Raw genomic sequence first — 576,716 nt, forward strand, 5'->3', positions numbered from 1 at the left:
TCTTCTTTGAGTGCCAGTCTGAAGTGAATGAAGTTTATCAGGCCTCTGTCTTTGAGAACTTTAATAAAGTTTTAAAGTGATATTTAGGAGAAGATCCCTCTCCATGATTTCCATCTGGGCACAGATTCTCACAGCTGTCACATACATTATTCTAAAACTTTAAAGATAGCAAAGCCTGCCAAAAATTTCTAAGAAAAATATAGACTAAATGCTGATTGCAAACCTCAAAGGAAGAGAAGAACCAGACAGCTGACCCAAAAAATATATTCATGCCATCACAATTTTTTCTTCTTTTTTTTTCAGTTTTAGTATCTCAGTTACTTACTCTGCTTGCTTAGTGTCATATTTCAGGTCACAGATTCCAGTCCTATGTGTAAGGGAGTAACAAGTTAAAAAAACAACGACCTGTTGAGACACATTGCAATGCACCCTGCTAGCTGATAAAATTGCAGAAAATTTTATGACTGCAAGGCGGTTCCTGGCACGGATCATTTATGTATCTCAAGGCGTGTCTGCATATTTGAATTGTGTGATAAAGGGTTATAAATGATTGGCTGAAATGTGCTCTTTAAAAACATTTTCAAAGCTGACACTCTGTGCTTTTAAGCATAGGACTGCAGTGAGGAGGTGTGAACTGCGTATTTTTTCTAATTTAGGACCTCTACTTTTTATAATCAGACCTTATCACTATAACAAGCTTGGAGGACGTTGTAGCCAGTTGGTGGTTAGCCTATTCTGCCAGGAAACAGGATGAGAGGACATGGTCTTAAGCTGTGCCAGGGGAGGTACAGGGTGGCCATTAGGAGGAATTTCTTCACAGAAAGGGTGATTAGACACAGGAATGCAGTGCCCAGAGAGATAGTGGAGTCACCTTCTATTGAAGGCGTTGAAGGAAAGGCTGGATGTGGCCCTCAGTAGCATGGTAGAGCTGAAATGGTGGTGTTCAGTCATAGGTTAGCCTCAGTTTCAGAGATCTTTTCCAGCCTAATTGATTCTGTGATCATCTCAGCTTGGTCTACCTGTAACATGTTTCTTCACTAAAGCAGTGTGATGCGTTTCTTTATGGACAGCATGCAAACACACTGAGGGATTGGAAATGCTCCAGCCAGGAAAGGGGAAGATTTCGGGTTCCTCAGAGCAGCCTCCCACTGCGACGGGCAGGCAATGGAGACAGAAAGTGTCCAGTAGGTGAACGACTGACAACAGCTGTAATCCACATGTGGGCAAGTCCCACCCGAAGCACGCACTAACCCACAGCCGTGAAGGCCGCTGGAGGCTATGCGAAAGCACTGCCCCGTCTCCAGTCTCAGGCCGGCGCTCCTGGAGCGGGGCCGGGCTGGCGCAGGGGCTGCTCTCTGAGGAGAGCGGGAAGGAGGAGAGGAGGGCGGAAGGCGTCCCGGGTGGTAGGCGGGGAGCACGGGCCGGGGCGGTGACACTCCCCGCCGCTCCGGTGGCCGCAGCCCCACGGCCCCCCGAGCTGGGGGAGCCCGGGCGGGCCGCGGCTCCTGCATGGCCGGCGCGCCCGCCGCGCTGCTGCGGCCGGCGCTGCTGCGGCCGGCGCTGCTGGCGCTGCTGCTGCTGGCCTTCGGCCGGCCCGCTCTCGCAGGTAGGGCCGTGGCGGGGTCCGGAAGGCACCTGCGCCCGCGGGGAAGGGGCGGCCTGGCTGCAGCCCCGGCGCCAGGACTGCTCGGAGCGCTGGAGCGACTTGTCGCCGGTGTTCTCGCGAAAGCAGTGCCCCTGTCCCGGCCCGGTGGGGGCCGCGTGGGCCCCTTGCTCGGGCCAGCTGCCGCCGCAGCCCCTTGGCCGGGAGCGGGGGCAGGCGGGTGGGCGCCGCAGGCGGCCGCACAGGTGGTGGGACGGCGGGCGTTTTGTGAAGGCTTGGTGCCCTCTTGCCTTAGAGTGAAGGCCGAGCTGTCCGCTCGGCTGTAAGCCCGCCTTGTGCCTGCTTCCCCTCCTGCTGCAGAGACGCCGAGACTTGACAGCTAGACTTCCTGATAAAAACGTAGGTGCTTTGCAAGCAGTGTAGATGTAAACCTTTTTCCTCCACCTCTTATCATAATTGTAGTATGTCATGAGGAAAAGTGCTGAGGTAGAAACAGGAATATTCCCTGCAATTCTTTCCCTGCTCCATGCGTGTGAACTAGTAGTCTCGATGGTAAGTATCAGCCACCAACTGCAGGTGCCTGGGTTTTAGCATACAGCTTCAGCTGTCTTGTGCCTGGCTTTTCAAGACAGGCCAGTTACCACACCACTAGTGATGCATGTTAAGTTGCAGCTCTTGGGCAGTCATCAAAACCATTGAAACAGCCAAAAACTTAATCTGCAAATTCTGTTTCTTGAGATGTAATTTGAAGTACATTGCAATTTGAACTAAAAAGACTGGTAATAAAGTTTATTACTTACATGTATTTTAAAAACTATTGGATGAGCATGCACTTGAAGAAGTGTGGTTTTTATCCACCTTCTTCCACCTTCTGTTCCTCACTGCAATGCCATGTGAGACAAACCAATCGCGATAACATTCTTTAGAAATGTCTAGTGGTCAATTTCTGTGGTTCTGTGGCGTCTGTTTCACTAGCTGAGAAGACTGGTTAGAAATGAACTTAAATTTAATTGTAACTTTAAAAAGTGTTTTTTACTTCAGAAGTTAATGAAGAGATTAATGAAAAGATTAAATTCTGATACTATAAATGAAATATACCAATCTTTTCTTTCCATGAGAGAATTTGAATGCATGGAGCTCTAAGTGATGTTTTCATGAGTTTTGTGAGTGAAAACCCTGCAGCCAGAGTGAGTGGAGGAATTTTTTTATGTCTAAGACATATCAAGGATGTCAGAAGATCTGAGTGCCACTGAAATGGCAATCTCTAGTTATAGTAGCATTGTCTTCAACGACATGACAAAGGGTTTTGTGGGTATTAGGTGTGATAGTGGTGTAAGACCAACCAGTGCTTTATGGCTGGCTGTTAGTGTCCTCTGTCCCTGGCACTGCAGGCAGTGCATGGCGAAGCCAGATAATACATTTCCAAATCACCTGGTTGGGACACTAGCCTGCTGTTTCTAGGTGTACCAACTTGTGATGCTCTGCTTGAGCTGCCTTCAAGCTAAGATTTGCTGGCCTTGTGGACTGACTTCACCACCAGGAGAGCTTGTTAAAATCCAGCTCTCTTCATTTACTCCAGGTGCTGTTACAGCTATAACCTCACCCAGAGGTAATCTAGCAAAAGGGAAGAAAACAGTCGAAGGCTGGGAAGGGAAAAAAACCCACGAGCTTCTTATAGGCAGTGCACTGAAATTAGGTTTTAAGTGGCTTTCTCAACTCTTCAGTTTTTAGTGAGTTTCTGTAATAGAACTAGAAAATAACATCAGCACTGTTCATTTCACATTCAGTGCTTTAACTACAGGACTTTTATTTGGAAATCATAGGATGCTTTGGTTTGGAAGGGACCTTTAAACATTGTTTCTGGTGTGTAAAGCATGTGCAGATGCAGCATGGGGTTATTCTTCATTGTGTATGGTTTAGGTGACTGTAAGAGGCTTACACACACTGGTAGTGTTTGGTTTACCCTCAAAATCTCACTAAATTTTACACTGAGAAAGTGGGAATCAACCCTGAGAATTCCCTTTTGAATAGTAGTTATATTTAGCCTTAAAGGGCATTCTCAGTGAATCTGGCAGCTTCCTTTTCCACTTTCATTTTTCATCTGCTACCAGCTTAGATAAGCTGACAGAAATGGAGGAATGTTTTTCATTATGAAGTGTCCTATTTTGATTCTTTGGAAGTTTTTTCACCTCTCATTTTGCTGCATTGCCCTTTTCCTATTTGTCCTTGTAATAAAGATTCATTAACCCAACTTCTGTTTTTGAAATATCAGCACCATGTTTTGGAGAGCGTAAGATTTGTAAGCAAACCATATTATGTATTAGGTGGTAGTGGTGGTGTTTTTCATTCTCAACAGTGGAATTTGATCTTATCTGTGATACAACAAGTAACATGTCAAAAAAAAAAAAATTAAAAATATGGTTCTGCTAGCTGTAAACGAAATCATGCCAAGGCAGTATAGGTGGTTCAAAATATCATTTACTGGTAGACCAGTGCGTACCTGCCCCACCTTCAGTGACAGATTCTGACTTTGAAAAGTTTTATGGAAGGCAGAAGGTTTAACTTATGTTTATTTTTTTCTTTCCAGAAAATTAATATATAGTATGAATGTATATATATATATATATATATATATATATATATATATATATTCATATAAATATCAAACTGTTGCCCAGTGGTACTCTGCAAAATACTGACTTTACAGCTTTGTTCTAGTTATTCTGAATTGGACTGAGTAATCCATAATCTCTCTGCTTAATTTCTCCCCCAAAAATGCAATGTATGAATTTAGCATAATATTAAAAATTATAATTATTTAACCTCCTATCTTAATAGTTAGTCCTTGCTTATACTGGGGATTTGTCTCTAGTTCTGTTATACCAATACTTGCTTTAAAGAGGAGGTCTTTATTTACCCCACAGAAAAACATTTTTAGGTACAACAAAGGGCATAGGTCCTCTCAGTGTACAAATTTAATCTAAAACCTGCAAGGTGTATTTGAGCTATTTCATGAAAGCTTCTTTTGAACTAGAAGCAAACTCCTGGGGCAGAACTCCTTTTTGTTCCACTTGGAATAAATTTTTCTAGACACAGTGGTGACTCTTTCTTTGGAAGAAATATGTGTATTTCAGTAATGTAAAGATCTTTCCTGTGTTTCTCTAGGTACTTAATATAACTTGATATTACATTGTTATTGGCTGTGGGTTTTGCTGAAATCTTTTTCTTGGGAAAGCTACCTAGAATTCTTATACATCCTATAGCAAATTTTTAGATACTATTATTGATTGTTATTTCATGAATGAGCTACTAAATTAGGTTTTTGATTTAGTACTCTGCACAGAATCCAGTTCAGAGTCAAAGTCACACTTTGTAGGAGTGTATTAGATTAAGCAAGGGGACAGCTAATGTAGGAACTGGAACATTTAAACCTCAGAAGTCCTCTGCAGTCATGCTTCATTTTAAAATGAGAAAATTTCAGAATGAAGCTAAAAACTGCAAAATAAATATTTAACTGGTGGTGTTCTTTCAAGCTGTATCCATACACAGCTGAAAGCATCATAAACTTTGGCAGATGGAATTTGAAAATAGACATGTCTGGGAAAAAAAAAAGGTCAAGGATCAGCTTGAAGGAATCAAAGCTTTTACTAAATTCTCCTTAAGTGCATCAAGAACAAAAACCTTGCAGAGGGTCTGTGCAGCCAGCTGATTAAGTTACTAGTATAAAAGAAGCACTCAGAAAGGGCATGGCTACTGCAGAGAAGCTAAACTAAATGGCATTTACTGCTAATTAGGAAGATTCCCAAACTGAAATTCATTTTTTGGGGTGGTGGAAGGGGAAGAGAGGGTTTGACCTAAAAAAAATTGGTGGTGAAATAACTTGCTTGCTAAGGGTAATACGTGATCTCATGCTTAAACTCCCTTGTACCTGAAGCCTGGATGGTGGCAGATTTTATGCCAGTATTTAAAACAAGAATTACCAGGGGACTGTAAGCCTGTTATCCATAACTCAAATTTGTAGGTTCTGTAATAAAGGATAAAAGATGCACAGGTGAGAAGGAGTCTATAAGATTTCTTTAAATTTTGAAGGAGTCTATAAGATTTCCTTAAAGAGTTCTTTACAAACCCCTTGGGAGTTTTCTTGATGGGGGTGGGCAAGGTGTCTAAGATTTGGAGTTTCAGAAGACTTCTTACAAAGTTTACTGCCAAAGGCTTTTTAGCATTCATTTGAGTGCAGGGCTTTGTATATTAAGTAATTGATTAAATAGGGGGAGTGGTAGATGATTGATACTTTTTTTTTTTTTCTTTTTAATGTGTCAGAGGGAAGTTACCAGCAGAATTTTGGAGGATTTGTGTTGCATCCTGGGATTGGGTTTTAGGGGTTCTTATTTGTGTTAGCTAGCCGAGTCCTGTGTACCCCCGTGCTTCCCCCGTGTCATTCCTCCCCCGTGATTTCTGGCCCCGTGCTGCCTACTGTTGGGCTTTCCCCTCTGCCGCTCCTGTAACCACTCCCCCGTCTGGCCCCGGGAACCCCCGTGTCCACTGCCCCATCCCCATGATCCCACTCAGCCCGAGGCTCGGTGTCCGCCCCTGTGGTGCCCTGGTTGGTCGCAGTCTTACGTCATCACCGGGGCATCCGCATGGATTGGGGGGGGGGGGGGGGCGTCTGCCCTCCCTATCACATTCCCTATATCATCCCACTCCCTCCCGGGTCCCAGCACCATTTCCCCCACGTGGAGTGCGAAGTGCGGGTCGCTACCCCCCCACCACATCTCTCTGTGACAATAAAGCCTTCCCGCTTTCCTTCGTGGGTAATTTGGACATTCCTTCTCTCTTTGCCTCAGACCCTCGTGTGGGCGACAGAACCCGGCAGACTCCGACCAGCGTGCCAGTGCCAGCGGCATGTGGGAGAGAAGTGGCAGACCCGGAAGTCCAGCTGGGGGCTGCACTGAAGGGCGCCGGAGCTGCCCCGGACCTGGGAGAAAGGGTGCGACGCCCCAGATTTGGTCTTAGGATCTGTGCTGTTCAAAATAGTAATAATGGGGATGGTAAAGACAGTGAGCAGTCAAATGAAAACTCTTATTGGTGTTACTGTTCCTCAAAGCAATAAAGGAGGCTTGTACAGATCTGAGTGACTGGCCAGCAGGATGGCGGGGTGGTTGGAGGTTGCATACAGGAAACAAGAGGGCAGTTATGCCTGGAAGAGAGGGATGAAAACATCTGAAAATGATGGTAGTGGCAGGAGACTTGGTAGGTCTTCTCTGCAGAGATGACATAGATTGTCTCTGATGGAAATGTAAGAGCATGTTGTAGATGAAAATGTTTCCGAAGAGAAACTAGAGGAATACTTCAGAGAGAAAATCAAATGGCAACTATGAAATAGACAGGGTGTGACAAGCTGAGGAAAACACCTGAAACAAACAAGCAAAAATGAAGGAGTATTTGAAATAAATTATTCAGTATAAGTGCATGGTTCTTGCCATTCCAGTCATCACTGTTGGAGATAAGAAAATTGGACTGTATTAATCCCTTATCCATTCTGGGATGGCCATTGGGCTCCTATTAAATTGCTTGGACTGGTGAATTTGATAACTGAGATTTATTTTCATTTGTATGTGAATAAGTATGTAGAAAAGAATATAAATTATTTACATATATAGAGGTATGAATAAGAAAGACTAATTTTTTTTTTGTATGTGTGTGATTGAGTTTCCTATTTATTTCCCTTTATTTTTTTCAGTATCATTTTATGGTGGTAGCTTTGTGGAGCTGAACATGGCAGAAGCATCCCCTCAGACATCCTTACAGTTGCAGTTCTGAGCAAGCAAGCCACAGGGATTGCTTTTTCTTGCAGCTGGGAAGACGGATTATTGTTTAATGAAGCTGCGCTCAGGATATGCACAGGTATGCTTTATAACTGTAGCTAAAAATATGTGTAGCCTGTATTTATCAAAGTTTTTCTTAAGTCTGTTGTCTATAACAAGATATCTAAACAAGTTGCTGTTTAGGGAAGTTGAAAAGTCACTTAATATAATCAGTAATTTCAAAGTATGGCTCTTATTTTTTACAATTATATCTCTATAGCCTTTGAGATCTCTAGATCTTAAAATCAAGATCATTGTATTCAAACCATGAGATTAAGCAAAGACAAAATTTCAGATTTGATGATGTTAGCATTACAGAAAATGCCTGGATCTGAGTAATTGTTTTTCTGCAAGGTAAATCAATGAAAGATCACTTTCAGTTGGGCTCTCAGGAGTTGCTGTTTCTAGCAGAACTGCAGAGGAGTCCATTCCTGCTTTTGCAGTTAATCAAACATCTGTGATGACAAGTAAACCTACACAGAATTTTATTAGGATTTTATTTTTTCAAATCTATTTTGTAAATTATATGGTTAGTGTGAAAAGATATGAAAATTAATGTATTAACTATATATTAATGTATGATTGTGAAAAAGATAATTTTGGATTTTTATAGTTAAAATTCTATCTCTTGCAGCTGAAAATTAACTTTGTTGTGGGAGAACGAGTACAGTATTCTCAGCAAAGATCTCAGCTGAATTATTTGGCTTGGCACCTGGTTAAACTACATCATGAACAAGATAATGTCACATTGGTGATTGATAAACGTGATAGAACTAGTGCAAAAATGCCTGGAATTCTTTATGAATTAAACACTGATTATGGATTCTACATAGGTGGTACTGGTAAACGTGACATTCCCTACCTTGTTGGAGCACTACCCAGTTTCTGAGGATGTATTGATGGTGTGTCATTCAATCAGTTAGACATTCTGATGCCTCTGAGACCTTCTCCTGGCTTCAGAAACATCCATGAAGTTTCAGTGGGGTGCAGTGGTGAATTCTTTGCAGGTGAAGAAGAACCCATTAGTTTCTTCAGCTCCAGGTCCTATATTTCTTTCTCATCATGGAATGTGGACGACAAGGGAATCTTTGAGTATGTTTTGCAAACCTCAGCTGCACGCGGCTTGCTGCTTTACTAGCCTGGGCAAGCGGGAGATTTCATTGCAATGGAAATGGAAGAGGGTTTAATTAAAGCTTATGTAGGGAAACATGAAAGTAGAACCCATCTTTCTTCTCGTAGGTCAGTCAATGATAGTCGTTGGCACTACATCAGACTGAAATATACTGCAGAATATTTGTAGCTAACATTGGATGAAGAAACTGTGAAAAAGTCGTTACCTCCCCAGAGTAAGTTGCCCCTTCTGAAGGGATCTTTCTTTGTTGGTGGTGTAGATGACAGCATACGATTGGAAATGATGAAGTTAATCTCAATATCTGGGAAGTATGCCAGAGGAGGATCCTTCAAAGGCTGCTTAAGGAACCTGAAAGCCAACTCAGAAAAGAAATCACTGAAGAATGTTCTGGTCACTAAGGACATTTCAGCTGGATGTGAAATGCCAAGTTCTTCTAAAAGAAATCTTTCTGTAGAGATGGCTGAAAAGAACCCTCCTGTGAAAGCAGCTCCTGTATTTGCCATTTCCCATGAAAGCTCGATTTCTCTGGGCAAGGAAGACAAAAGCCACCTTTTAGTTCTGAGTAACTTGATTGTGCTGGAGGGTGAACAAGCTTCACTTGAATCTAAGCATATTAAAGTTAACTTGGACTTTCAGAAATTAGGAATTAATCAGTCACAAATTCTTTTTGATATAAAGAAACCACACTCTCATGGACACTTGAAACTGAATGTTGAACCGTTACATGAGGTAAATACATTTACTGTGCAGGACGTGTGGCAAGGGAAGATTCTGTATGTCCATGATGGCTCTGAGGACACTTAAGATTATTTTAATTTCTCCATTTCTACCAGCAGTGAGAAGATTGTGTCTCCATATTTGCAAGGAAATGAGCAGCATATGTTTAGCATTACTGTTACTCCAGTAAATGATGCACCTGAGATCATACTTCCTGAGGGAAACTTGCTTCTTCTCTTAGAGAATTCAAAGAAATGTTTGACTAATGACCTGATAAAAGTTCTAGATGAAGATACAGATTCTGTGGGTCTCAGACTTTCAGTGCTTGGAAATCTGAGTGCAGATTCAGAATTTTTGGAAAATTCAAGGCATCCTGGAAAAGCTATCACTACTTTTTCTAAAGATTTAAACGAAGGCACCGTTTTCTTTGTCCACACACGTGTCAGGAACTCAAGGATTGTTCTCAGGGCAAGTGATGGTGCGAAGGTGAGCAACACTGTTGTGTTACGTGTCATGGCAGTTCCTTTGGATTACAGAGTTGTCAACAACTCAGGAATAAATCTCCTCCAAGGTGTTACAGCTCTTATAAGACCTAGGCATCTGGCAGTTGTAACAAATGCTGTCTTCCAGGAACTGGAGATACGATATGAGATCAGAGAGCCATCTCACTTTGGTCAGGTTCAAAGGCATCATTCAAGGAGGGTATGGAAGCAAGTTAGCTCTTTTTCTCAACACTCTCTTCAGCACAACCGGGTGAGATACTGTAGCACTTTTAAAGGCATTCAGCTGGAAAACATTACTGACCAATTTAAGTTCAAAGTTAGCATAGGAAACAGAATCAGTGAAGAGTACTTGTTTCCAATCAGAGTGAAATGGTTAAGGTACAGTCTATTGAAACATGCTCCTCTAGAAACTGAAAAAACAAGAAAGAAGTACTTGAATTCTGATAGTCTGTTGGCTGTGATTGCAGATCTAGAAATACCTGAAAATGAGCTTCATTTCAAACTTCTGTCCCTACCAAAGAATGGACAAATACTGCTTAATGACCAGCCTTTGAAAAAAGATTCAGTCTTTAGCCAAAAAGATATTACTGATCGAAAAGTGGCATATGAATTAATCAGCCAGTACCATGAAGACTATGATTCATTTAGATTTCTAATTTCTACAAAGTATCTGGATTCAAATTTCTATGACTTTGAATTCTACATAAAATCAGATTTCAAAAATATTATTTTGACTAACAATGGCCTTAATGTTATTGAAGGGGAAAGAGAATTAATAACAAGCACAAAACTATTTGTGCAAACACCAGATAATAAAACCTTCCAATATGAAGTTATAGAGTTTCCTAAGCATGGGAACTTAAAACTTACTAATTTTTCTGGTTTATTTGAGAATAATAATAGTCTTACAACTTTCACTAATAAAGATGTAACGGATAAGTGCCTTCTGTATGTGCATGATGATTCTGAGACCGTGTTTGATGAATTTCTTGTCAGAGCTTCCAGCAAAGAGTCAGGAAAGGGGACTAACTTTGATTCAGAAGTAGAACCTTTGTCAGTAGAAATCAGATTCTGTATTTCTGTCCAGTTAAAGAATGATGAGAAGCCAATTCACGTAATTGATAAGATATTTGACATTGTGAGAAACGGGCAGTGATTATTAACTTTGGCAGATCTTTGCTATCATGATCCTGATTCTGATTTTGATGATGGACAGTTGCTATATACTAGACGTGGTATTTCCAGTGGGGACTTGGTGCTAAAAAATGATACTTTGCATAGACTCTACCAATTCAAAGAAGTGGACCTGGAGCAAAAAAGCAAGTCCTGTTTATACACCATGGTGCAGATTTTGGGCGTTTTGTGCTTTTTGTGACAGATGGTAAGCACTTCCTTGCTTCTGGAAGTTAATGCCACTGATCCTTATATTAAGTTGGCAAATAGTACAGGATTGTTGGTTCAAAAAGGGAAAGAAGAAACTGTTTCAACAGCTAACCTAAGTGCTACTACGAACGAAGATATAAGAAATGATAATGAGCTTACATACAAGATACTCTCTTTCCCAAAATATGGAAGAATATATGTGAATAATGTATTAATGGATTCCTTTACTCAGCTTGATCTGATAAAGGGACATGTGACCTACAGACATGATGACAGCAACAACCTTACTGACACATTTAACTTTACATTCCGTGCTGGAGATGTCCATCTGGATGCTGGACTACAGGTTCGTGTGTAGTTGGAAAGTCATCAGGAGCCACCAAGGATTGTGAACAAGAACAATCTCTTGGTTGAAGAAGGAAAACCAGTTAAAATCAGTAAAGGAAAACTGCAAGTAGGTTAACCATGTTGTCCATTCCTCCAATCTTGTAGTAAGTTGTCCTCAGTTTTTTTAACCATTGCAGTGTCTTTAGTTTGTGTCTTCTCTAACTTATTTTGATTACCACTAATATGACTGCATTCTGGGCACTTAGTTCGGGAGAGACTGACACTAGCAAGCTTCCATTTTTAGGAAGGAAAACTGATCATGTTAAAGAAAATACTGCCCATAGTCATTGACTCTTATTACATATTGGTGCATAAGGAAATTATAATTTGGAGATTCTGCATGTATATATTTGTTTTAGATGTAACAACTATTTGTACTCCATGTAATGGTCTTAATTGTGCTGGTGGGAAATGCCAAGGAAGAAAGGGTTTTGTCTGGTTTAATTTGGAGCTAGCCCGGTTAAAATTGTTTGAAAGTTACATCAAAAATTAAAAAAAAAAAAAAAAAAAAAGTCACAAACCGAGGCCATTTCTGTTTGATTAATTCTTCCCTGCCCAGTTTTAGTGTGTAGCCTTCCAGTAACCACCGCAAGAGGGCTCCGGCTGCACATTGCTGAAATCCTGAATTCCTTGTTTCAGGCAGGGATCTGTAGATGTGAGACCAGTAGTTAATTATGCAGTAGTTTTCTTTTAAAACCTTTCAAAACATATCTGGGGTTACAAAATTACTCCCATGCCATTTATTTAACCATTATGCCATTTATTTATTTAACATGTGTCTGCTTAAAGTGTTGTATTCTTTTAGGAACTGTGTAACCCAACTAAGAAGTGCTAGTTTAGTTAGGTAGACAATCCCAGAATTAAAAGTGAAAGATTCAGAAGAGAATTACTGAATTTCTCCCACTTAATTTGAATAATTTTGGGATATGTTCTTAAATTTAAGGTTGTTCATGAAAATAGTCCTCCATCTGAGATTGTGTTCACAGTAAGACAGCTTCCAGTGTACGGATACATTCGGAAGTTTTCCTCAGAAGAAAGTTATCTCAGTTCTGACCAAAGCCCAGCTTTGAGCTTCACTCAGCAAGATGTTGACAAGGGCAAAGTTCAGTATGTGCAGACAGTTTCTGACCAACGAGATGACCATTTTTTTCTGGATGTGACCAATGGTGTCAGAACAGTGAGTGGAATAGAGAACTCTATAGACATCATCCCCAGAATGATTGCACTGGAAGTACAGAACTTTACAGTATTTGAAGGGGGCCCAAAAGCTCTGGTGGAAGACTGTCTAAAAATTTCTAGTAGACACTTTGCAGGACTCAGCTGTGAATTCATTTTAACTGAGCAGCCAAAACATGGGTATGTTGAAAACTCTCGTGTTCCTGGAATAAAGTTAGCCACATTGACCAGAAAACAGGTAATGCCTTTAGATCTTCTTAGACAAAGTCTTGATTAATTACTTGCTTTGCTGAAAGCTGTGGGATTTTGTGAGAGGTACTGAGATACAGGAGTTTGAGCTTTATTCTGGCCTTGACTTAAAGATCTTTCTGTTTTTACTAGCTGGTCATTCGGAGTGGGGAGGGAGAGGGAGGCTGCCTTGTTGTGGTGGACCACATCACTTTCTTGATAGCACTGTTGAAACAGACTAATGTACTATAGTCCAGTAGACTGAAGGGCCACTGACATTCAGTCAGAGTTGTAGATACTCTGGAAATGTGAGACTGTGGGTGCATTTTGAAAAGACCAGAGGAAGTGCTATGTAGATTGAACAAGTAGAAAAGTGGAAAAAGAAGTACATTTCTAGGTAATTTCTTTGCTCACAGATAGTCACTATATGCACAATGTGCTAATTTTCAGTCATTTAGCTCCAAGAAGCAAGATGGTATCACAGGTCACCATCTACTACAAGTGCTGTGTTCAGTTTGTAGATGCCAGGAAATGTTGTTAAATATAGTGGGGTTGGATTTCCATTTTTCCTTCAGGAGGAAGGAAAGAATGCCAAGACTGGCAAGATATTCTGACTAGAGGAATGGACAGATGAGCCATAAAATTTACTGTTGTGAATGGAGCAAAGATAGAAGAACAATCTGATATTACAGCATAAATAAAATGTTGATACAATAAATATAGAGAGCCATGACTAGGATATTTTTCAGTGTAACATTTATTTTCTTCTAGCCTCTTTAGTTTTTCAGCTTGTTATATTTGTCAGGTGGAACAAGAATTAATCTACTATGTTCATGATGACAGTGAAGAACTGATGGACAATTTTACTGTGATAGCAAATAACACAGAGTTGTGGAAACAAAGTTTACCCCAAACTGTATTTGTAACTGTTTCTGCAGTAAATGATGAAGCTCCTGTTATAGAAGTAAACAGAATTCTTCAGGTATGTTTGTCAACATTTTGAAGTGTTAAAATTAATTCCATTAATTCTGATGCCATTTAATGTACCTTCATTAACAGACTATAAGGTTTGTATCTGGCAGGATAGTCAGTATACTATGTAGTAGTCCTTGAGTTTAGAGAATTTAATGCTAATTAAAGGAGGCAGTACATATATTATTTGTATTTAGGAAGATTTTGGACATGGAGAACTCTTTTGGCTGTTGTAAAGTTTATCTAGAAGGCTGAATGAACATTCTTTTAATCTTAAAGTTACACAAAGTCTCTTGGACTGACGTAGGGCTTGTGAGGGTGGATGGCTTGCACCTGGATGTTTGTTATGTTTTCATGTTGTTTACTTTGGTGTCTTGAGGGCTGTTAATGAACATGTAACTCAGAAAAGTACCAAGAATAGGGATGATGAGAATGCCAACTTTTCACTCTTGTATTTGTGCAGCCTTGCACAACCCTATGCCTATTGCCATGAAGTGCACTAAAGGGTCAGACCTCCTGAAGTACATTCTACTGCCTGCTCTTGTCCAGATATATCAGTAGGATGGGACAAGAGAGAATTTGTTATGTGTTGGGTATTTCTTGCACAAAACAGGAGTGTTTCCCTTTTAAAAAGTTGCCAATAGTGTAATGCAATCTGTGAAAATCTGGGGTCATCAAAATATTAGTCCAATCACTGAAGCTATTACTTCAGTGTGATACTGTGAGCTAAGAAAACACATTAACTTTTTCTAACTGCCTTCCTCCCAGAAAATCCTGAAGAAAATTTTAAAGTTACCTTTAGCTAAACCTATCTTTAGCTCTTAATAACCATAGCTGACTTTTTAATCTACAGGTCTTTGAAAAGTTATCTACCACTACAGAAGTGACTACTGTCACTTCCGTTTCAGTGCATTTTCAGATAGATTAATTAATTAATTTGTTTATTTATAGTATTTAAACCAGGATGTATTTGTATAATATTTCTTTGTGTTACAATAGCAGTCAATAATGAGAACCATTTTAGTAAAGACACTGTGCCCAAAAAGCTCCCATGTATAAAGACTTTCAATCTGAGATCTGCTGTATAAAAACAAATTAAGTGACTCCAAAAATCAGGATGACATGAACATGGGTCAGGTAAGTGGTCACAGTTAGCCAGCTGGAAGACATCAAGGCAGAGAAGGTATTTAGGAATAGCCTTGAAAGAAGATAAGCAGGTTATTTTGAAGCTGCAATAATTTCCAGTGCTCTATGTTGCAGTTTATAAATGGGTGGTACTAAAATGTGCATTTAATTTTATGTAGTTAGTTGTGTGTTGGAGAGGGAGAGTATATTACTGTAAAGATGATGGTAAGTTTGTGTTGTGTATTTCACATATTTTCATATGAGAAAATACATAATTTTTAAACTAGCTGTAGTGGTAGTATTGTGCAGCTTCACAGTAACAGCAGGTAATCTGCAGATGCCCACAACAGAAGATAGCCTGGCCTGTGCAGAGACTGCTGGCAGAAGGGCAGACTGCCTTCGTAACATTTGGGTGGCACAGAGCAAAATATTCCCTGGTTGAAGTAATTACAGTGGTATTCTACAGACATCAGCATAGCACGCAGTAATCTTTGCCTAGCCACAGAGAAGAGAGCACCATGTTCAGTCAGGTTTTTCAGTGCCTCTGTTCTGGTGCATTGCTGGCATTAAACTGTTGGCATTGAGCTGCTGGAATTGCAGGCTATTAACAGACCTGAGGCTATGTAGTGCACTGCAATGCAGCTTACGGATTTTTCTAAAAATATCTGTCAATCTAGGCTTCCCAAGAGCAGAGATAACAAAGCTTCACCTACCCAGAGTTGGTCCTCTCTACTGGGGAGGCAGTCTGTGTACTAGAATCAGGATGTTGCCTTTGTGCCTGTGGTTTTGCTAATTTTGTACAAGCTATTGTTGAAAAATCAAGTTTGTATCTGCTGTGAGTGACTACCAATATGTACACATATGGTGGATGCACGTGCAGTCTAAAACAAATCTGTCAGTCCAGTTATCTGCTGGGAGGAATACACTGAGATGATTCTTCCTCAAATCAAACTTGCATATCTTCAGTGAATGGAAGAAAGTGGGTTTTTCTTAGTCCTGCTAAATATTGAGATGAGATGGGCATTCCTGTGTAGGGTGATGGTGGCTGGTCCCATGTTCAGCCAAGCAGTCTGTGCTCCTCAAGAACATTGCTAGTGGTAGATACTGAATAACAGACAATGTTGCTTTTAAAAACTCAGTAGCTCTTTTATCAATTTAGCAAGGTTGGAAATGTACAAAAGTATAAAATTACTGACCAGTACTGTGAAAACGGAAGTCCAGTAGAACTGTTGGAGTTGACTGAAGTTCAGGACCTCAGAAATTTTGCAGGTCACAATATAAAGAGTCAGAAAGACATGCTGAATTATTAAAAATATAGGCTAGGATATGGCATCTGCTGCTGAGAAGTAGGTTATATGAAGACGTGTGCGTTATGTGGCTAATGATGTTGGTGTTGGCATATATGGAAGTTAATTTAGGCCTTTGTCATGGGATTCTGTCCAAACGCAAGAAAATATTAGGTGTGTGCACACATACTGAATGAGTCTAACTCTAGCTTTCTCCCTTCAGACAGCCATAACATCCCTTCTTCAAACAGCCTTGTCTGTTGCTATCAATGTTATGAACACCATAGGGAGAGTTTCAGAATGACAGACATCCAACCATTTTGGGAATTTTTCTCTGTTTTCTCTGTTTTTTCTCTAGGAAGTAAATGAGGGTTTAAGGTGTTTTGTTGTTTTTTTTTTTTTCCCAGCTCAGAATTTATGACATAACATCTGAGATGCAGAAAGTTTTACTGTCCTGAGAACTTCTGTAATGCATTTAATTTAAATCCTTTCCATTGCAACAAATTTGTGAGATGTATTCTTATTTAGAAACTTATCAGCATTTTAGATATAACTTCTTAAAATTTCCACAGGTTCTATGGACATTTTTCTTTCTGGAATGGGAATGGGTAAAGGAAATAGGATGTTTTGAAGAAAATCACTATCCTGGCATTATATGCTGCAATTATTTGTGTTTAAATACACGGGTGGCAATGCTATGAAATGACTGTATCCTCCTGTTGCCACAAGAGGGCTGTATTTTCCTAGAATTAGATTTTCTTTAAAACGCACAAATTTAAACTGATTGTTTTTGTTGTTTTCTCTAAATTGCTCTCTCGAGTGTTAAAATGTGAATATAGAGTATCTGGTAGAATATGTGGCATGCAAGGAGATACTGATGAGCTGAATCCTGTAAGTAGAGCAGAATAAATTATTTTACATCAGCAAAGTCATGAACCTTTTCTTGGACTATGCTTGTGGAATATGTTAGGCACATGAAAAATCAGTGTCATGCTACATCATGGTAGTTCAGATACAGTTTTCATGGTGCTTTTCAAGGAGATTTTGATCTCACATATGAAAAATAATATGCTTGTACAATTCTTGCTGTGTTCTCAGTGTTTGCTTCCTTCTGATTCTTTTCAGCTCTTAGATCTCCTTTCATTCCTCAAGGATCATGTTGCAGGCCATGTAAAATACTTAAAAAGCATTAAGAGGTAGTGTACTGGGACAACAGAATTAAATACTTACATTACAGAAAAAAACAGTTTTCTGTAATTAGAAATTTTCTTTTTTCCTTTAGTAAGGAAAATAATTTGAAACATAGTGAATAATTTGTAATATATGTCCATTATAATTTCTTATATTTTTGCATATTCTGTATATAACCTTTTACTTTCTTCATAGAATAACCTATGCAAGTGCTACTGAGACGAATTAAAAGGTCTCAGTACAAAACCTGTGACACTGATGTGCTTATTTGGTGCCACTCACTAAGTCACCCTATGCCGTTAGTTGTTTTTCTGTGCCATAAATGTCATTATTTATCAAAATTTAATATTAATAATTATGTTACAGCAAAATACATATTTCAGGGGAGAAAATAATTAATTGCTAGTTGAAAGGTATTTTCTATTATAAACTTCATTTTCAAACTTCTTCTGAATTAGAAAAAAAAATCAAACTTCATTTTAGTATCTCTTTTTCCATGGCACATATTTTGTGACACAATGAAGAATGAAATCTTTCCTCTGTTGAAGTGTGGTGGCACAAACTTCAGTCTCTGAAAAGGTTTTCTTTCATAGTTCATGTTAAAAAGTAGAATTAATGCTTAGTGAATTGTGATTGCTGATTTTTGGCTTCGGCAGAGGTAAAATGCTCTTTGTTAAGGATCATTTGTCCCTTTCAAACATTTGGTGTGATGTTACTACCAGAGATTTATTAAGTGTACTAAGACCCTAGGAAGACAAGGAAGGAATGATGCAGTGTCTGTTTTGAAGCTCAAGCTGAGGTATTTAAAGGTTTAGGCTCTTAAGATTTTAACTTATGTTATGAATTGTGTATGGAAATAATTTATATTGATGTAGTGAATATTTTAGAAATTTCACTTCATGTTGAGATAAATATGTATTGTTCTTTGTTAGCACTTCTGTCTGTATTTCCAGATGTATACAGCAGAGATGAAGAACAAAGTGGGCCATTGCTTATCCTTTCCAAACAAGAAATTATCCAGTCAGATAGGAATGAAACCCTAAGAACAGTCTTTCTGCTTGAAATAAGGGACCTTAAAGATCGTCTAGTCCCAACTCCCCCTGCCGTGGGCTGGAACACCTCCCACTGGACCAGGCTGCTTGAAGCCTTGTCCAGCCTGGCTTTGAACACTGCCAGAATTGGGGAATCCACAACCTCCTTGGGCAACCCGTTCCAGTATCTCACCACCCTCACAGTAAAAATTTCATCCTAATACCTAGCTAAATTTCCCCTCTGTTAGTGTGTACCCATTCCTCCTTGCCCTGTCACTCCAGTTCTTCTCAGAGAATCCTTCTCCAGCTTCCCTGTAGGTCCCTTCAGATACTGGAAAGTGTCTGTGAGGTCCCCCACACAATCCTCTCTTTTCCAGGCTGAACAGCCCATATTTTGTCAGCCTGACTTCATAGAAGACGTCCTCCAGTCCTTTAAACAATCTCCTGGCTCTCCTCTGGAATTAGACTTAGAATGTGCTCCAGGTTTAGATTTACCAGAAGTAAATAATGTTTTTTATATGATCTTTCTAAAAACTAGTTAACTGTTTTGCTGCAATTGTGACCTTGCAAAATGGTAGGCAGCTGTTGGAGGTTTGGTTGTTTTATCTCCCTGAGTGCTCTGACTGAGTATCTCTGGGTTTTTTAGTGCACTAAAAAAGGGCCTTTAGTGCATTTTGCTAGAAGAAAATAGTGCAACTACAAAAATGTTCCATTTGTATTAGTGTTTGTGCTATCCCCAGGCTGTTTTTCTTTCATCTTTTCTTCTGGTGAAAGTAGAACATATTCAGTGCCTTACCTGCTGTGAAATACATGACACTAATATTCATGTGTATGTGTTGGAAAGCAGCTCCTTGACTCAGTTATCATAATACAATTTTTTTATGTTTCTAAGAACTTGTATAATGCTTGACAAATAGAGCACTTGTGCTCCAGCTGTCTGAAACTCTTAACTGGTGTAGGGTATGTTTGCTTGTATTATTTCAAGGTCTTGTATTTTGCAAACTATTGGCCAGGACGAGTGATGCCACTCTGTGATCAGAGATTTGGATGGACAGTTAAGAAACCCATTACAGCTGCTAGTGTTGCACAGCACAAATCTTTATTCTTCCTTTTTCTTGGAGTCATGTGTCATCCATCCCTGTACCTCGTCTCCTATTGTCACAATTTTCTTTTGTATGCATTTTCTTTCTTTATTTATTTTTAAAATTATTTTTGCTTTTCTAGGTCTGGGTGGGTTCAGTCAAAGAAATAACTCTTGATGACCTCTGTGCAGAGGACGAGGACTCCTCACCATCAGAACTGGTGTATTCTATTACTCCACCTAGTAATGGACATTTGGCTCTGAAGTCTTCTCCAAACAAGAGCATCCTTACTTTTACCCAGGCTCATATAATTAAAGGGCAGCTGGTATTTGTACACAATGGTATGTGATTTCAAAAACACCAGAAAAGTGCTCCTATTCAGTATATTTGTGTTTATAATCCATTAAAGATCCTATTGTAACATCACAAAGATCCTGGAACATTGGTTATGTGAAGTGTTATACACTGGTTATACATTATCTCAAAAACTAAACAAGATGTCTGATGTCTACTTAAATACTGGGATACCTTGATGTTCTTGTGGTTCATTAGATAGCAGCCTTCTTTCTGAAAGCAATTTTGCAGTAGGGGAACATTTCCATGCACCTTTCAGAGATAGGAAATCCATTTTGTGATCAAAAATTTCCTGAAACTTTTCTGTCTTGCTACAGTGCAGTGCTGTTCATGGACCAATAGTCTCACAGATACCTGTTGTAGATGGATGATGAAGTTATAGTTCATCTGTGTGATATTGTTGTCCCTTTCAGGTTCTGAAAGAATTAAGCTTTAAACATTGACTCTTTCTCCTATTGTCCAGAACTAGATATTGGGTTTTTTTTTTTTGCATTTGGGAGAATGTGTGGGGAATAAAAGTAGTCAGGGCAGCTTCGTGCATCCTTGAGTGGCAGTGGTAGGAAGATGCAGGAAAGAACTTCCCAGTGGGGTTCCAGCCAGAAGAGGTAGGGCTTTCACAGGGTGATAGCTACCTGTTTCCTGCTCCAGGTGTATTACTACGTACCTCAGTTGAAAGAAGAAAGAAGTTGCTACAGAAGGAATAAATCATTGCTTTGGGATGGAGATAGAAGAGATGGCTCTCCTGCCACCCCTGAGGCAGGCTGGAGTTCCAATGCTCCCTTGGGTGCAGCAGTCACTGCAGATTTGTGCTGCGTTTTCATGAGGTTGAAGTACTCTGCCTTATAATGCACTGTCTTGCAAAGTGCATATGTGTTGCTGAAATTGCTTTTACAGTCAGCTGCTGGTGAGCTCTAAGTATCCTGCTCAAATAATTTGGTCAGAAAATAAAAGGTCAAGCTCATGATAAAAGTGAGCCAAGCTATTTAAACTGTTCCAAGGAAGACTTTGACATGTAAAAAGCCCTGTGATGGTAGGACAGCGTAAGGAAATTAATCCGCTTTGTGTTCCAGAAAGGGCAAATGCACATCTGTAGTCTTAGAGAGTGAATATTGATTAATAAAAGTGAAAAGAACAGAAAATTTCATTTTGCAGTGAGTGGGAGTGTAGAGTAAATTTGTAACATAAAATTGCCCAGGTTGTGTGTCAGGTTTTGTAGCCGCTCTGGCTATGCTGTCTGCTCAACCTTATGGTCTGCAGTGCTTCACAAAGTACTCTGGTCATTTAGCTTCTTTGCATTTCTTGGTCAGCAATTTTCTTCCCTCCTTCATCTTGACTTGTTGCTGGAAATGTAATTGTTATTCCCATCTTATTGCCTCCGGCCTTTACCTGGGGCTTTCCCTTATGTTGTTGCTGTCAGTCAGCTTTTTATCCCTTTTCTCTATGTTTCCTCTGTTCCTTGTCATCAGTCTTACAGTGTGTGCTGGCTTCTTTGTCTCCTCCCCATCTACTCTTCCTACTCACTTGAACCCTTTCCAAAGGTAAGAGCAGGTTCTCCTTGGCTGAGGCAGCTCTTCCATCCTCTGGCACTATACATTTTTTACACCTGTATGTGGCAATGACTCTTCATCCTCAGTGTCTTTTTTACTGCCAATGAAAGTACTACCATACTTTGCTTTTATGCTTCTAAGTTAGACCTCAGAATTTTCCCTTTACATTGCTCAGGCTTATGAGTTACATTATGCTGCTTATTCTGTGGTGTGAGTTGCAAATCTTCCTCTTTGTTCTCATGTTTTCCCTGGATTTTTTAATTCTTTCCTCCATAATCCCTGATTGTTCTATCACCAGCGTAAATGCAAAACTAGAACACACTTTTCTGTACCCCTCTTTCAGCATAAGAATCCCTTCTCTTTTTCACTCTTGCTTCACTCTAGGGTGCTCCCCTCTCACTTCTGCAGTATGGGCCTTGCCCTTAGACGCTAACAGTGTTGTTCTTAGGGCAGTAGTAAATTGAACTCTTGTTGGTTCTGAAGTCTTTTGCTTCTCAGTGCAGCTTTTACAAACCCTCTTTCTGCTGTCCTTTTAATCACCTCTGATCAGTTACATCTTAAAAAATTAATTGTGATAAAATTATAAATGCTCTGCCCAAGCAGAACTTCAAGATGCAGTTCTGTTCCTGACTGCTGATGACAAAACGTTTATGTCAAGGAAGCAGTTGACCTGCCTTAGCCAAAAAAGCAAGTGAGGCTGTGTAGGCAGATTCATTTGGGTTTTTTTTTAACTCAGTACAATTAGTAGACTCCCAGATGCTTTTTTGAATAAGCAACTGGCTCTTTTTTTGTCAGAATACATCAGAAAATATAAGCTTTTAAAATAAAAACAATATGATCAGGTCTTCCCAAGCTGCCTGGCTAATACAAGAGCATTTCTTACGTGCATTTTTAACTGTAATCTCAGAACACACATTTGATTCTTCTGATATGTTAATTTATAGTTAGGCAAAGTATGATAATTTTTACGTGAAAGTATGTGGTACTCTCTGGCTTTCAGTAGCTGTATTTTTGTAGCAATATCTTATGGCTAAATTGGACAAAGCAAATACAAGAGCATGGTAATTCTTTGCAACAGTTAATGTTTCACTTTTTTTTTTGTCTTTTTACCTAATTGAACAACATGGGGAACCTCTGCTTAAAAGCAGCCTGTCAGTTCTGAGACATGTATTTTTACAGGAATCCACTCAAGACTCCTGGAGGTATTTTGCTGTTGCTTGTGCCAAAGTACATACAGGGTCCTAAGATTAAAGGGAAAATTGTGCATTTGTTATGAGTACATATAACCTCTGAAATAGTTTAAGCTATGACAACATACCTTCTTCAGCAAAGCTAAAGTGCAGCATAGAGGCTAAGGAAAGAACCCGAGAGGTTATTTAGACCTTTAAATATAAATCAGAATGAAAGAATATTCGAGTTACTTTTCTCCCCAAATTCCTTCTTTGCCAAAATGTGACTGCCTAAGGGCTTTGGACCCTCCTAACACATAAATGGACTTGGAAATTTTGGAGTAATTTTCTCCCGAAGTTTAACTACATTTCAGCTCCACCGACTCAGTGGAGAAAGAGAAGAAGGGGGCACTCTTGCTGATTTACATCTAAGGAGTGTCTGGCTTTCACTGAAAACAACAGCCAATAGTTCTTCCTCGGAGTGTGTTAATTGCATTATCAATTTATTTAATTCTAGTTAAGATACAAAGGCTGTGATCAAAAGTTGCTTTCAGGATGATCTTGGATGTATTGCTAAGGAAATACTTTCCTGTCTGCTCATTCAGGAGTCACTTTGGCAGTCACACTGACACCACCCAAGACTTTGATTGTTGAGACAGAACCCCCTTCTCATCTGGTGGCTCCAGTAAGCCCTGCTTGACATACCCAACACTCACACAGTGAAACAAGGTTTCCTCACTGACTTCACCTCAGGTTTTCCTTAGCAGAATCTCAGGTGCCTGTATCCCTAAAATAAATTAATTATTGTGCAACAACAAAATAACTGCTGGGAGCCCCTGACAGGGGAGCCTGACCAAAAGACTTTGCAGTCTAAGCCACAAAATCTGAAGTCCTCAGTTCCTGCCGTGTCTCTGAGTGTTGGTCCCCTGGCAGCAGGTCCCCTTGCCATTTGTTAAGCAAAGGCTCAGCAGTTCAGGGCCTCTTGCCTCAGGTTTCTGCCACCCAGAGCTCAACCTGCAGCTCCACTGCAGCTGCACCCAGAGCTACCTGCCCTGAATATATTCCTCAACAATATTTCACTGTAGCCAAGAGTGAAAGGTGTCCAGTGTATGTTTGTGTTTTGTGTGACAGAGTAATACAAGAATAAATTTGTGGTTTTGATTTCCACAGGAGCAATGTCTGGAGGCTTCAGCTTTTAGGTGACAGATGGTTTGAACTTTGCACCCTGACAGATTTTTAGCATCACAGCTCAGGTGCTGGTCTTTAGTCTTGAAGTGAACAAAGGGCTCGGAGTCTTTCCAGGTCTGTTTTTTGAGATGATAATGATTTTGTCCACTTGAAAATATTGCCTAATATAGAGTTATTTGTCAGATAATTAAGTGACTAAACTGTGGAAAACTGTAGCTGGGAATATTTATGTGTGTTTTTACAAAAAGGGTATGCTGCAAAAAGGGTATCTTTTTTCTTTACAAAAAGCAGTATGCTGTCTGTTTTCTAAGACAGCATACTGCTTTTTTGCTTTGTATTCTTTAACCTTTTGATATGTGTGTGCTTGGAGTCAGAGAAACTGTCAGTGAAATGTTCAACTACAATGTGATAATAACACTGTCTGCCTAAGCTCTGGAGATTTCCTATTCAGGTTTGTTTAAAATCTCTGTAGTCCATTCAGATATTTAGAGATGTGTTAGGTGGTTGTGATAACACCTTGTAAAAGTAATAGAGGAGTGAAGCTTGTGGGCATGAAATTCTGAATAGCACATGTAAGTGTTCCAGATTGCTAGTTCACTTTTCTTTTGCTGAAAATGAGTTACAGACAGCAGCACAGATTCACTGAGGAATCAGAAGAAGTGAAAACTTTGATTCATATTTGTGCATTTGTAGCTAGCTGGTTCAGCAGCTGAGTATTTTTTTAAATGAAATAGTACCATTGAAGGAGTTGATGTGCTAAGAGGTCTCACCAGAGCCGTTTATTTCTTTGCACTGGCAAGAGTAATCCCTCATTGAGTTAGGAATCTAACATTTATTGCAGGATTAAAGGAGAAATAAAGATTAGTTTTCTCTCAGTAGTATCTTGTATCACACTTTATGATGCCTTCTTTTTTCTGTTTCTCTGAATGTGATCTGTAGAATCAGAGAGATACTAAGAATTGGCAGAGTTCTAGAGATTGTGATCTGTACCTTGATTAATTAATTGGATATGGAAGAGGAGCACTGTATCTTTTTACACTTCCTGAATATAAGTTGCATAAACAAAGGTTTGCAGCAAAAGCCACTTAAACACAGGCAACAAAAATGAGATTGTAGCAGCATGAGCTTCTAATTCAGTCAGTATAAATGGGATTCACATATATCCACTTAGAAGGCTTATTAACCTGCAATTTTTGTGTGTAAGGTTGTCTTGGGCAAAGGGATTTACTGGAATTCTATCTTAAGCCAATGATAATTGTAAGAAAAATATGCCTATACTTGCGTAGAAGGCAAAGTCTCTAGGCTGTCAATCAGTTCTTCCATTTACAAAATACAGTATTTCTTTCAGCACTGCAAACTGTATTCATCCAAGATTGCAGTTTTTTTCCCTGAATTCTCACTTACTTTGGGTTAGCAAAATTTCTTTTAGATGTTATAAAGTGTTACTGGCTTTTTTTTACGTGTTCTCTTTATGGTATTTTTTATATTCTGGAGCTATATGGCTTTCAGCTGTACTTTGCCATCATGAAATGACTGTTACAACAATGAGGATGCCAAATGGTTACTATATATAAAAACAACAGCCAGTGTCCTGTTAAATTTTATAGCCCTACTAAAAAGAGATATTTTTGAGCCAGCTTGAGAAATTTTCTCTCTGGGGTAGTAAAAAATGAATTTATTGTCAAGAATTTACCATGAATTTACCAGTCTTCATGACTGGGTGTAAACTATTCTCTAAAGCATATTGTTCTGCAATTGTATAAGAGCATGAACTGCTGTCTTTTTTTGTGTTGGGTATACCAGATCTGTTTATATAATTAATAGATTTTTTTCTGTTTTAACAGAAGCTTGTTTTATTCAACATATCAGAAAATTGACTGCTAGATATATTAGCTTTTTCTACTGTATGCTAGTTATGTGCAATGGAAGGATTTGCTTCTTCAAGAGGGCAATTGCTCAAACAAGAAATGGGTTGAGTTTCTCTGAGAAGAGTAAGCCTGACTTGTAGTTAATTGGAAGCAGAGCTGTCAAATCAGTTTGTAGATGAGATTATTTATAACTGTTCAGCAGTGGTAGGGAGAATGCTCATGCCAAAGCCTTTTCTAAATCTTAAATGTAGGCAGTAAAAATTATCAGGCACCAACGTTATGCTGTTGCACTCTACTTGAATTTATTAGCTTCGCCCTACACAGTGTCACTTGTTGTTTGTCTTCCTCCTCTATCTGTTCCTGTCCCCTGTGTTTGGGTGGGGTTTTTGTGATCTCTCCTTCTGTGATTGGGAACACACAGGCAGTGTTCTCACTTCATTTTCTTTCACCCAGTCTACTGGCTTCCTCTCTCTGTTGAGGTGTCAGACCAGAGAACTGCTGTGAGTGCCAGAGAAGTTCTCAACTCTCAGGTGAGAAGTGGGTGAAGGAGAAGGTTATGTCTGGGGGAGGATGCTAATTTACAGAAGAGCATGATAGACTATGTTGTCTGTGTCTCTAGACTCTATTTCAGCTTGTGGTGTTCAGTGAGTGAGGTCAGATCTACTAGGAATCAAGGGGGTTTTGTAACAGATGCCCTTGCTCCCCATGGCCTTGCTCTGTGGTGGCAGTGGTGTGGTACCCTGGCATGGTAGCTTCCATCACTACAGTGTGACCATGTTTTAGAGTTACTCTATCCTACTCTGTTACGGCAGTAAGGCCTTATTTGCATAACTAGCAGGTTATGCATTTGCAGGTTTATGTGGTCTGATTAACTGTTGTGCTAAATTGTACATCTGCTGTATGCACAAGGTCATTGTTTCCTCCCTTCCTGTCACAGAAAAAAAGGAAAAGAAGGGAGATGTAGAGGAGGGAGACTTCTTGAATTAGATATTGTCTGGGAGAATTTTTCTCAACCTGAGAGACTCCTTCACTTTTCAAAACAGTATGGACGCAGAGACACATGGGAAGACAGATGGGAAAACAAATGGGAAAACAGAAAATCTTATAACAACTCTATTTCAAAGCAGTTGTTTTTTTGAACCAGAGCACAAGCAGAAGTGAAGAAGCAGACTCCTGGTATTAATAATGGCTTTCAAAGCATCCCTATTCTTCACTGTCCTTACCATGTTTTTTTCTTCTGAATATTATGGCATGCATATATATATGTGTGTGTGTGTGTGTGTGTGTGTGTGTGTGTGTGTGTGTGTGTATGTGTGCATGTATGTATGTAAAATATATATATGTGTTATTTTGTGTTAATTCGGACTTCAAGTATATTTAATACTTTGAAATTTTGTATTGAAACCTATAAAGCTTGTTGCCCATGGAGAAGAGAAAATCTGAAAATGGAGGCAAAAGTGGGGATACAGGGGGAATAGGATGATGGGAATCTTGCTCCTCTAAAATTATCATTGAACATAAATTTTAGTTTGCTGATTGTGTACCTTGAAACTGCATCAAAAAGAAGCCAGATAATTTTTTTTTTTCTTTTAGGAAATTACTAGCTAGGAAAATTACTAGCTATGTCAAAAGTTGTCTTGGTTTGACTAATGCCAGAAAGCTCTTTATAATCTTTAAGACAGAAGGTAGTAACCTTAGTAAGGCTAGTGTCATGCTATGTATTAAAAGAATTTTGTTACCACTCAGTCTCCATCCATCTTAATAAATAATACATTATTTCAGTTCAGGCTGTTATTTCTGTTACATTTCTGCCTTCCTAGTTTGTTTAATTCAGTACTTATATTTTAATTTTATTTAATGAAAATCCTATTTCATATTGATAAAGTGTAGTTTTGTTAATGATTGATTTTTATGTTTTTGGTTTATGTGTTCACCAGAAACTTTGCTGTTTTGAGTCTTCTCTCAGTTGAATAACCTATGTCTTCTGTGGCAACTGGGAATACCAAAAACAGTGGAGTTTGAATTTGGTTCTAGACATGTGATGTAGAAACAGAACTTCTTATACATGCTCTGTTTTATACTTCAGGTAGTTTTTGCAGAAGCCAGTATTTAGTGATTACATGTGCTGAAGAGAACTGCATTTTTTTTGTTTTTAAAACATGGGTACATCCTACCAATGGGCTTTTAATTGAAAAAGCTGTTGAAGGGTTGTAACCAGAAGGTAACTAGAAAAAGAGTAACCCTGATGATCTTATAAAATGTTATTAAAATGCTAAGTAGAATATCTAGGTGAGAGTGTGAGTTGTGGTTACAAAACTTAGACTTCTGGAAAAAAATTCTGTTGTAAATCTTCTTCCTATACTTGACATTTTTTAGGTTCCAGGAAACCTATTTCACAACATGATCTGAAAGCTGTAACCAATGATGTGACCAGTGCAGGAAACAGAACTATAACTTTTGTGATTGTAACTTCCACAAAACTTGGAAGGCTTATCAGAGTAGATTCTGATGATACCACTCAGGAAATCTTCAGTTTTACACAGTCTGTGGTAAGCATTTATTTTATAACTAGTTGAGTGTAGATTGTTACTTCAGAGGGCATCTCAGTTGCTCATTCTTCATGTGATCCATTTATATCTGTTAAGTAACCAGGCATATGTGACCCATCAGTGCAATCACCAAGATTTGCTATGTCATTAAATATCTGGCATCTAGTAATGAACACAAGAGGAACCTTTGTTCCCTTCTGCTTGGATACTAGCAGGGTCTTGGCAATTCCCACTATTTTGCTTGTAAGGCTGTTTGTCAAGAAGAGCTGTTCTGGTGCCATTAACGAGCAGTCAGAGGTTGGAAGCTTTTAGTTTTTGGCAGAAGGTGCAGCCTTTTCCTCTATGAAAAGTCCAAGTATCAGATCCATTTCAGCTGTACAAAGTCCTCATGGCTGTCCCCAAGATGACTTTTATTGACTGAATTGGCTGTGGTACTAAGTGTGTGAAGTATCTTAACTGTGATACAGGCTCTCTTACTGAATGACTAAAACGTGGCAGCTTATGTAACTTGATGGAAAAATTCTTCTGCAAAAGGAATGATTTGTCTGTGTGCAGAATTTGAATATGACTATCTTCAGCATACATTAAACTATTCTCAGAAAATTAGATTGAGATAAAAGGGTGTCAATCTTCTGACTTTGCTCATGGGAAAACTTATGTTTACAGATTTTAAATATAGCTATATGATTGAGTATATGAAGGAATAATAAACTCTTGGCCAGAATTTGAAACTTGGGCAGTAAAACCTGGAAAAGGGACAACATTTTTATTTGTTCTCATCAGGCTTTGAAACAACCTGACCAAGGACCGTTGTAGAATGGGCCTCCACCTGGAATTTATAAATCAAGATGAACACAGAATGGTCCTCATAAAAAACATGTAATCCCATTATATCATTGGTCTTGTTTCAAAAGTTGCTGAATTTTGTCTTACTTTATGAAAGTGATAAATTGTATAATGACACTTGACCCTTCTGATCCCAAAATATGTGATTTTTATGAGTATTAGATGAAACAATTAAGCAGGTTAGACAGAAAATATTACAGCTGAAGTTTTGAAGTGTCACTCTTTTTGCCTATGGATATGACCATTATGTGTGTTTATCAGACAGTACCATGTCACTTATTCTCTGTAGCTTAGTTTTTAGTAATGTAAATACTTTTAACTTTGTAAACTGTGGAAGGTTTTGGGCTGAAATAATATGTATGCTTTTCTTGTTTATTGGACATATTTCTATTGGCCATTTTAATTTCAAACAAGTAGAGCTAAATGACTTCTTGCAGGTGGAATTCAAGTATCCAAAGAAGATTGCTATTTATTCTGGTAGAGGGTGAGATTTAAGAGGGAGAAAAGGGATCCTAAATAAACTTTTAGTCCAGTGTGTTGTAATCACAGGAACTTAAATATAAGTGAAGAAAATTACATTTATGTTATAAACATTTTACATTTTCCGTGTAACTGAGATTAAAGCATTTCGTTTCTGTTTGGTAATAAGTTTGTAAAACTGATCTGAATTGAAAAACATCTTGTATTGGTGTAGGTCTGTGGGTATTCATTGACTTAATTCTGTGTTGAGGAACTTGGAATTTCACTTTGGAAAAGCAGTTACTGTTTTTGTTGGGGTGGTGAACTCTTCTGTATGCACTGTGTTTATTGCTTTGTTGCCAAAGGGAAAAAAACCTAGCAAAAAGAAACAGAAATTACTATTGCATTCCAAGACATTTTTCTTGAACAGATTAGCTAATAGAAGAAAATTATTTGCACATTAAACACTCTTGAGTAACACAGGAGTTTCTTAGCATAATATTTGATTTTTGCTTTTCTCTGCGGTACTTTCTGTGATATCTTGGAAGTATTTTCATCTCACAGCCAGCTGCAACTTCTTCATTATATAGGGTCATTGCAGAGGTAAACACAGAAATCCTCACTAATTCCACTTAGCCCAGATGTTAGAATGGATTTGCAGTCAAAAAACCCCAAAACAACCAACCAATTAAGATGGATACTAAACACTGCTAAATTTAAAGGATGTGTATTGTGCCTGTATTTGTTACGAAAAATTTACTGTCCTCAGCTTCTGTCCTAGAGAGGAAAGTTACCCTGAACTAACACATCCTTTTACTATTATTTTTTTATTTGTCCTATAATAGCAATTAAGAATTAAATCAGTACAGGGAAAGCAGAAACCTGGAGATGTGCATAAATGATTTTATCACATCAGTCTAAATTTTTTACAGAAAAATTGGGTTGTTTTTGAGGCTGCTGAGAAAACTGACTTTAAAAGCCCAGTTTGCCTAGTGATCTCAGTGGGGGCTGTTGCAGTAATTTCAGGATTCAGTCTCTCTGTATTTACACCTCAGATTCTATACTTCTAAACTGCTTCATCTGTGATAACACCGGGGGGGTTTGTTTTCTTTTTTCACATCTTTCAAGCATATATGATAGAAATGTGTACTAATGAGCCCCTTCAAGGTGTTTGCAGGGTGTGAGGAGTGTGTTTAATTTAAAATAGTAAATTTCCAGCACCATCCCAGAAAGGGATCTCTCTGGCAGTTACAAACTAACAGATGCAGGTCTGGTCAGTGGTTTCCTGGGAACTTGCCAAGGGTTTAATGGGTGTAACTATCTTCTCTCCAGGCCAGTGAATGAATTACCAAGTAGACCAGATGCTGAATCTACTGGATAAGATTCAGTAAGTGGTCTAGTCTTGCTATAGTTAGGAAATCTATTACAGTTCCAATGTATTATAGTACTGATCATAAAATTGAAGTGTAGTTCCACCTGGTGAGAAATAATCTGAAACTACCTTTTCCTTTGGGGTCTAAGGTCTAAAGAGATAAATGGTTTTATCCTGTATGTGCATTTGTTTCTCTGGATATTTACTGCAGTATTTTGCAATACTTTGAAGCTTGATTTCTCATAGTGGACTGATTAGATTCCTTGAGTATGATGATCTACAAGGTCAGTGCAGGCAGGGAGAGGACGAACCAGATTCCTTTGTTTGTTTTAGGAATCCCTGTTTTGCTGTGATACAGAAATTTTCCACTCTGTAGTTCCATCAGCTTCTTCCTTCTAAGTGGGAGTAAATATCAATGGTCATTACACTTCCTTCAGGTTTGCTTAGTCCCTTACCAAGTATCTTTTGCTATTTGAAGAAAATCAAAAGTCCTTCTCTAGCCTTCAGCCTTTCATATGCCTTTTCAGGACAAATAATCCAGCCCTGCAAGTGTCTTTACAAAGACACTAATACTTTGATTTACTAAAAATACAGTCCATCCGAGCACATGATCACCATTACTAGTTTGAGACAGTTTCCCAGTGTTATATATCTCTCTGCTCTTCATGTAAGGTTTTTACTAAGCATTCATGGTCAGTAACATTTCACTTTCTTTCATGTGTTTATCTGGCAACACAGAGTCCATCTTAAGAGAAAGAGAAATGCAGGATAATCTCAGTGTACAAACAAGCTGGATTGATGGGCTGAGGCCGATGGTGTGAGGTTCAACAAGGCCGAGTGGCTGGAAAGGCCCTGGGGCTGCTGGTGACAGCAGCTGAACATGAGCCAGGGTGTGCCCAGGTGGCCAAGAAGGCCAATGGCAGCCTGGCCTGGATCAGCAATGGTGTGGCCAGCAGGAGCAGGGCAGGGATTGTCCCCCTGTGCTGGGCACTGGTGAGGCCACACCTCTAGTGCTGTGTCCAGCTCTGGGCCCTCACTGCAAGAAAGACACTGAGGAGCTGGAGTGAGTCCAGAGAAGGGCAGTGGAGGTGGGGAAGAGTGTGGAGCACAAGTCCTGTGAGGAGCAGCTGAGGGAGCTGGGGGTGTTTATCCTGGAGAAAAGGAGGCTCAGGGGAGAGCCTCCCTTGAGGCTCTCTACAACTCTCTACAACTGCCTGAAAGGAGGTTGTACCCAAGTGGGTATTGGCTTCTTTGCCCAAGTAACAAGTAGTAGGATGAGAGGACATGGCCTCTGTCTGTGCCAGGGGAGGTTTAAATGGAATAGTAGGACACCTTTCTTCATGTGAAACATAGCTGAGACTGTCAGAAAAAGACAGAAAATCAGACTGCCAGAAAAAGTGGTTGAATCATCAACCTGGATATTTTAAAAGATGTGTAGATGTGGCACTTGGGACATTATTTAGTGGTGGACTTGGCAGCTCTGGGTTAACAGTTTGGCTTAATCTTACAGGTCTTTTGCAACCTAAACAGTTCTTTGATTCTGCATACACTGTGCGTGGACTAAGGTACAAAGGTCTCTTTGAACAATGTTCTCAAGATACTTTTTCTGTCTTTAACACTCCTCTGTTTATAATCACCTTGCTCTTACACATATGTCTTCTTTTTACCTGAACATGTTGATGAAGGTGTGATCATGTATGAACACTTACAGCAGAGTCAGCTGACTGGAGTGCAGAAGATTTCTTTACATTTACTATATCCCCTCCACCATCAGCTCTGGATATCCAGATGTTCCATGTTGTCATTTCATATGAAATTAACAGGCATGATCAGAATAGTCGACTTCTAGCTAATACAGGTAAAAATGCTTCACTGTTTTGGCTCAAAATTGTTTTGGATCTGTCAGAGCTCCATTGAAGAATGGAGAAAAAACAAAAATTTCTTTCTCTTCAGTAAGCAGTGACCAGAATATTTCTGAGACAGAGAGTACTGTAGGGTAGTAGCTTGGGAAGCTCTGTTCACTGCACCCTTAGAAATGAGATAGCTACATAGGTTTGATCCTTCCTACTGCTGTAGAAGATACTTTGTTTTCTGTAATGGTAGGTGAAAAACTCTATAAGAAGCTTTGAGATACTGGTAATTCTTTAATCTTAGTGTATTCATCAGTCAAAAATCTTGTCTCTTATATCTGTTTGTATTTTAAAAGTAGTGGTAATATGTTTTTAGCCATGACATGTGGAAATCAGGGATACCACAAAGGAGAAAATTTTTTGAGCATCATCAGTGTTTGACACGTAGTTTCTGAAACAGTGCAACTATAAAATGTTCAGTTTCTAAGATTCTCTTTTCATTTCTTCCAGGTGCTGTACTCCAGGAAGGAGGTAGAGTATTAATCAACAAAACAAATTTAGATGCTTCAAAGCTGTTGATTAAGCTACCTGATGTACAGCGTTCCATGTATGAAATCTGGTATCAGGTTCTGTCTTTACCCCAACATGGCATGATTGTTGTTGGAGAACGAAATGTTACCAAAGAAAAGCCTAACTTCTCCCAGTATGTACTGGACAAATTTGGAATTATGTACATACATGATAATTCTGAATCTCTAAGTGACAATTTCACTTTTGCTGTTTGGTTGAACCTAAAGAGCCAGCCTGCTACAAAGCCCCATAATGAAGTTTTAGAGGAGATGTTTAATATCACTGTTTTCCCAGTGAATGAAACTCCAGAACTGAATCCAGATCTCCAGAACTGAAGACTAAAAGACTGCACTTGAAAGTCCTGCAGGGAGATGTGTCAGTGCTGGGGGCAGAGAATCTGAAAGTTGAAGACTTAGATAATGCTCCAGCTGAGCTGAAATACACTATTGTTAGGAACCCTAATAATGGTTACTTAGCAATGAAAAGCAGTCTCAATGTCTCTATAATAAAGATTTCACACAAGCTGATGTTGATAGTGGTAAAGTCTGGTTTGTACAGGATGAAAGTTCATCTTCTAGGGTGTTTTATTTCAGTGTGACTCATGGTAAACATCGCCCTTTATACAAACTGTTCAGTCTTGAAGTTGTACCAATTGCTCTTGTCCTTGTCAACCTTACCAATGTTGCGCTGCCACAGGGCCAGACAGCTGTCACTATTACTGATGTTCAGCTTTCAGCCATCACAAATGGAAAAAGCACTAATAGTATGTATGAAATAACTCAGCCACTCAAATATGGGCACCTCATGATTGGAAATGAGCGGGTTACTAAATTTGAGCAGGCAGATTTGTACTCGGGAAAGCTCTCTTATCACCTGACAAATCTTACTGCTTCCAGTGACGTACTGGAGTTTATGCTTTTTACTGCCGAAGGCAATCTAACAGGACAAGTGCTAAACATCACAGTAATGCCTTTAGTACAAATTGTATCTGACCTGCAGATTTCAAATCAAGCAGCTTATAAATTTGGAAGCAGTCATCTGGATGCTTCTGAGATAGCCATTTTGACAAACAGTAATCCTAGATTTGAAGTGATAGTGCCCCCCTCTTTTGGAAGGATTGTAAAGAAAAGGTTTGTGAATGATGCAGTGTTTGAAGATACTCAGACGTTCACCCAGGCTGACATTGATAGTGGTGTTTTGCTTTTAGACATAGACACAAATATGACGCATTGATCTGTTGAATGACTCATTTACATTTATACTCAGGGCAGATGCTGTGCAGCCTGCTATTGGCTATTCTCAGTATTCCATTGTGCCACACAGTCCTCCACTTGTGCAGGGTTTTACAACAGAAGTGCTTTATGTAACCAGCATGACCACTTTCAAGGCTCACTCTACCTCAAAGGATGAGGCACCAGTCTCCTCACAGAATGAAGAGGCTGCAGTAGGACCACAGAAGACTGAACCAACTATATGGCCAGGGCAGAATCACTGGGAAAACCTACATGAGGAAGATCCATTGCTAAATCAGGCCGTGGGAACAAGTGTATCTGTGGAGTTGAAGATGACAAACCAGGTTTTTGCCAGAGGTCCCAGAGAGCAGGCAAGTGAAAGCAACCCTTAGTACCTTATTATCCCCCTGGTCCTGGTGTCGGTTCTATTCATTGTTGCTGTTACCTCTGTGTGCATTTTGTTCATGTGTCAGAAGAAAGAGAAGACAAAACCTTTAGTCAAAAGTCAAACAGATGCAATCCTCAGTAGTGCAGATCGATGTCTGGAACAGAGCTTGACTGTGCCCTCTGTCACAATGACTCCTCTCCTGAAGGGGGCTGAAATAAGTACAGCCTCAACATTTGTGGCAGTAAAACATGAGCAGCTGCTTCCTACAGTGGTTCCTCCAACTACAGAAAGGTATCTGAAAAACAGCTTTTTAAATCTTGATCCTGAAATGATCCAGTATTGTCGTAAAACAAACTCAACTTCGAAGCACAATCAGTACTGGGTATAGTTACACCAGTTTTGGTCATGCTAATTGATGTAGCATGGAAAAGTGAATATATATTGTTGACATATAATTTGTTCTTTATTACCCTTATTTATTATAGGTCAAATGATACACTCTGTGTTAGATGAAATCTGAATACCTGTGAAATAATAACAAAAATCCTACTGATTACAGTGGCCATAATAGAAGATTTGCAGTTGGTGTGTCAGCAAAATTCCCACTTAATTCAGTGGGGAATTTGGCCACATGGATTTTGAGTGCACCCCATGTATGCTGTATTTTTTATTTCCCATGAAAGGTAAAATAGAATATTCTGTCATGGATTATATATTTTTAATGGAATTGTTTTTGGTTTTTGGGGTTTTTTTTTAAACTGATTTTGCTATGAAGGTATTTTATTCCTTCTGAATCACTACTTCTCTTTGGAGAAATTCAGATTGTTTCAATAAGTAATTTTTCCATGGTGCTAATTTCAATAATACACTTTGATCTGAAGGCTGTTCAGAGGCCAGTACTAAAGAAACAAAACTGAGTATTTGACAGATCACTAAACTAGATATCCAGAATTCAATTCAGCAACAATAATACAGCAGTGAATAAGGATTCTGGTGGAATACTGTGAGATGTTGTATGCTCTTTTGGTTTCTTTTTGCCTGATTTGATGCTGAACTCTAGCCCTTAGTGTCTGAAAACTGCTAAAATATATCCTTTACCTCTACTCCACCTGGCAAAAATTGAGTATTTGTCAGTCAGCCTGTCTGCTTAATTATCTTTAGGCTTAGATTATGTCTGGATGTGCATAAAATTTCCTGCTCCTGAAAAAGGGGTAAATTCTGCTTTCAGTTAAGCAAACACAACTTTCTCTGGAGTCTATGTGCTCAAGCAGATGGCAGTAGAATCAAGGCCTGTACTGCATACTGTCATGGGTCCTGAAGCTACTGACAGAAGCAATCCTGCAAGGTAGTATGTATCCTCTTCTGAAGTTTCGCAGTTGACCCTTCATTTTCCAGAACACTGAACAAATATGCCTTATGCACTGCTACCAAGTACTATGTACTCCAACTTTGCTCTGGGGATGAAGTGTGCAATAACTTCTGTACAAAGGGAGTATAATGCCTGTTGACTACAAGGAATGAACTGACTTCAAGGAAATGGTGCTGTGATCATAACCAGTCTCTTATTGACAGTGAACTTCTCATCTCTATTTTTCACCTTTAAATTGCTACAGCTTCCGTCCAGCCTCTTCGTAAAAACTCTGTTCTCAGCAGTCTCAGCTCTGCACTCACTCAGTAAACACTGAAATACCATTTTTATTTCGGCCTAATTTTATTTAGGTACTGCCATTTTTGCTTTTATAGAATGGATTTGCTGACCTAAAGATCCTTGGTGCTATTCATCTCACACTACTTTGTTTTGGATGATTTTTTAAATTTTTGATGATTAAGTGTGTTTCTGTCATTTATAGATTGTAGTTATGGGAAATTTTCATTCACAAGGAGGGCCAGATGTAAACTGTGCTTACTGCTGTGTTCTGGGAGCTGAATACAGGAGCAGTGGGGGTAGTCCTCATCTTTACCACCTCTACTACCATGGGCAGACATGATTGTGGTGCATTTTTTAGAGGCCACTTCAACAAGAGTAGTCCATGTCAGTGGGAAATATACAAGCCACGTTTTCATCTGGTCAACTTATTAGAGCACTAGATATTGAAGATATGAACCCTTCATACACTCAAACTAAAATGTAGTAGAATCTTGTCACACAGTTTTTACATTTGTCATTCCCTGATGCCAGTGCATGAGTTCAAAGGGCTCTGGGTGTTCAGGTGTCTCAGGTGGATCTCTCTGTGTGGTGGACCTTTTCTGCTTTTTTAGAAGAGGTCTCTGGGACTGTTCTGAGTGACTCTTAGCCAGAGGTGGTGTTGCCAGCCACCACAGGGACACCCCTGCACCCTTTGTGGAGGTATAGCTATATGTCTCTTGCCATTTCCTGGGACCCCTTCTACCAACAACAAGCAGACACCAGCTTCCTCGAGATCCCAGCTGTCAGATACAGCCTGCTTCCAATGCCTTCTAGACAGTAGCAGCAACCTGATCCCTTTACACCTTCTCCAGGCCACATTCCAACGAGGAGTAAAGAATATTAATCTCAGCACTTTCCTGACAAATGAAGAAGCCTGCTTCATGTTTTTCTAGTTCTGAGACCTTCCTGTCAAGAACAAAAGACACCTCATGCTCCAGATCCTTCCAAGCAGTGCACCTACAGTTTGATACCAAAATAGTGCACTGCTCTAAACTCCTGGAGCCTGGTGACAAAATCCACGCTGTCAGCTTGTGACAGGGTGAACAAATGTACAGAAATTAAATGTGTTCTTTATGAGATTTTGCTGAGTGTGTTGGTGTAAAGACAGGTGTGCCTGAATTTGTGGTGTTTAGTGTGCGGTGGAGATGGAGCATAAGGCTGATGTAGTGCTGGTGATGTAAAAATTGAGACCATGACATAATAGTCAAAAAACCTGCCATTCAGTTATAACTGCACAATTGAATGTCCATTCTTGAGTTTGAGCATTTGCGTGGTAGGAGAAAAAAGCACTACATAAGAACATCAAAAATGGTGGTAGAATTTGTGCTGGCTCTTTTAGCTTTAGCATAAGGGACTGAAATCTTGTTCTGTTTCCAAAATGGTTTTGGTTGACAACAGATGTTCATTTCCAGTAGATTCATCATTATGGGTTATATCTTGTGCATTTTGCTCAATTTTTAAAGCATTGAGCGGGTTTTTTTCAGTTTTGTTTTTGTTTTTATAGTTAAAATCAGCCTTAACACCTAATTAATCAGGGACATATGCCAGCATTCAGTTTTCTTCCTCAGTTTTGGCTGCCGTGACACAACTGTGCCAGAGTGCCTGCCATATTTTTTTTTTTATGAAAACTTTGTATGATGTAAGTTTATTGTTAATCAGTGATTACTTGGTTTAATGCAAAATTTAGAGGCAATATTGTAACTGATAACTACATAACAATTTAGCTTTAAAATCCCATCCTGAATCCCTAGTAAAAAAAACCCAAAATTAAAAACTCTGATTATGTTAAACTTACCCTGTGGACAGTGGAGAATAGTCTTTGGGAGAGGACGGTTTATCTTGTTCATACATAGATCTTTAATATAGATAAGTCTGCTCTGGCTTAGCTAGTCCAGGTTTGAGATTATAAAAACTAGCTGGGATGAATCTCATACTGGGTTTCCTAAATTACAATCAGTCTAGAAAATGAAAAAAAAAAAAAACCTACTCTGTTTCGTGGTTATGGATTCTTTTGAGATTTTAGGAACACACATATTTTATGGTCAGAATCTGTCTTGAATATTTTGGTTGTTTCCCTTGGCCTTGAAATTTTGTGTTTTATTTAGTGAAGATGGGGTTTCTGAAGGATTCCCCTTTTTACCAAATGGAGTTATAAACTGCAACATGAAAGTGCCTTGAAAACATATATTAAATCAATAAACTTTTTGTTTACAATCCATGCACTTAATGTTTTTGTGCTTGCTTTAAAGACCTGTGAAGTGCAGAGAGACAGGAAAATCCTATTGCCCATAACAGCATTCTTCTGAGTTTTCTAATGTTGTGGTTTTTAAATTGCACATGTGCTGGGGTGGATGCTGTGCTGTGCCCAGTGCCACTCAGTGTGTGTGGCTGGAAAAGGAGAGACTTCTCACTGAGCACCTAACCTGGCCATTTCCAGCACTTTCAGGAATGTAACATCAAAATAAATGCATTGATTTGAACTTGCTCAAACAGGACTGCACTGGGTTTATTTCAGAAAGATTTTCTGTTATTTAACTGCATCTGATTTTAAGATATCAAGTTCTTAAATACATTAATGTTACTACATTAGTTCTGTTTCTTCTTTGATTTTCATCTTGATCGAAAGTACCCCCTCACTCCAGCCTCACACCAAATGCACTGTTCAACCTGATTGTTTTTCTCAATCAGAACTTAGCTGGCTTGCAGTCATTCCTGTAAACTGAGGTAAGGAACTTCCTCTTGAGACATCAGAAATGCTGGTGGCCCTGGTGGGCAGCTTCCTGTACACCATGAATCAGTGCCCTGTGCACAGAAATCTTTCAGCAGTAGTGAGTTGTGTCCCCCTCCTACACCTCAGAAAGTACTGGTTTGGAAATAAGAGAAATAGGACAGAAAAAGTCATAAACCCTATACATTCTTCTTTTAGTTAAGTGTAGATGAGGGCCAGCTACAACTTTTGCTGCAGTAGCCTTTGCTACATTCTACAATTCCAAATTCAGCAGAGAGTCTACTTAAGAAGCTTCCAGTCTGCTTTCCACCACTTTTGTCAAGTCAGTCCTTGTGATGCTGCGTTGAAGTACATTCTGTGAATATTTTTAAACAGGCTGCAAATAATGTCCTGGCATATTCAATGGAAAATGTATTAATTTATCTTCACTCATTTCAAGCTAAGTAATTCCTGCCAGAGCTTGCATATCCCAAATGCAGTCCCAGAACAAAATGTTCTTTCATTGCAACTGGTGAAATCTATATTTTCCAGTGTGTTTGTAGAGAGATTCTGCATGGTGAAGTGCTTGCTTTACGTGATCATTTCCTCATTGCCAATCTTGCCGCTTGGTTGTTTCTGTGGGAATACTTTATACAAGTGGGTAGGCACTGCTAGACATCAAGTTATTTGCAGTTTGAAGTTTTAGCTGCAAAGCATTTGTATGGCTTCACAGTGAGAGGGGCATTACTTCACATAAATTTGTTGGGGAAAAACAAAGGAGGAACAGATTGAGCATTGGGATGGGAGTGTCAGAACTCCTTGCAAGAACACAGGCAATAGATCAGAATAAATTTATGCAATGTAAAACGTGTGACTGATCACAGTGCTCCAGCTCATACACTTCATCTTGCATAGGTACAAGATGTGGTGCATGAAAGCACATTGGTGAGAAAATTCTCAAGAGAATAAAAAAAAAAAAGTAATCAAGAGCTTGCTTTTCCTATACAAGTATAGACATTCAAGTACATACCAATGAAATTGAATGTCTTAGGGAGAGGCATGTAGGAAGTTGTTTTGAGACATGCAAAGCCCCCCGGAAGCTGCTTTGCTGGCAGTGAGTGCTAAGGAAGGAGTTGGTTAGAGAGGCAGGGAGAGACAGAGGATTACGGAGACAATCTTTCTGAGATTAGATGGAGTTTCTAAAAATGGGAAGGTCATTTGGAAGCACACCCATGAGTTTGTTTGAAAGGCAGAGTTATGTTGGGCTGTGCCTTAGGCAAGCAGGCTATGATCCACCACACTGCCTGTGAAGAGAAAGTGCCAAGGTGAGTTTTGCTCCTACTAGAAGGGAGAGTCCTGCTTAGAGATAGGTGTCAAGTCCTAGAAACTCAGTTTGCCTTTTCTTTTGTTTGCAGCTGGCAAGAGCTATTATTTCTATTAGAAAGAAATAATCTATGACATGAACATTTTGAATTTTGACTTCAGAAGGCTCTTTCAAGAAGTCCAGTTGTGCAGTTCATCAGATCAGATCACTAAAATCGTTCTTTATATAACCACCACCCAGAGTGGCTGAGTTAAGTTGCCTAGGGTGTAATTCAGATGTTAGGTCTGTTGGCATGAATGTTACCTTAGAGTTGCAGTGTTCCTAGTGTCTTGGTCAAAGTGCAGAAAGGAACAGGACGAACTTGCTTTGGATTTTGACTGATTGTATTAATTGGAAGCAATTAATGATTAATAGTAAATCTGGCAATCTGCAGATATGAAAGGTATTTAAAAGTAAGGCAACAGAGGTCTTGATTTTGAGATAACTACATAGATGAAAATGGACCTGAGCTTAATCCTTGAAGAAATGAATGTATCTGGAGAGCTGATCTCATTTGCACATGACTGCAGAAAATACTGTTGAAAAGCAGCACTAGGGTAAGATTACATCAGGTGTAGAAGTTAGCAGAAGTGGGATGAATCAACTAGAACCAACAACTGCCTTCTTCGTTAACTGAGTGAGACATTTACAGTCCACTGAGACTGAGTGCCTTTCTTTAGCAAGTGCAGAGCAGCTGTAACTGGAAAGGTGTTTGGATGCTGTGTGGGTAAATCATCCAACTAGTTATACTGACAGCATAGGCTTAAGAAATATCAAAGCAAACATCCAGCAAGTATCTCAAAAAGGTGGTTTATTTTCTTGTTTACAATTTCCATAGAGGAATGGAAGTTGTGGTTTTCCTATTAAGAGATCTTATATTTACAAAGTATTTGACTGAGCTCAATTTTTTGTCCCGTGCTAGAATAGATGACACAAATGACTAATAGCTTCTGCACAAGCATGTGATATGGAAAGAGGGAGATGCCCGACTCGAAGTTTCTGCAAACTGCCTTTGAAGATTCCACAGACACAGGAAATGGCATGGCCGCTCTTGCTTTTAGGGCAGACAAACATGACTTCTACATTCTTTGAAAATAAAATGGATGCTGGAAACTTGGAGAGTTACACAGCAAATCTGTAGCCTCTTTGATTGGAAGTGACTCCTCTGTGTCAATTTGCTCCTTCAAACCTGACTCAAAGGGATCTCACACAGGGATGTAATGGGAGCAAGCACTGTTGGCATTAGGGTGTTGCTCAGCCTGTGAAATCTCCTGGGTTGGCCATAGCCACTGATAAAAAGGAAGAACATCAAGTGAGCTCTTTCACTCTGAGGTTAAAGAACAAGGACCTGGAATCACCATATGTGCATATCGATGACATACACCAGCATTCAGTAAACCTTCAACATCCCAGCAGGAGCCTGACAGTGCCTGGTTTCACTGGAAGATGCTGAAATCAGAATGGCCTTTCTTTGGGCTTGCCTTGGATTTACACTCTGCTGACTGATGGAGTAGAGAGCCCGGGCTAGCAGTTCAGGGTCTCAAGTGATCCAGCTCTAGCCTACACCTTGCCACTAGGTTTGCAAATCCCATATACTCTGGGAAAGTCTTGGTAGGTTAGGTAAGGATTGTGATTGGGCCATTCATATAATATTGGGGAAATCTAGATTTAAACCTTCTGTCTCTGACTGAGAAAATGTCCCCTTCCACTTCCCAGAAGAGAGTCCAAACCTGTGAGCCTTACAGGCTCTTTGCAAAAATACTGAAGGATCAAGAGGACACTAAATCATGCAGGGACCACCATCCAGAGAACCAGGGTCAAGACTTCAGTAAGCCAGGTGATTGTTCTTTTTCCTTTACTATGTGCAAAAAACAAGGGAAAATATGTTTTCCTGTGGAGGATCTTCCAGGGCCTTCTGGGGAGAACTGCTGAGCTGGCTTAGTTGTTACCTGAGTCACTGACTGGTGAGTGCTGGCAGTCCATGGTGAATGGAGACTGGCCCTGTCCTGCAGCCCACAGCTGGAAACCAACCTCTCTTTCATGACACAGACCTTGTTCCTTTTGTTTGGCACAGGCAGCTCTAGGTCTGTATCAGTAGCTACTATGAAAAGATTTTCCTGGTATCTAATGCTCTGTATCTAACACACTACCTTGGTGTTTTTATTTGTATTTTTTTTTTTTTTGTAAAGCCACTGACTCACAGCATGTTTTTGTCTAAGTATTCAGGTATTCTGCAACAACAGCATTGCATACATTTTCTTCTCCAGACAACCACCTCTAGATGTTAATACCAAGGGGTTTTTTTTCCAGTTGTTTTATGACTTCTTTTTTGTTATTTTCAGTTCTCACGGTCCCACAGAAATCATATCATCGCACTTTCCTGCAGCCCCAGGCAAAGCAAATTTTCTGACATTTTACTGCCACGCAGCAGTTACCCAACAGACATATTTTTGCATTGCTTTTGCAACAATGCTTACTTGGTTTTCAAGTTTCAATGGGTTATATTCGACTATGTCTTTGTCTTGACAGATTGTTTTCCAAATGCTGCTCCATCTTCTACTATTTTCTCTAACATCTAATAAATGGGTCCAGCTGGCAGCAAATGTGATTTCACCATAGTAGAGTCTCTTTCTCAGATGAGTACACAAAATCACACTCATAGACCCCTGCTGTTTTGGAACCACTTTGCAAGAGGTTATTTTGACTTGCTTTTAAAAATGCAGGAGCCTTAACAGGAAACTGCCCAAGCTTGCTGCTGAATGAACTTTTATTAAATGCTGTTTTTTGAGAGTGGGAATAATAACATAAGGGTGCAGAATCCCTTGTGACATGTCACCTGGTTTCTCAGGTCAGTGCATTTCAAAACCTGGTTCTGTACTTATCTGAAAGCAATACAAAGATATACACACATCTAAGCTACAAATATGTTAGGGCCAATATTGGCACAAAAAAGGGGTCCTCATCAAGTGTAAATAAAAATTATTTTTATTGGAAGCTGATATAAAATTTAATAAGCAGAAATATTTCATTTGGCACAGTGATCTTTTACAAATAGTAAGGGTGGTCCGAGGTGATGACTATCCAATGGGAAAAGCTGGTGTGTTTGTATAATGCTGTCATCTCTTCATTGAGTTTTCTGGATTTAATGGAATTTCCCAGTGTCTTGTCTGTGCTGATACTCCTTGTTATAGTGAAATAACTAACTAAAGCCACTGATCATCTGGTACTGAGTCCAGAATTTATCAGTGATTCTTCTTTCCTTGCTCTCATTAACAAGGTCGTCATTTCTTTAATATTAATTAGTGGAAGATGAAGAGCAGCAAGATGAATAGCATCCTGTGGTTGTGTGTTTTATAGGCCCTGGTTCTGCCCTTGCTCAGGTTCACCTTCAGCTCCTTCCCCCCAGTCCTACAGAGAAAATGTTCAGTGTTTCCTGTTGCTGATCAAGAGCTACATGTGTAGGGTCTGCAGAGGGATCTGGACAGGCTGCATCAGTGCACTGAGGCCAATGGTGTGAGGTTCAACAAGGCCAAGTGCCAGGTCCTGCCCTTGGGTCACAACAACCCCAGGCAGTGCCACAGGCTGGGACAGAGTGGCTGGAAAGGACCTGGGGGTGCTGGTGACAGCAGCTGAACATGAGCCAGGGTGTGCCCAGGTGGCCAAGAAGGCCAATGGGAGCCTGGCCTGGATCAGCAATGGTGTGGCCAGCAGGAGCAGGGCAGGGATTGTCCCCCTGTGCTGGGCACTGGTGAGGCCACACCTCCAGTGCTGTGTCCAGCTCTGGGCCCTCACTGCAAGAAAGACACTGAGGAGCTGGAGTGAGTCCAGGGAAGGGCAGTGGAGGTGGGGAAGAGTGTGGAGCACAAGTCCTGTGAGGAGCAGCTGAGGGAGCTGGGGTTGTTTATTCTGGAGAGAAGGAGGCTCAGGAGAGACCTTATCACTCAGGAAAAATTTCTTCATGGAAATGGTTGTTAAATGCTGGAATGGGCTGTCCAGGATTGTGGTGGAATTGCTGTCCTTGGATATCTTCAACAAATGACTAGATGTAGCACTTAGTACCACTGTCTAGTTGCCAAGGTGTGGTCAGTCAAAGGTATGCTTGGAGATTTTTTCCAGCCTTAATAATTCTGTTATTTTGTGCTTCTGTGATTCTGTCTCTTGACAAACTAGCCATAATGTGCCTACATGCTGGCCAGATGGCTGCTGCCTCTTCAGATAGAGACATTGAGTTGGATCTGTCTTTTGACTCACCATGAGATACTAAATTTGGCTTCTTTCCACTTTTAGGCTGCTAATTTTCCAATGAACTTGTAATAACTTATCATCATCATCTTTGAGAATGTTGCACCTCTCTCAAACTTGGCTCAAGGTGGATGTTGCACTGAAGTTGGAGCTGGGAGGCAGATAGGCAGATGGCATGGTTGTACAGGGGTGGTTCCTATGGAAAACAAGCTAGAAAGGAAAAAATACAATTCAGAGTTCAGTAATTTTATGGTGTTTCATATATTGAAAGACTGAAATGTAAAACAGCTACACTGAAGGTACCTAGTAACATGGTAATTTTCTTGATAATTGAAGAGTGAGGAATTGTGTTTTAAGACACGTTCTGTGATTGTCAAAGAGATATTATTAACACACTGCTACAGTTTTCCCTCCCTTTCTTCTTCCTGTGGTACACTTAGTTGGTTTTTTTTTTTTTCTCCCTCTTCTGACTCCGTTTTTTCTTTTCTGTATTTTGGCTGCAAGAGGCAAGTGGACTTCGGAAAAATCTCCAACTGTATTCACACATATTCACCATATCTGAGGAAAAAGACAAAAAAAGACAAAATGGAGTTTTTACTCTTCCTAGAAATCAGTGACTGAACAGGATCTGCACATGAATGCAGATGACAGTAGACAACCTGATCAGTTTAACCTGACCTGCAGCCCAGTGTTTTAGATTAAAGAGGATAATCCTAGGCTCTAGTGGCTTAAGAAAGAAGTATTATCTCCATGCAGCATTGATGGGAGCAAAATGAAACGGATTTTTTGATGCTGATGTCCATGTTTGTAGAGGTAGTTGAAATAGTAAAGGAACCTAAACCAGAGTGTTAAGTGAGGAAAGATATTTGAGGAAATCAATTTTCTCCCTCTTGTGAGAAGATTAATAAGTCACAAATATTTTGCATTTTCAGAAAATGACCAAGATCTGTCTTGATGATGGCCTGTGGTAGGTTAACAAGTAACCAAGGTAACAAAAAAAGGCAGAGTGAAAACATTTCTGGTGCACAGCTTAAGTATTGCAAAAACATACATGGAAACATCATTTTACAGTTGTTTATTTGGAAGTCTTCAAATTAAGCCTTTAGATTAAGCCTTCTTACCTGAAGACATTCAAAGGCTTAACCAGACTTAAAGTCTGAAAAACTATGAAATCAAGGACAGAGTAAAGTGTTGTCAATCTGAAGTGCTGTGCTGAAAGAACAAAGTAAAAAAGAATGCCAGCAGCCAAGCAAAGAGATCTACTCACCTCATCTCCTTGAGGAAGGGGGAAATGAATGGCTGGCCTGTCCTGGTGCCTGAGTACATCCTCATGGGCACAGCACATGAATTCTCCCCTTCCTCACCTCTACTTTCTCCCATTCCAACAATCTCCAGTTTCTGGGTCCAGTGAGGGTAGCTACTGCCTGCCTGAACACATGGACTTCCGCAGTGGTGGGATGATCATTCGGGTCTTGACTATTTCACACTTTGCTCTGACAAACAGGCTGATGGCGAAGGTTCTCCTAAAATAATAGAGCCATTGTATGATCTGTACCTCTTGGAATCAAACTGTGGTGTAAGTATTCTGCCATGCATTTTGGAGTCTAATCACAGCCACCTTAAATTTTAACGTTGGCCCCAGTGCATTCAGTCTCTGTCATAGCAGATGTTTTTCTCAAAGACTAGTGAAGTTTTGGTTTGGGAAGGAAGTTAAAGGCTTGGAAGGAAAGAGCAAATCGGGAAGGATTGCCCTGTACTTCCTTAGGCTTTGGTTAACTAATACTCTTTTTTGGAAGAGTCAAGTAACCATCTGGCTGCAGCTGGGTGCCTGTGCAAAGTCCAGCAAAGACAGTCCTCACAGTGCTGTGCTCCCTGAGCACAGCAGCTCTCCTACTGACCAATGCAGAGACCTTTAGGTCATTTCCCATGCTTAAACAGAAGAAATCACTATTCCTTTTCAAAAGGAAATGACATTAGCATGAAAATGAACCTATCTACCTCAATGTGTAAGGCAGGGAAGTGCCTACAATACCGAAGAAAAATATTCTACATGTTTTGTCCTGCATTTTCCCACTATGTATACAGCTCACATTCTTGAAAAAATGAAGAAAAGATATTTCGCACTCTGTTTTTAAATTCCTAAAAGGCATTTTTATTATATAACACCTAGCTGCTGTTTAGTGTCCTCAATGAAATAAGGACAGTAGTCTGAACAGGCATCCAAAGAAAAGGTATCTGTATCAGTGGAAATTACCAAAGTAACTGATAAAGAGGCCAGAATCTCTGGGGATACGCAGAGTAATAAACCTTTCCTTAATAAACTTTTTTAGACTGCTAAAATGTGTAATGTTTTTAGTTGAGGTTGTGGTTTTTTGGCTTTGTTTTTTCTTGGACAAAAATGTTGTGAAACACCCTGATGCTGTTTTTGGTATTGCTGTATTTCTAATTGTAGAATAGCTTAGGCTGGAAGGGGCCTTAAAGTTTCCTAATTCCACTGCCTCTGCCATGGGCTGGAACACCTTTCACTAGACCCAGCTGCTCAGAGCCCCACATGGTGGGTCCTGTATGCCTGTCCTGAGCATCTTAATCAGGAAATAAAGGTTTGTATTAAATTAAATGATGGAAAATATAAATAAAACCAAGATGATTTATTTTTAGAAAGCTCATTTTTCTTATTTGTCTTTTGACATTACTATTTTGAATTATAATAGCTAAACTGTTAGGGTGAAAACAATGAAAATTATTGCAATACAAAAAAACCCAACAGGTATACCATTAATTGCAACTCAAGAAGTCAATGACATGAGCCTCTCCCATTATAAAAATATGCAGTATCTTATAAGCATGATATAGCAGCAAAATAAATAAAATCAGGTTTCAGAAAATTCATTAAACATTTAAATCGCAAATTAACAAAAAATTATTTTGAGCAAGAAGAGATTTGTTGTGGGTTTTCTGCCTCGGAGTGGAATTTAAATTAGATTCAATTATTCAGTAGTTTTATGCTTTTTAAGGCCATTAGATGATAATACCATCCCAGGAGAAACCTTTTTGCCAATCAATTAGAAAGACTCCTAATGGGTTGTTTTAGAATGTACCCAATTATTTGGGTTACATTAGTAATGGCAAGAACTATATATTTGAGGTATATATTCAAAGCAGAGTATTTATATATTTGGGGAATTATAGCAGGTGTAAGGACCTTAATTTTATTAATAACTTGAAAATATTTTGAGTGTGACTTTTAGCTTTCGAATGTTAAAGGCAGACTGGCTTTCCCCTCTCAGCTTCACAATGAATAGAGAATGACACATACTTGTGATTGATTCTGCCTGAGATCTCTCTGTCATGAAACAAACCCCTTTCATTGCCCAGAATTTACTGCTAGAAATTTTGCAGGAAAACATAAACTTTTGCTTCATTTCTGCTTACTTCACTTGAAGTTGATATACTAGTGACTTCCTAAACAAAAGGCATATTTTATATTCCTGTATTGATTAGAAGAGCATTCAAAGATTCAAGGATTTGAAGAGAATTTAAGGATTCAAACTTCGCAGCAGGCAGGAACATTAAGACAAGCATGTAAAATTTTGTCTATATACTCCTTGTATTTCAGTTCAATTATTTCCATAATTTTTACATCATGTACAAAATGTGTAGATCCGTGATTTATCTGTGATCACTTGCTCTGAATAGGAGGAATTAGAATAAGAGGTAGCTAAATAATGCCTATCAAGATTTTAGAAATCTGGCTTCTCATGGTAATTCCCACTGATTTAGTCGATGTCTTTAGCTGAAGTTCATTCGTATGAAGACCATTTGTATATTCAGTGCCTAAATATGAAGATCATCAGAAAACAATGGCTAAATAAACACCTACACCTTATCTTTTGTTTGTCCCCCCCCAAAAAAAATCTTGACTGTGAATGATAATAATCATCTTTGCCAACTTGACACAAAGATTTACATATTAATGTTTTTAAAATAATTTTTGATGCTTATTTTGATTAAATCTATGCAATTCAGCCATATTACAGTCTCAGAAAAGGAGAGCATGGACAGTGAATTGCTGCTATTAGGAGAACATAGGAGATCTGAAAGTGGTCTGAAAGCAAAGGTCCCTGCGAGGACTTAGCAGCAGTCCGGGCTGCCAAGACAGGGGCACAGGCTCAATTCATGTTTTTCAACTCATATTCTCACTTCCTCTCATGCAAATTGCCCCAGTGGGCAGTGGGCAGATGGTCAGTGCCTTGCAGTAGCATCCACCCCCTCCTTTCCCACCACAGTGGGAGTAACCCACCTGTAATATAACAAGGGCATGAGGTTCCACACCTGCTCATGGTGGTCCATCCCTCTCCTTGCCTTGCTCATCCTGCTCAAATCACACAGCTAACTCTGCCTTTCTCCTGCTTGCTTTATGCCATAGAGCCCTTGCCTACAATTTTGACTCCCTTTAGTTGAATTTAACTGTCTTGGTCTTCTGTATATCCAGCTGTGGCTAGTTCCACTAGTGACTCTTTCAATGTGTGGTGGAGGAGTGCTGTAGTCTGATAGGCCATTCATTGTCCAGAATTTTGAATATGAGAGAATTCCTGAATACAAGATTAATGTCTCCTCAAGGGCATTAGAAATGCAATAAAGATAGCAACTGGAGGCAGAGATACCCACATGTGTCTGAATCTGTCCTAGTGGCAGTTCCTAGCAGTTCCCCTTCCTTGGAATGAATATGTTCACAAGATACAACAATGTTACAGGCTCAACATTTTTTTTTTTCATGTGTTTGTGGAAAATGCTATTTTATTTTGTGTGCTGACAACAAAAACATTTTGTCTGACTATCATAAGGCCTTTCAAGGGAAAACAAAAAATGTGGTCATACTAATGTGCATAAAACTTGTGTGACCTTGCTTGCAATGTGTCTAAGATGGAGAATTACTAAGATTCAGGTTTTCTTAGTAACTCCATTATGTCAACATTTCCTGGTTGCATTAGTCATGGGCTTCTCTTTCACTGAAACATGACAGGTTGAGCAATTGGCCTCTTGCTGGGCTGTCTGGAAAGATGATGCTACAAACTACACTAAATCCACTATTGCAGATCCCCTCTGTCCTCACTCCCACAGTGCTTGGTTTTCCCTTTGTTCCATGGGCACCTATGCTTTTCAATTTTATTTTTCACTGGCGTGATGAAGAAACAAAAAATGAAAGAGAAATACAGGGGAAAAAATATAGTGGGAAAAGTAATTGTCCCAGTGCTTAAATAACAAGGCAGCCTCAAAGTGCACAAAGAATAAGGTAGTTCTTATCTATTATTATTTTAAAGTTATTTATTTCTGTAGGACTCTTGCTGTCTTAAGAGGGATGATACACTGATTAAAGATGACTGTCTGCATGATACTCACTTTTTCTGAAACTTGTACTCTTTTGCTTTATTCTGACATTACAAGTTGATAACATGACAGCTTGTAGAGCTGTTGCTGCAACTGTATCTGAAGACCAAAATTGAGGAAAAAGGCAGCCAGATTTTAGGAGTGGTAATTTCATATGTAGTTTGTTCATAAAAATGCCAACAATAAAACTTCTATTGGCTTCTTTGGACTGAACTCCTATTGCTGGTATTTGTTCTCTCTTCCCATCCAGGAAAAATTACTTTTAAATTTCATTCCAAAAGCACAAGAACTTGTCAGCGCTTTTTTTTTTTTTTTTTTTTTTTTTTTTTTTCTCCAAAGACAAGTTCCATTTTCCTGTGTTAGCTGTCCAGAAGGATGTGTACTGGGGCTACCAAGTCCTGCCTGTGCTGTTATCAGTTCCACTGAAAGGTAATCATGGAACAAGGTCTCACGTCATTTGTGTCAGCCTCAGAAGGAAGATGGAAAAGTTTGATTTAACACAAGGTCAAGTCAGGAGTCTGGCAGACTGTGAGGCATTGTTGTTACAGGTTTTACCCTGCTGTGCTGTGCATGCTCTGGGGCAGTTTTAGGGGCCATGGTATGATTTGTAGGTACCAGCTATTGTGATAATAAAATCCAAAGTTCACTGTTAGTGAATCATTGAAGTAAGAGTTCCATTTGTTGATTACCTCTATGCTTATATATCAATCATAACAGATTTTTAATGGCACACAGGCCAATCCTCTTAGAATTCTGAGTTCATGGCTTGTTAACCCCACTTATATTTCTAAGCATGATGGCCAAAACTGGAAATTACCACATCTAGGAGGTTTTGGGAGTCTGCTTGTTTTGTGAGACCAAAACCACACTGAGGGTGATCCTAATTATCTAACACCACTGAGTGTCACTGCCTAGGCAAATCCTATAGCACTGTTCAATTCCTTAGCACTGGCCTACTTAGCATGACTATTCCCTGAGCTTCAGTGCAGTGCTAACCCCCAGTACACAATGGTGCAGCTTGTGACAGCACCATGTTACCTCACTTTTTTGGGCAATGTTTCAGTTCCTGGACCTTATGTTGAAAGAAGTGCATAAGTTCCAAAATATTAAGCCTCTTTCAAAGAGAGATTCTTCCCCTGAACAGTGGAAGGCTCCACTGGAGGAGATGACAGCAGAGGTACAAAAGTGCCCTGTGGCTTGCAGTTGTATATTCCACTGTTCTGGCATTGTTGTGTGAAAAAATACACAAAAAAAAGTCCCCCTTCTGTGGGACTCAAAGTCCCCAGAAAGATTTCCACATATATAATCAATCTGGGACACAATTCATCATCAAAAAGTGTAAAGACTGTTTACACCAGCAAAATAAGTGTCAAAATGCTTAAACTGATAGTGGATGATAAGAGAATATAGAATCTCAGTGACTTCACTGTCATATATAGCTTCCATCAATGAGTTGTGTTAGCCAATCTTTAAAAAATATGTGTTGATATGTATGGTTTGGTTTCCGGATTCTCTTTGCTCTGAATTATTCTGCAGAACATGAAGGGAATGGCTTTCGTACTGGTTATGTTTATGAAACAAGCCATTAATAGGCAGATCTGCTCTAGAGGATGTTGCATGTGAAGGAAATAGGAGAGAAATGAGTGGTCAGAGTGATTTTCATGACATCAGCATTGAAGAAGACAAGAAGTGGCTTACACCATATTTTTGAAAATTATGACATCGGGGGAAACTGAGTCCTGTGAAAATACTAATTTTTATGGAAAAAACAGCTGACTGAAAGCAGGAATTCAAGATTATGACTGCATTCAGCATCTGACACAAAGTGCTGAGTAAGTGAAAAGATTTCTTTGCCAGCAAACAGGAACTGTAAAATAATCTACTGGCTTAGCGCTGATATATTTTTAAAAGAAATGTCAAAATTCTTGGGGTTTGTCTCCTGAAAGAAAGGTCTGATCCTACAATTACCACCCATCCCAAGTGCTGTTGAGGATACCTATCCTAAATTCAGTTTCTTAGCAAGCTGCACTTTAACCTGGCAAATTGAGTGCTAAAAACTGGGTTTTTTTAGAGTAATTTTGCTTAGCTGGAAGAGAATAGACAGGGTAACTCCTGGAAGAAACAAGGAAAGGTTGATCTTTTAGTTGCAGACAACTGAACTGAATGATCAAGTACATGTGTACTATGATCTCACAGTCCTGCTCATACAAATGACAACCCACATTTAAAAATTAAGAACTGAAGAGAGTCCTTCACTTCCTAGGGAATTCAGATTATTTCACCTCAGTGGAAGGACCCTGATTTACACACATTCAACTCCTGATTCCACACTGGCTACTCTCTCCTTAATTGTGATTTAATTTCAAAAGAATTTTAAAAGTATGTTTTAAATATTCAGAACTAGTATTGCAGATGATCACATCCTTTTAGTGTGATTGAGAGCCTAGGAGAGGTATCTGGACAGCCTGATTCAATGATTTAAAGTTATTTAATGGAGATGGACGAATTATTAATAATGAACAATTAAGCTGACCAACATGGAAATTTCTCTGCATAGAAATAGTACATTTTAAAAAATACTGTTATTGTTAGTTATTATTAATGTTAATGTTATTATTCATCCTGCCTTCACTTTTAAAAAGGCTTAAAATTTGGCCCTACATATATTAGGCATTTCAAAAAGTGTGAAAGAAAACATCTTTTGTATCAGATTTACTGCCTAAATTGATTTTTCTTCCTTCTTCTTCATGATATTTTAAGGTAGCATGAACAAAAAAACCTCTGTGACTCCCAATGTGAAAGAAAGAAGTGAGAGAACACAAAAGTGTCCTCATGCAAACGTTAGGTCATGAGAGTTTGTGCTGGTTTATGCATTAACAGTTAAAACATAGGGAAGGCATCAATTTCGGTGTGCAGTTGCATATATTAAGCAATGTTTAACAAAAGCACAGTGCACACTTTTCTGCTTCTCTGCAGAGAAGTGTGGTAGTACTGAATTAACTGATAAATCAGTTCCTTGTTGCCTTTTATAAAACTGGGATTGCTTTTGGAAAAAAACTAGGTGTTTAAAAAGTTCTATCTGAAATGGCACAAGTTGATTTTATTTTATTCTTTCATCTGCAGATGTCACCAGTCTTTTCCACTGCATTGAAAAATACAGCTCATTTAGAGGAAATTTAAGCATGCTGACAATTTGCTTGGCTTTCTGTTGCTGCTTGTGAACCTCATATTAATAGTCTACAGATCATAAATTAAAAATGGTAAACCAGGAGAGAGCATTGTAAAATGCTTTTAAATTACTTTTGTCATTTCATTGGTGGGATATAATGTCTGAGTTACTTAAAATGAGGAAAAGAGTGCTCACTGCGACATACTCATCACCAGTAAAGCTATGGTGCTAATCCAGGAAGACTGCAATATTCACACTGAATGATGCTGGGAGAGTTATGTATCTGCCTTGACATTCCAGAGAATAACTACCAATGGTGATTATTCCTCCAAGACTCTACTGTAAACTATATGCTGGATCACTAAACTTAAAAGTCAGTCATGATCTGCATGTCTGAAATAAAAGTAATTTCAGCTGTTGCTGGTGGTCCACAATCTTGCTCGTGTTTCTTTACATCTGTGCTCTCCTGGGACTATTTTCATTACACCAAATAATCCAATTAATCCATTACCTGCACTTAACCTTTATCAAGACAAAGTGACATATTGACTTACGAGCATTACACAAATGGACAAAGCAGAAGGTGCCATTTGAACATTATTATTCCTCGGAAGTCAGGTTAGTTAAAAAAATCACAAGGCCATTCGTAGTGTTTCCTTCTGAGTAAACAGATTCATTTATAGAAAATACGTATTGTACATGACAGAGACATAGTATGTGTTAAAATTTTTCACTTGAGAAATTTTAAGATGTATGAAGGTGTAGTTCCCACAGATAGTTTAAAAAATAGTGCTGTTTCTTCCATGTTATCATCAGTTTATCAATATATCCTGTGTACATTAAATCCATATATGATTTATAGCCTATGAAGACTGGGATCATTCCAGTAGCAATTTTAGAATGTAGATATGTAACAAGTGCCATACTGGTGTAAAGGTCCATCTATCCCATTATCCTATGTCCACTAGTGGCTAATATTGGATACCTATTCAAAATGTAAATCAAAAGAGGATGCATACATAATATTTGCTCATGTGATCCTAATATCTATGGTGGCTTTCTCTGCTGCTGTTTTGTTTGGTTGCTTTCTAAACAGATGTGATTTTTTTTTTTTTGGATTAGTAAGTTCCTGTGGTGCATGACTAAATAACTAGCATTTTATTGAGATATTAAAAAAGAAAAGAGTGTTATCCTAAATTTCTTCATGGTATTCATGAGCTTATCTATGTCTTTAATATCTCTTCTGATTTGCCACTTTCCTGTCCCAGTCTATATGGTCCTTCTGTATTTTCAGTCATCTGAGTCCAGTCAGGATCTTATTTACAGGATAGCACTGTTTGTCTAAATGCATATTGAATGCATTTAGAGGGTGTGCCACCCTCAAAGCAGGTAATCCTGGTCATGGCTAGCAAATGAAGACACATCACAAACGTATAAATTCAAGTGGTTTATCCCTTGGGGAATGCCTGTAAAAAAGTGTGTTTGCTGATAGAGATGCTTTAATGGCTAATCCAAATTATCTAACTTGCTCTACAAAACAATCCCTCTGCTCCCCAGATGAAGTATCTGTAAAGAATGCTTTGCTTAGTTGCTGAGCTCATATTAAAATTGGCAGAAAACATGCTTTGCTGTCATTTTTCATCTGAGCTTGAATACTAAACTGAGTTCAGTGATACCACTGTTCAGCACAAGGCCACTGCCAACAATAACCTTGTATTTAGAATGATAGCTGAAATGTTTATTCACAAATACAATTGCAGACTACACATGATTGCTCTCTGCACATGCATTTGCAGTGGCATGGAAATTACTTGTTTCCTGCTTGGTATTATTTCTGCTTCAGCTGCTTGGCTCTTGCTCACACTCCTACAGCCAGGCTGCCAGGGGCACAAAGACCAACTCCAGACCTCAGAGACAGATGTGCTCTTGTCAGTCTAATCAGTAAACAAGGTGGAAGGTAGAGCCTCTGTCTTGTGCTGTGGCTCACGGGGCTGTCATTTACTCTGCTACCTCTGAAAGACCTCTGAAAGTCTTGAGTGGAAGTGAATTTTCTAATTGAATTATCGGATGTCCCAGATGGGAAAGACCTTAAAAGCACAGAGCATGCAAAGATGATGCCATCTGAAAGGAAATCTGGTTCACATGGCATATTAACTTGTGCATCTTTCTGAATTTTGCCCTATTTATGACCCAATGTGTTGTAGTGTGTTTTGTTTAAAGTTCATGTCTGCCCCCTGTTTTCCTCCTTAATCCCCTCCTCTCCCGAGCTGCCAATCTTCCCAAGGTCTTCCCTAACCCCTCCATTCCAAGTTGTCAGTCCTCCCTTTCCCCACCCCTTTCTCCAGAATGTTCCTTGTCAATCCTCCCTATCCCTACCCTTCCTTCCAGAGTGTTCCCTGTCTATTTTGTTATACTCAACACCCTATTTGTTACTTTGTGTTATTCCACTCCCCTAGTTCTCCTGATAGGTTTATAATAGTTTAGTCCCACCTTAGACCACTCCCCAGCTTTACCCTCATTGGTTAATGTTCCTCCACCCCTCCTCCTGAGTTACTGTATAAAATTTCTGTTCACCCCCCGAGTCTTGTCTTGGGGCTCCATCTTGTCTATCTGATAAGTACACTGTGGTTTACCCCAAGACCCGTGCCTTCGTTATCTGTCCCTGCGCCGAACCTGCCGATAGCTGGGATTGCAGAACTCGCAGGGGGATGGTTGCGCCCCTGCACTCACCGCCCAGCACGCCCCGCGTGACGGTGTGCTGCGACACCAATGCATGCAGTATCTGCTATTTTTGATGTCTGAGATAAAGATTTATCTCTATTTCTGGGACAGAGTGAATAATATAGGAAGCCCTTCTGCTGGAACAAGAACGGGCTATAGCAGTCACCTAAGTTATTGGCAGCTCTCAAGCAGTTCACTTGGGATTCCCACCCAGGATTCAGTTAACATCTGTTTGTGAGGCTATGCTAATCTCCTCAGCACTGGGAAGGAGCAAACCCAAGGATGCAGTGAGCCTGGGAATGCTGTGAGGCTGGAGATGTGGTGAGGCTGGGGATGTGGTGTGTGTCCAGTGCCAAACCCTGCACAATGCAACAGAATCTGGCTGTGTCCTGGCTGCAATCCAGTCACCTGAGCAGCTCTAAACCCCATATTTTGCTTTTGAGAACCTCTCCAGGTTCTCCTCTTCAGTAATGTCTTCAGTAACCACTTGCCATCTTGCACCTCTGATTCTGTGTCTCTTACTCACATGAGAAATTCTGTAGGGTCAAGATAGTAGGATGAATCCTTTGCAAAGTTTGTGGCCCTGTCCTACAGAGCAAGGATCAGTGGCTACCCTTATGGCTGTGTGCTGATACCAAGGCAGAGGCTGCCCATGTGCTGTCCTACTCGGGAGCTTGGAAGATCTAGTTGGTCCTATAGGATGTGAAAGTAGACGATGAGTATTCCTGTCTTACTGCAAGGAAATGGAGTCAGGGAACTGTCAGGACACATAATTTCATTTGATTGTATCACTGTTCCTGACAATTTCCTCCAGATATTTACCATCCGGAATGCTAAAAAAACCTCACCACATTTCGTCATTTATCATGCATATTTGTTTGTTCCAGCTTCCTGACATGGAGACTTTTTCTGTCTGAATTTGCTTAGGTAAAAATATTATACAAACTTTCTGCATAGCTTTTTTTTGGTTAATATTTTGTTAATATTACTTGTTGTGCATTCATCCTTCACTTCCAGTGACACCAATAACAAACACGAATATAGTAACCCTTATAAAATAATGTAAATAAAATTTCTAAGTTTTGTGTGTTGTCAAACATTTGAATTATTCAAGTTGAAAGAAGAATAGCAAAATATAAAAAATATACCAGACAACAGCCAGATAGAGGAAGGAGGATTCTCCTGAGTTTATAATTGGACACTGCAAAGTAGGTGAAGAAGGTCTCAATTGAAAAGAAGAAATCTTAACCTAAAAAGGTAAACATTCTTTCTAGCTGGTAACTCAAAAGATCTCTATAATCTGATAGTTAATTTAATTTAAATGTAATTTATTTTTTATCCAGAAATGTAGGAAAATGGGAAAAAATTGTTTTCCCACTTAAAAATTTTTAAAATGGTGTGTTTTGGATGACTTTTGTTCATAAAAAAATAAATGCTATATATTCAAAAATACTGCAGTTGCATGCAGGAACCAGCTAAGAGCGGATGTATTGCAATACTTTAAATGGGCTGTTTTCCTTGGAAAAAATTGGCACTACACTATAAAAATTGTTTTCACTCTACTTCTAAGGCAAACAGTAAGCCTATATAGAAGTTTTTGTGCAATCTGTGGGACTTAATGCAGCTTTCTCATTTTTTGCAGGGCCACTGAAGTGGGGCAGCAGGAATAAAACATTGAAATTTTGAAATACAGAATCAAATTACAGAAAAGAGAATAATTTATCCTAAATTTAGGTGGACCTTTTTCATTTGGTGTGATTTAACTTGCTGTATAGAGTACAAGACAGCTTGGTAGAATGGTTACTAATGTTGTGATTTGCTTTATGGGCACTCTGCATTCTTTAGTTTATTTCACTCTGCTCCATCTGAAGTTTTGATATTTATAGTGGGGAAGCAGGTAAATATGGAAAATAGGTGCAAGATTATATAGAAAGGCAGAGAGAAAATGCATTGATGTGGAGAAAGTAATGCATGCACTCTATTAAGAGTCTACTTACAGAAAAGTCACTGTAATTTTGACTTGGTTTGAAAGCTCCTTTCTCTAACTTCAGGCAGGTACAGCTTTGAATGGGACAAAAGTGGAAACAAAGTATTTAATATTCAAGCTTTTATTTGAGAAGTTAGAGTCCTGAGCCTGAGCTCAGTTTTGTCATGTATCTACGGACAATGACAAGGCACAAAAAGGTCACTTTGAGCAGAGTGCTGGTTTCATCGTCAGTTTAGGCTGGCCTCAGATGTCCCTGCTGGCTTAGACCTGGTCAGAGAGGCACTGCCACCACTCCTGGTAGCTTTGATTTCCTCTTGCCCCACTTCTTCCCATGTGCTGCACCAAGTCAGGGAGCTGATCTTCTGTTTCAGGTAAACGATATGGTTGAAGTGGGCAAATGTTGTGGTTGTCATAATCAAATAAGAACACTGTTTATGAGGCTGAAAATTTTCTTGTTTCTGAATGTTTTCAATGAATCACATTCACATCACAATGTGCAAATACAAGAGGTTTCTGAGGAGGCAACTCCCTGAAGTGTGGGAAAAAAAGCAAGGAATACATAGCTGTACATAGGAAGTTGGTAGAAAAAGCAAGAGGAAGGAAAAAACAGCTAAAATAAGCATGGAGTGAATAAGGAGGAAATAATACCAAGTTGTGTGTAGATAACCTAATGCCTCAAGAGAAAACAGGAAGAATAATACCAGAGGAAAAATGGCAAGCACCAAAAAAGTAATAGAAAAAGGTCACTGTTGAGTGTCTGTAAGCAAAACCACAAAAACATGATATTTGAAGATAATAGTAGAAGCATGTAATGATGAAATGGTTGATGTCTGACAAACTGATTTCTTTTGTATCCATATTTTCACAATGGAGGGAAATGGATACTATTCTACCAGTAGCATCTACATACTACCATTTAAAAAAATTCTATTTCCTTTGTGAACTTCAGAGAATTATAATCAGCTTTTGACAGGATCATCATCTCTCAGACTGCAACATAATTTGAGCAACAAAACTGCTTCATAATCAAGCATGAAGTTTGGAAGTTTCAGGCCAAAGGAAAATGAGCTGTGGGTAAGAAACAGGCACATGTAGACTGGCAGCTTGACACATGGGTGGAAACTGTAATGACATCAGCCTTTTTTCCCAAGAAGTCGATAGGTGACAGATGTTGCATATGAATGTCATTTCCCCAGGGAGGAAAAAGAAAAGGTGAAGTAAACTGAGTTCACAACAAAGAAATCAAAATTATGAGGCGGTACATCAACACTTCAGATTAAAATACATGTAGAAAGTAGTTGTTCCCATGGGGGAGCTGGATGAAGCCTGGCAGTGAAGCAAGAATCTAAGACAATGTCCTTATTGTAGAATAGACTCCAAAGAACCTTGGTTGTGCATATCATCCTCGTGATGATATGCTCAGTGCTCTTTAAAAAGTAAATTTCAGCACAGACACTACATGTAATCACTTAGTCATATGTCATCCTGAAAATACACCCTGTACATGTTGGTTAGAAAAGCCCACATCAGGGCTCAAATATAGTACCTATGCTAGAAAATATGGAGAATAAAATACTTACTCTAATTAATTTCTATTATATAAATATGCAGAAGTTGACTCAGCTCTGTCTATTTGCACAGCTCAATATCTGGTTTGCTCTGCACCTTTGATAGCATGTTTATTACCCAAGAGTAAAGGTGATTGCTGACTGAAGATGAGATATTTCACAATAGAATATTTCACAATAGGCATTACTGCCCTGTTCCTCCATTCCTAAATTGACTTTTGTGGACATTGTAGTGCATATTCAATAGAACTATTGCATTTTCTACATTAGAGATATTCTCCAATCTTTCCTATAATTTGTTAATCTTCTGTCATTTCCATTGGCAGAGTGTTACTGCATAGTAGGATACTGACTGGGGTAACAGTGAAACTTTCAGAAAAAGTTTATGTTAAGCAGCTCAAGCTTTTAGGAAAATTCACAAGTCTCCAGACTGTACAGACATTCACAGATTTTTCATAGCTTATGATATGCTAAAGTTTGGTTCCCAGTGTTTTGTTGGTTTTTTTAGACTTGAGATTAAAATTAAAGTAGCTGGTAATTCCCAGTAACTATCCAAACTGCCTGCAAGTAGCCTCACAGAATCTGGGGGAACTCGTGTGAGAGAGGGGGCAAGAGTGAAAGGAATGCATAAATAAACCCTAGAGTGCTTTTGACGGCTCAGAAATTTGAAGAATGCTGACCGTCACAGCAGTAGAAATTAAACCTGCAGTTGGGTTCCTACTTGTGAGGTTTAAAAACCCAAATGGCATTAATAATTTTCCTACCCTATTCTATTTGAAGACCACAAAAAATAAAGCAATTACACATCCATCTCCTTCCACTGTGACAGTTGTTGTTCAATGCTCCCACAGTACACACATGGAGCACTTTGTGATGACTCTGTGCACAGAGCAGCAGCAGCTGGGCTACAGTCCTTGGGATGCTTTCATCATCAGGCAGCGTGATATTGCCTAAGCCAGCACCTGGGAGAGGAGCAGGATTCTACTGAATACAGCTCTTGCTAGTGCAAAGGCATAAGAACAGATAAATAGACATTGCATCTACAGCCCTGTGACTATGAGTAGGTGATTAATGCACACTGGTACAGTTGGATGATTTATCACCCCAAAACAACATTAATTATTGCTTTTCCTATAGCTGGTACCAGGGCTGCAAACATAGTTAATGATGATGTACATGGTGTTCTCAATTCTGGTCAGTCAAATGGGTCCTGTACAGGACAACCCATTATATCCTCTCTTACAAAACGGTGGCCTTTTGTGCCACTCTTTGCCTCACCAAAGAAATTGGAGCCATCTGATTGCAACCCTAGGCAAATACAAGGGAGTAAATGAAAGTAACTTGGATTTGCTGGTTCCTTACTCTAGCTTTATTCTACTTTGTACTTGTAAGATTACAAGTACATTTGCTTACTAATCAAAATAAAGATTTTTAAAAGGAAAATGCAGCATTGTCAAAGTGACTTCTGAAGTTCATTTGTAAAGAATTCTGGGAAACGTGATTACAAAAGCCTCTAGTCAAAAAGTTTTATCGTCAAGTGCTGACCACAAAGTCTGCCATCCAAAGTCTGCTCTCAGTGTAGCTTAAATCTAGTTTAATACCCATGGTTTGGTGGAGCTACTCTAGTTTTACATAGCAGTAACTGGGAATTGAACCTAGATCTTTGCCTTTAATTTTGTCCAAAAAATGGGAAAATAGAAAAAAGTATGCTTTTGACAGGGAGTCCCACAGGAATTCAGAGTCAAAATTATTCAGAGAATAATTTTTCCAGTTGCTCCCCATGACTTCCCACAAAACAAACAAACAACAAAACCAACAAAAAAAAAAAAAACAAAAACAAAAAAAAAAAAAAAAACCAAAAACCCAAAACATCAGCAGCTCAGTTGCTCAGTGTTGCGTCAGCTCAGCTGTCAAGAGAAAAATAATGCAGATTTTCCTGATGTACACATGAACATAGGTGTGAAACATTTGCAGTATGAGACATTTTGATAACTTACTGTACAGTAGTACTGTGGAGAAGAATTAGTTATTTTCAAAGGCTTTTTAAGCGTGTAGGTGATTATGACAGCCATCACATTTGTAATCATTGTAAAAAGTCTTAATTAGGAAGTTAATAACAGAACTGCAGGTATACACTCTTTGATCTTTGCAAAGACTGAAGGCTCAGGTATAGATTGCAGCACAAAGCACAATGCTGAGAGATTCTGTGATCAACATCTAGAACCCAGGATGTGGTTAGAAGCCTCAGCATCCTCCAGAGTGGTGTGTTAAGTGTTAGGACTTGTCTGTATAGGGACTTACCCGTGATTAACTCCATGTGTGGACACTCCCATTCCAAAATAGTGGGTGGAGAACAAGTTCTTAAGCTGGAGAAGCATTGTCTCCCTCTCCGTATTATCCTTGGCCATGACCCCAGTGATGTTTCTGGGGACATCTGCTGAGGAAACTGAGGACAAACTGGCAAATGAAACAAGGGTTGCCTCCCCAGACAACTGAGAGGGCCCATAGTCTGGGGTGCTTTCTGAAACAAAGCCCTGGCATGATTGCTTTTACATACAGCAGTATGGCAGGCTTCCCCTGGAAGGAAAATTGGAATCAGCTGTGTCAACATATGCCATAAATAGAATACTTTTCTAAGGAAAATAGCCAGCAAAACTAGAGCACAGTAATCTTCAGCCCAATATTTGCATATTGCTAATGTCAGAAAAAAGCATTAAAAGGGCCAATGGAAGAGGATTATTCTACTTAGAATAACAAAGCATTAAGAAGGATGTTGACCCTGGTATTAGAGTTCTACAAACCTGTGCAAAGAAAAAAGTATTCATGACAATAGATGAAAATTCAAGAGCAGCATTATGGTTATTTGGAATAGCTTGAATCATTATAATCCTGAAGAGCCTAGCTGGGAATCCACCCACTGTGGCAATTTGCCAAGATGAGTGTATATATCTCAAAATGCTTCAAGGGGGCAGTTTATAAAACTGATTGAGAAAGAGACTGAAGTGTTTTATTAGAATCTCTTTCTACTCCTAAGACTGTGGAATGTAACTGGCAGATTCCCAAAGGAAAGACACAGCTCAGCCCAGTACACTGGCATTGGCAGGACTGTATGGCTGTAACGTTCCTGAGTTTAGTGCTTGCAGCATGCATTATTGGCTGTTTTAATCACCATTTCTAGAGTGACACTTGGTCAAGCAGCTGAGCACACCTTACAGCAGCTGTGCCATGTTGTTATGGGAATGCTTGCTGCAGTGGAGGTAAGTGAAGGGCAAGGTCACATCATTTTGAGGCTCTTTGTCTGATTGCAATACTGAGGTCTACACATCCATAAATTTTTCCTTTCCTGTGTTGCAGGGTGAGACATACACAAAACAAATAGGCTGTTTTATTGAAATATTTTCATAGGGAATAAGATTTCTTTTTCCCCCATGCGCCATAGAGAAGTGGGCGCTACTTAAAAAAATAAGGCAAGCAGATTACTGAACTTGTCTTACTCTTCTTTCTCGAGTAGTTTTATCAGATCTCTGCATGCATATCTCAAAAGGGGTTGTTACTCTTTGTAGACAGATTGTTTTTATTGTTGTGCTGAGCAGCAGAAGAGGAATGTGGATTTGCAGGGAAGGCAGGGAAAGGGCAATCAGCCTACCTGTGGTGAAAAAAAGGCTTGAAAAGCTTATTCATTTGGTAGAGCAGCCACAGCATTACCTAGTTGTAAAGATAATATAGCCTGTGTTGAATTCAGTAGGCTGTGATTAAGTATAGCCAAATCATCATTCATTTTAAATAACTCACCTTTTGATGCATCTTACACTCCATCTGCTTGGCAATTAAACACATAAAAAAGGCAATTTCAGACACCTGTTCCTCACTTGTAGTGTTTTACTAATACAGTGCATTTAGATATTTTAGTGTTTAGATTTGAACAGTCCATGCAAAGTTTTGCTATTTGAGAGTGCTTTAGCACCATCAGAGGCACACTGCCATTTCAATTTACTCTGTGTGTGTTTGTGAACGGGGAATGAGCATCTGGAGTCAGACCCCTGGTCACTGGGCTTGTGTGTCCATGGGGCCAGCAACTGGGGCAAGTGAGTGTGTGCAAGTGAGTTTGGGATCACTAGCAGGTGTCAGGTGGGACCCCCTGGTGAGTAGATTAAGTGGTCTGGGGGCCACTCTGGGGCAAGTTTCTCCTTCTTGTTACTGAAGCAGGTGCTAATATCATCTGATGTTACCAGATTTAGTTTGTATTTATAATGCTGTACTCATGAAGGTGGCTTATTTCTAATTTTTTTTCCATGAAGAGATTTTTGATACCTTGTTAACAGGAAATTTATAGAAAAGGAGCAACAGCTTTAAACTGAAAGAAGAAAAATCCTGATTAGTTTTAGGAAGAAATTCTTTACTGTGAGAGTGGTGAGACACTGGAATAGGTTGCCCAGAGAAGTTGTGGATGCCTCACTCCTGGGAGTGTTCAAGGCCCCATTGGATGGGGCTTTGAGCAACATGGTTTAGTAGGAAGGAGGTATCCCTGCCCATGGAAGGGGAGTTGGAATGAGAAGATTTTCACAATCCCTTACAACTCAAACAATTCTATCATTCTATGATCTAGTGGCTGTTATTCCTACATGTCAAAGCTAGCAGAGAAAAAAAGCACCTGCTGAAATCAGGTGAAGAGATAAAGAATATTTTCTAGATAATAGGAAGAGATGGTAAATCCATGAGTGAATGCATTTTATTTTAAGATGTGTTTTTTTCAAGGCTTGATGTAATTCTTTTGAACCTCTGGTGACAGAATCACTGAACAGTCTGAGCTGGAAGGATCATCAAGTCCAACTCAAAAGTGAATGAGTTGGGAGTGTGAATACAGGGATCAGACCTACAGCTTTGGCACTATTAGCACCATCCTCTAACTTACTGAGCTCGTCCCAGTGTAGTTGATGGAAATTATCTCATTTTTGCATGGTTTGAGCTAATGACCCTGTATTGAGAGCAATACAGAGTAGAAAGAGACAAGTTTTGGATTTATTTCACTTCCTAAGGTGGCCAAAGTGGATTATGTCTAAAATGTGTTTCTCTTCACTAGTGCTGTAAAGGAGCCCAGGATTCTTTGTTCATCTGAAGACCTACTCATTGTAGGCATCGAATGTTCAATTTGCCTTGGAGAAAGAAGTTTACACTTCATGCCATGTCTTTAGTGAAGCTTAAGAGGTAACACATACAGAATTTGATAACGGCCAAGGAAGATATCATAATGGAAGTCAGATTTCTTGGTTTTAGTAAGAGCTGAAAAAAGTATATGAATCCTGAATGATACTAGAATTTACTGTATTAATATGTTTGACCTACTTTCTTTTTTGGTTTTGGTTTTGTTGGGTTTGTTTGTTTGTTTGTTTGTTTGTTTTGGCATATCATACAATTTCTTTCATACATCATACAACGTCCAAAAAATGTATGTCTTTACTAGGCTCATTAGGAGTCCCAAATATTTTATTTAAAAAAAAAATAGAGCTTGCAATGAAACTGTATTTTAAATTGATATTTACAATTTTTCCTTGGGGAAAAAGCCTTTTTAGCCTAATTAGCCTTTATTTTCTGGAAGGCATTTTCTGTTGTGACCCTAGCTACTAGAAATTTTTCTGGCTAGATATTGAGTTTGCATAATATTAATTGGTCCATCTGTATTTGATTGATAACACAATGGAACCCTTTAGAGAAGCTATTATTTCAGCCTGACTGTATTTAATATTTTACTGTGGCAATTCCCAGTGTGAAACAATGAATATGCTTATGAAAGACTTGGCTTATATTCTGTGCTGGAAAGAATGCACAGAGAAACATCTTGCTCATAACAAGAAGCCACATCAAGAGAGGTTCATGCTAATCATAGCCAGAATATATTTACAATAGCAAAGATAATCCTAGGTAAAGGAGTGGATAATCATCCAATGCTCTTGGAAAGCTCTTACCTTGTGATGCACTTGGTATTGGAGTGTTTCACACAGCAGCAGTTTACAGCACAGCATGGAAGCCTCTCAAGAATAAGATGTCTCAAACCTGGCAGTTCACCAGCTGGCAATAAGCAGCACTCTCTCCTTTACAGTTAATTTGTCCCTGAATGCACTGATTTCTTGTCATCTTCACAAGAGTGTCTCTAAGGTGCCGGGGTAATCTTAGATTTTATGAAATCTAACACTGGGGATACTTGGCTAAGTGTGTCTGCAAAACTTCCACGAGAGATCAGAGAATCATAGGATAGTTTCAGCTGGAAGGGACTTAAATATCACCCATATCTTGTTTTGCCACGACAGGCAAGGATGCCACACATTGGGTCAGGTTGCCCAGGGCCCCATCCAACCTAGCCTTGAACATTTCCAGGGATCGGTCATCCACAATGTCTTTGGAAACCTGTTCCATTGCCTCACCAACTTTTAAGTAAAGAATTTCTTCCTAATATCTAATCCAAATCTCTCTTCTTTTGATTTAAAATATCTCTCTTCTGATTTTGCTTTATCACTGTCTGCCCATGTAAAAAGTTCCTCTCCCTTTTTTTCATAAGCCCTCTTTAAGTACTGAAAACCTCAACAAGGTGCCCCCAGAGCCTTCTCTCTTCAGGCTGAACAACCTCAACTCTCTCAGCCTGTCTTCAGAGGAGAAATGTTCCAGCCCTCTGATCATCTTGGTGGCCTTGTCTATGCCCTTCCTGTATTGGCAGCCCCAAAGCTGGATACAGCACTCTGGGTGGGGTGTCACAGGGGCAGAACAGAGGGCAGAATCCCCTCCCTTGATCTTCTTCTCATGGATGAAGTGCATGGATGCTGGTGCTTTGGAGACAGCCCAGGACACATTTTGCTCTCTGGACTGTGAGTGTCCATGGCTGGGTCAAGTCCAGCCTCTCTCACCCACCAGCACCCTTAAGTCCTCCTCAGCAGGGCTGCTTTCAGTGACTTCCCCAGTCTGTGCCCATGTCTGGGATTGCCCCAACCCAGGTGCAGCACTTTGCATTTGGCCTGGTAAAACTTAATGAGGTTCTTGTTAGCCCATTTCTTAAGCTTGTCCAGGTCCTTCTGGATTGTGTTCTGCTCTTCTGTTGTCAGCTGCACATGTCAGTTTGGTGTCATCTGCAAACTTGGCGAGGGTGCTCTTGATCCCACTGTCTGTGTCATTGATAAAAATACTAAAAGGCACCAGTCCCAAGACAGAGCCCTGAGGGACACCACTCATCACAAGCCCCCACCTGGACATACAGCCATTGAACACAACTCTCTGGCTGTGCCCATCCAGCCAGTTCCTTATCCACCGAATAGTTCACCTTTCAAACCCATGTGTCTCCAGTTTAGAGGTAAGGATGTCCCTTGGGACCACATCAAAAGCCTTACCGAAGTCCAGGTAGATGGTGTTGGTTGGTCAGTTTATGGTTGCTTTTTCTACTCACAAAAACAGGGTTACTATTTTTCATGTGTGTAAACAATTATCTTCAAAAACTGCAGTTAATTCTCTATTGCCCAAAATATACACAACAGTAGAGAGTAAGATAATCTCTCCTTGTTTCCTTCTACACTTACAAGGGCTTGTGACATAAGTTGGTTTTATTTAAGTTGGCCCAAAGATTTGTTCACTAAGAGGTTGGTTAATTCCATGTTTTATGTTCACAAGAATGCCACAATACTAGACTCTGTGACCCAGGAAGGCAGGACTGGAGCTGTCATGCTCTAAGACCTCTTTCATTCAAGCTTCTGCAAGTTTTGAACTAAAACATGTCACTCTCCTACATATTTGGTTCCTGGCAAATGTGTATTTCTGGCTGGAGTATTGAAAGCTGCAGAGTTTTTCTTTTAGAAATGTAACTGTAGCAATTTCCAAGGAAATAATTTGCTCATAAAACTCATCAGGAAAAAGACAGTAGTACCTAATGTGTTTCCACATCTTTCAGCTGGTCTCTGTATTAGCAATTTGTTTTGAGGAGATTTTGTTTCTCTGTTTACCATGTGCTGTGTTTTTCCTCCAAACTGTTCATGTGCTTATCAGATTTCCTCCAAAGGGAACTAAGTCAGATGCTCCAATCCCCTGCCTGCTGGCATCATTAGGTTCCATACCCATACATGAACCTTATCCCCAAGAAAGTACACAAAGAAGACACTTCCATGTCATCATCATAAATAATTTAACTTTTTTTTTTTCCTTTTTTTTTTTTTTTTTTTTTTCACTTGTGTTGCACTGGAACACATTCCCAGAAAAGCCATGAAATTTATCTTCTTGGAGATAGTTAAAACTCAGCTGATAACACCCTATACTTTCAGAGATTTCCTTGCATCTGCATTAGGCTAGCTAGCGCATTTTTACTTTTTTAGACCTAAATGTGACTTCTTTGGTTACCCAACATAAGCCAATAGATGGAGGCAAGGATCCAGGCAGAAGCTTGGGTATAACCCTATGTTTACTGGATCTCTGTCTTTGAAGATCAGGGTTTGCCATCATGCAAAGCCTCCTCTGATGTCAGGAGCTTGTGAGTTACAGTGAACAGCAGAGCCGTATCTTTTTTCTGTATGAATGTCTTATTTTCTTTAAAATTCTGTAACTATTGTAATTCATCGCGAGAAAATTAATTATATTTTAACAGTATCTTATTGTTAGTCTTTTGAGGAGAAAAAGCTGTTTTGGTTTGAAATAGTTTTTTTCCTTTGAGGCCCAAAAAAGTAAAGAGTGAAGGTAAACTACATGGCAGAACAGTTCTCATTCTTTTTTGTCAGCTTCAATTCAGAGACTGCTTTGTGTGCTTTTTTACCTTCAGTAATAAGCAGTCAAGATGTTGTATATTTTAAACACATTTTCTAGCAGGAATAGGGAGGAAATTGAACTGGAAATAGAAAAAGAGAAAAAAAAAAGATATTAAGAATAAAATGATGACTTTTTTCCAAATCCTTAAGAATTGCTTTTTGCTAGGATACTTACACAATCTATCCTTTTGAAGAATTACATTGTTTGTGAATATTTTATGAAAGGGGATCTTAGATTAAACCCTGTTGAAATATTAATTGGAAAGATTTCAACCAGCTCTGACAAATAGCTTTAGCTTCATGATGTTCATTAGAGTCTGTTTTGTTATCTAATCAGCAAAAGCAGTGAAACAGATTCCATTAACATGCCAGGAAGGCAAAGGGGGAATAATTCAGTGCTGAGATGCTAAACACAAGTGCTGCCTGGAAACACATCTACAAAAGTAACTGGCTAAATTCATGGTAATGGTCTGTATTTTTTTTTTTTTTAAAAAGGGGTTATCTCCTGTTGCAAACAACATTAATTTTCCCTGTAGAGGTCACTTACCAAAGTGTTTGGAATACTCCCCTGCTGTTCAGCAGCAAATCTCTGGAAGAATGCTTCAGCAGGCCTAGGAATATATGGTGTCTATATTCCCTGCTTCCTGCTTTTGTTAGGCTTAAAGCAAAATTGCTGCCAGACTCTTTCCAATCACAACCTACTGTAGTGTACTGGCAGCACTCTAAGAATGTGGTTTAAAAGCCAGAAAAACTGGAAAGGATGACAAGCACCTGTTTAGGGGCAGATCTGACATCTGAACAAACTGGTACCACAACCTTTTCAGAGAAAAAATTTCAGGTCTTAGTCAACCACAGTTAAACACAGCTTAACAAAATCTTTCCCCTGCATGTTTACTTGAGTGCCTTGCTGGGTAACAAACACTTCAATTAGTGCTTGGAATTTGTGATAAAGTACATTTTGGACAGATTCACATTTAGATAAAGTTAGGTATATTCAAATAGAATATTCTTCCTTATTATCTGTATGATTAATGATGCAGGGATAGAATACACTTTGTCTTGAATGATCCCCGAAGGAACTAAGAGACTTGCAGGAAACCAGCAAGGGAAATGTGCATCAACTCTAAGCTATGCATGACGTTTCCCTCTGAATCAAATAGCTGAAAGTGTACTTAAAAGGGATTTCCTTGGGGAATTTTATGAATAAGAATGAAGATCCTAGGCAGCTTATCTTAGAAGCAAAATACTCTGTCCTGGACAGGAAGAAATAATATTTACTTTTACTTCTTTGGATTTGACACTCTGGTGTTATGACTTATTTCACTGGGAATTTTATTCAGCTTTTAACTGCAGGAAAACAATTTTGCAGTTAGCACTAAACATACACAGAATTTTAGAAAGGAAAACCTCTACCTCTGTACAAAATCCTTTTGAAGTCAGTCCTACTCTCTGTTATAATCTTAAAGCTTTTCCTCTGAGATCATAAGCATTTTCTTGAAGGGATAGGCCTGCAGTTCTTCAGAGAGAATAAGAATATTAATTCTGTAACTGAAATGCATCCAAATTTGAAGCCATGTTCTTGAATGCCATTAAAAGAAAAGTTAGGATGCAAACATCAGCTATGCATTAGGTTAGTAATCATTATTTCTGCACCACTGATTTTATTCTGATAATAGCTGACACAGTTAAATGAACTCCTCACTTCATTCTTATGTTGTCAGTGTGAAAACTCAGTCAGTTTCAGCAGAAAGATGGTCAATGTGCCATCATATGAAATGCGAGGGTAGATCTCTTTTTACTGACTAACAGAAGTCTATTTTTCTAGAGGCAAAAGAGATGTACAGATAAATACAGTAAGTTAAACTATAATCATCATTCCCTCTTTATAATGTACATTTTAGTAATGCTCCAAAATACACAGCAACTGTAAAGTTCACTGGGGAGGAAACTAAACCCTCACCACATGAGTTCACTGCAGCTTGTTTCCCAACTCTCCATTATTGCAGAATGGCTTTTGGAAAGCACAAGATTTTATGACAGTGTCCTATATTAATTTTTAACAGTGTCCTATATTAATTCCAGTGGTGGAAATTAAATCCCAAAGAAATGTGCTTGAAAACATTCAGTGTTTTTTGCTTCACATAGAAACATCAACAAGAGAAGAAAAACATGAGCATCTGCTGTTGTACTGCAGAAAGGAATAATCAGTGCATGAACTTTGGTGAAAAAGCAACAGTCATGGCAATGAAGTAGTGGAAGACAGAATTAAATCAGGCTCAAATAGCTTGGATCTGTTGACAAAATGTTGACGTGGCTGGTTTGCTGGAGCTGATGTTCCCGATTGATCCCCAAATCACACTGCTATACTGTGACAAATGTTTCCATTGCTAATCTAGAAACACTGTTATAATTTTCCCATGTAGCACATTATAAATACAGTGTTAATGCATTTGTAGGAATTGTGAAAGTGATGGACTCTAAGTCATTGAACTTTTAATGAGAATTCTAAATGGAGGGAAGAGTAACTGGTCTTTACAAATGATACAGCTCCTGCTGTTAAAATGAGTCAATAAAAGGCTGCGGGCACAGCAATTATTATATGCAGTCACTGGTGTTTGTTTCTGAACCTGGTAAGAGCATATGCAGCAAATTGTACAGTGAGATTTCTGGACACCTGTGAGATACAGACACATCTGCTTATTGTGAACATATTGCCTGAAGACAGAACAAAAAGACGTATTAAGGACTCAGTGATTTCCAGGCCAACTGCTAAACGAATGTTAAAATGAAGGTCAGGACTTTTCACGGGCTGTGCTGCTGTGGGTGTTTCACACAGTGGGTCTCTCTATAAAACTCAGCCGCTAGAAAACACCACTGTATTTCTGCTTGTTCTTAAGGGGCATAAATTTAATGTCACAATGGATGTTAAATGGTATTTTCTGAAGCTGGCTGGTTTGGTGTTTACAAAAATAAGTTTTCAATTTAACAGCTAGAATTTTGTATCACACCAAAGCAAGCAGTATTTGACTACTATTTGCCAGCAATTCTCAAATAGATATGTATTTCTAGAACTTCGAAGACTCTAGAATCTCTGAAATGAAACTATGTACAGGTACTCAATACTAAAATGGAAAAGCACGTACATTCCTAAGATTTCTATTGTTCCTCTTATTATTTCAGACCTCCAGAAGTTTCCTGCTGGCAATGACAGAAATTCCCTTCCCCCAGCACTGAGCCAGGCTGCAATTTTCCATAATACTTAACATGCTGCTACATATTCTCATTTTCCTACAAGTACATGCTCTGAGTTTCAAGTGCTTGTTAAACACAGCCACAGTAACTTTATGGGGAAGCATCCCAGAAGGACCTCTGGAAGCTTGAAACAAAGAATTCAGTATACAATAGGCAACTCTCAGAGTTTCCCAGAATAATGAGCAGTACACATGACACAAAGGATTTCTGTGGTTTGAATGCTGCCTTTTTACCAGGAAGTGAGTTGGAAAAAGCTTGGCTTTTTTATAAATAAAACATAAATGTTTGGATGCTTATGTAATCAACAGCATGACTTGCTCAAAGTACAAGACTGTAAAGGTCAGTTCTAATTCTCCTCTCCCTCACATCATAGAACAACACTTATAATGTCAGAATTTGCAACATTTTTAAAGGTTTGAAAGAAAGCCAGGATCAATATCATGACTGCCTTTTTATGCAGTGTCTTTCAAGATAGGATATTGCTTAATGGTAATCTCCTGCCCTAGCTTCTGCTATCCCTTAAATAATGTTGACAATAGTGGCTTTGTTTTTTTTGAAGTACCCCACATTTTGCTGGCATTAACAGATCCAGCCAAAAGGAAAAGATCCATAAAAAGTGTGGGCCTGGTTCTTCTCTCCCTTCTCACTTTTTTACTGACCCTGGAAGAACTGATCTCACTGACTTCCTCTGGAGCTAGCCCTGACTCAGCTAAGCTCTACAACGCTTAACTTCCATTACACAGAAGATCATCCTCTTCCTGTTCACAAATTCAACTATAAGCCCTTAATCAAGTCCCACTAGAGGCCCAGGCAGGTAGGAACAAGAAGTTACTAAGGTGCCAGAAATTAAAACCAATCCAGGGAAGGATGAGCAGAGCACTGCTACACATCAACTCATCATTATGAGTCATAAACCCACTTACTTGATCTACAAATAATCAGAGGGGTGCTTTTTGCCATGAAACAAATTGGACAGGGGAAAAGACATGTTCCCTTCTTCTCCTATTAGCATTCTTGATTTTCAGGAAAACTGAAGTGTCCAGGGCCCTGATGTCTGCTCCTGAAGGCTTAAAGGACCATGCTTGAGGCAGTGGGGTGGTTTACTGAGAGGGGAGCATGTCCAGCCATCACATGCTTGGCCACAGGACAGCAATGCAAGGAGGCAGATGTTTCACCTCACCAGACCCACAATGCTTTGTGTTTGGTGTGCTCTGTAATCCTGACTGAAAACTCCTGGCACTATTTCCTCTCTCCATCTTGAGCCTCTGCCCAGGTTTTAGCTAGTTACCAGTCACTGCTTCCAGTGGAGAGAAATTACCTATGGATTAACATCCCCTGCTTCCCCAAAGTCCTTCACCTTGCTGTAGCCCTGCTCTTCAATGAAAGCTAACCTCTATGCCACAGTTTACAGTGCAATTGCCTAAAAACCTTTCTGGGTTTCAGCCAAGTATATTGCAGACTGAACTGGTTTTAACCCAGCCAGCATGGGAAGCACTTATACTGATTGTGCTGCAGTTTGAACATTTTGTAGTTAGATTAGTGTGAAACACTAGGTAAAATAAAGCTGGGAGAGGCCTTTGGCAGAATTTTATCTGTGGTGTGTCAGGTACTTTAATTGTATGTTGGCAAGTGCTGATGTAATCCATAACAAGAAGATTATGTACAGACCAAACAGTTATTATTTTACCAGTGTATGCTCGACTGACTTCTATAAATGCAGTAACAAACTTTAAGGCACTGTTTCTCAACCTTGTTTACAGTGGATTCTTTTTTTAGTTATATCCAATTCATTAAACAGAAAATCTAACATTTTACTCAAGCTGAACTACCAATTAAAGGGCCAGGAAGAGGAGGAGGCATGGGCTCTATGGGAAAATATTTCAGAACAGACACAGTGATACATACAGAAGCCACTTCCTTCTGTAGTCAGAAAACATTCTGGCCAGCAAGAACTTAGGTCCATACAGCAAACCCTGCAGTCCTTATCCTTGCTGGAGCCCCCACGGGTTCACCTGAGAGACCAGAGCATAATTTCCTTCTGGGGTAAGAGGGAGGACACACCTTTATCTTGCCTGGGTACAGTCTTGGGATGCAGCTGGGTCACATCTCCAGAAATACAGACACTCTCATTGCCCCAGCATAGGCCTAAAAGGAAACAGAGGATGGAGGAAAAGGAAAGATCCAGGAAAATTATAGGAAAACATATAGCCTGGGAGAGAGAGAAGTAGCAAATAAACATGCAGTACGCAAACACAGAGTCCGAACTGAACAAGATCTGTTCACATGTCTTTTTCAGATTGAAATCACAGCTGACCTCAGGAAAGAAACAGTCTTGAGAGAAACAAACTATTTTAAACTGCCCTCGTGCTCCTGCCCTTTCACAGTGAGTCACACTGTTCTGCCTGCTGCCAGCTTCAAGGCTCAATCCACTGCTTGGACTTCAGTTGAAAATATCTGGAGGCCCGTACATACCTACTGACAGTGTGCCCACCTTGGCTTCTAGAGAAATAGGGGGTTTGGAGGGATTGGAGTATCCCAAACCATTGAAAAAAAAGTTCCTGAAAAAGGAAAAAATAAAACTGAAATCACAAGGCTGCTAGGAAGTGCAATGTGCAATATCAGCACTGTGCTTGCCTGTTGGGCTAGCAGAGGTAGGGGATGCAAATGACTCTGAGCCATGGTGGGAGTTTTTACTGGAACTGTGAATGGTATAGTTAAAGCTGGACCCTAAAAAGTAGCCAAAGCAGTACCATCCAGAGAAAAACAAAGACAAGACCTTAATTGTAGAATTCTTTTCATGGTATGTATCTGGGTAGAGGACAATTTGAAGTCAGATTTCACATCACCCCTTACAGTAGAAAGTATTTTTCAGTTAAGTCCTGAATGGGGCAGGATCAGTCACACATGGTTAGTTCCAGTCAGAGCACTTGTTCTGAAATAATCTCCTGTAGAAATGGTGGTACATAAAGAGCTGAAACATGGGTATGTCAAAGAACAAGAAAATGAATCTCCTGACTCTTATGGTACAGCTGCCTTTGCATGCAGTCTGTCCCCATCAGTGGTTATACAGTTGCCACTGTGAATCACCTTCTAAATTCTATCAGTTTTTGTTACTGTACAAATCTGACCTCATCCTGGTCCCCTGCCAGTGCCAAAGAGCTGCTCTATTGGTAAATAGAGCAAAAAACTGCTGATGCAATATCTAAACTCAAAAGGTTTACAGAAAGATATTTAAGATGGAGGGAGAATAAAAACCAGTGCTAGTACAGCAACTTATGTCTGAAACATAGTTTAAGGTAGTTTGCCACTTTAATATAGAAACAAAACCCCTTTGGATGGTTTAATCAACTTATGGAAAGGTCCAAGGAGTGCCAGAGCCTTGGGTTAGGATCAGGGAGGGTGCAACAAGCCCTTCCCTAACCATCAACCTGCAACACTAGTCCTGCTGCTCACGGGTCCATAGCCTCAAACAGCCAGGAGGCACAAGGGAAGGCTTTTGAGCTGTATGTAAATACAGACTAAATGCAGGCTCTGCAACACTGCTCTTACATGTGTTTAATTAGATTGAGTAGATAAATGTGTAGTTGCACCCTGTGGAGTACAGGGAGGGACTCTCTACAGCCTTAATTTTTCCAAAATGATTTCGTTTTCAGGATGCTTGTGTAAATATCCTTCTTTGAAAATTATGACCAAGTACACAGTATGATGCAACCATTTCTTTCAGAAATATTCTCAGAGTAGTAAGTGAGTGGCTGTTTTGTTTTGTTTTGTTTATTGTTGTTGCTGTCATTAATTTTATTTCTTCTTGGTTTGAGCTTGCTGTCAGGGTTGTATGGTTCCAGCCCTATAATTTTCTTTGGGACTTAGCATACTGGAAATACATGACGCTTCAGAATAAACAGAATAAATGAAATACCATTTATGTTTTTATGTGTGTGTAATATGTGGTAGCTTTCATTAAGAAGGTGCAGCTGAGCAGCAGGGCATCTGGCTGCTCTCTTTGCCCAGTTTTAGCTCTACTTCATAGACTCAGATAAAATCATGATGAGGAAGCAAAGCATGCTTTGAGACCTGGGCATGCTCAGCTGGGGTAACCCAGGATCCACCGCAGCAGTGGTAAAGGCCTTTTTGGGTCACAGCAAGGCAGTGCCAAGCCTGAGAGATATTCATGGAACAAGCAGGTCTCCTCAAGACCCAGGAAAGGCTCTTTTATTGGAAAGCCAGCAAACTGCTGGAGGTCGTTAGAGCAAGAGCAGGAAGAAAAAGGATGGGCATTGCACGGTCACCATGGGTTGGAAGAGGGGGAGAAGTGGTAGGGATACTTGTTTTCAACTGCTCATGCTGGATTTAAAAGCCTCTTATTTTAATATACAGTTGTTAGTGCTTTTGGAGACAAGTTGTCTCTATATTGGTGGTGTTACTGTAATTATATTTGCACATTGGGTTTACAATTACAGTGTAACATTCAGAATATTCTAATGCATTTAAATTAACTTGTAATACTTGAAAGTATGAAAGAAACCTCTTTTTGAGGTTGCTGTGCTTCTAAGAGCTAGAAAGAAGATAGTGATGAGAGACAAACAATGCTCCCTGTCCCAAACTGGATGCAGTGTGCATTTTTCAGACATTTTGTTTAACTTTCACTTAATCCAGATCCTTAGTTCCTGGATCACACAGACTGTCATTGTGCAGCCCCTCCCACCCCAGAAGTAAGGCTGTACCGGTAAGCTCTCTTTCCCCCTAAGCCTTCTTCCAAACTCAGTTCCAGTTAAGTCTGTCCCAAGTCCTAGCCTGACTGTAGCTTTTGGGTTACCCGACCACTGCCTACCAAGACACGTCTGGTGGGCTGCTCTGACAAAGTCTGCACAGAGGAGGCTCCAAGAACAAAAGATAGAGCACAGGCAGAAAAGGGAAAATGCTATTTTTAGTCATCAGATGTCGAATGGTTTATAGCAGGTTCTTTATAAAGCTCTGAGATTTCCTGAAACTCTTAAAATTTCTTCTTTGAGCTACACCTTTCACAGAAGGAACAATCTTTCTTCCTCAATTTATGCATAGATCATATGCCAGCCACCTATCTTAGCTTGGCAAATTTTTCCTTCAGTGCAACTTCCAGTAAAACTTTATGTTAAACAGAAAGGAAAATGTTTTATAGATGTCATAACCCCTCCACTTTTTTACTTGAAGCCAAACCACAGTAACTTCAAAATTTTCCATAGAGAATCAGGAATACTGTGATCAATAGAGTAGAAAATAATCTGTTGTAAAATTCTGACATGAGAATTAAAAAAATAATCACAGTACGTGTAATCTGTCTGATAAGTAGCACAAGATTTGTTATGTGTCATAAAATTTTTGAAGTAAGAAATTACACCACAAACAATATGTGAATCTAAAAGGGATAATGTATATGGCTGGTAAATAATTTATATTATTATAGAGAAGTTTTTCTGCTTTTGCTGTCATTTTTATTATTATTATATCAGTGTAATATATACACTTATTATATCAGTGTAATACTTTGAACATTTTTTTTTTAATCAGATCTTCCTGTTGCTCAAGCATGTTTCTCACTGGCATCTTGTTGTAAGTCATTGACCTTTTTACTTGTTTTGACTCTTTTTAGGAGTGTAGGAATATGATGAATTATAACTTCCTTCTGATGTTATCTTACTCCACATAGTTCAAGTAGATTATTAGAGTTTTCTTTTCTCCTCCTGAAAAGGAAAAGGAAAAGGAAAAGGAAAAGGAAAAGGAAAAGAAACTTTCAAAATGTTTTCAAAATCCTTGGTGGCTGATTTGCAAAATAGTGAAAAATCCTCATCTCTTTTCTGAGAAATAGCAAAATAAAGGTCAAAGATTCAGCAGAAATCATCACACTGAAAGAAAATATATAAAATGCTCACATGAGAAACTTTTCAAGTTTGCCATGTTACCCAGGCTTTCCAGTGATTTTGTTTGATTTTTTGTTGTTGTTCGTAAATCTGTGAAAGACATTTATTACTCAGTATAAAATCCTTCTGAAATTTCTTTCCTTCCTCTGCAGATTGATGGCTGCACAAAAATGTGCCAGTGCTCTTCATCATCCATAAATCAAGTGCATTGGCCACAGCTGTTCATGACACTCCAGCCCTTCACCAATGCCAGTGGTGTTACTCCCAGTGACACACGTCAGTTTTACCCTTGGTCTAATCCCCCAGTTCACCCCTTTGTAACCACCAACCTGCTCTTCAGAAATATACAAATCACAGCCTTTCCCTTCATTCTAGGTTAACACACAATGGTTAGGTGTTGTTCCCAGGAAAACAAAAGGCTACAGGGATCATTTTTCTCAGCTCCTTCTAGTGTGTCCGCAGATTATAGAGATGAAGTCAGTAATAGTTTTTTATATTCTTAGTCCTAAAAACCTCAGCACAGCTGAACTTTGCTCTGTCTTAAAATACTTTTTCTCTCCTCGGGGCTTTTAACATACTAAGACTTTCAGTTTTACATTAAGCCTTGCCTGGACTCCTAACAGTGCTCCTTCAATGAACTTCTTGGCTCAGCTGGAGTCAATGACCTAAGTCCTCTGGCCTGCAGGAAAGGCAGGATTTCAGCTCTCATTCTTGCAAACTCTCTTCATTTTCACTGTACCCCTTCATCTTTATTTTTCGTTTCCTATTGCTCTTTCCTAAACCTCCTTCATTACTGGTTCATAGAAATTTGTCTCAAATTCTCTATTTCCTTGGCATTTGTTGCTCTTCAGATGCTCCGGTTATAAATTTTGTGTATGTGCTTGTTGTGTCTGTGTCCTTTTAAAAATGAAATCATCGGAGCCTTTTTACTGGCTGGGTACATCTAATGCAAAGTTTCACTGTAAATGTATGTGTTTGCTTAGCTCCCTGAGCCAGCCGACAGTTCATTTTTAACACCATGTGGGGAGTGTTGTCTTGGGATTTAGGTCATTTGAGGATAGAACATGGAGAAATGGACACAAACTGAAAGTGGGGAAATTTAGGCTAAATACAGGAATAAATTCTTTACTGTGAGGGTAATGAGACACTGGAACGAGTTACCCAGAGAAGCTGTGGATGCCCCATCCCTTGCAGTGACAAGGCCAGGTTGGATGAGGAGTTGAGCAATGTGGTCTAATGGGAAGCATGGGTCCCCCATGAAAGGGGGAGTTGGAGCTAGATGATATTTAAAGTCCCTTCCAACTCCTAATATTCTATGATTCTATGTTTTCTAAAATAATGCTGCTTATGAATGCAAACAATTCAGGGAACTTTCCTTCTGAATGGAAACTGAACTTCTGATAGCTGGACCCACTCACATTTTTGGTCCTTGCTGGCCAAATGATGCAACAGGCACAGTCTCACAGAGTGACCTTTCTCTTTGTTGGAAGGAATGCCCATGCCTCCTCCTCTTCATAGCCCTTGAACTGGAGATGATTAAGACGCCATGATTTTGAGAGGACTGATTGATGTGTGAATTGTTTTGGCTGGCTATCCACAGGATGATATTGATGTGTTCTTAGTGATTGCTGATTGGGTGGAATGTATTTAAAGCAGGAGCTTGCAGTTGTGTTCTGGAATGCAAAGAAGTGAAAAACAGAAGGGAAATACTGCCAGCCTGAATGGTGTCCCTCTGTCTCCTCTGAAAGGGTAGAGGTACAATACAGAAAGAAAGATTGATTCAATCAATCTACTGGCTGCTGGGCTGGGCCGAGCTGTAAGCAGTTGCTTCTCTAGATGTAGAAAAGATGTTTATTCATGGCAATCTCCACTTAGAATGTACTTGTTATCTTGAAAACTGCCAAGCTGGGAAGCACTGCCCTTCCTGTTTTTTCTACGTGCATTTACAACATAGTGAGGTCCTAAACTTTCTTTGAAATGCCACTAAATGTTTCTCTGTGTTGAATCTGTGTTCTGAGTCTTTGAAGATTCAAAATCACAGTTCCTTTGGATAAGGAGCTTACTAAAAGTGGTACTCTTTGAAACTTGAGCCTTCAAATTGTTGACTCATACAGCAGTTGGCTTAAAAGAAATGGCAGTTCTGTAAACCGTGGGTTTTAGTTACAAAAATATCCCCTCCCTCCCAGCAGGGATCAGGAAGAAGGTTTCTCACTTCCCTTCCTCACCAACATTAATGTTCACCAGAATGTTCCCTGTTTAATTCACTTCATACCTGCTGTATTTTCAGAGTCCTGATGTTGTTAACGTTTCTTCCAGCCTTTCTAAATGCAATGGTAGAAAGCAATGGTTTTCTTTGGGGCATGGGATGGACCAGAACTCAGCTACTATCTGAAAGCATAGTCAGAAAATGGAATTTGCAAATATTGTATCTTGTGGATGGAGTTACAACACCATTATTTTGATTCCAGCCTTTCAATATCAATTAACATCTTGAAAAACCAAGAGCTGGCTGAAGGATCTTTTAGAAGCTATATGCCATGCCTGTCATACATTCTTAAGACACATTGTTCTAAAAATATCTCAGGTCTAGATGATTTTATCCTAAACATGTGAGTAAGTGCACATGCATACGAAAAGGAATAATGATAAATCTAATTTTAATTTTCCTTTGAAAATAAATATTATCAGTTATAAACCAGTCACTAGCAATTAGCAATTCATTAAAATTTAATCTCCTTGAGTAGATGGTAAGATCCTAGATGTGAGTCATGATAACCATGTCTAGACTAAGAAGCATAATCTTCTCTACTCTTTCCCTCTCAGGTGTATTTGATAGCTCATAACAGATTTTGTAACATCACTTTGGCTGTTTTTAAGCTTCTCCTCTACTTCCAAATTGAAACTGGCAAAGACTGGATGTGAACAACTATTCCAGCAGTGCTATGAATTGCCAGTGGTTCTTGAACAATAGAATTCCCTATTGAAGAGCTAACACAGTTGTTTGGTGTCTCTCAAGCCCCGCTTTACTCGTCTTTTGGGAGTGGTCATTGCAGTCAGCCACCTCCCTGCTCATGTCCAAGCCCTGCTGTGGAGGGAGCTGGCAGGAGGAGCCTGCGCAGAGCTGTGAGCCAGCGGCTAATCAGCACAGTCAATCACGCCAGCAGCCTCAGACTGACGCCTGGCCTCCTGCATTTGGAAGATAGGCATAGCCTTTGACTCATCTTGTAACAATGTCCAAGGGCTTATGTGGTTTGTTTTTGCAGCTCTGATACTTAAAATCAGTTTAATAACACAAAATCCTTCCATTCAGACTGACCTTTTCAAGAGAACTGGAACTGTTTGAAGAATACAGTTCTTGCTGTAGACCAGAGTTTGGTAAGAGGTCATGTCTGGAGTGCTGTGTGCACCTTAGGGCTCCTGAGTATGAGAAAGGCATGAACCTACCTGCAGGAGGGAGTCCAGCAAAGGGCCATGAAGGTGATTAAAGAACTAGAACGTCTGTTGAACGAGGCAAGGCTGACAGAGCTGGGGCTGTTCAGCTTGGAGAAGAGAATACTCAAGAAGGATTTTATGAATGTGTTTAAAAAACTGATGGGGGAATCAAGGAGTTGGATTCCTGGCTCTTCTCAGTGAAGCTCAGTGAAAGACAAGAAGCAACAGGGTGGAACTAAAATGCATGAGTTTCAATTTAAATACAAGAAAATAACTGTTTTAACCTGAAGGTGGTCAAACCCTAAAACAAATTACTGAGAGATGTTGTGGAGTCTCCACCTTTGGAGGCACTCAAAGCCTGTCAGAACAGGGTCCTGGACAGCCTGTGACCTTGCCTAGAGCAAGGGGTTGGACAGGACAATTGCCAGAGATGCCTTCTAGTCTCAGGTGTTGCTTACAGAACACATTATCAACAAAGTAAATCTACAATATTTTTAACCTATTGCACAGACAAGGATATTTACTGTCTTATATATTAACCTGGTAGAGGCCTAATGGAAAAACACCAGATTTAGTTGCACTTATGAAAATTACATATGTACAAAACACACTGTATGTGTTTTATTCTTTAAAATCAGTGTTAACCATAAATTCTGATGGGCTTTCTCTCTCTCCCTCTCTGTTCTTGTGACAGAATTGCTTACTGTGACTACCATTTTGAACCTCAGTGTAGAAGAAGCCACATCTCCCCTGCTGTGACAGGTGGTGCCAACTACTCTATGGGGCTTCCTTGCCCCAGCTCGAGCTCTGCTTCCATGGCCAGCAGCAAAAAGTCCTGTACAAAAGTGAAAGGGGCAAATTTTGAAATGGGTAGCCCTTGTATCTTGAAACAGCAGCTAGTTTTACTACTATTATCCAAATTTTCTCCAGTAAAATATCCAGAAGATTTTGAAGGCTTTAACATGTGAGCACATGTTTTAGTAAATTAATAGCTGGAGAGCTGAAGCTGACTTAAGGCTGCCCCTCAGGTCATAACTGAAGGTCATAAACTGAAGAATTGCAGTGGTTATAATGTTTGACATTGGAATGATTGACACAAAGGAACAGGAGCTGCCTGGTCTGGAGAGATGGTCACAGGGGAAATCATAAATTATATTCAGGAAAAATACAAGCTGTAGGACCTAAGAAGACTTGTTCTGATGCTAAAAACATTGTAGTCTTGTGTAGGAAAAGGGCAGGGATTTAAAATATTTTAAATAAAAATCATGTGCTTTTTCTGTGTTTTCCCAAGGGGTGGTGGAGTATTTTCATAAATCTATGACTAATTTTTTAGTTCTAGATCTCAAGCCAACTCTGCAATTACCTAAACCTTTTAGTATTTTTAGTGAGATTACTATATGGATGTTTTCAGCCAAGTTAGTCACACACATGAAGTCTTATTTTTTGCTTAACATCTATTATTCATGACAGTTTAGTAAGTATGGTTGAGGAAGCAAACAAGGGGTTAATAGTTCATTCAATAGTGAAAAGGCCATAAAATTGATGCGATAGGTCAAACCTTACCCAGAACTAGAACAGAAAATAAAAATTGTTTTTACAAAAAAATGCCTATCTTTAGATATATAAAAATAGCAAAGTCTATCTTGGCTTCTTCTATAAAAACATTATGAAAGATGGGAGTTAATGTAATTAACTGTCGCAGAGAGTAATGAGGCTGTTACTAAAGGGAAGTGACATAGCATGCTGATATTGTCTGGCTGAATGTGAACCTACTGAGTATGCCAGTTCTTTTCTTAATTATGAACTAGTAATATGACTTTGATATTAGCTAGGTTGCATTTTAGATTGATCTTTTAATTTTTTGTAAGGTCATTTTTATAAATGATAGAATTCTTATAGTTAATAATATATTCAAATTTTCACCTTTTTTCTTTCTTACTTCTTGAACTTGAAATATTCTTTTGAAGTCTTTTAAATCTGTGAAGGTCTATAAGTAACTTTTTATCATATTCATATTGAAGTAACTCAGTTATGTTGAATCTTGAAAAGTTTTACTGAGTATTGTAATAAATGAAAGTCTTGTCAGATGCACACAAATATTTTCCATAACACTAAGAATTGTTATGGTGTGTAATAAATAACTTTGTGAGTAAATAGCACAATTCTCACTCTGTGGGCATTAGAAACATATTACTGGATAATGCAGTAATATCTTAGAGTAGGCGATATCTTGGCAAAGCTACTGTATGGATTTAGTTGCTATATAGCAGAAATTTGTTAATTTCTTGGGTCCCTGCTTTTCATTCTTTTTGGTATTTAATATTATTTCTAGCAAACCTATTCCCAATTAAAAGGAATAGTTACAAGGGAAGTTTCCAGTTCAGAGTCTTTATAGGTACCTATTTCATTGCTTCTTGTATAAAAAATTATGCTTGAGGGCTGTAAAATTTGAATGTCAAACTCATTTTATATGTACTGTAGTAAAATATGATATTTCTTTTTGATTACATTCACAGCTTATATATTTACCATTAGGATATCCTGTATTCCCTTGCTAGAATTCTTAGTGGGGAACTTATTGAACAACATGGGAATTTCAGAAAACAGAAAAGATGTGGTAAATGTAAAGTCTAATGATGCTGGTTGTGCTGTTACAGTTTTTCTCAACTAACTTCTGGAGACTATGGATCTTGGAACAATTCTCTCAGCTGTATTGGTTCTCCCTCCATCTCTTCTTAAAACAGAGACCATAAAGGAGAGTGATGGGACCACTGAAGACCTCTGCCACCCTCATTCCCACATGGTTAAGTTGAAAGGACAGCCTTCTCAGCTTGCCTGTCAAGGGCAAACATTTTGTATTATAAATTCAAAACCCTGGTATTTTAAAGATGTGAATAAATGCCTCACATCAGGAAAAGGTTTATCTTGATTATTTGTGTTTTTTCCTTGTTGACAGTGTTTCCAAAATCACACTGCTGTTTTGTTCATGGCCATATTCTGAGCCCATTAATTAATCCCTCTTTGTTCATAGTGCAGCAGTACTGAGATGCTCAGTACATGGCTCCATACAAGCCCATAATAAAGAGCTGAAGGTCTTTTTTTCCTCCTCTGAAATTATGTGAAGTGAATGGGCCCAAAAGTCAGAAGGGCACAAGGCAGAGTAGATTAGATTATACGACTATATGATTAGACAGATATGATTATGGCCTATTCAAGTTTGAGCCCATTTTTGTGGGTAACCAAGGCAGTGGAGATGTGGTGACATGCTTTGACACACATCTGAAGGAAACCCACCCCTTCAGCCCCAGATGCACGTGCTGCTAACAAGAGCTAAAGCACATGTCACTGTGACATTGTTGTGGCTAGGTGGAGGCAGTGTATGTTTAGCATATATCATGGTTCTATCTTCATTTTAGTCCTGTAGACATAAAGAACCAGACTGCAAAATAAATTGGATGGATTATGCATGCCAGCTGTCTAATATTGGCCAATATTTGTCATCTTTGGTGCAGAGACAATTTAAGGAGGAAAGTGAGGCAGGATGAGGAGAGTGATGGCTTGATTTTAATCACATCTGTTTTCTCTCCACTGCCAGGTGTGTTTGGCAGGTTAAATCTAGGGTGTTGAGCTGGCAGTGGTGCTGCAGTTGTGTAATTTGCTCTGCACAGAGCCGTAGGGCTGTGCCAGGAGCTGTGATGGAGGGAAGGTGGTTTCAGAGGGGCTGAACCAGTAACAGCAGGGGTAGGAGGTCTACTAGTCCCAGATGACCATCTGTCTCTTCTTTCCCCCAGCCAATTCAGCCAGGTTTCCTGATAAAGGGTGCATGAAGTGTCAGCAGGTCCAGATGAAGATGTGCATAACAGTATCAGGCTCACATGCTTATATTTTGCTTCTGATAACAGTATCAGTAGGAGAGGGACTGGAGGATTCTGGTTTTGGAAGACAGTAGGAGAAGTGAATGAGTAGGGACTGTGGCTACTTGGTTGAAGACATGCATTAGTTCTCAACTAGGTGTAGCAATGGACTGTGCTGTCCTTATTTCTCATCAGCTGAAATGTCTTAAAATTGTAGGGTATGCCAAGTTGGAAGTCACCCTCAAAGATCATTGCATCCTGGCCCTATACAGAACATCCCGAGTCACACCTGTGCCTGAGAGCATTGTCCAAACACTTCTTGAACTCTGTCTGGCTTGGTGCTGTGACCACTTCCCTGGGAAGCTTGTTCCAGTGTCCAAAAACCCAGTGGGTGAAGAAACTTTTCCTGATATCCAACCTAAACCTCCCCCAGCTCAGCTTCAGGCCATTCCCTTGGCTTCTGTCACCAGTCACACAGATATCAGTGCCTGCCCCTCCTCTTCCCCTTCCCAGGAACTTGTAACTGCAATGAGATCCCTCCTCGGTCTCCTCCAGGCTCAACAGACCAAATGACCTCACCTGCTCCTCCTATGGCTTCCCCTCAAGGCCCTTCTCCATCTTTGTTGCCCTCCTTTGGGCTCTTTCTAGTAGTTAAAGTATCTTTTTTACATTTTTTACACCCAAAAGTGCCCCCAGCACTCGAGGTGAGGCTGCCCCAGTGCAGAGCAGAGCAGGACAATCCCCTCCCTTGCCTGGCTGTGATGCTGTCCCTGATGCCCCCAGGACACCCTTGGCCCTCCTGGCTGCCAGGGCACTGCTGGCTCATGTTCAACTTGCCATGGACCAGAACCCCAGGGCCCTTTCCATGGCACTGCTCTCCAGCCTCTCATTCCCCACTCTGTCTGTACATCCAGTGTTTCCACATCCCAAGTGCAGAATCTGGCACTTTTCCCTATTGAACTTAATTAGTTGGTAATGGCCATTTCCTCTAATTGTTGAGATCTCTCTTCAGGGCCTCTTTGCCCTCCAATTACGTGTCACTGTCGAACTTACAATTCCTTTGAGTCCTGTGTCTAATGTGTAACATATTGGTATATATTTAAATTGATTTTAAAAATAGCTTATTTTCAAAGGGAAAATATTGAATAAGCTCAAGAAAAAGAATGCCAGAACAATTTCTTTTATCTCCTACTGAATTAATTGTTGGAGGGGCAAACTTTTCTAAGGCAAGGTCTGGTTGGCCATATGCTGCCTTGGAGCAAATCTCTCCACATAAAAAATTAGTTCTGCATTAAATGCTATACTTCTGAAGAGTTCTTGTTTCTTTAGCAGCTGCAGCATTACAAATGAATCTTGGACCAAACACTTAAGCCCGGGGGAGTGCTGGAATTTCAGGTACATTGTTTTTCTCAGTGATTTCAGTGCAGTAATTTCAGGCAGCTTCCAGCTCAGCATGGCATATTGTGGAATTGTTTGAGGAGTGAACTGTGATGCAACAGTGAACCTAGGTTTGAAAAGGCATGGACTTGCAAACCAAAGCTTGACACTCTGTTTTTGAAAATTTGTTTCTTCTCAGCATAGCCCTTTCTTCAGGACAAATGATGATGTGAAACGACTCTTACTTTTGATTTGGAGCATAATGGGGGAAATAGGAAATCATTCAGGGTCAAACAACAGCATGATGTGTTGCAGCCATGGTGCAACACACCTATGTGACCTGCAAGGGGTGGGCAAACCCCTAGCATTACTCCATCTCACCTTACTCATTTTACATATTAACTGAATTAATTAGTAGAGAAGGATTTGAGCCAGCTGGATTTTACTCCAACTGGATTGCCTCACAGGAACATGCAATCTGTCAGACAGGCTAAAGTAAACACTTAGCTGGGTCACAGTCTTCCTACAGCCCAGCCCATCTAAAATCCTGTATGAGATCACTGAAATCGCTAAGTAGATTACATGCTTATCGTTGTAATGTGGGAAGATGTTCTGGTAACAAAACGTTTGCATCCAGCAATCAGCTGCTCTTGCCTTAGCCAGCCATGCTGCTGGGAACCGGAGATGGTATGGACTTGTGCTCTTTAGTCATTTAGAGCATTCCCTACCTAAAGGCAAGGCACATTTTGATTAGAAATGGGATACACCTACTCTGGTTTTATGGACAGCTGTTTTATTGTTTTGAAATACTTTTAGGGATTAACTTATTTTCTATTCTTCCATCAATGCAAGCCAAATGTCAAAGGTGTGAATGATGAAACACCCATAGATCTAACCACACTGGCAAGTGGAAATCTGTCAACATTGTACTAGCAACAGGTATCGTCATCATGGGTGCCAATCCTGTCAAACCTGCCTGTTCAAGTCTCTCTGCTTGCCCCTGTGAGCCCTCTGACAGGAACCCTTTGTAAAGCACCATCCCATTTTATCTGGTTGCTAGTCTGGGATTCCCACTCTAGTGGGGAAAACCGTGTTCTGGCCCTCCAGCTACACCAACCACTGTGAGTGAATTCATGTGAGTCATTAGTCTAATTTGCTAAATTGTCCTTAAATAATTCCTACCAGCTGCATACTGCTCAGCAGCACACCTCAGTGTCTAAGGAACTGCTGTCTGCTGTGGCATGGAGAGGGTCCAAATCCTCTGCACCATATGGGGCTCTTGCACCTGTGGTGGGGATTTGCTCCTTTATTTCTGGCTGGAGACTGGATGTGCTGAGCCCAACTGGCAGCATTCAATGGCTGTTCTCATCTTCCTGCCTCCAGGGCTGTCAAGGCAGCAGCTTCATTGTGTGGCAGAAATATAAATTTCTAGTTCAGCCATCCAGAACATTCAAATATACTATATTAGATTTACTTCAAAAATATTAAAATAATTCTATGAATGAATACTTTCTCCCCCCCTCCCTCCCCCCCACCCGCCCCTTAAATGCAGAGAACGACATTTTGGGGTAATCTGGAGCAATGAGAAGAGAGGCAAAATATCTGCTTATAGCTTGCTGGAGCGACTTCATGGAATAACATCTCTCTGAAATGTACAATTGCAACAAAATGGTTTATAAAGAGAACAGAGGAAACAAGAACTGTTTAAAAATGGAAAAAATGTAACTTCTTCATGTTTTGGAACAGCTTTCAAGAAAGTATATTATATTGAAACCAAACAGCCTGGAAAATGCTTTGGAATTTTATTCAGAAGAAAACTGAATTTTTTGGCTTTTATCCAGCTTAAAATAAAGTCATGCTACAAAATATGAAACATATTTCTGAACTGGAATTTCCATACTTTGTATGGCTGTGGTTGTATTATCCATGCCCTACTTATGTTGCAGAAATGGGATGTAAAGACTATTGCACGGTCAGTTTTTGTTAATAGGTACAAGGACAGTCTATTCTTCCATACATTCAAATTTTCTAGTACTCTTCTTCTATTATTTTTTCCAGCTGCTGAGAGGTTTTCTGCTGATTTCCTGTTGGAAGGGAAATTCCACTTAAATGTGGAAAGAAAGGAAATCAGAATGGAAAGCCAATGCCAGATTAAAGCATAGATATCTTGTCAGTATTACACATGTGGCAGGGAAGAAGTAAAATTCTTCATAAGCAGCTGCTCAGTTGGAGACACAGTGTAAAGCTCTATTTTTCCAAAATAATGACAGTTTCCATGTGGGGCTTCAACACTGTGTGTCTTAACTTTCTTCTGCATGAAATCCTTTGGATTCATCCACTGTAGAATCTCAGCCTTGTGATACAATCTCAATAACATTTTAACAGGCAAAGAAATGTAATAAAGCCTTATCCTATTTTCTCTCCTTCTGAAACAGTCCTTGTGAAGGATGCCATGTTTGAACCCCAGCTGGTAACTCAGCCCCACCTAGCCACTTGCTCACAAGTGAGGTGGGTGGGAGGACAGGAAGAGTAAAACTGAATGAACTCCTGGGTTAAGATACAGACAGTTTAACAGGGAAAGCAAAAGCTGCACAATTACTTCCCTGCTTCCCATGGGCAGGAATGTGTCCAGTCACCCCCAGGACAGCAAGGCTCCAGCATACCCAGTGGTGACTTAGGAAAACAAACACCACCACATTGAACTTCCCACGCCTTTCCTACTTCTTCCTCTAGCTTTATATGCTGAGCATTCCACCCTATGGAATGGGACACCCCTGTGCTCATTCGTGGGCAGCTGCCCTGGCTGTGTCCCCTCCCAACTCCTTCTGACCCCTCCCAGCCTCCTCGCTGGTGGGACACAGAGGAGCAGAAAAGGCCTCAATACTGTGTAAGCACTGCTCAGCAATAACTACAACATCTCTGTGTTATCATCACTCTTTTCAGCACAAATCCAAAGCACAGCTCCATACAAGCTACCGTGAAGAGAACAAACTCCAACCCAGTAACCAAAATCAATTAAGATTTCTCTGACTCTCTTATCAGATTGTACTTACGAGGTGTGATTCAAAGCACACTCATTCTTGCATCTGTGTTATCTTACCTGGGAGCCTATTGCTATGGACATTGGTAATTGCATTTAACACATAATTCTAAGTGAAGATATGCAATATCCTAATTCCTTACATTAATTGAGACAAATTCCTTGGAGATGCCCCAATTCCTTCTGTCTTTCATTTGGTGCTCAAGCACTGTGTCACCTTTTTCTGCCCAGGTTTCCAACTTTTGTTTCAGGCAGCCATGCACCACCCCACTGCTTCTATGAAGATGCTGCAGTGGCAGTGGTGTAACACACACAAGAACCCTCCCCTGCCCTGCTCTCCCTCCTCACACAGCATCCCTCTCCACAGTGGAGGATGCCTGATTATGTAGATTCTACAGGGGCCTCTACTACAGCAGCCTTCCTGGGGCTTTTGGCAGCTGCTGTACCTTGGAGTAGCTGCAAAGAGCAATCAGATCTTCAAAGATACTCAGGTGTGCAGCAGTGGATTATCCAAGATGAACAGTGCTGCCTTGGAAAAGGTACCACTGCACTGCACATCTGGGTTTATGTAATGGGGTATTGTTTCTGAAGTTACACATTAAATGTGCTTGCAGACCTTTTGTATGATAAGGGTGGCTCCAGGGAAACAAATCTGTATTCCACATCTTTTAAAATCTCCCTCTCAATTGAGAGAGCACTCTCAGTGGATAGAGCACAAACACTTTTAATCTGCTCTGAAATGGAAAGCTTAGATTCCTCATCAGGTTGATTTTCTGTTTGTGCTCTTTGTTGGTCCTGTTTCTCTTTGGTATTTTCTCCGATACCAATTCAATACATATTCTAAATTACATGGAAACGCTTCCCTCCCAGGACACCTCAAACATTCAACAAATAGTACACATAATCAACAACATATCATACAATTGCCAAAAGCTAACTGTTATTCTGCATGATCAAATCACTATATCCCCTGTGTCTGTCTCCTATCTGGGGCATAGATTTAAAAGGCAGCTGTATTCTGACTTCTATTCATTTGTTTGGAGCATTGCACAAGCCATGCTAACAATTACATAAATCAGCCTTTGTTTAATGTTAACTGATAGTCTTTATTGATCACTGGCCAAACTTCTTTTTGAATAATCTGTATTTAGTTCTGTATTTAATAACTCTTCTGGGTGCTATTATAAAAACCTGACCAATAAAGTCCTTTAAAAGGGTCATTTTACAATATCCTTCCTCAAAATTCAGCTCATTGCATTAATTTCCAAAACCACACAGAAACATTCTTTAAATGAGTATGAATTAGATGGAACATCAGAGCTTTGCTTGATCTTTGGTATACTGTGGGAGCAGTGTCATTACCCACTGACTCTGCCCATCCCTGGGATAGCTTCAGTGCACACTGGTGCCCTTGCCAAGCCAACTGTATGTCTGTGACCATGTTCTCCCATCCGGTTATTTCTCCTGGAACAGGATGGATTGAGGGCTCATCATTTTTACTATGGTTATTTATTGCTCCCTTGCTGTGTGGGCAAAACAGATGCAAACCAGAGAGATTTAGAATACAAACACCAGCTAAGCCATGCAAAGCTGCTTGTGGATCCCTGAGTCAGCAGCATCCTCCTCTGTGTATGGATGTAGGGGGAGAGAGCAGCCCTGCAGTCTACTGACACATTGCTCCACAGATCTGCAAGCTGGACCTGCCCTTCCTCCTTAGAGTGGTCCTGCTGCAACTTCACCTGATGAGCTTGCAGCAGGGATGGAGTGGGAGACTGCTGCTAGGTCACAAGTCATCAGACTGACTTGTCTGATGCACTGTCAGTTAAGTGATCTCAATCAAATGTTGTTGGAAAAGGGCTTTCACAGTCTGTGAAGAAATGGATTCCATCTGTCTCTGAGCAGTGACATGCCTCATCTTTGCTTATGTGATGGATTCTTTCTCATACCAGATGTTATGTTAGCTAGGCTTGCCAGCCAGAAACATTTTAGTAGTTTCAGAGGGACTGTGATAGCTTTTTGCTCAGCTGAGTTGGTATGTCTACCATAGGCAAGATTTCATTAGGTTGAAGACATTAAAGAAGAGCCAAGGAATTACTACCTTTATTCTTGCTCTATAGGAACAATCTGATACACACTGGGTCTGCTGAGCTGTTCTAATAAGATTGCACTTGCATGTGAGATTTGATCCTAGGGCACTCTTGACCCATCAGCTTTAAACTGGTTGCCAACAGCCAGTTACTCATAAAGATGAAAAGCTCCAGTTTATTCCAAGCCTGGAAATAAATGAACTCCCTCTAATTTACTGGGCTTCCTCACTTCTTCCATCACTCATCTCTGGCAGAAGTGTTAGTGTCAAGACTCCATTGACTTTTCCGTGCCTCTGGCTGCAGATGTTCTCAGCACATTAGAACTGTTTTGAGACAGTTGTGGTGAAAACAATTAGAACAGCATAGAATAATTTACTTTGGGAAGCATCTTTAAGATCACTGAGTCCAACCACTAATATAGAACTGCCAAGTGCATCAGTAAACCACGTCCTTGGACTTATAGTTCTGTTCTTCCAATATACATTTGTAAGAGTATTGATTTCCAGTATATTCTCTGTTCTCCATCACTATTTTCAAGGAATTGAATGTTTCTGAATCACTGGGGTATTCTATTTTTTTAAAGGAATTCTACATATGCCCCATTTAGGCAAGGGTATGTTGTTCTTGGCATTCAGGTAGGATAGACTTGGTTAAGTCCTGTCTGTATCTCATTTATATTGATGTCACATGGAGTAAACTTATTGATTGACCAAGTTTGGCACTTAGCATTTCATAGTTTTCTATTGTGCAAGGCATTTGGGATAACATAGAGATGTATTAAAAAAATTTATTTAGCTTTTATTTCTTTGGGACATAACCTGGGATCCAAATCCATCCCTTTGAATCAGGCTTTTATGGTTTGTTGGAGTGTGTTTTGGAGATAGAAAACTGTGGCTTGTCTTATACTGCAGGTCCATTTCCCTTATTGATTGCTAAAACTAAGAAACTGAGGAAAGAAACTATTTTTTCTTTCTATTTATGCTAAATCGACAAGCAACTGTGCTAGCATTGTTTATTCAGGACATGCAGTCTCATCCTGCTTCTCTTTAAACAGCTCAGACCAACTCTGAATGATTTGGAAGCACTCCTGGCAGCTGGGTTATGTGAGCAGATGTGCGAAAGGCACCCCCCAGCCACCTCCACAGGACTGTGCTGCCCCAAACCTGGCTGTCCCATCCTGCGTCCCATTCCAGCTGCTGCTCCTCATGGGGAGAAGAATGCTGATGTCAGCAGGGAAAAACTGCCTGGCATCGTTTTGACCAGCAGTTCCCGTAAACTGGGCAGACTCCATTCTGACCTGCAGATCTGCTTGACTCCAACTAGCCTGCCTTGGAACCAGATTGTCCCTGACCTACTTTTCTGTCCGTGGCCCAGCTTGGCTGCTTTTTTCACTGCTGCATGCCCAGGCACCTCACAGCTTCCTTTCCATCTGCATGGTAACACACCTTATCCCACAACAACACATTCAGTTCCTAACACTTATCAGCTCATTCCTTTTGTGGAAAGATCACTGTAACTCGAAGTGGTCCCTCTGATATTTGGCAGTTTTGTCTGGGGAAAGGAGCAGGGAAAGAAGAGTTAAGAGAGCATCTCTGACGGCAAGGGCAGATATTTTTGCCTTTTCCATATAGTTTTCATTTCCCCCAGCTAATGCTGGAACCAGCCAAAAGAATTCTTCCTTAATACCAACTTGAGTTGGCATCAAGAAGTCATTTAATGCAGTGTCTAAGTTTGGCCAGACCTGTTTTGATTTAGTAATGTCTCTTGCAAATACATGCCAAAGTATCTAGTTTTCTAGTAATAACTTTAGCCCTGGCAGTATGACTTTCAGAACTAATACCACGTTTTGAAATCTGTCATGAAATGTGTTAGCAATTAGTTAACTTTTTATCTTTAAGATTTAAGAGGAGGATTTACTTAAAGGTGGACAGGCAGTAATTTGATCTATATATCAAAATAGGGCTTTGCTAATGAGGGAGAAAACAAGCAATTGTCTAACGTAAGATGTACAGAAATTTATCTATCTTTATAGAAAATTATTCCCTCTAGCACTTTTTAAAACTCACAATATAGCTGAGCACTATGATCTTTCTGCACATCTAATTTGAAGTGATTCTTTAACATATTATTAGAGATTTAAAGTGTGAAAAATTCAAAAACCACTGAGACTGGGGTTTTGATTAGGGAACTTTAATCTGAAAAATTCAGGTTCCTGAGAATTTAACTTTTTGGGTGTGAAGATATTGCCAGCTACCTCAACATGAGAAGGTTCCTGCTTCTTTCTTTTCATTTCTCCTTATTTCAGTGATTATAAAGTAAGGAAAAAGTTTCAGGAAAACATTCTTTGTGGGAAGTAAGTAACTTCTGGCAAGAATAAAATGTGATTTCTTAACAGGCATTTTGGAGCAATGAAGTTATCCAGCAGCCTATTAATATCTAACCTACTACTGCTGTTTCTTTGACTGTAGTTTTGAATAATGTCTGCCTCTGAATCTCTTTTTGTCCTTTTTCTTTTTTTTCTTTCCTTGCTTTCCTCTTCCACCTCTATGCAGTCCCTTTCCAAATAATGTAATAAATTCTCAGTCTAGGATACAAAGTCAAATCCATGTTTCATAAACAACACAACTCTTCCAGATTTTTCCTTTATCAGGGAAAAAGTTAGAGCCCTCTTAGTAGCTAACACACAAAATATAAATTCCTGCTGAAATAACTATACATTAAGAAAGCCGGTTTAGTTATTGCTAGTGTCTGTGAATGTCATTTTCCCTCATACACTCTTGTCTGCTATTGTAATATGAATATTGCAAAGATTTGGGAGGGTGTTTCTTGACTACACTGTTTATTTAATTATTAGAATTGAATTTTTAAAAATGAAGAATTTGCTGAGTAATCTCCTTAAAACAGTGTCTATTTTCACAGAGGAGCCTCATTTTGGACAGCAGCCAGTCTATTAATGCAGGAAACTTGTATAGAATATTCATATAGAATAGCTTGTATAGAATATTTTCTAATCCCTGCAAGATTCAAGTTCCACTAAATAGTTTCCAGTACTTTGACTGCAATACTACCGAAGACCTCACATTTCCCTTTTTTATTTAGTCACAAAAAAGTACACATTTTCGTTTTCAGTAAAGTTTACAGTAAAAACATCACATACTTAGACTATGCCTTAGTCTGCTATATCTGGTGTATTTGTTCTATTTACGGCAACCACAGATATTTCCAAGAAACACTTATATTGACAGGAAAAATATTTCAAGTATATATTCTTGGTGGAATTATCAAAAATAACACATTTCACTTAGTAAATCAGCAATTAAATGTGTCTGGAAGTTTTTATACACTTCTAAGGAGGTAGAGAGCACTGGGGTTCAGCCTGCATCAGTGACCTCCCACTCTTGCTCCAGACACCAACCTCCACTTTGTACATCAAGAAGCCTATTACAGTTTTACCAATTATGTGACTAACAGGGTCTGGGCAGTGCAAGGCACGTGGGATCATCCATTACAGCTGCAAATTGTCATTCAGTTATAATGCTCATTCACAGCTACTCTGCTGGAACTGAAGTCAACTCATATAAACCTGATCTCAAGCTCAATTCCCTTCCCAGGAACAGATTTCCCCCCTTCTCATAGTGACTCACAGGAGAATAAAAGCAGGCTCCTTGAGCAGAGCCTGAAATTTTGGCATTGTTGAAGAAGCATCCCAATATTTGGGACTGCCTTCACCCCAAGAAAACACACTTCGTATGTGTATTTGGCCCTGGAAAGCCACAATTTTTAAGGAGACCCTGCTTGTGCATATGTGTAACAGGTCACTACTGAACCTTCATCTCCTTGATACCCACTGAGACACCCAGCTAGTACGAACCTTTATGAATTTAAAGACAGGCTAGCTCAGCATTGCAATGAAGTGGAATGGTAAGGCATAATCTGTTTTCAACATAACGTTCTTCATACTCCCATACATCTCAGCTGTATCTTTATGGAATGGCATATCAGCTTTTCAATCCAGCACTCTATCCTGTATAAGACTTGGACAAAACTGTCAGGCACATGGTGTGATTCTTGGAGTTGTCCTGTGCAGGGCCAGGTGTTTGACTTCAATGATCAGTATGGGGACCTTCCAGCTCAGGCTATTTTTTGATTCTGTGATTTACTTTGTATTATCATGTGATGGCACCTCCCTGTCTTTTGCTTCAGAACAAATTCTGTGCAAATTCTGTTCTGTTCTAGCTGAGATTCAAATACTTCTACACCTAATAGAAACAAAAAAAATTCTTACTGATAGATACCTTTTGGGTAATAATCTTTCAAAAAATTAACCAGGTGTAAAACCACTTTGGAAGGAAGGAAGAGATGAAAACTTTTATCAAAGTAATGCAACTGGAAAAAAACATGTGCACTTTTGGGTATGCAACTGCCCCCATTATGTCCTGAAGAAGCAGCTGAGAAAGATTTTTGATGTCCCAAACCTTATGAGTTGTTGTTCAATTTCCTTTCTTCCAAATCTTAGTTGCTACATTTATGAACACTGACTCTCTTATCATTTTAGACACCATGACACTAACAGCACTAGGGCCTCAAAATTTAGGATTTGAGATGGGTCTTTCAAATCTAGTGGAAAGACATGGAAGCCATTCGTCTCAGCTGCCTTGAATTAGATTTGCAAAAAGGACAGAAGACATTTTTATCTTATTTTTTTGTCTTGGTTAAAGCACAAATTTAAATTCAGTGATTACTTACCTGTCCAGATAGAGAAATCACTAATAGGCCCTAAATAAAGGTAAGTTTGAAGGGTTGTTGTTTCAGTAAGGAATAAAAAATACACTTCAGCCTTAACAGAAAAGATTGTATGGTGGTCAGTGGAAATAAATCCAGTTGGAAGCCAGGCATTAGAGGTGTTGCCCAGGGGTTCAATACTGGGACCAGTTCAGTTTATTACTGCCATCGATGATCTGCACAAGGGGATTGAGTGTACCCTCAATCAGTTTGCAGATGACACCCAGTTGGCTGAAATGTTGATCTGCTGCAGACCCTCTGCAGAGGGATCTGGACAGGCTGCATCGATGGGCTGAGGACAATGGTTCAACAAGGCCAGTGCCAGGTCCTGCCCTTGGATCACAACAGCCCAGGCAGTGCCACAGGCTGGGACAGAGTGGCTGGAGAGGACCTGGGGGTGCTGGTGACAGCAGCTGAACATGAGCCAGGGTGTGCCCAGATGGCCAAGAAGGCCAATGGCAGCCTGGCCTGGATCAGCAATGGTGTGGCCAGCAGGAGCAGGGCAGGTATTGTCCCTCTGTGCTGGGCACTGGTGAGGCCACAACTCAAATCCTGTGTCTAGTTTGGGGCCCCTCAGTTTAGGAAGGATATTGAGGCACTGGAGTGAGGGAAAGAGACAAGAAGGGTAATGGAGTTGGGGAAAGGTATAGAAAGTAAGTCCAGAAGTAGTTTGGATTCTTTAGTGTGGAGAAAAGGAGGCTCAGGGGAGACCTTATCACTCTCTACAACTCCCTGAAAGGAGGTTATAACCAGGTGGGGGTCAGTCTCCTCTGCCATGTCTCAAGTGAAAGGATGAGAGTAAATGTCTTTACATTGCATCAGGGGAGGTGTGGGAAAATGACTGGGGCTAAAATCATAGAAAACATGGAAGTCATATTCACATTCTACTAGAAGTATTAACAGTACAGAAATTATACGGTGAAATGCAGATGATACTCCCTGAATGGGATTACCCACTTCCCAAATGCAACCACTTCACAGTGGACATGATGCTTGATGAGTCACTCAAACTCTCCTTAAATGCAAAACCAGTATAAAAGTAAGTTAAAAATGGGGAGAAGTAAAAGAAAACTCCATCATAATTTCTGAGATCAGTCAACAGGGTGAACATGTCTTCTTTCCCATAGGGATACCTATTGGGTAAGAACTGCACTTCATGCATGCTGAATTATTATGGACCTAACTTTTACTGGTGATTAGAGCTTGTCTGTTTATTGCTTTGAATATATTTTTGCAATCAATTTTTCAATCTTTGAACTTTAACATGTCACAATTTTCTATTGTATTAACAAAGAATGTATTCTGTAAACTGTGAGCAGGAGTCCTTCACAGGATCCAGCAGTTGCTGGCAGTAGGTAACACACTCGACAGTGGAGACCCTGGAGGGAATCTGTTGTTGTGTGTCCCAGAACAAGTAGAACTGCCCTCCAATCCAGGTGGGGTCACATCTCTGGAAGTGTTCAAGAGGTGCCTGGATGTGGCACCTGAAATTCAGAGATAAAACCTTTCTAAAGTCAATACAGACGCAGACTACAAGCTTCAGGCTAGATGGTGTGTATTCTAGCCCTTTGCATCAAATCCCGAGGCAAGTGGATTTTTTTTTTGAGAAATATATCAAAACCTACTACACTCAGAGCAGACTCTGAAGATACTGCTGTTAATTCTGGTACTTTTTCAAAGCACTGTGCATACAAGATACAGCAACATATAGGTTGGTGTAATTAACTTCGGAATCTAGGAAACTGTAAATCAGTACAAGATTTAAACTCTGTGTACTTGAAGGGAAACAAATAGAAAATTTGTACAGTGAATATGCTGCAGGACATTTCATTGTGAGCAGTCAGTAATCAGAATAGTGCACATCCTCTGGTGACAATTATTATGCAGAAGAGTTTATTTTGCATGAGTAGCAATTTTCAAAGTACACAGAATGAATGTGAATGTATGGATGCATGTGTAACTACACAGGCATTCATAACTTGAAATTATGGTCCTGATATTTCAGAGAACAAAAAAAGCAATACAAAATAAAGGCTTATTCCAGTGCCTTGTTCTGTGCCTGCTAACATCTGTGCGTGCTCGTTTCCACCTACCTTCAGCAACCCGAGCTTACCCATTTGAGTAAAGCCCTCACTTCTGCACGGTAGCACAGTTCCTCCTTTATGGCAAGTTGCTCAGTGTATGGGACTCTCATAGGCACAGCAACTTTCAGCAGACAGCAATAGTAGTATTATTAGGCTGGAAATGTCCCTCTAAAAATATAAATATACAGTTATTTCCTGGTAAAACTACCATCAGATGGTATCTATAATAAGAACCTCTCTTCCCACATCCATCTCCTTTTGTCAAAACTGTAAAGATTTTTCTACTGTTCCCTGACATTTCAAGCTGTTCCCTGGTCCTCTGATGCTTATGGCTGCACAGTAGTGTTTTTCACAGTTCATCTCAGTTTAGTATAAAAACACATAATTTGCAGAAATGGAGGTTCAAGTCTTTCAGACATGGTCAGAATTTCCTTTTGGAGACCCTAACATGACGTCAGCATGGTGCCTTTAATGGTAAGAAAGTAGTATTTTTACCTTGAGATACTGTTGTGCATAACAGCTCTTGAGACAGAGCCAGGGAAAAGACAAAATACATTGCCCTCTGAGATCAAGGCCAGGTGTCTCCCATGGCTGTTAAATCTCTACCCTCTCATTACCACAGACAGGGACTGACATTATTATCATGCCTGCTTTCCTCCCAAAATGATTGAAGTTAAATTTGTCCTTTTCTCCTGTGACTTTTACTCTGATATGGGCCAGGGTGGATGGTCAGCATTAGGGAGGACCCAGACAGACCAGAGACACAGACCTGGGCCAGAAAGGGGACAGGCAGGACTCAGCAAGAGGGAGGGGCTCACCCAAACCTAGCAACAGCCATGTTACTTTCCTCTGCTTTCCAGAGAGGCTCTTGACTGGAAACATCTTGTTTCTTCGGGAAACAGTGTCTGCAAAAGAATTTACAAATTGAAAATATGCCATGCAAATAATTTTTAAAGGGTGCTAGCTCCAGTGCAGCCATGCAGTCAGTGTCAGTACTGGGCAATGAGCTCAAAGTGCTGGCCTACCTTGTCTTAGGCACCCCCAAGTTGACAATAAACATTTCTTTGCCTTCTGGGTGGGAAATAATATACCATTATGCTCAAAATCTTCCTTGTGAACTAAAAGAAAGCATGACACATACATAAATAAAGCCAAGAATATATTGTTATTGCAATAAAAATCTTAATGGTCTACTTCAAGAATCATTAATTAATCTACAAATCAGGAATACAGATGTTACCATTGCAGGAGAAGGGAGACCAGGAATGCAGTTAGAGCACTTCTATACAGTAGAAGTCTCAATCATAACAATAATAAAATTGTCATGAATATAAAATATTTTCTACCCCTCTCCTTGGACATGTGTTCACCCTTCCACATTCCTTTGGACCTTCAGGAACTTTGGACCAACTGTAGAGGATAACAGCATCAACCATAGCCCCTGGAGTCACTCACCGTGAGGAATGTGATGGTCATGGCATTTTGTATTCTTCTTCCTTCCCTGGGATAAGGTTTTTTTTTAAATGTTTTCCAAAGCAGTTTTTTACTTTTCTTTGGCTTTCCTGGTCCATGGCTTCATTTTACAAATGTATTTACTACATATAGTACTATTTATGTATGTTAGATATTATTTCCTTGTTCCCTTTGTTAGCTGTCAAATTAGATTAGTCCAGATGGGGATCCGTATTTCTAAAATGGACAAGTGGTGAGTTTCAAGTGTCAAGCCTGTGGCCCATCTCTTACTGCTCCATCCCCATAAGCCTCTGTGAGACATTCTGTATCTCCACTTCTCAAGTCCTCTGCTGATATACCACACCTCTATTTCTTTGCCCTATATTGTGTGTCAAAGTCTTAAACATCTAATTTAACACAGCGCCACCGCTTGCAGCTACCAGCTATATAAAACCATGATTGTACCACACAAGGATAAACACAAGCAGAGGGAATTAACCATAGGGACCTGATTAACTGGAGGTTAAACAAAGCAAAACAGAGCTGCAGGCAAGTCAAGAGGTATTCAGACAGAGCAAACCTGAGAAGTCTCAGTCCTGAGGCCCTGGAAAGCCCCTGCAGAGCTCATGGGTTCTTGCTGGAAGGCACTACTGCATTGCAGGGCTACAGGGTTACACAGCAGAGAGGTGATGTCCCTGGAGATATTTAGGTTTCCATAATAACTCTCTAACAACAACACATTCACAAAGAACTCAAAACATTTCACAGTCATTTTCTACGATGTATGTGCAGGGACTGAGAAAGCTTGGGTTTTTTTTTAAAGCTCGGGTTTTCTTTTAAAGCTCTGGGTTGTAGGAGCAGCTGAGGTCACTTGGTCTGTTCAACCTGGAAAAGAGGAGACTGAGGGGAGACCTCACTGCAGTTACAACTTCCTTGGGAGGGGAAGAGGAGGGGTAGGCACTAATCTCATCTCTGAGTGAGAAGTGACAGAACCCCAGGCAATGGCCTGGAATTGTGTCAGGGGAGGTTTAGAATGGATATTAGGAAAAGGTTCTTCCCCTAGATGGTGTTTGGACACTGGAACAGGCTCCCCAGAGAAGTGGTCACAGAACCAGCCTGACAGAGCTCACTTGGACAATGCTCTCAGGCACATGGTGTGATTCTTGGGGATGGTGCTGTGCAGGGCCAGGAGTTGGACTTGATGATCCTTGTGGGTTCCACCCAACTCAAGATATTCTGTGATTCTGTGAAAACCCATGTGGTGAATTTCAGTGTTATCTATAAGAGGTTAAGCACAGCTCCAGAAGTTACTGTGGGTTAAGATCATTCCTGCCACTGTGGTGCTCTCATGGTCTGGGATGTTTGTGTGGCTGAAATACCTGGTGTCTTAAGTTTACTTCTTTAGATGTTTTTTGTATTTCTCAGTCACAGTACCTGCACATATTTTTGGTCATTGCTTTTTGATAAGTATTTTATTGCAGCTAAATATAAATATTTTCAAAAGTTCTTTCATGTTGTTTCACCCTTAGCAAGGACAAATTTAGAAGTTTCTATTTCCAGTAGTTTAGCATATGAAAGAAAATTCTATTACTTATTCAGAAATTATTAAGACTTTGCTTTTTCCCAGATTGTCTGATCAGTTTGACTGATCCAGCATGTTTAGGACACTACATATGAACAGAGTTTAAAAACTAGAGCTGGCCTTCCCATGGGATAGTAATTCTGTACCTCAGGGTGTCATGCTGTCCTGTACCTAAGGTCAGTCCAGCTCCCAGTGAGTAGCCAGTTCTGGGCCTGCACAACAGTATGGTTCATTTGCAGACTCCTGCAAGAGTTCCCCAAGCAGGAATCTGCCTCCCAGTCCAGCCTGTGGCACTGCCTGTCTCTGGGAACTGCTGAGACCAGCAGCCAGGCAAGGGGAGAGCAGTGTCTGTGCCCTGGGATGCCCATCACTGACTTCATGGGCAGACAGCCAAAATACCCGTTCTGTGTGTCTGGCTGATTCTCTTCACCACTTCTGTTCCTGTTTTAGTTTGAGGGATAGGATAGGGCATGAAAAAGCACTTTGGAAGGGCATTGGCATGTCCTGGCACTACAAAAACACTAAATAAAGTGGAACAGCAGTGCTTTTCAAAATTATCCCCACCTCTATTCCTCTGCATCTCTGTGCAATGCAGAACCCATGTTTTCAGACAGTCTTTTAGATGTCTTGATAATATTTTGAAAATGTTTAAACAATTCCAACTCCAACTGTACTTACAGTTGGCTTAAATTTTTCTATCATACCAAACATATTCAACAGAGGCTGCATTATTTTACAGCACATTGGAATTTTAAATTAGCTTGATTTGCTCTCATATTACTTCATTGCTTTTGATACAGCTTATACATAAGTAATTCAGACATGCTGAACACTGCACAGTGATGTTGAAAAGTAACATAAAGAAAGGGAAAAAAGCCTTATAAAGTAATCAAAGGCTGCAGTTTTTAAATTGCAACACAATATATGAAAAGACTTCTAAAAAACTCACATTGTAACAGATTTGTACGTATTTAAACATCAGATCATTAAAAAAAATCTATTATAATCTCTTTATTCTACCTCAGGAGACTTTAAAAGTTTTCTCACATGCTACAGTTGCCCTATAATCACACTTCCAAATAATGAATTCAAGACTGAAAATATAATTTATTACCATAGAGTAATATGTAATGTGGTGATTCATCTCATCTAAAAGCTGCTGCTTTCTTTGTCACCTTTGTAAGTAGCACTCATTTCCCTGCCATGAGCACAATTTACAAATTCATCTCAGGGCTCAGATAGCATCATTAGCATATATTTAGCAGTAGCAGACAGTGAGCAGCAGGTACAAATGGCTGGCTGATGAGCTAATATGCTTTGGGCACTCTTCCAGCTTGTATGATAAGAGAGAAAATACACTACTTCAAAGTCTGCGAGTCACAAAACAATTAGCAGAAGAGAATGACAAAATTACCTAAATACTCAGCACTTAACAGGGGGTATAGGTATACTGACATTATGTTTATAATTCTAGTTAACACAAAAAATTATAACCTGAGTGAAGATATGCATAAGTGTGTTACAGACTCATTTAAATATGTTTGTTTCTTTGTGTGTTTTGTGGTTTTTGTCTGTTTGGCTTAGTCTTATTTTTCTTTTTTAAGGGAAGTGCTAGTAAGGAAAAGCAGACATCTGCTGCCTACCATCAGTGTGGGCAATAAATATCCAACAAATCATAACTGGAAGATACTGCTGTCAACAGGATTTTAATATTTTCATTTTATTGAAGGATGCCAGTTTCCTTATATATGTTGATAAATAAATGTGCAAGAACTGAGCAAGTGTGTTTGTTATAATTTGTATTCTTCCAATCTGAAAGTAAGATACCTGCTACTGTTATTCAGGGACACCTGTATCAGCAAGCCCTGACACAGGTATAGAGCCCACTTCAAAATACGCTGATAATTAACCTTCTATTATGTTAAAAATACATATCTTGAAGAAAGTGAGAAAGACGGTGTTGCAGAACGTGGTTTACCCTAATTCAGCCTTTTTCCTAGTAATTGTGACAGTCGAAACCTTGTCACTGGTTTCAGAAGTGCTTACTGCCTGAGCTGGCTCCATGCAGGATCACCAAAATTCATATGTGAGATATTGGCTGTTTTATCATACAGGACCATTCAGTGGGACCTGGATAGGCTGGAGAGTTGGGTGGAGAGAACCCTAATGAAGTTCAACAAGGGCAAGTGCAGGATACTGCACCTGGGGAGGAATAACTCCAAATACCAGCTCAGGCTGGGGCTACCCTACTAAAGAGCAGCTCTTCTGAGAAGGACCTGGAAATCCTGGTGAGTGACAAGTTGACAATGATCCAGCTGTGTGTCCTGGTGGCCAGGAGGCCCAGTGGGATCCTGGGGTGCATCAGGATGTGTGTGGCCAGCAGGTCAAGGGAGGTGATCCTGCCCCTCTACTTGGGCCTGTGAGGCCACATCTGGAGTGTCCATTTCCGGGTTTCTCAGTACCAGACAGACAAGGAGCTACTGGCAAAGGGTCAGAAAGATGATCAGGGGTCTGGAGCATCTCCTTATGAGACTGAGGGAGATGGGACTATTTGGAAAAGAGAAGACTGAGATGCACATAAATCTATCTAAGACTGTAAATGCACATAAACATCTCAAAGGCAAGTGCCTAGAGGATGGTGCCAGACTCTTTTTGGTGGTGCCCAGTGACAGGACAAGGAGCAATGGCCATGGCCACCTTAACATGAAGAAGGATTCTTTACACTGAGGGTGACACTGGAGCAGGCTGCCCAGAGAAGTCATGGAGTCTCCCTCACTGGAGATGTTCAAAACCCACTTGGACATGTTCTTGCATCGTCTGTCTTGGTGACACTGCCTTGGCAGGGGGTTGCACTGGATCATCTCCCGAGGTCCCTTCCAACCCTAATAAATCTGTGATTCTGTGAAAGACAGTTTAAAGCAAAAAAAAAAATAGCCAGCATTTCCAGATGAGTATAAGTTCAAGTGCACTTGGCATTCTGAAATTCCTAAAGAGAGGCTCTCAGCTCAGCAGGTGTCTCAGCATTTGGGTCTCACCCTTGGCATATAAGTGTTGGGACTCAACCCTCTGGAACCATGAATTCTTCTACCAGAGAAAAGCCTGCAGAATCAATCAGAAGAAATTGAACACAGTTTAAGGTTTCAGGTATTCAAACATTCTTGTTTTGCAGCTTATGGCAGCAGCTCATATGTTGGCTTCACTATACTTTGGGACACACCTCTGCTTTGGGCTCCTTAGTATTGTTCATCAGGACTCTGAGATAGGAAAAGCCCACTTACATTATCTCCCCACTGATAAAGATTAGGTTCTGCTCACTGTCCGACTATGAAATTACAAACATTTGAGCAGGAATTAAAAATGAGCAAAAAAGAGCTCAAATTAACCACTGAAACAGTATTTCCATGACAGCTATTCACAAGAGAAAAGAAGTTTCTGACAGGTAAAATCTTGAGAAAAGTTTTAATGAATTTTTAATGTAAGTTCTAAGAATACAGCCAGCCCAAATGGAGTAATGTAATCAATGTAGAAAGGATACATGCATAGTAAGTTTATACAAAAATAGAGTTGTTTCATACAGAACATGCCTGAGGCACCAATAAGAAGAAAAACGTTGAGTCACCCCTATGAATAAACATGTAGATAACATTGCCAATTGTTACAGATCACAGACCCCACTTGACAGTTTATTTATCAATCTGTTTTTGCCTGTTTTCCTTTGTTATGCTTGTTCCTCCCTCTGGCAGTGGGAACAGTGACTGGTCTGTGGGAATACAGTTCAGCAGAGGGTTGTGAGCAGAAGGATGGCACAGTATGGTGTCAAGGGCAGAAGGCATTTCGTGCCTTGCACTTGTGGTGGTGTATTGCAGCAATGCTGAGTACCATGTAGGCTCGAAAAGCCTTTTCTCACCCTGCCTTTTCTGGTTTTGGGATTCCTGTGGATAAGCAGCTGTAGCTCCTGCTGGGAATCTGACCTGTACTAGAGCAGTGTTAGCAGCCTCTAATCCCAGTTTAGAAAACATGCTAGGAGCGAGAAAAGTTGTTCAGATTTTGTATAAATTCTAGAATATACAGGAAATTATTTGGCATCTTTTCTGTGCAAAAATTTTCAGACTCGTTTGCATGTGTCAACTACATATGGGAATTTAGGTATTAGAGCTGCATAACTCCCTATGCAAACACTGGGCATTCTTGTTCAGTATTAAGCCTAATTTGATTTACTTTATTTCTGTATGTGAGCAAATAAGGCTAAATGGGAATAGCATGAATCCTGAATGAGCACATGGACATAAAGTTTTAATGTGGTTTAGCTAATCTACTTCAGGTCTATTTTGAACAAAATTTCCTCACTATCCAAACAGATAACTGTTTAAGGCCCATAAGGATGCAGATCCTGTAAACCTAGCTTAAGGTGCCTGGCTTATGGAGAGGATCTCTGCATTGGGTGACTTGACTCCCTGAACAATTTGCATGCGCATTTCCCAGGGGGAGAAGCAAAAGAACATACAGAAGTAGTCAGTGGATGGAATGAGCACTGGGATCATGAGTACACAGCCCCTTGAGAGCTTATGTCCTCCCTGTACAGCTTCAGATGAAAGCTTTTATAGCCTGGGGACTAACATCCCAGACTACTCTTTGGGAGGTGGGCACCTACAGTGTGTCCTGCTAAGGAACAAGGTAATGCTGAGCCTTGACTGATACCAGTGTGAATGTCTCTGCCACTTGCACAATGTCCTGGATAACACTGAAATAGTTTCACCCATGTGTAGGGGTCACCCAGCTCCTTTGGCCTCAGAGATCCAGGAACATATGTCTCAGGAACAAGCATCATTGATAACTGTGAGCTAAGGCTTGTCCTTTCCTTGCTGTCTCCAAGTGCAGAAGAATTCATGGGAGGTTGTAAGATGACCTTGAAGCCATTTGAGCACTTACTGCCAGAGGTTCCTCCTGGCAGGGCTGCTCCTGTATTTTAGACCAAGCAATAATGATTCTAAAGAGAAAATAGCCACAACTGTCTTCTGCAGGATACTTCACCCGTTGGGCATTCATGATTCAGAATGATCCAAAGGGAAAGCATCTTTCAACTTAATTCTTTGGTTGTCAACAAACAGCTCCACAGTCTGCACTTGGGCTGTGAGGAAAGAGGCAATTACTTCCCCGTTCCTTCTCATCTTCCTGCCCTAACAAGTTCCAGACAGGCTTTCCTTACCACACTGATACACTGAACAATGTTGCAAGGTACTACTGTGAGAGTTAAAATTCTTTCGTCCTCACTCCCAGGCACAGGGATTCATATTGCTCAACTTCTTCAGCCAAATACACTCCTTGACTGCAGTTCAAAGTGTGAGCAACCGGTTCTTGAACTGAGACACGCTTCCTTGTCACTGCATGTGCTGTGGGGGTATGGACAGCAGAGCCCAGAAACTTACCTATTTGAGACACTGTAAGGCTGAAGTGTTGTTGCTGACAACCACCTGGGGGAATACACCAGCAGAATAGGACAAGCTCATCACTGATCTGCTCACCAGGATGCTCATCACTGAGCTGCTCACCAGTGCAGGATGATGCATTGGCCATATCCTTATGCAGGGTGTAACGTGTATCATCACAACTTCATTTTTACATCTGACTTTCATGTCACTCACTTTAAGCAAGAGCTTAAAGGCACCTTGTCACACTATTTACCCTAAAACAGAGATGCAGCTGCCTTTCAGCTACAGCTTCTGAACGGATGCTATGGAACAGTCCGACCTGTCTGAAGAGCAACTACCTATGCAGTCACAAGTGACTCCCACAGAGACAGTGGCAAGGAAAAGAAAAGAAACTGAATACACTACATGTTTGAAATTAAACATTCTGCCAGAGAAGGCAATTGAGCTCGAGATGGCATGCTTTTCTTACCAACTTGCAATTCTTCATTAGGACATTCAGTCAGGTTTGCATTGAGTTTTTAGACAGACTGTTTCTACACAGCAACTACCCATGGGCACAATGCAAACCTGGTACCACACTCTGACGGCAGCGACCTTACCTCTGACAAGCTTGCTTCACAGATCCTGAAAAATGATGCAAACAAACAAGATTTTCCCAATGCTTACTAAAGTTCTGAAAAACGCTTTCTATATTTCTTACAATTATATTAAATCTACCCTTGATAGATAAGCACTGGCACAGATTTGACACAGCAATCAAATCAGCAGCATGATCCTAAATTCCTTTGATATAAAAATTGGGGTAGTCATCTTGCCTGCAACATTTCTCTATGCAAAGCAAAATGAAAAATACTGAATGTGGCAGCATCCTGCCAGGATGGCACTGGGGGACTCTGACAATTATAATTTTGCAAGTGCTATTTAGCAACATTGTTCATGTGTTTGCAACCAGAAATTGCCTGTGAAACTGAACTGCTGTTTGTAACTCTTTCCCAGTCACCTTAGGAAGGAAGCACTGGGGTGGAGGTGATGGGTATGGCAGCCTCCTGAGGGACAGGGAGATAGCTAAGTGCCCCTCAAGGACAGTGAAGGAACCAAATGCCTCCTGAACTCTTACCTAAGGGCTAGTGACTAGAAATAGAAGAGAGGATACTCTTACAACATTATTTCTTTTAATTAAAGAACTCACTCTAGGTTTTTTTCCATAGAGAAGACCTTAAAAAATAGCATGGAGTGTACCAACAGAAATACCGTCACCTTAACTCATCACAAATAAAACTTTGTACTGCCTCACCTAGCTCTAAATTTTTTGTGTATTTATGTGATGTTCCTCTCATGCCGCATTGTTTTCTCCATAAAAAATAGTTGTTAATGCCAGTCAAAACACCAAGAGAAAAAGATGAAATTCAAAATTCCTGATTTTATCTTCTCACAGAAAGTTTTTGTGCTCCTTGGAAATTCTTTTAAAACCAAAAGCAGTACCATTCTTCATTTCAAATAATAATGTCATATTCCCCAAAACAGGATGGTTTTGATTAAAATTGCAGGATAGAGCTTTTTGACAGGCAACTTCAAAATTCTGTATATTAGATTCAGTTGTAAATGAGCACAGGAGGGGAATACTCTGGGCTGAACACTTCTGAGTTGATGGAGGATGTAATTTCAATTCACTGAGCCTGATACTCTTCCCAGTGGAGTAAAGCAAAAAAAAAAATCTCATTGCTTTCAAAGTGAGACCAAATTAAGTAGCAAGTCCATCAGTCAGTCAGTACAGGAGATACTTTTTAACTTTAGAAAATTAAGAGTTGTACTGTATCTATTACTAATTTGTATTTAAATTAACTCAGGGCATGCCTGAGCTTTGCTGCCAACTGCATGAGTCTGAAGGATATGGAAATTACATTACTTACATATCTTACACAATTTACTTTTCTATGTGCAACACATACTATACTGCACTGTGTTACATTGAGAAAATACTGAATTACAAAGCAGCATCTCAAGCCTTAGGAAATGCCAGAAATAAGTTAGCCCATAAGGCTAATTCTGCTTTCCTGTGAATATACATTCAAAATGTGTTCCAGTGACATGATCACTCTATGATTCATCTCAAAAGGCCTTTATCATTCCATTCATGGAATGAACAGTACCTGAGTGAGAATGCTTGCTACTCAGCATGTGGCTCCATCCCTTATTTCCTAAATAATACACTTCATTCTGAAGGCTATATATTGATTTTATCAGGAGGGATTTTTTAAAAAATAAATCAATGTCTGAAAACTAATTTCAAGGAGTTTATACTTACATTTGCAACATTCCAACAATATGATCTGGGTTTACTATTCCTCTTTTGGTGCTAATGGATTACAAATGTTCTCCAACTTGTGCTGGTCTACCTAAAGAAATGAATACCTGATTATTTTTTTCCAGACAACTTTGCATTTGAAGTAGTTCCTTTATCCAAAGCAGAATGTGCATAACCTTCAGTGAAAATTGTGAATTCCCAGTGTAACTCCTGGGTTTAAACTCAAGCCTACACAAAATGGAGAGCATATCAATGATTTATCTCACATGGCTTATATTGCATAGAGCCTGGGTAGAGACAGGGAGTCGAGTTCTCTGAACACCATTCTGCACCCGTATCTGATCTTCACTCTGCCAGTCTTTCTAACTGCACAGAGTACACTGATGCTGCAAAAGAAGTAAGGATTAGCTAGACAACAACTTCTCTGAAAGACCTTAAGCTGATTAGGACAATGCTTTATATCATGTGCACTTCATCAGGCAGGGAAACAGTGCAAAAAGTTCTTTGATCATGTCTCATGAGGTGTCTTGATATACTAGTTACCACAGGCAACTTTAATTCTGAAATATTTTTTAATTTTTCTTTTTTTTAAACTGAATGATTAATCTTAGTATTCCTCAATACAGGAGTTTTTATGTGCACAATTTCCTAAACTGATCTTCTCTTCCCAAGAAAAAAGACCATATGCCAGAACACATGAGGCCACAGCAACACCCACTGTGCTGCCTGACTGGGCCTGAATTATGGCATCTCATTCAGCCCTGAAACGTATAGTTCTTCAACAGTTTTCAACTGCCTATGAGACCACTATGCAAAGAAAGTAACTTCTAATGATGGAAAGCAAACATTGCTGCCCTCACCGTGAGCAGAACTAAAGTTCCCATTTTCTGGCTGCTCATGATGGCTATTTAGAAACAGCAAAAGGCCTTGGGTGCTTTGGAAGCCCAAGGTATTAATTAGGCAGTGGAGGAACAGGCTTTTGTAGTCACAGGGCTTTCTCTCCTCACCATTTTCTTATCTTCCTGTTCCTCTTCAGCTATCTCTGACATCCACCTTCTTGTAACTGCCAGGCACAACATCAAGCTTGTGTTCCAGGCTGCTCCTCTTCTCCCATAGCCAGGCCTAAAAAGCTGGCAGCATCTACTGACAGCTTCTTTGCTCAGCCTGAGGTCTGAGAGGTTCAGCCCCCTCTGAATGGACGGGAAAAAGAATTACAGTCAAAGCCTCACTTGGTTGCTGCTGTCTAAGGTTAGAATCAAGATTGCCTGGAGCAAAGGGGAGTTACAGAAAATATATCTGTCAAAACTGAGTACAGCAGGGCCCAGAGAAACTTTAGTATAACTTAGAAATAGATGGACAAATTTTCACAGGGTCTGCAGAAAGCACACCTAAGTTGTAAAAGATAATGAGTGTGCCAAATATCAAGTCCTTTCTCCAAAGTATGAAAGAACGAAAGATTTACAGCCAAATTGTTTACAGAATTTAAAAAGAAAACACCCTTTAGATTTTTTTTTATGAACTCCTTTCGAGAAATAGCTGAGCAATTCTCACTTAAGCTTCCCAGAAGAATTCGGTTGCAGCAGACAAGCAGCCTGGAAGATGCTAGCTGGAATTGTAAAGGTCTGGCAAAATAATCAGGTACTGCCAACCAGATCTTGGAATTCACAAAAAAGATACCTGTGCCTCACCAAGTAATGTAGGTATTTTTAGTGCAGGCAGCTGATTAAAGTTTTCTAAAACCAAGCCAATTTTATTTGCAACAAAATTGTAGAGAACATGCACAAATCATAGGGGTAACTCTCTTCTGCAAATATCACAGAAGGGATAGGAATCAAACATCTAATATTTTTAGTATGCTGCTAGTTTCTAACTATAAACCCTACCATTTGAACAGAAATATTATTCACACTCCACTTGCTGGTGATTTTACATAGATATATTACCCTGATGGGCTCATTCCAGTGTTCATAGGACTCAGCACTGTAACAAAAATCAGTACCTCACTGGATCTCCTTGCAGATATCAAACCCCAACAAGCATATTAGTTTTTTACTACTTATCAACACAAAAACTGTGATGCATTGAAAACAAATTACATGAATCAGATGAAACAAAAGTGTTTATGATACAGAGCAAATTTGCTTTCTTTCACATTTATTTAATTAAATAATTAGATTTCCTTTGGTGCTTCCATAGTCCCACACAATATACATTCACATTACTGGAGAGTACACTTGGATCCCAGACCACACCACTCAGAAGTCAGTCAGACATAAGTGGTCAAATACTTGGTCCAAATACAATTAATACTCTAGTTCTTATATAGTGCAGCAAGCATTAACTGAGTTCAGGCACCCTACATCACAAACTCATAGAATATGCTGAGCTGGAAGACACTCATCGGGATCATTAAGACCAACTCCTGACCCTGAGGAAACTGACTCCAGACAGGATTCCCCAAGTCCATATGCTGGAGCATTGTCCAAACACTTCTTGAACTCTGTCAGACTTGGTGCTTGGACCACTTCCTTCAGGAGCCTGTTCCAGTGTCCAAACACTCTCTGGGTGAAGAACTCTTTCCTGATATCCAACCCAAACATCACCTGACACAACTTCAGGCCATTTCCTTGAGTCCTGTCACTGGTCACCACAGAGATGAGATCAGTGCCTGCCCCTCCTCTTCCCCTCATGAGGATGTTGAAGAGCACAGCAAAGTCTCCCCTCAGTCTCCTCCAGGCTGAACAGACCAAGTGACCTCAGTTGTTCCTCATCAGGATTCCCCTCCAGAACCTTCAACATCCTCATGGCCCTCCTCTGGATCTTCTCTAGTAGTTTAATGTCTTCTATTGTGGCACCCAAAAGTGCCCCCAGCCCTCGAGGTGAGGCTGCCCCAGTGCAGAGCAGAGCAGGACAATCCCCTCCCTTGCCTGGCTGTGATGCTGTCCCTGATGCCCCCAGGACACCCTTGGCCCTCCAGGCTGCCAGGGCACTGCTGGCTCATGTTCAACTTGCCATGGACCAGAACCCCAGGGGCCTTTCCATGGCACTGCTGTCCAGCCTCTCATTCCCCACTCTGTCTGTACATCCAGGGCTGCCCCATCGCAGGTGCAGAATCTGGCACCAGCCCTTGTTGAAGTTCATATGGTTGGTGATTGCCTATCCCTCTGATTTGCCCATCTCTCTGTGGGGCTTCTCTGCCTTTAAGGGAGTCAAGAGTCACTCCCAACTTAGCCTCATCATCAAACATAGTAACCCTTTGAGTTCTGTGTCCAAGTGATTTATGAAGACAGTGAAGAGCATAGGGTGTGAGATTGAGCTCTGTGGAATCCCACGGGTGACAAATCACCAGCTTGATGCAACACCCTTTACTGTAACTCCTTGTGCTCCACTCATCAGCCAGTTCAACATCAACTCTTTAATGATTGAGGAAAAGAAGAAAATGCTAATATAGATGTAGACTTGAACCTTACTGTACTCTGCAACAATTTAAAGCAGGATTCCAGCCATGATTTTCTGGTATGTCAAATTTAACCAATTATTACACCCACTTTTCCTGTGCCCAAATAAATTCACAAATGAGAAAGTAAGGTGAAGGCCATGACAGTTTATTAGGAAAACTGTACCTGTCTGATAAGGTTGTATGAATACATATCACAGCTTAATTTCCCCCTGGACATGAACATGTCATTAATACTAACCTCCTAAAACACTTCTACTGAACCAAGATCAATTTCTGAACAGGTCTTAATACCTCCATGTAGAATCAGCTTGATTATAGTCTCATCTAATTACTGTAAAGACATTTACTAAAACAGTATCTGGCTTAAGCAAACATTAGCCATGGAACTCGGCTCAAATCTGGCTCATCACTCTGTCACATAATTAAATGACATATGGGAAAGCAGGAGTACCGCTGGGAAGAGCTGTTAGGGGAAGTGGTGAGTTTTGAATGTGGAATGAGACACCATGAGGAAGGTAAAAAGCTAATCAACCCTGTGACTGTGGTCCTTATTTTATGGTCAATCTTGTTTGCAGAACTGTTTCAACAGGCTGGAAATTGAGTCTTTCCTCACTGATTGTCCTTTCTTTTACAAATACTCGCTTTCCCCTCTTCATTATTCTGTATTTTACTGCTTTATGTGTGTACTAGATGCACCACCAAACACAGCTTGTGCAAAACAGCCATCTCCAAACATTTGGAGATGAATCTTAGAACAAAACTACATTCTTACATGTTATTCCTCTGAAACTGAGGTGTGGGGTTAAACCAAAAAAACTCACATAATTGTGTGAAAGAACTGCACATTTCTGCTGCATAGGTGAGGAATGATTTGTACTTAACTGTAACCATTGCTCAACTTCCTTTTCCAGGCTTTCATTTGTTTAAGTTATTTTTGATTAATTCAATTAAACAAAAAAATAAACATTTTGCTTCCTCTCAAAGTTTTGTTATTTTGGTTCAGAAGAAAAAAGATAGGATAAACAAAAACCCTCTTTTATACTGACCTATGAGAAGGAAATCAATAGGTAAGAAATACAGACTAATTCAAGGGAAATAAGCCATGAACATAGTGTTTACATATCTATAAATGCCCCCTGCTTGTCAAAAATATTTATACAAAAATTAAGACAATTGTTAATTCTTAAGTGTTACAAACATAAAAATGCCACCTGTTTTCCAAGTCAGTTCAGCCAAGCCTTCAGATCATTTATTTACTGATAATCCCCAAAAACTTTTAACTTAGTAAACTAATGAATCACAGTGGAGTTATACTCAGACAACTGGCAGTGCAGATGCAAGTCTGAAGTTAAATTGAATCAGCAACTGAACAAAGAGCAAACAATTTGAAACTTAAAAAAATGTTGCAGCCACATAGCTTGCATTAATATCCCCTTGATATATGCAACTTTTATTATGCTAGCTCTTCAAATTTCCACTTATAGTAATGCTGTATACAAAAATAAACCAACAAACAAAACAAAACACACCAAAAAAACAAAAAAAAACCCACCCCACAACCCACAAAAAAAACCAAAAAAACAACAACAACAACAAAAAAACCAAAAAAACCCCAACAAAACAAAACAAAAAAAACCCCCAAAAAAACCACAAAACCCACCCCTCACTGTATTATTTATTTCAGAAAGGGAATTAAATGGTGTATTTTTGTACATGTGCTTAACATCCTAGTACATTTAACAAGTAGTCTTGATTTCCAGGGAAAGTGTGAATAAATTTAACTTTTCCCTTTTGAGCCAACATTTGTCATAAGAAAGTACTTGCTATGCAAACGGGATGGCAGCTGATTTTTTTTCCAGTCAATGTGAGGTTTCATCATCAGTTCCCATCATAGGCACCAACCCTTCATTCATTTAATCATAAAAATGTGACTTACTAGAAAAGGAAAAATAGAGTCTAAAGGCACAGAATCACATAGCTGCTCTAGTAGGAATCTGTAAACAGAGAATTGTTTGAATTTAGGAAATCCAAATCTAGGAAAGTAAAAAGGCATCTGAAGCAGGCATTTATCTAGCCAACTTCCTTAAATACCCAAAAGGTTTTGAGGTCTATGAAGTATGCACTAAATACCGTATTTCAAAAAGCAATAAGGCAAATAGTATACTCATTATTTCAGAAAAGTTACAATGGTGTAGGCATACACAGTATAACTTAGTTACAACGCGTGGTACTGTTTCTACTACACAGCCCTATAACTGTTTCCTTTCTACATAATCAGAGATTAAACCTGGCTTCCAGGTGAACACAAACCCATCCTTGTACCGCCATCTACCACTGGCAACAGCTCTTCAGCAGCATTTGCTCTGCTGCCTGGGTCACATTTGTGCTGAGCAAAGTCCACAAATCAGGAGACTAAACACTGTCATACTTGTGAAGAGCTTCTTCTAGCTTTTGTGTCACTTTTTGAAAAAAGAGTATTTGCTGTTGCAAGAAATGCTGCATCTGTGATTTAAAGTCCCTCACACGAATTTTGTGGAAATGATTAATTTCTGCGAGGGTTGCAAAGGAAATAATGTTACAACGTTCTTGAATGCCCTCAGCTTTTTGGAGCTCCATCTTCCCCTCTTCCACGTGCCGCTTACTCTCCTTTACTTTGGTAAGGGCTCCTGTGTAAAGAACAAAATGAAACAGTTGAACTGTAAGGACTATGTAGACTTGACTACTGAACTTTAACAAGTGATTTAATAACAACAAGGATTTGTATAAGACTTATTCTCAGTGTATTTATAGGTGTGTATATACAAATGTCTGAATGAAAGACAATAAAACAAAAGCTTTTTAAAGTAAGAAAAATCATGGACCAGTGGATCCTGTGTAAAAAATAAACTCAACAATTTTTAAGGCTTAAGCATGCTAAAGTTACTAAAACATCCTATTTTACAACCTTAAAAATCAGATGGTGTCCTTCAGAGAATAACTATGTTATCATTATACCAGTAGAAGAGTAAGTAAAAGCACAAGAAAACTAGTCAGATCAATTTAAGCCTACATAAATATCAGAAAAATAACCTTTTTAAGAACTGGACTATGTGAAATATCCCTTCTCCCAATCCTTGTGAAATGTCAAAAGTGTATCTTAAAACACAAAATCTTGTCAATACATTTTTTTACTATTACACCAGAGATATTCCGAACCGAATTATTGATTACCAAAGAATCTAAAAGTTTATCTCAAAGTCACAGATGCCCAAGCAGACCTTACAGAGTGTTGTAAAATGTAGTAGAACAGAACTGAAAATCCTCCCTCTCCTAAAATAGCGAATTAAGGAACACGCATCATACAAAAGCAAAGTATCATCCAAAACAGACCTACCCAAATTAGAGCCATCTTAAGACATTCATATTGAACTCAATTTCCCACAGAGCAACTTCTTTGCTTTACTTATTTTATTCATACAACTAAACCAAATCAGACTAGCACAAGTTTTATCATCTCACTAGATTTTCCTTTAAATATTTGTAATGTCGTAACTCTCCCTTCAGATTACACTTTTTACATGTGACTACAGTGCGCTGCCTGAAGGCCAAGGGCAGTGTCTTTCTCTGGGGGCTGCGAGGCAGAGGCAGCATTCCACACCTTCCTGGCTCCCATGGCATGACAGCGGGATGGCTAAGAGCCTGGCACTGGCTGCTTCTGCTGATTAACCTCATCATCTCCAGCCTGGCTCCAAAAACATCACTGAAAAAACTTTTCCACATGCAGTAGTGCTGGCAGTGACACTGCGCCAGAAGATCTGTATGTTGCCCTCTAAGGAGTAAGGAATCTTACTCTAAGGAGTAAGGTAGGGTATGATCTGAAAAACACTTAATCCCTTCTCTTACAAAAAGAACACTTCTTTCAACAAATTTAGGCTTAGCAAAAATTTTTCTGCACTCTGTGGGCACGACAGGAATTTATGCACAGCTGTGAAAAACTGAAATTTGGGACTTACTGGAAGCCAGATGTAGCTGGTTAAATAAACATGACAACTCTTCAGTTGTGATGTGGGAAACAGCTTTAGACTGTTTATTTCTAAAATGACCAAACTGGAAAAGAAATACTGAAATTCACAACATCAGCAGCTGAAAGCATAAGTAAGCTCTGGAGCATGTATAATCTTCAGATTATTTTACATCAATAAAAAACACACATTACCAAACAAGACTGCCCTCCAGATTAGATATATTATGCAATTTTTTGCTATTAAAAAAAAAACAAAACCAAAAAAACCCAAAGATTTATAATTAGTGAAGGAATCCAGTAGGAAAAGTACAGTACAATCATTAACACTACTCTATTAATGCATATGGATCATACTGGTCCTGTACTGGAATTTCCTTTAAAACCTGGATAGACTATAACCAGATGTGAGCAACAGATGACAAAGCTCATATATATGCTTAAATATAAAGCTATACTTCTTTATTGCTTGTTTTTTTTTTTTGAAATGCCTTTAAATGAACCTTTTAATTATTAGTAATAAAATTAATCTTAAAATAACTCCATAGAGGGATAATTTTATCTTATTTTAGGACAAGCAAAGAATTCTCCCTAAACACAGAGAAAAATCCCCCAAACCCATGTGCTTTACTCTAAGAAGAAATTAATTATTTGTACCAAAATGTAATTTTTAAGCTGTTCAGCATCTACTGCAATTTGCAAGACTTAGTTTACCAAATTCATGTTATTAGTTTTCATGGGTTATGAAAGCAGCTTAAGTAACAAAAAACTCCCAAATTTCTTCCAAACACCTTTCCATAATCTACACTTCTTGTACTTCAATCTACGTGAGCAAAACCCCAAGCTGGAACAGAGTTTTATTGATATGGAAGGTTCAATGATTCATCCTACAGTGAACAGGAGAAGACAGAAAATTGGGAACTGGAGAGCAGCCCCTTGTGTATATCCCTCGTGAAGACAAGGGTCTTGTTACCATCAGAGGTAAGAGAGATGCCTCAATAGGTGATGGCAACCTTTAATGACCCCAGCTCACAACTCTGGACCTGCTGCACCCCAGGCTGTACACCATGAACTTCCCAGCTCCACCCTCACTAATTGATCCATCACACTCAGCGCCTAATCTGGAACTTCACAGCTACTGCTGCCACCCTTGGATGGGATGCTGGTGTGAGCAAAGCCCACCAGTCTAGAAGTACACCTGCAGAAATTTCTCCTGGTTTCTGATTTTAATTATGTAAATACCTAGTATTGGTTTGGATAATAAAAAAAAAAGGAAGATGTATTTAAAAGAAAAGAAGGCTAAATCACAGCAGTCCAAGAAAAGGCTAAAACATATTTTAGGAAAAAGAAACAGAAGAAGCTACCTCCCAATGCATACTAGTTCAAGGAATACTCCTTCAAAGTACATGCCTGGGATAAATATATAGCAGTGCACTGTTCCCAGAGGAATAGAATACATAAAAATAATTTCTTGGGCTTTTTTTAGATCCAGATGTACAAATTCTGTTCAATCTTGCTCATGCATTTAAAGATCTTCTCTCAGGAGTCATTTCCCAGTGATCAGGACTAGCTTTCAACAAGAGAAGAGGGCCTGGATTAAAAAATGATGCAAAAAACTGTGCCACATCTATTTCTGTTCTTAAAGGTGGGGAAAAGCTTATAGGAACACTGTTTGTCATTGCCCAAATCCTCACAGTAAACAGACTCCTGTGCTCACTGCAGCTAAGGGTTTAAAAGAGACTCAGATTTCAGTTCTTGTTTTGAAATATGAAATTAGACAACACAACATGATATAAACACATTCAACAAGGGACATTCATGCTAGCAAAATTTGTGCTAGTGTATTGTGCTAGAAGCCAAGAAAACAGGGACAATGCAGAGTTCTCAATAGAAATAAGTCATTTCAAGCCATAAAACAGCGTACTAATAGCAACTTAAATGGGTGCTGAGGAGTTATGAGGAAGAGTTATATACATTCAGGAAAAAAAAAAAAGTCCTGATTTGGGTCAAACAATATATTTTCACATCATCTGCATTTTTATTCCAGTAACAAATGTTTTGAGATTGTGTGAAGTGTCAAATAAGGATGGGTTTGGATCCATACACTCAATCTCCCTCCACACAGGAAGTACACGTGTACTCCTTTGAATCCATGCTGATGTATATGTGTCTCAAAGTACAAGCTGCAGCCTGCAGTGTGGCCAGAAGGCAGAGGTTCTGGGGTTCCTCTCTTGCAGACTGCAATCCAGGCTGCTTTTCACTCAACTCTTTAGTCTCTCTAGGAAGGCAGGCTTGCCCTGTACCTACCAGCACATGCAATCAGAAGCCAAAGAGCAGTGATACTTGCTAAGGATGTACCATCTTTCCCTTTCCATCTCTTCTCAAAACACCCAAATATCAGCTCTCAAGTGCTGCTTGCAACAGATAGTGTGAAACATCAGCTGTGTCCAAAGCTACTAATCCACACAAAGAATTCTTCAGGGCAGAAGCCCTTCTTTTGCTGTCTATTTGCACAGTGTTTACTACAATGACATCTGTTTCATGGCAGGGCTTGCTCCATTCTTAAAAAACACAAACAGTACATTGCTATAGCAGCAACAATTTAACTGTGTACAGTAATGCATATGGATGAAACACGAAGCATCAGTTCAACACTGCTGAATACAGCACCTGAAGCAGTGGTAAGCACCAGCTGAAATCACTGGGGTCTGAAATTCACTGTCAGTCTCAAGAATCCATTAAGTCACCAATATATTGAAGTCTTCAGTATCTCACTTCAAAATATTCAACTTGAAAACTCACCCAGCTTGTAAGAGCCAGCAGGTTAATTTTTTTATATCCGATGATTGTAATGGCTTTATCATTGCAGTCATAAAAGTATCTCTTTCACTTCAGTGATAAATTATACTAAAACAAACACATTTTTTTACAATCGCTCAGCAGCTGTACCTCAGAAATCTTGTGCAAATAAAATTATCTATGCAATAAATATTTCATCTTTCTACTACCAGCAAGCTACAAAATAACATTTAGTGCACTACTTACTAGAAGGTAAAACAACACACATTTCCATACCATTCATCTGTCCGGCATATTAAATATTCTAATAGGATGAATGATGTGTCCTTCAAAGCACCTTAATGAAGAGAGAGCTTTGAATTTGTCAAACAACTCCCTTTGCTTTACTTTTCTTACAAGAAATCTAAGAAACTATCTCTAATGGAAAAGGAAAAAAAAAACATATTAATGATGCTGCTTTCATAAAATGATGTAGAAGCAGATAATGTAACTAGAAATATTTTCTTTTTCCTTACTTAATGATGAGATTATTTAACCAGAGATCTTTGCTTAAAGATTTGAAAAAAACCCTAGGAAGCTCACGTGCATAGAAACAACATTATTTCTAATCCAGCAGAGTGCTGCCAGAGCAAATTGGTCTACATGGTTGTCCCTCTTACTCGATCCAACAAAGATGTTTTACAATATGTCTCAAATGACTAATCTAATAAAAGAATGCAAGTGGCCTGGGGAGAGAGATGATGCCTTAGCTTTATCATTGCCTTAGCTATGTGATTAGGTCAGCCTTGGGTTACACAATAACTCCAGCACAAGGGAAATTGCAGAAGCATTTCATGACTGTCCTGTTTTCAGCTAGGATAGAGTTAATTTCTTCTCAGTACTGTTACCATGCTGTGTTTTAGATTCAGAATGAGAATGGTGTTGATAACACACTGGGGTTTTTGGGTTTTTGCTATGGCATGTTTATTCCAAGTCAAGGACTTCTTTTTCTCCCTCCTACTCTCATGTTCTGCCAGTGAGGAGGTGCACAAAAGAAAACTGGACACAGTTGGGCAGACGATTGGAACTGACCAAAGGAACATTCCACACCGCAGAAGCCATGCCCAGGATATAAACTGGAAGGAGCAACCCAGAAGCATGGCAGATCTGGGTTCGGAAGTGGGGTCTGGCATCAGTCAGTGGGTGGTGAGCAGTTGCATTGTGCATCACCTGTTTGTTTCCTTTTTATTATCATTATTAATATTTACCATTATTATTGCATTTTACTTTAGTATCAATTATTAAGTGGTCTTATCTCAACATACAAATTTTACTTCAAGTCTCCTCCCCATTCCACTGGGGTTGGGGTGGGGGAAGAGAGAGGAAAGGGTTGAGCAAGTGATTGCACGCTGCCTAATTTCCAGCTGTGCTCAAACTTTACAATGAGATAACACATAGGGTGAAATCCGACTCTGAAAAAATCCCCAAACTTCTCCTTCTCAATTGAAAGTGAAATAGTTTGTAACAGAACAGAGATTTTGCTATACTGAGATTATTTTCTTAAGAATGCTCTGAGCACTGATTAACAAAAGAAACCTACACTGAGATTCTGCAAATTCTTTACATTTTCTGGCCAAGATTTATAATGGAAAGCAGCATAATAAGAATTTGCCCGAAATTAAAACCAGAAGACTTTTTCAGTAGAGACAGAACTAAAAGAAATGTGACAGGGAAAAAGTACAATTACAGTTATTAATATTGGAATAAGTTGCTTTTTAAAAATCTAGTTTTACAGATTTACATAAAAAAAAAGCAAGTGATTTTCAAAACCAAAGGCAAAATTCTGCCACTTGCTCTTGCTAAGTGCCAACAGAATAGTTTTAAAAGCCAGTTTTGGCATTTAAAACATGACATTCTTCTCATTTAGGGCACAAAACCACTTTAAAAACATTCCCTTTTCCATAGTGAAATGTCAGAAATATAAAATACAAATACATCAAACTGCAATTATTGTAATATTACAGAGGTTTTTGTAGATGCATGAAAATGGCTATAATGCTTTTAGAACCTGCAGCCTAACAATAGTTAAAGTGAGCTTTGTTTTTAGTTGTTTTGTTGTCCATTGCTCACAAAAAGCCCAGAATAACATAGTACTATTCTGTAAATTTAGGTTTTTAAATTACAGCACTCTGCTGACATCTAGATCAACACTGACTACAGTTATTAAAATCAGTCATAATCATTTGTTCTTTCAGTTACCCCATTGCAAAGCTTATTGAAGGCTGACACTAAAAAATACATTCTTCAGTTCCAAATGAAGTCACTTTTTAATCTACACAACTCAAGAGCTCACACACAAAACAGTCTTTGCTAGATATTTCAGAACATTAATTAGCTGTAACCTCATCTGATGGTCTTAACTTACAAACTGATTTAATTAACATAAACCAAATTAATAATAATCATGCCAGAATGAACAGTGTAAAAAGTCAATTTTTCAAAACTACAAGGGTTACTGGTAGTTTAACTAATATTTTTTAAAATTTTAAATAATCTGATTAGACCCATTGAGCATACATCTGTCAGTTGGTGTACACAGAGGAAGAGTATACAGAGCTGATTTATTTATCCAAATCTACAAGGACTATAGTCATACCTGTGCATGTTCAGAGAGTGTAAACTGATCACACTACTGAAAAAATATTTAAATCTCCACACTGTCAATGTGCATTTCAGTCCAGAGTACCACAGAGGAATCTATGAGCCCCTCCAGTAACAATGTTTTGCTGGGCCATGCTACAACCACACTGCTATGTGAGCAGATGCCAGAGCTTGCCTTTGGAGGAGTTGATAACAGAAAACAAGAGCAACATGGTCGAGTAAATGAAAGAAACATCATAGAATTATCATTTTAATGCATCTACCACCCCACATAACACCATTAACAAAATTTTTTAAAACCCCAACCAAACATAATGCTAGCTAGCCACATAGAAAAAGTGTGTAAAATGAGATGAATATTTTTCCATTCAAATTTTGAATGCAGAGATGTTTAAAACTGTTATCTTTTGACACATCGTACACTAACAGTCTTCTAAGCAAACACATGACCTTATTTTAGACACTAAAACATGCTTAATCTGTGTTTGGGAATAGTTTTGTCTTTACAAGAACCTACAGTGATGTCTGAAAGGAGGTCCATCAGGAATCATTTGACTGTAAAATCTAGTTAAACTATGTGTACAGCTGTCTGTTATCACACACATAACATTTTGCACCACAGCCTGAGAGGCAAATGCTAACTAATGCTGGGTTTGCCTAGTTCTAAGGCACTCTATACTTTTTGGCACTCACATGTACCATTTAAAAGAGTTTTTCTTCGGTGTGGTTTCAGCTGGCAGTGCAGACTAGGGGAACCAAAAGAGTGAAACATAAACTAGGCTGGTCACCAGAAACATAGTACATTTGCCCATCAGAAAATTAGTCATGTTTTTCAGAACCACACTTGAAAATTTAGGCAACTGGAATTTGCAGAAGTACCAAGATGAAACCTTTTAGTCATTATTAGTACTTCTCATTAGTTTACATCTAACTGGGGCATCAAACAAGCTTTCTAATACAGAACTCTGCTTTTCCAGAATTGGAGTTGGTTTATTAGAGTTCAGTTGTCACAGGTTTTGAGAACTAATTTTTCCTAATTAGGATGCTAGGAACAAGCACTTTATGTTAGAAAGATGCTCTAGACTTTTAACAGCTTTTGTAAAGGCCCCGTTCATACTGCCGACTTCAAGACAAGAACGATCAGAAATTATGCTGTCTATGGATAAAATAAATTAATTTTCAGTAGAAATGGTTAATAACAAATGAGTATAAATGACTCTTCCTTCTTCTTCTCTCCAAAATGGATTTAAGCACTATTATATTAAATGCTCACTTCTTTCAAAATTTTAAAAGATTCATGGGATGTGGAGGGACAGGGGAACACAGGTAACACTGTGTATCAACATCCAACTGTTACTGAGAGAAGTAAGTATAAATGCAAGTTCCACTGACTCTTACATCACTGCTTTATTGGGGCAGAGTGAAACACCTGCTTTTGGATGTTGTTTTCTGTTAAGGCTAAAAGAGAAGCAAAGAACAACAAATACAAGTGTTTGCTTGTCCATTATCACCTGTTTAATTCCACTCCTGTCCTAAGATGAGCAAATAAAACATATGTGGGGAGTTAAACATAAATTCATATAAAAGAGTCAAAATGCAAATGAAATGCAGATACTGGTTTATGTTATCCTAGTACCCTTTAATTGCCCTCTCCTAGATATCTGAATGTTGCAGTTTCTCTGTAAGAACAAAAAAGAGGTAGAATTCCTGTTGCAGAAAAAAATATTCAAGGTAAGGCATAATTAATGCAACCAATTAAAATATGTTATATAATACAAAAGCAGAACATGTGAAAATTATAATATAATGCTATACTCACATTATTTAACAGAAAAGCTTCTTTAGGATACTGCTAACTAGGCAGCATAGCTATTCATGCATATAAAGGTTCAAAATCACAAACATTCTAAAAAAAAATCAGAATACTAAGTTGCTTTTACCATAGGACAACAAAGTAATGTAAACTCCGAATCACAGGATGAACCTGCTTTTCACATTTTTAATGAATGAACTCCATGTAGGCAAAAAAAGCATGATTACATTATGATTACAGAAGTTGTCCACCCATGATGTGTACCTACTTAAAACAAAGGCTGAAAACATCACACTTCTTCCTGTTCTGCTACAATAACAAACCAAAGCCACTGGCAAGAACTGAACAGATTGTTTAAATGTTGGTGGGTTGTTTGAGTTTTTTTCAATTTTATTTAAGTCCTCATGGCTTTTATGAAAGGTACAAACAAGACTGCATAAGAAAGCATGTGCCATTTGCTTGCTCTAGTCTGCTGATAAGGCTCATGTCTGGGGACTCAGCCAAATGTAATTTCCTATTTTTTCAATTAAAATTTTCAAATTCTGTGTTACTTGAACCAGGAAATTTAAAATACATAAGGTGCCAACTGGATAAGTTTACACAGTCTACACTTACAGACTTGGCATTTTAACTGTTCAAACAAAGTCTAACAATGAAGTCATGAAAAGATGCTGGAAAGGCTGAAACACGTCCTTGTTCTAAAGGTGACTTACAAACTAAAAAAGTTAGTCAGCTTGTTTGTTTTTGATAATGTGCTAACGAAGAACTGGAAGAGCTCTGGGAGCTTCTTTCCATTTTCAGTATACCAATTCTTGTCTTCCATGTTTGGACAGAAGCCCTACCAGCCAGACTAGAAGCACCCAGAGCTTCCGTAGAACCATCCCCCTATATAGATTCTTCATATGTCTCTCAAAAGGCATTACTTTGTTTTTGAAATAGAATGACTTCCTCCTTCTACAATACAATTTTTAATTATTCAGTGTTTACACTGTTTTACTACTTCCTAGCAGCTCACAGAGCCTTCCCAGTAGATAAGGCCTTACTGCTTGTGGTGAGTAGTATTGGGGCATTTTTTATGATCTGACTACAAATCTGATGAAGATTTGTATTTATTTAAATATGCACTGCCTGTAGTCAAACCTAGAAGTGTGAGCTCCCATCAGAACTTCTCCTGTTAGAATTAAGAGGGTAGACTGGACAGACTTTCTGGTGTGCAGTAATGCATGTAGTCTCTCCCACAGAAGGAACAGCTATAGTCTTCCTCTGATACCAGCAGGTTTTGAAAAAAACCAAGCCACTTGTGTATTAGTAGCCATGAAATGTCTCTCTGTTACTGAAGGTGTATGATATCAGACTAGTTTCAAAAGGTAATAGGAAAAAGATCCATCACAACAACATGAATCTCACTCCCTTAGAAAGCCACAGAGATTGTGGGGAAGTGAAAGAGAAAAAAGAATCATAAGAAGACCCATGTATCTTTCATATAGGCAGAGCACAGAAGTCCTCTTTTTTTCTCTTACTGTTTAATTTTCTTCAAGTAAAGCCATTGCTCAATTTTAAGTTGTTTACTCCTGTCCTCTGACTTCACACAAACTAAGGCAGCTATAATTTTATACAGTTTCTAAATGTGAATATTCTTTCACATTTTAGTTCCATTTCCTTCAGGTTACCTCTAAATATTGAGACAATATTGGGTAATGCGGCAGCAAGCAGACAGTGTTACATCATCACTGTGACAGCTATAGGGAGGTTGACATGGCAAAAAAAATAGAAGACATCCAGGAGCAGTACATCCTTTCTTACCAAAGCTCTTACACAGATGAAGTGTCCATCTCCTTTTACTGCTGCAAGGGTCATCTGGCTAGGATTGCATGCCTAGCTCTTACCCAGCAGCTACCCGAGTTGAAGCCCATGCAAAGTGTATGCACTTGAGGCACAGAGGAGGAAAAAAACCCTACAAGGTGGATAATGGGAAAAACAGTGATGAGAAAAACCCTCTCTTTAAGAAGGAAGTAAGCATGAGAGAAAAACACTGTTTTTATACTGTGATATAAAGTTTTAGATGCCAATATTAACCAGGCTGATTTATTCATTAATTTAAATACCACTTCTTCTCCCTGGGGGGAGGAGGGAGAAGGAAGCCGAAAATGTTCTAGGTTTCAGTCTGTTTGGGTTTTATGGTGCTTTCAATTTTGATGCATTTCCATCTGGATAGATTTTTCATCTACAGTTTTGCAAACAATATAAAAATATATTTGTCAATATTCTAAAAACACAGCAAATGTATTCTATGTCTAGATTTAAGTTTGCCTCAGGTAAATAAGACTATTTGCTTTACTTTACTTTTCACAAACAGTGACCAAAAACCAGTAAGTCATTCAGGTATTTTTAAAAATAATTCTCTTAAATGCTGGCATGAAAAGGAAATGGAATTGCCTGTGTCTCAGGAAATATTTAGACCACTTTTACAGGTCTCTTTTGTAAAAACCATTACCAGAAGTTCCTCAAACATTACTATCATAATGTTAAGAGAGAAGAAATCTGGAAAGCAGAGATGAAACAGCATGTTAGTCTGTACTTCCTCCACTTTTAGGAATCACAAGAGGCCAATTATAGTAATTGCTAACACAAAACTCGAAAGAAGAATATCCAAAACTCCCCCAACTTCTCTACTCTACTAAATAAATACGAAGACAAGAGAGCCAGACAAGAATGAGCTAGGATACTAGTATATACTATCTCCAATTCCCACAAGTGCATGAATTTTCTCAACTTGCATGGATGGGCCTGCAGTGAGCATTTGTGTTAAAGATTACAGAAGTAGGAAGATTGCTTCAAGTTGAGCAAAGCTTTAGCAATTAATACATAGAAATTATTTCACCAAGAATGTCTAGGGAATTTCCCCAAGTATCTTTAAATGCATAAAAAAGAAGGTATTATCCATAACAATTGGGAAGCTGATTTGCTTCTCAAAATTAAAAAAACTGAACCAGTATTTCTTGAATGATACACCAGTTCTGCAACAGAAAATGATAAAATGCAGTTTAGTGTTTTGAGCCTCCAGAACTTAACATCCCTCTTCTGCAAATGTTTTGTCAGAGGCTAAAGAAAACTGTGTACAAGTGTATCTGTCTAATATGTACCTTCCATTCAAAGAACCCACATATATGCCCAAGAATACTTCCATGCATGCGCATCAGAAGCATTTACCTACAAGGAGCTGAGGGCTAGATGCATGAAAGAATTGTGATGTTTAGAAGCTTGAGACACCACTCTGCCATTGTCTACCCTATTCAGGTACTGGTTCTCCCTAATCACTTAGTTTTCCAAACAAGACCTCTAGAACAACAAGTCATTCTAAGGGACGTATGCCTTGGTACTGATATGATCTATGCCAGCCTCAGCTGGACTCTCAAACATAGTATTTCCAGATGGAAATGTGGGGTTTCCAACTGGGCACATTCTTTGCTGTAGGGCTCAATCTAATGAATCATCAGACCTGGACTAGGGTGCATATGAAACCAAGAAAGGTCTCAAAGCATTGACCTGTTGATCCTCAACTGGCATGTGGTACAGAAATGTTCAAATACTTTGTCTGTCTCTTCTGTAGCAGGAACTTTAACTCTTCCTGCAGAAAATTCCTTACACACTAGGAACTCAAGATTAAAGAAAAGGCATCTTGTAAAATCTCCTATTGAAGCTATTGCCATTTAATAAAATATCAATTAACAATATTAATAAGATAATGAACAGTTTGAAAATATTTGCACAGTCTGTTGGTACGTGTGTTTTACATAAATGACACAAATCAGATCACATATGATGTCCTCAGCAGAGAAGGCTGAAAGACCTGAATCCCAAAACAATTAAAAGCACAATAGTTAACACATTTTACTGGTAAGATGCAGACAAAGCAACAGCAAGGCTTATGTGGCTTTGGTTCATAATTCTAGAGAAAAAGAAAAAGTCCACATAGAGGGGAACTTTTATCTCTGTGGCTCTTTTTGCATAAGTTGCAAAAAGAAAGTTTTTAAACAAAATCTCAGACATGCAGAGTTCTCAGTCCATAGCACAAATCACACTTAGAAACCACATTCAGCAGCTCTTCAGCTAACTGCAGTACAGCAATAGCATAACAGGACAAAACAGTTAAAATTACAGAATCACAGAATATGCCGAGTAGGAAGAGACCCACAGGTATGACTGAGTTCAACTCTTAGCCCTACAAGGGACATGTCAAGAATCATACCAGGTGCCTGAGGGTATTGTCCAAATGTTTCTTGAAATCTATCCGGCTTGGCGTTTGGACCATTTTCCTCAGGAGCCTGTTCTGGTGCCCAAAAACCATCTGGGTGAAGAACCTTTTTCTAATATCCAGCTTCGACCTCACCTGACACAACTGCAGGCCATTCCCTTGGGTCCTGTCACCAGTCACACAGATATCAGTGCCTGCCCCTCCTCTTCCCCTCACACGGAAGTTGCAGGCTGCAATGAGGTCTCCTCTCAGTCTCCTCCAGACAGTGCAGACCAAGTGACCTCAGTTGTTCCTCATCAGGATTCCCCTCCAGAACCTTCAACATCCTCATGGCCCTCCTCTGGATCTTCTCTAGTAGTTTAATGTCTTCTATTGTGGCACCCAAAAGTGCCCCCAGCACTCGAGGTGAGGCTGCCCCAGTGCAGAGCAGAGCAGGACAGTCCCCTCCCTTGCCTGGCTGTGATGCTGTCCCTGATGCCCCCAGGACACCCTTGGCCCTCCAGGCTGCCAGGGCACTGCTGGCTCATGTTCAACTTGCCGTGGACCAGAACCCCAGGGCCCTTTCCATGGCACTGCTGTCCAGCCTCTCATTCCCCACTCTGTCTGTACATCCAGGGCTGCCCCATCGCAGGTGCAGAATCTGGCACCAGCCCTTGTTGAAGTTCATACGGTTGGTGATTGCCCATCTCTCTGATCTGTCAGGGTCTCTCTGCAAGGCCTCCCTCCTCTTGAGGGAGTCAACAGCTCCTCCTAGATTTGTATCACCTGGGAACATGCTTAGTGTCCCTTCCAGTCCCAAGTCCAAATCATGTATGAAGATGTCAAAGAGCACGGGCCTGGTGATGGAGGTCTGTGGAACCCCCGTAGTGACAGGTCCCCAGTCTGATGTCACTCCTTTCACTGTAACCCTTTGTGCCCAGCTCATGAGCCAGTTCTGACCCATCCCATGATGTGTTTGTCCAGCTGTGAGCTGGACGTTTTGTCAAGAAGGATGCAGTGAGAGAGAGCAATGGAAGCTTTATGGAAATCCAAAAAGATTGCACCAATTGGCTTCCCTTGATCAACTGTTTGGATTACCTTGTCATAAAAGGAAGACTCAATAAGCAGAACTTTCCTCTCATGAAGCTGTGCTGGATGTGACCAAGAACTGCATTGTCCTTCAGGTGTTTTTCAACACCTCCCAGAATAAGCTTCTTCATAACTTCACCAGGCACTGACGCGAGACTGACAGGCCTGTGGAAGGAATCCTCCTTCTTGCCCTTCTTGGGACATTTGCCAGCTTCCAGTCAGCTGGGACCTCTTAGGATTTCCAAGACTGCTCAAAAATCAATGAGAGGAGCTTTGTAATGATATCATCCCACTCTTTGAGGATTCTTGGATGAATCCTATCAGGCCCCATAGATTTGCAAGGATCCAGCTTGAGCTGCGAGTTAATCATTCTCACATTCATGGTCCTCCAGCTCTATGCACAGACAAAGGCATATTTTGGTACAGCAGCCTTTGTTCTTCCATCCTTCTTAGGTCCAAGGAATATGATCTTGGATTTTATCAGAAGTAACCAATATACTTGCATTATGTAGCAAAAAAAAAAAAAAAAAAAAAAAAAAAAAAAAAAAAAAAAAAAAAAAAAAAAAAAAAAGAGCACTACTCCTAATTTCAGGGTTCATAATTTTGAAGGCATGGCCATTTAAACAATGTATCAGTCAGGCTGCTGCTTCTGCCACTTATAAGGGCACTTTGGTGTCATTTTACTGCTTAATGAGCTTGTACACTAGAAAATAAAACCCCTGAACAAAGACATAGCAACTCTATTTTTCAGATTATTTCTTATCACAAACACAGTTTCATAGCTGTTGACTATACAAACAGATATTTATATAATCTATAGGGAAATATTATTTCTCAGAACTGGCAACTCTCCCAGAGAGCAAATTTAAAACAAAGCCTTTATGTTCCAAGAACACCAAACAGTTAATATTTTCATGTGAAGTTTACAGATTGGCATTGAAAAGCTGTACCTTCTTAGAAGTACCCCTTAAGAGTAATAAACCAGCAATATGGAGCACAAAACATGACTCTCAGTTTTCCTCTAGTTTGCTTTCTTGTAACAGAAACAACAACACACAACCCACATAAGTCAGTTCCTGTCATGGCCATGTACACTCAAGAGACCACCCTCTCAAGCCCCTGCCATATTCCTATGACTTGTATGTTCCATGGATGATACTGAGAACACACTGCTAGGCTCAGAGGCGCTGGAGCATTAATAGCTGCATGCAGAAGAGCTTTCTCCAGTCTGCTCCAGGATAGTGCTCTAGCCCAAAATCAACTCTACATACTTCATGCTCATACACTGCTCTAGTTATTTACATGAACCTTCAATAAGTGTAAATTCAAATAGAACCACAAAAGAAATAAGGATGGTTTCAGCACATATCTTATTATTCCAAATCCTCTCTTCAAAGGCTTGTTTCCAAAAATACTTCAGTGAAGACCTCCATATAACCTTAAAGCTTGAGGATGTATTATTAAAATAGTATATACAGTCTGCTGTATTTTTCTGTCTAATACAAGTACCTGTCCCTTTATTTTTTTCCAGAAGCTTACAGATAATCCTATTAGATGACAACTCACTTTAACATGCTCCCAAACATGAGGCATTGCCAAGGCCACTCATCTCCCCAAATCTAAAATATTTGAAAGCTGTTATCAAAACACAATACCACAGCAGCTAGCAAAGAAACTCCTCAAATGCTAACCTTCACACCTCCCTTTCTTCTTCAAAATAGAATTTAGATTGTTTAAGTTTCCACTCACAATTTTTGATATTTGACAGGAGAATGGAAATCTGACTTCGATGCATACAATTTTTATGAAAAGCTTATTTTCTTAAATAACAACAAATTGTGCACTTTGTAGCAACTCTCTTTCCTCAGCTGTTCGCAGCAATGCATACCTCTGGACACCTGTCTTTCTGCTCTGTTGAAAAAACTTTTCCAACTCTTTTTACCAAACTTAGTGTACTGTTCCAGACGCAAAACCCCTGGAAATGTCCTGCAAGGACAAAAAGACCGATTTGCTCTGGGTGACAATTCACTTGGGAAGTGAATCTCCAAAATAATTTTCTACAAAGCTCGTGCATTTTCAGGGATAACTTATGGATACCCATTTCGGCAGAACATATGTGATGTTCTCTTGGTCTGTTTTACAGCTCAAATGCCCACACCCTCCTGAACTTTGAGTTGAAAACTACAGGTAAGGAAGATAATACAAAAATTATGGACTTACCTACTTGCAGTGGTAAAGAATGTATGACTATCAATAATTTAACAGCAACATCTCCTCATATACAGTACTACAAACTTCTGTTTTTCTGAACAAGTGTCATTAGATATATAGCAGATTTTTTTTCATTTCTGAGTTTCTTCCTTTCTGACAAACCACAAAGTACCTTACAACTAGCAATCTGAACCTGGATAGCATGTTTCAGCTAGAAAGATGCTGAAAGGTTAACAGGCAACCAGCATCTGTTCATGACAATAAGGGCGAAGGTTGAACAACTAAGAACACTGTAGCTGACCATTACTTTCACAGACACCACAGGACACTTGGCTGAACAAAAATGCCCCAGCAGCCTTAAACATCTCATCAGACTGATGCTGCAAAACACACACCTCCATGTGCACCTTGAAGAGAGCGGTCAATCAGAGGAGCACCTGCATCATCATATTACTTCATATTCATTACCTAATAGACAAAAGATTTAAGATACCTCACATACCTCAGAGTAATAGATGTTTGCATACCACCTGATTTCCAGGGTTTGTAAACAAGCCCAATAATCTTTAATGTACAGGCAGTTTAGTTAGACCCGGCTGCTTTCAGAGATACACAGCCAAATGCAGCAACCTCTGATCAGCAAAACTCCCAACTATGTTTAGGCCTTTGGCACGAAACAAAAATTGTCACTGATGTGTTTTTTGTATTTCTAGTGAGAATTTACCTGAGTAAACACTGGAAGATTGAACACAAGGCCAGCAAGCAAATTTAGGCACTGGTTCCTCTATCAGTTGCATACCACTGATAGATAAAAGTTAAATTTTTTCAGAAAACAGAGATGGGTCTTACCTTTCTGCACATGGATGATGTCTGGAAAGTTGGCCAAATGCCCCTGATATAACGCTAACAAATCCATCACAGGATCTAGGTCCTGCCGGGGCTGATCTGCAAAGAGATCCCCGATGGCATCATAGGCTTCTGCAGTGAAGGCTATGGCTTGGTTGAGGCCAGCTGAAAAGGCCTGCTGGTCCAGCTCAAATGCCTGACTGAGGCACTTGAAGGAGTGCCCCACCTTCTGGTATTCTTTCTTGAAACCAGTGACTTGTTTGCGGGCAAACTCATTGGCTGTGTGATTAAGTTGCAGGGCACTCTCATCCATCTTCTTGGTGAAGGCTTTGAAGCCATCCACCTGGCTTTCCACCTCCTGCAAGTCCAGGCTGGCCCCAGGGCCTGTGGGGACACTGATGGTCAGAAAAAAGTTGGCACCCACCATTTCATCCTTTTCAGCCTTGCGCTTGCCCTGTTTCCAGGCCTTCTCATCTGTGCTGGGACAGGTGAGGAAGTGCTGGAAGGCATCACACTGAGCGAGCACAGGGTGGCTGCACATATGGTCCATCCACCATGCCAAGCCTTTGCGACGTTTAGAGATGAAGTCCTCCTCAAAGCGGCCAGTGGCCTGCTTCTCTGGCAAGTGGGGCACGGAGATGACAGGGAACTTCTCAGCTAGTCGCCCGTAGAGCCAGTCAAAGTGCTTGTAGCGGCGGTGCACCTGCTGCCCGGTGTGGCTGGGCACCAGCTTGTAGGCGATGTAGCTCTTCATGCCCTTGAATTTGGTCTGTTTGGTGGGGTCCTCGATGGAGCACTGGAAAGGATAGGGGTTCTCTTGCCACTCGGGGCCTCTGGGGCCCAGCACCACGCACAGTTTGTCCCCGTCCTTCACGAAGCCCGACGCCTCGCCCAGCACGAAGGCCTCTCCGCCAGATTTGACGAAGGTGGAGAATCGATTGAGATTGCGGCTCACCGTGGCCGAGCTCTTGGCGGCGCCGCCGCCGCCGGGTGGGTGCGGGTGTCCCGGTGGGTGCCCCGCGCCGCGGGGGCCCAGGGACGGCTCGGAGCGGGTGGACAGGCGGTACCGGCCCGAGGCGCCGCCGCCCGCCGCCTCATAGTCGGGGTAGGAGCTGCCCAGGGCGCCCGGCTCGTCGGCCACCGTGGAACTGTCGTCCCAGTCGTCGTCCCAGTCGTCATCGCTGCCCTGGCTGGGCTGGTAGGAGCCGCCGTAGGGCGGAAAGGGATACCCGGCGGGGGGCGGCGGGAAGGGCTCGGGCGGAGGCTGCTGCGCCGCCGGTTTGAAGGCGGCGGGGGGCGGCAGCGGCTCGAATCCGCCGACGGGGACGTTTGCGTAGCGGGCGGGCGGCGGCGGCTCGGCGGCGGGGGCGCGGATCACCTGCACGTAAGAAGCCGGGAAGAGCCCGCGGTCCCCGCGGCTGTTGACGCCCTCCAGCCACCCCTCGATGTCCTGCTCACTGCACAGGCTCAGCACCTCGTGCTCCCGCAGCGAGATCTCACCCGGGTTCTCCGACCTGAAGTCGTACAGCGCCCGCGCCCGCAGCGCCATCGCCGCCCCCCGGGGCGCTCCCTGGGCCGCCGCCCCTCACTGCGCTGGCGGGGCTGCCGCACCAGAGTGCCACCGCCCTCGGGCTTCTCGTCCCGTCGGCGGCCTGCCCGGTACAGCTCCCGGTACAGCTCCCGGTACAGCTCCCGGTGCCGCTCCCGGAGCCGCTCCCGGTGCCGGCGGCGGGCGCGGGGCCGGGCCGGGCCGGGCCGTCCCACGTCGCCAGTTGCGCTAATCCAGAGCCGAGCGGCAGGGCGGAGCAGCCGAGCGCAGAGCGGCCGCCCCCATCGATAGTCCCTCCCCTCCCTACGCCCCCTGCCGGCCGGGGGTCACGCTGGGCGTGTCAGCTGTCGCCGCGCCCCGTGGCCCGGTGTCTCTCGGCCCCGCCGGGCCCCCGCCGCTCGATCGCCGCTGGCGCCTCCCGATCCCTCGAAGGCGCGTCAGTCTTCCCCACATCTGGCCGGGAAGGTTCCCGAGCCCTCGGGTCTTCTCCCCGAGCTCCGGTGCCGCCGCCGCGGGAGCCGCGCCAGGCGGGTGCTGGGTGGCCGCGCTGGTGCTGCTGGCGCTCCTCCGGCTGCCTGCAGCGTCCAGAGAAAAAGAATGTCAGGTTTTGCTCGTGCATAACGCGCATTTTAGCCTTCGTGAAAAATGTAGTCATGCCACAGATGTTGGTTTTCTATGGAACAGCCTCAGTCCGGTCGAGGTGCTTTTTTTGCCTGCCTGGTTATTTACCACTTGTTTCTCCTGGTCCTGTGTTGTCTAGTCATATGGATCCCGTCCCGTTAATCTCTTTTACCTCTCTTTGGATCCCTAGGTACAAGTTTCTCTCAAAATTTCTACCTGTTCACGAGCAATTAGAAGGAAGTGTTTCAGAGGACATGTTCCAAGTTTCTGGTCCCCAGTTCTTAATGTTTTCCTATAAGCATCTGGATATCTTGCTTATTTCTCTGCCATAGTTTAGAGAGTATGTTACTTCACACATTTGTGTCAAATAATTTGTCTTCACCTGGAATCAATTCACTGGAATGCTACAAGACCCACTGTTTCCTGTCATTGCTGGTTTTAGTGTTTGATACCTGGGGTTTACTTTTCGCACTTTGGACCTTCATTTTCTCCACAATTAGTTCACATATTATCACAGTACTTTTCTGTTATTGTTGCTTAATAGTAATTTATCTACTTAATCTTTTTTTAATATGTCAGCTCACCCCAGTCCAGCATGTTAGCCCCAAATTCCTTTAATGCTTAAATCTGGAAGTCTGTTTTAATTAGTGAGTACAGTGGCCAAAGAAACATGTAATTCACCGCACAACCAGCTCCTCAGTAGCAAACCCTGTGGAACACATTTGTGTTGCAGCAAGTTTACAGAGAGCAATTCTGAGTGTCTACAGCAGTGCTAAGGTGAGGATCATCAGCTGTCTCCTGAGAGAGAGCTGGCAGCTGGTAGAAACATCCTGACTTGGCCTGGTTATCATCACTCACCGCTGACCAGCAGGCCCTGAGGGGATCCTCAAACCCTGCATCAGCACCTGTCAGTGCTCTTAGAACCACCACAGCTCTCTTTCCATCAGTCAGCATTCTGCCCCTGCAGCTGATGCACCGTCAGTGCACCTTTCACACAGGTCCAGTTCTCTTCTGCAAAACACAAGAGGTAGCCATGGCAGCTGGCCCACAGCGCCCCATGCTGCTGTCCACCCACTTGGCCAACTTAGAGTAAGGACTAAAACCTCAACATGAGGTAGATGTGGATCAGTTTGATCTTGGTTTTAGATTTCATCCCAAATTCTGACTGCTGCAGATGAAGATAAGTGATTGGGACTTCGTATTCCTTCCAAAGTTACTGCCAACTTTGATCTGGGAAACCTTGTGCATTCATGTGAATCTTCATTGGTTAAACTACAGAAGAATAGTCCTTGATCTGCCTTCTCTATACTACTTAATGCATTATATATATTTGACTGCCCCTGATCCAACTCCTTTCCTAAGCTTTTTACTCCTATTCATCTAAATTTCAATGTTCTTAATGATTAATGTTGTTTTCTCTGAGTAGACAAAATTCTCTCCTGTCACTTGAAGTGAATCGTACTAGACATGATGCTGACCAACTTGATTTGTTTTAAATAGATATTTAAGATTTGCTCTCATTGGACAGCTTGGAGTGACAAACAGATGCCTTGCACAGGTGCAAAGCTGGTTCAGGAATGGGATTTTCCTGCTCCAAGTGGTCATGCTGACAGTGCCTGTCTGGCTATGGCTGTCACAGCCAGGGCAGGACAAAGGGACAACTGCGAGCTGGGCATCTCTCTTAATTCCTTAGGTCTGGTGGAGGTGTCAGCTGTCCTACTTCCCCCTGCTCCCCTCAGTGCTTTTGGCCTGGTTTTTCTCTAGTTAGTGTTGGCTTGATGTTTGCATCTCAAATGAACAGAAGCAAAGGTGTCAAGTCCAACAGGGACAAAAACTGCTACCAGGAGAATTTGAAGGTGTAAGATCTACAAAGCTAATGAAAATAGTATTTCTTAATTATGTCGGTGTAATTTTAAAAGTAGTTATTCTTATTCTCTAATATCTTTCAGTTTTATCTGAAGACTTTAACAAAAAAATAAGTTATGTGACATTGAGTCATGATTTTTCCAGCATTAATGCTTTCAATAAGGCAAAAATATGAAAGGAAAATGTGTGCTATGTTATTTTCCTAGTGATCAAAACTGCAAAGAGAATTTGGAACAATAAAAAGGTTGCAAATGATGTTTTCCATTCTTTCCCACCTGTGAGCCAACTCTGATTACCACAGTGCTGAGGCACTCTGTTGTGGATATTATAAATAACATCTTAAAACCAGAAATTACTATTTTCAAGAAAACTAACCTGCAAAATTAGAAGCCATTCTAACAAACATTTTTAAAATGTTTGAAAAAAAAAACCAGCTTCCAAAGTCCTCAATGACCATCTGCAGTGCCAAGTAGAAGAGCTGGATTTATTGAGCTTTCTTGCTTGTTGTTTGGGCTAGGAGAGACAATGGTTTCAAAGTAAGAATGGTACATAGTGACTTAGAGCATATTAGCTGCACAAGGCTTTGCTTGGTCAGGAATTTCTACCATCTTCATTGGGAATTGAATTTTCAGAGGCAAAGTGAATGTTATTATAAAGAATAATAACATGTAATTCAGTGAAAATGTCTATTATTTACTGTGTTCCTAGGGACCTGTAATTTGAGGGAGTAAAGCTGAAAGCCAGACTAAAACCAAGTGCCTAGCAAAGACTATATATGGAATATCTCATTGTATGTGAGTTGTCTCAAGACACCATTAATATGTGCTAAAAGAGAAGTTTCAAAGCAGAATTTTTTTTTTTTTTTTTTTTTTTTTTTTTTTTTTTTTTTGCTGATCAGGTGTAGAAAATTAGACTAAAATTTGGAAACATTTAAACATTTTTTTTAAAAAATGTATGGTTTTAATCTATCTTGAATAAGAAAAAGTGAATTGAAGAGAGACTCTGAACTCAAATGTAATGGAAGCTTATATTTCCCCTTTTCATTGAAAGTGTCAGATCTTTCCATTTTTATTTTGTAACTGGTCCTTTATGCTATTACTTTGCTGTTTTAGTAAGAAAAGCAAAATACATTTTCATGAGAGAAGATGAAACTTTGGTGGCAGTAAGTCTTTTCTTTATGATGATGCTCCTCTGTGGACCCTGGAAAAACCATGTGTCTGGGCATTCAACAATGCTCTAATAGGAAATACACTGAATAGTGCTTTATGCAAGGAAATGGCTACAAATAGGTTGGTTTTCATCAATATAATTTCTTAGAGCAAATTTGATTAAATGCTTACACAGTGTATGTGATTTTTTTTGGGGTTTTGCTATTTGTGGTAAATCTGTAGCTGGTGTTACTACCTCATTATAACTAGAGCTGAGTGTAATTTTTTGAAACCATACAGATTAATAATAAATTTCACTTAATAGGGAAATAAACTGTTTTGGTTCCATTTTTATGTAATCTCTGACAGGAAAGGCACAGTTCGGATGCCTGGCAGGGCTGCCACTAGAGGGCACAAAATGATTTTAAACACAAAATTGTTCAAACATTTCATGTGCTAGAACTAAGACGCTAAAGGCAAGCAAAGACTTTGAACTACCAAATCAGTAAAGAAAATGCAATAAATTTGACAAACATGTTATTCTAGTGGTATTTTTTTCAGTTTCTGAAAGATGGAATATAATTTTATTTGAAATATTTTGTAAAATCTTACTTGAAAACATAAACCAAAGAGAAATGGAGACACTTTATAGTATTCTATAAATAGAAATTTAGGAAAAAATTCAGTGAGATATAGACTAAAACAAAATATTTTTCAATCATAAGCATGAATTAAGTAAAAGTTGCATTGCTTTTTTTACAAACTAGGTTGTGTAAATTTAGACATAATTGATCAGAAACACTGAGGTTTTTGCTTGGCCTTTGCAATATGTATTAGCTATCTCAGCCCCAGTCTGTGTAATAGGTGGCTGTTACTCAGTTATTCTTCATTCTGTATTTAATATTACTTGGAATGCGTGTCTGTCTCCATTTCCTGTCTGAAGGGATAATGTTTCAAACCATCTAAGGATGCTGTCAGGATAAATCCTTCATGTATCCAGCTCTTCCATGCTGTGGCAGGGGTGATATGTGCTAGGTTGACATTCTGACGGTGCTGAGTTTCTCATAGTTATGGACAAATGGGCCCATGCCAACTACCAGTCCCTGGGCATGCACACAGGCAGAATTTACCTGCTGAATAAAGACTGAGACAGCAAAAGAGGATGAATGAGCCTGCTGTACTTTGTCCTGAGCTACCTAAGTCCTTGAGGGATAATCTCAATCTTACGTTTATCAGCCCAATACCTTTAGTAATAACAAATACTTGATAAAAAGCAAAACTGAGAGCTAAGTGGGTAGCTGATGTTGAGGCCTGCATTATATCCATGTACCATGTAAATGTGGCATGAAAGTAAAGTTATCCCAGCAATAAACCCATTGTATAGGATGAATAAGTCATAGTATAGTGAGAATAAAGAATTGAGCATTCATTAATTTCTTTCATGCATATTTCCCTGTCTTCACCCAGGATAGAGAAATTGCAGAGAAGACCTTAGCAGGGTCTGTGCTTGTGTTAACGCTGAGGTTTACTATGGGAAAATAAATACTGATAGGTTCTAAAAATCCACAGGACTTGGGCTGAAGTTATTCTGTTCAGTGCAGAAAGGTTCGTGGTGGAGGCTGGTTGCAGAGTGAAGGACTAGTCACTGGCAGCTCCTCAGTTATACATGTCAATGGATCAGGATGGATGAGCCTTGACACTACTTTATAAGTTTTTACTGTCCATTGTTGCATTTTATGAGTGACTTCTCAGTCTCAGCCTGGAAACCAGAACAAGTACTCACTAATTTAGGCAACAGACCAGTTTTGGTGGAATTTTGACCATCAAAGTATCTTTTATTTTCTCTGAGCTTGTGTTTAAGCTGGTACAGTGCATTCTGTATCAGGAGACAATGGCATTTATATTAAGGTTAATTAATAAATATTAATTAATATTAAATAAATATTAATTGGGTTACATTGTTTTATCTTCAAGGAGAAGAATTTTGTTCATGTTGTTGCCTGCAGACATGGACCACTCAAAGGATGGCCAAGGAGTTACTCATTTGTCTGTGTCAGCTCAAGACATGGAGAGTTCTGAGAAGCTGAATGACTGGAAATGACACTATATTACTCTGTTTTAGCTTCTGTGTTTTGCTTGTCTTTTGAAGAACATAGAGGTGTGCAAATATTGAGGTGGTGAAGAGGGTTCTTGCTGTGCTTGCTTAGAGCCATGTATTTGTGAGAAAGTGAATGACATTAATTCCCTGTCACAGGTGGTGTAGCCTTGTGCTTCCTTGTTTTGAACATTTGTTTTAGGACGGAGTTCAATGCAGAGATGTATTGGGCATCCACACCATTAGTAAAATCTTAAGAGATTATAATTTCCTAAGAGAAACAGTGTCAGAACCTGGCTCTGGTTTTTCTGTATGCATTTAGAGTGTTTATTGTTACCCATAAATACGAACTGTGCTCATATAAGCAGAATTATCCAATTTTAAAATACATTGTTATAAATGGGCAAGTGAAAGTAGAAATGGAAAAAATAAGGAGTTGGTAGCAAGCAATATCAATTGATACAAGAGAAAGCTCAGAGTATATTAAAAATTATCTGGTCAGTGGGAAGTCAGGACTTACTCAACAAGCAACAGAATCCTAGAAATAGTTTAAAGAATAGGACATGAAGATGGCAAAATTGCCAATGATGATACAGGTATCCATAAGGTACAAAGATATTAAATATATGCAAAGTTATTCAATGAGTATTTCTGCTCTATGTGGAAAAAATATGCTTGCAGTTTTTCATGTTGGTAAATTCCTTTGTGTTCTATTAGTAGTTAATAAGACTGTTTAATTGAAAGCATTATGCTTTTATATCTTTGTAACTCATAGAAACAGGGTAGTAGAAAGACTGTCCCAAGAGCTGTCCAGAGTATTACTTTTAGTTTTAGGATAAAATTATCACTGAACAAATCTCAGGGGACTAGGAAAAACCTGCTCTTTGTAGGCCATGATGATTATTAACACTTGAATAACAGATGGAGAGGTGTGATGAGTTTTCCATCAACTGAAGTCTTGAAATAAAGATTTGATCTCTTATTTAAATACGTGGTCTTTTTCAAACATATTATGGGCTGGCTTCATGAGGAAATAATCAAGTGAGATAATGTGCATTCTGTTCAGGGTGTCACACTAGGGATCATCACTGATCCTTCTGACCTTTAAATCTGGAATAAAATAAATATGGAAACCTTATCTGTCTCGACACTGTAGTCATTTCAGACTGAGCTTTCTAGAAGGTTTAAGTTAAATATTGCTGTAGTTATTATGATAGGGTCTAGAGTTCATATTTCTTCATTTAGTTGTTTCATAGTCTCCTAATCTGTATTGAGTCTCTCAGTTTCATGCCAGGATCAAGTCCTGAGGCTCCATATATACATTAAGGCAGAGACTGTATTTGTGGTGTGTCTTGTACAGTACATACTAATCATGCCACCAGTGCTTGGGTAATTGTGGTAAAGTTGCAAAATGTAATTGAACTGCTATTAAAATGCATACAGCTGTCACCAGACCAGGTAGCTTATGAGCTTCTGTCTGCCTTGTAAGACAGAGTACAAGAATTATATTTTTATTAGTCACGCTCTGCTCTGAAAATCATTCCCCTTCATTAATTTTTCATTATAGCTATGATCAGTGGAATAATTTTTAGTTAAGAGTTGGACTTATTTAAACCCAACATCCAAATTCAAAATTAGCTTATTCACAGACAGAAGCCATGCCTGATCTTCGTGCTTACTCCAGTGTGCTACTGTGATGTCTGTGGAACAGATGACTCTTGTGCCCAAGGCTGAGAGGAAAATGGCATATCCTGGAAAATGAGGAGTGGAACTAAAAATAAAGGAGTTACTGCCACTGGAACCAAAAACATTCTCAGATCCCATCTTACCTCTTGTGGGAAGTCAGACACAAACAGAGAACTACTCATGTGGTCCCTCTGGATGTCTGAATCAGCTGCAGGAGCAGCCAGCTTCTACTCCTGATACCATGGTGGTAGAGAGAAATGTTCCAGCCAGCCCTGGAGGCTGCACATTGGCACCTGAGTGAGGAAGTCTTGTTGGATCAAACCAACTCCATGCATAGCCAGTGAGAGGGACAGCGGCACAAGTTAACTACTTGATACTGATTCAGTAAACCAGTTTGAGCTAATGAAGACTTGACTAGGAATTTTGGTGTGGCTAGTTCAGGTAGGGCACTTCCACTTTTATCCCCATGTCATCCAACTCTGCTAAGAACAAATGAAACTTTTGGAGATTCTGACATGCAATATATCTGCTTACATGATGAAATGTATAATTAATAGATAAGATAATTGAAGAGATGTGCAATTGGAAAGAAACATATCTGAAAATAGTAGCTGAAGATACTCTTTCAGCCTAGGATACCAAGTGTTCAGTCCATGTACGTGTTCCTTTTCTATTCAAAATTTCTATTCTATTTCAAAATTTTTTGAAGTAATTTTGAAATGTCTTTCTCAGCCCCTAAAAATGCTTATTTTACAAAAAAAGTCAAATATTTATTGTAGAAGGCTTAAATATTGTGTCTTCAAATCTCTTTATATGTATGTACTGGTTTTGACTTGGGATTGAGTATATTTTCTTGACAGTAGCTGCTATGGGGCTGTGGTGTGGATTTGCTGGAAACAGTGTTGGTAACACAGGAATGTTTTAGCTCTCCCTGAGAGAGCTGTGTGCCAAGACCTACCTGCCCTGGTTCTACAATTTTCTGTCTCTTCATGCACAGACCTGCCTGCTGCAGCTTCTGTGCCATGTAGCAGAGCTCAGCAGTGGCATGCTTCATCACCAGTGCTTACTGGGGTCAGGGTCAACCCAAAGCACTGTAAACACACCAAGGAGCATGAGAGGAACTGTAAATTATTCTCTATTTGCACCAGTTCTATTTGTGCAAGCTGCTGCTAGACATACTTCCCCTTGAAAAGGCTGGCATCAGAAGTATTACCATGTGACTAAAGAAGGTTACTTTTAAAGTAGATTGATGGGATTTCTGGTGAAAATGCAGCCCACCATGGCACAGACAGCAGAAATCTCCACTCTAGCGCTAACCTGAATGGGGAGTCCTGAGCTGGAGTGTCATGTTTCTCATGTCTCTCTTAATGTCCAAGAGTTTTTTTTTTAATAAGTGATGACTTTTCAGTCTGAGCACAGCAGTAGAGTGCTGAGTTTTCTGGACCTGGAGCTGGCACAGAGTTAGCACAAGTGGGGCCAGCTCACTACTCCAATGTAGTGTACAGGTGTAACTCTTTAGACTTAATTTCTGTGTTCACAATGTAGGGCTACTGAGCTGCTGTCCTCTGGGTGAGAAGGGCCACCCACTGTCTCTGGTAGTTGGCAAGACAGAGGTCTTCATCTCTTCCAAACAACAGAGGGTATACCTAATATTTTCAGAAATATTTGTACTCACTTTAAAAACCAGTCTTGTACTGTTACTCAGATTTAAAAGGGACATTTTGATTCCTGGATATGAAGTAAGAAGTGAGACCTTCCCCTCTGAGTGGGAGTGTCACCACCATGATATACCAGAGATTTCCTTTTCTGTTTTCCAGTGATGCAGTGAAGTTATTATTGAGTGACTGGTGGGTATCATGTCAGCCTTGGTTAACTGTATTACCAGTATTGAACTCTGTAGAGAGATCTCAGATGCCCTGGGTGCAGCAGAAACTATAAAAAGGCAGCAAGGCAATGAAAGGCATTTTTGGGCTTTCGGCCCACAAGAATCTTATGGATTTTTTTTTACCTTCTTTTTGGAGACTAGTGCCATATTGATACATTTTCTTCTGTATGAAGGCATTTTTCACAGTGCTTACATTCATGCATTAAATTCTCTTTATCCATTTGGAGGAGCAGTTTGATCAGTTACAAAGGTAATCCCTCACTGTTGGGAACTGAGGAGGCTCGGTAACACTTGGTCTGCAAAGCTTGCACAGGCTTATCACTTATTCTGGGCCAGAATTTTATAGACATCCAATTTCACAGTTCCTAATTTAACCACATCAGCATGTCTTAAACCTGTCTTAAGCTGAAATCCTTTACTGTTGATTAATATCTCAGTCTGCTGCCCATGAGCAATATTAGCAGCTTTCTATGTGACATTGACATTCAGTTCTAATCAGATTATAAAAGTAAAATATCATATAAAATATGTGAGAACAGATCTTTCCAGATTATTCAGAAACTGTCGGCCAAGTACTTTGAGATTGTTCTAGTAAACACATAAAAATCATCCATCCAAGATTTTTTGATAAATCACCGCTTAAAAAAAGGAGGGAAACATTTTCCCATGCTCTTCTTGGTGCTAAAATGCAGGATTTCAGTGACAGGTCCATACTCCAATTTGGTCTCTGTTACCTCAACACTCAGGTGCCAGGTCAGGGGAAGTTCTCATTTACCAAGGAGCATGGATATAGGCTTTTGTAGAGATCTGTCTACAAGAGAAGGTAAAGTTTGGCTGGATAAATCTGTGCTATGTCTGGGTCAAGGTGTTCCAGTGATTCCTGACTGATGACATTGTGATCAAGTACACACTTGGGCATAGAGTGATGCAGAGAGACCTGCAATACAGAACAATCAGATGTCACATTCTCCATCCAGCTTTGTGTGGCACGCCTGTGTACATAAGCAGGCCTGTGTGTAACCATGGTATTAACATATATAGAGCAGATGATATGATTTTGGCTGTATAGTCTAATTGCCAAGTTTCCAGTAGCTTAACCATGATCTAATTTGAAATAATTAAATCAGTTATGGTTTTTTTTAGAACGTCTTCCTCATCTATAGGGCTATGAATATCATCACTGCAATCATAGCTAGAATAGTTTCTATAATAACTTGTAAGTTCAAGTGATAAAATTTACAAAACTCTCTGTAAACAAAAATCACTAAAGCAGATTGCTAACTTGTGATCCTGAACACTATCCCGATAGTTGTGCCATAAGGTAGTGTAGAAACCATGGGTTTAAGCTTGTACAGCTTTTATAAAGCTGGCCTGTAAAGTTTAAAACCAGACCTGTATATAGAATTCAGTTTCTTAAGTCCATGTTACATCTTCTACCAGATTGCTGTCTGATGAAGCTCCTAGACGTAGAAATCTAGATCTGAATTTTTTTGCTGTTTGATCTTAAACCAGTATGGAAATTCAACACAGGCAATATGAGGGAAAAGTGTGGGGTTGAGTAGAAATGCAGGGCCATATGTTTTGTATTTGATTTCGTTTGTTAGAACACGTTACACTCTTGACTTCTGGTATATTAAGAATATGCATGTGATGGAAATTTACAATTCAGACTTTATTCTGCTTTTCTTGTACAAATTTCTTGTGAATTTTAGCACAATTAATAGGTAAAATACAAGAATTGTACTACCCACTTTTCTAAAACCAATGGCTTCTAATATCTTTAAGTCTAAACAACAAAAATGTAAATCTTTTTCATAAAAGCAGACATACAACTTAGGATTTTAATTTGAAACGAAAGGCACGCTCTAGCTTCAGCCAGAGAGAGCCCAGGTTTTGTTCATCATAGTTTTCTTGTATTCCTAAAATTGTATTTGTATTCAATTTCATTTGAATATGTTTTTGATTTGTCCAAACAGCAGATGAGTGTGATAAAGAGTCTGTTTTTAACTTGGCACTTTCCATTCCACATTCCTTTACTATTCATAGCACACCAGTCATAGTAGTCTCCAGTACACATAAAAGGAGGCAGTTCGACTTGCAGATGCAGTTACCCTCAAATATGTGAGTATTTACAAACCCATAGCATTATTTCTTTTTAATATTGAGAAGACCACATACTAGATATAGAAGGTGGATCTTTTTTCATCTCCGCCACTCTCATGAAATGTGAGACACTGGAACAGAAACTAAAGCTGTATCTGCAGCAGGGAGCCCCTGTATTTAAAATTAGATTCATGTAGAGTCTGTGTTCCTATGGGGAGAGAGGGATTATCATTGGCAGAAAAATTTGTTCTTGAAGACAGAGTTGTGGGATTTCAGCCTAAATTGTCAAGGAACATGGACAATTAAATATTCATCTGATTAAATAACAAGATTACCTAAAATATGTAAGAAAAAAGGCATTTGTACAAGAGCAATGTCATTTTATTACTGAGGTTTCACAAAGAAGAATTTGGTGCTTTTCTAAGCAAATATTTTTCCTTCAGTTGTTATGTTAAACAAAACCAGTTTTCTAAAATGTCTTTAAAGGTTTCCTTTCAAATTAATTTGACAGAAAGTATAATTTCTATTTATTGTGTTTTCAAGCAAATAACGTCAAGCAAATAAATTCTTTTTTCTTATAGTTTGAAACATGCAACAGACTTCTAAAAAGTAATCTCTTGAGAGTTTCTTTTGTATAGAAGCTTGAACTATGGAAATAGGGAGTTTTCTCTTGATGGTATCTTTCAGTTTGTGTGCTTTTCCAGAGAGAATAATTTAATCTCAAAAATTAGAAAACAAATTTTTTGGTACATAAATTTCCATAAGATTGACAACTTGTCCATTCCTTCGTTAAGGTTTATGACTATGTATGACAAATGCTTATTCCTTAGAAATATAATTACTGCTACTTAACTCAAAACTGTGCTCCATTTTACATATGTTATCAAATAAATTATTTCTTTTCTCCTGCTGAGACTAGCCTGAGTTTGCTACTGTATGAACAGCCTGTGTTTTCAACCTGTGCCTCCTAGCTGGAGGGAAGCAATATAACAGTTCACATCAAACAGTAAAGTCAGCATATAGAAAAATATATACAAATAATTTCCTTTAATAAATACATGCTACATGCTTACTACAACCTACAGCATTGCATGATTATAATTTTGTTACATTAAGAATGATCTCACCGATAACTATAGACATGGTTCTAATTCTTTTCCACTGAGTTCTTCATTTCAACAACCAAAATGCCATCATGGCAGAAAAGTGCAGACAAGTCTTTGTTCTCCACTCCGTCAGGTAATTTGTATTGTCTGGTGAAGCTTCTGGATATGAAACCATGTTCATCCATCCTGGATCCATGCTGAGCTTTAATCAGGAGCCATCCTTCAAAAGTCTGGATAATGATATCTTCAGGGCGGAACTGCACAACATCCAGCAAGACCCGAAAGTGTGTGTTTTCCTCCTCCTGGCCGCCCTTCCTGGCCCCAGCCGTGCTTTCTATGGTGCACCTTTGGTCGCTCGATGCAGTGGTGGCAGGGCCCGGCAAAGCATATAAAAGGTGGTTCAGTTTGTGTGCTTCCAGCTCTTGGTCAACAAACTGCTCCTGGTACCGTACAGGAGTTTCCACCCAATGTCTTATGACAGCTTCTGCCATTGCTGAGGCAGAAAGATCAGCTGCTACTCCTGCTGTGTTGGAAACTGCAGAGTCAGACTGAGCTTCCCAGCCGTGTGTCTTACCCACAGACCAGTCTATCAGTTGATGTCGCCTTTCACTTTTAGAACACGCAGAGCTCAACATTTAATACGGCGTCCTGTGTTCCAGGGCTGTGAGACTTGTTTAATCTTTTATCCACTAACAATAGAGCACTATTTATAGTGCTGCAGTCTTGAGTGGCTTCAACACATGCATGTCTTTCATGCAGGAGTAGTAAAAGAAAAAATTTAATGCATGTCTTCTTATTGCAATATTGTGCTGTTTATTATTATGAATAATGATTACACAAATAATGTGAAAGATTTTTTAATTTAAATGGAAATTCAGTACTTTTGTTTTTCCAAGGGATATGTGGTAATAAGTACAAAATCTGTATTTTTAATTGTATATCTATTTCTATGCATTGTACTGTAGATATACTATTGTATATCTAATTCTAATCTGTATTAGAATTGTATATTCTAATTGAAACATGTAGCTGGTAAGGGAAGAGGTTTAATTACCTTGGCAGCAGGAATGCAGCAAAATTCAGGTTAGCTAAACTGTAAAGTTAGCAAATGCGTTGGACATTTTTGCAGAAGCTGTGCATAGGTGAAATTTGGGCATGGTCACCCCAGGACACCATGTTATTGGTGGGAGGAGGGAGCCATCTCAGCCCAAAAAGGGGAAGCCTGAAGGGCTGAATTTGCAATCTTAGTGACCTACAAACACAGCAGAGACATCTTCAGCATGTCAGGGAGTTAGACACAAGAGTGCAGACAAACTACAATGAAAGCTCATGTTTCAGATCTTCCAGAAGAGGGTAGAGTTATTTTCCCTCAAGAGCGTAGTAAAGACAATTCTAAATCCTTAATGCTATCACATTCTCCCAGTAACCTTCATCTTCTGTTGCTTAACAGCTTGAACCTGTGATCTCATCTACTGCATGTGTCTGCAAAGCAAGACTGATGACCTCCAAGGCTCTCTGAGGTGTAATTATGGAATCACAAAATGTTTGGGAATGGAAGTGACCTCTGGAGATCATCTATAACAAACCCCTACTAAATCAGATTCACCTAGAACAGGTTGCACAGGATCACATCCAGGTGGGTTTCAAGTATCTCCAGAGAAGGAGCTTCTACCACCTCTGGCTTGTAACATTCTTGCTATTCTGTGATTGCAGGGCAGATAATGCCTACGAAAGTCAATAGTTTGTTTAACAGGAGCTAAGAGAAAAGTACAATAAAGAAGGAAAGTAATTTCTAAATTTTAGTATGTTTGCTAGATATCGCTCTAGCTGAGCTTGGTAATGTGAAACAGAATGTGTTTTGGCAATTGATGGTGAAGGTTTTTTTGTATGATTTGGTAGTGCAGTAAGAGTTGCCCTAGAGCTAGAAAGAATCAAATAAGATACTTTTATTCCTTCTTGTTTGGCTATCGTTTTTCAGAGTTCTGTCTCTCCCTTGTCTTTACATGTTCTATCACCATAGTTATTATAGGATCTTTGGTTGCTAATGGAGTAATGAAGAAAGAGGCAACTGAACTTCAATATTTATCAGATATTGACTTTATTGCATTAAGAGCAGGGCAGGATTACCAGATGTATGTGTAATTAAAGCTTTAAAGCTGCCAGTTTATTTTAAATTTAGAAAAGCTGCATTGGAAGGTAAGGAAATTTTCAAAAGTTCAAGATTATTTACGTTAAAGGCCAACTGTGTAATTGAGTGTTGTGAGAGAGAAGTATTGTGAGTAAGGAGAGTTAGGGTACTTTATTTAACTATTCGCTCTTCTCCTTTTAGTGTCCTCCACAAATAATTTAAAAATGCAATTCTGAATGTATGACTGACTAAAATAGTTATAAAACCAGCCTGGAGCATTGCCTGTTACCTGTTCAGCTGTTTTCTCTTTTGCTAGCAAATTATTCACTTGATGAGGAAACTTTAACCCTGAAGTGAAGCAATTGTGATATTATGCTTATACGGATTCCTGAAAGCTATTGCTGTCCCTAATTAATTCTGTGATGATAGCCTGACTTATTTTACTTCAATTTTGCACTTCATTAATAAATGTACTGTACAGGAATATAACTTTTAATTTTTTTTTAATTCCCATTATCTCTGTAAAAAGGTACACTTGCCCATAGTTACACTTCAAATGAAAACAGAAGTCACCATCTCACTGCAAGTCACTGTGGGACAGCTGTATCTATTCCCAGAAACAGCTGTGTTAGTCTTTCAAATGTCTGTGTTAAGCATACTTGAAGCTGTTTGGTCTAATTAGCCAGAAAGATGCTTTGAATACCCTTTAAATTCATGTTGTATGCAAAATGCTGCAGAAGGTTATATGATCCCTTTCTACTCTGTAGGACAAGAAATCAGAAAGATTTTGATAATGGAACTATGGAGCCTGTTTCTGCTTTCCCATCCTGCCCTCTCCTCTGTTCAGTCCCTTCTCTCAGTTTGTCACCTATGGGCTCATGAATTAGCACAATGGTTCTTATCTCTTTGTTGATAACATGGGGAATACGCCAAGTGCAACACGCAAACACCCTTGATTTTCGGCTTTCAAATTTAAACATGGGCGCAGTGCTGCAACGCTGAGGCACTTCTGATGCCTATGGTGCCGTACTCTTCAAATACCTAGACTAGGATTCGGTCCAGCAATACGTTTTAATAGCAGTTCATTACCGTGGTCTTTTTAAACCTTCAGAGCAGATCCAACAGAAGCAGGATTAATGTCCTAAATCACCAGTTCGGTGCCTCAGGTTTTGTTTCCCGATATTACCGTCCCTGCGAAGGCCTCTCTCCGTGCTGCCCAGCGGGTAGGAGCCCGCCAGCTGCCCAGGGAAAGCACAGCAGAGCTGCTCTTCCGAAGCAGCAGCCGGGCAGCGCTGCCACCCGCACCGTCCCTCGCTGCCCGCCGGTGTCCCTGGTGTCCGTCTGCCTCGCGCGTGTTCCAGGACGGCGCCGGGATGCCCGGGCACGGCCGGCCGGGAGCGCGCGGCGCCGGCTCCGCGGAGTACAGCGACACCTCCTGGTGAGACCGGGCAGCGGCGGCAGCGCGGGGACAGCGCTGGCGCGGACACTGCGCCCGCCTGCCCGCCCCTCCAGGCCGCGCACGCTGCGGCAGGAAACGCCAGAGGAAAGCTCTACACTCTTTCACGCGGATATAAACTACTTTCTCAGTATTTTGGAAGGACGTATTCACGTCCTGGGCTACATCCAAAGCAAGCAGGTCGAGGGAGGGGATTCTGCCCCTCTGCCTGCAGTGCTGCATCCAGCTCTGAGGTCCTCAGCATGGAAAGGACATAGAGCTGTTGGGAGTGGGTCCAGACGAGAGTCAGCAAGACGATCACAGGGCTGGAGAACCTCTGCTGTAGAGACGGGGTGGAAGAGTTGGGGTTTTTCGTTCTGCAGAAGAGAAGCCTCAAGACACACCTTATTGTGGCCTTCCAGTATGTAAAGAGGGCTTACAAGGGAGGTGGTGAGGGATTTTTGACAAGGACATGTAGTGGTAGGACAAGAGAGAGTGGTTTTAAACTGAAAGAGAGTAGGCTTAGATTAGATATTCGAAAGGAATTCATTACTGTGCAAGTTGTAAAACACCAGAACAGATTGTCTGCAGAAGTTGTGGATCCCTGGAAGTGTTCAAGGCAGATTGAATGGGAGTTTGAGCAATCTGATCTAGTGGGTGACATCCCTGCCCACGGCAGGGAGCTTAGACCTTGATGATTATTAATGTTTCTTTCAACCCAAACCTTGCTATGATTCTGTGATGCTATTAAATACATAAAGTAGGCATCCTGATAAAACTGTATTTTAAACTGCAAAAATCTAAGGTACAAAAAATCATGAGAGAAGCACATTTTTAATGCATTTCTTAAATAAATATAGGTTCATCTTGCTTGATGCAACTTTGAAATAGTAGCTTACCCTGTCACAATCTTCTGTATGCTTGATTCCCCAAAGATAAATTTGTATTTTAACTACCATTGAAATTCAGTAACTGCTGAAATGGGAAAAATGTGAAAAGGCTGGCAGGCTGAATTGAACAAGAACTCTTATAGAAGAAGCTAACAGGCTAAATTCACATCAGGGCGATGTAATTATTCAAATGAATCTAGATGAAGCACTGCAGTTACTTTTATGAAAGCACCCAGGGATGCCACTCATTATCTACTTCACATGTCATTCAAAAGAGATACTGTCACTTAAGACTTTGCAACACATATGAACTGAAATAAAAAGTAGTTCCTTCCTTTTGTTTTACCCATGCTTTGTTATGTCCAGTTGGGAAATACAAGCTTTGTGGTTGGTACCAAGGGCTAGAAAGTAAAATAAGATGTATGTGATAATGTAACTGGGGTGATAAATACGAAAACTCCACGGTAAAAAGTTATTTTTCACATGGCATTTAATATATTTGTTTAGAGTGAGAAAATAACCATCTCACTTCAATCGCTTTGAATCCATTTCTCCTTAAAGATATGAGCTGTCTTTTTAGCTGGATTGTTAGATCTGGATCTGTGTAAGCGCTGAAGAAATAAGCAACATAACCACAAGTCCTGCAAGTGCCTAATCAGCAGATACTAAGTGTTCTGTTTGCAATAAATATTGAGGGTTTTTTTTTTTAGTAATGTCTCATTCCAATCACATGGTGTTTATATTGGTCAGTGAATCACAACATAACTCTTTCTGCAGCAAGACTTCACGCTGTGTTATAAAAATTCTTGCAAGTAGTAAAGACTGTTGTTACATAGCCAGCTTTACTGAAGGGAGACTTCTTTGTGTGGGTCATGTCCTTCAAAACCTGGAAAAGGCTGTATCTGCTCAACCTCTTGGAAAATCTCTCCAGGGCACTGATGCTCTCTTGTAACTTATGGGCTTCTTAAGTGGAAAAGTAATCCCAGCTTTTGCACTAAGAATCAAGTGTTTGCTCATTTGTTAGGAAGTGTTGGAATGGACTATCATTTTGACACATTGCAACCACTATTACAAGACTGGCTTTTCTTGACATGTTGAGATAATAGAAGAGCAGATGAAGGATGAAGATGAAGCAGATGAAGGTTGACAGGACCACAGCAGCTGCTGTTGGAACAACAACTTTACAGAACAGTGAAGGAATGAAATACAACATATATAACAATGATTTTTAAATTTCACATTACTGTAAAAGCTAAAGTGATGTCATGCAACTCTTTACACAAATCTGTTTTGTTATTCACATGGCTTGTTTTTAAATATTTTTATGTATGCTAGAGGCAAATGCATCTGTGCCTCACAAATTCTTGAGGAATTCCTATAGAAAGCAAACTCTTTAGAGTGATGATAATCTGTTCAATTCTTGCAGACAAAACAGTAGAGAGGAAATGAACAATTAAAAGAGAATAATGTGCCTTAGGGCGTCAAAAGCTCTGTTTTGCTATTGAAAGTCAGGATCCAAAGCACTCTTGCTGTGGAAACAGTCTTACTTTTCATCAGTTAAAAATCAACTAGTGTTCCAAGAAGAATGCCAATTTTCAGGTTTCCTCCTCCTCTGCCTCACAGAAGGTTTTACTTGAGACTTGGTAGGAATAGCTCAAGGCAATGAAGTGCAGTAATACTTGTGTATTTATTTTGGACCTGTTAAAATTTCATAGCTTGTGCTGGCATGTACACTTAAGATGTGAAACCCCTATCCCTGGGGACATCTTCAGCTGTGCATATTTTCATGTGGACCACTTTAGTAAAAATAATACAAGTACTGAAAATCTTACCTATGAAGTTCTGGAAGTAGCAAAATTTATGCTCTTTAAAATTATGTACTGTGTACATACTATGTACTGTGTACTGTGTACTGTCCTACATTACACATAAAACATGCTAGTATGTAATTAGCACAAAACACCCAGTTTCTCCTTTTGGTTTTTGATGTTTGTTTCTTTCTTTTTCCTAAGAACAAAGTGAAGATACGTGGTGTACTGATCCTCTCGATATATTTGTCAAAGTAAGTGCTTACCAAAAAATAATGAACTTACTAAATGAAGTTTGATATTTAAGAAGTTCTGTGTTCAAAGAATCTCTGAAAACTCAGCTGAGAACTCATTGGGGCTGAGTGTCAATGTGTTGGTCTGGAAGGTGACCAGCTACTGATCCTAGGGTAGAAGTACTTCATCCAGAAAGTATTTAAAAAGAAACTGCTGGGATTTGTGAAGGATTTACAGGAAGAGTTTGTTGTGGTTAGTGAACAATTCCTCTCTGGAATGACATAAATATGCTATTTAATATCAATGTATCCTGGGAATTAGCTACTGTGTCATGCATCTTTAGCTGACAAGAAGCAGCTGGAGACTGACTGGGTAAGTAATGAGAGTGGAAGGCTTACCCCAAAATTTCAAATTTAGGGTGACTGAGAGGAAATTGATGGTGTCTCAATGCTATTGTCTTCATATGGTGCCTTAGTGGATAATATGAAATTCCAGTCTTAGAAGGAAAGCGAATAATTCATTGGCAAAAATACTGTCTCACCTTGGCCCTCCACATGGTGAAAGCCAATCAAAATCTGGCTCTTATGTCAGAACTGTTATTTCCTTTAGTGTTGGAATTAAAACAATAGTCTCATATTGCCCTAATTTCCTAACTTTGGCAATGCCAGAAAGGCTGCAAAGGTGGTAAAATGTGCTCCTAGGAATCCTTTTCTGTTGAAAGTTTTCAGTTAAGTATGAGGAACAAATTCTGATATATAAGCTACATAATCCTTTATCTTTACTGTACTTGCAGTTGTGTGTATCAGTGCAGAATTTATGTCCTTAATGTTAACACTATCATCCTTACTGCTTCTGAAATTACATTTTCTTTCACGGTGTGCATTCATCTCAGAAGACAGAACTTGACCAGACTTTTTTTTAAGATTACCAATTAATTTACTGTGAACCTTAATTTATGGGACATGGATAAGTAGGTTATTCGACCTTTTGTTTATACATGTTAGAATTTGAAAAATCTAAAAATGTTTTCTGGCCTGCTTTGTACACTTGCCTATTTGCAAAGACCTCATGCCACATATGTTGGAAAAAATGGAGATTTGTTTTTCTTCATAAAAAAGCCTTTGTATCATATAAAATACTGGCAGAATCTAACTCAGTCTTTGCCATATCCTTTAAACAAAGATTTCTGTACATGTAAACATTTATTTAACATGACCAGAAACTTGGTTAGTAGGTAAGGTAGCACTTTATTTTCATTACTACAATACTTTCCTCCCAACACATATTTGTCAGTACAGCTATTTTTATAACACAGGTCAGAACTGCTGTGAAAATCTCTTGCTTGTATGTTGTTCTACTGAAGGTCAGAAGATTCTTAATTAAACTTTATTTTGCTAAGGTTTATGTTTACATAGCATGCTCTGCAAGAAATAAAGTGTTTGTAGTGAGATCATGAGAGAAAAATAATATTTATAAAGGCAGATTTAACTCACATGTTATAGAAACCATTTTATTGTCACAGTAGAAGCTCTTTCTTCCATATTAATCTTTACTGTACCAAGGAGGATTAAGTCCTTAAGTCTGTGCAGGCAAATGGGGTAGTTCTGCAGTCAAAGATTAGTAATTAGTAATTAGTACAACTGAGCTAGAATGTGATTACTTATTCTTTGAGAGAAGTTTTAAAAAACAATCCATATATTTACTGGGCATAAGTGTTTACTTAGCTATTCCATATAGGTTGTAGCTTTCTTTGGGGCCAGTTAAAGCTACTTACAGATAGCAGACTATGGACTCCTTTGTTGATAAAGTGAAGAGGGGCTTCTTTGTGCAGGGATGAACAAAGCCACAGGAAAATAATTCCGAAGACTTAATCATAAGCAAAATCACAGAGGGGCTTTGACATGCAGTCAAAGGATTTAGCATTGTTGACATTTTGTTGTCAATTCAAAACATAGAGAATGACTGATTGATGGATAAAGAAGATTGAAGTAAAATGAAAGACAAAATGTTCTATACACAAGGAAATTTGATTATTAGTGTACAAGCAAGCTGTTATTCAGCAAACTGTACTGAGTGGTAGTGGCTAAAGACAGCTGGATGTTGAATAATTCGTGGTTATCTGTCTAATTTGTCAACTCCCTACTCTCATTGCTATTCCCAGAGCATTCACTGAGGATATCAGCAAAGTAAAGGCTACAGGATTAAATCTTATTCTAGCAAAAATACAGGACAGAAAGAACCACCAGACAGTTTCAGATAGACTCCAAACTGTCTCACCACTATTCATGTTCTACCACTGCTGGAATTTTGCTGTGGAAACAAATAGCAAAGAAAACAATACCAGGATTAAGAACAATGACAGACTATTACATCACATACCAGTGGTTCACAGCCTATGGCATTTTTTTTTTCCACTGGTGCAATGTTAGATTTTTTTTGGCAATGGATTTTCTTTTTTTTTTTTCTTTTAATGTACAACATTTTAGAGTTAAGAACATGACCTAGACGAAGAAAGGATGCTTTCTAGTTCTTCCCTACTTTGATATAGTTTTATGTTGTTTTTCATTTAGTTCTCCAACCTCAATCTGTGTAGTTTGGAGACAGGCCCCTTTTCTGCTCAGGAACAAGAGTCAGGGCCAAATAAGATGCCAAATCATGCTTCATTCTTCCTTTGTATAGCAGGCCATAGAAAGCAGTTAGCCATCAGCGAGGAAACAATAGTAATGAGTTCTTCTATGAACTTTAATTGTGGGAGGGCTAACATGCACAGTCTGCAGCGCAATAGAGATTTGGGACCAATATACAAACAACTAGTAATTCTGTAATCTAAGGTCTAGTCTAGAACCATGGGAAACCAGCATCCTAAGTTTAGGTACTTAAATAGTGCAAGAGGCCTCTGCTATTTTGAGAAATCAAATACAATTTCCTGTTCCTATTGTTCCCAGAGTAAAAAAATGCATCCTGTTGATACCATAAAAAGACACCAAACTATTCTGCAATCTGGAAAAGTGTGTTTTAGTTATTCTACTGTTGCAGTTCTACACTCTGAGTATGTAGAATCATGATGTTAATATTTTTTCTCAGTAGTTCAATTTCTTTAGTCTTTAAAGCCACTTTACATACTCTGATAATAATTTTAATTTCCTGGTTTCAAATGTCACACATTGATTTCACATATGTATTTTTTTAATCCATGTCTAAGTGTGAAGCAAGCATTTTGACAACTAGGTAATGTGGTTACAAGACATGTGTGCTACATACCAATTACATGTCAGGTGCAAAATTCAGTCCCATTTGAGAAGACGAAAAGCTATTAGGGCCTTCCAAAATGTAGTTGCTGCACTTGCCTCCAACATCTTGTTACCCTTTATATTCCCATCTCCTGTGTGGGTGAGTTCATTAGGAGTTATCTTAGCAACTCCAAGCTGGCTGGCATTAGAGGCTGACACATGTCAGCTCTGCCTTTTGTACCAACAAATATGGAGTTTATTGGCTGCATGTTTGAAACAATTGGACTGATGCCTTCTGTTACTCGATACACACCCCTGCAGTTATTACCTCCAGATGTGGGGAGAAAGGCTAGCAGAAAAAGCCATAAGCCCATGGTTTGTTCCACTACAGCAGGTCTGAGCTGGAATGTCAAGACCTACAGCAGTGCTAGGCACTGAGAGCTGTACTTCCAGGAAATATTAAAAGTGGTCTGGCCAATAACTACTTGGTATTAAATATTACAGAATCCTTTCTGGTTTATATTAGGTGCCCAGAATCAATAAATACTTTGACCTTTAACTTTCTGTGCCTCATTCCTGCTTCTGAAAGAAAGCAATAATAATCTCTCATTTTAGTGAATTGTGAAAATGAACTGACTAGTATCATAGAATCAAAGAATCTTAGAAACATAGTATCTGTGAAGGAGTTAGTGTTAGATTATGTGACAAAAAAAAAAAAAAAAGATTTCTATCCTCAGACAGAATTTGTCAAGTGGTGAGTAAAAAACATGAGAAAAACATGAGGCCACAATAATTCTTTACTAAATAGTAAAGAAGAAGGAAAATTTAATTCTGACTGATATAGCAGTCAAGTGGAAAATATACAATAGAATTATATAATTGGACAGCACATTATAATATACAGGCACATGCAGGCTGAAATAAATGTGCACAGGAAATCTGTAATCTAGCATTTTCTTCCTAAGTGTTTTTAAAATTTACTGCACTACAGCCACAACTGTTAGGTTTCTGTTCCTCTTCTTTGTTTTTCACAAGACACAGTTTGCTGTAAGGATGTGAGATATGCAGAAAAGCGGAATCACATTTGGGAATTAATTCAGATAGTAATGTACAGTTTTCAAAAGTGAAGTTAAATCAGAGTACACTGTGACTTCTGCCTGCTCCTCTCCCTTGAGAATTATGAGTCAGGTGATGCAGTAAAATGAAACCTCTTGGCACTTCACTGTCTAGAGACTGAATCTATTGGGTGTTTTCTGTACACTGTTCCAGCAGAGATACACCAGTACTTACCCACCTGCAGCAGAATGATATTAGGAAATGTAGGCAGGATTTGGTAGGACCCAGGTTAAAATGTTTAGATTGGAAGTCTATTTATATACCACAGAATTTTTTGTGACTTTTACCAAAACTTGTTTGTATGCAGTAATATGTCTTAGTCTTCTGAAAGCTAGCCATTAAAACAGTGAGTGTGTGAAAAACATTACTTTTGCCTACAGCTCAGTTCTAAGACAATGTATTAATATGCATGCTGAACTGCTGAGCAAGGTGAAAATGAAGGATTAGTGATCAACACTAATAAGAATAATTTGCTCTAAGCACAAATGGACAGTGCTTTTTGCTCACAATATTAACAGCTGTACTTGAAAGAATCTCCTAGTATCTGGATAATTTAGTACCATTATTTATGTGTTTTTATGTGTTCAGAATAACAACAGTATTTAGCTTTAATTCTCTGAATAAGTATTAACAGAATTACATGTTAATGAATTAACAAATTCACCTCCATTTTATTCTTAAAACCTCCACATAGAAGCAAGAGATCAAATTTCACATTTGTTACACAGAAAAGTAATTTGTTGTTTTGCCAGGACTGTAAAAATCGTATATGATCCAGATCTACCCATAACCTTCATGCTGAAGTAAACCAGAAATAAAATACAACAGGTATTTCTTCTTACATATTCTTAAGATGGGTTAAAGGCAAGGAACCTATAGTTTGGCTGCTGGCCTCTCCCTCAGTGGGAAAATCTAAAATGGGTTAATGAGAGTAAAACAGCCCTGTAAAGCATGCTTTGGACTTGCTTCAAGATACGAAATCTATAGTTACCTCATAAAATACTTAGCCTTTAAAGAGCTTTTACACAACATACCATATTTCAGTCTGTTTTCCTGATTTAAGATACAGTTTGGCTGAGAGCACCATCAGCATCTTTGACACTGTGATTCACAGAATTTTTCTGCATGGGAAAATCACACAAGAATCATCAAGTCCAACTCTTAATTAAGTAGTCTATAACAGGGATTGAACCTACAACTCTGGTGTAAATAGCACATGCTCTAGACAACTAACCCAATCTCAGGGCCATTGCTTGCATTTCTTCATGGCACAGCTTCTTACCAGGTTTTTCCATCCTCAAGACTATGTGGAGGATGTTCAAAAGACAAACAAAGTTTATTCCTAAGCAAAAATTCTTCAAGATGGACTCAGAATATTCACACCCTTGTCTTATTTTCTGTCTCCTTTGGAGTTGTAATTGCAGAAAGGATAGATGAAAGAATTTCACTGAAGTGGCTGAATTCACATGCTATATTTTGACCTTCATTCTGGAAACACATAAGAACAGTGAGAAAAATGGGCAGTATTATTGTAAAGTTCCCACTCACACAGTAAATTGCCTAAGTGGAGATGCATTTCCAAGAGTATATGCTCTCTGTTGTATTTATTCCCATACTCTTGTCTCTAATGCAGCTAAGATTCTTGAAGAAGCTAAGAACAAGACTGTTCCTTAGCATGTCTGCAGCATTATTTGTGCTGCTCAGATGATTATCACTAGCTAGTTTTGTTACTGACAAGATAGGTTTATAATCCAGCTGCCAAGACATCAGCAAGAAAGAATGGCTGGACTTTGGTTAGGGGAACTGCCGAACTACAGGTTTTTCTCTTTGGCTTCTGGAAAATCAGACTCTTTATTCCACTTTCAAAGAGTGCAGGAAGAAGTTTCAGCATGATAGCCCTATTTAGATTATTATTATTTTAGGAGAAACAGTATCTTCTAATACACATATGCAAAACCTTACACAAAATATCATATGAAACTTTCAGAGGAAAAAGAGCAAACAAGGAGGATCACGAAAATTTTAAGTATGAAAATGTACCACTAGTGACAAAGAAGAAATTGAGTTTAGTGTGAACATACCTTTAGCATTCCTGATGAAACCAAAACCAGCTTGCTGACTCAGGTATCAGAGGCAGACAGTAGAAGGGGAAAGCCTTCCCAGCTGCCCTACTATGGCACCAAGTATTTCACTTGCTAGTGGGTGGCTGCTTGGGCATCATTATAGTCCATCTGATATTACAGGAATACAGCAAGTGGGGAGTATTCAGAAAATAAGAAAACACATTGTAATTAAAGTTTGTCAAAGGGTTCCATTTGAATTAAGAAGTTTTCAGTAGATTTACCATTTGTTGCTGTTCATAAAGTAAATATAACTGTATTGTCCTCTGCAAGGCTATTGCTTTTGTTTTACTCACCAATAGAACATTAGGTTGCAAAGAAAATACAAAAAGTGCATATTCATAGACTTATCATACTATAGTAGTATTAATGGATTTTGTTTAGAAGAAAAGGTTTTTTAGAATAAATTGTTTCAATCCAATTTTAAATTAAAAACTGTACACTCAACTTTCAGTCCTCTCTTGGGCAAAGTTCATATTGAAATTCAATTTTACATTTCTTTGGACTGAAAAGGAGCAAAGGGACAAAATAATTAAATATTTATTTTTATAATGCCTATAGTGTAGAAAGAGTAAAAAAAAAGGCTCAGCCACTAGCTGGACATTATTAGGAAAAAGTCTTGAAGGGAAAATAAGAGAGGGAAGTCACTGTATATGCTAACGTGTAAAACTGCATATGTGAAAACGTACAACAAAGAATTGTGATTTACCCAGGATTGCCATTAGCATAGTTGCTATAACCCAGTGATTATCTCTCTTAACTATATGCTTGCAGTTTCCTGTAAATAATAACATGGAATTTTAGTAAGTCATTTAGAGTTTGTATAAAATAAGGAGACTATAAAATGAGCATTCTGCCTATTCTTAGTCTGCAATTACATTTTACTATAAGGTATATGGAATTAGTTTCATTCCTGAGTCTCTTCAAAACTTAATGCATATTTAACGATACAGACCTTTGCACAAAGTCTGTCAGCAGGGAGCCTTATCCTGACAGAAATCTAGTCACACATTTCCGTATCCTGAATCCCAGAGCAGGTTAATAGAGCCTGAAAAGTGAGTGGCAGTGATAAGGAATGCTGAGAGATACCCTGATTCACAGCAACTTGCTTCTGCCTGTGAACAGGGTAGCTCTTTCAGAGTTCCTTACTGATATTTAAAATGAAATATTTGGCACCTCCTTTGGAAAATAATGTGAGTTTTATAATGCACTAATTATGTGGTTTTATTTAACAATTAAATAACAATTGTGGTTATCTCAGAAAAAAAGCAGTTAATGCAGACCTAATCTTGCCTGTAGTAAGAGCAAGTTCAAATTTACTGTAATTGTCATTAACATTTCTATTCATTTGGTACCTCTTCCCAGGAAAAAAAAGCAAGACAGCTGAGCACATAATCTCTTTCTGGACTGAATCCTTCCCTGTCAGTGACCATCTTCTGTTCTCCAGGGCACAGAAGCACTTGGTCCTTTGTTAAGTGGCAATAACCCTTACTCCATGCTTTGTATGGACAAATGGTTAGATAGCTTTCACACCCTTAAAAAGATTAAATTTCTTAGTTAATATACTAGGGAGTTACAACAGACTTTGCCTTTAGCTCTTTTTTACACCTAATTTTACACAGCCCAATGAGCAGAATTAAATTGTTTAAATAGCTTCTTTCTGTCCAGCTAGTTCAGTCGATAATGTCTTTTATTCTTGCCAACCCATATTTTTCTTGAAAGGATTCTATGGATTTTACTTTATTATTTTTCATATGTTTGTTTGGGAGGGAAAGAAACATTTCTCAGAAGTTTTATTCTACAAGGAGGAATAAAGAAAAACATAAACAATTTATGTGTTGTTGTAAGTTCTAGCAACTGAGTCATCTTAAAGGTACAACTGTACAACTACCACCAGCATCCAAAAAAAAGGTAGTGTTGGGTATTAGAGACTTCCTTGACTGTCCTCCAGATCCCAAGGGAAAACAGGGCTTGCTTACAAACCATTCAGGTTTTTTTTCATGGAAATCAGCTGAAATCTGTAGAGGCTTTTCTCACCAATACCAACGGCAATGGGCAAGTTTAACTTTCAGGCACCAACGAAATGAACAATAGTATGTTTGGGACCTGTTTTACAAGATCTGCTGGGGGTTCATTTTTCTATAATCCCACCCCTTTCTGCAAACCTGACTTTTTCCAGTTATCATTCCTACTGAAACATCCTAAAGCCAATTCCAGTTCTTCTTTCTCTGCTTTCAATCAGTTCTAAGGAGTGAAACTCTCAAATAAACTTGTTGAGCATTGCCACTTCTCCACCACAGCAGAACTCAATACTGATTTTTTCACATTTATTGCAAATCAATCTTGACCTTCTGAGACATCATAAAATCCTCTCTCTCACTCCTTCCAGGTCTCTATTCTGATTCTCAGGGGCCAGATTTTATTTCTATTCCTCCTATGAAGTTCTGTAAGACAAAGGATTTAAACAAGCAGAATCCCACTATTATATCACTTTATCTCAATTCTTGTTGCCACTTCCCTGTGCTTAAAGGATTCAGAAGCCACCCAGTGTTCTGTTATAATCTTGGATGGTAGCTTCCAGTCATTCAGGAGCAGTATTACTGGAAGTATCTTCTGGGCTGGGAACAAGATACAGTGGAGAGAGCTGTGAGAGCAATGGCATTTCAGGGTCAGCTGCCCATGTCCAAACAGATGGTGTCTTGTTTTCTCTCATTAAAAAATCTTCCATGCAGAAAGTAACAGTGACAGATCTTGTCATGCTGATTTAGCCTAAGTTCAAAGATAAAATATGTACTCCAAAAACACACAGGCTACATGGTCAAAGTGCAAAATACATATTTTGATCAATGTGCTAGTTATGAGACAAGTAATTATATCACCAAATTTCCTTTTAAGAGTTTAGTTTTGATTGGATAAACACGTCTAAGCTACTTCACTTGTTTGCTTTACATTTCCCTCTTGGCCATGGATGAGTATGCTGGGTAGCCAGAATTCCAGAGCTATATTTTCCTTTCAGGTCTGCCTAGCTGTAGAAGTAAGTGCATAAGACCTATGAAAATCCAGTTCAATTACCAAGAAAACTTCTGAACAAAATAGCCGTTACATGAAAGTCAGGTAGCTGGAGTCTTGCTTCTATTGAAAAGAGTGATTTTAGCGGAAACATGAATTAGGTCTTCAAATCAAGCATAGTATCTTTGTAGAGATGAGTATAAGCTTTTGTACTTTTTCTGAGACAAAGGGTCCCATCTTCCAGAGAGATCATGTTCTCAGTATTGCTATAATTGTAAAGGTTATGCTGAAGATGCAAATATTATTTATGTTTTTAAAAGTAGATTTCTGCATGTGACTTCAGAATAGGCAACCATTCTCATTATGAAGATCATCTGTTTTGCAGAGGGTTCCTTTCTTATTTCCACTCACACTAATAGAACAGTTTCTTAAAAATCTGTGATACAAAACAAATAGTGAAAACTTGACCTGTGGATTTCTAAGGTAGAGCTGAGATAAGAAAAAAAATTAGGAAAGATCTATTTAATATCTACTTCTATAAACATTATCAGTAGGCCTTTAGGATGTGCTTTAGAGAAAAAAAGAGCTTCTAAGGATATGTTGCATAGCAAAATGCAGATTTAATTAAAACTTGTTTTCACATGCCTGCATAGTTTAAATTGCCTAATATGAATAAAAGAATTACATTTGTGTGAACTGGTAGGTGCCATTCAGATTCTAAGGCATGTGTTACTACTTTGCTCTTTCTCTTCTTAATGTACTACTTAGATGAGACAAAAACCTGACACAAAGGTATGTCTATACCAAGACATTATTTTTTATTAATTTTTAGCATTTATTTTATTATTTTTGCTGGAAAGCATTTTTAGTTTCATTTGGTACTCAGAAAAAAAAGTAAGTTAAAGTGTAGAAAAACCTTGAACCACAGAGACTTCATATCTGATGTTCATTATATCCAGCAAGAGATGAAACGGTCATCTACATATATTGCTGCAATGCTTTGCCAAGCATATTCCTAATATATGCTAAATTACACTACAAGCAAAGTTTAGCTTTATAAGTTTGTAGTCACACTGACTTCTTGGGAAGACATGACTATTAAGGAAGACACGGTGTAAGTATATAAGATGGGACAACACATTCAGTATAAATATGAAACACAAGGTCATATGGAAATTGCAATTTCTTTTGTTTCAGAATTATCTGTACCTTCACTTGCATTAAGACTTTATAATTCCTCTCACCAATTTATAATGTGCCATTATTGAATCTTCCTCCTTTGCAGTGAAGAGAAAGACTAATGCAGACAACAGTCACACATGCTCCAGGTTCCTGCAGAGCTTTATCTGTGTAATGACCTCCCTCTCCTTTGGACAGGCAAACCTGTGGGACTGTAAATCTTCAAACACAACAGATTAATTATGTCGCTCATAAGATAAATTGTCTTCTAGTAATGCAATGGCATTTTTTTCCATACCTTAGTAAGACTATGATTTGAAAACTTAGGAATATAAGAAGAATTTTCTGAGCCTGAATAAGAAGGTGTAAAGCCGTAAGAACTGGATCAGAACCCAGCCCATTTTATAATTTGAAAGAGACTGAGTATTGCGTCTCTTATTTTTTTAGGGGTAAATTTGGAGCACAAGTATAATTCTAGCCTAACAGAGCTCTCATCATGGAAACAAAAGAAAAAACTACAAAGGGAGACCTGTACTTGCATGTTAACACTAGAGCAAAGACCACAGAGTCTAATTGTATTGCTTTTATTTACATATTCATTCAGTAAAAAGGCAAAACAATCTGAACATGGGCAATAAATATTTGAATACCTTGTAAACAATATTAGAAATAAATGTACTACAGACTTTGAGCAAAATTGTAGTCCTCATAAAATGTACCACTATGAAGTCATAAAAATTGAAAGGTTCAGTTCATCCCAGAAAACCAGACATTATGAAAAACAGGACTAGACTTCTCAGGGTTTACCTCCCATGTTAGCAGGGACATGAAGGTAAGATACAACTTCTAATCCATCTCTTGAAGTTTTCCACAGTGCCACAAGCAATAGAGACTTAAACCTGATCAGAACTGTGAATTAATTCTTTTTAATCTTCATGAGACCACTATTTTCTACATTTCACAAAAAAGAAATCAAGCAAAGACGCAAATGCTTTCTTAAATGTATATGAGAAGAAACTCTAAAGCTCTAAGTCTAAGGCTTCCAAATTCCTAAGTCTCTTAAACACAGAAACCCTGCCACCAAGGCAGATATCTGTGGCCATTTAGTCTTCAAATTCTGCTAATAATTCAAACAAGGTTACCAGTTTAGGACTAGGACTGTTAATAACATTATTTATTGCTGCAGGACTGTTTAAAAACCTAACATAGAACAGCCATGAAATTAAAAATGAGTCTACAGCACTACCAACTTGAGCTGGGGTGACATAGAAATGAAAAAATGTCATATGTAAATTCCAGCCTATGTGGTAATATAATCTATTCAAATTTTCTCATGCAATTTTTTTTGCATCATTTTATTAACATGATCAAATGCACAGGAAGGAGTAAATAACCTACATAAAATCAACTGTAATATTATAATCACTTTATTAATAAACCATAGGTTTAAATTAATTATTAATTATAATTATACTAAATTTATATCAATGTAACTACAGAGGGAAACTGGTTTCTACCTTTGACCTTGTTCCATTATTAATCTTTGCTTTTAGACTGCCTGTTGTTATTTTGCCAGTGAGTTTACCTGAAGGTCAGCCTAATATTTCAGGAAACAAGAGGGAGAATAGGTGATAAATCCTTTTCAAGATCTGTTTTCTTGTTTTCTTACCCATGTGTTCTTTTACAGACAAAAAAAAAAAAAAGAAAGAAAAAAAAATATATATATAACCATAGTACACATGGTGACCAAAATGCCAGAAGGTACCAAAGCATTAGAGCAAAGAGAAAGAAATTTTTGACTGAGAGGTTTTGCTTTTCTCATAGCGTTCATTCACCTTTGGCTGTAGTATCTCTGGATGTTGACATTTGTCAATATATCAGATAAAGAGCTGCAAATTGCTTCAAACATTATTTACTCAGAGCACCTTCTCCCTTTCCCTGTAAGTTACATGAGTTTGATTAAGAGCAGGCTCCAAGTCACTTACTGAAATTTGAGCTGCAACTAAAACTGCTGACTACTCTTGGAATCTATTTAATATTCAAACTCTCGTAATGAAAACCTCATTCTTTCATTTCTCTGTCCAGATCTTTTTAGATTTTTATGCCCTTCTGGATATTTCTAGGAAATACTTTTGGTCACAATTGGCCACATGCATTTATTGTTAAAATGTATACTTAGAAATCTATTACCATTAGACCATTCAAATATTTTTTCCTATCAGTTTTCCAGCTGCTGAACAACAGAACTGTTCTAACTAATCTTAACTTCCTGTTTGGTCCAACTTCTTTTCTATTCTGCCAGTCAGATGATGTGATGTTTTATCACATCATTTGTATTCTTGAACTAAGCACAGTTTGTACCTTCTAGGGCATCCAATTCTAAATTTCTAGCCATAACAAATAAAGGTTTTTTTTTGTAGCATTTTGGAGCCTTTATATTACTGTATGAGCACCCTAAATTAAAGGAGTCCACATTTTTATGTGAGTTTTTTCTACAGATTTTATTTTTCCGGGGTAAGTATATGGTATTAACATGAAGGTAAAAATTATGTTTTGCTTTCCTGCTAACTATCCTATGAGTTGCCAAGACAGGAGTTTGTGCATGTCTGCTGTAACAACCTTGTACCATGGAAAACTAATGTTGAAAATTATGAGTAAGATAGCCTCTTTCAGTACTTTCGAAGATAATAAATGCTTTTCTTCTCAACTTTAATTAGAAGGGTAAAATGTCGTGCGCTGGTAATTAATGTTTTTAAACAGAGCTATCAGGGCTCCTTATATCAGTAAAACCTGGTGATTAAAACAACCACCTGCTTGCTAATAATAAAAAAATACTCACTTGCCTTTCCCCTATTAAAAATTGGGTGGGATGTAGAGAACAAGGGGAGAACAAACATACCAGGTACTTTTGTCCTTGTAAAGAATGAAATTATTCTCATGTGGCAAAGTGGTTTAGATTGTCTCAGTTGATGTAGTACTGGGTGTTTTTGTTTTAGGGAACCTGAACCTTTTGTAAAATACCCAGTTTTCAGGTCATTCAAACCATGATGTGCCAACACTACCTATGTACATCTACTGGATGAATAACAGCACTGCTTTCTGCAGTGCTACACAAGCATTACTTTGACAGAATCTATTTAACCAATGAGACCGGAAATTAAAGCCATATGACTAAAAGATGTACTACAGTATGCCTGTAATTCAAGTTGATTTCCAAGATAATGCTCACTATATATATATTTGTCATATATACAGCTGGCTGTGCAATTCCAAAGACTATACTAATTCCATTCAAATATATTTGGAAATAGGCATATTCATTAGTATTTACATTTTAAATTCCCATTTTGCTGATATCTATTAAGTAACAAACGCACCTTTATGTCAAATCCACCACCAGAGTTTGCTAACTGCTAGTGCTACACATGCTTGAATTTGTCAGGTGCTACTCTTAGGTTAAAATGTTCAAACTCATTAAATTGCATTGACAGAAGCAATGGATGACAGAATGTTATACTCAGCATTCTCAGGGTCAAAGTCTGAGTCTTGATTATTTTTCATACAAGTTTACAGAAAATTATTCTTGTGACAGGATTTCACTGAAGATAAAGTTGTGCTTCTGTGCATAAGCTCACTTCCATTTTTGGAACCAGACTAATTACCTCACAGCCAACACATGACATTTGCTCCATTTAAATACTTTGATCTCTTCCTTCCTATCTTGATGTACGAGTTCCTGCTGACAAGCTTCTTTATGAAGATAACTAACACTGCATTAGGTATATATTCCAATATGAAACTGAACTTCATTTTAGATGAAAGAAATCTTACAGGACTTGCTAGAAAAATCTCAGCAGCATCATGACTGCTATGTAGGCTGGAAGGCATGTACTATAGGACTTGTATTCTGCTTACATTCTGCTATTTTCAATATTAATCTCCACTTTATGTAATAAAATTAATGTGCCATAAGCCTATGCAATGGCCAAAGGAATAATGTGAAGGCCTAATACATACATTTAAGCTTGGCTTCTCTTTTGATTAAGTTTGTAGGATTTCAGCATATATATGAGAAATTTCTTGATTTTTTAAAACTGATTTTGTGTTCAGATCATGAGGTCTTGTTTATAAACTAGAAAGAAAATCACATTTATAAAACAGAATAAGCATTTTTCTTTGGATATATAAACACAGTGCATCTTCATAATCAGATCTATCAGCTTCGTTTAGAACAGAGGGGTCTTCTAGCTCTTTTTCTCCAGATGTACATCAGTGCTAAGTAACTAAACTAAACTACATCTGAGAAATGTTATTAAAGCTCATGGCTACTTTCAGAAATTCTACTAGCTTTGATTGTGATGTCTGTTCAGGTTCAAATATTCTTCCCATTATTTTCCAGTAGCTGAACTGAATCTTCCTTCTTGCAATGAAAGCCAGTTACTTCTTTTCCTATCACAGCAGCATCTCTGCAACGACTCTCTAGATTCATAGATTCTACTTTCTTCTCAATCAGCTATAGAAGAAATAATTCCCAGTCCTTTCCTATTTGTCTCACAGGAAACAGTTCTGAAATATCTACTTGTTCTTGATGTTCTCATTTCAGTCACCCTTCATTTAGAGAAGCATGAAAAGGCAGCATGTATCAAGAATAAAAAAGAAAAAATAAAGGGATTTAATTGTTAAGGGGAAAGCACTGCAAAATGTTAAAAATCACATATGATGACAGAAGTATGATGAAATCAGTTTCTTGCAGCTCCTGTGTTACATTATTCAGAGGCCTACTTTATCCACCCCTGTAGTGGCTAAAGTAGTCTTTACACTGTAGTTCCCCCTGTCAAAAGGACATTTCAGGACCAAGAGACAGTTGCCAGAAATGTCTGTGACTACATGAAAATCAGTCAAAATGCTGAACAGCAGGAAGGGCCATGCCTGTATCCCTCCTTCCACCCATTACCTATTAAAGTACTAAAATTTGTGAACTTCTAAATGATTAAAAAAAAACAACAGTAAAAACCCCATTTGTACTCATCTAAATTAAACTTCAGTTGCTATGCAGATGTATTTGATATTGAATCCCAAAGAAATGTAAGGACTGCCAAAGGAATAAATTTTTTTCTAGACTAGATATATGAGGAAAATGAATTATCCATTGGCAAGGTGCGTTTTGGGCAGGCACAAGGGGAACATCTTACCAACACTCTCTGGATATAGTAACTGAGACTGTCCACAACAACTGAGACTGTCCACAATTAGTTACAAAATTCAGAGCAGTAATTGTAATTTTCATTCCCCCACCCCAGTTTACTAGATGTAAGTGAATTGCTCACCAATATCCTTACAAATATTGATTCCTTGTTGCTCCTGGCTCCTCATTTATGCCTGTTTTCTTCTAGCTCCTTACCAACTCTCCTACTTAGATTAACTACACTCTGTTTTTTCCCTTATTCTTTCACTTGATGCCTCATTTTTATATTTCCTAACCCACTATCACAGACATGGAGAAGTTTCCTTCCATTTCTCCTGGAGTCAGGCATTCCTACTAACACCTTAAATTTGTGGAAAAGCCTACAGGTTCGGATGTCAGGTTGCAGTAGGAGACATGGGCAGTGCTTTCACAGTGCTTAGGGGAACCATCACAGAATCAATTAGATTGGGAAAGAAACCTATGAGATCATCGAGTCCAATCTGTGACCAAACACCACGACCTCAACTAGACCATGACACGAAGTGCCATGTCCAGTCTTTCTGCGAACACCCCCAGCGATGGTGACTCAACCTCCCTGGGCAGCCCTTTCTAGTGTCTAATCACCCCTTCTGTGAAGAAATTCTTCCTGATGTCCAACCGACCCCCCCCCCCCCCCCCCCCTCCCCCCGGGGCTGCTTAGGACCATATCCTCTCGTCCTGTCACTGGTAGCCTGGGAGAAGAGGCCAACCCCCACCTGGCCACAGCCTCCTCTCAGGCAGTTGTCGAGAGTGATAAGCTCTCCCGTGAGCCTCCTTTTCTCCAGGCTAAACACTCCTAGCTGTCTCTGGTACTCCTCCCAGGACTTGTGCTGCAGTCCGTTGCCCTTCTCTGGGATCTGTTAGGCTATGGGACTACAGAGACCCGAGAGCCGCAACCGCGCGGCTGCAGCGCTCCTACGCCTTTAAGGGCGGCCCGGCCGCGCCCCCACGTGTGCGATCAGCTGACGGCGCGTCCCGCCCCTGCCCCGCTCCCTCCGCCGCGAGGTGCGGGCGGCAGCGCGGCTCTGACAGTGCCGCCGGGGCAGCGCCCGCGCCCCCCGCCCGCCCCCGGCGCGCCCGCCCGGCCCCGCCGCGCCGAGCGCCCCGCGCCGCCGGCCCCGCCGCTTCCCCGCGCAGCCGCTGCCCCCGCTGGCCCAGCGCCGCTGTCAGCCGGGCGGGCACCCGCGGCCCCTCCGGAGAGCTCGGCAGCGCGGCGCCCGGCGCCACCCTGGTACATGGATTACCTGGTAGGTTCCCGGCGGCAGCGGACCGTCGGACATTTTACTGAGCGGCTGGGGCGGTGTCCGCGGCGCGACGGGGTGTGGGGGGCAGCCCGGGGCCAGGGGCCAGCCGGGTCCGGCTGCGCTGCCGCGCCCGGCCCGGCGGGCTGTTAACGGGCGATAAAGCAGCCGAGCCCCGCTCATTTGGCCGCTATTAGGTTGCTAAAGCCGTGACCCGGGTCTCTGTTTTTTTCCTAAATGCTGGAGCTTAGGGCATGCTTCAGTGAACTAAATTGCTACCGCGGACGGGATCAGCCGAGAGCGCCCGGGCAGCTGGTATTCGGGGGTAGTGTTTATGGCTTTTTAATGAATATAGGCTTCATTCGTCTGTGAAAGATGGTATCGCGGGCGTGCACCTCAGCTGGGATCGTGGCTGTTTGCACTGACCCGCGCACCCTCGACGGGCAAAAACCCTGTGGCATGGCTGGCTAATGAGCAGGTGGCTTTTTTTTAGTATGGTACCCACTTACCTGGTCTTTTCAGCCTAGCGGGGCGGGGGGGGGGGGGGGGGGGGGGGGGCGTAACGAGCACATCCCATCGCTCTAGTCCTATTGGCATCCAGGACATTGCTCCAGTTTTGTTGCTTCGAGCCCTGTGCTGTGAACTGGTGCCCGCTCCGTCACCGTGAAGTGCTGCGAGGCGTCAGCTGGGGCAGTGAAGAGCAGGCATCTTCTGGCCATCCCTGCTCGTTGTTGGTGTCAAGTGCGACCAGGAAGTATTTGGAGTCAGAATCTTGATTCTGTCATTCATACTTTTTCACTCGGGATGCTCACGGGTGTAGGCTTTCAAGACTGGCTCATCAAATGCAACAGAATCTCAGTGGATGCTCTTTATAATGAACAGAATATTTGCCTTGCCGAGACGAGAGATGCATGTAGTCTGGCTTTTCCTTTTCTGGCAGCTAACTAAACCAGAAATAACGTTAAATTAATACTTTGCTAATCTTGTGTCTATGGAGCAGAGATTTATTTTGGTTTATTGAGCCTTGCAACCCCCAAAAATGTTTTAGGCTTGCCTTTCTGAATTTGAATACTACAGAGAGACACTAGAAAATGAGTCCTGTGTGGCAGAAATGGTAGGCAGACTTCTCTTTAACAGCCTAGTTAATGAAATACTGATAATAAACTTGCTGGGCATCAAATGCAGCCTCATAGCTCCTTGAGAGCCTAGAGCTGTTTCTGAGTTTTTTTTTCTTTTTTCCTTTATAAACTTATGGCCAGAAGAAACTGGCTATTCTGTACTTTTTCAAATGCTTGCATTAACCTTTGTGATTGCTACAGGCTGTTGTGTGGAAGGCCAGCCACTCTGAGAACAATAAATTTAATAAGCCTTGCAAACTAAGAGCATGTTTTTGTATTAACTAAAGGGGGGAGGGGATTAAATAGCTCAACTTTTTTTTCTTTTCTTTTCTTTTTTTTTTTTTTGTTTTTCTTTCCCTGACTCTTATTCTCCAGCTGATCCTTTTCCTATTTTTTGTTGTGTGGCCTTCTTTGGTGTCAGTTCTAAAAAACCTTATAGATCATGAGGTTCAGGCACCTCAGAAAGTCTGCTGTAACAAAAGAAAATATGATGGTGACTTAGGCAACTAGTTGTGTACACCTGTTTTTGGCTTGTTGTCACAGTCTGCCCTGGTGTAAAGATGGGCCTACTCTTTATCTATGCAAGATTTAAAGTTACAGTGTGAATGTTAGGCTATGGCTGTAGAACAATTGTCTCATTATTTCCACAGCAAAAAGAGCTGTACATTTTAAGGAATTTTGTGTTTTGTACAACATTATTTGTGTTGGGCGCTTGCACGTACATGGGCATGAAAACACAAACAGAAGGTCCCTTTGCTAGTTCCTCATGTTGAGTACCTGTGTTGCAGCCTGCAGCCAGTGAGGTTTTCTCCTGTGCTTGCAGTGTGAGGCAGAGAGCAAAGGATGAGTTGTTTCCTCTTGCAGTAGCGCTGAGACAGAATATTTGACAGGCTTTTGGTTATCAGTGAGGCTGAGTGAGGGAGTGTAGTGGAAGGAGGTGAGGACAGATGAGGTCAGGTTTTTTGCTGCATGAACTCAGGGGTCAGTGCATCTCCACAAGGAGTCTACCCTCAGCCAGCTCTTCCCAAACTTGCATAGGAAGGTTCTTTTCCTTACTTTAGCTGGATAGGACCTACATTGATGGAAATGTCTTTTTTCCATTAAGAAGCAGATACCAAGAAGTACTGAACATCTGAAGCACCTTCCAATATAATCAGTTTATTGAAAGCATTTGAAACCTTTTCAGAGTAAAGTCAGTTGGAGCCAGCTTGGACTATGGCCTGAAACTTTTATGGGAAGATACCCAGAACCTGAGTAGCACCTTCCTACTTAGAATGTGATCCTTGATTTATGGCTAATGCAATTTGATAATAAATTGGTACTACAAGAGTATCTCCTGTGATGCTCTGGTCTTTTTTTGCAGTTTTACATTGTAACAAAAAGGTATCACTGGCCTCTGTATCTTTGATAGCTAGAAGAGCCTCTTCAGCCTGGTGCCTTTTTTATTTCTGTGTTGATACAATTATGATGTTAGGAGTGGTGTGGTGGTTTTTGTTTTTTTTTTTTTTTTTTTTTTTAAATCAACATGGCTAAGCAAAGTCCAACCTCTAGAAAAGAATACATCTTCTCTCAGAGGCACCTTTTACTTACATGTGTTGTTCTCCTTGCATTTAGTTAACGCTTTTAAAACATACTATGTGAACACAGCTGTGTCAACGTAGATTTGTAGGTTTTTGTGACTACATAATCTAGGGTACTGTCTGCAACCTTCTTCAGCTTCATTATAGCTACATTATGTCTGGAAGGATTTTAGTGTATTCAGAGACTTGTGTTGGTTGGCCTCTGTTCAATAGACTATGCTTAATTTAAGAAGTTATGCCATGATGCGTCTTTTGAAAAGCATGGCATGTGACCAGTCTTACAGTTCTTCCTTGGAGAAGTTGTGAAGAAACAATAACAATGCTTCGGTTTTTCTTATGTGCTGCAATTACAATGCAGATTTTAAGCTCCTGAGTAGACTTTCACAATACACTTCTTCAGTGGCATCCTCTGCACTAGATGTTCTTACATGCTTCAGTTCAATGTATCAGCCTGATCTGTGTAGAATTTTTAAAAATCGCTTCAGAAAGTGATGTAGAAATTTGAATCTGTCTCTTCAAAAAAAAAGGTGTTATATTTGCCTAAGAGGTTTCTAATAAAAAATTGATAGCCTGTTTAATTTTGTATTGTTAGCATTTTTATTATGATGACTTATCCATAAATTATATCCCAAGATACTATGTACTATCTTAGTTGTAGATAAAAATATTTCTTGGGCAAGTATTGAAGAGCATATTCCAACCTGAAATGGAAGATAACTCTTCTTGAATGATCAACTGCATTAGCTATAGTAATTTTTTTTTTCCTTTGTTTTGGTCCTTTTTCTGAGGAGTTAAACAGGAACATGGGTTATACAATGTCAAGAGAGTGCACACTCCTAGTGTGCTAGAATCCTTTTTGCTTTGTTGGGGTTTGGTTTCTTTTAACTATAAGAAGTTTGGGTGGGTTCATGTTGTTCTTTGCGCACTTATTAGTGGATACAAACTATTCTGCTCCAGTATGCACGCACATGAAATCTAAAATTTGGTAAGTTTTTTAGTAAATTCAACTAAATTTTCGAATTTTAGATGAATATGTGAATAGGCCTTGAAGTGACTTAAGAGGTTCTGCTTTGTTTCTGAACAGACTTGACCTCACATTCTAGATAGTTAGTGTTCAGACAAAGTCTTAGCTGGGGAAAGCTGCATAATCCAAACTGGTGTTCTTAAAGTGTTAGGTGATACTAAAAAAAATTAAATGTTTTTGAGCAACCTTTCTTTCTTGGGCCATTCCTTTTAAGACCTTTCTTTTAAATAGTTATATTCTTTAATATAATTGGGTAGATTATACTCAGCAAGTGGCAATATGGGATAGATCAAGATCACTTAGTGATTCTGGTATACTTCAGATCCTGTCTTTCTGTTGCTGTTGCCAGTTTTGTTGTTTGGTATCTGCAGGTCACAGAAAACATTTTTTCTCACATCACAAATGTGTTAGAGAGGCATATGTTTGAAGGTAAGAGTTTTACTTCACCAAAAGTTTGTAAACCTGTAGATGCTGTCCTTTGAATAAGGAAAAATGGCTTAAGGTTCATACTAGCAACTCTGTATTTTTCTTTTGAGGCTCATGTGTGGTTTGGATATATTGCCTGCAACATGAGCAGCCACGGTCTATGCATAGGGCCACATCCTCTTACTGTTTGCTGAACACCCCTCTCATAGGAATTCTGTCTTTTGTCAGGTAACAATAAGGATTGTTTGGGCTCTATGTTGACTGATATATCAGTCTGACAGTTGTTTCAAAATAAAGATATAGCTGAATGCAGGAAAGAAAACAACAGCTGTAAGGTGCATGTGACTGTATTAGTGTTTGGATCAGATGTAAATCTTTTAATTGAAGGAGGTAATGCTTATGGTTGTAGGTTTGTATTGCAGAGTGATCACAGATGACATGAATTTAATATTTTTCAAATGAAACCAGATGGAAAGGTTTAGTTCACTAATGGGTTTTACACCACAAGCCTGGATTAGAACTAGTGTCTGAAGTATGTAGTAAGAGTACTTGATCTTCAAGTCCAGCTTTTGCTATGTACTACCATACTATGTTGCTCTGCAGTGTGCTGCTCCTGAATTCTTCAGTCAGACGTCCAAGCTTCAAGGCAACATGGTGATGAATTTCACAAAAGGTTAGAAATGCAAGCTTTTAGTAAGTGAGAATATCTGCATTTAGTAAGGACAAATATTCCTTCTAATATCACATGCTGATTAACATTTTTGGCTTGTTGTCAATATCATCATCTCATGTTTTTTAATTCTGCCAGCTTGTGATGTTTATTCTTTTAAACAGAGTTCTGAAGTTTTGTGATTGTTTGAGGATATTAGCTCTCCATTAATAAAAGAAGCATTTTTAGTTTAGTTTAAAACCACAAATGTGGGCCCAAAGAGTTGTAAAGCCCTAAGAAAAAAAGCCACAACAGTATTTAAAATCTTGTGCTTCTTTGTGTTTTGGCTTGTACTGCTCTGCAGTATGTTGGTTTTGCTGTTTTTCACTCTGTGTGCAGGATAACTTTCTGAAGTGCAAACTATCTAACTGTGATGATATAAAAGTCCTTGTGGACATAAGTAGGGTATTTGCCATCTAATAAAAGATGGCTCATCTCATGCCAGAGCTCTTCAGCATACAGAATTTATTTTTTCTCTCTGGCAACCTAGTAATATGACTAAATTAATTACCAGTGAGTGTGTGAGTTCCTTCTATCTGAGGAAGAGACACAGAGCAGGAAATGTAGCTGACAACTGCTCTTACGCTAGATGCAGTCCTGCCCTAGAGCTTTGTTGCTTAGAAGAACAAACAGTAGGAAGAACATGAACCTTTGATGCTCTGCTGTATGTTTTGGTGGAGCAACAGAAGAAAAATTTGTTCACTGGACCCACATTAGCTTTTGGCATTGGAGAGTCGGAGTAAGCAAGGTGGCATCCAAGATCCACTAGGAGCTGTTGATATGGGGGAAGTAAGTTTGCAGATTTCTTTTTTTTTATTATAACTTGGCGCTTTTGTATGGAAGAAACATCTGTTTTCCACATTTTATTAGCTTTTACAACAACTACTGCTTAATCTTTCTTTATATGATTTTTGACTGTAATAGAGGTGAAAAACTTAAAAACAATTAAAAATAAAGTAATAATTTTGTGATCTGTAATACAAATTTCATGATAAATACAAATTAGCATTGAGAGCACAGCTCTGGCAGTGCATAAGAGGGAAAAGTGAATGCGGAGATTACAAGGGAATTTCATGTTTGTGTTTAGTTGCATATGCTTTGGATGGGCTGATGCAGAGACAAATATTAAGAATGCATATTAAACCCAGGAAAAAATCTAGTACCTTTTTTGATATTCGTAATAAAATGGCAGATGAAATTCAGTGTTGATACATGCAAAGTTGCATATATTTTTAGAAGAAGTCACATGACAGTACAGATGCATGGATAGGCCCTAAAATACCATCAGTACTCAGGAAAGGGAATGAGGATCCTTCTTTAAAATGTCATCTCAACCCAGACATCTGTCAACAAATTTAGAATATTAAGAAAGAAAAAGAGGGGAAGATCTCATTATTACACTGCTTAAATATAAGCATGCTGCATTTCTGGTTTCATCATCTCAGGAAGAGTATTGAAAAACCAAAGAAAATACACAGAAGGATGATGTGGTAATTGAAGAAAAGCAATTTCTTCCAAACAAGCAGAGATAAGTAATTACAGCCCTTCAGTCTGAAGAAAAGACAGCTGACTGGTATGAGGAGGTAATATTCTAGATGTCTTTGAAATCAGAAAGAGATTAGGCAATAGGCATTTTTTCCCATATAGAAGAACTCAAAATTATAATCTAGGAACTGTGTTTTCATGTGAGTGTAGTTGAATTCTTGATTGTGCAGTAATGTTGGGGATGTGAAAATGAGTAGACCAGGAATTTGTACAGTGTCTTCAAAGACAGGTCCATTGGGTGGATATTAAACATGATGTTCAGATATGATGGTAGGAAATCCTGAAGTTGTGATTACTGGAACATAAGGATAGGTCCATGAGGTATGATTCCCTGGATCCTTTGCTGTGGACTAAGGACAACCATTATTCCTCCTCATTGAGGAGGAATCTAGAGTCAGTTCTGGAACAGGAAATTGCAGTTAGAAAATTGAGATATTTTGAGTGGTGTCCAGGAGCGCTGTCCGGTGTAATCAGAATTACATTGACTGCACAGGAGGTGAGACATTTTAATTCAGAGGTGTTTATGAAGATATTAATCTGCTCCAGGGGCACGTAGCTAACAGATTCCTTCTGCTTGGAAGTACTGCCTTGATGTATGAGGAAAGGCTATTGGCTTTCTGACATCTGTGTTTTAACAAATATGTAACTTTTTATGTAAGGCTCACAATACTGAGTGAACCCGAAACTGTATAGACAACCTGTGTAAAGAGATGATGCACTCTACAATGAGTGATGTCTTTTCTCAGTGCTTTCTTCTTGCCTAGAAACTTGCATAATTTCAGGTTTCAGCAAGACTGGATAAAAGGTCCAGAATACTTGAGAAATGTCTATGCTGTTCTTGCAGCTATTAATTTTCTGCTGGCTAATCTGTATCTTTCACTGCCTGAGCCACTTCAGTCCTGGAAACAGTCATGGAAAACTGTTCTACTGAGAATATTGCCTAAAAGAGAGGTGAGCATTGTTCTTTGGTGCATCCACTTGATTACTTTTTATGATGACAAGAGAGTTCTTGGATCTAGTCCTATTTCCTGTTCACATATCAGCGCTTTTCCATCAACATCAGGTTTCTTCTAGTCTCTAAACTGAGATTTATTTTTCTAATGATTAGGTACAAGAAGATTGGTATTTTAGAAATCTAATTATTCAGCATTAAAGGAGAATATGAAAATATTTTCTGTGTCTTTTATCCCTAAGAACAGTATTAAGAAGAATTCAGGGAGTTTAAATTAGAAATGTTATTAATAGAATGTGCTAGAGGGCTGTGACATCTTGTGCAGAAAGGGGAGCCTTGGAGTTGGAGTTCAGTACACAAGGTTAGCAAACAGCAGTTCTGGTCAAAGTTCCTGCTACCTTTACTGTGGTGTGGTTGTGTGTGCTTTTGGGTACCCACATGTTCTTTACAACACATAAGCACTGAGAATTTGTTTCAGGCTTCATACTTAAAGATACCTTAAAACCTGCATATTTTATACACTTGTATTGCTAATTTTTTTGCAATTTTATACACTGAAAAATATGCAGATAAGAATAGAGGTGGAAAAACTTTTGCCTGGAAGATCCAGCAATTCCAAGTGATTACTGGATTGTATCACTTCATTATAAATAAGCAGAAGTGTGCCTTGATCATAAGTGTATTAAAGAAACATATCACCAGAAAAAAAACCTTCTAACATCTTCCTTTTCTTGTTTTGCTTTCTGTTTTTGCGGTCTTGGAGCTGTATTCAGTGCTGTGACTTATATAGGTTAATGTCACAGTGAGTTGAGGTCGAGGTGAGTATTTCTGCTGAGTAGCAGAATTGACTGGCTCCTGCAGTTCTGTCAGGTGTTGAGCCTTTTGGTTCTTTCCTGAGAACTTGATTAGGATCACCCTTCCCTTTTGCCCACCATGGTTCTTGAGGCTAGTGCTTTCAACTCAGTGCTTGAAGTCATCAGTTGCAGAACATGCTCTAATTAATCTTTTCAAAATCTGGTCTCTTGTAAATATTATGAGTAGGGATTTAATATTGTATTTGCTGACAAAATAGATATATAAAACAATGGCTTTGTGAGTTGCAGACTGTGTGCCTGTGTCAGAGCTGAATGAGATTTTTTTTAAACACCAAATACTGAAATTGCTTTTTACTGGTATTTGTACTGATAGCTGAATACTTGAAAAAATGGATGGAGCAGATGCTTGTTGTGAATTGAATGTTGCACAGCTGCAGGGCAGACATCTTTCTAAGTCATTATAAATAGCCACATTTTTATAAGGTATGATTAAAATAACAAAGTCTTGGGTGAATAGGAAAGTTAGGCATGAGTTTGCTTTCCAGTAGGAGTTTGTGAGATGACCCTTTGCCTAGGCAGAAGAGTGCTTTTTGGCAGAGATGCATGCATATATTGTTTGACATATTTGATCTGATGACTCCATTTTTTGCTTCAGACATGTGGAATCACATCTGTGAAGAATTAGTCTTTGTAGAATTGTGTCAAACAAGGTATCTTTCTTTCATAGTATTTGTAGGTATATTTTTACTTTCTTTTTCTTTTATTTTCATGCTTGCCGTGTAAAACCCTTTCAGAAAGCAACAATAAACTGTAAGTAAATTACTGTGTTAATTTTCCAACAATTGTTTTGTTGCCCAATTGTATGGTCCCAAGTGAGTTGCACAACCAAAGTAATGAAAGATTACAAGTATCAAGAATAAACTCCCCATTGCAGCAACAGATTATCAACTATATCTTAATTCGAAGTGGTCGGACTAATAGTCTGAACGATAGTATCACTAAACTTTTAACTATTTAAATCAACTCTTGTCACTTTTTTCAAGGATTAAACTGAAATACTTCTGGGGAAGCAGTGTAAATTTTCAGAAGAAAGGAGAGGTGAATATAATAGATATTAATAGTAGTGTTGAATTTAATGACACTTTCTACCACAATAGAATATAGTTTTTAAGCATTATCTTGGAGACTTGAAGAAGGTATTATCTTAATGTTTCACTGGGAAATGCATAAGGGAAACATTAATCAGTACTGTATGTGACAGAATTCATGCTTTGTAATAATTAAAACAGCCAGTGGTTACAGACTGTCAACAGTAGCAAATTCAACAACGGGTAAGTAAGGTAACATGGGATGTAGGTTGTTTTATACTGCTGAAGCAAGGATCTACAGGGGCTTGCTGGAGAATTTGAACTGCAGCTTAGTTCTCCCAGTAGTGCATAGCCTGGAAGTAGTGAAAAAAAATAAGAAAAAGAAAACAGTTTATAATGCTGTGCTTGTCTAGAATAAAAGAAAACTGTATACATGGAGAAACTATAATGGTTTGCTGCTGCTGCATGTTTACTTCTCTAGCAAGCTGAAATAATAATTTACTTTGTACATAAAGTTTTGTCTGCCAGCAACATAGATTCTGCCAGGATACTGAAAATGCAAATCATTCAATGTATCATCCAGTGTTTAACTATGGGCTTAAATTGCCCCAGACCAAGGTTAAATATTAGGAAACTTTCTAGTAGAGAGGGTAATGAAGCACTGGACTAAATTGCTTGGGGAAGTCATCCATCCCTGAAACCTTTGGAACAAAGTCTGCAAATACTGTCAAGAGGGGTATGGTTTATGACCCCACCTCACCACTTTGTGTAACTGTAGGATTTCTTGAAGTCAGTTCCTATTTCTCTGTCAATTTTTTCTTTCTGGGAGAAGCTCCGAGCACAAGAGATAGACTTGAATGTTTGGTCTTAAAGCTGAACAAAAAAATCTCCTTAAACTGAAATGGTGTTTCAGGTCAGCATTTCCTTGTCATTAATAGCACGCTAGATTACTTCCAGTAAGAAATGAAAATCAGTTGTTCTACTGAAGTTTGTTTTCAGGTTTTTGTGCTGTGCTTTTTGACTTTCAGACAGTTCAGTGAAATACTGTTTGTTTAAAATTTAGATATAACAGTTAACACCAAAAGAAAAATGTTGCTACACATTTTTTTTTATTACTTGTAATTAACAAGATCTATTGTTTTGTTTTTTTTTTTTTAAATCCCAATTCTAATTAAATGGGTATTTCAATTCAGTTTCTTTTTTTTTTGGAGGGAGGGAGAAATTAGAAAGCAGATGCTGAAAAGATGTTTTGACTGGTATGTTTAAAGCCTGTATCATCCAACACTTTATCTTAGATAACGTGTGAACTTTTTAAACATGTAATGAAAATGTTCTGCCTGAAGACTTTAAGTTTTGTCTTTCAAATACCTTATATAAAGTAATTCCTCAATTATTCTTCTGAATAAATAATTGTAAGCTTAGTTTATTTTACGTAGTTGTATAGGAAATATGGCAAACATACAGTAGTTTTTATTTTGGTGTTGGAGAGCTGCATTTATTTCCTGGCTTTGTTGTGCTAATTAAAGAAGGTGTTTTTCATCTGTTTCATCAGAAATTTGTAGTCCATCCTCAGCCTCTCTGGGTGACTGCAGAAGACCTAGAATTGTGGCATCACAGGAGATTGGAAGTTGAGCAAGTTGAGGGTAAAAACTTTTAATATAATTATTCCCAGCTTAAGAGCAGATTAAATAAAATGTTCTATTTTCATGTTCTACTTCAGAAAACTAAAGCAATAAGGCCCCAGAAATGTGCAAACGTTAAATTATATGTGTTATTCTGGTATATAGAGGAAGACAGTTTCAGTGATGGTAAAGGGAGAGGAAAATATAAACACAGAAGCTCTTTACAGTCCACTAAGAGGCCAAAAAGCACTCCATTAAAATGATTCTTGCAGATTGTTTTTAAATCAGAGTAGATAAAAATAAATGAGACCGAAAGCTTATGTGCAAATCATTAATGTTGTGTACAGGTATTTTTGGGATCATTAGATAATTTGAGACCTATAATGATATACTGAACTAGTGAGTGTGAAGGTGTTGACATCTCTACACTTAGCTGCTTCTGTATGAAAAGTAGTATGTATCTGTATAACCTGAATTTATTTGGCATTTTTCTAAGGTTGTTTAATACAGCTTTGAAGAAGGTATTTCTTTCAGGGGAGAGGGGAGAGATGGGAAGAAAAGTAGTTCTTAATAAATAGCATTCTTGATAATGTCTTTATTTTAATTCCTTTAGACTATGTCTGAATGTATCCAGCTCTCATTTGCTGTTTGTAGAATTGGCATTTACACGGTAAGGCAATGTTCTAACTAACTAAGTATTTTTTGTTAGTGTTAATGCCATTTGAGTGAAAAGAAGTTACATAAGTTTTTAGGATTGGATTGAAGCAATGCAGATAGCAAAAGGGATTTGTCAAGCTAGTTTGCATAAACAAATTACAGTAGATTTTTGTCCTTTCAAAGATTACTAAAACCAGAAAAGTAGTATCTTCCACTTTAGTTAAAAAAAGGTAAAGAAAAATTCAGCCAGCCTCTTGAGGTGGAAGAAAATTTAGCATCCATGTGCATCAGTTGCTGAAAATTCTTGTGTAATGTAATTGCTGGAGGGTTTATGTACATTTGCCATTAAATATCTATGATGTTTGAGTAATGTCACATATTAAAACATGTTAGCTAAATGCACATATTTTAATTTTGTCTGGAGAGCCTTAACATTTTGGAAATGCTTTTAAGTTAAACTGAACAAACCTTATATAAAAGAAATAAGAAGTTTGCTTCAATTATGTGTCCCAAATATGCTAGCATTTTTTTTCTGCTCCCAGTTGTTCTAATTAATGATGAGAACAGTTAGATGAATGGGTTTTTGTAGAAATTAACTTTAATTAATACATTACAATAATATAGTGTAAATAGAGCTTACACAATGTATAAGATGCAGTTGCTCAAATCATACTTCATATCCTGGAACTTTTGGAGTGGGAATGCTGCTCCTAATGTTAACACTTCTCAGGAGGAAGCCTGGAACTTACCACTTCAGACAGTCAAAAGTATAGGTGAGTTTTGAACAACAGTGATGAGTGCTATGTGCCATCAGTAAGTCTTACTTGAGGACAGAATCTCAAAGCTTAACATTTGCTTTTGTTCACAGAATTTGGTTCCAGGTAGTGTTTAATATCTGCTTGAGGTTTTTTTCCCGTGACATTTGCCTGCTTTCTGTTTTCAAAATCTAAAAGTCTTTTAAATGGTAGAAAAAGAAGAGTCAAAGGCATATTTCCTTATGGTATTTAAATTTTTTAGAAAGACTTTCTGTATAAAAATTACTGTGTGATAAGAGTATACTATCTTAAGGATCAGAGAGGGTTACAGTCTGAGGTTTCAATGGCTGCAAGGTACTCAGATGGTCTGCTAGTTCTTTAGAAGGCTAGAGTAAGCTGCTCAAATTAATTTCAGGGAATGTCCAAGCATAAATATGTGTGTATTACAGACCTGGGTATGAGAAGGTAAAATGTAGTACATCCTCTGACAGTAATCAGTTATGTTTTAGTTTAAAATAGGTCAAGTGTTGTTTGTATACTAGAGTGCTCTGCTAAGTTGTGGTAGCTGCAGTTATAGTGATAGTTGAGTAACTAGTATCTCACTCTGACCTTTTGGGCAGCAAAATACTTAATTTTATCAAATGTTTTAAATTGTGAAATAAAACCAGCTTGCTTCATTTGATTTCATTTTCTGCTGGTACTTAATGGACGATAGTGAGGGGGATGATGACTAGGCTTCAGAGCATCTGGAGATGCGGTGTTATGGCCACAGTGTACTGGGCAGGGCATGCCATGTAAAGTGCATTTGAAGGCTAAAATAGTTCCTTTAGGAAAATGCTAGCTGCAGAGAATACTTGCTTACATAAAATGCCTGTCATTGCAATGGTGAGTTTCAGATGATCTGACTGGAAGAAGGTTTGTACAGTTTTGGTATCATAGTAAACAGAGAGGCCTGCTGAAGTGAGAGCTGTGCAGAAACACAGTGTGATAATTTTTGCCTGTGTACCATACCCTCATTGTGCTTGTAACTGTCACTGGATTTGTTGCTCAGGTGTGTCAGAAGTCTGGCAGCTGTCAGGTATTGAGTGCTCCATACTGATGTCAAGAAGCAAACCTCCACAAAACTCCAGTTCATATTTCCCTTCTAACTAATTCCTTGGGTCTTGTACTTTCTGCTGTGTGCTATTTTGCAGATTCGGTTGATTTTGTTTGCTAGCTTATTGATTTTTATCCAAATCTAAGTAGTCTCACAGATGCCAGTCCTTAGCAGCGCCATGTGTTCAGCTTGTACTGAGGTACTTGAACACTTCCTGTTCTGCATGTCCTCGTGGTACAGTGCTGCAAGTAAGCCTTTTAGTCCTTTGGACTACAGACATCTCAACTGTTAGTCTGTTATCAAGCTGCTTATCAGTAACACTATAAAGCACTCATTACATCAACTGTACTACACCATTAAATAGGCTTCCTGTTTTTATGGAATGTGCAGATTATGAGATGGGGGAAGAGTTTACATGGTGATCTATGGCAAAACAGCCTGTGCTGCCTTCAGCAAGGAGAAGACCTGTATCTTTGCAAGAATACAGGAGGAGATGTAATGCCTATTACAGGTGAATTAACTAGATGAGATTACTTTCAAAGTAATGATTAAAGATTACCCTTGAAGGGAGGAAGAGCAAAGCAGAGGTGGTTAATATAAAAACGATACAGATATTTGTAGGGGTCTGAAACTGATAGATGTTTCCATCTAAAAGGAAAACATTATCATAAACTCAAATTAAATTTTTTTGGGATTAAGAAATCAACCAAACAATGAAAATAAAACTCAACTTGTTTCACATAGCTTATCTCAGAAGTACCGGTTTTTCAGGTGCAAGTTTCTGCCTCTTCCACCATACTAGTGTCTCCATCAGATGTGTCAATTGGATGTGTGGGAGCAGGCGGATAAATTTGTGAATCTGTGTGACTCTGGAGACTGTAAGCATATGACAGCTTGTAACAAAGGCTATAATTTATTTCCTTTCTGTTTCTGATTTAATTTTCTTAACCAGGTAAAGATTCTGTTAAAATAAAGATGGAGAATTCTACTTACATGAACCTCAGAGGGAAAATAGTCCACATTTTTTTGTCTTGTAAAACAGATTTTATGATAGAACACTTGCCACCTTTATACTCCATCTTGGAAACAGCGTGTGTGATTGTGTGCACATACTCTGGACAGTTCTCTGATACTCTGTAGTAGCCCTTGAGACTTTTTTCTTTTCATCCATTTGCATATAATTTTAAGCTTTTTTCAACAGGGGTAATAAGGCATTCTTTCTGTCCCTAACCTTTAAATGTGACTGCAGGAACATGCAAAATGAAATTTTCACATAACTCGTTGTTTTAGATAGAAAAACAAGGACAAAAGCCTCTACAGGGGTGAGAACCATGCAAAAATACCTGCGAAGGCCTAGTGGAAGCATAATCTTTTACTGGTATATATTAGAAGGAAAAATACTGGAAGATACATTTTCCTGTTGCAGGAAATTAGAAAGTAAGTTTTTCTTGGTTTCAAAATATGGCATCAGTAGATAAATAATTTTGTTTCAAAGCAACACAAGGGTAACAAAAAGCTCCTTGTAGCTCTTTCTGCTTTCAAATGCTGGGTATGGCAAAAGCGATGCACCGTGGCAACATTGCATCAATGCTGGCATCTTCTTCCTGGAAATCATCAATAACCAATATCTTAATTTTAGAAGCCTCTTAGCTTGAATTTGAATGCAATGAGAAGTGGAAATAAATTATGCATTTTTACAGCTTTGCTTGCTATAGTTTGTATATGGTTGCATATAGTTTGTAAATGATGCAAATGTGCTTTTCGTTTTCTGGTTTACTTTGGACTTACTTACATTTGTCTTTGTTTATAATGATAAATTCATGTCTTGAAATGGTTTGGCTGGAATCAGCTGTTGTGCTAAGGAATTTGTTGGTATTAGAACAAAAAAGAAATAGCATTTACTTATGAAGTGGTGGAGAGGAAGCTCTTAAAAGAAGAGAAATCAACTAAGCTAACAACTAAAGGCAGCTGTGAAATAGGAGGTAATCATGGGAACATGCCTGGGAGGTTCCTGGAGTCGTCCTGTGACTTAGAGTGTGGAAAGCTTCCTATGAGACTCTTCCCCTCCCTGACATGGTTTCCCATTGGAAAATACTAAGTTAAAGTAATAACAGTGTTCATATAGCATATCCTGTCTACTCCTCCCTTTCCCATGTCATGTCCTTGACATGAGCAGCAAAACAAAAGCGCAAAAGTGCATCATGAAAAAGTCTTTTTATGTGCTACCCTTGGGGAAATGTAGATAATTCCATTCAGTCACTGCTAATATTCTATGGATAGCCTGTTGGAAAGGAAAGGTCTAAACGTTTTTAACTTCCAGCCTTAAATGAAAGGTACTTGCTATCACCCCAGTCTTGGCAGTGACTTGTGTTGGGTGGGACTGTGCCTGCTTTGTTGTTGCCAACCTGTAGTCAAGCTGCTTGAGCCATGCTAGCTGTGATTTGTGTTGCTACCAACCTAAACAGGAGAGAGAGAGGCAGACTGTCCTGATGTGTGTGTCACTCTGTGCACGTGAATGTTAGATACATTGTGGGTTTTGTACTATGAGCTGAGACTTTCTTTTCTACTTTTCCTGAAATAAAAGAACAGTTGTAACATTTTTTCAAATGAGGAAAGTAAAGACAGGTGAAGGGGGAGAGCATCAAGACTGGGCCAGGAGTGTGGATCAGAATACAAATCTCTTCCCCTTTCTCTCCAGGGAGTTCCTTGGTTAAAGTGAACTGTGCTGACATTGCTGAGAGTCTGTCCTTGTGGCCAGAGCTCATGTTACCTGCTCAAAGAGCTCAGCAGCTTGGTGTAGCCAGTGCTGCTGTGACAGCATTGTTTCCCCGGGCTACTCAGTGACATACACTGGGTTCCCAGCTCTTTGAGAACCTCTGACAATTAGTAATTGATTTCACTGGGAAAGGTATGGTTTGCCAAATTAGCCTGTTAATTTTTGTCAGAATCTCTGTTGGACAAACTTGCAAGTTGGAATAGAGCTTTGTCCTGGGCTAGGGACTTTATGAATACAGGTTTTGTTCCATCTGATTTGTCTCTACTGTCCATGGCTCCTCCCTGCTCTAGAGAACAGCAGTGTTGTTCCACAGGCCATTAGCTTTAGGGAGGACAAAAGGAAAAGCCCAGATCATTATTACGAAAGTCTCCAATCTTTTCTGTTCAGACAGGATGCTGTTCAATTTGCATTTATCAAAGCTTTGGGGTTAGTTATCCTGTACATAAGTGCTGTTTTGCTTCTTCCCTTTGGAAGTCAGGATTCCTAATCCTCATTCTTGCTGCCTGTCCAGAAAACAGTTGTGTAATGTGTTGTCAAAATGTTGTATTTTGCCTTCATGGTGCTTGATGTGGAAAATAAACTACCCTTGTTAGGCTCAAGTGATGCAGGGGGTGATGGTATGAGTATGGAATTTTTCTGATGGCCTCTGCTGAGCATCCTTTTCTGGTGTAGTTTGCAAAGTAGCCTCTTTAATTCCAAAAAGAAGAGAAATGTTTTAATTTAATATAGTGGGTTTAAAAAGTAATTTGTAAGTACATTGCAAAGTAAAAATATGCAAAATTTGGACAGTCTCCTATGAAAAAATGACCTGTTTGAAATCAGAGGTGCACTCAGATTGTGGACTTTGAAAGACAGCAAGGGGATTCAACTAATGTTGAATTAGTGGCAAATTGCAAATCTATTAGTTCACTGTAGCATTTGAATTATTGAGCAGGTGAAAAAACTACAAGTTGCTCTTCAGTGAAAGTGAATTTTTTCTTTCAGGTTCTATAATCCTGAGGCTGGGACCATGCATAGCAATGAAATGTGCAGAAGAGCAAATTGATTTGCAAGGATTCCTGACTGGGCAATTCTAAGTTGTGATGAAAAGCAAGCTCCCTGTGATTGTGGTCAAAGTTGCATGTCCTGCGTCTGTGCGCATGCAATCATATCCTCTACCTTGTACAGTTGGATAAGAAAGAATCTAATAGGTGATCTGCAAGTGGAAATAGGGAGCAACAGTAGTATGTATCACTCATAATATTTTGCATGTAGCTGCAGGGTTTTTTTATTGTTCTGGTTTTTTTTTTTAGTAATAATCTTGCCAAAAACTGTGTTGCTTTTGCATATGAGTTACAAAGTATTTGTTGTTGGTCTGTATTTGCCTTTAGCAGCAATTGGACAACCATAGAGCACTAAAAATTATGCTTGCAGAATAATTGCATCTTTCACAAGACTCCATATTGCAGCAGAAGTGGGAAAAGTTTGTTCTGCAGCTCCTAAACTTTTGTTCTTTGAGCTCGAAAATTCTGTTAGAGTGAGAGAAGATTGCTTTTTCCTGTGAACATGCATGCACTGTATCCTGAGGCCATCAATGATAAGTTACTATTATGATTGCTACTGTAAATAGTTTAACTCTGTTTTCTGAAGACATCCTGTGTTTGTTCAAGAATAGGTATCTATTAAGGGAAGAAGCCATACAAGTGGATAGTAGATTAAAAAAAAAAGAAAGTGTATCAAATGCCACAAAATTGAATCTGCTCATGAATTAACTTTTTTTTGGTGGAAAACCACTTCTAATTCTTACCATCACTTTACGTATATCCATAGTGTTTTTAGTTTTTCTTCTCTCCCTAAAGTGGAAGATGTTTGCCTAGGTGTTGAAGTTAGTTTTCAAAGTAGTTTGCTGAATATCTGTTGCTACTTTATAATTATAGTCTTTATAAGAGTCTTCTGTCTTCAAAGTAGTTTAAGATTGTATTAATGTATAATTAAATCCATAAATGCTTTTGGAAAGGCTGTTCTACAGCACCCTTTAGAGCCTTTTAAAGTAAATAATGCTTTTAGATCTGCCTTCTATTACAGTATTTGCATTTTGATAAATTTGATTATATTGCATACAAATCATAAAGCTAGTTATGTTTTGTCATAAGAAAACTTTTGAGCGCCATTTCATTTTATGGCAAGGATTTATATAGTACAAAACTATATTGAACTTTTACTGTGTTTATATTGCTGGGTATTATATTGTTTAAGAGTAGAAAACAATAGTGTTTAATAGATGTCATAAATTCATACTATGATTCCACTCCTATGACTATATATACCTAAATTTCAAAAGGAAGCTTTTGAGTAAGTGTGTGTTACTAGGATCTCAAATGCTATTTTGGGCAATAGACCTTTAGGAAATGGTAAAAATGTGATAAGTGGTGTAAGATTATCTTTTGTCAGGGAAAGCAAAGCTACATACAGCTATGACATGATATGTTGTAACCAAGATTTTAAAATTCTGTTTCTGGTATTGTCACAATTGCCTGTGTCAATGCAGGCAAAAATCTAGTACCTCTGTTTGCAGCAGTGTTTGTCCCAGGGCTTCCCAAACTTACAACTTGATTTTTTTAAGCTTTATTTAATGCTACCAGTGAATGTTCTAGATCTATTTTGTTTCACTCAATCCTTCTGGTGTCTTGAAGACCTCACTGACACAAATTATTTGTCATGCAGTTATTTTATTGTGGAATGTCCTGTGTTGGAAAGGACCTGCAAGGAACAGTGAGTCAAACTTCTGGTGCTGCACAGGATAACCCAAAAAATTCCAGCATGTGCATTTTCAAAATCCTTGATTCATTTACTGGGACCTTTACACATTTCAGAAAAATAACACTGGTGGATCTCCAGATACAATCTGCAGAGCTTCTCATCTGAAAGAGGGTTTTTTAAAATTAGAGTGAGGAAAGCAGCAACAGCCAATGGAATGAAATGTCCCACTTTCTCCTCCTCTTCTCCAAATCAAAGTGTAATTTAAGAGTGGGACACACAAGTCTGCTGTATGTTTCCTGGGCTTCCAGCTGCATGCTGATGACAGAACTGAGAGTAGCTGCTCAGTAGCATTTTCAAAACTTCATTTTAGCCTTGGGCACATGCTGGCACCATGTTGAACGGATCCATAATCTTCCAGTGATTTCTTTTTCAAAACAACTTGTTTCTTCTTTTTCAAGGGCAACATGTTTCCATGCCATAGCTGGGACTTTTACAAGGACATGTAGTGATATAGGAAAAGGGGGAATGGCTTTGAACTGAAAGAGACAAATTTAGGTTAGATATTAGTGAGAAATTATTTGCTGTGAAGATGGTGAGGTGCTTGTACAGGTTGCCATGAGAAGCTGTGGATGCCCCATCCCTGAAAGTATTCAAGGATAGGTTGGATGGGGCTTTGAGCAACCTGGTTTAGTGAAACATGTCACTCAACATTAATAAATGTTACATCTCAGACAAAAAACCACTACCCATATTTTCATGTACCCTTGCCTCAAATTGCATTAATCATGGATTTTTTAAGCATTCTTTACACTGTAATGTAGCCAGACAACATACACTTCACCCTAATGGAAGATAATTATTTGTTCCCCAATTCTAAAAGTGCACACACTTCGAAAACGTGAGATTTTGTTTCTTAACCAGGCCCATGTTGTGTTAGTGCTCTCTTGGAGATCTGCTTACTTCATTTAGTTGTCATCTTGGATTTTGTGGAAAACATTCCAGTGCAATTCTCTGGAATACATATGTGTAAGTAATAACCCTTCTGTACAGGGTCATACCTAGAGGCCTGACAGAGGTTGCTACTTTGTTCCATACTGACTCAGGTCTCTGCTGTGACAAGCAAGCTACAGGCAGACAGGGATTACCTCAAACACATCAGTGTATTGGGAAACTGTGCAAGATCTTGCCAAGTGTGCTTCTTGTCTATGTGTGGAAAAAGAGGTGGGATTTGTTGTGAAGTTAAATCTTTATAGGCAAAAGATCTGGAACCATGGGGGGAAAGTGAAGCAAATGTATTGAGTAAGACTTGACAAAGACTTCTGGTTATTGGCAGCAGGATTTGTGTTTCAGATACGTTTGCCTTGCTCTTCATAAGAGTTGTGTGTTGTTTTTTTTCTCTGCTTGAATTTATTGGCCATGGAAGAGAATGAGTCTACTAAGAGAGAGGCTTATGAGCAGATTGGATCATATTGTGGGATGTTAGGAGGAAATAACTCTTAGTTTCAGTGGTTCTAAAATGCTTTTCACCGTGCCATCTCACTTGACTTTGAACAAGAAGATGACTCTGAAAAGGATCAAATGTGGAAATACACACCTTTTCATACCAGATTAAAAAGCAATGGCCGTGGTAGGTGAGCGCCCCAAATACTGGACCTCAGCCTTGCAGGAAAGAATAATATTGGGATCATAAAAGAATTTTAAATCCAAATAATCCATAAATAAAAAGGTCAAAATGTATATTTAAAAAGAAAAGAAGAAAACCAACCAACCAAAAACCTAACCCCAAACAACTAGAAACCCAAAAAACAACTACTGTGGAGTAAACTAAGCTGAACTGAGGCTCTAGGACTATTAGATAATAAACAAGAAAACCACAATAAAAGAAATTGTTATTTTAGGTGAGTTTTATGCTGAGCCTGTAATTAATTAATCTTTTACAAGCTATCAGTCTCCAATAATAATTTAGTGGCTGATAAATCAGCTTTAAATGGTGAATATGAATAAAGCTCTAAATAATTACAAAATCCGAATGTATTTAAATGCCTGTGGAACACTTCCTTATGAGGTTTTTATTATTCCATACGCTTATATTCCCAAATCTCACAGATCTCAACTTTCCCAATGAGACACAAGCTATTTTGTTATTCAGCAGGCTAAACTGAGGTGTAAAATGTAAAGAATTTACTGATTTTCCACAGCAAGTTGTATGCAAGATCTTGTGGTTCTGAATTGCAGTGCATGCCTTAGGTGATTGGTGTCTGGGCATTTGAATACTTATATGAGCCTTCTGCTCTTTTTATCATTGAAATTAGAACATAATTAGAAATAATGTGTTGTGTTTGCAAATTTGTTTGCGAATTATAGCATGGGATTCAGAAAAGGGGTTTTGTGGCTGCTTTTGTGGGAGTTAAGGATTTTCTCTTTTAAAATTCTGTAGTGTGGGAAGCTCTTTCCTGAGGAAGGAAGATGTTAGTAATCTGCTCAAGTTGTTGAATATTGCAAAGAATGCCACTTAATTTCATGTTGTCACTTCTCTGTTCTCCTCTGACTTCTTTCAAGCTTTCTTTACAAGGTTGCTTTATAAGATGCGTGCACTAGGTAAGCTGGAATAATTTTTTCTCCTAGCATCTGATTCAAATGAAGTAACCATTTTTTCCCCATATATGTTAACTGTGATATTGTGTGTGACCAGGGTTTAAGATTTTCTGGTTTTGACTCCCTGTTCCCCTCATTGCTGGAATATTTTTTAAGAAAAGCTGCTTGTGTTATATTGCAGCATGTGTATTGCCTGCTTACTCTAGCAACTGTCATGAGGAAGGACTTCTTTTCTTAAGGAAAAGTGGAGGACTGAAAAGAAATGATAGAAATGGTATATAAGTTTTTACTATTATATGCTCAGTATGATGAACTATTGCAGGTCTCTCAGGTTGCTGTTTAGGCACTGGACACTGTATTCCTTAGCTCTTAAACTGACATAGGTAACTTTCTGTTGGCTTTGTCTGTGTTTTGTACTGAAAACAGACTCCTTATTTGAAGAATAGGCTTTGAGTCTTGGTGGGGTTTTTCCAAGATTAATTTGGGATATCAAAAAAAGTCTTTCTGTAAAGATCTTTTTTAATAGCTGTTTTGGGTTTGACAAGGTTGAAATACATTTTGGAAGAAAGGCTTAATAGAGAAAAGTGTTTTATAAACATATGACTTAAAGGATTTGTGTGTTGCTGATGCAAGACTTCATGGCATAGATTGGTGAAGTATAAGAAGCCTAAGAAAAAGGGAATCTCCCTTAATGCACAAATGTTTCTGTTTTTCATGTACACATGATGACATCATAATAAATACAGCTGAAAGGAGTGAGAGTCATCTAATTAATTCCTGGCTCAGAAGCAGGATGAACTATGACCAAACCATTTCTGACCAGATTGCTTTTCTAAAAAAAACACATCAGGTTCCATAATCTCTTCTGATGAACTCTTCCTGAGCTCAACTAGCCCTACTTTCTACACACTGTTTTTCTAAAATCTAGTCTAAATTTCCTGTTAAGCTTTCTTGCTTCACTTTAAACTTTTTAGCTCAAGGTTATATGGGGCTTAGAGCAACCTGGTCTAGTGGAAGCTGGCCCTGCCCTTGGGAGGGAGATTGGAACTGGATGATCTTAATGGTCCCTTCCAACCCAAACCATTCTATCATTCTTTGTCTTACAGTCAGAAAAAAGGTGCACTCTTTGCTGGATTAAAAACTGCCTGGATGGCTGGGCCCAGAGAGTGGTGGTGAGTGGAGTTCCATCCAGCTGGTGGCCGGTCATGAGTGGGGTTCCCCAGGGCTCAGCACTGGGGGAACTTCTGTTTAATATCTTTATCAGTGATCTGGATGAGGGGATCAAGTGCACCCTCACTCATTTTGCAGATGACACCAAGTGGGACTGTTGAGGGCAGGAAGGCTCTGCAGAGGGATCTGGACAGGCTGCATCGATGGGCTGAGGCCAACAGTGTGAGGTTCAACAAGGCCAAGTGACAGGTCCTATCAACAACCCCAGGCAGTGCCACAGGCTGGGACAGAGTGGCTGGAGAGGACCTGGGGCTGCTGGTGACAGCAGCTGAACATGAGGCAGGGTGTGCCCAGGTGGCCAAGAAGGCCAATGGCAGCCTGGCCTGGATCAGCAATGGTGTGGCCAGCAGGAGCAAGGCAGGGATTGTCCCCCTGTGCTGGGCACTGGTGAGGCCACACCTCCAGTGCTGTGTCCAGCTCTGGGCTCCTTGCTGCAAGAAAGACACTGAGGAGCTGGAGTGAGTCCAGAGAAGGGCAATGGAGCTGGGGAAGGGTCTGGAGCACAAGTCCTGTGAGGAGCAGCTGAGGGAGCTGGGGGTGCTTATCCTGGAGAAAAGGAGTCTCAGGGGTGACCTTATCATTCTCTACAATTGCATGAAAGGAGGCTGTGGCTGGGGGCAGTCAGCCTCTTCTCTGTTAACAAGCACTGTGATAAGAAGAAATGACCTCAAGCTGTGCCAGGCGAAGTTTAGAGTGGATATTAGGAAAATGTGTTCCTAAATTCCTCTATTTGTACATAATACCCACTAATACCTTCCATCAAAATTCTGCCATGGAAAGGGTGGTCAGGCTTTGGAACAGGCTTCCCAGACAGGTGGCTGATTCATCAACCCTTGGGGTATTTAAAAGATGTGTAGATGTCGCAGTAAGGGATCTGTTTTATGGTGGACTTGGCCGTGCTAATGCTTGGACTTAAAGATCATAAAATGGTTCTAAGAGTCTTTCCTATGTATAATAGTAAACTTTGAACTAAAAAACAAATTTCAAAATGCATCCATCATTGGATGGTATTTGGTTTACAGGGAGTATGACCTGCTATGTAATTAGATTTCAGTCCTTAGTTACCTGCATTTCACAGAGCTGTAAAAAAGCTTGTGTTGGTGTCACTAAAACTGCAGGGAAAACAAAAACTCTCCAACATTTTTAGTGTTATAGAATTAAAGCATTACTTTATTCTGGCCAGGATGTGCAACAGAAACAATTTCATCTCCATGTTGCCTGAATTGTGCAGAGAAAATCATTCAATCACACATTTTTACTGGATTTTTCACATATCTATACAGTCAAAAGCCAAAGAAATTAATTGGGTCAATGTTCATTGGTCCCAAGTTACACAGTTCTTTGTATTTCGTTTCCTATTGGCTATTGATCTCTTTGCCTTCAATGGTTCTCATTCTTTGTTTTCTTACCTGTTTTCCCCGACCAGGAGTCACAAGCCATGCCAGGGGTGATTTTGGAGCTGATGGTCGTTAATGGTCCTTATCTTTTGTGTATCTTCTGTATTACTCCAAATCTGCTAAGGTTTTAAGGTCATCAGGCCTCGAGTGGTGAAACATTCCTTTGAAAGCGAACTTAAAGTCCTTTACCCTGGGCAAAGGTGAACAAAACCCCTGACTAAAATTATATAAAAATTTTTAAACTTTTATAATTTGCAACAGGATGTGGAAGGAACCTTAAAGGTCATCCAGTTCCAACCACCCTTCCATGGACCTACCATTATCCCAGGCTACTGAGAGTGCCTTCCAACCTGGCCTTGAACACTGCCAGGGATGGGGCATCCACAGTTTCTCTGGAGAACCTGTCAGTGCTTAACCACCCTCACAGTAAAGATTTTCTTCCTAATATCTAACTAAACTTCTTCTCTTTTAGTTTAAAGCCATTGCCTCTTATCACTCTCCCTCATATTTATTTATGTATTTATTTTATTAATTTAATTTTTATTCATTTAGTTATTTTTGATTTAGTATTCAGTTTTACTACTGTTTTATTATTACAGACCAAGTAACTCCAATGAAGGTGTTACTATGATCTTTTACAGAGAGAACTCATTCTATTTGTGATTTAACACTCAGAAAGTTGCTAAAAGTTGGAAATGTGTCTATAGGGCTAAGCCAATATATGTGACTTTTATGAAATTGTTCTTTCTTTTTTTTCTTTCTTTTTTACTGTTAAATATTTGAACAAATTGTAAGTTTGTTTCACATTCTGGTTGCATGTCATGAAAGGCCAATGATTGGCTGTCAGTAGCAGGACTCCCTTCAACTTTATCTTCAGACAGTTCTTGCTATTTTTTTGTAACTTAATGTTTTGGTAACAAAATTAGATTACAAAATTATCAGTTTTCTAGGTTTTCTTCTAATTTGTACTTTAATTATATGGTCCTACTTACTTGAATTAGAAGTTGAAAAATCCATTAAAAGGGTTGTAATTTTTTTATGGAGAAGAGTTTCTTGATTTTCTGCACCAGTTTCGGGTTGCCCCTGTGAGCTGAAGAGGCAAATAACCTCTAAGTAAAAGTAATGTGATTTTTTTTTTCAGTGCTGTCACTATCAAAATGGCACCATTGAACTATGTCAGATCGAGCTGGTTCAGTATATTTACAAGACAAGATACTGTGCAGCTGGTTTTAGATGCTCGTATATTTGAAATACAGTTTCTGATCAGCAGGTCCTAACTGTCTTATAAGGTGAAATTAATGTTAAACTTCTCCATTTTGTACAAAACCTAATGTGAATTCCGCTGTTTAAAACTGAAGAGGTTCATGAAGTTCAAGAGCAAGGAGAAAAAAAAGCTGTTTAGGGAGAAGTAATAATTTTTTTTTTTTTTTTTTTTTTTTTTTTTTTTACATGGTGGAAGTGTGGAATAAGTCCTCAAATTGAGTAAAAGCAAACTCAGAAAAATGAAAACCACAGGAATGAAAACTAATTTTCAAGCAATACATTTCTGTTGGCATATTTTCGAGCAACATTTTTAAACAATTTGGTTTTGGGCTAGTTCCTATTGTGTAAAATTAAAACAGAAGTATATTGTGTTGTTAGATATTATTATAATACTGAATTTTGAAAGGCATATTTATTTAAAATTAAACCCAAGTATACAAGTCAGCTTGTTTTCAATGAAGTGACTGGAGACAATTATCTAATAATTTGAGCAGAAGGCTATATACAATTTCTGTCTTAGAAGTACCTTTGCAAGTGTGAAAGAAAACATTATATTTGTAGAACTCAGCATAACACATAGTTTTTTTCAAAAAGTCTGAAAGCAGAATGCTTTCATAATCGTGGGTAATAGTATGAGTGATTGTGACATTAACATAATTTAAAGAAACAGTCTGTGTATGTTGAGGACTTCACCCATAATTCAATATTTTTGAGGGTTGATTTGGCTTGCTGTGTTTTTGTGGAACTTGTTGGGTTTTTCTCCTCCCCTGTGCCCCAGCAGATAAGGCTTCTCTTGGTCTTCTTTTACAGAAATACAGTATATAAATTGAACTTCAAATTGTATTTTTTGTGCTGAAATATGGGATTATTCTAGTATATGATGTTCTACTTGATGCCAACAATAGTAAAACCAATTATGTATGGGTCCAGAGGTGTCCTGTGCTAGCTTGTATCAGATGAGTGTATGTATCTGGAGTACCTTTTGTCCTGTAGAAAAAGTTTGAAGATAAGGAGTTCCTGAATGTAAGCTGTAACTTTTTCAGGTAAACTTTCACTTTAAGTAGGCAAGTGTCCAAGTGCAATCAAGCCTCAATTACATTTCAGTGCAGTGCTGCTATAATGAAGCCAGGAAAGGGTCCTTAGGCAGTGACCAATTCTGCCTTTTTCAAGGGTTATGAGTCTTGGGAATGTGCAGAAAGGTGTAGAAAAGCAGCTATAGCTTGGCACACAATAGCCTTTTCTGGTAAAACTTGGGTTTGTTTCAGTCAAGTATTTTGATCAAGCTTCATAGACCTATAAACAATAACAAGAGTATTTTTTTCTATAGTTCAATATCCCCTTTATACTTCTTTGCTTAAAGCTTAAAACCAACTGCTTTATGAGGAAACGATAAGGATGACTTTATTTTTGTTGGGGAAATCCAGGTTGAAAGTTCTGAGTTGCCACAGAGTGTGAATTGGAGGATATAAGAACAGGGGCCCTCCCTATTTTAGCAGAAGCCTTTTTAAAGCTTTACACAAAGGGATCTATGGAACATGAACTCAACTTTTTTTCTAAATGGATAAACAGGATGTAGATATAAATAATAATTCAATACAAACTTATTTTGGTGGAGCTTTCTCACACACAGCTCCTTGTATATTGAGAAATGCAGTTTCCTTTCAGAAACAGCTTTTTCACTAGTTTCCGGATGGTGCTTAAGAAGAATTCATACCATTTAAAAAGTATTTAAAACCCCTTTTTCCAAGGTGTTGTAATTTCTTTTTGCTAACAGTATTTTTTTTCCTTAATCAAAAATCATTCTGACTTTTCTTAACTCTCTGCAAAATATTCATAGTTGAGCAAGAAAGTGGTCAAGTACTGGATTAGAGACTTCTCATACATACTCTGTTAATAAAACAAACGTTAAAATTCTGTCTTTTTAGAGCACTCCTATTCTTGAATACAAGGTGAATACTAGTTTAATGAAACTTTACTCAAAAATTGCATACTGATTTATTGTAGCAATAATCACTCTATCACTCTAAGCCCCCTTATTTTTGTTTTGTTTAAATGTGCCTGCTCAGTAGCTTACCTGTGGTTTATTCCATACAGTCAAATCACTGTCGCTGACATGCACTTTCTATACAGCAACAGGGAAATCCTTTGTGAAGTTACCACAGAGATTTAACAGAGAGGCAGTAACAGAATGTGAAACCACTTCTAATTCTGGCAGTATGCTTGACTTTTTAATCTTCGTCTTGAAGATACTGAGGTATCCTGCCCTCCTATCTTGAGGGCAGATATCATGGTTGATGTAACCTGAAGAAAATAGGAAAATCTTCAATTGGCTATGATACGAGAGTTGGGAAATACCTTTGTATGAAAGCAGGAAAGAAATGCTTGTCAGTCTTGTTGACATTTTATAGCATCTTGTTCAGACAGGCTAGTTTTGAATCACTGGGGTGTCTTCAGGTTTAAAACACAGTGGGAGTGAGTTTAGGTACAGTTGGGGTTGGTTGCTTGGTTGTTTTGGCAGCATAGTTTGTATAAAGTTGTTTCTTGCTTTGAGTGGTGTTGCCACACAACAGGCTTTGTATATTTTTATTCCTTTGCATTCTCCTATATTATCTTATTCTGTAAAGTTAATTAGGTAAAATGTTTATTTTTCCTCCAATTTGTCTTTTGTAATTAAATTTGAGAATTCTCAGAGCAATACTACTCCTGGCTAAACTTTGCTAATTTCTTGTATAATTTCTTTCAAGATGGACCATCTTATCTCAGCGAAAGTGGTTTCTCCTTCTAGTCAGGACTAGTTTATAATGCCTAATTCTTTCTTATGAGTATCTAAATTGTCGAGGGGAGCCAGGATCACCTTCTCTATCAGTGCTGGTAAGGGCTTTGTGCTTTGCCTTCTACATTTGCCTTACCTGGTGTTAGGGATTTATATGCTTATTTTTGCATTTTTGTGGCTCAACTTCTGCTTCACTCAGTCACCTGCTTTGATGAAATAATATGTTAGCCTTCTACTTCTTGAAGTATGTCTGAATGGAAGGTCACTTGTGACACTCAAGCTAACCTGTTTTGTGTGTGGATCAAAATCATTCTGTATTACTGCTCCTCTGTTTTGTATAGAGAGAAGATTCTGGGGAGGATTCTGAGACCCAAGAGGTGTATGCATGCAATATGCACTCATCCTTTCTTTGCCTCTTCCATGGTGATTTCTTCTAATTGTCACAAATTTAATGCTTAGTGCCTCAACTGCTTGGTCTGCAAGATGTTAGTAGGGATGTCTATAAAGTTTCTTTCTGTTTTCTTTCTGTTCTAACCTTCCTTCTTTTCTTTCTAATTATCTTCTTTTTTTTTTTTTTTTTTTTTAATGGTTCTTCTTTTAAGCCAATTCCTTGTCTGAGCCCTGACTTGTTAGGTGGTGTCTTCTGTGAGCTACTGACTGCTAAAAGTTCTCTGTGACTCTTTAGTTATTGTCTGTTATTTGATTTATTTCCTAAAATATTTTCTGACTGAAAAATTATTCCTCAAAGACTTTTTTGTTGTTGGCAAGCTCAAAACATTGACAGTTTATCTTTTTTCTTTTCTGGAGAAGTACTAGTTTTCTGACTTTGGAATTTCTTTTCGGTAATCTTTAATCTGCTATGAGGAAATGAGAGATTACTTGAAGCTCAAAATATATCCAGGGATTAGGAGAACAGAGCAAAGTGAATCTTCAAAATTGAGATTGTCCATCTCCTTATATGTGTAAATCTTTATATGAGTAAATCTTTATTTGGGTACCTGCACTTGTGGAAGATGGAAATTAGTGACTCAACAATGATCCTATCTAGTCCTGTGTTCCCACTGAAAGTAGGAAGAGTCAGCACAATGCTGAATCTTGAGTTTACCAAAAATGGGTTTTACTTTCTTTGTAGTTTGTGCTGAATACCTCTCATGCCTCTCTGAAGCTGCTGTGAGTTCTTACTCCCAGCTTTTTGAATACACACTGCTGATTGATTTTCTTCAGTCTACAGTAAAAACTTCTATAAATTAAGGGCTGTGGTTCTCAAAATCTGGTAATATGTGTTCTCAGAGATTTTTAAAATGAAATCTGACAATGGTTCTAGCTCAAAACAAAAACTACCCCACCTACCTTTCCCAACTAAAAAATTAAGAGGGAGATGAGAGGCAGAGAGGAAGAAGATTTGTGTTTCAGCCTTTTATGTGTCATCTGTGGGATTTGGGGAAGATGCATATTCTTGTGCCGAGAAATTTGTTAGTTTTGTGAAGGCCTTTTCTAAGGCATTGAAAGGAATGTGGAGAATGGAGGACAGTGGTATCAGGGTTCTTCGTTGCTTCACATGACTGAATTAAATTTGATTGTTGGATCTGAGATCAAGAATATGTTTTTTTCTGAAATAAGACTGTCTGGCCTGTGTTGCTTCCTTCCTTTCCACTATGTTGGTGGTTTGCCTACAGGCTGGTAATTTTACCTGCTCTGCACCCTAAATGTGGAGTTCAGGTGTTGATAATAGTCTCCTACTGTCAATTCTTTGGGGCATTTGATTGAGACACCTGGTGGCTAGAGTAATTTAGCACAACTGATGTCTTGGGGTCCGTCTTATAGTAACATTTGAATAAAATTAAGGGCATACATGTTAATGATTTGAAAACTCTGGTGATCGTTTCCATCTTTAAAATAATTGCATTTTTTTTTTAATTAGTACCAAAGGGGAGGTCTGTACCCACTTAACAATTAAGTGTTTCATATTTTAGTGAATTTGAAATAAATGAGCAGTGAAGCATGAATGCATGTTGAATGAAATAGCTACTTGTGAAGACTAGAACAGAGGGATTGTATGTAACTCAGCAAAATAGTTTGTGTGTGTTAGCTTGACATGCAAACTGAGAAGTGATAAAGCTATGACAATTAGTGGACTGCTATGACTGGATAAAACTTTATTTTCTTCGGATAAAACTTTATTTTCTTTGGAAAAGAAACAAACTATCCTGGAAACAGGATAGTGATGCAGTGTGATAAATAACTGTTGTTCCTTTACCTAAAGCATGACAGAGATCTTTTTCCGTCTCTCTGCTAAAAGTGTATGGAAATAAAATACCTTCATCTCTGTTTAAAACCAAAAAACTGGACAGTTTTTAAATCCTTCCCATTCTGATTTCAGAAGCCACTGCAGAATTTGGAACTCTTAGAATAATTACATTAAAGCAGAAAAATAATTTTTGTGGAGGGCTGTACTACATTTTTTGTAGTATGTAGAGGAGCTTGATGCTGTAAGATCATGTTGGAGTTTAACAGCATTTGAAAGGCTAAATATTTATATGGGTATTTAGTTATATTTGCTCTGAACAGCAAACAGTCTTAGAGTATGAAACCTCAGATTTTCATGAGGTAATCTACAAACAATATTTCAGTGTCTTACAACAGAGCACTGAAGTATGCATGTGTACATTTTGTCTTAGCAGCCACTGGCAGAATAGAATCACAGAATCAATTAAGCTGGAAAAGACCTTTGAGATCATAGAGAGCACCTTGTCAACTAGACCATGGCACTAAGTGCCACATCCAGTCTTTCCTTAAACACTTCCAGAGATGGTGACTCTGCACCTCCTTGGGCAGGCTGTTTCAATGCTTGACAACCCTTTTGTGAAGTAATTCCTCTTTATGTCCAACCTGAACTTTCCCTGGTGCAGTTGGATGCTATGCCCTCTTTTCCTGAAAATTTGCATGGAAATCTGTGTTTTACTCTCCTTACTAAAACACAATCTGTAAATGTATGTTCCTAAAAGCAATCAACTTGTGAAGCTGCTATCTGTTTTTACTTAGCCCTCTTAGTATTTTCTACTCACTGCTGAAAGTTCTGTCCTAGGGTTAAAAAAAAAATTCATCTTGTCTTCCTTTGACAGATGTACCTATTAGTAGACTTAGCTCAGTTTTAACACATAATCGGCCATAACCTTCTGGTTATGATCCAATGCTGAAGATACAGAAGGACTTCTACAGCAGTATCTTTGGAACTGGCAGACATGTGTGGAATGTTCTGGTACTGATGACAAAAACCACTTCCCTGTCAGTGTGCTGGCATCTGATTTCTTCTTCTTCATTAACATCTAAAGCTATGGTCAAATGCACCCTTGATCTGCCTGGAATGGATGGAGAAAAGCATGGTTGCCTGTCGTAGCTGACAGAACATAATTAGAGTGCTCCCATATCTGCTCAAGTCCAAGTCACCCAGTTTAGTTTAAAGCACTGTCTTTAATAATTTATTCTATGTCTCTTTCCAAGAAAGCAAGTGGAGATTCTGTAAGTATTCCTTTAAATCTGACATGTGAGTGACATTTTCCCTCAGAAGACCCATATATCAAATTCTTCCAGACCGTTCAAAATTTAGGAGACATTAGAATTGTCTGATTGCAACTCCAGGCTGTCACAGATTGGGAAATTTACAAGCAAGATAATCCTGCCTAATTTGCCTTCTGCCTTTCATGTGTGTTTTGGTATAGGCTTTAATTACCTAACATTGCTTTGTTTTCCTTCTTCCTTTCCCCATTGAACCCATGAGTCATTCATTGCACAGGATGGGTGGTGGTAATTTAATTAGCTACTGCTAACAATTGTGGAGAAAAACTGAGTTAGATGTTTTTGCCTCAAATTCTTTTTTGCTATTTGTTCTGAAGGTAGAATTAGAACACAAAGATGACTATATTAGGTCAGTCCAAATACACTACTTGACCAGCAACGTATTTTACAATAGCCATAAACAAATTCCTATAAAGTTGTAAGAACAGGAAATGTGTTTGCACTAATGTTACCTGATACATTACAAGTTTGCAACTCTTTTAAGCCCAAGAGATTTTGGAGTTTGTTGTGGCTTATGTTCTTTTATCATCAGTAGATTTGCATCTCTGACTATGTCCAGCTTCTTCAAGAAGTCAGGAAGAATACATGGCATCTTTTGCAAATGAGCTGGTGGTTCTTCGGGTGAATTACCAGTTCCACAAGGAGCCACTCATGTCGTTCTGAAGCTGTGTCCGATGAGCTGGACTGAATGGCTGTTAATCCTTGTGTGAGAAGAGATGTCTGCAGTTACCTTTACCACCACCCTCTAGAACCTACCTACACCTTCATATATGTGTCAGACCTCTCTAAAATTCTCTTTTCCCTAATAAAGAAACTAAGATTGCTTAGGTTTAAGATTGCTTGAAGAAAATGTTATTCCATATTTTGATCATCCTTTTTTGTCCTTTTAGGAGCTTTTTCTGCATCTGTTCACATTTTTGATATAAAGGGAATAAAAAAAGTTATATCTTAGGTATAAATATAAAATATTTATAAAATATACATTAAAACACAGATTTACACAATGGCTTGATGATGTTCCTATCCTTAATTCTATTTTTTTTTTAATCAGGGACTAAACTCCTGTTTTAAAGGTATTGTCATAACCCCAGATCTCTTTTCTGAGCAGTAGACCATATCAATTTATTAAGACTGCTGGCTTTTTCCCTACATGTAGATGACTTTATTTGTTGAATATCACCTTCCATTCTGGTGTCTCTTCAGTTTCACATTGTCCCTCCATGAGGCTTTACCCTGTACTGTTTTGAGTAACTGGATTTTTCTTGCTGCTTACTTTTACCACAGCAGATCCATCACAGTTCCTTGAGAAATTCTGCAAGTGGCCTCCCTACGCTGCAGAATTGACCCTCTGTTTCCTGACACTTAACCAATTACTCATCCATACAAGGCTTTTCTTTTTCTGTCATGATGACTTGGGTTTCTTCAGCTTTTGAAGAATTTTGTAGAAAGCTTACTGAAAATACACCTTGACTATGCTTGTGTGGATCTTCTGTGGCAATCGTGGCTACTGTCATGGTTCCTCACAAATGCTGAATTTTATTTATTTATGTTGTAAAATGTCTTCAATTATGGAACAAAACATAAAGTAGCTGAAGTCTAAACTGTGTAATAACTTACTCCCCAGTTTCAGACTCACTCATTTTTTCTCTCAATGTTTCCCCCAGAATTCTCATCCTCCTGGAACATGCCATCATTTCTGCTACATATCCATAATGCTGACTGTAGCAATGACTAGTTCTTCTCTAAGTCACGCTCCAGCTAAGTCATACTCCTGTTGGGTATCTAAAATAGCATGTATCTTTGAAATGGGTAAATGTTCTAACAGAGCCACTCCATGGCAGAAACGATAGAATTACATTTACCAAGCTGGCAGTCTTCTGCTTGTAATGAGAAAATCTTTTGCCTTGTTCAAATTTCTACAACAAACAATGTTGTATAGTCTATAGATTTGTAAAACAGACTAAATTTGCTGTAATTTGTCCTGTATAGGTCCAGGATTGTTGCAGTACCTTTGTCTTCACTGTCAAAAGACTTAAGAAGGATAAATAAACATCATTACCAGAGACATTTCTTTGTCACCTCAAATCTGAGATTGGTGTTTATGACACCAGCTGGTCCTGTGGCACCATCCAGCATTGTATGGTGTATGGAGAGTACAGCAAAGGCCAGCAATGCACCACATAACGATTGATCCACATGATCCACATGTGTCAGCAATGTGATAGCAACTTACTTTTCAATTTTATTCTCTGTACTCATATACTTTTCCCAGGATTTGTGTGCAAATGCTGTGTAAATGATTTGTTTTCTTGCATTTTGAATGACACATCTCCATTTTCTGAGATAATTAAAAAAAAAAAAGCCAAAAACCAAACAAGTTTCTGTAGAACAGAAAATAGATGCATAGCAGGAAACAACAAGGAAAATTTCCATTATCCCACTGTTTTACTGTAGTGGAAAAGTTGGGCTTGGAAAGAAGCAGTTTATGCACATAGATTTTTATTCCTATCTGGCACAGAATTGGATTTGATCACCATGTCCTGATATTGTGAAAGGAGATCTTCTGTTCCCCAATGTTTTTTGGTAGTCAACACATGCTGGGGTGTGCCCTAAAGGTACCTGGGAGCCCAGCCAGTAAAAAGGTTTCTCTCTGCTGCAATCTTGCAGATGCAGGGGAATGATAAATTTAAGTGTGAACATGAGAGTATATATTTGTCAGAAAATAATAAAATTTGTCAATAGATAGTTTTCTGATCTACTGTTGTTGTCATGCAGGAGGTAGGAGGCAGAGGGTAAGGGAACAAGTAGGAGAAAGGAAGTAGGAAGATGGGGATTTCCTTTAGTCACCATCCCCTCATACTTCTGCACTTCCCCAGGTGAAATATCAAAGTATTTTTAGGATTTTTATAAACACTGTAGAGTTTTAAGATTTCTACTGTTCCAGTATTGCCATCTGTAAAGCTGTTTTTCTGCATACACATGTGGTTCTTAATTGGTGTATTTAGAGTACCTGAAACACTTACTGGAGCTAGCAAAGAAAACAGGAAAGGAAAGTAAACAGGGGGGAGGGGAAAAACAGATCAGTAGCTATAGAGAGTATATGTAGTAGATTGTAGATTGATTAGTAGGAGTGATGTATGTATTTGTACTTTTTTTTTTTTTTCCCCCTGCAGTTGTTTGCATATCTTGGACATTTCTTCCATTAGCGAAACAGAACATTCTATAAAAGGTGGCTTTTAGGATCTTTCAGTATAGGCCACATAGCTACAGCAGCAAAACCAGGTAATTGCCTAGACTTTGTGCAACTATGGAAGAAGACAGGCTTTCTGCTCAGTTGTAATGTGTTGACTTCTTGCAATATTGTGTATGTAATTACTAATTGTAATTGGAATAGTAATCATGTGTAGATAGAGTCTAAATGAAGAACAGGAAGGTCAAATGCTAAATTTTATTTTTCATTGCCTTCCCTAGTAAATCTCATTTTCCAGTGACGCCTTTTCTAGCCCAGAGCATAATGGATGTAGATTATGTAGTGCACCTAAGTGTGGATGGAGCTCAAGATGATGATGCACAAGTGGGGCTGATCAGTTCCTATAGCTCTGCTTCTGGATGTTGGATCTGCAGAGTCTTGAGGTTAACAACCACATGAGATGGTGATTGTTCCAAGCTTTGGCAATCTGTGTAACCATATCTAGTGTGGGTTGATAATATAATGCCCAATAGTTGGTAAACCTGAATTATCAGTAACTCAACTGGTTGTGTGGTAGCTATTCCTCTTTGTGAGCCTTCCTCGAACTGTTCAGCATTTGTCCATTGTGGAAATGATAGGTTGGCATTTTCAAAGCTATTCTTAATAATGGTTGGTTTTTACACAGTCCCTTCCACTTGTTTTTCAAAATATGAGATTCCTGTAATTTACAGCCATCTCAGAAACTTTTGACTGACTGCTCTACAGCATGATTGTTAGCTAAATGCTGTTCCCTCTCAAAGCCTTCCCACCTTCCTGTGGAGACTGGAGGGGTAACACTTATTTCATACACCACTTCTCATGTGAAAAACTTAGTACCATGTACAAAGTTTTAATCAATTTACTTATACAAGAATCAACTCCTCTGTTCAGTAATCTCTGTCATGAGGACTATATACAGCAGACCTTTTTAAAAGCAAACATCAGGGTTTTGCTAATGACTGGTGGGTTTGCTAATGACTGGGGAAACTCACATGTTCCGTGTTTTTTTTTTTAAGAATTATGATGTACCTCTTGCTTCAGCATTGGAAATTTTGTTTGCTAACACAGGGACTCTGTCATCACTCTGCATACCAGCAGCACATCTGCTTCCTGTTTTCTCTGGTACAGGTGAATGCAGGTCTTTTTGTTTCTACTCTGCCTGTGAAAAGTTCTGGAACTGATTTTTTTTCCTCCCCATTTTAAAGAGGGAATTTAGTTTTGGTTCCAAAAAACCTGTATGTTTTGTGTCCAGTACTGATTTTCTTAAATGTGTTTTTTTACACTGGCTGCAGGTAGAGAGCAGTACTGAGCTTTTCTCACGACTTTGTTTTGTTACTGTATTACCTGCTTGAAGAGTCATACAGTTCTTTTCATACTTCTGATGACCATATGTAATGGACAGTGTAATGTTTCTTATGAAAGCTCATCCTCCCTGATCTCCAAAAGCATGGAAGATGATACCATGCAGGCTTGGGGATTCATATTAGTACTATTTTCACTTTTCTGTGTCTTTCTTCCATGAAAGTAGGTTTGAAAACATGCTGTCAGTTTATAGATTGAATTTTTAGGAATATGGTCACCCACTAAATTAACAAGATTAATGTAGATGAAAAGTTAAGGAGTTCACTACACATTCAGTTTTGCGTTGCAGCTGGCCAGCACTGAACAGGACACTACAGCTAAGGATGGAAAAGTCTTGGGTGTCTCTAGTCTGACTTTCTGCTCAAAGCAAGGTCAGCAAAGATGCCAGACCACATGGCTCAGGGTTTTTTGCTGTCTTTCTTTAAGTAACTTCCAAGAGCAAGGACTGCACAGCACTTCCGTGCAAACTGCACCACTGCTGCACTGTTCCTGTAGGAAAAAGGTTTCCCTTTATCTCCAGTTTGAACTTGCTGTCTTTCAGCTTGTGCCTGATGTCATTCAGCCACCATGACACAGCCTGACTTTTTATTGTCAGTAGTCTGTCTTTAGGCAGAAGAGGGCTGCTCTGAGGTGCTCTTGAAGCCTTCCCTTCTTCAGGCTGAGGCAGCCCTGTACCTCAGGATCACCTCACTGTGCAGGTGCTCCAGTCCCTGAGCATCCAGGTGGGCCTGTGTTGGGCTCACACCAGTTTGGCAAGTGGGAGTCCTGCAGTAGGGAGCCCAAACCAAGGACTCAGTATCTTATCTTGGTGTTGTCTAAAAACTACTGAATCAAAGGGGAACCATCACTTTCCTCCATCTCCTGGTTGTGCCTGTACTACTGTAGTGATGGATGCTGTTGCCCTGGGTTGCTGCCAGCCCCCAGACCTTTTTTGCAGAGCTGCTGCCCAGGTAGGGCATAGCAGTCTAGCCTGCGCTGCTGCCTGAGGCTCTGACTTCCTTGGGGCAGGGCTTTTCTCGGCACTGAACTGCACAAGGCCCTCCCCATCTTCCTCCACCCTGCCTTACCCAGGTTCCTCTGGATGGCAACCCTTCTCTCCAGTGCATTGGGTTTTCCTCCTAGTTTGATGTCATCTGCAAACTTGACAAGTGTGACTTCTGCCATGTGACTGATGAGGGACCAGTCACTGATTTTGCTTCTGTAGTTCTCTACTTTGTTACTGCAGTCCTAGTAGAGTACAAGACATTAACTGCTGCTTCTAAGCCTATCATTCAATCAATTTTTACCCATCCTAAGTTGTCTACTTAAGACCGTAATCCCTTTCCTCTTGTACAGGTCTTGCTCTGTGACCTTCTGAGGGACCAAATCTAGACTGATAACCCTGTAGCTCCTTGGACAGTTCTTCTGGGGTCTTTTGAAGATGACATGCCACTGGTATTGCTTGGGACCTGCAGGGGTCCCCCTGCCTCCATCTCAGTCACCATTGAGATCATCCTTGAGTGGAGCCTTTCTGTGGGCCACAGTCTCTCACAGAACCCCTTACTGTCCTCTCACGCTGCTGAACGGTCTATGGGTGATCTTTTTGGCACAGTAGTGAGGATGGCAGTTTTTCTGAAAGGGAAGGGAATGTGTCTGAGACTGGTAAAGTAGCAGAAGAAGCTGAAGCACAGCAAAGAGGCAAGCTTCAAGTAAGATCTTCTAAAACATCAATTTTTAGTCTACTTTCTAACCACTTCTTATATTCCCTCAGCATTGTTATAATCTTTAAAGAATGTGCCTTGAACATGACTTAGATGTGTAGCTGGTTCAGATACACACAATGCCTTGTTGCTGGTTGTAAGTGAAAGTCAAGGTGGTTACTGGACTTTTCAGACTTAATGTGCAAAGAAATCTTTGTATCTTTACTTTTGTGGTTTTCTGATACTGACAGGCAAAACCCAGGAGGCTGAGTTGTATTTTTAGGAGATGTTAATAAAACTTGCCCACTTTCTTTCTGAGGTAATTGAATGGTAAAAGTGTTTCCTCTAGTATATACAGTGTATAAGTTTGCATGATTGTCTTGAATTTTTTTTCAGTTTTGGTTAAACTGAATTTCTGTAGTTGGTTTTAGAATTGCCTGTTTAATGGATATGGCTTTGAGTTACAGATTTGTTTTGTTCAGAAGAGCTAGGAGACAATAGAATAAAAAAATTACTTAAGAACTAGTTCAGCAAACGAAATTTTTCAGATTAAAAAGCTGTTCACTGACAAATGCGCTCCAGCAAAGGTATAGAGGGAATTCAGCAAGTGTGGCTCTTAGGCTGCCTTTGTCTCAGTACGAGCTCTGTCTTTCAGAAAAGTTGTCTGCAGTCTGGCAAGAGACCACTGAAATTGCAGTTCACAAGTGTTATCAATCAAATGTATTTTTATAGAGATTTGTTTAAAGTCTGTTATGCACCAACACACCCACGTTGCCCGCAAAAAAACCCCAAAAAACAAAAAAAGCCTCAAGAAACCAAAACCAACCAACCAAAACAAAAAAACCAAAACAAAAACAAAACAACAACAGCAACAAAAAAAAAAAAACAAAAAACAAAACAAAAAACAAAAAAAAACCCACAAAAAACCAAATGAGGAAACCAAAGTATTTTTATCTTAAACCTCAATTCCTGTCGGGTGTGTTGCCCCCAACCCCCGCACTCGGTTCCCTCCGATCTCTTTGGCATCTATCGTTTTCCTTATGAATAACCAGACTGCTGGCTTCTTTTGGAAGCTTGGCCCGATCTGGCAGCCTGCGTGGTAAAGCAGGGGTGTGAAAGCCGCAGCAGCAGGACACCGCCTGCGCGCCGGCGGTGGCCGTGGCCGTGTCCGGCCGTGTCCACTGGGGTGGCGCGGGGCTGCCGAGGCGCGGTTCCCCCGGCCTCCACCGGGGGGCGCCCTGCGCGGCGGCGAGTGGCAGGCAGCGTCCCCTGGCGGCCGGCCCGGTGACACGGCGCCCCCGTTGCCGCCGAGCGCCTGCAGCCGCGTCCCGCCGGTTCCCGCCCTGCCTGCGCCCGCCTTTTACACCCTTCAGACATGGGGCTGGGTGAACGTAGCCCGCTGCTGCTGGAAAACGTTCAGTGTTGCAGTTAAGAGCAGGATTCGTGTTCCAACGAAGAGCTGGCATGCCGCGTTGTTGTGAAAACACTACTTGCAGTCTTAATTTTAAGCTGTAGTTCAAGACATAGAGCCCTTATTCCTACTGGGGATGAATAAGTTTTAGATCCCTGCCAAAAGGGAGGGTGTAACCTAGGGTTCTATTATGAGGCGAAGGCTGAGAAGAGACTGGGACTAGTGCAGGAATTTTCCTGAAGTCAAGCAGATGGGGGAAAGTGAGTGAGTGTATGTGTGTGGTGCGAGGCAAGGTGGGAGAGTTGATTTTGTTCGGGTTTTGTCTCCACTGTTTTCCCTACTATTATCATGCCTTCAGTACATTACAGGAAAATCCTTGAACTAGGATTTGCAAGTATCTAAAGCAATTACTGGAAGACTTTTGGTCTGAGGCACAGGACACTGGATGGAGTGATGAATAAACCTTGGAGTAAGTGTACCTGCTCATTAAGGAGAACAAGGATGACTTGACCCTGTGAATCCAAGACTACAGAGAGACTACAAGGCTAGCAATAGCAGTCAAGATTGCAGAAAGGGAGAGTATGAGAGCTGAATTGGAGTAGTTCCCTTGGGGGTCTGTGAAATGGTACAGTGTAGCACCTCATGGAAAACAGATGCTTCCTGTGCAATGAAAGTTTTGGGTGAGTGGGTGCCTGAGCCTGACACCTGAGAGACATGGTGATAGCAGGAAATTAGCCGTGGACTGGTGTCAGGGCAGAGGGATGTAAATTGTAGGAACAGAAAGGCAACATTCCTCCCTTCAGCCCCCAACATTTCTGGGGTTTTGTCCTGTGGGAAGCCAAGAGACAACCACCTTCTGCAATGCTACTGCTCTGCAGGAACTGTGACAATCCACAGCAATCTTCCTCCCTTGGCTAAACAGGGGAGAAAAGGGAGGAAGAAGGATACTAGGGAGGATCTACAGTGGTCTGTTTTGTTTGCAGTTGTCCTGCAAATCTGTACATCTGTTAGGCTCTGTGTGATTTGCCTTAGATTTTTTGTGTTTGGGTCTTTTAAATTTGGTTTTTATTGAAACAAAGCACTTGTGGGCATGTGAGTAATGCATATTAGAGTGGTTACTCCCTGTAGCATTTTTGTGGGAGATAAGAACATAAAAGCTGTCCTACTTTGTATCTGCAATCTGTTTGGGGTCTTCAGCATTCAGTAAAAACATAAAAAATGGAAGTGGAAATTTATGAGGCTTTTTTACAGTGCCTAATGATAAATTTGGGTTTTAAACACTTTGTTTTCCATACTATCTGTCTTTTTCCTAACATTGCAGCTCTCTAAATGTGTTTGCTGGTGGGTGAATGTGTAGAACCTATTTGGTTCTTGTCAATTATGGTATTCTGTAGTATCTTGTAACAGTAGGGTTTTACTGTATTGTACATTTCAGGAGGGGGGAATCTTGTTTGTCTGTTCATTTGTTTGTTTGCTTGGAAGTAGCCATTCATTTAGCATAGTTACTGTTTTTACAAGTGCATCATCTTCAGATCATTGTGCAGTTTTCTCCAGAGAAGATACTTTATCCATCTTCTTTTTCCAGTTATGAAGTATTTGCAGAAGAGAAAGAGCAAAACTGTCACTGTGACTTTTCAAGGCACGGTTGTTTTTTTTTTAACATAGCTAATTATTTGAAATAGGTGCAAGATTCTTGAGGCAAGCAGAAGTTTCCTGTGACACCTTTACTCCTCTGTTTGCCATTCTGGCATTTCCATTATCTTGACTAAGCTATTGGTCACTCTGAAAAAAAGACATGCCAGGAAGATAGATTTTTCTGGTGTGCAAGGAGAACCAGCGTAAATCCCTTCTGGTTTGACAGTTTGTTGTTGTTGGAGGCAGGTTCTGAGTTGTCTCACCTTGGGTCTTGTGTTGCAAAGCTCATGAAGAAAGCTGATAAGTGCCAACAACTCCAGAGGAGAGAGATTCCGGATACATTTGAGAGCAAACAAAGCCTAGAAGAAAACCTCAGGATACAAACAAACAAGCCGGCACTGAAATTCAGCAGTGGCTCCAAATGTGAAAGAGCACAAAAGAGCATGAAAGAGCATGGTGTTTATCTGGGGGAAGAGGGTGGAGGAGGGAAGGCAAATGAAGATTAAGAGTTCTTAACTCTTTAGTTAAGATTTCATTGTTCAACCAGGAATAAGTTTTCAGAGTCAAGTGAGTGAGAATTAGCACAAGTGCCAAGGTAGTTGTGAGCTAGAGATCTTTTTTCGTAGAAACACCTACCTTGTTCATAATGTTATGGACTACTGTTGTGATATTTTTGAAATTCTTTTCTAGGTAAATGTTCAAACCTGTAAAATGAGGCAATGGTTAAAATGAGATTCTGGGGGACAGCTGAGCTGCCAGGACCAGTGTGCTGCTAAAAAGGCAATTTTGCTCTGAGATTTATGATCCCCCCACAGCTTTCTACTTGGTTTGACATTGGAGATTAAGCGTGTGTCTGTAGTGCTTGTATTATCCTGTTTATTTTTTGCCAGGTTTGCAAGCCGGTTTGTGTTTTTCACCCATATGGGGGATTTCTGACAGTTCAGTGTACATGAATGGTCTAAATGAGGGACCAAATTAGCCCCAAGAGTTGATGGCATGTGAGAGGCAGGAATGTGCAGCGCAGAACAGACACAGAAAGGGGTGAGCCTATCCTTTTGACATCACGAAGTGCTAGATGTCTCCTGATGTCTTTTGCTGCCCCTCTTTGAGTTAATACAGACTAAAAAGTGTCTACTCCATGTATGCTCTGGTTTCATACTATGGAGGAAAAGGTCATCAGCCTTTATGTTGACTGTAAATGCTCTTGTGTAGCACCTCTTAGATAATTTTACAAACCAATACTGTGTACTTGTTTGCAGCAGCATTGTAAGCATCTTATTTGCAGCAGGGTAATGAAGTTTGTATTGGTGTTGTTTTCAAGATTTCAAGAAAGTTTTGCATGAAAAGGTTAGTTTTAAAAGTTTTGTAGAAAACAATGAAAGGATAGCTAATACAAAGGAAAGTGATCAAGGGTGTTCTGTTCATATTATCCTATTGCTAATGAACAATGAGAAAGATTTTTCTTAATTCAAATTCTTTATTTTCTTTGCAAGAGAATAGTGAAGTGTTGGGTCTTATTTTGAGAGATTATAACATTATCTACAGTGGAGACCTTAGAGAATTTGTTCAGCTGCTGAGTGAAAAGTTGATTTGCCAACATCAAGTTTCCACAAGCCTTCTTCCTTTGTACTTTCTAGGCCTTCTGGGTTTTCCCCACCTGTTGCTTTATCATCTGTTTCTCTTAGCTCCTTTAATTTGCTGGTTGTTGGAGAAACAGGGGGAAAGTACGTCGAAGATGTAATACTGTATATGCTAGAATTAAACTGTTCTAGAAATTTAAGCCCAGAAAACTGAACACTTTTTAAAAGGGAGGTTTTTTTTTCTGCTTATTTATTACTTATGTAAGCTGCAGTGTTAACAAGAGGAAAGTGTTTGTTTATTTGCTCTTACAGGTTTGTGATGTTTCAGGCCTTGCAGTTTTTTCATACCTTGTTGGATGACTCAGTAATCTCTTCTGAATCCATCTTTGCCCTGTGTTTTTCTGATAACCTTTATTTAACTGCTGTAGCTCCTAACAAAAGCCTTTTCTCATCAGATTATATTAAATATTCAGAAAGCACACTTGGAATTATATTCTTATTTTTGAGTGAGAGTGAGTCTGTTTTCATGAGGCTTCCATGAATGCTCTTGCACTTCTGGCATTTACCAAGTAAATCTTGCCTGTATGTTGAAAACATTTTGCTTGTTCATGTGAAGTTGACACTCTATTCATATTAGTCTTAGGAGTGTCTGGTCCAAATTAGGATATTCAGCAAGACAGCATTCCAGTGCCAGCTTTGCATCACCTGGTTCAATGTAAGTTGCTGAGAAATTCTTGTAAACTGTTCTTTCAGTTTGGCTTCATACTTAAAGGAGGAGTGTTGGCTTGAACTCTGTTGTTATGTCTAAGAGACCTATATCATCAGTCATCAAGACACAAATTTTGTAGGAAATTTGTGCCTAATTTTGTTCACAGATGTCCTATATCATACTTCTGGGCATTACTATTTGTGTTTTTTTGGATCATTAATTAGTCTCAGTCTTTTCATCTTAGACAAAAGCCATACTCTAGGTTTTGCTACATGTGGGAGCTGAAAGACATTCTGTGGCACTAATGTGTGCTAAATAATTCCTAAATACTGTGCAAGGTAGGAGCATATGTCTTCTATCTGCAAAGTGTTACCTGAAACAGAAAGAATTTATCATTATTGGAAGAAATTTATCATATTTAAGGCTTGCCATGGAAAAAGTGTGCCTTATATGATTTTTATATGCAAGTTACTAAATGTAAACAGAATTTTCACGGGAGCTTTCTTAGAATGCTGTATTATCTATTTAGCCACATCTGTTTAATTTTGCAGTTCTTTGGAGAGGGCTGACTTTGTGTTGTGGCTTACTGAGAGTTTCAGGTCAGGTAGAATTTGTTTGTTTTATTTTCTTTTTATCCATGTTGGCTCAATTTAAATTCAAATTTATCTCATATTTAAGGCTGTCTTTTGTTTATGCCTGTTTGGCTCATGAGAACATCTCCAAGACTCCTACAGGCCTTATGTAGTTCAGAATCATTCCAGACTTTTCTAACTAATACATTCTGAATTTGACCTGAAAACATTAGAAATTACTTTCTGCATTTTTTTTCAGTCTCTCTTTTTTTTTTTTTTTAATTCCCACACTGTGCTTTGCCCAAACTTGATATTAAATAATATAACAAGCTACAAAACTGTTGACATCTTGTGTTTTCATTGCTAGCAAGTATTGTTTGCCTAAGATTTATCTCCTGAGAGGAGAAGGGATTACTTTAGAGAAATATGCTTGCCTTCACTAGCCTAACAATTGGTAATCTGTTCCAGAGTGGGTGTGTATGCACACTCTTCTCTGAAATGTTTTCTCAGTTGTTAGGTTCCCTATAGTAAGTTCCCATATGGGAAAAAAACCTGTGGTTTCAGCAGGAACTGATCTTTTTCTGAAAGACAATTTTGGTGTCTTTCTTTCAAGCTCACCACACTTAGGATGAATTTCCTCTACTGCATTGGTTTGAATAAAAGCTGTCTAAATTAAAACGTGGTCATCTACAAGGAACCATTTAAATTCTTGAGTCAGTGCAGACTTTACGAATCTGTTTATATGGACACATAGACTATTTTTGGATCTAAATAGAAAAAAGGACAGTTTGCTACTTCTCAAAATGGAGTAAATAAAAGCCGTTTAAGTCAAACTGCTCTCTGTGTTATGAACTGGTGTTGCTTGCTTAACTGAATAAATTGCTGCATGTGTTCAGTTCACTGACCTCTAGTTAGAGTTGGGCACATCTATTATAATCATAGGCATTGCATACTTGTGACCAGCAGGATTAGTTAGCTTGGAGAACCTTTTACTAGATGTGAGAGGTGAACAGCATATCTCAAGTTCTCTGAAGTTCTCTGGAGTGATGCTTGCAAGCAAAACAGATTTTTTTGCATCTGCAAAACAAATGCATTTTCTATAGAATTTAGTGAAAATTCTATATTTCAAACATGGAATAAGATTTTAAAGTTTACAAAAAGCTTTCTGAAGCAGCCAGTCAGATGAAATACACTGAAATCAGTATGTTCCATCTTTTGGCTCTGTCCTCTAAGACTTACTGTATTTTGACACGTGGGAGTGGATGAGCAAAGTTATTCCTCATTTGTGTCCAGCTGCAAAGGATCTTGCTGTGTCCTCTCAATTGTAGCAGGAGTAGTGACCATCTCACTTTCAACATCTACAGGTCTCCTTCCTTTCCTTAACCAGTGCCTGTGGCTGGCTTCATATCTGTAGCAGGGAGAGAAAGTAAAAATTACAAAAGGGTGATGTTGTTCCCCCTGCCTCCTTTCATTTTTCTTCTTGCAGAAGTGATTTCTGCTTCCACATATTTCAAAGTCCCTGTGACAGCCTAGGTAAGCAGGAAACCTTTTCTGCTGCTCTGTCCCACAGGACATCCTATGGAAAAGTTTGCTTTTTTTCTTGGGTCTGACATGCACCAGAGTCCTCCTGAAAGAGGTGTTTTTCTCAGCATTGGAAATATTGTGCTGTTTTGTTTTAAATGGGGACTTATACTGGTTTTGTACTTTATTCTGTTTGTTCTCTCTGGATTCCTTAAGATTAACAAACTGAAATCAGCCTATAGTGGTTGTAACTTAGTGAACTCTGTGTTGTCCATGTCAGCTACTTCTCTGAATGTGAGCTATCTCTGTGTCTGAGATGCTTCAGCATGATACGGGCTTCTGTCAGCACTGTGAAATGTTGAACAGCCCACAGTGGCACTGGTGGAACCAGGCATGGAACTGCTTATTTCTCTCTTTCAGTAAAGCCATGGTTGCTGGTTATCCAGACAATATATGTTGGATATCCAAATCAATAGATGTAAATCCAGAAGGGTTTGTTCTGATCATGTTTATTACCAGATTTTGATGATTATAATAAATCTTCAGATACTGTCTAAACTACAACACTGTTTTCAGGTGAAGGTCAAACAATCTAATTCTGATTTGAGTATTTTCAGTAGTAAAAAACCTCACTATACTCTGGGCAGTAAGTTCTAATGTTTAATTACCTCTCCTTTAATGAATGCCTGTGTCATTTTTGATCCTCTTCTGTATGTTTTGAGGAAGATTGCTATTACTCTTTATCTTGTAAGGTGAATTTATGAGTTCCTCAATCCTGGAATTATCTGAGGGTTTTTTTTTTTTTCTGCTCTTTCACCATTCAATTTAGTTGACTCTTCCCTGACCTACTTGATTCTGTTTTTCTCCAGATTGAGCACTCTGCTTTGCAGACATCAGGACAAACAACAACAATGCTGTGGGATTCTTCTTGTGTCAACTGCAGACATCATAGTTTCTTACTTTTCCAATTTAGTAATTTTCTACTCTCCAAAGCAGACATTGGTCCTTTGAGGCTATGACTGATCCTTATAAGATGCCCTGTGCAAATTTAGTTACCATGCCCAAAAACATTTTCAGAGGCTTTATTTCACAAGGCAGAAAGTGCTATCACCTTTTTAATGTCTAGATAGAAATGTGCACAACTTTGTTTCTTGTAAGGCCTGCCATTCATTCATTGCCTGTGCTCAATACAGTCAGTGTGACCTGCCATTTGCTTTCTACAGTCTTCTCTCTAAGAAACCCACTGCACATTCAGTCACTTTAAACAGAATTACCTTCCACAGATTCCTTCAAGCAGTGTCTCTTTCAAGTTTTACTGTGTTCCTGGACACATAGTAAAAAACTGTGTTTTAATTTTTTTCAGTGTTCTTTTACTGTTTCTGATAATCTTGTGCTTCTTTGGGATGTGTGCTCTTAAATATCAGACAGTATGGTCTAGGTCCTGTGTAATCACAGTAGAAATGCATCACTCCATGACAGTGCCTTGTTTAAAGGTATAGCCAGGAGCCCATCAATCAAATAAATTTACATAGTTTTGAAAGTGTTTTGTTGGTATTGTATTTTTCTAGTGGGTTAAGGAAAATACACTCAGTTTGGCACTGTAGGGTATTACAGAAGACTAAGAATATTACATAAAGACTTACTTTTTTACACCCAGTTTAAGAACAGTAAGTCTATTGTCTGTAGACTTGTTGATTGGCATTCATTGTGTAATTTATGTTAATTGTTCATAATCAAATCTTTCATCAGCTATTTCACTACATAAAAATTATTTTTCTTTACAAAATCTGCTTATGCTGACAGGCATAATTATTTAGTGCATCCAATTTGTCTTTTGTAAATATTGACATAGCAGTTCTGTTCTTGCTGTTCTTGTGAACTTTTCCAATTCCAGCTTTTTAAACCTTAATAACAGTAAGCACTACCAGTCTAGCCAGTACCTATGCCATATCTCAGCATGCTTGAATCCAAGCTATCCAACTTCGCTGATGTAAAAGTGTCCAATTAATAGCTGCTGTTTAACATCATTGTGAGCTACTGTTGGAATGGAAACTATTGAATCATCATCATAAGAATGTTGTTTGCTTTTTCTCAGACAGTTGTGTGTACTGAACTTACGCTTTTCTATGTTATTTTCAGAAATGCTACAATTTTCATTGAATAGTGCATTTTTTTTCCCCACAAGTAGAGGACACCTTAAAGACTGTTTGTCTAACAATTCTAGCTATTCTCTTCTCTCTCTGTTCTTTTTCAATGTCCATAATTTTCTTTCAGTATTAGTCCCCAGAAATCATCTTGTGATGAAGGAACAGCTGATACCCTGTTAATGAAGTGAGATTTTAATTAGGCTGCCAAAGATGAATTAGTATCTTTTGTGTAAGAAAAACAAAATAGCTGAAGTAATTTTCAGTATGAGCATAACCATTCAGTAACCATTTCTTTACAATAGGCTGGTTTCACTTCTAAATCTGAACATAGGAATATACCTGTGACCTTAGATAATTCACTTTGGAAAGAGAAGAGCTTTGCTTGTGGAGGAACCTGCTTCCTTTTACTGGGTGTAAAGAACAGCAAAGAATTCAAGTCATTATTAGGCTTCAGATTTATACATGACTTATGGTACATGTAAAGCTGATCATCTTTTTTAAGATATAAAAAGGGGTAACTACCAAAAGAAGCATCTAGATTTCAGTTAGAATTCTTTTCTTTTCTATTATCAAAATTTTAAGTGTCTCTACAGGTAGGGTTTACCTTTTTCCCTTTGTCATGGTTTGACCCCAGCCAGCAGCCAAGCCCAGGCAGGTGCTTGCTCACTGCTCCCCCAGCAGGATCAGGAAGAGCATCAGAAGCATAAAAGCTGGAGAACTCGGGGGTTGAGGTAAAGACAGTTTAATAGGGAAAGCAAAAGATGCACACCCTGGCAGAGTGAACAAGGAATGAATTCACTGCTTCCTATGGGCAGGCAAGTTTTCATCCATCTCTGGAAGAGTAGGACCCCATCACGCAACAGTGTCTTGGGAAGACAAAACACCATCATTCCAAATGTCCCCCCATTCCGTCTTCTTCACCCCTTTATATATGAGCATGATGTCTTTTCTGTTACCAAGGTATGAAGTGTCTCTTTACAGGTAGTGTTTACCTTTATCCCTTTGTTGTGGTTTCACCCCAGCCATTGTCTGGAATATCCCTTTGGTCAGCTGAGGTCACCTGTCCTGGCTGTGTGTCCTCCCAGCCTCCCTGGCACTCCCAGTCCCCTCACCAACATGGCAGTAGGAAAAACTGACAGGATGGATCTGTGTGGGCCCTGCTCAGCAATAACAAAAACATGTCTATATATTATCAACCCTGTGTTCAGCACAAATCCAAAACAGAGCCCCTTACCAGCCACTGGCAAGAAAATTAACTCCACCGTAGGTAAAACCAGCAAACCCTTGTTCACTGGTGACTTCAAGTAAAAATTGGCTTGTAAGAAAAAGGTAATAATTTGTGTACATAAAATCTAAAAGTTATTTTCTATGTGTTCCAAATAAATTCTTCAGGTTGAATTTTACAGTCTACCAGCCTGTATCTTAAAATCTGTGTGCAGGTCTGTTGGAGAGACAGAATGAGTAATGTGGTCTGCACTTCCTGATGGGAACTGTATGAAAATTGAGTCTCTTTAGCTTTCCAGTTTATAATACCATAGGGTGGTTTGGGTTGGAAGGGACCAATAAAATCATTTACTTCAATCCCTTTGTCATGGGCCAGTGCACTTCCATGAACAGGTTGCTCAGAGCCCCACCTAGCCTTCTTGTGAACACTTCTAGGTTTGGGTCGTTCCAGGTTCTCTGAGCAACCTGTTCCAGTTCCTCACCACCCTCACAGTAAAGCATTTCCTACTAATACATAGCATGAATCTATCCTCTTTCAGATGGAAGCCCCTTGCCCTGTCACTACATGCCCTTGTCAAAAGTCCCTCTCCAGCTATTCTGTAGGCCCCTTCAGGTACTGGAAGGTGCTATAAGGCTTCTCCAGAGCCTTCTCTCCTCTGGACTGAACAAGCCCACCTCTCTCAACCTACCTATAGGATGGGCACTTCAGCCCTCCGAGCATTTTTGTGACCCTTCCTTGGTCTGCTCTAGGAGGTCTGTGTCCTTATGTTGGGTGTACCAGAGCTGCATGCAGTGTTCCAGGTGGGGTCTCATGAGGGCACAACAGAGGAGCAGAATCCTCTCCCTTGCCCTGCTGGCCACTCCACTGTATGCAGTCCAGGACATTATTGGCTTTTTGAGCTGTGAATGTATGTTGCTGGATCATATTGAGCTTTTTGGCTATCAGATGTCCCAAGCTGCTCTGAATCTGTTCTGTGCTCAGCTTGTATTTGTGCTTGGGGTTGCCCCAACCCAGATGCAGAACTTCGTACTTGGCTTTGTTAAACTTCACGGGGTTTCCTCTTCTCAAGCCTGTTAAGACTCTTCTGGATGGCATCCCTGCCCTCCTGCGTGTCACCTGCACCACACTGTCTGGTGGTGTTGACAAAGTTGCTGAAGGTACACTCAATCCCACCATCCATGTTGCCAATAAAGATTTTCAGCTAAGCTGGTCCCCATATCACCTGTGAGTAATGGCACTTGTTACACTCCACTTGGACACTGAGTCATTGACCATGCCGCTTTGCATATGGCCATCCAGGGAATTCCTTACTCACTGAATGTTCCACCTATCAAATGCATTCTCTCCAGTTTAGGGACAATGTTGTCATATAGGACAGTGTCAAATGCTTTGCACAAGTTCAGGTGGATTATTTAAGTTGCTTTTCCTTCATCCACCACTCATCCCTAATCCTGTCAGAGAAGGCCACCAGATTTGTCATGATTTATGCTTTAGGAAACTGTGCTGGATATTACCATTTACCTCCTTATTTTCCTTGTGTATTAACACAATTTTTAGGGGAATCTGCTCCATGATCTTTCTGGGAACTGAGGTGGCACTCTCAGCCCTGTAGTTTCCCATGTCTTCCTTATTTCTCTTTAAAAATGGGGACTGTATTTCCCCTTTTCTAGTTTGTGGGACTTTACTGAGCTGCCATGACCTCTCAAATATGATTCACACCAGCTTAGCCACTTCCTCGGCCAACTCCCTCAGGCCCTGTGGATGTACAATACCTGGTTCCATGGGTTTGTGTACTTCAGGTTCCTCAGATGGTGTTGAACCTGATCTTCTTCTGTGGTGGGTAAGTGATTCTACATTCTCCCAGTCCCTGCCTTTTCCTGCTGCTACTTGGGCAGTATGGCTAGAACATTTTTCAATGAAGACTGAAAGCAACAAAATCATTGAGTAATTCAGCCTTCTCCTTGTTCTTGTCCATTCTGAACAGGTACTATATTTTCCCTAATCTTCCTTTTATCAGTCGCACAAATATGCCCTTGATGTCCCTGACCAGATTTAGTTATATGAGGTTTTTAGCTTTCCTAACATGATTCTTGGTTGTTTGGTGTTCCTCCCAGGCTACCTGTCACTTGGAGAAAGAAGTTTCCACCAACACATTCCAAGAACCTCCTGGATTGCATATGCTCTTCTGTGTTGTTCCTCCAAAAGATATTGGGCAGGTTGAAGCTCCCCATGAGGGCCAGGACATGTGAATGTGTGGCTGTTCCTGTCTGTCTCTAGTCGACCTCATCAGCTTGGTCTTCCTGTTTGAGTGGCCTGTAGCAAATCCCCAGTATAATGTTACCTGTGAAGAAATTAATCTGTATTTCTTTTTGTATACTGTGACAAAAATGCTGTGACAAACTTTTGTGACTTGCTTTTTCTGCAGACCAAGTATATTTTCGCATTCTCTGAAAAATTGTTTTAAGAAGAAAGAGGGGTAGAGTGTTTGCAGAGGTTTTTGGGAGAGTGTTTTAAGATCTTAAAGATTCTTGAAGTTTCTGAAAGGTTATTCACATTTTGATAGACTCTGCCATATAGAAACAAAATCCCCAAACAGCATAAAACAACAGCAGATGAAAACTGTCTGTGTAACTTCACAATATTCTAATTACAGATTTTGCAATTGTTCTCATCTTTTTATTCCCCCCTCAGTTGTTTTCCACCTCTACCACTTGTCACCATCAAGTTTCAAATTGCCACAGGTAACCTTTTATTATTGTGGAGTCTGGGAGACATGAGTAACTATGTATTGTAATTATATGATACTTGCCTTGTGATTGACGTGATTACATGGCTATTTTGTATTCTACAAAACAGTAATAACTTCTTTGTTTTTCATAATGAGGTGGTTCAATTTGTCTTCAATGTACTTACAGATGTAAGATGTAAATGTACTACTTTCATCATTATTACCATATGAGATGTGTGTGCTCCATTAACAAAATCTGTAGTCTCTTTTCTTCAAATTTTGTGCATCAGTTTCTAGTGGATCAAAATTTGTTGTTAGTGGGATTAGCATTCTTGAGGATGGATTCTTCAAAACCTGTCAAGCTTACCAGTTAAACTTAATTTCTTTCAGTTAGAAAGGCAGTGGCACAAATATGTCCTTGTGCTTATATTCTGCTAAATTCTTTGTCATATTAAAATAGCGATTGAAGTGGTTTGAATATGTCAGTAATTTCCTAGCAACTCTTTTAAGCAGCTGAATGAAATACCTTTTTATTAGTTAGTCCATGGATTACCCACAAGCTTTATTTTAAAAAGACTTGAGTCTATAAAATTTGGTAGAAATAAATTTGTTGTGCTAAAATTGGAAAAATTAATTATTGCTTTGCTTACAACACTAGGTGTGTAATTCATGTAGTCTTGTAATGTTTGTGCATGTGTGAAAATGGATAGCTTCTCAGGATACAAACAGATTAATGTCTGTACTCTAAAAAGGATTGGAAAATGGAAAAAGGACTCCGTATTCAGGAAATGTTGCCACTCCGTTGATGGGAAAGCAGGAGAGGGCACTGCATAGCTACCTGGTGACTCCCTCTGGGGAGCAGCTGCAGCTCTCTTCTCTCTGTGCTCCAGTTAATTCTGTGCTCTGCAAGACATTTGAGTAAAGAAATACAGCCTTTTTTTTGATAGTCTGTGGAATTATAGAATCGCTGGAGGAGTTACTGGTGGAGGTGTCTTCCCTGGGACTGGCTTCTCAAGGTTCTGTCTCTGGTTCTCCTTGTGAGAGGTCTTTCTAAGCTGATGGAGACTTTTTGGAGGTGTGTGGAAGGGTTGTGCTGCGGCAGTGAGCAGTAGATGGCAGTGCTGTCCTGTTGCACAGCATGAAGGGGAGTCATTGGAAGTTTGAAGTCCTGCGAAACATGCCCTTCACTGTGTGTCTGCTGCTGAAACACTGACAGTTGGGACATATATTGTTCTGCCTAAATTTAGGTTATTTCTCTTAAGACAATGCTTCATGTAGAAATTTGGAGGAGACAAGAGATTCTGTGTATTTCTAAACAAATACTAAATGCATGTGTATTCTTCAGTTATCTGTACATGATCTGTATCTTCAGTTTTGTACATGATTTAGACATGAAAGAGCCTAATGCTAGTATGATGCCATTTAATCCTGTTGCAAAGGTAATGAAGAATTGCTGTCATATGTTCACATTTTCACTCTCTTTCCTCAAGAGGAAATGTTTGATTTCTGCAGAAACAAGTGTTGGTTTGTGATGCACAGTTCATTCCTGTAAATCTTCTACTTCCCCATATTGTAATATCTCTACAGTCTGAAAACTTGATGACTCATAGTGTATCAGTGTTTTGAGTCATAAGTCAGGGCCAATCTCTTGGATTTTCTAGTACCGGAAATCTTAGTGGAGATTTTTTCTGTTTATCCATGAGCACACTTTGAACGGAAAGACTTCTTGACCACTCTTTTTTTTTTTTCTGGTCTTAAAGTAATCTGATTGCAACAATACATTTTTCCCCCACCCTTTTTAAAAAAAAAATATTTTCTTAAGAATTTTTGTTTGTTTTATTGGAATGCTAATCTTTTAATCTAAGTCACAAAAAAAGGTTATTATAATTGATTCTCTCATGGCATGGTAGCAGAAATTTCCTCAGACTATTTTATCTCGGTAACAGTCTGAACTAGTTTCTCTTCTAAAGTTGTTATTGAAAACTGTATATATAGAACTCAGATATTTAAATGTTAAGACATTTGTAGCGTCCGCAGTAGCACTGAATTAAAACATCTTGACGACTGTAGTGTACTTTTTGTACAGTTTTATTTCAGTGATGGACCACAATATAGCTGTTGTGACTTCATACCTACTTTTACAAATACATATTATTTCAAGTTAGATGGAGAGTTAAATTGTGCTTGGAAGTTGAGTTTGAGTGATTTTTGTGTGCAGATATACAGGATTTCTACAGATTCTTCAAGTATGGAATTTATTTTTCTGCAGTAATTTTATGAAACTTTTAGGGATGCACTATTTTATGACAAGTCATTCATGCTAACATACTAGTTCTGTTTTTTGGCAATAAGGAAATTACTAACATCAGCCTATAAATGGTTAAAATGCAGTTTTAATAGTTATTTTACTTCCATTGAGCTGCTTATAGTGGCAGAAGTAAATTTTGCTACTTGTCCTTTTTTTTTTTTTTTTTAATTTACAAAGAAAAGTATTTAAAGAGCTAGGATTGTAATCTTACAATGTTTTCAATATGAAACACCACCATAACAGTATAGCTTCACAGAATATCTGAGTTGAAAGGAACCCACAAGAGTCATTGAAGTCCAACAGTATTCAGATTGCTTTCAAAAGATTAGAGAAAAAGATTTAAATGGTAGGATGTCAGCTTTTAAAGATGGGACTTGTATCAAAATGGTTGTTAAAACCTGCCTTTGCTTCCTGACTTCATACATCTTCAGGATCAGCAAACCAGCTTTATAGATAGTTTTTCCAGAAAGACTGAGGACTGTTAATGCTAAACTTATACATCATAAAAAGAAAACAGAGTTAACTAAGAAATACAGTTTCCATAGTCAAAAAGCTGGGAACAATATAATTGCTTGAAGCCTAGTATTAGTGGATACTTAACAGAAAGAAATGGTGGATTTGATGACAAAGCCAAATGTTCTGTGCAGATTATTGATTTGGTTCCATAATGCATGATATTTTAAAAAATTACAAGAATCTTTTGAAGGGCAGTATTAAAAAAGCGTCCCAGAAACTGTCAGAAGTGAGCTTTGCAGGAAAAAAGCCCCCAGTAATCTTTGTTTTTCGGTTTTGTTTTCTTTTTGTAGTAGATGAAGCTTTGACAATTTAAAGTTTCTGGTGTACTATGTAGTATGTTTACCTATTTAAGCTGTATCATGGAAAGCCGTGATTTGTTTTTCTGAAAGCAGGAAAAAATTTCCTTTATTTTTAGTATTTGCATAGCCAGACTTGCTCTTAGGTTTGTAATATTTAGAGAAGTTCAATAGGGGGCCCTTGGTGCTTTGATCTAGTGCCATGCTGCAGTTTAATGAGAGAGGGGTTTTCAATATTGTCTGCAATATAGCAAATTCTGCTAGCTCTGTCTTAAATAAGAAAATGCAAGATTTACACCTCAGAAACCTTCTCCTTTTTCTGGGCACTCTTTCTGTTTGAAACAGGTAATTACAAAAACCTCCGGATCAATTTTTGTAAAGGGGCACCCTGATGGGTGCCGTGACTGAAGTGTGACATGAGCCTTTTCCAATACAATGGGTGGCCTAACATTCCTCGGGAAGGCCAAGCTCATTAAATATTCTCTTCTTTTTTTCCACCCTCTCCCCCTCTTCATGCACTTAGCTTGAGTTGTGCTAAGTCTGAGGTTTCTTCACTGAGGACTTAGGAAAATTGCATAGAGTTCTCAGATTGAATTTTTTATGTGTATGACTTCATGATGGCATTAGCATGTGCTTTGATCCATGTGTGAATGGCACTGGGTCGGCTCTTATTGCCATATCCAGATGGTGTTACAGGGAACAAACAGTTGTGTTTTAGGATTTCTCAATAGACTGTCTAGACTGGTCTTGCAGCAGACAGATACAGCCACCCATCAAATTAGCGTTTGTCAGATTTATGGTAATGGTTCACCAAAGCCTTCCTGTCATTGACATTAAGATTTACGCCTCCAAAGTTATTTTGTCTTCTGCAGCGTGTAAAGTCTGATCATATGTATGTGTGTGATTATCTATATGTAGATGTATATTTGCATATATAAATTTTTAACTAAAGGGAAGGAAAGCAACTGAAGAGAGGTAATTGCTATGGTAAGAGGCAGAATTTTTAAAGTATTTTTTAAGAGACTGATTCCTACAGCTGTATTGATTAGGGAAGCTTTCCCTCGCCAGTCCATCCCCTCCCTTCAAATGATAATACGGATATTCTGTTCTAGCCAGTGTCTCCCATATGCCCTTTTTAGAAAGAAAAACATGTATGTGGATTACTACAGCTAGATTTTGCACTTTCATGTTACACTGCAGTAATATGAGCTGCTCCCGGTACGCAGTGGGAATAACCTTTTGACAGGCAGTATGTCCATTCTCAGTGGAAATGTTTTTCCAAGTCTGGCCAGCACTCCTTTGATCATGCCACCTCAAACGTAGGGGTCATAGCTACTATGCAATATAAGAACCACTGATGGTTGACCAGGGGGAGAGATGATTTTGAGAGAGCATGTTTAAAATAAGCCAAATGTTTTGAAGTATCTTTTTGTTTCTATTTTTTTTTAATTATGCTGAGACATGCTGGTACATTTGATGGTGGAAACAAGAGGTGGTATAAATTTAAAATATCTGAATTGCAGTGGCAAGTTCTGGGCTTTAACATGCCAGAGCATGTTTTGAAAGTGTTTTCCTGTTACAAGGATATTTCAAGAATAGCAAAGGGAGTAATGGGATGATGAAAGCATCCAGATGTTATAATAAACGATATGTTGGAGAAGCACTACCACTTAATGAAGAAACAATTTTACACAAACTTGAATTAATTTGCAAGTCTCTCCATGGTATGTGATTTGGAAAGTCTATCCCCTCTTTGCAAGGAATAATTATTACTGATGATGAATCAGAACAAGAATTCAATTAAATATAAAGCCATTTTACAGATAGTTTTATCCTCTGCTATTGCTATTTTTCTTGCTTTATGTAGATTTGTGACATTGGAAAAACATAAATATATCTGGTAAATATACAAATAAAATTAAATATATAAATACTAATTGACAAGAATCAGCTCCAGTGAAACAATATTCCCTGTGCACTATTTTGGGGACCGATAACCTCCCTGCTACACAGCAGTAGTGTGTTGCTGAATCTTGGAAAAAGCAGATATTTTATATTTTGCTAATCTGTGATCAGAGACTTTGATGGTATAATACTTGTTTGTGTTTTTTGGTAGATTTCTGTGATTTATGTGTTCTGAGCATGTTTGACTGTTACACAGCTTTCTTAAGTTCTTTAGTGAAAAGAATATTAAATATCAAAGAAACAAATATAATAGGAGAATAGGAATTCTTTTTTTCTGCGGAGAAGGCATAGGGCTGTTCTTTCTTTTACTTTTTCTCTTTTCATATTTCTTAGGGATATTATCTATGGCTGTTGGGTCTAATAGTTTGTCAAACTTCATCTTTCTGTTTTGCCTTCTCCTGTCTCAGTGGCAGCATATTTTTCACTCTGCCTTTTAAGCAGAGTAAGAGAAACATTCTTGGTTCTGATTTTCCTTCCTGTGCTCCAGTTTTATCAAAATAAACGTATGTTGTACTCAGATATTTTAATTAACCTGCTAATTTTCCATATTAACTTAAAATTAATTAGTATTAATACAGCATTTAAATAATTGAGTAAGCATTGTAACTTCCCTATAGTTTTATTCTGATTTTAACTGGATGTTTTGAAACATGTATCTACAAAAATAAATATAGGTTTCTTTTTATTTAATTTTTTTTTCAAGATCACTAAATTATATTTGGTTACTTCTTTTACTCCTTGCTTATGGTGCACTGGAAAGCTATAAACAGCCTGAGAGGCTTTAGATGTAAAATTTTTCTTAGAAGTTGAAGAATTGAGATTTTTCTTTCAGCATACTTCTGGTTTTGTTTTGATATATTGAAAACTTGGAATGAAATATTACTCCATGCTGTCTTAACTTGTATCAATTAGCTTAAAATTTTTACATTTAAATTTGAAAGAATTGTTACTTCTACAGCTGCTTTTACTTACTTATACACAAGACAATGAGAGTATTTATATAAGCATTGCTCACCTTAATTAATGCAGTTTAACATAACTTTGTTGTTCATTGCAAATGAATTTGTCAGAGGTGGGCTAAAAGATCCACATTTTTTTGTCTGCTTGTGTTTTGGTTTCCCTCAAGCCCCTAAGTATCGCTTTCAGGGCAGTCTAAATTTACAAAAAGTAACAGAAGGACTGATAAAAGAGTGGGCCTTTCCAGGTTCCTGGCAGGATGGTTTGTTGTGCTGCCTGAGGTTGCTGTGCTACAAACCGTTGTCAGTTCTGAGAGGCAAAGACGCCTGATAACACAGCGAAGGATGGTTTGCTCTGTGAGCATGTGGCTGGAGTGGAGAAGGGAAGCTTAAGAGCTGCTGGATGGTGGTGCTGGGTATTGCCATCACAATGGCCAGAGGTGCTCCCTTGCAATACGTTCTAGAAAGAGGTGGGCCACCCATGGTGCCTAACTTAGGAGATGTGCAAGCAGCAAGATTTAGAACTTTTTGTTGGCTTTGTGCTTGGATGAGTCACTGTTTTTTTTTTTTTTTTTTTTTTTTTTTTTTTTTTTTGGGGATTTTTTTTGACAGGTGATGAACTGGGAAAGAAGGTACTTCCATCTCCCCTCTCTTCTGACAATGTGAAGAGAGAAGTAGGAGTGGGGAGGAAACAAACTATGGCAACTGGTGTGCAAGACATGGGGGCAGAGGAGTGGAGTAAGTGTTGAAAAGCAAGTGAGCAGCTGAGAGTGGCCTGATTTTTTAAATAAATTGAGACCAGCCTGTCCCTGCCAGCCCAAAGGTAGAAGCTTACTGCAGCTTCCCTGCCTGAACAGCAGAATGAGGGCACTGTACTGCTGGACTCTGCCTGGGCCACTGCTCTGAATCCCAGGTCCATCCCCTTCACCCCAGAGGCAGTGCAGTCTCCAGTTCTGCCCCTCAGTCCTCCATCTGTGCAGAAAATTGGGTGATGGGGAGAGCAGAGCTGCTTGAGCTAATCTTGCATCAGAAGAGAAATCCTGTAGAGCCATGGCCTAATTCCCTTGTCAACGCACACCGCCCTCACACCCAAACTTGCAAGTGTTTTAAATCCCAGCTATCTGGCCTAGGTGGGAATATAAATTAGACCTCAGGTATTGTTTAACTGAGTCTGGCAACCTGCCTGCCATGCAAATGAGGATACTGAGTAAGTAGATCTGGCAGCTCTTCAGAGCTGTCCCAGAGCTCTCCCAGAAGCACAGGCAGATGCTTGATGATTCCAGTTAATGTGTGAGAGGGTTCTCTTTTCCCCTGATTGTAAAAACAAAGCAAAAAACACCCTGGTCATTGTGATACACCTCTAGAGATGTTTTCACTGGTAAAGAAACAATAAATTGGGTACTGATTACTCACCCTGTGACTAAGGTGGTGTGCGTGCTTTGGTCTGAGCACCTGGGCAAAAGTGGCAGTGAATCAACATGCCTACATTGGATCAAACAGTCTGTGGAAGTCTATTCAAATTAATAAACTGTCCAGGTTTTTTTAAGGGCCCTTCCCAGTGATGGTAGATTTTTGAGAACACTATTGACTTACATACTGTATTTCTTGGAAAATGTTGTCACTTAAGACTCGTATTGATAAATAGGCCCTACAGAAGGGTGCTGTAGGATTTGTGTTGCTTTCACACGACAATTGAGGTGGGATCTTGGAAGGGATCTTGGAAGGTCTGTAGTCTAACCTTGTAGTCAAAGAAGGGTCAGCTTAAGGTCTGACTAGGTTGCTCAAGGCTTTGTTCAGCTTAGTTCTGGTCTTGAAACCAAGTGGAAGAAGCCATCAAAGATAAGGGCTGTGGAGCCTGTCTGGGCAGTGCTGGACTGTTCCCATGGGCAAAAAGCATTTTCTTCAATCCCGTCTGAACCTTTTGGGCTTCAATTTATCCATTGTTTCTTGTCCTCACTCCATTTACAGCTGCATGCATCCCTTCAGAAAGTTCCCAGGACATTTATCTGGATATCTCAATTGCTTTAGATTGTCTCGAAAATTGTTACGTGTTTATACTGCTGTGGCTTAGATTTTGTAAGTGAGATTTCTTTCAGCAGAGGGTGCAGCTCAAGACTGTGCTGTGATTTTTGAGAGCTGGCACATTCAGTATGCCACATGTAGTATGACTACAAAATAAATATGAACAAATAGAAATTTGTATTTTTGGCAGTATTGTCATCTGAAACATACAGAAAAAATGTGATGCATTGATGCATTTACATTAACAAATGCCTGTTCTGAAATAGGGAAATTTATGTCTCTGCAAGTAACAAAGGGAAATGAGTTTATTTTATATATGCTGTTACATTTAAGGCTCAGAATTGAGAGACTGATTTTAATTTCATGTAGGAAACCTAGGGCATCCACAAAGATACTAAAAAGTCAACAGAACCAAAAGACAGCAACATGTTAATATGCTACTGTTTTTACATAGCAGGGCAACCTGAAATTGATGTTAAAATATCCAGCTCTATGAAAACAGATGTCTTTATTCTCTCTGCTCCACAGATAGATTTTTCTTTAATGGCTATCAAGTAGGTAAGTGCTTCATGTATTTCTCTTTGTTTCCTTATGACTTTTTGGTAGTCGTAAGGAAATATGAATTGAGCTACATGCTACATGAATACATGCTGAGCTGCAGTCTAGTCTGTGCACAATTTGCAGTGTAATTAACATTAACTTTAGGTACGTAAGCACTAATCTGTGTGTGAGAGTTAACTGAGTTAAGCTAACTTGCATGAAATATGTATGTAATATATGGAAGTACTGAGAATCCACTTCTTAATTAATGTTTGCTTTCTTTTCGTGTGTTACCTGAAAAGGCTTAAGTATCACTTGTTTGTGAGTAGCTCCACACAGTCATTTGAGCTGTCTAGGGCCTGTGTAGAGCACATTACTTGTTTTATTTTTAAATCAGTGAACCCCCACTTTTAAAAAGGGACTGTGTCATGTTCTCTTCCTCTGCCTGATCTGGATGCACTGGAGCTTTTACTGTCTTGCAATGATTGCTTTCTAAAGCCTGTGCCTTAGGTAGTTAATTTTCTGCAGGGGTACAATAGCATTTTTGATGTGCAGAGCTGCATGTGAATAGCCAGTATTAAAAATCTAGCATCAGGGCCAGAAACTATTTTGTAAAACAAGGCTTGACTAACAAAAAGTACTGTTTACTGAAGTGAGTAGCTTGTTTATTAGAGCAGAAAACTAGGAGTTGCTGAAACCGGGAAGACATGGGAAATTGGAACTACAGAATGGTCTCTGCCTTGATTCATCTACTTATTTATGTTACCTCTGTTCCAGCAGAAAACCAACAGAATTGGATAAAAGAAATCTGTTGTAGATTTTTTGGTCCGGCCCTATTCTTACTTCTATAAAAAGCAGCATTTTTTTCATTTTTTAAAAGCTTTCCGTGCGACTTCTTAAAACTTATTTTTTGTTAAGACAAAAATGTTTCTCAAATGTTCTGTTCAGAGTGCATGGTAATGTGATATGAGTGCCTAGGGAAATTCAATATGGTACTCTGAGATAGTACTTTGCTTTTTCTCTTTGTGGGCACTGAACCCATTCCTATAATCACACTGCTATCGCAGAGGAAATTTTGCTGAACTAATAATCGTCTTGCGGTTGAGACACCACCACAAGCATTTCACTGCTGAAGTCAGCTGCGGTGGAAATGAGCCTCCCTCCCCTGATTTGGCCCATAGCAATGATCTCTCAACTGCCTTCATCACAGAATTTAATGGAGAAATGGATCCCCTCCCACGCGTTAGCATGAAATCAAGCACCCGATCTTGGAAAGAATCTGCTAGCAGACCAGCGGGCCTGGCGCGGGTGAGCAATCCCCACGTGCCGCTTCCCAGGGCAGGGTGCCTGTTGATTCAATTGGAACACCTCATCCCTGGGGTGTAGCACTCAGTGATATTCCGCCTAGGGGTGATGAATACATGGATAGCTATGCTTGAATCCACATTCCTGGAGAAGGGGTGCAGTCTCCTGGACAGCCAAAGATGGTAAGAGTTTTTAGCTACTGTTACTATGTAAGCATCTAGGAGTACTACAAATAGTTCCCAATAAAAAAGCCTAATCAAATTCCTCCTACATTCTTTGGGATATGTCAGTCCTTTCAGTAGTCGGGTTTTGAAGCCCTAGCCTCCTAGGGTTTAAAATTGGCAATAGCAAAAGGAAAAAACATTCCCCCCACAAACAACAAATGAACAAATCCCCCTGAAGGAATGAGGCTACACCATCCAGAAGATTCTCTTTTTCTTCGAGTGCTCATTTTGGTGGGCCCTACGTACGCATATTATATGTTGATACTGAAAATAAAAACTTGACCTTTATCATGCAGTACCTCTTAACCTGGGATGATGTGACTGAATAAGCACAACTGGGGAATAGCATCTCTTCAGTATTGAAACGGTTTCCTTTGGTTGTTTGGATGGAAGCATTGACTGAAGTGAGTTAAGCACTGATATTATTAGGCTATAGAACACTACAGAAAAAAACTAATTGGAACTTGATGCCATATTCCAAAGTCTCTTCCTACAGAAGAATGTATCATGAATGTAAATGATATTTAAAAGAAATTATTTGAATACTGGCTCAGCTGGTAAAGAGAAAACTGTATTTACTAGGTGGGGTATAAAAATCCAGTGAAATAATTCAGGAATCTTCACCTTCATGATGTTGAATGCCTCTAGAACTTTTAGATCCTCAGGTTTCTGAATGAAACTCTCCAGCCTGCTGCAAGTGTTGGGGATGAGCAAAGTGTGCCTATTCATTTACAACGTGGAGAACACCCAAGCTAATGAGCAGGAAATGCTGAAGGGTATGGCTGACAGTTCTGCCACATGATCTGCAGTGTAAAGTGTTTGAAAACTGCAGGATCATTATGTCAGTATTTTTTTGAAGGGAAAACGTTGTTGTGAAACTGTAACTGAAATTTCTCCCTTTGACAGAATAGAAGATCAAGGTTTTGTTCTTTCATTTTAAAAATTATGTCTGTATTGGAAGAGGAGTGTTTTGTAGTGTTGGAGAAGTATTTTTCCCTATGTATGGTCAGTGGAGAAATCCAGAAAGTATAGGATGTTTGCTTTCTTTGCCAATATTTGTTTTCAGTATCAATTTATAATGGCAAAAATGATGACATCAAATTCTTTAAAAACAAATCCATACAATCTGGTTTTTGTTTTCACTGTCGTAAGATATCAGTGATGAAGTCTGTTTCTAATAACTAGCTAATGAGCCACTGAAATAGCTCTTGTTGCTGACATTCTTTCTGGGATGATCGATTAAATTCTCCAATATGCTACAGTAAAAAAGTAGATCTTGTGTGCAACCAGCACAGGAAATGTAATGAGCAAATTGCTCTTCCACTTGTGGTGGTTCTTACAATGAGACTAATGAATATTGCAGAAGTTTGGAATGCAGAATAGGACTAGTATGACTTTTCAAATATATTTGGAATTTGTGGAATGGCAAGCATGAGCAATCTTGCTTAATTTTTAACCCCAATGTAACTGGAAAAGTATTTCTTTGACATTTTTCTTGAGTTCTGACTCTGCTGACCAGAGATACAAAGTACGTAGTGCAAGTATATGGAGAAGGTCTTATTCTGCTTTAGAAGGATTAATAGTTTCAAATCAAGATCAAAAGAATGTCCAATATATGTAGCATGTCATGCATCTTAATCTACTTTAAGCATATAACACTGACCTTCACTTGACATGTTAGTGATGCAGAGGAATTAAGAGTTTAGATTTTGTTTGAGCCTCAAGGTAGTGTTAATTCTTGCTAAAATAAGTCATCCACAATATGCACTTAAGGGAAATTCAAAGCTATTACAGCAGATGGCCTGCCAAAAATCGTAAGTCATCTATGACAGTCTAATAATGTTAAATTCTTTGAATATATGTAAAAATGGGGAAACTTGCAGGTCTAATTCCTGAAAATGTGGGAAGCACAGAATTTTATGAGAACACTAATGATCGAGTTGCACTGCCAATTCACACAGTTCTTTGTTATATGTAATTTATTTTAGTGGGCTGTTTAATTGTTGATAGAAGTTCAGCAATTTCTCCAGGAAATTTTTTTTTTTTACCCTCAATTAGATCCTGTGTGGCAAGGTAACCTTTTTTTTGTCACTGTTTTTGTCTAGCCAGGTAGCACCAAATTATTTTTAACCAGAAAATTATGAAGAGGACTTTGCTATCCTAAAATGCCACATATGAGCTGCTTTTGTTTCCCAATTAAAAGATTCATTATAGCACAATAATGCAATGCCATCATGCTGCTTCTTGTATGTAGACTTTTTCAGTTTGTTTTTTTTGCTGTTGGTATTTTCCACTGCATGACTTTTCTGATACTTCTGAACCCACAAAGCTTTAAAATTATGGAATGAAGTCCAAGTCACATGCTTGATATAGTAAAATTTTGCTAAAATATGTACTTCTACCACATTTTCTGTGCTGATAGGTTTGCTAAGTAAATTCTTAATTTCTTGGTTCAGTATTATTTCAACTGGCATCTGTGGTATATCAAGCTGTCCCTGAAGGATTTTCTTCTGTGTTTATCTGACACACAAGAAAAATTTTTGTAGGAAATGCCACTGAATAGTATGGTTGATTGGAGGACAAAATATATTGCTATTAAGCTGGAATGTAAGGTTTAACAGAAGAGAAAAGCAGGAGACAGCAGGAAGAAGAATCATGATACATTTGTCATTAAAATACTTCAGTGTGCCTGGAAGGCCAAGTAAGTTTGAATGTTTTTACAGTGGAGTTCATATGTATGCTTAGTGCAAAAATACTTACCTGGTTTCATATTGTTGAATGGTGTGCTTATTGCTATCAATGTGATTTTTCTAATGTGAACATTTCCAAATCAATTTATGGTCTGTTGGCACTTCATCTTATTTGTAGAAGATTATTTTTCCAAGGATTTTTATTGGGAGAGGACTAAACTGTTTTTACCATTTAAGGCTGTATAATGTCCCCAGCTGAAAACATCTTCAAGCATTTAGACTACAGCTTAATAGTTCATTTTGATTCCTGTTTTTGGACACAAGTCAAATATGAGACTTCTCAGCTCAGTTGTGTCCTCTTACAATAAACTACTTTAAATTGCTCTAGTTCCCTTGTGCTTGATGGACATCACAATCATGTCCTCATATTTTTTGATGCCTTTAAAAGCAAAACTAGCACTGAAATTTGCATTTTGTTGTTACTTTAGACTATGTTTCCATGCAGAATGGCTTTCTTTTGAAGTACATATAGGCTGAATCAGTGCCACAACTAAATTCCAAATCTGAACAAAAAAAAAAAAAAAAGAAAAAGCCATGTAATTATTGCTTTTCTTCTAGTGTATGGAACTTAGACTCTTGGCTGCTTTACACACATTGCACTGTGGCTTGGATTATGTTGAACTTCAGTGGTATTTTACTAGAAGTAATACATTAATAGCAACATGTTCTTCCCCCTTCCTGCTAATTTTCCTAGGGTTTTTTTCCCTGCTCTTTCTCTAAATTTTACATTAGCCTCAACTTAATGAAGTTAGGCACATTTAAAAATAGGTTTAATAAAATTTATTTCTAAGCATGAACTTAAAAATAACCTAATTTACTGCTAGTGTCAGTTTGAAAATTTAGGCAAAAGTGCATTAGTTTTGGAAATCACAGTTGACCTCCTAATATCCAAGACCTTTGAGAGATTTTTTATTAGGAAAATTATTCAAGATAGCATATATTCTCTAGAATTTCTCATTATTTACCTAATTTTGAACCCTAGGCCTAGATATTTTGTTCTTTTCTATCAGATTATTTCTGACTTTGAAGAGAGAACACTTAATGCTTTAAAAAGTCTGAAATATTTTAGTTTCCTGTGGTGAGGAACTTAGAAAATTCAGTAGGAAAAACAGTAGCTGTTATAAAATTTTCAGATTTGATCAGTGTGATTAATAGTAACAGGATAATTTCTGCTTCATCATTCTGCCTAACTGGTGAGTCTTGAGGAATGATCAGTCTTATGCTTTTTTTAATATGTTGCTCCATATTGCTTAATTTGGGTTTCTTGGTACACATCAGTTGAGGATAGTGACCTGACACAATTTGCCTCTACTCTGTTCCAGGAGATCTAGGGGCTTGTGCTTTTCTTTGGGCACCAGAAATTTGGACTTGTCAGAGAATGCAAACAGCATTTTTTTCTCATTTATATAGGCTTTATAAAATGCTTGTATACAAATGAGTAGAAGACATTTTTTTGCAGTAAGTACTTCAAAATGTGATCTTTCTGCTCTTGACTTGCAGAACTGGAAGTGACTGCAGTATTGGAGGATCTCCTCTTTTAATTCCTTTGGTTCAATATCTATCCAGAAGGTCCCTGATACTTCCTGCTCAACTAGATAAGTCCAAGCTAAATTGTCCAAGGTTGTAAGTGGAAGTGATGCCTCACTACCAGCTCTTACTCTGTTGGGCTGTGGGATTTGGAGCAGAGTTTTTGCTTCCTACTATCTATAGAGGTAGTGTTTCTAATACAGAAGTATTTCGACACCCTGTTCTTCTCTCTGTTCTGCAAACTTCTCATGTAAAAGTTCATCTATGCGCATGATGATTCTACCTCCAGGTGTCAGATAAGGTCTGTGTGTAGTACACTAGGAAACCAAGGTGTAATGTCTCTTTCCCTGCTTTTATAGATTGCCATTTCTTCCTGATTAAGCATTGATCTCTTTAAGACAGAATTTGTGATTGTATGCTTTTCTGGCAATAATCTTGACAGCATAGTCTTAAGAATTTCTTGCGAGGATGAGGAAACCTGATCAATTATACATTTCTTCAAATAAAGAGGCCTATATTATTATTACTTAAGAAAGTAAAATTCTACCAGTGCTTTTCAGTGCTTTACCAGTGATTTTTGACGTTTTAGAGCGGTTAGTTTTTTCTGACATCCTACACTTTGTAACTTTATTCCCAATAACATAATCAAACTGTGCTGGACTTCTTAGTCCTTGTATAAAATGGTATGATGTATTCCATGCCTTGTTGTATCTTTTCATTGTAATAAATTGCTTCGAAGAATTACTTGTGAGCTGTGAAAACATCCTTTTTAGTGAAAAATCTCTGTGGCATGAATAGAACTGTGTGCATCTTTTCTCATGCTCTGTATTTCAAAAATACTGATTTAATGATATGTAGCTGATTGGCAGTTGCTGAAGTGTCACTGTTTCAAGTTTATTATGCCTTTATATTACAAAGTCACAGCTTCCAGTTCTTTATTACAGTTCTTTAGTAATCTGCTTTAGTAATCTTTAGGAAAGTGAATGTAAAAATTTAAGATACTTGAAACAAAAAGTTGAGTTAAAGCCAATACACTGCTTTTACAACTAATCCTATGTCTTTGTCTCTAAAAGACAACTGTCTTCCATTTCTTAAGCCTGTTTTTACTCATTGTCTCATTTTGAATTATGCTACCAGCTACAGATTGCTTATGTTTCTCTGATAGACTCTTATCATTATGGTAATTCTCCTTGGTCCTCAGTGATTTTTTCTCTCTAGCCAGCAAAAAGGAGTTTCCCAGGTTGGCAAGATTTATGCTGATCTAGAATAAAAGATAAAATTTTAGTTCCTGTAAGAAGCAGTGAATCAGTTCTTACTGAAGTGTCTGCAGCCTCCTTAGAACATGTATTAAATCTCCCACAGCTAAGCATTAAATCAGCTGAGGAACCAGGCATCCCAGAGCTGTGTTCTGTTATCTGAACAACATGTTAAATGTATTTCTGCTTGGATTTGTGATTGTATTCATCAACATCAGGTGTATTCTTAAGTAGCAGTCTGTTGCTTTTTTAAATGACAAAAATTTTTATGGAACTGTTGCATAATAATTATCTGAAAAAACCCAAGACATTCATCACACTTTCAACGAAAGCAGTATCGTTGGGAAACAGATTGCACGGGAAGGGCTCAGGTGGAGGGCTTCTTTTAAAAGTGTTAGTTTTCTAGACCTGACTGGAGGCTGCACCTATTCAAAGGAGAAAAATTTAATTCCCCTTAAAAGGCTTTCAACAGTTCTGAGACCAGGAAAAAAAAAAAATCTGGCATAGTGATACACTCTTGTGGATTGAAGTGTTTCATGCCTCTTAATTGATAAAAAGTGGTGGTTGTTTCACCAGGAGAAATTTCTTGACTTGGGCTGTCAACACCACAAAGCAGGCACAGTGACATACCCATGAGTCTGCATAGCTGTATGGCAGGCTGTTTTGTGAGCAAAGCCACAATAATGGGTGTTTTTACAAAAAAATAAAGCTGGTTCTTGCCAACTTCCATTTTCACCTAAAAAAATGTTAAAATTCAGCCATGGCTTTTCAAAGGTAACATAATCTGTGTGTCCAGAATTTGTCTACAGAATATTTTTTACCATTTATTTGGGGTTTTTTTTTCCACCTAACTCAAAAAGATGAATTGCATTGGTCAATACTTACTAAAAAAAAAAATCATGTTGGTGTGGTTGTTGTGTGAGTTGTTTTTTTTTTTTTTTAATTTGGTTTTGTTTATTTTTTTAATCAGTGCAAATTCATGAAAACAACTATTTTCTGTAGTTGACACATTTCTTTGTAGGATCTATTCTCTTCCCTATGAGCTGAAAATCCCCATCTCAAACTGTGTTGTGTTTCCCAAACTTTCAGGCACTAGAAGTAGAGCATCTCTTGGCATTCTCTTTAAAATGGTTTAAAGGCTGTTAGTCCTTGATTTATGCATGCTTAGGAATAATAAATTTCAGTTCTGAATTTCAGTTATAATTGAACAAAATAACCAATGGAGTTTTCATCAGCAGGATGGCAGCTGAGAAGCTCCATGTAGGCAGACATGCCATATGTAGGCAGAAAAAATATCCAAACTTGCAACTGGAGACAGGAGAAATGTGAAATGCCTGTGTTGGAGCATGAGATGTTTTCAATGGCTGAAGTTTCTCAAACCTAACTCATTAAGAGTTTGATTGAGGCTAAACCTGTTCTGCATTCCAAGAGGCTCTCATTGATTAAAATCTGAAGAATTTTTAATGGTACTTGAGATTCATATGCTTTCCTCTAATTGTATATTTTGGATTAATGTTTTTGTATGGGTTGGTCTGTTTCCTCCCATGGTAGTAATGTGCTGTGCTAGCCAAGTAAAACTGTTATACTGTATAAGGGGGTGGGAAGAGAGGTTCCTGTGTATATTCCCTAGGGTCTTTTGGTCAAAATAGGTATTCTCTTGAAGTTTCTCATTTTTTTGTAAATATATTGTACTGGGAAAGTAAGAGGAAAAGGCTGTATAAGACTGAAATATTAATAGGGAACTTAATGCATAAGAGATATTTATAGCCTGCAATTATCTAGTATTTCAAATTCAAGACTGGAGACTGGTAATGCCATGAACTGGTAATAGTCTATTGGATCTCCCATTTGTGATTGCACTAATACTGGTATAATTCTTACTCCATTTTCTGGTGTTGAAAGCAGTCTTGTCTTTAGTGTTCTAAACAGAAGAATTCTTTGGCCAGAAGACTTGCACAGTCTGCAAAATCAGACTGTGCTTGTTCTGTCCACCTCCTTCAATTACCTAAATCCTCCGATTACTTCTTGTTGGATTGTGTATACTGGTAGTGCTGTTTGGATGTTAAGTGCATACACTGTTTCTATTTTAGTAACTTCTGTTGCATCAGTTTCTACTCACCCTTTCTTTCCTTATCCCCTGATAATTTTATGGCAATCAAACATTTGTTGGTTTGTTCACTTCTTGGTTTGGTATGCATGAGCAGAGAGCAGCAGGGATTCCTGAGCAGATTTAAAAGTCACAGTTGAAATTGTATTTTGCCTCTTAATGTATTGTCACACTGTCATGATGGTGTTTAATTTTGCTTTATTGTATTTTGCAAATTAATTCTAAAAGTTTCTTGTTTGTGGCTTCCCCCGCCCCACAAATGTCAATGGGTCCTTTTTTTTTTTTTGGGGGGGGGGGGGGGTTTGTTTGCTTGTTTGTTTGTGTGTGTTTGGTTTGTTGTTGGGTGGTGGTTTTTGGTTGGTTGGTTCGTTTAGTTTGGGGTTTTTTTGGACCGTTTTTTTTGCTTTGACTGATACTTAACAATCTTCTTGTACTTACTATTCTATCTTAGCTATGAACTTGTTCAGTAAGACCAGACTTTATAGAAAACAGTCTGGACTGCTGTCCTCAGAGATTTCTCCTCTTTTCTCTCAGATTTGATGTCAAATGTTAGTTTTGAAATTTTTCATAAGAAGGATCAAGACCTGTCTTGGGGCTTAATCTCAGAGGAAAATTTGCCTCAAGTAAACATTAGTTATTTCTTCTTCCCTCAAAACACTTAGAGTTTCTCTAGGTTACTTTGCTTTTGATACTCAAGAGAAACACAGAGCCCAGGAATGGTTTTCTTTTATTTATGCTTATGATTCCAAACAACTCTGAAAGCTTTGGGTGAAACTGGTTGGGAAAAATACACTGGAATTTGCCTCTTTCTGTAATGTTGTTGATACAATGGATGGAAGAATTCAGATCTTGTTACTTTTTTTAGGGGTTTATTCAGTGGTATCACCTGAATCCCCCTTGGAATCTTCTGGCTGTCAGTGCATGGGGGCACATGTCTCTTGTTTGCGTTAGGCTGTTCCTATGCTTTTTTCAGCTGTGTTTCAAATTAATTTGTGTTTATTTTAACTTAATAGATTCTTTTGTAAAATACAGAAGTTTCACTTCACAGGGCACGATGGGTCTTACTCTCTTAGTGTACTTTGAATTTGCCTGCAAATTTTTACAGTAGGACAGCAGCAGTAACTTTCCTTGTTCTTTACTTTTTAAATGCATGGAATACAATGCAAGTCTTCATTTACATCCATCTGGTGTACAGCTAGATTCCTCTTTGCACCAAATATATTTCTCTAATTTTTGCTCTTGACCCATTCTGGCATGGGGCTTAAAAATGTCACTCTACTGTTTCAATAAGTCCTCTTCTTGATATTGTTACCAAAATAGCCCTATGTGTGCCATGTATGTTGAATACTAATGTCCAAGGTCTTGTGTACTTGTGAATAGTTTTTGAGGAGAAAAAAGAAACAAAGCATGCTGTTGCATGCAGATGGCATGTAGTTGAGTAGACAGCTCAGAAAAACATCAAAGAACACCAAGTGGTCTATGTGCTTCTTTCTGCTTTTTTTTTGTGATCCCATGTGAACAGAACAGAATTATTCATTCTATGCTGAAACCCACCTTATAGCACACATAAATAATGGAAAAGCTTTTTATGTTTTGACTCAGAAACTGTACAGGGATTACTTTTAGCAAGCCTGAATGCTCAAAGGTGTGATTTTTGTTTAGTAGTTGTTATTTGTGTGGGTTTTTTGAGGGGGCATATTAAGAAAAAAATGTATACATCTTTTATCCTTACCAGAAATTAGAAGTGACAGGAAATGCCACATCCTTAACTTTTGCACATTTGGGTAGTGCTGCTACTGCATTTTTTGCTGGTATTTTCGATGATTTTTCAGGCTTTTTTTAGTGTGATTGTGTGTCCTTAAGTTGTGAAACAAACTGTTTGCAAAAGCTTTCATTCATCTTTTTTATTGCCTTTTTCTTTTGCTGTTAAATGTGAATGGATGGGTGGATTGAATGAGTTACTCTTGTGCAATAAAACAAGTGGAAAGCAAACTATCAGAGAGGAAACAACTTCAGCAATAATTCTACACTTGTTGGAACTTAGAAGTGTCCAAAAGCCCACTTGGAGCTTGATTTGACACTGCAGTGACGCAAGTGATTGTCTTCTGTTCAGAGTACCACCTGTGCATGTGCTTATAACTGTTTGCTGACTCAGCTTTGGTTTATCATAGCTGTCTGCCATTTAATTTTATGTAGGCTTTTAAATCATACTACTTCACTGAATATCTGAGTACATCTCGAACTTGATATTTATTACTTCATTCTTTCTTCTAGTGTGAATGTAAGGGAGAATCATAATTTGGTTTTGATTTTATAGGGAGTGGGCAAGAGATTAAGGTCAGAGAGGCTAATTTTCCCTTTTGGATGTGAGGTTTGTAGTTTATGTTGGCTGATGGTAGGGAAAGGACTCCTGTTGCCTTACAGCTTCTTCCAGGGAAGTTATGTCTTTGACTGCATTTATTGAATTTTTATGATTTCTGAACTTTGGGTCAAGCCTTCATCTAAGAGCAGTTCATCTGATATCAGATAAAACAAATTATCTCCTGCAATTTGACCCACTGTAATTGTATTATCATGACCATGAAGTCCTTTGAAATTATAGCTCTGAATGGCAGCATCATATTTGGCCTGTCAGAGTCATCCAGTTCTTTCTTCTTAACTGTATTTCCTCTAAGCCTTCTCTGTTGTTAGCAGAGTTATCAAATATATTAAAACATGAATATGTCTCTGTCATTTATCTGGTTTTAGTGCTTGAGCCTGTGTCTTATGTCTTGTTCATCTGGGACTACAAGGGATGTTGAAAGTTTTTTTAAGGCTATTGCTTCTTTTGAGGTTCCAGAATCTGGCTACTCTGGAATACCAAGAAGCTTTTAATAGGGGTGGTCAACAATTACAACCAGTGAATCCAAATGTATTTCTTCATGGTCAGAAGGCAGAATTTGAGATTCCTGGTCTAGACCATATGTTGTTGCTTCATCCCTCTAATAGAGGAAGATCTATATTAACTACATGAAATTCAGCAAGGTCAAGTGCAAGGCTCTGCACCTGAGGCAAGACAATCCCAAGCACCTCAGGCTGGGCAGATAATAGGTTGTGAGCAGAGAAAAGATCGTTTTTTCTCTGCTGATAAAAAACTTGGGGGTTCTGGTGGATGAGAGGCTGAACATGACCCAGCCATGGGCACTCACAGCCCAGAGAGCCTAAAGTGTCCTAGGCTGTATCCAAAGGGATGTGGCCAGCAGGGCAGGGGTGTGGTGCCCTCTGCTGTGGTGGCACACCACTTACAGCATCCAGCCCTGGGGTCCCCAGCACAGAAAGGAAATGGAGCTTTTGGAGTGGGTCCAGAGGAGGCCTGGGCGTCTCTACTATGAAGACAGGCTGAGAGAGCTGGGCTTACTCAGTGTGGAGAAGAAAATGCTTCAAGAGATCTTATAGCACCTTCCAGCACCTGAAATGAGCAGCCAAGAAAGCTGGTGAGGGGCTTTTGACAAGGGCATCTAGTGATAGGACAAGGGGGAATGGTTTTAAACTAAAAGAGAGTAGATTTATATGAGGTGTTAGGAAGAAATTCTTTACTGTGAGGTTGGTGAGACCTTGAAGCAGATTGTCCAGAGTGTTGTGGTGATTCATCCTAGGAAGTGTTGGGTGGGACTTTGAGCATCTTTGTCTGGTGAAAGGTGTCTTGGCCCCTGACAGGGCAGCAGGACCTAGATGATCTTTATGGTCCCTTCCAACCCAACCAACTCTATGATTTCTGTGAGGTAGGATATCACCAGGACTGTTTGCTCTTTAAAACTGCCTCACTTCCTTGAGAAATTGTTTTCTTCTGTCCTTTTTTATATTATCCTGTCTTTAATGCCTATACTTGTTGGTTTTTCTGCAGCACAGGCTGATATAAATTGAGGAGGAGTAGATGCATGTGGAGAAGGAGTGCTTTTGGTTTAATCTATGGGCTGACCACTCACTTCTTAGCCAGGTTAAACTAGAGGATTGCTTTATCCTGTGTGAGGAATGGTGTAGCAGGTTAGGAGACCTTGAGCCTTCCATTGGAGTTCAGATTGTTATTGGGATGGAGGATCTTGAGTATAGTGGTCACTGCTTAAAGAAGGTGTCTAGTCATGATGCTGGGATTTTTATCTGTGCCAAACATCACTCAGGCTGGCAGTGGTTACATGGAAGTACTTTCATCTCTTTCAGTAGCCATGAAATGGACAGCAATCTTAGGTTTTGTCCTTATTACTAAAGTCATATAGATGAAGAGGAATCCTGTTCGGGTTTTTTTTTTTTTTTGGGGGGGGGTACAACTACCTGTACAGCAGAATGGAAATTGAGGAGCCTGCAACTTTAGCTCACACTGTGAAATGCATGGAATTTTGTTGTACTAATTTAAAGTTAAAGTATTAGTACAGTTAAAATTTAGTTTATTTATATATGCTTCTCCCCACCTCCCCCCCCCCAACCCCACACAGTTTATAATGTCATTCTGGTGCCTTGTGTGTTTTATTACTTGCATTCAATTATTCCACTGCTGTTCCCAGTTGTTTCCTATCATTAACATTATGACTGTCTGTCTTGTGTCATTGTACCCTCCCTTCACATTATCTCTTCAAGGTTTGAGGTTTTTCTGTGCTTGCTTGATCTCAGGCAACATCAGAGCTATGAAACCTACTATGTGCAAATTTTATTTTTTAATAAACTCCTTGAGTTTTATCAACAGCTTCAGATGATTAACTAATCTTCTAGATGTGTGTACAAGTACCAGAAGTCTGTTTGTTCAAAGATACCTTAAATGAAAAATAAATAGTAAAACGAGACCATATCTGTAAGTAAAAGATGGGGGGAAGGGAGCAGAGTTAAGAGTTGAGCTTTCAACCTTAATTCTGTATTTCAAGAGTTCTGAATGCTTGGTTTGTTAGCATTAGTGCTGCACTAACTTAAAATATTTTTCCATGAGTGTGTGTGTGTTTAACCAACTAAGCATGAAATCCCTTGCTTCTGTTTGTCCCTATTAAATAGCGGCAACAAAAGAAACAGACAGGAGATGGGTCCAGAACAAAGCAGAAATAATGGAGTATTTCACTCCAAAAAGGAGAGTGAAATGAGAAGTACAATGAGTAGGCAAAGGCAGACTCAACAGCTGGAGGCAGTTTAATGTGTTGTAGAGAGTACTAATTCAGGGACATTTGCTGCCCAGATCTTCAATCTGTGATCTCTGAGCAGCACATATATCAGAAGTGTTTGGCCATCCCTGCTATAAACACAATATGCTTTTCCTAGAAGAAATCTCCATAGGACTTTAAAGGGACACTGTCTAGGATTGTCAGCATAAATACTGATCTGCCTAAAAACCCAGAATCATCTTGTTGGGTTGGAAATCTGTGAGGAGTAGAACTGGCTAGTTTCTTCCCTTAACTCTTAAAAAATTATTATACATGCACAGACAGCATTCATGCACACTGACAAGTAAAATGAAAGTAACAGTGCTGCTGCATATTTCAAAGATTTCTGCAGCCTGCAGCTCCTATTATTCCCAGTCTCCTGGCTTAATCCATCCTTTTTTTCAAAAACTGACTAAATGAATGCATTTTTTAAAGGTACCTTATTGTTTTATTTTCAGTACTTAAAAATATGTTTGTTCATTAAAAAAAATGAACTCCTGACTCTCCCTGCCTAGCTCTCCTTTCATGTCTATTTCCCCCATTCAGTGGCTATAGTTTTAAGTGTGATATTCTCAAAAATTATGAAAGCTGACAATTTGACATGTCATTTCCTTTGTACTAAGTAAGGTCTTACCCTAATAAGATGAGAAGGGTCAAAAAAATATTCAGTTTTTGTTGCTAGCAGTGGGGTCTGAATACATGACCATATCCCAAACAACCTTTCAGTGACTGTGCCAACTAGCTCTGCTTGATCCTGTATTTGCAGCAGTCCGATGTTTTATTTTCTGTCTGCTCCAACACTTCCTCTAAGAGACACTGTTTGGGTTTAGAGTTTGTTTTGTAATACCTAAAAGGCATGATTTTATTGCCCATTGAGCAAATCAAGTTTGGGAATCAATGGAGGAGGCTTCCAGGTCTATATCTGGCAAGTTGCTTTGAACTTCTTTTATGCCTTTTGGGTTGACTAAATGGAGTGGAAAGTATGCTGGTTTGGGAAGGAACTGACCACTAGTTGTGAATTAAGCAATTCTCTCAATGTTTTTGATATATTTGTGTTTTGGAATTCTGGAATTACTTTTTCAGTTACTGATACACTTTTCTTGCAGTTTTGTGGTTTTTAGAGTGCATTGTAATATGTGACAACATCTTAAATAATGTGTAGCTGTAGTCCATGGTTATAAAATATTTCAGGACGTATTTCCTGTCTATAATGAAATACATAATATAAGATGCAATTTCATTTGCATGATCTGTGACTTCTGAATTTTTTACTCCCCACAGATACTGGGTAGCTGCTAGATGCAGCTGCCACAGTTGTGACCATAAAGGTTTAGTCTCTATAATGGATGCTTAAATGGCCGTAACTTTGTTAGGGAGCAGGTAACTTTAGGCTGCTGAGAGAACAGGAAGAGAGAGATCAGACTGTTTGTATAGTGATACTTCCAATGGGAAAGATGTTCATTGAACTTGAGTAAAGAGGGTTGCGAAACAAGTTTATAAAATCTAAATCTATTATTACAAGCATGCTGTACAGTGTGCTCTAGAATTTCTTATCTCAGCTGCTGCTAAGTGCTATACACAATAGCTTAAGTTTCAGTAGCTTTTTGAAGCTAGAATATTAAAAAATTGTTTTCATTACGACTAAACCAAGTTACTGAAGGAAATTAGCCTAGCAGGAGGACAAAGTCACGAATATAGCAAAGATAAGGGAATCATACCAAATAAAATATAAGAGTGGTCTGGGGGAGTCATGTTCCTGTCTTCTAGAGGTCTGTCTGAAATTTTCATGCCTAACTCTGCTTAGTAGTGAAGGATAAGTGAGAGGATGATGAGTCTACATGTGCTACTTTGGAGATGCAATCTGACCTGGATTTTTGATCATGTATTTCATCCGCAGCATATAAAGATTCTCCAGTCTAAGTTGGACTTAAGGAGTTTGCAGTAGAGAGATCCTGAATTTCACAAACCTGCCTGTCACTCACAGGGCCTCCATATATGTTTTACAAAGAGCAGAAATTATCTTTCACAGAACTATATGCTATTAGATGTTGTCAGAGCTTGAGTGTCATGTTTGGTTGCATAAGAACCAGCACAGTGGCTGGACAGAGAGAAGCACAGAATTCCATCAGCTTGTCTATTCCTTTATGTTTTTCAATGTCACATCAAGAGTGCTGCAAAGATGCCATGATGACAGGGACAAATTCTGACACACAGCCTCAGGAGTTCTGGCAAGCTCTGAAGGATTTTATGTGGCCTTCAGCTTGATATCCATTAAGTGGAAGCTCTATTTAAAGGAGTTTATCTTTTTCAATGAACTCAATTGGCCTTTCTCACTTAAGTACCGCAGTACAATGTTTGCTGGGGCTTTGTAGAACCTGTGAGGTGAGTATAAACTAGTAAATGAATAGAACATCAGTAAATAAAGCTAGTAGGCAAGTTTATTCCTTTGAGCTATGGGCATATACAAGAGCAAACCTTCTTAAAGAAAATAATTTTTGAATCAAATCTTCATAGAAGCAAAGCTATTATTTTTAAAATCTGCTGCTTTTATTCTACTTAAATATTATTGTACATATTCTTCTTCTAAAGTGTTGCCTTTCGCTCTTTTAAAAGATGCTGAAATAGTTTTGTAGCTTTCACTGAATTTATCTTTTGCTTCTTCAAAGCAATGAAAACTGTTTTGGCAGCATGTGTAATAGCTTACCATCTATACTGAAAGAATCCAACTGAAGTTCTGTGTTGAGTGAGCCGTCCTTTTATAATCACATTCTCACTGGACAACTTGCTCACAGGGTCAGACTCCACTGTTTGCATTAGAGCCTTACTGACACCAGTTCAGTTTCTCTGCTCCTCCAGTAACCCTCAGTGAGAAAACCTGGGCAATTGTCAAGACAAACTAGGTTAAGGTTGTAAAGACTGGATTTCTTTTCCCACAATTGGTGCAGTACAGACTTGTGGTTAAGATGGAAATAAAGAGCTGGGGCTATGTAAAAACAGTATGTGTGAGAAAGGGCTGATTGCACAGACATGTTTTCCCTTCCCTATTAGAGCAGGTGTCGTCCTTTGGTATAAAGGTGGCAGATAACTGGGGAAAAAGTTATTTATATCTATGTATATTGAGGTGGCCGAAGTCTACCTTGGAAATTAGTGAGTAATTACGCTCTATACATAAAATATTAATTTCCTAGCTTTCCTGGAATTGTATGCTTTTAGATTTTTACATAAAAAGTTTCTAAATTGCATATAAACAAAGAATTGAAGGGATTGAAGAATTGAAGAACTTAATGAAGGCCTAAGGAGCCTTCTGGAAACTTGGCCTACTTTGGCAAAACTGTTTAAGAGAAGTGAGCAAAAATCTGAAGTACGCTTTGTATAAGAGATTTTTATTTGTTTACATTGTGATTAATTTATACTCCTCCAGGGAAAGTGAGAGATCTATCTGGTTTTTACTAGATCTATGTAGAGAAAGATTTATTTATTTATTTATTTATTTATTTATTTATTTATTTATAAGCTGTTGTTCTGCGCTGAAATGCATGACAAAGCAAGCCCAGAAAGGATATTATTGGAGCAAAGGTCTCTGATTCTTTTCTGTGACAACAGGTAGAGCCTGGTCAGCAGCTGCTCAGGATTGGCTCTGATATTCACACCAGGCATTGCATGAAATTGGCACAGGAATTAAACTCATGCATAATCAACTGCAGAGCTGTATAGGGCATGAGCCTGTCTTGTGGTGTGAGCAGTTTGTGCTTCTTGGGAAATGGACACACAGCTTTTTGATGTTTAGGTGAAAAGCTAACATATATACTTGTTTTCTTATAAAATTGTTCTAGATTTGAGTTGAGGTGGTCTTAATCTATTAATTATTGACAGTCAAAATAATAACTTGGAATAATAATTTGCTTCTCTCCAATGCCTTCAAGTTTATAAACTTCCTTCTTAGAAGGTTAAAGGAATAAAAATTTGCCAAAAAAGGGAACTAACCTCTTTCTTTTGTTTTTGTTTTGCCCTACCCTGGCAGTGTTTTAGAGCACTTTGCTGCAAGGGACCGCCACCACCACGACCTGAGTATGACTTGGTTTGCATAGGCCTCACTGGTTCTGGCAAGACAAGTCTTCTGTCTCAGCTCTGCAGTGAAAGCCCGGAGAATATTGTGTCTACCACAGGTAGGATGCTGCCTTTATTCCATGGTGTGCTGGAATATTGCCCAAAGATAACTCCTGAAACACATAGCAAAAAAGGCTGTAGAGAACGTCAGCTTACTTACCTTGCTGTTGAAGGTACCTAATGGATCACTTTGCAGCTACCACTACTTTCTTTCAGTATTTGTTCACATGTTGGGGAATATCCATGAGAACATACAATTTGGAATATGTTAAAAGTCGAAACTGTCTGGTGTAATGAAGCAGAACCATAATATACAGTAGTACTGTAGTACTGTAGGTGCACATTAAAATGTTTCTTTCTTCTCATTTTTACTTTTGATTTTTAAACAGTCTCACTATATATTGGAGAGAAAGGAGGAGAATATGCTGTAAAATAGAATAGGACAGTGATGCTCTGAAACTTTAATTGTGATTTATTTCTGTACATACTTGGTCCATGCTGCCTTGTGGTATATACTAGCAACCAAAAAAAAAATGTAATGGAAATATGATTTTTTGGTAATAATCCCAGCTTTTTAGATGAGCAACAGGCTTGTTTATGTAGTAAGGGCAGATTGTGATCAAAGAATCAATTTACAGAAAGTTTCAGTGGTACTGAAGAGATGCATAAAAACAGACAGTACAACCACAGATAAGTGGTATCTTAAGTCCAAAAAAATTGAATAGGCACCTTGATAATGGTGAACCAGAATACCTAATACTGAAAAGCATGTTTTGATTGAAAAAAAAAACCAACAAAACAAATTCAAGCAACAACAAAAAAACCAAACCAAGAACAAAACAGCATCAGAAAAACCAGAAACAAACATATCAAGTAAGAAGAAGGAATACCTGGCTGGAAAGTTCAGAAAGAGGGCAGATTAGATCATGGAGGTTGAAGAAATCAGGTTGAGTGGCTGCAGCAATTACTAAAGTTGATTTGCTGATTGAACTGATACTAAGTGTTGTGCAAGTACCTGGTGTTTACAGTAACATGGCTTCGTACTGTAGCTGTGGTTCATGGGCTTGAATTTCATGACTGCACCTAAGCAACCCTAACTGTTTTTCAGTGAATGTTTTCTTAATTTACAGAATATAAGATTATGTAATACAAATATAAGTAAAACGTAAAACAAGTACAAGAAAGTAGTGTTTTTATTAACCTGTGAATAGTTAACCTGTGGCCTCTCTAGTGGTGTTATTGGCAATGTTAGAGAAATCTGACAGTTAGCTGTGAGAAGGTGGCTAACTCAAAAAGTTAGAGGGAAGTTGTAGAGTAATGAGCCTTTTTAAAAAATTATTTTATTGCTTTCTTAAGCTTTATCTCTGGGATTAAAACTGATTATACTTAAACAGTTTAGACCCTGAAATAAATAGTAACAGCAATATAAATAGAAGTATAGAGCTATCAGAGAAAGAAATGAAAGTACCGCTTATTAAAAATTAATTTTTTTTTGTTTTTCTAGAGAGATGCAATAAAATACTATTATATAATTAGGTAACTTGAGGAATGAAAACCAACTCTGGAGAATACAAGGCAGGCAAACCAAAATGATGCACATCTAGAGTATTCAGCTTATAATAAATCTTCTTAAATGTGGCATATCAGACAATATTGTAGAGAATCCAAGAGTACAATTTGACAACTTCCCCCTCAGGTTTCAAGCTGTGTATTTTTGCTTTTTTCATCAATGTCACTCAGGTCCATTCCATTTTTTCCCTTTTTCTAGGAAGAGTTTAGGATTTCTTTTAAGATAACAATCCCCAAAATATTTCATAATTATTCCCTTCAGATTTTCTTGTACTTTCCTCTATTGTATCTAGCAATTTCCTCTATTGTATCTGCCATAGTACTGTAACATCTTATTGGTCTAACCAGGGAGAAAAAACATCTTGTTTCTCTTACATGATAGCTAATAAATGAAGTGAAGTGAAGTGAAGCACATTTTCTCAAAACCTCTTTACTCAGATCACAGGTATGTAATCATGTTGAAACTACTTGTGCTAGATGGAAATAAATTTAATGTCTGTCTGGATATTTTTTGCTGAAAGCACACACATGATTTTTCCCTTATAAAGTATTATGTACACTTATATATATGTATGCAAAATTTAGTGTATAATGCATTGATATGGCTGGGAGCCTTTCACATTCCCTTTCTCTTGTCTGTCTGAATTTTCAATTAAGGGTAAAGATTACATTTTGGTCGTGTTCTTTTTTTCTGTTTGGTTGGATTTTCTATTTTTATTTCAGTTTTAAGCAAAAATCAGGCTAATAGAGGACTCATAGATATTTCCAGTGTGCCTATGACCATTTTAATACATCCAACTAAGGTCTGTAGAAGGATCTTTCAGTTAATAACTGAAAGAATTAATAACCCCCATGCAACCAAAACCTATGAAGTTTAAATGGAAGAATACAGTGATTTGAATTGCACATTATTTTCAATGTCTCCTAAAATTTGCAGAATGATTACCACATATTAGTGGTAGTCTGGATTGTCCAGTTTAGCTCCAGATGCATTAAAAGATGATTTTATAGAAATATATTCTGGTAGAAGGTCTGGATGGAAGTTCTGTGCTAAATTTTGTGTGCCAGGTACTTGTGCCAGGAAAATTGCATTGCTTACCCTGATTTATTCTTGTTCAACTCTATGGCACCCCTCCACCTCTTACCCCCTTCCCACCCCTGATGACTGACTTTTAAAACCCATTGAAACAGACTTTCTCAAGCAAAATCCGGTTCTTGATGAAAAAAGTTGTTTTTTTCTGAATAAATGCAATTGATTCCAAATGGCCCCTTTAGCAAATAGTGTACTAATGTTCTGTATTTCTCTTCTTAGGTTTTAGTATAAAAGCAGTGCCATTCCAGAATGCAATTTTGAACGTAAAAGAACTTGGAGGTATGGCATTTATTGCTTTGTTTATAAAACATGCATGTGTAAATATCATCATAATTGTCAGTTGTTTTAAATTTTTAGTTATTTTAAATTTTAAAATGATAGATCAGTACAGCTGGAGTTAAAAATGTCAGCAGATAAAGCTGAGAAAAGCTGACCTCAAAGAACAAAGGCTAAAAAGCAGGAGGAGTGGAAGGTGTGTGGTGTATCTCCTTAATATAATTTCTTGGATTGCAGTGGTCAAGTTACACAGATATACAAACTGGACTGTAATTTTTGTATGGCTCATGTGGCAGCTCAAGAAGTGTATGTTCCTTGTGTTTATTGTATGTATAAACTTTCACTTACGAGAACTGGCTCAGGTAACTATGTGAACATTTGTCAAAACCAATATATTTACTGCACCACTGAAAGTGTTGCAAAGGCAGCCAGCTTATAATGAGTTATGTTCTTTGGAAACTTTTCTCTTGTTGGATTTATTGGATTTTGGAGCAGTGGTTGTTTTATGGTTGTAGGATTTTTTTAAAATTTTTCTGTATATAGGCAACCTGTTTGGCTCCCAATTCTGACTCTTGAGTCTCAAGTGAGGTTGTTTGTTAGAAGCAAGAAAACAGTCACCTGATGAGAGTTCTCATGGAGTCTAATGTTCTACTAATTTAAAACCCACTTAGATACTTTTTATATTCTAGAATTTCTGTATATCTTCTTTATTACTTGTGTAAGTATAGTAGACTTAATATTTAGGATATTTATTAGATTTTTCAATGAGCTTGTAACCTCTCTTGAATGATCTGGGGTAGAATTTGACTTGGTTCTTGAGGAAAGCTTTAGATCTAGTTGCATAGTAGTTGTCTTACCTGAACTTGTTCCAAGAAGGCTTTGAGATAAGCATGTGTGGAAAGCTTAGCATTTCCTCTTTACTACCACTGGTCCATGGATTTAAACATACATGTTCCTGTTTGAGCATGTATTCTCTAAAAAAAAAAACAACCCAGTAAGTTTTCTTCCATTAAGGGGCCACTCCTCAGGGATAGTGTAGATACTGCTTGAGTGTGTTATGTGCATTATGTGCCCTTAGTCATAATGTCACTTTTTGGATTCTTTTTAAAAATAGGGTCAATCATTTGCAGTCTAATTTATATATTCTGCTACCTAAGCTATATGAAATATATAATTCATGTATTTTTTAATCAAGATTTTTTTTAATCAAGAATTGAACCTGTGTATTCTGTAGCAGTTCCTTGTTAAAGTCGGTTAAACTTTTCTGATCATATAGATATGTGTGTTTTGAGAAATCTTACCTTAGTGGAGAGTTTTGGCTCACGATGAGAATACTTGATTTATTGTTTTCATCCATTTATGTCTTCTCAAAGACAGAAGGATTGTCAGAATTTTTTACTGCACGTTTTACTTCCTTTTTCCTTTGACCTATGCGTGTTTGCATGTTTGTATTTTAAAATTATGTAATCTGATCTCTTATCTGAAATATTGAAGAAAAATGCTAGTTCCGTTACCTTTTCATTGTCTGGTAAGAGAGCAAAAGCAGGCTTCCAAAAGTTTGTTTTGTTCCAAAAGTTGGTGGTCAGTAGTGGTGTTCCCCAGGACTCATGATGGGTCTCAGTTTTGTTTAATATCTTTATTGATGGTCTGGACAAAGGGATCAAGTGCATTCTTGGTTTGCAGATGATGCCCAGTTGGGTGGAAGGGTTGATCTGGTGGAGAGTAGGAAGGCCCTGCAGAGGGATCTGGACAGGCTGCATCGATGGGCTGAGGCCAGTGGTGTGAGGTTCAGCAAGGCCAGTGCCAGGTCCTGCCCTTGGGTCACAACAGCCCCAGGCAGTGCCACAGGCTGGGACAGAGTGGCTGGAAAGGACCTGGGGGTGCTGGTGACAGCAGCTGAACATGAGGCAGGGTGTGCCCAGGTGGCCAAGAAGGCCAATGGCAGCCTGGCCTGGATCAGCAATGGTGTGGCCAGCAGGAGCAAGGCAGGGATTGTCCCCCTGTGCTGGGCACTGGTGAGGCCACACCTCCAGTGCTGTGTCCAGCTCTGGGCCCTCACTGCAAGAAAGACACTGAGGAGCTGGAGTGAGTCCAGGGAAGGAGCTGGGCAGGGGAAGGGTCTGGAGCCCAAGTCCTATGAGGAGTGGCTGAGGAAAGTCCTTAGCTGAGGGAGTATTTAGTCTGGGGAAAAGGAAGGTCAGTGGTGATTTTATCACTCTCTACAACTGCCTGAAAGGAGATTTTGGCCAGGTAGGGGTCGCTCTTCTTCCTGTCAACCAGCAACAAGATGAGAGGGCATGGCCTCAAGCTGCACCAGCGGAGGTTCAGACTGGACAGCAGGAAAAATTTCTTCATGAAAACAGTTGTTAAACATTGGAATGACCGCCAAGGGAGTCACCATCCCTGGAGGTGTTCAAGAAACAACTGGACATGGCCCTTAGTGCCGTGGTCTAGTTTACAAGGTGGTGATAGGTCAAAGGTTGTACTCAGTGATCTTAGAGGTCTTTTCCAACCTAAATCATTCTGTGATTCTCTAGTCAGCATTTAACCTTTTAGCTGAGAAATGTGTTCCTGTTTGATGAAGGTAAAACCTGAGCTTTCTGGAGTAGGCATGGTTTTTCTCTTACTCCTATATGAAAATAAACCAAAACATTTTTCATTTGTCACCCAAGACATCACTGTTAAATTTTGTTTTGGAATTTCTGCTTCTGATGTTGAAGAGAAACCCATGTTTTGCCTGATTGCTGGGGATTTTTTGTCTTATTCCTGTCTTTTTGCCTTCAGTCGTTATGCTATTGTAATATAATTTCTCTTTACTGTAGTGTGGAGGTCTTGTCCAGACATTTGATCTTGGAAACTTGAAAGAAGGCATCTTTCCATAACAACCACTGCCTTTTATTACATGTTATTTACAGAGTGATGTTCTATATAGTTTTAATTTTTTGTTGCTTTGTCTTTTTAGGTTTAGGTAACAGAAATCTTCATATGTCATCATACAGTAACATATTTACAGCCAGAATTTAAAACACAGCAGAAGTTATACTGCTTAAGGTTCTTCTATTCAGCAGCCAAGCATTTATGTGAAACAGATGCTGACTGTGTAGTATGCTTTCTGTTCCGTTGAAGCAGTATTCTTCCTTGAGGTCAAAGATGGTGCTAGTTTATACTGTACTGGTTGTCTCCAAAGCTGATAATGAAGCCAGGTTTTATTTCTTTGTTTCTATAGGGATTGTAAATTTTCAGGCAAAATATACAGAACATAGTCTCCCTTCTTTAATCTATTCAAGGACTGATTATCTCTTTATCCTCCTTTAAGATGTAAGGACAGGGAATAAAATTTGTTGTGCTCTCTTTGCATAAGTTTTTCTTTGAAGTACGTGATTCTAGAATATTAAAAATTCAACACAATTTCTGGTTTTTTTTATAGTTTTTGTTTCTTAAGAACTTGCAGTCCTAAAAGAAAATAAAAGGTTTATCCAAATTGATAAATGGTAAATCTTTTGTTTAAAACCCTAGAATTTGATCCTGAAAAAGTAAGAATATACAGAAAGCTTTCAAATCTAACATTAGGCTTTCTTTAATTACTTGAAAAGAAAGTCTTGCTTTATTTGCTGACCAAGTTGAACTGCCTATTCTTAAGTTGCTGTTTTTCTATACCAATAATCCCTTCCTTGTTCCCAAGATAATATGTATATGAAATTATTGTATTGTCTAAAAGATTATATATATATATATAGTCTAAAAGATAATATGTATAATTTAAATTATTGTGGAGATGTGCCATGCCCTAGTCCACATTCTTTCAGAATATACTATTACCAGGACAGTTGGAAATATTTGCCTTTATTATGCAACTCAGCTGAGTAATGGTATGGAAAGAAACTACAGTTGTGATGATTTCCTTTTACAGTGCAGTAATTTGTTGTGGGAACAAAGGGTGACATTGTGTGTGATGAACACAGAGTGGGAGAAGACTAAAAAATAAGGCAGATGATAATGTTTGTTGTTCAGAAGATTCTAACAATGTTTTGCTGAAAAATGTTTGGGATGCTGAATGCTGAGGTTGGTTCTCAAGATAGATAATGGAGGTGTAAAGGCAATAGGAAACTTTTTCTTTGGTTCTAACAAATTCCAGCCTGGAGATAGAGTGGCTGAAAGCACAATTTATTTCATGTTTTTTTAAGTCATTTGCACTTGTAATGCTTTCAAACAGAATGTAAAGTTGTGGTTTAGATATTTATTCAGGTCTACATCAAGATTTAAGGTCCATCTTAGTCAACTAAGAATTTCCAGTTGTCTTTTTAGAATAAGTTATTTAATAGTTTAGTTTGGTATCTTGTAAATGGAGGCTTAGAAACTACAGATCAGTTGCTAAACAATGAGCCACGTCAAATTTAAAAGAATTATTCTGGATGTGAGCAGCTCTTCTTACAAAGTATAAAAAATACTAACAACATGCTATAGGATTTAATAATGTTCCCTCTTTTATTTATTTAAATATATTGTCATATGTTTATGTTAGGTTTTGTGACACACCCTAAAGCTTTTTTCTCAAACGTAGAGACTACATGTTGTGTAGTCATATTGGAAAATTAATTTAAGACAAAAATCTGTTAAGTGCTTAGCAAGAGTGGGGTGTTTAATATCAGGAATGCTCTTGTCTCCAGTTGGTTGAGCATGCCCAGGAAAAGAGATGAGAACTTGCCTCCCCACTGCTGTTACTTCTTAAGCTTGATTACCAAAGTCATAAATTCTTAGGCCAGCTAAATTAATTGTCTAGGTGACAGCTTGAGAAAAAATAGCTTTAAATAGGTTTGGTTAAACAAAGCATGCATATTTTGCCTTAATTTGGAAGTAAAGAGCAGCAGAAAATAAAGTAGGAGGAGAAGCCACACTCTTGTTCAGTCCAAGTTGAATGGAAAATATGAAATTCTGGAGAAGACAGCAATGGTTATCAGGTAGTATCTACCTGGTGAAAAAAATGATGGACATGGGAGAAAATAATGTTGCTTTATTAATTAGTTTAAAATTCAAATATTTTTGGGAAATTTCTCTCCCTTTGCTCTATGGAAGTAGAATACAGAACACCCTTCTAGCAACATAGAACAGCTAACATTTCATCAAGTTAGTCATCAGAAAACTGATCCCACAAGTAAATGCCAGCCTAAGTCATCTACAGAGGGATGAACTAACACAAAGCACTAAAATCTCCATACTGTACTTGACTAAAAGGCACTTGACACCTCTACAAAATCTGGTTGTGGAGTACAGGCAATGCCATCTGCGACATAGCTGCATCAAACAGTTTACAGAATGTCTTAGCAGATGAAATTTTTAGATGACCCTGTTGAGCTGTCCATACTGTGAGTCGCACGGATACATTCCACTTCCAAAAGCATTAAAGTTAGATCTGTTTGCTATCAATCATTCTCAGCCTGCTGTTCAAATGGTGCCTAAACCCAGGCTCTGTCACCTAGTTTCCTCATTTCATAGATAAGAAAGATCATTTATACCTGCTCATGGACCTCTTCAATGGGAGTCTGAGGAAGCTCTTATTCAGCATAGTGATCTTACCACTCTTCTTTGGAAATACTGTGCTTTTGCTACAATTGGGTTTTTTTACAGTGTGAAAAGACAACATACAGTTCATCTGGCTGCAAGCAGGAACCATGCAAGCAATGTCTATCAAAACTGTGTAAATAGGATAAGCAAAATACAGAATTTCCTAGTAAAGCTTTTTGTGGGTGTGGACTGGTTGTTTTTGTTTGTGAGATATTTTGTGGAGAGAAAAGCAGAAAATTTGGTTTGCTTAAAAGTTTCTGCCTTCTGTTGGGCTTGCAATGCCATTTTCTTCAGGCAGAATCAAAGGATAGAGTGTAGCAGCTTAGTTAAGCATCAGAAATGATACAAATATTTTAGGAACATCCCCCAAAGTTTTTTCTTTGATTCTAGACAGCTAAAGCTTTGAACGTCTGTGGGCCAATTTGCAAAAAGGCTAAACAGAAATACACAGCTGTGGTAGACTTGCCACTTCTTTTGTATGACTATTAGTTTGAAGTGCCATAGAGATAGATGTGTTTTGAACTTTATTTGAGGTTAGCTGCACTGTTATCAAAGCTGTGACTGCAGCTCAGGGGAGGGTACATTTGAACCTTGCTGGGTGCTGACAGCAGTCTTACTGTTGAGTTGTGCCTCTGCTCTGCTCTGGCTGTCTCAGAGTTCTCTAGCAGATGTGGGAGAAGGATACAGATGCAGGTTATCTTGATGCCAACTAGTCTTTGCTAGCCCTGGAGGGCATACTGTGTGTTTGTGAATTTAAAAAGCAAACAACCCTAAACTCATTAAAAAAAAGAAAAAGAAGGCATGAAAAGTGGCTATCTGTGCCACCTGCTGCAAACTATTAAATCTTTAGATATTGGGCTTAAATAGACATTAAAGCATATTGCAGGGTACACATATCCTTCTCTTTCTTTTAAATTAATTTGTAAAGTTTTTAATGAACTTTATAATGAATTTTATGTTCTTGACTAGAACAGGAGATACTAGTTCCAAATTGCAAGTTTTTTTTTTTTTTGACATGGTAGTATAATACACACAATGAAGTAGATCAAACTGACTTTCTGCAGGCAGGTATAAATATAATGTTTTTAAAACTTCCAAGAGCTTGAAACCTGAATGTTGTTCCACCAGATTTAAATATCAGAGTAAAGTGAAGATTCAAATTTGGAAACAACACTTAAGTTAGCTAATAAGGAAAATACTGAAGGCGTGACTTTCAGATTCATCTTACTGGGAAAGCCTGGAAGGCAGATAAGATGCTACAGAGATGGTTTCCATAAACTTTGGTTTGATAAGAAAAATAAAATGAAGTACCATAAACTTATATGCATTTCTGATTTTGTATGTTTTGAATGCAAAGGCAGAAAATTTTTTCCTAATCATTTTCTCTTTTTCCTTTTTTACCTTCTATGCTGTTTTTTCATACCATATCTGAATTGCTGCAGTGAATATAGCTGATTTGGCAATCTCAAAATATTCCTCTTTCTGGGGAAAAAGTGCCAATTTCCCGCTGCCTTGTTTTGTGCATTACAGGAGTACACTGCCTGAAAACCTAGAGAAAGTAGTCTGTGATCACTTGGTCTTAGACCCTAGGAAGCAGAAGTCCTGGGACTTTAGAAAACAGAGAAGGTTTTGGTTTAACATCTGTGTTGTTGCAGTACCCACACAAAGTAGCCATAGAATGATGACTGACATTATACCAGTGAAAACGTTTGTATCTCTTTGTGGATGTCTCTTTCAGATGGGACAAATTCCATAAAAAGCTCATAAAAAGGAGCCAGCACATTAAAAACAAACAAACAAACAACAAAAAAACCCCTACTGTATACAGGATTTATTCAAGGGTGCAATACTGGGAAACCTGCCCAAGATAGATAAGGAGCGGCCACATCTCTTGAACGTGCTAAGATTTCTAAGGTTTCAGGCATGTTATTGACTTCTCAGGAAAATACATCAGTTTTACTTGTGAGGATATGATGTGTAGTGAAGGTATAAATCCTACATAGATTTAGAAACATGTATCTTCCAAAGGTTTTCTTGGGAAAAACCTTCTTTTGCAAGAATGGATAAGAGATTTGTTTTTCCCTTCCCTTCTTTCTTACTCCCCCACCCATGGCCAGTATTGCACACAAAAAGATTTTGTGATAGAGTCTTTGGCATTTTTTCACCTTTATGCTTTTTAGAAATGTTCTGTTTAATATCAGTAGAGGAATGATCTATGTAATATTTTAATTAACTATAAAACCTTCAGAGTATGTAGGTGAGTGGATGAGATACTTGAAGTGGTAGAAAAGCTGTTTGCAGCCTATGTTCTTTCATGTACCCTAATTAACTGTTTTTGATGGGAAGGGAAAAAAAATTCCCTCTATTTGAGACTATAACTTCTCCAGACCTGTGATGTATTTTGAGGTTAACAAGAGCTTTAATTTGCAGACTAGACTGTGTTGAAGCAAGGACTCTGTGACATTCATTGTGCTCTTGATGCAGAGTTGCTGCAAGTCTGACAAGTAACAAATTTGACACATGCAAATTTCTTTCAGTGAATTTCTTCTGTAACGCTATGTTCTGAAAGTTCTAAAAGTACTGAAAAGGAGGGAATTGAAGGTAGCCTCAAACCACCACTGAGTGAAGTTGTAAATAGAAGTATTCATAGCTGAAAGGTAGATTTGCAGCTCTGTGTTTTGCATAATATTTACAGGAGTGTGTACTTGTACTTGTGTGTACTGGTTCAGGTGCATGTTAAACGGCATATAACTCAAAATCTTCCTCCCAGCTCCCAAGGGGTACTGTTAACACTGATACAAATAATGAACAGTGTTAGTATGGGCACACTATTCCTTTGACTGATGATAAAGAAAAATAGTTATTTGATATTTAAAAATATTAAAGAGAAGGTCTTTAAAATTACAGTTAGTTGAGTAAACCTGTCCTGTAGTAATGCTAAATGGTTGGGGTTTTTAATTACAGCATTCTGTCATTTTTATGTAAAGAGAGGTTTGGTTTTTTCTCTGTTATAAATTAATTCAAGCCTACATTTGATTGAATAGCATTTTTTCTTTTAGAATAAGTGGTGTGATTTGTGTTCTAGTTTGGATTTTGGTGGGTTTCCCCCCCTAGTTTATTTGTAAATTGCATATTTCAGTCACGTCACAGGACTCAACCCATTCCTGTAAATTCCTTCATTGCTGAGGGAAACAAATCATATGTTATATGTTCTGGATTTCCAAAGACCTCAGACTTTGAATCTTCCTGTCTTTGAAACCTGTCTTTGGAATAGATGAAAAATTTAATAAATAAGATAGTTTTGCTGAACAGCAGTAAAAAGAACTGCTTGCTTTCTAAGGCTGAATTTGTCATGCCACAAAATGTGAATGGCTGAAACACTATTCATAGGCAAGTATTTCCTTCCCAGGATAACTCCACTCCACTGCTCTGAGGAAAGAAGCTGAGAGCAGATGCTGTTCTCTGGATATGAAGAGTTGAGGCAAAAGAATATCAGGTTATTTGTCTTGTAGAAATTGTGACTTCCAGCTGCTGATAGCTTATTGATGCCAATAATTATTTTTCTAGTGCATTTGCCAGAAAAATGGTTTAAAATGGCAGCCTAAGGTACATGCTGTATCAGTTTTTTCCTTGTCTGCTTAGTGCAAATTATTTTTATTCTTAAACCTCAGGTGATTTCCTCAGAATTGAACTATAAGCAATTTCAGGGCATGTCATTAGAGTAATGGAAGATCCCGAAGAAAATAACAAGTTTCATGGGACATTGTTCTTACGGGAAGTTGGTTCTTATGACTATGCCATGGTGACTGACCAGGGCAGGAGAGAAAAGGACTGCTATACTTTGGTGGTGGTTCTTTTGGGACAGCTGATGTGGAGGAACAAAGTTGAGCTGCTAAAGAACCTGAACCAAAAAGACAGGATCGTAAAGTCAACAAATCAGCATACTCCTTTTCTGGCTTCAGTGTCCCATGTAGGGATCCATGAACTGCTTTCTTCCAAGTGCCTGGATACAAGAGGTCAAATGCTCTGCAGTTCACCACAGTTTTTCTTTTTAGAGTGAGTATGGTTACAAAGGTAAGACTCAGATTCTAGCAGTGACATGTGATTGAAAAGTAGCTGACTGATGCTTAGAGCAAATAAGACAGATGTTATGTTGCTAGGGAAAAAAATACGTTCAAAGAACTGATCATGGTCTTGGTCTTTAAGTTCATAGAAAATGATTCTCTACTAGTTTTTAAAGTAATGTGATACTTCAGATGCCTGCGACACTGCTGTGTGTGGCTATGTAAATAGTGTCCCTCTAGCAGCTTGCTCTATGTGGTTCTGAAGTAGACAGCTGTTCAGAAAGACTCGGCATCTAACAGATGCTATAAAATTTTTTACAAGTACAGTTGACAGATATTCATGTGCTACAGAAGCATAGAATTAGCTTTCAATGCAGTCCCTCTTCTGTATATATATTATTAATCTTCAGATCCTGATGATAAAATAAATAGAACATCCGTCCTGTTTGGCATTTTTATTTTGAGTCTGATTAAATTAACAGAGAGATTAAGCAAGGTCTTGACTAAGTCCCACAACCATTCACCTTTAAGTAGTCAGCTCTGTAGGTCTTTTGCAGAAAAAAAATATTAGGTATGACTTCAGTATTCTCTGTAGGAAAACGTCTGTGTGTGTTTGTGTGCTGACAGCTTGTTTTGGGTGCAGATACAGAAACAAAGTGTTCAGGGTTCCAGTGTGACTAGTAAAAAGACAAGAGTAACTCCATTAGGTGAGATTTGAATACTCTTGAGTTGCGTACCTAAATTTGATGGAGCAAATGTTTATTTCTTCCTTTACTTGTTTTTAGTGACTGTCTTTTTTGTGGCAAAATATGTAAATTAAGTTAATATTTTAAGTATTGTATTAAAGTTATGGTCATTATGTTGCATTAAAATCTCATTATGTTTCTCAGAAATTTTGTGTCATTTTTTTTCACTGAAAAGTGGAATTTTATTATTTTAAGCTCTTGGTTCTTCTGTATATATGGAAGTTCACTTCTCCCTGTCTCAAAATAAGAAAAGTGTGTATAAAAGGTACCTTCTGCACATTTCTGCAAGTCATTGTCTGGCAGACATGTCAAGTTTTCTACTAGATGATTGCTGCCTCTGTTCACTGTTTAGTGTTTGTCCCCATGAGTGTAGTGCCAGATCCAGACATACAAAGAATAGCCCATATCCAAATCATAGTTTAGATAGTTTGACAGCTGTCAAATACAATTTTTTTTTTTCGTACCTCATTGCTACAACATATGCTGCTCTCCAGGGGAGACAAAAGCTTTCTGTTGATAACCTTAGTGCTTGGCTTCTGTTGAGATGGCTGAGTGCTGCTGAACTGTGTCCTAAAAATTACTGTGGCATATAAGCCTATACAGTCAATCATGTGTCTGCTGTTGGGCTCATCCAGAATCCTTAGTGTGGTTGACAGAGCAAAAGTAGTTGAACTGAATGCCTTTGCATGTAGTCACCCTAGCTCCGCATTCACTGTTCAACTCACTATTGTATCATCATTCTCCTCATTAAGTATCTAATTACTTTAATAGGCATTCCTGGCACCTTTTTTCCCCAATTATGAAGTGGTTGCCTGATGGTTTGGCGATGAACTGGAAGACCTTATCAGAAATGAGCAACTGCCGTGACAGAAGCTGCAGGTTTATGACAAGGAGCTGCAGGGCAAAGTGATAAAGAATGGATAAAGGTTTAGGTATTAGTGCCAAGATATTCCAGTGAGAAGGTAAAAGATTAGGCTCTCTGGTACTGTCAGCATGGTAGTTCTGCCAGTACTCATTTACAGAGCAGAAGCCTTAATGGAAGAAAGCTGCATTGAGTCAACTTCCTTCCTTATTTAAACAATGTTGATTTGACATTGGGGTGTGTGAGTGTATGTTGGATTTTTTTATTGTATTTTTTTCTTTTTATTCTTTTAATGATGGTTAAGAGAGAAAATTAATTATTTTCATCTTTCTAAGTAGATGGTTTATTTTCACTTACAAGTGTTATATTTGGTAAACTATTCTTGTTTTAATTAGTTCTCATTATTGTCTTGAAAGGAGCTGACAATATCAGGAAATACTGGAGTCGTTACTACCAAGGATCCCAAGGGGTAATATTTGTACTAGACAGCGCCTCCTCTGAAGATGATCTAGAAACTGCTAGGAATGAGCTGCATTCTGCTCTTCAGCACCCACAGTTATGTACTTTGCCATTTTTAATACTGGCCAATCACCAAGACAAGCCAGCAGCTCGCTCAGTACAAGAGGTATGTTAATGTGTCAGCTTCATGCCTGTTTGTATTTACTTTCTGTACACCACCAATCCATTATCACTTATTACCTTGACATCCTAGTTAAGGACTGGCCTCAGTTTCTTCTTTACACTAAGTACGGAGTCCAGGAACAGTCCCAGTCCCTAAAAACTTACTCCACTGCACTCTATACAGACTTAGCTGTTCTGGAAAACAGACAAGTAATACTTGGATACAAACAGATCTTCTGCTTTTACCAAATTTTGCTTAAGGGAGGAAAGATGTTTTTAAAACTACTCTTATGAAAAGCTGCTGGGACAGTGATTTTTTTGTTTAACTTGGGTTTTTATTTGCTATTACTTTTAATTTTGCGCTGTTCCGTTACTTAATTCTTTTCCACTGCTTAAAGCAATACATTGTGGCTATATGTTGTCTTTTTTATGTAAAAGCTTTTCTCTGAACTGCTGTGTACTGATGTCAGGTCAGAGCTGCAATTCCTGTTCTGAAGTCCTGAACTGGTTCTCATCTTCCTGTTCCAAGGAGTAATGTTTTTGTCTAATTTCTAGCTATCTCACAGTAAATTATGTAATTGTTCTATTCAGTGAACCTTTTGCTTTTCAGTTTCTGAGAAATTTGTCTTGTCTACATTCCTATCATGTCAGATATATTTGAGGAAATGCTGAAAATTACTTCTGAAATTGCAGGAAGAAGTTAAAATTGGGTTGTGCCATTCTGTTCATAAATGTCTTTTAAAGGACTCCTCCTCTTAAAGATTATATGAGAAATCCGTTTGTTCTGTGAGTGCAGCAGAGTAAAAACTGTTTCAGCACCTTATTGTGTTGCTACTTTGTATTTAAACTGATACTTTCTTAGATTTTTCTTTTTCTGAAACACGAAGTTTTAGACTTCCAGCTCAGAACAAACTGATCTGTAGGATAGCTGCTCTTAGTACAGTATAGTTGAACATACAGCCTTTGTTTCTTTATTGATACTTATGTCTCCTTTCCGAGTCAAAAGAAATGAAGCTTTTTATATGATAGGAAATGGTGTAAATGTGACTGGAGTATAGCAGTGTTTTTAAGAAGAGATTGTGAAAGAGATTGTAAACTACACTGTGAAGTATTTTTAAAAAGTGTTGGTTGTTTTCTCTGAAATTTCATTCTTAGGAAAAAGGAAAAAAATGGAATTTGGATTGAAAATATCAAGTTACATAAAAAAGTAAACAAAAGTTATGCAGGGATAGAACCTACAAGTTCTAGTCTTGTTCATATAGAAAACAGACTTAGAAAAAAAAAAAGAATACTTAAAGGAAATGTAATATGGATTTTGATATGCAAGTTTAATAATTTGGCCTAGTTTATTATAAAGTGTAAAAGAAATTTTGGCCTAGTTTATTATACAGCATAAAAGCAAAAACCTCCTGCTTAAAAAATGACAATATCCTGAGACAAAACTGATTGGGTTTTATAATTGAAATATAGTTTGTATGCCTTGGCTTTAACTTTTTCATCGATAATATTTTTCATTATCAGAAGGGTTGTTTCTTATATGATTTAAGTATTTCTTATTTTACTATCTTTTCCATTTTTAAAGAGGCCAAATTTGGTTCAATATTAACTGAAGTTTTTGATAGCAAATAAAATTTAAGAAATGTTCTTTGTCCAATTTCATATTAATGATGAATGCAATGCCAGTTGGTTTGCTTTACAGCAAATTATACTTGTAACTCTCTCATTTTGCAGGTGAGCCCATGTGGGTAGACCTTTTGGTCTGAGCTGAATTTTTTCTGTATTTAGAGTTAACATTTCTTTTCTTTTCTTTTATTGGCAGTACCCTCATTTTCACCTCATTCTTCATTACCAGTTCCTTGAAATCTCAGTAGGGTAATAGATCTCTATATGCTTATAATAGCATTTAAATGGGCTTCTACTGTATGCTTTAAAAAAAAAAATTACAGTTTAATATGGTAACACTCAATGTATGAGTACAACAGAATGTGTGCAAAATACAACAGTTTTGTTAAATGTGTACAGTACATGCATATTCTGAGGGAAAAAACCCACACTGTATCAAGAGCTCAGTGATTCTGAAGTTCTTTAATTAAGAGTAGTGGAAAGTGAAATTAAAAGAAAAAGGAAAAAAAGGGGAAAAAAGAGAGAGAAGTGTCACAAAGTTGTTACATTGTCCCTGGAAAAAATGATGATCTGTGTTTGCTGTGTATACAAAGTCAGTCATTTTTACCAATGTTAAAATGGTAATTTTTTGCTTTCCTAAAGGCTTTGCTGTGCTATTTTCCTCATTATTGAGATGTGGAATAGAAGTAAAATGATGAATCGCAAGACCATTACTTATATAAAACCAACATATTAAAATATGTAACAAATGTAATATGTTGAGCATTGAGAATTTTATTAAATTTTTTTTGCAGAACTAAGTCCATTAATTATAGGTATTTTCTTGATTTTTTTCATATGTCAGAAGACAGATGAATCACAGTTGAAATTTAAAAATATGTATGCATTCTTTTAGGCAACAAATTACCTTTCTTTAATGGAAATGAAAGGACTCCTTGGAGTATAATTAAGGAAAATGTCTGAGTTGAGTGGTGCATAATAGGAAACGTAGAAAAATATTTATTTACAACAAAAATTCTTCACAAAACTGTGCAAGTGCCAAGCAGTTTCTGCAACAGATGTTAGTTATATTTTTTGTTGGGAAGTGCAGTTGCTTCACTTTTTCACAATGTTGTACTTCATTTAATGTGGTTTTTTTTTCCACACATTGCTTAGGCAGAAATGATACTGTAGAATCTATGTGCTGTAAGTAATAAACAATGTTATGAATAGTTCAATTCACAGCTATAATAGATACTTGCAAAAATATCCAAATAACTTATTAATTTATGAAATGCAATTTAACCTAATTAATTTTGCAGAATATCCTTCGTATTTTTGAAGTGACCAGGGAGAATTACAGGAGAAGCCAAGCTGAAATACTAATCAGTAAATGTAACCCTTTTTTTTCCTCTGAGTTCTGTTGCTGGTTAGCTGTTTTCTAGTTATATTTTGATTTTTAAATGAACTCAAGAAAGTAAACTTGGCATGGCATTTCATTTTAGAAACTGTAAATAAAGATGTCCCTCCAGTTTCTCTTATGTGGACTTCTATGGTGGTTATTCTATCTTCCCATGTCAAAGATATTTTTAAGTTGTTTTGTTTTTCCTGTGACAATAGCACTTATTTAGACATTTTAAAATATCTGCTAAGTGATTTCTACTGAGCAATGCTGAAATAAAGACTGTGTATATTAACCAGGCTCTAAAACTGATACATTTATTTTTGTTTCAATAGGTTTGCTCCCGAATAACTTTATTTTAGATTAAAATCACAGTAATGAAGAATTAATCATATATAAGTCAGTTCTGACTGTAGTTTTGGAAAACTTACGAAATAGTAAATAAAAACTTCTACAAATGAAAAATAAATTTAGTTACTCGGCATAAGAGGGAAGGTGGTGGCATATCTGTTTGGCTATGGTTTCCAAAATACAGGCTGCAGTTCCAAAACAGTTTATCTAATTATATGTTTTTTTAAAATAAGTATCTTCCTGACAGAATGTGCTTTTACATTTTCACACAAAAGTACTTTTGATTGCCAAAACTGGTTTTGATTAGTCAGATTTCTCTTACAGATTTAAAATATTGCAGTAGAATAATACTGGATATTGCAGTGGATTCCAGAACCCATGTGCACTTTTCTTTTGGGTCAGAGCAATATTTAGGAGCTGCATGTGTTGGAAGTTGTCTGTAGCCACTATATTTTAGGAGCAGGCTATTCTGGATACTTGTCTGAATCTGTTTGGGACTCCTGAAAGGCATATAGGACTGGCCAAAGGAGGAACCAAATTGAACTAGCTTTTCCAGTTCACAGGTGAAGCAGCTTCTTGTTTGACAGTGTGTTGACTTTTGGATGTTTCTATTTTTATATTTAAGGCTCTTTTTAAGATTGTAGGTGCATTAGATGATCAGTGCAGGTCCACTCCATTTGAACTATTCTATTCTAAGACCATAAGTATGAAGACATTCATACAATATAACCTGTTGTTTGGTTTTTGTTCAGTTATCCAAAAATTCAGGCAAATAATAAATTTCTTTCATATATTTAAATAGTAACAGGAGAAATCACTGAAGACCTGTTCTAAATTTCCATTTTTAAAAATGCTAGAACTTTTTAACATAGACTTACTAGTTAACAGTAAATCAACCTATTCTCAGCCTATTTTAAGATTATACCATTGTTTTAAATATACTTGTTGGGAAAGGAATAGTGTGGAAAGCTTAACGTGATGACAAGTGCTGGTTTTTTTCCTTGCATACAAGACCTTACTTTAAATTTTACTTGATGGGGGTGTGAAACTCCATAGGAAAGTCATTTTCATTGTCCTTTTTTCTTTGATAGACCAAGATTCAAAAAAAAATCTTTTAAGTGCAAACAGTATTTTCAAAAGTGAGTGTGAAAGGTTTGTTGCATATTTACATAGATTGTGATGTATTTATCTTTTCAAGATCATATGGATTTTGAATCACTGACAGTGTTAAATTAGGTCTTCTGTTAGCAAAATAGTGGAAGGTGACTCTCCTTATGAAAACAGCCATCTTAGGGCTGTGAGGGCTGTTATCTATTACTCTGCCAGTTTCTTCTCTGTCGTTTATGTCTAGAAATAATTTTGTAGATAAACAGTGTCTTCTTGAAGCCTTAAATATCTTAAAGCTCAATAACCATTGCAGGAGAATGCTCAGGTTTGCCTGCATCTGTGGAAGCTCTTGCTGGTGGTGGGGATCTGGAGCATGCTGCAAACTGGACTTTCTGGGCCTGCTAATGGTCTGAGTTGGCTGCTTAGTATGACAGGCTCAATTCCAGGATGCAATCACTTCTTTATATTCCAGTGTCTTTGTACTGCTTTTCCATAATTCATGCTGTTTGTGGTTTCTGCTAGTTAGGGGAAAAGGGTTTCTCTTTGGAAACCCTTTCAGTGTATGAGTAATGGATGTCATTACTAGCAATCTGAAAAACTGCATTGAACAATAACCACTAACGGGTTTACCTTCATAGAGTATGTAGTATCTTAGCTCACAGTTTTGAGCAAATGTTTTCTCCTGGAGCAGGTACTGCAAAAACTTAGCCTACAACCAAGAGTGAAAATGAAAGTTTTCTCTGCAGTCTGTCCCATCCTCACCATGGTCAAGCCTCTCAAATCTTTCAAAGACCAGCTGTTGCAAATCTGTGTACTTTGTGACAGGGACATCCAGAGCAAAGATAAATTGGGGACAGATTTTTGGTTCCTCAAGGAACTGTTTCTGGGATTATTTATCTTCAGATTACTGCAGTAAATAGCCAAAATATAGATTCCTACCCTGTTTTTGAGATCATAGTGACCTTAGCGACCTTAATATTTGCAATCTCCTTACTGCAAATACTTCTTTTCGTCCAAGGTGTATCCCCTGATATTTGAAGATTGTTTTGGAGCTGGACTCTGCTATTTTGAGTATTGGCTGCTTCCTTCACAACTGTGGCCTTTGAGGGAACAGAAGAGTTATTTGTCAGACTTTAGTTATGAACACATTTGCAGGAAAGAATATTATTAAATTAGAGTTTTGACAATATTAGTTTTGCCCTGTTTAGAACAATGAAGAAGTAACTCCTATTTGCATTTCTCATATGAACTTCCATTCTGATTAAAATTTCTTCATACCTATTAGGAAAATGATTTAGATACAAAAGGATCCAATAATAAAAATAGTATATAAAAAATGCAATCTAAAAAGATAACCAATTTAAATAAATGTGAGTAGATCCATATCCTAGCTAAATGTAAACAGCAAGGAATTTCATAGTTGCAAGACTGAATCCAAACAGTAACCACACCTTTTCCTTACATGAATTTGTGTTTCAATCATGTTTTACAATAAACAAAGCCATAACAGATAAAACTGTCAATATATTCATTAGCTAAAAAGATGAATTGGTATACTTGATAATGTTTTGGTGAATAATATCACTTAGTAAAGCTTAATATTGCTGTCCCAGTGTATGTGGGACCAAGAAACAAAAACTTAACAAAGAAAAGTATCTCTTTGAATAGTAAATTCCTAGTTGTGCTCTTGACAAACATGTAAGTCTGCAAGGAAATGTATTCAAAGACTACCCCTAGAAACTCTGATTTGGAATGATGTTCCTGAAGATACCAAACTAAATACTTAAGCACATCTGCAAATGTGCACATATTACAAAATGTACAAGAAGATAAAGAGTAGGGGTAGCTAGGACACCGGAGTAGAAGTGTTGTCCACAAACACCCATTTCACAACATGAAACTGTATTTAGAGAAATAAATCTCTTGAATGGCCCTTTGTACTGAATGGTGCCAGGTATATGTCTGCAAAAAAAGCAGCTGCATGTCTTGGAGTAGATTTTGAAGAGTATTGCTGTATATAGTTTTGAACATCAGGCATGGATTTTTACAGCACTATTTGGGTCTTCAAATGGTTGTTTTATATGTATATAGATGTTGTGTACTTCTAGTATTTATTTCATCAGCAGTACTGGTTTGCTTTTTGGCCTCTTTGCCTCCCCCATCTTTCAGGTGTGACAGTCTGTCTGTACAACCATGTGATGAACTGGTTTGGACCTAAAAATTACTTAACTACTATCCTTCCTCAAGGTCTTATTTTTAAATAAACTCAGATGAGAAGACAATTGGATAATTGGTGTACAGGCACAAACGAGAGGTGGGAGGAATGTGTAAAACTAGAACTGGCGTGGAAAGTTGGAAGTGTGGACCTTTAAAATCCAGTGAGAGTTGGACCCTTCTACCTACCATGTTACTTCTCACGCTTTTTTGGCTTATCCCCCTAGAGTGAACCATAGTAAAGGAAGGTTATACAGGAAATAGTGGGAAATAATTTTCCCCTCTTACTTAAAAATCAATGTTCTAGAGTAGGTGTGCAATTACTTTTACTGGACTTGAGAGAGAGATAGGAAAGAAGCATATATTTTCACTATGTGCTTTGAAAATTTAGTGTCTTTGTTTACTTCCAAGCAAAGAAAGAAAGAAAATGTCGTTCAAAGAGAAGGAGTTGGCTGCACTTGCAGAACTAAACACAATGACTGTAAAGTTAGAGCACAGTCTCTAAAAATAAAAAGTAAATTTATGAGAGAAAGTTTAAAATGCTTTAAGATACAAATCTATATGCATAGTTTAGTAAATGTTTTTCATAAATGTTTGTATACTTACAAATGCTTATATGGTATTCAGTAAGGACTGTTAGAGAAGAGCACAGCTTTTTACAGTTCTTTCTGAAACCTTTTTGGCTTGGTAAAAATTTGGTATGCTTTAGTAGAGAATTAAATGAAATGCTGAAGCCTGTTGGATACAAATCTGACCACACAATCATTATGACTCTTTTGAGCCTCTATGTCTGTGATATTGCTGTTTTGGGGAATTCTTGAATGCTCAAAAATTTAATTACTGTTAGTGACATCTTACATGAACATGAGAAGTCATATTTCTCTCAGAATTAATAACTATTACAAATGGAACAAAATAGTGGCTATATAACTACTTTCCAAATATAACTCTACCATTTTATCAAAAACGGTCTCTGGATCAGTTGAAAAATAATGGAAAAGTATTTAGTAATGCATTGGATCAAGTTTTTGAAAACTCTTCTATTGTAAAAGTGATTTAGTATGTTTTTCTTTCAAACACCCATCTTACATGGATATGTATGTATATGTACTAGAATGAAATCTTGAGTTCAATAATACAAGCTGCTGCTTCTTAAAAGATGAGGACTTATTCTTCTATTTTTCTTTTTAGCGCTAAAATAAGTTTGCTGATTAAAGGCAAGTTAAATATACTGTGAATCTTGTATTTACCAAGGAAAAGGTAATTTTTTGTAGTTGAAGTACATAATTTATATTTGGTACTCAAAGTAACAAAGTAAATTTTAAAACAAATGTTTTTCAAGTTGATTATTATCACATAATCTTCATTCTATTAGAGTAGGTATGCAGTGTATGAAATTAATTTCTGGCTACAGTCCATTCTGCAGGAATCACACACTCACACACATGGGAGATCATGGTGAGTATCTTAATTGGTCATGTCAGGGAAGTTCAGCAATAACCACAGCAGAAGAAAATCTATCCATTTTATATCTCTTTAAGTATTTCAAGTTGGATTTTAATTATGTGCCACAAAAGTAGAAAATTTTCAGCTGCATCAATACTACCTATGCTGTGACACAGCATACGTTATTATTGTCTGTAATTACCAACACCCTGAAGACCTTGCTGGAAATACGTGTATGCAGAGTTTCTTAAAAACTGTGTCAAATAGAAGGTGCTCAGAGCTCAGCCTGAGCATGGGAGGCTTTCTGTTCCTTATAAAACTCAACATTTCTGAAGATTCTTGAGGAGAATTTCTCTTGAATATGGGCTGCAGCATAAGGAAAAACAAACCTGAAAATTGAGGTGTCATTTGCCTGTCAGAGGCTGGTTCGTCTTTAGATTTTTGAGCGTAAAATTCCTATGAGTGAAAACAAACCATAAACCGCTGGAGATGGAGATGTTGGCATGTATTTAAGAATTCAAGAAACAATGATGTTTTCCCAAGTGACAGGATGGGGAAAGGATCATCTTTGCATCAGTGGTCTGGATGTTACTGAAACAATGCTACAATTGTCAAAGGCCAGGAAGGAAACACATACTACTGTAAGGTGAGAATAAATTCCTTCCTATCCATTCTCAGTTTTAAACTCATTTTTTTTTACCCTGGCATTCTTTCAAGCCATTATGCTCCTGGAAAAATCTTGGATGCTCTCTGGGTGTGGTGGAAGACAAAAATCAGAGATTACTGTGAGCTTGATTGCTGGACAGGACACTTCTGTTTTTGCAAATAGAATGAACCAGAGAGAAGGAGTAACAGGAGAAAAAGGGAAGGGGTTTACTGACAAGTCTCATGCACCCTGTTACTTCTCAAGACTTCACTGGCAGTAAAACAGAAGAGATGAGTAGAGAGCATTCTGGGGTTCAAACAAAAACAAACAATGGAATGGAGTTCTGCAAATTCAAAAGTAGTGAAGGGCCCCACAGTTCAGGGACAATGAGGATGCAGTACTATGAGTTTTTACTTAAAGAAAATTGGAGCCATTGAAGGCCTTCTTCTATAGTGATATAGGCTGAACAGTGCCCATTATTTCATCACAAACCACTTCTGTTCAGTGCCTAATGACTTTTGGTTCAAAAAGAGGAAACCATTTTCCCATCCACTTCTTGCAGTGATTCAACAGCAGATGCAGACATGCTTCTGAAGAAACATGAGTTATTCACTCTAGCATCTGGGAACAATTGTCTTCATAAGACTAGAAGCAGAGTTTTGAATATAACGACATTATTCTAATGATGATTTGTTGATACTGCAGCATATCATTAGTCGTGCTAGAATCTTTATAAGCATAAATGTTTTCTCAAAATAGTTTAAATGTTTAGAAAATCTATTACAGCAGTCTGACATGAAACAGTAGCTTCAGTTAGAATCTGAACAGCCTAAAGTTTTGAGTTAGTCTAGAAAACAACTTTCTAAAGCATCATATAAATTAATTAGGTAACATTAAAAAAAAGGCAAAGTTAAGCAATTTTTTACTTGAAAATATGTTCATTTATTATTCTGATTTACACACATCATCCTTATATTTTTTCCTACTGTTTTGAAAAACAGAGTGTTGACAGTGTATTGAATAATCCATAGCTATGACTACATATTTCTCAATATCTTTGCTTTTTCTGATCTTTTCTGTTATATTTAGTTGTTCAGATTCTGATTAGATGCGAAGTTGCAAGTGTCAGAAAGCTTGTGCTGTATTAATACTGTCTTAAAAGTAAAGACTCAGTATGAATGTGTGGGCATCTTTAAAGTTAATGTATGCTGGAGTTCCATTTCAAGTATTAATAGGCATCTATTGCCTATTAAAAGATGTGTGAGGCATCTAGCAAACTGATTTAAAAAAAACCAAAAAAACCCAAAAAAACCAAAAAGTCCAACCTGCTTTAGTGAATGAGCTTTGCTTAAAAGACTTTTCATTTCATCCACACATATCTCCAGAGGTGGATAATTTGGATTACTGCATATATTGTTATATATTTTCTGCAATTGCATTATTTATTTAAAAATAAGTTGTTTCATATGTCTCTCTGTTAATACAAGCTTATTCTGTGAAATTTTTTCAATATTTTTTCATAATGTACTATCATAGCATTTACTGTCTCATTTTGGTTTTTCTGTTACTTGGTAATAAATACTAGGAAATAGTTTACTACATTATATGAAACATTTAAGTACTCTAAAGATTTCTTTCCTTTGATTTCCTGTAGCTTTGTTCTGTTGCAGTAATGCTTTTACAACAGATCATATATTAACTACAAATCTACTACAGATACTCTGTTCCAATTTGTTTACTTGTTGCTAATTTTGCCTTTACTCATGGTTGAGGATAAAGGGAGTAAGAAAGTGAAATTTGAGTCACTCCTAGGGCAGGAGAAGAAGTCTTATTGGAGCTATAAACAAAAAGATGCTCTGCCACCAATATTCCAGGAAACAATCAGGTCCCTTTAGCTGCAACAGCATCTTCTGTGTATATTTGTTGTTTTAGAAATACATAAATCATTTTGAATAAGCAGTATTAATGCATGTGATATCTATAACCTGTGTCCGCACAGATCCTTATTAAACAGTCAGTGCTCTTCATTGAGTAATTTGATCTGTTCTGTGAATCAAAATTATATACTTAAAATTATTACTGTATTTTAATTTTTTTAAATTCAGTTAAGGCTTTTTTGTTTTTGTGATTGTTACTAAAAAATTGCCCTGCGTACGTAAAAGACAAACAGAGGCCACAGTCATGGTACTGTACATTCTTGAAGTATTGCACGTGCCTGCACATCTGTCATGTAGCAGAAGAGTTCAGGCTATGTGGTTTTTGCTTGACTACCTTTTTTTGTGGACATGCTACCCATAACAGTTCTCATGAAGTTCAGAATGTATGATTTGTTTAAATAAAAGTCATAATTGAATGAAAATTGATGTTAACTCCTTTTGGAATGGCTAAGTATTTATGGGATGGAGAGAAAATCTCCATTATCTTCCATTATTATTCCTCTTGCTAATTTTCTTAAGTAAGTTTACGTTTTATTGAAACCTCAATCTTAACACTTTAAAAATACTCTCACTGATATAAAAATCTTTTGAAAAACAAGAAAAAACATTTTAAATTCAAAATGGACTGTTGTTAAAGTGGGGAAAAAGCTTAGTATTTTTCTATTCTGATTTATTATACAGAAGGCTGTTTTTTTTTTTTTTTTTTCACAAAAAAGGGCTTTTTTTTTTTTTTTTTTTTTTTTTTTCTTTTTTTCCCTCCACTATTCTCAGTCTCTTTTGATCATTGATCTGGGTGACCCCACGCTCAGGGGTTTTTTCTTCATTTGACATGGACAGATTTTTGAAGTATAGCTCTCCTTTGGGAACCTCGGGCAGTTCCACTTGACTAACCTGTGATCTAATGAGCAGTAATGCAGGGTTACAGTGACCATTTTGTTTGCTTTGAGGGAGGATGGCTAGACAGAGAGTGGGAGAGAGGCGGTGTCTGCTGAGAAAAAAGATGCAGGGTGATCGAACAGTGTGAAAAAGACTTGTTAGCCCACATTAGTGTGCCTGATTTACTTCACAACAGGTCAGGAAAGGCCAAAGGCAGGGTTGTCATTAAATTGCAAAGTTGAAAATCCTGGTATTCAAAAGCATTCAAATTTCTGAAAGTTGTAAATTAGAAAGTTTGTGGTTCATGTTGAATTTGGCAGAAAGATATACAGAAGTACCAGCTTCTATAAAACATGAATGGTACATTATAAAATCATGCTGTAAATAAAAAGAAAACCAGCTTTTTAAAGTACTTTCATGGTTGACTGTTTTACAATGAGACTGGGTGTGAAAGAAAGGCCAAACACTAACAAGGTCGTTGCACTTTCTTTATGAGCCCTGGGGACCCCTTAATTATGTGCCCGTGCTGCTTATTTTGAGATCTGTAGAGTGTATGTGTACACGTGTTTGTATATATATAATTTTTATTTGTATTTATTAAATCCATACACATATGTATATACACATATGAATATGTATATAATATGAATACATATGAATATGTATATAGCTCTACTTGCCCAGGAATGTAGATTTTGAATCTTCTGCAGCATGTTATGATACTTTTTTGCCCTCATATCCTTGATTGTTTGTCTTGGAGTAAATAGTGATCTTCACACCTTTGGTCTTGAAATAGGCATAGATTTATCTGAAATTTACATTTACAAATGCAGACACACACAAAAATTGTCTTTATGTACTAAAAAGTTATTTTTCTAATAGTAAAGTTTGCTTCTGGACACTTGAATTGGACTTGACAACCTGCTGCTTTGCAATTGCAAAAATGAAAAGTTGAAACTACCTATTCCTGAAATTACATTTACCCTTCTGTTTCATTCACTTACTTGGCAGTGGCCTGAATCTCCATGAGTTGAAGAGTACAAGCAGTTGCATTGATAGCCTTTAACTCATGGCAAACTCTTGTCATTGCTATTTCTGATGTGGCTGGCTTTAGTGAAAATCGAAGTGCAGCCTTTTAGCTATATTATCATTGTGCATTGTAGCAGTAGGTAATAAAACAAATGGGTGGTCTTAGAGGTAAGGTACTTTTTCTCTCTGCTACCAGAAGTTTCACTAATTGATTCTTACTTCTGTTGGCTGTCAAAAGTCAGGTTTTCACTATTGCCATACAGCTGTATTAACTTTTAGATTGTACTGCATAGAGAGAGGTGATTGTCTTGATCCTTGTGTCTTTTTACAATTAGAAATATATGAAATTAAACAGCTGAGAAAAGCTGACCCATAGCTAAGACTATATTTCTTACCTGACTTCAGGGGACTATGCTCCCACTGATCATTCAAATAATATCACTGACAATCAAGGGAGTATCTCTTCTTGGTTGAAGGGAAGAGAAGACAACAGGATGTCAGGCTTCAGTGTTCACATTGAACATTAACTTTCGGTTTTAACTTGTATTGGATTATGTATTAATATGTGGTGCCAGATTATTTTTGGTTTATCTTGCTCATCTTTTGTTTACAGTGGATATAAGGTATAGTTTTACCTCCTGGTAACATGAGGCTTAACTGACAGTTGAATGTGGGTAACAAAGTACATTTTTTATATTCAGTGCTGCATTTGGCAGCTAATTTCACAGTATGTCATTCCTGTTTTTTACACATTGTAAAATACACTTATTATTAGAAATTGAAATAGGATTAGTGTATTTTGAAACAGCATGGTGTTCAAAGTGACTTGGTTGTTACTATACCCAAACATTAGTCTCAAAAAGAATTTTCTATGATATGTATGCTTCCATTTTCTCCAATATTTTAACTGATATTTAGTTGCAGCAACTTGGTGGAGATACATTCTAGGAAACTCTGCACTGAGCTAGCTTTCTCTGTAGCTTTAGGTCATGTTAGTCAATGGAAACTTATTAGGGCATAAAATGATGGGGAAATGTTTAACAAATCAGAATACTGAATCAAGGCACATTTAAGCTTTACTAGTATTCTCTTTCCATTTACTTTCTCCATTCCCTAAATAATGTTGTCTGTGCAGTCTCTATGCGCTCTTTATTAGCTCTTCAATTTGATTTAATTATTCAGTTACTCAGTGTGTCTGAATTAAGTCATCTCTGCCAATCTGCTTATTACAAAGCATTTGGTCAGTGAGAAGAGACAAATGTCATCTTGCTAGACTAATTTTTCTGGGTGTGTGTTTAGGAATCAAGACATTAGAGCAGTATTTCAAAATTGGTTTATAAAACAAAGTCAGTCCAAGAGTATATTATTGATACTGCCCGTCACAGACTCTGGAAGAGTAAATGTTACTTACTTATCTGAAGAAAAGGGAAATTTTCATATGTTCTTTTTAGCTTTCTTTAAGATGTGAATAGCTTTTGTAGGTTGGTGCTTTAAAAACCACAAAAAGTTTACTGCAACATAAACATAAACTGTTTTCACATAAACTTGCCAGGTATTATATGAAATGATTAAGTTGTTTTTTGATGGTAATATTGTTGCTTCCTTCAGAAAGACAGCTGACAAAAGAAGAGGGGATATAGCCAAATTCAGGCTTCTGGATTTTTTTTTTTCCCAGTTCATAGTTGCATTTTTAGAAAGCATTTCTTTTAAGACAGAGATTTTAACTTTTGATATAGGCACTAGAATACAAGATGCGAAGTTTTTCCTTTTTATCTGGATGTCATGATAGAAAACCTCCAGCAAAACCTTCCTGTAGGTTCAGTTCCCATGGTTTATCCACTCTATGATCCTTAATAGTGTGAAGTAGTTATGGTTTAATCCACATAATGGATAGGGTTCAAACACAAAGTTTAGTGAAACAAAAGAGCAAAATATAATAGTAGTTACAGGTGCTCTTTTTCTAAAGAAAATGGGTGTGACTTCTTACATTTCTCTGAAGCCATTGTTTGCATCTCAGGGCTGTATTTGAGAAGTATAACTCCCAAGCTGTTCTAAACTGGGAATGCAGTAGCTAATATGTTGCATAAAAGTGAAATATTATTTTCTGCCAATGGACTCTGACATTTCAGTTTTTAATACCTGTAAAATGGGCTTAAAATGTTCCCCAGATGTATTTGGCTACCTCTCCTTTTGGAAATCATTCCTCTGTGCAATAGGAAAAAAATTGCTTAACTAAGAAAACAAATTCAATAATGCCACCCTTTCCTTGCATAAATAAGAAGGTGGGGGTGGTAATACTATGTCTGGGAAAGGAAGCAAAAATGCATGCTTGGATATCCATTGCTGGCTGTTGTAGGGAGTGTGCTTGCCAGCAGTTTCTGGCAAGCTTTTTCCTTCCAAACGCTCTCCAAACTTGCCAGACATTTAAAAAGTCTTTTGCCTGTTAGTTGCCTTTCACTTACTTGTAGCATTACAATAAATGTTTATTGACTGAATAACTGCCTGTTTTGAAATCAGGAACATTGAACTAAGTTTTTTGTTTTGTTACATGTTGGTTTGTTGATGTTTACTTGGCAGCAGGGTTTAGTTAAGAATATACTTAAAGGCTGTTAGTAACCCAGCTGTGTCAAAGCTCAAAGGGTCTTGTGGGTAGTAAACTCAGGGTTTGGTTGATGTTTTTTGTGCATGTAAAAGGCATCAGATCATCAATCCCTGACTCCTGTGCAGAGGGATGGATGCTGTAGAAGTGGATTGCATTTAAACAATGGCAAAGCACTTTCTCCACTTTTGGTAGAACCTAGCTGACAGAGAATTTAAAAATCTCCTGTGTCTGGCAGTGGGGCATGTAGGGCCTCTGTGTTAGTTTGGTTTAGTTGTGGTCTGGTGTTTAAATCCACTTCTGTATAATATTGATCAGGATGTGCAGGGGTCTGAATCTCACTGAGGCATTTGAGGACAAAACAAGTAGCATATGTATCTGAGCCTTAAAATAGAGACCATTCAGAGAGAGAGGGGCTGGAGGGAGGAATCAGATACAGTGAAAGAGGAGAAACTTGACATGTCCTAGGTAGAAGCATGCCAGAGGGGAGACTAGAAATCTAGCTTATTAGATACAAAATATTTTGCAAAACTGCCCTTTTCAGGAAGGGTCAGGTTCATAATTGTGGTTCTGTTCCTTCTACTGAATTTTCTTCTCATCGTTGCAAAATCTGAATTAAAGAGGCACGTCAGTTGTAAGTCCTTATACCAGAGAAGGCTGGAGTTACCTCTGTGACTACACTGCACCTTCCTTCAGGGTTTTTAGATGGGAGGTTGTCTGGGTCTTTTTCATGCATCCTGCTCCCTGCACTTACATATTAACTGAAGTAGTAGTGTAGTATTGGAGCATGTCAGACTCTTAATGTAATTGCTTGTCATCTCTGAGGTACGGAAGCAGTCTTAAAGTAATTTAAGCACTGGTAGACTTATCAAGTGCAGCCACAAAGCTAATGGCCTTTTAATTATTAGTGATTCCAAGGAGAGTTTGTATCTTAAGCAGGAATTAAGAGCTTAATGGAAAAGTTTGGACAAACAAAGGAAAACAAGACTACTAGCACCAACCGGTGCTATCATTCTAATAATTGAATACTTCTAATTTTCTCCATTTCTGACATGATTATTATTCAGGTTGCTTCACAGTGCTTTTATATGCATAGAATCTGATATACACAAATTAAAGGAACGTGGTATCAGTTGTAAGAACTGTGGTCACAGAGAGTCCCACACCACGCATATGTTGTTGTTGTGGTCACGGTATTGTTTTCTCTCACTGTAAGAGTAATGCAAATAATTTAAACAATAAACCAGTAGGATGGTCTTCTCATCCTGGCTTTGCAATTATTTCAACTTAGTTTTTCTGAAAAGCACAGTTTAAAGTATTCTGAGAACCTTCAATGGGTAACTGGGAGTTACCCATTGAGAATACAGTGTGTATAGCCAGGATATTGTTATTAGGCAATGAAAGAAGAGTTGACTTGCTCTGCTCAGGATTATCTGCCAGACACTCACGGTGTTAATTGACTAAAATAGATCAAATGTTGGAAAACTCTGCCAAAACTTATTAGGTTATTTTATGCATCTGAAAATTGATTTTGTTTTTTGAATTAAAATTTGGTTTAAATTTTGAATTTATATTAAAAATATGTTTTTTAGTGTACTTATATAGCTATATGTTGTTTTATAACCTGCTGGAGAGCAATAGCTGCAAATTAATTGAAAGAGGTAGTGATGTTCTCTGACACTTCAACATTATTATTCAAAACCTTTCTTGACACTTTGAAAAATATTTTGATTTCTTTGATATCAGTTTGCATTGTCTTTTATTGTAATAATTGGAAATAAATACAGCACTTTCAAGTTCTGAAATGGCTTTCTTGAGTTTCCTGAGACATAGGAAATATATAGCATCTTCTAATTAGTTATCTGTTGTAAAGAAATTACTCTGCATGTTTCATTCATTTCAGTATATATTAGTATTTTCCTATGAAGGATGTCTGTCCTAGAATCAGTTGAGTCATCCTCTGAGTTTAATGCTTTTTGAGAACTATGTTGATGTAATATTCTTTATTTGTGTGACCACTTTCCTCCTTGTCAATTCAGCTATGGTATTAGAGAATGCAGAAATAGTCCACAGGCTTTTTGCTAACATGTAAGTCAAAGGCTGTAATTCTCCTTACCTTAGAGATTTTAAATTTCTTGTTACCATTTAAATTATTTGAGTTGTTTCCATTTCTTATGCTTGATTTCATGTTCTTGATAGAGTATCAATTAATCTTGTGTGCAAAAAGAAATTATTTCTATTTGGTAGTATTTCAGAATTCCTAAGTCAGACTCTTGGGGCCATTATTCAGACTATTGGTATGAATATACAGAATGTAATTGCTAATAGATAACAACTCTTTAATTTTGATTAATATGCAAAAAGTAGTGTCAGCTAGCTTGTTCAGTGAAGTTGTTTGCAAGCTTTGATAAAATTCTGAATTTTTCTACCCATGAAAAGAAAGCTGTAAATCTGAATCCCAGGTCTCTTCTATGGAACTTAAATGTTCCTTTATCAGTTACTTAGTTCTTAATTTAGGCCAATGACGCATTTCAGAAGGCAGTGTGAGTTTTTTAAAGACTGCTATAAAGTATTACTATGTGAAACTTGTGGCAACCTTGTACCTATTAAAGGAATTTGCTACTTGAGACTCACCAAGAAACTGATGTAGTTCTATCGAAATATGGGAAAAATCTGTCAGAAATCCTGCAAAACACCACAGGATTCCACAAATACAGCGTTTTTCAGCTGACTACATTCTGTACAACTACCATCTCTCTACAACAGTGATAGGACTGATCAGGACCATCAGTCTAACAACCTCTATCACAGTTGTCTCTTGCATCTTCAGACTTCATTAGATGGATACTTTGTGCAGTGTTCAGAAATAGTGAAATGTTTTCTTATCTGAAGCTTTTTTTGCTGGGACAGATGTGATTATTCATTACCAGCATGTTTACAACTATCTTACTGAAAACCACTCTGAAAATCTTAAGTTTCTGCTTATAAGAGGAAAATTGAAGTCTATTCTTGTTGAGCAAATGTTTACTTCTTGGCTATTGAAAGACTTCCAAAAGAGTTTGGTTCTGTCACCTTATTATTTAAAACCTCTCTAATTTTAGTTTCGATTTCTAGATAACATAGAATGGCCTGGGTTGGAAGGACCATAAAGATCAGCCGGTTCCAACCCCTCTGATGTGGGCAGGAGTGCCAGCTGCTAGCCAAGGTTGCTCAGGGCACCACCCAGCCTGGCCCTATCTACCCATTTAGTGGAATACTTGCTGTTCCTGCAAAGGAAGAATTGTGGCTACTACGATGATAAGCTTTCTGTTCATGAGTTTTCAGGCACTGAGGAAAATTTCCAAAATTAAACTTTATCATCATAGTTTTCTATGGCAAACATGTATCAATACAACCTTGCTAATCACTCAATTTTAGTTCTTTAAATTGTGTGCTTGGTACTAGATTCTGCAGGATTTTCCTGTGCTGTGGTACTGTATTTTAGGGCCATATCAGCTTTTTTGTATTGCGTAACACTAGGAGAATATTATTTACACATAGTATCCAAAGTTTTGCTTTAGAAGGGCCAATCTACATGTCTCTTGTAGTCTGTTTCTGAGGCTGGCAGGCTATTGTTAGAAAATACAAGAGAGTTTTTTGGTTTTTTTTTTGTCATGCAGTAGTAAGCTCCTATTTGTCTTTGCAGACCTGAGGTTTTTATCTTAAGAGGCAAATAACAGGGGAGAAGAGATGAAGAGGGGAAAAGCAAACTATAGGCCTAGAAAATTTCTTTCTTTTTTTCCCCCCATGAAACTTCTGCAGAAAAAAAAAAAAATGTTGACAGACAGAGTGTGCCAGCTAATGTCACCAAGCATTGAGCAGAAAGAAGAATACTAAAAAGCAGAAAATTAGAGCTGTGCTTGCCTGTTCACCTTCCCAAAAGAATTGAAATTGCCAGTGTTTGGGACTCCTTGTCAGAGGCTGAGATCCTCACCTGTCTGGTGCTCTGCAAATCAGCTCTGGTGACCATCATCCCTCAGAAATGTGTGTCGGAGAGCAATTAGAATTTTACCAAAGAATACTGAAAAAAAAAATTAAGTACATGTATGTCATGTAGTTTCTGAATTCTTTAAAGATAGAAACAAAGGCCACCACAGAAGCAAATTAAAGCCCCTGGGAGCTGACATGGTTATTGAAAGCTTTAACAGAGCTGCCCTGCCATAGAAACCTGCTTTCCTATTGTCATTCATTTTGGTCTCTGAAAAGAAATTTATGATCAAAGTTTTGTTTGAGCACAATGTAAGCACTCAGATTAGAATTTGGCAAAGTTAGACAGGGATTTAGATACTTTATTTTAATTTTTTTTCCTTTTTTTGGCACTTGTCTTCTAGTGAGAAAAATGTTTTACACTTAAAATGCTTTGCCTTAAAAAAAAGAGTATCTGTTTACAATATTTTTTTGAATTACATTAGGTCTGTGTTTCTTGTTTTATATCTCCAACTACTGTTTCATGATAACTCCAATTTAGAGCATCTTTCATGGTGATGTAAATTAAAATACATAAATGAAATAAAACCTGTGTACACTTAAAATATTTTTATTCTTAAGTTGCTTCTATATATAAAGCTTCCACCTTGAGGATTCTCCAGTGATTGCCCACTTTGCAATTTTTCAGTTCTTATTGGCAGATAGAGGTTTTATTTTTAACAGAATACCGTAATATAATGCTTTCTGAACATAAGAGCTAGGAATCCATTGTTTTGCTGGATAAGTAATACAGTTTGCTTTAATCTAAGGGAGTCTTTTGAGGGAAGGAAATTAAGGTGAGAATTAACCAGAGGAAGACAAGTCATTACAATCACTAAGATGTATGAAACACAGGTTCATTTCTTTGTATTTACTGTGGACTTGCTGTGTAAGACTTTGTGGGAATAGGTTATTTCTGTTCTCCAGCTTATGTCCATATAAAGGAGTCTTGTGAGTGCTCTAAATTATAATGAAGATACGAAATTTTGAATATCTTGAAAATTCAAGTACAAGGAGAAGGAACATTGATTTCTGTGAAAGATGAAGTTTCTTCTCTACTAAAAAAAAGCCCTAAAAGATTGTGACAGTGAAATGAGTTATTCATATTGATAAGAGGTAATTTAAAACAAGGATCAAGGAAAATCTGAATATATATATTTCCCTTAACATACAGTCCTGCTGGTATAGGCTAAATTTATGAAGTAGCTTTAGAAATGCTGTCTTATGATGTGATCAAAGCAACAAGCACAGTCAGCCTATTTAAGTCTTCTGTCTTGAATGCCCATAGGAAGTAGGAGTGTTAACTTAGTCCTGCATGTGAGGTTTGTAAAAAGAATGCCCTGGAAGCTAAACAACAGATTTAGAAATCTGCCTTTAAGATTGTGTTAAAAGAAAGAAATCACAATAGAGGTTCCCCCTCTGCTGGTAGAGAGTTCAACATTCAAGACATTTCAGTGTGTCTAGACACAGGTAAATTTGTTTGAATCTGAACATATATATGCAAAGAAAGAGCCTTTGTTACATAGTGTAAACTATTGCCAATCTGGTAAAAGAATTTTAAGGTGAAATATAGTACAACTGAAGTTATCAAGTTCCATGGCCATTTATTTTAGCTGGCATGTAAGTAATTAATGTCAGGTGCCCAATAGGGAGCGTAAGCTATTGTGTTGTCAGTATCTAACCAGTGACTGTTCAGCTTGTTATTTACCCATTTCAGTGCTATTCAAGATTTTTGTCCTAGTAAACAAACCCTTTTCACTTACCCTTTTTAAGAGATTCTCAATTTGATTTAATTAATCATCTGCTTAAAATATTACCCTATGCATACTTGTCAGGAGAATTTCTCAACTCCTTCTGTGGTGGGAAGTGGCTGTGCCAAATTTTGCATATTTCATTTGAGTACTTGTGAAGAAGAATGAAAATTTTAGAGGTACTGAAGACAAGAGAAATAGCTTATATATGGTGGGAAGCAGGTCCTGTAATCCACTAGAAGGTGAATTAGCAGCAAAATACAAATGAAAAGACAAACAAAAATCCATCTAATTTAAGCTCTCGAAGACCTAGGTGAATTCATGCTGCCCAGTGTGTTTGTCCCGAGTCTGGTATGAAAACTGCTGTCTCAGTAATCACAACAGTGCAGTCTCTTTTCCTCTGCCACAGGAGTGGTTGTTTATCAGGAAGGTGGGTAATTCTACTGTCTCTTTACTGTTTTTTTCCAACTTCTCTTTCTTATGTTTGACTAGGTGAACACTCACTCAAAGGTGCAGATATGGTGTTCAGTAAGATGGTGAATCAGTTAATTCTTTAAAATTTTAAATATTGTAGCTATTTGTTGATCTGTGTGTGTGTGTGAAATAAAATGTAAATGGATACTACTTCTGTAAAAAATATGCCAAGGTTTCAGGTTTTGAAAGAGATAATGAAATGTTTGTATTTTGGTATAACAGATACTAATACAACTTTGAGTAGGTATTTGGAATAAATGTTATGACCTATCTCAAGTAATTTCAATTTCTTGTGAATGTAATTAAGGCTCTATATTACAACTGTAAATCAAAACCTTTCTATTTTTCATGTATTCATATATTAATGTGAATATAAAAGTTAAATTTATTTACACAGGCTTAATGTTGTCTCTCCATACATCTACACAGTGTGAGTGAGACAGAATGAGGTTTTATTCCTTTCAGACATGAAAATCATAAGAGGACCATGGATGATGACCATACTATGAGTTTATTTGAGCTAAACCTGAGTGGAATTTCTAATACCAAAGAAACAGCACCATCAGGTTAAGGGGTGTTCACCTCCTTTGAAGCAATGAGTTGTCTTGAAATTCTTACAACATGTATTTATAGCTTTTTTTACAATAAAAATTATAGTGGTAATACTTCTTTCCCTTCTCCCTTTGTTTAGTATAAGCGGAATGATTTTAATATGTAAGAAAGCAATTAGGCTTTTTGTCACAAAATTTGATTTTGATTTTCATATTTTTAAGATACTTCTGGATTTATGATCATTCTCTCTGTTCTTTTGAGAAAAACTTGCTCTGGCTTTTTAATATTTTAGTATGCAAGTATTGCTTTCTGTGGTGTATCGATTGTGCTTTCCTTTTTTGGTTACTTATCTTAGATTTGAATTAAGAACAAGCATGACTTCTCAACCTTCAGTTTTATGCTTGCCTTTTAGTATGGTGTAAGTTCTCCCTACTGCTAAATCTATTACTTAATTTTGGGCAGTATAGTTAGATATGAGTAAATTTTCTCATTCCACCATCACAAAAAATAATCAGTTACTGTACAAACAAGATCATAATTGAAACTTTTCAGGTAGTTTCATATTATTTCATTTTCTTTGAACTTAGCAAAATTTCATCTAACTTTTGAGGCTGGGTATTCAGAACTTGATTATTTACCTACTTTATGTATTAAATACTAATATAAACTGGTGAAGGATAGAGTTGATTTGAAAATTTGGCTACTCCTGTAAGCATGGTAAGTTGAAAATTTTCCCTGTTTATACAGCCTTTGGCAATTTATGCAATGTGTTTTGTCACCTGTTTTGCTGTCTCGTGAAGAGCTGGAACTTTTATGAAGAAATAGAAAATATGACTTTGAATCCTTGACGTCTTTAAATAAATGCACATATTGATAGTGACAGATTGCTAAACTTGGCGTTAGACACTTAGTTGTGTTTCTTGCCAAAAGTAATCCAGATGTGCATAATTTATCTGCCTGCCATATGTGCACTGACATGTCTTTCTATAATCAACTGTCTGTTGAGTATTGTTAAACAGTTAAATGTTCTTTATCAACTATCTTTTTGAATATTGCTAATAACTCCTTTAAGAAGATAAGGAGAAGCAAGACCATAAAAACAGCTTTCTTAAACTGAAGAAGGCAACTTCAGTTTTTTGATTGTCCAAAAAAGCATGCATTTTAAGGAAAAAACTGTTGGTAAAAGAAACTTATTTAAAGCCCATATTAGATGGTGTTATACAACTGAGGTGGATGCATATTTTACGTAATCTCATTATGATGGGACAGATCTTTGTTGTGACTGTGTAAAGGAAGTTGCTATGGAATAACAACATGAATTAATAAGATTTTTTTTTGTATGAGGTGCTTGTTGAAAGGAGAAAATGAACTTAAGTTCATAAACAGTAACCAAACATGTCCTGGCATTAAGTTCAGAAAGATTTGTAGGAGGACATTTGTGTCATTTGGATTATTTTATCGTATCGGTGGAAGAAGCAGCTCCTATTTTATGGCATGTTTTGCAATGTGTGTTTGTTCTTCATCTGTCTTCAGAAAGTTACTTATTGTTTAATAGAGGTGCATGACCCAAGTGGAAAAATTCCTGTGTAAAAAGAGTTTCTGTCCAATGCGTTTCCTACCCCAAAATTTTGTTTGCCAACAGATTTCTGTTTGATCCATAGAAATAATCCTCCTTTGTTTCCTATAAGCTTACCCTTTCACCTCATTGACATAATGTTATCAGAATATTAACATGGATAATCTCAGATTCATCAATCTCTGAGTCAGATCCCAGTGCTGACCTTGGAGGTATATAGGAAGGTATATGGTGGTCATGTAGAGCAAAATTCACTGTCTCATGGTTCTGAGTTTTCCCTGAGGAGAAGGGTGTCTGGTGCTGTCTGATGTTCCTGTGCATACAGGTATTTATCCCTACAGTTACATAGATATCTATCTGTTGTACATAGGCCTGTCTTTGTAGCTATCTGCTTTGATTTCTTGAACTCCCCCCCAGCAGTTGCATAACTTGTGGCATGATTAGCTGCTCTTCTTCATCATCCTGGGAGGTCTCAGTCATGACCTTTCTAACTGCTGATCTCTGTCATTAAGATGAGACTAGGTGTACATAAGCTATTGAGAGCACCAACTGTGTGATTCTTATTTCCATAAGGTCATCTACATTTGAGCAGCTCATCTTCGTTTGTACTAGGAAGAAGCAGAATGCCTACATAATGTCCTGAAATTGGGTTGTCACACTAGGCAAGGTAATAATGCAGCTATATAAGACCATCCTTTTAGAAGGCATCTTTGCTGAAATGGTCTGAAGACACTCCGTAGTTTGTAGAAGCATGCTGCTTGTTTATAAACTTTGCTGTTTAAGATTGGTCAGCTTAACTCTGACAAATTCACATGGTCTAAATTGAAACACTGATTCAGTGCATCACTCTGAGGTGTTATACTGCTGAAGTTCTCAAAGATACAGTCTGTGTGGATATGTTGTGAAGAGTACTGCCATGCAAATGCCAGCGGTAAGCAGGAAGGTTGGGAAGCTTCTTCAGCCAAGTTTGTTGGGCGTTGGTTAATATTTCAAAATCATCTGAAGTTGCTAGGGCCTTACATAAGTTGATCGTAGATTAACATTGATCCATTGCTGCTTGAAACCCTGTGCTTGTTATACTGTGCTATAGCTACTCTGTTAGAAACTGTCCTTTCAAAAAAACAAGTCAAACACTGAAATCAAAGCTGCATGGTGTGTTCTTAGCTGCTTCTGAGAATTGATCATCATATTGAGCTGTTTGCTAGAGAATGCAATTTGTGACCAATTTTTAATGTTATATAATGTTTTTTAAGTTAATGTAATGTCTGATGGAAGACTAGTAGCATGCAAAATATGGGGAAGCACATTTTCTGAAGATATAATCATTGTTTCTTATGAAGGCACAGCTTCTTGCACTTGAGAAATGCTGTGGAATCTATGTATTCTATAGCAAACCAGCAGTTTGCACCTGAAAGGAAACCTAACTTATTTCAACAGTTATTCCTTCAAAAGTGAAAATGACGTGTTTTGAAATTTATATATTTTGGGATTGAGAAACTATTGTTGCTTCATTCTCTCATTTATTCTTGGCATTTTATCCTTTGTTCTAATATTTAGCAAAATGCTGTGAAATTCATGCACGCATACGCATACCCATTAAAAAAAAAACAAAAACAAAACAAAAAACAAAACCCAAAACGTCATACATTACCAAAAATTTTGTAATTTTTGATATTCCTTCAGGTAACATTCATCAGGGATTAATTCACTCCCTTATTAATGTGCATTCAGTGTAATACTTTACCTCAGTTTTACAGTTATTTCCTAAAATATACTCTTTGTTTTTTGATCACTTCAGATTGAAGAGAACTGCTTTTTATAGAGAGTTTCAGGTGAGAAAATACTTGTTTTCTTTTCAGAAAATGCTATTGTGAATTCGCAGATATGTGTTGATATTTGCACTTCACGAAATACTATATTTTCCATTGTTTGTATCTTAGCTAGTTTTCTAAACCTCTGAGAACCCTTTAGCCTCCACAAGCCACAGACATCTGTCTTATATGAAAAAAATCTCTTCTTTTCTGATTAGTTACGTCCTGAATATGATAGAGCTGTCATTGTTGTCCAAAGAATTATGCTCTGTAATCTTAATTTCTAATTTTCTTTCTTAAGCTCATTCTGTCTTAATTCTGTGAGCCAGAAACGCTTTTGAAAAAAAGCAATTTAATAAATGTTATGACAGGTATTACTTTACATGACCATCTGAAAATTAATAATTGAGGCATTTTGAAATGCTTATCACTGATCATTTGGTAAGTATTGGTGTATCCTAGCCACTTTTAATGTGATGGTTTTGTCAGTTGTGATGTTTTTGGGGAGTCCGTGGTGGAAAGGGGAAATATGGAGGAGAGGAAAGATAATTCAAAATCTGGGTGTGTGTGGGGGTTTGTGTGTGTGTGTGTTTACATACATCTTCCAGACAGTGCTACAGTGAATATTCTCTGAAATAGTGTATATCTGTGCACTGTATCCCAGCAGCATTTAGTCAGTTTAGTTTGTCTTCAGTTACATTTACCCAAAGACTACTTAAAAGTACTAGAAAAGTGGTTTTGGCCCATGAAGAGCTAGCCTGACAACTGAACTCTCTCATTACATTTCCACCTATCTGTCTTGCTAAAGTAGGCAAGATTCTGGATTGACTATAGTTGGAAAGGTTAGTTGAAAAGATTAAAGGTGGCTTGTAAATGGAAAATGGCAGCTTTGCACTTTTGAATTCTAAAAACATCTGGCCTAATGTTCTTCTTGCTGAGTGGTAGGTCTGCCAAGACTTGTTGCAGACTTTGTAGAGCAGTAATAATAAACCTGTTCAGAGGTTTAAAAGAACTTGGCATGCCATATGACAGGTTCTCGAGTAGTTTGTCAGGTGCCAAGTGTACTGTAATAGACCCTTTTTAAATTGTTGGCTTACATGAAAACTAGAGATTTCTGCATTTTCTCCTTCTTTCCCCCTGTTCCCCGAACTACAAAAGGCAGATGAATTTATTAAAATGCTTATTTAGTGCATGTTATTGAGCTGTGAAAGAGACCAATAGATAAACATTATTGTAAGTTTGCAGATGCACTCTCATTTATGCCTGTAGGCAAGATAAGTTTATCTACTTATGTTAGAGGAGCTTTAATCAGGTAATTTGTTGTTGCAAGCAGTTTAGATCATGAAGTGAGTAGTTTTTCAACAGGCCTTTACAGTGTGTGTAGACTTTGCTGGTGCTGTTCATCATGAGAAATATAAGTCAGAGTCCAGTGTAAGGAAAATAAGTAGTATACTTTTCATTCTTGCCTTCAGTAAAGTATATGTACCTGCAGACATATATATTATTTCTAGAGGAATATACAGTCCATAAAATATTGTTCATTATATTACAGAGAAAACAACAGATGTTTGGATAACAACATTCTTCTAAAGAAGTAGGAAAATGGCAGGAGAACGGAGATATATGTACGAATAACATCACATAAAGAATTTTGACCCTTTTTCCTAGAAGTAAAGGAGATTGAGATTATAATAGAGGCCTAAGCCCGTAACATCCAGCATGAGTTTTCCTGTGCTGAAAAGGTGTGTGCTTTTATGAAGAATGAGTTGTCTTACTGTGATGTACAAGTCTGTGCTGGTCTTTATTTCTGGTTTTTTTTTTTTTTTTGCTAATCTTACAGAACGTGCACTTTACACAAGAAAATCTCTGGTTTAGTATATGGGAACATTAATCCCTTTGACATCCTCTACTGCTATTCTGGAAGGGTTAAGCTTTTCTGAGAGCATCTTCATCTTATTCAAGATGAAGCCAGAAGTGAATGCCACACACAGATGCATTAAGTGGTTGGATGAAAATTTTCTCTGAGAAGAAATCCTATGTTCATGCTTCTTTCTTGCATGCAGATCAAGCATTTAACTGGTTATTGAATTCCTGGTGCAGGAATGTGTAGTTGAGCAAAAAACCTCAGGCAGAATCACTTCAGTCTATCTGTGTCATTCATGTTGATTTTAGCCTTTCCTCTCTGTGTGATGGACAGAGAGGATAGCTGTCCATCCTAAAGAGGGGATAGCTTAGAAGAAATCAGGGAAATCCCAGACTTTATTTATCTCTCAGAGTCAGTCTATTTTAAATTGTATTTTTTTTTTTTTAGTTTTTTGTTCGCAAATTATTTATGTATTGTGTACAGTAGATATAACATTCTTAATTTTCCCAATATTTTCAAATCATATTGCTTTCAACATAGTAGTATCTCCTCAATAACACCAAAAACGTCTTTTGCAAGTGTTTGTTGTTGATGTTTCAGTTGTTCAGGGGATTTGGATGTTGGGAGGTTAATTGTTGGGTTGATTGTTGTTTTCAATTCTTTTAAGCCACCAAAACTCCACTAGTGACAGGAAAAATCACATTATCATGCCAGTACTGACTGTTTAACATTATAGCATCCTGAAGAAAGCTACTTTCCAGCTTAATATAAATGGGGGACAAGACAGCGAAGAAAAGAGAGAGGAACATGAGAAGCATAGGAGATTTTAGAGGATTAAGAGAAAACTTGAGGACTGATCACCTAATCTGCTCCATCCAGATAATATGAAAAGGAAAACAGGAGAACTCCCAGCAGGAGTACTAATCTATAGTAATTGCAATTAAGGGCAAAACTGTTCATGTGTTGCCTCTCAGAGATTTCTAATGATTTGGTAATTTATAGTAATATTTTCTTTTATATAGAGGAAAAAAAATACCACTACTCATTTTCCTTTGATCATCTAGAAAAATATTCAGGAATATAAAAAATACAAAAATACTCCAGAAAATAAAGACCGGTTAACAGGCCTCTATTCTTCCATCTCTTTATCCCCCATACCTTCTGTATTTTCCTTCTCTCAGTAAAATGTAGACTACTATAAACTTTGAGCAAATTGAGCAAGATTTTGTATTCAGGCAGAAATGGCAGGCATGAATGGTGGAAACTGAACTATGAGTTGGACTTGTGAATGTAATCTGATTAATTTGAAAAGTTTTTAGAATAAGGTTAAATATATCTTTCAGTATGAATTTCACTTGAATTTTAATAGTATTAACTTCTCTTAAAATCACTTGTAATGGAAATCTGCTTTTCTAAAAAGGTTTTTCATGAGCACACTTAAGGATTCTGAAAATGAAGTAGAATACACAAGACTTTGGCTTACGTTTTAGAACATAATAGGGGGAAAAGTTTTCTGAAGGGATCAGTCAATTGCATTTATTGCAGTTGTGCAGCTGCTTGGCTGCTCTTCCTGTCTCTGCCCAGTTCTGACATAGAGAAGACAAGCAGCATCTCACTGGGTGTGAGAAAGCATCTCTGCTTAGGTTCCTTTAGGTTCCTTTCCATTCCATAAGGATGGAATACAGAAATGGACTGAGATTTTTGAGTCCAGTGACCAAAGCCCAGAGTAAATGTGCCAAGGAACTATAGTTAATTTAATTGCTCTGTTACCTGAATGAAGAGGCCAGGGAAGGGGGGGGCGGTGTTTGAGAAATAAACAATCACCAAGCCCCAACTTTTGTTCATTATGTCATCGTAGAATGTCCTGAGTTGAAAGACACCCACAATAGTCATTGAAGTCCAGTTCCTGGCCCTGCACAGTGCAGCCCCAAGAATCACTCCATGTGCCTAAGAGCACTGTCTAAACACTTCTTGAACTCTGGCAGGCTTTGTGTTTTTAAAATAGTTTGGCTCTTGGCTCTGCTCTAGGAAGAATTCACAGAAAGGGTGATTAGATGCTGGAATGGGCTGCCTAGGGGGGTGGTGGAGTGACTGTTCCTGGAAGTGTTTAAAGAAAGAATGGACATGGCACTTAATGCTGTGGTCTAGTTGACATCTTTCCCGGGGTTCCTATATCCCTTCTTTACCCCCTAAGCCTTCCTAGCATACTCTAATCTCATTGATTTTTACTGTATTTTCTTTATTTGCAGAAAGAGTATTTTGCAGTCAGTATCAACACCAAAGTAGTACTACTTTACCAAGGAAAAGTTCCACTTAGGTTCTATTCTCTTTTTTTCTGGTTGTCTCCGTTTTTTGGAACCTGCTAGAGTGCTTGGGTGGATTTTGTGGAGATACAGTGTGTCAAGACTGGGTTAGCAAAGCAAATATCGAAATGTTTGCATATAAATGTTTCCCAAGGGTTTTGAAGTAATAAACCTACAATCATAACCCAGGTCAATCATAATCTCGGGTCAACACATCAAACTACTTTTAAAGATGTAGTTTCATCAATTTTCCAAGTGGGAACAGGGATTGTGATTACCTGCAGGAGGGAAGGAATGCACTTGGTTGTCCTGACTGGCTCCACAGAGTCTTCAACTCCTGCCCTAATTGAGAAGCTGGTGGCCAGTGTAGAGATCACTAAAATATATGTGTATTTGATCTTACTCTTTTCAGAAGCCATTGATGTGCATGTATTGTAACTGGAGGCATCTCACCTTATGTAGCCCTTCACTTGCTTTGGCTAGATCTCTTTGATCCCTTTTTCAATCTGAATAATGATCAATATTGTTTAATTTTTAATCTATATATATATAGGAATATATAAAGCATATTAATATTTATCATTATTATTGAAATATGCATTTACATTAATATCAGAATAAAGATATTATTGAGTTTGTTGTTATCTATTTATTAAAAACCTACACAAGTCATTTTCACACCCATGTAACATTGCATAGTAGTTCTGTATACTCAGCCTCATTACTTAAAGCAGTGGCTTTGTGGCATCTCAGTGGTTTACTGATGTATGAGAATTTCACTGGGCCCCACTTACAAGAGAACTTGATAATGGCATTTATTATGCAGAATATGAGCCAATGATGTAAAGCTAAAAAAATAAAAAGTGCTCAGAAGTTTCCTGCAACAACCAATTTTCAGTGTTTCACCAAAAAAAATCAATATCTCTTACAATCTTTAAGATCAAATAAGAAATAATATGTAAAATCATCCAAAGATGAAGAGCATATCTACAAAGCGTTTTCCAGTTGCAGGAGGACTATGAGCAGACCAGGTGTCATGCAGCCACGTTATTGTGGCACTGGGCTCAGGATGCCCTGGCACATAGGACACCACTGTAGGCATTCCATTCTTGGTCTCACATCATGATTTGGCTATACATGGTTAAAGCTCAGACAAAGGAAGCTCAGGACAGCCTTCAAGATAGACTTTGGATACTTAAATAATGGTCATTAGGCATGTCTTGGCTCATCTGAAAGTTGGAGCCACTGTTTTAATTCATGTCATTACTTGATACATACTGTGAATAGACTTTTCTACTACAGGTTTCTGGGCCTGTAATTAATAGGGAACAGAAGGTTACACTGCATTCAAAGAAATGTTTTTCAAAGCTCAGGACTGGCAGAAGAGTGTCTGTGCTTCCTCAGCCCCTTGTGAGGGGAAACTTCCATGGTCTGAATGCAGGCCTTGGTGCTGTGCATGCTATTGTTGTCCAGCACAGCTGCAGGGCAAAGTTGCATTTCACAGAGAGATTGAAGGAAAGTGTGGAAAGTTTATTATTTTATTATTTACTTTCCCAGAATGTCTTCTGAAGTTAAAAATGTAGCTGTGCAGGAAGCTTAATCTTTCATATTGGAATGTTAAAAGGGCACTGATAGGTTGGGGTTTTTTATTACTGTTTTTCTTGGTGGTTTTTTTGGAAGTTCTTGTTACAGCTAAAAACCCCAATAATTCCTATTTATAAAGAGCTTTAATGTTACTTAGCTTTTTTTGGGTTTAGCAGCCTTGACAACATTTGCACAGAGGCATCCGAAATCTGGAGATGCACATTTGGGTAAGAAAACAAGTGTTGTGTTACATTAATTGATCTAGTTTCCTGTCGTGCAGCATCACTGCAAACATAGGTGCCTTGTGATGTGATGTGCAGACTGCAAATAGCTAATTGACTCTGATCTCTGTTAATTAGTGCAATTAAATCTTACAATGAAGCTTTGAAGAGGTCATCTGAATTAGATGAAAGCTGAGGTTTTACTCAGTGTCAGAGCCTTGATGTTAATTATTGAGTCCTCTGACCCAGCAAAAGGAAGACTTACTGATAATGTGGTCTTAATACAGGAATTTCTGTTGTACTATTTTAAAAATCGTGTATTTGTGTCACCACCTCTGTTGCACTATAGCCATACTTCAGCACATGATGTTAAATAATTAGACCTAAACCTGAGGGCACCCCTGTATTATGCTCAAGACATAGTTTAAATTATGAAATTAGCTATTCTAATATAAAGAAAAAATGAAAACTTAGAATAGTGTATTTATAATAAAATAGCAGTTTTGGGACACAGAAATGAATCTTCTAAATGATGTTAAAGAATTGCTAGTTCAAGAGTCAGATTTCAATAATTAGAAAGACTGAAATGAGAAAAAAAAAATAAAACAAACCCCAGATCAGCCCTGGTGGGGCCTCAGCTGGAGTGCTGTGTCCACTTCTGGACTCTTCAGGATGTGAGAGACACAGAGGTTCTGGAGTGGTCCAGCTCAAGACAATTAGGGCACTGGAATATTTCTGCTGTGGGGAAAGGCTGGAGCTGGGCCTCTTCAGCCTCAAGAAGAGATGATTGAGAGGGCACCTCATCAGTGTCTGTCAGTTACTGCAGGCAGAAGTCAGAGGAGGGACCAGGCTCTGCTTGGTGGTGCTGAGCAATGGGGCAGAGGCAACAGGCAGAAACTGATGAACAGAAAATTCCACCTGAATATGAGGAAGAAATGTTTTACTTCGTGGGTAACCAGGCACTGTAACAGATTGTCCAGAGAGGTTGTGGAGTCTCCCTCCCTGGAGATATTCCAGAACCAAGTGAATGCAATCCTGTGCTGTGTGCTCCAGGATGACCCTGCTTGTTCAGGGAGGTTGGACCAGACCACTGTGGGCCTGTCCAACCTGACCCATTCTGTGAGAATGGAAACTCTCAATCCCAAATAGATGTTTTGATGGGCAATATTTGTAGACTTTGATATATTTAAAAGATTTAGGTATTTTCCAGAGTACAACCTAATAAACACTGAGTGTTATATGAACAGAAAATTATAGGTCATCCTTTCTGGAAATTCCTGATGATAGTGTTTGCTCTCTGATACCTAGTAAGTTGAAATTTAAATTTGTTATGAATCTAGTTGTGCCTTCTTTATATAGGGACTTAACTAATGCATGCCAGACAGCAAAAGATTAGGCTTATACGTCTGAGTTAAACACTTTTTGATAGTGTCTGTCTGATCAAGCTTGTTATGTTCTTTCACTCAGATAGGCTGACTTTGTTAAATTAGAGATGGCCACGTGAGATACTCCTGTAATTTCAGGATTCTTTTTCCAGGATTTTATGCTCTCTGCAGAAAAGTCAAATAGAAAAGTTATTTCAGAAGATAATTAAGAGCAATTTTATTAGACTGATTTTTAGACATAATTAATATTTAAAACTGTTTAGAGAATTGCCGCAATGTAATTTATGAAGTTGCTTTAGAGTGTAAAAATTATCTTTCAGCCTAAGTTCCCAACATATTAATAGTGGCTTAAAGGACCAATTGCTAGCTGTGGAAATTATCTTAATTTCCATGTATAATAAAAGATGTTTGCACATTCCTGTTGGAATTGTGCCATAAAATCAGTGCTTATTTCAAGGACACTTGAATACATAGACATTGTTTTGTTTGTCATGCACAGAAGATGTGGGGTTTATTTTCAACATAACAATATAAAATTAGTTTTTATAGCAATAGCTAAAGTATGTATATTTTTATTTTGATTAGTACTAGGAGGCAGCGCTCATTAAGATGGCTAGCTAGAAAAACACTTGTGTGGAATAATTTTAGCTACATGTTGTTGATTGAAATGTTTTTTTGTACATGTATAATTTTGTCAATTATTGCAAATAAAGAATTTTAGTTGTTTAAAAAAAGCTGGAGATTTTTTGCTTCCAAGCCTGCAAAATTTGCTAGAGAAAACTGAGTTCATATAAGTTAATTAAGCTACTTTGTGTAAAATAGAATATAACCTGCCAAAGGACAGTGGTGGAGTTTCCTAATGTAGGGGAGAATGTTGTACAGTGCCGATATGTGGAAACTCCTGCTTTAATCTGCTGTGCCATAAAATGTATTTTAATATAAATACCATAGCATTAAGGAATTTCATAGAATATGGCCCAAGTTGCATACCTGAACTGTTTATAGAAGGACAGAGAAACATGCCCAACAAAAATGCAGTTTTGTGAAATGCATTCTTTATGTGACTCAGCCACAGCGGGGAGGGTATCCTTTTGTACCATGATGTGAGATGCATCCTTCACTGAGCCTGTGGCTTCATCAGATCTTTAGAACATGCAATATGAAGGTCGTGATTATTTCCTAATTTTTCCTGGCTGGTGATTCAGTTATCATTGGTCCCCATCTTGTTCCTAAGACCTGATGGCCAGACTGAGGAAACAAGGTGGGATAGGACAAGTCCCTCAAGTAGCATAAATATGCTATCTGATGTGGGAGTGTAAAGTAACCCTGGTAAGTCAGGTAGCTGTGTAGTTTATAAACACAGGGATAGAATTGTTTCTTTGCCTGTCTGCATTGTGTGTGTGGAACTTTTTAACGGGATGCCATCTTCAGAGATAAAAACAACTGCCTTCTCACTGCAGTAGCAAAGTAGTATCTGTTTCCTCTGATTTGGGCTCCAATTTTGCCTGTTTTTAATTAAAATTATATTGAACTATTTCCCCTTTTCCAGCTGAAGATGGGTTGTAGTTTTTCTCCGTAGTTGCAGACTGTACTGGGGACATTTTGAATTTCTTTGGCTGTGTCCATAGTAAAAGTTTTACAGAAAAATGTCCTGATTAACTTAAAGCCAAAACCACTGAGCTAATTTCTGGACACTGTTTGGTAGTTAGTGTTCCAAGGATCATTCCCTAAAGACCGTTTCTGTGAGGCCACTCTGTTTTACAGACTAAGGGAGTATACCACCCTAGACACGTCATTTTGTACCAGTTGGCCTCAGTTCCCTGGAAGCTACTCATGGACATGTTTAATTTACAGTTACAAATGTTTCTGAAAGGTTTGTTGTATATGAACCATTTTGGCTAAATATGTATTGTGTGGTACCATTCTGTGCTGGGTGACAATGAACAGGTAGTGAGTAGTGACTTCATTTGGTTATGCAACAAACGCCTTCATGGGCAACAGGGGGAACTGCTCACATGTGCTGAATTATGTAGCCAGCAGCATATATAGAGTGCTGTGCTTCTAACCTGCATGACTTTTGCATGAATGCTCTTGCCCTCTCAACTCTCTGCTAATATCTTGCAGATGTGTGTAAAATATGTGAAGCTAATATTTTATTTTTTTGCTCTTTAGGAGGCCACAGTTTTTATTGGTGCATTTTCATTTGCTCATTTTAGTTAAAGATTTCTCTCTTTGATTCTCATGTAATTATCAGAATCATGCATCCCAATTCAGAAGAGCATACCTATTTCCAAAACCCTGTCATACAAGTATTAGATTTTAATTAAACTGTGAATGATCTGTTTCAAATACATTTAAGTATAAAAACTGTTTTTAAAATTCTTGAAGATAATTTATTTTAAAATATTGAACTTGTCAGCATTCTAAACAGCTTCAAAACCTAAAAGAGTAAATGTGTGTAGACATTGCTTTCTTGTTCCTTATGTATAGGAATACAAGTAGCAGTACGGCTTGAGGTCCTTTGTTCTTTTGCATGAGAACCAGGGTTCTCTCCAACGACTCTCACTGCCTTGGCTGTGAAATATATGGCTGGCTTGGACTCTAAAAGCTAAATAGAACAATTGTGAGTAAATTGGTCTTTCTGCAAGTCTTATGTAAGCAGAGTTAAGTCTTTGGTGTAATATACATCAGTTAGAAGTAAAACGGCTTTGATTTCAATGGCAGACACTGGCTTAAGGCAGAAGAAATTACACTGTCATGCAGAGGATATGTAGCTGTTGCTATTTTGGTATTTGATTTCTTCATTGTCACATAGTTGAAAGGTGTCCAAGAGACGAAGAAATGTAAGCTGACAAGGGAAGAAAATGACCAGCTTTTGGAGAATATAGGAGTGAGGAGTAGTATATATATGTAAGAGTCATATGTACTACTTGCAGCTTTTCTTCTGTGTATCTGTTCATTCTTAGGGAAAGTATTGGCTCCCAAGGATAAAATGCCTCAAAAATTGCCAAGTAGCAAAGACTTAAAAGGGTTAAATTCTGATTAAATACTTTAGTAATCATTCATGAAGTTGGTTATCATCTGACTGATGGTAGTGCACTTTGCCATGATAAAAATATGTATTTTAATAACAGATATGGCTTTTAATACACAACAATGGCTGTTTTGAGTTTTGAAGAAAATTCCTGGAAGTATCCAGTGCTGGAAAAAGACTTGTAACAGCTTGTGAAAATATGTAGTCATCATGCTTGTCATTGTGTGTTTTTTCAAAAAACCAAGTTTATAAGCTGGAGATAGACAATATTAACAGGTTCTTTTAAATATATATGCTACTGCTAAAGAATGAGCAAATGGCTAATGAACTTAGGAAAATGTAACCATAACAACTTCTAAAAAAAATGGTAGGAATAAACACGAGGCATATGTAATTGAAGCCATCAGCAAATATTAAGAAATCTATGTGGTAGCTGCCAGTAAATCTCACTCAAGAAGTGAAACATATCTGACCTACCCAAGAATGAAGTATGTGACAGTATTCAAAATCACCTTGCATCTCTCAAACAGATCGAAACAAACATCAACAGTTTGATGCTTTCAAACATTGCAGAAGGGCAATAACTGCCTGCATTCTTGCATACAAATTGACCCCGCATTAAAGAGGGTGCTGGGACTGGTTTGTGAGGGATGAGTAACAGGGCTTAATATGTACAACCTGGTGAGGTACATGTAGGCTATGAAAACAACTGTTTATGAGTTATTGAAGACTAATAAGGAAGGGAGAGTTTGTTCTGATTTGTGTAGTAATTGAAATTAGTATTGATGACATTAAAAGATGTCTCATTTTGTGGGATTCTTTTCTCAAATGATACTAAAGGTGTTGGAGGAGAAATGATATAAAGCACAAGAATTACAGTCTTTAAAACCAGTGCAGGACAAATTCAAGAATCTTATTGTAAGAAGTTAGCTTGTATTGGGACTGTTAAGCAAAATACATGTCCTTAAAGATACTTTGCTGTAGCTGTTTTGACACACTTTTATTGCATTTCCCAAAATACAGTGAAAAATTACTCCCAGTAGTTCTGCAAGAGAACTGAACATTCTTCCTTTCAAACTGGCGTGAAGAGCCAAGTAGTAGGCTAGTGTAAGGGAAAGAAGAGCTGTAATGACAAACTTGTAGACTTGCCTAAAGAAATGTTGTTTAGGATCTCTGTTAAGTGCTGGCTGAAGTGCCACACTGGCTGAAGCTCCCCGTTCCCTTGTAACTGTAGTAAAATCACACCAGCAACACCTCTGCTGCTTTCATTAAGAGCAATATGGGGAAGTAAATAGTTAAATTACCACAGTTTATTCCATCAGCCTGAAGTCCTTATTTTTTTTGTTACCAGAAAACCTTACTTACCACAGTGATAATATTTTCTTAAGAAGTAGATTTTGGGCTCTGAATTCCTCAGGCAGATAGATTAAAAAAACCCAAACAAACAAACAATGTTTTCTTGAATTCAAGGGAACTGACCAAATTCATTCTGTTTGGGGAACTGATGCTAGAATGAGAGCAAGAGGAAAATCTGAAGAAAATATTCCTTGTACAAAGACAGCTAAATAGATAAATAACCTACCAATATATCTGCCAACCACTTTTTAGTTGTAATTGTATTATCATATAAAACAATGTCTTTTATAATGAGGGAAATCATAGGGTATTCATTTTGAAGTCTTTGAAAATTATGAGAAGGAACAAAACTTAATGGCAAAGGGGTGTGCTGAGTACATAGAATATCACTTTTTTTCTTTTTTTAATGTGAATTAACAAATCCCTGTACTTTAGTTTTGGAATGTATTTGCTGGTTGTCTTAGTGTATATTCAAGTTTCCATCAGTGAAAATATTTAAGGAAAAAAGGCAGTTGGAGCTATCTTTTGTGTGGAGGCTTAAATTCTCTCCTTAGTTGCTGGGAACAATTAGTTGCAGGAAACATTAAGATATATCCCCGTCCTCCAATTCTCTCTCATCAATTGCTGCCAGTAATTAGTTTTTAAACAAACAAATAAACAAACAAACCCCAAACCAAACAAAAAAACCTCAAAAACCCAAACAGTTTCCTATTATATAAGTTGGTCATCACTTTTTTTGTCACAATTTCTTTCTTAAGTACAATATCCAGGTAACACATATAAACCAGAAGTGTTTAGTCAGTGTGAATGAGTTCTGTCCCATTGTTTCCACCTCCCCCCCCAGACATTGTACATCGTAAATTTATCCAAGTCAGAGTTCTATATTTTCACTTTAAATCTCATAGTAATTTGACATGTAGTAAAGATTTCACTGCCTGCCATTCTCTGTTTTGTTAATGGCAGACACATGCTGCATCTTTCTGATAGTTTTACAAGTGTTAAGATCTTTCACTTCAGATAAGAAGATATTTTGCAGCAGACTCACGTGGCTCCTATCTGCTATTATATGATTATTGTTTTTAAGCCATAAAAAGAAAGTGTTCTATCTTCCAATCATGTTAGTGTTTTATTTGACACCTCAGGTCTCTGTAAGAAGGAAAAACAGAGAACAACTTTCTTACCTTATCAGATTTGGACCATCCTTGTTTTTCCTCACTTTTGCATCTCATGCTGTCTGATGAATTGTGAAAATACTTTCATCTACAGATTGACCACAATTTAGTAAAAAAGTAAACACTTCACTGGATAACAGTTTGTTTTCCAGTGTCTGAGAATACTAGTTTGCTTGTATACACTTAGAAATTACTATTTTCTGTTCAGTTATTATTTCTATTTAGCTAAATTGTCTAATGAGCTTGTAGATTCTTGTTGTAGAAAATTAAGTCTTAAATATTCATTGACTCAGCTGGAAAAAATGTTTGTATATATATAATATATACATAAATAAAATGTATGTTATTTATTCTTTTTAAAATTATAGTTTTAAGGCCATCAGCATTAGTATACAATGAAATTACTTCTGTCCATCTGCCATATTAGCCCTGTCAAGCAGTGTCCTTCATAATCATTTCACACATTTTCAAGATGCTGGTCATGTGTCCAAGCTAATTCCTTTTACGTATTTTCTATAATTACTCCATCATTTTAATGAGATCATTATCCAATATTTAACTAAGTGCTAAGAAATCCAGACTTCAAGCTTTATCTTGAAGCAAAGACTAATTAAATACTTTAGTATCAAATTATGTTTCTTACTAAATATTATCAAAGTATCACCAAACTGCATTCAATTCTGCTTAAAAAAGAAAAGCAAAGTGAACATAACAAGACAGGTTTTGTAATGGCAAAATAAATAGGCACATCATGTTATGATATATTTATGTCAAGCTCTGTGAAGTAGATTGGGTAGTCTGGTGTCTTTCCCAAACCAGAAAAATGCATCTAAAAATTTTATGGATACGTGTTTTGATATGCATATGTGTTCACAAATGGCGATACCATCTTCTAAATGCACCTAAGTTTGTTCCAGTAGCTGTCTTAGAAACAGAATTGCTAAGATAAAGTTACTGACCTTCCAATGTGTTTAGTGTTTTAGGCTGTCATATAAGTAATAAAAGCAGTTCCAGTGCTACTGCTTTTCATACTAGTTCTTGCTATATAATAGTATGCAACAACATTTTGGAAATTCTTCAGTTTATACAGAACTCATTACAAAAATCTCACACCTTCCCCCTTCCTCATTTTGAAGGCAACTTGAAAGTGTTTTTCACTTGGCTTAATTAAGAGGATGGAGTCCTTTTAAAATCATGATGAAATACATTCAACAGTTGTTCTGGGAATCTGGGAAATTGATCAGTCCGTAGTATCCAGAAACAGAACCATCTTTATAGTGACTGAAATTATTTTTTCTGTGGCATTGATGTAAGGTCACAGTTCTCAATTTCAATTATTAATATGTATTTGTATACATTACAAAAACTGTGAAGTGCATTCAAAAAATGTTAAATGTAAAATGAAAAGTCCTGCGTGCTTCAGAAAAATTGTCAGTAGAAAAAAAAATACCCCAAAAGTCCTTTTAATAAGAGCATATTGATTTAAATAAATTCCAGCACAAGTTGAACTAGAACAGTTCATGTTTAGGACTCAATCCTTCTGAGAATGGAGCATTACAGTTTAAAAGTCCATACAGATATTCTCCTAGAGAGCTCTTACGTAAAATGCTACAGTTTATAAATTTCAAGGTCCTAGGATGGGAAGTATATTTAATCCAGAATATGTGTTTTACAGTGATCACAGTTAGGTAGAATTTTAGGTGTTATTAAAATAAAAGTTCCTGAATAGTATTCAGGGATCACAGTTATTATTTCACTATTTTTCATTACTGGTTTAGCGGATTTCAAGTCTTTCCTGTTGTGTTCTAGAGTGGTATGAGGTTTTTTTGTGTTGCAGAACCAAATGTGTGGTGGTCTGACTGGAGCACCACAACTTACAGCTCTGTCCCGCCCAACACGTGTACATTGGGAGCAAGGCCTTTCTGAATATGCAGATAAACAGTAAATTTTAAAGAAGTATAGCTGTGATGACATTTAGGTTTTTAAGTCTTCCATAGAAATGCCCAGCAGCAGTATTCTAGAATCATGCCTGCACTTTCTAGAAGGAGCTACCACTGTTCTCCATAATTTTCAGTTTTTCTTACAGGAAAAAGTACTGGAAGAACATGCAGCCCCCCTGCCTCGCCTTTTTTTTTATTTTCTTTTGTGAAAGGTACACTAGATGACAGCTAGGATCTTTATGGCCAAGAATTGTGTCTATCATAAGATAATGTCAAAGTGACAAGAAGAGGAAAAACTGTAGAAAACCTGAGGTAACAGATCTGAGATTATTTTGCCTTCCTTTGGTCCAAGAGTAGGATTTCATCTGCAGGATGTTTATGTGAGAAGACTATGTGAAGTTAGGATACAGATAAAGGCAGTACCATGGTGTAGTTATTGCTCACACATGTAAGCAGCCCAGAAGGAAATTCCCAGAGAGGTAGGAAAGAAGACAAGGTCACAATCTCCCTAACAGGAGGAGGTTGCCACATTCCCTAGATGCCACATTTGGGCAAGGGGAGGGTAGATCATCTCTAGTTCTCTTTTTTGGGCTTGCCTGCATTTTTAAAAAGTCTGCATGTTTATTTCTTCACAGTTTTTATAAACTATGGCATGCTTCAGGAATTCATCTGGAATAGTCCTTGCTTACTGCTGAACAAGAGTGCATCTCAAACACCTTACGAAAATCCAAGCTTATTCGTGGCAAATGTGGGTAGATTTCTTCAGCAAAACATCCCAAAGAAATGAAAATATTATAATTAAATATTGTAATTAAAGTTAACTAGGTTAAACGATGCAGTCTATAAAAACCTCCTAGTCTTGCAGTATAAAGAGTAATAAAATACATTATTCTTTTAAATAAATAAGAGGTAATAATATTAAGGGAGTACTATTGTTACTCTTTTAGTCTTTGTCTAAGACTCTGTGTACAATCTTTCTTCTTTTGCAGGTTACTTTTAGAAGTTTGAAGACCATCCAGTGAAAACTAGTTTGTTTTTGGATTTAGCATATTACATGATTGTGTAATTACTTTTACTGGCTGTGCTGCTTGAACTGGGTTGGTTAGATGGTGTCGATTGCTTCCATTCCTTTTTGCCACGATGTTTGTTAGGTTTTTTTACAACAAGCTGGGACATACTGTAGCTGTCAGAGTAAGAATAAATTCAAAATTAAAGCGTATTTGATAAAATAATTGGGTGACAGAACCTTCCTCTGTGTGTAGATAAAAATCAAAAATGGCATGTTCTAATATTCTTTTTACAATTTGATTAATTAGCAGTTTATGAGTTCTAAAAGGGTTTGTCAATTAGAATAATGTGTGAATGTTATGTCAGCCTGAAGAATTTGACATTCAGACATGTACATAAATTAGGTTAGCTATTCTTGGACCTTAAGTTTGAGAAGAACAGAGATGGGGTCTTCTTCTTCACTGGTTATTTCCTTGGTCATCAGGAGTACATCTCTCTGTGGTTATTGTGCTTAAGAAGAGCAGTCTGCCCCTTCTAATCACCCTTGCAGTTCCCTTTCCAGTTTGGAATGGCTCCTTTTTTAGTGAACAGGGTCTTTCTTTTTGATCTGTTTTAAGCTTCTCCTCCCAGAAGTTGACATGGTATAACCTTAACACATGAACTGGGCAAAACACTTCTCTTAACACAGTTTGCTTATTCATATATAAATGAGAGGCAAGAGAACTCCATAGGTAAAAGCTACTAATGCTTTTTTCTTGTTTTCCTGCTGACTTCTTATCTATTTGCTTTTCTGTGGTTTTGTACTACAAGGTGCAGGAATACATTATCCTGCTATGAAAGAACCTGAATTGCTTTATTATTCTTGTTTTTAAAATCAAATTCAATTCTCAGTGATCTGCTGTTCCATTATACACAAAAATCATTATTAGCACAGATCATTATGAGTCTTCACAAAGGTGTATAGGAAGGAAAGTGTTATGGTGTGAGATCTGCTATTAAAACTGAAAAATCAGGTGGGCCAGGAATATAGAGGTTCTTCTCAAGGTTAACAATACTGAAAATTTTAAAGTACATCATTTACCTCTTCAGTCAGACTTACTTGCCTTGGTAGCCTGTGTAATAGAAAATGTTCAAAATACGTACTTGTAATACAATTATAAATGTAGATGCAACATAAAACTTTCAGCTTAGCTTTTTGAAGGATTTGTGTCCAAAGCTTGTTTAAATTACATTTCAGTGTTAAATTAACTTTCCTATTTCTAGACAAGTATTTGTACTGCAGTATTCCTTTGAGGCTTTTTCTGCTCTATTAGTTTAAGAGAGCCCTCCCCACAGCCACACCATTCATGAGGGTGCATCAATACAATCAGGTAAGAGGATAGAGTCTGAAGTATTTAGAGAAGAAAAATAAATACACTACGGTGATGAAAGAAGTGAAGATATTGTTTCATTTTGTCATTAAATAAAGGGTTTAATAATTAATAGTTTATGCTAAGATAATCAAGGACTGTCAGCATTGATTCTTCTGTGCTTTTTCTTCTATGATTTTAAACTGTTTAAAATCTGGACACAGGGGTATGGCATGGGACTACAGTTAGTGTATCATTGCTTATTGGGTTTAGACACTTGCATTAGCTTATGTAGTGCCTGTGTAGGTAAACAGAAAGTTGAGTTAGTGACTGAAGAAAAGCTCTGAAATATCTGGTATTTCTAGATTTCTAATTTTTTTTTTCTCACACCAAATTTCCATGCAAAAGCACATATATTTACTGGCTCTGTAAATGCCTCATTTGCCCTTTTGGTCAGTGGGTTGATGGCTTTCTTTCTACAGAATGACTGTTTTGTTCAATATCTGCCTATTTTCAGGATTTTGGAAATCTGAAGTTGAGGTATCGACTGGTTTTGAGGATATTTGTATAAAATATACAGCATAATCTAAATGTCACGTCCCTTATCTTTCTGATTCAAAAGAAGGGAAGATCTGTAATTTAGTATGATGTCCATTCACAGTTTTACGTTTAGAAATATTCACACGTTTTCCTTTAGTCAGTATTTTTACTTTTCTTGTTCATGTGCTCTGTCTGGCAACAAAAAAGCAGTCTCACACCCTGTGGACTACTGGAATACTCTGAGTACATTATGGTCCCAGGTTGAGAGAGGGTAGATTGACAGCTGAAAGTATTAATAGAATAATAATAATAATAATAATTTAAAAAATCTGAAGGCTGAAGCTTCTGGAAAGTATGTTTGCTCAGAAGAGGTACAGGGCTTGACTCTTCCTCTGCTCTTAATCTAGACTGCATAAGAACTATTGAAGAAACATAAAACTTTACCAAAATAGTATTAATGGATAAAGCTTTCTCTTAGGAAAAGCATGAGAGGAAGGAAACAAATTAAAAGGCCCATTTTTTTTGGACCCCTTAGTGTGCTGGTGGAAAACCTCTGTGGATTATTCACAATTGCATTGTGGTAATCTGGAAATAGAATTGAACATTTTGCTCCCCATAAGTATTTTCTGTGGCTAGAGAGGGAGTTCATATTGTGACTGACTTTATTAAAATTAAAACAAATGAAAACAAAGTCTTTATAGACTGGATTTCCCGGTGTATTTTATAAACTGCTTATATTTTATTCACTACTGAATTTTAAGAATTTATTTTAAAGAATGTAATTTCAATTAATTTTGAAATGTATTTTAAAGAGGCTCTAGACTTGTTGGTATTCATAGTAGACACATCTAAACATAATTAATCTCCTTTTGGCAAATACTGTATTCTGTCCTTGAGTTAAAGATACTCTTTGCTATAGAGCCTTAGGGATTACACCTGAATTTCATTAAGGAAGTCTAAATAATATCCAGAGGAATCTCCCCTTGTAGAATTGCTCTGGACTGGTTAGGACAAGATGGGATGCAGCTCTCCCCCCAGCCCCCAAACCAGTTGTATTGTTTGCTTTTTGTAAGAATAAAATTGTATTGAGATGAACAGGATATTGTCTGTGAATAATTCAGAGAGTGAAGACAGATCTATTGTGCTGGAGTTTCATTTTCAAGGCACAATATGTTTCATAAGCATTTTTTAAAAATAAAATTGTCAGATTTTAACTGAATACAAAGAGTTGATATACAATACAAGATGTTGGGAAATTAATTAGTTATAAGAACACCACTTAAAGCCTAGCCTGCCTAGGTGACTGAAAATTCATGGGCATTATTCACTATTAATATTATGTCCATTTTTCTTCTGGAGAAGAACTTTGGTACCATAGATTCATCCATACAGATTATTTGTTTATGAATAGGGTTAAGATTGGAAAATGCTTAAGTCTTCTATTCCATACTAGTTTTGGTTTTTGTTTTCTTTTTATTTAGGGGCAAGGAGTCATGATCATCTTAGTTTTTTCTTTTTCTCCTAAACCTACTGCTGTGCACAACAGAGCCCACTCTAAGAACTGAGTTATGTATGACAGGTGATAAGAGTATTACCTGTGCTTTATGTAGTACTGAATTGAGAACATTAAGAGGAATTTTTTTTTCTTATCTGAAACAAAATGCTTGACACAGATTTTGAGGTATTTGTAATCAATATTAAGTCCTGCATTTTTGCTTTGTGCCATATACAATGGCTGTCCTGGCATTTTACGTTTTGAATTTAGAGAGTTGTCAAAGTCCAGTAGATTAGTCTATTGGACCCTGTTGACAATCAGTCCAATGCTTGAGTTATCTTAATGTTTCATTTCTCACAACCCATTTCTGCACAGTAAAGAACAACTTTTGTCTTTGTCAGTTTCCTCCTGAGAACTGAGTAATGAAACTGCTCATGCTCACTTACCAGGCATTAAAGTAGCTGGATTTGAAACTTCTAAACAAATTTCTTTTCTGGGAACACTTATGGTGTTTGTCAATTTGTTAAAGTTTGGACTAGACACAACTCCAGGATGATGTGCAAATGTATTCCTGCAGGCGAGACCTTTAAAAGTTTACAGAATAATTTTGGTTCTGTTTAAGGTTCTAACTAGGTCAGTTCAAGGCTTATATAGAGAAAACATTTCTTAAAAATGACATCTTTCTGATGGCTTGGCCAACTATTCCAGACTCTTGTGCTGTAATGTATTTCCTATCATTAAACTGATTGCTTCTGTAACTAAATGGATTTCTTTTCTCCCTCTGAATTAAAATGCCTTACAAAAGTATGACACATAGTGAAAGTTTGTGATTAAGGGCTCTGTATATAAAGTGAGATAGTGATAGTCTTCTGAAGATTCAGGTGAACCCTGTTTATGTCTTGTACTGTGCATGATGTTTCAGAGTTATGAGGATCTCTATACAATTAGTTCTTCTAAGTAGTAATCTTGATAGATAGATTTATTACCAGTAGAACAGGTTCATGTTAGGAGGTCCTCACATTTAAAACATCTTCTGGCATTTATTAAAATGTCTTATTAGAGCTGTAGAACTGGGATTTTACAAGATGAAGGCTTGTAAAAACCATAAGGGTTTTGCAGGCTGATAACTGACTATTATAAGGGAGTTTTGCTCCTGTTTTATCATGCAGACGGTGTCTGAATTTTTCAGGGGAAGTGCAAATTTGTTGTTCTATTGGTAGTCCTTTCAATATTAATGCTTCCTGGTTTGAAAGGATTTTTTTTTTCACTTGCAGCTACTTCCTTTACTGAAAAATAAAGGTAGAAAGTGGGGGGAGTCTTTTGCTAGCTCCTTGAAAAGGTTTGGAGAGTTGAGCAAGTTATAAACCGTTGAAAATTGTCATAATCTGTCTAGCTTTTCCTTTGTACAGGGTGTTCCTGGATTCCTGCCAAAATCACTAAGCATTATTAGCACAACACTTGAACCATCTTAGTGTCTTGCGTCAGTATGACACACATAATTTAAACTCCAGACAGGACGCAGATAAAATAGTGGTGGCTACGGCTGCAGCTGCTTTCCTCCCTCTAAATACCCTTTGGCCCAGACAAAGGTGTCCTGGGGCAGGTAATCAGAAAAGCATGAGATCAGGTGTCATGTCTGCTGACTGATGTTAATAATCTGTGTTTTCCTAATCACTCTTTACTGAGGAAAGAATTCTGACCTACCCAAGACTACTTGCTGTGGCTCTTCCCCAGCATCCTTCTTCTGAAGGTTCCTAAACACATTGGCCCTTAAACCAGGAATAAAACCCCAAAACAGGGCGTTCTCATTCTGTTTTGAGCTCCACTGTAATTAACTGCCTTATGGTAATGGTGAATTCCAGTGCAAAAAAATTAAACTAAAATTGAGAGCTTCTCTCTTTCTAATTGGAAGATACAAAAGCAGATCTCTGCTTTTGTCACAGAGTGTCATGCAAATTGCATGGGTTATGCTTTCTGCATTAGGTCTAACTTGCACAAAGAGATGGAGAACTCATTCTTCAGAGGCTGCCTGGAATCAAGGAAAGATCTTTACAGAAAATAGGGCCCTACTGATGAATGTAATTATTTTTGCATTTTAGTGGCAGTTGAGAGGACAAAATTCAGTCAGTATAAGCAGGTCTACCCTCCCCCCCCCCCATTTTACTTGCTCCTGAGTACTTGCTTTTATAACACTATTGAAATTTCAGGAGCGGAGGATGGTAATTGGTGTGGAATTGCCTTGTTAATATGTGAAGGGACTTCACTTCTAAGACTTGGCTTTTAGAGGAAGAGCTTTAATCTTGTTTTAAATAGTGAGACAGAGACAGTATTCTGGCAGCTTGTTTGATGCACAGTCTGTAGATATGGACTGCAAAGGAGTAATGTTCAAGCCAGCTTGGACCCAGAAATAGCAATGGACTCTTGGAAAGATTTTTTTTTGGATTAGAGGAAGAATAAGCCAGGTGGTGTCACTGCTGACTAATAAGAGTGTGTTCTTTAACAGGGGACATGCTAGTTGTCTAGATTGGGTTTCCATTCTTGCTGTGTGTTTCTCTCATCTACAAATACATTAAAGTCCTATAGGCCAAATGAAAAGCTTTAGTGTCTGGAATGCTGGGTGCAGGAAGAGAAACCTTCAGTGATTAGATTTGAGAGTTAGAACTGCTGTGGTAGTCTTCTGCACTTTAGCAACCAGGTTGACAGTGTAGAGAAAAAGCTGTTAGAAAAATCTAGAAGCCTTTAAGAGTTTGGGAGGGAAAGAAGGAAGCAAGAGAGAAAAGCTGGACTGTAAAACAGCTAGACATAAAATGTGTCTATTTCTAACAAAATGTAAATGAGTGGATGAGGGTGAAGAGAACGAATAAACAGCAGATGGAAATCATGCAGACTGTAGAGTCCAAAAAAATAATCACTTTGTCATGGTTTATGACTGCATGTATCTTTTTTCAAGGCTTCCCACATCATGCATTTGAGCATCTTCTCTAACCAGGTCATGAACAGCCTTTTGATGATGTCCAGAAGAGTTTTGTTTTCTGCAGTGCCCTGTTTGTTATCATGTTGAGAACATTTTTTTAATAAATGGTTTTACATTTTTTGGCCTTACCATCCTCTGAGACTGAGTTACTGATTTCCAGCAGACCTGCTTTTTGTGTGCTCAAACTTCGTTTCGCATGTCCCAAAACAACAGGGATTTGCCAATGTCTCTTAAAATTCTTTATGGAGATAGGAAAACAATTATTGTGTTGCATCTTTAATGTATGTTGCAATATATTCAATGATATATGTGAAACACAAGTAATTATTGCAATTCCATATTAAAGGATTCAAACTTTCAAGTGAAATAAAATCATCTTGTAATGCAATGTTGATAATGATAGCAGATAAGGATAGGACAGGGTTATTACCTGGGAAATGAAGGCTACCTAGTTATATATTCTATTACTTTGGCTGGAGTGGGCTGGCTGGCAAAGTTGGCTGCTTTTGAAAAGAGAGAGACATCTTACTTACCTATTTTGTAGTTTCTCATTTGACAAAGTGTGAAATTACATTTTATTTCTTTTCTTTTCCCTTTGGGGTCTAGAGTTTGCTGTTTTCTGTCTTAAAGTTACTGGAAGCCTTTCTCTTGATGGATGTATCTGCACAGTTGCACATGTTTTCTATCATCACAGAACAGGTTTAATGCACCGTGTTACATTTTGGATTAGCAGTGCAATTGCTATATCAGAATAGGTACTTTTCTGTTATAACGTGAGGAAAAAGAAAAATTTCAAATTGAGTTCTAAAGATTAGGTACTCCTGGAGTTCTAAATGCATAATTTCCTAGATTGAAACAGCAAGTTTCAATGCTTGTTGACCAAAAAGAACACAGCTAGGGAACTTTCTTTTTAATTTGAATGGAAAATTTCCTTGTACAATAGAAAAATATTAGTGACAACTTCCAGGGTATGACAAAGGAATGTTCAGAGTTCACATTTTCAATACAAATGCTTGATAAAAACCTGTTTATATACACAAAGCCTTCTATGGATGAGAAGTATATTAGAGTTTAGAGGACTTGGGATAAAGAATACCTGTGTTTACCCACAAAATTGTTTACAAAAGACTGAAGCCTTGTGGTGGATGATGTAACATTAGGAACTATGCCAAGAAAGGTATCACATAAGGCTTGTCTACATGAAGGACTAGCCCAAAATACCTGTCAAGGAATAGCTCTTCTACAGTAGCTCTCTGAGAGGATGTTAAGAGTGTCTTTTTTAGTCCACTTTGAAATTGGATTTAGCTAAACCACAGGAAAGTTTTTAGTAAAAGTCTGTGGGGGAGTTGAACAGAATAGGTGTAGTACTTCTATGTTTTCAGAATGCCCTCCCCACACAGATTTGTCTTTGCAGCAGTTTTGACCATTTCTAGGAGACTTTTCCTTTTGGGTTCATGACAGCATACAGCTTCAGAAAACCTTTAAAGTATATTTATGAAATAATAAGCATACAAATGAAGGCTCTTAAAAACTGATATGAATGTAACAATGCTGGTCATGAGCAGTTAAATATGCTATATAAATACTGATTATAAATTTCTGCCTCATACTTGATAGCAGAAATCAATTCAACCTGTACAACTTTCAAGATCATAAAACTCCTGTACTTTTGGCACAGAAAAGGCCAGAACTTTTCCAAACAAGCCAGATAGAAAGTCAGGTTCTGGAATCCTTCAGCTTTTAAGGCTGGATGTGAATAACAAAGCAAAACACATATCATGGATGTGGTCAGAAAGTCTAATATATTTTAGCAACAGCCTAGGAAAAAATTTTTGTTGCATGTTTAATGCTCAAAAAGGTGGTGCTTAGCAATGTTTCACCAGAAGAACTGAAACAGAACAGCATGCAATTCAAATTATCATCCTTGTCACAATGATCTCAACAGATTCTTCTAATATTAAAAGATGTAATTTTGTAAGTGCTTCCAAAGTAATGTTTGTCACTCTCATCAGAGGCGTTGTTATAAAGATATATTATTCTAATATATAATTTTGCATTTTAACAACAAGAATAAATAACTTTATAGTAAAATTCCCATGTTTAAATCTTCCAGCTGTATATACTATATTAAAGTTTAAGATATTATTCACAAACAGAAGATGGTATAATTTGTTATTAATCCTTTTAGAGAAGGTGGTTTAAATGTATTTTCCGTGTGAAGGAACTTTCTTTGTAAGTCATTCACACTCTGTTCTCATGCTTTGCTCTGCTTCAAGTGGGGTATTGCTGCCTCTTCCACCAGAGACAGCACTTGTGCTGTAAGAGTTCAGCACAGAGTACTGTGCAGTTTCTCAATGGAATGATGTGCCTTTCTAATGTTGTTTAGGTTCTCACCTCCTTGGGAAAGACATCCCTTGCCTGTATTTGTGTACTGTTTTAAAAGTATTGTTGTATCAGAAATGGGGAAAACTTGGCAGGTTTTGGTGTTTGCAGTGTGTGACCTGCCCTGGCTGAAGCCCACAGCAGCTCCTAAGAGGGCCCTGCAGCTGTTTGTGGCGCAGGCGGCTGGGTCTGTCAAGCTTCATCTATGTGGAAACCCCTCAGCTGCAGAGAGCCAACCACTGGTCTTGCCTGCCTTTTATATGGTAAAATATTTAGCCTCTGGTTTTGTTTGCGAAATTGTTTTGGTAAATGTATCACTTGTATCTAAGAGCAAGTCTTAGCAGTAGGACAGGAATAGCTATTCATGACTGGGAAATTGTCAAAGAACAAAGCTTAGTAAGAGCCAAAATAATAAAGAAATTGATCCCACTCCTCCACCAGTTCAGTCTGCACATATTATCTGAATGTGGTGTCAAAACAGCATGGCCAGCTATAATAGATTAAAACCGCTTTTTGTCTTTTTTTTCTTGAAAGACCAAACTTTTCTGTTACTGTGTTTGTGACTTTGCTTCAAGGACATAGGGCTAGACTTTACGGTTTGTTTAGCTATGAAGGGATGACAGACTAGGGGGGTGGTAAGGGGAGCTTAGTTTTGGAATGTAAATACATGTAGAGCTCTTCTCCTTTTGTTTAGCATCTCTTTAAACTAAGACAAAAAAAATCAGTGAATGAATGAATAGCAGCATGGTGAAATACCTAAATGTTTGAGTTAAAATTTTTGGATGTTTGAAATCCTATTTGGATCCTTTTCCCAGATCGCTGTGCATTCATATGCACTCAGCAGGAAACTTCATGGAGATGCACATTTGGGCAGAAGGTCTTTGGCGGTGCCTTTTTCTTAACTTGCGTCTTTTCTTCTTTTGAAGAAAGTAATGGCTTAAGTCTGACTGAAGAACAATCTTTTTTGTATGTTCCTTATAAGAATTTACTTATGGTTCACAGATTTTACCCACCATCTATGTCTGCAGTCCTTTGGATTTAAAACAGCATATATCCCTCTGCAGACAACAGGAAACGCCAAATTAAAGACTTAATGACATACTGCTGAAAGAAGACAAAAGGTGACAAATTATAAAACAGCCAGCTAAACTTTTAAAGAAAATGCTGGAAAAAATCCCACATTCAAACAGCTTGAAAAGGATACGGATATTGTTACACTTGCAGACATGTTAATAGAAATTAGACTGAATCATGCTGAATATTAACTTAAACATATAAAAAGAACAGGTTTCAAAAAATAGTATTTTCCTAGAACAATGAAAACAGCTTCTGAGTTATTTTTGAAAAGTGAGTATTATATTTTATTATACTTTATAATAATTATACTTTATAATAATTATTATATTTTAACCTTGTTATTGGATGCCTAAACCATGGACATCATTTTTGTAATTGTGGAGCCAGTGAATATGTGACTTCTATCCTTTAAAAATTATTAACCTCTGTTACTGATGTAAGTGCAGTTGTGTTCATTTCCCCTGCAATTGTGACTTGGCTGTGTTCTCCAGACTGGCAGCCTCTAGCTTGATTTACTATGGGTGGAACGTCCTTTGATCTTCTGTTGAGTTCTGGAGAGATGGTGGAAAAGGAGCAAGATAAGTGAAAAAGAGAAGGGAGAGAGAAATATACAGATGAAAAAGCAATGTTACAGACCTTTTCTCTTTGATCCTGGGGACCTTAATCTTCTAATTTATTTAATCATTTTAATATTAACATTCTTTGATGGTAAACATTTTATGTTTTAGTATCCTTGATGCCATGAACTTAATTTTGGAGTGTAGCACTTAGTGAATTAATAGGAGGTGCTACTTTTGGTCAGGAAATGGCAAAAATGTGAATAATTTTCAACTGATAGTTTTGAGAACAGTTGTGTTGTATTTACATTAACTACTGCTCCCAGTTTACTCTAAAGATTTGTACTTAAAGGATTACCAACTCAGTAGCTTACTCATACAAACCTGAAGTTAGATCAGAGGGAATCTGTCAGTAACTTCACAGTAAACAATCACCATGATAAGACTCTTGTGAATCTTTTTATTCATATGCTCTTAAAATTATGTTTTTATATTCCTGTCACTGCCATTGTAATATTTAGAAATACACAGGACCCATACATGGTAGCCATTTGACTGATATATGCTGTTGATGCATTGAGGGGTTTTGTTCAGTGGGTGGTTGGTTTTTGTTGGTTTTTGCAGGGGTGCATTTGGTTGGTTTGGTTGCAGGGGGTTTTTGTTGGGGTTTTTTTAGAGGTTAAAAAAACAGAGAGACTGATTGGTTGGGGATTCCTCATGGAATCCAATTGCATATTAAGAGAGAGTGTTCTTTATTCATTACTTCAGTTCTCATGAAAATAAATGTTTAAATAAGAGTGTTTGCAGGCCTATGTGAAGTGTTCTAACTCCATTTATCATGATAAATTCAACTGCTCACCTAACACTTAAACAAGCATCTTCATCCTCTCTGTATGCCTCAAAAGAAGTTTGCCATATATATTTTATATAGAGAGATATATATAAGATCCAGTTATCTACCACTGTGCTGAGAATATTCTGACCAGCTTTACCTTCTTTTTGGAATTTGTCTGCACCCATCTGCTCTTTTTGTTGTCACATATGCATTCTAAGCACTGAGGCTGAGCCTCTGTTCTGTATGTGCAGTATCTATTGCAATGGGTGCAAGTCAACAGCTGTGCATCATGCATTGCTGTAAATCTGAGTAATTAACAAGTGTGTGTATGTGAGACGAGCTGTTGTCATTGTCAATGTGCAACACTAAAAAACACTGTGAGATGGGTGAAAGAAAGAAGGCCCACCAAGTTATTTTTTATTCTTGATAGTGTGAGAGGCTGATTTAATTTCCTTGGCTTAAGGCTAAACTGAAACATTTACCCCACCTCTTTCCATACAAAAAAAAAAATTGCCATTGCAAAAGCACTCCTTTTTTGACTGCTTCAGCAGTTAAAAACTTGAGTAATTTTTAGTTGAACTTGCTTTTATAAAAGTGGTATAAGTCCATTTGATGTTTGTCTTTTAATACACTGCTTCTCAAAATGTTTTTAAACTGAAGTGCTACTTAGCCTTTAAAAAAAAATATGAATAGTCAAACTCAAATCATAGTACTTTCTTGATAGTCTGTGCTCTCGAGGGTATTATTCAGGCTAGTTTTGAAGAACTGAACAGCCACACTGTATTTATGTGCATCATAGGAGAAATACACATTTGTAAACTCTCTTGGGCTGTAACTGAGTTCTAATAGATGTCTGTACAGCACATCATGGAGTGGGGCCCCAGTTTCTAGTGGGGTTTGTAGATTCTACCATGATAAAAAATAATAAAGGAGAATATTCTGTAAAGATAATTTAAGCTCAGGGTGTTGCCTTTTTGTGCATGCACATGTATATATATATATATATTTTTATATATATATATATATATACACACACACACAAACTCAGCTATTCAGTTATTAGCAGTTCAGTCAAAATGTTTGGTTTAATACCTATGAAACCATTAGTTTCTCATTTGAAATAAAGGAATGTTCAAATTTATTAAAAAATATTCCTAATCTAATTTACAAATTATGAAAAGTAAAGATATGTTCAAATTTATTAAAAAATATTCCTAATCTAATTTACAAACTATGAAAAGTAAAGATAAGTATAGAAACTATTTTTTAATAATTATTTGTTTCTCTTATTCATGTGATGGAAAATATTAATTCAGATATTCCCTAGTGATTTTCAGTATCTGGTAGAATTGGAGCAGTACTTGAAGTATGGTAATCTTGCAGAATGAATGAGTAATCATGAACAGTATTTAGTAAGTGAATTTTAAGTTTTAAAATGTAGCCATTCTTAAAAGTCCTGCCAGAAAGCAAAAACAAAGACAAGAAAAATCAGTCATCTCAGATAAATCTGGCACTAGCTAGAGCAAAGCAAGTTTTCTAATGGGAGTACTACCTTCTGACAGCAACAAGGAAAGGGCCATTAATCCCACAAGAGGGAGACAGTGAATGTGACTGCTGTTGAGGTGCTTGGCTGGCATGGCATGGAAGCAGCAAAAGAGTAATAGGATTAGAGTTGTTCCTTCTTTAGGACTTTCCACCTTTCCATTTGTGGTTAGAGGAAGATGAGAGCCAGCTCTTAGCTCACCTGGGTCTTTCAGAAGCCTCTGGCTCCTAAAATTATACTTAATGGGTGTGGAGGACATCTTTTTGTTACATTTAGGTGCAAGCAAATAGAAGTAGTTTGTAGGTTCTGCTAAAAAACAAATAATAGTTACACCCAAAGCTAATTTTGTGTTAAAGGAAAGTATATACTTTCTGAGCAAGTTCAGGTATAATATTCCAACCATACAAGCACAAAATTAGCTCTCTTTACAGCTATAGTTTCTCTTGATGCAAATATTATTTTTATCTTGGTTCAGGTTCTGTGGAGAGAGCATAGTGGTTAGTCCTAAAAACTGTCCTGTGTTTATACCCAGAAGCTGCCTGCCCAGTGTGTTACAGCCATGACTTCAAAAGTCAGTTTGCAGGAATGGGAAATAGTGGTTTTTCTCCTGTGCCACTTCAGCCTTGGGTCTGAACTGCAGAGCTGCCAAAATTGCTAGTCATCATATCATGGTAGTGTGAATCAAGGGGTTTGTTTATTACTGAGAATGCCAGCAATTCTAGAAATTAAGCAAGACAGTCGACCAAATTTGCACAGGCTATCAAACTATCAACTTGATGCCATCAAAGGGCATCAACTTTTAGTAAGATATGGTCAAAATTATCTTCTGCAGAAAATCACCAGCGGCATAGAAAGAACGATGCCGTGAAGAACAGACCTGCCACTGGCAATGCTCCAGCCCTGCAGATGTGAGGTGGAGGAGGTTCTGCACGATTAGGGGAGTAGAGAATACGCTGCATTCAGCCTGAAAACTCTGCCCTCGTTTACAATCCTAGGTTGCTTAATATGGGTAGAAGGTGGCAGAAACTAAGAATATTTCATAAAATTGTTTAGGCAAAAAGTGAAAGCAAAAGATGAAAACAACAAAAGTTGAACTGTGCTTGCAGCAATTTAGAAAGTGATCATAGTTCAACCTATGTACAAAAGGGCTTGTCACTTAACAAAAATGTTTAAATAAATAAAAATCCATAATCTTAAACTGGCCCCATGAAAATTGTCAAACTGTGTTTTGAATGAATGGTTTTAATGGTTGGTTTGCCATGTATTTTTGATGTCGTTGAAGCACAGCTCTCTTGTGGTGCACCAGACATTTTAAAGTGGTTTATCACTGTTATCTTGGCTACCACCACTATTCTGTATTGAGCCAATGGGACTCTTCACCACCCCAGTGAAGTTTTCTAACCTCTGAAATGCAACATAACAAAAACCACCGTAGCTTACCTTATGCATTTCTTGAAATGGATGACCCAGTTCCTTACTGCCTTGTCTCATTTCTTGAGGGATATGAGGTGTCTTTGTGTAGTTTTTGTTGGGTTTTTACCTCTTGATATTAGTCTCCCTCCATAAAAAGCCCTTGGACTCATATTTCTTAATTAGAAAAAAAGTGTTTTAAATGTATCAGTATTGTTTTAATTAGTAGAATGCACTTATCTAGCTTTTCACCAGTTTTCTTGCTCTTTGGTATGAGCCTTTTTGACTCTCCTTACAGTAACTTTTCCTTGTGATGGCCTGCTCATAGGGATGCTCCATTTAGCTGCCCTTCTTCTTGTAGTTCATACCCCGCTCCCAGGCTCCTTCTTCTTGAAATTTGCCAATTATGCAACTTGAGACATGAAGTAGCCATTTGTTACTTGGCTGGTGTCTCCTTCTTCTCTTTCCTCCCAGATGATATGTGTTCCTCTTGTGTTTTCACTCTTGCTGTGTTTGTGTAGCACTTATCAAAACAGACCTAAACAATGTAATGGATGTATGTGTCAATGATAATCAAAGCCACAGTGTTTAAACTTCTTTGTGAAGGTTTGGGTTTCCTCAGTGTTCTGAGGTATGTTTGGAAACAATTAGGTCTGTTTTTTGGAAAGATATCCTTCAGAGTAGGAACAGTTTTTCTTAGTCCATGATGAAAAATTCCAAAGGCAAGTTTTCTGTTGAGTGGTTTAAATGGTTCTGGGAAATGACAATCTAGATTAATTTTTCTACATTCCAACTTTGCATCTGAAAGATACTATTACTGAAATACAAATTAAATAGCTAGTGTAATAGACCTCAGACAAATGCTGAGTTTAATAGATAGGTCTGTATTATCTCTACTGGGACACAGGTTTCAATCAGGATTTGTCATATGTAGTATGTATGTTTTGCTAATACCATATGCAAATAACTGCATCTGTTAGCTATTGGTGTCCTTGCTTAATTGGCAAGTTTAAAATAACTGCTTATACTTATGTGCTTCTGATTCTTTCTTTTGCAAAACAGATGAACCTCTGTATTCCAAGAATTGTTCCAAATAATATTTTCTGGCAGTGCTCCTACCTTTAACCATTGTATGAATTAAAATGTGCTTTCCAGTCCTTGCCTAAGTTGTCAGAAAAGTCTCTATAGAATTGACATGCAAACAGTTTTTGCAATCTTTTTTTTTTTTTAAAGCAATGTTAAATTTTCTTGAGCAACATCTCATGTTTTGACTAGTGGAAGATCTAAAAATACACTACTGTATTGACTGAACTAATTACATTTCAGATCTAGCCACTACCATCTGGATCTCTCTCTTTCTGGTTACATTTTCATTGCACAGATTGCACATGAGTGATTAGTACCATGAATGAGTTGTCCAATTTTGTTCTGGGTGGTAGCAGCAGCTCTGCAGAGCTGCACACAAGTCGCCGTGCCCTTTCTCTTCCTCTGTGGATACTGTGTTTTGGTCAGGGAGTCCTCAAGTCAGTAGTGATGTGAAGAAAGTGAGGACAGTCCAGTGGCAAGCTGCCAGGGTAACCAGTACCCACCTTCCAAGCAAGAGAGACTGCAAGGAAGCTGGGCTTCTCTTGTCTGGCAAAGAGAAGGCTGAAATGCAGTAAGAATATTTGAGAAACAGAAAGATAATGAAATCAAACTCTTCTTGGTAAAGCCAGGTGACATAAGCAGTAATAGCCAGAAGCTGTGTGTTGGGTGGCTCAGTATGGACACTGGGAGAGGATCTTCCCCAGGAGAACACGGTTGCTCTCAGAGAGAGGAGTTATGGAGTCTCCCTTCAGGGATTTTCAAGACTCACAGAGATAAAGCCACAACTAACCTGCCAGGTGATGGTGTTATTCAGGCTTGTGCCTGAAGTCACACTGAATGAGCTACAGAGGTCCTGTTACCCTTTGCTGGTGCTTCCTGATGCTCACAAACAGAACTGAGTGAGATCTTGATTCTTACCAGTGAATCACGGACAAAAACTTTCTGCTGAAGGCAAATGCTCTGCCAGGCCACAGGTTTCAGCCTTGGTAAGTAGCTATTATGTAACTGAAACTTCCTCAAGGTTTTCAACCCACTCTTCACTTAAACTGGGAATTTTTCATTCCTGGCTGTAGTGTATAGCATGTACCTGAGGAGTAGAGTTTAGTTCTGATAGATTGCAGGCTAATGGGCATGCTGCCTGAAGGAAGCCTAGCTGAAGCTATCAAGTTGAGTTCAGGCTGAAGGCTCTCCTGCACTTGAATGAAATGTTCTGTACCACACATATATACTAGGCAGCAATGCTTGCATGAAGTCCTAAAGTAACTCTTGACAATACTGTGCACTTCTCTGTTCTTTCTGCTGTTTCTAAGATCATTTTAACATAGTCTTTTCCCTGTCATATTTGTAACATATTTGCTGTTAGCAGAATGTCACAGGTGATAGCTTGTGGATAAAACTAGAGAGAAAACTGGATGGCATGACTGGCCCCATCCATGAAAAGCAAAGGTCTTTTATTTATGTACCTAATAAAGAGTGAGCTAGTGTTGCTTCTGAAAGATCTATGTTAAGTTTTCAAAACATAGGAGGGTTTAAATTTTGCCACTCCAGGTCACATGATTTGTTGTAGAAAGTGTTCAAAAAGCAGCAGTCCAAAGTCATGCAGTCCACCAGCATTAGCAAAAATGGTGACCTTTTTTATCTTACTTGAACCAGCCAATAATTTGAGAAGAAATAGATTTTGAGGGGAGGCTGTCAACAACAAATGAGGAAGTGATCAGCTAGGAGATATGTACTGTAGAGAGGTATGAAAAATTCTCAAACAGATCCAGTGATGAATGGGTTGAAAAGATGGAGAAAGTTTAAGTTAGATACTGAATTTAACAAGCCATCTTGATTATTTTTTCCTTATTTTTTTCTGCCAGCTATGTCTTGTCCAGTTTCTTCTCCAAGCTGCAAGATTTTGTTCCCAGTGGTGGTACTAACACTGTTGTTGGAGCTGGAGGATAGACATGTCTCTGCTGTAAATAGCATCACTGAAATTCTGCATCTCTCAATGTAATTTCCTTTCTTTTCAGGGAGAGATATTTGTTCTAGGATGTCTCCATGGTCCATTTTACAGTGCAGCCACACTGTAACATGGGAAGGTTATAAACTTCTTCCAGTCATTCTGTTGCAGAATGAGACAAATGGGATACTTCCCAAGAAGTGAAAACTTGCACAAATTCTGCTTCCACACTGCTAGCAGTTTTCTGTCCCATTATACTGTTTGTCAGTTAATGCTACATTAGCATCTAATACCATTTTCTTCTCCAATTATTTTCCTTGTGTTTACAAAGCAAGTCTGAAACTTTTTTTTTTTTTTTTTTGTATAGGTCTGTTTTTTGTGTTTGTGATTGGGCCAAAGCAGCTTCTCTTCAAGGGGGATCAAAAACAGTTTGTCAGTGATAGCATGAGGTTTATGACCTGCTCCATGGGGCATAATTAAATGTGGAATTCAGCCCCTTCTTGCAGAATAACTTTGACACATCTGGTTTAAACAGTTTTAGTGCAGTGAGGAGATAAGTAGAAGTTTCTTTGCACAGTAGATTAGTTTCAGATGAGGTATAGGATTCTCTGAAATTCAGGTTCACAGAAGTAGTACACCAATGGGATAGCCACCCAAGCAAAGTACAAAGTCACCCATTGAATATGTTAAAATAAATAGTAGGCCTGCAGTGCAATAAAATAGAAAAGAAAAAAATAAATGTCTTGTCACAGTCCCAGAAGGAAATGTAGGGCAATTGCCCAGAAAAGGAGAAGGACCAGTGCTGAATTCTTTTACCAAATCCCTATTATTTCCCTGCTTTCTTTGCCAGAGCACCTCTGATCCAGTTTTATTCCATGTTCCCCTTCAATATGTTCATGTTTTTACAGATATAGCACGTTTTTATGGCACCCACTAAAGTTATCTGCTGTGAAATTCAATTATTTAAATACTTTGTCCTTTTGTTACCCTTTTCTAATGGATTGCCAATACATATTGCTTTCTCATCAGATACTGATAGTCCCTTTAGTAGACTTTACTATTCTGTAAAATGGTGATGAACACACAATATGGCTTATAAGTAGTGAAGTACAAAGTAGTTTTTTCAGCACTTTGCTCTCAAATAGAAAAATACAGTTTGTGTCTGCTTAATATTAACTAGGCTATCCAGTGTTTAAGGCATGTTTCTGGTAGGTGACTATGAACATTCAGACATACCATTGCTGCATACATTTTATGAATTTTGAGGAAAATTAAGATATGAAGGAGAGTTTTAGTAATATATGTGTGCATTAAGGCAGTATTTGTGAAGGCCTTATGAAGTCTTAATATGAACTGTGTGTTTATTTGTGTTAAAAAGCAGAATACCTAGTATGAATTTCTGACTGCTGGAAGTTAGCAGACTGGCATAAATAAAACATGGTACATCATCATGTAGATTAATTTTTACGTAAATTTTTTCTAGTTCACATTTTATTTCTTAAGCAATCTTTAGTTGTGTGTTTCGTCAAAGAAGACTTGTTAAGAATCTGAGAAATATGATATTTAGGTGGTTGGTTTTAAAATCTGTGAAGTAGCTCAAGAAATATCTCACTTTTGCGCAGACAGCAGAAATACAGTAGTTCTTGACCAAAAGTTGAAGTGATATAAAATATGTTGAATGAATGCAAGTGTGCTAGCAACGTACTTTTGTCTCCTGTCTCAGGGGAGGTAGAGGATGGAGATCTATGTGTCAGCAAAGGCACAAGGGTTATTGATGTGTTAGAAACCATGGAAGTACCTTAGGAATGGTCACAAAAGACTTAAGGTTTTTTTCCCCCAAAAGGTAGTGGGATCAATAGTCTGTGTACACCAATGCCTGCTGGAAGCCTTTGCACAGCACAAAAATCATGACATAGTTGCCATCATGGAACCATGGTGGGAAGACTTGCACAAGTAGAGTGCTGTAGTAGAGGGCTAGAAATTCTTCGGAACAGATTCTCAAGGAAACAGAGGCAGTGAGGTAACCCTCTACTTTAGGGCATGTTTTGATTGTCTAGATCTTAACAATAGTGACAAGAGGATTGACTGTTTATGGCTAAGGATGAGGAGAAGGATGACAAGGCAGATATCCTGCTGGGAATCTGTTAGAGACTGCCCAACCATGGTAGGGAAGCAGATGAAATATTCTATAAACAGCTTCAACTTAGCACATGTCTGCTGGAAATTCAATACAGTGGAGAGGAAACAGCCAAGTAAATTTCTGGAGTGTGTGGAAGACAATTTCCTCACACAGCTGGTTTTTGAACCAGTGAAGGAAGATGCCCTGCTGGACCTGCTGTTTGTTAGCAGAGAAGGAATGGTGGGTGATGTGGTGGTCAGAGGCCATCTTAGGCACAGCTATCATGAAATTAAAGAGTTTTCAAGTTTTTCAAGAACAGGTGAGGAGGTTCAGCAGAACTGTCATCCTGGACTTGCAGAGGGCAGATTTTGGCCTGTCAAGGAACCTGGTTGACAGAGCTCTTGGGAGGCAGCCCTGAGGGGCAAAGGAGTCCAGGATGACTGTTCAGAGGAAATCCTGAAGGTGCAGGAGCAGGCTCTCCAGTGTGCTGAAACACAAAAACTAACAAACAAAAGACAAAAACTAACTGAACAAAACTAACTGAACAGAGGGCTTTGGCTGGAACTGAGGGAAAAAAAAGTTTGACCTTTGGAAGAAGGGGCAGGCAACTGAGGGGACCTACAAGGATGTTGTGAGGTTATGCAGGGAGAAAATTAGAAGGCCCAAAGCCCAACTAGAACTTAATCTGGCTACTGACATAAAAGGCACTTAGAATGTTTGTATAAATATGTTAGCAACAAAACTCAGACTAAGGAGAATCTCTATTCTTTATTGACTGCAGGGGGAAACATAGTAACAAAGGATGAAGAGGCTGTGGTACTTAAGGTCTGTTTTTCCTTAATTAATAGTAAGATCAGTTGTTCACTCAAGACTATGAGGCCAGATGGGAACCACCAAAGGGTACTGAGGGAGCTTGCAGAATTGGTCACCAATCCACTTTGCATCATTTACAAGCAGTCTTGGCAAACTGGTTGGGTCCCAGACAGCCTTGCTAGAGGCTAGCAAGTATAATGCCAATCTACAAGAAGGACTGGAAGGAGGATCTGGGGAACTACAGGCCTATCATCCTGACCTCAGTGCTGGAAAAGTCATGGAGCAGATCATTTGACTGCCATTACACAGCATGTACAGGATATGCCAGGCAGAAAGACAGATCTCTGCTTAGCCAGAGATCCTTGCTGATCTCCTTGTGTACCAGACTGCCTACCTGGTAGATGAGGGAAAGGCTGTGGATATTTTCTATCTGGACTTCAGTAAAACCTTTGACACCATTTCCCACTTCACTGTCCTGGAAAAGCTGTCTTCTCATGGCTTGGACAGGTGCACTTTTCACTATCTGAAAAACTGTCTGGATGGCCAGGCCCAGAGGGTGGTGATAAATAGGGTTACATCCAGTTGGTCACTAGTGGAGTTCACCAGGGCTCAGTGTCAAGACCAGTCCTGTTTACCTCTTTATCAATGACGTGGATGAGGGGAAGAAGTGCATCCTCAGTCACTTTGTACCAGGCACCAAGTTGGGTGAGAGTGTTGATCTGGTGGAGAGCAGAAGGCCCTGCAGAGGGATCTGGACAGGCTGGACTAAAGGGCTGAGCTTGAGGTTCAACAAGACCAAGTACCATGTCCTGCACTTCAGCCACAAGACCTCAGGTAGCACTACAATCTTGGGAAAGTGTGGCTTGAAAGACACTGGAGGTGTCTGAACATGAGCCAGCATGTGTTCAGGTGGCCAAGAAGGCCACTGGCATCCTGGTTTGGATCAGCAATGGTGTGGCCAGCAGGAACAGAGCAGGGATTGTCCCCCTGTGCTGGGCACTGGTGAGGCCACACCTCCAGTGCTGTGTCCAGCTCTGGGCCCTCACTGCAAGAAAGACACTGAGGAGTTGGAGTGAGTCCAGAGAAGGCAATGGAGCTGGGGAAGGGTCTGGAGCACAAGTCCTGTGAGGAGCAGCTGAGGGAGCTGGGGGTGTTTATCCTGTAGAAGAGGAGACTCAGAGGTGACCGTATCACTCTCTGCAACTGCCGGAGAAGAGGTTGAAGTGATATGGGGGTTGGCCTCTCTCCGAGATAACAAGTGACAGGATGAGAGGAAATGCCCTCAAAGTTGTGCCAGAGGAGGTTTAGATTGGATGCTAGGAAAAATTTCTTTATCTAAGTGGTTGTCGAGCACTGGACAAGTGGTCCCTAAGTGGTGGACTTGACAGTGCTAGGTTAGTGGTTGGACTCAATGATCTTAAAGATCTTTTCCAACCTAAAGAAGTCTATGATTCTATGATTTTTAAATTTATTTGAGAGTGCGCATGGTTTAAGTCAGCGTAGGTGGTCTAAGGAAGGCCATTTCAGATGCGGAAAAGGGGTAGTGTTTTCATTCCCTTGTGCTGTATGTACAGTATCATGGTTCAAGCTAAACTATTTCCAAAGTAATTGGAACACGAGGAAGTTGGTTACTAGCAAATTAATTCTACTGGCCTCCTGTTGTAAATCTTTTACTCTCTAGAGAGGATGCATTTTGTTAAAAAAAAGGAATTAAAAAATGTAAAATAGAGAAGTAAAGTAGAAATGTGTCATTCTATTATGTAATTAAGTATCTGACTTCTTTTTATGATAATACATTTGGGTGGTCTGTTCTTGAAACAGTTGATTTGTTAGAAAACATTACCATTTCCACAAGTAATCTCTAAGTCCTAAATATTTTGAAAAAAATTTGCATTGCGGTATTTCATCAGTGCATTACTCACCAGTTAAACACTCTAAACTGCTGTCGCTTGGCATTGGAGAGGGCTTCCAGGTTTTTTTCTATCAGCAAAAACTGCTGTAAATTATAATATTGCTTGGCAGAGTGTAAAGAATAAATACTAGAAAACCAGATGATTTAAGAGAAAATAAATGGGAAGACTTGAATCTCATTTTACTTTTCCTTGGGAAAAAAAGTCTCTCTAGTTTACAAAACATATAAAGTTTGAAATTGCCTTCAGCTACAATGTTTGTTTAGGTGTGGTGACCCTTTTGTATCCTTGTTGTAGATTCCTCTCAATCAGCACAATTCTGATTGTCCCCACTGGACACTGAGGAGATTTAGTGGCTTGCTTGCTGCAATGAACCTCAATGATTTTGAGGTTAGGCATGCTGCCACTGAGACTAGCATCATTTTAACTGACAGTGCTGACTTTTTTGGATTAAAAAAAAGTAGTTCAAATATACTAAATATTATGCTAATGTTCATAAAAATGAATAGGTTTTAATATCATTACTACAACCAAAGCAATCTACTCCAAACTAATTTTTGTAGTCAGATGACTGTCAAGTTCTCATTCTATGCACAAATGTTTAAATTTTAGGTACCAGCAGGAAACAGCTAATGCACTAGATACTTCCTATAGTTTATAGTTGGTGAAGGGTCAGAATTAAAGTGTTTCTGTGTTGCAGTTGATGAAAGCAGTCTGATGATTTTTCCCAAGCCTGATTTGCAACACTCTTGCTGTACTTTTCTGAATTCATAAACATCTGTAGAATCAATTTTTGAAAAGAAATATACTCATGGAAGCCAAACTAGCCTTTTTAAAAGGAAAAGAGAAACAAAAATAAAACCCAAATCAAATTATACTTATTTGCTTATAGCTTTTTTAAATATCAGCATTCTTCTCGGTTTATTTTCCATGTGGTTCCACTGCTATTAAGTTACAGGTTTGGTTATAAAATAGAAATGGTGATTACAATTGAAGTAATCTGATGCTTGAGTTATTAGGAAATTTAGGACACTGTTACATTTCCTTCTTTAAGACATTCGGGAATCATTATGCTATCATCCCTTTCTTCCAAACAAGAGTGAAAGCGGGATGTGAAATGAGACCCCTTTGCTTCCCTCACTTTTACTCTGTGCACACTGCTATAGCAGCAACCAAGCTGCATGGTGTGAGTAGTTAAAAACTGTAGCTGTGTCCTCAAAATAGGGATTTGGTCTCTTGCTCATGCAGCCTGAGCTCGCACAGTAGAAGTGACCTGACAAGCACTTAGAAACCTATGAAGAGATTACACATTTTGTGCTCAAGAGAAAAGTCTCTCTAGGGAAAGAGCAAAATCCTCCTTTGTCATGGCTCAGAGACATGCTGATGCCGCCTGCTAATGCTCAAGTTTCTGCTGACTGTCTAGACGATTTTCCTTTGGTAACTCTGCTTTTGTTTTTTATGATGCACTGTGTCTGCAAAGACTGTGCTGATCACCTACAAGAACATTCTCTGTGGCTTGATTAAGTCAAAGTGATCAAAAACTGTAGAGGCAGGTTTTCCCTATAAGGTTTGTCTTGAGTCTATAGTCATACAAATTCAACAAGTTCATCATCCTTGAAGTTAAGAATAAAGGTTTTGATTTAAATAGGAAGATTTTACAGGGCAGAGCTCCTACTGTTCACAATAATTTTGCCTGTTTTGAGGGGAAAAAATGCAATTGCTAGGATCTTGGTAACTCTTTAACTGTATTATTTCTCAAGCCAGTACTACTTGAGTGTGTACACTGTGCATTTACTGTTGTAGATCCTTGTATAAGTGAACTATTTTTTAAGAAACAGAAACCCCCACAGTAAAACATCCACTCCTGCTCCAAAAACCCAATCAGACCATGAATGACTCTTGACCAATATCTCTGGGAGCTGGTAATAAAGCAGATACAACAGTTCAAGAAAATGCAAGCCTGTATTGGAGATATGAGAAAAGGTAGAAATATTGATGCCCCGTGAAAAAAAAAGGTTTTACTTCAGCTGCTGCAGACTCTTCATTTTTCTAAAATCCTGGACTTGTAGGTCACCTGATATGGATACTTATTATAACTCCCTTTGGGAATTATACTATTAATTTTTCTTTTAATTTTTTTTTTACAGTAACAGATATATCTTCATAGCTTTGTTCCCTGGTACCAAGAGAAGATAGTAAATTTGTTGTGGCAAAAAAAACCCTTTATCTTACTGTCTTCGACTTGAAAGTATACTTGCAACAATCAAAATGAAAATGCAGCCAAGTCAGGTTTTGTAAGGAGCAGCTGTAAGCTGTTTGAGAAGTTACCCCACAAAACACTGATTACTGGCCCTGAACTGCAATGACATATCCAGCACTGCAAGTGCTCCTCTTTATTTTTGGAGCAAAGTAAAATGTGCTGGTGTAATCTGCTGATGAAGACAGTTTAAGCTAATCTTTTCTTTAGGTTAACATATACTAAAGCATATATAATCAACTATTTTATCTTGCTCAAATGAGAGTGTGTAATGCCAGTAGAAACATCTGCAGCACAGTAACTATCTACATATAAAACTGTTGAGTGAGATTTTTTTCCTTGTTTCCATTTATATCTGAGGTGTGAAAAAGAAAAGCGCTTTGTACCTAAATCAAGTGTTATGCAAGAGTTGGGATATGTCATGTTCAAGCATTATAAACTGGCATCGTTAAGTATTTTGTTAGTCTTCATATGATATCTTGGACCTAGATAAAATAATAACTCTTACGCAAATCCCTGGTCCTGTTTTGGATCATTCATAATAATTTCCTTTTTTTAATTCTAAAATATATGTTATTAGTATCTTTAGCCTGTTTTAATTCCTTCATTTGTTTTAATCATAATCGATTTAATTGCACATGAAATGCTCCAAATATATGTATCCTTTTTCTTTGAGTTTGCCATGATTATATAATTAAGATAATTTTAGAAAATTAATCAGTCTCCTCTTCGGGTTACTTGCATTAATACTGCATAGAAATATTTATATTTGGATCAGATAATTTTTATATTGCCATAGAAATGTCTAAATGTAAATAGATGTGGAACAGCACTGTGCCTTATATCTTTAAACTGTATGGGCAATAGTGCTTCGTAGAGCAGTTAGTGACAAGGTTTTATGACATGCTGAGCTGAAGCAGTGGCCACTTTGGTGACCTGAACATGTGAAATAATGCACATCAGAGACTTGCAGGACTGCTGCATGAAGCTCGATCTCTCATTTTCACTTGGTGCCTCTGTGGCTCTATCAAAGTCACTTCAATTGCTTGAGCTAGGACACCAGGAGCTCTGCTCAGCCTTGGGTGTGTGAGTACTGTGAGTGTGTCTGTTAGATGGAGAGTCTGCAGAGATGCACTTGGGGAGAAAGGGTTCACTGGTGAGTAGAAATATATTGCAGCTGCAATGCCACACTCTCCCTCTCTTAACACCTTTTGAATTCATATACTGAACATGGAAGAGTAAACTGAGCTTCTTGTGTCTTTAAACCAGAATGGCTTCATGCCTATGAACTCACTGGCATGCTGCTCAGAAATTAGTTTGAGCTGTGCAATGTTCAGCACCTGCAAGAAGGCAAATGTGTTGAATGGATGAGTAGCAATGGGTTTCCCCAATGCAGTAAAATGAAACGTGACTTCAGACAAAACTTGTTAACGTAGTTGGATCTCTGCTGTTGGCAGTAAGCACTGTTCTGTTATCTGCTTCTCTTTTTCATGGACAAACTGTTCTTAAAGCTTTGTCAGGTAGTTCAGTGGATGTTTGCCTTTGTTGTTCAACAAATTGTGGAAAAATTGGTTTTATTTGGGAAAAATATGTTCTGATCAATTATAAAATTCCAGCTGCAGACTGGTGCCTGGATACTGTTAAACTCCCTATATGAAACAGCACTGTACCTCTCTAAAGGATAATTTGTATACCTAGGCATGCAGCAAAGCATTAAGCAGACATGCAAGTAAATCTCTCCCATAAAAAAGATATTGTGTTATATTGTATATGACCTGCAGCCCAAGACATTTTTATGAACTGCTTATCCACTGCCATCCCAACCCTACTTCCCTGTCTGGTACCAGCACTCATTATAAATCATCACTGTTTCTCTCTCTTAACAGTTTCTTGCCCTAGTTATGTTCTATTTTTTTAACAGTACTTAATTTAATATTACAAAAAATATTTTTAAGACTTTTTTTTGTTTGTTTGTTTTTAACTGTATTATTTCCCTGATTTTTAGGATAGTTAGGGTAAGAGAACCACTGCAAACTGTCTGTCTGGAGTTACTAAATGGCCGAGAGGGTGTCTGTCTGGGTGATCTGTATTCGAATTGTGTCATCTTATCCTCATTATCTTTTTGTGTAATTGTCTGGCAATTTTTCTGACGGATTCCTTTAGCACAAATCATAATATATGATTCCTGATATTTCATTTTTGTCTGTGTGTCTTAAACCAGAAATATATTAAATTGGGTCCTTGAAGTCCTCTTGGGTCATTCTTTTTTGTACTATTATGATTAAGTTTTCTCCATCTTCTGTTTTTTTCATTCCTGGATAATTTGTTTGCTGGAAAGAGCTGATGCCTGAATCTTGGAGCGGGGCGGGGGGGGGGGGTGTTTTCCCCAGGCATTCAAAGTGTATTTGTGTTAAATCACAATATCCAAGTTTTAATATGGATTTTTTTTTCTCACATAATCTAATGATGGTGGCATTTTTAATCAGTTTTGAAGGACCATTCTGAAACAGCCTGTGAAATTCGAAAAATATTCCAAAAGGAGCTGTCTGAGTAGGTCTGAGATACTCATTAACAAACATCCATAAATTCATAATTGCAGACTGGCTTCCTGTTTACCGTTTTTCTTTCATAAGGACAATGAGGCATGACAGCTAGTCCCAGGGGATTACTGCACTTCTCGGCTGTTTGATGTCACTATGCCTTTAGACCTGCATCTTGCAAAGCAACCAAGGGAATCACTGATCTCCCACAAATGTACTACCTGTCACATCTTATTGTCTTAAAACAGACCGATCTGATTACTGAAATGGAGAAATATTTGTGCATGAGTGTTTAAGCACATCTTAAAAAGACTGCCTCTCAGATCCAACATTGAGATACAGTTTAAATTAAAAACATGGGAAAAACATTTTCTTTTTAAAGACTTCATTTGTCAATCTACATTTCTTTATTTGGGTGCTGGAAAAAGCCACCAAACTGTGATTTGTAATTACATACAGGTCTTCCATTCTAGCAGAACTCTTCTCATTACATGTTTTTTACTTGATATCTACTGAAAATTAAAATTCTGCTGCTTGATTGGTAATTTTTCAAGGTGAAGTGAAAACCCAGTTTCAGACTTCCTCAAATGTAATGGGTTTGAAGTAGAGTTTGGTTAGAATTTTGTATCTGGGTAAACGCAGTTACTTTTTTGGCCTTTATATTAATGTGTTTTTGGTACATTTATTATGATTATTAAATAAATGCTGGGTTTGTGTTATAAATTATTTGGTCTGATCAGGATGTCCCCAGATGCTTCTCAGTTGGCTGCTATGTTTTGGATTCTGGATTGAATTTTAAACTGGTGTTTGGATCTGCTTAACTGTGCCGCTTAAAATCTAATTGTCATTTTTGGACTAAAAGAGCAAGCAGGATTTTTCCCCGAAGGTTTGGATGTGTTCATCATTCAGCCTTAAAATTGTTAAGCTTGCAAACAATTTGAACTTGATTATTCTTCTGCAGAGTTGTGTCTTCCAAACAAAAATTAATGGCTGAAACACTTTTGAATTTTTCTGGGAACAGAATTGGGCTCCTACAAACTCCTTCCATGTGCTCAACGTTCTGAATTTTACTCAGGATAGGTATTGCTCATTTATTTGTAATGGTGCTTAGGTCTTCAGGCCATATGTCTGGTTAGTCCACAAGTATGACTCTACAAATGAAGAACAGGTTTAGCCACCTACACGTGCGAATCCTTCCTGTGCCAGGAACCCCCAGTGCAAAACCACCAATATGGACCATGCCCCAGCAGCCCATCTCAGAAGGTGCAACTGAAGGTTTCCCATAGTAGAAGGGCATCAAAATTTCTTGTGTTCAAAGCTGGCTTCAGTTTAATCAGTAATTTAATGAACATTTTACTTGCCTGACTCAGAAATAATTTGCATCTTGCTCTGGCATACTGAGATTCATCAAGTTTCTTGTGCTGAGAATCGTGAAATTGCATATTAATCACTCCAAATGCATTCTTAGTGCTGCTTTCCATTTCTATGTCACAGTCTCACTTGCTCTCTGTAGCTTCCATTAGCTGGGACACAGTTGTTTGGGAAATGGTGTATTTTAATTGTCAGTTCCTTTGATGTGTAAGGCTTTGATACCTGTGCAACTCAAGGAGGTGTGTGTCACCCCACACAGGGCCCTGTATTTGGGGACCCAGCTGTGACACGGTGTCCCATGCCAAGCTCTGAGAGCCCATCACATCTCTCCCCACCTGTCATTGATCAGCTGCTCTATGCATACCCTTTTACACCTTTTGTCTGTCACTGGTCCCTGTCAATTGAATTCTTTTGCAAGATTTGCAAAGCCTGCATTGTTCTTCCACAAGTACCTAGTACCCCTCCCAAATGTTAAATGCTGGGTCACTGAAGTAGAAATAAAAACCCCTAAACCTTTTAATTGAGACAAGAAGCAGTTACTTGGACTAGTTACTGAATATTTACTTTTATTACTGATAATAAATAATAAATAAATAGTAAATTATTAGTAATTAGTAAGATGACACACCCTAGTTATTTGGGTTTGATGGATTTCAAGGAAGATAGCGACCTTTGTCTGGAAAAGTGACATTGTAAGCCATTCCAGCTCCATCTTTAAGTACATTAAACTGGCTTCTAACATGAGAAGATGTAATCGTGCAAAGACACAAAATATCTCCATAATTACCAGTTCTATGAAGTACTTGAAAATGGTGAGAGGAAGCATATTGCAAATTTCTAAAAATAAATAGTTTGTAAAATCATAATCATTATAAAACAGATTTACTCGAGGAGACAGTATTACACATGTTAAGGGTGGTCTGTCACTTACAGAGTGTAGTACATATGTGACTTGATAAAGCAAGCCAGTAAGAGTTGTATTAATGATGAATTTTATTTCTGTTCTGTCATTTTAAGCGATGAAAAAAATGCAAAAATTAGTAAGGAATTTATAATATTTTAAAAAATTTAATCCTGAGAACATATTTTTTAAAGAAAGCTTAGTTTTTGGAAACATTAACTGATTTTATTTTGTGAAAACAAAGCAGAAGAATCCACTTCATCTGTAGGTAATCCCTCATTTTGACCACCTCACAATTGTTTTACTTTTTCTTTCATTACTTTTAAACTTTAATTTCTATTGCTGGCTATGTTGGAAAACTACTAAAATACTACCATTTTCCAGATAATGTTTGTAAATTTTTGGCATGTGTTCCTTCTTTCAAATCCCTTAGGATAATCCACAGTTCCACAAAAACATGAGTCAAATACATTACAAATTTCCCTAAGAGAATCTACATCTTTTCCAGCTGTTTGGATAGTCTGTCTAAAACCTGACCAGACCTCTCATCTCCCAGTATTGTTTTGTGCTTTTATTTTTTTTTTTTTTTACTTTGATATGTTCAATGTCATAATTTCTAAACTGAGCCAATAATTTCAGTCTCTTTGGTTTTCTTTAAAATATTTGCACTGGACAATAGAACGATCTTTTATCCGAAGAAAATTGCATTGTTTCAAACTATTTCTATTTACAAGTGCAAAATTTCTTACCCATGTCAGTGAACCCCCTTTTAAAAACTCCCTAGGCAGTTTCATATATTATTTATGGATTAAAATATATCTCACCATATTCCTAAATAGACTTCTACTTGTTCTGATTGGTTTCAGATAGGTGAACAGAAATTATGAGGGCCATACAAAGCCCTTGGTAGATGTTCCATTCTAAATATGGTTCTGGCAACTAGGTAACTTGGTTTTTTTTAAACAAAAATGGGAAAAAAATAGCCATTTGTAATCATTCCAGTTAATTCTTTGTGTATTTTGTCTGGCAAGGTAGTATAAATGTAATTGTAATAGTGTTAAAGGATTGGCAATCTGCATAGTAAGCTGCCTAAGGTGGGAATTGGGCCTCAGAAGTTTTCCATCTCAATTAGCAAAAATAAGCTTGTCCCCCAGTCTATGTATCCATGATCATTTGTTTTCTTCTAACCTTTAATAAACCTTCACTGATGATGGAGAAAGAGAATTATGTTAAGACAATGCAGAGTTGTACCAGCTAATATCTGTGAATAATAATATTTCCTGCTCTACTTTTAATTTATTGCCTGCAATTTGTTGCCTTCCCCCTGCAAGGGGAAGAAAGCAAAGGAGGTTATAACCATAGTAACCCTATGTCCCAAATCTCACAATATATTAGATCATACTTGTAAAGTGCTGTATTAAATAGAATAGCCAGCAAGCAGGAAAGCATTTGTCATTTGAGTTGCCCAGGTCTTTCTCAATGGAGGCACTAATTGTGTGTTTTTGTGCCTCATGATGGACATCAGCTGCTGGTTCCTCATGAGCATGGGGACTAACACAATAATGACTCTTTGACGTTATCAGCCACAAACTACTCTGGCTTTCAGCAAGATGAGTGGCTTGTAGTTGTAGTACATGGTGCTGCTCTACTGGCAGCCCTTCCAAGGATCCCAGCTCTGTGCCTGGACCAACTCTGAAGGCCTTGAGATGTCCTATCAGTGCTGGGTTGCTGCTGGTACATGCCAATGGTATTCAGCTTTTGCCTTCCTTCCCCTTCCTCTTCCCTGTTGCTGGCTGCTGACCTTCTTCTACAGCTGAGCAGAGAGAATTTGTCCAGTTACCCCATCTCTGCTCACCCTGTTTGCCTCTCTGCTCCAGGATTCCCTGACACTGTCCCTGCTGTAAGTTAGCATCCATCACATAACCCATGTGGTTGCTCGTTACTCCCGTATCATCTCTAGGCTTGTATTTTTGCCAAAAAATAGTTTAAAAACTATACTACTGATAAAAAGCTAGCCTAAGCAATTAAAACTGAACTATTTAAGCAAATAATTGCTCAAGTAGTTATGCTAGCATATTGTAGGGAGAGAAAAGCTCTGACATGCCAGGGAAGGAGCTGGCAGGTGGCAGTGACATCCAAGTTAATGAATCAGTCTTCTCACACAGCTCAGCTACAGGCACCACCATCAACACAGGCACTGCCCAGCACATGGCACTGGGCTGCCTTCTGCAGGCTTCAGCCCAACAGTGTGCTCTGTAGCCGTGTGCTGCTATGTTCAACCACAGTCTGCTATGCTTGGAAGGTCAGCAGTTTCTGGTTTTTCTCCATTGTCTTTTAGAGATGTTTAAAGAGTTGGCACCTGTGGACTCACCTCCAAAAGCAACAAACCTACAAAAACCCAAAACTTCTGTGGAAAAAGGTCTAGCAAACTGTAATGAATCCTTTCCCTTGCCTCCTTCGTCTATACATAACTCACTTGCTTTTGCATCATCTATAGGTAACTCAGCAAAACTTGGGAGTGAGTTTAAGAACTGCCTAGGTGACCCTGTAGTACCCATTTTCTCTGAGCTTCCCTATATATGGTAATTTAAGTATGCTGTGCATTGAACTCTGTGTGTGTGTGTGTGTGTGTGTATAGTTTGAGTTGGAGACATTAAAAAAAAAGGTAATTTTTTGAAAGAAAAGCTGTTTTGAAGAGAGCTTTATTGCACTTCTGTGGAGCCTGAGATAGCTATGGTCAGCAAACCTGGACACAGTGCACAGTGAACATTACTACTTCTGCTAAAAAATGTTGCATGCAGATATCCTCATGATACTCTTTGTATGTGTATACAATTATGTGTAGATCTTATATAATGGATATTCTGTTTCTAAACTGAAATGTAGAATGAGTTTTGCATAAAGTGAAAATTTGAACGTACTTGTTAACCCCCAAATTATGCTAGTGACTACGCTGTGAATTTAGGATGTCGAATAAAGTTTTATTTAGTGCTATTCCTGAGGAAGAGGTCAGAGTATGGACATCTTACCACTTTTAAGAAAGTGAGTGCCTACTATTTGGTAAGACTTTGAACTCAAAATAAGTACTGTGTTGACTGTTTTGCAGAATAGGTGTTCTCTGGCTCTTTGAGCTGTGAGAGGCTATTTGCTAGAGTCTTCAGCATTTTCAGTGCTGCTGGTGAAAACATTCTTGTTTTATGAATCTAACTGATTTACTGGGATGTAAGTTATTATTAATCTTTCTCACTATAAAGACTGCATTTAGCTTCTGGCAGTATGCAGAAGTCATTATTGTCACGTGTTTCTAATTTCTGTAAATTAATGTTTTTAAGATAAACATGGAGAAAAAAAAACCCACTCTGGACACTTCATTAACAGGAAAGTAGTTGAAGTTCTGCCATAAACACTTACGAAAAACTGTATAATACCGTTTGGCCCCACATAATTTCCTAGGGAATTCTGATCCTTGAATAAGTAATGGTAGTTTTATAATATTCTGTGACAGAGAATGCTTGTTATGTAAACATAGTTACTAAAGATACTAGAACAGATGTGTTTAATACTATGAATTGACCTTACTTGAGCATAAAAGTGACTGAAGTCCCTTTGAATACTTTTTAGTTCACCTAATGCTTATGCCAAAAGGCAGAATTTATCTAAACCTTTGACCTTTATTAAGTCTTTTTGTCTTGCGTATGCATTTCTGAGCTTTGTCTCTAGTTGCAAGCTGCTTGCTTTAGAAAATCAGCCCATAAGCTTTTCTTCACATAAAATTGAATCTTGTTTCCAGTCAGAAGAACAATAACGCTAGGTGAGCAAGATACTGAGCAGTTGAGGTGGTATGTTTCTTATGACATCTTGAAAGAAACCTGTATTCTCATATTTTCAATGTGCCATGCTCTGTTCCGCAAAACACATTCTTAAAGAAATTGCTGATGTTATGGCACTTGCCATGAGGAGCAGGAAAAATTGTTAGTGTTACTTTTGTTAATGTGTGATTGCCTCTCCTCCTGTTAGAAGAATGTTGACGCTGTCTAAGGATCAGTACAGGACTTTGTTCTCCCCTATGCCCACAAGGTCTTCAGACTGTAACTACTGGATAGTTCCTTATCTTTGCTTCTGTGTTTTGGAGGGGCTGTTATTTCTACTGTAGGGTTTTGAGTTTGCCTGTGTTTACATAGCCACATCCTCTTAATGGCTGTTATCTTTGACAACAGCATCTGACTGATTTTAAGGATGACATATAAATCTATGTTTGTAACAGAAACTTATTTTGGTTTCTATGATGTAGAAAGAAATGGATTAGGACTTAAACAATATAAAATATGTTTTGGATTATTAAATATTTAAATCAACAGCAGTCTACATTTTATCAGTCTTATTTTTATAAGTATTATAAGACAGTACTGTCAACTCTTTTGTTAATAGACTTTTTAATAGATTAATTAGGCACCTAGGAAACCTTTTATAGCCGTGCCAGTGTGTGCTCTAACAATGGTGTGTTTGCAGCTTCCGGGTTAATAGTAACTGTAAACATGCTAGTGGCAGATGTCTTTTTGGTTGGGTCATGGCATCTGCTGAATACTTGTTCTTCATCCAGCTTGACTGCTGTATTTGGGTATGGTGGTCAGAAAACTTGAGTGGCTTTGAAAAAATTTGAGGAAGTACACCATTATTTAGTTGACAAGTTTTTGTTTACAATAGGAAGAAATCATTTGTTGAAACTGAAATACGTTGTGTGAACTTGTGAGTTTAATGGTGCAGCTCTAAAAAAGCCAGTACTTTGCTTTATTTTATGTTGAAAAGATTGTTCTCTCCAGTAAAGTAATACAGAATATGAAACAAAAGTATTCAAAATGAAATGTTGTACTTCAAAACAACAACAAAAAAAATTAAATCTAGCAACTTTCTCCAGCCAGTAGACAATGATTTTATTTTGTAGCCAAGACTCCCATAATCTTGGTTTTTGAAATAATTGCTGTAGAATTTCCAAATATTGTAACAAAATAAAAAGCTTCTGATAATACTATTGTAAGTTTTTGTATTTTCCTACTCCTTTATGCTAAATAAGATATGAACTTTATAGACTAAAATCTATTGAGTGATAGATACAGTTTTGCTTTCTTCTCTCAACTCAAATGTGACTGAAGATTTAATACAGGAGGTATGATAGTGAAGTTCTCAGGTTCTGCACTTAGGTCATGACAATCAGTTACTGACAGCTGAGGTCATGGAAGAACCACTTATTTTATGAGCACTTTTTTTTTCTGTACAATTTTCTTTAACATAGTACTGGGAGGACAGTATGAGTTTCAGAATTAATTTAAGAGAGTTGGGTTCTGGGGTACCAAACCAGTCACAAATCTCAGTACTCCCTCTATTACCAGTATTTAATTCTGAATTAGAAATTAATTCAGCCTTAGAAATGCCTCAATGCCTTAGAAAATTACAGCAAGATGGCTTTTTTTCTTTGAATTTTCTACTCCCTGGAACAGGATTTTAGATTTTTGTCCCAGGAATGTGGTGTGAACTCTCATTATTAAAATATGTGATTCTTTATTATTGTCATGTCACAAGTGAGGTTTTGCTTTAAAATAAATATCCTTTGAGGAATTATTTTTGAATATTGGTTTTTCAAGAAAACAAAGCTCATGTGATGGTGTTTTCTGCATGTGAGCCTGCCTCTGTGCCCTATTAGCAATAACTTTTGACTCCTGTCCAACTTCAACATCTCAGAGCAGTCTTCTGAAAAACATGTTCACCTCGATAACAAAGAATCAATGCAGGACACTGAAAACCAAATTTTACTCTTTCAGCTGCTTATGGAAATGCTTGATTCATATGTAACATATGGGTTTAATTTGTTTATTTTCCAAGTCGGGAAAGGTTCTTTTAAAACTCAGGCCTGCATGACTTTGTCTTGGTCCAGACTGGTTTGTTTTGATGGGGAGTTGTGGGATGACAGATTTAGTTGTCATACAGGTGGGCAAGCCAGGAGATCTGGCCCTGTTTGACATAGACTGTATGGATGCTGTTTCCAGTTTCTTTGTATGATGTGGCTTGGAAGTGTAGATCTTTGTCTGATATTAGTGACCATATCAGCTATTCTTTTAGTCTTTTTATTTCAAATAGGTATTTTAGATTTTCTGTCATTTACTTGAGGATGAATTAGATGGTATTGTAAGCATGAGTGTCTGCTGTCCAGCATGACTAGCAAACCATGGATGTTTCCATCCTTGCCAGCCCAGTTATCCATAGAATCATAGAATTACAGAATGAGCTGAGTTAGAGGGGACCCATCAGGATTATCTAGTCCAGCTCCTAGCCCTGGACAGGACTATCTCCAAGAATGGTGCCATATGCCTGAGAGCATTGTCCAAATGCCTTTTGAACTCTATCAGGCTTGTTGGTGTGACCACTGCTGTGGGGAACCTGATTCAGTACCCAATCAAACCCTGGGTAAAGAACCCTTTCCTGATATCCAATCCAAACCTCACCTGACACAACTTCGGGCCATTTCCTTGAGTCCTATTGCTGGTCACAGAGAGAAAAGAACAGTGTCTGCCCCTCCTCTTCCCCTCCCAAGGAAGTTGTAACTGTAGTGAGGTCTCCCCTCAGTCTCCTCTTCTCCAGGTTGAACAGACAAAGTGACCTCATTTACTTCTCATACGGCTTTCCTTCAAGGCTCTTCACCATCTTTGTTGCCCTCCATTGGACACTGTCTATAGCTTAATGTCTTTTTTATGTCTTTTTCTTGCGGTGCCCAAACTGCACACAGGACTTGAGGTGAGGCTGCACCAGCTTAGAGCAGAGCAGGCCATGCCTGCCTCCAAGCTGAACAGAAGAGAGGTGCATTTCTCATTTGAACTATGGATACCTTCTGCTTTCAGTTCAGTGTATCCCCTGCATTGGTCCTGCAGAAACTTGGGGAGCTCTTCTGCTCCTACATAATTGTTACTTGCTAATTTTTTTTCTTGTTTTTGTAGCAATTTTATCCCAGACATCCTGGTCTTTCACCTTGGCAAGTGTAATATTTCCCATGTGCCTCTGCCCTCCCCAGGGGCAAGTACAGAGCTCCCGGGGGTCTCTCTAGTGGCAGCCAGGCAGTTACAATGCACTTCCTCTCCTGTGCTCCTCTTGACCTGTATTTTCTCATTCACCTTTGCCTCAGGGCATAGACTTGCCTTAAAAAGGAGCCACTTGTATCATTATATGGATGCTATTGTAATCTGCTACTTAAAACATAAAGGAATGATCATTCTGTGTTAAGTTTTTAGCCTTCCCAAAAATAAATTGTTTGTCTTTGAAAATCAAAGTACATTCCTTTTATTAGAAATATATAGCTTTGCTAAACTGTCAGCAAAAAATAGGAGTAGGACTTTTAGACTTATTAATATCCTGAAACATCTATTTGCTAAACTATCAAATAATACTTGTTCAGTCATTTATTTTGATTTTTTACATTGAAGTGGTATTGAGTCATTACTATTAGTATCTGTGGTGAGAGTTTAGGGAAAATCTCTTCCTTATTATTCAAATCTGCAGTACAGCAAAAAGGTTGATCAGGTCCTGGTGTCCCCAGGCACACCATCTTTTTTCTGTTCCTTTCATTTGTAACTACTTGACATGAATGATAAGGAGGTTGGTAAAAGCTTTCTGATAAAATTTTGTTGTTTGACTCTTAACTTTGAGGATGCGCTTCCAAGATACTGCTGTTCAGCATAAAGCACTTTTTCTTTTAAATATATGCTGCAGGACAGAGACTGAATTCAGGTTGCACCTAGCACCTTGATGTCAGGCTTGTTCTGTTTGGTTTAGTTTTGTTAATTTTCCACCACAGCTAAAATGCCAATGTTTTGTCTAGTAAGAAATGTGCTATGAGCTTCTGCAGGAAAAAGTATGTCTTGTTTTGTTTATGCAGATAGGTTTTATGGATTATTCCGTCCTTTATCTACCATCTGTTTTTGACTCCTGTTCTCTTGGTAGGTTCTTCTCACCCAACTCTCCCAAATATTTCCTTTTTTAGCAAATACATCACGTAGCTCTTTTTTTTTGTTTGACCCTGAAGAATTCAGTCAGTTGTTCAGTGTATTTGCCACTTGGATTTAAAAAATGCCTGAAATTCGGTGATTAGAGTTTGTAAAATTAATTATATCGCTTTAGACCCCTGACCAATGCCCTCTGGGTGCCTAATATCTTTTCGTGGAACTGAAAGTGATTTTTGTTTTTCAATAATCAAAATAAAATATCCATAGAATAAAGTGGGAAGAGTATGTTCATTAACAAAAGGAAGGTTCCTAATATCTGAACTGACTTCTGAGTTAGAAAGAACTACATGAGAAGTAATATATCTGGCTTTGCTCATTTAAATTAGAACATGGGCTATGTATTTTGAAGGGAGACATATAAATTTAAAAAAATAAGTGCTTGTACATGGCATAAAATAATAGAGAATTTTATTTCCCTCCTTTTTGTATTCTATCATTTAAAAAGGTTAATTTTTATGTAACAGTACTAAACATAGATTGACAGGTATGTCACACTACTGGAAAGAAAAAAAATTTTTGAGAAAATCTGTAGTTGCAATATGTAAACTGGCCATTTTGTTCATTCTAAACCACAGGAAAATGTTTATTTTGATTGACATCTTCACATATTGACAGCTTGGATAGCTCTGACATAAATTTAACTCTGGCATTAACAGGAGTGAAAATATATTAAACCTTCCACCCTGTTATATCAAATGTGCTTTTTGATTCTAACATCTGGGTTATACTTTTTTGTTACAGCTGTATCCTTTACAGAAATGCTGGTAAAATAGTCATAGGTAAGTATTGGTTTGGACAAGGAATAGATACAGATTTTGAGAGAAATGCCTTAGGAACTGCATGAGATGTATTTCAATAGCATGGAGGTTAAGCATAACTTCATTTACTCTTAGCACAGGTGAGTGATTCTTCTTGTCAAAGAAGCATAATTATGAGAAGAATAAGTCTTTAATTGGAATGATGAAGCATTTTTGATCTAATTGCAAACAAGTAGCATAAAGGAGGAATGTTTTATGAAATGACAGTGGTATCCTCTAATTTACCTGTCAGTACATCTTACTCAACCAAAACCATTTTAGTGTTAATCTCCTGTACTTACTAGAAGAGAGTGGTTTAAATTTAAATTTAAGTATAACTGTGATGACAAAGTTCTTTGTTTGAATGGTTTTACATCAGATGGTTATGTCCCCTTGCCTTCTGGAATGATACATGATGCAGAATGCTTCAGAAAGCATTCTGCTCAAGATATTGAGATTCAAGTAGGCAAATTGGCATAAAAATTTTGAATATTGAGCAAAAGTCAGGGTGAGATTTAGCTACCATTACAGTAAAAGCTGAACTTGTCTGGTTTTTGTTCCATGGTTAATGGACACCTGCAAATCCCTCTCTGTGGAGTGGGCTGGTGGGCTGGTGCCTCATGAGTTGGTTGCTCTTGCAGTTGGTACAAGATATGCCATGTCAAAGCAGAGAGTTGTGCATCCATAATCATCAAATATAGATGAAGTTTACCAAAGGCATAAAAACAGACTGGTAAAAGATCAACCCATTGTTGATAAAGACAAAATGTCAAAGAATGCATACAATCTGAATAGGTATATAATATTGCAGGAATTACTCTTATTTTTAAGCTATACTATGAATTTTTGACTATTCATGTGTTTAAAAATAACAGTCCATAGAGCCTTACAGCTCTATGAGCATAGACAACTTTTTATGACTAACACTTCATTTGTTAGCAAATTATCTTTCCAACTTGCTAGGTCAGCGTCTGCAATTGCTGAGGACTGTTTGAGGGAACTTCCTATTTTTTACAAGAAGGAAAGTATGTAAACAAAGGGCCAATCTGGGCTAGCTACTAGTTGGTTTACATCTCCTGAGACCTTCCTATGAACTCTGTGTGGTAGGAACTGCTGAAGTAGTGCATGAGTAAAATCTCAAGTTACTGCATTTTGGATCCACTATTGGGTGAATGACAGCAAAAGGCAAAGAACGCCAGCAAGAGTAAAGTAAAAAAAAATTCCACTGACTACCATTTTCTTTTGTCCATGTGTCTTCAGTCAGGTTTAGACAAGCTTAAGCATCATTTTTTCCTTACAAATTCGCTTGTACTGAGGCAGGTAGAGGCAAGCAGAATTACTGAGTTGAGAGGACTCTTAAAATGTCTTTGATACCAGATACCTTCTACTTACCAAGAAGGTTTGATTTATGCAAATTAATTCCCCTCACACAATGGAAAAAATCAAGCAGTGATTAAAAAAGCAGGACCCTACTGCTCTTCCCACCTTCACAGAATCATTAAGCAGTTCAAGCAGGTGAAATCAGTGGCGATGGTCCAAAAGTCAAGACCTGGCAGGTGATGTGGGTGGCTTTTTTTGTTCACTTTTCTTGTAAAAACTACCACAGTATGCTTAATGGAAAAAAAAAAAAAAAAAAAAAAAAAAAAAGAGAAAGATTGTTTGAGACAGCTGGTATAGATGAAAAATGGAGAAAAATGGAGAATTCAGAGGCATTAGAGAAGATAAAAAACATCTGACCATGCTCAGAGATAGTGAAAACAGTCAGATGACAAGACAGAGACCTGGAGGAGAGGTTTTTTTCTGAACGGTTCTTTTTATATGAAGATGAAAAAAACTCTTGGTGTATTTCCACTTCCTTTAGGAAATAAGCTTGTTTCTCCACTAGCAGAATAGAAGTACCTAAGTACATCTAAGCACAAGGCAGGACTTGCACAAATAGCTGCTCTTTATCAAAGTGATGCTGATCATCCGAGTACCTTGAACTGATTGTTAGAGCTGTAAAATCTTACAAGTTTTCCCCAAAACCTCCTATTATCTCTACTCTCTCTCTCCCAATATGAACAAGAAGAATCTGACATTTTATTGTCAAAAATGAATCCAATTAGAATTAAGGATTTCAGAAGCAGCACCTTTTGATCTAGTGGAAAGTGTTCCTGCTTATGGCAGGGGGTTGGAATGAGATGATCTTTAAGGTCCCTTCTGATCCAAGCCTTTCTATTATTCTGTGATTTATTGTTTAATGCTTTATCAAAACAGTACAAAATAGTTTATATCATAAGTATGAAGACTTAATGTGATTTATCAGGGTTAGGTGGATGTGTGGACTGTTGAGAGCTTGTCTCTCTGACTAAGTTTATGCGTCTATTCTCATTCTATAGTTTTTTTCAGTCGCAAACATAAAGGTTAGACAATGCAACTGAAATTTCCTAAGGGTTTTCTAATTGCTGCTTATGAATTGGAGATCTGAGCCTGAAACAGGCAAGCTTTTGTGCCTCAAGCTGACTTAATAAGGAAATCTTAATGCTTTTCCAGATCAGGATGCAGCTTTGATTTCATTAATAGTATATCCCCATCTGACATCCTGGTTCAATTGTTTTGCTTGATTACCCTCATATCATCAGCAATTTATTAAATATTTTTTCTGGAAAGAACTTCTCTTCAGTGCACAATCCAATATATATAATCATTAAATATATTACATTGCATAATTTTATTACATATTATGATATTTGAGAGTGAAACATTTTGCAAATCTAACTCCTTCCATTAAATAATAACACGGCCTGTGATATTCCATTAGGTTTTCAGTTCAACCGTATAAACCACAGCTGAATTAAATGAACATAGCACTTCCACTTTCACAGCACTTTCTATGCAAGTTAGGTGGTTGTTTTTGTAAAGTATTATGATATATAAAGAGGTGTCTGATTCAGTATTTGGCCTTTGCGCTTAATTTTTTTACTTTTATAGGCTTAAACCAGACTCTTTATATTGCTTTAATGTATTTTTACATGCATTATAAGCACACCCACACATGCATCAGTTCAACATTCCAGCAAGGCAGCTGATTTAAAAAAAATGTTGTTAAACAAGTTGAACTGGTTGACACATATCTGAAGAAAGAAATCAAATAAAACAGGCAACTAAAGAGAAAGGGAAGTTGATATTGGCACATCATCACAGAGGTCTCTAGGTAAAACATATGCAAAAACCCTTAAAATGTAGTTCTACTTTGAAAAGTGGCTATTTAAAATGTCACCTTACTCAACAGATCTATTCTTTCTATGTACTTGATGTTGCATCCTCTTGCCTTATAATAAAATACATTTTTTATTTCAATTTCTTTTCTTATTAATTCCACAGTATCAGTACAAATCTAGCTTGCATTTTGACATTTGTGCTACCAAAGGTAAGTCCCCAGACACAGTTTGCAAAGGACTCTTCAAAGTACAAGCTCTCTCTTGGATGAGCAGCAATAATAGATCACACTTAAGCTGTCAAATTCTAGGCTGAGTTTGAATTAGTGGTACCTTAAACTTCAGGTATCCCAGTCTCTTTGATAGAAATGCTCAGACTGAAATTTCGGTTTCATTGGGCTGGTATATTATGAAAAAGCTTAGAAAATGAATTCTTGAAATTTAAGCTCATGATTGCAAATGGAGTCAATCTGGTCTGAAGAGAATGGTATAGGAAGAAGGAGCCATTCAGCTCTTTCTGGAATTACTTTCTACATCAGAAAAATATTTTCAGCTCCAACTGTTAGAAGTGCTGTCTGTATTATCGTCTTGCTGTTCTTATTTTTTTTAAAGGTTTAATTTTGTAGTATTGAAAGTAAGTTTTCAGTCTTGTCCTTTTCTCTTAAGTGTAAAGTTGCTTAGAAGATCTTTTTCTCCCTAATTATCATTTTGCAAGATTCATTTTGTCAAGGCAAGGGGCTTTCTTCTATCCTTTTATCATGACAGACATTTCATTAGGCATGCTGAAAATAGAATTATGCTTGATCACATACTTTTTGAACCCCTAAACATAGTGCAGATACTCATTTTTGTATCTGCTTGTCTGTGTGCTTACTTAAGTTTCTTGCCCTTACTAGATGTAAAGTAGCATTGAAATATGCAAATAACTGAGAGGTATCTAATTATGTGTTAGAACTCTTAAAATCTGATTATCAGTGTTATTTGTAAATATGATTACCTGTCCTCTAGTCAACCTGAGTTCCTTTTGCAACTTCCATTTCTTTTATCTGGCCTTGTATGGTAGTGCTTTCCTTTTAAACTATATGAAAGAAGAGAAAAACACATCCAGAACTGACAGAGACATGAAGAATTTCAAATCGGACCACAGAAAGTGTTATTACACTGACAAAAGTGTTATTACAGCAGTGTGATAGGCTCAGAGCTTAAAACTTGAAGGTACAATACTGCCTGAGTATCAACATCACTATTTTCCATCCTGATCAGGAAATGGGATGTTGCAAGAATTTTGAGTTGCTTGATGTGAATAACAAAGGTTTTGGTATTTTATCACAAATAAATTTTTCTGAACAGTCTTACAGTATGTGGGCATTGACACATTGTCTGGCACAATGCAAATGCACTTAGCTGATGTCACATCCTCTGATAGGATCACAAAGCTGTTCAGAATTGCGTGGAGAGTGTTAGAAAGGGTGAAGAACTTATTTTGTGGTATTCTGAAAAAAGCAAAAACTTAACCAGGGTTGCTGGGGTTTTTTTTCCTTGGTGTTGTAAATCTGCATGTTGTGGTGGTATGATGAACACTGTTCTGGTTTTTATTGTTGGGACCCTGGAAGCATACTTCATATTTGGCTCCGGGATGATTGTGTGAACAGATGAATTAAAAGCCATGTCCTTCCACCAAGCCTGAGATATACTGCAGTGAACCAATTGTGCGCTCAGCAGAGGACATCAGCTGAGCTCACAGTCAGCAGTTTGCTGGTGATCCAAGACTGCATTTCAGCAATGGAAGGAGCCATCTGCATGCAGAACACTATTTTCAGATATGCCTCTTATCCTAGTCAGCTTTCCTTTGCGGCTCAAAGGTCTTCTAGTCCATGTGTGTGCTGAAAGAGGCCTCCACATGTTCATCTCTCCCATTCCTGCTCTAGTGATACAATAGCAGTTTGCTTGGGAAAGCATATGGATCAGAATAAGTATGTTGGGATAAAGTTATGGGTTATTCATATATACAGGACATATTTTAAATGTGTTTTCTGACATGGCTTTCTGCATATGTAGAGAATACCCGAGGGGATTCATGACAATCATGGGGTTTTTCTCCTCCTTTCAAACAAAAACGTAAATCTGGTGAAAATTTTCTAATCTGGTTGTTGTTACCATGGCAACCTGAAATATGGTTTTCTGTGTTTGTACTATAAGCTGACTTGAGATGCTAACATTAGCTAAAGTACTTTGCTTCCATTTCCTTTTCAGTTTTTCTTCCAGCGTTCCCATGCCTAACACTTCTGGATGGTATCTCATTGTACCTCTGAGAAACTGGAGTGCAGCACATTGCCTTTATCTCCAGTGGTTTGAATCGTCAGGAATGGGGTCCATGAGTTACAAGTCATACAAATCATGGTAGTGATAACATGACTTGTATGGTATTTCATGTAGTGATTACATGAAATACCACCTGAAATACCATTTGTGTGTTACACAGATTGTAAAATTGAGTGATCTGATGGTCCCTCTGAACCTTAAATCCGTGGACTGCAGTCTTACTCTGAACATCAACATTTTAGGAGTTTTATGTATTCAGTTGAGTAATGTTGAAAGCCTGGCATGTCATGTTTTGATAATGCTGGACTTTCATTGATCTCAAAGAGAAAATGTCGCACATGGTTTTGGGGGGAATTTTTTTTTTCATTGTAATGTGGGATCTGTCACGGCTGTGCCAAAAATCTGTTGATGTAATTTCTCTTGCCAGTGCTTTGAATCAGGGATGGGGGAAAAACTCAAAATAAAAACATATGTCATAGAATTTAGGATTTAAATCTAAATGCCAGTTTCTCATGTTGGCCATAGGCATCATTTGTCTGTAAAAAAAAATTTACACCCACTACCTTGAGTTACTGTGACGTGTATTTTTCAATCAAGATATCCTATTAGGAGCTAAAGGTCTATTCTTTATTTTCATGTCCATTTTAGAGGTCTAGAAAGTGATTTGGCAAAACACTCCCCTATAAAGATTATGGGGTATGATTATGTTCTTTCTGTTCATTATAAATTGATCGTACTGATTTTCTAGCTACTTCCATCTCTTCCCTAAAAAAATAACCAAAACTGATAGCAGTAAATTATTTTGAGCTACACTAAAGTAAGTAGTTCTATTAATAATTACTTCAGATTTTTCCAAACTGGTATTTGGAAACTGGTTTCTGATTTATACTTTTGCTCTGACTAGAAAATGGCTTCAGTAGAAAGAGAGAAGGGTGCTGTGTTGGGTCCAAGTATATAGTAGCTTGAATAAAGCTTACAAAGGTCTAAAGTAATTGCCAGGTATTTAAATTGGAAAATACCCATTGAATGAAAAAAAAATTAAATTTAAAAAATAGTACTCTGCAGCTCCTGAGAATATGCACAACTCTAAGATTTATATTAGTGCTAGACTTGATGATATAATTTTTAGCTCTTTTTGATTTAATTCTGTCTGTTCCATTCAGCATCGTAATCAGGAATAACTAGTTACCATCCAGGATTGACTCCAAAAGCGTCTGAAGGAAGTCAGCTCTCTGTTTAGATTTGATCTGTATTTCCATATGGTAGAGAGCCCAGATTATGTTCTTAATACTAAACTTGGCAATTTTTCCAACAGGAATGAGGGATGCCTTATTATCATTATCAAAACGAAATAAAGCTTTGAATCTTATAAAGCAGCTGCTGTGAGACAGCCCCTAATTTGAAGGAAATTCAAAGTGTGGTAGTAATATTCAGAGCTATAAGTCCTTTCATGTCAGCCATGTTTTATGTCCTGAAACTGCTTTTGCTTTGATATTACAGGCAGACAAGCTCTTTCGGTACGTATGTACTCTTGTGTATATTAACTTTAACTTCTGCAACTTCTTTCACTCTATTCTCTCTTGATTCCCTTGACACTTTGGGAAGTTCCTATCTCATTTCCAGCTGCATTATTTAAATGCAGGTCTCCTTTCTCCATTCTTGCTTAAGTGCCTGAGGAGGTCTGGAGACTACTGATCTTACTTCCTACCCACTTAAGTAATCTCCAGATAAATCTGATCCACCACTGTTTTTAATTCTATAGAATCAAGCAACAGATTTTAAATCTGTTATGTATTAAATGACTTAAGGTTTAGATGTTGATTATAGTTTCAAATTATAGTTTCAAATTGAGACTTCAGCCTCTTCCTTTGCAAGATACAGTACTTGAGAAGAATTATGCTATTAGAGTTATATTTAATGAGCACACTAGTACTGTGGATAGAATCACAATTGAATACAGGCAATTTTTATTAATGATGAAGTGGTATATCTTTCTGATAATGTTTTAATTGAAATGATAATTCATAATCTGTGATAAACAGTGTGTCTGACTTCTACTTTCACTTCTATTTCAGTGTTCCTGATTATCACAAATAGTAGCAATTTACATGGAGTTTTATAGTCTGTATTTTATTGACTGTTTTGCCATGACATGTCCAGACTTTGAACTTTTTACCAGTTTTATTTCTTATATAAATTTCTTATATATTTTCTTATATATATATTTCTTATATATTTTGAACTTTACTGTTCAAAAATGATTCCATTTTTCTAAAATCTACTGGTTTTATACAAAGGTAAAGACTTATATTTTTGGATGCTGCTACTTTGTCCCCTGCCATCTTTGTATTGACTAGAGGCATTTTATGTTTTTCAGTCTGATTTCAACTTATTTCTTTAACTGATTAAACCTTAAGACTGACACTCTAAAAGTTAGTGATAAACATCTGAAAATTTTCATAGAGATGTTCAGATGTTATTAATGATCAAGTATAAGTTGTCTGGGTTTTCTTACATATTTTAGCTGATCTTGTTCAGAATTGTGCTTAGATTTGCATCTTTATCTTCATTATTTGGGCCATGTTTGTAGTCACTTTCTTTTTAAAATAGTTTCTCTACCCTGTTCACTCACTACAGTAATTTATAAAGAGATACAGTATTGGATTAAGGTTGAACTTTTTCTCCTGAGCAGACTTGAGATTTGTTGTGTTAGTTTTATTTATCAAGTATCTGAATTTTGTTGCTGAAAAAATTAGTCAGGAGAACATGTAAAATGTGAAGAAGAAATAACTCTGGAGAGGCCTAAGATAAAAAAAAAAAAAGACATGAAGAAAATTGAAGGGAGGGAGGATTGCACAATTGATATGTGGTAAGCTTGTACTTTTAAGTAAGTACAAATGACAATATGAAAGTGAGTAATCCCTTTACAGGCTGTCCAAAAGATATTGACAGTGTATGGAGATAATGGAAGAGTAAGAAGGATCAAATAGAAAGAATAATCTGGAAGAAAATAGGATGGGCTTTCTGGGACACATAAAAATAGGTTTTAAATCTGGTAAATATAATTGAGAATTATTAAAATATAGATAAAACAGAAATCCTAACCTGTGGAGAGTTGTGGTGAAGGAGAGTATAATGAGATTTGGCAGATATCATCAAAAGGAATGAAAACAAGTTGAAGGAAAATTTATTGAAAACTTCATTGAGGTTTTACTGCTTAATAATGGAGGGGGAATTATACAGAAGGGTGACTCTTTTCATGGGTATATAAATCCAAGAAAATAAACTTTCAAATTATTAAGCAGTTTAGATAAGCAGACAAAAAAGTTGGAAACAAGAAAGGAGATGCACAATCTGCAGATGCTAAATTAAAAATGTGAAGATGATAAAAACCTTGGAAGGAATCTAAAGTACAGACTTCTAATGGATTTGAGTCTTAAAATTTTTCTGAGGATTATCTCTGGCTTTTCTGTAGTTAAAGTATGTATGCTATTACATCCCTCTGTGGCTTCTTTAGTTTCTAATGAGGTTTGGATCTGGGCTTCATTCTTTAAGAGAGTGGGTCAGTTAATGTGATTACAGTGCTCTGCACACTTGTTGATCTTCATGAGACTTGGAGGTTTAATAGACTGGTGGCATACATCATCTGCCAAATTACTGGGTGGATAGGGTCAGTCGAGTAAGTCTCTTAGTGTATCAAGTTTCTTTTCTGCTGGAAAGAGAGAGAGGGAGACAACTAGTTTGACTTAGATCCTTATCAAAGAACATTTTAAAGTGTTCAGAGATTGGCATTTCAAAGGGACAATTGGTTGATGTAAATGGTGAAATTTACCATGAAAAACCCACCCGTGAGAATGTTGGTGTATCACCCCAAGACACAGGTACACAGCCCAAATGTATCTTCTATGTCAGAAAGTGGAAACATGAATGAAACTCTTTAGGAGCTATGGTAAATTGTGTGTTGGTTGAAAAAAAATCAAAATATATAACTATGGGTGTTTTAAAATCACCTTGTTCTTAGATACGAAATTTAAATAACTATTTACTGAAGTGCTACAGAGAACTTACTCTAAAAATAAATGTAGCTTATAATGTTTCCAGCAGAACTAGTTTATAGGAAATTTAGGATTAAACATGCAGAAATCTGCTTTTAAGCTATAGGGTCATACACCCATAATAAAGAAAAATTATGATGTGGGAGAGAAAAAAAGAGAAAGGTACTTCATTGTACTGAAGTAAATATACACAATAATGCAATTAACATCATGGAAGGATATAAAATATACATTGTAAGTGAATGAAAGGGAAGAATGATGGAAGATCCACACCAAGAAAAACTGTAATTTTTTGCGAAACAAATGTATATTTATGGTAAATACACTGGTAGTCAGGTAATGCTTTGGTAGAATGACAGTTAGGCAATTAAAACAAGTAGAACAGGAAGTACCTTGCAAAGACAAACTAGAAAGCAGTGTGAATAACTGCTCATGTAAATTTCCAGGAGCAAAACTTGAGGCACTCTACTTTGAGCTAGTGCAGAGTTGCATTCTTAGTTCAATGGTCTAGACAGCTGGAGGCCATTCTAGACTTCAGCCAATTAAACAAATTAAGAATGAGACATAGGATACAGAGATTAAAGTCAAATATGAAAAGAAATGGATGAAGCAGATTGTATAGACAGAATTTCTTCATCGCATCTCATCTGTTGAGCCTCATAGTGTGGTTGTGACTTCCAGCAAGCTATTCTATGGTTATGTTGCTTAAATGGCACATTTAGTTTGATCTGCTGTCTGAAAGATTACAGGCTGCCCTTCTCAAGTGTCTGGAAAGCAGCTACTATACTCAAGGTTTGAAGCAAATGCGTGAATATTAGTTAGAAGTGTGAAAAGTAGAATCCAATCTTGCATGGCTACTTTGTGTGTTATTCTACAAAAGGATAGGTTTGTTCTTCATAAGAACTCTGAAAAAATCTGCAAGGTATCTTGTCAGCAGTTTTGTTAATTACATAGGTAAGGAATCTATGGCAGAAGCTGAGAGAATAAATTAACTTCTACTTCCAAGCAGCACAGGATACTGAGATGGAGACTAATTTAAGAAAGAAGGATTATAAAATAATACCCTAAAGCAATTCCTCTACATATTCCAAAATTGTACATATTAACTTTCTTGATCAGATGTGGTGGTGTTTTAAGATCTGATTCTATAATACAGTACATTGTATATAGACTTGTGTAAAAGGTATCTTCATTTTCCCATCATATTTTGCCACATCAATGACTTTTGTTGTAAGTCTGAACAGTCTATTTTAATTGACAGTTTAATTTAAAATATAATATGGGATTGTTATTTAAATGAAATGCAACAATTTGGGATTAATGTTCGATGAAAGGGAGTTTAAATAGAAGTAATCTAGCTGGATGTAATTCAAACATTTTAAAAAGGGAAAAAAGTTAATTAGGGACAACCAGCATGAATTTGTGAGAAGGCCAGTAGGCTTAGGATGTTGAAATGTCAAACAAAGAAAACTGAGTGGATGTTTATTTTGACTTCCAAAAAGAATGTTAGAAATTAATCACATCCAATACTGTTGGCTAAGGTCAGAAATCTTGTTGCCAATGTAATAACGGTTTGTGAAATAGAAAACTCACCTTATAATGTTAAGCAAACCATAGCAATAGAATATAACAATTATTTTAATAGTCAGAAATTACTAGTGCTTACTGTAGGGAATGATTGTGGGTCATCTAACTTATAAACATACAAAAGTTTCCATTATTGCATCACTGTGGTTATGGATTCAGGAAATGAAAATGATATGATTTATAAAGTAAAGTTACTTGGCTGTGCTATACTTCATGTGTTTGTTTTAGCATTTGAACAGACTTTTAGTGCTGTTAATTCAGTGGACAAATCAAATTTCAAGTGTTCCTTTCCTGCAAAATGTTCCCCCAGGGAGTTTGAAGAACTTCTTGTCTCTTAGGGGAACTCTCCTGGCATCAAAATCCAACAGGAATAGAGAGCTACAGGCTTGTTGCTGTCATAATCCTATCAACATGAGCTTTTTTCTTTTAAGATGGTCTCAGCAGTCTGTCACTGTATTTTGGAGGATTGGTTGATGCACAAAAGTTGGTTGGCAGAAGCTCAATCAAAGAAAAGAAAGAAAATACTGGTTCCAGTTTAAGGGAAACTACCAGAAAATTTGGTGGAAGTATTCATGAGCTACAAATCCTGCTAGATTTCTAGCTGTTGGCAATGATCAAGTAGATCAATGGCCAAAAAAAACATTTTTTCATCTGTATTTTTATAGAAGACTGAGCATGGAGCACTGTAGTGCAGACTTCTGTCTGCTTGTGATTAGATGTTTGCAACATGAATTTTATTGAACTGCATTTTAACCCACCTTCTTAACCCAAAGCTGGTAAGGAACATGGTAGGCTGCTTATTTAAGTGTATTTACTTCCAACAACTCTTTTCATTTACTATAACAAGTGGGGTTTTCTTGTCACTGTGTTGCTCTGGAAACTGGGATGTGGAAAAAAAACTCAACAAATATCCTGAGACTCGTGATACAATTGTAAGTTAATAATGCTGGTGGTGTTCTTGGAGTGGTATTTAAAATATTGACTTTGGCCTATGGAACACCTGAAGGCATAGAACTTGTCTAGGCAGTTTGTTCTAGCAGTGAGCAATGGGGGAGCTCAAACAAAAGATCCCCATTTAAATGAGAGCAGCAACTGGCAATGCTCCCTCAATATTGCAATGCAGTTTTCTCATTGCCCTTATTTTTATCTTACTAAGTTTTTTGCAGAGATTAGAAGAGCTTGTAGAGATTTTTTGGACTTTGGATTTATTTTCCTACAACCACACTGAGACTTGTACGCCATTAGCAACTCTGAATCTGCCTTCATTCTGGATATGCAGGAAATTTCTACAGATTGAAAACTTTTGATAACCCATTTGCTCATAATCTTTGTTGTTTTTTTTTTCATGTACTTAATTAAAAATCTTAAGTCCATGAAGTTTTTAAACCAGCTTTTATTTAATGTGTTATTGTGATCTGTAGAGCATGCACCGTGATTGAATGGAGCCTCAGCTCAGGAAGTTTATTCTTATTACCAAAATGAACATTTAGTATGAAATAGATACCTAACAAAAACTGTTTGAACATTCAAATGAATGTCACTTGGGTTCAAATAAAAAATAATGTGCATTACCTGATAAAACTTTTGGAAAACATGAAAAAAATAACTGTCTAAAAATGCAGTCTTTGGCTTATGACTTTGAAAGAAAATACAGAACAATAATTACTTGTAACTGTAAATCCTCTTTGCTTATGAAGATAGTTGACATTGCTCTTCCCTCACACATTGAAAGAGATACAGAACAATGAGTAAGTCCCTTCAAAATCCATAATATGTGTCCTTCCAGTCCTGTTACAATGTATCTGGGTAATGTTCTGCAAGTCTTTGTAGACCTGGAAGGTCTCTTCACCTTTCTGTTTGAGATTCAGACTGCAGGCCCCAAAAATATGTACAAGAGAAAAGCGTGCATGCGTGCTGCCTTGCATAGCCTCGGTCACAGTGTGACACCAAATTTGCTAATAATAAAAAGAATTGCAGAACAGTTCAATTGCATTATGTCAGGAGGCTAGATATCCAGGACAGTACAGAGACACTCCAGCTTCATTAGATATTCATTATGTAAAGACTTGCTGAATAAAGGAGAAGAGCTGTAAGGTGTGGTTGAGTTATACTTAAAGGATACAGGCTTGTTTGTGGTGGTATTTAGTTTGCTGACTGCTTGTAGTCAAACAGATTTTTGCTTATTGCTTCTAGTCTTGGCAATAAATTAAATATTGAAATCAACAACTTGTTACTACTTATATCTCTCATGAACAGCGATCTAAGTGACATGCAGACATTGCTTCTGGGTGAGAGTGGGAGGACAGAAAATAGCTCACTCTTACAGTATGTAGAAAAGGAATCCAAAGAGATTTAAAGGTCTACTATATGCTAACCACGGCTTATTTTCTCTCTTTTTTTTTTTAAATCAGAGAGGTTAGTTAGAAAATGAACAATACCACATAAGAATATTATTTAACTCTGTGTGCAGTCATGATAAGATGAAACATTGCACAGACAAAATGATATGTGGTTTGCAACATCGGCATTTCTTTGTTCTCTCTGGTGCTTCAACTTTGCCTTAAGATAGCAGGACTTTCTTGAGCAATAGTAACAGCAAAGTTATCTTTGAATACCAAAGACTGAAACTACCATTCCTCATTCAGCTAAAGAAAGCATTGTCTTTAGAGGTCCACATACTTTCTAATGGTTTTTGCCCACATTTCTAACAGATCTGGAGCCTGTTTTTTGGAGTCAAGTGTTTAGAATATCTGATTTCAGATACAGCAAAATCACTTGCTAATTAAAATAAGAAGCTGTGTCTCTTATATAAACAAGTAAATAAACCAGAAATTACTGTCATCTGTAAGTGAAAACATGGAAGATTTTGAATAGAAGGGTATCTTAAATATGAGGGAATTAAATACAGAAATAATTTTCCATGCTCCAGGAAGTGCTTGGTGGGGTTGGGAGGAAAGACAGTTGCAATGGGATATGAACTTGCTACAGGTCAGCTCATTCACGATCATAGTACATGCCTACTTAGCCTTCAGCAAGCACAAAATAATTGAAATGAGGTTAGTTCTCAGAGGATATAAACTGTCTTGAATTTGTCTTGGGCCAAGGTAAACTGTCAGCATGGTGCTTGGAAACATAACTCTTTGTTCCACAGTGACTTGTTCCTATGTCAAAGCTTCTGCAATTTTTAAAACTAGACCAGGGATCTTGCTTTAAAGTTTGGTTCTAGTTCAAACAATAATAGCTGTGATTTGTACAGAAACTCTATGGATTGTCTGTAAGACCAGAAATTGTCATAACTGATGTAACTGTCAGTCTGTCAAATCAGTGATTGACATAACAGTTCTTTCTAGCTCAGTTACTTTTCCTGCAAAAAATAATTTTAAGGCCAAGTCTAGCTAACATTCTACACTGAAATTTTAAACATTATTTTACTGTTGACTATGCAAGACTTAGTTTTACAGCACATATGTTTACATTATAAAACCTCTCTCTCCGAGTATTAATGAGTAAATGTGACCCTTCTCAAACATAGAACTAGATACCAAAAAAAGCAACCAATTCGCTTGTAAGAAATAGATTTCTGCATGATTACATGTCCTAGTATTTTTAATCCTGAAGCAATACAAAATGTTAAGTTGAAATTGAAGCAGTAAATCTTTCCTTAGAAAGATGCACACTGTACTGTCTGCATCATTACTGAAACCATTTTACTTTGAAGCACAGAAGGAACACTTAATTTTCATTTTCTATTATGAAGGAAACTCTTTCATTACAAGGGAAAAGAGGCTGACAAATATGAAAATATGACTGTGATGTGGGCAGAGTTCCAGAGATGGGAGAGAGTGATGCTTTTATCTTCAGAGGGTCTTTGACTGCTGCATTTATTCCATTAATAACTCCAGTATGGCTAATGTCATACTTTGTGCATTTTTCTCTGTGTCTGGCCTTTGTATAAACTGCAAGGGAAGGTATTTTGATGTTTTAACTCTGCTGGGAAAAATGGTGCAGTAATATTCTGTGTCTCATTTCCCTGGATTGCATGGGACACCATGCTGATGTTCTGTTTTGACAAATGTGGTTTTTTCGTACTTTTATTCTTCCCAATTTGAATTTTAAACCCACTGTATTAAAAATCTAATTGAATAAAAATCATTGCTATGAATAGTTTCTTCAGTAGTTTCAGATGAAGGCTGCAGTAAAATTATTTGACCAGACAAACTTAAAACTGCTGGGTAGTCTGTAGGAAAGGTCAGATCCTACCAGTGTATAAAAGAAACTGAGTAATGAAAGCACTTGGTGTGGCCTTCAGTAAAACTTTTGTGCTTTGTGATCAAATTTATCATCTACACATATGCACTCATTCTATTCTTATTCAGTAAGATTATTAGATGTAGGTTTACCTGTTGAATGCAGGGACGTAATATTCAAATGCACTGTAGGGCTTACTTAGTCTTGTCTTAATTTCTGCCAAATGGATGAATGGGGGTTGTCTGTGGATATACATATATGCTGAACAAAATCATAATGACTTGTAAAATAATTTAGAAAAAACAGGTGAAGAAAAAGTGTGTCCGTGAAAATAATTTTGCGTTATCTGCTTTAGTTGAAGTGAAAGGATTCCATCTACACACACTAATTTATGTATGGAGGAGAATAAATCATAGGACCTGAAACTTCCATGTCATTGGCCATGCCAGGATTTTTGGAGTGCTCTGCAATTGTTAATGTGAAAATACAGCCTACCTAACTCTGCCTTCCAAAAACAAAGATAAATGAGATCTCTGTGTAACTCAATGAACAGTCTGATCTCATTGTGTTGATCCTTAGCCATATGCTTTGTGGTGATACTAAGCCTTTAGAAAGGAGATTGCTGGAACATGCCACTATCTGCTAGTACATGAAAAGCTGTTTGGGTCAGCTGAAGACTGTACATTTAGGAATTTATTATATCATACCACCATTCTTCAGAGGTTTTAATAGGAAGTTTCTTTGTAAGACTTTGGGTTTTCAAATAATTTGATGAATGTAAGTAATTTCACCTTCTGAAAGGTACATCAAAGTATTACAGACTTGTCTGTACAGTGGTACAGACAAGGAAATACCGTTTCTAGTTGCCTCTGCTGAAAATAGGATAACCATACAAAATTTACGTAGCCAAAATATTTGACAGTGATACAGCAATGGTTAGATTTACAGAACTAATAGCAAGTATTTTAAAATATGGAATACTCAGTAATTCCATACCCTAAAGGGTGCTCTTGAAAATCTGAGGTGGTCATTTCTAATAGTTTGTAACTGAAATTTTTATTTCAAAAGTATATTTTCTGATATAATAGGATCTTATTTTGTGTAGGTATCTCTATACGGTGAGATTTGGAAAAGTCCTTCTACAGGGAAAAATGCTTGTAAATCACAAAATCTGTGATTTGAAGCTGTGCTGGAAAAGCCACATGAAAATTCTGGGAGCAGTTTTGAGGGCATGGAGATATGTGAGGAAAAATGTATGACTTCTTAACATCATTTTAAGACTCTATAATATCAGGAATTTTGCTCGAGCACTTATTTTAATGAGACTTTTTAGTTTGTTCTATAGCTGCATAAAATTAGTGTGCAAAAAATTCAGTAATATCAGAGATCCATCAATCCGTCAATACTTGCCCTCATGCCACTGAACACCTATATAGGTCAGAGATTTTCACTCTTCTAAAGATTTTATACCCATACACCAAACAAAGCTAGAAAGAACTAGAACCAGGGGACATGGTCAAGGAATATGGTAAGCAGTCCTGTGCTTCAGTCTTGCAATGATACCTTCTGCAAAGTGAGCCTCTTGGCTCACACTGACTCTCTACTGAGATCTTATGTAAAAATCACATGGCTTTACTTTTTAAAAAAAATATGTAATGTTTATAATCTGTTTAATTCCCAAGCTTGTTGTTGGTGCAAACAAGATAAGATTTAGTCTGGATTCTCACATAATGCTTTTCATAAATTCAGTTTACTTCTGTTATTCATCATATGAAAAGAATCTTCCCATAACAGACCGAGGGCTGACTGCTAAGAAACCTAATAGCAGTCTGTAAATTTTAAAAGGTTGTGTTTTCCTCTTTTTTTATATACCCAAAGCAAGAGGAAAAACAACCAGGAAGTTTGGGAGGCCTAAGCTTTGCTGACTGCCAAGGCTGTATTGTCTGCATGAGTTCCTCCACTTTAGTTTGTAGCTCATCTGTGGATATCTTTTGGTAGTTTTGAGTGATGTTAAAACTATTTATGGCCTTTCACACTATGTCAAATACCCTGCACTCAAAAAGTCTCTGAAAGTCAAGTCCAACAGGCAACTATCCAGAACACCAGGTTACAGCACATATTGCTATTGGTTTTTACTAAAGTAATGTTATTAATATAAACTAGAATGCTATGTGATAGAAACCTAAAAGCTGCCATGCACATAATATATTAGCCTAATTACTAGTGGTTTATACCTGAGGAATGTTCCCTCCTTCTCTGCTAAAGTATTGAACTGCACTCTATTGGCTCAAGCTTGCAATCCTGCCCTGAAGTGCAGGGATTTTTACACTTTTGCTAGTTCAGCCTCACACTTCTTTTGAAATGTTTATAGCTATTTTATGTTGGTGGAAATCTGCAATTGATGTCCAAGAGTTAGTAATGATATTCTATCTCTTTTTAACTTCCATTTCATGCATTCAGTTAACCAACTCCCTTGTTTAAAAAAACTAGACCTTTAATACCATTAAATTCTTTCATGTTTTACTTTATTTTTCCTCATCAAATTTGGAAAACCAGTCACAAACTCTGATTTACAGCTCTTTTCTTATACTGATATTTTTCATTATTTACATTGGATTATGAGAGGTGCGTAGCCGCACAAGAACATTTGCTATATGGTGTTGCTTTGGCATTGCTTTGGCTAAGTTTTTTCTCTTTAAAAGGAATTCTATTTTGTTTTTAATCAAAACTGTGCTCCCCTTCTATCATCTGAATATAATCTTCTTGCTCAAAAATAATTGGGGTGTTGAATCTGATTTCATAAGGGTTGCTTTTCATTTGCATTCAAATATTACATAGGGAATTTTGTTGTATTTTCTTGGTTAAGGAAACTGATGTATGGTGCCATTGAGTAAGAGAAATTTTCCATACTTTGGGGTCTTTTGTTCCTGGAATTAGTGTTTTTATGTGCTATCATGTCCAAAAAGTTCTGTAACTGTCTTAGATACTTTAGCATAATTTTGTGTGTTCAAAAAGTATGGAGCATTCTTTTTTTTTAATAGAAACATCTCATCTTGGACTTAAATTATGCCAAAGATGCCTTCTGATAATCAAAATTAAATTTTAAATTATTCTAAATAATTTCTTGTTTTAAAATATTAATAACACTTTTCGTAATAGGGGTTCAGTATGGGTATTTTGATTGGCAAGGCAATGTAAAGACAGGTGTACTGAGTTGTTCTTAGTGAAGTATGAATATACAGACTGCATGAATAACAGGTTCATGCGGTTCTCTGTGCATCAGCTTCACTAGACAAGTCATCACTCTGACGTTTGTTTCAGTTTATATATAAAGGATCTAGGTATGATATACAGAATGGAAGTAGTGTTTTGGATAAAAGCTTTGGTATGGAACTGCAAGACACCAACTGCTGCACTGAGTCACACCAAAGGATCATTTTTCCCAATGCGCCTTTCTGACCATGGTTGGCTTGCAGTGCCATTATACCAGTGTAGGTACACCGTGATACTTCACCCATCATCCTATCCTAGTTTTGAGTGATCTTTAGGTACTTCCTAATCATGCAGTGTTGCATTCATACCTTTCCACCTAAAAGAACGCTTCTTCCATGAATTTCTCAAATTAATTGTTGAATGTATTTACTCTTCTGGCATCCATAGCATTCTGTGGCAGCAAGTTTCACAGTTTGGTTGTATTTTTTGTGTGGGAAATCCTTTTAAGGGACTTGCGTTCATGGACATTTAGACACCAAAAATACTAGCTGGGGAGATAAAATTTGCAACATGCATTCTTGTTTAACTAGATCAGTCTGATGTGGTTGTATTTGGTTTTAGATGTCTAATTTTCCTTCATTGAGCTTTATCCATTTGTTACATGTTGTGTATGATACAGTGAAAACACTGAAGTTGCTTCTCCATAAGTTATGTTTTAAAGTATATTTTCTCCTAATAAAATGTTTTGTAATTCCAGATACAAATAAGAATCAAAAAATAGTTCAAAAGCACCAAACACTCATCCTATTACATATTCTGGCAGATGAAAGTCAAGCAAATGCTCAAGTATGTGGGCTATCCTAAAAATGGCATTTTATTACAACTACTACAAACAGTCCATGTGTCTTCTGATACAACAGTGCATGAAGTCATCTATTACTCTATACATATGTCTAACTAGCATGCTATTATGTATAATATGACATTTGGGGGTGAAAAAGCAAATTGTAGGAGGGAGAGAATTTTCCCTCTCAGCTCTGTGAGAATTTGTTTTTATGTAGATATATGAGCATTTGCATATGAAGGAGAAAAACATTCTTTTTCCTGAAGTAAAGAGAAAGAGTTTGGGTTTTCTAATATATAGATAAATTTAGAAAGAAAAAAAGTCTGAGAACATGCCTACTGCAGCTGCATTATTATTGTTGTTTTTAAGGTGAAAATACTGCTGCCACTATATCCTCTTCCATCCTGCTTCAATTTAATTTGATTACAGAATCATACTTTGTCAGGCATATATGATTATTGGTGGATGATTATAGTGGCCAGTGATGCCACATTGAACAGAATTTCTCTCTTTCATAGAAATTATTTCTCTCTCTTCTATTGTTCAATTACTTATTTTGAGAAACAGTTAATTTGCTTTTTTGGAACCTGTACTAAGGTTCTGCCCTGTGTGCTTGGCTTCCAGTAAGTACATGAGATAGGATCTTGTTGGTATGTGGGAGAGAGGGCTTATGCTTCAGGCACATTTCCTTCTGTAAGTTTCTGTTTCTCTGCCAACCTTTGTCATCAACAATAAAGGACAGTGACCAAATTAACTGAAGTTTGTGTGGAACCATGCCACACAGTGCACACAGGTGACTTTTGTGTAATAATTTTTTAAAGTTGTAATTGATTTTACATTTTCAGTTGGGAGCATGTAGGTTAGTTGGTCTTCTTTCTGAGCATGCTGTGGTTTATGTTCAATGTGAGCTGCACTATTTTTGCACTTTGTAATAGATAACACATTAGTTTGATGCATAATTCTGTTATTTGTAGTTTTTGTGTGGATGCATTTCAGCTGTGGCCATCTATGGAAATGTTTTCTCAGCCCAGATGATTTACAATCTTCCCAAAAAATGATTCAAAATTGGGTACAACAAAGAATATCAGTGCTATTTCTTTCTGTTTCCAGGTTGAAAATTAGCTGTAGAAAATACTTTTGAAAGTGGCTTTTTAGCTAGCTCGATTTGGTTTCATGTAGCTACAGTGCTGTGGTTCTATACTGCTCTGAAACCACAGTCACTACATGATTTTGGATGCTTCTGTTGGTTGTTTCATTGGGATAAAGTAGTGACTAATTTTAATTTTCTCATCAACAAAATTTTGAAGCAATTCAGCCTAACCTCCAATTATGTTACATATAATTTATATTTAGGTACTTCAACAAATGGTGTGATGTTCAAGGTCTGAAACTCTGAACTTTGCAAGTTCTCAGCACCTCTGAAAACTGAGTCAGCATTCACAGTCAGCATTCAAAGTCAGCATTCAAATCAGCATTCCTGGGTTAGGAATATGACTGTAAGCATCTCATTTGACAAATCGAGCCTAAATTAATTCCTGATTATTTTTGACATTCTGTATTGGTGAAATGTTAACACATTTCACCACAATCATATTGTGCTCTTGACATTGTTGGCTGTTAAATGTCCTTCTACATATTCTTATGCAGTGTCTTTGTGAAAGATGTGCTTCACAGAGCTTAGTACCAAGTATGGAGAGCCAAAAATGGGCCATCAGACAGTCTGAAGCACATGCAGATACTTTGGTGGTAAGGCAAAAGAGTAAGATTCAGCAAGGGCTCTTTTAGGAATCAGCCATTAAGAATATTTATTAGTGTTTAAACCTTGATTCTGCAAAGCTCTTAAACAAGGACTTACTTTTAAAGATAAGGGTCCTCTCTGGTCCTTACATGTCTTCAATTCTTTTTATGTATTAATGGTACATTTTAAATATTTGAAGTTCAGCATGTGCTTAAAATTTTACTTAGCATTCTCTTTAATCCTGGTTCTATTTAATTTACTGGCAATCCTTTAAGAGAGGAATAGGATCTAGTTGGGAGGATGTGCAAGGCAATGCATGAAGAACTATGTGGTTGTAGTAATTGAAGGCTTCTCTATCTGACTTCCTTTATCATAGATTTTGTTTGTCAAGTGCCAAATAGGTCATTGAAACCTAGTGGTTTTTAGTGGTTCCTTTTTGTGTTTTCTCTCAGTTCTCTTCTCTTGATACCCAGCTTAAGAGAACTTTTCTATGGTAAATAATGACCATTAAAGACTTACTAGGCACTTTGACTGTGGAAAGTGCTGTAAAATGCTGCAAACTTTGACAAATCAAACTATGAATGTCTGGATCTTAAAATTAATAAAAATGCTGGTCTTTATTTCTGTAGATCAGTTTTGTGCAATAGTTGATTTGTTCATTCACAGCTGGTATTCTTTTAATGAACTTTCTACATATGTTCATTTGTGGGTTTTTTTGTTTCGTTTTGTTTTGTTTACTGTGCAGATAATTTTAATGAGCCTCCTGATCTCTTAGTTAAAAACAGTGTGGTCTTGCATATTAGATTTGGAGGAATTTCCATGGGGATATTCCCACTAGAAAAAAGCCCAGTCTCTTCAGGTTGACGTATCTCTCTTTTTATTTAAGAGCTCTTTATTCTCAATTGGGAGGTTTTGCACTCAGTCATACTGCTGTTGCATTAGCAGTCTGTAAGCAAGCATAACCTGTCAGAGCTTCACATATGAATGGTTGCAGTTGAATTTGTAGTTGCTCTCACACGGAGCAGGAGAGGACACAGTGTTTATGAACAGTTCTTCCTTCATTATCACAGCATTGGTGGTAGTTACTGAGACTCAGCAGTCTTTTTCACAATATCTCTTTTGGAGCATCAGGGCTTTTAAAACAGAGAATGAGCTTCTTTGAGCTTGAGATGCCTGCCTGGAGATACAGAAAGTCAGTATCCAGAAATAATTGCTTGAGTAGCACAATAGGTGTCTGTTTTCACTCTCTGGCTGAGTTGTGCTTTACCTTTCTGCATGCCTCAGTAGTCCTGGCATAGACAAAGTATCATCCTGATTCTCCAGTAGGAGAAGCAGAAAGAGGCACCAGCTGCAGCAAACAGATTAGTAGTGCTTCCTTCTGGCTTTCAGCCCATTGCCTACAAGTTCCTTACTTTGTGACCCGTGGTATCTAGTTGGTTTCTAAGTATGTTACGCTTTTTTCATTAGCACCAGATTATTTTTACCTTTGACAGGAGAAGGCTGCTGTCAGTAAAGAGCCATGTAACTTGTAGTGTTTAAGACCTCTGGGCGGGAAAAAGAACATCATTGTCTGAAGGTACAACTTCCACTGTGCTTTTCTCCTCAGAAAGGAGAAATTGTCCCAGATTAAAAGCTTTTCCCACCTTTCCCAAAATTTGTGTACAGAGCACCTAGGAAAGTGTCAAGTCTTCATCTTTTCTACAAATCATCTTTGCTATAACTATTAAGGAAACATCTGTCAACAGCAAAAAGCTCAGACAAGCAGCCAGCAAAGTTGTGACTGGTTTTTTAAGTACTTTTGTGTTTGAAACTGCTGGAATAACTTTCAGGAGTAAAAAAGCACTGCTGAAAGTAATTTGCAATTTGCAGTGGAGGTGTACAGAGCATGGTGCCTTCACAGACTGTTTAGATTTATTACTTGTCTTGATGCTACCAATCACTTTCATTCTGTCCTTTTGCAGACATCACAATTGCTTGGGGAAATAATTTCCTTGGGGTTTTTTTCTTGCCTCCTTTTACTGGTTCTTAAGCTATCATTATTGCTATACTGTATTGAAATCAGTCTTGCTGTGGTGTTCCAGAATTTTATATCAACTTTTAAAATATTTTTCAAAGTAGAGAAACAAGGCATTTCACTGTTCCTGTACTTCAATTCATGTATCTCAAACTTGGTTTAATGTAATACAAAAGTTTTATGGAATTAATGTTTATATTTTAATTGGAAAAATATGTAATATTTATGGTACTAATTAGGTAGTCAAAATGTTGCTTTATATCAGAGGCTTTCAATGCATTTTTCATTCTGCTGTCAGTGGATTATTATCAGAGTGTATAAGGCTGTAGTGAGCAGTGAGGAATAACAGCAAGGAAAGACAATGCTATTTATCTTGCTTAATATAGCTATCTTTCTGTATGAAGATTTCACGTCTCAGTTGTTTCCATATAAGGTATATAACAGGAAAGTTCCTCTGTTGACTTCAGGTGATACGTGAATCTTTTTCAAGCAAATGGTTCTGAGACTATTTTAGGAGTTGTTTGGACTTTTTGCAGTTTGGTTAATTTCTGTATTGTCTTAGTTTGTGCGTTTAGGGAGAGGATGAGGAGAATGTAAGGGAAGCTTAGTACCTAAACATATATCTTACTATGATTTAATTGCAGATATAAGTTCTACAACATAGTAAGCAGGAAACCAAAAAGAAGCATACATTATAATTCCATCTGAATTCTTCTGCTGTGGAGTTTATAAATTTTTATTATTTAAAGTTCTTCTGTCTCTGGCAGTAACCCCTCCCCTTCTCTGTATCATTTTTATAGTCAACTTTTGAAGTCAACTAACTTTAATATGTGCAAGCTTTACTGACCTAGAATGGATTAATCAAATCACTAAAATAAACTCTGTTTTTGCACAGCAAGGTGTTAGTTCTAAGAGGTCCTCAAGAAATGCAGAGAAGATGTGATACCACTACAACACGTGCTGTAGTTGGGTGAAGCATCATAAAAGCATGTTAAGAAAAACAAGTTGTCCAGTGTTAAACTGAATTGCGCATCTGTTTTCATTGAATGTCCCAAAGCTTCATTTCATTCTGCTGCTAGAAGGCATTTACTTGTCATAACTGTCTGCTAGAACGCATTTAAATGATTGGAAAATAGTCTTGGTGGAGTGGCAGTAAGAGGGTATTAGTTCTGTGTATGGCAGCAGCAGGTTTGCCCAGTGGACTTCTGACCCAGTAGGATCCTGAGTCACTGCAATCTGTTCTGTGGGAGATGGAAGGCAGTATGACCTGGCTGTTGGACATGTTTTCAGCAGTCGTGAGAAAACAGCCTGTGGGCTAAGTGATGCTATGGTTCTCCATGCTATTCCTGGCCTTGTGGGCTGTGGTGCTGCAGCAGATGGTTCTTGTCCAGTTGGGTGGATTTGAAAGATCAGAACAAGGTAAGCACAGGAAAGGCACTTGACTGGGGGGGAGAGGGGAAAGAATAAAGAGGGATAAACAAGCCATGTTTATTTTCTCTTTTTTTCTTTGAAGTTTTTGCTTTCTATCTTTAAATTCTATATAAATATCTTAGCAAATAAACAGTAAGACCATTTTAGTGGGCGAGGAGGACAACAAAAACCTACCGTTAATGTTTCCATAATCAGCTAAAGTTCTGACTTTCTGTTTGTATTTACTTGGAGAATCTTCAAGTGTGTTCATTAACTCTACATCCACAAACTTCTCAAAAGCGTTGGTAACTAAAATGAATTAATATTAGGTTTGTAGTGTCACTAAACTTAAATGGGAAAGCCAAAAAAAGATCCTGGAACTTCTTAAACATCCTTGGTTTTCTAAATACAGTCCTTTTGGTATTTAAACACAGGACTTTGCAACCAAAAAATCTGGCTTCTCAGGACTTGAGTGTTTTAGGAAACATAAAATCTAACTTAAATATTACTCTATATTCATTTTATATTCTGTTATGAAGAAAGTAGTATTTTATTCCTGAGACTTGCTATGAAATTCTTGACTAATGGGCCAGCTGTACTTCAGAATATTACTTTTTGCAGCCACTGACAGAGAGGTAGTTCTACCTTGAAGCATTCATCTTCTGGACTGTGCAAATTTGCTATGCATTGACCAGCTATTTTTACCTTATTTAAACAGAGTTTGGTGGGGTAGTTATGTTTTGAGTGTTTTAGATTGGGATTTTAATGTGGGAATTCTAATTTCCTGGCAGTGCTTGCTATGTAATTATTGACATTGATAGTCTGGAAACATTTGGTTTTGATTCCTTTAGAAAAACCCATGTTCCAGAGAATATCGGCTTGATAAATACAGTTAAGAGCTGTGTGAAATCTAGTCAGGTTTTGGGGGGGTTGGGATTTGGTTTGGGTTTTTTTTTTTGTTTTGTTTTGTTTTTTAGTTGGTTGGTTGGTTGATTGGGTTTTTAAAATGATTTTTACTCCGCTGTCTAGAATATGAATACTCTACTGTCTGCAGACTTTTTAAGTACTGTGCTTCTGACACAATATAGTTATATTGCTGTACGCGTTTAAATAGTCTATTACTAGTCTGCTGCCAGGCACTAATAAAAATATATAAACCCTCTGATCAAATTTTATAATTTTTCTCATTTTCTTTCTAGATAGTTTATGAGTCCACAAGATTCTTTAATTCCCAGTCATGCTACACTGTTAATGGGCTTTAGAGTCTCGTCTCCTTGGCTTCATGCCAAGCGGAAGTCTCAGCTGTCTTTTGAACAACTATATGTGTGACCTATATGTAGCACTAGATTTCCTAATATGGCTGTTAATGTGAGGAAATGGCAAAAATTTGTTCAACCTACTGCAATTCTTTATGCATAAATTTCCCCATAAAAATAAGAGATAGATTTGCTAACAAAATATTATTTGTATAAACTTAGTTTTACTCTATTTTAAACCCACTGAATTTGTGGATTCAAACTTAGCTGAAAGGTGGGAAAAAAAAAACCAACCGCTTAATATGGACATATCATAATTATGCAAAAACGTTGAGACACATAGATGAGGAAGATTACTGTGTTTACAATGTAAAATTCATTTTATTAGTAAATACTGGGAAAGTACTTAATAAAAAAATCCTAATTTTTTCATTATTTTAAATTACTGTAATTTTCTGCTTCTGCTTTGACCAGATCAACATTTGATCTGGACAAACTCAAGAAGCTGGCCCATGGAAATCTTATGAGATTTAACAAGACCAAGTGCTGGTGCTGCACCAGGGTCAGGATAGTCCCAGGTATCAGCACAGGCTGGGGATGAACAAAATGAGAGCAGCCCTGCCCAGAAAGGCTTGGGTGTGCTGGTGGCTGAGAGGCTGCACATGGCCCGGCCATGGCACTCACAGCCCAGAAAGCCAAATGTGTCCTGGGCTGCATCCAGAGCAGTGTGGGCAGCAGTGGAGGGAGGGGATTCTGCCCCTCTGCCCTCGTGAGAGTCCACCTGGAGTGCTGGATCCAGCTCTGGGATCCTCAGCATAAGGACACCAGCTTGTTAGAGAAGGTCCAGAGGAGGTCACCAAGGTGATTGGAGGGCTGGAACATATATGTTATGTGGAAAGTTAAAAGAATTGGGATTTTTCAGTCTGGAAATGAGAAGTCTCTGAGGTCACCAAATTGTGTCCTCTTAGTCTCTGAATGGAGCCTAAAGAAATATGGAGGGGGACATTTTACAAGGTCATGTAGTGACAGGACAAGAGGGAATGACTTTAAACTGAGAAAAGAGTAGGTTTATAATAGGTATTAGGAAGAAATTCTTTACTGTGAGGACAGTGAAGCACTGGAACAGGTTGATCAGACAAGTTGTGAATAATCCACAAATGTTCAGGTTGGATGGAGCTCTGAGCACTCTAGGCTAGTGGATGGCATCCATCCCCATGGCAAGGTGGCTGTAAGTACCTGGTGGCTGTAAGTAAGGTGCCTTCCAGCCCAGGCCATTCTGTGCATCTAAAGAGATGATCTAAAGAGAGATAGATCCTCCTTGGTCCTCCAAGGAAACCAACCCTCTACATCTTTTTCTATTATTCCCTACCTGTCAGTCTAACTTTTGGCTAGCTAATTGAGTGAGAATTTGGATGTATTCGCTCCTTTGTAAGGAATTTATTAAATAGCTAGGTGATAAGCACTAGCACTAATAATTCCTCATGATTTCCCAAAAGACAAGGGGTTCTAAGGAAAACCCAAAAACATGTCACAGCTCCTCACCAACTCACCAGTGTCATTCCCCTTCTGGGGTCATAAGATGTGCCAGATTCAGGTGCTGCCAGAGCCTGTTTGTAGGTGAATCTATTTTAGGAGGCAGTTACTGTGTAGAAATGACAAGTTTCCTGAACTTCTCCAAGGCACAGACTCAGAAAAGAACAAGTCTGAGCTGGTGAGGGTTCCTAAAAAGAAATGTTGTTTTTCTTCTGGCTAGCCATTACCTGGCTGAGCTTATTCCAACATACTTGGGAAGGGGGTGGCTGGGAAAAATTGGAAAAAATTGCTTGCAAGTTAGAAGTGAAGTATTTACCCATCTGGATGGGACTGCTCAAAACTGGTAATCAAACACTTGGTGAAGTAACTTGCCATTTCAGGATTGTAATCTTTCCTTTCTGGTTTCCCTCTGCAAAACTGGGAAAACAGTACTTATTTAGCTCATGAAAATAGATGACATTTCCTTCATTAATATCTTGGGCATGAGATAGTATTCTTGCACAACAGTCTTCAAGAATTCAATAGTATTTTTGAGAAAGAGAGCTGGTATCCCTATTGTAATTTGTGTTAATTCTAAAGCTTGTTTATGCCTCCTTAAGTGATGCCCAAAGTAGTGGGCATTATTTAGATGTAGGCCCCCTTAGAATGAAACCAAGTGGTATAGAAGTAGAAAAACCAAATTTGCTGAACTCACAGTGCTCAACAGTTATGTTTATGTTAAAAAATATTCCAAGATCTGAATTTTAATATTGAAGACATGGTTCAAATCTTTAACCTCCTCTCTATAGATGATATATATTATTATCTGTAGCACTCTAGGTGTTCCTTTAGAATTATATATAGAATTATTCCTCCTGAATATTAGATCCTGTAACTGAGTATGAGGATGGTAAATGTCACCATATTGTTTGATTAGCCATGCTTTTGTTATAGGTAAAAATTGACTCAGCCAAATTAAAAGAAAAAAACAATACATTTTATTACAAGGATCAAATTCTATCTGAGCCAGCCACAAAGAAAAGGACAGAGCCGAGCCCGGGATCAGCGCTGGGTAAGACACAGGTTCAACCACTATAGCAGAGGGTGTCTCCTATGCTTCACACCACCAGTCTTGTGCGAGCAGTTTTTATACAGTTTATTTTGCTCGAGGCCAGGATTTTGGCGATCAGCCTTTTCTTTCCATTCAAAGTCCCACATATTCATAAAGTCTCTTTTCTCTGTGCCGGGTTGAACAATCCGAGGTCCGGGAAGAGATGCACTTTGATGATGGAGTTACCGGAACCTGGCATTGAGATGTATCTCTTGGTGGTTCCAGTGACATTAATCTTGGGTAGTTGTCGGGACAATCATCGTCTGGGAGTTCCTAGATCATCTCAAGAAACGACTCATCTCCAAGCTTGCTACATGTATTAACTTGTAAATGAAGCCTTATCAGCAATGGTTTTGACATACATGATACAACCTTCCCCCTCCTTCTGCCCTGGCTTGCTTGCTATATTTTTGTAATATAAAAATTCCTATCTATATATTACTTTATAAGCATGAATTATGCCTATTACACATAACAATCCCTCCCCTTCTATATTAACACCTTAATTCATGCCTTTCTAAAAAATCTACATTTAGTGATTCCCCTGTTAATCCCTTTTTGGTCACCTCCTAATATCTGAATTTTCTTAGTTCTTTGAGATGTCATTGCCCCATTCTTCCCTGGGAATTCCTTGGTAAAGTTTGTTTGTTCTTCAAGCCTGGCCAAGGCCTCAGCTGCTTGGCTGTGTGGGTTTTCTTCTTCTAATTTCATGATTTTTGATACCTGGTTGAATTTTCCTGTAGCACATTCTGGACCCGTGGGCAGGGCTGCCACCTGCATCCCCTGTACTACTGAGTGGATTAACCTGATAAAACAGGTTATTAAGCAGGGCAAGAACATGATTCCAGCCACGGAGCATACAATAAAATATATTAATTTCTTCCACCAAACTCCTTCAAATAAATGATCCCACCAGGACGCTTGGAGTATTGAATTCCACTTTTGTACAGGAACATGCGCTATTGATTTCAGTTGCTAGGTCTCTAATAGTTTCTCCATAGACATCAATTTCTATGCAACATTCTGATTCATTAAATTTCCCACAAACTCCTCCTTCCTCAGCCAGCAAATAGTCGAGAGCTATCCTATTTTGGTATACAAAAGCTCTCATCTGGGAGTGCTGCTTGGACAGTAGTTCAAGGGCATCTGAGGTGTGGTTGGATACAATTTCCACCATAGCCTGTAGTCTTATTAGGCGGTGTAATAAGTAGATCGGGGTCCTGTACCCCCAGGTCCCATCCTGGGCCCATGTAGCAGGACCATAGTATTCTATTATCCTCTCTGCAGGCCACTGTTCCTCACCCCAGGTCTGACCCCCACCAAAGATAGGGAATTTATTTTTCAAACTCCTCTTTCTCCTGCTTAAGGACTCGTAGGATGGAGCCCCTAGTGAGCTGTGTTCAGAGCGACAGAGGGTAAAGAAAACAGGTCTTATTAATCCTACCATACATGATCCCTTCCATCACTGAGGTAACTCACTATATGCCTTCTTTCCACAAATCAAATATAAACCATTCGGGGCTTTCCACTTAGTTTCTGTGCTTTCAGGTTCTTTCCAGAATTTACTTAATCCACTTAAGGACTGGTAGGGGTTAGCTCCAGGGCTTTTGTTCCAACAGAGTCCGATCTTATAATTCCATTCACACTGACCCCCTTTTTCTCGACTCCAGTATCCTGTTGGACTTTCTGGCTGCCAGATCCGGCTTTTATTAAAAGAATTCACAGTTAAAGTGGACATACATGGGGTGTACCCCACCACTTCAGTGTATTCTTTCCACTCCCGGCTGAGGCAGAATATTCCAGTTACCCTTTTGTCTAAGATCCATCCCTCAGGTCTCTGGGTTATGCTTGGAGTTTTGGTATCCTCCCATTTTAACAATTGCTCCGGTGCTAAACCCTCACCTTTCCATGGCCACTTCTCTGCGGACTTGAGTCCTCTGTAGATCCAGCAATTTGTCAGACCTAATTCCGTGGCAATTTCTTGCATTAGATCTACAAATAAATTTTGATCTGATGCAGGTAAGCCCCCATTGGTGTATTGTTTCTCTAGCTGGTCATATTGTTCTTTTAAGGTTTTTAACCTTTCCTGTTCCGTTCTTCTCTTTCTCATTTCTGCCTCCTGTCTTTTTAATTCTTGTGTGACCTGTTTTATTTTGCTTTCTGGGTCCACCCCCTCCCTATTCTTTGAAAAACAAAATATTCTGTCATATTGGAAGCAGGCTCGGTCATCCCGATCTCCTAAACGATCAAGGATAACGGGTTCATTTCTAAGGGACTTCTTGTTTTCATAATTCAAATTCTTCCCTACCCAGTATGTCTTACCCCCCCATTACACGCATTCCTAACTGGTTGTTGTCATAACACAGAGGGTTTGCCTGGAAATAGGCTACAAACACAGATTCTGTTTTTCCCCCCAATCCATGCACTACAGTTACACTTATCACAGGCTGAGAGAGAGACAGGTTCAGCATTCCTCTTATGTATTTTATGTATTGACTGCCCATCTTTAGGTGTCGCTTCTTGAAAATAGAATTTGGTTCTTTTTATTTTGTTTTCCCCCTGTCGAGTGCCGTCCTGGGAACAAAGTTCCTTTACTCCATCCCTGCTGCAGTTTCTTGGGGCTGGGGATGTCGGGCTCTCCAACTCCCCCTGTCCTACTTGGACAGTCAGTACGCTTTGTCTGCACCTACCGTCGGGGCACCGCCCCTTCAGGACAGAGTTGTTGCTTATTGGTATACTAATGCTGAGGCACATTGCTAGACTCTGGTACATCAGGATTACTCCCACTACTAACATTCCTCTGCCTATACCAACGCCCACTGGGTGGCAACCAGCGGTGGGGCAAACCATCTTCTTGGCAGCAGGCATAGCTGTCTGTGGTTTCGTGCCAGGACCGAGCTGCATACCTCCATTTGAAAATGCCCCACCGGTGTAGCTTAACAGCGTCTGCGCAGAAGGGTACCTTGTTTAACCTTCGGCACTCAACAGCAATGATTTGGGCTTTTGACTGTAGTTTACCCCTCAGCCCGTCTTGAAATAAGCAAAACCAAATTGCAGAATCTTGTTCTATTATCCCCAGTCTTGTAGTGAGCTCTAAGACATGGCTAGTCAAATACTGTTCTTGCTCCTGACACTTATCACAGAATCCTCCCGGCCAATTTCCCCTTATGCAGTGCTTCACCCAAACCTCGCCACAATATTCACAAATAAAATGCACGAATGGGTAACACACACAATCTGGTACAGAGCACCTTATCGGGTCCCTATTGGTCATTTACTTGGCCGGTGCAGGGTTAATTTCAGGTCTCCCGGGAGGGAGGTGACTCACCACTCTGGTGTCTCTTCCCGGAGTTCCACCTTCTTCACTCGCGATGCATGTGTCCACCCCTTCTCTGCCATTCGTACTGCCGTATCTGTGGTCAGGAGAACAAGAAAGGTGCCTTCCCAGTGAGGTACTAGTGTAGCCTCCCTCCATGTTTTTATGAGTACCTTGTCCCCAGGTTGTATTTTGTGTATGGAGAAGCCTAAGGGGGTGTTCTGCATTATTATTCCTTGTTTCCGTAATTCCTGAAGGTTCTTGCTTATGGCTATGAGGTAGGGCTGTAGCTGCCCATCTTCTATTTTTGGATGTCTTACCGGCATGCCATGTTCATATGGCATTCCATATAACATTTCAAAAGGGGAGAGCCCCGTCTCAGAGTGTGGCATGTTCCGAATGTTTAGCAGAGCTAAGGGGAGGCATTTTACCCAGGACATTTTGGTTTCCATAATTAATTTTGGTAATTGAGCCTTTAATGTTTGGTTCATTCTGTCAACTTGTCCGGAGCTCTGGGGGTGCCATGGGGTGTGATACTCCCAACGGATCCCCAGAACCTCGACCTATTGCTTAATTACCTTTGAGGTGAAGTGAGTCCCTTTATCTGAGTCTATACAATTTACTACCCCATATCGCAGTATGATTTCTTCCAGCAAGAACCTTGATACTGTTCGGGCTGTAGCCTGGGAGCATGGAAAAGCTTCTACCCAATGGGTCAGTTTATCCACTATAACCAGTTGGAATTTATATCTCCCTGCTTTTATTAAATCAGTAAAATCAACCTGAATCCTCTCAAAAGGCCGGTATGCTATAGGGCGACTTCCCAATGCCGCCTGCCGGGCTTTTGCCCAATTAACTTTTTGGCAAATCAAACACCCCTGTACCTCTTGCTTTGCCAATTCATAAATTCCTTTGCACCCAAAGAATTTTAAGAATTGTTCCGCGAGTGCCTGGGCCCCCCAATGTGTCTGTTGGTGAAACCTCCCCAGTATTTTTCTGGTATAATCTTTGGACAGTAATTCTCTCCCATCTGGCAATAGCCACTTACCTTCTCTCAGTTGACCCCCGATCTTCTGGTATCCTTCAATTTCTTTTTGAGAGGGATGGTGGGGGGACTATTCTCGGACTTCCGGTCCCCCGACCTCCGGAGTGCTTACCTTCAGTAAAGCTGCGCTCTTTGCCTCCTTATCTGCTATGTTGTTTCCTCAGGTTCTGAACTGCAACCCGGTCTGATGTCCTTTTACGTGGACTATGGCAATCGCCTCCGGCCCCCTGATGGCCTCCAAGATTTTTCTGATTAATTCCTCATGTACCAACCCTCGCCCCTGGGTATTAAGCAGTCCCCTTTCCTCCCAAATTTTCCCGAAGGTGTGAACTACCCCAAATGCATATTTTGAATCTGTGAAGATTGTTCCCCTTTTCCCTTTTAGTTTCTGTAAAGCCCTATATACTGCATAGAGCTCACAAGCTTGGGCTGACCAGCTGGCACTCAGGGGTCCTGGTTCTACCACCTCCCCAGTCTTCCCATCTATTACAGCATACCCAGATTTCCTTTTCCCATCTATGACCCTTGCTGACCCGTCCACAAACCATTTTTCCCCCTCCTATAGCTCTTCTTCCTCTAAGTCAGGTCTGATTTTGGTTTGTAACTCCACTATCTCAGCACAATTGTGAGATGGAACTCCTGTGGCTTCCCCAAACATGAACTGGGCAGGATTTTGTGCCAAAGTAGTCTGTAGCTCTAATTCATGAGAGTGAATTAGGATGGCTTCATATTTTAGGAGCCTAGTGTCTGTCAGTCATTTATCTGCCTTCTGCTGTAAGATACTCCTTATATTGTGGGGGGTGTAGACTACTAATGAGGGCCTGAAGGTTACTTTCTTGGCTTCCTCTACTAAGATTGCCACTGCCACAATGGCTTGCAGGCAAGTGGGCCACCCACTACTCACAGGGTCCAGGAGTTTTGATACAAACCCAACCGGCTTTTTGGCCCCTGCCCATTCTTGAGTTAGGACACCGTGGGCAGTGTGATTGCTAACATCCACAAATAATTGGAAAGGCCTTTTTACATCTCGGAGGCTTAATACCAGGGCTGCCATGAGGGTTTCCTTTAATTCTTTGAAGCCCTCCTCATCTTTTCTGGTCCACTTAAGCCTGTCTGTGGTAAGCTTCTCATAAAGAAATCTTACCTTCTCACTGTAACCTTCAGTCCATTGCCTGCAGTAACCCAAGAATCCCAGTAGCTGTCTAACTTCCTTCTTTGTGGTGGAGGCAAGGTGAGGATCCCTGCTATCCTGTCTGGGTCCAATTTCTTTTTACCCTTTGTCAGCCAATGTCCGAGGTATTTCACCTCAGGCTCCATGAACTGTAGTTTAGATTTTGAAACCTTCAGCCCCTTCTCTCCCAGAAAATTTAACAAAGCTATAGTGCCAGCTCTTACATCCTCCTCTTTGGGACCAGCTATAAGCAGATCATCTACATATTGCAGCAATTTGGTCCCCTGTGCTGGCACGAACTCACTTAATAGTTTTTCAAGGGCCTGTCCGAAGAGATTCGGTGAATCAACAAACACTTGTGGCAGGGTGGTCCAACTTAGTTGCTGCTTCCTTTTTGTCTCCGGATCCTCCCACTGGAAGGCAAAATAGTCCCGACTTTCCTTGGCTAAAGGGCGAGTCCAGAAGGCATACTTTAAATCTATGACACTATACCAAGTGTCCTCCGGAGATATGTTATTTAACAAGGTGTAGGGGTTTGAGACCGTAGGGAACAAGGTTTTTCTTCTCTGATTTACGGCTCTCAGGTCCTGCACCAGGCGGTAATTCCCTGGTAATCTGATTTTTGCACTGCCAGTATAGGGGTGTTATGCCTTGACATACAAGGCTCCAGCATACCCCTTTTGATTAAATCCTCTATTATAGGTTTTAATCCCCGTCTGCCTTCCAGGGGGATGGGATATTGTTTGATCCGTATACGATCCTCCGGCCTCTCGATCTCAATGTGTATGGGTTCCCTATCCAACCTCCCCGCCTCCCCTTGAGTGTGCCAGACCTTGGGCTTTATTTCTTTTCCATCTTCAACAGTTAACTTATATAGACTCACTGTGAGCTGTGATTCCTGTACAATTAAATTGATTCCTAGGACTACCATCAAGTCCCGCCCCTATAAATTATATTCCGCTTCCTCCACCAATAAGATATTCCTGAGGCAGATTTTATTTTCAGACTCTATTTCCACATCCTTTAGCACTGGTACCTTGAAAGTTTCCCCTTTTGCCCCAATAACCACCATTGAATCTTTACTTTTTGTACACCCGGGTGGCAGTTTTTGGACCGTAGTCCTTTCTGCTCCCGAATCAACCAAAAAAATCCAGCTCCTATTTCTGGGGTTCTACTTTTAATTTTATCAAGGGCTCTCCAGATGTTCTGGACCCCAAATTATAGAGCCCCTGACACCTCTAATCCTCCTGAAAAATGGTTTCATCCCTTATCCTTGCATTCCAAAGTGCCCCCTCTGTTTGCAGTAAAAGCACTCGGGGCCACTTACCTTTCTGTTCGTGTCCTTCTTTGGCTTTCCTTGGGGTCGGTGGGCTTGTGCTGGCTTCCCTGGGTTTTTGACTTGCTCCTGCTTTTGGGCTTCCCTGACTGCCACTACCAACACCCTTGCCTGTGCCTTTTGCCTCTCATCTTCTCATCTCATATAAACCTTCTCAGCCTCCCTTAGCAATTCCTGCATGCTTTTCTCCTGCCAATTTTCGATTTTTTCCAATTTCTTCCGAATATCCTCCCATGATTTGGCCACAAATTGAATTTTTAACAAAATTCCCCCAACGGGAGAGTCAGGATCCATCCCCAAATACATTTGGAGGCTTTTTCTAAGCCTCTCTAGCCATTCGGTGGGCGTCTCATCCCTCCCTTGACACTCCCCCAACACTTTACTGGTGTTCTGTCCCTTTGGCACAGCCCCCCGGATACCTTGTATTACCATGTTCCTCAGTCCTATCATTTTGAGTCGGTCCTCCTCCACCTGGGCGTTCCACTGTGACCTCTGTTCAGGCCATTTCATGGCCCCACTCCCACCCTGGGGGCTCCTGAATTCCCAGTCCTTTATAGCAGCCTGTCTTATCATATCCCGCTCCTCGGCATTGAACAAAGACCTTAATATAGTGGTGATATCATCATATGAATAAATGCTGTTTCCCAAGAACTCATCCAACCTCTCCACCACTCCTAGAGGGTCATCCATTAATTTTCCCATTTCCCTCTTAAAGCTCTGACATCCCCCGTGTTAATTGGTATGTTTATGTATCCGATAACTCCAGGAGCGGTGGGTACTTCCCTTAGAGGGTAGAGGTTGGGTCTATCATCCTCAACAGTGTTATCCCTCCTCGTTTTCCACCAGGTTCTACTGGCAGGAGGAGATGCAGATCCCCCAGTGTAGAGTGTGTGGCTAAAGTCACCCGTGTGTTGTATGGGGAGCGGGGGTTGGGAAGGTCCCAGTGCATCCAAGACCGCTGGTGCTGCGGGCTGTGTACTAAGTGGCGGTGCTGATGCCTGTGTGGGTTGCGATGGGGGGGCTGCGGAGGCGGGTATGGGGGCTTGTGCCTGAGGAGGAGGGACCTGATATGGTGGCGGGAGATTCTCTAGGGGTTCCCATGCACTGCTAGGACTTACCTTGTTGCCAGAGGTCTTAACTGGGAATAGTCTCGTACTAGAGTATTCCCACAACCTGGTATATTTCATTTCTTCACTGTCCGGCCCGTTTTCCCTGTATAGATGGTCAAATAGGGCTTGGCACATTCTCATGTCAAAAGTGCTGTGTATGGGCCAAAACGTACCCCTCCCGATTTCCAGGCCCCCCCATACTTCTACACAATAATATTTTCTCCTTTAATTTTCCCTGCCTTGCAGGACATTCTTCCCAATGTTCCAACATCCATCCCAGGGGGCTTTCTCTTGGGATCTCGGGCACACTGTCCCTCTTTCCCTTGTTTGACCCCCCTGATTTCTCTGGGTTTTTTCCCTGGATCTTGCTTTTCTTTTGACCCATTTTTAGAATCTCCTTACCATACCTCTGTGTCGATCCCTGAAAATGACTCCAAAACCAGCCTGTCGTCACAGCGCGTGTGGCTTGACCAAGTCTTATCAGCCTACCAGCCACACAGCGAACCGATCTGTGGGTTTTTGGCTGCTAAAAATGAGCTCTCTTACCTTTTTTTTTTTTCCTGGACTTCTAAGTCCCAGGTCGAAGGGGTTTTCCAATCCTCGAGTATCCGAGAATGCTCCTTCCTCCTCCGATCCTCCCATGACCGGACCCCTGAACCCCCCTTTGAGTTGCAGGCTTTATTATGTGATGTGAGTTTCCCCAGTTTCAATCGCTTCCCCCGCAACTGACCACTTTCCTCGCAGAAGAGTGGAACTGTGATTTTGGGATCCACTCTCGCTCCATGATGATGTCACGTCTCACACACACATCTGATCACACCCCACCCAACTACGCAATACTTATGGTCCTTTTTCTTGTGTGGATTCTTCGTGCACGTAGATTTTTACGAGTGAAAAAAATTAAACTGCGGACTTGGAGATTCTGCTCTGAGTTCCTGAGAGCTCTGGGCCCGTTTTTATCCCCTTTTCTGATTGTGGCTTTCTCTTTAGCTTTTAATTCGGGGTCTGATTGGTTCCGCAGGTTTCCCGATCCCGTCTGGCCACTGAAATCAGTGGGGTGCCGCCCGGACCGAGGACAGGGAGCCCTTGGATGGCCCAAATCAGATCACATTGGGCTCACCAAGATTGTTATAGGTAAAAATTGACTCAGCCAAATTAAAAGAAAAAAAACAATACATTTTATTACAAGGATCAAATTCTATCTGAGCCAGCCACAAAGAAAAGGACAGAGCCGAGCCCGGGATCAGCGCTGGGTAAGACACAGGTTCAACCACTATAGCAGAGGGTGTCTCCTATGCTTCACACCACCAGTCTTGTGCGAGCAGTTTTTATACAGTTTATTTTGCTCGAGGCCAGGATTTTGGCGATCAGCCTTTTCTTTCCATTCAAAGTCCCACATATTCATAAAGTCTCTTTTCTCTGTGCCGGGTTGAACAATCCGAGGTCCGGGAAGAGATGCACTTTGATGATGGAGTTACCGGAACCTGGCATTGAGATGTATCTCTTGGTGGTTCCAGTGACATTAATCTTGGGTAGTTGTCGGGACAATCATCGTCTGGGAGTTCCTAGATCATCTCAAGAAACGACTCATCTCCAAGCTTGCTACATGTATTAACTTGTAAATGAAGCCTTATCAGCAATGGTTTTGACATACATGATACAACCTTCCCCCTCCTTCTGCCCTGGCTTGCTTGCTATATTTTTGTCATATAAAAACTCCTATCTATATATTATTTTATAGGCACGAATTATGCCTATTACACATAACACTTTCAAGGTATATCATGGCGATGATTTGCATTTGGAAGTGGTATTGTTGAACTAGAGTGGATAGTACAGATGTTTGCAGTTGGTACTTGCATTAATAAGTAAGCATGAATTATAAAAACACCACTCACATTGAAGCTTTTCTAGATTCAGGTTGGTCTGAAAGACAGGGAGTAGTATGATAGTCTTTTAATATCTCAGTACTATTTAAAAAAAATTTTTTTTAAACCCAGGTTTATGACCCAAAATACGGACTTTATGGAATGAAAGATTTCAGCTGAAATGAATGGGAAACACTGGAGAGAAATGAGTAGCTGTAATGAAGATGGAGGTTTTATGCAATAATGGTTCATACTGACCTCTTGCAATTTCTAGTAAACAAAATTAATCTGAAATTAATCATGATTTGAACTTTCTAATTTGAGTTTGGTGTCTTTTCCTCTGTTTCTAATGGAATATATCTTTCTTTTGCTATATACCTCCTTCACTATTTCTTCATCTATTCCTGCCTTCCTGGGTTCTCTCCTGAGCTGACTTATGGAAACAAGAAAATGAAAAAAAAAAAAAACCAACTCAACCAACCAGCCAACCAACCAACCAACAACCAACCAAAAAACCCAACCAAATAAAAAGAAAAAAAAAAAAAATCCCCCAAATAAACAACCCACCTGCACTTAAAAATCCCCAACAAAAAGTCCCAAAAGAAACAACCCTCCCAAAAAAACCAAACAAACCCCCCCCCAAAAAAAATCCCAAAACAAACAAACAAAAAATAACAATGAAACAAAAAAAATCCCACAACTGTGTAGACCCCTTAGCTCTCTTTCATTTCTGTTGGGCATACTTGATTTTAATGTAAGCCCACAACTGGGTCTCTAGTCACCCTTTGTGACTCCAGCATTTGTATAGGGTTTCAGTCTTGCAGCATGCACCTTCGTCCCTGACTAACGTGGACCTTTCTACTGCTACAGTTAAATTTGAATAGGAAATGAAGCACACTTTGCTTATGGCTGGTGAATACTGAGAAAACTTGCTTCCCTTATTCCAGGTGGCCAAAGCTAAAATGGTGATCATTTAGCTATGGAGCCTGGGAGTAAACTTTTTCCTATTTGACTGCTGTTGATATGCCAAATTCTCATCCTTCAACCTAGCTGCAGCTAGGTATTTGGTTGTCACTGGGAGCCAAAGGTGGGCTGGCAGCTCTCCAAGTGAAAGCTCTGCTTTGCCACATATATTTTAGACAAGTTCAGTCAAAAGTTTACTATGTCTTTTACTTTGAACTTAAACGAGGAAGAAAGTTAGAGGGCTTTCTGGGAAAGCCTCTTGAAGAAGCTGGGCATAACTTAGCTTCTTTAAGAGTTACACAGCAGCACTGTATGCAATTTGTAATTATCATAATCTAACAATCTTTAGGTTAGTTATTCTCTTTGTGTGAAAGCTAATGTCAAAAAATCAATTCCTCAGTCACCAGAAAAGAACAAAACAGACTTTCCAAGACAGAGAATATATGGAAAATAATGAAAATTGTCACACTATTATATGTGGGGTACTTTTGCAGTACAGACACTTTGAAAAGTGGAAAACTCCTAAAGGTGAAGAAGAGCAGTCACACTTAGGCTGTCAAACATCTCAGCCACATGTATGTAGCTGTAGGAAGTTTTGAAAGCACAGGTGTGTTGCTGCATCCAGTTGCAGGTTGGCAGTAATTAGCAACTGGCTTAACTACTTACTTGCCATTAAAATTTGTTGTTAATTATAAGTAGGGTCAATAAGTTGTTTTGGTTTGTCAGACCAAGCTCTGCTCTTAGCAGTGATATTGATGAACTGCAGCTTTGTAAATGTCATGGGAGAGTGCTGTTGTCCAAACTCCTGCCCCTCTGCTAATTCATAAGTCAGTCCACTGTCAGTTTTTCAAGAGACTGGTTTTTTGTCTACAGTTCTATAGCTCCAAAAATTGTATCTCTACTTGTCTAATGGATTTGTTAAAGTGTCTCCTTTTCATGGACTTGTAATAGCAAATGGTATCTAATACATTTTTAATTAGTTGATTAAAATTAAATGATTAATTAGAGATTATCTTCTGTGAAGCAGAAGAAATTATGCCAGGAGTAATCAAACATTAATTACTGAAGATTTTGCTGATCAGCTGTCTGCTGAACATGCTATACTGTAGGTGTGTGATAGGAATGATGCCTTTTCAGGCTTACCTAAAAACAGAAACCAGACAAAATTAAGAGAATAAAAAGCAGTAATACTTACTGAAGGGCCTTCAGGTACATTTAGGGCAGACAGAGCCCACCCATGGACTACACCCAAAAATGGATGATGGGTCACAGGTTTTCAGACTTTTATAAGTTTGGTCCATTTGCATATTGGAGGTTAATCTCCAATTACAATTTCAGGTAATGAAGTAATTTACCCTAAGTTTGCTCCTACCCCCAGCTCACTTTTGTTTGCATTTCTTGGGGCCTGAGACAGTGAGGTGTCCTTGATTCCCAGGCCTAGAGAGGAATTGTTTTGTCTGACCAAAATGTGAAGACAGTAGTTAACACTGAATATGGAGTTTAGAGTGACACACTAAAGAATTACAGGATTACAAATATATGAAAAATATAAAAGCTAAAATCCTATGGCATCAGAAAAAGTAAAACTTTTCCATAACTTGAACTCCAAAATAGGTAAACTGTACCTCAATCTGTTAGAGATGGAAAATGCTATTTTCACATATATTTTTAAGTCATACTGTTTTAAGGAGCATATTAACCTTTAATTGCCTTCCATGTGTACTGCACATAATAGTTCAAGATTTATTTAATATTCATCTGGCATTATAGCACTATAAAACTGAGTAGTTTATAGAGGGTGATATTATCTTTCATGGTACAAGACTGGTGGCAAATCTCCTTTTATCACAATCAGACATTAGATTTTACTTTCAGGGTTACTACCTTGTTGGTTCCCTTTGCTTTCACCTCAGCTTTCCTGGTTTTGGTAGTTGGCTGTCAGTGCAGCTCTACATTGTTGGTTTTTAAAAATCATCTGGGGAGAGAGAATGTGTGTTGCTTGTTTTGTGCATGAGGAATCATAAAACACATACATTAGCAAAGGATTCAAGAAGTTACAGTTTACATTTAAACTATGAAGATTTTCTTTTTGAGCAAAAAATCACCTGCAGTCCAGTAGGACAGCCACATGAAAAGCATTCAAGTATGAGCAGTCTGACTATACCAGTGACAAATAATTTGAAGTGTTTTATGAACTAAGAACTGTTGTCCTGGATAACCAGAGAGCTGAGCCATTTCCAGGTGGACTTAGAAGCATCCAACCCAAATATGAACAGGAGAGTTAGGTTCCAAAATAAATTATTAGGAGTAGACATTTGTAGTAGACAAAGCCAAATATGTTTTTCCTCTTCTGCTTTTATATCAACAGATGATGGAAGTTATTTAGTTTATACTGAAAATGTTGGAATGTGATAGTCAAGCAGAGTTGTCACACCTGTGTTACGCTTTCCTGGTTGTCTAGACATTCCAGCCTCCGTTCATTCCTGTGGATCTGAATCCATCACCTGTGCTTAATACTTATGTCTGTTGAAAAAAACTAAAAAAACTAAAAAACTAAAAAAACTAAAAAACTCCTCCAAATGGTATGTCAAGAACATGCTCTTCTAACTTCAAACAGGCCTTTAATTCTCTTGGGTTATGTGAAGTATATTGGTGTCAAGATAGAAAGATTACTTTAAAGAAACCAGGTGTTCATTCTCTGAGATTTTTTTATAGACTTACCCATATATCTCCTGCTGTTTTCAGCTACATCAGCACAAGGAAGCATGTATTTTTGACTGTAGTGCTGCAAGCTTTTCATCATCTATGAAAGATGCCATCCAGTTTGCTGTAGTGGTTGTATGTCCTCCTTTGGTGCAATTTGCCTTGCATTACTTAACTCAATTTCCTTCTCTTGAAAATGAATCTTATTCCATCTTCAAAAAGTTAAATTTATTCTTTGAGTTTTATTCTTTGAGTTTGAGACACTGATGCCACAGTTCACTCCTCTTTTCCTTACCTCAGTCATCTGTCATCTTTCCAAAGCTTCAAAAATCTCAAGAGAATGCAATGAATGTCAAAAGTGCGAAGAGTGCTGTCTTAGTAAGTTTGACCTCATCAGGAAAATTTTCTTCTTTTCTTCTGTTTCCTTTTCACCCGAAATGACTTCTTCAGGAAACATCCAATCTTTCTGTAATTCAGTGGATCAAAGTGCTTTATTGTTGGATCTTAATCACATATGAATGGCTCCAGAAGGGATCAGAGCTCTCTTTGTTCATTAGAGGCTTCTAGGCCAAAACCGGTGCCAGCAGCCATAAGGGAAATATGTAGACCTCTGTTTGGTCATTCAGTGAACCATGTCACTCTAGGTTTGACCTTCACTTCCTTGCACTAGCTTCCTTCTGCAGGAAGGTGGCCTAGACCATGGCTGTAAAATATATTAATGCTAGCAATTGTAAGCAAAGGGATTATTTTTGTCTGTCTTTTTGATGTCTCTGCTAATTTTTCTCCACGCTGTTTCCTTCTTCTTAATGCTATCAGCTTTAAGCATGAACTAGGTTCAAAATGTTCCAGATTTGTCTGTATCAGACAGAGTGTAGTCTACAACATTGTGGTGTCACAGTGTCTTGCAAAGTGTAAGTGCTAAGTATGTGCTAATATCAAAGTGTAAGACCATAAATGTTTGGGGTTTTTTCCCATAAAATATGTTTCTATTCTGCTAGGTGTTTTGCATATTGGTACTGGTTATAGGTAGATGGACTGCTCTATTAATAAAACATTTTTGCCAAGTGATTTTACTTCTTTATAGCCCATCAAGATACTGGTAGAGCATAACAAGACATAACAGTATTGAATAGGACATTAACAAGACATTGTATTTCTCCTTTTGCTTCAGCTGTGCATTTTTGGGGAGCCATTTTAATGATAATGTCACTTTATGTTTTTATATGATACAAGCTGTGGTGTTCTTGCTTGTAGACTAAGGTGTAGTTGATATCTAAAATGCAATCCAGTACCTTTCTTACACTGCTATATCAAGAATGAATTAACTGCATAACTGATAATAAACTTAATATCTCTGAATGTTTGTAGTGAAAAGAAGATGGAGAAGTTGCACGTTATTCAGGGTATTAGGGTATTTGTGCACAAACATGAGTGTTGTTGTTTATTCTTGTTAATGACGTGCTTTAAAATGTCATCTAATGAAAAAGCCAAATCAAACAACTTAGCTGATCAATCATATACTCTGGATACTGAAAAGAAAATAATTGAACTGTTTGTGTTTGCCCTTTAGGTTAGAAAATTCATTGGCAAAGTAAGTGACAGAGTGTTCACAGAAATAAGGATTGGTATATATATATATATATATATATATATATGTATATATATATGTATATATATATGTATATGCCTTGTGAGTGCCCGGGCTATATAATTAGAACAGTATAATGTTTTGTATGAAATGAGCTCTCTTATTGATAATTCAATAAGAATTCTCTCTCAATAGTAATTGCTCTCTTCCCTCCCACAAAAACAGCTGAAGATCTAATCAGACCACAGGACAGTGGATTTTTTATAGGATCCAGTTGTACTTCTTTCTCCATGCTTGTCTTTAATGTAAACCCAGGTGATTTAATTTATACCTTCTTTTTACTGATAAATACTGTTAATACATTTAAACTCTTGTGAAGGAAACAAAGGAAACATGTTTTGTTTTCTGTTACAGATATTGCTGTTCAGTCTTGATTTTTCTAAGCATTGTTCACTTTTCAGTGTACTCTTCTTCAAATGTTTAAGGATATTTTGCAGATTTGTGCTTTCTAGCTGGCAAACATCAAGCTGATGCACTACCAGCTGGACTGGAATTTTTAAAATATGAAGTAATTTTTGCTGTCATGGATTAGACATCTTTAGAAGCAGGATGTTTTATTGCTTTTAAGTAATCTAAAGTCTTTTTATATGGCTGATCTCTACTTACCCTCTCCAATTCCTGCTGCACTGCCTGTGGTCTGACTGACATGATGATGACACTCTCATTTCTATTAATCTGTCTGCAACTGGTCTTATAAAACAGTGTGGCTGGTGGCACTCTTCACTGCATGTTGAGTAAATTGCTGTACAATGTGCAAATATTTATTTGGAGTCTCAAAAATTTGATCCATCTCCAAAACAGTATTGCAGTAGGAAGCATTGCATCTTTTCCCACTTTTCTGGAGCAATGTGTAAAACACTTTGTAATGTTAATTTTTAAAAGAAATGTTGTTAATGCTTCATCTTATAAGGAGGTGATTTCTTTAGTGAGAAGACAGGTGGAAACATTACATTATTAATATATCAAATTCTAGCTCTTTACCAAGTAGACCTTTTTTGTTATAAGTCACTGAAGCATCTGAATTATTAGCAGCATACCATTAGTACACTGATTCACTATAAAACAATTGGACCATTTTTCAGTTATGGAAGCAAACATAAAACATTAGTTTGCAATTTCTAGTATTTTCTGTAAAACTGGCATGATCTGTCTGTCTCTTTATATAGGACTGTGCTAAAAAATCAAATCTAAAATGTTATTTAAGAACATATTTTTAGTGATATTTATATATATATATATATACATATACTTAAATTCATTATGTCCTTGCAATAGTTTCTCTTTCTTTGAAATCTGGACCATGTAAGGCTGAAAACTGTGTCTCTGAGCTGGAGATTGAAGAATATTCAGTAACCTGTTGCTGGTTATCCCCTTATGCCACTCACTGAATAATAGGCATAACAGGAGAGTAATACTAAATCTAACTGGAAGTGCCAAGAAAAAATCTATTATATAGTGCTACTTTCAGACTATAGAAAAATCACAACTCAGATTTATTTTTGGCGTTAGTGGTTGAAAGATGTTCTATTTGTTGTTTTATTGCCTTTGTAATACTTTGGAGTTGCACAGGCAGTGGTGATATAACAGTAGATAATATACTATACATCTTGGCCTAGAAATAGCAGAATAGTTTAATAATATTAAACCTTTCAATTACTGCCTCACAAATGGCTATTTGTTTTTGATGGGTTTCTCATTCAAGTAACCCTTGACCTCATAAAATACTAATCTCATACTGCAACTTACGCTTTATAATGCCAGATTTTTCCCATTTTCAGTTTATGCAGTTAACTTGTATCAAGTTTAAAAATAATGCTTTAAAAGAATCAATTTCATGGTGAATGCATCTAGTCAAACAACTCATTTAAACAACATCTTACTCGTGTGTAGCAGACCATTTTACACGTAACTGAGAGTTTTATAAGCCTGTGTTTCAGACAGGATAATTGGTTGTTTCTCATATGTGAGCTTGAAATTTAAACTTGTTAGCTTCAATATATAGAATCTTTCCTGGTTTGGTAAGGAGTATTTAGTTATGGTCATTTTAGCTGTCGACATATGTAATAATTCATTATCAGGAAGTGGTAAAATGGTACCAATTTTGAATATGTTCCGTAAAAGCTAGTGGTTATAACCTTTTAGTTTGTCACTAGTAGTCAGCAAACTTAGCCTATGATTTCTAATGTAAAGTAAATGAAATTAGGAATTGCAAATGTGCGGATTTCTGACTTATGTTGAGCACCAGAACCTCAGAATTTAAAGAGGGGATTTTACTTCTATTAGACCCCAATTTTGAATAGACAGGTAACTGTCTAAGGTAAGCAGAGAATGCTTAAAAAAATCTGTTGCATTAAGTTATTTTAATAAAATGATATTAATCTTCTCATCCCCATAAAAAGTTAGTGTCAGCTATACATTTGCTATGTTGATTTCATTTTCAGTGCAGTGCTTACCCCAGGTGTAATGCTAGGGGCTGTTGGTAAAACAGCAAGTCACATCCAAAGGTGGAGGGAAGGAGCTGTCAGCTTTCAAAAGCTACGTTTCCGTTTGTGCTAGAATCACTTGACAGGTATCTGCTTTTGTTTTTCATTGGTACAGTCATGATAATTGGGGCATTACTAGGACATAGCACCTGCCTCCAGATGCTTTTTTTCAGAAATAATCTGTCTTTTCAATGACTTTAAAAGTATTCCACAGTTGGCATGTACAAAGAAAAGCCTTAATTCACTTAAAGTAACAATAGCTTTATTACAAAACCTGTTTTATGCTGCTTCAATATTATTTTCAGTAGCTCTCCTTTAAGAAGACCATAGATTTTACAAATGCTGTCAGTCAGAGTTTGGCCATTCTTTGGAGAGATGAAAGGGATTTTTTATAAGGGCATGTGGTGATAGGACAAGAGGGAATGGCTTTCAAGTGAAAGAGAACAGGTTTAGATTAGGTATTGAGAAGAAATGCTTTACTATGGGGAAGTTAAACATTTAAACAGGTTGCCCTGAGAAGCTGTGGATGCCCCATCTCCAGAAGTGTTCGAGGTGGGATGGGACTTTGAGCAACCTGGTCTAGTGGAGGATGTCACAGCCCATGGCAGCGGGGTTTAAATAGGATGATCTTTGAAATTCCTTCCAGCCCAAGCCATTTTATGGTACTTTGGGGCTGGTTTGGATTTTTTTATGTAAAGGTTGATATCCTTCCCGAGGTACCCATGTATCTTTCTTCCGTCTTGTATGTGCAGTTCTTGATTATTTAATCTCTTTCCTTGAAGTGTGGATCAATATAATATAGGGAAGTAATCTCTCAATGCAGTAACAGAAAAATATTCATTACTCATTCCCTTCCCATGAAATATTTTTACTAAAAAACTTTTCAGAAAGGTGGAATTCGCTGCTGCAACCTATGCTAATGGAAGGAATAACTCTGTCACTTAAAAAGCAGAAAGAATCTTTACCTTTAAGATTAAGACTCAAAAGAACAATATTCTTCTTCAGCATCTCATTGCTTTCACCCATCTCCTCCAAATCCATGTCTTTTCTAGCACCACTGTTGCAAATCTCAATGCAAGTTAGTTTGTTAATATTACTTCCCATTCACTTGACTTAAAACATTCTGTCTTGTTGTAAAGTGCTCACTTTTTTCCATATCTATGATTGCTCATGCATTTCATATCTTTTTAGGGTTAGTGACAGATTTGTTTTGCACATGGATGTTCTCCTGTGTACAGGACTATATCTGAATTGAGCTGTGTAATTTTTCTCTTGGTATCCTTTTGCATTATGAAGAAATCTGAAAGCAGTGAGGGGGGCCTTACTCAAGCAAGCCCTGGTCAGAAAACCTGGAGGGGTTCTGCTGTAATTCTAGGTGGAGAGTTAAAAAGTATCAAGAAATAGATGAGTCTGGAGCTGCCTGGAATAGTAGTTTTAAATGGTGGCTTGCTGTGATTTTGGAGGCATTAATTTTCTCAGAGGCATGGATCTAGAAAACACAAAGTACAGACTCGCATCCTCTAAACACAGGGCAGAAAGAAATCCTCAGAAAGAGGTCCCAGAGAAGTTCCTGGTACTGGAGCAGCTGGGAGGGTCACAGAGCCTGTGGCATTTTGACAGCCAGGAACTGGACCTGGCAGTGGCATGGTCTCTGGGAACAATTTTTACTTAACAAGTATTTTATGTTAACTTTTTCAAATTGATTTATTACACAGTTTCTGCTTTTGAACAAGGAATGGTTAATTGCAGTTAGTTCAGGGCTTCCGCTGCCTCTGTGCAGACTGTACATAACAAATAGTTCTCCCATTGGCAAAAGACCTGAAGGGAGGTTGGAACCATCCTATACTAACATGCTGTGCTCTGTACCTGGTAAGGAGCAAGGGAAATAGGCACTACTACTGTCTGTGTCTGCTTGTGGGAACACACCCCTCACAAAACCACAGCTGCTGCTGAGTGACTTTTCTTTTGTGCTCAATCTGACTGTTAACTTGGAATAGTGTCAGCAGTGTGAATGTGAGGAGCCAACCACAAAGCCCTTAGAAATCCTGCTCCTTGCTGCTGATACAGGGGTACAGTTATCTTAAGTTTAAATTTATCTTATATTCAATCAGTTATTCTTGGTACAGCTTTTTGGTACTAGGATGTGCTAAGAATACACTAAAATAGAAAATTGTCCTTATATACAGTAAATTGACAATTTTTGTGTCTGTGCTCTATGTGCAGGAAAAAAGATATGTGAATTTTAGATGTCCTCCAAATAGCTATCTTTAACCAGGGCTAATTTTCAGCATTACTCTTTAGGATTTTATTCTAAAACTTTATGTGTAAGTACACAACTGTCAGACAGTTATCTGTGGCAACCCATAGTACTTAATAAAACACAGTGGGTAAGAGAGAAAGTAAAAGGAGTAGTAACTTAAGGTAATGTTTGATTTTCACTTCTGAGTAATTCTTTGAAGTAAAATAAAGAATTAAAGTGGCGTTAAAGAAAAATATTTTACTATGCTTTCATTGCATGCATTTTGTACAGTATCCTCTTCTCTGTTCTTGTTTCCCTTAACACTCAAGATGCTCTTTCACTCACTCTAGGGTTGGATAATTGTGAGCCCTTATCTTGTTTTCCTGGTTATATGGTTATATGAATCTTCATCTGGAAGTCTGGATTTCCCTATATAAGTATGCTGCTGCTCTTCTCGTGTTATTTCTATTGCTTCCAGTTGTAAGAAAAACACATACTTATATGAAAGGAATATCCTGGGTCAATAAGACATGGAAGGCAAAGTATAGGTGTTTGTTTTTGGCAGCTACACAATTTACTATTTCTTTTGTACAAAACAACAGAATCTAACAAAAAAAAAATCTAATGCACTGTAGTACACTGTTGTGTGGTAATACAAAGAGTGTGTGCAAAGAGTTCATGGATCCTAGTGGCTTCTCAAAGCCTATCTTTGCTTCCATCCTCATACAAATCTCAGTGATACTTCTGCAACCTCTGCAATTTTCTGTCCTCAGTCTCATCCATCTTATTTTTCCAGACCCAATGTAACATGACTCTGTCTATCTGTAAAAAAACCACCCCAACTTCTCTGTTTTAAAAACCTTCCAGCTCTTTAGCTCACTCCCCCTTTTCTTGTCTCCTGCTTGCATTTGCCAATAATCTGTGCTCTCTGGAATAGCGTGGCTCTGTGGATTTGTCAGGCATCCTATTTCTTCATTCTGAATAGTTAGTTATCTTCTTTAAAATACATTTCTTTCAACTATCACTTGTAATCTGAAAAGTGTTGTGACTTGTGGCCACTGGAGATAACAAGGATGGGAACATGCACAAAGCACTGTGTACATTGCTTTAAGTGACTGCATTCCCCTTTGTAAAGACTTATAAGCCAAAAATATCATCCAGCTCTCTTACAAAGTTGAGTTGGATGTGTTTCAGGTAGTCTTTTATAAAAGGCAAAAATCTTAAAAAATTTTTGTAAAGCTGTACAAACTAGAAATACCAATTTGTAAAGCAGTGACCACTACTTATGAGATGTACTAAAAAGCCTCTGATGGTTTTGTAATCTTGTCTAGAGAAATTGCTTACCCTGCTATGACACAGAAATGCTGAGGAAGACAGACTTGTTTTTTCTTTTTATTTTACTTCAGCAGGTTATATTTTAAAGTTAAAAAAAAGGCAGCTCAATTACATAAATTTGATTATCATATGTACTTAATAGACTCATTGCAAATTTTTAACGTTGTGCATACAGACTTTGGATTCCTTGGCACATTGAAGTTGGTGAGCAGTGAAATATATATCCTCAAAGAGCTAGAATATAAAAGCATTTCTATTGGTGATAGTGTTGTTGGACCTCCGCTGGCATTCCTGGGAGTAGGCCTGTGCATAGGTTGCTCCAGACCACAGCACATCACCATCCCTTCTCATCAGCTGAGGCACTTTCATTCCCCTCCCTGTTGTAAGAGATATTACATATGGAATCAATAAACATGAGGTACAGGTGCTTTAGGAGGAGTGCTTATGATGCATAGGTGCATTACAAGGATCCCTCTAGACAAGGATGAGATCACTGTTAAGAAGAAGCATACGGGCAGGCATACGTGAAGTATCTTTTTAGGAGAAGTGAAGTGTCTCTGTAGGATGAATAAATATTACAAAACTTTGGCTGAGAGTTGTGCATGTTACAGCTGCTCTGGTCAGACAGGAGGTCCTTTTTAGCCAAGTGGACTGTCTGATAAGAAGCTTTCTAGCAGATTTTTCATGAAAAGCATGGACATATAAACTCCTGTATAACAGTGGATTGAACTTGTTGATTTAAGATTAAGTGGTTATCAGTCCACTCCATACAATCCTACAAATCACTGTACTCAGAAAAGAACCAGCAGAAAAGCTCATGTAGCAGCGCAGGAGGCTGTGCAGTTTGTAGTCAAGCACACCAACATAAGCTAGAGTGGATTTCAATTTACTTTTTAGCATCAGTGGTGATTTAAGTAATGAGTTCTGCTCTGTGGTTAGCAGGTCAACATTTGTGGTTTCTATTTAATTTGCCAGAAATTTCTTTCTTTTGTTTTTTTCTTTTCTTTTTTTAGACTTGACTTCTTTTACCTCTAATGCCATCCTTTTCCTTACTGCAATTGGTGAAAGCTTTTTTTGTTTATTTTAAAGTCTTCTGAAGCAGTATAAATATACTCTGAGCCTCTAATTATGGTATTTTTTTCTGTGCCACCTGCAACCATTTTACTTTTTTAGCTGCACAGTTAATTTTCTTTAAGTTACAAATTTTATGTCGTTTTCCTTTTTAAAATTTAGTGCTATGTAAGATAAAGTACCCTTGGCTCTTTCTCTTCTCCAAATATATTGAATTTGCACAATAATTGTTATAGACAGCTTGTCTGTTGTTTGTAGAGACAGCAAGCAAAATTCCCTCTCTCTGCTGTGTCTTCTAAATGGTTGCTCCAAAAAGCAGATTTTTATGATGTCTGAAAAGATATTATCAGCATCAGAGCTCAGTGAAACTTTCACAGTGTTAATATGGGCTACTCCAGTCTCCCATTATTACTTTGTTTCTTGTCCATGCAGATTTGGAATGGATGAATGAACCATGTCTTATGGTTAATACATGGATTCAGCAAAATAGATTATTTTAGTTCAATTCATACCTTCATCAGTCCGCCTTTTGCAGTAATAATTGGTAAGTCCTGTGAAAATTTAAGTCTTTCAAAAATTTAGTCTAGTGGGGACACTGACAAGACCATGGATATAATATACATGTTTTGTTACAATTTTTTTGTCCCAATTTTTTTTTTCAATAAAACAGCAATGAATGAAAAAAAAAGAATTCATTAAGTTCTCCATTTACCAGCCTGGTAATGTAAGTGACTATCTGAGTTTTGTATTTGTTTACAACAGATTAGTCACAGTGGGCTGGAAGCTCTTCTATGCTGATGAAATTTGGTAGTATAATTTTGAATTTGAATGAAAAATAATGCTTTCAATCAGCTTTTTTTCCATGTTGAATAATGGAGATTACTCTTCTCATATATTAGAACATCTAAGTTTTCCTATAGATCTTATGTTCACATGGGTGGTGAACTGACTAGATGATGAAGTTCAGCAATAGAACACAGAAAAGCTTTCAGCAGGGCCTGGTTACTCAGCTTACGTATATCAATTTAGTAACATCAGTTCCACACTGCTATGATAATTTACACCAGCTGAGGTTCTGGGCACTGGTCCTTTTTATTGTGTCTTGACTTTTCTAGCACATAGGTTAAGCAACATTTGATAACCATATGTTTAGTGTATTGTGCCAGTAGAATAGACTTAGAAGGTGGAGTGTGAGAAGAGTGGGAATTGCAAATGTATTGTTAGGTTTTATTGACTTCAGAATGTGGCATAAATACAATGTCAGGTTCTCTATAAAACAAGGCCCCCATGTGGAGTCAAGATATCCTGTAAAAATTAGTAAAGAAGTCTTAAAATTCTTAATCTTAATCTTAATTCTTATTCTTCTAAGACTATATCTTAAAAAATTTAGTAATCTCAAAGTAAACTCTTGAAAATGCAAAGCCAATATGTAAATGTGCATCTAATGCAGTGGAGTTCTGAAACATGTTTGAGTCTTTATATTTCACTTCAGCATCCATGAACAGGCAGAAAGCTTTTCACTGTGCAGAGGGGAAGAGAAGAGCTTCTCTTAGGAACTCACCCCTTTGTGCTAGTGTGATTGAAGGGAGCTGTAAAATAGCAACTGCTGATTATGCAAGAGCTACCTAGGTGTGTGAGTATTCAGTGAATTTCAGCTTTCTTTGGACACTTTGGTGATCAGTGTACGTCTTCTTAGGAAATCTGCAGGTAATGAGTGTGGATGATGGTCAGTGGGGCAGAAAGGAGCTACAAAAACAAATATGGATGGAGAGCTGAGTGCATTCCAGTGGAAAACTCAACTGTATAAAAAGAATTGGGCATCTGATTGTGTCAAACTTTTCATGTTTCATCTATTGCATGTAAAAAATGGTTCTTTTTTAAAGTCTAAAAAAAGTACTTGCTTTTAGAACAGAATGACTTTTTCTGAGTTGAAGGCAGAAGAAGTTACAGTAAATTGGAAAATATTTGGGTCTGCCAACTTCTTTCTGGAAGTTTCAAAGTCCAGAGAGCCTGCTTGCTAAACCTTGAGGTTTAACAAACTCCATTGTGGTATGAAGTTTAAATGAGGAAGTATAGTAACACACCACAATGTGTCCCTTGGGTTGTAAAAATCACTTCTGTGCTACTTCTGGTTTAGTGAGTTATTATTTGTAAGCCAACTAGTGTTATCTTTCTAGATTAGTATTAGACACAAGTCAACTAGCAAATTTTTTTTTTTTTTTCTGCAGAAGGTATGAATGAAATAACTCTTGTGAATATAAGCAGTTGTACTTTCATGTCAGTATCAAACCCTCACATTTTAAAAATAGCCACCTAACAAACACTTTCAGTATTCATCTAGGATCTATTACTGCAGATACTCTGAACTGTTCCTTAGTGTGAAAAATGATGACAGCGCATCACTAATTTAGTAACAATTTAATTATATAGATAGAAGCAGAAAAAAATACATTTTGATCAACTTTGGCATTCAAATAATTTATCTGCAAAATTTGTTTCACTAAATCTGTTGGCATCTGCAGTCACTGAAATATAGCTTAAAGGCATTGTATTTTTCTTGGCTAGAACTTGGTAACTTGTGTTGTATTTGCCCACAAATGCTCAGTGCTAGTTACTGCCATCATTTCCTTGAGCATGTGTTTCTACTTTAAAAACCAAGTGCTGTCCTTACAATGTAATGACTTTCCTGCATATGTCAGAGCCTTAATCCAAGAGGCTGTGTAAAGAAGATTGTGAACTGACTTCAGTGAGCTCCAGGGTCTGATGGCAATAGTCTTCCAGTAGAGGGGGTGTGGTGGATATCCTCTGGGTTGTAGGTCTGAAACATCTTAGATTACTCAGCCATATTTGTCAGCTTAACACCAGCGGGCAGCTCTATCCGCTAGCTGCGCTGACAGCTTGCTTTGTTATCTTTCTGTGCAGCTTTTACTTCCTCCCCTCATGTGACAGTCAAGGAGGCTGCTGCTGGAACAGTCAATAGAGCTTCCTTGCTCTGCTTTTCCAATACTATGATTAGTGCCATTAACTCAGTGTAGTAATGGGAGTAAATTCAAGTTGCTGGAAAAGTTGCAATACATCCCTTGTAGATATTAGTATTTTGGTTTTTATGACATGTAAGTGTATTAACATATCAGATACTGGTGATATCAGTATCAGCACTGAGATAGCAATGCTAAAAATTTGGTACGTTGCTATTAAAATACTGGTTTGCTGAAGCCCCATATATTTCAACTGGTATATTTTCTAAATTTGTTTGAGGGGATGTGAGTAACAAGTACCACACTTCGTTTTCAAATGTTATTGGTACAATTCTACTTTGATGAAAAAAGATTTAAAATTTTTCACAATGTTGTTTCTGGGTTAGCAGAAGTTCTTGTCTCAAAACCACCTTTTTTTCCCTAATATTTGTCACTAAACATTCTGGTTGAAATTGCTGTCTAAAAAAATAAGAAAGCCTGCCTGATCATGGTTGAATTTTGAATTATGTGAGTTGATACAACTCAACTTGGTTTTTTCTATTAGAATACATTAATGGATAAACAAAACTGTTGTTTATCAGTAGACACTATAAGAGCTACACAGAGATGTTGCAGTTTGTATGGGCTTTGAAAGCCTTTATTTTTCCTTTCTTCTTTTCATTCCTTCTGCACATGGAGCCTTATGCAGTGTGGCTCCAGTTGCCTATCTAGGGCCTCTATTGCCTACCATGTTGTGAGTAACCTTTCCTGTAATTGTGCTGTATATTTATGGCACAATCTGTGCTAAAAGAAAATTAAGAGTATTTTGCAATAATTACAATTAACAAGAATGTTCAAGCTAAGTCAGGACTAAGTATTTCTGTTGATATATGGACAGTAGCAGGAACTGAGTTACGTAGTTTTGGATGTAAAAACTAAAATTCTATTGGACAAGTCAAACATGAGTAGACTCTTATGTCAAATACCTTTAAAGCCTAAAATTTTAATAAAAACAGTAAACTGTGGGCCAGCATAATCTGTGGGCTGCTGTTCTCTTCTAAGAGACATCAAAAACTTGTTTTGACATTGTACTTTCTATTTTGAAAAGTGATTGGAGTATACTACCAAATTAAAATCTTTCCTTTCTCAGTCTTTCTGGGTCTGTATTTGTGTCTTGACAGTGGTTGCAATGTCAGTAATGACTGGTGTTTCCAAGAAACTGCATCATGTTTCATGTATAATACTACCATCCTACTAACATTAGTGTGTTAATTTCTAAAATTAAATATTACATTTAATTTTAGAAAAACTAAGTAATTTTGGAAGAATTTTAATTTTCATTGGATTTTCTTGGTCACAAAGAGATGCTGTGCTATAGCTCATGTTTGACTGGAATGTTTAGGATCTGTACATTTTTTATGTTTAATTTGTGAAGTTACAGTAGTATGGTGACAAATTCTATATCTTAAGTGTTTACCAATAAGAGTATAATGAAACATACATTTTTAACATTGAAATACGAACACCATTTCTTATTTACTTTTGCTGTTTTGGATGTTTTTGAGCATATGCTTCATGTGCTTTGCTGTTTGACTCAAGTCAGGTCCTCCTCAGACCTCCCATGCTGTTAAATGTATGGGTAGAATGGTAGCTTCCAAGCACCCCTAAAGAAAACTCTTTCAGGTCATGTCATATAACCTGTATTATAAGAGCAGCTGTGGGTATGATTCTGAAAATTAATATCCTGATTTTTTTACATGTTTTTGTTTGGTTTAGTTTGGTTTGGTTTTTTAGATGTGAGACAGAGTTGTCATAATATAATACATTTGTCTCTCTTTTTTTTCTTAATAGATAAAAAAATATTTTGAACTTGAGCCACTTGCACGTGGAAAGCGCTGGATTCTTAAGCCCTGCTCCTTGGATGATATGGAGGCAGTAAAAGACAGTTTCTCCCTCCTAATAAACTTGCTAGAAGAGAGAGACTTCGAACCTTCAAGAATGTGAAAGTCAAGAGAAAGAAGAGGTTCCCACGCATCGCTGTACCTGCTCACTCTGTCACAGCTTAATTACAGTGTAGTATCAAGGCTCAGCTGTGATATGTTGTTCATACAGAGTTAATGCAGAATGTCCTTTGGTTAAAATAAATGTTCTGTGAATAAGGTACACAGCTATTTCCAGTAAAGTTGTCTACACTACTGAAGTAGAAAGTTCCTCTTTGTTTACCACTATTTCTGCACACTGCATGTTGCTTTCTTGCATTGTGATCATCCTTGGTAGAAAAATTTACACGCACAAAAATAACATAGTCTGTAAAGGAGGAATTCCACGTGTTACCTTGAATTTTAAAAAATAAGTAATGTCTGAAGAATTTATGAGTCTAATTTAGCTTGTTTATTGATCTCACATTATGGAAAAGCACAGCCACTGAGAACCTTAATAGGATACCTAAAAGTCAAGCAGTTTCATGTTAATGCAAAGGTTATTCCTGAGGTTTTACTAAGTGAAAACACAGTTGAGGTGGTGGACTCCACAAGGTAGTTGAGTCTCTTCTAAAGTCACTGCAAAACCCTGCCAGAGGCAGTATGGTATTTTGCTGGAAGTTTGCTGGAAAGTAAATTAACAAACAGATGTGCACAGATAACAGTACTTGGGGAAATCAGCTGACATAAACAGCTGATCTAAGTAAAAAGATTTTTAGAGGTATATGAAAGATTTTAGAAATATACAGAAGTTGAATAAAGTAATAATTTTCTTTGAAAGTAGTTTTCCATAAGAAAAGCAGAGCAAATATCTCTAAGTTCATCTGTGGAGGCTTTATTACTAGTTAAAAGTATAAGTGATTTCAAATACTTCCTTTATCACTCATTTGTAGACTACTACTGTTATTGTAACATTGCCAAGGCATCTATCCCGTAATTAAGAGTCTTCCAGTGTTTGTACAATAAGCTTCTCTTTTCAAGGGGATTATATCTTGTTCTTTCAAACTTCCTCTGGGCTAAATGTTACTTAGAAGATGAAAAAGTAGGCATTGGAAACAACATTTGTAATGCATTTAGAAAAAGTCGATTTGGGTCACATAACACAGTCCACTTTTCCTCTTTCTGTGTTTTCCCCATTGCAGATTTGCAGTATTTTGGCTACCTTTTGTTGATTTTTAAAAAACTCATAAACTGATTTGTCCATTGAAGAAACATGCCAGGCCACTGGTTCACAGTGACAACAGGGTATGTGCAGATCAGTCAGTGGATTGGTACACGCCTTGAATGCTGTGCCTTGTGCATTCAGCTATCCTTGTGCATAAATATCTGCAAACGCAAACTCGAATGAGGTGTCATTAGTTCCTGATCAACTCTGCTTCTGTCTTGAAACACACAATGCCTTGTTTTCGGGGCTTTAAGCAACATATCTTTCCACTCTGAGCATTTATCTTCTGTTTTAAGTTTATTGTAGTTTCTTACTAGTTTATTTGGGGATAAGAAAATAGTAAACATCAGCTTTTGAAGGCTCATAAAAGCCATTTCTCTATTAATTGTAATTTTGCTCTTTGTTAAACAAAATGTTTCTAATAGGTATTCTAGTTTACTTTTCAATTTCCATGAATTTCCTGCACTGTTCCCACTATTGTGACTGCTTCCTATTAACAAAAAGAAGCTGGGAAAACTGGTAAACTCCTTTTTAAATTTTGAGATGGAATAGGCAGGAAGCCTAAAGGGCATGTCCTTGCTTTGTTTTATGGCCTCTTTCCTGTCAGGTCAATCGTCTCACTGCTAATACTCTTAGAAACAACCAAGAACTGGAATTGTTCATTTTAAAGCACATTCATTTTAAATCAACTGCTTTGATTCAGTTCTCTCTGCACACTTTAGTTCAGGACCCAGCTGCCCATCAGTTTCTCTTGTGAGGGCTAAGGAGGTTCCTTTCCCTGGATTTAAAGAGGAACTGGATCTAATTTACATTTCCAAACTCTCTTGTTGCTGACATGAGCTTAAAGGCTACAGTGGTCCCAGATTTCCCCGAAGTCCCCAGATTTCTGTATTATTTAGGGACAATGAAAAATAAGCAGGGAGGAGGAGTAGGAGCATTATTTCCCAGAGAAGGCAGGCAGTTTGGGGAAGCAAAATGAGGGATTCCAAGCTTTTACTGCTTTTTCATTGGCCATAAGTTAGAAGATGTGAAATAACATTTTTTTACCATTTTCCCCTGCTTTTGTTTAGTTATGGACCAAAAGGTACAGGAAATGAAAATAAGCCCAACTCTCTTGCATTCTTGAAGCTGTACTTATTTCTACCATCAGTGAGTTTGTCTGGTCCGAAAACTTTAGTGGCTCCAAGTTTTCTTTTGGTTGTGATCTCCCGGCTATGCACTGTTTGAAGCTGCTACATAACTAACATGGAAAGGCCCAAGAAGTCCATGATAATGTGGTTTTGGAGTATGCCAGTGGCCATTTAGACTAGGACCTTTTGATACTTCAGTGTTTTTAGTTTAGGCAAAAGTCAACTGCACAGAAGCAGTGATTTTAATTTTCAGAATTATTTTGAGTATGCTTTTTCTTACTAATAGAGTGATCATTCCTCATCACAAGTTGAAACAATACCTCATAACTGCTGAAGGCTAAGACCAACACTACTTTGAATGTAGGTTTTGTGGTTTCGTGTTGTAGATGGACTTAATGGATGTGTACCTTTTAAATGTCTATAAACAACTTCACCTTTTTATGAGGGGATAACAATGTTCATAGCAGCTCATGTCACACTTCCTTGTCTATAGTGTTGTTGAATGCTCTGACTATGGTAGAATATGTAAGCACCATGCAGTTTTCATTCAGATAACCAATCTTAACTGCTTTGGGTTTTGTTTGTTTGTTTTAATCTTTTCACATGTGTTTGTCATTTAGGTGGAATAAACTTGGGCACTAGGCTTGGGCTTCCATGCAAGTTCATTAAGGAGTGAACATTGTCTTTTAAAAAAAAAAGATATTGTGCTTTAATGTTCTTTAGCCATCTGTTAAATTACTTTGTGTGTATATGTGTGTGTGCCCACACTGGGCTTCTTCTCAGACCTGTGGCTGTCTGCGGTGTCTCAGCCGTCAGAATGAAAACATTATCAATCAGTATCCAACAACAGGTGGTTTTGACAACCTTCTGTCTGCTGCCTAATGCTTTACAACTCATCAGTAAGGCCTTGTCTGCCCACTCTGAGCTGGCAATTTTAACTGCTTCATGTTGTGCCCTGTACTTGTACTTTTAGCATTTGTATGGCTTAAAATATCAGTCTTAGTGGGTTTTGATATTCTTTCTTGCTGTATAATGCTCCATGTGTATCTTAGCTTGCCTATTCAAATGTGCTATACAAAAATCTGTGATGTATTATTTCGTTTAACTTCCTGCATTTCATTATATTTATAGAAGTTGCAGATTTTTGTACCGTATTACTTAATACAGTTGCCTTTTTGTAATGGCAATTAATTTATATTACAAAAGTTTGTATCTTTACTGTAGTCAAAAGTATTAGTTAACTGCCATATTATCTTGACTTTATACTAAAAATGCAGTATCAACAGAAGCTGACCCAATCAAGTGGTCAGCTGCTGACATGGGAAACTTGTACTGTTTGTGATTTATACATGATTTCCACTATCAAAAAAAAAAATTAAAAAAAAAAAAAAAACACTGTGTAGAACTGACTTGATAAGTTTTTGTTTCTTGAGTAAGTAGCCAGTTTAGGGCCATGGCATATTACCTTGATTTGGATTCTTCAAGATAAATTATTTATGCATAAGTGAAAACAAATACTACTGTGTAAGTATTGGTACATCATACATAGTTGCAAATTCACATACATATGTATGAAATAGAAGCTTCCAAAATCAGCTGATTTCTTCCATAGCAAGATGTTTTTACTCTGGAAGTATATCTGAAAGATATTGCAGGTTTATTGGTGAAACAGAGATTGGAATAATCCCTGCACAATTATTCCATAATATTAAACTGAGGGCCATGTTTATGTGACTAGAAATTCTTTTTAAATAAATGACATGGCAAAGTACATATACAAAACAGAAGTTACAGAAGCTGAGCAAAGGAATATATTCTGGGAAATACAGAAGCTTGCTGAAACGGCTCAGTGTTATCCTGTCAAGCACTGTTTGAGTAGGAAGTGCTCTCACAATGCAAGTTGTAACAGCTGATGGAAGAACACCATTGGTAAACTAGACTGAAGTTGGTAATGCAGTTACTGAGGTATGCTTTTCTCATGTCACTGTTTTTTAAATCTGCCTCTTAACCAAGACTAGGAATGAAATGAAAGATTTCTAAACTGAGGATTCTTTTTAATTCTTTTGTTTCATACAAATAGGAACTGAAAACCAGCTAATCATGCCTCATTTGATAGCTCTTAAAAGAATTTTCATTAGCTCATTAGCCCTTTGACCTAATAGTTTAAACAAATAAAAACATCTGTTTGTGTCAGCTGTAGGGTTAGTCATCCAGGGCCCAGGTTTACATGAGGATAAAAGGGAGTCCCATATCCAATATAAAAACAAAACCCATACCTTTTTCAGCATCTGTAGTTGAAAAGGACACCTGAAATCAAGTAGGCTGTGCTGAATTCTGTTAGGTGAAGAAACTGAAGAAGATCATTAGCCTTTTCAATCCTCTGCCCTCATGAGTGAACGGACTAATTTCATTGTGTGGGTTTGACTGAAGTTTAATTTAAATAGTTCTGAGAGATTCTTAATTCTAGTGGTTTATAATGTGTTTTAGCTTTTATCACAGCTATGTTTAGAGAAGCCAAAATAGGCTATATATAATACTTGTTCATTATAGATGAATTTCATAGGAAAATGTAATATGTGGTATTCTGGTGGGTTTTAATGGGATATATTCAGGACAGCCTTGCTTGTGGAGGGTGTGTTTATGCATCAAACATGTTCAGCACTTCCATTTATAATGTCTTAAGTATACCTTAATTTTTTAATCACCAAGTCTCTCTAGGAAAGGCAGATATGCGAATGTCAGTATTGGTACCAACATTAGTCTATGGAGCTCCAGTTAGCTGTGGCAATAAACTGAGAGAGAACAGAAGTATTCTAATCTTGTCAGGTTTACAGAAAACCCAACTGAAGTAATCAGCAAAAGGCCCAGGAAAGGTCCGGGATGAGTACAGCCAAAGAGACACTCTTTGCCTGAAAATAGCCTGAATTGCATAATATTCTTAGTTGGAAGGAACCCACAAGGATCACTGAGTCCAACTCTTGGCCCTGCAAAGCATGATCCCCAAGAATGGTACCATGTGCCTGAGAGCTTTGTCCAGAGGCTTCTTGAGCTCTGTTTCACTTGGTTCTGTGACCACTTCCCTCAGGAGCCTGTTCCAGTGCTCAAACACCCTCTGGGGGAAGAACCTTTTCCTGATACACAGCCTAAACCTCCCCTGACACAGGTTATTCCCTCATGTCCTGTCACTGGTCACCACAGAGATCAGGGCCTGCCCCTCTGCTTCCCCTCATGAGGAAGTTGTTGACTGTGATGAAATCTCCCCTCAGTCTCCTCCAGGCTGGTTTTGGTAAAGACCTTATTTATAATAAAAAGCTGTTGCAATTAATTTTTAAGCACAGAAACATATTCTCATACATGAAAAAAAAATATATGTAACTATATTTATGTATTTGAAAACTGGCCACTTGCTAAGAAGCAAGAGTCATTAATTGTACCTAAAAATCACAACAAATAAAACTAGCGACCACAGTACTTCTTTTTTCACCTATCACCTTGCAAAAGTGAAATGCTGTTGTTTATTTTGTTACCATGCAATGTAACTATAATTTATTGCATTTCAGTGTTCACTAGAAAGCATTTGTATGTAATAAGAAAAAGGAGACAAAAAATCCTTTTGTGATTTTGCAACTTCCACATATGAAGATCTGCCATCTTTCTAAGGAAGCATTGAACACTGAAGGACAGGAACTTTGTAACTTCATTATAAAACAGTGCCAGCTGAAATGCTAAATCATGGAAATCCCAAACAAAAGGTCTAGTGCTGTTCAAATGCACAATCCCAGAGATGGTAGGCAGGAGAGAGGAAATCATGACTTGCATATGAATGTTGGAAAACTAAAACAAGTTTAATGGCTAATCACACAGCAAAGTATTTGGTGTTTTCACAATATGACAGTCTTGAATTAGGAGTGTTGATAGATATTTCAGGATCAAACAGGCATCCTGTAAAAAAATGTAAAGAGTCTAATTTTATAGTAGGTTGCATTTTGGGCTTGTCAATTTTGACGTAGTCCCTTGAAAGCAATAATTCCTACTGTGCATTAAAGTTGGCACTTTAAAAATCTCATCTATAGAAATGAATCCATTTTGTGTTTTGTTAACATACACTAAAATAGCATTTTCTGTCTTTTGTCACCTTCTCATTTATTTGAAAGCACATATCCTAACATTTCCCCAGACAAACTTATATTCAAATTACTGTATTATTGTAACTTTCAAAGACCCCATTTCTGACAGTATCAAATTTTAATGCTTGTGAAAACAAATACCTGTTTGCAAAACTACATCAGAACTATTTTATTATAGCATTTCCATGTATGGTATTTTTGTAGGACCTGGAGATTCAAGATGTGAAAGGGATTGGCACCATTTAAAATTAACACGGATTAACTGCAGTATCTGGAAAACATTTTTTTTCTTTTTTTTTTCTTGTCTAACAGTGGAATGAAAAATGCAATATCATCCTTTTCTCAATATTTATCTTGCCACAGAGAAGAAATTAGCACTCATTTTTAGTAACATGAGTTATAACAGTATTAGTCCATTTTTAATAAATTACTTTGCCAACTTGGTAGCTGGAATCCTCTCTGCTTTACACATGGATGTCAGAATTGAAAGAATTGAATTGAACTTCCTTCAGTTATTTGAAACTAAGGTTGATTTTTAAAAATGCTAATTGCCTTGTCTAAAATATTTTTGCATGGTTTGCAGGAGTGTGATTGATGCAGGAAAGTTCACTTTTGCCTTTAAGATATAGAGCATGACCATTTGGTTACAGTAAATACAGTACTGCAAGTCTGTGAAAGTCATCACATATACTAAAGGTATTGAGACCATTTACCTCACATTCCTTTCTATTAGCTTCCACAATTAACATGATCCACAGCTGAAAAAATAATTCTGGTTGTCAGTGATAAATGGGGTGAAATCGTCAATCACTGAAGTTGACAGTATTTTTTTTTAAAAATATTACAAACAAATGTTTACCCAAAGATAGCAGTATGTTGCTGAGGCTTTTTTCTTTGGAGTTCTCTCATTTCATTTAAATGACATGCTGACTTCAGGGCTCACTCTCAGGCTAAAGAGAGCTTCTTTTAATTTTCTTGATTTTTTTTTTTTTTTTTTAATTTCTGGAGCATTGAGAACACCAAACATCCATGCACCAAAATCTTTTACCTCTTACCAGGAACATTCCTGGTAAACTTCTGAGATCTGAGAAAGAACATCAACTTAAAAATGCTGGAGATGGATGCTACATCAGCTCTTTGTTTATTTGTTTTGTTTTCTTGGTATGGTTTGTTTATTTTCTTTTCTTGGTGCAGACCTGAGATTTCAGTTCAGGCCTGTCCCCACTGAGAGGTGCCTGTAATATAAGATTCTACTATTATGGGCTATATAAATATCTTGCCTATTTTTAGCACTTGCTTTTGATCTCTGAAGAATTTTAATATCAAGGTCAAATATGGTGGTTTCATATGTAGATGTATTGGTGACATAGACATTTATGAAAATGTATGCAGTGTTTCTAGATTAGAAATATCTTGTTTTCTAGGTTGTCAATAATGAGGACAAATCCTCTGTTACCGCTGTGAGATGGTGAATCTTGTTCTGTCTGCTTATGAGAGATTCAGAAGGCAGTTTTGCTTTTAGGTTTTGGTTCAAAGCAAATTAAACTGAAACTGTTTTTTCTTTCAAGTGTGGTATTTTATACTATGTGGATACCAGTGACTAGCATGTTCTCAAGCACTTGGTCTGTGAGAGCCATTTCACATCTAACCTGATTACGGCCTGAGGAGGTGCTCACTAGAAATCAATGTTTCCAGTTAGTGACTGGATCCTTTTAATTTCTGCCTGCTATAACATTTTTAAACCATTGTGAACCTTGATGTTCACACCTCTTTGCACATCTCTCTCACGTGTCACACAAGTGTGCCCTTGGAGCGGTTGTTAACACAAATCTGGAATTCCCCTGGCACCCAAGGACCAGTTCATTCATGGTTGTCATGAGACACGGTATTCTATTCTTTCTTCATCAGAGTATGCATGAAGGCTCATTTTCTCATCATCTTTTGTGTTTCCATATCTGCTTATTTCGGGTGGGAACTCTTGTTCATGCAATAATTGATCTTTGATGCTGGGTTTATCTTTCATCAAAGCAGGGACTATTACAGGAGGATAGTTCTGAGACACTCTTTTGTGATCAAAATTACAGGTTACAATACAAATAGCTAGAAAATGTAACTGTTAGTAGATGGCGTTGAGTATAACTAAAAGCCAAGATCAAATGTGCCTTGCTTCAGCTAACTATGCTGAAAGTTGATTCTCATTTACTAATGTCAGAATTAAACCAGAAAAAGTTGCCAAAATTAGATAATGTCTGGTTCCGCATAAGGAATGCATAAAGTGAGCCTGGTGAGGTGTGGGCCACTATTCTGAATGGCACTGAGGCCTCCTCAGGGATGGCCATCTGCCTCAGCCTGTGACCCATCAGCCATAAGATACTTGTTTGCTGCAGAGTGGGGGGGAAACACCAGTTTGAGGAGGCTTTGGTAGTGGTTCTGCCTCACCAGCTAATGCCAATGCATGTCCTCCAGAGCCGGGTGCTGATGACCTGCAGTGGCTGCTCCAGTGGAGCCAGTGCTTTCTATTGGTGCCTCTGCCACAGGAACCCTGGCTGGCTTGTCAGGAATGGTGTGGAGTTTACAGCCAGGGACCAGCCATGCCTGGCTTACCGAGACAAGCACTTTTCAAGGTGACGAAAGAAATACTGAAATGGGAAAATCACGGCTGGTGGCATGCCTTCACACCTGTCATGCTGTATTACAGTCTCAGTCTTTGATTATTGGTCCCATAAAGGTGTCATTTTCTTCATGTTATTAAAGCAATTACAGTTATTATACTTAATTTGTCCTTTCCAAAGGGAGCAAGAATAAATGAGGGAGGATTTGCATACAAATTGAGCCTGATGTGGGGGGAAATTGCAGCAGGTGGTGCGGCTGTGAGGAGATGTAATACAGGAGCATGGCCGGAGCTGCCCTCTTCCGCAGCCCTGTGCTGGTGACCCTTTGAGGAATGTCTCACAACTGTCTGGTGGATTCATTTGAATGAGGGACAGTTTGGCTCACTGTCATCCTGGGCAGATCAAAGCCTGTGCCTTGGCTGGCTGCACTGAGGAGGCATGTGAAATATCTCCCCACCCCCAGGCGAGTCCTTTTCCCTGGCACTACTCAACCTCCCCATCATTTCTCACAGGGACATGCCCCATTCCCATGCATCCTGTCACAGGCTATCATGAATCACTACCATAAATAACAAAGATGCTAATTTTTGGAGTGCAACTCTATGAACTTCTTCAAAAAACATTTTTGACTGTAATCTGTTCTATCAGAAACCTGTTTTATCTCTACATCTGTTACTCAGTACTAATCCTCATATTATGCCCTCTCAAGTATTCCCCTTGCATACAAGGCTTTCAAAAGCAAACACTTTCCAATATGTTTCTGCATTCTTAGTGAAAACAAACAAACTTACAAATAAACCTAGATGTCAGGATGTTCAGATAACATACAATGTGTCTTTATTTAATATAAAGAGATACAAGAAAAAAGACATGTTGACCTCCCTCCAGTAAATTTTTCTCAAGAACATTGCAAAATACATGTAAACTCCCTTGGCCTGTTCAACCTTTCCAGATGCATCACTCTCCTGGGTAGTTAGACAGATGTAGAGTCAAGTGGGAGTGCAGATAAGCATGTTGGATACCACCACTGTGCTGAAATATGTAGACCTCCATATGGTAAGGTAAATGCCATCATTTTTTCCCTATTTTAAAGGTTCCTATGAGGAAACTTAAGCCGTATCTGTGGTTACAGAACAAAGAAAAAATCTTGTCTACATGCATTTTATAAAATATCTCTTTCATGTAATTATTTATGGGCTGTGATAGCTGGAGCACATAAATTTTTTCAATATTTATTTCTCCTTCAGAATTGCTTGGATTTTTCTTCACCTATCAAAATGACTTGCTTCTATTGAGCAGTGTCTATATTTTGCATGTCTATATTCTGTGGTTACTTTAAGGCTACAGTATATCAGATTCCGTTTATTGAACTAAAAGTTATAGAAAATTCAGAGAGAAAAATATTACCAAAGTAACTAATATAAAGAGTCCTGTAGGAAAGATCATTGTATATGAGAAAATATGTTGAAAAACAATAAAAAATATTACACTGATGTTTCAAAGGATGCAAATATGAAATTCTGTTACCAGAACTATTTTAGTGTCAGATATGCATATCTATAATTAACTTTATTTTGAAGTTTTGTCATCTATCCTCATTTCTCTGTATGCCTTTGTTACACACCTTTCCAAACCACACATGGTCTGGTTTTGTTGCCCAGAAAAATTCCCTGTCCTCCTTCAGTTATCCCAAATGTCAAAATTAGGTCATGACTGGCCTACCTTCATGCTAAAGCAGTTTATCAACCCTTTGATGGGGACTTACAGCTCCCTGTGGTGCTGATGGTCCCACAAACCATTGGGGTTATACCTTTTCCCCTCCATCTGTGAATTTGCTGCATATCTGCAGCATTTACACAGCATGCAATGAATGTCCAGTGGATGAAAAGTCTTCAATGAATGAAAAGACAGGACAAAAATAATTGGAGCAAGAGAGTATTTCCTTAGCAGAGAATGAGTGCAGGGTGAATTTAGCAGATCTATATTACCTGACTAGAGGGGTTGATGAGTATCACCTTCCCTCACATAGGACAAATGTAGTTCAGAAACAGAGGCTTAGTTTATTGGTCCATTACCTTCAAAACAACACCGTAATCCTTGGTCATGGTATCATGGATGTGGGTCTTGAGGATCAGGCAGAAGAGGCGAATTTTTTCTCTGACTGGCCTCGTCACTCTCTATACCTTTTCTCACTAGGTCAGGCAGGTTTACTTTATTTTTTTTCTGTCTCAAGGCCATTGGGAAGTTTCCTGAATTGATAGGTCTGGTGCCTGCCCGGAAACTGCCTGGTTCAGAACACTGATCCTCATCTTACCTATTGAGCTAAAAGCTTAGATACCACCTAAACTTTTCTAGATTTGCTGCTTCATTTCTTGGTCTTCAAGATCCTGAATAAGGCCCTAACATGCAAAGGATGTGATACCTTCTATTCATACAGCCACAAGTAACTATGAGGCCTGGGAATGCCTTGAGCGGTGACTTAGCTGCAGACAACATCTTCTCCATGGAAGGTGGTGTCTGTGGCACAGTTCAGCAAAGAGGCTACCTAACAGCACAACTTAGCCCCCTTAACAACATGGCACAAGGCCATGGCACATCTGCTCAGACCATTGCCAGATAACATCTCAAAATAATTCTGGGAAATATTTTCTTAATTGACTGTTTATCTCAGATTCTCTCTCCTCCTCTCAAGCAATTGAAATCTTGCTGGGAAAAAGGGTAGTTTTTAGAATTTTACATACAACTTAGTGTGGAGAGTGGTAAGGATGTAGTACTGTCCTTCAAGGATGTCAAGTTTTGTCTGGAGCCTTCCACAGAATCTCCATTGTCTATTGGATATGAGCTGAGACCCGTTGTGCTGCTGATACTCAGACCATCATCACATGAAGAGTTGTTTACAGGTGTAGGTAATAGATTGAAGCATGCATATTTTCAGACAGCTACTGCTGCATGACCTGTAGCTATCTTGCAATCCAGACAGAACAACAGTTAAAACAGATGAATTTGTGTCAATATTTCCCCGTTTTTATCTATGTTTCATGGAGTGCCTTTGAATGTCTGTCTGGGCAGTACTAGCTGTTAGCTGTCTAGGGAAGATGTTTTGTCTGATATAGTGATCTGTTTCTACCAATTCTCTTTCAGACACCAATATGTAATCAGTGCCATCGTTTTGTGTTGTTGGAAAATCCTGACTTAGCATCATTATTCTAACTATAGCTCTGTCTCCTTTGTTATTCAAATAACTTTACAAGCCCACAGCATTAAGCCTCACTCCATTCTTTACAAAAGCGAGGACTTTCTTTTCTTCCATTTGGCAGAGAGAGAGATCAAATGCAGAATAATTTTGACCTAAAGATCATCTGAACTCTGAAGCAGTGCTGGTGCTTGAGCATAGGCTCTCACTGCAGTGCTTTCCCTATGCAACTAAGGCCTCCCACAGATGAGACCAGCAAAGCAAGTTTGTAATCCTTTCATATTAATCTTCCCAAGGCACTTTCACTTTGGTAACTCAGTGAAATTGTCTGGTAACAAGGGGCTCCATTTCACTAATCACAACTAGCATGCAGTCCACTTGCACCTTGAAAACAGTTATGACTCTCTCTTCTGCAGCTGTTCTGCAGGGGAAACAAGACTGTGTCCCTAGCATGGCTTGAGTTTTAGTTTTGTCAGAGAGTCCTTTGGTGTTTTGCATTGCAGTACTATGGTTTTAGGTAGGCAATGTGTATAGTGGTGTAATTTCCCCTGGTACAGACATTGTATATTTACATCATGGATCACATTAAGAAGATGATTGAATGATGATTTTCATGAAAGACTAATTTTAAAGAGTCTTTTGTCTAAACATTTCATAGATTTATCTTTTTTATGTAGTCTGTACAAGAAAGGATCTGTTGGATGTAGTTAATTTCTTTCAGCTGTAGCTAGACATTCACATATATCTTTTAACCATGTGAAGTCAAACCCAGTTAGCCATAAAGAAAGGATATCTGTTCACAGTTTGGAATCTATTCTGTTGCCTATTTCAAACCCTTGCTATTGAAATAATGGACAGTTATTTAAATGTCATTTGCTTTTTGCTATAATTCAAATCAGCTATTTTCTAATTTTGAGGCAAAGTTCAAAATTATTCTATTTAATTGTGAATTGTGCTATGTGGCTACTTCAGCCTCAAATACTTTGAACTATGTAAAATAGTTTACAATTTTATTGAAAAAATAGGGAAAGAAATTAAATTTTTCTTTAAATTGAAGTTGTTTATGATTAAGAAACTTATTTTCAAATGAAAATATACTTGTAGATTTGATGTGCCATGATATTACATCTCTTCTGAAAATGATATATCCATCTGTACAGTTATCCCTGACTCACCAGAGCTGAATGGCAATTGAACACTGTTCAACAGTGAGTCACCAGTGTCACTTCTTGCAACCCATACTTGGTTTTTCAATAGGTCTGTTCCTACCCACTGCTCTTCATGATCTGAAAGAACTGCATGCAGATATATTGCAGCAGATGCTTGTTTTAGGTACATGTGGGGAGAGAATATGCCTTATTTCTTTCTGGTTTCCCTCTGGAGTTGTTTTCTCCATACTACTTCATACAAGATTAAGTTCCATCCATCTTATTTTCACTAATGCTTTCCAGTGAAATGCTTTGGGATGACTAACATTCAGGTGAACCTGCAGTCTCCATCTGGTTTCTTTGGTGGTGAATTTGTGAGAAGTTTATTTCTGCCCTTACTCTTCATCTTCAGCCCCTGGTGTTAGCACCAGTGCCACAGCCTCAGTTTCCACTATGGCAATGTAGAGCAGCAGCGCTGGGAACCAAAAGTTCGCACTGACTAGTGTATCCCTTTCTCAGAAAAAACAAAACAGTCTAAATAATCTACCACACTCTGAAGTGGTATAAACTTTCATCTTATTTCACAGTTTTCAAGATAAAATAAACTAGTTTCCTGCTTAACTTCAGCTTTCTTGTAAATCTTCTAACAGTCATCAATCTTCTACAGCTTGCACCCGCCAGGTCAGCAAGCACAGTAACAGAGGCTCACCAAAATGAGATAAGTTCACTGCAGATTCTAAACATGTGGCACAGATTTTGTGCTGTATGATTTCAATTTTGTGATGTTATCTTTTCAATTAAAAGGTTGCTGTTTCTTTTGTTCATGGAGACAAAAGCAAGAAAGCAAACACATAACAGGCAGTCCCTGGTTTGCAGTATTGAAATAGATTAAATAGATGAAACATTTCACTATCTTGACTGCGCACTCAAGAGTCCTCTGACCCTAAATAAAGCTATATGAAATGCCTTCTTTGATTATATTTACTATGAACCAACTCTATTTTTAAGAGGTTGTCTCTAGTGTGTCTGTATTCAGCCCTGTTTCTTCCCCCATACCCCGCCCCCACTGCCTTTCCTTGTTAATTCATTTAAACAGGGTTTCTTTCTGCTCAATTTGCATTCAAATGGCTGTCAGGGGAATTTATGGAAATAATATAAGTGCTTTTATCATTGTGTATTTAGTCACATGTGCTAATTTTCAAAAGATGAACTTGTCTTAGCAAAAGAAAGAGTAAGAGTCAAGAACCAGCCTTTACAAGGCTACAAAGCCATGAACTCCCAGACCAGCATCCCAATTAACGATTTTTTGGCTCAGCTGATATATCTTTGTCTGTTGTTTTAGATGGCCCATACTACCCTATTTCTGGCAGCTATTTTCTGCTTCTTCTTCCACTTTTGCAATGGAGGTAGCACAAGCTACCCATCTCGAGATTCAGCACACACTGGAATCTCTTTCTTCTTTGTCCTTAGCAGTAAAACACATGTTTACTGAGTTTCAGAAATTTCACTTTGTGCACTGTTTCTTTTCTTTAACAGGTGTTAGAGCAATAGTAGGGCACATCTCACAGTTAGCAGTAGCTCTGCAAAGGCCACCATGAAACACCTGTGGGTACCTCTGTGGACTGATTCTCTGAAAGCTGTCTGCCCCCTCCTTTTCTCAAAGTAGCAGTCAGCAGATTCTCCAATCCTCAGTGTATTTGGTAATAGTTTCAGCAAATTCACAGCCAAGACAAACTTAATTTTGACCGAATCTGACATCACTGGCTTATAAAATTGAGCATGTAGTTATACCTTAGGCAACATAAGATACTTTTTGGTCTGGCTCATTTAAGATCCAAGTAACTTCTTCTTTTTGGCCCTTGATGACAAATGCTTCCTCCTCTGGCTTCTTGAAAATTGGAGTAATCATTACAGAAAATGACTTCCATAAAGCATGTAAGTTGTTTATGAAAATAATTGGTGACAGAAGTATGGTAGCTTTTTAGACGAAATGGTAGACATTTATATTTTAGATCTACCATTAAGCTGGCTCAGTGGCAGATTATCCACTTTATTTTCACATATTTTCTAGAAGAAAGGGAGGAATTGTGTAAACATGAAAATTATATATTTCAAGCCTTTCAATCTAGTGAGTTTTAGATAATTGTTGTTACTCTGCCCTTCTTATTTGAAAAGTATGTAATTTATATAATGCCAAAAAAACAGGCCCCATTTATTAAATGTGTGAGGTACTGATTTAATTATGAAATTCCTGAAATGGTGGAGGGTCAAAGGGAGAGTCACAGAAGTTTTCAAATCTGAAGCTCAAGAAAAGTAATGTCATGTCCAAGTATATTTAGTGAATGATAATGAAAACCACAGACAAATACAGAGAAGAGGAGAAAATAAATTCCCTGGCTCAAACTGGGAATGTATTGAATGCTTAGAGCCAGAGAAACAATAATTTAGAGGGGAGTATTTCCCTGGATTCTGCACTACTAATAAATCATTGCTGGTCATGCAATTTTTAGTGGTCCCAACAATGATTACATTTTGCATACACTGGTCACACTTCGAGCCTACATACTGTCATTTGTTCTGCTCTCTGCTCTCTGCATTACTAATGCTCCAGGTGCTCTCAGGTGCTGAGGAACAACATTTTTGTATAAAAAGGAAGAGGTGTGAATCTGTCTTTATGCAACATGCACATATACATATGCCACACCTCAGGTCCAAGGAAAATATTATTTATGATACAAGTTTTTTTCAGAATTGCCATTAGGAATTACAAAAAATAGTAAAATAGGTAGAAATCTTAAAATTTAAATTAAATTCTATTTTTGACTTATAAATTACTTAAAATTCTTTGCAGAAAAGCAGTACTAAGGGGAAAGTATCATCTATCTGACTTGCAGTATATGATGTCTTCTTCTTAAGGCATTGTGACTCCTTAGAGTGTGAACGGAGGTACTGAATATGCTGCCGTAAACTGGGGGAACAGACTCCAGAGGTGGGTGCTGAGCCATAAATAGCACAAAGCCTGCAAAATTATGGAGGAAGGAATGAGTACAGCTCACTCTTTTTTTTTTTTTTTTCCCAGGGAAAGAGTATATATGCATACTCCAAGCCACTGGATGAGCATTCACTAATGCATGTATAAAAGTTTGAAAGGACGGTTGGATCTGAAAGCCCTTCTTCCAGAAAGGACAAAAAGTCAAAATACCCAGTGCCTATCAGATCAAGAAGTTACCCAAGATTAATTGGTGGGGAGTTTCAAAAAGTTCCCTATGAACATCTGTGAAGGACACAGAGTGCTTTCTGGAAGGCAGAGTTGTTCCTCCATCCCTGTGGAGCTGGTGGAAGGACAAACCAGAGACTGCAGATGAAAATCCTGGCACGAAGCAGTAAGAGCCTGCTGAGAGGAACAGTGAACCAGCCGCCAAACCCCAGCAGTGATGGAGGAAGATTTCTGCAGACAATAGAAGATTCTGCCAGGTGTGCTGCTACTAGGGAAGCCATTGGGTTGACTGGACCAAAGCCTGGAAGCAAGGTTTGATCTCTGAAAATCCACCAAAATAAAATGTCAAGGCACATCTATCGCAGAGTTGTGCTTACTTAGGTGTTGTCACTGTATTGAAGAACTATTACTAATTAAAGCATTAGCAGAGCAAATCACAAATCAAGCTGGGATTTAAGTTTGTCTTTTAAGCAACTCACTAATGTGAGTTAGCTGAGTGAACTAGAGTTTCTTCAAGGCTGAAGATACGTAGCAACAGAAAGAGCAACAGGGCTACTGACAGTGGAGAACAAAAGATGGGGATAGTAAAATGCAGAACAATGTTTCCAAGCTGAATTGGCTAGGTACAAATCTATAAGGAACTGGGAGGAGGACAGGAAGTGACCTTCTAAGTTAGAAATGTGTGAGTATAGAGCAATTTCTGTGCCTTTGACTGAAATGTCCAGCCCCTGGGTTTCCGCAATACAGATAAAACTGGACTGAAGATTACACCAGCCCACAATCATGCTGCTTGTATCAGTCCCCTGGTCATGTGCAGCAGCAACCTGGTCCTACACCAAGATCCAATTTTGTTGCAACTTCCAGCCTGATGTGTTTAGTTGAAAATAAACTAAAAAAAAAATTCCTTAGATGAAGTTCAAAATGTTTTTTTTATAGAAGAAAACCTCAGATACACCAACTAATAAAACCAAGTGGAAGATATAACCTATTTGGGCATCTCAGTGTTAACTTTCTCCCTTGACCACACCCATTTCAGAAACATTGAACTATTTACTGTCCCTGAAACATCTGGACTTTCTACTTGTTTCATAAGTCTCTAACAAAAAATATCTACACATCATCCATCAACCCACAGCCACATTCTTTTCTCACCCTATCATGATTAGATTCTTTGGGAGGTTTTAGGGTTTTTTTTTTCCTAATGCTTTTCTCTCAGTTTTTCTTGGACATCCTTGTAGTAATTATTAATAGGCTTGATATATGCTCACTTTGAGCCATCAGAAACTAAACTGGTTTGTTATATAAGCTAGAGAAATGGGGACTTTTGGGGACCTGGCCTCTTTTCTTAGCCATAACTGTCCCATTCTGCCAAAACTGAGACAGACGTCGATCACTGTCTGGAGAAAGTCCACCTCCTGTTAAGATGTAGAGAGCAGTGGTGCAGTGTTTTGTCCAAGATAGTTTTTTGGTAGGAACAACCAGGTCAGTGCTCTAAGTGAATGGGAACACCTAAATCACAATCTGTAAAGAAGGACAGAGGTGCTTGCTCCACACTAAACTTTGTTGAAGAAGAGCTGTGTGGCCTCTGTGGGAGTTCCTTTCAAAGAAGTGCCAGCAGTTGCTTACCTGAGCTACATCTATTGTGATATTAAAGAGAATTGCATATGCTATAATGGAAGTGCCATTTTCCTTCCACTTTAAAAGTCATGGGTGGGCAATTTGCCACCCGTGGGCTGGCACTGGAGGAAGGTTTCTTGCAGAAGGATGAGGACAACATACCATCAGTGACTTTAAGCAGAGGCTAAGCCCCCCTGGCCAGTTCCTCCACAGTTTATGCTGCTGAGTGCTTTGCCTTTCTCCTTCTCTTTTGCACCAGTGTCCTTTTTCCACATTACTCTTCAGCCAGGTAAGTCCCCTGACCCAACTCAGTGTGAAATTGCATATGTGCAATCAGTGCAAGACACTTGTAAAATTAGTTAGCTGTGAAAGTGCTGAGCTGAGGCCGGCAGGGAAGTCAGGAATCTGGCTGAGCCCATCTGGGGCTGCCACGGCGGAGTTTCTGGTAGGCGAGCAGTCTCTCAGGGCGGCCAGTTTGCTGCCAGGTAATGAGAGGAGCCGGCTGATAGCGTAGCCTTGTGTGGGGATTGTTTCATCTGTCAGGCTGCCAGGGGATACACAACAATTGCAATCTCCACTTCTCCTCCCTGCCTCGAAGATTAGGGGAGTTAGTCATGTGGAGCTATGAGACTGATAGGAGAGATGATAACAATGCACAAACATTAGACTGGTGTAACTATTAAGGAAAAAAAGGATGGTTCAAGGATGTGTGTAATTAAGAATAATGGCATGAAGAAAAAACATCTTTTTATATGTGTTACTATTTTTATATGACCTCTGTCTGGAACGCAGAAAATAAAACTGAGGAGGAATCAGAATCTTCTCAAGCAATATTACAAAGTTAAACCTTGAAAATAAATCAGCATGTCAGTTTTAAATTTATTAATTTAATTTGTTTGAATACCAGATTAAGAAAGAAAAAACAGTTCAAAGAACAGACCCTTCTTTTGTATCAGCCTGTGAAATAGTCCTGTAGTGGGAGATTGAGATTTTTTTAGGGTAAACAATAGTAGAAACCCTGCTGTTTATCTGATTATCAGATAATTCATCCACTATCAGTAATGATCTTGTTAATAAAAGTGTTATGAAACAGAATATGCCTGAAAGAAGGAGTGAAGAAAGTATGTAAGATGATTTTATTTTCTCTTCTAATCAATTTTTCTATTAGGCATAAAAAAATCAGAAAAACACTGGCAAAAATACAAAAAAAATCAAACAATTAATCAAAGGTACACTCTAAAATCCCACATGGGGGAAGGGAAGATGGCAGCTCCTCTGTCCCAGGCTGGAAGGTAAAAGAACTGTGTCCTGTCCACATGACATGAGTAGTGAAGAGGGGAGGCATGGTGAGCTGGGGTGGGCAGAGGTGTCCCATGTGCTGCTGCCAAGCCCCAGTCAAACTCCCAGCAGTTCCTAGCCCATCGTGTATCACTCACCAGCCCAAAGCCAGGCCAGCATTTTAACCAGACATTTGCTTTGGCACTGACACTTGGCATGAGGGACTCCACATGAAATCCAAGTACTGGCTGCTCCTCACACGGGGTAATGCTAGAAGAGGCAGAAAAATGACAGAGAGGATACAGGTGGGGGAAGAGGGTGAGGAAAAGAGCAGAAGAAGGTGGTGAGGAGACGACGAAGAAAGGAAAAATAGGAGGGCATCAAGAGCAGAGGAAACAAATCAACAAGACAAGTGGACAAAGTGAGGAATACTTTATACCAAAAGCAGATTTCAGGCACATGAGATACTCCACCAATTTTATCCTAGTGCTCATCAGAGCTTTCTCTACTGTGCTGCTGCTCCTCTGTGCCTTTGCCCAGCAAATTCTGTCAAACAGCCAGCTGGGTATGCACTGTGCTTCTAACACACCAAGGCAGAGCCAGCTGCCCTTCCAGGCTGTGCTGGATACTTGGGAAAAAGAGAAAGAAAACAAATTCTGTTCTGCAAGGCCTGGTGGTATTCCAAGTACTTGAGACAGAATGTAGGTTAATGTAATGGGGATTTAACATCTCACCATTACTAATCAAAGTTATGAGTTTGCCAGCAAAGCCATCACAGACCACCTTTTCAGGCACTGAGAACTTTGCTGTGATCATATGTTCTGGGAGTAACAAATTTTCTCTGTTTGTAAAATAAAAAGTCACTGTGTGGCTGGTTAAACAGTGGAAGCTGGGATACACAAAATGTGAGCATCAGTGAGGAATGGTTCAAATTTATGAGAGCAGGAATAGTGTCTTCTCACACCACCTTTAATATATTGAACAGTAATGGGAACAGAGATTAACACAGGAGTCTAACTTATGCAACTACCTTAAATTAGTAAACTCTAGTGGTTGCTGTAAATTTAATTAAAGGCTGATATAAACAGCCATGATTTTCACTGTCTTCTGAAACTGGATAACCACAAGCTTTGGCAGATGACCAGAAGAACGAGTCTCATCAGTGTGTATCTCAGAGGTGCCTTACTTCTTATCCTGGGAGATAAAACACCATGAATCATGAAGACAAGTGAATGAAGCTGATTGTGAAAACTCTGCAATGAGATAAAGGGAAAGATGCACTTCATCAGGTAGGTAGGTACCTCTAAGATTACTCAGTGACTGAGAAAAGAATAACCAGCATCTTTTCTAAAACTGCAAAATTAACAGAAAACTGTTGAGAAATGGGCTTCTCCCTGCCCCAGATTAAGCATTTTCCAACCAGGGTTTACAAGTGAAAAAAAGGAAATTATCCTTCCAGTGTGTTAGATATCAGGTTTAAGCACAAATCCCATAAATGTTATTGTCTTTCATGTCCCTTCAAGTGTCGCTGCAGCTCACATGCTTTCACAGTGCACAGTAAGAAAAAAGCTTCATTATGAAACCTGATGTTGATGTCTAGTCTGTGACATAACACTATTTCCTACTGTGGGGAAGGTACCCTTGAGCAGTAGGAAGCTCTTTTTCCCTCTGGATGAGACAGATAAATTACTTTTCACAAACCATCTTAGGAACAGAAGCACTTGCTGCAGTCTCTTAGTAGTCTCTGAAGTAAGAATGAGATCACCTCTGGCTCATTCACCTCATTTGATGTGCACCAGAACATTTCTGTCACACTGATCACAACACACAGTGTGAAATACATGCTAGCTTCACACTAGCTGCAGAAGGGACAAGGCCTGTGGTCACAGCATTACCCAGCAACACTTCAGAAAACTAGACCCAGCACTGAGAGTTTTCACTGCATCATAGCTTTGCAGTGTGAGGGGTTTTTGAACCAGCATGCATTGAACCAGCATTGCAGATGGCTCCCACTGGACCACGGGCTGATGTATCAGTAAAATTAATCTAATGTGAAAAAGATATAAAAAGTAAAAGTAAAAAAGTGAAAGTAAATACATATATATATATATATAAAATACAGATGCAAAGTAAGAGAGGAGAGGAGAGGAAAAGGAGGTTAATGAGTGAAGGATTTTAAAATTAGACAATATATGATTCATTGACAGTTGGTCTCAGTAAAGTGGCCAGCCTAATTAAAATACCATCAATAATCTATTAGATGACTGGCAATAGTTTATATTCAGCAATGATTTGTTAAAATAGCTCCATGTATTTCATAGCAATGGAATTTACAATTTTGTTCAGAGAGGAAAATAAACAAACAACCCTTTTAGTTTTGAAGAAGAACTTAAAAATATATGGTATCATCCATTGCAATGTCATGTGCATGACTCCAAAGAGAATCTGAAACAATGCCTCTAACTTGTGTGAATTGATCCAATTTATCTTAGTCCTGTTCCCTGTGGCTCAGGGCCCCTGTGCTCAGCAAGTCAATGGCCACCTGTCCTAGGGTGATGGTATGGTGCTTGTATCCCAAATCCTGTGTTCTGTTTATGCCTGATATTATGTTCTGTGCTTTCAGGACTGACTCTGAAAGTGAAGGATTGTTTTGTCTTGTTATCAGCCGGCTCACCTCCCCCCATGGTCTGTGTCTAGGAGAGGCTTGGCTGGCTTGGCTTGCTTTTGCTTTTGCTTTTGCTTTTGCTTTTGCTTTTGCTTTTGCTTATTAGTTAGTTTAGCTAGGCAGTCCAATTTTTACCCTGGACTGTTTCTTTTTCCCTTCCCTTTCCCTTTCCTGAATATCATCTGAACCTGCTCTGGACCTGGACCTGGGAAACATCAAGAAACACCAAGAGTCTACATTTTGTGACCTGCAGCAGCCATCCCCAGCGCCGGAGACTGATAGCTGGGCGACCACTCCCAGGAGAGACTTTCTGAATTTGTCATCTCTTCAGAACAGTGAAAGACTTTTGTCATCTGGTGTTGTTTTTTGTATTGGGGAGTGTTTTGCTTGTTAAATAAACAGGTTTTTTTCAATTTCTCTCTGAGGAAATCCATCCCAAACCAGGTAGAGGAGGGGCCGTGGGGGGTTTGCCTTCTGGGGGCGCCTTCCGGAGGTCTTCTCCCAAATTTTGCCCTAAACTAGGACAAATATTTTGGTGCCGAATGTGGGGCTCGAGAGAGTGGAAAAAAACCTTTTCTAATCATATTTTGGTTGCAATTACTCTGGGCTGGTATAGAGTAGTTACTGGCTATGTTGTTTGAATTCATAATGTCTCTTGGGGTGCAGGCCTGCATGTGTTTCTGGTCCCTAGGGTTTTTTGAGGTCTTAATACCTTTATGGTCCTTAGGTTTATTTTCTTATCCAGAAGTATTCGGTATTGTCCCTAATACGTAGTTTTTGCAGTAGAGGGGCACTGACTAGAATATCCATCGGGCTGGGCTTGGTTGTAATGGCTTGCAGGAGGTTTATAAAGGTGCTGGAGTCTGTTCCAGGAATGTATGGTTCATGGTTATGGTTGTGCACCCAATTTGTTAGAGGAGAAGCAGGAGATGAGGCTTTTCAGCCTTTGCTTTCCTTCTTCTCCTCTGAATCTGTTACATCCCTATTAGAGAATGTTCAGTTTCCCCTGAATGTTAAAGAGACCATCTTTCTAGTATTTAATTTAGTAAGCTTTCTCTATACAGTCTGCAGCTTCTCTAGAATGAGGGCTGATATTTCTAGAAGGGCTGATGAGACCCCTGACCCAAGAGTAGACCCAGGTGTGAGAAATCCTGAGTGGTGTGGGAAATGGGAGGATATGGGCCAAATCTTAAAGGAGCTTTCTGACCCTATAGTCTGGGACTTTCCATGTGAACAAATTCAGAACCCAGCTGAGGTGGCAAAGTACCTGAAAGAGAAGTGCCATGATACCCCTAAAGAGAAAAAGATCATTGCAGTGAGCTGGGCCCTGGCATATGCTTATCGCACTCTGCTAGATACTGTAAGGCAGCAGACAGAGGAAGGGGGACGGGGAGATAAACCAGCAGCAATCCCAGTCACTCAGGCTGCAGCCAACAGCCCAGGCTCAAAGCCAGCAGCTAAACCAGACTGTAAGCCTCAACCAATGGCTGTTGCTACTAGCACAAGAAGTGGAAAGTGCACAGACAAGACCGATCGACCAGTGGATGACAATGATGATTATGATGCAAGAGAAGGACCCTCAATGCCTCCTGACATAAAATCAGGAGTCAAAGCAACTGGTACAAGATCAGAGGACAATACTGAGTCCTTTTCCTTAAAGGACCTCCATGGCCTGAGAAAGGATTACACTTGACGACCTGATGAGTCTATAATGAGTTGGTTGGTCCGTCTTTGGGATGCTGCAGGTGAAGCCACAATTCTGGATGGCCCTGAAGCGAGGCATTTGGGATCCCTGTCACATGATCCTGTCATCGACCAAAAAATGATGAGGGGAGCTAACCCTCACAGCCTCTGGGCACGGGTCCTGGAAAGTGTAGCACAAAAATACCTGTGTGCAGATGATCTTTACATACAGCAGACCCAGTAGAAGACTATAGAACAAGAAATCCAATGCCTGAGAGAAATGGCAGTGGCAGAGATTATCTTCTCAGATGAAATAACAACTAGGAATCCAGACATGGTACCATGTACATCTGTGATGTGGTGAAAACTTGTACGGCTTAGGCCACATGAATACACTTCTGCTTTAGCAATAATGAAGCGGGATGATAATGAGGAGCCCGTGTTTGATATGGCCAAGAAGCTCCGAGCATATGCAGATGCTGTGCATGGCCCGACACATACTAGAATTGCAACAGTGGAAACACGTCTACAGAAATTAGAAGACAGGATAGAGAAGAATCATAAGAAACTCAGGGAGGAGATTAAAGAGGACCCTCTCCAAATCTCGGCAGTACAAATTAGAGGCCCTGGTATCCAACGCAGACGTTCCCCAGATGGGGAAAGAAGGTACACCCCACAAGCTGAGCTGTGGTTCTTCTTGTGTGATTGCGGAGAAAACATGAAGAGATGGGATGGAAAATCTACTGCTGCTCTAGCACAGCGGGTGCGTGAATTGAAGGAAGGTAAGACTCAAAGAGGAAGTTCCACCAAAAGGAAAGCAGTCCCAATTGCCCGTAGCCAAGCCTCCAGGTATGATGATGATGATGATGATGATGATGATGATGATGATGATGATCTATTGGAAGGAACCTCTAAGACATATGCCCAAGGAAAGAAGGATAACCAGGCTTAGAGGGGCCTTGCCTCTAGCCAGGTAGAGGTGAGGGAAAACAGTTTTCTGGACTGTGTGGATCCGTTGGCCTGACACATCAGAACCACAGAAATATAAGGCTTTGGTTGACACTGGTGCACAGTGCACATTGGTTCCATCAAGACATGTGGGGGCAGAATCTGTCTCCATCGCTGGCATGACAGGGGGATCACAGGACTTTACCTTGGTGGAAGCTGAGGTGAGCATGACTGGAAATGAGTGGAAGAAACGCCTTATTGTGACTGGCCCAGAGGCCCCATGCATTTTGGGTATAGATTACCTCCTAAGGGGGTATTTTAAAGACCCAAAAGGACTCAGGTGGGCATTTGGGATAGCAGCTGCAGTGACAGAGGGCATCCAGCAATTGAACACCTTGCCTGGACTGTCCGAGAATCCAACTACAGTAGGACTTCTGAAGGGAGAAGAGCGAAAGGTACCAATTGCCACTTCAACAGTGCATCGCTGACAGTACAGAACAACTTGAGATGCTGTGGTTCCCATCCATAAGATGATTCGAGAGCTGGAGAGCCAAGGGGTGGTCAGCAAAACCCACTCACCCTTCAACAGCCCTATTTGGCCTGTGCATAAATCTGAAGGAGAATGGAGATTGACAGTGGACTACCGTGCATTGAACAAAGTGACTCCACCGCTGAGTGCTGCTGTGCCGGACCTGCTGGAACTCCAGTATGAGCTGGAGTCCAAGGCAGCACAGTGGTACGCCACTATTGACATGGCTAATGTGTTTTTCTCCGTTCCTCTGGCAGCAGAATGCAAGCCTCAGTTTGCTTTCACCTGGAGGAGCGTGCAGTATACCTGGAACCAACTGCCCCAGGGGTGGAAACACAGTCCTACCATCTGCCATGGACTGATCCAGACTGCACTAGGAAAGGGTGAGGCTCCAGAACATTTACAGTATATTGATGATATCATTGTGTGGGGGAACACAGCAGCAGAAGTGTTTGAGAAAGGAGAGGAAATCATCCAAATCCTCCTGGAAGCTGGTTTCACCATCAAGAAGAGTAAAGTTAAGGGACCTGCTTGAAGAGATCCAGTTCCTGGGAGTGAAGTGGCAAGATGGATGGCATCAGATTCCTACAGATGTCATCAACAAGATCACAGCTATGTCCCCACCAACCAACAAGAGGGAAACGCAAGCTTTCTTAGGCACCATAGGCTTTTGGAGAATGCACATTCCTGAGTACAGTCAGATCATAAGCCCTCTTTACCTGGTCACCCGCAAGAACGATTTCCATTGGGGCCCTGAACAGCAACAAGCTTTTGTCCAGATCAAGCAGATTTCTCATGCAGTAGCCCTTGGCTCAGTCAGGATGGGACCAGAAGTCAAAAATGTGCTTTACTCTGCAGCTGGGAACCATGGTCTGTCCTGGAGCCTTTGGCAGAAGGTGCCTGATGAGACTCCAGGCCGACCGCTAGGATTTTGGAGTCGGAGCTACAGAGGGTCTGAAGCCAACTCCACCCCAACAGAGAAGGAAATCTTGGCTGCCTACAAAGGAGTCCAAGCCGCCTCAGAGGTGACTGGTACAGAAGCGCAACTCCTCCTGGCATCCCGACTACCACTGCTGGGGTGGATGTTCAGAGGAAAGGTTCCCTTCACCCACCATGCCACCAGTGCTATATGGAGCAAGTGGATTGCTCTCATCACGCAGCGTGCCCGTATTGGTAAACTGAATCGCCCTGGGATTTTGGAAGTAATTACAAACTGGCCTGAAGGTGAAAACTTTGGTGTCACAGATGAAGAACAAGAACCAGTGACACGGGCTGAAGAAGCTCCACCCTACAACCAATTAGCAGCAGAGGAAACACACTATGCTCTTTTCACTGATGGTTCCTGTTGCGTCGTAGGGATGAATCGGAAGTGGAAAGCAGCTGTATGGAGCCCCACACGATGGGTCACAGAGGCCACTGAAGGAGAAGGTGGATCAAGTCAACTTGCTGATCTCAAAGCCGTTCAACTGGCCCTAGACATTGCAGAAAGGGAGAAGTGGCCAAAGCTCTACCTCTACACTGATTCATGGATGGTAGCCAATGCTCTGTGGGGATGGCTGGAGAGATGGAAAGAGGCTAACAGGCAGCGTAGAGGAAAACCAATCTGGGCTGCTGAAGAATGGAAAGACATTGCTACCCAGGTAGAGAAACTACCTGTGGAGGTTCGCCATGTAGATGCTCATGTCCCCAAGAGTAGAGCTAATGAAGAGCAGCAAAACAATCAGCAGGTAGATCAGGCTGCAAAGATAGGGGTGTCAAAGATAGACTTGGATTGGCAATACTAGTGGGAGTTGTTCCTAGCATGATGGGCCCATGATGCCTCAGGCCATCAGGGTAGAGATGCCACTTTTAAGTGGGCACAAGACCGAGGGGTGGATTTAACCATGGACAGTATTTCTCAGGTTATCCATGACTGTGAAACGTGTGCTGCCATCAAACAGGCCAAGTGAGTGAAGCCCCTATGGTATGGTGGGCGGTGGTCCAAGTATAAGTATGGGGAGGCCTGGCAGATTGACTACATCACACTGCCCCAGACATGCCAAGGCAAACGTTACGTGCTCACAATGGTAGAAGCCACCACGGGATGGTTGGAAACCTACCCTGTGCCTCATGCTATGGCCTGTAACACCATCCTGGGCCTTGAAAAGCAAGTCCTTTGGAGGCATGGTACCCCTGAGAGGATTGAGTCAGACAATGGGACTCATTTTAAGAACAGCCTTATCAACTCCTGGGCTAGGGAGCATGGCATTGAGTGGTTGTACCATATCCCCTACCATGCACCAGCTGCAGGCAAGGTGGAGAGGTACAATGGACTGTTAAAAACCACCTTGAAAACGTTGGGTGGGGGATCTTTCAAAAACTGGGAGCAGCATTTGGCAAAAGCCACCTGGTTAATTAACACCCAAGGTTCCACCAATCGAGCAGGTCCTGCCCAGTCTGAGTCCCTGAATATAGTAGACGGAGATGAAGTCCCAGTGGCACATATCAGAGGTTTGTTAGGGAAGACAGTGTGGATCAATTCTGCCTCGAGTACAGACAAACCCATTCGTGGGGTTGTCTTTGCTCAGGGACCAGGTTGTACATGGTGGATAATGCAGAAAGATGGAAGAACACGATGTGTACCTCAGGGAAACCTGATTGTGGGGTGAGACTCGTATGCAAATATCTCAATTTGCTGGATGTTACTGCCATTGTTTGTACATTAAACCACACAGACATGAGACAGAAGGAAATGTGTAAGTGTCGAATGTTTGAGCAAGTGAGATAGAAGGAAGTGTGTAAGTGTTGAAGGTCTGAGTAAGTGAAAGATGGAAGTTTTACTTGAAGTTTTTACGTGATGTTTGGTAGTTATGTTGACGATTTGGACATAAGGGGTGGAATGTCCTAGGGTGATGGTATGGTGTTCGTATCCCAAATAGTGTGTTCTGTTTATGCCTGATATTATGTTCTGTGCCTTCAGGACTGACTCTGAAAGTGAAGGATTGTTTTGTCTTGTTATCAGCCGGCTCACCTCCCCCCATGGTCTGTGTCTAGGAGAGGCTTGGCTGGCTTGAGTTTGCTTGCTGGCTTGCTTGCTTTTGCTTTTGCTTTTGCTTATTAGTTAGTTTAGCTAGGCAGTCCAATTTTTACCCTGGACTGTTTCTTTTTCCCTTCCCTTTCCCTTTCCTGAATATCATCTGAACCTGCTCTGGACCTGGACCTGGGAAACATCAAGAAACACCGAGAGTCTGCATTTTTGTGACCTGCAGCAGCCATCCCCAGCGCCGGAGACTGATAGCTGGACGACCACTCCCAGGAGAGACTTTCTGAATTTGTCATCTCTTCAGAACAGTGAAAGACTTTTGTCATCTGGTGTTGTTTTTTTGTACTGGGGAGTGTTTTGCTTGTTAAATAAACAGGTTTTTTTCCATTTCTCTCTGAGGAAATCCATCCCGAACCAGGTGGAGGAGAGGCCGTGGGGGTTTGTTTTCTGGGGGCGCCTTCCAGAGGTCTTCTCCCAAATTTTGCCCTAAACTAGGACACCACCCACGGGAAGGAGGTAATTGAATTCCAAGGCGTGCTCCCTCTACTCCTCCATGGAGTCAGGCAGCAGGGGGTTGGAAAGTGACCATCTGACTGCAGCCTATGGCCAGGAGCAGGGTAAAGCATATTGGATCACATGCTGGCCCTCCAAAGGAGCACAGCAGCTATGGGATCTGGGCAAGGGCTCCTGAAACTGGCTGCAAGAGCCCTGCTTCCCTGACAGTCATGAGAAAGGAGGTTTAATTTCTATTTCCAAAACAACACTATGGGAGCCAAGACTGTGGGTATAGGCTGGGGCCCTATGAAAGGATGATAGAAAAAAATCCCAGCCTTAGGAGTTACAGGGGCAGGAGGGTGGTTTTGCATAAAATCAAGTGTTGCCAAGTCCTGGTCATCTTCCCACTTTGTCCAAATCTTGACAAAAAATATTGTATCTTAGGACAATTATATATAGTTTATTTCGTTTTTAAAATAGCTACATAAATGCTTGTGTATAGAAACATGTTAATTGTCTCAGTAGTCTCTCACATAAATGGAACTAAGTGATATTTTGGCTTGTGTTGCAAACTAAAGGGTTGCTTGGTGATGAACAGCCTTTCTGCTTGAGCCCATTTCCTACCCTTCCTAAGTTTTTACTCTTTCCTCTGACAGACCCACATGTACCCATCCTCCATTTTAGCAATTACACAAATGGGCCACAGCAACTGTTTCCCCCCAAACCCAGCACCTTCATGCTGTCTCACTCCACCAGGCTGGATCTCCCACAGGGACTGTCAGTCTCCTGCTTGGAAGATGAGAGATGTTGCCTTAGTGTTGCTTTCTCTCCTGCTGAATGAAGTTCAAATATGCCCACACCTTTCCCTCAGCCCTGGTTCCCTTCCAGCGTTTGTGATGTGCTGCCTTCTGTCACATGGGGAGCATAAGGAGGCCTAGAGGGCACCACTTGGGGTTTTCTCAGCTCCAGGTCTTGTCTGGGACCCTGCAGCCCATCTGTGCTTATGTGATGCTGTGTCTTGGCTGTAATATGCATTTTCAGCCAGGATTGCATATTCCTCCTACACTTGTAATGATACCTTTCAAAAAAAAATTGACTACAATATTTTCCTATCTTTGTAAAGCACCATGCTATGAGTATGCCCTTTGTCTTCATAATGGCACAATCCTAATAGGAAAAAGAGAAAGTAGTTCTTGCATCATGATCACTTTGTCTCCTTCTCATCTCACTATGACATAATGAAATTGGAATTGGACGGATAGGACAAGACCCTGAAAGTCATCCCACTCTGACAGCTTCCAGGTCAGAATAACAGCCTAAAGTGTTTGCAACAGTACAAGTTCTACCTTTAGATTTATCAACCTTGAAATCAGCTTTTAAAACATGGGTTTCAATATGGAGCAGTGGAGCTGAAAAAATTTGTGTTTTTTCTTTACAGGAAACACCAATTGCCAGGACGTCATCTCTGTGCTGGGAAGTGGAATGTGGCTGCAGAGGGGCAGTGAGGTGCATGTGGAGGCCTCCTTCCATTTGACAGTACAATTCCAGACAACATCTCTGTTGTGTCACTGTGAAGCCTAACTCAGCCTTAGAAGCCTCTTGTTTTTATGTAGTAGTAAAGTCTAAACAGATCAGAGTTGATTCTGTCTGCCTTTTAAGCTTACCACCAGTGTTGTTCATCCAGGCGTTCTTGGTTTGTGATTGCATCTTCATGTGGAATAGCAGCAGAAGGAAAACAAAGCTCTTTCTGTTTTTTGTTTTATGCACCTGTATGTGTGTATCTGCACACATCAGTGGCTTACCAGACACTGCGCCTGGATCCTGCTAGGAAGTAGGAACAAACACTGCACCAAAATAGCAGGGAAGAGGACTCAGAGGGAGTGCAGCGGTGTATAGTGTTAGTGACCCATGATTTCAAGTATCTTGAACAAGGCTGCAAATCAAAGCATAGCTGCAACATGTTGCGCAAAGAATCATTAGATAAGAAATTCCATTTTGTGGCCAAATGTGACAACAAACTGTAAAGACGTTTTGTATTAATTACCTAAGGTTTGTCTGCATCCCCTACTCTTACTTTGTTAAAACATTGGTATGATGTTAATAAGTGATAAATTTTACAGATAAGGAATATGCATGTAATTAACAGAGATTCTCTTGCCTTAATCCTTAAAAAGAATAGAATAGCTTGTTTCAGGTTGTTTTACTTGTAAGATCTGGGTCCTGTAAGCAGTTGTGCATAAGCCTTCATTTCTGCCAGGTCTCATGAACTTAACTGGTGAAGTTAAATGTGTTTGTAGAATTTGATCAGTGCTCTTAAAAATCTTAACATTCAGCAAACAAGGCCAAATATAGAAAGATTAAGATTTTTTTCTGACAAATAGCATACAAATTTAGCTGGACTACATTTACAGAAAGAATTTTGTTTAAGAGACTTCAATGAAATGTGGTAAATATCTTTATAGTCCTGTGTATGTTTTAACAATGCAAATGTCATCCTTCTGGGGAAGAGGGAAGGGAAATGAGGGAAATTATGTGAAGACCCTGTAGTTTCTAGGATGTCATGCTGCTTATTTTTCACAATATTGCCAAAAGGTTCTAATAACCTCCTTTTTTAAAGTTTTTCTTTGTTCACTCCTGAATCTTAATAAAGTGAACATATACCGGATATGGTATCCATTTTCTATAAATTACCATAACTAAGTTTGGTTGCTCTTTTTACCTTTTTCCAAAGTTTGTTAGAGGTTTAAGGCTGAGAAATGTATGCAACAAACTTAAAGTAGAGAATTAACCTGAACTTTGAAGCGTCAATATGGGAAAACAGATACTGATTTGATTTTTACTCTAAATGTGTAATTATGCTTCAGTTATTAAACCACAATCATTAGCCCAACATTAAAAAAATCAACAGTTGGACTTAATTAAGTTTTTACTAAATTTCTCAAACCACTTTTAAAATTTTTAAAGATTGTTTAAATTAGATGTTATACTGTTAATAGTCCCATACAGCTGAAACAGAAAAAATCAGAAAATAATAGCTGCTCATTTAAAAACAGTGAAGTATCTGCAGGTCCCCCTATTAAAAAAATGTAGTAAATAAATACAATACAGAGCTTAGTGATGCTTTCCCTTTAGTGATTCATTATTCAGTTTATGTCTCCTATATTCCTAAGAAAGGCATAGAAAATAGATAGATTAAAAAACAAAAAACAAAAAACACTGAAATGGCTGCTATTCCTCCACCTTGTTATAAGTGTTTGTGTAAAATCACATTTTCTTTCTATAAAGGGCCACTTATTTCCCTCCCACTGCCAACTGCACAGGTCTGTGTAATTGCTGAAGGCACAGTCATCTCCTATTAACTGTTTTTAGGCGCCAGTGGAAATACAGTGGTGGTTCTGATGTTTAATCTGGGATAATTTTCCTTACTTAGAAGGTGGTGTGACGCAATCCACAGTTTTAAGACTAAACTGTGTTTATTTCTGTTGTTTGAAAAGGAAAAAATAGAATTTTATGACAGATACATCCTGTGTCAAATTGGCTCAGTGCATCTATTTCAGACAATTGTCTATCAAAGGGCAGAAGGCAATTTGGCAACAAAGCACTCCTAAATATTTAGATGCCTAAAAAGTTAAAATGTTACCTTTCAGTTCACTCAGTGCCAGAGTTTTGCCTATGTTGTGGACTGCAGACTTGGAGAGTAATGTCAGCTTTTTTGCTATACACTAGTATAGCTCCAAATGCTGTTTTAGTAACAAATAGGGACAAACTCAGATTTATAACATGCGAATCAGTTTGGGACATGAAGCAAATTTTACAGACTATCAAAGGCTGCTTTTTAAAATTTTGTTACTATTTCTAGGTTGCTGTAAATGATATGACATGGGTGAAAGATATAGAAGAACTTGACTTGATATTCTGGGATTAAAAAAAGAATCAAATGTCCTTTGCAAGACAGTCACCATCTGATTTCATCGCAGATGGAGGGGAAAAAACCCTTACGTTTTAGTCTCCCATGCCCTCCTTTATGTACGACAAGAGAAAATGTATCATGTTCACTGAGTGGGAGATGTATTACATTTTTAAAGAGTACTTAAGGGTTTTCTGCTCTGCAATGAGAGAATGTAACACATAAATTGTTAACTCTGCAGTGATAATGTGCAAACAGAAATAATCACCCAGAAAAAAAAAAATCAATGCAAGCATCCCACAGACAGTGAGGTGATATTAAATGACAGTATTAACTACAGATATTTTCATTTGAGTATAAACATGTCTTGCTTTGATGGTAGCTCTAGGAAGGAGCTGGAAGAGAGTAAGCAATACTTTCTCCTCCTCACTTCTGGTGTTTAACGAGCACCCTAGCCACGATGGGTTTTGTTGGATGAGGCTACTAATTATTTTGTAGTCAGAAAGTGCTCTATAAAAGGCATAAGAGAGTAATTCAATGCAGTTTCCTTTTATCTGCCTTGCCAATTGATGTCTATACAGAGCAAGCAGGGCTCCCCAAACACATCAGTCTGTTTCAGATACACAAGATTAAGTAGCAAGTGACATTCAAGAGCAATCGGCCCACCCAGGAGGAGTGAAACCAGCGGAAAAGCTGTCAGATTCCGCCTTTTCTCCATTAATCTTGAAGCTTTTCAATGCTGCCAGGACGCATCTCCATCAAACAAGCTGGAAGAGTGTCGGGCTATTTTCTTTAGTCTCACCCTCCCCTCCCCATCACCCCATTAACCCCTGCCATGCCAGGTTCCTCTGGTTTGGGAGCAGCTCTTATGTTAACACCAGTAGGTGGGGCAGCACAAAGGGCTGGATGCAGCCCAGTGTGGAGCTTTTTTAGGTGCAGGCCAACAGGTGCAGGTGGTTGGGAAAGAATGTGGCAGGAGTTTCCTCTGTGATGGAACTTCGGAATGCTTATGCAAGAAGGTTGGAAATAGCAGGTGTGTTTGTCTTCCGTAGCCAGAGTACTTCATATAATGAAGTACTCTCTTCCAGGTTGGTCTGGTTTGGAGTGACCTGTATTTTCCTTAGTGTAGATTGGAAATGTAGCTTAGATATGCATATTCATGCTTTCCTTCATTTGCAGGTGATTTTTTGCTAATTTTAAATGAGTTGGCCGTGTTATCCAAGATCCCAGAGTTGTCCATGGCATAGATACCTTACTCTTCCCTGGGTAGCTCCTACAGCGGGTTGGACACACTGTGTAGCTGTCACGGAGGAGGCGTTCAGACTGGCGGCAACCTTCAGAAGTTGAATCACAGAAGCAGAGGGTGGCTGAGTGGCTGGAAAGTGGCACAGATTGTGAAGTGTTCAAGTCAGGAATAAGTGATAATATATGTTGGAACTGGAGCCAAGTGACTGTGTTCCTCTGATATGAGGGGATGGGCCTGGCTGGAAGGAAAGAGGCCTCTTTACTTGAGTTCCTAGCGATTGCATCCTGAGGATCATATTGGGGAGGGTGTGGTTCTCAGAGGGAGGTAACTATTGTGGAGGCAAAATCCAGGTCTGAGAAACTAAATCTGTGTATAAGGAATAGACGTAGCATGTAAAGGTAACAGTGCATCTCAACTGTCTCTGAGAGCAAATGTCTTGGGAAGATTATATGAAACATATAGGCATCGTATAGTGATAGCTCCCTGGATAGTCTTCTAGTTTGCAGTAATTTGTAGGTAAGGAATTTCCCTAAAATGAGGTGGCATCTCTCTCCCACCACCTCCCCCTTTTTGCTATAATAATATAATTGTAGTGCTTACTTCTCTATGTTCTATAGATCTCTTACATTCCTTTTCTACAAGTGATATTTGAATATCTGACAATCACAGACATAGGGACAGTGGATTTGTTTCTACCATAAATCAGAGAGTGAGAATCATGGAAGATGTGTACCCCTACCCAAATCACATACTACTGTCCCCTTTCTCACTTTCAAGCAGAATTTAAGCCAAGCAGAAATGGTCAGGGAGGAGCTGCAAAGTAAAATGATTTCAAGTCTTAAACACATGAGGTGACTGTTCTTAGGAGGAAGGAGTACCAGGAGGAGGTGGCCATGGTCAGTCTGCAGGAAATGTTTACTTGTATCCTAACCTGGTAGATGCACCCTGGAAATATCTACCAGATATTTCACCTTGAATGTTAGAGAGGGGAAGATACTTCCTCTAAGCTATCCACTCCCGAACACCATTTGTAATTCTCTCTCTGTGCTGTTACAGCAAAAAGAAGTGATATGATTTAGTTTGTAGGGTTTTTCTTTTAAAGGAATTTAAGAGGGTTTTTTTACTAATGCAATCTAGGTTACTTCTTGTTTCTCCCTACTAGCTACTGTTAAACCAGTACTGTATTTTACTTAAACATGCAGAACCTGCATTAGAAAATTTAACAGCTTTTCAGTTACTGCTGTAAGTATGCTGCTATTGAGTATGTTTCAATATGTTTGGGTTCTTAAGCTATGTTTGTAGATAATAGGCCTTCATTTTTTTTATATAATTCTGCCTTTAATGGCTAGCTGTGTGTAGTTCATTCTCCAACTGCTCTTTATCAGTCTCCTGTCTGAGTAGGGCAGTTGTTTCTATTGGTAATTTTTCACATAACGCACAACTCATGGTAACCTTTGTAAACTGAATTCTGTATTAAGGCAATGCAATCTGCAGCAAATGGGATATTAATACATTTAGTGGTTATGACAGAAGAATCACGTTCCTGGAAAAGTGGCTGTGTCATTCCCCAACATACATGCAGAAGGACAAATAGTGTGTGATATAAAGAATAATGTGAGGGTGAAACAGCCAAAGATGAGAACAGGCTGAAAATGGTACTTGGAAAGTAACAGCTGTATGGCACAGGCATGGAGGGAGAAACAACTCCACTATGATTTTTTCCAGACTACTGGCAAGTAAACGTCCATATATATGCAAAAATAATGCATTTTAGGTGAAGAAAATTTTGTATGTCAGAAGAGATAAAGACTTCAATACTTATTCAATTGTAATTTCAGAATGAGGCTGGCTAGCGTGTTATGCATTGTGACCCAGTTAAGTGTCATGTCATGTTGTTAGCAGGTGTGATTTTAGAGGCCTTTATGAACAATCACCACATTAAAGGTGAGTCATTTCCCCTCTGCCATTGCACTGGACATGCAAGCAGGAACATATGAACGTGCTGAGATAGTCACTAAGGCACTTAGTGTTTACTATTCTTTGGTTTGTATTCAGCAAACAGAGCATTTAAAAAAAAATAATGACATTACAGTGCTGGTGTAAGAACTGAATAGACCACTTGAATAAGACACTCTTTCCCAATGCTCACGACTCACCCATGCACCTGGCATTTACCAACCCCACACAGCCAGAATGTCCCCCTCCTAATTTTACACAATGGCTAGACATGAAGTTTTCCATTCTGTTAATTTATAATTCAATGACATTTATCATTACTAACAACTACAGTAGCTGTCTGTTCTCCACAATTACTGCCAATATACAGAAACTAATGACCTTAAAATGTCTTCCCTAAATATCTCTCTACAGTTCCTTTTCCCATGCACACTCCTCACCATACTCCCCAACTTTCAAACTGCCTCCCCACCCCCGACTGAAAAATATACGGTTATCAGTTGTCTCCTTGTAAAACAAGATTTCTCTCTTATCTTTCTTTTTCTCTTAATTTTCTACCTTTATCACCCATGTCCTTTTCCTACTCTGTTTTCCTGCCTGTTCTATTTTTGTTTGTTTGTTTGTTTTCCTGTCTGGTTTGTGTTCCCAGTTAAGCATAACTGATCTGTTTATAGCCCTTATGACATCTATACTCACATTATGTCACACCTTTCCACAGGTGTATACTACTAGTTGTAACTAGTTTAGTATTAGTTGTAACTACTTTAGTACTACAAATTGCTCTAGTCTTCTCTCATCTCCATTTCCATTCAAGCCTTTCATCATCTACCAAGGAGTTTAAGCTACAGTGCTTTTCCTTTCAGTTATTGGAACTGTATTTCTTCACAACTTAATCTTTCTTTATAGGCAAAAGTCAAACATGAGGTCTGGGACATGTTGTTTGTGCCTGCTAGACTATGCTAATTAAGGCCACAAGACCTTCCTGATGCACAGCCTTAAGTGAAATCCTATGGGATCGTAGTATATAACTAATTTTAGAAACAATATTCTTGCTAAATTTCCATGCAAATTCCTGCCTTAAAAAAACAGGTGGGGACACCCCACCCCACCCCCGACATCATCTTACACAGTGTTGAGTCCAACTGTTAGCCCAGCATGGCCAAATCTAACAGCAAACCATGTTCCCAAGTGCCGTATCTACATGCCTTTTAAGTACCTCCAGGTAGGGTAACTCCACCACTTCCCTAAGCAACTTGGCCCAGTGCTTGAAAATTCTCTCAATGAAAAAGTTTTTCCTAAATTTCTATTTAAACCTCTCCTGGCACAACTTGAGGCCACTTCCTCTCATCCTATCACCTATTACTTGTGAGAGGAAGCCAACCCCCACCTGGCCACAGGCTCCTTTCAGGCAATTGTAGGGAGTCATAAGGTCACCCCTGAGCCTCCTTTTCTCCAGGATAAACACCCCCAGCTCCCTCAGCTGTTCCTCACAGGACTTGTGCTCCAGACCCGTACCCAGCTCCACTGCCCTTCCCTGGACTCACTCCAGCTCCTCAGTGTCTTTCTTGCAGTGAGGGCCCAGAGCTGGACACAGCACTGGAGGTGTGGCCTCACCAGTGCCCAGCACAGGGGGACAATCCCTGCCCTGCTCCTGCTGGCCACACCATTGCTGATCCAGGCCAGGCTGCCATTGGCCTTCTTGGCCACCTGGGCACACCCTGGCTCATGTTCAGCTGCTGTCACCAGCACCCCCAGGTCCTTTTTCACTGGCAATATTCCAGCCACTCTTCAGTATTCTTCTGGGTTTGTTGTGACCATTATGATCCATTTCCATCAGTTTATCCTTTCTGGATCTGTGTTGCATTAATAAAAATCAACTAGAAATTCCAAGGTTGAGGAAAATAAAGTTCATTACATTCCTGCCTCTGTCTTTATTCAATTCCTTTTTATCTAGTATTTCTACATATGTAGAGTTCAGACATATGTGTCTTAAAAAAATAAAAATTATTTAATCTAAAGCTGTAACCTGTGACTAAAAGGATCTTGCTTTAACCAAAATGATCTGTTGAAACCCACACTATTTTTCCAGAAGCACAAAAATAGCTTGGAAAGAGCTAAATTACTACTCTAATTTTAAGTCTCCTTCTAGTGTTTCCTAAAAAAAATTCCAATTATTATCCTTCAGTGGATCAAGAGATTCAGAAATGTGTTTTCCTGATAAGGTGAAGTTATTACCTAATGTATAATACTAGAATAATTGATGTATTAAACAATTGCCAGCAATCATTCCTTGGAACAGACCAACTCAGAGATGAGTAAGTGAAAATGATGGTAAATTTAATATCTAATCTAGGTATTTATTAAATTCAACAATGTTTTCCATGTAAGTTTCCATAAGTAAACTTTTGGCAGAAGAAAATATTTAGAAATACTGCAAGACCATTAATACTCATTTCTATTGGGGATCATCATGTTCTTGCAATGATTCTTAGGGCAGTATGTTCCAATAACATTTCATTCTTTGTTGAAAAGCATAAAGGAAGTTTGATCCCTGACATTCATATAAACACAGTATAAATAAAGGGAAACAGAATTTTTCTTACAAACTCAGATTCCAACAGAAAAATGAAAGTCATGAGTCTGCCAATGAAAAGAATAAAATTATTCATGTGCTGTCTTTTTCTCTCAAAAGCTTGCTTGTAATGCTTGAAGGTTAAAAAAATTTAGGGTACCTATTCATCTGTGTTACATGAGGTTACATAATGAGTAACTGATCTAGAGGACCTCTTACCTGCTTTTATACCCAAGCAGAAGCTTAGGTATAAAAGAACTCTGGGAAAATGAGTGTAATTTTGCTTGAAAAATCTAGATTGACTTACAAAGAGATTTGGTATTTTGAAATTTAGTATTAGACCATTTTGATCTGCTGTGAAGCATTTTGGGGAGTGTGGAATAGAGTTGGGTGGTTTATTTTATCTTTATGAACCTTAAGGGCTTCCTGTGATTCACAGATATGTATATAGTCAAATAAGACTGTTGTTTCAAAGCCAGCAAGACAAGCACCCAAAAGAGGCAAGAAGGTGTTACATAGAATATCTAATAGAGTTCTGGACTTTAACATCCTTTTACTATCAGATTTTTAAAAATACTTGTGATTTGTACTTTATGGGCTCTTTGGAATTCTTAGCTCCAATCCAATTTTGCTGGTAATACTTTTATTTATTTATTTATTTATTTATATTGTAAATTCTATTTTAGAGGTCTTAAATAGTCTTTCTTAGCCAATATAGAAGTAGTTACGTTTTCTGTTATTCCACTGCAACAGTGATACAAACAGGAGCTGTGGACCACAGAATGCACAAAAACCAGCAGAGACTGAGAGTCAGAACTGAAGTCTGGACTTGAAAATGGATGTATCTGTACAGGCATCCTTGACCACTTCATTTTTTGTTTACATTTCTAACCCCTCCTCTCCTCACAGCTCCAGAAGAGAGCTTGTGCAAAGTAATAAAAGAAAGACAACTCAGAGCTACAACCACTGGGGTTTCAGAGCAACTGCTGTATATTGCATTACAGGAGCCAGGAGCTACAACAAAACTTCAATTTTCACGTTGGATGTATTTTCTAACAGAAGAGTAAATTGACATTATTCTCTTGGTAAAGTGGAATTCTCTGTGTCTCTGTAGTGGAGACATGTGATGTGTTCAAGAATCCACACAGGATTAATATTCTACACACAGGTTTCAATTACTGCCTTATTTAGAAATCACAACTTAGTCTGTAGTACAGCAATAATGTAGTAGTATAGCAGCATAAAATGATAGACCTGAATTATATGTCACCTTTTTTCAGAGTATGTCAAAGAAATATGCCTCTCCCTGCCCAACGGTACTTTATTTTGTGAGCATTGTACATCTTCCTACTAAGTAATCATGCCTGCTTTAATTGTTACTCACATATTGCCAGTCCAAAGACTAAGAGCATTTGAGACTTCTTTAGCAGCACTTTGATTTATTTCTGAGGGAGTGGATTTTAATTCCAGAAACCATGACAAACTCTTCCTTGTAACGGTGCTGTACAGTGGCAGGGCATTCAACAGGAAGTTTTGTAATAGACTTGTGAGTGGAAGTATGTCAGGCAATGGAGCCTTTAAAAAACAGTATTGAGAAAAACAAGGAGAGAACAGATTATTCATTATACAGATAATATTATCAGGATGAGGATAATTTGTTGTTATACATTGGAGTGTTGTTATACCTTCTGACTTCCTAATGTGAAGTGCATGTTGCTTAATGCTCCTCTGTGAAGTTTCTGGGACGGCCACTGAAATCCCTGGAGATGGCTATTGCACAATGCACAGCAACTGGCTGAAACATTTATGCCTTAAAAGATCCCAAGTCTATGGAAATGTGTTACATGTTGCGTCAGATCTTGCAGACCCTTACGAGGTTACAGACTCCATTTGAGGCACAACGACAAAGACTGAACAAGGTTTATACAGCTCTGCTGGGAAGAGTCTCCAGGGTAAGAGGCACCCTACGTTCTGAGTTTGCTCAGCCTACAGGAATTTTGCTCAGCCTATACCTATTGATGAATTCCTCCTTTTATGGGCATGATCTTTGGCATGGACCTTTTCTTAATCTTGTGCATCTGACAAGTATTTTACAACAATAATGCTGACTGGCATGTAGATTCTTTCACATTAAGAATTAAATACATTTAGACTGATCCTTGCCTGGTTAATTTAGGTCGCTTTATCTTGCCATAAGCTTCTGCCATGCCTCATGACAAAGGCATCAGATACATCCAACAATAAAAAAAACACCAGGTGGAAAAAACACAAGCAACAGGCAGTGCTCAGATGAGTTAACACTGCTTTTTGTACTCACTGGTTTACCATGCTGGATTGAAAGCATGGGTCTTGCTCTCTGCCATGGAGAAGGCACTCAAAGGGTCTGTTTTTCACTACAGCATCATTCTATCTTTTTCTCGTATAGGGCTTGCTGAGAAGTTATCATGGCCCATAGTACCAACAACTCAGTTTTAATCACACATGAAATGCATAAAGAAAAGCATGCTTGCTGGGGTTTTGAAAGGCAGGGCTGTCTTGATGGCTTAGGCCAGATGCTATCTTGGCAGATGGTGTAAAGGCAACAAGATGAATACACTTTCTCCTAGTCTACCATCTCTGAATGCTCTTTAAGATACCATGTTCAAAAACACAGCAGCAACTTCATCATTCAACAATGAACAGCCAGTCATGCTCTCTTTTGAGGATTTCATCTGCACAGCTTTGTCTCACTTCTGGAATCCTTCAGCTTGCCCTTAATGACAATGGGGACTCTGGCAGAGCACTGAGGATTGGTTAGCTAAAACACTGTGATTTAGTCTTATCTTTTTATTTCCATTGTTTGTATGCTGCTATTTCATATGATAGTCAAAGGTTGTTATTTCTGACAACTCAGATAATTAATCTCCCTCCAACAGCTCTTCCTGTGCAAGGAGCAATAGTTTCCTCTTCACTGAAACACTCTAACCCAGCATTTTGTGGCAAAAAATAGCCCCTGTATTTCAGTTAAAAAAGAGAAATTGTTTTTCTGTGCGTTCCTACTTCATCATGCATTTCTTTCTCGTTGTCTTCCAAAGTTGCCAGTGTCAGTATCATGAAACTTTGAAACATGCAGGTTTAATACCTTACATCTGTGATAAGCAACCATTTGATTTCTTGATACAATTTTGAAAACATGGACACACAAAACAAAAGTGTTGCAAATGCCATCTGATTGAGAGGTAGTTTCCAAACCCACTTCAATGGCAGAACAGAATGGAATGTCTTGCGGACATAGCCAAGTCTAGTCTCAGCAATTCATAGAATTGTTTAGGTTGGAAAAGACTTTCAAGATTATTGAGTCTAATCATTCACCCATGTTCCTCTTCCCTTCCCTTATCCGAACTAGAATATATACCTATGTGTATCTCACCTGGCATCTCCTTCTGTAAAAAAGCTACCTCAAGAAATTATATGGCAACGCATATAAAGTTCCTAGAAACTGTAAAGCAGCTAATTAAAATAGCTATGTAGTACATAGTAACCTGTTCAGGATATTACTGTTGTCAGTTTCTGAAAACATTTAACAAGTTCAAAGAATAAATTTTGCCATAGAACTTTGCAATTTCAAGCTAAAGCTCACATACTGTTTGGCGGTCTGACAAAAAATGGAACTTTGTCTGGATTTGGATGAAAATTTGATGAAAATTTACTTTACTTACATACTTGGCTTCTTTTAGAAGAAAGTTGTTGCCACTGTGGAGGAAAGTAAAGCCTTTTATCCACTGGAAACAGGTAGCTTGATGCTTTAACTGAGTTGTTAATATTAATTTCACTGAAACCTACATATTTAGTTATGGTGGTGTTCTTAGCTCTAAGGTTAAGTTGCAGTTAAGCAATTAAGGAAGTATGCTTTCAAGTAAAGATTATACTTTTTATAATGCATATTTTTTTTCTTCAGCCCTTAAATAAGGACCAAAACAGTAAAGCTATCAAAGGAATATCTTAACACTTTGCCTTTCCTAAACAATTTGGGCTTAGCAAATCAGCATTTGTTACAACAGTTGCAATCTTGATATACATTGACTGCTGTCACATTGCAGTTTGCACTCCTGATGAGTAACTTCCCTTTTTCCTTCATCTATCTTATTTGTGACTACACACAAATAATCATCAGATTGGCAAACTGTGTTGCAAATGGAAGGTAAATACTAGTAGACCAATCACCACCACTGGCACTGTTCTAGTAGGAAAACAACTCCCATTTGTTATTTATTGACTATATTCAGTTGACTCTCTACTTGTTGTTTTGAAGTTTATAAGACAAAGTTTGTAGAGAGAGGTGACAACACTTTCAGGCCAAATGATACACTTTTATTGGAAAAAAAATACCAACTCAATAAACAAAGTGAAAATGGAGACCTATCCTCAGTACTTTCAATGCTCTAAATGGCTGTTTTATTTATGTATGTATTTATTTGTTCTAGCCTCTGGACATGTCTCAAACACTGATATAAAACTGCGAAACCCAAAGTACTTCAGTGCCATCAGAAGGCACTTAGAAACTACTCAATCAATTCCATTTTTGATTGCAACTTGTTAATGAGTTACAAATTACTTCCTTAAGCAGTAAAAAGAAAACAATAATAAAAATCAGAGCAGCAGTTTATTTTTCCCAGTTTTTAGCTGAAAATTTTCAGTGTCTCTATTTAATAGATTGATCAGACTCTCCACTTCAGAATCTGATTTGCAAGTCACTGCCAAATTTACGACATCTTCTACTGCTGAGAAAATCCTTAGGCTGTGATCTTTCATACTCAATCAAATGCTGGATAGGGTTAACTGCACTTTGTGGTGGAAACATGTTTCATCAGCTCAGTGACAACAACCAATTACAATTCCCATTCTGAGTAATGTTTTGACTTTGCATTAGGCATGATTTATGCATAAAAGAAATTAAAGCAATGGCTACCAAAAGGATTTGGCAAATGAAAAGCCATTGGCCTGAGAAGAGATTAAAGAAAGAGTTTGATGTGCTTAGTTTGTAATCAAATCCTAGAAAGGAATTTGATTAGGTATTTTAATTCAGAAAGCCCTTACCAGAGAGGGAATATTGGTTAAAGCACCTAAGTGGAAAGTTGTATAAACTGGTTATAAATAAAACTAGTCTGTAAATAAGACTAGAGTTTTGAAGATAAGCCACTCTGGAGTAGCATTTGAAATAATGACCACAAGGAATAAAATATTTTATGCTAGCAACTCACAAGTGTGTAAGTGGGACTTGATGACAGGATACAAGTGATCTTGTTGTTCAAAGTTAAAACTTGTGATTTGTATCTTTGAGTGGTTAACTTCTTATACCTCTAAGAGAGCCTTGAAAGGAGACTGCATTTCCATATATCTTTTTTGCACCATGTTTTAAATATTTTAATGCTGCCAGCTGTTTACCTGCAGGGACCAGATTTACATTTGCCTTTAGTGTATAATTTGGCTTTTGGGGAATGAAGGTAGACAGGGTTACTTTCTTTTGAAGCATCAGAAAATGGCCACAGAAAGTGATGGAATATTGGGGCAGAATTTACTACTATTTTAATGATACTGGGGAAAAAAAATACCTTGCCTGTTTCTGTTCAAAGAGGTCCAAGGAGGATCTTGATTGTCAGATCTGTAGTCACAGAGGTTCCTATCCTGTTTTCATAATGGAGTTAACAGTCCTGTCTGTTTTCTGCCTTTATACATGGGGTTAGGCAGTGCTTACTTTCTAGATCCACTAGGCAGTTTCTCTTAAAAAATGTCCTATTGCTAAGGCCATGGTTGGGACACTGGTGACATGTTTAATTTTTCCAATTTTACTCTCACATATTATCCTCCAGGGTGGTTAGCATGTTTGTTTCTTTTATACTGAAGGAAAAACATAAACTTTATCTGCATTTACAGCATGTATTTTTGTAGAAAACTGTAGAATATATATCCATGGTTGGCTGTGATTGATTCCAGGTCCCTCAAGTCTTGTGTTTCTTATTATTTAAGTTCACCAAAAGTTGCTAAACCTCTGTGTGTGTGACAAGCTGGAAAATGTTTGATGCCCTAAGGAACATTAAGCATTATGAACTGCTCCATATGTCCTTTGCCTGAACATCCTGAGAATGTGGAGTTTACAGATGAGATACGTTTTGGTTTTTTTTGTAATGTAGGCACTCTTTAATTCTCTTGTAATCTCCTAAACTCTATTTCACCAGTTGATCAGCTAGAAGAGTAAGTTCTAACTTCTGGGGATGCAGGTTTGTAATAATCACTTCATCTAGGTTTCCATTCTAAATTCAGCACATAGGCATGTTGGCAATACATCCAGATTTGGTCTTTGGAGAATGATTTTGAAGATGCGAGGTCAGAGTCATAGCCTTCGATGCCGATGGCATAAAAAACATCTTCGCAACTTGCTTATCATTGATATTTTCTGGTACCATTTTGAAAGCAATGTAAAAGATTGGACAATGTGCAGTAGCGTCCCTGCTCAGCTTTCTAAGACATCATTTACCACCTGCTATCCTTTGTCTTGACACTTGGAGAGTATAGGCCACTTCTTTTATTGCTTCCAGATGTATAGTTCTACAATTAGATTTATGATGAGCAAGACATTTTTTGGAAGAAGAACAGTCACTTCTACTAACCCAGCTCATTCTATGCATTCATCAGCACCTTGATGATGCTGCCACACACACAGCAACAGGAAATCCTATTTTCCCCTGAACACAAGAAATTCCAGAGCTAAAAATTCTTTGCAATATACTACAAATTTTCTGTTGAACATACTAACCAGAACAGTTATTCAAGAAAGGATCAGTCTTGGGAAACCACTCTGAACCACCCTGTTGGAGCTAATATGATGTCCATTCACTGAGCAGAACTGTGAAGATCCCAGAAAGGAAGAATAATTTATCTATCCTTAGTTATTATTGAGTTAGTAGCACCTACTTGGAATTACAGCTCAGCTGTGGATAAAATGGGATAGGATGCAGAGAGAATACCAAGAGCTGGCTAACAGTATGCAGACATCAAACCAGTTGGACACCTTTAGGGAAACATTTGAACATAAGCTTATTTGATTAAGCAGCATTTCAATCTTTATTTAGCTGGATGGCAAACATCACTTCCTATCACTGGCTTAGCATCTGCAAGGTACCAACAGTGAAACACATAAACACTCACTCAAAGGAGACTCCACTGTTGCTCTGATGATCACTGTTTTATAACACCAGTTTGTGCAGTGACTCCTCACTTGTTGCACACATACCACAAATACACAGTCAGAATACTTTGTCTTGAGTTGTTAGATGGTCTTCAGTGGAATCCCAGATATCTCCTTCATTTATAATTCTGTTAAAAGCTTTGAAATAGCAGAGTACTGCCTACATGTATACAATAGAATGAGCAGTTAATTTGGGGAAATTGAAATGAAAGATAAAAGGTATAATATATTTTACTTCTGTACATAACTTCATTGGCAGGAGTAGTTACTTAGTGTCTGAAGATTAAAGTAGTGCTTTATCAAAATAAGCATACAACCCAGACCTGTCCCCCAGGGAGCAGCGTTTCATAAATACATAAACAGGTGGCATAGCGCATACTCCAAAGATGGGAATATTTCCAAAAGAAGTTGCAGAAGCTTTTATGAAGTAAATCTTTATCTGACTGGGGAGAAGGTTCTCATTTAGCTATCTGTTAACATAGAGTATTTGAGTTAGCAATCCATATGGGTTCATTCTGGGAGAAAATCTGCAGTACTGCTTGCAAAATGGTTTATTCTTTCTCTCTTTCAACAAAGCCAGTCACGTCAATCAGGGTTGGGAATGTTTTAATAAGATCCAAATACCTGTAAAGTGTTCTAACCATAGAATGGTTTGATTAAAGATCACCTAGTTCCAACCCTGCCAGTACACCTTTGACTAGACCAGGTTGCTGGAAGTCCCATTCATTCTGGTATTTAACACCTCCAGGAATGGGTCATCCACAACCTCTCTGGGCAACCCTCACATTAAAGAATTTCTTCCAAATATTCTATCTAAGCCTACTCTGTCTGTTTGAGGTCATTATGTCCTATCATTACACACCCATGTGAAAAGTCCCTCACATGGACTTTCCTGTAGGATCCCTTTAGGTATTGAAAGGTTGTACTAAGGTATCCCCAAAGTCTTCTCCAGACTGTGCAGCCCTGACTCTCTCAGCTTTCTTCAGAGGAGAGATTTTCCTAATAGTAACGAAGTCATTGACACAGAAAGCTACAACTACTTTAAGGAGAAATTTTACTTTGGAATTAAGGTAAGGTGGACTTCTATTGGTTTTCAAGAAGTAGAATCAAAATGCTCATGAAGAATCCTATACTCACACAAAGATTTAAGAAATAAAAAGAGTTAAAAAACAGTCCTTATACATTTCACCTGTAATGCTAAGAATTAAGGGCTCAATAACTGCAAAGTGTACACACAGTGATGCTTTTGAGGCTATAAGGAGCTGGACTAATAGCTGCTAAATTAAGCAAAAAGAAACCTTGAAACTTTCTCAGACTATCCAGGTCTCAGGGAAACAGCAGGAGAGCTTATTTGGATGAACATAAGATTGCAAATCTTTTTATCAGCATCACTGCAGGTGAAGGTTGTGAGAACAGCCTTATATATACTGCAAGAGGATTGTTCCACCTGATATGTTAGAATGTTTTAGTCTCTGAACCAGGATGCCAGGCCAGAAACACTTGCACATAACAAAGACAAAATTTGGTTTCAAGAGAAACAAATGCACCCCATGTCACATGACTAAGTATTCTCATATTCAGGTTATTATTGCCCAGGGACTTTAAAATTGAATTGCTATTGATGCTCTGAAAGCCAAAGTTTGCAAATTTGCTTCAGTAATATGGCATTAGAAATTGGATTTTTCTTTCTAAGCCAAGATTTTGGCAGAGAATTGTGAGGCAGCATATTCTGTCTGTGATCTGGCAAAGAAGATACTCTAAATTAATTAGAAGTGGGTGGGGAAATATTATCCCTGAGGACCTTGCCTGGAAATAAAACCTGGAGCTTTTGAAGTTCCTTGCAAAGAAAAATAGTAAGATAGAAATAAACTACAGCAATTAACAGCAACTTTCTAAGAGACATAAGATCCAGAACTGAAGTTCTGGCTTCAAACCAGACCTGGGTCATTACTACACAAGATGAGTAAGTATCCCATCACTATCTATTGTCCTTGCTTCAGTCACTTCTCTAGAACAGTCCTATTTCCTGTAAATAACTGGGTATTAGTGGTGTCAGCAAAAAAGAGGAATTCCTTAGCCTAACAGGGAATTCACCTGGGTTGTAGCAGCAGTTAAGGCACACCCTTAACTGCACCTTCCCAGATACTGTATTTTCCTGCTACTGGCTACTCCCATGCAAGTTTAGTGGTTTTGATCTGAAATCATTCCCAGGCTGCAAAATATTTTAAAACTAATATCACTTCAGCCAGAATTTTTCCCCAAATCACAATGATTTCAACCAATGAACATTTCCCAATATTAACTAATTTTTTTACAGAATATTTCCAAGCTGCCAAGACTCAGAGAACTTTTTACATTGCTGACAACTCAAACAGCAGGGCTGTAATAGGTAAGAAAAAAAAATCAAAATGACACCTAAAAATAAAACTTTTTTGTTTTAGCCTGCTACTAGCTCAGCGATATTACAGATAAAAAGATTTAAGCACCTAGACAGAGCAACTAGCAATTCTAATCACAGACGAGGCAGTTGGCTACACTGCCATTTTATGCCCTCAGGAGATGTTGAAGGTCATTTAAGTGCACCAATGTGGGACGCCAAGCCTACTGGCCAAAAAAGAAATTCCAAATTCCAGAAAACATAGCAGCACACACAACCACATCACTCAAAGACTGACTGTGAATCTTTTAAGGCAATGCCTATGAAAAAGAATAAAAGGCCCAGGAGGTGCCAGTAAGAACTGGATTTTTATTTCTGTGACACCAGTTTTTGGTATTTGCGTTTTAGGTTAACATTCCTCTAAGATAAGGCCTCCTACATGATAACATTCATCCTCAGGCCAGGCCACTGATCTATGCCCCTGGCATGACACAACTGTTTCTGTCTGGAACCCAAAATACTTCCAAGAACCACATCACTTTGAGTAGTTTTTCCTATAGAGAACTGGTCAGAAAAATGGTCCAGTGAGAGAAATCATGATGCTGGAAAGAGACCCTGAGCACATATGAAAGACCATATGGTAATGATCAAAGCTGAGGAAAACCAAAAAGCTGCTTTCCACCTGCAAAACAGAATTGTCTGAAGATAGTGAAATGGGAATGCTTTGAAGATAAGCCATCATGTAGTGTGGGAAAAGGAGGCAAGAAGTGAAACCCGGTATTGAGACAATTTCCTAAGGTGTATTCTGTGATTGGTGGGTGGTGGAGCCAGGTGCTGATTATTTTCTACCCTGTTCTAACATGTAAAAATCAGCAAAAGAAGGGGTAATTGTATTTGTTTCCCACTTTTCCTCATAACCTGCTTTCCAGTGTATAAAAAGCAGGCATGGGTGGATATAAAAATTATCTTGCCTCCTTCTTTCAAATAATTTCAGGTTGTAAAGTAAATCATCTGCCCTTCCTGAAATGAAATTCCTATATTATCTTCCTTTTGGTCTCCTGGCTCTCTTCAGGAAAATAAAGGCTTGATTTCAAACATTGGGCCTGCAAAGTCTCTCTCCTGTGCTTCTTAATCAGCCTGAAATCTGAAGATAGGCACTGATGTGAAGATGCTATTTTTGAGGGTACATCAAGAGAACTGACTACACCCAACTTTTTCCACGCCTCTGTTGCACTGACTGGTAGCATCTATGCCTCATTCAGAAAGCATATGGAATTCTGAGACATAGGCAGGACTTTGACACCAAACTAAACTACTAGTCTGGAGGAAAAAAATGACACTAAACTAAACTAGTAGTCTGGAAGAAAGAAAAAAGAAAAAAAAAAAATTCTCAGCCATTCTTAGTAACAGCAGATGATGCTTCAGCCATCATTTTTAAAGCAGGCAGGATGAAAACCTGAAGGAACTTGAGATAATACAACAAAATAAAAATATGTATGTAATTCAAACACAAGCTGTGCAAAGCAAGGAATTTCAGATATAGAGATATAAATCCAACAGTTTAATCATCACTCAGATGATAGTTAATTCAACAGACATTAATTATCTCTCAGACATGAAGAGTGGTATTGATGACTGAACTTCAGGTGTTTACACGTGAGATGGCAGTAATTTACCTGGTCTGTGTTTACAGTCATGTAAGAACAAAACGTGGTTATGGTGGATTCGTCTAGCCCAGGTCCTGTTTCTGAAGGGGAGCAAATGTAGACAGCTGTCTAGCTTTGCAGGGATGCCTGCTGAGTCGTGTTCCTTTGCTTATTCTGACAGCCTTCAGCCATTTGTGCTTTAGGGAATTCTATGCTGAAGGTGGCTGCTATGTGTTTAAAAACCCTTCAGGGCTTTTCTTCCCTCCAAACAACTTGTTTAGTCTCTCTTTTGAGACATGCACTTTTAACATTCATTCACATCACACCCACGGCAATAGACAAGAAGGTATTTCTATAACTCCATGCATCTCACCTCTTCAGATTTCTGCACTAGCTAAATTAATCTAAATCCACCAGCTACTAAAGGAACCCAGTAAGTTCCTCATAGAGTGAATATGTGCAAATATCCTCATATTGTGAATAGGTGGGCAATTCTCACTTCACCTCATTTTAAAAGAGATACTGTAAGATTGTGGATTTGTAAATTTACTCCAAGTGATGGGCTGCAGCAAAGTTGTTTACAATTTACTGTTATTTTTAAAATTTGGGTTTATATTAGCAGTAGCAAGTTTTGCTTTTTTATAGCATAGTTATTTTAAGTAATTTTTTTTTAAATCGTTTTACTTAGGTAGTTATTACACCTGTGCAAGTACAGCCTATGGAATTCAGTTAACTGTGCATTCTCAGTGCTGTGGTTCAGCATTCTGGGTTGAGGCAAACATATCTTTTGCTCCAAAGTTTTGTTTTACGCATAAATGCAAACAGCAGTTGCAAACTATAGAATAATTAGAATAATAGAATAAAGAATAATTAGAAATCAGAAATTACCCTCCCACCTCCACATTTAGTAGTTTATTTTGTAATGTCTTTGTGAAGCTCCTTAGATTGTGACGAGATTTTATGTCTGTTCTAGAAACTGGGTATTTTACATGTCTAAAGGTTGTACTTTGGGGTGTTGACTGGTAAAGGAACTTTGCTATCATATCCCAGTAATAAACTGGAAAAACAGAAAATGCACCATCGAAAACCTGAATGTTCCATGCAACAGAGCAATGAACAAGACATTCTGAAATGTAAAGGGCACTGTAACTAGCATTTCTTCAGCCATACTCAAAAATATTTTCTCAAGCACTATGCAGACATTCCAGGTGAAGCAATAGAAGAGGTCAGGTGGGGGGAAAAGGTAAGAAAGGGTAAAAAAAAAATTCATTTATTAAGTAGACTGTAATTTTGACAAAATTATTTGGCAGCAACACTGGATCATGTAAACAAAAATAGTGAAGCATCTAAGAACTGATCAAGAAAAGGTGCTGGAATAAGCACAGAATTTATTAGGGACTGTTTGTAATAAGTGTGTCCTGGTTTTAAATTTACAGTACTTCTCAGTTTGATGTTTGACTTCCCTTAGCTGGTTAAGGAAGAAGGCAGCAATGACAAGCTTGCATTCAATTATAGAAATCATCTCAGTAGACTGACTACAACTTTGCATACATATTCCTGTAACAGACAACCAAGGCACTCCACGAGACAACTGCTTTACTTGATAGACATGATAAGAATTTTTTCATTTTCTCTACCTAATATCAGTGAAATTAAAATATCTTCCAGTATTTATAGGCACAGTGCCAGAATAAACAGTTTTCTTCCCTTATTCTTAGTGACATATTTTTAACAATAATTGTAGTTATTTATCAAGACTAGCCATTGTTTTACCAGAATGTTTTAGGAGGAAAACTGTACATGTACCTTCATTTAAGTAATTCTGAAGTCCTAGAGAATACTCTTAATCAGTGGAATTTGATCACATGTAAGTATCCAAGTGTGATAACCCATTTTAAGAAACCTGATGATCACTAAAGATCATGATGGTCAACAGTGAATGTTGTTCAGCTTCAAAGTGGGAACTGTTTGTGGTCACTTCTTCACTATAAAGGATGTATTTAATTATCACAAAACACTGACAAAACACAATAGCATACAATGTTGGATCACCATACTGGCAAACAGTACAAAGAATAGCCATTCTGAGCCAGATACGGATAGACACCTGAACCAGCTTCGGCAGTCACTGATAAAAACAGGGATACTCCAAGGACCCAGAATACTCTGGGATACTTTCCTAGCTGCAGCAGCATTTAGGTTAGGGATTTTACTAAACAGGATACTATTTTATATTTAATGCAGATTTTTATAATATGCAGTTCTTGTATTGAATCTAGTGTAAAGCTAGTTATAGTAGTCAAGAAACTGCCAATTAATTTCAAAATCTGCTACGTGAAAACATACTTATTCTCATGAGATTGTTGATGTGCCTGTTTAAAAGCCAGTGAATTATACAGTTTTCCCTGGATTACTTGTGATTTTAGAGGCCACCTATACTAATCCTCAATCCTCTCTCCTCCATGTTAGAGATTTGCTCCTCAAACAAAAGATACACCTTCAGGTGTGTTGTTTCTCTGTGACTTTGCAAGAGACCTTTTTGAAAGCCCTCTGTAAATCCAAACTAACTACTCAAATCACCCTGCCCCATAATTAACAAATACAATGAAGAATGTGAAAATAATTATTTATAGAGTTTTTCAAGGTGTAGGGAGGAATGAAAGAAAACCCAAAAAACAAAAGACCCCAAAACGAGTCACTTTTTATTCAGATTAGAGTTTTAAGAAAAAATGTTTAAACCACAAGTTAGAGCTATGCAGTTTCAAATTTCAGTTACTTCAAGACTATGGTCTTATTCTAATCAACTTATTTGTACTTATTCTAATCAACTTGTCCTAAAAGGTGTTAAATTAACTTTTAATGTGCAGGAGGCATTCATGACAGGAACCTTTTTACCTTCCCTCATGATGAACATGGATGTGAAGAATCAGTTTTTTACATCCACTGAAATCAACATTTTAATACCAATTTAAAACTATTTTGCACCCCTTTTTTAGAAGTTGCTGTAAGCACAATCTTGTGAAGTTGGTGACATACTTCAGCATTAAGCAAGTAGCAACTAAATGTAAATCCCTTTCACAATGTAGGAATGAGAAAAAGGAATTATCGAAGCAAGTTGCCTTACCAGACAGGCCATAACTTACTATACAACTGTGTAAAATTATTTTCTTGGGTTATTTAATGTTTCTTTATTTTGTTTTTTTCTTTTTGGAATAACAAAATATGTTGACCTCTCCAGTAACTAGACACAGTCAGATAGCTGCATCTGGCAAAACCAAACTACGCAACTGTGAAAATACAGGCAAAAGTTGGTAATTATCCATATTAGCCTCTCCTTTTCTATCAAATGACAAAACTTTGCATATACGGGTAATTAATTTTTCCATTTCATAGTATCCATTAATAGTCTGATTTGTTTTAAATTATCCATCAAACTGCACAATTAAGGAATACTCTGCTAGAAATCTGAAACTGTGCTTTTAGTTTCCTGACATTCTTTACATTCCATTATAACATCATGATTTTAAGAATTGCAAGGCCTTTATTATTAACTAAAAAAAAGAAGTTAATTGGAATTATGAAAGATGCCAATATTCCTAGTACCTGCAGGATGCACACTTGGTATCAGCTGACAGGAATGTTGAAACAAAAATGTGTGGTAAAATAAAGAAACTATAGTTTATGAGTGAAGCTAAAATTTCACCAAAACATTCTTGGTTTTACATAGTAATTATAGTACTGGAGTGGCCAACCTTTCAAAACTCATGTATGAAAATTTCAAGTGGACAAGAGACATTAAAAATCCCCCAAACCTATATACCACCTACCTTATAGAGTTGATGGGAGTAAAAAGTAGTAGCATATGGGAAGAAAGATATTATGATGCTGCTTGTTTCTTTGAAGAAGGTACTTTCAACAAGACTTGACAGGAATAGTCCAAACTCATTATGATATGCTGGATGAGACAGCAATGACAGATAATAACCTTTTTCAGAAAACTGGAGGCTCTGTGGAACAATATGCTAGAAATGGGAAAGGACTTTGTCTCTAGCAGCAGCATGCTTTCACACAACGTACTACCAAAGCCAAAGCATAAAATACTTCAGATCAGCCCATTCTTCGCACAGGGCTTTCCACAATAATGGAAGCTAAAAAACTGGAAAGAAAGAAAACACCTCAATTCTAAAACAGCTTGGTGAAAGAATGTAAATGCAACATCTGTGGTACATTATTCTGCAATATTGCAACTGCCTAGTAATTCTTTAACATTCTTTTGCTATTGCCATGTAAGGTGGCAAGACACTCGACTGCAAACAAATCCCACTTGGTAAAGAACATATTCAGTTTATTTGTGAGCTTTACACTTTTTCTTTACCCAGTAATGATTTAATTTCTTTCACAAATTTCAAATGTTCTTCCCATTAAAAGCTTATATTAGTTGGATGCAGCACAACTAAATCTACCACCAAAATGAATTTGTAGTCTCATTCAATGTTGTAATTCTCCTTCAGATGAACTGCTAATCTTATTCATCATAAAGGACTATTTATGGTAGTTTACTTGTTGTGCCTTTTGACATATTCAAGGTTCATGTCATTTCAAAAACCAAGGTGTGTTTCTGTTGCATTAGATACCTGTGGATTTCTCATTTTGATAATCTGATAAAGCTTGAAGATTATTAAATTAAGAACTTGCTGCTCTTTACTTGGGAAAAACAGAAAAAAAAAACTCCAATGAATGGCTTTTCTTTTTACTGTCTTGTTGGTAAGATAAGCATATTAAGCTGAACTGGAATACAAAGAGATGCAGGAGATTCTGGCTAAGATTCCAGTTTGGTGCACTTTGGCGTTCCTGGAGGACTTCAGGGTCCACTGCAAAATGCAGCATTCAAAATTCAACAGAAGATTAATTAGAATAACAGTTTTTGTCTGTGATAGGAAAATAGCAACTTCATCCAACTGGTTGATTACAATGAAACTGGGTCAGAACCGATGCCTTACATGAATGCTAGCCAGCATATAGGGAGCTGGTTAAAACTGAAACAAGAATATACACCATATAATAATAAAACCTGGGCAATACAAGACAGTTTTATGTCTTCTTTTTGTTAAAATCTAACACAGCACTCACACCATTACTTAGATCTATGTGGAGAGAGCTGTTTCAACTGTATATTTTGTGACAGCTGGATAAAACTTTTAGTTGCATAGGAAAAAGGTGTACAACCCCCCCATTTGTAATACATTTTACTGATCATGTGCCAATGCCATAACTTGTTAAGTTAAAGCACATAAAGCAACAGCCAATATATACACAAAGATTTCAAAGATTCAAATTTCAAATTTTCATTATGCATTTTTAAAACTAATAATTCAATAATATTTAAGACAAATTGAGCTTAGAATATATACTTGCTGTTAAGGCTGAGATGCTATCACCACATCTCCTGTTATGCAACAGGAAACCTCAATTCAGATAAACATGTAACTAGCAATAAAATACCCAGAACTGTAATTATGCAATTAGTATATGCTGATACTGTGTGAGGCACTCAAGTATTCTGATTTCATTTGTGCATGTTTAACTGGCTTAGTTTCACTTTTCAAGAACATCATAGAGAAACAACTACAATCTTAATCTTTCAGACGAAAACTGCTCCATAAGCAAAACAAAACCCAGTGCTTTCTATTCTAGTCACGAATGCTTCTGGAATAATGATGGTATTAATTTCAGCAGAAAAGAAAAATCTGTATAATACAGATTTATACAGAAGAGTCTTGAGTTATATCCACCCTTTGCTCTTCAACTGCCAACACTGTCTTGTATAGAAAGAAAAAACCCAGCTTTTATTGAAAGGCTTTGTCTATGCAAAGCTTACTGAACTTATTAAACATCAGAAGTTTAAACAGGATAGTAGATATAAAATTACCATCAAAGATCAATCATAACCTCTAAAGTTGCAGCTGATTTCAAACATTCCTTTTGATAGATTCCTAGTTCAGCAAGTTTTTAGAAGTATGAACACTTCAAATCTCCTCTATTTATAGGGAAGTTTGTAACAGGTTCAATTGGAGACATGAAAACCATTTTAAATAGACATCACAAGATGCATCTGTAGTTTAAAGGTCAAATTTATTAGGAGATTAAGAGATGTATTATACATGGACTATAAATACAGCACAGCTGACTTTATTCACAGTCACACCCCCAATGCCAACCTATTTTGTAGATACTCTTGTTCTTTTGTTCCAAGAAAAATTTGCACCATAAGACTTGGATTTAGGTTTTGGCATCTTCTTCTCTTCAACATCATAACTCCAGCCTAGAAGTTATGGGGTAATGGCAGGGTGAGACAAGAAACAACAAGAATTATATTCTCAGCATACAATATACAGCAAATCCAACTTAAAGGTTTTAACTTTAATAATGTTTTTTCAATGTAGGCACCCACTAATTGTTCCCTTTTAGCTGGCAATGGAGAATAATGAAATGCCATAAATGTGGCTGATGACCATTCTGTGAAGATAGAAAGACCTGACCATACTACAGACCTCCAGGCAAACAACTTGACAGTCATCAATGAAAAGCTCAACAGGGAAGACTGACTGTCCTGTAAGTTCATGGCTCCACAGTTCCATAGTACACAGAAGCACTAAGGCTCCCTGTACGTTGGCACAGGAAATGAAGAAGGTAAGAAAACACATGCCATAAAATAATATACAAAAGATCAATCTCAAAGGCTGGGAGACAATGGAGACCTTGGAAAGCTAATAAAAAAGAAAAGTAGGAGGACCAAAAAACCCAAAGAGCAAAGAAAAAACTTCAACATTAGAAAGGAGTTTAATACTTAACATTTTTTATAAGAACATAAAAAATTAGGAGTAAAAAGAAAAGGGAATGAAGTGATAGAAGACAAGTAAATTACGTGATCGTTAAGCAAGAGAAATGCTTAAAAATGTCAGAAAAGAGGAGGTGGAGACATTAGTGTTTATGTAAATCAAAATGCAAATCGATTGCAGCCTCCAGGTGCCTGGAAAGTTGCCAGGGCAGCACTCAGTACTCCAAAGTTTGGTCTCTTTATCTGCAATATTTCACTCAAGGTTGAGATACTTCTGTTGAAGCCAGAAGTGGTTAAATATGCAGTTTTAAGTGATACTCACAGTACTTTTCTTCCTTAGTTTTAAAATTGAAAGTTGCAAGCCCTAAAATGCTTAACATATATCTGAATTTTTATACTTAAGGTGCTCACAGTAAACAATCAAGATACAGCTACACATCAAAATATGTCATCAAGATACACAAGTTGTCATGTCACTGCATCAATTCTGCGTATTCACAAACGTCACACAAGCATTTTCTTCATGTTTATTAGTCTCAACCAGTGTTAATTTCCAAGTTAACTATTCTCTGTAAGAAACACTCAACAGAGATTTTAAAAACATATTCTTTCCATCTGTGAAAATACTGGCTTTTGCCTCCTGTTCTGATTAAAAAATATAAGCTTGAGTAAACAGCCAGAACTAGATCCAGAGACAGACTTCAGTATTGCAACATTCAGCATTGTAACACCTAACATTGAGACACTTGGCTGCTGGAATGGAATCTACAGCCCCAAGGTATTGCTTCATCTTTTTATACACCAGATGGAGAGGGGCCGAGTGCCTCTAAAAGAGATTTGCAATTGCCAGCACAATGACTTGCACGGCCACAGATAGCCAAAATGCATAAAGTCAGTTACATCTAACTAATGATTGCAAGAGACCCCTATACGTGATTAGGTTCCACACTTTGGAATAGACTCCTTCAGACCAGCACTTTGTGGTATTCACGACAGAGAGCAGAGATCACTTTTATAAAAATACCAGAATGCTGGGGGAAGTTACTCTTGCCCAGAGCTGTGCCATACACAAGCCATGTAGACAGAAAGCAGATTTCACCTTCTCTGGAAGAACACCCTCACCACCTGACTAAAGGTTACTGTGGAGTAGAAAAACTCTCCATTCTTGTTACTTAATCTGTATATTTTTAAACAACTGCTTCAGTGATTCAGACAGTACAAAAAAATTAGGTCAACAGTCATAATTTTTCATTTCTTCCAGTTAAAAATGTTACCTCCTTGCCTAGAACTCAGACCATCCTCAGCTGTAATACTTTGGACAGCAATGTCTCCTGTTACTGTATCCAGTGCTGCTACTCTGACATTAGAAAACACATCAGATGGGGCAGGCAGAAAGACATCTCCTTAAGTTCTTAGGTGAGAAATAACTCTTAAGTTTATTAACTGTACCAAAATAACCTGCAATATTTAGAATTTTCAGAAATTACATTCCAGGTTCTTAAGGAATTCTGTGTGGTATGGAAACAAATGGAAAATTTGTGTGGTACACACAGGAGGAACAGAGAGAGGTAGTTATTTGTGTTCCTAGACTTAGGTATGTCTCAATACTGTCTTGGGTATGAAGCTAACTTCCAGTGTAAATGTGTGCCTAAATTTCTTATGTCTTTCAAAAACCAGAACTAAATAACATAAAATTTGTATTTCTAGCTGCACATGATATTGAAGCTATCATTACAGAAAATATTATGCACATATCATATACATAAATAAAAAATGAAATTAAAAGTTAGGCAAGCCAGTATCTACAGAAAAGTTTGGTGCATCTCAATTATGGTAAAATTAAGAGTACAAGCTAAGTGAATACTGAACTACTAATATTAATACCAAGCCATAGCCTTAGTTTAGCTGGTTTCATTAACAATGGAGTAATTTCTAATTCATTGAAGGCATAAACTTTCTACACTGAACAAATGTATCTTACTTCAATCTGCATTTTGAAAAGACAAAATATAACATCTACAAAGATATGACATAAGCAGGTCATTACATTAATTTCTTTCTCCTGTATGCTCAATTATTCAAGAAATAACATGAACAATACAGAAGCATAAATGCCAAACTCTCCCAATTTCATTTGTTCATAAAACAGACAAATAAGATTCTAGCTTTTACTATTAAAAAGTGAAAATAAATTGAACATTAAATGGTTTGGTTTCTTAGATGTACAGGTTAATGGACTTACCAGCTTTGTGGTGCACAATATCAACCATCTAACAACTTTGCATAATTTGGTCTGATCAAGGAACTTTACTATTTACCCCAGACTAAATATAGTTGAAAGCTGCACACCACAGGTAAGACTTCTGAAGAACCTTACACTTCATGTTCATTACTCCTGGCTTTATCTCAATGTAATTAATCATCTTCACATCCATAGGGACTAAGCATCAAGCTTAACTTTTTAAGGAAAATAGCATTGATTTAAAAGAGGAAAAAAAGAAAAAGAAAAGAGAGCAGCAAAAAAATCATGCTAACATTTCAGAAAAAAGGACTGCTGAATATTCAAAAGGTTGATATTATGGGTACTGTTTGTGGTACCATCATTCTGTCAGGAAATACAAGCCTAACTAACTAAGTTCACAGATACATTCCCTCTGATATAACATTGGCTTAATAATTATTAAGTAATTATACTGGCTTTTCTACTGTCTTTTTCACAAATAAGAATCAAGCATATGTGTTTAGACTCTAATGCTGGGCAGAGTTAGGTATAACATCCTAAATCTACAGGTTCCTCATGGAAAGCAGCAAGGGGATGTGATGATCTCCCCTCTGGTGACCAGTAACAGGACACAAAGAACAGAATGAAACTGCTTCTGGGGAAGTCCAGACTCAGCAATGGGAAAAGCTTATTCACTGAGAGTATGGTCATGGGAACAGGCACCCCAGGGAAGTGTCCAGGACATCAAGCTTCTCAGAGCTCAGCATCTGGGTGATGCTTTCAGTCACACCGTTTGCTTTTAGGTAGTCATGTGAGGAGCAGTGAGTTGGACTTGATGATCCTCTTGGGTTTCTTTTACAATATTGGCTGCAATATAGCCAAAAATGAAGTCCAACATGCTTACTTGGTAGTAATTTAATTTTGGTTTTTTGATTATCAAACATTTACAAGAACTCTTGGCAGTTTTCCTTAGTAAGAACTGAGATGCTCTTGTTAAACCTTCAGGCAAAGATCACACCACCATGCAGCTGGACCACCAAGCCTGGGATACACCTGAAGTATAAACTTTCCTCCAAGACCTGTGCAAGGTCTGATTCAGCTCTTATGTAAAACAGAGACAGTTGCAAAAGAATTTTAACATTAATATTATTATTCTAATAATAATATTAAGGGCTGAAACAGCTTTCTAGAGAGTGGAAAGTCTAAATTCAATACCTTCAGCACCGCTGGAAATATCCCCCCTTCCCATTTTCCTCCTCCCCATGTAGAACACTAGTCTACCAACTCTGCATAATGGAGGGAAGATACTTTATCCTGTCCTTATTCTGTTGTTAATACTTTGAGATCAAGATTGCCTATGGAAGGATTAACCTCTCATGGCTCATACATACAATACGTACCATTTTTTTCAGCAAAAGCAATGGCATCTTCTTTAGTAGAGAAAGTAAGAACCATGTTGGATAAAGGATCAGCTCTGTAAGTAATCAGATGACAATTTTTAGGCATATTGGAAATAGAAAAAAATTGTATCTGTATCTCAAATGTTAAATCAAATGCTGTATTATCCAAGCTCACTGTAGTATGCCAACTCACAAACCATTCAACAGACTTCTAAAAATTATTTTCAGGGTCAACACTTACTTTCTGCAAAGTACTGTTTTACTCTTTCAGAGTGTTAGACCTCCCTCACAACTACTTGCAAAAATTAATTGGATTGTTAGACACACATGTCTAACCACTTGCTGAGGTTATAGTAAGTGCTCTGAGAGACTCTTTAATTTAAATCTGTAAAATCCCTTTCTTTTTGTAAAATCAGGAGGTCTAAGGTAATTCTGAACATTTCAAGGAGACCAAGTGTCTGTAGAATAGCTAGGCGAAGAATAATCTCAGACAGAAAAGAACAGAATACTGAAGTGAGTAGAGAAGGAATTAACCAGAAACTGAATAGTACGTTAAAAAAATACTGAGAGTTCTGCTTTGGCTGAGGTCACATGACCCCCACAATTTATTCCTACACAGCAAACAGATCACAGGCCACAACTGAAAATGAAGCTCCAAAATGCAAACTGCTAGCTAACTAATTACATAGTGGTTAGTTTTAGATGACCAGCTATTCCTCAACTGCATGAATGAAATACCATAAAAGTTTTTGAAACAAATTAAATTCTCAGTAAAAACATAAAATTGCCTTATTTGTTGATATAAAAACTCAATTTAAGAACAGTGACAAAGGAGGAAAGAAATAAGAGTTCTAACTCTTAAAGAAATTAGATACTGGCTGTAGCAACAGAAAGATAGATAAAACCTCCCTGTGACAACACTGCCTATGAGCCTGGCAGACAACTGGAAAGACAAGACCAAATTGCAACAAACTATTGAAGGAGCTGCCTCTCAACTGTTCTCTCTCTGAAGCTAGAAAGATAAATGAAGAGAAAAGACTGAAGATACACTGAACTCTCTACAATAAAGGGCAAAGCCTGTGACTGGGGAAGGGGGAGGGGAAAAGGGGGAATCTCGCTTCCAGCAAAGACAACAATGTAATTTTATCTGATGTACACATGGAAAAATGGAGTTCAGTATATATCCAATATATTCCCCAATAAAAAAATCAGAAACAAACAAACAAACAAACAAACAAAAACCCCACACAACAAACAAGCAAACAAAAAAAAACAGGATAAAGACAGAAATTACACTTTTGCAAGCCACTGTAATATTCTCTCTTAAAGATATTTAAAGATTTCTCTTCTAACAGCAGGTAGTGAATTAAGAACTAAGAATTAGTTGATGACATGACCAGTGGAGAATCAAGTGGCCCCAGAGTACTGCAATATTATGACAACTTCTGCTTATCATTATTCTCTTCCATAACTGGGGTTGGAAAAATCTTTTCAACGCTGCTAAAATGGAACAAAGAAGCTTCAGGTCTGAAGTGTGGTGAGGGACCAGTGCCTGTTCAGTACTGCAAATATAGCAAAAGCCTTCCAGGACAGAGGCAGTTGGAAAATGAGAATTGTGCAAAAATTATTAGTTCTGTTTAATGTGGAATCATCTTTCATCCAATCTAAATAGATTTCTGATTTATTTCCATAAATGAACTATCTGCGTGAGAGAACTGGGTTTCAGGATGTCCAAAACAGGATGATAAAACCAGGATGTCCAGCATGACATCCTGATAGTGTCAGCAGTGCCAGTGTTGCAGAATTTCCTATGCCTACCCCAACTGTTCTATCAATCACTGAAAATTAGGATTCCACGTTTTGTTCTCCTATGAGACCTCATACAATCAAAACTTCGCACTTCCCCATATTTCTTCGTTTACAGCTTTATATTATAAGGTGTACCCAAGAAATGTATTTAAGCATTCTCATAATGAAACCTCCCAATTAAAAAAAAAACGTGCTATGGGCTCATTTTACTTAGATCCATAACTGGAAAATTTTCACTGAAAAAAAGCCCAAATAGTCAAGAATAACAAGTGCAAAAAAACCTCTAGCCCCAAATAAGACTGAAATATATGAAAGAAATGACAGAAATATAGGAAAGACCTACTTTCCAATATACTCAAGTATATTGAGTTCAGAGAAAAAAGGTCTTAAATATGTAGGCCCTAGACAGCTCTTACCCACTAATCCCATTACATTATTCAAAAGTAAATGGAAAACTGGCTAAGAAATGTTCTTTGCAGAAATTCAATCTCAAGAGAAGAAACTCTTCTTAGGTATTTTTATTATTTTATTCTTAGGTATATTTTATTGGTGTTGAATGGTAACACCAGAGTGTACACTAGAAGTTTTTACAAGAACGTCTTGAAAATGAATGGATACAAACTAATTTACAAAACCTTTAAGCTACTAGCATTGACTCTCAATAGAACACTTTTTTTAATCCTACCTGGAGCATGCTAACCCATGAGAAATTCCTTTCCCTACCCCAAAATAAAAACATATGCAAAACTTTCTCAAATTTTTATGAGAAATCAATGCAACAGGCAGACTTAATTTCAAAGTTACTTTAAATAAATTTCATAGTTACTTTGTACTAAATTTCTGGATACATTTATGTTATATATATATAAAAATAATTTCTGTGACTGGATTTAGAATGTTAATACATCTCAAAAATTGCATCCTGAAATTATTTCACATTTAAGATTTTACTGGTTTTTTCATAAAATTTTGTATTCTCTGATGATAAATGCTAATATGATTGTAGCTAGATTTTTTCAGTACACATTGTATTCTTTCTGAAGTTTGAAAAATAATCTCTAGTGGTTGATTTTGGTTTATGTCTAATAATTAGTTATTCTGAATATGTTTCAAAGGAGACAGCTCCAAATCAAAATTACAATATTGTCAGAGGAATTACTGGTGTAGTTCTCAGAGTCTACAGGAATTCTAACCACTCTGTGAAATGTAGGTACTGAATTCATATGAGGAAAAAAAAAAAGAATTAAAAATCAGATGCACACAAGTTGTAATTACATCTACAAATTACAGTATATTAAGCTAAGACTAGTACCTTTCTGGATTTTTAGTGTATTTAAAAGATTTTAATGCTTATATTGACAATATTTTAACAAATGGAATAATATTTTAAATAGCTGGGCTTCTTGTGTTTTTTTTATTAGTTATGACTCCTCATTTTAGATCCTCAGGATAAAAAAAATCTGGAAGTATTGTTTTTGTTTAAAAGATGCAACTGAGAGCTGAGAATGATTTACTACTTTATGTAACTAATGACCTTCTGGTCCTGATTCTGCCACACAGTAACATCACCACAGTGTAATCATTGAAATGTGTGGTTGTTAACATCTTTTCGAACTTTTCAAGACGATGTCGTCAGCTTTAAAAATCTGCTTTTAAACTTAACAGATTATAAATCATACAATAAACAAACCCAACCACTTACTGTAAGTACTGTTATACTACAATCAGATTTACAGGTAGAAATATTTAATATTTCAAATTTAATTACTAGTGAGAGTCAAAATATAGAAGAAAAGTATTTTCAAATTCAGTAAGTACTCACGTAGATGCCCAGCCCATTAAAGGGTTCTCCCAGCGCTCCCTGTTATCAAATTCCATCTTCCATTTCTTTGTATTGTTAGCTCCTGACTGCATTGCATTACGTGCTGGAACAAAAATGTGAACTTTTCTGGTTTTGATGTGCTCATCTGGAACACCAGTTAAAGTAGTAATATCCTAAAAAAAACCATAATGTGACTTGTTAAAAAAGGGTTCGTAAGAGACTTGTAAAATAATACTGCTTATGTTTTACACATAAGTTCATGCTTTATTTTTAAAGTTACAAAAGCTGAAAAATATTAGAAAAATACATTATGATTTCAGCTGAACACAAATGAAGGTGATACATGTTAGGGCTGCTATTATTCTGCTTACCCTGGCTTAGTTAGGTTTTGCTTGGATCAATTACCTAAACTTGCTCATCTCCCATCTACAAAACTAGAGCCAGAGGAGGGACAGGATATTTCCCCCCATGCTTCTCTGTCCACAGTCAGGACTGCTTCAACTTGCACCAGCTAAAGCAAATGTGGAAAAGTGCAAACACTTTCTTCCTTCAGGAAAACATTAGAGTGCTGACTGAAACATTGACAAATTCCAAAATATGAACAGGACTATTCACCAGAATACTTGCTAGCCAAGTATGTGCTGCAGTGCAAGTGCTTTCCCTTGGGCTTAACTCAGTATATTGTTAAGAGACACCAACACCTATGGTGACTCAAGAAGCTATCCTTCGCATGAAGGAGGAGGCAGAAGGTAGCAACTTTTCCACAATATGCTACTGATTGTTTGAGACTGCAGAGGTGCTAGAATTTAGCTCTTATCCCTCTAGCCATTCAACTTCATGATGTTTCAAGTTATGACTCAGCATTTGACAGTCAGTTATTCTGTTGAAGTTCATGATCAAGAGAGGGACATTTGACACTGGTAACATTCTTCACTATGTTTGTGAAGGACAAAATTATTTAGGAGAGTCCAACCTTCAAAGAAATCAAATGTATTATATACATTATACAATGTTTGTAACATTGTATATAATCAATAGTAGGATGCCCTCCTCTACTAGGGAGGGATAAGCCTTCAAAATAAACCTTAACAAAGATAAATCCTTCAAACCAACCTAAAAATATTAACTGACTTTAATAAAGCATAAGATAGGGAAAAACCTCACAAGAATTGCTGTGAAAAATTACTCTCAGCAACATCTGATATAATTAAAGTGAACGTTTTTGCTAAAAACTAAACAGTAATTATGCAAAATTAACCTGTCAGTTCACCCTAGTAAAGACTGAAATCAAACATCAAATCAATCTCTAAGGAGGTTAAACTACTCCTGTTCCTTACATACTTAAAAAGCCAGTGGGAGCTCCTCAGTCTCCCTTCTCCCCTCCTCTCCCCTCCCCTCCCCTCCCCTCCCCTCCCTCCAGGAACAAGTAGTAAACTGGTCAAACTCAGAAAACTGCAGCAAAACTTTGGGCATATTGAACTCATCTTGATAGTATGGCCACAACTTGAACGAAATGAGAATTTTAAAAAGAAAACTCTCATTTTACATAAATGTACCTACTAACTTTATGGGATTTTCCTTTGTGGCAAACTTGAAACCTCCTGATGCAGTCACCAGACCATGCTTTGAAAAGCAGCAGTTCTCATTTCCAATCTTATTTTACAAAATTTGGGAGATCAGTTCCTTAGAACTATATAAGGGAGGAAGTTTAAAGCATTTGACTTGCATTTACAATTAGGACAGCAGGGGCAACAAACAAGCATCCACACTAGCTTTCCAACTTCTGACATTTTTACCCAAACTACCACAAAAAACTGTTGAACTATTTTAACAATTCCATTATAAATGCTATCATTAGGACCAAGTCATGCTTATTTTTAATATGAGTCTAGCAGTGATATGAAAGAGAAGCCGTACCAGCTACTGGAATATTGCAACATCTATGTAAAAATACCTTCTGAAGACTGGCACTTCTCATTACTGAAGCTTAAACTGCAGTTTAGGAAGGAATTTGCTTAAATTTTTTCTGATTTGAATTGGCAAAGTGCTTTGTTTAACAAAAAGGAGTTTTCACCTGCAGTAAAGTCTGGCAGGGATTCAGTGTTTCAGCTTGCTTATGTATACGAATAGGTTGAAATATTAACCTTTATTTCTGTATTTAACAAACATAAGAAAATGTAGTAATAGTCACAAAAAATTCTTTTTCTGCTCTTTAACAATATGGTATGTGCAAAAATGCTGGGTTAGTTATCATCAAATACTTTCAGATGTGTAAACTTTAAAATAGCTCAGATTTTTTTACTATTATTACTCTCAGCAACTTGTAAATCCATTATGAATTCTATGCTTCAGATTTAGAAGCTTTTTAATTCTTCCAGAATAATCTGGAACTACTAAAATAAAGATACTACATTATATAACATTATGAACATACTCTATTTTCTCTTTTGAAGACTTAACACAAGAAAATCATAAAAATGTTACACAGCGCATACAAAACACAAACTAAAAAGAGGGTTAAAACCAGTAAATGCTGTATCTGTGAGATTACCATAGTAAAGAAATGCCTAGGTTTGTTTATCTGGATGAAAGTAAAACGAAAACCCCAGACAAACCCTTCAAGCCATGTTTTTCGGGCACTCAGTTGGCTCTAAATCAAGGTTATTTCACTAATAATATAGGATTAATCCCATAAAAATATCTTCAAACTGAAAATTAAAACCTGCCTGCTTTCCAAAATTGAAATATCTACATGGTGTTGCTAGCTCTCCATACGAACATTCATTATAGCTAGAGTTTCCATGCCTTCTAGCAATCATTTATTGATATCTTCCCCATTTTAAAAGCTGGCAATTGAACAGACAGTTGTTAGGACAATGAGTTTCTGGTTGCTGAAGCTCAAGTTGTCCTGACATAAAATCACTGATTTTTGCTTGCTGTAGACATGTAAGGTACTGTAGCATAGCTGAGCTGTTGCCAAAGATATGGAATAAAAAGGCTTGGCATCTATCACATACTTGACACCTAAAGAGCACAGAAGCTCTAAGATTCCTATTCCCTGTAGGCGCACTCTTAGTCTAGACAAACTGATTTCTCACAGTTTTAAAATGCATTACAACACTCTATTGTGATCATTTCATCCACACAGCTCCAGCTACTGACAGAAGAACCTGTCCTTTAAGCGACATTTCAATGGGCTAAAGCTCCCGCTCCAAGATGCCATTAAAACAATATAATACTTGAAAAGAGCTATGCTGCATTGGGTTGAACTCTTTGCTGGGTCTTCAGTGCTTTGTTCTGAGTTTAAGTTCTCATTGAAACTACCTGTAAACCAACTTTCCAAAAACAAAGATATTTTTGACAGCTGGTTTCACATTAGTATCTTTTTTTTTAGTGTTCCTCAATTCTGCTGTGTTAGCAATTTAAGGTACTAGTGAGGTGTTCAGCATTCAAAATCTTAAAGATACTACATGACAATATAAAATACTTGAGAATTGAATTATATAGGTTTACTAAAAATTAATAACCCTGTTTCACATTTTTAAAACAGGCTACCACCTAAAAGGTGCATTCTGACATTCTGTTTTTCTTAATATGGATGTTATTTGCATAGTAAACTCTGATTTTTTTTTTTTTTTTTTGTAACTCAAGAAAATTTTAATACTAATTTGGAGGCATTTTGTCTCTTCTTGGAATAAGCTCAAAGGGACAAATCCCCCTTTTTTTAAAACAGTGGAAATCACATAAAATTTCTTAAAAACATCAGTGTTTCTCTTTATTAGAACTTACATTACTTAAGAATGTTTGTCATGGTGGAAAGCCTGCTAAAGCTGTTCTGGAAAGGGTAGTAACAAACAAAATGTGCTCTACAGCACTAAGAAAAACTGATTCACAGAGGCAGTGTCAATGAAAGCACTATTCAGCACGAAGATGACTTTTTAAGGAAACGAGAATTTCCTTCTTTTAAGTACTCCACTAATAGCAGAAATTCCAATGGGGACAAGAAATGGAACTCTCTAATTAAAGGAGAGAGACAAAATAATTGAAAGTAGCTCTGAAAACAAATGGTTTTGAATAGATGGGTCAGGTGTACATAAAGGTGTTATGTTTCTTCTATGGCATTTCCTTCACCATGAAGACAGAAACTGTACATAACTACTATTAACTACCTACAGTTTAGTACTCCCTCCTACTTTTTTTCTTTTTTTTTTTTTTTTAATAAAGGAAACAGAGAACAAGCAATGGGAAGTTGATGTCAAAACAGAGAAAAACCTCCCAGCAAGCTTCCAGCAACCACCCAGGATTTAGAGTCTTGCTAGCCGCTCTCTTTTCAATACCAGAATTTCACACATTTCAATGACCATTATGACTTCAAAGAATCAAATTTTCATCATTGTCCGTCATCTGCCGGTTGATTTGTATAAAGCAGTTCTTCTGCATGCATTCCAGACAAAGGGCTCCTTACTTTCGTGGCTATATATCAAGTTTAAAAGTTCTATTTGTGACAGTTGTGTCTGTGGTAAATTAGGGTAACACTGAAGGAGTGCAGCTGCTCTGCAGGAACCTCCTTTTTGGCATCATTTCACTTAAATAAAAACTGAATAATTAGCTTCTGCCTTTATTAAACCACAAAAATGCCACTGGCCTTAGCAATTACTTCCGGTTGCCCCACCTACTTAACCTCAATAGTTTTACACTTGTTAGAATGGAAAGTAGAAGTTTTCTGTACTTTATAAGAGTTTACAACAGCTTGCTCTCTTCCTCCAACATGTTTTACCAGACTAACTACGTAAAGTTTTGCTATAAATCCATGTTGCAATTCACTTTATTTAGAAGTTGTTATATCAAAGCACAGAACATCTTGCACAATACCCACAAAGTAGCTGCTGTGAAAAAAGTTTTTTATTTAATGTGCTCAGCTGCTTAACTGTAAGTCAGGATCAGAACATTTATGTTTTTACATTTCAATATAATATTTTTGAGTGAAATGCAAGAGAACAGAATCTGCTATGTAAAATGCAAATGGAAAAATGGAGCAGAATGAACTAAACATGGTCAGACAACATTTATCTAACAGCAACAAACAAAACAAGGGGAAAAAGCCTATTTGCTCTTAGGAAACTTTGTATCACACAGGATACAGTTTTCTTTCAGACTCCACAATTATTTTGCATTATCACAGTAAAAGATGAACAACATGGTATTACTCATAACATATTCTCCCATGTAGCCATCCTGAAGCATGATTAATAAAGAAGCTGAAAAAAGCACCCTAGGAACTGTATTTTTAAAAAGAAAATGAAACACTGTAAACAGGAAACAGAATTTGATAATAACAAAGATTTCATGAAAGCTTTCATTTAAAGAAAATCTCTTTTTACAAACAGTTTTGTAAAAAACTAAAGAGAAACTCAAAATGCAGAAAAGTAGGTCTAACAGAAGCAGAAACTGTCACATTACTGGAATCAAGCTAAGTCCACTATAATACTTTTTAGATTGCTGACTGCCATTATGCAAAGGAAGTGTCAGCATCCAAAACAAGCACTGTAGCTTCAGCATTTCTATTCATCAATTTGTATTTCACACCTGAGGCAATACTATAGCAACCATGATGTCTGAGTATTCACAGACATCATTTGCACAAACTCCTTGAGAGTTTGCAGTTGCACAAACTCCTTGAGAACTTCCCTGTTGTCCTGCTCCAATGGCTCACTACACTTTCCCAATATTTTACATGCTTAATATTATTCTAGACTTGCTTGCATGAGATACTACAAATAAAATGGCATAACACATTCCACACATCATTAAACTATAAAACTCTTTGAATCTGTGATTTGAGAAAAACACTACGAAAGAGCAAACAGAATAAAGACTGGAACATGACTTCACAAAAATAAGTAGAAAACATCCTTCTCACCCGCCCTTCTTTCATGTCTTTAAAACACTTCACTTGAAGTTTGCAATGCATCCCCAAATTTTCTAATCACATCTCCTCCAAAAGTCACAGAAAATTGGTATTTATAAAAGTGATTACTGGCAAGTTATGAGAAAAGCTGCTGAGTTGTCTTTTGTTAGTTTAAACTACAACACTGAAAAGAAAAACAAAAATCTACAATTTGCACTTCTCAGTACCCTGACAAGACTCAAAACAGAGAGGCATTTTTCTTGACACACTTGCAAAAAATACCAAACATTTAGTCTGCATTCTGATAGACAAATAAACAACATTTTACAAACTTAAAAATGAAACACTTGGAACACCTAAGTCCCACTTTCAGCATAGACAGGTTATTTCTTGTTCAGTGTAATTTTTCTGCCAAGAAACAATTGCAAGACACAAAAATGTATTTTTTGTTAATACTGCATTTTTTTCCTGTAACAGTATGTCTCAGCTGTGTAGATGTAAAAAGATGTTAAAAAGAAAGGAAATCAAATAGCTGGGTTTACACTTTAGTTTCCCCATGTATCTATATTAAGAAAATCATTATTAAATAGAGGTAAAGTGGGGGCAGTCAGGGGCAGAGTATATTTCATAAAAATAGATTGATATTGCTACTAGTACTCATAAGAGAATTCAGTGTAGATGCAATGTTCTTCAAACTGACAAAATGACAAACAGCATGATTATCTTGAACAAGATGGAAAAACGTCAGAATTACAGAAGATCTTGCAAATTACTTTTTATTCTAACCCAACAATATTTAGAGAAAGCATACTATCTAGAATTCATCCAAACCATATGTAAGCAAATCTTTTGCCAGCACACACAGACAAGTGGCTAGGTCTTTTTGTGAGGCATTTTAAAAATACAGTTTTCTACAGTGCATGGATTTCAAGCACTCTACTAGAAATTCAAAATGCTCAGATTAAAAAACATGCAAGAAAATCAATTAGTGAAGAGTAAAACTACAGCCACATTTTTAGATTTTTACATGATCGACTTTCAAATCAGAGGCAGTCTTTATTTACCTGCATTTAGAAAATGAAACTGGGTAACCAACAATTGAAATCTGATTTATCTTAGAATAATTTACATTATGGTAACACTTCCCTGCTGTACTACAATAAGCAACTGCTCTTACAGATACTATCACTCAGTGGAAAACAAGAGAACAGGCAGGAAAAGCTTTGAAAGAAAGCAGACAGAAGTACTAGAAGATAGACACTACCTAGGATAAAGAATTTTGTACCTATTCCCCCAGTTAGTTCAATTTTGTACGTACTGTTAAATAAATAGCATATTGCAGTTTACTTGTAGTTCAGTGATGGCATGTTTTTGAAACATAATTTATTCAGTTTGAAGTATTTATAATATCATCTTAGCATAAGCCACAGTAAAGCAGATTGTCTTGAGAAGTTAAACACAGTATTTCAATAGTACCTTGGTGAATTATTCGTTACTGATGATTTATAGTCTATAAAATGCAATTTTGATCATGGACACCAAGAGTTCAACCAGCAGTTCAGGATCAGGTCTTCATATCTGAGGTGAAAGCCAAAATTCAGGCTACTCTTGTGCACTGGAAATAATTTCTGTATTTTTTGTGTGTTTCTGATGCCATTTTAATAAAGTACTTACTTTTAACTTTCACTAAAAGTTAAGTGTATTTACAAAATAAACCATAGACATATGACTTAAATGAATTTTTTAAGGTTACTGTTCTTCAGGAATAAGAAAATTAAAAATTATGATCTACTTTATGCCCATCTGAAAACCTTACAAAGCCTTCTTTGAAGTACCAATAAAGAAAATTTCCAAATAAGGCCTTAGCAGAGTTCCCAAATTCAGGTACTACTTGTTGCATAATCTTCAGCTTTCAGAATGGCTTTCAATTGATGTTAAATATGTGGCTCTTTCTCAACGCTCTCTTATTCATTGAAGCTGCAAAAGACCCAAGGGAGCAAAACATTCAGCCTGCAGGAAACTAGGAAACTACTTACACACAGGTAGTGGAATTCCTACTGTGAGGCAGGAACACCTTGTTTAATTCCTAATCTAACCTGGACAGCAAATAGTCTAAGGTCTCAGTTGCTGAGTACCCATCTGGATGTACAGCAACATCTTAGGAACTGATAACTCTGGCAAGATTTTTTAAGATGAAATCATAAGAAAGATTGCAACTACAGTGTATGAAACATTAACTGTGAATTCAGTTTTAACTAACCAACAAAGGGCTGGAAGCTAGAGTGAAGTATACTAAAATTTAAATCTCATTATCGTGCATTTGCTAGTGTTCTTTTCCTTTCACCTCACAACTACCAATTAATTAATTCCCTATTGAATGGTAGCTATGGAGTAGCATTTAACTTTAAGGCTTAAAAATAAGCAAACTATTTAGGCTTCTGTTTATTAAGATAAAGGTACTCATCAAAGGCGAGAGTAAAAAAAAGGCAAAAAGTAGTTTTTAAAGTTTAGCTTGACAGTTCTATCACACTACTTTATCATCTGCTACTAAGAAGTGTATTAAGAAATGCAGCCAATGCCTGCCTTAATTGTGATGCACGTTCTCTATTCTTCACATCTCCTTTAGAGAAAATGATTTCTGTAATAGATCTTTGCCCATACACTTACAAGTGGTGTGAGACATAAGAGAGAAAAACAGAAGCAAATCCCCAATCAAGAAATGCAAATTGAGAGCAAAATCCCTGTTAGTGCACGCTTTTTAGAAGAAGAAAAGTTGCACTTCAGAAACTACAAGGAAATCAGTCCTGTTAAAAGCTGCCCCTTACCCTAATGCAGGATGTAATGCTTCTGTGTAATATGCATGCACTTTAGAAGTTGAAAGGAAGTGTTAAATAGTGTACATAATTTCCATACACAGCAGGTAGTGAAGCAAGAAAAGAACTGACACAGTTACCCTCGTTAAAGAGATGCACAATAGAGAACTGTTATGCAGTGTTAGCATATTGAAGGTCTATGCATCAGGGATGTTGCGGCTATTAACAGCTTAAATGTTCACTGCATTTTGTTAATTAGTGCATATAGCTTTTAAACCTTAACTGTGTTTTAGAAGGTTCTTTTCTAACAGTAGCACACTCTTTACTTCCTGGTGGGGACAGAAAGAATTGATGGGGCTTCAACTGTTTCAATGTTATCAATAAAATACACCTTAATACCATTGGACAAAATAGGTTTCTTTACATTTATCTATATAGCTAGTTAAAAATGATGGTTTCAAAAATCCCTCTCTAAAAAAGCCGAACATATTAGTATTACTTCACAACTGGTTTTAGCTAGTTACCTCTAGAAGGCCATTCCTGTAATTAGTGCTTTGGCCTTTATATGCTTGGCCTTTACTTACAGGACAGAAATCAGGGTCTTACACTTTCTAATAAAATAGAGAGAAATCCATCATCAAATAAAATCAACTTCATACACTAATGTTTCCTTTCACTTTTGTATTGCTGTGGGGGAAAAAAATCTAAGGCGAATACAATGTATAATTGTGTTTATTTAGTGGTGATAAAAGTAAGAATTTGTATTGGAACCAGACATTAGAGAGAAGATATTCAACTTCTGACTCAACAGATGCAGAATGAGTTGACACAAGAATGCTTTCAAATAGAGTCAAAAACAAAACAACAAAAATATGGTCCTAAGAAAAAATACAAACCAGAAGAATAAAAAATAAAATATTAGTGCAAGCTACAATACTTATCTTAAACCAGCTTCTGCCTGGTTAATATGATACTCGGTAAGAACTTCAAATACATGATTTATACAGATGAGGTTTGCCTACATAGGAAAACAGTTACTTATTTTCATATGTGAATTTATGTGCACATCCAGAAAATGAACTGGCAAGTAAAATCAACCACTTCTGCAGAAATTTTAATCTGAATTACTATCAATCATAATTTTTCAGAAATATCTGGAACACAATTAAAACATTTTTTAAAAATACTTACTGTCTTTGGTATTTCTTACCAGCATTTTGTAGAAATTCCTTATAGCTCCTTCTTATCACCTGTTAACCAAGTTTTCAGGGTAACAAGTAATAGGATATAAGTTATTTTCCCGTCAGCAAGGACTTTCTTTTGTTTTAAACTTAGAGTGAGTAGAACTGAGTATGCCAAAAAAGATATATAAGAGACTAAGCAATTTCCCTACAGTGCATGTTTCACAGCACAAGAACTAAATGACATACAAAAACTCTGGTTCTGAACATCAGATGCTCTCTCCATAGTCCATGTCTCCACTTAATACAGGTTTACTTTGCCAGTTTGAGAAAAGAGACATGAAAGTACTTAAACATACCTCACAAACGCGCCATCAAGAATTTGAAAAACATCTGATTCCATCACTGATGATATGAGTAGAGTCAGAAAGTGCTGAAGAAGCCCCAGGTTCTCTTGCACCATGACCAAGATGTTCAAAGAGTCCCATGAAATTACCAGGCTTTCCAGACAAGGAAAGCTTTTCCGTTCTGACTTGATAAAATGATTCAGCTAGAGCTTCATGACTAGAAGCAGCTTTCATGTCTGTACAAGGAATTTAAGATTTGTGGTTTTCTAGCCTTTCTTAGGCTAGGACTTGCGGTTTAAGTGTATAACTTAGTACTACAGAAATGCAGAAAGACACACCTGAATGCACAGAAAAACTAGTGGTGTACAGGACATTTATTCACTATTCCTGACAACACAAAAAGAATTCATGCCATCAACAGTAATATTTCATAACATGGGATACTAACTTGGGTGTTTTAGAAAAGGTTCATGTAATGGAACTGTTTTATGAGAACATGGACATACCCTCCTTTAAAAACAATTGAACAAAACAGCTCCAAAAAATGAAGTTACTTCTTACTCCTGTTGATTACTTGGTTGTATCAATGACTTACTTTTATTCTTTCGAGCAGATTAGAAACATGGTTTGCATATTTAGACTTCCAAAACCAAGTAGGTGTTTAGATGTTGAATAACCCTTCAGAATCCAAGCTAAACACAACACAATGATGTCCCTTTAATTTGTTCTGCGCAGCCATCACAGCAAACTCTTCAAAAGCATTATTCTTTCATAGAAAATTAAATACTATGCAATGAAAAGAAAAAAATAAAAAACAACCTACATACTTTTCAAAAAAACATACTTTGACCAAGTGTTCTAGATTGAAGCCTTGAAATTTTTGCACAGTAATGCTGTATGAAGGAAGCCCAGACAAAATAAGACACTCAGAAGGGTTGTGTAACCTCAATCACAAACACTCCTCCTTCCAACAGCCAGCAGAGAGAGCACTACTATGTACCAAAAGAAAAGACTCTCAGACCAAAGGAATACAAATCCTTTACCCCAGCCTAAACCCAAAATAAACCTACATAGGGATGAGACTGAAATTGCCCTCATGGATACAACGATCCTATCACTTTATACAGGGTTCTGAACTTCCTGCAAAATGTAGTTTTTAAACTGAATACCAGAAGTATCTTCAACTGAATTTTAGTAATATGGCAATATTTAGAAGACAGATAAAGGTGATGGCAATTTCTACTTGGACTGTCAGAGTTATAGAAAGCTTCTTTATCACAGGGAGTATCACTTGCTGCCTACAGATATTCTTACAGAAAGCACTTTATCACGCAGCTGGGTTTACTAAACCATTGCAAGCTCCATCGGACTACAGCTGCTTACAAAAACAAGTTGTAGCAAGTAATACAGACTGAATTGAGCTAGGATATTCCAACTGAGAAGGGATTTAATTGCCAAACAGCAAAATATAGTAAATATGCAGTATTGAAAGTATGTACGTCATTAGACAAACTGGTAACTACACCTGAGCTTGTACTGTAATTAAGCCCAAATGCAACTACCAACCATAACTATAAAGAAGAGTATGTTTAATTATTTCAATTAGAAACAAACAAAAAAATAATGTTTAGAAACAAATATATACTCTGGCAGACCTGAATTGTGTACATGAAGTAAGAAAGGTAATCACCATCTCCAGAGTCATTAAACCCTTCAAATATTACATTTCACTTAATCTGCTTCTTTAAGTTAAACAAGGTTTTTTCCTCCCCAAAGTAGTATTTCTTAGTCTTTACTGGGTGAGGGGAGAGCAGGAAATGGGGGAGTGTGGGCAAGGTATAACAGAGAAATAGAAAAAAACCTTTTTAATCTATTATGTTTTGCAGCAATAATTCAGTTTCACACCTAAACTATCAGTGACTATCAGTAAGGGCCTTTAAACATTTAACTCTATGCAAGCCCACTCTTAGATTAGGTCGTTTTATTAAAGTAGATGTGCATTTTTACTTCCTAATGGTCTTCTCTTTTGAATATTTTACTTTTATTGAAATAATTGAAATTTTAAATATTTCTAGAATGTAGTTTTATACCTTAATCAGCCTCTAGCATCTTTCAAACATCAGAGCCATTAAACACAGAACTGTAGATGACCGAAGGCAAACAAAGCACTTTTTAAAGTCTTGAATCTCAAGTACAGCACAGTTCAAATAAGATGATCACCTGCTTACTTGACACAGACATGATTGAAGAAAGTACTTCTCCAAATCACAGGCTTCATATGCAAAGCCCCACTGTGCAAAACTAGAAACTGCTTCTCAAAACATATTTGCAAAGTAAAGGATGGAAAAAAAAATCTTTATTAGCCTAGTCTTATGTAACAGTTTTATTTTTTTAAATTTATTTTCCACTATTCTAAAGCAAAATGCAAGCTGCTGATCTAATTTAGAGAAAAAAATAAACAGAAGGAAGACCAGCCACAAGAGGAAAATTTGAGGCTAATGGGAGGGAATGAGTAAGTCTAAACCCCCAAAGAAATTACCATCCTGGTCCTGTGTATGCTTTGAATATGATATGTCCTTATCAGAGCTATACAGATAAAGTACAGAAAAACTTTTAAGTTAGATTCATCATCTGCAGAACAACACTATACTGAATTGAATCCTTTATGGTAGCCACTTAAATAAATACTGCAGCTAGAGTGGATTAAATGAAAGATTATTGCAAATTCTTTTATCCCATTAAGGTAATTTAGGAACAGCTTCAACTCACCCTTAAGGTATTAATCCACGATGGGTTAACAGCATTTTGAAAACCAAAACATAGAACATCCACTACATTCTTACTGTTTAACACAGTGGTAATGCTTGGAGAATTCTTGGCTGTAATAGTAGTTTCAATAAAAGAAAATCTAGTAAGCCTGTCCTTAATAAATGCATACTTTGCCAAGTGTTTCTCTTCACTGAGTTGCAAAAACAGGTCCTACACACAGTCTTCAATGCAATGTCACACTGTCTCACACATAATTCTATGACACATTACAGTTTTGGTTTTCAGAGTACTGTATTATATACTCTCAATTCTTGGGAAAGCAACGATTACACTTTAAAACACATGTTAAAGTGTGATTTGCTATGTCCTTTGTTTCATAGCACAGTAGACTATCAGACTGAGTATTGAAGAAGTTTCATCATTCCAGACTATTTTTCACTTGTTTGTATATTTTACTTGAGCTGCAGTATTATCACTGTTTATTATAGTAAAGTCTAGGGATCTTTAATCAAACAAAGATTATACAGTTTCACTAATTTTTAATCCTAGCCAAAATTGGGATTTGGATGGTGAACAAACTATGACTCAATCCTGAAAACACCGTGTGATGTTTGCTAATAACACAGTCTTCTAGAAAAAATGGACTGGAGTGTTTTCACAACTTTTTTGTGGAAAAGGTTCATATTCTGAGAATCCTATTAATACACTGTTACTCCTGGATTATCTAGCAGTAAAGATTTTAAACACTAAATGATACCTCTACACAGCCAAAAAGAAGCTGCTAAGATTCTTGACACAGATATCCCAAAAGTTATTAGAATCACAGAAATCACTGCAAAGGCCCATAAGATAATTGAATCCAATTGTTAACTCAGCCTATCACTAAACTATGTTCTGAAGTGCCACATCTACACATCTTTTATACATCTCCAAGAATGGTGATTCAACCACATCTCAAGGCAGCCTGTTCCAATGCTTTACACCCTTTCCTGTGAAGAAATTTTTCCTAATATCCAACCCATTTCCTCTTCTCCTATCAACTCCTGCTTAAGAGAGGAGATCAATCCTATTGTAGGGAACAGTGATGTGTGCTCTGAGCTTCCTTTTCTCCAAGCTAAAAACCCTCAGCTCCCTCAGTAAATATCATCATTTCACCAGCTCCATTGCCCTTCTCTAGAGTCACTCCTCAATGTCCTTCTTGGAGTCTTTCTGGAAGGGCCCAGAACTGGACACAGCACTGGAGGTGTGGCCTCACCAGTGCCCAATACAGGAGGACAATCGCTGCCCTGCTCCTGCTGGCCATACCATTGCTGATCCAGGCCAGGCTGCCATTGGCCTTCTTGGCCACCTGGGCACACCCTGGCTCATGTTCAGCTGCTGTCACCAGCTTGTGGCACTGCTTGGCATTGTCATGACCCAAGAGCTGGACTTAGGTCCTGCTGAACTTCACACCATTAGCCTCAGCCCACCAATCAGCCTGTCCAGATGCCTCTACAGAGCTGTCCTACCTTCCAGCAGATGAACATTCCTATTCAAGTTGGTGGTGTCTACAAACTAACTGAGGGTGCACTCAATCCCCTTGACCAGATCATCAATACAGATATGAAACAGGACTCTGATATTGAGCCCTGGGGAACACCATTTATGATCAGTACCAACTGGATTTAACTTCATCCACCACCACTTTCTGGACTTGGCCTTTCAGTATTTAACTCTTGACCATCCAGGCTTCCCCTGAGTGAAAAGTACACCCATCTAGGCCATGAGCAGATATTTTTTTTCAGGAGGAAGATGTGGGAAAGGATTTACTAAAATTCATGTAGATGACATTATGGCCTTTCCTTCATCCACAGTGACTTATATCACTGGCCTAGGCTGCTGAGCAGTATTGCTGCAGCATTTTGAGTGACCTTTCAAAAGTATGCTCACCCTCAAATAAAGGGTCAGATTTTCTGTGCCCAGTTTTGTTTATAGAAGTTATCTTCAGTGAGTTACACAGTTTGTCTACAGTCTGATGGAAAATAGTCCTTTACTGAGGTTCAGTACTAAGACTTTTGAACCATTATGTAGAAAATCTTAACTTCAGGACACACGATGAAATGTTAATAGCATCATTTTGTTTAGCCTTTCATGCTTGTAATAGTCTGCCCCTAGATGTTCTCACCATGCTGAAAAAACTATTTTAGTACCATTTAAACTGCAATGTGTAGTTCTGCCTGGAATGCTTAACCCTGTGCAGCAACTCATTTTATCTTGGCCTGATACAGAATATAAAAACATCTGTGAGGTAACAACAACTCCCCAGTGACCAAGCCCTAACTGCTCTTGCAATAATATTTGCACTGAGCTACAGAATATTTATTATTAGTTGAATATTCTGCTTTAGCAATGCAACGGATACTTTCTGATTGTAGTTCTAATCTTGAAACATTCTTGAAATATCATAATTTAACCAATAAAAAAGCCCCTTTATTGACAAATATTTGTGGGAATCTTTCAGCTGTAAACAACTGAACCTCCACCAAAGTGCCTAACTCCAGGCTAAACATCCACAATGCAGCCTTACCAGCACTGACCGGGAAGTCTGCTTAAAGCACACATGCTGAACTGGACGACTTTTAGCTATGCACAGTATCGGTGCATCCTACTCACAAAAACTGAAACAAATCACAGGAATTAGAACAGCTCAAATTCCCATTTTCAGGCAAAACCACTACAACTTTTTATAACTGTGATGCAATGATGTATGTTATACCATACAAACAGTTAAATAATCTGGAACGTTACCTGAGTGAGATTTGCTGCTGACAGCCTTTGCCCTCTATAGCCCAAATTTCCTAATGCAAGGAGGGTCTTGAGAGACTACTTTGCACACAGTTATTTGTCCAGACTCTTGGAATATGACCTAATTGGTGGCCAGAGAATCAAAATGTGATGCAAGAACTGTATTTCTGTTGAGCTTTGTTCATTTTGTATGTTATTTTCTTCAGGTTTTACTGTTCATTAAAGTTAATTTATTCAGTATTCACTGAAAACAGCTAATAACTGAGACAAAGATATAATTTCTTGGATATGTTCTACATAAGCTCAACATTTAACTCCTTTTACATTAAAGAGACACATCTTTTTTCTAGTGTGATAAATGAATGCGGTTTAAACTATTGGTTTTCCTACTAATTCATTAGTACTCATTTTTCTGTTGTATCTAACAGAGTAGAGTCTAGGCTGCAGTAAGGAAGCGACCAACTACTGCCTAATTATTCAATCTCAGGATGCTCACACATCTTCTATTTAATTTGTGTTTCTTAATACAAGGAATATTTTAGCACTGCTAGAACCAAATGATTCTGTTGAACAAGTTCTAGTATATGCATGTACACATACAAATACAAGGTCTACAAGAGCACTGGAAATATTCATTAATTCCACTACAATATGCAGTTAAAAGTTTTCAACAACCTCAGCATTACTCTCCTAGCCTTGTAAATATCAAGTCACAGAAGAGTTCAGTTCCCAAGTAAGTTAAAAGATGGGAGTGGCTCACAAGGATAACCATATCCCATCTTCCACCTGTTCTTACTCCTTCTGAAATGCAAGTAAAAGGTGAAAAGGTGATGTCCAGCTTAAAAAAAAAAAATTAAAATATGTCAAAGATGACAAATCCATTAAAGTATGATTTAATGATGTCTAACAATCTGTAATAGAAAATAAGTCTTTTTCAATTAAATGTAATGCATCAATTTCCAGAGTACAGTTTAAATACAGCTTGCATTGAAATAATAGTTTTATGCTTTGTTAATTAATTGAGACACCTGAAATATGCTATATTAGTCTCAATTGGTTGTAATTAATCATACTTAAAATTAGGAAATATATTGCAACAACCTAAAATAAGGTAAGATAGTACTCTACTTTAAAATGAAATTTAACAGGTGTCTAGAGAACTCCTTCTAATGCTGAAAGAGTTGAAAACCACATCAAACTCCCAAGACAATTTTCCTTGCTAATGGGATGTAATTTTTGCCCATTAAAAGAACCTGAATTTACAACATTATGGAAACTATTCCCAAAATCTAATGAAATCTACAAATGAAATTTCTAATTTTCTGTCATTTTGTTTCAGGCCCTATCATAATCTAAAAGAGAAGAAAAAAGATTTTTGCATTTAGAATGTGCACAACATTGCAAGAAAACACTATTCAGTCTGACATATAACCTAACACTAAAGAAATAAAGATAAAATAATCATTTAGATACATTATATGAATCAAAGTAAAAAAACTAAATGGCTGCTAATACGAGATCTCAAAAAGCCTCAGTTTGTTATAAGAGTTTTCAACTTGATGACAACATATAATGACATCAGAGATATGCTCTCCATGTACAGTGTATTTACAACACTAAGAGAACTGAATAGCTGTATTTCAAACTAGTTTCACTTTAACTCAACTGGAAGTATAAACTCTCATAGCTAGACAAGGTATATGTACAACACTAATGTACATTTGAAGTTAATATGGAAGTGGAAGAGTATTTCTTTTTCTGGGTCTGTCTTTGTATTGTAGCCTTTTCAGACATAGGTATCCATCACCCAAGGCCGCAATAGGGAAACGTGATACTTTTCAGGCATTATAAAAGCTGTATTTAAATACATATGTGTATATGTGTATTTTAACATTAAAGAACAGTGCATTTAGAAGTAATTTAGGAAAATGTACATGTACTGGCTTGTTCAATCTTACTTACAGTGACTCACAATCTCTACAAATTTCCTGATCCCAAGTTATGCAACTAGACTAGCAAGATAATCATATTTGTGAGAATAAAGTACTATTTTTTCCTTAATTTTTAAATCTAAGATTATACTGTTACTTCTTAAATTCAGAAAGAAGTTTATGAAGTAACTGATTATTTTTTTACTGGTACGTAATTACTATTGCTACATCTATATACAAAGCATGAGAGAAAAAAGCCGTGAAGAGCTATTAAAGTGTGGGTTTTTTCCAACAGCCTGTTCAACTTCGGCTGTTTCAACTTGTACATATCATTACAAACATACTATTTATAAATATAAATTCCAAAGATTTCTTAGGTCGTTCATATTAGCTTCAGGGATACAAAAAAGATACATACAATGTGAACTGCCTGGCACATACGATAGGAACGTTGTTTTCCTGGAGATTCAAAGGTGATATGAAAACCAATGAAAGGCATGCTTCTGCTGTGGTGCATTTCCCCCAGAAGTCTTACAAAAATTATACTATTGAATAATGTATACTATTGAATAATGTAAACATAAGTGTCAGGTTGCATCTAGAGTAACAGACCACACATTATGGAAGAAGTTACAAGAAAAGACTGCCAAATTTCTGATCTGCTACTGATTAGCAGAAGAATGTTATGCATTTGTTTCCAGTTGTAATCTAACCTTCATGCATATTCAAAAGCTAGAGTGTATGTGCATAGCAACAATAATCTTCCATGATATATCTTTACGTAGTATCTTTAGTAATATTGGTACCAATGAAGAAAATTTCAGGAAGCTGGCAAATTATGTATAATTTCACTACACAGAAAATATACATAAATTTCAAAAAGAACAAACTTGTTATTAATTACAGCTCATACTGGTCTTTGATTAAAATATAACAATAAATAAGGTACTCATCATTTTACATTGCTTATCACTTGAATGCCATATTCATTCACATACTTATGTTTTACTGATGTTCCACTTTTTAGTGTATAAAGGACTGTTGCTTTGTAGTTCGCATTTATACGGCTTTCCTAGAAGAACGCAGAATACCATACTGAATGCCTATTGTGCAGAAATAACCCTGAAGGCTGTATCATAGTATTCAGTAGAAAACCCTTACCAATTTTTCATCAACTGTGATGAGTTGCGTGTCTCGAGTTTGGTTCTGCGCCAGCCGCCATGTGGAAGTGCTCAGTGACCTGCAGTGCAAGACTTGAAGTTAAAAAATGATTCATGCAATGAGAAAATAGAGGCAGACAAATCTTACATAAACAAGTTACTTTAACAATATCCGTCTTGTAAAAAAAATTGAAGAGGGAGAGATGAGGGCACAAAAATCCTTTTTCTCCCCAATTAGTTCTGTCTGCTGAGTTTCTGGCAGACTCCCACTTAGCAGTTCACAACAGGCTGCACTTTATGTCAGCCTACAGGCTCTCTGTCACAGAGAGACTGCCAGTGGCAAGGACTGTACTGCTCTATATGAATGTACAGTAGCTGGTTTGTCACGAACAGACAGAAAAATACAAGGCTGCTGCAAGCATTCTGGAACTCTGATCCTTAAACTGATGGCATCAGAGGAAAAAAATCCTAAATCTATTTGTAATGGTAAAGCTCCAATTCTACACTTCAATAACAGGACATTAACAAATTCAAAAAAACCCAAACCAATCCAAAAAAATGACTAAACAAACTCTAAGCTGATACTGCAAACACAGTTTTCAGGTTGTCAGTGCACAAAACAATTATTTTGCTTAATTTCTAAATCATTTTCAGTCAGCTTATTCATTTCCAAGAAATACAATTTATCTTCTTGCATAATTGCTAAATCTGTAAGATATATATAGAAACTGAGAACACAATTCTACATCACTGAATTAACTAGATTTGCCCTTAGCTTACATTCTGTCACTAATGACAGGATTAGCCCTTTGAGTATAAATCATCTTCTGGAGAAATAATGCAACAGCAGGTGAAACAAGCCAAGAAACCTAATTCTCTGACCTCACGATAGAATACCAGGTTGGAAGAGAACCTCAAAGACCATCTGTTTCAACCTTTCTTGGCAAAAGCATGGTCTAGACAAGATGGCCCAACACCCAGTCCAGCTGAATCTTTGAATTGTCCAACACTGAGGAACCCACCACTTGGCTGGGGAGATTGTTCCAATAGTTCACTGACTTAACTACATTGTAAAAAATTTTCCTTGTGTCTAACCAAAATCTCAACAGGAGTAACTTGAACCATTAGCTCCTTTTGCATGTGACTCACTGTAAAAAAGGAGTGTCCACCTTCTGTGTAACCAAACCAATACAGTTCTTTCAGCCTTTCCTCACATGGCAGGCTTCCCTGTTCTTTGATGATCTTTGTGGCTTTTCTTTGGACCCTCTCCAGCCTGTCCATGTAGTATTGCAGGTATGGCCTGAGAAGTGCTGAGAAAAGTGGGATCATAACTTCTTCATCTCTTCTGGTTATGCTTTTGTTCATGCAACCCAGTAATCTGTTGCCTCTCTGCTCAGAAGCAACTGTCCACACAGACTAAGACTGTTTTCCTCCAGGACCCCCAGGTCCCTTACCCCAGTCCCAAATCAGGTAAATCCCAGACTATACTGCAGTTCTGGATTATGATTTCCCAGGTTGAACAACAGCAACTTGCTCTTGCTGAACTTCGTAAGTACCTTCCAGCCTGTTTAGGTCTTCCTGCTGGATGAATTTCCTTTCCAAAGTATCCACTTCCCCACTCAGTTTGGTATCATCAGCAAACTTTTATCAGGGTTTGTCAGGATCCCACCATGGATCACTTATGAAGAAATCAAACGGTGCTGGGCCCAAAGCTGATCCCTGGGGACCTCACTTGTAATAGGCTGCCAATGTGAAAAGGAGCGAGGCACCACCACCCTCTGAGTGCTGCCTGTCAGCCAGTTCCCCACCCACTGCATGGACCACCTCACTAGACTGTAACACACCAGCTTTTCTGGGAGAAGGCATTGACAAAGCATATCAAAACCCTTGGAAAAATCCAGGTAGACAAGAGTGTGCTCCATATTTGATTAAGGCCATTTTAAAGAAATGAGGAACAAAAATGTAGGAATTCAGTTTTCTCTACAAGAACTTTCTGAAATTAAGCAACTACAACAAAGTTCAGTTAAGAAATATCTAATAGATTTATATTAGATACTTTCAACACAGATTACATTCTATTAAATGAACTTCCCTCTGCCATTTACAACTTCAAAACATCTCCAAAGCACAAAGTTTATAGATTCACCTATCTCTGCGGCATGGACAGACTTATCTATTCCTATTTAAAGTGACAAAATCTGTCAGGAAAGTTACTTTGTTTTAAAACACAGAAGTTTTCAAGTGCAAGGAAGACCAATAATTTCATAAAAATTCATGGTAACTACTTTGTTAGCTCAAAATCTCTGTACCAGAGAGTTTCTGGCTCAACACAGCCAGTACTTTTAACTTGTACATGTAAAATAATATATCATAAAAACAGAAAAGAGAGACACTGGAGCACTAGGAGAACAGGTTGTTACTTGGTCCTTATTCAATTACACACCAAGAGAGATGTTATCCTAAGAGCATCCTGAACCGCAGCATTACACTTGTGTTCCAGACTTAAGTAGCTATACCAGAAAATATTCAACCTTAAATAAGGAAAAAAACCAACGTAATGGGAAAATTAGTTTCTCCCCCACTACAGCAGCTTTACTATCAAAGTAATATTCTGCAGGTATTCCGGAACTTCATGTCATACAGTGTTCACTACATTACTTAATGTCTGTCCAAAGAAAGACATTGGATTATACAATTTAATTCTTTCGTTCTCTAAAGAAAACTAATCTATACTATGAATCAAGAAGTTCTCTGAAGCTTGTTCTGTGGAAAGGTCTAATCAATATGTAAAGATTCACGTATGTAAGGGTTATAAAAAGGCTGATCAGGATGATACTTTTTCTTGTATGAACTTTCTCAATTATGAACAAAATTTAGCACAATTTAGTTTGAACATGGTTGAGAGTGGGTTGTTTTGTTTTAAACTGGAAAAACATTAATCAGGTTTAAAAAGTACAAATGCCATGCCCTTGAAAATTATTTCCACTCAGCATTACAGTATTAGACATTGTTTTTACTAATGCCAATGATAAAGAGCAGGGTAAAAACCCCACCAGATTAAAGGTGGGCAGAATCTCCTTCTGAGATGCCTCCACATTTTACACAGAGGGAGCTGGGTTTTTTGCATGAGATAACTCTGTCAACTGGGATAACTTCCAAGGCATCATACCTTATAGCTCTCCATGATATTTTAGCTATTCTTCAAAAGCAGATGGACAGCTTACTAACCTAAGTCAACTTCTCCTCTTCATAATTTTTCAGACATTTCTGTTGACTACACAGTTCTGGAAAACACAACTGTTACTGGAATTTGCAACCTTGTACACTTCTCAAATGAGCTGTGTTCTGTCCATCCCTGGACTGCAATGAGTTGGACAGAACATACTTTCTTTAAGAACTTCCTAATTGAAGAGTGTTTGAAAACTGGCTTTTGGACTAGGAAAGTGAATCTCAAGTCAGTGGAGGAGAGACCTCCAGGTGAAAATACATAAAACACCACATAAAACATAAAGTTGTGCTTGAAAGATGACAGGCTGATGATATTTCCATTTGTTGCATCTCTCGTAGGAAAGTAATCTGAAGTTTGGAAAAACTAGCAACTCTGAAATGTCATGTGAGCTGAAATACTGCTATTTGAAAATTAGTAGAAAATGTAGCTTGATTCCCAGAATGCCTGTTTAATTTTCAACAGGCTTCACTGCAAGTGCGTAGCTAATGTCAGGCACTAACTGGAGGACAGAACTAGGAAATGCATCTCTTTCACACAACACTCTCTTCTCAAACTCCCACAATGGCAAGTATCATTTCATCACTCAAGCTTCACCTTAGAAATTGTATAAGCTTTATAATATCTATTATACCTTCAAGTTAAATGAATTTGCAATCTAAATCTATTAAGTGAACATTTGAGTTAAGCCTTTTATTTCATCCTCAACAGTACAGCAATTCTCAAAAATTAATAGTTAATATTTGCCCACATCCATCTTGACTTTTAGGTAGCTTTTCTGATTGATAATCTTGCAGAAGTATAGAACACACATTTTACACACAGAATCACACAATCACTGGGAGAGACCTTCAAGATCATTGAGTCTAACCCAGCCCTAACACCTCAACTAGAACTACAATTCCATTCTCACAAGATCCTACTGCTTTTTCCTATTACTAACCTCTGGAAAGGTAATCTGCTTTCTTTCTTTCTCTCTGTACGCAATATGGGTATACATCTTCCCATTTTGCTTCTTTTTGACTGCTTATGCTTTTTTTTTTTCCTGTTGAAATATCTTGGGATGAGACCTTATGAGCAGGAAGTTCTACTTCTATCCTGTTCCAAGTCTAACCAAACTCTGATTTAGAATTACTGTACACAGAATACTTAGAATAATCACAAATAATCACAAATAGACTGCTAAAATAATTCAGAATTTCAAAAACTATACAGAAAGCTTTACACATAGCTAGCAACAATAAACAATAAACAGAATGAATTATTGAGGACTACCAGCAAAAATATGTCTTTGCAGAATTCAAAACTTTCTGCAGGTACTATTGTCCTGAATAAACAAATACTGTGATCATCTAACCACGTCTTCCATGATAAGTGTGTATTCCCATTCCACCATCATCTGTAATTACAGCAAAGTCAAAAATGGTTTCCACATCCCTGCTACACAAATGAAGGAGTCCAGCGAAAAGCCACTGAAATTCTTCAGTCTACTGGGAAACTACAATATTCATAACAGTATCAGGTCTCTCAACCATATTTACCACTGTGGGATAAGGACATAGCAGTTCCTTGTTGCAGGGAAGATTCTTAGGTCTTCACTTCCCATCTTAAGTTATAGGCCCCAGCTCTGCTGAAGCCATTAACTTCTGTTGAACAGAAGAAACCAAACAGTAAAAAAATGGTTAGTGGATGTCTTTTGTGGTATCTGAATTAAGGCATCTGACTTCAGATATTACTTGGTTGTTCTGGGTATCTGTATTCAACTGCTGAAACTCAATAAATTTGACCACTGTAAATACCTGCTAAGTAACCTACGCTTAACCCCTACATAGTAAGAAGCTGCCATATTTACACAGCATGAATTTGCCTTCCTCGGAGAGCAGTGCTGTGATTGGAATGTTACACAACATCCAGATGTGAAAACTTGTATTTACCTGACACAATTCAGTAGCTGGGACTTAAAACCATTGCACAAAAACTTCTCCTTAACCTCTTTATGCAACACATCTGACTGTTTGATCTATTAGCACCCCCTTTTGGTCAACTGTTGGAGATATGATTAAAAAAATCCAGGTATCACCAAACAGGTAATCAGATCATAATGTATAGGTAAAACAAAGTCTTGAAGAAAGCCCCATGTACCACATGAAAAATGAAGACAGTCATCAAGAAGTAAATCTAAAGGATGTTTTAAAGAAAGATCTGAAAGACCAGGGCACCAGTGGATGTGAATATATGTTTATGTAGAAGCCATGATGAACAACAAAATAGATTGAATATTCTTCATTCTTAGAAGACCAAACTTTTTAATATTATTGTATTTAGTATTATTGCACTTCTAATAAGCTTCAGAATGTACAGCCATCATAAAAACATTAAATTCTGAACAAAAAGAACAAAAGAAACACTACCCACTAACAACTTCCACAGCATCCAACCTAGTCATACACTGTGATTGAACAGACTAAATCCAAATCGGTAGGAAGTTCTGGCATATAAAACACAGGCAATAATGATACAACATCAAATACAATACAAATCACAGTATTCAATATAATATATTTTTATTTAGCCCCAACATAATGCATTTTTAAAAAGACAGCTTGCAAAGTTAAACTTGTGAGAGATGAATTTAAACACAGCAGGATAATGTTTCCTTGGTATTAAAGTCACTACTGTGGTTGAAGTGATAGTGACTTAACAGAGTCAATGGTATTTTATTTTTACTCAGTTTCACTAACTAGTTTTACTATTTTACAATAGAAGTAAAATATGGAATATAGTGCCAAACACTGCATATGGCGACATGTAGTTCTATTTTGTAGTATGAACTGCAGGAGTAACTTTCGTGTTCAGAGGAAAACGAAGTCCCTGAATTAATAAATATTTTCATACTATGGTGAAGTTGGCTGATCATACTTTTTCCTTTGCCTACAAAATGATGTTAAACAGACTAAATTAGGTTTCTAAATGGATGAATGCAGTACTAATTAATTTATCTAAACTACTGAAATTTCTGTAGTAAGTTGCTGAAATGATAGAAATTGAAATATAAATACAAAGACACTGCTTTCACTTGCTAATAAGGTAATATGCAAAAAAAATACTTTTCCTAGTCGTGTGTTAGGAAAACAGGGCAAGAACTGACTACGCTTTTCTGTCAGGCAAAACTTACGGAAAGAAGAAATGGCTATATAAATGTACTAAATTAACATGGAAATAAGCATTCGACTTGTGGTTTGGAACTTTGAAGCTAAATGTTAAGTTCACCTGCCTTTGCAAATATTAAACTACTGGCCTGTCAGTCTCACTTCAGTGCCTGGTAAAGTTTTGGAGAAGACCATTCTGAGAATTACTGAAAAACACCTGAAGGACAATGCAGCCATTAGTCACAGCCAGCACAGCTTAATGAATGAACAGTCCCGCTTGTCAATTTCCTTTTATGATAAGGTAGCACACCTAGTTGCTCAAGAGAAGCCAGCTGATGTGATCTCTCTGGATTTCAGCAAAGCTTTCAACACTGTCTATCACAGGATCCTTCTGGACAAAACGTCCAGCTCATAGCTGGACAAACACATAATGGGATGGGTGAGAACTGGCTCATGGGCTGGGTACAAAGGGTTACAGTGAAAGGAGTGACATCAGACTGGGGACCTGTCACTAGCAGGGTTCCACAGAACTTCATCTTAGGCCCTAAGACTTTCAACATCTTCATTAACAACCTGGATGCAGGACTGGAAGGGATACCAGGCAAGTTTGACAATAATACTATATTGGGAGGAGCTGTTGAAGGCAGAGAAGCTGCACAGAGAGATCTTGACAACTGACAATCACAAACCAGATGAAATTCCACATGGGTAAGTCCTGGATTCTGCACTTGGGATGGGGCAGCCCTGGATGTACAGACAGAGTGGGGAATGAGAGGCTGGAGAGCAGTGCCATGGAAAGGGCCCTGGGGTTCTGGTCCATGGCAAGTTGAACATGAGCCAGCAGTGCCCTGGCAGCCAGGAGGGCCAAGGGTGTCCTGAGGGCATCAGGGACAGCATCACAGCCAGGCAAGGGAGGGGACTGTCCTGCTCTGCTCTGCACTGGGGCAGCCTCACTTTGAGTGCTGGGGGCACTTTTGGGCACCCCCATACAAGAAGGTCATAAAGCTATTAGAGAATGCCAAGAGGAGGGCCAAGGAGGTGTTGAAAGGTCTTGAAGGGAAGCCACATGAGAAGTAGCTTGGTCTGTTGAGCCTAGGGGAGAATGAAGAGAGACCTTGTTGCAATCTGCAACTTCTTCATGAGGGGATGTGGAGGGCAGGCACTGATCTCTTCTCTGTGGTGGATAGTACTTGAGGAAACAACATGAAGCTGTGTTAGGGAAGGTTTAGGTTGCATATCAGGAAAAGGTTCTTCACACAGAGGGTGGCTGGGCACTGGAACAGGTTCCTCATGGAAGTGGTCACAGAACCAAGCGAGACAGAGCTCAAGAGGTGTTTGGACAAGGGATTCGGGCATGTGGTGTGACTCCTCCTGTGCGGGCTAGGAGCTGGACTCACTGATATTTGTGAATCCCTTCCAACCCAGAATATTCTATAATGCTTTTAAATTAGTTACATTTTCAAGTAGTGAATACATCATCACATAGAAAATAATAAAATTTTATTTATTTTAGATTCTACTTTAATTATCCCACAGGTGAGAAAATGCTGTTGAACTACTATATTCAAACAAGTATCAGCTGAACCACTGCACAATGTAAAGACAATGTCCTTCCAGAACTACCACAGGACCTGAGCACTATATCCACCTCTGCACCCCAGTGAATTTCTCAGGAAACAAGTCAGTTCTGTGAAGACATGAGTTGCCCACCACGAGTTTTCTTCATTTAATCAGCTTTCTTGCAGTCAAGACATAACAAAGAAGGTTAACTCTGACCTAGTACCAAGCCTGCACTTTCACTGATTTAGACAGGGCCTATTTGAGCAGCCAGCTAACTGAGGTGATGTGACTGGGTGCACAACAAAGACCAGTCCTTCAGAAGGCTCCACATGAGGCAGACAGTATGCCCAGGCTGGCTAAACTCCTCCTGCAGAGTTGGTGTCTTTTGAGATCTTGAGTATAAGCATATGAGCAATGCAAACAGCTTGAGCTGAGGAAAAGTTCAGCCAAAAATCCACAGAACTAGCCTGAAGGTTCAAGTCAGCACACTCGCAAGCAACAGCTGCACATCCTGAAACAGTTCTCTGCAAGTCCCAGGCTGGTATCAAAACATTCCTTGAAGTGCTTAGATGCAGTGCTTAGATGCTCTGAGTCATTACTTGCAACTACACTTCTAAAAAAAGTCATGTCAGTGCTCCTTGACCCTCACGTGCACATGACTCAGAGCATACCAGTGGTCTCTTGACAGATTACAGAAAACATATTAGAAACACTTTTAAGAGAGGGGCTTAACATGTTAAGAACAAAATTACTCAAAATTATTTAAACATTTTTGTTGTAGAAATAAAAGAACTCATTATGAAAGGAAACCAGATATACTACATTTAGAGCAATATAATACATAATTTGTAAGATGTCCAACTGCTATCAGGTCACAGGAACTCTGAATTACTGCCACCTGTACAGTTACTAATAAAGCATTTCATTACACACTATTCTCCTAACTGGAACACCTAATCATAGGAATTAACCTTAGTTCACAATCTTAAGGCTGCTGAGAACCAGAAACTTCTTATAGGCAAGTTAGTTGGAAGACAAATAATACTGGAAATGTTGCACAGCCCATAACAACTATCAACTAAATTTACATTCTCTAGTTAGAAAGCCTAATAAAGTTAAATAAGAAGAGAGTTAAATAAAGTTAATAAAGAAGAGTTATATTAAAAGTTAATAAAGAAGAGAGAATAAAGTTAAAAATAATGAAGTTAAAAAAGAAGAGAGTTAAATAAAGTTAATAAAGAAGAGTTAATGCTAAATAAAGTTTAAAAAGAAGTTAAAACTAAAGTTAAAAAAGAAGAGAGAAAAGTTGTGTAGGATGTAAAGATAAAATACCCAGGTGACACATTTGCTTTGTTTGTGCTTTCTAAATGTCAAACTCCCCACACATACGCATTCAGGCATTCATACAACTTGACAAAACTAAAAACTGTGCTCTCTTTATAGAAGGAACAACAAAAGTCAAAGGGTTTCATTTCAAAACTGTGAGGAATGAAACTAATGTTCCACATCCCACCTCTGTCTTATTTTGTGCGTTTTGAAAAAAAGCCTTTGAATCATGTTAACATTAAACAGAAAAACAGAGTAAAGATTGTTTGCAAACTGGTTTATGGCATAGCATGATCCTGAATTTCACCCCTATCCACTCCTATTGATTTAGCCCTTCAATCTGACTGCATTTACCAGCTTAATTAATTCTTATTCTAATAATCTAAGACCTGTAAAACACAGCATATATATTGGCATATATATATGTATGCATATCTATGTCTATATATACCTATATAATTAAAAGGCAACTTCTTTCTTATTTAATGCTTTCAAACACTTGAACTGTAAACTACAACACAAGAAAGAATCATTTAAAGTGTTACTGGAAAACTACATCTTGATTTATAATGGTTTGTGAAAGTTAAACAAGCTATTTGGTAAGTAAACCTTAGCTGTTGGGCAGCTATGACAAACTGTATTTATGAGTTATATATTAATGTTTGTAGTGCAAGCCAGTTAGAGAAAGCCAAATCTTTACAAATGAAACATGACATACAGGTTTCTTTTCAAAACCGTATGCTCGTAGGAGTTATTCTAGATGAGAATGGGATAATCTAGGTAATACTATTTTGCATGATTTAATTTCACACTTGCTTTGTGAATTTCACCTTGTCTCAGCTACCTTTCTCTTCAATTTCCTTTCTGACGCTAAGCTTTTGTCCTCAATTCCCCTTTGAACTGTTGCTATTCTTCAGTTATCATGTACCTTAGCTACACTCCATGTCACACACCTTAGTCACACCACTCAATCTGTCAGCCCACATGGTTCTTATACAGCTCTGAGGAAAAACCTCCATGATACTTCAATAAATTTTTGACTACTGAGATACATGCAGAGAAAATACACCAATGGTGCCACCTTACGTGCAAGAACATAGTCTGAGTTTTCAGGTGTTCTAACACTGACAGTCTGAAGACAAACTCTCTTGGACCATGTGTCAGGACACTAAGGGCACCAGCAGGTCTTAATGGCCATGACCAGCCTCATACGGGGCCTCCATGAACATCCCCTGCCTGTGGTCCTGGAGTTCTATTTAAGAGCTCTGCTCTGGGTCTTCAGCCCTTGCTGAAGTGGCATCATTAGGTGTACCCACCTCCAGCCCTGGTTCTGGCTCTTGTCCCTGTTGGGGTCACCCTCACTTTCCAGCTTGCCTTATCTTCTGGAGTAGATACACTTTGATGCTCCTTGACATTTTGCTTGTCATTAACTCCTATCAGATAAAATACAATACTGTTTTTTTCCAGTCTATGCAATTTATCTGCACTTGGTTTTTAGCCTCATATTGCAACCAAAGCAAAGGACTCAATTTTTATGCAGTCTTTCTATAATGACTGATTTTAAACATCATCTTGTTTTAAAATGATAATAACCACACAAGCTTTTAGTTGTGGGCACCAGCATGATTAAACACCTTCTATAATACACATCTGTCTTGAGATGAAAACAAATGGTTGGCTGCAGTGTAAGCAACCTATGTGTCGCCCACAGGAATTTTGAAAAAAAATTACCAAACCAAAACTATAACTTCTATTCTACACACAAGTGCAAGCAACAATTACATGGCACTAGCTAGGAAAAAAAACTCTTTCCTTTCTTTTGCATGCTGAATCAGCATCTGCAATCTTGGAACAACAATTCTTTAAACTGATGAAGGACAAATTTTTGTGCGCTTCAAGAGAAATATAATGAAATTACCAAGCTACATAAATGAAGTCTACATTCAAAGAAAGCTTGAATGCTCTGTTTTTCCATAATTATCTGATTTAATTTTATTTCCATCTGTCATTATTTATTAATGTAAATACACCTCAGAAGCATTTTTGAGAACTCGCCTTTGAGAATAAAAATAACCTCATCAGATACCCTATTTGTGTGTTCGCTTCTACACTGATCCCTCATACACCAATCCCCTCCTCCTCCATTAGTACAATTCTTTCTTACCTTTCATATTCTTACTATCTAATCAGCTATTAGCTCTCTCTCTCTAAAAGGAGACTGCAAGTATTGACATTACTCACACTTTTCTAAAGCCTTAAGGCGACACTGGTGCTTTAAAAGCAAACCTTATTCTTGAATTTCAGTTCAGACAACATGCAAATTATTTGTCTCTTTCTCTGGTAGGCACAAACACTGGTGTATGAAAAAACATCACTCTTGCAGAATTTTCCTTCCAATAACTTACGCAGCAGATGCAAATACTCCTTGAACACATGACAGAACAGTCAAAGCTACTGCATAAAGAGCTTTCTGCCTTTTCCCTTCATTTAAAATAGCAGAAAATATGTTACATGGTAACTTCTGAAAATGCAATAGCCATAGAAATCTTACCTTAAAACTACTGAAATCTATAAAAAATATGAAAAACTCAACAGCTATCATCTGCAATAAAATTTTAGTCTGGACTTCAATATAAATGGCATCACTAACACTTAGCGGATTACTTCATTAACATTTAGCAGAAAATTACTTCAATAGACTGATCACAAATGACAATGTCAGAGGTGTTCACATATAAAATAAGCATTCATAAAAGGTCTAAAAATATTTGTATCAAATACATAAAGTCTGACTATAAAAAAAGGAATAGAACTTCTTTATGAACTCTTTCATGTTAAGACCCCAGTAATAAGCAGCTGCAAGAACTGTTTGCCCACACACATTCTGGAGCTGCCTACAGACTCTCTTGTTGAGTCAAAAGTTACTTTACTTCTTCAACATCAGTCATGGGTCAAGGGAAGATTCAGACAGAAACTACTGCACCAGAAAGAGCTAAGTAAATTGTACCTAAACATACTATTACACTGCCAGGAGAGAACAACTGTCCTTTGAAACTCAGACAGAAAAAATGCCATTAATTTCTTAGGAAATATGAAAACAGACATTTATAAAGAAGGTAATGTGAACTGTTCAGCTTGCCTCCTGCTAGCTTAGAGATTTCTTTTATTAGAAACAAAAAAGGATGTGATTGTAAGACAATTCAGAGGTATATTTTTTAACACACACAGAAGCACATGCTTACAAAAGAATTTTAAAAACATAGCAAAATCCATTGTATTATCATAAGAATGAAAACCTGAACATGGGTAAAACATATAAAGCATTTAGCTATTAAGGATCATACAAATTTACTGAAATTATTAGTATAAAATAGGAGTTGTTAAACTTGGGTTTTTTTTTTTAAACTAGTTGTGAGTAGGTTCATGCTTCCCTGCTAACTACAAAACTCTCAGCATTTCAGTCTCTTAAAACAGCCAATTTCATCTGAGACAGACAATAATAAGGTCAATTGAGTCAAAATACTCAAACCTATACTAAGGCAAAATCAAGGTCATTTTTAAAATCCGAACAGCAGTATTTTTCCACTGTAAGTTAAATCTGTTGAACATGTTATATTAAACCTACATCAATAAAGCAAATTTTATCATTTTACTAACACATATTTGAAACACTGTCCATTGACAGTTGGCATTATTATTCCCTTTCCCTGTATCCATCTGATATTTCAGAATCTTACTAAAGACTAATTTATTTGACAAAAATGTGGTTCAACTTAGTGCAACAAATTCTACAAATACATTTCTCAAACTCTGAGATATCAAATATTTGATATTAGGATATATCAACATGGAAGTCTTTTCTGTAAGAATGTTTGAGGGATTTTCTTGAAAACAAAGGGTCATTTTTCAAATGCAGTGTTAGATTCTATTTTAAACTGTCTAGTCCCTGAAGGGAAGTATTATATCCTTCTGTTTTAAGATACTATTGCCAACAAATTTCACCTCTACCCTCCAAACTTTACTGAGGGGGTTGTTTGTTAGTTTGTTTGTTGTTTTGGTCCAGTTTTGGGGGTTTAATTCTATCTCCACTCCACTTCAAATCACCTAAGTAGAGAGAAGATTACTAGGTTCTCCAATCAGTAAATTTTTGAAAAAAGTTATTATCACATGTAACAATGCTTTTTCAAAAGTATGCCAGACTTTATGCAAGCAAGCTACAATTCTGAGCCCACAATTGTTAGCTGCCACAAAACTGGTTGGAAGAGCATTCAGCTGTTTTAGTGGAGAAGCAAGCCCATTGCTTATTTACTAGCTAGCTTTCAACAAAATAAACCTTACACATCTGTCTGCTTGTCTCTGTTTAACCTTTACTTTCTGAAAAGTGTTATTCCTCCCCTCTGGATTTCCAATTCCAAAAGTGAAGGAACTGAATGTAATTAAAACAAATCACCCCAAGTTATATGACCAATAAGAAAGAACAATCTATGAAGCCGTATCAGGAACATTTTGCTGTCATGATGCCATTTCCAGAACAACACATCTCCTCCTTGACCCCTTCTCAAACTTTGGCTCTCCCAAACTTTTTTTTACTGTCTGCCCCTCTTACTTGCATATCTTTCTATCCATCCTCTTCCTCCTCTAGAGGAATACTGAAAATACGTAAACTTCCAGGAACACGACAGGAATCCCATACACTTTAAGAACTCAAATGAGATTAATCTGAACTCACCACTAAACTACATGATACATGGTATTTTTCAATTTTTCATTGTGATGGAATTGTTCACACTGACAGCAACATCCTACTGCTCCCATGTTTCATTAAATCTAACATCTTCATTACTCCATGGGGACTTTCCAAAGCTTACTCTTTCCACTCCAAAAGAAACAAGGAGCACTCCTACACCCTACTACCAATAAAGCCAAACAGAGAAGGCAAAACCAGGAAATCTAAGACACCATTCTGGTTCACCATAGTCACTCTGATATCTTAATAGTGGTGCATACCCATGAACACAACAGACATGAGTAAATTATCCTGTTGCAACTACTCAAGTAATGATGGATTAGAAGCTTTGAGATACCACATAAAATACTGCAAAGGGACTGAAGTCATCTTATTTATCAGAAATTTCCCCTTCTCTTCTTCAAAGCATGCAAGATTGTTGTGGAAAGAGGGACGTCCTTCACAAGAGCCAGACACAAGCTGTCGTCAAAAGACCTGTGACTACAAAAAATAACCACTGATATTGCTTTCAGTCACAGTGAAAGACTGGCAAGACTCAGCTCCTAGACCCTCTCTTAACCACACAATCACTCTTTGAACAGAGTGGACAAGAGTAAAAAGGACTTGTTTTTAAAGGAATTATGCACTTCAGATACATGAAATACCTACTCCCAAACTATGTCTTCAGTGTCTACAAGACCAGACAAACACTCACTGATGCCTGGACTTTTTTTTTTAAACTCATGCTCATTAAATGTATGAACTGTAGTAGGTTTCATCTTTTTCTCTCCTTGTCTATGTCCATTTGTCTCTCCATATCTTTCACCTTGAGTCTGCTCCAATGCTCCATGTCATCACAATCTCACAAGCAAAAAAACTGCTTGAATTTTATTCCAGATTTCAGTTTACTCCAGTGCTTTTATGTTGTAAGATACTTTGACTCACTGTACTTGCTCTGATACACATTACAACCAAAATACATACTTAAGATAAAACTGTACAATTCTAGCCAAATAGGTATTTTAAAAGCCAAATACATCTTTTTTTCCTGGTGACTAACCAAAATGAAACTATCTATAAACATCTCTTATACAGCTAAGGCAAGACTGCAAAAAGACTGCATTTTCTCCTGGTCTTTAAATTTTATTCCAGGTACTCTATGCAGATTACATCAGTCACCGGAAATAATTTTAACAAAGATAAATGATATAGAACTATATTTTTTATTAATGAAATCCAAAGCTTCTGACGTGTCTGAGCCTGACAACACCACACATACTCATATATATTGGGTGGTATAAAGGAAGCAGCAGACGTGTATTACAGATGGATGAAATAAAAAATAATACAACTTCTGCAACATGCTACCAATTCCAGACTTGATAAAAACCTCACATTGGCTAGCACTAACACTGGCAAAATAGTGTTTCTATTAGCCAGATTCAGTCAGAGCTTTGTGCATCTTTAAACAGCTCTCTGCACTACCCAGACCTAGCTCCATGAAGTCTACTAAGTCATATTTTAACACATGCTTTGATACTGACATGCAACAAAAATGTCAATATTATTTCATGAAAGAAAAAAAACCAAACCCAAACAAACAATAACATAAAATAGTAAGCTATTATCTTCCAGAATTATTATTTTCTTTTAAGTTAGTAAGCATTTTCTCTATTTTTTATGGAAGGACAGGATAAAAAATTAAGACAGGAGGGTTTTTTTTTGTTTTAGAAGTCCTTTATTTTGCCACAAAAATGGCTTCTCCTTCATTTTCCTGAGGGGAAAGCCTGCTTATAAAGATAGTAACTGAAAATTGAAATGTAAATGGAATCCCAGATTTCCTCAATTTTTTGAGAATGGATTGAATAAAAGGCTTCGTACTACACAAGTGTCCATAATTCTTTACTTTCATAACCTCAGATATCCATTTTGATTGTGTCAGGGACAGAAGACCTGCCATATTTAGTCCGCTGTTGTACAGGTGGGCAGGATAGTATAAAAGTCCTTATGGTTAGTTGGTAAGACTAACCTTCAGTAATGAAACTATGTATCAGTCACTTGGTGGGCTTCATCCTATGAAGGGGGAATAACACATAATAAAACCATTGTTGGCATGGAGGTGTGATCATGGGCTGTTATGATCTTATCTCATGCACTGGCCCTGCGTGAGATGATGCTGAAGCTGGCCACTCCCAAGGAAGTGATATAAGGGGTGGTTCTGGGGTGGACGGGATGGGAGGACATGATGCATGCAGTTTTAATCCAGGGGATGCCCTGAAGGTGCACAGCCTACCTACCCCTCCTGGCTGAGCACCATTCTCCATCTCCTGCTTGGCAGCTTCTCAAACATCCAGGGGTTGGTATGTTATTTATGCAAAAGTGACTAATAAAATTGACTTGATTTGCAATTCTTGCTGTGTCCTGAGTTTTTTGTGCATGGGCATCCTCCTAAACCCATAACAATGATGAACCACAAAACATTTGTTGTCTTTACAACAGCATTACAAGAGGAAGGTAACACATTGTCGTGGTTTGACATAGAAGTAAATTTTTTCCAAGAAGTTGAGTCAAACCAATCAGTGGTCAAGTTTAGATATTGGCACCTGGAGTGACCACTGAAAGTATAGACACGCCTCTGAGAACACAGGGGATTAAAAGCAAGAACTCCCAGGAGAACTCTCTCTTTTGGTTCCGGTCGTCAGAGAGTGCAGACGCTCCCCTGCCCAGCTACGGGCTGGGTGGGGGAGGGGAAGCCACGCGGCCTTGTCCGGGTAGGCCGAGGGGCTGAGGGTCTGGAACTGAGCCAGCTCCTGTGGACGGAAGGGTGGAGAGAAGCGGAGATGCCTTTGCCTCCCCCCCCCTCCAAGAGGGAAAGAGACAGAGAGCCTGGCGGCACCTGGAAATCTGCCGGCAGAGGAGAAGGAGAAGGGGGGGGGAATGTCCAGCGTGGGAGACAGAACACCGGACCGAGATATCAGCCGTCCAGGGAGTCTGAACTTTTAACCCTTTCCAGGAAATGAGGGCTTTTTAAAAGTATTACTCCTCCTTAATTTGTAGTGAAAAAGAGATAGTCCGGGACCTGAGGTGTTAGAAAAAGAAATATTTAAGTGAGAGGAGATGATGAAGTAGCTTTTAGCTAGACTTTACTTGTTAACCATAGACTAAACCAAAATCTCCTGCAATGGAGACTGCATTGTAGGGGCATGCAGTGGTGACCCAGGGAGACCTGTTTCAGCTTCAAACAGCACAAGAATAGCGAAAAACGAAGAAAGCTGAAGAAAAAATAGTGATACCCTCTGTCTTCGGGAAGAAGATGAGTCCTGTTTTTAGACCCCTCGGCCCCAGGGGAAAATGGGGGGGACTGTAGTCCCAGGATGAGAAACTGAACTGTTACATCTTTAAGTCCGTAGCAAAGCATCCTTAAAAGAGCCCTATGAGCAGTCTGTCCATGCACAGTAGAAAGAGCACTGTGACACAGAATAGAGAGTGTCACACTAGCAAATTTTTTTTTTCCAGGCAGTTACCATGTGTGACAGGGAAACACAGGGGGGCAGCTGTGTTTCCTGGGGGGTCTATAGTGCAAGAGAGACTTCTCTCTCCCTTGATAGTTTGAGTATAGATTATCTGAAAAGTGGTAATTTAATCAGGAATCCCAGGTGATGTTTCATAGCTGAGTGTTTTTAGAAATTAGAGGGAAGAGGAGTGTTTTAAAGAGTCTTCATCCTAAATTTAGTTTATGTGTTTTCTGTATTAGTAGTAATTTAATAAAGTTTTTTTTTCCTTTGTTATTAAGCTTAAGCCTGCTCTGCTCTGTTCCTAATAACATCTCACAGCATTTATTTAGAAAAAGTGCATTTTCATGGGGACGCTGGCATTGTGCCAGTGTCTAACCATAACACACATTTTGAAAAACCACTAAAAAGTGACATGAAAAATTCATTATCATGAAATGTAGAGAGTGTGTGGCCATACCACACCTACACACAAAACATTCTGCCACAGCAACAGAAATTAATTCTGACTCTAATATATTTTGATAGGAAGGGCTTCTCAGAAACACTCTGAAGTGGCTTGGAGACAAACATCTGATTCCCAGTTCAGCAGGAATTTGTTTGAAGTTTTCTTTTCCAGCTTCAACTGTCCATATTTCTAATGGAAGGAAACACTTTTAGCAATCTTTTAGGTCAAACTAGTGAGAGCATGTTCAACATAATTTCAAGCCTCCTGAAAACTTCACCAATCTTACAATATGAAAGCTTCAAAATATGATTTAAGCAAAGAAGACACTGACTTTCACAATCAGCTCAAATATCTGCTGATAGCTATTAGGCTAAAATAATGAGGGATGCAGTAACCACTACTTAAGTGATTTAAAACAAGCACTCAGGATTTCATAAAGATATGAGGAATGCTGCATGTTCTCTTTAATTTCAGACTCAACACTTATGTCCATACTGTGGAAAAAACCAGTACCAGTTTAGAATCATTGGGCAGCTTGGCCATGTGTATGTTAAAGTGCCTAAATATGTCCCAGTAAAAAGCAGTATTTGTGCTAGATGATGTCATAAAAATTCTAAGAACCAAATATCACTAACAGAAATCAGAACAGAATCTCTCTTGTAACTCTTGGAAAGTGATCACATTATTATTTAATTGAACTTCTGAAAACTAGAACACTATAAGAAGTTTCACACTCAAAAATCTACATAAAAATGCACGGCAAATAAAACTACATCTTCAATGCTTAAAATTTAAACCTACAGTGTCCAAACAATTAGCTATATTACTCTTATAACCTAATTTAAGCAAGTAACATGAAACTTCCATTAAGTTTTACCAAACAGCCAAACTGTACTCTGAATCTAAGTAAACAAAAGCATAAGACTGGAGTGATATAAGAGTCATTCAAATGCCCTCACAGTTGACAGTTCCAGAATCTTCTTCATTCATCTCCTAAGAACACCAATAATTTTTATTGTTAGTAATCCTAATACTTGTATTTACTTAAAGATACATATCTAGCATACTGGTATAACACATTCTTTCTACAGTTTGACAGAGATTACTCCACTAACAAATTAGACAGACAAATACTTCAAAACAAAGAGACTACTTGTACTAAATTGCAGCTGTCAAAATATTTTCTGAAAGGAAACCAGTATTGCAGGATTTATATATCCAATTGCAAGATATGCAGCAAACTACTGGCTTCTCAAAGAAGTAGTCTTTCGGATAGTTACTGATCACTTCAACTGGAAAACAAGCTTAAGTGGTCTTTGGTAAACGTTCAGCTCTCTGAGGTCACATCTGAGGAGATGTGAGACACTAAAGCTTAAAATGGGACTCATACATTGTCAAATTCTGAGGCACCTATCTGTATACTGAAATTTATCTAGGTTTCTGATGAAATACAAAGGATTACATGCTCTGTTATGTATCAAAGGAAAACAAACAGTTGCATACAAGAAGCAATACAAAGTGAAAAAGAAAGAGATACACTTTCTCCTGTCTTCTTCTATCTGATTTATCACCTCACTATGAGCTGTAGGAAGACATTTTGAATTTAAAACATAGAACCCTAAACCCTTTTCTGTAATTATGTATGTTGATTCTTACTCCCAAACAGGGAGACTACAGAGGTTGGTTAAGAATAAAATTTCATATAAATATTTTTCATATAAAGATATTTTTATATAAAACAGTAACTGAGAAAATATTTAAGTTTCAGTGCCTACCTAACCAGGAAATAATTTGCAAAACTTATGCAATAAATGACAGTCCTAAGCATTCCCTCGTACTACCAAAACCATCTTAATCTGAAGCATCTTTTCCTTCTTCCACGGAAAATTTCTCATTCTAGCAACAAGGAGTGATTACAAAGCTGCGTACAAAACTTTAAGAAAACTTTAAGAGAAAATCATAATGCTGTGTACAAAACTTTAAGAGAAAATCATAATGCTCTTCCTCTTCTCCAAGAAACCTGCTGACCTATTATCAGGTCACTGTCCTACAGAATGTGAAGCCTAAGTTTCAGTCTCACTCAGGCCAATGTCCTCAACATCCCTCTTACTGAAAACACTAAGGGACACTAATTTTTCCTCACTCTCTGTGGCAAGCAAGGAATCTAACACACTGTTTCAAAAAAGAAATACCAACTGAAGTGTACCTACCTCATATTTCCATGCTTCTCATACCCAGCCCTGCTACATCCTGCTATTTTTTTTTCTGAAATAATTACTTGAAATGTAGAATGGTAAGACTTTAAAACAAACAAACAGAATTATTTTTAGCCTGAATTATTTGACTGATGCAATTTATGACAATGGACAGGCAACAGTTCTGTCAACACCAGAGGAACAGAAAGGCGGAAAGAAACAGCTGAACATGAACAGTAAGCTTCTGGATTAGTGTAGAGGAACTCCTAAATTCATACTCACAGATTTCAAAGCATTTTTAGAAGACTGACAACCTTCAACACCATAAAACAGGTTCCATTTTAGGAGGGAGAACACAGCAGTAGCCAATGGGACAATCAGAGAATAAAAAAAATAGTACAGCTACAGTTCTCTGCATGTATATATAGTTTTCTCTGTGTCTTTCTGTATGCACACACACATATTTATATACACATACATATTTAAAAACCCCCAGAGATTAAAAAAAAAATTACTAGAATTAACCTGTATTTGTTAATATCTAAAGACTTAAGGAGCACAAAAAGCAAACCTTCCAAATCACAACTAAAGGCATGGAGCTACATTATTTGTCCTGACTAGATTGGGGTCTTATACAAGCCTTGGGCCTGTGAGAGGCACAAAAGTAAACAAATGCACGCATCTTCATCTCGTGGTTGGGTCATGTACTGGACTTCTAACATAGGTCTTTGCATTAAAGGAACAAAGCGCCACCTAAGATTATAAAGCTATTTCCAATATTATTTTTAGGAAATTGGCAAAAACCCAGATATTCATCCTCTGAAAAAGTTAACGTGTTTCGAAGAAGGGACGGAGAGGAAAGGCAACACGACAGAAAATACAAATCTCTGGGGAGACTGCTGGCGAGGTTACACTCCCCGGCAGCGAAGCCGCAACGACCAGAACCCGACCTTCAGGCACCGCAAGGACATCGGGCGGGCGGTCACTGCGAACCAGGCAGCAAGGACGGGCAAGGACATGCCCCGACAGATAGGAACAGGCGAGGACACGGACGGACACACGGCGACGGGCAAGGACACGCACAGACTGACACGAAAGAAGCCTCAGCCCGGCGCCTGCTGCCAGTCTGGCCGCCCCCCACCCGCGTCGGGTGCCTACGCGGCACCCCCGGCCCAGCTCCCGGGACGGCCGCGGGGGAGGTCCAGGCCCGGAACGGCCTCCTCGGGTCCCCGTGGGCGCCGGGGTGCGGCGGTGCCCCCCGGGCGGCCGGCGGGGAGCCCGCGGTGCCGTTACCTGGGCGGCGGCGGGCGGACCGCAGCCGCACCGCTCCTGGCGACGAGGCCCCTCAGCGCCGCTGACATTGAGAGAGACGCCGCCATGATGCTCAACGCAGCCGCTGGGAGACGGCGGCGCCGCAGGGCCAAACCTCCTCCTCCCGGACAGGAAACGCGAAGGCGAGGGCGAAAGAGGCGGTGGGAAGGGCGGGCGGGGAGGGGACTGGGAGAGGGAGAGGGAGCGGTGGGTAAGGGGTTCGGCAGAGGCAGGAGCGTAGGGCGCTGCTAGCATGGAGGGAACGCAGGGGTGATGTCCGGCGCTCCGTGGAGGAGGCATTCACGTGTTTGGGGTGCAGACTCTCCTTTTCCCCAGCTACATGTTTGGCCCAGAAACATTTTCTGGCAGCATTGGTTGTGACACCATCTTCTTTATGGGCACAAGCTGAAAGAGAGGAAATTTAGGTTAGCTATTAGAAGGAAATTCTTTACTGTGAGAGTGGTGAGGCACTGGAACAGGTTGCCCAGAGAGGTTGTGGATTCCCTAATACTTGCAGTGTTCAAAGCCAGGTTGGATATAATGCCTTCAGAAACCTGGACTAGGGAACCAGAGATGTGTCCCTGCCAGGGAGGGCAGGTGTCTGGGCTGGCTGGTCCCTCTGTGCCTGGAGACTTCTGTCCTGGGCACAGGTATTTTTGGCTCCATTCTTTCCCATTATATTTTGCAGACAAAGTGGTGCGCTCTATACAAAGACATGAAAGTGTTGGTACATCTTCTTGCACCTGTTTTTTAGCATACTTCCTAGTTTTGCTGTCTGAAATGGATTCATATTCTTAGTTCGCTGGGATAAGGAAGCATCTAACAACATACTGTGGCACTTTCAGGAGTTCTGTTCTATTTTTAAATCAATTCTAGTCTTACCTCCTATATTAAAGCAAGGAAGACTGACACAACCACTAGTCTCTTGGAGTCATATTTATAATATATTAACTGTAAACCAGAAGTAAGTAACAGTACTCACACCCTACAGTAATTAGAGTTCTGTGTACACGGCTGAAGAAGACAGATTGCTATAAATCAGAAGTCAGCTATGATTCTGTTCGGTGCCAAAAGCTCAAATGACATAAAGTTTCCAAAAACACATGGTGCAAAAGCAGTGTTAGAGTAGGATCTGCAACATTGTGAAGAACTTTAATATAAAGTTGTTGAATGCAGGTTATCATCCTTATAAAGTTTCTGGTTCTGATGGTAAAAATAGATTGTATCCTTGAAATTACTGTATTTTTATATAAAAAAAATCTGATGACATTAAAAAAAAAAACTTAAATGAAATTTCAGCTTTAATTTTACTTAAAAATTAGAAAAATATTTAGAAGATTATTTAGAAAAAAAAAGTTAATAAATTTCTACAGGAGGAGATGTTGGTTTTGACTAACTGTTTCTGCTTTGCTCCAGGAGAAGCAAGCCTTGTGCTTGATTTTGACGACAGAGTTTGACAGGGTCAGATACAAAATTCTGCACAAGTGAATAAATTCAATATTTTCTTGTCCAAATGAAGGAGGACTGAAAATTATTTCTAATGAAAAACAAAACAAACTTTCAGAAAATGTCTTCTGCAGTATCAAACCAACAGAACATTATTTTTTAAAGCAACACACATACACTATATAGTCTTAATGAAATTTCAGACCTAGAGCCATTATTTCATAGTCTTTGTATTAGGCGGTATTCTTTCTTCCCATAAAATATTTCTGATTTACGGGGAAATGAAAGTGTATGCTGTTTTTCCCTTTCAAAACAGAAACAATGCTTCAGAAAAAGGAGAAAAGTGAAAAACCTGTCTGGGCAGCACAATAGAGCAACACAGTAACAACGGCAATTTATAAATTTGTTGGGTTTACAGATGTGAGTATTTAAAATTTATTTTTTCAACTGTTAGTGAGTATGTACAAAGTCAGATGTAGTAAGACAGATAACAGGAGACATTTTGTGGCAATGATGAATTGGAACAGTTTATATGGGGTAGTGGTGTCTTTTGTTTAATGCAGGTGGGAAAACACCCCAAACTTTTGAACCTAGCAGTTTTTGTCCAGTGATTGTGAAGAAAAGACTTGAAAAACTGCTTCCCACATTTATTTGGGTTAATTTTTTCACAGCTGTACTAATTATCAGCCTAATAATGCATGTCTCTGACATCAAAACTTCAGTCACCTGCAGAGAAGACATGGCAAGAATATCTGCATCTCACAACATTTATTAATTTTTCTCTCTTCCAAAGTCTTTGTCCAGTGCATGAATGATGACAGCATTCACACCAACTCAGATTTATTTAATCTAATCCAAACTTTTCTCTTTTATGGTTCTTCAGCTAGGAAGAGTGTTCTGTCATTTATGTAAGCAGGGGATGATTTTTTAGCCATTCAAAGGCACCAGTGGTTTGTGAAGCCAGTTGCCTTTGAGGGCTCCATTGTGAATTGAGGTAATTTGTCTGAGTCTGTCTATCAGCTGACAGATTATCATAGCTCAACTGAAGATCTTTTGGGCAAATCCAGCTTTGTGTCTTTGCTTCCTGCCAGAGAGGAAGCCAGTGGTTTGGGCAGCGTGTGAAGGCTCCTGTGCTTCATGTAATCCAGTTCTTCAGATTCCTGCCCTCCCTGCTGCCTCTCCTCTGAGTGGGGAAAGGACAGAGGTAGCAAATGGCAGCTGGAATTTGAAGTTAACTGAATCTGCCAAAGGAGGATGCCAAATTCAGGAGCTGTTTTTGGCAGCTGCAGGGACAGGATGGTCCTGTATTAGATCAGGGCTGATGGGCCTGAGCATGTGTGCAAGTGAACGTACTGCTAATTGCTTGCACAGCCCCTGGAACCATTTTGACCCTGACTAATTAGCACCATCCCAAACAATGTCTGAGCACAGTCTGGGAATGAGCATGGGCCTGAGACTGTTCCTAATAAGCTGTGTGGATGAGGCCTTTCTGGGTTTTGGGTTGTTTTTTTTTGAGTAGGGGAGAAGAGGAGAAAGAGTTTAGCTCCACGGATGCAAGCTGTGCCATGTAAACTGAGCCACATCAGGGATACAAAAGGATCCTTAGACTGTTTATTTACTAATTTAAATGTAACCATAGCATTTATTGATGAAGTATTTTTGTATAGTAGTCACAAAATGGTGAGAGACTATTTCCAAACCAATAACTATAGCTCTCCAGAAACAGCATTTGTGGCAATTCCAAGCACACAGTTTACTATGAAATTAATATGCACCAACAGTCCCTTGCAGTCTGGTGCCTGAGAAAGGGAGAGACATGAATTTTTCTGTCTCCCACTACTAGCCCAGGTTTATAAGTAGACATGTAAGATACTCCTACACAGGTTAAATGTTTATCTGATTGGCTTAAATTTGTGTAAATGTATTCACACATATAATACAACACCTTTTTTAATCATGTCTTAGGTTAAACTAGTGAATTTTTGTGCATAGCAGTCTTAGAAAATGGAATGTTAAATGCCATATTCCTCAAAATAGTTCAGTGCATCAATTTTTGAGATGACTGCAGAACTATCATTTGAAGTCAATACTTTCATGAAGGCTTAAACTTTTCATTCATAATTCTGGCTGCAAGCTGATCTGATATACTGTGAAGCACTGTCCCTCAAGACTGAACCAGTTCATGTGCCAACACTTATTGTGCGGTACAGTATGCTCACAGTTCCTATTGTCTCACTCTATGAGAAAGCTTAATAGCTTAACTATGAGAGTTAGAGTCATGTTTTCTCTTCACAAATGTGAACTGCACACATTGTGAAAATTGGAGAGCAATATTTAACTTTTTACTTTTTTTCTGCTAGGCTGAGTTTGCACAGCCTTACTTCATGCCCAAACACACCAGTTGTGGTAGAAATAATTTCATAGTCTCGAGTAAACTACAGTTAGCAGTGACCAGTAGAACTCTTGAACTATTCCTTAATGTATTGTTGCTTTGGGTTAGTTTGTTTCCTTCTGGGTGGCAGAGGGGCGCTATGTAAGAAACAATGGCATCAGTCTTGATCTCAACAGTTTAATGGGGCAAAGAACTGGTGGAAAAGGGATACAAAATACAAGAAAGCTGATTATATTGTCTAGAGCTGCATGAATTCCCAGTTTCATTTTATTTGTTGGTTGCATTGATTTTGCATACAGAAGCTATGATTTCAGTGTTGGACATCTCTCAGATTCTGACCCTTCAGACAACTAAGCATGACATAACTCATTTACTTTCATAGAACTAGGGTTTAGTTTTTAAAATACTATGTTTTTGTGTATTTAGTTTTATTTTGAAAAGTTTGTCTTTGTAAAGAGCTTTCTCTGTGAGTAGTGACTCTTTTGGCTTCATTTTGTCCCAGATAATTTACTTTGCTAATGAAATATCAGCTGCATTTATGCTTGTGGGGCTTTTTAAGTATTTGCAGTGGGACAGAGGTTATTCCTATGTATCCCTTGCAAACCTTACAACACTTTAGGTCTCAGGGGAAATTTAACGTGAGAATTTGTCCCAAATGTCAGTTTCTGCATTACAAGATGAGTTAACATAAGAACATGATGTTTGGGATTTTAGTATTTATTTACATTCTCTATAGGACAGGCAGGTTGGTAAAAAAGCTGATGGTATTCTCAAAGTCTGTTTGATTGCGTATGAGATGTTGAGTGCAGTTGGAGCTGTCTGGATTTAATTTTTCTCCCCCTTTGGTATGGGGGAATAAAATATCTCAGCTCATACAGGAGAAAAAAATTAAAACCAGGCAGAGCCAGCCCCATTGTAAGCTTCACATGCAATCAGACGTCCTTGCAGAGAAACTCCCCTTCCTGGCTGCACTGCTGCCACTAGTGAAACACAATTAAAAAAAAAAAAAAAAAATCACTTTTTATACTCGCTGCTTTCAAGCTAGACATTGACATGTGAACCAAAATCTTCTTTTTAACTATTGCCTGGGAGGCCACCAAAGAATCCCAGCTGACCCCCTGCCATCAGAGTGAGTGATGGTCGGCTGCTGGTGTTGCAGCTCACTTCCCCCAGGCTGCCACCCTGAGAGATCCCACCATCCACCATCGGTATGAGTGACATTAGCCCACTGGGCTTTGAAAACACTTTTCAGGTCGGTCATTGCAGAGAGATAGCTTCCTTCACACACACCATCAGGGTGAGTGACGTCAGGCCACTGGGGTTTAAAATACAGACCCTCAGGCTTGCTAAGCTGACACTGCTGAGAAAACTGCTTTTATTGTTGTACATCAGCAGGGACCTCTTTGTCTTTTTTTGCATTGTTTACTTATAAGCCAGCCTTCCCATTCCCCAGCTCCCACCCCAGACAATTATTAACATCTGTAGGGTAATTTCTATGTCTTTTTTTTTTTTTTTTTTTTTTTTTTTTTTTTTTTTTTTTTTTTTTTTAACCAGCAGTAAAACAGATTTCAATATCTTTGAACTGTTATAGCCATCTGCCTTCTCATATGATTTTTGAAAGATCCTAGGTATGGTGGTATTTGTTAGTGGAAGAGTCTTAGAATAATAAAAGTAAAACAGTTGTTAGAAATCCTAGTCCTTTTAGTTGTCCAGATCAGACGCTCCTTCTCTGATAATGATAGTCACTCTTCCTTCTTAGCTTTTTGTGAGGTTCCTGGAAAATTAAGTCTTCAGGAAATTATTCCCTCCAGTCTTGACATAGTATGACTTCCCTTGTCCTTATAGTTCATGCTGCAAAAAAGATTTCTCTGTTGCCAAGTATTATAGAAGCCTTTACCTGACATTTTGCATAGTTTTTGAACCCCTGAGTTCAGATGATGAGATTTTAGAGGCTTTCTGTAATACTGCATGGTATTAGTATAAAAAAACCTGACCTAAGTTGGTTAATGTGGAATAAAAGAATTTAAAATTCTGTAAGTTCTGTAAGAATTTAAAAGTTCTGTAATATTGCTGAAAACACTATATTATATAATAATATGTAGAGTGCAGCAGAAGTCCCATTTTTCTGAACTCTGTTTTTCTTTCATGAAAAATAAGGAAATGTTTCTTGATATATTACTGAAAAGTAGTGATTTATTTATGTCTATGAGATATATATTCTATTGATATATACTATAGAGCTGTATTATTTCTAGTTTTGTATCCATTCATATATATTCTATATTCTGTATATCCCATATATCTATAAGATTTGTATTTATATGTAAAGGATTTTAATTCTTTATGAAAACAGGACTCATAAGTAAACTAAATAAATGCCTGTATTTGAACATTTAGGAAAATTAATTATGAGAAATATTACTTTATTAATTATTAATTTATTTAAAGGTACAGAATTGTATTGAAACCAATATTTTTTTATCTAATTTGTGACTTCATTTCCTTTCCTTTACTCTGTGCAATTTAAAGCTCTTCTCTTACTGATCTGATCTTCATTTGGATGCATAAACTCATTTTATACTCAGTTTTTCACATGAGTAGTAGTGTTTAGAGTACCACTGCTCTGTGAGAAATTTGATCACTGCAAATAGTCTCTCACTTCAACTTGCCTATTTATTCGATGGCATCAACTACAGGTAGATACTGAATAACTCCAGCTGCTTTGAAGAAAGAGGCTTTTGAATGTTTTCACCAAAAGTGGTTGTATTCAACACAAGGAAAACCCACGGAAATAAATTCATATTTCATCTGAAACAGAGACTATTATACACAGATAGGTCTTTTCCACTCAGTTCAGTGTTCCTGTTGAGTTTAGCTTTAACTAATCTGGATGGCAAAGTCAGTCATACTTGTGCCTTTTGAGCCAGATATTAACATGTCAAGATTTAATTGGAGAGATCAAACTCATCCATTTGTTGTTAAAGCAAGGCTCTTTCATGCCAACAGTATGATCATTACTTTTTCTCTTCCTGCTCTCCAATGACACAATTAAGCATTTGGTAGATCAATTGGCTTGTGAAATTGCCTCTTACTAGTTCTTTTCTAATTGTATCAATTTATTTATTTTCACTTTCCTTACCTTTCTTCCCTTGCTTTTTCTGGCCTCTAAGTCTTACACTAGCAATTTTCTTTCTTTGAATAATTATTTTTTTAAAAATTCGTTTTGGATAGATTATCCCATTCCATGAGGAAAGCAGAAACAAATTTAAATAAGAGACAGTTAATCATAAAGACTTATAATCCCTGTTGTGTCTCTGTATTCTTCCTGTCAGCTTGGAAAGTGTAATTAAAACTCCCCTTCTTTCAGACTACTTTTCTCATGTATTTTCTATCAATGAAGTGCTGTGAAAAGCATGAAGAAAACTGTAATTTTAAATTATCATTTAAGTTAAATTTTCTCCCCATCTGATAAACAACAGGCTAAATACTACTGTAGCACTCATATTTCTTTCTTTTTACTTTATTTACCATGTCACACAGTGGAGACTCTTCCTCATTTTCTATTTTCCTCATAAAAAGATAAAGGGTAGTAGTATTACAGGAGTGTAATAAATTCCCTGTTCACTTGCACATGTCAGTGATCACAGAAATTGTGACTTAAAACGACAGATACCATAAGTGTTCTTCAGGGTCTTTTGTTAGTTTAGATTTAGGTCACAAAGTATATTTCCCGGGCTGTCCTTCTATGAGGAGCCAACCTCACAACATAAACATAGTTTTACTTTTTCAGAACACTGGCTTTGTAGCAGCACTGAATTAAGAGTTTTCAGAACTTTTGCAATGTTCCTAACAATCCCTTTTAAGACATAAAGATTAATTTTTAAATGGTACTTTTCCTGCTCAAATCCTCTGCCCATGTTTCCATATGGTTTCATTTTAATGCCTGTTAATCCATACTATTATTGCTTGCCTCCTTTTACTGGAATTCACTAGAGGAAAGTGCTATTAGGGTTTTCCTTTTTGAAGAGGAGGATAGTTGTTCTGAAAAGAAAGCACAAGATGAAATAAAAGAGTACATTTATGAACAAAATGGACATAACAATAAAGGTTTTCCATTGAATCTCAGTGGTCTAGAGAGGACCACTGGCATTCTGAATGAGAACAAAGGCTCCCAGAAAAAAAATTAAGACATTAGAAAAATTTTCAAATTTCATCTTATGTATCGTATCTCTAATTCACATGAAACTTAGAAATGGCAAAAAAAAATGTATGCCCGTTCACAAAGATTATTTTAGTTAATATGTGTAACAACTGTTTAAGTAGTATCTGACAGTATCAGACAATTTCAAGGAAGTCCTTTAGCCTCATATTTGGTTATTCAATGTATTCCTAATTTATATTACCTTTTTAATAGTACCATATTCAAAACCAAATGCATGTTTAACAGTTATTAATGTAAAATATTATGTAATATTGCCTCATATATATTTAAAACCCAGGTCTATTTTTGACATTGATATTATATAGATTCCTTCATGCATTCAATTGAGCTGTTCATACCCCTAAAGAAACTTGGAATGTGCTAATATACTTCGCTTAATTGAAGCCTCTAATTCCAATGACCTAAAAAACCCCTTCTAAAAACAAGGAAACAACTGCAAAAAAAATTACAACTTTCAGAAGAAGATTAAAATAAAACTTGCTATATTTTATGTCTTGGAAAAAACAAATGCAAACTTTTGTGGCCTCTTGGATATCCTCTTTATTGACAAAGTTGCAATTTGCACTTCAGAAAACTAGATTCCTAAAGTACAGTGAACATAGGGAAGGAATTTTCCCTTTTCTTAGTTTTCTGTCTTTAAGAACACAGAAAACAATGTTGAAACAAGTTTTTTCATGTTTCTGAATTTCATTTTTTAGGGTTATTCTTGAAAAAATTCCAATTTATGAAGTCCACACACCACATTCACAATTTCTGTAGTTTTCTAATGAGCAATGTTTGATTTGCCAGCAGGAAAATGATATGTCTGGTAAACCCCTAGAACTTTCTATATTGGTACTAACCTTTGTTTAATTGTTACTGATTTGCTACAAAATGCTGGGGGGGTGGTGGGCAGGGTGGATTTCAGGAATGCTTATATAAATTATTTTGAATTTTGCATTGATTAATTATCTTTATGACCTTTATCACCACACCTTTCAATCTTTAAGGTCTCTCCACAAAAGCAAAGTCCATGGTTTCTTTCACATACTTACTCTGTTTTGGCTGTTGTCTCATCAGGTTTAAACTTTCTATCACTGCTTGGATTTCTGTGTTCAAATTCTTTCCTGGAATGCTTTAAATGTTTTGCAGTGATAGCTTCTCAACATGAAAAACTGGAACAAGAAAATAAATTTTAATATAAAGTTGTTGAATGCAGGTTATCGTCCTTATAAATCACACTTCTGGAAATAGTGTCAAAGTGTTTTGGTCTTTTTAACCAAGAATTTATGGGATTAAAAAGAATATTTTGTCACACCCAATCTCCTCCTATTTTAGGCAACTGTATCACATAATCTTTTTTGATAAAGTTCTGTCTTAAGATAATCTGGACTAATTTTGCCACTTTGCTCCTTACAGAAGTCTGTTTGAGAGCTTCGTTGCTCTTTGTATCTTGTCCTGGGGTTGTGTTTGTCTTGAAGTTTGTTCATATTGCACTATTGTCTTGTGTAATTTTTAGTTGTTCCTCATCTGCAGTCTCATTTTTTTGTCTGCTTTCACTAGCCAATTAATCATGGTCATATAATTCTTTCTGGGTTGTATCTGTGTCTTTATCTGTGCTACTAGCATGTATCCTAACGTTTGCTGTCAACATCTGTTTACTTGGATTTTGTTTCATGGTAAAGTCAACAAATATTTAAACAAGATGGTTAAGAAGCAGTCAGGTGGAATATTTTATTTCTTGGGACCACTTGTGATTATCTCATTTTTCCTCCTTTTGCCTTTTTTTTTTTCTTTTTTTAACCTGCCTTATCATCTTTCCGGTAGTCCCCATCTTCTTCTAGAAAACTAAGAATTTCCCTTATGGTGTCATAGCATGATTTTTACTGATGCCCAAGTGGATTATCTCTGTTTCGTTTCCTTTGTGTGAAAAGATGTTGTTTATTTTTAAATGTGTGCAATGCTATGCCTGATCAGAGGTTGTCATTACAAATAATAATCTTATCTATAGGGAAGCTTCATGGAACCTGAATCTTTTTCCCCCAGGTCTTAAAGACCAAGAATTATAACGTAGAGATTTTCCAGAATGTTATTCACTTCTTTTTGCTATGTCAACCAGCTGAAAGCTGTAAATCAGAAACTAAAATTTGCTTATTAATGGAAAAAGACAACACTGGGATTTCTAAAACTATAAGTATCAGTGAAAGTTTAAATACTTTGATGACAAAATAAGCTCCAAAGTCAGACTTTCTAGGGAATGTTTTTACTGGAAGTTGGTTCTATCTTAATCCAGTTTCTTGGGTTTGTATTACTCATTCCCTTTTTCACAATTCACCAAGTCATGCTTTTCTCTGGCATAGATCATCCTCCTTTTTACAGCAAAAGTAGAGGGAGAGGAGTTGGTAGAAAGGAATCACAAAAGATCCTTTTATTTCCATATCATCCCATGTAAATATTTGGAGGAAAATTGTATTTCACTGTAGTATCCTAGGTATTTGATGTGCCTTTCACCAGTTCTTGATGATAAGTTTCCAGAATTAGAGTACAATTATGATGTAACGTGTCCAAGAAGGACTTGAAGACCTCTTGCAAACTTACAGCATCTGAAACCCTACAGAATTATGGATTTGGAGTGCAAACTACAACAAAAAACAGGTCCCTGTTAAGTATCAGGATGGTTGTAGTAAGCTTTCAGAATTCCATCTATTTAGTCTTAATTTTTATGTATTTTTTAAATATGTGTGACTTTTTTTTATGTAAAGGTCATAATTTCTAGGGATGTATGTGATTTCCATAGTAAAGCACTTCTTGACAGTACCTTTTAAAGGTGTACAAGCAATCTAGATACCTTGATGGAAATAACAATGATGTAAAAAAAAATGCAAGTGGCCCACAAATCCTCGTGTCTACAGGAAAACAGATCAGTCTTCTCTTCCTCCATACATGGACCAAGTAAGTTAGATCAAAACTTTATTTTAAGGTAAGATATTTTCTTGATAGGTGAGATAATTTCTTGACATATTTCTTCAGTTGCAATTAGGTCTGCTGGATTAATTTATGAATCTTGCAAACTGCCCTCATAAAATTAGCCTCAGAAATGCAACTATTTTGCAAGTCACTATTTTGTAGTTTTCTTGTGCCTTTCTAACTGGGTTACTTTATATTTCTAAAGCTGGGATTTCGCCTTTGCCGAGGCTGATTGCCAACTTCCTTTGCAGTATAAATCTGAAGTTTAAGTCATCAAAGTGGTGGTGGCTGTCTGAGACTCTCAAACAGTTCTACCCAAGACAGACTGTTCTTCCAATAGAAAAATTAAAGAGCTTTTCTTATTGCAAGATAATGGATGTTCAGTAGAACACCAGGCTTTGTGCACACAAAGGAACTACAGCTTTCATAAGTGGAGGACTAATACTGCATGGAGCTCCTGGGCTGACCTGGATGCTCAAATCAGGTGCAGATTTCTCCAGCTGGCAGTGAAGTGAAGGCTCAGAAGCTGTAACTTCACTAATTTCTATTTTGTTTGGGTTCTTTTTACCTCAGTGAATCAACTAGTTCCTGCTAACTAAGCCTGCAAAATCCTAATGAAGACAATGGCATTATCATACTGCTCTGAAGTAGCAAGGCAGTAGCCTTGACTCTGCTTAGTTACTTCTGGAAAAGTAGAGTGCTTTTTTCCCAGAAGGATGCTCCAAGCAAATATTTTTTAATCAATTCTATGCTGGAAAGCCACCTTTCTGGAATTAAAAAAAAAAAAAAAAAAAAAAAAAAAAGGCACATAAGCATCTGTGATTTAGCTCCTCTTCTTTGCTTCCTGGGACTAGTAGTCCATCTGGCTATTTTAATATGCTTTGTTATGCATTCTTCCTTTTTCCTTTTTTCCTTTTTTTTCTATTTTGATATTTGCTTTAACCTTGACAAAACTTCTGTAATCTTTTCTAAAACAGAGCTTCATGATTATTTTTGTTCAGAAAGTTAGATAACCTGTTCTCATGCAGACAGATCAGTGACATACAAGAAAGGAAATGTGAATTATCTGCCCACATCCCATAGTGTAGATAGCATCTCAGACTGAGCTATGCACCTGGAATATTCCTAGTAATATCAAGAACCCATGAAGTGTGTCCAATAGCACTTCATTCCTTCTCATTCCTTGCTTCAGTCTGCCTAGCTATGTTTGTGCAGACAACAGCTCTTTAATTTAAGGATGAAAGAAAATATTCTAAGCAATTTTTTACTGAAAGGGCTTTGCTCTTGAAGTAACATGTTGATTTTATGTACCATTGAGACTGTTATGCAGTTCATTACTCAGAATATCAAGACAGAATTGCCTAATAAGAGGAGCATAAGACAAGATGATTTACATAGCTCAGTTGAACTTCAGAGTTTGCATTTCTGAGCAGGAGAAAACGCCAAGATTCCATAAGGCAACTACTTATTCCAAATCTGGCATTTCTCCTATTCAGAAACACAGATTGTGAAGTTCACTGAAGTTACTGAAATCCATCAATTCTTTACTGAGTATTTTAATAACAAGTACATTTTCTGTTTATTAGTGTTTTCCTTGTATACTGTTTGCATATTAAGATATTAATTGAGTATATTCACTTAACTGCTGTCTCTTTCCTGATTCTCCAAGAAAAATCCCTGTGGTACCTTTAAAGGTGTAAGGAACATATTCAGGTTGGTACATGCTTGCCTTTGCTGGAAAATTAAGATGAATATCATGCACAGCTCATTTGTGGCTTTGTCTTATGTCATTCCATCAGCTGCAAGTTATACAAGTAATTTCTAGAACCATATAAATAAGGTGTTTCACTCAGACACTGTGTAAACCTGACCTGAATGTTGTGTCTGTGTGAATGAATAAAATGGGCTCTTCTTTGAAGCCAAAGTCTGTTTGGCTTTTCCTCCTGACTGTATTAACTGTATTCTTATTGGGGACGACCCTTGGCTTGTGCAGATCCTGGAAATGCAATTTTGAGTTGTGAAAGAGAAGTAGTTGGCCTGAGCCAAAAGTATGCCAGGATCCTTGATAACAAATTCACGGTACATTCTCACATCTATGCTGTGACCCTGCTGAGTTTATCAGTACAGTATTACCACATTTTGTTGTATCCCTGCCTGCCTTAGGATACTATCCAGGGTGCCTTTCTGGCTCTTAACCCCAGCACAGCTCTCTGTACTGAATTCAGTGGCTTAGGGATATGTGCCTTCACATAAGTGGTGGAAGGGCAAAAACCATCTCCTTCCTCAGCCTAGATTTACTTAGCAGCAGCAGTGCTGCTTTGCAACCTGGGGAGAGGAAAAAAGAAATGTAATGGTGGATCTGTCAGACCTTCCTCATGATCAACAGTTGTTACATACCCTCTACTTTGTTGAGCCACTTGTTCCCCCATTGGAGGCTTTAAACAAAGATCTCAGCTGTGATTTACAGGTTTTGTGAAACCCACAGAACCTTTGAGGATTCAGTGCACAATCTGCCTGAGACAAGACAGCACAGCAAGTGATTGTATGTGCAAATAATGACATTCATTTGGTTTCAATATCCAGAAAATTTGTGCAAGTATTTTTCCACGAGTTGCTGAAAACCTGATTTTAAATATTTTAATTTCATTAGAAAAGATGAAGATTTCACAGTGACAGACATATTCAACTCTCCTTCTAGGGATCACATATGTCAAAATATTATGTTGTTTGGGTTTTGTTTTTTTTTTTTTTTTGTTATTAACATCATGAGAATAAAGAGTGAGAACATAGGTTCTGGGCTTGATACATGCTGTTGAATAGTTTACAAGACTATAATAAAAGATAATTTGGTATGTTCTTATATGATTTGCTACTGCAGTGAAAAACAGCTATTAAAACTGTTTATAAGCAGCTGTGGCTACTTGCCCCTGCGAAAAATCAAATTCTAAATAATAATTTGGTTTCTGTGATATTTCCAAAAATAATGTATTCCAGTCTGGTCTGTACAGATAGATTGATTTTACTGACATGATTACGTTTGCTAGCAATGGAATTGATTTTTTTTTTTCCATGAAAACTGTCTTTTATACTACCTTTCCAAAGATTTAGGGATGCTGACATTCTTAATGAAGATATGACCCTTCACTGCCAAAACCAGGATATATGTTTAAAACATGTTTAAGCTATAATTAGCATTTCTAGAGGAGGATTTGCCCTATGTGGGACTAATTAAAAGGGGTATTCTTAAATGCAGATAAGACTTCAATTTCATAGGACAGAGTTCTGAATAAATAAAATACTCCGTGCTTGGCAGCAGCCTTACTGACTCTTAATGACTTTATCATGTTTTTCAATGTTTGTTTTTGTTTTGTTTCTTAAAATCCCCAAGTTCTTGCATAACTATGATTGCTTCATAGAAGCCTATATTTCTAGTATCCGTAGTTGTGGAGAAAAAGCTTGAAAATATAATATTATTATACAATCCCCACTTCTAACAGAGGAAATGGAGGATCTGAAATGTGCAGGTTTTTTAAAATATGGTAAACTTTAAATGAAGTTCCTTTTTTTTAAAAACCTACCATTTTTAGTTTTAATTATAATGGCTTCTATAAATTTTATTTGCCTCAGTTAATTTCAAATGTTTGGATCTCAGCTGCCAAAATATTCAGGCAAAAATTAAAAACGTAATTTTTAATAGGGTTACAAATATTAGAAGAGCATGCTTTTCAGATTTGGAGACTTCTGCTCAATATTGTAGCTGTTTTCTCTTTGAAAACTGATTTCAATAAGTATACTTGTCTTTTTAAATGTGCTCTGGGAACTAAAACTTAGGAGTTGAACTCTATGCAGATACTGGTTATTAACATTTCAAGATGTGTAGATTTGGAATAAATTTCACAAGCTCAAGATACCCCTCCATTTTGTGAAAATAAACAGTGTCCATGAGCCTCCTCAGATGTTGTATCAAGAAGGGTCTTTCTGCCTGTGTATGACTGTACACATCTGTTAATTCAGAGATTTAAATGTGAAATCCAGCACTCAGGGACACCAGGTGGATATCTGATAGCCTCTGAGGAATTTGTGCTTCATAAACCATTCTATGGATTATTCACAGCCATGCCTTTTCCCCTGCTTATGACATAAAAAATATGGATGAAGTATTCGTATCAATAATTAATCCTGGTGTAAATCAAGTAACTAATGAATAAGAAACAAAGATATGTTGCTGCCAAAAATCAGCTGTTAATGCCTCTTTACTTACTGAAATGGCATGCTGCATGTCACAATTGTTCTGTTACTGACTACAAAATACTTCTCTAGGTGAAAGTCAGAAATATTATCCAACTCCACAGTGAAAGCTGCAGTCATGGCACAGTATAATTTTAGATTGAAATAAATGTACATAGAGCATGAGAAGTAAGAAGATGCAACTCTTTATGTCTACTTTCCATGACTCTTCAAAAATACTTGCATGACTTAAGACCCTAAGGGGTCAAATAGGGATCTTTTTCTATTCAAAACTCATTGGCATATCATAGCTCCCTTGTGGGGTGTCAGAAATTACACTGGAACTATGGAGAAACTCTCTCATTTGGGTACAGCAGCTGAAGACCAACAAGGGTATTCTACAGTGCCTGAAGTGGCACTAGATTAATGTGTCCTGCAACTAAACCTTCAAACCTTCAGAAGTTAGGGCTGGTTTCAATCTTAGGATCTGTTCTTGAAGAAGGTATCTGTGCCACTTCTAAAAAATGTCAGACTTCAGAGTGGTTTTCCCTTTCTATTGAGTATTTTTCTTAACATAGTAACTCTTTTCTCAGCCAACATACTTGTTCCTTGCCCAAAAATTATGTAATTGGTGAGGGACAACCCCCACATTCCCCAGTAACAAAGCAGAGTTCAACATAACCCAAAGACTTTGCTGCATGCCACAGTGATGACCTGGTGGTGTGATCATACTTCTGAAAAATGGAAAGTGGGAGTGATTTCTTCTGGCCAAGGATTGTGAGAGAAGGGCTCTAATCTGTAAATTGTGACTACTAATGGATATTTTAAAGAAAATGGTGGATGTGTCTTTACTGTGTCATGTGCCTTTTCAAGATGTAATACTCAAAATTCTGAATGTAATTCTAAAATCTCTCTTCATGTACCTGAGACATTTACTTGAATCTGGCAATAAATCAGTCAGAAATGAGACTTAACTCTGAGAAATATAGGCACTGGTAAAACCTTTGTCCCTCAGCAGTAATTAAACATACCATCCACGTAGGGGTCTCACCTAGTAGCACAACATCAGTGCTTCCCAAAGTTTTCCCTTGGCAACCCTACTTCCAGGGTCACAACCCCACTTTCATTTTCACTTCCAGGCTTGTGGGCCCCAAGTGGGATCATGACCCTAACTTGGGAACTGCTCTATAACACATTGAAAAAATTAACATACCAGCCAGTAAATACATCAGCAAAACAAGCCCATCCAGTCTGCCCAAGACCCTGCCTGTCTGCCATCCCTAGGGGCCTTACCTATTAAACCTGGGGTTTCAAAACCATGTATCTACTTGCAAGCTCACATACTGCTTTGTGTATGTGTTACCATTGTCTTGTAGTCTTCCTTTGTGCTATTTAGCTAAGTTGACAAATATGTGCTAACACTTCTGAAAATATGACCTCCTTTTTCTTGCTTATTCATATGTTGGAGGTGCTGCTCAGATTTATTATTTGCACATAATAGAGTTCACAGTTATTGTGTGTTAGAAACAAGATCTGGAGAGTCTACTGTTCCCACAGCTGGAGCAACACGTACACATCTGGTAAAACTGCAGCTTAAATTGTATTGTCCTTAGCAATTAATCACTTACACTGTATTCTATTGATTCTCCTTCTCCTTAACTCCTACTGGTCTTTACCTTCTTCTCTTTTCTTTTTTCTCATTTGTCTTCTGCTCTCCATTTCTTATGAGTCTCACATTTAATTTTTTAGCATCTTGTCCAGAAGTGCTGGGTTTGGATGTGTACATGCAAAATTTTCTACTTGTCTTGCAGAACATTCAACCACTACATTTCAAAGAGCTTTGTGCCAGTTGTGAAAGCACACACGTTCACTGAAATCTCAATATCTGCCTTTTACAGTGGAGAGGTTATAACACAAGGCCCATTACCCACAGTCACCAAAAAGTCAGTGGCAGAAAAAAACATGGATCTCCCACTCCATGTGGAATCCCATTGTGGACTCCAAGCAACATGGTTAGCACGAGATATACCAGTAGATGGCACTTCAGCGTTCATAGCGTTGCTCATGCATCTGAGGGTCTGCTACAACTGGACTTCACATGCAACTTTTAGCACAATTTTATTTATTTTTGTTCTTGTGGTCTTTTTCCTTGTAGCTTTACTCTACCATTGTCTTTTTTTTTTTTTTTTTTAATTTACCTTGCTGTGACACTTTCCTGTTACTTCTTAATTTCTCTCAATTTTTTTATATTTACTCTGATTTGAAAAAGAATAAAAAAACCACCCCCACCAAAAAAGCCCAAGAAAACAAAAAAACCCCGCCACAAACAAATTAAAAACCACCACCAAAAAAAAAAAAAAATCCACCAAAACCCAAAGAAAGAAAAATCTAATAAAGGGAATATGACTCACTGATTTTTTTTTTTTCAGAAAAGAGTTTTCTAGATCCTGACTATTCATTACTAAGGAGAATTGGGTGGTGGTGAGTGGAAGCAGTAAGGTTAACTCACAGGTGTTCTGAAGACTCACCATGTATTTTTTTGCTGCGTGAGGTGAAGAGCTCTCTGCTAACTTGCAGTGTGTCTGCAAAGTACACTACATGTACTCAACTCTGTATGTTAGACTACCCTTGCTGCACACAGGCTGTGGCTACACACTTCAGGTTCTGCCTTTTTTTTCCAGATAGGAAAAGAGGATTTTGTTTGAGCTTCTGCTGTGGGCTGTGGCTGGGTTTTGCCCCATCAGCTCGTGTGGTGCAGTTTGCCATATTGCTGACAGTGCAAGTGCCTTTCAATTAAGGCTGAAGTTTCATCAGAGCCTGTAAGTGGAGAATGCTGGGGAGATTAATAAATCAATTGTCACAGCTTCCAGGCATGCTGGATTGAGAAGTACACGAACTCCAGATTTGTGCACTGTGTAAATTTGGAGCTCAGGCTCTGCATATTTATAGGGATGAGCTCAATCCCTTTTTCTTTCTCGTAAAAAGAATGAAAATTAGTTTCTTTAAGGTTGAAGTCCAAATGTGGAAACACTCATTATTTGTATATCTTTAATGTCATGCATTTTAGGCTTTTTGCAGTTTGGGTGGGGTCACCATTTGAAACAAGGATTTGAATTGATCTGACTAAACCACTGTAGGTGGGAAAAGATTATGGAAAACATCCCTGAAGAGCTTTATTTACCTGCTCCAGCTGGTATTATCTATTATATTTCCAAGTGTCTTGTCTTGGGCTTAGTTTTTTTTTTTTTTTTTTTTTGGCTTTCCTTGATGTCTTGACCAATCTAGCTGGTACTAGTTATTGTCTCTTTGAGAATTATTGTCACTACTAAAAAAAAAGAAATTGTAAATCCGAACAATAGCATTATTTTAAACTGCATTTTAACTGTTTCTCTCATTTTATTTATTTGTTTTCACTTAAAAATGTAGATGTTTTATGCATTTTCTTGCATTTTATCTACTACACATTCTATGCAACACAGTGTAATTATTCTAGGGATAGGTGCCACTTTCCTTGAACTCACTAAACTTGGTGGGAAAATAGCATTTATGGGAAATTTTAGGATCACTTAAAGATCATATAATGGGAAGATGTATTAGAGGAGGAACATCCTGTATTCCTACTGACAACTGCATCCTAGATATGTGGTGATATGGTTGCTCCTTCAAAGTTTCTTGAGGAAATTATTTCTTTTCAACTGGATATTCCTTTCTGATTTTGGAGTCTGTATGACTTGGAAGTAGGTAGGCATGCCTTTTCATAGAATCATAGGTATATCCAACTTGGAAGGGTTGTCAAGAGATCATCCTGCTGGATTGTACTATATGTGGAAAAAAAGTTTTTCCTTAAACCCCTCTGTGAAATTCTCTTGTTTCAGGTTATGCACACCTTGTGCTGCTACACAAAGCCTGGCTCTGTCCACAACATTATCTGTCTGTAGGTGGAAAAGGCTGATCTGAGGTGCTTCTTTTCTCCAGGCAGAAGCAGCTCCATCACCTCAGACTCCCCTAGCAGGCCAGTGTCCCCGGCCCTTGGGACACTGCAGAGCTCACTTCTCATCAGCACAACCTCTGTCTCCTATTATCAATGTGTTGCATAATTACCCATCTCTCTTATCTATGTGGTTTGCCCTGTGACCTTTTTTAGCAATGCTTCTAAGTCAGAAATAAGATGGAAGCATATTTTGGTACCTTTGTTGGCCATCCACCAACATCAGCCTTGTAGTTCCAGGTGCCTCTTAAAATATGAAGGTAATTTGAAATTAAGATGACAAGTACATTGCATGAAGTTCAGCAGAAGAGAAAGAAAGAAAGAAAGAAAGAAAGAAAGAAAGAAAGAAAGAAAGAAAGAAGAGAAAGAAAGAAAGAAAGAAAGAAAGAAAGAAAGAAAGAAAGAAAGAAAGAAAAGAAAGAAAGAAAGAAAGAAAGAAAGAAAGAAAGAAAGAGAAAGAGAGAAAGAGAGAAGAGAAAGAGAGAGAGAAAGAGAGAGAGAAAGAGAGAGGAGAAAGAAAGAAAGAGAGAAAGAAAGAGAGAAGAGAGAAAGAAAGAGAGAAAGAAAGAGAAGGAAAGAAAGAAAGAAGAAAGAAAGAAAGAAAGTAAAGAGAAGAAAGAAAGAAGAAAGAAAGAAAGAAAGAAGAAGAAAGAAAGAAAGAAAAGAAAGAAAGAAAGAAAAGAAAGAAAAGAAAGAAAGAAAGAAGAAAGAAAAGAAAGATAAGAAAGAAGAAAGAAAGAAAGAAAAGAAAGAAAGAAAGAAAGAAAGAAAGAAAGAAAGAAAGAAAGAAAGAAAGAAAGAAAGAAAGAAAGAAAGAAAGAAAGAAAGAAAGAAAGAAAGAAGAAAAAAAAGAAAAATAAATAGCAGCTGTTTAAAATCTGTAGAGAGGCTTGGAATGTAGCCTGTCAGAATGTAAGTCTGTCAGAAGAATGCAGCTATCAGAAATACATTTGAGTGTGACCAAAATTGAGTATACTCTTTTGCCTGTTTTGCACAGACAAATACATTTGGGAAGCATGGGCTTTAAAGGCAATATTCGTATCGTTCAAATGCCTCAAGCTGAGTCTCTTAGAATTAAGGTGATTTTACTTTAGTGCCAGAATGTGGGGTTCTGTTTTCAAACACATGCACTCTGCTCCAAGTTACTTTGTCTGCATTTGTGAATGGAGTTCACAGACCTGGGATTCAGTACAAAAAGTATACTCCATGGTGATCCAGGAGTTTCAGAAATGTGATTTACAGCAAGGGAAATATGTATGTCAGACAATACAAACACTGAAGAGAAAGATGTTTCTGAAAAAATCATTTCTTTTCTGGTTTTAGGAGCTCATGACTTCAGATCTTCTTACACCTTTCTGTACTTAAGCATCCAGAGATCTTTTTTCTTCATTTAAACAACAGCCAGGGTAGCCTGTGCATTAAGAGAAGAAGCAAAACAAAAACATAACAAGACAAATATACACACATGCATGCACACACACAATCCCCCTTCTTTAGACTGAGGAAATAAAAATCACATTTCCATTTCCCAAAAACTTCCCCACGTACAAGCCTTGAAGAGAGGAAGAAAAAAGTAAAGCCTCTCACTCTTGTTGTAACTATGACTCAATGTTGAAAAAGATTTGAGATTTGTAATCTCAGTTTAAGATTTGTAATCTTTATGCAGAGAGTTAAACATGATTTCATAGCTCAAGGATGGAGCCACTTACCTGCTGGGGGAAGGAGGAAGGGAAGCAATCTGGATTCTGGCTGCTGCTTCAAGCACTATTTATGCATGTTACTCAATTACAAATGCAAAATGTGTAGGCAGCCCCTGAGGCAATTAGCCAGGACTTCATCTTTAGAAGGAGCACTATTAAGGTTGCAAATTATGCTCTCTCGATGAATCTTGCTTCCTGTCCAATACAGAAGTATGGCTTCAGCAGGCATGACAGACAGTTCTCCAGCTTGAGCTTCACCTTGTGTTAGTGCTGGATGCACTCTTGGGAGATGTGGCGGTGAACCTGCATCTCCCAATTAAAGAACAAGTGCCTTATCTACAAGTACGATATTATGTAAAATGTTGGCTATTGTGCTTCCACAACCTCTGGACATGTTTCTGGGAGAAAGTCTCTGGGGCTGTTGTGATTTATGACAAGGCTGGTCTATGGTAGGCATGCTCAGAAGATGCTTACTTCAGAAGCCTCTCAGAATATGCCACACCTGTACATCACAATCAGGCTTTGATGCAAGGTAGGTTTCAAGATTTTCACCTGTATAGAAATAGCAGTAGCAATGAGAGATGCAGTTTCAGAACTTTTAAATAATTTTATCAGCAAAAACCTGATGTCAGTTTTTGTGGCCATTTAGTATACATGTACTTGTGTAAATATATCTTATTGGAATTTTTGTTTATTTTTCGAATTTGTCCATTGGTGGTGTTCTCAAAATTATTTTGTGAACCAGCAGCAGGACATAAAACTACAACCCAGAAATCCTGCTCTGCTACAGTCTCTCTTTAAGACATGTAAATATATTTACAATTAAAACCAATATTTTAATGTTGTTGTTTTGTTGGAAATGAAGTAGCTGGCACCTAACTGAATATAGGAAAAATCTTCTCTCATAGTCACTCTATCTATTAAACAGGTTGTTTCTCTGTTGTTGACATGTATTTATTAGTTCCTTGAGTGGTTTTCCAATAGATTCTTTTTCCATATCTTTGTTCTCCTGGCCCCTGTTCTCTTTTATTTTGGGTTCTATTCCCTCAGGAGACCAAAATCCTTCTCCCTTTACTCTACCCACCATGTACTTCCTTCCAAAGAGACTATTTGTCTAAATGAGGTAACAGGAGGTAACATGAGGTAACAGAAGGAGAAATATTTTGGTATTACTGTGAATACAATATTATAAATTCATGTTTGTAGTTTTTATATATTCAGAAATGAATAAATTATGTTTGCTTTGGGTAATGCTAAACAATCAATTACAAACTAGAATTTTATATACAGTAGAAAATATACAGAAGACTATAACAGGAAATTCTTCAAATATTTGTATTTAAACTAAAAGGGTAAATAACTTCACTCAGACCTCAGTTCAGAAAAGTACTTAAATATCATTGAATAAGATGCATAAGTAAATTGTTATGTTTCATGTAATATGATAGAGAAATTTTTGTTAAGTAGGGCCTTATTTGTGATAACAACATGACCAGGTAGCACTGAACAGGATTTTGGTCCCTGCTGTGCTTATGCAGGTTACCTTTCCTCAATTCACTGTTGTAGTAGCCAGTCTCAAACAGTGTCCAGTCTTAATATAGGTTGACCAAAAAGAACTTCTGAATTAAGCTTCCTCTTGGGAGAAAAATAATTTCCAAGTGATAGTGTGCTCTCGGATTTGTTAGATTTCTTTTTTTTTTTTCTTTGCTATTTATTACACATCTTGAATATAAGCAAGTAGATCCTGCTTTGCTTTTTTCCTATTGATCATCTAAATGGATAGATGACCAATAAATAAAAATGGCAGATGACCAATGGACAAAAATCCAAATGTATATTCAAATTCTCCTAGAAATATCAAAGTAAAAGATGTCTAAAAAAGAGTGAGGCAGCAAAGGGAAGAGATGCCATCCAAAGGGATCTGGATGGGCTTGAGAGGTGGGACCATGCAAACCTCAGGGAGTTCAGCAAGGCCAAGTGCAAGGTCCTACACCTGCATTGGGGCAGTCCCAGACACACCCACAGGCTGGGCAGAGAAGTGACTGAGAGCAGCCCTGTGGGGAAGGACTTGGGGGTAGTGGCTGATGAAAAACTCACCATGAGCCTGCAGTGAATGCTCTCTTTGGTCATTAGATTGAGAGAGGGGTTCTACCCCTCTGCTCCACTCTGCTGAGACCCCACTGGAGCACTGCATCCAGCCCTGGGGTCCTCAATACAAGAGGGACATGGAACTGCTAGAGCAAGTCCAGTGGAGGGTCATGAGGTTTGTAAAATGACTGGAGCATATCTCCTATGAAAACCGGCTGAAAAAGTGGGGGCTGTTCAGCCTAGAGAAGAGAAGCTTGTGAGGCCTGAGATGGTTGTGAGGCCTCTTCTTCAGGTCTGTCAGGCCTGAAGAAGAGAGACCTCACAGGTGCCTTCCAGGATCTGAAGGGGCCTACAAGGGAGCTGGGGAGGGATTCTCTGACACGAACTGGAGTGACAGGGCAAAGAGGAATGAGTACATACTGAAAGAGGGGAAATTAAGACTAGGTGTTAGGAAGAAATTCTTTACTGTGAGGGTTGTGGAATACTGGAACAGTTGCCCAAAGAAGCCACGGATGCCAAATCCCTGGCAGTGTTCAAGGCCAGGTTGGATGGGGCACGGAGCAACCTGGTCTAGTGAAAGATGTCCCTGACCATGGTAGGGGCATTGAAACTAGACAGCCTTAAGGTCTGTTCTAACCCAAAACATTTTGTGGTTCTATGAAATTACAGACTTCTTGTTGAGAGGATTGAGAGTGGAAAAAAAATGACCAATCTCTTCTCCTCTATCACTGCACTTAAACAGTAATGAACTTGAGACATTGTCCATATCTGAAAAGAGGGTTTCTTATATCAATGTGAGCTGAGAGCTTTGGCCTTAAGTGGTGTCGCATGATGCAAAAGAATCCAGAGGACCAAAACCATTCAGAACAAAGGACTGAGGACTGCCTCTAGGGAAAATTCCACTTTTTATTTTTTTTCACTCATCATTTATTTACAAATACACATTATAACTTTTATATACATTGCACATTTACATGGTAGAAAAGTACAAAACTATATATTTAAATGAATTTATATTTAACTCGCCATGTTTGAAAATATAAAATTGCATCAGAAAAAAAGTATTATGAAAAGCAAGAAACTTGAACTGATAAAGCTTTGATATAACTTTTAGCCACACACTGATTGGATACGAAAATTTTGAAAGCGGTCAGTACTGCAAGACCATCTTAAAGGAAACACCTGATAAAACACTTATGCACATGACAAAAAATTAAAACAATAAAAATAAAATAAAACCTTTATTCTTATTACAGTTAGGCCTGTAGATGTTATTGAACTTCACAATCCAATTTCTTTGGGTTCAAAATTTGTATAGTACAGTATAAACTCTCAATACAGAAATCATTTCAGTACACCATGTGATGAGAAGTAGAGAAAATGAAGTGCAAGAAGTTTCCTTAAAGATTGCCTCACTGCACCTTGACAGTATACTTTAGTCAGTTATAATGCCTTTTGGTCAGTCAAGATTCCTTGTAAACAAAAACACAGGGATCTTTTGTGTACAGAACCGGCAAAAAGAAAATCCAATAAATAAACATAATAGAAACTGACATGCAAGTTTGTTAAAGTGGAAAAGAGTTAACATCAGTGACACAAAGAGATGAGATCATGTGGGTAGGCTCTAAGGAATGGACTTTTATAGTTTACAAGAAAAAAGAAAAGCTTTACTTTACAAGCAAGAGACCTCACAATAAATAACACTGCTCTTCCCGTAACGAATAAATTTCTTCAAAAAACAAGGTGTACGGTCAACCAGACATTTTATGTATAAATTATAAAACATGACACAGTATAAATAAATGTCTACGAGACTCAACTATATGTATACTTTTTTTTCTCCCCAAAATAAATAAGCATACACTTATTTACAGTACGGACATTGATTTTGTGCCCAATGGCTGTTTCAATAGTAATAGAGGTTTTACCACTCTAGAATGGAAGATATAGGAAAGCTGTAGTCCTGGTCTTCATCTTCCTCTTCATCCTCTGGGTCTTCATTAATTGCTAGATGGGGGAATACAGGGGAGCTGTTGTTTAAATTAGGACAACAACAGCGCAGAAGCAGCTCAGTGCATGTTTTGAAAGCCCTCTGAACAGCCATAATACAGCGTTGCATTTTATGCGACTTGTAGTGAGATGCTCTTTGGCATCTGCTGTTATGCAGTAAGGTTTTTTACACATAATCTATGAAGTCATAACTGCAGAAAGTTCTGAAGAATCAATGGCTCAGGTTTTATTGGCAGATTCCTGAAATCAAATAAAAAGCGCTCTGGTGTTTTAGTTTAATTGCTTTGTGTCCTTCATTCAGAGTTAGTAGAGGCAACTGTGCTAAACCAGGTGCCACGTACTACCTTTAAACTTGTTCTTTTGGACCGAGTTAAGAGTTTATCCAGGTGTTAATAAAGCAATCAGCAAAGCACACGAGAGCAGACAAAGTACAAAAAAAGTCACTAGAATTACACTCCTCGGGCAACCCCTTTCTGATAGAATGGCTTGTCCTTGGAACATCCCCAAAAACTCCAACTTGAAGGCCAGCTCGTTGTTGGAGATCTATTGCATTTTATCAGCAACCAAAGTGTGTGCATGAAAGATAGATACTTATATTCTACTGTACCTTGAATCAATAAATCAATCTTTTTTATGTTTAAAGGTGTAAGTCTTCATTACCTAGGTATCGCCTTCAGAAGCCTTAAGTGTCTGCAGAGTTAAAAATCTCACTTACAGTTGCAAGATCCAGAGTGCTTAACTTCTAGAAGCACACCCATAGAGCAAGCTGCCTCTTTCATGGCACACTCGCTTGGGTAAGTTGTGTTATCACTGGCACACACTGCTTCTTCTGACTTGCTTTCAGGGCATAGCTCATCACAGAGGGCGCACCGACCTCTGCCAACTTTAAAATCCCACAAGCATTTCTTCCCAGCACTGCATTGAATGTCTTCACAGGATTTGGCTTCTAAAAACATACACAGAATACTAGAGGTAAGTGAGAAGACAAAGCAAAAAGCAAAGCAAAGACAAGCAACCCCCAAAACCTCCCTTTCCCCTGTGAACTGTGAAGAGAGAAAGCTCAGATATAGTAGATGTGATGATACTTGCTGATTTTGCTCAAGCAAGCATTCCCTTGGACAACAGTGCCTGTCTATATGTGGGGGAAGAAAGACAGCTGTGCCAGCAAAGCTTGGCCCTGGGAATACAGGATTACATTTGCCTATTGTACATGACTTTCCTGCTCCATTTCATGTCAGTGGAAATTTGGCTCCCCAAATTAGCGGTAAATGCAGGATTTGTCAACAGGTCCAGCGTTTCTAAATCTATTATTTTTAAACTAACCCACAGACAGCAGTTGTCTACAAGATTTGAAAGGGAATTCACCTCAACCTATGCCAACTAAAAGTAACCTGAGACTCCCCCAAATTCGCCCAGCAGTTTTGGGGAGCAGAGGCTGCCCTGCAGGTGCTTCTTCACAATACACTGCACTATCAATCCTTTCTGGAATCACTTCCAACACAGAATGTCAGGTTGCACAGAAATTATTTGCCTATCTTCACCCACCCACTGTCTCCAAAGCCCACAATTATTTCTAAAGAAGAAGAAGTGATCAGATGTTTTAAATTAAGTTAACGTAGTCTTTGCTAAGACCACTTGAAGACAATTGTTTCCAGGAATACAGACCCACTGAATATCGTGACCTTATTACATTGTAACCATGTCATCATCTATTTCAGGGAGGCTATTTCTCCATTGGATACCAATGGCAGCACCCACAGCCACAGCCAGATCAGACCCTCTTCTCCCTCATGCCTACTGCAATCTTTTCCAGGACTAAGTTCACCTGGCTCTCCTCTTCTGGGAGGGAAGCACTAACCCAAGCTGCTGAAGTCTCTTTTCCTCCCCAGCACTAACCACATCCGTCCAGTTACACACACTGGGTACTTTGAAACAGGTGATGGAGGAAGCCCCCCCACACTCAGTCTCCTCCAAAGATACTTACTGACGCATTTTCCTTCATAGGCTAATCCAATGGATCTTCCCAAGAGGCAAGTAGCTTTCCTCAGGTGGCAGGCACTGGCATAAGTTATGCCATCATTCCCGCAGAGATACTGTTCAGGGGAGGTAGGCTCTGGACAAATTCGGTTACACGTCACACAGTAGGCATTGTTGGTTTGGTCAACCACACATGTGGAGCTGCCTGGGCATAAGACATCCCTGCAGGTTTCTGAAATACAGACAGAAACACAGTGATTAGTAGAAGATACTAGGATCCCAGTGATGAGTGTATAGGTGACAACAAGAACAAATAACCATATAAAAGCCTTCAGCAGCTCTCCTCCTTTAAGGGCTACTGGAGGATGCATTCATATCTCAGGGTAGCTGTGTGAACACAAGTGCTGCCAGACTATGGGGAGCTCTTGGTTCAGCTACATCCTTGTCTGCTGAGCATGGTCTAGTTACTCTCTCTCAACCTGGTTCCTATGAGGAAGTACACCCAACATCTCCTCCCTACTCTCAGACAGACACTCTTTGGCATTTGAGGGAGACTGGATTAGATTTGCAAACCTACTTTTGCATTTGCCCTGATACTGGACTTCAAGTTCGGGCTGTTCTTTACATCTGGCTTTGAGAAGGGCGCACTCGTTCCTGTAGGTTTTCCCATCTAAGCCACACACGGGGCCCTTCCAAGTGATATTAGAGCAATCCGGAGCACAAACACACCGAGGTTTGTTCTTCTTGTTCATTTTACATTTCTTCCCGGGTCCACAGTCCACATTCTCGCATGTTTCTGATGGAAGGAAAGAGGCACCACTTTAATACCAAGTGTGCAGAAGAGACCTGGTGTCAAAACTGCTTAAAGAAAAAAAGATACCGTGAACCCAGAGCACAGAGCAAAAACACCGTTCCCCCCCGTTCCAGGACACGCCGCTAGAGGTAAATTCCCTCCACTAGTGAAGGCAGGGGGGAGAGAGGGTCTCTCCCCCCCTCCTCGTGATATGCAAGGCAGCGGGTAGAAATGGGGTTCCCCCCCGCGATCTCGGGGCTGGTACGAGACGTCCCTCAAAACCCCGACGAGGAAGGAAGCAAGAGGACAGGGCTGCCCCCCTCTAACTCCCTCCCTGCTCCTCCTCCCCTTGCCGAAGCCGCTCCTCAGCAGGCAGCAGCTCGGCAGCACCCCCTCACCTTTGCACGGGATGCAGTTTGGGGCTCCCCCATTAAAAATCATCCACTTGAAAAGCGTGTTGTCGTTGACGTCCTCCGCCGTCCACGACGTGGTCAGGCGGCCGCTCTTGCAGCACTCCTCCTTGCTGAGGTCGGTTTTGTAGAGGACCTGGCAGCGCCCGTTCCGCGCCTGCCGAAGCCAGCAGTTCCCAGCTGTGGGGCGAGGGGCGGGGGGGACACCCAGACGGATCAGTGGCGGCCACCAGTGACCCAGACACTGCACGTGCGCCTTGCCGTGACTTTTACTAGACTGCTTCCTTTTATTTGTCCCGTTTCATAACCCGCAGCTACTACGGCCCATTTGGAAGCGCAGTTTAAAAAACAAACAAACCCTCCCCCCCACCAAAACCCAACCAAACAAAAAAATCTTCCCCAAAACCACAAAAGAACTAAAAAGCCCAAAGCAAGAAAACAAAACAAAATCCAAAACAAAACAAAACAGAATGCAAGAAAGAGAAGACCCAACCAAAACAGCGAGAGTTTTTGGAGGTATTTATTCCATATGTAGAGCAGAAGGAGCACTGCCGACACGTGACAGAGCCTTGAAAAGGATGTGCATTTAAAAGGGAATAAAAAGAAAATCGCGCTTGCAAATTCCTTCCTCCTCCCCCTGCCCTCTCCTCCTCACCGCGGCTGCACAGCAGCATTGTTTTAGTGCCGCACAGTTTCACTCCCAGCCCATTTTGCAATCTGCACGAATTGGGAACATTTGCTGTTAGCGAAGTCTTTCGAAATCGCCACATTTTACTGTTTCTATTAACAAATGTCTCCTTCACTAAAATAATTCAGCAGAGTTAAAAAAAAAAAACAAAAGTGAGCAAAGTACATAAAATACAAGGACACTTGTAGTAGGAGGTCCCTATAGAGTTTTAAAAATCGATCAAGCTGGAAAAGTTATAGGTGCCATCTCTCCTGCAAGCATTTCAGAGGAAAGTACACTGTCTTTGCACGGGATAGAGTGGGTTTTCTTGGGGTTATTTTTTGCCTTTTTTTCCCCCCTCTAGTAACCCTGTTATTTGTGGAGTCAAGCCAAGAACATTAGTCCAAGCAACTCCCCCTTTTTTAGCTGAAGCATTTTAGTTGAGATGAGTCTCTCGTGAATAACCAATGTGACTTCTCCAGCAACTCAATACCAATTGATTCTCCTGCTAATCCAGCCAAGGCTCGATCCTTCCTCCTTACTCCCATGGGAATGTACCGCAGCGAGGGGTCAGGATCGGCCAGCGGAGATGTTGCTGGGCGCGGGGGAAGAAACCCCCCCCAAAAAAAATCATTGAACAAACAATGCCCTTATTAAAAAAAAAAAAAGTTTTATGTCTTACAGTTGCCTACGTTAGATTAATTATCGGTACTGGGGAAGGAAAAAAGAAAAGAAAGAATTATAAAAGAAGCAATGGCAAGACGTCCAGGCTGTGGCTGGAACATGGTCAAGAATAGGGGAAAAGCCCCCAAACTAAAGATCAATATTCCCTTGTGTCGAAAGAGGGCTCTTAAGAGTTGTCAATATCAGGGTCGGTTTGTTTTGTTCGCACGAGGAAAAAAAAAAAAAAAAACACCAACTTACTTAAGCATACTCTTCAGTAGTGCAGGAGAATTTACAACGCTAATATTTACTCAGACACACACTTAAAAAAAAAAAAAAAAAAAAAAAGGAGTAGGGAGGAGGAGAAAATCCCAATATTAAAGTCAGTAAAATGACCACTTATTGGTTTCTAAAAATGTCAGCTGTAATCGTGGGGTTCTCCATCACCACTCTCCTTCAGTCAGTCAGGAGAGATAAAAATATGAACTAAATTACCAACAAACTTTGTGCATTCATTCGGGAGCCGAGACTGGGAAAGTTCCCTCACGATGCTGCTCTTCATACACGCTGCATAACAACAAAAAACAAGAAACATCCTATCTGTCCTCTGTGCCTTTGCGGAGCAGTGCGAAGATCCGATCAAAAAGGGATCTAAATGACACCTCTGCACCTCGCTACAAAGCCCACAGTTAACTTCTGTTCTGTTGAACCTTGGAGAGAGGCGTTTAACACCGCAAGCAAACTAAACCGTGCCCAAAATACAGAAAACATTAGTAATAATAAAGAAACATATCTGCGAATAAATAGTCTGGTCTTACCCTGCAATGTGTGATCTTCCATGAAGTAGCACAGAAACATCAGGATTAAGAGCATGCCCGGGTGGATTCTCTGATTTAACATCCTCAGTATAGCAGGGAGTGAGAAAGACGCAGAGACAGCGTGAGGGGGAGTAGGGAGAGGGAGCGAGCGCTAGCCAGCCTGCTTATGATCGCTCTATTGAATGAACGTCAGGCTCTGAATGCAGTCTCTCTTTAAATCTATACGGGGGTCCTAGCTGTCTGCGGTGGGCGGTCTCCTAATGTGTGTGTGTGTCTGCTCGGGGGTGGGGAGATTTAAAAAGTTCAGTTTGAATCAGGTGACATTTTCCACCTTCTGGAAACCCTCTCCAATTATCCGCTCTAGGTGCACGCACACACAGGCGCACACCCGCGCAGCCCTGACCGGCGGAGCCGCCAGCGGGAGCAGCCCCGGCCCCGGCCCCGGCTCCAGCCCCCGCTGCGGAGCCGCCACGGCCGCGCAAGCGCCACGGGGGGCTGGAGACACGCGGGGGGTCGCGGCCGCCCCAGGGGCGCCCTGGCCCCTTCGGCGGGCTGGGGGTGCTGCTGGGGCGCGGAGCGGAGCCCACCCGCCCGGAGTCGGCTCCGCGGGCATGGTCCCCGCGCGAGGTGGCTGCGGGGGATACATCCCACTCCCCGCACCTCCGGCGGACGGGAGGGCAGATCGCTCGGCCCAAAGAAGCCCCAAACCCCGATCGACCAGCCCCAAACATGAAAAAAACCCAAACCCTCAAAGACAGAACCGGCCAAAAGTTTAATACCTAGGGCCGTTCCCGGGTGATAGGCTTTTCACTGGGAGAGCCCGGGAGGACGAGACGGGAACGGGGGCGACGTAGGCGGTCTCCTTTCAGAAACAGAAAGATTGCAACATCGATAATGAACTTCTAGGGCACTAGTTTATTAAGCACAGTCTGGCATTATTCTCCCCTTAGAAAAGTTGGCGGTCTCTCATTTATAACATTTTTTGGCATCGCTGAATGAAACTGAGTAGGCGATATTTCCTTTTATACAAAACGATTACTTAACGGAAAATGGTATTGTTTATTCAAAAGCTGCCTTTTAAATTTCGATTCTTTCGCTTTTCTGAGCCACCAAAGCACAACAGACTGCGAAGTATGCAGACAGGAATGCCCGGACAGTGCCGGGTCAGGGGCCGGTGCGCCGCGGCCGCCCGCGCCCTCCGCCCGGCCCTCCCCACACCCCTCCTCCCCGCTCCCGCCCCCCGCCACCCCCTCCCGACTGCCCCCTCCCCACAACTGCAAATAACTCAGTGATAACAGATTTTTTTCCACCAACTGCAGGAGATAGTGCTAATCTTTTAATAAAAGATCCCATTACAATGGGATCTGTCTGGACAGACTATAATAGATCCAGAAATACAGCCGTGCTAATATTAGAAGACAGTTGTTTGGGTGCCTCAGGCCGGGCCCTGGTCCCGCTTTGAAAGTGGGCATGAATCACAATGTCCCTCGGTACCACCTGCGGTCACACGCATTAAGGACCAGACTGGTAAATGACCTCGCTGCGTTTTTTTTGGTTGTTGTTGTTGTTTTTTTTTTTTTTTTTTCTTTTTTCTTTTTTTTTTTTTTTCTTTTTTAATTATTATTATGATCCTCGTCCTGAGCATCGCCCGGGCATTTTGAGCACTTCAGAATTCAGAAGCTCCGGGACTCCACAGCCTTTTTAATCTTTTCCCAGATTGGTGCCACTCTCCCCCTGCCCCCCGCCCCTGCCGCCGGCTGCCGGAGCCGCGCTCATGCGGGGTTGCGTAGTGCCCTCTAACGGCGGCGCGCAGCGGCAGCGCCCGAGCGCCCCGGCCCCCGAGCCGCCCTTGCCCGCGCCGGGGACGTCCTGGCGTCCTGGGCAGCGCCGGAGCCCGGCCCCAAGGTGCTCCGGGGGCCGTTCCGTGGGCCCCCGCGGTCCGGGGCTCCGAACACATCCGCTGCACAGGTCGGGAGGCAGCACGGCTCCCGCCGGGGCAGCATTGGTGCCGGGGCTGGTCCGGGAGGAGTTCCGGGGGAGGTTCGGGGGGATCCCGGCGGTAGCGCGGGGCGCGCAGGCGGCTGCTCCGGAGCTCGGCGGCCGGGCTCGACTCGGCTCTGCTCGGCCCGGTCCAGCACGGTCCGGCACTGCACCGCCCGGCTCGGCCCGGCACTGCACGGCTGCCTGGAGGGCTGCGGGGTCAGGCTCACCTTCCCGTGTTCCGTTTGTGTATGTTTTTTAGTAATTGGCCAATACGGTGTTTATCCTGAAAATGTTTTCAGTTATAGAGGGACGTTTTCAGGCCGTGTTCCTGGAAATGAAACGCAGAATGGGTCGATAAAGTTTACACACGTGCTTCATGCATGCTTCATCGGGAGATCAATATGATTGCGCTGGTATGGAGATTTGTATCACACCTGTTCTCTGACATCACTTAGAAACAGCTGCTGTTTCTTTCATTGTTTTCCCCCCTTTTCTTTTTTTTTAATTTTTCTTTTTTTAAATACTAGATACTGGATTTGTGAGTAAGAACATGTCAGGGACATATTATGTAATGAGAAATGCTTTCTCACTGTGTGTGCCACTCTTTATGACTCCCCCGCCCCTTTCTGCTTTGTCAACAATCATATTTAAATTACCAAAAAAACAATAGTGTAGATCTGTAACTGAACTGTCAGGCAGTACAAGAAAAGAGCGTTGTTTTCAGTCTGACAGGTTTCACAACTTCTTTCTACCAAGAAATGTATGCATTTTAATATAGGCTTTTGGATGTGAATCCAATCTTTGCAGCTGGCCCTGATCTTGGAATAATAGAGCCTTTAAAAAAAACCCTTATAGACTTACCTCTCAGACTTTCAGAAAGTTCAGATTTGATTCCCAATTTACATATTTATGTGTTTTACTTCAAATATAGCAATAGACATAGCTAGAGCTACAGCAAAATCCATAATACAAAATATTAAGTGGCTGGCCTCTGAATAAAATAGCAAGATATGGAGAAGGAGGAAAAATAATCAGCAAGTTACCTTGTCAACATGTGCTATTAACATACACACACAGATGCAGACACACACATACGTACATACACGTATGTGGAATATTGACTTTGTGATGTCAGTATTCACTGTACTAGTATAACATTACCTCTTACGCCCTTCCCCTCACTCTGTTGCCTAACAGAAGAGTGGTTGCTGGTATCAGGAGTGAACCAGCTTGGAACCCCCTCTTTGTTAAGGAACATGTTTGCAATAACATTTTTTAGGTTGTGGATGGGACTCCAGGCCAAAACCCTTTATTTGGAAGGGATCTGGATTTTGATCAAGTGCAAATGGGAAGGCCTATCCTGGCAATCTAACATTCAAGGGAGCAGAAAAAGACTCAGACACCCTCCTGTGGTCCTGGATGTATGTATGCATCATCCCATGCAGTTTCTCACACAAATGGCCTCTGCCACTGAGCAAGTACTCAAATAAAGGTAGAACGTCCTCTTCTGGTAGGAGAGAAGACTTCTTACCTTGCTTTGTTCCCATTGAATTGCACTGATTATCACAAAAAGAAGGACTTGTTTCTGAAAAACTGCAGCTTTATGTAGGCTCCCCTCATTTGCATCTCAGGTACTAGATTTAAGGACTTTTCTGAGTACCATTGCATTGTACCATTTGAAAAGCTTTCCCTCCAGTTTTTCTTTTTAAATATAGGAGAAGAAGAATTACAGACCTTAAATAACTTTTCTGTAGAAATTTCATTGCTGTTTCTCAGCAAAAAGTAGCATAAAATATTGTATTACAAAATTTGATTTCTTGATTTAACCAAGACTTTTTTTGAAAAACAAGCAAACTAGCTCCTGATAAAACTAAGCTCTAAAATATATGAACTGAATTCTAGTATCGAGTATTGGCTATGTGTGCTATTCCACTGAAATTATTCCTGCACGTCAGAGACTATTAAACATAGAACTTGCAGTGCATGCTCTTGGGGAGTGTTGTGCTTATTGGATGAATACAGGGATACTGAACTGTTGTTTTTTCTTTTTTTTGTTAAATTGACCTAAGAGGTTATGTCTATTGTCAGGTGGTGGGCAATGGACTAGATAAAGAGGTAGTAGGGATCTTACCTAATAAATAACACCGGTAAAACTGTTCATTCTGGTTCATACTGCAGAAAGGTCATGTAGACAGGTGTCATTCATGTTTTAGGTCAAATAAAATTGACCTATATGTGATATGAGCCAAAATGACCCCTTCCTTACCTTCTTTAGGTGGTTCAGGAAGTAATAACAGAAATGTGTATCCCCTACAGTTTGAAGGATACCTATCTCTTACTGGAAGTCCAAACAGGGCAAACTGTCTTAGACACTCCAAAGACATTCTCTTGTCTTGTGCTGGCAGTACCATGGACCACCACTGAGGAACTGCAGCAAGTCTTATTATTCAGTACCCATTGCAAATGGGATGTGGTGTGGCAAGACGAGGTTTAATGTGGAAGTGGAATGAAAACAGGTAATTAAACAAGTTGCAAAATCTTTCTGGATTACTGAAAACTTGGACAAGTTTGAATTTCCAGTAGAAAATGGTATTGGAAAAATCTGTGAGGAAACTCTTAAAAACATTAACTATCTAAGGAAGCAAAATAAAAAATTATAAAGGAGTCTACTGATCTATTGCTTTCCTGATTTGTTGAAGAGGTGCTCCTCTGTATATTTTCAGACAATATTAAACAACTAGAAATGTGCAATAGACCATGGAATTTCTGGGGCAAGTCTCTCACCTTGTTGGGATTGTAGTGTTTTCAACAGCAACAGGAATTCTGGTGTAGATTTTAAATTAATTTTTTAAAACTTAAAAAAATGTTAAAAATGAAAGAAAATATAATTATTGTGGGAAACTTGCTCTTCACAGTTTTTAGGATGCTGCTACTGTAATAATGCCAGAAGGACAGCACCACTAGCTCTAGGCAGCCCATTTCCACATAAAGGCTTAGGAAGAGGCATGGTAGAAGGGAGCATGGAGATGGCAAAACTGTCAGGCAGAACAGCCCCTGGAAGGCCATTTCAACCTCTGGCTGTCTGAAGTCATGTGTTAAGTGAAGAATGGCTCTTGCCCAGCTTCCTGACAGGTAAATTGCCTTTTCTGCTCCCACAACTATTCCAAGTGAAACTATGTCATTCTTGGTGACAAAACTTCAAATTTTTAAGTTGTAATTATAGATGAGGAGCATAATGCTTTCGGAATGGCTTAATGGGGTTATGTGTGCGTATTGTGCTTTTGAGGTCTGCAACATTTTTTAAGGCAGACTTCAAGAGACATGTCAGTTGGCAATCAGTTGCAGCTGAACCAGGACTGGAGACTAAACCAAAGATAAAATGAGGACAGACATAGTTTGTAAACAACTACTGTGAAAATTAAGTCAATTTTTGCCATTATGTTATATTTCTTTTTGTTTGTTTGTTGTCTACTTATTAGAGTTAATGTGAAGGGCATATCTGATTATTTGGAAGTGTGGAGTCACATAACTCTCTAATCCCAAAATATTCTGTGTTTGACTATAGGTCCTGGATTAGAGTTTAATGGAAAAAAAATCACTATTAAGCATGATAGTCAACTTTGACAAGCTGAATGTAGCAGGGTAAAAAGGGTAATAAATGGAGAATTTCCAGCTCAGTGCATATATCTAGTGATATATATACTGGATCTTGTTTCTAGACTAAGAGAGTAAGTGCTTCACTGTGTCAAAGTTACAGCCTTTCTAAGGACAGATCATTAACTTCTTGTTGTGAGGTTTATATTTACTTTATTGCCTATCTAGGAAGAGGATCAATTTTAATGGTTTACTTTCAGATATTAATGGAAACAAATGGATGCTAGACTGCTATTTAGTCAGTGCCAACTTACTGGGATGTTATCAAAATTGTCCTACATGGTACCTGTTGGTAAACTCCAAATGCTCCAAATGTCACCTTCTGGTACTGCCTTAAATGTGCTGGTCAGAAGAGAAATGAACTAGATATCAGCAAAAATTAATATCTAAATGTGACAAACTGAAAAAGAAATTTAGAGAAGATCAGGTCATGTCTATGATGAAAGCAAAGAAAAGCTTTTATCCCAGTTGTGGTGAGCTGCTTTATTTATAAGAGCAGAAAAGGAGTGTATTTCAGGATCTGGAGCATCGTCACATATGTATCATGTCCCTTTACAGGTAATCAAAATTTTTGGTCCTTTAAAAAGTACATTTTTGCTATCACAAAAATAAGAGTGGATTTCCAAAATTATTTTTTTAATACAAATTGAACCTATTGTACTATATTAAGTACATGGCTCTGCATGTGCTTCTGTAGACTTGTCCTATGGCAGTGCTAGATAATGGTATCTGTAGACCATCTAAAGTCTTATTTTGAAGTCAGACTTTCATGAAATAAATACAAATATTAGTTAGCAGTATGGGAAGGATGAAGACCCAGGGTAATTTATGCTTTGTTTTGGGACTTATTGCATAAATTTCTTTGCAATGGATGCCCTGCATGGATTACTTAGAGTTTGTTGGCTTCACAGTATGTACTGTGGGAATTGTCTCCCTTCAGTAGCACTAGAATTGTCTTATGTCCTCTTAAAACTCCCCTGAGAAGGGCATCTACTGATCCCTGTGGTTCCTGTTCTGTCCACTAATGTGGTTCATTTGCATACACTTTCTTATACGCCTGATCATGAGGTGACTTGAGTAGCCACAAGTTATGGATAGAAAGGTATATCTCCAGACTGCCAGTCCTTACAGTACCCTTTTTCCCTGGATGTCTCGGAGAAGAGGTGCATCTTCTGTACACCAGGTAGCAAGTTTAGTTACAGGTTAGCAAGGCAGTCCAGATTACATGGGTTTGAGCTTCTGCTTTCTTGCCTGTTCTCATGATCAACCTAAACAACTCTGATTTCCACTGGTCATCAGTGGGACGGATATCTGTGGGGCCTCAGACTCTGAGAATGTGCTCATCCTTAACAGGTCTTGTTATTGTACAAGATTATTGTGGGAGCAGGAAGAGTTAAACATGGAGATCATCTACATCTCAGATGAGAAGGTTTGAGAGGTAAAGGCAAGAAAAAGGCTTTAGCCATTTTTCCATATTATATTCTGTGTAATTCCAGCTGCTGCTTCAGAAGTGTATGGTAACATATCTGGTAGCTTTGTACAAATAACCTGGGTACACTTGGAGTTGACAAATGATATTAAATATCTTTGCTCAGGTACAAAACAACATCCCAAAGGCAAAGGGATAGCCTGTGGAACAGCAGGGATAAGCCCCAAATCTTAACTAAATATGTCTCCACTGGCCATTCTTTCTTGCTGCTGTGTTACCTTACCTCATTTATGCATGTAGAAATCCTTGGATTGGCCCCACATTTTAAAATGTGAAATAATGAAGAAAAGCTGATTATTAAAAGAAAAGTTGTTTCATTAATGCCTCATAAAATTCAGACATTGAGGATTTGGTCTGTATTAGGTGTCTTCTTTTTATTTATGTCCATTACGTTTACCATTAATTCATGTTTTTCTTTTTTTTGAAGATAATTAATGAGGTTTAGTCATGAAGTTTGTCCTACTTTCTTTCATTACAGGCAGTAGAAGGTGACAGTAATGTGGCCCAGAGTCCAAGTATTCCTTGTTCCTAGCATCTTAGTTCCTCCCAACTGTACAATCTTGAAAGTCCCCTTTCCAAGACAGAACTTAGTCTGTTTCTAGTCCTTCACTCACTGACCATGTGCTGCAGAGCTCATGGAGCTTTCTGAGCATCCTTCATGGTATCCAAAAGAAAGATGAAATTCTGTGGTGTTGATGGTGAGAAGGCAGTATGCTTTCCAGTTTTATATATGAAGGCTATGTCTGCAAATGGAAAAAGTCATAAAATTGTTCTGTCAGAGCACCCAAATGCCTTCTAACCTGAGTGCTAAAATAGTGTTATTCGCTGTGTAGGGTCATAACCAGCATATCTGGGAGGCTTGGCAAGTCCCTGCTTCTCTGTAACGGAGACAGTAATGCTTAAATAGAGGATGCCTTAGGTCCCACACCTCTGACCAGAGGTTCTTATGAGTCTGTTTTTCATGGTTGCTCACTCAGTGAGCTGCAGTATTGCCAAGGTCAAGTTCTGAATGTACATGTGTCACAAGGCTTGATTCAAACAAATCAGCTTAAGTAAGTAGTTTTAAATCCAGTTATCTTTCTTTTGTATTTTCTGTTTTCTGAGATGGCAATCACTTTAAGTCTTCCTGAAGAACAATGACATTTCCAAGTAACTTTTTAAAAATTAAAGCGGAGACTCTAATATGTGTCCAGAATTCCAATATCTAGCATTTAAAAAAACATCTTTGACAGAAATGCTAGGTTTTCCAACCAGGAAATTTAGGCCTGTAAGGTGTGGGGCTACACTGTCCCTAAAAGGCATGAAAACACAATAGTAAAAGCAGCCTACTTTGTGGAAATATAATTGTCAGAGAAAGACACTTTTCTTCATTTCCATTTACAAAACTCACAGCTTTTGGTGGAGGAGCAGGGGAGAGTGAAGGGAAGGGATAGCATGGGGTAAATAATGAAATAATTAGTCTCTAGAGAGGACTGAAAAGTAAAGAATCAAATCAAACTCATGCTATTAGATTTCATTTGGTGTTCATGGAATTTTAGCAGAGAAAAAAGAAATTTAAGAGTTCTTAGCAGCAAACACATATAAAGGAGGTTTTGAACAACAATTGAAAATCTGAAAATACGGTATTTTAAAACAGTGTTCACTACTCCAAACTGACTTATAGCTACAAAGAATTCACAAAATAAGAGAGACCTCTTGAGGACTCTCAAGAATGAATCAATTCCAATAGCTTGGTTCTTCTTAGATGTCTTTGATGCATGTCTAGTTTACCTATTGATAAAAGGGAAAGAGAATAAAGAAAAGCATTCCTGAGAAGGCCTAAGTTAAAACTGATTTTGCATCCATTAGGTGGAAAGAAAGTCTATGCCCCAGTTAATGCTTTACCCACACAATTTTGAAGCATGCTTTAGTAGCCTGCTACTAGTAAAACACAAATCCTTAAAATAATTCATTCTGAAATATCTCAAAGATTATGACATAACAAATCTAGACAGTGAGAGAGTAATTTAAGCATCAAACTCTGTATGCTATTTGCTCAAGCTGCAATATCCCAAAATTCAATAGTTCAAGTGAAGCAACTGACTCTTTTGAGGAAAATAACAGCATACCAACAGTGTAACTTGCTGTGTCTGGAATCACTTAAAATGAAATAAATATACTAGTTCTATCCTGTATTGTTTAAAGATATACATAATTTTTAAGATCTTTTTTAAGTCTCCTACAAACTTTGTTTTATCCTGCAGCACGACATTAGCAGATAATTCTTGTCTTATTCTAGGTTATTATAAGAGTACAGTATGAGAGTGCTGATTCAATTGAACTTGTTAAAAAAAAAAACAAACAGAAAATCTGCAAAACGTACTTGGAGCTTCTCAGAACTAAAATCATATTATTTTCACAGAAAAATGAGATTAAATTCTGGACAAGTTTCATGTTCCATAGGCAGCAAATTCAGGCTAAGATTCGTAGGAGGAGATTTGAAGGCTCAGAGACACAGACAGAGAAAAGGATAACATTTAGGGGTTTTATGCTTCTTAAATTAATCCTGCAAGAAAAAATAGTGGTGTAAACCAGAGGCTGTACCCCTGTATTTGGAGAAGGACAATTAGCACTACAATGAGACAGAGCACAATGAGGCTGCCTGTTTCTGCCGCTGCTCAGGCTTGTCCTTTTGGCATAACCCTCTAGTGGAACTGGTTGGGATTTCAGTCCCTTCTGGAAATGCCTCCAGTGTTCCCTGAGCAGCATGTCACCAGGGATGCTGTCCCCTGAGACCACTCTGATAGCATTTGAGCTCTGGCACCCTGAAAGGCTTTCCAGAAAGAAGATGCTCAACATGCAGCAGTCCAGTTCTGCTGTGTCCCTTGAGGAGTGTTCTTGGGAAGTACATGGTAACTTCAGGTCTGTCACATGTTCTGCCCTCTCCCATATCCTGCCTCAGCCTAGCTAGCTCATGTAACAGTACAGGTGGTTGGTCTCTCTTCCCTAATGAAGCCTGCTTTGCTGTTGGTTTCTGAGATTTGGTGGTCATTTTCCATTTGTGAAGACAGCAGAAAATAGCAAATGTTCATTCACCTGAATTCCTTGTAAAAAATCACCTGCAGAAATCCCAAGAAAAATGAAAATTCTAGAGGATTTCTTTAGGGAGATGTGTGGCAGAGAATTTTTGTGACAATTCAGATTGTCAGTAGGTATTCATTTTGATCCTGTTCTCCCTGAATTTTACTGAATCACATTTTCACACTATGATGACATCTCGTATTGTTCACAGAGTGCCTTCCTTTCCCCAGGTATCTGCTCCAAGGAAAGCTGGAATCTGATGTACACAGATCAGTTGCTTTTCAGGAAATAATCGTTATCTCTGACTGGACATGTTAGATACTACTGGAGTTAAAGAGTTTATTCATCCCATTAGAAATAGTTGGGAAACAAGGAAAGGGGTTTTATTTCTCCTGGACCTCAGGCAGTTAAGTATTTTGCAAGAAAACCTTCAGGAATCCACTGCTAAGCAATAATGTGTTTGATATAAATGGACTAACATTGTATATATATTGTCAATTTGCAAAGAAGACAGATGGATTTGGGGTTAAAATAGAATATAACAGTTGGAAAATCCCTACTGGTCTTGTATAATTCTAAGACAGTAGTTTAATTTGTTCTAGGTCACTGTAAATTTATGGTAATGATAATATACCTTCATGTCATAATTGGAGTGTAATTATGAATTAAAGATTTGATTCTGGACTATTTTGAAGCACTCTTGTCTAATGCTAATGTGCACCAGGTAGCTGCAGGGAAAATGCAATCACTGACACTGGGACTGTCTGTGGGACTCCCAGATGAGGGAGGATGTGCTTGTGTGCTGTGCTGGTGGTGAAAAGTGAGCCTGCCACCGTGGAGAGGAGGAACGTGCTGTCACATCCCAGTACCATCCAGTCCTAGCAGCACATGCTCAAAGACTGCAAAAACAACTTTTGCCTTGTGACTGCTTTCCTAAGCTATTCGTCAACAGTGGGGCAGAACAGAAAAGGAGAAGTATGAGTTTCTGTGTAGTTGAGGGTCCAAACCAAGTAGGTGGGGGTATGGAGTAGCTTTTCTTTTCAGCTCTGAAGTCAAGATAGGCTGTGGCTGTAGAAGTAGCTGCACCTCTGCTGTTGATGCTTTTACTCCTGGGCACATCAGTGCTAGGTTGTCCTAAAAACACTGGTTGTTTTCTATCCCAAGCTGCTGATACCCTCTTTTCCCTCTCCCAGTAAGATACTCATTCCAAGGTTGTTCAGGATTTTGCTTCTTAGTCTAACTGAAGTAAGGATTTTTAGGTTTCAAGGAATCCGTGTAAGGTAGCTATGCAATTTCTTCTTATCATTCAAGGATGTAGAATGACAGGCCTAGAGTGCCTATGCTGTCATCTGTAGTGGTGTAACAATGAAGGTCTGGCATATGTCACCCATTTTACAGGTGGGTCAGCAATTAAGAAAATGCAAGAAAATTGGTCAATGGACTTCATAGATGCAATGCACAGCCAGGCATGACAGTTATAATTAACATTTCAGTGTGACCTAGCCACCCAAATATTTCTTTACACAGAACTTGTAAAAGGCCTTGTGGAGCACCATCTGCTGATTCCCAATAAAACTACAAATGCTGTGGAAACTTTCTGCTGCTGGTTCTGTGTTGAAATGGATTGAGTGCTACATACTAAGCTTCCAGCTTGGATCCAGATTTGAATTGAAATGAGTTGTTTATGTTGCTTTGTATTTCATGGAGTACTTTTCTTTCCTATAAAAACTAGTGGAGAAAAACTACTACAATCTGAACTTCTCTGTGCTTTCAAGACTATCCTGTATAATGTATCTGATACTTTTAGTAATGACTCTTTGTGATATTTATAAACATCCTAGGATGCTCCACTTCCTGATTACTTACATTATAATTATCCAAAACCAAACCACCTAGGTCTAGTACAGGGCCAATATGCAATATGCCAGCTGACTACACTGGAGTCAAAAAGCAGTAACTCCTTTGCAGATCTGTTGTCCATAGTCATTAATAAAACAAAGGAAAAAATATTGTCAACGAAATAGTGGTTGAATGGATTTTCATAATCCTTCCTATATAGAGTGACATGGACTACATTAAACCCAGATAGTGGAGGGGACATGATATTTTCCTGTACTGAATCATATTTGAGAAGAACCAGCGCATCTTGACTGCATTATCAGACTTCTTTTTATGTATGAACAACTCTGCTTAGTCTTACAGGATTTCATCTGAAGAGCTCAAGAGAGGAACATGCATTGTGCTTCAAAGTTAATGAGAATACCCTTAAGTAGTGGTGAGAGCCACTTCAAAACTCTGCAGAATAATTTTACAGGATAGGTAAAACATGACTGTCTTCCTCAGGCTAGTTGTATAAATAAAGTTTGTGGGGCTATTCATGGGTGTAGAGTGAGAAATATTTGACCCATGATCTTACATATCAAATATCTTTATGTATTATTAACAATTTAAAAAGCTGGACATAAAAATGTGACTTGTTAATGCCAAACTTATGTCATGTGGAACAGGAAGAGAAAGAACAGAGTCCTTCCTATATGGTTTGACAAGATCTTTTTCAATAAACTTTTAAGCGTCCCATGACCATAGGTGCAGATTATAAATTAACTTGGAGGCAGGTGTTTCCGTGGCTGCAGGGAAACTTGTGCCAACATGTATTCACATACTGTGTCCACGATATCCACACTAGAAGTATGTGCCAGTGCTTGCAATAGACTGCAAATGGAAGCAAACTTGTGATGCTAGAATAAATTTTCTATCCACTGAAACTAAAACTGGAACCATAAATACTATAGCTAGAAGATTATATTTGATCTTTGCCATCATTAAGATTCCTATCTCAGATGCTCTGCTTCTAGTAGTCCTGTTTCAATATGTAAAAGCATAAAAGGTAGCATATTTTCTCCCCTGTCTTTTTGTTCTTCTCTCTGTCTTTCATACACATGAAGATAAACGTTAAAAGAAGGAAAAAAAAATCCAGTTCTTTGACTCGGACACAGAAATTATGACTCTGACTGGTCTGGTCCCTGCAGTAGAATATTTCTGACAGAGATAAACTCTACCAGAAAGTTTCTAAAGGGAACAAGAGGCCACAGAGCAGACAAATATGGAATAATGTGACCACAGAGAAGATTGTCCATGGGGGTAGTCAGTCAGTGATGAGTCTTGTGTCTGAACTATGCATCGTTGCTCTGGCTCTTACAGAGCATGTGGTCTGTCTGCCACATGTAACTGTGGTGGCTTTGACATGTCATAGAGTCTAAGCCTTTTGAATCCTCCTGAATTCTTAATTTAACTCTTAAATAAGCAGGTCTTTTCACCACTCCTAAAAATAACTCCTACTTTTGATGGAAATGTGAATTAGAAACATGTAATCTGGGACCATTGCCATTTAGATTCTTATCTGTGATCATTTACAGCATTGAATTCTCCAGAAAGCCATGATGTATGGCACAAGATGTTTGGAGTATTAGTTGGAAACATTTGGAGCTCTGTGCTTCGGTTATGCTTGTTTGTCACTGTGAATGGCTCAGTGTGGTTGGGTGCCAAGGCAGGGTGGCGGTGATGGAGGGGGAAAATGGGGATGGGATCTTCAGTTCCACTTTTCTGCACTGGCAACCAGGGACTGCAGTGTCCAAAGTACTCCAGTGACAAGGGAAAAAGTCCTTTCCAAAGGCAGTAGTGTTGCCCTCCTTGCCCGCCCATGTTCATGTCAGGGTGGTGTATGAAGCTGGCAGGAGGCTGGGCTGCAGCAGAGTTGGGTGAGCCACCTGTGGGAGGGCAACTTGCTCACAGATCTCTTGCCTTCCTGAGCAATCAGGGGCTGCTTCCCAGAGATGCATGAGCCCCTGAAAATCCACACTTCGGGTTATGTTATAGGAGTGTTTCCTTTTGAAATGGGTTGCCTTTTAAATGTAATGGTCTCCTTGTTGTTTTATGAGGACAAAGGGTAAATAAGATTATTTTTGTTTGTTATGGAATTGCCTAGTGACCATCTGTGAGCCTCATTATGGCAGCCATGGTTCAAATTTAGAGTAATAGATATCTTCTAATGCTCGTACCGTAGCATCTAAATAGACCAGACAGATGAAGGGTAAGAAAAGTGGCAGAAAATGCAAGCAAACAGGAGTATTCAATTTACACTCTTAATAACATTTAATTTATGGTGTATGCTTGCACTGTGACTTGCTAGTTTTATTTATTTCCAGGCTAAATAATCCTAACATATTTAGGCTTCTTGTGACTGTAACATTCTTATCAGTTGTCTCCAGTAACTTTCTGTTTCTGTTAAATGTTTCATCAGGTGGAGTAATCAGAACAAAACATAATATGCAACATGAAGACATACCACTTATTTGCATAAAAGCATTCAGGTATTTTCAATAATATTCCTTATTACTTGCTGACCAAGGCAGTTGGAATAGATGTTTCCCCTGAGCTGTACACAACGACATCTAGCTGTTTTTCTAGAGTGTATGAGCAATGCAGAAGTGGTTCAAATTATGCTTGCCATTGTGTATTGCTTCCTGAATTAGTGTAGTAATTTTATTTATTGTCTCCTCATGCTCTGTGAAAGACCTTATGTTCTCCACAATGTGCCATATTACTGGGGATGGTGGAAGGCTTCCCCTCTCTAAGACTGCAAAAATGGTGCCTTTTTAATGAATATTTTATTATTCTAATAGATATTTTAATTATTATTAAATAGATATTTTATATAATATTTTTATACAATATTTTATATAATATTTTATATTTTATATAATATTTGATATAATAGATATTTTATATAATTAATATTAAATAGATCTTTTTAATTTATTATTAAATTATTATTAAAACTTTGCTGCATTTTTTGGACATGGAGAAGTTTCCACTAGCTAGGAACAGCTATAGAGAGCCAAGACTTGGGAGGCTGTGTAATTATTACATACTCCTCATCTTTCAAAAGACAAGCTTATCTACGGACTGCCATTCTGCATAAAAAGAAACTTGGGCTTGGTAACTGACTTCTGCTTCCCTTTCCCTCTTCTGGATCTTTGCCTGGGGAATCATCAGCCACACTTGCCGTGGTGATTGCTAAGGGTGACTTTCTTCCTGCCCTTTTTAAACAGACATTTTGAGCAGTATAAATGTAAATAATTTAATAGACTCCAGCCAGCAGTTCCTAAAGCTAATACATCCATAGCACAGTGTTTAAAAAATAACAATTAAGCCAAATGCATTCAGTCCTGAAACTTTAGTCACTATGTACAGATGTGATTCAAACCTACCCTCACCAACCCCCAAATGATGCATGAAATCAATAGCTCATTTGTACCTGTGGGATAGTTGTTCTGCAGAGATCAAGAATACAGTATGGCACATATAGCATTTGTTGTCACAATATCTGCACTTCTAATTTCTTGAAAATAATTTTGCTTGTGGAAATGATTTACCAAGAAATTCAGTATTATTGTGGTGAGTCTTATGTCTTTTTCTCAAGTAACAGAATCACAAGTTGACTTCTGCACCTGCGCATACCCTTTATTTTATGTTTTGAGGCACAATGAAAAGAAATGATGCTGCAGTGTCCTATACTGAGATGCATGGAGCTGGCATCAAGGCAATATAGACCTGTGTGAAATGAGAAAGTTTGAGGGCTTTGTGAACTTTTATAGAGGATCAGAAGAAAGCTGTTTGGCACAGGTGTTTCTGTAATTGTGATACATTAGAAAATTTCAACATGTTCAAGGGCACTTATGCTGTGGCTACAGCTGTTCTAACTCACACTGCAAGGACGAGGTGGTGTTTTAGTGCTAACACACTTGATTGTGTAATATAAAACAAGTAGGAAAGGAAATATTGGTTAAACCAAGGTGGTACTCCTTTATTCCCTTTTTTCCCTTTTTCTGTTCTTTTTTTCTTCTTTTTTTTTTTTTTTCCTCTCCTTTTTGTTTTATGAATTTTTATCCCTTCACATAGAAAAGCCACAGGCAGAAACAGTGTCATGGCAAAGAGACTGGGATGGAGAATAGTCAGACATCTTCTAATATCTCTACTTCCTCCTGTTGTTCATATTCATGTGTGCTTAGCTTCCCTGAGCTAGGAAGGATAAAGCACAAATGCAGATAGACCAAGGTGGGAATGTTTTGAATCTCTTCCACAACATTGGAATATGGCAGTATAAGTTAGTCTTCTGCTCCCTGGTTTGCAGTTGTATGTAATACACACCACAGACAGGCTAGTAAGCCTAAAACAAAGGAGGCAAAATATAAAGAAGGGAATGAGGAACAAAGCTGGTGAAACTACTGGAGTAAATTCTGTAACATAAGCAAAAACTTTAGTCTGATTTAGTCTGATTATGTTTTGGGTTTGTTTGTTTAATTAATATTGACATCTCTACAATAATTTCAGTGTCATTCATTTTCTTATTCACAGTGGTATAAGTGAACAGTCAGTCAAACCCAGTAGGATCAACAGAATGAGAATCTTGGTAAGGGATTCTGCTGTAACCATCAGTGGTGTGACAAGGGTACATTTATGGACAGTTATATTATAAAATCCTCAATAATTTTGGAGGCCAAGCGTTTTGCAGGAACTTCAGTGGAATGATGATAGTTTATGCCAGACACCAAGAAAAAGAAGAACATTAACTTTCTGATTTTAACTTGCTTATACTACTTGCTTATACTTTTCATTATTCCTAGAGTGACCCTTGACAGACTTCATACAATGTTTGGAATTAGTATCACCTGGCTTTTATTTCAAAAAGTCAAGCTTTTATTATGTGTTAATTAGCTAGCCTCCTGAGGGAGAGAAAATGAAGTGGGTAGTCATTTTAGTGGTGATTTCAGCATATAACAAATTGCACTTTGGAGGTATATTTTAACCTAGACTAGTAGCTAGAGCAAGGTATTGCTGATATGAGGAAAGATCAATATCACCTACAGCCTGGCCAGCTGTGTCAAAAAGGTCTTTCCCAGAGATTGTTATGTTTCATTGGGCTTAAAAATTCTTACTGCTTACAAAGTACCTACCAGTTATCATGTGCTTGGAGATTTTATTCCTTTTCAGAGATTTGCAAAGTGTTGCTGATGGAAGAATTCCTGTTGTTGGTTGGTTTCACTAGGAAAAGGTTCATGCTGCTAGCATGTTCTGTTTGTTGTATAGCTACATGGTGCCTTTAGTGGTCACACATCACAAGATATTCATGATACCCCAGTTTTCCTAGAGTTCTATTATATGTTCTTATAGGTACGAATGGCTGGGTAGTACTTTCCTCAAAGAAGAGTTCTGAAATGAGGAAACTCTGAGACTGGTTTTTGTCACAGTATTGTCTGTCCTTCAAACAGTGTTTCATATTAGATGGTTTCATAAATCTTCTTACAGGAGGGTGATAATATCTTTACACAACACACAGAAGCTAACATCCATCTTACATTTCTGTTTTATGATTCATACCATTTGTATGTGAAGTTTCAGTGTGGTTAGAGGCTGACAAACATAAAATTGAACTTTGTCTAAAAAGTTAGTAAGATCTATTAGTTATTAAAATCAGGCAGAATAATAGTGTGTTTATTTAATAGGCATTTATTTTATCAAATCTTCTGTATTTTCTTTTAAAGGATAATCACAAGTAAAATTGAAACACCACTTAACACATAACTTACAATAGCTTAACTAAAGTTAATAACAATAGCATATCAGTTATTAAGCCTGTAAAAACCACAGCAGACTGGTAATCTTACCACTGATGATAAATTGAATTTTTCCATTTCTACTACTATACTAATAAAGAAGAGTTAAAGACCAGCCATTCCATATGGGTTGAATATTCTAGCCTTTCCTGGATGGGAAAGATGTTATTTTCTATTCTTATTCCTTTAGCAGACTTGTATGTAAAAGGCTACATTTTATTTTATGATGGTTGGTGCACACATCTGTTCATTTAACTGTACTGTACTGTTGTCCTGCTGTTGTCTTCAGGGCATTACGTTAAAGCAAATTCAGTCCTGCAAAATCAACTTACTCCATTTGCTTGTTTCCTCTCCTTGAGTTTTCTTCACTCCTCTGTCTTCTAGATTTATTGGTTTATTTAAGTTCACTCAAAGGTTGAACTTTATTGTCAGATATTTTTGGGCACTTCATGATAAAAGTTCCCTGGTGTATTTTACATCCAGGTGAATATAGAAAATTAGCATTTCATTTAGTCCTGTGAAGTATGTAGCACCTTGACTATAATAACCATTTCCTAAAAAGAAAAACAAAGAAAAAAGTCAGAAATGGAACTTAATATCTTATCAGACAGTAAAATCAATGCTAACTGGTCTGTAAGTGGGCTCATGACAATTCAGAGATCTATGCTGCAAGATTACAATCTAGTAAACAGTTTCAGTAGTACTAAGATATTTGCCCCTGGCTCTTTAAAAGAGATGCAAATGTAGCTGACCTTCTTGTCTCCTCTTGTATCATTTGACATACAAGGAATATTCTGGAAGAATCAATGAACATTAGTAAAACCAGAGAGCAGAAATCTGACCTCAGAGATGATAATCATGTTGTGAATGTTTTGATAGAAAGACAGGGAGGCAGACAGACTTAACATATAAAGAGTTTCATGGGAGGAAAGATGGGAAAATTGAAAAGAGAATTCAGAAAAGGTAATTAGGAAGAAATGTCAGCATTCACACTGAAGCAGGAGAGAAGGGAAAAGGGGAATGGAAGGCACACGAAATCCTGATGTGATGTGTGCAGTGTTCAAATGAGACTGAACCATGAGTTGAGCATAAATCAGAGCTAGGGTTTTCTGGATTCCTGGCAATACAGCAGAGGTAGGAGATGCTGGCTGGTGTTTTGCCAATGGTGTGTAAACAAACAGGATGAAATGAAGGAAGACAGAAATGAGGGAATTCTGCTATTGGTGTAATTTTATAATGAGGAAAGGGTGATTTTTTTTTTTGCTTCAGGTGAGTTATTGGTAAAACACAAGGCAAAAAAAAAACCCAGTGACTGGAGACAGCTGGCAAAAGAGGAGATGAAGATGATGGAGATGATCTTTAAAAAGTCAGATGATGGGAGGGCAAATGATGCAATATTACAAACCTCTTATTCATCCATGAAAGAGCAAAGGTGAAGGAGGATCCAGAAGGAACAAGGCATGGCTGAAATCAATGTTTCTAAAAGAACAGTGAAGAGACAAATGACTCTGATGCTTTGCCCTTATAAGAGAACATACTGCAATAAATGGTGTGAACTGAGGTCTGAAGAGGAGCACTGTTTGAGAGGCTGCAAATTTCCTTTCATACATGAATTTATCTCAAGCTGCTGGATCTCAAGTTGTACTGAGACATCCAGGTTCAGCTTAATTAAACATGGGTAGGAAGTATCTGTAACAATACCAAACACCAGCTCTAAGTCAGGGATCTTGCATTCCCTTTTCAAACTAACTGAGAGATTACAGCTAATGTCAATGGTTTAGGTAGAGAGTCTCAAGTCTACATGGGAGGGGTATGGACAAATCTTGAGATTGTTCATCTGCCTGTCAAGGTCATGCTTTAAGGCAGATCTTGAAGTTTGGGTGTAACTTGTAGTATAATTTTGCAGTAATAATTAAATTACATGCTTTGCTCTCACAATTTTTGAATCTATAATTGATTAGAAGTTACCAAATACTGGTGTGTCGTTTCTCAAGTTGCACAAGGCTTTTCCTGTTTCCAATGGGAAAATATTTTAAGTTGAAATTAGCAAAAAAATGAGAGACAAAGCAGGGAGAAAATATGCAGAAATAAGTCACAAAGGGGTACTAGTCATACAGCCACAAAAAGAAATCTGTCCATAGCAGATTAGCAGGGTTCTGCCTTACTTTTGAAGGCAAAGAAGAATAATATTACACAACATATTTGTTTTTACATTTTAAATACAATTTTGTAGACATGGAAAAATAATTTGTTTTTATGGAAGTACTATCATTCTGTAACCCAAAACTTCTTTCAGTATTTAAATGTACTAACATAAGCCATTCATTCTGAACTAAGTAAGAAAATATGTCCAAAATGGAAATAATCCAGATAATACGGTCTGCTTTCTTTTACAAGCCTCAAATAGCTTCCATTTTGCTAACAGTTTTATATCTGTATAAATGTAGGTAGGAAGTGTTTGTAACATAAAGATGTATGGTCACTTTTTACATTACTGAATGAATTGTATGCCGGCAGTGTGTTAAGCATATTATACCTCAGTTTGACTGACTGTGGTGTTTATTTCTTTGTAGAGTCATCACAGCATTACAAAAAAACATCTTCTGAAAGCCATTGAGGCTTTGTCATCGGGCCAGTTGGATCTCATTTGGACTGCTTGTCATCAGCTCTGTGCAATAGTTTATTTTGTTATTTTGTCACAAGCCCAGGCAACCTTTTCTGAGGTTTGGCCTTTAGCTGATTGTGTAGGATTCTCTGTTAATCCAGCAGAGGATTGTGAGAGTGCTGATCTGAATGGGTAAGCAAATAAAGATTTGTATTGAGGGGAACATCAGAAGTTAAGGACATGCTAGACACAATTTTGCAAAACTTTTAAATGCCATTATTTGTAACACCTCTAATCACAAGTCAGCATTAAAAAAAAAAATCACCCCACACAATATTTTCTTATTCTGAATTTAATTCCACTGAAACATATGATACTGTTTGTACAGCAAATTGAAAGTGCTGTAGATCTGGCTGGTGGGAACTGTGCAATCATCTATACATCATCTTCTAAGGTGTTTAAATTGGCTCTCACAGCTCTTGTGGGTGACACAATTGTAAATGAATTAATGTGTATTCACATTGAAAAACATGCCTGGAGTCCTGAATATATTGTTTCCTGTTTCAGAAAGAGGACTTCCTTCTCTGAGTACAAACAGTATTTCTGTATTTTAAATCAAGTACCTGACTTTCTGATCAGACATGGTGAACCTACCAAATGAATAGTTGAAATAGGCACTTTTTATTTAAGAGGGCAGCTATTGTCTACTTGTCATCCATTTCCTGGGCACTTGCAAGGCTTGACAGTGCTCAGCATTGTGCCAAAATATTATTTTCTTGTTTGTCTGGATTGTCTTGATTGTCAGTGTATCCCTACATTGAATACTAAGATCATCTTAAAAAAAAATTATTTGTTCGGAGATTGTAGGAATCAGTGATTCTCCATAGTGCAATATTTCACACTACATAAGGACTCTACATGAAAAAACGCACATTGTTAGGTAGGAGAAGGCAAAGGAAGTGTTTGGGTGCATGAGAAGAAAAAGATGTTTAAAAAACTGTCCACAAACAGAGCATTCTGATTGCAACCTTGACTGACTCTGGTGTCTCAGACAGTGATCACCACCAGACAGGATCTCCACTAAGTGTGCCTTGGCCTAAGAAGACTATTGTAGTCGATACAAGTTGCAACACCAGGAACAGGAGGGCCATCTAAACCAGATCAAGGGATGCGACAAATGATTTTTAGCGATGCTAAATAGATCTGAGACCTCGATGAGTTCAGCTATTAGTACTGTCTTCCACCTTTTTGCCTTGCTCTTCAAACATTTTATTTTCCACAAAACCTGAATGCATCCAATCACAAATGTTAAACCACTTCTTTGTAGTCTATTCCCAACCTATTTTAAAGGTGAGGAAAGGGTAACTTCCTCATTTATCTGATTGGAATGGAATGTGTGGGAGCAACAGGCAAGCTGGGTGCATAGAGGTTATGTTCTATCCAGCACCTTTGTTAAAATCAGTTTAGAGACACAACTCAACAGGAAACAATTTTCTAGTGTTTAACTTACAGTTGCAAAATCTCCTGAAAACTCCTGCAAAAATCTCTATTATAAATAATTTAACATGTAAATCATAATATTATGTATTTCCTGTGTTTGAAATACACCAGCTGTTTAGGAACTTCTGTTTAGAAACACCTTTTGTCTTTAAATTTCAAAGATTTTGTCAAACGTATCTTCAACTGCTGTAGTATCTTCAGAAGTTTTTGTTTTTCCTTGTCTGTGTTTTCAGTGAGGGAGGGCAGGAAGTCAGAAATGAGTCATACCATTTTGGGATGTGCTGCTTTTCCTGACAACATTGATTTCTTAGTTCATGTAAATAATCTGCGCAAGTACGTCCCTAATACGTCATTTGCACTCTAATGAATAGAGTGCAGCAGGGGCAGCTCAGCTTTGAGAAATGTAGCCCAGAAAATTTTATGTGTGTTTTCTCACCATTGTGGTCCTTTTTATTTCCATTCTATTTAATTTGTGTGAGGCAATAGTTTTGAATTTTAGAGCCTTGATTCCAAACACTTATTTTTTGCAGCTATATTCCACCCCTGCAAGAAGGGCTTATTCAGAGAAGCAGGCTTTTAAAAATCAGGAAACATGTATAAAAAGAAAAGTATTAAACAATGTGTGTCTGGGTTTCCACTGATATTTTTACTGCAATTATAGAAAACATTGGCATTTTAATGAGTTTTTTTCCATTCATTTGCTTCTTCAGCTTGATTTTTTTCAGTGATGATATAAATCCTGCATTTATGACATCAGATTTTTTGCCATGGAATGTAATATACTATCACAAACACACTGTTATGATTACATAACAATTTCAAATCAGATGATAAAATACATTCCAAGTGAGAAAACACATCTTTAAATCAAGAATACATGAATAGGAGAAGTAAATTATTCTTCTCAAGTGCTGAGCACCGGTGTTATGTTACACAGACATAGAATGAGGCATTTTCTATACTTTACAGAGCTCACTACCTGCTGCAGACAAAGGCATCATAAAGGCCACTTGTAATACGCCTGTCAGGGATACAGACTGGAACTGGTGGTGAGGCTGACAATTACTGCAGGTGTGTTGAAAGAAGGGGTGGTGAAAAATAGACAAAAGAGATTTTTGAGAGCCACTGGACTTAGAGGTACTCTTATGCACTTGAGAAGCAAGACGGGCTAAGATAAAACAGGGCGAGTTCATATTTACAAAGCTTCTCCTTCAACATGAGCAGGCGACTGGACTGAAATTACTTCAAGGGAGTTAGGGAGTGCGGCAAAGCAATTGGAGGAGTCTGGGCAGGGCAGAAAGCACAGAGGGAGAATCAGTGGATATTAGTGTAGGGGTGTAACCACAGCTCTATTCTGCAAATTTTGAAGGGTTGACTGTGCCCTGGCACAAAAGGGATAGTGAGGAATTCAAAGGGATGAGCACTGTCTTCTTGAGTAGGAGCTGAGTCTGAGCAAATGAGAACAAAGAGAAAGAGACTAAGGTAAAATATTATGGAAGCAGGTATAATGAGTAACTAAGGCAAAAGTAAGGCTTTTTGTGGCAGAAATGAGAAACAAAGGATAAGTGCTGGGAGAACACAAAAGAAAAGCCACAGAATTTCCCAGGAGTTTGATTACAAAGAGGTTTCATGTAGAAACACAGAGAACATGAAAACTCTCATTCAGATACAAACAGGGCTACAAATGTATAAGCTTATCGAAGGCTTGGTGTTGCTTCTTGTCTCTCCAACTTCCTTGTTTTCGCCCGGCTCCTCTTTCCCAGGGCGCTGGCCAGGCGCTTCCGGGAGCAGCCGGAAAGAAGCAACAAACACCTTTATGGTTCGTTTGATACAGACAGAGCTATTTAGAGAGCGCGATCATGACCGGGATAAAGAGACTCAAGAGATTGGACACTTGTGTGCAGTCCAAAGTAGGTTGTATTTGCTTGAACGCCACACATACAAGTGACAATGGTCAGGGGTTGAGTTACAGGTTATATAGGGGAAAATAAGAGATAAGGTGAAACCAATAGAACAATGCCCAGTATGAATACATTATAGGTAAAATCCAATGGGAATAGCTTCAGGGGGAAGGATGAGTACACGTAAAAATACAGAATAGAAACTCCAGCTTTAGGTTTAGGAAACATTTCAAATTCACAAAGCCTTTTTGCTCTGTTTGCATAGCTGTACACTACAACAGCTTGGAATCCTGTCTGGGAATGCAAGAGAGAGGAAAAGTACTGAGATGTGTGAAAATAGTGGATGGAAAACAAAGACAGGCTGCATTTAGATGGTAACCAGGAACTTATCAGGGAAGTATCAGTGTGGTAATGGAGAAAAATGGAAATGCTGGAAAACCATTGAAGGAGATACCTGAACTTCAGGAAGAGGAGCTGTGGATCCAGCCACCCTCTCACAGATAGATCCTGATGTCTGTACAGTTTTCAATGCTCTGCTTTTTCTGTTCTAGTGAGTCCTGAAACTCCCTTGGGGAACAGATTTCTGAGCTAATGACTTAAAAATTTGCCAAGGACTGACATAACTGAAAATAGAAAGTGTCAGGACAGTGCTGTACATATGCATTGCACACACATTACACACACATACTTATGCCAGGGAATGGGTTCTTTCTTCCATTCTTTTCCTAACTAGGTTTTTCTGTGGCAGACATTTTCCACCTTGGTGCCAGGCAACTTTCATTAGTGCCTAATGATGAAAATATTAGCCAATAGTTTTTAAGCAGACAACTCAAAAATGTGTAGCCATTTAGCAGGAATAAACCAGGCTCTTCCTGATTAAAACCTCTGACTTGGCTCAAAGCATACAGCCCACTTTATAGTGTCAGCCTTTCCCTAGATTGACATGGCAGTGGCACTGCCATGGACATATAGGGACAGCTTCTTGCTGCCATGAGCTATCGATTCACCAACTTTAGCTGAAGCAGTGCTAAGTCAAAACAAGAAAGATTCAGATCTGCTCTAACTATCCATTTATTGATTTCTCTGGTGGGACACTGTATATGCTGCCTCCAGCTTGGAGTTCTTGCTGTGGGTTCAGCATAGACAGTGTTCAGTTCTTGTAATGCAGCCTCAAAGAGTTAGCCTGAAAACTTACTGGGAAAGATGCACAAAATTAACTTGCTTGTCCTTTTCCCCAAGGATGGTAATACATGAAAAAGAGTTATGTGCTTTATCAATAAAAAAATGCAGACATAAAATTTTGTAGGGTTATTGAGACACCTCTGTAATAACTTCTTTATTTTTTTAAAAACATTCATTGTACTTGATCTCATGTTAGCAACACATTCAAAAACTGGCAGTAATTATTATTAATTCCTTTGGTGCTTTTGTAACAATGTAAACCATGATGAATTAATTTGGTACCAATATGGATGTCATAAGTACTTTATCAGATTTCCAACTCAATTCTTGACTAATTATCTTATCATTATTTTAAGGAGTTACCCAGATGTGCTTATGATAGAATTGAGGTAAACAATGACTGATGCTCAGTCGTTATGATTAGAGCAGCTCTACAGAATTTGACAAAACCTCATGTGCTTTTCAATATAAAGCACCTGCCAAGCCACATGTGCATCACATTTCTCAAATTCCTTGTCACTCATTAATACAGATCTAGACCATATTTTAAAAGTCAATGTGTAGAATGGAAACTTTTATTCAAAAGGCAGGCAGGGTTTTTCTTCAAAACCCACAAACTTTGTAATTGAAATTTTTAGTGACCAACTTGTCTGCTAGTTAAAATGCTGTTGTCATTTGGTCTACAGCTTTTTTACACTGAATTCAGTATCCTATATCAACATAGTAATACCATGCCTAAAAATGTATTTTCACAAAATGGTAAAATTTAGGTTTGAGAACGACTTTTTTACCTCAAACTTTTCAACTTCTTACCCTTGTAAGGCTGTTTCCTACTTCAAGTTAAGTAGGCTTTATTAGTGTTATTTCACTATTTCTGAAAACTTAAAAGGAACCTAACTACTTCTCCAGGGGAACTATTGTAAAATCTAATATGTCAAAATGTCAGTACATAATTCAACCTAATTACTGCATATTTGGTTTTTGCATCTTTGGATATTTGTTCCGCTTCTTATTTCTGCAGGCAAGTGGGTGGGAATTGTAATAAATTATTTAATAAATAGCGGACAACTTGGTTTGCAAATTATCTGGGGAGCATCCAATGACTTTTGTTAACTTTTGGGTTCTGTGATCGAAGAATGTCAGGGCAGTAAGGGAAGACTACAAGGGGGTGGAATGGCTGGTTTGCTACATTTAAAAGAGTGTATCCAGTTAATTTAAGATTGAAGAGGACAAAAAGCTTCTTTGTTTACTTTGACCTTTGGTTTTGGATTTCAAAGGTGCAGAAGTGTACATACTGTCTAACTTGAAAGGACTGAACACAGCCATAGAGTAACCTGGCCATCATTTTCATTTTGAGCTGTACTGCAACTTCTATTATGACTTAGAGGTGAGGAATTAAGCAATGAATTTAAGAAATGAAAGTGAGATAAGAAAAAGTTCCTCTTGCTAATAGACACCATGGTACTGATCAATAGTCTGTGGGAGCTCGTGGTGATCCAGACAACATTCATATTTCAACATGTACTATTTTTGCTTACAAAGTTAGAGTTATATAATTTCTTGTTCCTAAAGTCTTTAGGTGCATATTTTATCTATGCTTATAATACCTGTAAGTCACATTTCCTCCTTGACTACATCTTCTGCAGAACCACAGAACTACATAATTGTTTGGCATAGTGTTGACCGAGTGTGTAGGGTTGAGTATTGGGTAAGAGTACTACAAATTAAGTTGATACTATCTTCAGTGCTCTGTTTTATTCTTTTAGTAATATCTAGAACTTATGTGGCATTCGTACCAGAATTTCAGTTGGGCTTGTGTACTTTGATGCTTTGAAAACCCTTTGCACTTTTAAAGGCTTAAAAAATTTAGAAAAACAAGCCACAACTTAATTAAAGTTAATAGTATTTTTTTATGTATTAATATGTTTTTTATTTCTTTCACAGACAGTTTTTTTCTTTTTCTTTTTCTCAGTCTTTACACAGGTAAAGGAAAATTGAAGTAAGCATATCTGACTGGATTCAAGATTGTTCAGGCATTCTTGCTTCATGTGTCCTTTCCTGTTAAAGTGCTGCTGCAGCATCTAAGTTTATTGAATGAAGCAGGTGAATATTTATGTAGGCCTAAGTGATCCATAAGTTAATTCTCCATATTTTAGCTTTTTAATGGAACAATTTAGCTTCTTATATGTAAAAATGCTATTGATACTTTGAAAATGCAGTAATTTTCAAATTATTATGTTACTATACCATGGGAAGGCAATTGTAATTCAATGTTGCTACACCATTTTCATGAACCATGAGTCTGCCACCAAAACTATTTCTAAACAATGACTCTTTCAGCAAATTGTCCTACAAACCAGACTTCTATAGGCAGATTGGAAAGAGGAATATAAAATCAACAATATTGTACCATTCCATGAAACTGGACTCTATTTTGTAAGGAGTTTGTGACCTATAAAGAACTTTACTCTAAAAAAATACAACCAAATACCCTGAAAAACAAAATCCTTCTTTAGTGTGAGTGCTGGCAGTAAGGAATTGATACTTTATTTTTTATTTACTAGGTCTTTTATTCAATCACTCAATGTTAAAAGATAAGGAAATTCTGTAATGGAAGTTATGTCAATGCTGTTCTTTCTGGACTTAATGCTCTTCTCACAGCCTTGCATATTTTACTTCTGTGTAGCCACTCTTGGGACTTCTACCTGAGTAAGCATGAAGAGAACTGGGCTGTTTGCTTTCAGTAACTTTGTAAACATAGAACATTGAATTTTGCCTCTTGTATTTGTCTCTGGTGTTTGACTGTGGTCCTGGGGAGTTGTTTTCTTCTTGCTCCTTTCTCAGACCATTCTCAGGATAATTTTAGAGTCTATCCTTGGACTGAATTGTTAAAATGTGGTTTGAGGTCTAGAATGGTGCCTGCCTGTGGCTGTCCACATGTACTCCCCAATCTCCTCATGATCCTGATGCCCACTTGGCCTATGGAATTCTGTGCAATTGTAGTGTCTGGATATACAATACTTGAAGGACCACTGGGATCTGGATATATGCTTGCTACTGCTCTTCTGAGCAGGATTCCACAAACCTAATACCCTGGGTTTTTCCACTGCCTCAGTTGCCTCAGGGGAACAGGCCAGGTGGCCAGGTTTTATAGTTCTTTTACATGATATTGTATCTCTCCTCTCAGTAATTTTCTTAGTCTGTCCCTACTTTTTAATAAGTAAATACTGTAAACTTCTTTAAAATTGGAGATGGTACATTTCTGCATAATACAAATGGTCCTAATGCCATTTTTCCATTCCAGCAGTTCCCACTGCAGCTGTTCTTCAGCTTGTAATCAAAGTTTGGAAGGGTTAGAGTATATTTTGTGCCCTGATGGAATGTGGTGCTAATAAACCACGAAGGAATGGGATGTGATGGTACTTGCCCCACTTCTGATGCTTTAAATGCTACCCAGCTTCTGAGGCCATTCACTGTCCCTTGAAAAACCTGATTAGTTGGAATCAAGAAAAACGAATCCTGTCTGGATTTCTGGGTAATACTTCAAAAAAACATAAATCTGGTCACTTGTTAGGAATTCTAGTACTATTATATATTACTGCTTTCTCATCAGGCACCTTTCAAACCAGTCCAGGAGGAAGACCATCATGATGTCCTCAAAGGTCAGCCCTAGAGTTTGTGATGACGTATGGAAAGTTAAGGCAAATAGAAGCATCTGACAATCCAAATTCTCCCCTCTGAGGGTTACAGATGTACTAGAAAGATAAGGATTACTCTGTCTTACTACAGTCCTCTGCCTGGATCAACACCATTTGAGGTGGCTGTCTGCCAATGAGGTCTGTGATCTTTTGATTTTCTTCTCAGTGTGAACCATCTGCTCTTTGAGTCCTTGCTACATCTCAAATTTTTTAGCAAGTTTGAAGTTGGCTACACTTTTCTCAGCCTCCCTTATTTTCCAGGAAACTCTCTAATACACAAAACCCAGATTGCTGATTATCTCTTGATGTCTCTTTTCTACTGAATGATGGGACCATTTGTAATTGATTTTCCTAATGAACACAGAGAATTTGTCACTGATGAACCGAGGTATTTTTCCTCCCTCTTTTAAGTTTTTCTCCAAGGTCTTCCTGGGAAATTTCCAGATGCTGCTATAATTCCTTATGTGAAGTTTCAGCCTCTGACTTGAAAGCATCTTTGGCTGTCTTGGACTTCAGCATGCCTGATAGGAATCTCAATTCACAGTTTCTTCCCCTGGGAAAATCCTTGATTTCCACTTCAAAAACAATTTCACTACTAATACAATCGTTAGTGTTTTCATAGAGTAGGTAGCCATCATTTGTAGTTGTTCAGACTGATTCTGTTTTAAGAGCAGATACGTAATATAGCCATGTACTTTTTAAAGTGATGCTCTTTATTTACAAGGTGTACAAAAAGCCCTTTCAGATTCCAGGAAAGGTCATGCAAGAGAAAGCATTTCCGATGTTCACAGATACAAGCGTTTTCTTAAGCCAGTGCTCTGTCCCCCAGATTCCATGACTTGGCTTTCTTTTAAAGCCTCAAGTCTTGATGTCTCTTTGGCTTCTTTGCTTGTATCTGGCTATTCCTGTCCATGAACCTCCAAGTTTTAACAAAACAGTAAGTATATTAATTGAATTTATAGACATTTTCCAGCAAAAGCTTTTCACTGTCTAACTCAGGTTCTTATTCAACTTGCATATGGCTAGAGCATGGTTTGAGCAGTGACTCACAAGTTTCAGCTGTTTTATAGGCATTACACTACAAAGGACAATGATGGCTTCTTCTGTATCTTGTATATGAGGGATATATCACCAGTGTTGTCTCATTCAGCCTTCACCTTAACAGTAAGTTTATGTCTAAGGAAGGCTGCAATAGATCACAGCTGTATAGTCTGTCATAGAACTGCAACACAGTTTAGTTTATGTCTTAATACATTTTCATCCTAGTGGTTTTCTCAAGAGCAGTCCTCAGAAAAGAAGTTCTGTGGCATCTAGTGAGTTAAAGTTCACCTTTTACTTGTTCTGCAAGATATGGGTTAATGGATACAACTGTTCCCTGTTCAGCCAGTTCTTTGATCAGTCAATGAAACATGAGATTGCCAATAAATGCAGCTTCACACTGTGTTTTCACCACTTCCTATGCCAGTAAGGTACTGTGTTGGCTGTAGTTGGCAGACGTGAGAGAAATACACTTCAGGGTGTCCTCTGTGGCAGGAAACCAGGGGCTGCCCTATGCCCAGCTGGTTCCAATGGACCCATGGCAGGACGGGGCTGAGCCCACCAGTCAAGCTGGTGGCACCTCTGGGCTCTGGGACACAGAACCAGGATATGAGCAGAGGAGGAGCAAACAAAAGAGTGAGAAACAGTAGGTACAGAAAACACTTTTCTCCTGTATGTGAAGACAAATAATTTCTGTGGGAGGGTCCTGGCCAGGACACAGGATGTAACTGCTGTTAGTTAGTGGAAATATAACATACAGACATCTTTATCCTCTTCTAACTTATCTGGTAGTTACAATCAGTAAAAATTAATTCAGAATGTTACATGCCAACGGTTTAGATATAACAGAATAGCCTGAATTTAATGCATACTTAATTTTAAAATAAATTCTAGAATAAAAATGCTATTTATTGATCAATAGTCATGCGAAATGACCCCTTCCAAATAAGATTACATTTTTCTTTATTTTTTTTAAAAAAAGTTGTATTATTAAGTCTTAGTTATTAAGTGCATGAAAATGCATTAAGGCATAAACACACATAAAAGTATGAAAACATTCATATTCTTTTTCAAAGAAGCTTTATGGGTCCTCTTTGAAGCTTTATTGAAACTGTCTTCCTGGTTTCTTTTCCTGAAAACACACACAGACACACACACACTTATTTGTGATGTTTACCTCCAATCCCAATATGACTTGGCTCTCACTATGAAGAATTAAATTGCACAAGTTCAGTGGAAACCTAAATGAACTCTCTCTGCAGATGGAATAGTTCTGAGAATGTCTTCATCCTTGAGCTGGGACACCATGTATTTTCTTTTTTTTAATTTAAATCTGTTTACTTTTGCCTTAACTATTCTGGAACATTTGTTCTGGCCAAAAGCAAATCAACACCATCCAGTCCTTTTTATTTTTTATTTCATTTTCTGATGGACTTGTGATAATACAGAAAAAGCTTTTCAAAAGTCTGTTTGTTATTATAACTTCACTCTCATTCCTCCCATACAGGAGATAGATCTTAGTGTCTCAAAACACAAAAAGTTCCTAAAGATCTCAGGGATTAAAGGAATTAACACTGCTTTTGAAAATACCTAGACAGTCTTTCTATACAAAGAAAACAAAAATAAACAAAGTGCTTTAGGATGCCAATAATAATAAAAAACTTGTCATTTACTTGTTTTTTCTTTATACAGACTTTACCCTATTTCTTCTTTCTAAAAAAATGCTGAAAGAATAACATGGAAAATATCTTTTGTTACCTTAGCAAACTCCAAACTTCTACAGAGTGTAGCACAATGTAAGGCATGGGAGAACAGTTCAGTTCTGCTGCCCCTTTTGTTGCTGCTAGCCTGCATCCTGACTCTATTTTCCCCAAATCACCTTTCATGTTCTGAACACTAAAAGAGTGTTTTATGTAAATTCAAGAGACATACCAAATAAATGTTCAGAAATTCTAATATCACTGGGCATCTGTAGTACCACAATTTCTTGATTGCCCATGTAGTACACCTATCCAGATCAAGTGTGGTTCAGTCTTCACAGTGTATAAGACAAACACAACCAAATGATGACAGACAATTTAGACAGTCTCTTCAGTGATGAGACAGAAATAAGATCCTATATCTTTCATCATCAAGGCTTGTGGTTAGAACAATGATAAATCTGCTGGTTTTTCAGTTTCATGATGGATTGAGCTAAATATTTTCATTTGTATTATGCAACTTTTAAGTTAAAGAAGAATCCTAAAGTGAAATAAATTTTAGTTGAATTTTACTAATATATCTTAATTAAAATCCTCATGAACAAATCATGTAATGATAGCTTCTAGGTAAAAGTTAAGAACACTTATAGGATGAACAGATTTAAAAGACTTAATGATTTTTGTGTTAGAGGTCCTCTGAATTCTGTGCATGTAGTGCAGAAATGTATATCCTTTTAGCCTGTGGATTTGTGAGCATTTTACGGATTTTGCAGGTTTTGACAAGGAAATTACAACTGCACCACTTGATTTGGTGGGATAATTTTAAATATAGTTTCAATATAAGTTACACCAGGAGGTATAATATTCAGGTCTTTGAATATTAATGATTTGATCTTTTATTGCTTAATACTGTTGTATGGTCCTCAGGCAATTTCACAGCAACTGTGTGATTTTTTTTTTTTAATTTAAAAATTTTAGGGCAGAATTTTTATATTTCTCATATTTAGTTGTGCATTACTCCTAAAGCATCTCTAGTGGTCATGGAGTAAGGTGATTTTCAGAAGTAGATAATGCCATAAACTTCCAGTGTATTTCAGTTAAGCAGCTTATGCTGAAGATGTTATTTGTAAAAAAAAAAAAAAAAAAAAAAAAAAAAAAAAAAAAAAAAAAAAAAAGGTAAAATGTTCAACATTTGAAAAGAGTTTGAGAATAATTGACCTTAAAATTAAATGAAAAGCTTACCCAAATAGTCACTGCTATTTGTTCAGAGTTTACCAAGATTGTGTCTTCATCTGTGATGTGGTTGGAAATGCAATTAATTAATACCAATATATAAATGAACTAAATGAGTTTTATTTTACATATACATAAAAAAAAACCCCAAGCAGGTAGTACACAAAATCCTATTATAACAGGAGCATATATAAAAAAATCTGACTACGTTGCAGATAATATAACGTTTTTTCCATCACTGTTAAGGGGCATTAATATAGTCCCTAACAGATCTGCAAATTTCCCAGGTGTCTGACTTCATTTGCCTACATTTGCTCACAGACAGGTTACAGACCTAGGTGCTCATGGCTTGGTTTAACACCACTACTGTGTTGGTTCCAGTGGAGGAGGATGCCTACAGTTTTCTTAAGTAACTGAAGAAGTCTGGTAAGTTTGCATGACTTTGATTTCTAAAAATGTCTTTATAAAGTTACTGTGAGAAACGGAACTGTTAAGGGATAAAGACTCAAAACTTTTCCCTGATTTGTGGAGACACCAGGAATCTATGCTGAGGTGAAGGTGAGCTTTTGTGTGTGCAGTGGCTAAAGCTCTGATCTGAAAAGACAGAGGGTGACAGATGGGTTATGAGTGAGACAGGAGAGGCTCCTTTGGAGTCGGGCAGTGCCTCTGGCCATGCTCAGTTGTCCTGCCTTGCACAAAACACTGCATATGGGGCTCCCTCTCCTCCCCACCCCAGGGAAGTAGTGGGACATTGACTGTGACCTGAGTGTTCATCTCTGTTAATGGCCATAATGGGCCATAATTGACCCAACTGTGCTGGTGTGATGGGCAGCTCTGCTGTCTTAGAAGGTGTCAGGGACTCTCAAAGTGTCCCCATGCCAGGGGAGGTAACTGGGCATTGCCACCTGAACCAGAGTGGATATACACCCAGTCGATTTTGTGTTTCTCCCCACCACTTCTTCAGGAATTCACCCAACGGATTCAGTTTTGACCAAGAGTGTGAAGCAAACCAAGTCTTGTTGTGGAGCTGTCGTTAGTTTGACATAGAAGTGAATTTTTTTTCGGGAAGTTGGGTCAAACTAATCAGTGGTCAGGTTTGGATATTGGCACCTGGAGTGACCACTGAAAGTTTGGACACGCCTCTGAGAACACAGGGGGTTAAAAGCAAGAACTCCCAGCAGAACTGTCTCTTTGGTTCCGGTGGTCAGAGAGTGCAAACTCTCCCCTGCCCAGCCATGGGCTGGGTGGGGGAGGGGAAGCCATGCAGCCTAGTCTAGGTAGGACTAGGGGTTGAAGGTCTGGAACCGAGCCAGCTCCTGCGGACGGAAGGGTGGAGAGAAGCGGAGATGCCTTTGTTCCCCCCCGCAGAGGGAAAGAGACAGAGAGCCTGACGGCACCTGGAGATTTACTGGCAGAGGAGAAGGAGAAAGGGGGAAAGATGATGCCCAGCATGAGAGTCGAGAATGCTGGGCAGAGATTTCAGCTGTCCAGGGAGTCTGAACTTTTAACCCTTTCTGGGAAATGAGGGCTTTATAAAATATTACTCCTCTTCAATTTGGAGTAGAAGAGAGACAGTCCAGGACCTGAGATGTTAGAAGATGAAATTTTTAGGTAGGAAGAGATGATAGAGTAGCTTTTGGCTACACTTTTCTTGTTAGCCATAGACTGAACCAAATTCTCCTGCAATAGAGACTGCATTTTAGGGGGATGCAGTGGTGACCCAAGGAGACCTGCTTCAACAACCACCAGCGCAGGAATGGCAAGAACAGAAGAAAGCTGAGGAAGGAATGGTGATGCCCTCTGTCTTCAGGAAGAAGATGATCTCTGTTCCTGGATCCTTGGCCCCAAAGGAAAATGAGAAGGACTGTAGTCCCAAGATGAGAAGCTGAACTGTTGTATCTTTAAGTCCATAGCAAAGCATCCTTAAAGGAGCCCTATGAGCAGTCTATCCATGCACGGTGGTGAGAGCACTGTGACATGGAAAGGAGAGTGTCATGCTGGCAGATTTTCTCTGGGCGGTTACCATGTGTGACATAGAAACACAGGAGGTGACAACTGTGTTTCCTGGGGGGTCTGTGGTGCAAGAGAGACTTCTCTCTCCCTTGATAGATTAAGTATTAATTATCTAAAGAGTAGTAATTTGATCAAGAATCCCAGGTGATGTTTCATAGTGAGTGTTTTAGAAATTAAAAAAAAGAAGAGTGTTTTAGAGGGTCTTCATCCTAGATTTAGTGTGTGTGTCTTTTGTAGCAGTAGTTTAATGAAGTTTTTTTTTCCTTTGTTATTAAGCTTAAGCCTGCTCTGCTCTATTCCTGATAACATCTCCCAGCATTTATTTAGGAAAGTGTATTTTCATAAGGGTGCTAGCATTGCACCAGTGTCAAACCATGACAGGAGCCTACAAGTGGTGAGATCTTCACACTCTTGTCCTTTCTCATTCTTTTCCCTTGTGCATGTTCTTGGGTGGTGTTGTTGCTCTTTCATTTTGCAATGCTTTTATGTTTTTATAGTACTATAGATAATAATAAATGAAACAGCTACATACCTGCTTTCCTTTGCTACCAAAATTTTCTGTAATAAACTTACATGTGCATATTTACAAACACTTAGGCTCGTTCACGCTCATCTATCCCAAGGGATCTCTTAACAAGAACCTGACTTGCCCTCGCCTTTGGTGGCTTGTAACATTTTATTGATGTGGTACAGGATCTCCCTGGATGCTGTGGAGTGATTAGTGTGGTCCAAAGATATATTAGGATTTTCTCCTGGTAAATATTCTAACTAACCCTCAGGGGATGGTGGAGAATGGACATTGACCTTCTGTGTGTTGCTGAAAGATATTCTTGCCAAGGGTGAGTCTGCTGGTGGCTGTTGCCTCATTGTGAAGTTATAGCAATCATTTTTCTCCTCTTGCTGTTACCTGGGCACATGAAGCCTACTGAAAGGTTTTCTGTAATAACTTGGACCTGTTGAAAGGTTCTCCCCAGGAGAGAGTCAAGCTGACCCTCAGACGGTTAACAGGAGTAAGACTTAGATCTAGGTGGGTAATGACCAATTCAAAAGGAATGATTGCCCAGGGTGAGTCAAATGGGCATTTTCGCCTCAAAATATCTGTCCTTGGTTCAGAATTACTTGTACATGCTGTTTTGTTGGTTGCCTTTAAATCAGTGTGGAAAGAGAGACTGGCTGTTCAGAAATCCACATATGGTATGATAAGAACTTTATGAGAGTCAGAGAAAGCACTGTAGAGAAGGAATGTTCACAGTTAGTTGTGGAGCATGAAGGAGTTTGTGTAGAAAAGAAAATTAATCTATTCCTTCATCTGGCTTTCCAGGAGGCAGAAAAGCTAGAAACAAAAAACTGTGAACTACAGGACATCAATTTAAGGTGCCCTGGACTAGTGGGCATTAATAAATCCTTGTACTCTGCTGGCAATTTGGAAGAGTTTAGGCAAAGATATCAGGAGGACAAAGTAATACATATGTGTCCCTTCATTAAAACTGAAACTACTAATAATGGCTGGGGGAAGCTCAGCAAACTACCACATGGACTAACCTGCACATGGGAGAAGCTCTGGCTAAACTTCAGAAAACTTACAACTGAAGCGCTGATGAATCAGATTCAATATGTGTGAAGGGTCTCCCTAACTGTAGATCAGAGTCTCTTGAGTGAGTCTGAAGCGAGAGGTTACTGGGGACCAGGGGCCTCTCTGGCTATGAAGCACAGACCCTATAGAAAGGGGAGATCCTTGCACAATTAAAACCCTTGTGAATGACACCTTGCAGAAAATGTACAAAAGACAATTGATGCAATTGTCCAATTAAAGCACACACAGTTATTGGCCCTGCAATGACTGTGGTCTATGGAATCCACAGAGGTTTCCTGTCTTGATCTGAGGCTTACCTGATGCACTAAGAGTCCATGCCAGACAGTTACAAGAGTGTGTTATGGCAGTCCCAAGGCCTGGAAGGGTGCATCACTAGGAATAACCTCGTTACAGGTAGGCCAGGAATTAGTAACTACTGTTCAACAACTGTGGGTCTCTGGTACAGGTGGTCCTAAGCCAAAGATGAATATGAGGAGGCTAGAGCAGGTCCAAAAACGTCCCTTGATAGGCAATTACAGACAAAATTTGTCAACTAATGGGCAGAGATACAGTTAATAGACAGAGGTTGTTGTGAAGGGAATTCTTTAAGAAGTAATAGACAAAGAACCCACCACTATTCTGTAATGCTTGATAAACAACTGGGATAAGATCAAAGAATCTCCTATGGGTAATGCCCCTCAGGAGTCCAATACTGTGGTCGTCTCAGCCCCTCCAGAAACTGAACTAACCAATTTAACCAGCACCGAGCCAGCGAACTGGACTCTTTGGTCTCAGTGCATGCGCTGAGGAATGTTTGGTGGAATTTAAGTGAGAAGGCTCACAGAAAGCAGCCAGGGACGTATGGTAATCATGTTTTCCCTAGGTCCTTTTAAATCCTTGGCTACTTTGGTAGTAGATACTGGAGCACAAATGTCAGCACCTCAAATTGAAGTTGCCACTGATTGTGGCATTAAGCCAGACTAGAAAAAGATATGGGTAACTAATGCTTCTGATAAATCCCAATACCAGTGAACAGCTCAGGTACAATGTTGGTTATCAGGGGATGACAGCCACAGAAGCTGTCATGACTGTGGCTCCACTGGCTAACATCTTGGAGCTGGATCTATTAAAGTGACATGTCTGGACAGATGTCAGAGGGAGAGAATGGGTGTTTGGCCTCCCATCTCCCTCTGTTCCTCTATTGGAGAGTGCTGCAGGTCTGCCTCCTTCCATAATAACTAATGTGAAACCCTGCCTCACTCCTTTTAGGAGCATGTGAAGAAATTGCTCCAGTGATTGCAGAATTGCAGGAGGAAGGGGTAGTTTTCCCCATACACTCACCATGTAATTCCCCTATATGGCCTGTCCATAAACCTAACGGGAAGTTGTGGTCGAAGGTGGATTAGTGATGACTCAATGTTAACACTGGTGCTTTAACAGCTGCTGTGCCTAACATAGCCAAATTGATTGCCACAGTTCAGGAATGAGCCTGTTCAATCCTTGAGACTATTGATGTCAAAGACATGTTTTTTATGGTCCCTTTGCCTGAGGCAGACAGGGATTGTTTTGCTTTTACCTGAGAGGGGAATCAGTATCCCTTTACTCAGCTTCCTCAATGATACCAACATTCCCCTACTTTGTGCCCATCACACACTAGCATAGAAGTTGGTACAGATTGTCCATGAAGGAGGAACTAAAGTATACCAATACATTGATGATATGCTCGTGGGTGGCTCTGATGTCACCACAGAGGGCCAGACTCAGACAAATATTATCACCCACATGGAGAGTACAACTTTGGATTTGCAGAGAAAAGATACAGCTTCATTCCTGTGGGGTTAAATTTGTAGTATATGATGAAAAGGAGGAGCAGTGTGTATTGCCCCTGAAAATTTGACCACCCTAGAGCAAGTTAGGATGAATATGAATAAAAAAGAGTTCTAGCATGTTTTGGGTTCATTCGCATTTTGGAGAAAACATGTTCCAGACTTCTCCATTATTGCTTGCCCCCTGTATGATCTAACATGAAAAAGAGCAGTTTGGGCCTGGACGCCCCATGCATGAGGAAGCTCCAAAACTACTAATTTGAAGGCAGCCTACATGAAACTTTTGGGCCAGTATATCCCACAGACCCACTGCAAATTGAATGGGTATTTGCAATCCTTTGTCTACCCATACATATGTGGCAATGAGGACCTGAAGGTCCCACCCATTGGGTTTTATTCTTTAGCTTTAAAGATGCTGAGAAGCCATATTCTGCATGGGAAAAGGGCCTGTTTGTGGTTTGCTTAGCCCTGCAGGAAGCAAAAAAAACCCAATTTGACAACAGTTGATCATTTTGTGAGGGCCTTTTAAAGTTTTGAAACCAGTGCTGTCTGCAACTCCTTCTCTCCCTCCCCTCCTGAGGGATAACTCAAAGGGACACAGTCTGGAAACTGTATGCATAAATTGATCATTATTGTCACTCTCACAGAGTAACTGAGGGAGCTCCAAAAACATTCCAAATACAAGAAAAATCTGCTAAACAACCTGACTTGGCCCTTCCTCCTTCCTGATAGGTGCTGTATAAAACCTGCTCCCCCTTTTTAACCTCACCTAAAGGATTTTTGGCTTACAGGTGCATTCATCAGATGAGAGGGAAAAGTGTGGAAATACTGAGCAGTGGCTCTACAAGTTGATTTGGGGAATAAGGTGGTGACAGAAGAAGGGAGTGCCCAGGTTGGGGAATTATATCAGTATAGAATGTATTTACCGGGGAATCAGACACTGAGGAAGACGTGTATTTACACAGATTCTTATGCAGCATTAAAAATATGTACAGAGTGGAACCCCTTTTGGGAGCAGAATCATTGTGAAGTAAATAGAGTATCATTGTGGCAATGAGAAAAATTGGAAGAATCCTAAATATTACCAAATAAAAAACCTTTTGTGAGGTAGGTTCCTGCACACCAGACATGGAATAATCCTGCATACCTCTTGAGTAATCAGGTAGATTCACTGACATGATTAACTGGGGTAGCAACAGGGGGAGAAAAGGAAAAGTGTGAGCATCTGTTGGAATGGTTACATGTAAAAAAAGGCATTCAGGAAACCAAGATCTATTTAAAGAAGCAATCACTAGAGGGTGGCCAGTGACTAGGGAACTATGCAACACAGTGATCTCTGCTTGTAGTCTGTGCCACACTCAGCTGAGAGATCATGATCCACTGAAAAATCCACCACTGCGCCTGGCACAAAACAAGAGCTTGGTAGGTAGACTATATTGGTTCCTTCCAAAATGCTAATGGAAAACAATACATACTGTTTGGGGTTGAGATAATCAGGATTAATTCTGGCTGAAGCTGTGCAACAAGTTATGATAAAAAAATACTGCTAAACCTCTAAAGTTGAGGTTCGGTTGACTGCCCAAACCAACCTATGCAATCAGATGACGAAAACCATTTCACTGCTGGGGTGCTACAGGAGTTGACCTAAAAAGAAGTAATTCAGTGGCCCTTCCACACTACATTTTATCCACAAGCAAAAGATATTGTGGAAGGCATCAATGTGCCCCTAAAAAGCCTCATAATTCTGTATGGGCCTTCAGAGTTTCCAGTGCAGTAAACAAAATTACTAGGCAATGAATGGTTGCCCCTGAACTACAGCATTCTGCCCTGAATCTCTCACTGTTATACTGGGCTAAAAGGAAGATTAATATCCTGTAAACCCACTCCATTATTCAGGCCTACCTGTATTAGTGAACCTACCCTCTGAGCAACTGGTGCCACACACACTAAACCTCCAAAATTCCTGGCCAACTATTATGCATGGGTAGCATTATTTTGCCATGGAAAGGACAATCATATCAACACTTGACAGATTTTTTTCTTCTTTTTAATATTTAAATAAGGCCCCAGCTTTTCTTAACTGATTTTATGGGAATGTGGGCAGTTTTTCTAGAAGGACAGGATCATCCCTCCTGGAACTGAGTGACGAAGATGTAGGCAATTCCTAAGCCAGGCACATATCACTGAATCCCACCCAATTCTGAGAACATTAATAGAACAGGAAGCAAATACTGCTTTTGTGATATTTCAGTATGACACATTGCATCATTATGACTGAGTCACAAATGGAAATTGTTTAATTGTGCCTTGCAAAAATCTGCTTTCCAGTTTAGTATTGGTTTAGATAATTTTCCAAATTATTTATTTCATTATTTACTGCTTAATTTTCTGAATGAGGAAATGAGAGGTGGAAATCCCTCAGCTGATTTCAGCAGTGACATTTAATGAGCTCTGGAACTTAAAATGCACAGTGCATGTGCTTCAAATGGCATGTTTTTCCAACTCCTCTCTTGAAGGTAGGGTGGTGACTGGATGATGGGCACAACACCACAAGATGATGGTGACAGCCCTTCCCTGTGCTGTACAGCACACAATGTGTTGTGTTGTGTTGTCATACTGCTGCCTTTGATCTGCCCTGGAACATGAAATTCTTTATGGAGAACAACCAGATGCATCATCCAGCCTCCAGATCTGGATCTGTAAAATTCTTAATTAGGGCAAAATATTCCTTTGTATTCACCCTGTATGATGCATCACTCACTGATGTAGATAGGTGCTGCATATTTTAAATGCCTGTATCCAGTGAGTGAGGACTGAAGGCAGAACCCCTTTACCCTGGCTACTTTAGCAGATACATGGGCTGCTGTATGACACAAATTGACTGACTCAGCTATTGTTTGACTTTGCATTAACCCTTTAGTTCTTAGTCTGAAAAAATAGTTAATAACTAAAACATATATGAAGAGTGTTTGCTAATTATTATTTTGCCTAATCTTACAGCACTTAGAAGCCATGAACCATTCTATTTAAAGAGAGGGATACAATTATACTATTAAAACTAGTAGTGAAAGGTCCTTCTTTCACAACCTGTATAAGCTTTTTCCCTGCTCTTGAGGGAAATTGAAACCAGAATGATAGCCATTGCTTTGCTGCAGCTTTTCTTTAGGTTTCTTATAAGAATTTTTGTAGTTTCTTACTGTTGAAATTAAGCATGTTGGATGGAGAGATTGAGGGCATTAGATGCTAGCTCTTCTGCCTACACGGGAATTGAGGTGGTAGAAGAGCATCCCACACTGTCAGGCAGCACATGAATGGGAATGGGTGAACTGGTTTTGTCAGACAACTAGACAAAAGGGTAATTATCACATGAGGGAAATCATATCTCTTAGTATCAATGAGTGACACATAATGTGATCCATATGTCTCAAAGGGGAAAAAAGATCTTAGCTCTGGAATTATTAGGCCTGTTGAGAGAGCTTGAAACTAGGTTTTAAGGGGGAGGGAGACATAATCAGTCTTGACAGAGATAATGTGTGGGAAGGGGAGGACTACTGTGACCACCCTAGTAGCAAAAGAACACTTACAATACCTTGAGCAAGCACAAGCAGACAAAGGTGTAACCACAAGACAGGACTACAAAGCATCTCTTTAGACCCCTACTGAGATACTCACACAATCAAATATCTCTGTAAAGTACTTGTACAACATATAGAGTATGATGAACAGTCAAGATGATCTGGAGATCTATGCACAGTCGCAGGATTTTGATCTCATTGCAATTACAGAGACATGGTGGGATAGCTCACATGACTGGAATGTTGTCAGGAAGGACTACACCCTGTTTAGCAGAGATAGACCATGAAGGCGAGGTGGTGGAGTTGCCCGTAATGTCTTGGAATGTCTTGGAGTGGATGATGAGTGCATCAAGAACTTATGGGTTAAGATAAAAGGGCAGACTAATGAACATCCACTGTTGTGGGTGTTTGTTGCAGGCTACCTGATCAGGAGGAGAAAGTGGATAAGGCCTTCTACAGGCAACTAGAAGGAGCCTCCAAATCACAGGCCATGATTTTTGTGCGGGACTTTAACTATCCTGACATCATCCTGGTGATGCTTGTTTGTCCCTTCTAACTCAGAATATTCTGTGGTTCTGTGACATCTGCTGGAGAAGCAATACAGTGAAACACAAACAGTCCAGGAGGTTCCTGGAAAGCACTGACAACAACTTCCTGGTGGAGGGTCTCAAAAAGAATGGTGTGCTGTTTGACTTTATGCTAACAAACAAGGAAGGCCTTTTTGGAGATGGGAAGCCTTGGCTGTAGAGATTGTGGAGGTCAGTATTGGGTGAGGAGGGAGCAGGGCAGCAAGTAAGATCATAACTGTGGACTTCAGGACAGCTACATTTAACCTCTTCAGGATCTTCTTGGAACAATCCCATGGAAACAGGCGCCTGCAGGGGAGAAGAGTACAAGAGTGGCAAGTTGCCACTGAGATTAGCTCAGTTGATTAGAGCACGATGTTAATAATGCCAGGGTTGTCAGTTCAATCCCATATGGGTCACTCACTTAAGAGCTGGACTCAATGATCCTCGTGGGTCCCTTCCAACTCAGAAGATTCTGTGATTCTATGATATTCAAGGATTACTTCCTCCAGGCTCAAGAACAATGCATTCCAATGAGAAAGAAATTGGGCCAAAGAGGCAGGAAACCTCCATGGATGAATAGAGAACTCCAGTCATTACTCAAGTATAAGCAAGAAATACAAAGGAGATGGAAGCAGGATAAGGCAACTTGAATATAGGAGATAATGTCAGAGTAATAAGAAACGAGACAAGGAAGGCCAAAGCCCATTTGCAATAAATCTGTCCAAGGATGTCAAGGACAACAGGAAGGACTCCAAATACATCAATAAAAAAAGAAAACCAAAAGATAATGTGGGCTCATTACTAAATGGAGGGAGGACCATGGTAACAGAGGATGAAGAGAAGACAGAGTTACTGAATACCTTCTTTGCATCAGTCACCACTGACAAGACCAGCCCTGGTCATGGATCAGGGAGGGATCGCTGATCCCTGAATCCAGGGTAAAGGAATATTGTAGTGAAGACTGTCCCTGGGTTCAGGAGGATGGGATTAAAGAACACCTAGACAAACTTGACATAAGCCCATGGGTACTAACCAGATACATCCATGAGTGCTGACAGAGCTGGTGGACACTACAGCAAGGCCCACTCATGATCATCTTTAAAAGGCTGTGGCAATCAGGAGAGGTTCTTGAGGGCTGGAAGAAAGCAAACATCACCCAGATCTTCAAAAAGGTTAAGAGGGAGGACCCACGGAGCTATCAGCCCCTCAGCCTCACCTCAACCCCTGGAGAAGGGATAAGCATCTAATTCTGGAGGCCATCTCTATACACATGGGAGACAAGAAGCTGATCAGGAGTAGTCAACATGTATGTACTAAATGTATGTCATGTTTGACTGGCCATATTGCCTTCTACATAGAAACAACTACTTGAATGGATGACACAAGAGCAGTGGATTTTGTCTACTTTGATTTCAGCAAGGCTTTTGACACTGTCTCTCATAGGAAAACTCAGGAGGTGTAGAATTAGGTGAGAGGACAGTGCAGTGGATTGAGAATTGACTCAATGGCAGATCCCAGAGAGCTATAATCAGAGACACAGACTCTAGTTTGAGGTCTGTCACTAATGGTGCCCCATAGAGTTTAATGCTGGGCCCAGATTT

At 38.3% G+C, this 576,716-nt stretch overlaps 5 protein-coding genes and 1 pseudogene across 14 annotated transcripts; 2 read left to right on the plus strand and 4 right to left on the minus strand.

Annotated features, from left to right (window-relative positions):
• Nucleotides 1-1,509: 1,509 nt before the first annotated feature.
• Nucleotides 1,510-35,810, plus strand: LOC128822527 (chondroitin sulfate proteoglycan 4-like; annotated as a pseudogene).
• Nucleotides 35,811-45,178: 9,368 nt separating this feature from the next.
• Nucleotides 45,179-134,000, minus strand: SNX18 (sorting nexin 18). Of its 2 annotated transcripts, none has more exons than XM_054002679.1 (2): nt 132,341-134,000; nt 45,179-45,281 (listed from the first exon to the last, which is right to left on the minus strand). In XM_054002679.1, exons 1-2 carry the CDS (start codon nt 133,884-133,886, stop codon nt 45,268-45,270), a joined length of 1,560 nt encoding a protein of 519 aa, XP_053858654.1. In that variant the 5' UTR covers nt 133,887-134,000; the 3' UTR covers nt 45,179-45,267. The 2 variants fall into 2 exon arrangements, with proteins under 2 accessions (XP_053858654.1, XP_053858653.1); XM_054002678.1 differs by lacking the exon at nt 45,179-45,281 and adding an exon at nt 114,322-115,371.
• Nucleotides 133,466-415,139, plus strand: ARL15 (ADP ribosylation factor like GTPase 15). Of its 9 annotated transcripts, none has more exons than XM_054002683.1 (9): nt 133,503-133,535; nt 147,847-148,032; nt 178,974-178,989; nt 180,820-180,910; nt 181,503-181,559; nt 248,497-248,641; nt 251,464-251,523; nt 263,171-263,379; nt 398,172-401,972. In XM_054002683.1, the coding sequence occupies exons 5-9, from the start codon at nt 181,506-181,508 to the stop codon at nt 398,322-398,324; spliced, it is 621 nt and encodes a 206-aa protein (XP_053858658.1). In that variant the 5' UTR covers nt 133,503-133,535; nt 147,847-148,032; nt 178,974-178,989; nt 180,820-180,910; nt 181,503-181,505; the 3' UTR covers nt 398,325-401,972. The 9 variants fall into 9 exon arrangements, with proteins under 9 accessions (XP_053858659.1, XP_053858658.1, XP_053858656.1 ...); XM_054002681.1 differs by lacking the exon at nt 133,503-133,535 and adding an exon at nt 146,772-146,791; XM_054002684.1 differs by lacking the exon at nt 147,847-148,032 and having other exon boundaries at nt 133,466-133,535.
• On the minus strand, nt 146,438-147,031 carry HSPB3 (heat shock protein family B (small) member 3). The gene has a single exon (XM_054002690.1). The coding sequence runs from the start codon at nt 147,029-147,031 to the stop codon at nt 146,438-146,440; it is 594 nt and encodes a 197-aa protein (XP_053858665.1).
• Nucleotides 415,140-454,170: 39,031 nt separating the features above from the next.
• Nucleotides 454,171-502,617, minus strand: NDUFS4 (NADH:ubiquinone oxidoreductase subunit S4). Its single transcript, XM_054003418.1, has 5 exons — nt 502,476-502,617; nt 481,042-481,120; nt 462,148-462,320; nt 458,517-458,590; nt 454,171-454,379 (listed from the first exon to the last, which is right to left on the minus strand). Exons 1-5 carry the CDS (start codon nt 502,559-502,561, stop codon nt 454,276-454,278), a joined length of 516 nt encoding a protein of 171 aa, XP_053859393.1. The 5' UTR covers nt 502,562-502,617; the 3' UTR covers nt 454,171-454,275.
• Nucleotides 502,618-526,724: 24,107 nt separating this feature from the next.
• On the minus strand, nt 526,725-532,972 carry FST (follistatin). Its single transcript, XM_054003417.1, has 6 exons — nt 532,841-532,972; nt 530,681-530,872; nt 530,067-530,285; nt 529,497-529,721; nt 528,228-528,458; nt 526,725-527,509 (listed from the first exon to the last, which is right to left on the minus strand). The coding sequence occupies exons 1-6, from the start codon at nt 532,920-532,922 to the stop codon at nt 527,427-527,429; spliced, it is 1,032 nt and encodes a 343-aa protein (XP_053859392.1). The 5' UTR covers nt 532,923-532,972; the 3' UTR covers nt 526,725-527,426.
• Nucleotides 532,973-576,716: the final 43,744 nt, after the last annotated feature.

This window comes from Vidua macroura, chromosome Z (assembly GCF_024509145.1).
Source record: "Vidua macroura isolate BioBank_ID:100142 chromosome Z, ASM2450914v1, whole genome shotgun sequence".
Classification (NCBI taxonomy): domain Eukaryota; kingdom Metazoa; phylum Chordata; class Aves; order Passeriformes; family Viduidae; genus Vidua; species Vidua macroura.

Bases quoted from the DNA above. Each gene is read 5' to 3' on its own strand.
- SNX18 (XM_054002678.1), bottom strand. From the start codon at position 133,886: ATGGCGCTGCGGGCGCGGGCGCTGTACGACTTCAGGTCGGAGAACCCG. The intron at 115,372-132,340 runs GTAAGACCCATC...TTCTTTACACAG, and splicing joins CATCATCCATGTGCAGAAAG to GAGCCCTTACCAAAGTAAAG.
- ARL15 (XM_054002684.1), top strand. From the start codon at position 181,506: ATGTCTGAATGTATCCAGCTCTCATTTGCTGTTTGTAGAATTGGCATT. The intron at 248,642-251,463 runs GTAGGATGCTGC...TTCTCTTCTTAG, and splicing joins GAATATTGTGTCTACCACAG to GTTTTAGTATAAAAGCAGTG. The intron at 263,380-398,171 runs GTATGTTAATGT...TTTTCTTAATAG, and splicing joins CAGCTCGCTCAGTACAAGAG to ATAAAAAAATATTTTGAACT.
- NDUFS4 (XM_054003418.1), bottom strand. From the start codon at position 502,561: ATGGCGGCGTCTCTCTCAATGTCAGCGGCGCTGAGGGGCCTCGTCGCC. The intron at 458,591-462,147 runs GTGAGTACTTAC...GATTACTTACAG, and splicing joins TTAATGGGCTGGGCATCTAC to AGCTGATCCTTTATCCAACA. The intron at 454,380-458,516 runs GTACGTATTGTA...CATAACTTCTAG, and splicing joins TGCTTTTGCTGAAAAAAATG to GCTGGAGTTATGATGTTGAA.
- HSPB3 (XM_054002690.1), bottom strand. From the start codon at position 147,031: ATGTTGAGCTCTGCGTGTTCTAAAAGTGAAAGGCGACATCAACTGATA.
- FST (XM_054003417.1), bottom strand. From the start codon at position 532,922: ATGTTAAATCAGAGAATCCACCCGGGCATGCTCTTAATCCTGATGTTT. The intron at 530,873-532,840 runs GTAAGACCAGAC...CTCGCCCCACAG, and splicing joins GGAAGATCACACATTGCAGG to CTGGGAACTGCTGGCTTCGG. The intron at 529,722-530,066 runs GTAGGTTTGCAA...TCTGTATTTCAG, and splicing joins GTATCAGGGCAAATGCAAAA to AAACCTGCAGGGATGTCTTA.